Source organism: Ovis canadensis, chromosome 19, assembly GCF_042477335.2.
Source record: "Ovis canadensis isolate MfBH-ARS-UI-01 breed Bighorn chromosome 19, ARS-UI_OviCan_v2, whole genome shotgun sequence".
Taxonomy (NCBI): domain Eukaryota; kingdom Metazoa; phylum Chordata; class Mammalia; order Artiodactyla; family Bovidae; genus Ovis; species Ovis canadensis.
In genome coordinates, this window is record NC_091263.1 from 68,046,859 (window position 1) to 68,623,574 (window position 576,716).

Consider the following 576,716-nt stretch of genomic DNA (forward strand, 5'->3'; position numbering starts at 1 on the left):
GGTAATGTCACAATATTTTAGATATGGATGTTCCATAATTTTCTAACCATCCCCTTGTGATTGATTGATTTTTGCTAATAGATAAAGATTTTAAGTACCACTTTTCTTTAAGCAAAGAAAAGTTATGAAAACACTCATCACGATTCTTGGAAATTAGGTTCTGGTAGCTATACTGTTAGCTATCAAGTCTTGAATTTTTTTTATCTCATCTGATAATAATGCTTTCTTCATTATCCTTAAATTAAATATTTGATGCTACTCTTTTTTAACTTTACTCATCTTAAAGACTTCAGTGTTTAGAAAATGTACAAAATGTTTACTCATTATTTGATAGCAGCTTCTCATTACACATTCCTTGCTAGTCTCTGATGAGTGTGGTAGGTTAAAGGTCTGTGTGTGTGTGTGTGTGTGCAGCTCTTCTGTCGGGGACCTGGATGTCATATTCTGTTTCACACATAATGTTCCACTGTACGTCGCCGGCAAAGAATAAGTTAGAGACATTGTGATGTTACCCGCTGTGGTGGTGGCGGTGTAGTCGCTAAGTCCTGTCTGACTCTTGGGACCCCAGGGACTGCAGCCTGTCAGGCTCATCTGTCCATGGGATTTCCCAGGCAAGAATACTGGAGGGGGTTGCCAGGGGCTGTTTTGGACCCAGAGATCCAACCCATGTCTCCTGCATTGCAAGCAGATTCTTTACCAACTGAACCACCTGGGAAGCCCACATTACCCTCAAAGCACCTCAAAATGCATTTCTAAAAAATAAGAACACTTTCCTTTGTAACCAAAAATAACATGATCACACCAAAAATTAATAATCATTCTTTAACATTATTTAATAGCCTATATATATTCAAATTCCACAAACATTCCCCCAAATGTCCTTTATAGCTTATTTGTCCAAACCAAAAACAAATTTCAGACCCAAAATTCAGATACATTATACCTGGTTATCATGTCCCCTTGGTGTCTTTTAATCCAGCCTCTTTCTTTAGTCTCTTTCTTTCCTGAACCTTTTAATGCAACTACTGGGTCTGTAGAGATTCCTTGCATCTCCATGTGTCATTTAGCTGGTTCCTCTTTTCCCTTCATTTCCAGGAAATTAACACCTACAAGATGACTAGACCCCAAGTAAATATCTTTGGCTAGATCATGGCATCTGGTCCCATCACTTCATGGGAAATAGATGGGGAAACAGTGGAAACTTTATTTCCACTGTTTAACAGTGGAAAGTCTAACAGTGTCAGACTTTATTTTGGGGGGCTCCAAAATCACTGCAGATGGTGATTGCAGCCATGAAATTAAAAGATGCGTACTCCTTGGAGGGAAAGTTATGACCAACCTAGATAGCATATTCAAAAGCAGAGACATTACTTTGCTGACAAAGGTCCATCTAGTCAAGGCTATGGTTTTTCCAGTGGTCATGTATGGATGTGAGAGTTGGACTGTGAAGGAAGCTGAGCACCGAAGAACTGATGCTTTTGAACTGTGGTGTTGGAGAAGACTGTTGAGAGTCCCTTGGACTGCAAGGAGACCCAACCAGACCATCCTAAAGGAGATCAGTCCTCAGTGTTCTTTGGAAGGGATGATGCTAAAGCTGAAACTCCAGTACTTTGGCCACTTCATGTGACGAGTTGACTCATTGGAAAAGACTCTGATGCTGGGAGGGATTGGAGGCAGGAGGAGAAGGGGACGACAGAGGATGAGATGGCTGGATGGCATCACTGACTCGATGGACGTGAGTTTGAGTGAACTCCGGGAGTTGGTGATGGACAGGGAGGCCTGGCGTGCTGCGATTCGTGGGGTCGCAAGGAGTCGGACATGACTGAGTGACTGAACTGCACTGAAGACTGCATCCCAGGTGATGCTGTGATTCAGAATGCATGACACCAGGAGACACATAATATCTGGTTGCGCCACCATTTCTGAGGCTAAAATCAATGCTTAGTTTAGGGTGATGGCAGTCTGATCATCCGTTGTACAGCTCTGATTTTCTCCTGATGACCAGCATATTGTTGCGGTTTTACTTGGTTCCATATGACTCTCCCAGGCCCCATCTGCTGCTCCCCTAGTGTCTTCAACACAAGTGGGTAGTCCTCACTTGGACCTGCCTTCCCATAAGGAGTTGCAAGATTATGATTGTCTACGTGTCTCATCCTTCTGCACTCAGCAGGCATTCTTCTCTGAAATAGAGCTTTATCTCATCAACTGGAACTATTTGTTTACCCTGCAATATAGTTTCTACTGGAAAGGCATTAAATGTATTTTCCCCTTAATTACATAGTTTCCAAATAAGAGGTTGTGAACTAACTGCCTCAAATGAGTTTCTTCTGATTTTCTCTTTTTAAAGTATCATTATGGACTCATGACTTTTACTAAATTCAATGGGTGTCTTTTTATTGAATTATTTTCAACTCCCATAATAATAATATTCTCATCAGAAACCAATAAGCCAAAACTGAGTGTAATTTAAAACAAAGTTTCAAAACAAGAGTGGTTCCAAGTATAACCTTTACACATTCTGGAAAGAGGAAGTGCTACTCTCTAAGAGAAGGATGGAAGACAATTAATTATTATTATTTGCATTCGTGTCCGCTCCTCATCTTCAAGATGTGGGAGAATTCCAGATGTGCACCTGATGGATGGTCCCGTTCACCGATCATCAGCGAGTTAGGTCTGTATTGTTACCGATGCCACACAGATAAACTTGTATCCAAGGTCAGGATCTACTTGACTGGCCCCTACTTTAAGAGGCTTCCAAGACACATTTTAAAAAGTTTTTTTTCCTACCTGCAGCTGAGGGCCTGACCTAGGCTTTCTTTTTTTTCCTCACGTAACAGCATATAGAAACAAGATCAGAGTCCATCCCTCAGTAAGTCATGGTTTCCCCACCCTAGTCTGTGGAAGAAGCAAGGAGGAGACTGATGTTGTTATTGTTAAAATGGCTGTTGAGGCAGGTATGTGCACAGAGTTCCCTGCCCTCACTGACCTCCACGGTCCTGCAGGATGCTCTTGGATTGACTTTGGCCTGTCTCACTCCTGGTCTTCTCCCTGCGGAGCAGATGCATCTGGGGAGAAGCCAGGGCATTCCTGCTCCCCGCTTGGGACTTGGCCCTGCTTTGTGCACTCTCGGCAGAGGCTGAGGCATGCTTCCAGGCCACCTCTTGTGCCATAGTGCTTCAGATGGGAAATGCAGAGGCTGCCATTAGTCTGCACGTTTCTTCAAAGGAAGAACAAAGGTTTATATTATTTTTAATAAGTTTTAAAAATTGAAGTAGCATTGATTTACAGTGCTGCATTAATTCCTATGGTACATCAAAGTAATTCGGTTATATGTGTGTGTGTATATACATATATATATATATGTTCTTTTTAAAATATTCTTTTCCATTATGGTTTATCACAGGATATTAAATACAGTTCCCTGTGCTGCACGGTAGGACCTAGTTGTTTATCCATTCTGTTTAGAAAAGCTTGCATCTGGTAACTGCGACCTCCCACCCCATTCCTCCTCCAGCCCCCGCTTTGGCAGCCACCCTCTGTTTTCAGTGTCTGTGATCCTGTTTCTGTTTCATAATAAAGTTCACCCGTGTCATATTTTAGATCCCATGCGGAAGTCATGGTATTTGTCTTTCTCTTTCTGACTTAACTCACATAGCATGATAATCTCTGGTAGTATCCATGTTGCAGCAAATGGCATTTTTTGTTCTTTTGTGTGGCTGAGTAGTATTCCATTTTATATACACACACACACACTTTTTGTTGTATAGTTGCTAAGTCGTGTCCAACCCTTTTGTGACCCCATGAACTCTACAGGCTCCTCTGTCCAAGGGATTTCCCAGGCAAGAATACTGAGTGGGTTGGCATTTCCCTGTCTAAGGGATCTTCCCAACCCAGTGATCGAACCCGTGGCTTCTGCCACAGCTCCTGCGTTGCAGGCAGATTCTTCAGCACGGAGCCACCGGGGAAGCCCGCTGTATACACACATAAGAAGGTGTGGTGTGTATACACGTCTTCTTTACCCATGTGTCAGCGGGCATGTGCATTGTTTCCACGTCTTGGCTGTTGTGAGTAGCGCTGCTGTGAACACAGGGGTGCATGTACCTTTTTGAGTTACAGTTTTGTCTGGGTGTATGCCCGGGAGTGAGGCTGCTGGATTACATGGGAATTCTGCTTTTCGTTTTCTGAGGACCCTCTATACTCTTTTGCACGGTGACTGTACCACCTTCCATTCCTTCCAGTAGCGTAGAAGGGCTCCCCTTTCTGCACACCCTCTCTAGAATTTGTCATCTGTAGACTTCAATGATGGCCATTCTGACTGGTGTGAGGTGGTGTCTCATTGTAGGTTTGATTTGCATTTCTCTAATAATCGGCAATGTTGAGCATCCTTTCACGGGCCTATTGGCCATCTGTATTTAGAGGAACAAAATTTTCGAACCAAATTTTACAGCTGTAAGACTCACTTTGAAGGGGGCGACAGAGGATGAAATGGTTGGATAGCATCACTGATGCAATGGATATGAGTTTGAGCAAATCCCGGGAGATAGTGAAGGATGAAGAAAGCTCAGGCGCTGTCGTCCATGGGGTCGCAAAGAGTTGGGCACTACTTAACGACTACACAAGACTCCCTTTACCTCATGAGAGTAGAGGCTGTGTCTGTTTCATCATCAGTGTGACCCCAGAGCCTAAGATAGTGCCTGTCATATGAACCATTTCATTATCATTTGATGAGCAAATAAATGAACTTGATAACCAAAAGTCTGTTGCTGGCCATATATCATTTTTTTTTCCCTTGGGAAAAAGAACTCCATAACAGTCATAGTGGCAATAACCGCCAGCGGGGGAAGAAAATGCTGTCACAGTGCCTTGTATCTCAGGCAGGCCCTGGGGCTGTTGTGGATCTCGGTTGTCCCCAAGAAAGGTTGTAGTAAACCATATGCATGTCCCTCACAGCTTTCAGTTTCTAAAAATAAATTGCTTTTTTTAGGTAAAGGGTGATCAGTTCTTGCAGTTAGGCACCCTGAGAGATGTCGTTGGTGAAGCATAAGAAATTGATGGACCTCAAATCACTTGTGCACTATATCTTGTAATGAAACACCAGTATGTTCTCATGAGGTCTTACCTATGATTTTGCTTCTTGTGTCTGCAAATAATCAGGCATGACAACATGCACACACACACACACACACACACACTTTTGCAAATACAGTTCACTCATAGGTAGGGTCACCTTACCCATAGGACTTTCTTTGCTAAACCTTGTCCCATACCCACCTCCCCACACACACACAAATGCACTAGCTGGGGCAAATGATTTTATGTGAGACTAGCAGCCAGTTAGAAAAACCTTTGAGGAATAAGACAGATGTATTCAGCAAGCGTCTGGCTCAGGAAAAAACAAATAGTCTGCAAACCAAACAGCACTTCTGGGCTTTCTGAGCTTTTGGCATTTTAATCAGCATTCTTGATTTTACTCATAATCCATCTTCCCTTTTAACAGTAAAAATAAATCCTCCCTTGAACTTTTGCCCTCTAAAGTTTTGATCTCTGAAGGCATTCTTTCATAATAACTGTACTACCCACAAAGGGTATCTGTCCTGAGATTAAGCAGGTTTGGAATAAATGCTATTCCCAGGCCCTCTCTGGTTTCCCAGAAATGACACCTATCTCTCTGGCCTAATTAAACTCTTTCCTATAAGGCCAGTGTACTTGGACCTTGTGTTAAATAGAGTTACATTTTTTTTTCCTTCTCTCTTAAAACAATCCCAAATAAAAGGCCCAGAGGAAAAAGGCCCAGATGAGAGGTAAGCAGGAAAATGTTGGCAATGGACTAGACCAGGTGTCAGTTCAGAGACTTGAGCTGAAAATCTCTCCTAGTAGCAGAAAAAGAGTGATTTTCAAAACTAAGGTGGGCAGGAATGTCGCTCAACTATTCCACGTTTATTATACAACCCTTGAGCTGAGCTTCCTCAATTGTGCCAGTGTTAATGAGACCAGATGAGAACCAACCTTTTTTACACTGTAAAGCTCCCCTGGAGCTCTGTCAGGCCTTGGTGATCCATTTTCCAGATTATTCTTGTGTTCCGCTTGCTCTGAAAGTCACATAGTACCTTTTACTGAAAACATAGGCACCTGGGCCTAAGTATTTTCACAAAATCTAAAATAATAAAAGACTGGCTTCCGGGAAAGAAAATCTTTACCTGCCAATGAGAACTCCAGAATTCTGTTATGAGAAAAACTATAATTTTTGTTGGCTGATGCTATTATTTTTATCACCTACAAAAAGCATTTATTAAGGTCAGCTCCTGATAAATGCTAATCCACCATCAGAATTATTTTAGGACCTCAAAGTCCTTTCCTGTTCATTTCTTTTCCTGCATACACACACATATACCCATACATTCATGCATATACATACAGACGCATATGCACCCATAAATGCACACACATCCATATACCACACAGATGTATGCAAATATATACACACATACTGGGCTTCCCAGGTGGTGTTAGTGGTAAAGAATCCACTTATCAATGCAGGAGATGCAGGAGACACAGATTTGATCCCTGGATCGGGAAGATTCCTCTGGAGGAGGGCATGGTAACCCACTCCAGTATTCTTGCCTAGAGAATCCCATGGACAGGACCCCGGTGGGCTATAGTCCAGAGGGTAGCAGAGTCGGGCCCAGCTAAAGCCACTTAGCACACACAATACACATATACCATATACTTTACACTCATGGACATATTCTTTCATTCTCTTGGCATCATGTTTTGAATCAGTTATTACTTTCAGCTGCAAATTTTTAAAATATACTTGAAATCTTCACTTTCTCCCTCAAAGATAACAGTGGCTGCTCATCACGCTGTGATCCGTAGCGGCTCCCAGAGCCTTAGTCTGTGATTGAAAGTGAAAGTGAGTCGCTCAGTCATGTCCGACACTTTGTGACCCCGTGGCCTATACATCCCATGGAATTCTCCAGACCAGAATACTGGAGTGGTTAGCCTTTCCCTTCTCCAGGGGATCTTCTCAACCCAGGGATTGAACCCAGGTCCCCTGCATTGCAGGCAGATTCTTCAGCCACAAGGGAAGCCCAAGAATACTGGAGGGGGTAGCCTATCCCTTCTCCAGCGGATCTTCCTGACCCAGGAATCAAACTGGGGTCTCCTGCATTGCAGGCAGATTCTTTACCAGCTGAGCTATCAGGGTGGCCCCTCTATTCTGTGACTAACATATGATTTATATGCCATTCCAATGTTCCCAAACACTTATTTTTCCAAAAGGAAGTGAACTTTATTTCAGTTCTTCACACTATTTAATAACTATTCCATGTAATATTCTCTGTGAAACATTCCCATTCATTCACCTGTTACTTTTCACCATTGGAAAATGAGAACTAGACGGCACTGGTGTTTCTTGCTAATTAAAGATGAAAATTCCAGCATAAGTTAGAGGCCTGGACGAGGTCAGACATTTTTCTGATAGGTGTGAATGGATTAGAAAAGTTAGACCAGACTTCTAGGTTAATTATAAGATTAAAAATTACCTCTGTAAAGCAATTTTTTTAATACAGAAAGAGATTAGTTCCCATTTCTACCCCACATCTTGTATTATCAACTTGTGCTTTCCAGAGAAGCAAGATCCTGCATTTTGCTTTTAAGTCCAACTGTTAGAACCATACTTTTTACCTGTAAAATAACTTGTTTAAGGAGCAATGCCTCCAGCTGTCATTTCTCAGAGAGCTTCCTGGAGGCCTGTGAGCTCCCAGCTAGTGGGAACAGGTTGGTAAAGTAAATCACCCCTCTCTGAAACCCATGGTTTGTAACTGTAAATGAACAGACACTGATTGCTACTGTACACATCCCATAGCAAACATTTTCAACCTTGAGCTTCAAAAGGACAGCTTTTAGAATTATGTTTTTTAATAATGACATTACCGGAAAACTCTTTGCTCTTTTGGTAAACACAGACTCAGTTTTTTGGTGAGATAGAATATGAGCCCGTGTTTAACAGAATTGACTATCCTTTTCCTTTAGATCTAAATAAGGTACTTTCAAAGTAGTCATGTCTACAGCTTCTCATTCTCTCAAAATTTTTATATTTTTTTACATTGAGCTTGCTTTTTTGTTTTTATAGTATATATAGCATATAAATACAAGTTATAAAATATGCCGTCTGATTTTAACTTTAACAAAGGATTTTTTAAAAAGGTATTAGGTATAATAACAGATTATCTGCAAAACTTGAGGTAAAATGTAAGTAAGTACATTTAGTTTACCTGCCGCTTCGAATGCTTCTCTGTGACTGTTTATACCCTAGCAGTCTTGTGCCCTATAGTCTCCCAAATCTTCCCTTGACCTCGGAGGTGATGTTGAAGGGCTGATTCATATTTTGGCTAAACTACTTACAAGCCTGTCGAGAATATTTCAGAGGAAAGAAGAGAAGCATGAAATAATTCTTTTGTGAAACATTGGTGTTTTTTTCTTGACGGCACACCCTGACAGTTGTTAGAAGAGCCATGTATGGAAGCATTTATTTTTAATCTACCGTTTATATACCTATTCACTGTTCCTGGAAATAGATGTATTAGCCAGTATTTTTTTTCCTGAAAACCAAGTGCGTAAAAGTGTGAAATACCTGGAAAGGCTTTTTTATAAAACAAAAGAATGATGGCTATTCATTTCATCCATTTCACAGGAAAAGTGCAAACATAGCCAGTATTCAAACTGGTACATCTTTGATAAAATTATCATGATTAACTGACTCGCCCCAAAACTAAAACTCACAAAACTATTTTTTTCACATCAGAACTGAAAACTAAAACTAGATGTGTGTGAGAATCATCACTTTGATTTTCCAAGTCACAATTAAATTTTTATTTTGAACTCCATTTCATGGGGAAGGGTCTGTACCCCACCCACCCACCTTCCACAACTTTTCCATGAGGCTGGTCTAAATTCCAGGAGGTTAAGAGCTCTGTAAATTAGTACGTGCTTTAGACAGATTAGAATTATGTTCTGGTTTTGTTGACGTTGTTTTTTGGTATTATTCGAGTTAAGAGGAATAGGACTGGGGAGTAGCTGTTAGAATGAAGAAGAGAGGGTCAGTGATTTTGCAAGTTATTTCAGGAGATGTAGCCCCGGGATATGCAGGCGGAGAGAATGGAGAACTCACGGAGGATTCTGAATTATCTCACTGGTGCGACTGGTGATAGAGCAGGACTAAGACAGACTGGCTGATTATCATTAGATATGCTGAATTTACACAGCTTTGGGGGTGCATGGAAAAACCTAGAGATGTAAGTTGTAAGCTTCTGGAAATATAAGTTGGGTAGGCAGGTGAGAAGCATGGCTTAAGGGTGCAGGTTTGATGGTCATCTTCCTACATGAGAGATGAAACCGCAGGAATGAGTGAAATCACACAGACGAGGAAGGCACAGTGTGAAGACAAGTTGAGAGATGCCAGCAGACACCACTTTCCAGAGTGGAGCAGAAGAGGGGTCAGCCGCGGAGAGGGGAGCAGCAGGGAGGAGAGGGAAGAGCCGCAGAAGCAGAAGCGCGGAAAGCATAAGGAAGGAAGCGGCCCGCCCTGGGACACGCTGCCAGCCGACTGGGACAGGCGTGAGGGTCGGCAAGTGGAGCTCATCCGATGGCTTCTGAGAAGTCTGTTTCAATAGGGAGCAGGGGAGCAGAGCCAGACTGGGGGGGTGAGTGAGCTGTGGCACGTGAGCGGTTATCGGGGAGTGCTCTCCTCAAAGAGGCTGGCAGTAAGAGGAGGAGGAAGCCAGGGCAGCGGATGGTAGGGAAAGTTTAGACAAAGGAAGGGTTGGTTTAGGGTTAATATTTGTTATTGTTTTGTTTCACTCTGAATCTAGAGGAGACAAGCATAATTTGAACCTGACGGAGAATCAAAGAGAGAGAAAGGGATATAGGAGCTAAGCATGTATATATATGTATATATATGAACGTGAAAAGATTAGTTTCTCAGTCCTGTCTGACTCTTTGGGACTCCATGAACTGTAGCCCTCTAGGCTCCTCTGTCCATGGGATTCTCCAGAACAGAATGCTGGAGTGGGTAGCCATTCCCTTCTCCAAGGGATCTTCCTGACCCAGGAATCAAACCTGGGTCTCTCGCATTGCAGGCAGATTCTTTACTGTCTGAGCCATCAGGAAATATATTTATATATAATGAGTGGAGTTGACCCAGCAGAGGTAGGAGGTGGTGGATGGGACCATGAAATCTGGGTCATACTTAGCCCTAGACAAGACTTTCTCCTGAGAATCAGTAGGGAAAGAAGTTATGTGGGTGTTCTAGAAGATGAGGTAAGAACTTAGATTATGTAGCCCCTGAGATACTTTGCATGCATTTAATGACTTTGCCCTCTCTTTCTGGAAAAAAAAAGGGTGGCAATAATAAACCATGATTGATAATCACTGATCATTTTGGTGTAAGTCATATCAAAATGGATATGCACCTTTCCCATAAAAGGTGTTACATGTAATGCAGTAAAGAAAATGAACCTAATGGTTTTATCCTTCCTGTACAGTGCATCTTTGTGTCCAAATGCTGGTTTCCTGTTTAATTTTGTTATAAAATATCTGCTCAGCCATCTGGAGAAAGAAAAAAAAAAGAGGAAGAAAGCTAACAGCAGCGGGCTGCAACCAAAGTGAAAATATCTAAATGTTGGCCTTGTGTTTGGAGTGATCACCTCTGGGTGGGCTCCATACAGGTCTACTGTTGACCTGGCATTTCTGCCTCTTTTTTCTTGTTGATAGAGAACAGGCGTGAGGCTTGACCTTTCGAAGGAGGGTGCCTTGATTGTGGTGGACACATACAACACTGGCAAATGTAACAAGGGTGCCTTTGTACTGGCTTTTATCTTACTTTCTCCTTATGTCACTAAATTATAAAAGTAATGCCCGCTTAACACATTATTGACCAGAGGCGTATTAATACATGCTGGGCCTTACTGACTGGAATGTTTCAGTATCACTTACAGAACAAGTCGCTGGCCACAGACATTAGTTTCAGAAACCCCCCAGTGAATAAAGAGTTAATAATGAAATTAAAATGAACTACAATGTATAGTGTAGGGATCAACCACCGCACACACCTATCCCCATTCTATGACCCTGGCCTGGATTTGGGTATAAGGAGTTTGGTGCATCACCTTTCTGACTAAGTCTGTATTTATAACTGCGTTTATAAGTAACTAAGTGGAATCTTTCAGTGACTGCGATTCTCCAACTTGACTTTGTCACTTTTTTATATATTACGAATATCTTTCCATGTCAGTGCACATGGATTCTTCCTGGGCATTTTGACAGCTGCAGAAGACTCCACTTTATTGCAGCACAGTTCATTTAGTCATCCCCCCAAAAGAGGAACATTTAAACAGTCTCAGGGTTTTTACCACATCAAAGCCACAGTAAACATCTCTGTACATACTTCTTCACCCTCTTGTTTTTTCTTAAATAAATTCTTAGAAGTGAAGACAAATCACTGGGTCAAAGGGCGTGTGCATTCTCAGTTTTGATACTAATTTCCAGTTTCTCCTCAAAAAAAAGAGAAGACCTACTCCATTCTTTATCCTCCAGCCAAAGTTTTAAAGCATGTCATTTCCTTATACCCTAAGCAATACCAGGTGTGTGTAATCTTTACTATTTCCTCACTTACTGATAAAGAAAATGGGAGCATGAATTCAGGGACTTCCAGGGAGCTTACCCTTCTAGAAAAGCTGAAGGGGATCATCTGTGGGGGTTGAAGAGAAAGGAGGGAAATGATGCTTGAGGACTAGGGAGCTTTAGGGGACGGCCACCTGGGTCATGTGGAAGAGAAGCTGAGCCAGGATATCCGCAGGTGTAAAGGCCAGAAGAAATTGAGAAAACATAGTTCAAAAGTTTTCATGCAGTAAATACAGTTAGTTATGTGAGTTCTCTTGTTTTGGAACAAGAAAAAACAACAACAAATAGATGGCTGGAGCGATTAAAGGCTGATCAAGTTGGTGTTGTAACAGAGTCAACTGGTAGGACATAGAAGCTTCTCTTGGTGGAGTGATGACCTGGAGGAGTGAGTCAAGGAGAAGAGATGCTAGACCAGAAAGACATAGAAGGTTCACAAGGTCACGGTTAGGTCACAGTCAGGCCAGAGGTAAGGTCTAAGGAAAGTGTAGGAATTGGAGAAACTCAGATAGCTGGGGCTTCCCTGCTGGCTCAGATGGTAAAGAATCTGCCTGCTTTGCAGGAGACCCGGGTTCGAGCTTGGAAAGATCCCCTGGGGAAGGGAATGACTACCCACTCCAGTATTCTTGCCTGCAAAATTCCATGGACTGAGGAGCCTGGCAGGCTGCAGTCCATGGGGTCGGGAAGAGTTGGACGTGACTAACACTTCTGTTGTTCAGAGAGTTGGTGATGATCAGAGAGGGTCACTTCTGAGCTGTCAGCATGGCAGTGAAGCAGCTTCGGGCTCAGGCAGAGCCGGGACAAAGGGGCGCCAGCCAGGCCATGCTCGGGTGTGCTTGAGTGCACGCGGGATCTGGAGGTTGGTGAAGATGACTGACGGGAGACAGGCGGCAGCGGGTGACTGGAGACGAGAGATGACTGAGGCAAAGGCCGATAAGTGACCGAAGGAGGCAAGCCTAGTAGTCCCTCCCAGGGTCTGTGTATCGAGGGGCGCAGCGGTGGGAAGAAGGAAGTATTTATCTTCCGGGATTGCTTTGAGGATTAAACTAAATATCACTTTTTAAACATGAAGTCTTTGTTACTGAAACAGTTCACTGTGCAAAAGACTTTGAAGGCTATGATGATTCACATCATAGAGGGTTTTAAAATACATACCTACTTTAAAGAAGTAAATCTTCACACTATTGTAAATTCTAACTGAAAAATACATAGGGCCTATGGACAATCTCTCAACACATAGAACCTTCTCTGTGGATACAAGCAGAGATCCTAGGGAAGAAACTAACTCCATGGTTTTAATGGATTCTCTCACACAATATTAGATATGTAGATTCACACTAAATCTCTTACAATGCAAAACTTTCTCTGTCCTATACGTGCGGCTATTGATGTCTAAGTTGTCTTCTGACTTATATTCAGGTCTCATTATTTTTCAGTAAGAACAGATAAGAACAACTGGGGATCATAGACCTCCGCTTATGCTCACTGAAAGTTTCAATTCTGTGAGTGTTAGATGTTTGGAGTTTAACCTCCACAGGTTTGTTCAGGGATGTTTCCATAAAGCCCCAGCCACATTTCTCCTCCACTGTACCTGCTGGTGCTGGGGAGGGTGTGCAGGCTGACTGAGTGCAGGCCAGATAGAGACACTCAGTCCTGGAAAGACATCCTCCCCTTAGGGGAACACCAGATGGGTTTCTGAGCCTCCACTGTAGCAGTAAACCAGGTACATTACCTTTTTTCTTTTTTTCATTTTTAAAACCTCTTAGTTGAAGGGAAAGTGACAGTCGCTCAGTCGTGTCTGACTCTTTGCCACCCCATGGACTATAGCCCACCAGGCTCCTCTGTCCATGGAATTCTCCAGGCAAGAACACTGGAGTGGGTTGCCAATTCCCTTGTCCAGAGTAGCTTCCTGACCCAGGGATCGAACCCATGTCTCTTGTGTTTCCTGCATTGGCAGGTGGACTCTTTATTGAAATATTTATACACAAATACATCCAAATTTGTATAAGCATTTCCATTTTCAAAGACTTGATTGAAGTTATACATATAAGAATATAACTCATTATTTTTCACAAACTAAAAATATATAACTTGCATGCAGATCATGAAACAGAATAGTGCCACTGCCCTAGTACCCCAGAAGTCACCCTGTGCTCCCTTTTAGACAGTAACAGATAAAGAGATATAAGTTATCTTTATATCCCTTTGGTTTTTAGTGTTGGGTTATTTTTTTCCTTGTGAAGATAGTTTTTCCAGTCATGACTTATTTGCCAGTACTTTTAGCAAAGCAGTGGCATTCTGGGCAGCAGTAACTCCCTACGCTGGATGCTAACATATTATTCACACTTTGTTAGGAATTCAAGCACTGGACTGTTTGAGGTTTTGCTTCCTCTACCCTCTCTGCCTTGCTTTCCCAGGCTAGCTCTTGCCAATCCCTCAAGATTCAGTTCAGGGATCTTCTCAATGGTTTCCTTGAAGTCCTAGATTGAACTAAATGCCCCTTATCTAGTTTCCCAGAGAGTGACCAGTTACATGAACGTGACCTTCTAATGGGTCTAGCTCTTTTGCTACACAGTTAGGAGCCTAGAGAGCAGAGGTTTCAATCCTCTTTGCCCTCCCAACATCCACAGACATTTAAGGCACAGGGCCCAAGCCCTATAAATATGTGAAATATAAGACTATGGATATTATATAATATATATTCAATATATAATATATAGTATGATATATGATAAAATATATAATAAGGGTTTCCCAGGTGGTGCTAGTGGTAAAGAACCCACCTACCAATGCAGGAGACATAAGAGGCTCAGGTTCAATCCCTAGGTGGGGAAGATCCCCTGGAGGAGAGCATGGCAACCCACTGCAGGCGGTATTCTTGCCTGGAGAATCCATGCACAGAGGAGCCTGGTGGGCTGCAGTCCATGAGGTCACAAAGAGTCAGACACAACTGAAGTGACTTGGCATGCATGCACACATAATAATGTGAGTCCATGACAATGAAAAGAAAACCACATACCTTAATTAGTAATAGTTTTCTGAGATATCTTCAAAATGTATCATTAAATCAACCAATCAACTAGAATTCAATTTGTAGTTATATAAAAACATAAGGGTTAAGTCACAAGAAATAAATAATTCATTCTCGAAGACTCACAATTATGAAAGTTATATAAACCAAACTCAAAATAACATTTAACACAGGAAATAGGGATAGCTGTGAAAGTGAAAGTGAAGTTGCTCAGTCGTGTCCGACTCTTTGTGACCCCATGGACTGTAGCCTACCAGGCTCCTCAGTCCACGGAATTTCCCAGGCAAGAGTACTGGAGTGGGTTGCCATTTCCTTCTCCAGGGGGTCTTCCCAACCCAGGGATCGAACCTGGGTCTCCTGCACTGCAGGCAGACGCTTTACCGTCTGAGCCACCAGGGAAGGGATAGTTGGATGTTTGATAATATATGATGCATGTCCAGGAGAAGGCTTGCCCAGAGCAACCCCTCCCTGCCCCCTGAACACACACAGTATCTGGAACCCAGCTGCTGCTGCTGCTAAGTCATGTCAGTCGTGTCCGATTCTGTGCGACCCCACAGACGGCAGCCCACGAGGCTCCCGTCCCTACGATTCTCCAGGCAACAATACTGGAGTGGGTTGCCATTTTCTTTTCCAGTGCATGAAAGTGAAAAGTGAAAGTGAAGTCACTCAGTCGTGTCCAACTCTTCGTGACCCCATGGACTGTAACTTACCAGGCTCCTCCATCCATGGGATTTCCCAGGCAAGAGTACTGGAGTGGGGTGCCATTGCCTTCTCCAATCTGGAACTCAGCAGGCACTCACAAATGTTGAGATGTTCCCATTTAATTTCAATTCAGTTCGTTAAGCATTGCTCAGAGGTATTATAGCCCGGCCCTTGCTGGGGGCAGGGGAGGGGCAATTCAGGTTGATCATGTAATAAAGATTCCATCCTTCAAGGAGCTTGAAATATAGTAGTGAGAAAGACAGACAAGTATAAACCGACCAAGAATGACACCCACCCCATTGAGAAAACTTCCATCCATGAACACAGCTGCACTAGGCAATTCAGACTTAGCAAAGGGACTGCAGAACCCTATCTTTGTAAGCAGAACTTCCTGAGCAAATCTAAGTTTTCTAAGATGGAATGCAGTTGGTGAACATATTTCCATTGACATTAGTCCAGGTAAACATGTAGCAAAGAGCCTAGATCTAGGAAGGCCCACATTCCTGGATAAGACTCTAGTATAGATACTCCATCACTGTGTGCATTGTGTATCTCTTTTTGCAGTCTGACTTGAAATAACAAATCGAAAAGCACATCTCTGGACAGTTTTACTGCCTCACCTGATGAAAATTCTGGTTCCCTGCTCAGGACAACCTTCTCTCCCTCAATCATCATGCTCACTCACAACTCTAGCACACACCTTTTAAAGACCAGCTGGAATTCTTCTGCCTCCTGAAAGGCTCTCCTGAACTTCCTTTACCTTCAGGAGAGTTGACTTTCTCTTCTCTGAACTCCCATTCCCCATATTGCCTGCTCTGAGATCCCTTTGTAAGCTTGCGTCTTCCCTTGACTTGATCATAAGGCCCTGTTTGAAAGGGATGAATCCCATCTTGCTTACTGTTCCCTTCCCCAGAGTGTCTGTTGTGTATCGGGTTTCCCACAAACGATTGCTGAATACAGGGATTGAGCTTGTGCGTCTGACTCTGATGCAGACATGCCTATGAGGCTGTGGAATGAGGATTTGGTGCATATCATCGTGTTGGCTCAGTGGGTAAAGAATCTGCCTGCAGTGAAGGAGACCAGGGTTTGATCTCTGGGTCAGGAAGATCCACCCAGAGAAGGAAATGGTAACCCACTGCAGTATTCTTACCTGGGAAATCCCATGGACAGAGGAGCCTGGGGCTCACAAGAGTTGGACTTAGTGGCTAAACCACCAGCACACCGTATGTACAGTTAATTATTCTTGTACTTCACAAGGAGGTATTCGTCCCAACCAATTCCTAACACTTCTTAGTCAGTCTTCAGTTTTCGATGTTTTTGGTGTTTTTTTCCTTTGGGTTGTTTTAATTTTGGAGATTTAGATCAGTGAAGCTAATCTATCATTTGGGCTAAGACATTACCGTCATCCACACAGTCTTAAAGGGAGTCGTAGTATTTTATGGTGAACCACTTCCTTGCCTGACCTCCTTTAAAACATGATATTTATTTCACAAATCTAACTTGTCAGCACCCTCTAATACTCTGTGGTCACTGGAGCATTTTGAAACCAATTGACTGAACGAGCAAATAGAAGAGCAGAAAATGGCCTCATGCCCACTAGTTGCTGTTGTTGTTAGTAGTTAAGACATGTCCACCTCTTTTGTGACTCATGGACAGGCAAGAACACTGAAGTGGGTTGCCATCTCCTTCTGCAGGGGATCCTTCCCACCCAGGGATGGAACGCCTGTCTCCTGCATTGGCAGGCAGATTCGTTACCACTGACCCACCAGGGAAACCCAATCAAATGCCATAGTTCTTGTAAAGACTCTTTGAATCCTGCATTCTTCCCTTCTTCCACGTTTTGACTACTTTCTCAGTTGTAATTGGATAGGGTGGGGGGAGTTACAGAGGACCCTGGTAGTATCACATGGACAAAGCCATATTCCTCCTTCAAGATAATCCCCTTCCCCTGCAATGATTCTCCCCTACCATTTCCTGCCTACTACATTCAAGATTCATATTTTTAAATGATTTTCTTTATTACTTTCTCTTTTAAGTAAAGCCTCACCTTAATCCCTCAACCCTACCCAAAGATTTATAGAGTAGGGGACTTTCGGGCTTCCTGAATCCTCCACTTCTTCCCTGAGATGCTACCTTGGCCACAGAACCTGGGAGCTCTGTAAATAGTGGCAGAAGAAGTCACTATGTCAAGACCAAGCAAATCTGTCACCTTCCCGTTCCTCCTTTTGCCTAGTCTAGGCTGTAAACACCCCCAAATTGGTGACCTGGTGTTAAGACTAGTCATTTATAAACTCATAAAAGTCTCATTTTGTAACAATCTAAAAAGACAAGACTTGATCTTTATTTACACTGAGCTCTGCTAAAAGGTGGACTTCCCAGGTGACTCAGTGATAAAGAATCTGTCTGCCAGTGTAGGAGATGCAAGAGATGTGTGTTTGATCCCTGGGTTAGGAAGATCCTGTGGAGGAAGAAATGGCAACATGCTCCAGTATTCTTGCCTGGAAAATTCCATGGGCAGAGGAGCCTGGTGGCTTGCAGTCCATCCATGGGGTTGCAAAGAGTGGGACATGACTGAGTGACTGAGCATGCATGCTGCTAAAAGGTATACAGCAGCCTTGGTTGTATGCCTCCCATCCAATCCGTCCAGAGTGACACTCACGTGTGCACACACACACACACACACACACACACATTTTTTTAAATTGTCACAGTGATTTAAAAAAAATAGAAGGAGGCTGAGAAACCCACAGTTAAAGTAGGGTGGAGCTCTTCTTCACAGCTCGAATTATTTGCTCTGGTAATCAACACAAGCTAGTAGGCAGCACGGGTTCAGCCTTTTCATGAGCCAGATTCATCACTTTAAGACCAAAATACACGTTCATATTTGCTGACACTATTTAGACAGCTTATGTAATAACACTTAGCTCAGCTGGATAGATGGGCTAACAGTGATATTGTTAACAACCTTGGTACAGAAGATTTTAGATTAAAGTAGAATTTTAAATTAAAATGACTGATGCAGCTTTGCAAAACAACTGAAAAAATCACCAAGCCCCAGCCGTATTCACCAATGAAATATTTGCATCATCCACCCACTGCTTTGACTCCCTTGCATTAATAACACTCAGTAAGCATGGGAGTTTGCTAGCAAGAAAATACACTTAAGTTTCCTTAGAAATGCAAACTGGTGAACAACTGTTTACTTAAATTTCTTAAAAGTGTTTATGAAATTCCTTCTTTATCTACATCATCTAGTAAAGTGACCTCTCTGTGTGAATTCAGTGAGTACCTATTACAGTAAGAAAAAAAAAACCTAAAGATTTGGAGGATTAATTGTGGAAATGGAATGTCTAGCCTAGTGTAGGCACTAATAATGGCACTCTTATTATCAAATTTGACAAACACTCATTGAACAGAAATGTAAGGAATGGCATAGCAAAGCAGAACTTTAAGTGATCTTAGAGGGAGTCATCATGGGGGTCTTGGGATGAGAACCTGCCTTTAGATCCTGCAGGGAGACAATGGTTCTGCCCAGATACTACTGGGAGGCCAGTCAAGTTGGTCAAAGTGCTCCCAGGCCATCCTTCCATGCCTGGGAGTGCTCCAGGTGACACACAGAGCAACCTCTTGTCCCTGAGGATTGAGATCCTTCCATGGGCAACTGCCTGCATATCATTCATGGATCATCCAAGCAAAGGACTCCTAACCATGCCCCATCCAAACAGAAAAACTGCCCTTTCACGCCCTGCTTTTCAGCAGTCATGGGACACTCAAGATCCCCTACCCAGAGGGTGAGAGGGCCTTATGTACAGAGGGGTGGGGATAAATTTGGAAGAAAAAGCTCTGTCACCTGTATTTGGGTGGAACTAAATGGTCAGGAAACCTTTGCCAAGAAGCTGAGAGATTTGAATTCCAGACCTGGTTCTGCTGCTCTTGTTCCTGGTCAAGACACTTTACTTTTCTGAGCTGTCTTTCCTCATCTGAAAGTATTATATCCTTCTAGCTCCTACTTTGTCTGAATTTAAAATTATCCATTTAAATTACTTCCATTTTACTGTATTGACCTCTTAACTACTAAACGTTTTCATTGCTCCACCTCTTTTTCTAAAGACATCATCCATTTGTAAGTAAGCTTTATTCTACAGAATTTATCTGCTACTACTTTATTCTGGCAGTTAAAGTGTCAAGGTAAAAAAGTATTGAACTCAGTTCTTGGGAAAATTACTAAGTTCTGTACACAATTTACATTAAATAAAACGAATATGGTGATAAATGAAAAGAAAAATGAAATTCTTGAAACCAGAATATGATTGAATATGCACCATACCAGAATAGTTCACACCTGCTTTCTGGTTTTGCTCTTTAGAAACATATTTGTATTAGTTTCATCACTGACTCAAAGCTTCAGATGCCCCCACCTAGTCTTCTGAAGACTTGGACATGTGACTTGCCCCTCGGTCTCTTCATCCATAAATTAACCAGGTGGAACCAGCTCTCTAAAATCCTGCCTAGATTTTTAGGTTCCAATTGTGATTCCTTTTATTTTTCAATTGTGACCCATTTTAAGTTGTACTGTGTAGGAGCCAAAATCAATCTAAGCTCCCAAAGCATTATCTACACTAGCTTGTCTGTTCCTGAGATAGGGATGATGGTTATCATCCTCCTCCAGCTTTGAGTGTCCCAGTGTCTGGGTCTATGCTCCTTCTCATTTCAGTGTCTATCATGTGGGGCTCTCTTTCTAGTTTACAGGCTGCCTCCCCAGTGATTGTATCCTCTTGTGTTAGTCTTCTGAGCCTCTGAAATGCCCCCTGAATGGCCTAGGCCCATTCATTGGCTTTCACCTACCCAAGCCCAACACTCCCCCTTCCCCACTGACATAGTCCATCTCTTTCTAGACCTCAGCCTCTTCCAGAACAGTGGTTCTTTTATGTCTTCTTGGCCACACCATGCAACATGTGGGATCTTAATTCCCTGACCAGGGATAGAACCTATGTCCCCTGATTGGGAGTCCAGAGTTCCAACCACTGGACCACCAAGGAAGTCCCTAGGACAGTGCTTCATAAAGAGTAGTCCACAGTCAGCCCTGGAGGTTGGTAAAAATTGCAGATTCCAAAGGCCCAAGCTTGACTTCGTGATTCAGGATTTCTGGAGGTTGGCAACGGAAAGCATTTGTGCAATACTTTCCCCTGATGATTCTAGGCATAACACTTTGAAATACACTGCTCTTTCACCAGTTTCCGTTTGCGGTTTTTTGTTTTGTTTTGTTTTTTAAGGGAAAAGGCACTTTATTAGAGATTTTTTACCAAGAATGTGAAAAGAAGAAATAGCAGTGGGGAGCGGGTTATTCAAAGCTCTGTCCAGGAATATGGAAGCTCTGGTGCTGGTGGCCTATTTCTGCCAAGTAGGAAGTCTTGGAGAGGAGAGAATTAAGTCTGGGACACCCCCACGAGACCGATGGAAGGTCAGGAGTCAGCAGTCGTGGCAACGGCCATTCGTCGGGGCCGCCACGCCACAGGAAGTGCTGGGCAAGCCTTGAGCAGCAAGGCTGGCTAGGATGCCCCGCGGCTCTCGGTAGCGATTGGGTGCCAGGCAGCCGCGCCTTTCCTGTTGCCGTTGGCAACAGCGGCCGCTCCCGTAGTCGGCGTGGCGCGTGAGGGCGGGACTTCCCGCGCCTAGGAGCAAATGCGCGCGCGGCGGTCGGTCGGTCTCTCGCACTTCCTGTCACGTGATCTTGAGAACCAATCAAAGTGCGTAACTCCCTAGTCCCGTGCGTCTGTTCCCGTTAGCAACGCTTCTAAACAACCGGCCCTGCCTCGCGTCTGGCGCGGTCCGGTGTTTCTCGACGACCCCGCGCTTGGTGAGGCTGAGCCTGGCCTCTCCCGCTTTTCCAGACCGCTGACTTCCCTCCTCGCCGCAATGGTGAGTAGCCGGCCTGTCGGCGCCACCGCGCGCCGAGGAGAGACGCGAAGCCGGGGCCTCGGAGTGATGGCGTGCCTTGCGGCAGAACTTGGTCCGGCCCTGGGCCTCTCTGAAAAGGGGACGCCACGCTGGGTGCGAGAGACTGTTAACCAAGGTCGAAGCCCTTCCGGGATAGTTCTTGGTGGAGCCCTCTTCTAGCAGCCGCGCTCCGCCGCGTTACCATTCCTCGCTGCTGCCTGAAGGGCCTAGGCCAAGTCACACCTCAGGTGGTTGGCGAAGAGAGCTGGAGGGAACCATCTGCCAGCAGAAGGCGCAAAGCGGTTTCTTGTTCCATTCCAGAAACTCAAGTTTATGCACGCGCGCACACACTCACACGCATACCCCACCCCCCACCCCCCCACACACACCCTTTGGCAGTATTATGTTAACCAGCCGAGGAGGAAGAACGTGATTGAATACAACTTTCTTATGTGAGAGTGATAGAAGAATCCCCAGGCCCCATATTATACCTGAGAAAACTTGAGTGACATTCCTTGTGTTCTGACCTGTTCAAAAGAAGGCATGTTTTTCCTGGATGCTTGAACATAATCCCATTTGTCATTCCAGCGGATACAGAATGCCAACTTAAACAGCAGCCGTCCTTAGAACAAGACACAGTACTGAAGTGTTGAGAAAAAAAAAAAAAAAGATGAATCCAGAGTTGGGGGCACCATCGAAATAGGCTACTGAAATACTTCAGCAGCCAGAATTCCTCTTTAGCCCACGGGGTATACCAAGTACTCTTGCCGCTGAGGGTACAACTGTGAACGGAACAAACCATTCCCTACCATTCTTGGAGCCTGTCCCACACATTCTGTTGGTTTCCATAAAATATGAACAAATTGAAAAAATGGTGATGTCACAAGAAAATTGACAGCTGCGCGCATTCTTACCTGCTGTCATTCCATTTCCCAGGCTACTGCTATTTCTGCTACTGAAATCAGCTGCTTATTTCTGCTCCCTTTCTTCACTCCCATCCCTTTTAGACGAACTTTTCTGTCTTCTGTTATAAATTTCATTCTCAGTTTCAGTAATTTTTCTTCTTGGTCTGGGGACAGTCTTTACTTGACAGAAGAGAACAGGCATGCGCTGGGCACTTACTCTGCGCAAGGCACTATATGAGGAAACTGTATGGTGTAAGAAATGATTCATGCTGTGATGAGCTTACAGTCTACTTGAAGGAGCAATTCCTAAGGAAAAAAGACTGCTGATAGTTTTTGTTTAGTCACTAGGTCGTGTCTGACTTTTTGACCCCGTGGACTGCAGCACGCCTGGCCTTTGGTATCTCCCGGAGTTTGCTCATGTCCGTTGAGTCGTTGATGCTATCCAACCATCTCATCCACCTATGTGCTAATTTTTGGAGGAAGGCATAACTAGAGTTAATGAGGGCATGTTGGGAGGCTTCACAGAGTAGGTAAAAAAGGTTTGATCTTGAAGGATGGGTAGGAATTTGGTAGATTTATGGAGCATGCTTATACCTCTGAGAGCCAATTATATGCATTTCTTGTCACCTCTGCAGTGCAGTGACATGTTGATAGGATGAGACCCGCCATGCTGGGAGATTTTACACTGGAAATTAGCAAGGGCTGCAAATCAGTTTGATACTCCAACCCTCACCAGTGCCTGTTAAGCATTCACCAGCACACCACTGGGTTGGGACTCAGATTCTTGAATAGGCATGGAGAGGTGCTTTTAGTCAAGGACTGGGGTAATGAGGGTGAAAGTATAGGATGTTCAAGGCTGGTAAGCAGACTAATCTGACTGAATAGGAGTGTTCTTAACAGAATCTTGGGAAATGGGTTTGGGGAGTATGGAGGGCTTATGAGTATAGATTTAACACTATAAGCAAGAATAATTGAAACTTTATGAGACTTTTTTTTAGCAAGTTGTGACATCATTTTGAGATTTCCAATTGTAGGATATTCTTGCTGACACATGAGTATAGAGATAACATCATTTCTAACATAGGTATTGAGGTTTATTTCAAATGCCTGGTGGAGATGTGTCTTCTTGTGAGTCACAACTCAGGTTGATTTGCAGCTGTAACATATCTGTGTTCTTTTATTTATTTAAATCATGCCATTTTTCTAAAAAGGATTTGAAAAGCAGAGTGTGGACTTTGGAGTTAGACTTCCTGGTTCAAGTCTGTGCTCTCCCACTTGCCAATTCAATAGCATAGAAAAAAAAAATTTCTTTGGACCTCAGTTTTCTATCTGTAAAGTAGGTTTATATTTACTTTTCCATAGGGTTGTATTGAGGACTAAATGAGATCATGCCAGGCACTTTGTAACTTGCGAATGACTTTTAGATGTTGTCATCATTACTGTTTCTAACGTTTAACATTAGAAATTAGACATTTGACATTGACATTTGAAGTAGTTCGAGGAGTTGGCTAACAATCCATGTAAACTAAAACATAAGAAACTTTATTTCCATTCACATTGTCTAGCCCTAAGGCAAAAAGTTAAGTTACCAGTCTAATCAAATAAGGTAGAGTCAGGAAATGTCAGTACATACTGCAAATGTGTTGGTTTACCTTGGCCAGAATATCTCAACTGGTTGTTTTGAAGCAGTCTACTGGATAGGTAACCATTAGAGAGCATCATGATATCTTGGGTAATTCTTAACTTACTGAACTTTAACAGAAGTGTTAAAAATAATGTGGGGGAGAAAAAGACTTGATGGAGCCGTTCATGTGGTTGGGGGTACTGGTCTGTAGGCCAGGCTGTGATACTTGAGAGATGCTTGTAGGTAACACCTTGAAAGAGATCATGTCATCCAGAAGAGGATATAGAGTGACAAGAGTAAGGGTCTAAGGGTAGCGTCCTAGGAAGTGCAGCTGCTTAAGAGGCAAGCTCAAGAAGAGAAGGCTACCGGTGAGATCAAGAAGGGAAGGTGGGGTTAGCAGGCAGAGAATGGAGCAGGTCAGCAGACAGCAAAGCACCAGCCACAGTAGTTGGACTTGTTACTAAGTTGCTGGTGAGCTTTGCAGAGGTGGTCGGAGCAGCATTTAGGATGGAGACACAAGAGCAGAAGAGAGCTAGAGAAATGCAATGGTAGCTGGAGGGAACCTACGGTTTTGTTTTGGTTTCACACGAATGAGGTTTGTGTGCAGCCTTGTCTGTAGTCTGAAGGGAAGAAGAAACCTCTATACAGTGTTGAGAGAAGTGATTGGTTGAAGTCCCCCAGGAGCTTGAACGAGAACAGATTAAAGCCATGAATGACCTTCAAAAGAAGGAATTCTTTCAGTTCACTTGTTAGGCACATGGCCACTGTGTACAGGCACTATGAGGAGTCCTGGGGATCCTCAGGGAACCAGAGGGACAAGGTCATGGCCCTTGTGGTCTTATGTCCTACATCTACAGGTAAGGATGTATGTAGATGCAACAAAGCCATGGTGAGGGGCTGAGAGGGTAAAGGAGATTGTGCCCCGTGACCTTGGTGGTGTCCTCCACAGTGCTGGAGGCAGCCCTGCGTGCTGGAAGTAGGAGATAAGCCTGAAGAAGAGGATTGCAGAGGATACCGTTGTCTCCCGTAAGAATGCTGTGACACATCAAATTACTTTTCAGGAGAATCCAGCTGAATTAGTCCCCTGCATTAGATGTTCAATTTCATAATTTCCTTCTGTAATTTTCAGTGTAGCTTTAACATGAAAAAAAAAATCAGTCTCTAGCTTACAGTTGTCAAGCTCTCATCTGGTTTAAAATCAAGAGCAGTTGATGGCTGCTTCAAAACCAAATATACTGTTTAAGGCTGTGTGAGATGGAATAAGGTTAAGGTGCTCTAATAGAGGTGTTTTTTGTTTTTGTTTTTTTATAAAATGTACCTTAAAGAATACAGAAGTTTATTTCTCTCACACTTAACAGCCTTCTCACTGCTCATCTCACGTATGTGGCTCTGTGCTGCTCCATGAGGTTATTCGGGGTACAGTTCCCTTTCATCTTGCTCCCCCAGCCCTGAGGCCATTGTGCTGTCTGCATGGTTCAGCAGAGTCTCACCTCCAGGTTTCAGAGACATAGGGTGTGGCAGACATGTACCCTGTGTATTAAGGCTTTAGAAATAGCTTTCATTCCTCTGTTCCCATCCGTTGCTGAGAAGTAGTCACGTGATCATGCCTGACTTCAAGAGTGCTGGAGTGTTTTCTAGTTGGGCAGCCAGTACGGGAGATGTGGGTTTGATCCCTGGGTCAGGAATATCCTCAGAGAAGGAAATGGCAACCCACTCCAGTATCCTTGCCTGGGAAATCCCACGGACAGAGGACCTTGATGGGCTACAGTCCAGGGATCACAAAAGAGTCGGACGTGACTTAATGACTAAACAACAGCAAGCCATGTGTCTGGAAAGATGGAAAGAACAGCATTTAGTAGACATCCAGCAGTCTGCACCACAGGACAGTCTGTACATTTTCATTGTTGGTTCTTTTATTATATTTTCAAGACTTAACAAATTACTTCTCTCTTTCAGGCAGAGTTGGGTCTAAATGAGCACCATCAAAATGAAGTTATTAATTATATGCGTTTTGCTCGCTCAAAAAGAGGCTTGAGACTCAAAACTGTGGATTCCTGCTTCCAAGACCTCAAGGAGAGCAGGTATCAGAGAATTCTGAGGAGACCCGGTGGGAAGTGACCGTCATCCTTTCTGGTGGCCAGTGGGGGGCAGCTGTAGCAGAGGCCATACAAACCACTGCTAGGATATGATCGATTATCCATTGTGAGCGGCTACACATAACCTTACGGATATGTAAAATTCAAGAAATCAGATTGTGGTGGGAGCAATCTGTTATTAAACATCCACATAGGATAGTTAAGGGATTGCAGAGATTCAGAAGGGCAGTCAGAAAATTGTTAAGTGCTGGTGGGTTAATAATTGGCTTGCTGTAGTAGAGATTCCAGAACTTTAATTACTTGAGTTATGAATTAAAAGAGTAGAACCATAAGACATGGCATTTAGCAAGAAAATACGTATACCGTTTTATATTGAAACAGACAAGGAGAAAACAGCAGGAAACCATGAAAAGATTGCTGACTAGTACGAAAATTGCTAGCCGACTTGCAGCAAGAGGTGATAATTCGCTTGTTTGGACCAATACTGGGAGATAATAAAAGTCCGTAGAAAATTTAGTGATAGAGGCTAATGGGAAGCAGCTGAAAGGACTGAATAATAGAGAGACCTCAGGCTGCTTGGGGATCAGATTTTGGCACACCTGGATGTGGTGACCTAAATAAAAAGGGTCTCTAGGTGACCTGCAACTCTGGCAAGCTCTAATGTCACTCAGCGGCAGAGACCATCAGCTGTAGACTTATCTGTTCAGTTTATTAATCTAGTCTGATAATCTGGCTTCCTGACTCACAGCAGCTGTACGCCACAGTCTTGGTTGGTGAGGCTGTGAGATAGCCAAAGAAGGTGCTGCTTTATTTACTTTACGCATTGGAGTTTGGAGTACCTTAATTGCTGTTCATAGTAATGAACTTGGGTTGCTCAAAAAGCAACATATTTTTAAGCAGATTTAGTTTGTTCTCTTAAAGAATACAGGAAGATTGTTGATGTTTTTAATAGGGACTTAAACTTCTGGGTTTTTAAGAGTTGTTAAATTCTGCTTGGTAAACAAAACATTAAAGCTTGCTAGAGCAAATAATATTACCTTGAGTATAGCTGTGAGAAGTTTGGTGGGGCTCCCTGCGTTGTGTCCTTCTGGACACATGTCCTTCTTCCTTTTGGAGTAAGGGAGAGGATGACTAGCATCAGGGCTGTAGCTCTCCATCCACTGGGTGTCTGAAGGATAAAGGACCTTGGGGGTGGAGGCAGGGAGTGAAGAGGACTGTTCCTGTAAGCCTCTCACTGACAGTAGGAGGCCTACATGGATGCTTTCTCAAGGGTTCAGTTGTTGGGCATGTTTCCGAGATTACTGGAAGTGACTGTGGGGTTGAGTCACACCCCAGTGGGACGCTGGGCGCGTCACCTCCACCTCCTGAGCCTGTGTTGCATCTGCGAAGTGAGGGGATTGAAGCAAATGCCTTTGGAGTTCCCTTCCAACCCAGACATTCTCTGTGAAAGAGTGAGGTTTTAATACTTTTGATGATGTTCATTTTTATGGAGCTTTAATTAAGTTCCAGGGTTTTTCTTTCAGGTCTCAAGATGCTAAGAAAAGGAATACATAATTAGCACTAATTTTCTTATAGGTGTTTACTAACTTGTGAATAGCCTGTAAGGTCTTTGAAATGCTAGACAACTAATACAAAGAAAGGGAGGAATTAACACCTCTCACGTGACTTATGAAATAATTAAATGTGATAAAGCTAATTTTCACTGGAAAGCTGAAGAAAAATTAGGTAGTTCGGGGCTTGTTTCTGAGCATATAACTTGTATGAAAGGATGTGCACATTTGAGGAGCGAGCCACAGTTTAATCATTTAACCAGACATCAAAAACTAATTGAATCTAAATTATTTTCAAACTGTTTTACGAATAAAGAAGATAGTTCCCAGAGACACTTTTATTGTAACCTTTTCATCCCTCCGATGACACGCTGGGGGCTTCTCAGTTTTGTTTTTCGTTGTAAATGGTTTCTGTTGTTTACGCAGAGGTTTAGGGTCGTGGTTGTTTTTCAGGCTTGTGGAGGAGACCTTCACCGTCGATGAGGTCTCTGAGGTGCTGAATGGGCTGCAGGCTGTGGTCCACAGCGAGGTGGAGTCTGAGCTCATCAACACGGCCTACACCAACGTGCTGCTTCTGCGGCAGCTTTTCTCACAAGCCGAGAAGTGGTACCTCAAGCTGCAGACAGACATCTCTGAACTTGAAAACAGGTAATAATATCTGTTTCCACAGTTGTGACCATAGAGGCCCAAGCATGAAGTTGAAAGCGCATGCCTGTCTCTGCTGCTGTTTTTCTTGAGCATAGTGTGTGAGAAAATTTGGGTAGCCTGACAGCAACGCATCCAGCTAATGAGTCATCTCTTAGGTGCCACTCAGAGTCCTCTTCAGAGTGCCCTGCGTCCACTGTGATAAAGGCCTCGAGGTCTATGAGACTGCTCTGAAGGTGATTAGCAATTATTCCTCACAGCAGCTCTGGTTAGCCTGATCAATATTGTACTAAGTTTTTAGAGATAGGTCAGCTAAGAAGTAGCGGTTATGAAACAGATTTGAAAAATTAATTCAACTACCATCAAATCACACTTAGTAGTATGGGAAGTGTACTTTTATTAATTGCATTAAAAGTATATACCACTCTTTAAAATAGGGAAAGTTTTCTTAGAAAGTTTTGTAATCTGAACAACATGAAAAAGCTCCCTTATTTTTTAAAAACATGGTAAAATCAGTGAAATTGATACTCATTCTGTGAAAAGTCATGCCAGACACCTGGAAAGACTGACCTGGAGCCCGGGGGCCGTTTGCTAACCACAGAGGCAGCACGGCTCACAGTCCGTGCTGAGCGTCACTGACTGTGGCCTCGGGTAGGGGAGGAAACCGTCCAGCTTCACCAACTGTCAGTGGGTAATTGATGAGAAAACTTTGAGAAATTCACGTTAAGAAGCTTAAAAGAATAGTTAACTACCATTCACTGTAAAAGCTTTTGTATAGTAAGCATCCATGTACTTTTGCAAATAAGAGGAAATGTTCAGGTGGAAACCATCCGTCTTCCTTGAGAATTTACCATACTCAGTAGATGTGAACTAATTCCATTTTTCCCAGGCTATTCTATTAAAACCAGTTTTTCTTGAATCTCTACCAGATAACAATGTATGTTATATTAGAGCAGTTTCCCTTTCAGTTCAGTCGCTCATTTGTGTCCGACTCTTTGCGAACCCATGAACCGCAGCACACCAGGCCTCCCTGTCCATCACCAACTCCCAGAGTCTACTCAAACTCATCTCCATTGAGTCGGTGATGCCATCCAACCATCTCATCCTCTGTCGTCCCCTTCTCCTCCTGCCTTCAGTCTTTCCCAACATCAGGGTCTTTTCAAATGAGTCAGTTCTTCCCATCAGGTGGCCACAGTATTGGAGTTTCAGCTTCAACATCAATCCTTACAATGAACACTCAGGACTGATCTTGTTTAGGATGGACTGGTAGGATCTCCTTCCTGTCCAAGGGACTCTCAAGAGTCTTCTCCAACACCACAGTTCAAAAGCATCAATTCAAAAAAAAAAAAAAAAAAGCATCAATTCCTCAGTGCTCAGCTTTCTTTATAGTCCAACTCTCACATCCATGACTACTGGAAAAATAGCTTTGACGAGATGGACCTTTGTTGGCAAAGTAATGTCTCTGCTTTTTAATATGCTGTCTAGGTTGGTCATAACTTTCTTTCCAAGGAGCAAGAGTCTTTTAATTTCATGGCTACAGTCACCATCTGCAGTGATTTGGGAGCCCAAAAAAATAAAGTCAGCCACTGTTTCCACTGTTTCTCCATCTATTTGCCATGAAGTGATGGGACCAGATGCCTTGATATTAGATTTTTTGAATGTTGAATTTTAAGCCAACTTTTTCACTCTCCTCTTTCACTTTCATCAAGAGGCTCTTTAGTTCTTCTTCGCTTTCTGCCATAAGGGTGGTGTCATCTGCATATCTGAGGTTATTGATATTTCTCCTGGCAATCTTGATTCTAGCTTGTGCTTCCTCCGGCCCAGCTTTCCTCATGATGGTCTCTGCATTTAAGTTAAATAGCAGGGTGACAATATACAGCCTTGACGTGTTCCTTTTCATATTTGGAAGCAGTCTGTTGTTCCATGTCCAGTTCTAACTGTTGCTTCCTGACCTGCATAGATTTCTCAAGAGGCAGGTCAGGTGGTCTGGTATTCCCATCTCTTTCAGAATTTTCCACAGTTTGTTGTGATCCACACAGTCAAAGGCTTTGGCACAGTCAATAAAGCAGAAATAGGTGTTTTTCTGAAACTCTGTTGCTTTTTCGATGATCCAATTGATGTTGGCAGTTTGATCTCTGTTTCCTCTGCCTTGTCTAAAACCAGCTTGAACGTCTGGAATTTCCTAGTTCACATATTGCTGAAGCCTGGCTTGGAGAATTTTGAGCATTACTTTACTAGCATGTGAGATGAATGCAGTTGTGTCGCAGTTTGAGCATTCTTTGGCATTGCCTTTCTTTGGGATTGGAATGAAAACTGACCTTTTCCAGTCCTGTGGCCACTGCTGATTTTTCTAAATTTGCTAGCATATTGAGTGCAGCACTTTCACAGCATCATCTTTTAGGATTTGAAATAGCTCAACTGGAATTCTGTCACCTCCACTAGCTTTGTTCATAGTGATGCTTTCTAAGGTCCACTTGACTTCACATTCCAGGATGTCTGGCTCTAGGTGAGTGATCACACCATTGTGGTTATCCAGGCTGGGAAGATCATTTTTGTATAGTTCTTCTGTGTATTCTTGACACCTCTTAAAATCTTCTGCTTCTGTTAGGTCCCTACCATTTCTGTCCTTTATCGAGCCCTTCTTTGCATGAAAATTTCCCTTGATATCTCTAATTTTCTTGAAGAGATCTCTAGTCTTTCCCATTCTATTGTTTTCCTCTATTTCTTTGCACTGATCACTGAGGAGGGCTTTGTTGTCTCTCCTTGCCATTCTTTGGAACTTGCATTCAAATGGAAATATCTTTCCTTTTCTCCTTTGCTTTTCACTTCTCTTATTTTCACAGCTATTTGTAAGGCCTCCTCAGATAGCCATTTGGCTTTTTTTGCATTTCTTTTTCTTGGGGATGGTCTTGATCCCTGTCTCCTGTACAGTGTCATGAACCTCCATCCATAGCTCATCAGGCACTCTGGCTATCAGATCTAGTCCCTTAAATCTATTTTTCACTTCTACTGTATAATCGTAAGGGATTTGATTTAGGTCATACCTGAATGGTCTAGTGGTTTTCCCTACTTTCTTCAATTTCCCTTTAGTACTTCAAAAATACAGTGTTAACTACAAACTTCAGACATGTTGTATTACCATTGTAGTTTAGTTCTGGCAATTATATTGTACACTCAGCAAGTACAAGATACCAGGTGCTATGGGGATTCAGAGTTGAGTGCATGGAACTTACTTCTTCTGCCGTTAGTAACTAGTACCATATTTGATGTGACGAAGTTTTGTTCATCTTGCCCTGTTGTCTCTGGCATGTAATAGGTTGATACCAGTGCTTTTATTTGTCTTGTGCATATGATACAAATCTGTTTTAAACAATTATTTTTTCATATTTTCTTTTTATCTTCAAGAGAATTATTAGAGCAAGTTGCAGAATTTGAAAAAGCGGAATTTACATCTTCAAGTAAAAAGGTAATTTTGGGTCCATATCTTAATAGCCACTGTTTAGCATCCTCAAATTGCTTCGAACATTCAGAGGCTGAAGGGAGAACTCTCAAGGAAAAGCATTCAGCTCAAGACCAGAATTCAAAAGTTGCCTTGTGGATTTTTAGGCAAAAGAAAAGCTTTGGACGTTACTGTGAAGAGCTTGCTTCTGTCTGCTGCCTCACACACAAGCATGTGCACGCTCACAACGCCCCTTTGGCCCACCTGCCTCTCACTTGTGCAGGCTTCGTTGCAGCATCCTGGCACTGCCGCGCCCCAGCCGGGTGACCTTGAGCGGCTGACCTTGAGACGGCTGAGCCTCGTTCTCCTCGTCTCTCGAGTGGAGACAGCACTAGTCATTACCTACTTCTCTCTTTAATCAGTCTTATTATCTACGGTGACCCTTCCATGGTGTGCGTGTACCGTGAATGCTCTGGCGTTACGTAGTAAAGCCCTGCTGAGATGAGTCCGTGAATGTACACACACATACGAGTTTTCTGATTGTTCCTTTGGAACTTATTTCTAGCTAAGAAATTTCTGGTTCAGGGGCATGAATTCTTTTGTTTTAATACATATTATAGAATGTATGTATCAAGTTGTGTCAAGTTAGTCATTTGCAATGTAGTTTACCTAAATCCTCATCATTCTTGCAATTTGGGGGGTTTGTGCAGAAATCTCGCTTCCAGCCCCCACGGTATTAAAACCTCAGTTCCTAGGTACTAGGATCTTTATCTGCTCTGGCTTTGACTACCGTCCCTCCCACCTTTCTCTTCCACCTGTTTATTTTGTTTGTTTGTTTAAGATACAAGGAGGATGGGTTTCATTTTCATCTAACTTTCGTTGGGCACTGTGGGCCAGGCTCTGTCCTAAGCACCGGTGCGTGGTAGAGAAGCAAACCAGTAAAGGTCTAGCTGACATCCCGTTGGTAGGTTTGCACAGTGTCTGCCACTTAGAAGGGACAAGGGTTCAGTGCTTACACGCGCTTTATTTGGCGGTGATTTCAGTTCGGTTTGTTTCGTTTCAGTCCATCATAGACAGCATGAAGCCAAAACTCGCTCCACTTCACGAAGGTGGCGCGGCAGAACTGCTGAACAAGGTAATGTCGCCGTCACTGTGAGGAGCGGCAGCTCTCAGGGTGTGTGCTGGCCGCCTGCACAGCTCCAGCTGGAGATGGGGTGGAAGGCCCAGCTTCTGTCCACTGAGGGTGATTAGTCCGTCAAAGTAGTTGTCCTTAATGGTACTTAGTAAGAGGTTTATAAAAAATGATTACCAACATACAGCTATTTTTCTTGACTCTTGTGTTTTCAACGTTATGCTAGATGTTGTTACATAAAAAGAAAAGTAATACCTGGCCTTTTGCCCTCAAGACCTTACAGTCTCGTTGGGAAGGGATAACTAACATTCTAGAAACAGAGACAGGAAACTGCTAACCTTTGTACCACAGAGTGGCAGAGAAGACACAGTGCCATGTGGATGAGAGTCGAGGAGGACTGGCTGTTGGGTACGGGGGTGCCCAAGCTGGGCTGAAAGGCGAAGGCGCAGTGAATTGTCAGAAGAGAAGGGGCACGAGCAGCAGGGGAGCAGAGTGGGCAGCAGCCCGAGGCAGGGCGGAGGCTGGCGTGCCTGGGAGCAGAGCACAGGCTCCGCTGGGCGGTGGTGTGTGCGCCAGAGCGTGCCGAGACCGCACTGGCAGGCAGTGCTCGTGGTGGAGCTGCTGACGAGCCAGGGCCATGGGTCTCCGCTCATAGGGACCGTTGGGGGCTGGACACAGGGTATGGAATGGTGGTGGCTGTGCTTTGAGGATAAGTGCAGGTGCCGCGCTGTGTAGGCCAAGAATAGACCAAGAGTTTCAGGATCTGCTAGGTGAGAGATGGCAGAGGAGGGGACTTTGGGAAAAGGCTGAGAACAGAGGGCTGAAAAAGTCTGAGAGACTGTGAAAGAAGGAACTAGAAGTCTTAGAGCCAGAGGTGACTAACAGATGTTGAGGCTGGTGGGCTGGGTGAAGCTGGGATGTTACCAGTAGCCAGGGCTTGCAGACTCTGGAGTTTCTATGTAATTTAAAAATTAAAAGTATGAGTGAAACAAGTAATTTCAAGGATGAAAAGTACTTTGGCTAACATAGTAAAACTTGAATCTACTCACAAAGGAAATTATAAGACTTCAAGAAGAGAATGAGAAATTGAAGTCAAGACTGAAGACCATTGAATCCCAGGTAACTGAGAAATACTTAAAACAAAATTATTGAAAGTATTCCTTACAGATTGAATATTGAATGTTTTCTGTTTACTCTTGATTTTAGGCAACAGATGCATTGGATGAGAAGTCAAAGCTGGAGAGAGCACTGCAAGATTTACAGCTTGAGCACGGGAATCAAAAGGTGAAATCAGTCTTAGCTTTTTCACATTTTCCAGATAGAATCAAGTTAGAAACTTATATGAAGTCTTAGTTACTATCATGCCCCACCACCAGCCACTCCCTGAGAAAGAGGCCGCCACCGCTGCCCCGCATCGAGACAGACTTGTCCAGGAAAGGCTGCGTGAGCGCCTGCTCAGGGCAGAGGGGGACATGCATGGCTCACGTGCTCCACGTGTCCCAGAGCACATGGGCATCTCATATTTGCTTAATTTTTTTTTTAAGTTCTTTTCCCTTTCACTTTCCCATTCCAGTTCCAGTAGGAAAGAGAGAAGAATGGAAAGGTTCTTAGTTAATTGGATTTATTGTTGTGGTTTAGCACTAAGTCCTGTCCGAGGCTTTGCAATCCCATGGGCTGTAGCCCGCCAGGCTCCTCTGTCCATGGGCTTTCCCAGGCAGGTATACAGAGTGGGCTGCCATCTCCTCTTCCAGGGGATCTTCCCAACCCAGGGATCAAACCCCAGGCCTCCTGCTTTGACAGGTGGGTTCTTTACCACTGCGCCACCAGGGATTTGAATTTGGGTTTTATTATACAGAACTTATTTTTACTTAAATTTCCCTTTGGGAGTATGATAAAATGAAATGAATTTATTAGTTGTGCATCTTCAGATCCATCTGTATCTAGCAGAGCTTGGGTGAAACAGTGAAATTCAGTGTTAAAATTCTCTAGGTTTGTCTGAATGGAGTGGCCGAGTCCCGCGCCACCCTGGAAGTCATCGTGGGCACAGTTCTGCCTCGTGTGGCCTTTGCACCGAGATGAGATGCTGTAGTAGGACCCCGTCAGCAGGGCTGTTTGACTGAATCTTCATTGCAGCACTGACTTGCCTAGTGGGTTTAGTGCCATTGTAAATGTCTACCAAATAATCCCCGAACTTGCTTCATTAGACGTTGGCTACCCTTTTTCTGTGGAAACTTTCGAACATGTATAAGAATAGAAGAATAGTGTAATGTAAGCCAGGCACTCACCACTCAGCTTTCCCGCTCAGTCGCCACGGCGTGGCCAGCCTATTTGATGCTAACCTCTAGTTTCTTCTCTTCTCCCCCGTGTTTTTTTGAAACGAATTTCAGGCATTACATTATTTCATCTATAGATACTTTTTTAAAATAAAAGGATACTTCTTACATGGCTAAAATGAAAGGAAATATATATGATTTTCAATCATTATATACCAAGGACCATAAATTTATAAAACAGCTGAATACTCTGTAAAACAGTTGCATTTTTGGATGCTAAATTTGTTTTATAAGCCATTGAAGACTTTGCTCCAATTTTACTGTTTTAAGATTTGGCAAAAGCAAAATGCGTACAGAGATACAGTGAAGTAAAATCATTTTCAAGACCAGATTTCAAAAATAAGGCATTTTTCTTTTGTTGATAGTAGTGCTCCATCTTCGTAGTTAGCAATTAGAGACCATTTTCTTGTCTTATTAATATTACTCTTCTTTACATTATAAATGGTATCTGGTAGAAAACATGATCCAAGTAGAGAGAAGATCCAACTGCTTATGTTACACAGACAAAGTGTACGAATATGTGTATCTCAAATTAAGGTAAAAAATTTAGTCTTATAAATGTAGCAAGCCATATACTCAATAAGCATTAATTAGGCTCTTATAATATTGTGAAACATGTCACCCCAACTCTGGGAAACACAGCCTTGTCAAATTTAGGATCTCACCTCTCTCATTCTCCCTTTGAAGTCCCAAGAGCTCATAAATCATATTTGACACACTTGGAAATCCGTGACCGCTGAGTGGCCATGCTTTTGTGCAGTGACCAGGCACTGGGTGCCGAGTGACCCTCCGGGACTGCAGCGGCGGGGGAGGCTGGCGTGCACGCGCAGCACACAGCCTCCCCTCTTTCCATCCCTGAGGTGTTGAGCCTAAAGCCGTTGCTGTTTAGGGTGTCAACGTGAACTTATGTGGATATATTTTTCACAGGATTTTATAAAGGCCCAGGACTTGAGTGACTTGGAAAACACAGTTGCTGCTTTGAAGAGTGAGTTTCAGAAGACACTTAATGACCAGACAGAAAACCAGAAATCCCTGGAAGAGAATCTAGCAACGGCCAAGCACGACCTCCTGAGGGTCCAGGAGCAGCTGAGCATGGCTGAGAAGGTCAGCTTTGTCTGTCCACATGGGCCTGAGCGATGAATGCACTGTGACTGAGGGAAATGCGGATAGCTGCAGATTTACTTTATTTTTTCTCAAGGTGTTAGGCACTTTGTGTTCTAAAAGACTCACCCCTTTTGGTAGAAAGATTGCTCTTTGACACCAGAATGCCTGAGGTGATAGAAAGCCTGTGTTCCTCCTGGTGCGTGCGCACAGCCAGCACCCAGCACCCCCGCGTTGCTCTTCTTGACTATCCCGCTCACAGTCGGCAGAGGCTTGGCGGGTGTTTTCCTGAAGGGGTCTGTCCCTGTTTCTTAATTTACAAGCAGTATGCCGAGAACTGTTCTTTTCACTTTAGGGATTAGACTCTTAGGAATATACAAGCTAAACTGTAATTAAATTTAAAATCCTCTTCCTAAAAAACTGGCACTACTTTGGGATTTAGAAAGAAGAGCATGTCTATTTTACCTAAAAATGAATTAACTGTTTCAAATAGATTTCCTATCTCTGTGGCATAGTATGTTTGAGTTATTTGTTAATATTGTACTTGGGAAATGTTACCATTTTATTGGCTTCTCACTTGAAAGAATGTATTTTTAAAGTTTCAATAGTCTTAATTTTATATAAATACATTAAAAATAAATTAGAAAATAAGCAGAATATTAGTAAATTAGGGCAAAACTGTATATTTTCATCAAATGTGTTCTTTCTTTCCTTAACTATTTCTTATTAGTGGACTGAAATTTTTCCCTGTGTAGGAATTAGAGAAGAAATTCCAACAAACAGCAGCGTTTCGAAACATGAAGGAGATTCTTACCAAGAAGAATGACCAAATCAAAGACCTGAGGAAAAGACTGGCAAAGTAAGCTGTGCTGATCCTGCCGCTTGGGTTGTCCCCCTGCTGGGTTGGCGTCTGTCCTCCATTAAGTCTGATCTCGTGTCCGGAGAGGCCAGACCCGTGGGGAGTTGCTTTGTCATCCAGTCCAGCGGCCTTGTGTGGGGAGGGCAAAGGGGCTTCTGCCAGGCCTCACTTGCCACACCCCCTCGGGTTTCTTTTCAGGTTCAGCTGGACCCTTGGGGTCACTCAGGGTCACACTGGGCTGCCTTCGCCCCACAGTCTCTCAGCAGGATATTGGACAGGGCAGCGCCAGGCGTTGCTGCTCAGTGGTGTCCTTGCTGCAGTCCAGGGCCTGCTCACACTGTGCTCCCACGTGACACTTTTGTTGTTTAATTGCTCAGTTGTGTCTGACTCTTTGTGACCCTGTGGAGTGTAGCCTGCCAGGCTCCTTTGTCCACGGAATTTTCCAGGCAAGAATACTGGAGTGGGTTTCTGCTTCCTTCTCCACGGGAGCTTCCCAACCCCGGGATCGAACCTGAGTCTCTTGTACCTCCTGCATTGGCAGGTGGATTCTTTACCATCTGAGTCACCAGAGAAGCCCCCACGTGACAATCCAGGTGCTACCAAGTGAGGTCCGTGTGTGGATGCCAGAGCCCGCGTGCCTTAGAAGTCCATGCCCCATGTAGGAGCGCTGTCTCTGGCACAGCTACGTGACACTCTGGCGGGGATGTGTCCAGGAACTCACTGCACACGGCGAAGCCGAAGCCCTGATTTCTGCCGTGGATGTATGGTTGGCCACAGTTCTTGTGGTCCAGATGGAGTCTTCTAATCAGGGTCATTTCTGCCATCAGTGGTTCTGCCTGGAAACTCAGCTGACATTTTACTTTTATCAGAGTTCCAGGGTACCAGAGCTGAAAAGTGAATCCCAGCTCAAACTTCTCCTTAGAGAACGGGGTTGGTTAACCTTGTACTCACAAGGTCATATCAGCTGTTTGTGTCCATCAGGCCTTCAATTAAATAATAATCTACTAAGCTGACATGGGTGTAGATGCCACACATGGTAGAGACTTAGAGCCTGATGGTATGTCAGTGGTTATCTGGTCCATTCTCTGGTCCAGGAATCCTCCGACTCACCCCCATCATGCCTTGAACGAATCTGACTTGTACCACAGCGGTGATTGTAGCTGAAGGATGCAACATTACTGGCTTAATCACTGGAAGTGTTTCAGGTAGACTCACTTGGTACAACAATTGACATTATGCTCTTAATTAAATACATATCTCTTTCCAGATATGAACCTGAAGATTAAAAACTGATGATTTCATCTGGAAGCTGCCGCAATATGAAAGTGCAAGCCCTTTCTCACCTCAGGCATGTATTTGAAGCAGTTTGTTATATTCCCTCTTTATTTTTCGAAGATTTAGACTTTGCTTATGATATTTAGAGCTAGAGTTCCTATTTCAGTTACCTAATTGAGAAGAGAGAAAACCTCCTGACTGATTCTGGCTGGTCATCCCAAACTCCTCTCTGCGAGTGCTCCAGATTCTTAGTTCAAAGGCAGTGAGAATTCTTTATAGTAAAGAAAGACTTAACGTTTTGCGTTAATATAAAGAGTACACCTTTTCAATATGTGTTAAAGCTAGCTTTGTCTACAGTTATGCATTCCCTAGAATGAAAATATAGAATTATTAAAGATAGTTTATTATAAATCTTATTTTAAAAAATGAAATGTAAATTGTTTTCTCTATGTGATCAACAAAAAAATATATATAAATTTATTGAAAATGTGAATGCCATCTATTATAGGCATCATTTTTACCAATTATAATGAAAGTTAACAGTGAACGTGAGGATTTGATTAACTCCTTCAGTCAGACATTTTTTGCAGCATACATTTTCATAAATCTGTATTACTGATGAAGAAGGCAGAGCATCCTTGTACTTCTAGAGTTGAGAAAGTATCTGGACTCAGAATAAATGTAACCTTTACACTTCAGTTTACAGAATATTCTATTAAATTATATGTTGAATGAGAACACTTTTTTAAAGATCTCTATTCAACATAGAATCAGTTACTAGACTTGAGATTCAGCTTTTGATTATAGTTTATTTATTTAGGTACATGTACAGTAGCTTCATTTTCAAGAGGTTTTGATTATATTTCCGTTGGCCTGCTTTTCTTGTGTTTGTTTTGGGATAAATCATTAGAAATTAGGTATCTGGTATCTGTACTTGGATGATGCATCAATATACTATAAGGATAAACAAAAATAAAGTTCATAAGGCATTAATGCTTCAGAAATAAAGTACTTGCTTTTAACACATTATTTAGAAAGTAATCATTCCCACTTCCACAAGATTCTATTCACCAAGAAGAGTTTACTGATTCGAGGAAAAGGTTTGTTATTTTTTTTCAAGCTTTTAATACTAGCCTTGAATTTGTTGTTTTTCTTGTAGGTTTTATATTAAAATACTGAAGGAACAAATGATAAAGGGTAAGATAACTCCCCCCAAAAAGAACACAGAAGGCAGTGTTTAAGAGGTGGCAGGATGGGAGAAGCGAGGGGGAAGGAGCCGGCCATGAGTTAGCACTCCTGCATGGCTGCGCCTCACCGTCCCCGCTATGCAGGCTGCTCCTGGGGTTCTGTGTCCTTCTCGAGCTTTCACTGAGGATTCCAGTCACACACCATACTACTTCAGGCCAGAATTCATTCTCTCCCCAAAAACTATTCCATTATTTGATGGGCCAGGATATTCTATTAAATTCAGAGAGAGACTTTTTTTTTTAATGGCTTGGTATCTTTTAAAAACCATATATTTTCTTCTTGCCTTAGTTTGATGCATAGGGAAGAAAGTTATGTTGAAAAACCTATGTCGCTAGGTAGAATTTCAACTTAGTATTTTTTTCTTTTTTGATAGCAACTTTGAAATATTCTGTATATCCAGTTCAATAATAAATCAAAAGTCTTTATGATCCTGTAAAACCTAACTATGCCCTGCATTAAGAAAAACAACCATGACATTTTTTGACATAAATTAACATGATGATTCTTCACCATATAAATACTTTTTTGCCTGGTTGTGTCACTGTGTGTAACTCCTGTGCTTAGCAAAATGCAGTAGTGAAATGTGGTTTTTTTTAACATTTTCCTGGTCTTAAGACTTATCTCATTTAACTAAGAAAGCCTTTTTAGTTGTTGTATTTTGCATTTGTAAGAAGGCTGCCTCAAGCCCTGAGTGAACTTTCAGTCCCAGCTCTACGAGCTGTGCGCAGTGGCTGCCACAATGCAGCTTTAGTTTAGCGTGAATACTCAAGGCTCCTGCTAAATTACAACTCAGACCTTTATGGACAAAAATAAAATGTAAAGGGTTTTTGTTACTAATTTCCTCTGCTCAGAATTTTAAGTGTTCATTTTTTCCTCATGATCTGTTTTGAGTCATATTAGTGTTTAATGATCATTTGTTTATGGCTTATATAACTCATAAGGAAAATACTGCTCTACATTGAACTTGTTATCCTGCGTGATAAAACCTTTGCTATTTATTATTCCACTCTGATGAGTTGAAGAGAGTTGATAGAGATGCTTACTTATTTATTCATTAATGTTGAAGTATAGCTGTGTACAGTGTTGTGCTAATTTCTGTTATACAGAAGGGTGACTCAGCCACACACATGCAGTACTTTTTTATGTGCTTGTCCGTGACGGCTTATCCCAGGAGACCGCATACAGTTCCCTGTGCTATACGGTAGGGTCTTGCTTATCTGTTCTAAAGGTGATAGTTGGCGTCTACTAACCCCCAACTCCCAGCCCATCCTTCTCCCTCCCCACCTCCCCACTGGAGTCACAAGTCTGTTCGCTAAGTCTGAGTCTCTTTCTGCTTGGTAAGTTCATTTGGATCATTTCTTTAGATACCACATATAAGTGATACCGTATGATACTGCCTTTGTCTGATTGACCTCACTTAGTATAATCATCTCCAGGTCCATGCCTGTTGCTGCAGATGGCATTATTTCATTCTTTTATGATGGCTGTGTATGCATGCCACAGTTTTGTTACCCACTCCTCTGTCAGTGGACATTAGGCCGCTGCCATGTCTTGGCCGCTGTAAACAGTGCTGCAGTGAACACTGGGCTGCACGTGTCCTTTCAGAACCATGCTTTGCTCCAGATACACGTCCCGTAGTGGGACTGCTGGATCTGACGGTGGCTTTTTTTTTCCCAAGGAATCTCCAGCGTGGCTGTACCAATCATATCGCCCCCAACAGTGTAGAAGGGTTCCCTTCTCTCCACCCACTCTCCAACATTTATTGTTTGTAGACTTTTTGAGGATGGCCATACTGACCATCTAATAATTAATGACGTTGAGCATCTTTTCCTGTGCGTCATGGCCATCTGTGTATCTTCTTTGGAGAAATGTTGCCCGCTGTTTTGATTGGGTGGTTTGTTTTCTTCTTGGCATTGAGCCATGTGAGATGTTTGTAAATTTTGGAGATTAATCCCTGTTGGTCACGTCGTTTGCAAATCTTTTCTCCCATTCTGAGGGTTTTGTGTGCGGTTTTCTCCGTTTGTCTGTTGATGGATCCTTGGGTTGCTTCCATGTCTTAGCTGTTGTAAATAGTGCTGCTGTGAACGTTGGATGAACATTGGATGCATGCATCTTTTTGAATTAGTCTTTCTGCTTTTTTCTGGATACATACCCTGGAGTGGAACTGTTGGGTCACTGGGCGGTTCTGTTCTTAGCTTTCTGAGGACCCTCTCTGTTGTTTTCTGCCGTGGCCGCACCAGTTTACACTCCTGCCACAATACACTCTTGCCCTGTGTTTCGGCACTCTAACATCTTTAGAGCTGCTCTAGAGTCCACTTAGGTCATTATATATTCCAAACAAATAAGCCATCTTACTTTTAATCACCTTTTTGAGGTAACCTTTACAGTAATAACATTGATGCATTTTAAGGTCCTGTTGGATGGATTTTGGTTGATGGAGTCACCTGTGTATGTACTACCACAGTTAAGATACAGACATTTTCATCACCTACAAGTTCCTTCCCGCCCCTCTACAGATGGTCTTCTCCACCCTGGGCCCTGGGAAGCCACTGATGTGCTGTTGCTCATGATAGATTAGATTTGCCTTTTCTAGAATTTTCATATGATCTCACATAGTGTGTCGTCCTCTATGCCTGGCTTCTTTAGCTCAGCAAAACGTATTTAAGATTATCCATATTGGTACGTGTATCGATAGTTCATTACTATTATTATTGAGTCGTACTCCATCATAGGCTATCTCACAATTTTGTTTATCTACCCAACTAAACCTTAGAATACCTTAGCCAGTATTTACTGCACTTCACGTGGGAGTTGAAGATTAGACACTCTCTTTGGACAAATTTGAGATGCCTCCCTTCCCTGACCTCCAACTGGGGATTTGGGTAGGTGGTAGACATACAAGTCCAAACATTAAGGTGTGGTCGGGGCTGAAGCTACACCCGTCATAAGCTACACCCGTCATGAGCTACAAATGTAGAGGTGGCTTTTAAAACACAATTACGAAAGATACAGAGGTGGGTGTAGATGAGAAGCCCCAGGGCCCTCCAGTATCACGGATCGTGGAGAGAGGAGGAATAAGCAGAGGAGAGCAAGGAAGAGAACCAGAAGACAGTGCCGCCCTGGCAGCAAGCCTGCAAGGCCCCCAGGAGGACAGAGTGACCACCTGGCTCAGACTCTGCTGGGTGGCCACGGGAGGGAGGCCTGAGAACGGGCCGCCCAGGTCAGCCACAAGGGCCCATCGGTGACCTGGACAGTTTGTCAGACCGGCAGTGGCTGGCCTGGAGCGGGAGCCTGTTAGCACCAGTGGGAGGAGAGAGTCTGCAGACAGGAGTGGGTATAGACATCTCTTGATGAGTTTTCCTAGAAAATAAAGTAGAAACAGGGTAGAGGCCAGAAGGAAAAGGGGGATCAAGCAGAGAGATTGTTTTTCTTGAGCTGGAGAAGCCACAGCATGTGTTCTTACCAGAATGCCCGTCCCAGAGAGCTGGGGTCTGGGTTGTCCTGTTTACTCATGCCTGCCCAGTACCTAGAGCAGGGCCCACCCAGCACAGAAGGACAATCAGTAATTACCTCTAAGTAAATTGATGAATCAAACCTGATAAACCAGAAACTCACATTGTATGCTAAATGGTGATAAGGGCCAAGGAGATAGCATAAAGCAGGCAAGAAGGGCATAAAACGTGGGGTGGTGGTTGACCTGTTAGCTAAGCTTATCTCTGAGGCCTCGGGAGAAGCTGACTTTTGAGCAAAACTCTGAAGAAGTACAAACAGCTGTGAAAAGAAGAGAAGCAAAAGGCAAAGGAGAACAGGAAAGATATACCCATTTGAATGCAGAGTTCTAGAGAATAGCAAGGAGAGATAAGAAAGCCTTCCTTGATAATCAGTGCAAAGAAATAGAGGAAAACAGTAGAATGGGAAAGACTAGAGATTGCGTCAAGAAAATTAGAGATACCGAGGGAACATTTCGTGCAAAGAGGGGCTTAATAAAGGACAGAAATGGTCTGGACCTAACAGAAGCAGAAGGTATTAAGAAGAGGTGGCAAGAATACACAGAAGAACTGTAAAAAAAGATCTTCATGACCCAGATAATCATGATGGTATGATCACTTACCTAGAGCCAGACATCCTGGGATGCTTAGTCAAGTGGACCTTAGGAAGCATCACTATGAACAAAGCTATGGAGGTGATGGAATTCCGGTTGAGCTATTTCAAATCCTAAAAGATGATGCTGTGAAAGTGCTAGACTCAATATGCCAGCAAATTTGGAAGACTCAGCAGTGGCCACAGGACTGAAAAAATTCAGTTTTCATTCCCATCCCAAAGAAAGGCAATGCCAAAGAATGCTCAAACTGCCACACAGTTGCACTCATCTCACACGCTAGTAAAGTAATGCTCAAAATTCTCCAAGCCAGGGTTCAACAGTATGTGAACCGTGAATTTCCATATGTTCAAGCTGGTTTTAGAAAAGGCAGAGGAATCAGAGATCAAATTGCCAACATCCGCTGGATCATTGAAAAAGCAAGAAAGTTCAGAAAAACATCAATTTCTGCTTTATTGATTACGCCAGAGCCTTTGACTGTGTGGATCACAACAAACTGGAAAATTCTGAAAGAGATGAGAATACCAGACCACCTGACCTGCCTCTTGAGAAATCTGTATGCAGGTCAGGAAGCAACAGTTAGAACTGGACATGGAACAACAGACTGGTTCCAAATAAGAAAAGGAGTACGTCAAGGCTGTATATTGTCACCTTGCTTATTTAACTTATATGCAGAGTACATCATGAGAAACGCTGGGCTGGAGGAAGCACAAGCTGGAATCAAGATTGCCGGGAGAAATATCAATAACCTCAGATATGCAGATGACACCACCCTTACAGCAGAAAGTGAAGAAGAACTAAAGAGCCTCTTGATGAAAGTGAAAGAGAGTGAAAAAGTTGACCTAAAGCTCAACATTCAGAAAACTAAGATCAAGGCATCTGGTCCCATCACTTCATGGCAAATAGATGGGGAAACAGTGACAGACTTTATTTTTTTGGGCTCCAAAATTACTGCAGATGGTGACTGCAACCATGAAGTTAAAAGACGCTTACTCCTTGGAAGGAAGGTTATGACCAACCTCAGTTCAGTTCAGTTCAGTTACTCAGCTGTGTCCGACTCTTTACAGCCCCATGAAATGCAGCATGCCAGGCCTCCCTGTCCATCACCATCTCCCGGAGTTCACTCAGACTTACGTCCATCGAGTCAGTGATGCCATCCAGCCATCTCATCCTCGGTCGTCCCCTTCTCCTCCTGCCCCCAATCCCTCCCAGCATCACAGTCTTCTCCAATGAGTCAGCTCTTCGCATGAGGTGGCCAAAGTACTGGAGCTTCAGCTTTAGCATCATTCCTTCCAAAGAAATCCCAGAGTTGATCTCCTTCAGAATGGACTGGTTGGATCTCCTTGCAGTCCAAGGGACTCTCAAGAGCCTTCTCCAACACCACAGTTCAAAAGCATTGATTCTTCAGTACTCAGCCTTCTTCACAGTCCAACTGTCACATCCATACATGATCACAGGAAAAACCATAGCCTTGACTAGACATAGATAGCATATTAAAAAGCAGAGACATTACTTTGTCAACAAAGGTCCGTCTAGTCGAGGCTATCGGTTTTCCAGGAGTCATGTATGGATGTGAGAGTCGGACTGTGAAGAAAGCTGAGTGCTGAAGAACTGATGCTTTTGAACTGTGTCTTTGGAGGAGACTCTTGAGAGTCCCTTGGACTGTAAGGAGATCCAACTAGTCCTGAATATTCATTGCAGGGGCTGATGTTGAAGCTGAAACTCCAATACTTTGGCCACCTGATGCAAAGAACTAATTCATTTGAAAAGACCCTGATGCTGGGAAAGAGTGAAGACAGGAGAAGGGGACGACAGAAGTGAGATGTTTGGATGGCATCACCGACTCGATGGACATGAATTTGAGTAAACTGGAGTTGGTGATGGACAGGGAGGCCTGGCGTGCTGCAGTCCATGGGGTCGCAAAGAGTCAGACAGGACTGAGCGACTGAACTGAACTGAGGAAGTAAGAGAGCCTGGCTGTCTCCAGGCAGCATAGCACCTTGATTAAGTAAGCACGGAAAATATTTCGAGCTCCTCCGGTCCAGGAGGAGACATTTTTGTTGTATATACAACAAAATTATCTTCAGATCTCTTTTTGTTTACTCAGCGTATTTTAGAGAGGAAATTGAAAAGGTGGGAAAAAGCAGGTAGAAGGGGACCATTTACAAGGGGGCCTGGGGACATGGGAAGTGGAAAATGGAGTGGAATTTTGAGGGGAGGAGATGTGCAGCCGTGAATAAAATGAGTGTGGAGTGGTAGCAGTAAGGCTCCTTCTTCTACTGGAAAAGGTAGCTGGAGCCAGCTCCCACGTGACTTCTAAAGGGAACATTCGCTGGGCTCCTGCGTGTGTGCTTTAAAGCTGCATAGAGGATCCTGCTGTGAAACCAGGTTGAAGAATGCAGCAGTGCTCCTGAAACCTTGACATCCCTACAGAGCCCGTGGGGGTCTTGCTGAAACATGGGTTGTGACTCAGAAGGACTGGAGCGGGGCCCAGGAGTCTGCATTCCTCACAGTCTCCCCAGGGGTGCCCCTTCTGGGCCGGTGACCACATTTTGAATACACACAGGCACAAGAAATCCAGTATAACTTGAAATGTTGAGCTTGTGAAACGAAGCATGTGTGTTTTTTGGCAGAGTGAGATTCACAGGGCTTCTCCTGTTATGAAATGGGAGAGCAGGCACAGAACAGCGCAGCAGGACATGGTGAAGCCCCTTAGGGGCCACTAATTGAGGCTGTCGGTGTGCTCTGACCCTGAGAAATATTTTCACAGGGTTCTGTTTGTTTTTCTCCACCAGATTATGCCTTCTAGTGGGTCCTGATTGCTTGTTCCTGGTAAAAAATATTTGAGGTGACGAAATAAGTTTAGCCAAGACCAACACAAAGCACGGAAGGGTTCTTTGCGGCTCTCGGGCTGCTGTTTTCATAGCACTTGGCTGGATCTTCCTCAGGCAGGTGATCAGCTGAGTGGTCGTGGGGAGAAACTGCGCTGTTTTCCAGATAAGCTTGTTTCTCCATCTGTTCCCTCTGACCTGAAAAAGCCTCTTTGTTCCGTCCAGGCCCTTCTAAACAATGCCCACTTGGTGCGCTTTGAGTTCCTGCAGACAGCGAAGGATCCATGTACAGAAAAGCGTCGCAGGTTATTCAGCTGAAACAGTTGTCCTTTGAAAATGAGCCTGTGGACAAAAGGACACAGCATATTGATGTGTTATTTTCTCTAACCTTACTCTGGGTCTCACAAAGCCCTGAGTTTTGACCTGAATTAATAGTGAAGTCGCTGGTGTTCAGTCGCTCCATCATGTCCGACTCTGCCACCCCGTGGACTGCAGCGTGCCAGACTTTCCTGTCCTTCACTGTCTCCTGGAACTTGCTCAGACTCCCATGCATTGAGTTGCTGATGCCATCCAACCATCTCATCCTCTGTCATCCCCTTCCCTTCCTGCCTTCAGCCTTTCCCAGCATCAGGGTCTTTAGTACACAAAGAGTAAATTATACAAATTGAGACATTTATATTATGACTTCCCTATCATTTTAGATTAAGTCTTTGCATTCAAGCCTCAGACTTCTCATTCTCTTTTATCTTAAACTGCCATTGAAGTCATCTGTGTCCCATTAGTTTTTCCCATCTCACAGCAGAAACAACACTGGAAACAGAGCCACAGCCTGCAGCTGCCACCCCAGGCCCAGCTCTGTGCGGTCACCGGACTTCGGTTCTAGCCAGCAGTTCTTCAACATCCTAGGGGCTCTTGGCTTCAGTGACATATGCCAAATAGTCTCAATTTAGTGGAGAACTTCAGTTCAGTTGCTCAGTCATGTCCGACTCTTTGCGACTCCAGGGACTGCAGCACACCAGGCTTCCGTCTCCATTGCCAACTCCTGGAGCTTGCTCAAACTCATGCCCACTGAGTCAGTGATGCCGTCCAACCATCCCATCCTCTGTTGCCCGTTTCTCCTCCTGGCAGCAGTCTTTTGCAGCATCAGGGTTTTTTCCAGTGAGTCAGTTCTTCACGTCAGGTGGAGATATGTCACAAAGTAGTGGAGCTTCAGCCTCAGTCCTTCCAATGAACACCCAAGACTGATCTCCTTGCAGTCCAAGGGACTTCCGGGAGTCTGCTCTAACACCACAGTTGAAAAGCATCAATTCTTCGGCTCTCAGCTTTCTTTATAGTCCAACTCTCACATCCATACATGACTACTGGAAAAACCATAGCTTTGACTAGATGGACCTTTGTTGGCAAGTCATGTCTGCTTTATACTATGCTGTCTAGGTTGGTCATAGCTTTTCTTCCAAGGAGCAAATGTCTTTTAATTTCATGTCTGCAATCACCATCTACAGTGATTTTTGAAGCCCAGGAAAATAAAGTCTGTCACTGTTGCCATTGTTTCCCCATCTATTTGCCATGAAGTGATGGGACCAGGTGCTATAATCTTAGTTGCTTGAATGTTGAGTTTTAATCCAGCTTTCTTCACTCTCCTCTTTCACTTTCATCAAGAAGCTCTTTAGTTCCTCTTCACTTTCTGACATAAGGGTGGTGTCATCTGCATATCTGAGGTTACTGATATTTCTCCCAGCAATCTTGATTCCAGTTGTGCTTCATCCAGTCCAGCATTTTGCATGATGTACTCTGCATGTAAGTTAAACAAGCAGAGTGACAATATATAGCCTTGACATACAGATTTCTCAGGAGGCAGGTCAGGTGGTCTGGTATTCCCATCTTTTGAAGAATTTTCCACAGTTTATTGTAATTCACATAGTCAAGGCTTTGGCGTAGTCAGTAAAGCAGAAGTAGTTGTTTTTCTGGAATTCTGTTGCTTTTTCTATGATCCAGTGGATTTCGGCAATTTTATTTCTGGTTCCTCTACCTTTTCTAAATCCACCTTGAACATCTGGTACAGTCTCCCATTTTACAAATGTAAAATGTAAACACAGGTTATACACTCATTTTTTTCCAAAGTCTGGCGATAGCAAAAATATAAAAATGCCTAAGTGTATTTACAGTGCTATAATATATATTATGCTTCCCTGGTGGTGCAGAGGTTAAAGTGTCTGCCTGCAATGTGGGAGACCTGGGTTCGATCCCTGGGTCGGGAAGATCCCGTGGAGAAGGAAATGGCAACCCATTCCAATATTCTTGCCTGGAGAATCACATGGACGGAGGAGCTTGGTGGGCTACAGTCCTGCCATATAAAAACTAAATTAAACACATTCTCTGCAAGTTATAGGGAGAGAAAAGGTGTTAAATAACCCCCAACGAAACAGTCAGGCAAATCCTGAATGTAAAACATTCTGCAATTTAAGCAGTCAGTTTCGTCTCTTCAGAAAGTCAATGTCATGAAATTTAAAAGTTGGGAAAACTGTCCTAAAATCAACTCTGTTCTTACCAACTGCATGTAATCTGTGACCCTAATTAGATCCTGGGGAGCTATGGAAATCATCTGGGCCGAGCCCCTGAAACGTTCACTGTGCATACCATCACAGGGTCTAAAGTTACTCATCTCTGTAGAACATTTGAATTCTTGGGCTGTGCTGCACTCAGTCACTCAGGTAGGTCCAACTCTGCGACCCCGTGGGCTGTAGCCTTCCAGGCTCCTCTCTCCGTGGGATTCTCGAGGCAAGAACACTGGAGTGGGTTGGCATTTCCCTCTCCAGGGGATCTTCCTGACCCAGGGATTGTGTCTTCTGGGTCTCCTGCATTGCAGGCAGATTCTTTACCACTTCACCCACTCTTCTAAATTACATGCTATTCTACTTTTTCAGACCTAAGTTCTATTTTCTAGTTTTTCAAAAAACCCCCAAATTGCACAGTCCTCTGCAGCAAGACCTTTATCATGGATTAAGGGCTCACCATGATATTCTGGAGCTTCATCATGAGCCATCCTGATATATATTTCATTTTTTTTTAATCCTGCATAAGATTGACTGGACTAAATGAATCCATAGTGGAAAGTGCTGAGCTCCTAGTACTTTTATAAGTATGGGTCTGTCTCAGTTTCTTTTCTCATTCTAGAGTTATAAATAAGCGTATACTACTTTATTGCCCTGTGTATCTTATCTGTGTGTCTTCTCATATATTTTTTACCTGTTTCTGTGCAATCTTCCAGAAAATTTCTGACTTATCTTTGAGTTCATCAAATCTCTTCAGCTGTGTCTAATCCACTTTTAAACCCATTCACTGGGTTTCTGATTTCACTTATTTTTCATTTCTAAAAGTTCCATTTGGCTCTTAGTTTAATAATCTGTGTCATTTTTCATTCCTTGTTCTTTACTTTTTATTTTCTGCTCTATCAGTAATGGAGAGAGGAGTGTGGAGATCGCCATCGTGACATGTCCATTTCTCCTTGTTGTTCAGTCGCTCAGTCGTGGCTGACTCTTTGCAGCCCCGTGGACTGCAGCACTCGGCGTCCCTGTCCTTCACTGTTTCCCGGAGCTTGTTCAAACCCATGTCCATCGAGTTGGTGATGCCATCCAACCATCTCATCCTCTGTCATCCCCTTCTCCTCCTGCCTTCAGTCTTTCCCAGCATCAGGGTCTTTCCCAGTGAGTCGACTCTTCTCATCACGCGGCCAGAGTATTGTAGCTTCAGCTTCAGCATCAGTCCTTTCCATGAATATTCAAGGTTGATTTCCTTTGCTTCTCAGCTGTGGAAGCTATATCTTCCTGGCGATAGATGTTATTTCTATCATTAATAATACTCTTTAAAGTCTATTTTGTCTGACGTAATATAGCTTTCCTTAGCTTTCTTTTAGACAGTGTTTTCCTGCTCTTTTCTTTTTATCATTTTACTGTCAATCTTTCCGTGATCTTCTATTTGATTTTCCTCTTGTATATGGCATGTAATATATGTGTGAATTTTTAAATTCTGGTCTTATAAGTCTCTGTCACCATACACATTACTGATGACATCAGTCATGTCCCCACCAAGTAATCCAACAAGCCTACAATAACTGTAATACCAGAGAGTAATTTAGTATTGAATATTTCCCAGATCATGTGAATCTGAAATTCATTTTAATCCGTTTCCTTTGTATTTCCAAGAATTTATGTAAGCACTAGTTTCATTGCAGCATATGTACTCTTAATTGCAGCACATAGAATTTAGTTCCCTGACCAGGGCTCGAACCCTGGGCCCTCTGCATTGGGAACCACAGAGTCTTAGCCACTGGACCACCAGGGAAGTCCTTCCTGCTTGAATTTAAAAGGACTCCCACCACCCCGTTCTTTTTAGTCTCAGGAATTGGAGAGGGTCAGGAAAGATCAGTTGAGAGTCCTGGTAAAACTCTTACATCTCGAAGGCACAGGGAAAAAGGAATGGGTTCCTCTTCCAAGACCAGCTTCTTCCAGCTGCGAACGCAAAAACCCGCTTGGGAATATCAGCGGGTATTCCCGCTTGGCCCATCTTGGCCATTTCATGCTGGTATACTTCAGTTCTCAAATAGCCAGTTCAGTTTAGACAGATCACAGTAATATTTAGTAACACACGTCATTCACTCACCTTCACACTTCCAGACAAACTTACCTGTTCTGAATCAGGCTCAAGACCACATTTAAACTGTCAGTTTCTAAGAGTGTCTCAACCACGTTTTCAAGTTACCAAGGACTCTCTAAATGGTCAAAACCAGGGATAGAAAACTTGAACGTGTGTGTCAAGACACTCATGCACACACACACAAGATGAAAACCAAACCAACTCCAAAAGACTTATGTTGGTGCAATGGGATAAAAGCCCACACGCAAGCAATGTCATCCCAGTTTCCTTCCCTTTTACAAAGCGGTTCTAATGGAGAGACGGTGTTACAGTCTAAAGAGCATTGAGGGGTGGTGGTTCTCGAGATCCCAAGGAGTAATGAGGCTAAGCAGTATTACAGTAAAGTACCATTTTCTTCTTTTATGGGAACATAACTGAAGATCTCCCAGTTTTGAAAAATACACCCTAGAAAACTCCAAAATGGGATAGAGTTACTGTTTCCCATTATTCTTTCACACGGCTCGTATTAGTAGAAACAGGCAGATCAGTACCCGATGCCTCTCAGAGTCACGGTTCCCTAGCACAGGAATGGAAGATTTCCCAGATGGGGCTGCAGACAAGCCTTGGTCTAACAGTGAGTTTCCCTCTTACCACTCAGGCGATACCTGATGGCCCAAGGACTCCTTGACCCAGAATGGAAAACCCAGTAAAAGCAGTGCTCCACTCAAAACCAGATGACCGAGTCCCATGCCTTCCCCTCCCCAGAAAGGGAAGCTCTAATCAGGGCAACCCAGCAGAGAGGGATAGCCTGGTGTCAGCACTCAGAGGTTGGGCCCCTTGCCAGAGAAGTGGTATGCGCCAGGGTCAAAGCCTTGCTCCCATCCCCACGACTCCAGAGCACCTGGGTTAGCAGCAAGTTTGGGGGGTTTGTCCATGAGACAGGGGCACTCAGGCAGCTGCCAGACAGGACCTACCTGCCACCACCAGCCAGGGGTGAGTGTGCCATCGGCAAGATGCCCACTTGGGACAGCTGTCCTTTCGTGGTTGCCAGTATTTTAAGTGAACTTGAGTTCTGCACAACAGCAGGTTGTGGTGAAGGAAAAGTATAGCATTTATTTGCAGACCATCAAGCAAGGAAAACAGGGAGCTTAGGCTCAAAAGACCTTTACTCTCTGCATCTTTCAAGAAGGGGTTTCTACAGGCAGCATTTGGGGTGAGGCTGCAAGGTGGAAGACTCCCTTTAGATTGGTTGGGTAAGGTAACTGGTGTTTCAGGAACCTTAATTATTAGCCTCCTGATTCCAGTCTGAAGTCTGCATGCTTGGAGTCAGCAGAGTCACTGCCCTCCACCTGGGTTGGGGGTCTTAGTTTCTGCCTAAAAACTCAGAGATATGCATCACGTTGCTACGTGTGTCCCCTGAGGGGAGCTAGGGCTGTGTTTTATCACTGGAGTGATTGGTTTTCCTGCTGAACCGTTTGCTTTTCCTTTGTGTGTTCCTTCACTTCCCTAATTAGTAACAGGCTTGAGTCTGCTGTTTGGAATTCAGGGAAGGCCTAGGAGACTAAAGCCTTTTTCTCCAGACAAGAAGCAGGGGACATGGAGAAACTTCTGTACCCAGGAAGGCCTCACAGGACCCTGCTCGGTTTCACTGTCTCCTCTGCATCACACACACGTCGATGCACACACGAATACACATTTATATACATGTGTACAGGCACGCACAAGCATGTATGCAGGCACACATACAAGCACACACATACACATACATGTGCACCGTTGCACACATAAACACAGAAGCGTGTGTGTGCAGCCACACGTGCACACGTGCGGGCACACACAAATACCTGCACATGCGTGTGTGCACACTCAGCCCTGGGGCAGGGCCTCCCCTAGACTCTTTGGAAGGCCCCCCACCACCTGGGCTGGGCCAGTGACCCCAGCAGCTTCAGCATTTCTTCTGCAGGACCCCCTCCTGGTGGCTGCCACCTGCCTGTGCGTACCGTGTGTGTGTGTGTGTGTGTGTGCCCCACAGGAGAACCATGTGTGTGTGTGTGTGCCCCACAGGAGAATGAGCAGGCGCCTCAGACAACAGGGGAGGGAGGACCATCAGTTGTGCAGAGGTTTTGCCTCAAGTCCCCAAGCCGGCTCCAGGCACACAGTAGCAGGTGGGCAAGAAAGACTTCAATGTCTGCAGAACCTGCAGCAGGGGCGACTCGGGGTCTCGGCTGGAATTTACACTGAAGTGCTCGGAGCCTGCAGCAGGCTTCTCATGCACCCACAACCTCACTGAGACTCTGCCGTGCACCTGGCACTGGGGAGTAAAGGGTGACTGTAAGACCTTCCAGCCACAGCCCAAAGAGGACGTGTATGTATCTTGCAGTTTTCCTGCCGAGGCAGCACAGAAAGTGTTTAGAAACCAGATATGCACCCGGTCCTGAGGGCAGGGGAGAAGAAGGAATAGATTCTGCCTGGGGATAGAGCTGCTGGCGCTTCTGGAAAAGGGTAATATTCCATCTGGGTCAAGAACAACAGACTGGCTTTTCCCGGGTCAAGGAAGGAGAACCTTTTCCTGATTGAGGGAGCTGCCCTGAAGTATAAAACCGCACAGCTGTTTCCAGGAGGTGAAAAGTCTAGGCTCTCCTGGAACCTAGGTGAGCAAGGGTCAGATTCCTCAGGGCCCAATTAAAGAGAAAAAAATTTCCAGAGCCTCACAGACCAGGCTGAGGAGTTTGGACTTTTATCTTGTGGGGAACCGAGAGCCACTGATGGGATTAAGTAACAGTGGGGTCACTAGGGTGAGTGCATTACTGAAAGCTGCGTGGCTGTAACTTGGGGGGTAAGAATCTGGAATCCTGGCACGGGGCTGTGACCCACACCCACACAGCTGAGTCAGGGCCACCCTCCCTGGTTCCACCCTCGTCCAGAAATCAGATAAGGCGCACAGGCTGGCTTCTTCGGGGAGTGTGTCCCGTGTGACGTGGCCCAGTGAGGCTTCTCCCACACTGCCCGTCGCAGCCCCCCAGGAGCACTCAGGGTGGGGCTTAGCTGAGCCGAAAACCCTGCTGCCCATGGGTCCTGGCCCCTGAGAGCTGAACTGCCCCTGTCGCCCCGCCACACAAGTTGTTTCCCCAGCCCTGGGTCCTTATAGAGAGCTGGGCCAGGGCCTGCGGGCTGGTGAGCGCCACCAGGTACATATTCAGGAATTGTGTGTGGGAGCTAATTGCCAAACACAGTCATTATTAAAAACTGAGTGTTAGAAACCAGGAAAGCACCCAGTCTTGAGGGCGAGGGAGAAGAAGGAATAGATTCTAGCGGGGAATAGAGCTGCTGGGGTTTCTGGGTAGCAGTCCATCGGGGTTGAGGAGAATGGACCAGCTGACAGTTTAAACCAAAAGTAGTAAACCCTCAAAGGCCGCCACTTCCTGAATGATTTCCTACACTATTAGCTCTGCTCTCACTGAGGTTGCTTTGTCACTGCGTTTGTGCGGTGGGCATTCAGTTTAATGGTGAGCTCCTGTACTTCTCTCCAAACTCCTCGTTCGGTGACACCATGTTGGTAGCTTGGAATCAGCCGTAGTGGAGACATCTACACCATAGAAATGGTTAGCTGATGTATCAGCGCTCCTCCCGCAGGGAGCCGGTTGTTAAACGCCTGCCAGCCCGCCGCTGCTTTGCTGGCCCCCCATGGAAGCACACCCCCCTTCCCAGGCCTGTTCTGTCCTCTCCGAGTGGCCACAGCAGTGCGGTGGGTCTTGTCAGCTTACAGTCTTGTCAGATGGGGTTCAGGAAGGTGTGGGGACCTTACCAGGACTCCTGAGGATTTACTTTGTCCTGTTATGGGGGGTGTCTCTGTGTGCTTCCCACGCCCCTCCCAGGGCCTCACACTGTGAACAGGCCCCCAACGGTGTCAGGCAGTGTGACTGGAAGGAGGTGCTGGCTTGATCCCCGGGGTAGGGAATTGAAGAGGGGCCTGGCCTGTGTCAAACCAACAAGTGCCAAGCAGCCTCCTGTTTCAGGTCGTAGGCTGGGCATCTCCCTAAGGTGTCCTGTTCCTGAGCCGCCGTATAGCCAGCTTCCCTCTGGGAAAACTCATTTATGAGAATAAGAAAGTGCCAAGTGAATGGCTGGAGACAGCAACATGCCTTCTTTACCATTCAACAGCATTAAAAGGCCGCCCAATCTATGTGTCACCGAGGCTTATTTTGCCGCAGATTTTAAGTATCTCATTATGACCCTGGAGTTGAGAGATTTATAAAAATTGAAAAAGAAAAAGAAACCAAAGGGGAACACTGAAATTAGCCGTTGGTAAATTAGGACTTTATTAAAATTAAGTATCTGTTCATTGGTAGATGAAGATACCGGTAGAATAAAAAGGCCACTCATTGAGAAAAGAAATCTGTAATAGACAAAACTGACAAAGAGCTGCTTTCCAGAATATATAAAGAACCATACCCACAAGCCATTTAGAAGTTGGCAGTAGACTTAGCCTTCCAGGAAAGGATATACAAATGACCCCATCAGCCTATGGCAAGGTATGCAATACGGAGCTTACAAGCCACCGTTAAGGATCACTGGGCACCACAAGGTGGGGTAGACCTTGGAAAACAGCGCCAAGTGCCAGAGGCACAGCCACCGTGTCAACTGGCGCAGCCTCTGCAAAGGGTTTGGCAGCGTCTGCTAGAGGTGCGCGTGTGCCCACCTTACGGCCCCGAGTTCATGCGATGAGTGCGTTCACGCACCCAAGGCCTCGTACTAGATGTCGTTAACACTTGATTCCTCACAGTCACAAGCTGGAAACAACACAGACCCCATCAGCCGTGATGCACGCACAGTCACACCTCGGAATACCAGGTGGCGGGGGTAGAGGACGTTGTCCGCTGCACGCTGGAATGTGAGGGAGTCCCACTGAGGAAGCCAGGCAGCGCGGCGCATATTGCAGAAGTTCAGTTTTGTAAAGATCGAAGCAGCTGAAACTGAGCCACGGGATAGAAGCCAGGGGGGTGGGCTCCTCGGGCAAGGAGGGCCAGGGGTTAAAAACAACAACCAAACCCCGCTATCTAGAAGATGAAGTCTAGAAGTCAAAATCGTCTCCCTGTTGCATTGAGAATTTGTTCTGCTTTGGTTTTTGGAGGTAGGAAGGTTGAGGACAGGTAATATGTCTAAGGAGCCCCTACGTTTCTCACGACACCCCACTTTCTTTTCTGCCACCAGCCAGGGGCAAGTCTACCCAGAGACTGAGGCGCAGTGGTGATTTCCCTTTGGCATCACATAAGATTTCCACTGGCAACACTGCTTTTCATCTCTTTAATTTTACTTATCAAGTATTTTCTTAACTGTTACTATATACCATGTGGACTGTTCAAAGTATGTAATTATTAGTGTATTACCCATTCATTTATTCAGCCTATAATAATGGCTGCTTTACTGAGCACTTCGTATGTGCCAGATAATAAGCTAAATTGTTAATTCTCACATGAACCCATGGAAAGGGGAATTTATTTGTTCACCCTATAGATAAGGAAACAGAGGCTCAGAGAGGTTAAAACATGCCTTGTTCAAGGTCACAGCCAAGTCAGAGGCTTTGAATCAGAACCGAGATTCAAAGCCAGATGGTGCATTATTCCAAACCACCCCACTTAGTCGTTGCTAGGAACCTCCTTACACCCAGTCACCTTGAGAGACTAATAGAAACAGGAGGCTTCTTAGGTCCAGACCTGAGGCTAGTGAATCGGAATCTCTGGCCCCAGGAGTAGAATATCCCACAGTGGTTGTCCGGAAACCTGGTCCGGCCCCATCTCTCCCTACCAAGACATACTCCTGGCCCTGCACACAGTAGGCACACACAACCTGCCTGTAGACGGAAGCAGATGGCTGCGTGCGTCACTCCTGGTCCGCTGGGGAAGTGGGTGAGCCCCTCACTTTTTCCTGGTCTCTGAAGAAATGTAAGCCCCCTCCTCTGGGAAGCCCTCCTTGACCACCCCAGCCTACCCACCCTGTAACTGCTGACCCCTTTGCTTTGCCTTAGTTGCCCTCCTTGTGTCTCTCTGTCTTAAAGACGGAGTAAGATAAACCACATGGAGTTATCTTTTCTGGGGGTAAAAACTGGTGGAAAATGGGGTCTTTCGTCCAGTCCATTGAAGCAATTCCCTTTACCAGAGTGTCAGCTCCAGGAGGGCTGGGGGATATCTGTGTCGTTCACAGCCCCATCCCCAGACTAAGAGTAGCACACAGGTGGCCACACTGTAAATGACCCCCCACCCCCACCCCCCGCTCCGCAGAGCTCGCAGCAGACACACCAGCCCCCACGTGGAACCGGAGGGGCCGCGGCGCCTCCCTGGACGGCGCAATCTCGGGCGCCTTCCCGGCCGCGGCGGCCCGGCGGCGGGGTGGGGCTCGCCGTCACCCATTTACTAGCCTCGCCCCTCCGACGGGCGCGCCGTTAATGAGATTAGCAATTAAAAAGCGGGCGAGAGGCAGAGGCGTGGGGCCATCCCCTGGCCGAGCCGGGCGGTACGGCGCTCCTGGCGGCCGCGCACCCGCCGCGCCGCGCGCCGAGCCCGGGAGCCATGGAGAAAACGCGGCCGCTGTGGGCCACCCCGCTGCAGTTCGTGTTCGCCTGCATCTCGTACGCCGTGGGCCTGGGCAACGTGTGGCGCTTCCCCTACCTGTGCCAGATGTACGGCGGAGGTGAGTGCCGGCGCCCGGGCTGCGCCCACCCCGCCAGACCGGCGCGCGCCCCTTCCGAGCCGGGGGGCCCGGGGCGCGCTGGGCTTGGTCCCGTGTTGCGTGCCAGGAAACTGAGGCTCAGAGAGCGAAGCGATTTGCCCAGAATCACGGTGCCCGGAACTGGACCTAGGACATCCCAGTCCACAGCTGGAGCCCTTTTCCAGAGCGCCCTCCCGAGCCCTCTGGGGCGGCCAAGTGCCCCCCAGCACCCCCTGCCACCCCGGTCGGTCAGGCTGCGGCGCTTGGAGCAGCAGGAGCCGTCAGGGACACTCTTTTCCTCCCTCCGGAGAAGTGGCGATGATCTGACTGCTAGTGTGTAAACCTTACGTTTAAGTGTAAAAAGTGAGCAGGAAATTGTGTTGTTTAACAGAAACTCGTTATACAACTTTCAGATCCGAAGCATATTCCTGGCAGCATGACTTGAAACTCAGGATAAAATGATCTTGAGCTAGTTCGTTGTTTTTTTTTTTTTTTTTAACTTTTTAATCACAAGATTAATTTGGGTTTGGAACCACAGTAGGCAGGAAGGCTAATCACTCTATTTCAGTTTAGTTCGTTCTCTGCCAAATTGTCCTCACATCGCAGGGCACCCAGTGCTTGCACCAGACAGGAGCGCACCCACACAGCCTCCCCCGCCTTGCAGGGAGCTGGAGACACCTTCTAGGGCCCGCCAAGGGACCTCGGAGGAGGCAAGGTGGCAATAGGGGTTGAAGTCTCAGCACCAAAAAAGTTTGTGAATTATCCCATTTCCAGAACTTTACCTAAGTAAAATAGTTCTGAGAGAAGGCAGACCCCAGAAGGATGGCCTCCGTCTTTAAATAAGAGCAAGACGGAGACTTCCTAAGCCCTCAATTAAAGGGGACTGCTTCCCTGAGTTATGGGACCTGCACACCACGCACGGTGCTCTTGGAAGCCATTAAGATGGTGTTTTCAAAAAAAGTACGAGTATTTTTTCACGTCATGCATTAAACAGAGGGAGGGAAGTCAGATTCTAATCTGTATAAAATAGATGCTCTTAATTATGTTTGAAACAATGCAGAAAAAAGGGAATGATCCAAAACCTACCCAAGAGAATAAAACAATAGATATCTCCGGGTGGTTTTTGCTGACCTTGTACTGTGTGTGCGTGTGTGGTGTCTTCTATAATCAGCATGAGCTGTTTTTGTTTTTGTTTTTTTTTCCACAATAAAGGACAATGAAAGATGTTAGGTCAAAGTATTTACCAAATTTAAGCCATTTAAGAAGAATAAGGCTAAAACACTGCTCCGTCACTCTCACCCCCAACTCCCAGCTCAAAAAAAAAGAAAAAAAAAACTTGACAAAAGGTTGTACAGGTTTTTTAAAATAGTGCATTCTTCATCGTCTGACTCCTTTTACATTTGAAAGGCATATATATTATAGATCGTAACTATGTGAGGTACATGTGTTCTCATATGCTGTAACAGCTTGAGAATTGACTTTTGAAAGAACTGTCAGCATGAGATTCCCACATCATTCTGTATTCAGCGCACCTACCCGCAACACCTTTATCCTGGCTACACGTTTCCCAAACATCAGGTCAGGTGAGCCGTACTGCCACAGGGCTATTCAATCCCTTGTTTCTAACAACACCATCACCGGAATAGTCTGCAGGTTGACACTGGTAGGGAGGGGTAGTTCTCAGGTAGAATATAATTAACCCTGGAACAACATGGGGGTGAAGGCACCCATCCTCCGTGCTGTGGAAAATCCGATATAACTTACAGCTGGCTCTTTGTATCCATATTTCCTCTAGATCCACGGTTCAGCCAAATGGGGATTATATAGTATTATTGGATTTACTATTGAAAAAAGTGTGCGTATAAGTGGATTCATGCCGTTAAATCAGCGTTGTTTAAGGGTCAACGGTACATATAAGTTGCTGGGGAGATGGTAAGACCTTCAAGACCCAGGAAAAGAAGGAAGAGATCTTGTACCTGGTACAGAGTCCACTTAAGCTGATAGGTGGACAGGTAGATGGATAGGTGATGGTTGAGGAGAGAATGGATACTGGAGAGAGGATGGATTAGGGGGTGGGCGAGTGGACGGATGAATGGATGGATCTAGGGTGGACAGCTGTACTTAGGTGGGTGGCATCCTCTCAGTCATGTGTCTGCAGATCAAGGACTAACTAAAGAGTTTATCCTGTCTCACTGAGCATGTGGCCACCCAACACCTACCCCTGTTCTCACCTCATCTTCCAGCACGCCCTCCAGTTTCTGGAGGAGGCTCTTTGTTTACTGAACACTCACTCTGCCTGCACACTTTGCTCAAGCTGCTCGTCCACCTGGACGCTAGCCTGGGGCGCTCCCAGCACTGGGTCTGAAGGACTGCGCTCTGTTGTAGAGTTTCTGTCCCGTCTCTGTGAAGTGGTGGGGTCAAAGGAGGCGCCCAGTCAATGTCTGTTGAATGAAGAAGGCTGATCTGTGAGGAAAAGCTGCCGAGTTTGGGAGGCGGGGGCGTGGGGGGCTTTCGTGAGCCTCTCACTGCCCAGTGATGTCACCTACAGTCAGTGACGTGTGTTTACACTCCCATCCTGTACCTGACCGCTAACCAACCACATCATGAAAAGCTCTAGTGGGGTGTCTAACTTCCCTCCACACAGCGCCCTGGCTTCCACCACCCCTACCCCTCACCCTCCAGCCAACAAAGAGCTTGTTTATAAACCGCAGAGCCAGGCCATGCCCAAACACTCCCCGGAATAAAAAGGATTAGGGTCCTGCTCCTCTCCGTCAGGCTCTGCCCGTGGCCAGAGAGGCTGGTTTCCTTCCTGCTCTGCGGGCCGGGCGGCACGAGGAATGTTAATTCTGAAGATTACAGGCCAGGTGCTTACAGAGCCCGGGCCCAGAGCAGAGGAAGGGCAGCGGAAGGGACTGCTCGCAGTCTGCGCTCGGCGAGGCCAGCAGGCCTTGGCGGCTGTGCCAAAGTCTAAGGCCGTGGTGTTCGGGAAGAAGTCAGGATACAAACGTGTTGCATCCTAATGTGTGGAAAATGAGTGCACCCACGGTTGACTTTTATATAAATTTTCTCTTCCTCGACGGCTCAGCGGGTAAAGAATCTGCCTGCAGGAGACACAGGACCCACGGGCTCAATCTCTGGGTGGGGAAGACCCCCTGGAGGAGGCCATGGCAAGTCCACTGCAGGACTCTTGCCTGGAGAATCCCATGGACAGAGGAGCCTGGCGGGCTACAGTCCCTGGGCTCTCAGAGTCGGACGCGACTGCGCTTGCTCAGATCATGGAGGACTAGCCAGTTATGTGGCTAATGGAAAGGCGGATTATTTTTTCCCCTATATTTTCCCTATATGATGTTTACCCCTTACAAGGGGGCCAGTTAGGGGACACCTGACTTGGCAGTAGGAGAATGGGACTTTTCCTCAAAGCCCCTCCTGCTCCTCCCTGGTACTTAGACCTTTGCGTCTCAGAGTTGCCCACCGAAGCGTCCTAATGAACTACTGGCCCCACCCCTAGAGATTCTGATATGGAGGCCTGGGGGAGAGGGCAAGCTGCATTTCTGACAAGCTCCTAGGTGATGCCGATGGATGCTGCTGGCCTGTGGACCATACTTTAGAGGAATCCCACCCCACCAGGGCACTAGCTGCTGGGAGCCAGGAGACGGGCTCCATTCACGCAGTGCTGGCTTTGGAAGGACGGGCAGGACTTAATTCATAGTGTTTGCTGGTGTGCGATGTAAACACTCACACGATGGCCGCGTCAGACAGCAAGTGTGGTGTCCAGTGTAGTGTGGGGTTTGAGGAGACGTGCAGCTCTCGACAGCTGGTGTGAGCGGGCCCCGGCACACCTGGAGCCACGGCCCTCTGGGCAGCACCCAGCCTGGGACTGAGCCACAGCGGGTCAGCCCGCGGATGGACAGGTGGACAGCACAACCACTGCTCCCCTGTCCTGTGGGTGCGTGGGTGTGCATGTGCGTGTGTGTGTGTGCGCGTGTGTGTGTGCTCAGCCTCTGGCTCTTGATGTTTCTGCAGTGCTCCTGGACGGAGCAGAATCCTGAGTTTCAGAGGCTGTAAAGTATCAAGCACAATTTGGCAAGTAAGCTTGAGATGCTGGGTCCCAGGCGTAAGGAAATGTGGCCGGGTGGTCCCTTGAGAGAACACATCTGTGGCTCATCCTGGGGATTCTGGATTCAGTCCCAGTAGCAACCAAGCTCTTGGGCTCCTAACACATGCTGGGCACCTGGAGGGTGGACACAGGGGACTGCACAGAGATGCCAGCAGAGTTAGCTTGGGGTTAGGCTGGGCCCAAAATAGGGAAGAACGTTTGTGTTCTAGCACAAGTTAATCACTAAAGGGATGTTGCCTTAAGCTTGAATTATACATAATGAGCCATTTCTGGGAACCCTGGCTCCCAGGGTAAGAAGCATCAAGCTAAAATAGCTTTGTTTAGCTCACAGGAAGGACTGTCCAGGTGGCTCAGTGGTAAAAAATCCACCTGCCAATGCAAAAGGAGACCCAGGAGACGTGGGTTCGATCCCTGGGTCAGGAAGATCCCCTGGAGGAGGAAATGGCAACCCACTCCAGTAGTCCTACCTGGAGCATCCCCTGGACAGAGGAGCCTGGCGGGCTATGATCCGTGGAGTCGCAAAGAGTCGGGCACGACCTAGCGTCTGAGCACTCACAGCTCAGAAACATCCTGATCAGGCCCACGACTGAATTGGCTGCATTGCTCTTGCCTCCCCGCCCCGCAACCAGGCTGACCAGAAGCAGGAAATGCTTGGCTTTACTCCCTCCCCCTTACTATAAAAGAGCCTGATTTACTCTGGGCTTTGAGTCCGCTATCTTCTCAGTCCACTAGCTTTCCAACCAGAATCGCTATTCCTTGTCCCCGCGACTCATGTTTCCATTAATTGGCCCGTCATGCAGTCAGCAGCACAGGCTTGGAGTGAGTAACAGATTTTGCGTGGGGGAGTGTCTGAGTAAGGCCCTAGCAGCCCTCGGGACCGCTTGTCCTATGCACCTGGGCTTCAGAATTCTCCAAAGCAGTACTGGCTTCTCCAGCGCTTGGCGTTTGGAGCTAGGAATTGATATTTGGGATCCGATGGACTTCATACAGTAAGGTAAATCACTCTGGTGTATACAGCCGGAAACTGTATTTCCTTTGGGTGTGGGGCTTTTCCTTCAAAATAAGGCAAGTTGTCATGTATGTGAGTGGTCTGCCCTGTTGGAGAGAGGAAAGAGCTGCTGGACTTCTGCCTGGCTCGTTCGCCTCTTTGCTTTCTGTTCTTTTGTGCAGATTGATTTTCGGCTGCGGCGCATCCTCGTTGCGAGCCTGGGCTCGAGGGCACGTGGGCTCTCCTTGGACCAGGGATGGAACCCGTGTCCCCTGCATCGGCAGGCGGGTTCTTTACCCCAGGACCACCTGCTCCCTCGGACGTTAGCATTTGGATGGGCCGTCTGTATTTTGTCTTGAATTGCAGTCTTTAAAAATGGGAAATGTTTCAACTATCCCTAAAGAAAGCCCTCTGAGCATGTTTTGGATGAGTGATCTGGTTACAGCTGTGAGTGGAAGGTGAGGCCAGTTTACTGCACCCCCGAGTGGCCACGGTACCTGTTAGGATCTCCTCCTCAAGGGGCTCAGGTCGGGGGCCCCGGGGGCCCCGGGGGCCCCGTGCGCCAGGTACTGCCACCCTGGCTGTGTCAGTGACGTTGCTTGTGGCCTCCTGTGTTGTTGGCATATGTAAAACCCCGAGACCAAACTGGAGGGTTTATTTAGGATTTTCTGATTGTCTTTGGGGTTTTTTGTTTCATTTTGTTTAGCCCTGTTCCTCCACTTACAGCCAAATCGAATTGATGGTATTTAAAACACTTAATGATGTCACATGGAGGAGAGTAATAGAAAAGAAAAAAACAAAAACCTTCTCTTATCCCAGGGATAAGAGAAAGGTTCCACTTGGTTCCTAAAATCACCAAACGCCCCAGCCCAGCATTCATCCTGGTTGTTTGATACCAAGGCAAGGGCACCCTTTTGTAGTTAGAGACAGTCCACTGCTACGTATGGTCTTAGGGTGGCTCTTCTGTGAGGAATGGGAGGAAATGATGACATTCTCTACATGCAAGCGTCTGTGCTGTTACATCAGAGAAAATAAGAAAAAGAAGGTAAGGAGCGTGAGGACAGGTCGCTCCAAACCTTAACTCCTCCAGCTGAGCCCAGGATGGCCCCTCCTTCAAGGGATCAACCAGAAAAGCCCGTGTGAGCACTGGGACACCGGGACCCGGTCTGGTATCGCCATCTAACACCTGACAGGGCACCAGCTGGGGCCAGAAGCCACTCCTGGGACAGGGCAGCTTGCCTTACCCCGTCGCCTCCTGGGGGCCTCAGTGTCAACCACCTGCTGGCTAGGTTTCTCAGACGAGTTTATTTGGAAGGATGGTGACCCCCTTACAAGGAGGCTCTCCTACACCTGAGCCCACTTGGCAGTATCACAGCTGAACCAAATTGGGTCTCAACGAGGGAGGCCCGCTCTTATTCAAATGTCGCTTATCAGTCCGTCCTAGCTGGGCTTTGAAAAGCGGACCCAAAGCAAAAGAGTCAGAACAAAATTCAAGCAATTCAGCAAAAACCATGTGAAGACCCTTCTGAATTTTTGGAAAAGATTTATCAGGCCTACAGACACTATACCAATACAGATCCCGAGGCCCCTGACAATATAAGAACAGTAAACTTGACTTTTTTTGACTGGTGTTAGGGAATACCTTACAGCAGGAGAAAGTTGCAAAAATTCGTGCGTTTGGAATGAACCCTTCTCAGTTGGTAGATGCTGCTTCCTAAAAGGGTTCAACAGGGAACAACAGAAGAAAGAAAAGGCAAAATGAAGTACCACTTTTTTGGAAGTGGCACTGGATTCCGTCAAAGGTGAGTAACTCAGAGTTTAAAAGCCTGGGCGCTATACCTCGCTCTCCACAAGTTTGCCTCCAGCAGCTCTGCCTGTCCAGTGAAGTAAATGGTCATTTCATTGTAACTGGAGACGTGTCAACCTGTTTGTTTAATTTTGTCCGAGTAAAAAGTCACAGCTACCACAATTTGCCTCACACTTCTGTCGGTGGCTGGGCGCTTCTCTACCAGTCTCATCAGGCCTGGCTCACACGGCTACGTTTGCTGGTGGGTCAGCTGGGCTGGAACGCCCCCCACGTGTTGGCAGCTGGACCCCTTGGCTCTTCTCCGTGTGGCCCCTCCTCCCCAGGTGGCCTGTGCGTGGTGGCCTCAGGGCTGGGCTCCAAAAGGATGAGGCTGGAGCTGGAAGGCATCTTGAGGTCTGGAGGCTCTGTGACCATCACGGTGCCCCCTTCCCCACATTCTAGTGGACAAGCTGAGTCCCAGGGCCCGCCCAGACCCACGAGCGGAAATAGACTGCGTCTCTGCAGGAGCGGCCAAGAGCGCGCGCGTGTGTGGGGAGGTTAGTCTCCCCCACTTTTGCCCCATTGACATGCAGGGGAGCAGGCTGTCCAGTCTCAGGCCTCTGTCAGCCTCTCGCTGATGCCAGGCTCTCCTGATACAGAGCCTGAGTCAGAATTCTTATATAAAAGGAGTTTGAGGAATAGTCCAGTTGGAAGAGAGTTTGGTGAGTGGACTTGTTCTCAAACTGATCACAAAACAAAATTCTTTTATTGAGATTTTTTTGCATGCAGAAAATTAGCATATTTTGGTGTACAGTTACATGAATTTCGACCAAAGCAGGCAGCTGTGTTACCAGCACCACAATCATGCCCCGTGTAGTCAGCCCCTCCTCACTCCAGCCAACCCCCAAAGCCACAGCTCTTTTTCCCTATAGTTTTGCCTGTTTCAGAATGTCGTATGAATGGAATCGCACAGTATGTCGCGTCTTTTGAATCTGGCATCTCTCATTTAGCATAATGCTTTTGAGATTCTCCCATGTTGCTGCTTGGGAGACCTTTTTTTTTTTTTTTAATTTGCTGAGTACCGTTCCCTTATGTAGATATACCAGGGTTTATTTATCGATGCACTCACTGAAGGACAGTTAGATTGTCTCTAGTTTATGACAGCTGTGGATACAGACACTGTGAATGGCAGTGTGTAGGTTTTTGTGTGAATGTAAGTCTTCATTTCTCTGGAGTCAATACCCAGGAGTGGGGTTTCTGGGTCATATAGCTCACGTGTGCTTAACTTCAGAAGCAACTGCCAAGCTGCTTTCTAGAGTGGCTGGACCATCTTACAATCCCACTAGTGATGTATGCAATGGCACCCCACTCCAGTACCCTTGCCTGGAAAATCCCGTGGGCGAAGGAGCCTGGTGGGTTGCAGTCCATGGGGTCGCTAAGAGTCAGACACGACTGAGCGATGTCACTTTCACTTTTCACTTTGATGCATTGGAGAATGAAATGGCAACCCACTCCAGTGTTCTTGCCTGGAGAATCCCAGGGACAGGGGAGCCTGGTGGGCTGCCTTCTGTGGGGTCGCACAGAGTCGGACACGACTGAAGTGACTTAGCAGCAGCAGCAGTGATGTATGGGAGTTTGCACATCCTCCTCAGCACCTGGTGTCGTCAGCATTTTCTGTTGTAGGCATTCTGTTAGGTGTGTGCTGTCATCTCGTGGAGGGTCAGATAATGCATTCTCCTAGTGGACACCATTTATGGATTTTCTTCAGTGAAATGTCTGTTCATTTTTGTACATTTTTGAATGTGGTGTTTTCTCATTTCTGAGTTTTTATTAATATCTATTCTGGATATAAAGAAACGTGGATGTCTTTGTCAGATGTGTTTCCCTGATGCTTTCTCCCAGTTCCTAGCTGGTCTGTTTGGTTTCCAGACTTCTTTCATGAAGCGCAGTTTTAAAATGGAGTGCCGGGGTCCAGCCCCGGTGGATCCAGGGTGATTCGAAGGTGGGGACGGAGTCGGCGTCTTTGGAAAAATACATATTTAATCACAGATATAGAGAGATTAGAAATGGATAGTGCAGTAGGAAGATTAGTGGAGAAAAAGAGGCTGAATAACTTGGATTACGTGGAATAGCATCCATGCTCCAGATGGGAATTCAGCCAGAAAAACAGGAGCAAGAAAGAAGCGACATGGGGAAATCAGTCTTTCCGGAAACTGATCCAATGTCTTTATTTTTGGGTTAGCTTATATACCTTTTGTTACACATAGGGATGAATACAGAGTCATGCGGGGGTCAGCAGTCCTGACCTTTATCAAAATCAGGTGCTTCACATAAATTTTTTAAAAAAAGGTCTAAGGGATATTACATCATCTTCTGGCCATGAGTGAGACCTGCTGACATTTTATGATCCTTTCTTTCTGATAACCAAAAAACTTATTTTTTCCAAGGGTGTTTTTTCTTAAACCAAGCACCGCCCTCCAAATAAAGTTACATTCCTATAGGGTGAGGGTGTAGTGAGTTACAATCAAGAAAGGAATTTATTTAACCCAAGGTTAACATGATTAGTCTTAAAGGTTAATACTTATTTCTCCTATATGTTAGTTATATTCATTATAAGGGTAGGGAACATGGAGATTTAGCAGCAAACATCAGCCCAACAAATGAAAATCCTTTCACCAATGCTCCCCTTAAGATCTATTTAGTCTTAAGATATGATAAAGTTACATTCTTACATAGCAAGGACACAGTGATTTATAACAAAGTACAGTGATCTATTACAAAAGAGAAAATCCATTAGCTCAAAAAGTCTAGTATTGCTAACATCAAAAACTACTGTATTTCCTTTTCTATATTCCAGATACATTGATTAATATATTCCCAAGTGCCTAAGGATATGGAGGCCTGGCAGCAATCATTGATTCAACAAGAAGAAAAAGCCCTATGCTAATTAAGACTCTCCAAATACTCCAAAACTCTCTGTGCTGTTTATGGTTGAGAGGTAGTAAACAATCATGTGGCAGGAGTATGGATAATCCTGTCACACAAGCTAGTCTGTCAGCAGAGGGGTTTGACCTGAGACATCCTTGTCCCACCCAGGGGAGGGAATTAGCAGCAGTTATTGACACAACAAATAAAAAACCCTTCAGCAATATAATTCCTAACCAACCCACCATACTAATAATTTCTAATTCCCCAAAAGAATTTGCCTTTAGTAAGTCTAAAACATCTCATGCCTGTCAGGTTGGGAGGCTGTAAACAATCACATGTGGCCAGACGAACCTATACAGATAGGCGGGCTAGATAACCTTCAGAGGAGTCTGTAAGCTGAAACACTCCTATCACGCCCAGGAATTTTTATTGCCTTGGAGCTGCACGTTTACTCCTTCTCCGAGAGAAACGGTTATGGGGGAGAGCCCCCCGTAAAGTCAGAGGTGTAGGTGAGAGCATAAAACAGACTCTGGTTTTGGGGTTAGATACTCGGGAACAGGGGGTTTCCTGAGGCTTGATCACGCCTTTGCGTATGCCAAGCCTCCTTCCTCATGACCTTTGCCATGGGAGGAGTTCCTCACGCTGGCAGCCCAATATCTTATCAACATTTATCAATATTTTCTTTCACAAAAAGCTTTTCTGATGTTGTATCTAAGAAATCTAGGCCTAACCCAAGGTCAGAAAGACTTTCTCTTGTGTTTCTTCTAGAAGTTTTATAGTTTTAGGTTGTCCCTCTGGTCAGTGATCCATCTCAAGGGCCTTTTTTTGTTGGGGGTGAGCGGTATATAAACTGTGAGATATGGGTTGAGGTTCACTTTTTCTGCATATGGATGTTCAATTGTTCCAGCATCATTTGTTGAGAAAGTGATTGTAGACCAGATCCACTGGGATTGTGTGTCTGTTGGATGGTTGGGTGGTGGGAGGGCGTAGTAAAACCCACTGAAGGGCAGGGCTGAAGAGCCCTCATATCCCCATCTGGGCACCAGGCCTTGAATTTCCAACCTTCCCACGGGCAGTGGACTATCAGACAGGCCCTATGAAAGAGAACAACATTCTGTGGACCTTGCCAGGCCTCCCGTGGTTACTGTTTAACATCTTGGGTGAAATGAAGCTTTTCTTACAACCACTGAAGGTTGCTCCAGGCAGGCTGTATCAGCACAGCCTGTAAGGATGGTGTCTGTTGGGCAGGAGCCCCCCCATGGCCTCTCAGACTCCTTGCTGTCGAGAGGAGCCGGGTGAGATGCTGAAGCCAGGCGAGGGCCTGGCAAAGTCCAGGAACGAGGCGGGGGATTCGCTGTCACCCTGATGTGAGCAGGGAGTTCGGAGCTGGGTATGCAGAGCCCTGCTGGTGTGGGGCCTGCTCTGGTGAGCACACGCTTGCACCTTTCCGAGGTGAGAGGGTCAGGCAGGGGTGGGCGGGGGCTCTGCGTGGCCTTGGTGCCAGCCACCTCCTTCTGGGATTTCTATCCCGAGGAGATAAACGCATGGACCAGGCTTTGCTTGCGATGACAGAAGACTGGCAACAGCCTAAGTGCCCAGGGACCGATGAGGAATTGTGGGCGCGCTCTCCTAGTGGAATGTCCGCGGTGTGGTCCGGAGAGTGCTCATGAGACCCTATCGGGGGAGACACGTGGGCTACAGGACAGCACGTGTGTACAGTGGAGGCTTTAAAAAGAAATCTATTTGGCTGTGTTGGGCCTTGGTTGCTGCACGTGGCATCTTGTGTTGCGGGATGCAGAATCTTTCTCTTGTGGCCCACAGGCTTAGTTGCCCCGCGGCATGTGGGAATCCTAGTTCCCTGACCAGGGAGTGAACCCGAGGACTCTGCATTGGAAGGCAGGTTCTTAACCACTGAACCACCAGGCCAGTCCCCAAGGGAGCATTTTTGTGAATATTCGATGTGTTGATGAACATATGGATTCTGTTTACCTTAATCCTTCCAGAGCCAGTTCCTTCTGTAAGCAGCCCTTAATCCCTGCAGCTGTAGGGTCAGGGTTTTCTTTTAATCAGAAGTCCTGCCCTCCTCTCCCAGTGAATGTTTCTTCAGGTCCACTGCCAAGGAGCCAGGAGCTGGGGGAGAGGTGTCTGAGGGCGTGTGGAGGAGGAGGAGAGGGGACCAACAGTAGAAACAGTGGGGCAGCTGGGCTGGGCGCCCTCAGCAGGCCGCCAGCCTCTTTCCATGTGTCTGCGGGTGGGGGTCCTTTTTTGGCTCTGTTCACTCACCCTGCTCCCCACCATCACCAGGGGTCCTTGTCTGCAGATGGCTGCTTGGGAACCTGTGGTTCACATCGCTCTAGTCATGGTGGCGGGGTGCAGTCGCTCAGTCGAGTCTGACTCTGTGCGACCCCGTGGACTGTAGCCCACCGGGCTCCTCTGTCCATGGGATTTCCCAGGCAAGAATTCTGGGGTGGGTTGCCATTTCCTTCTCCAGGGGATCACCCGACCCAGGGATAGAACCTGCATCTCCTGTACTGCAGACGATTCTTTACCGCTGAGCCGCTTGGGAACCTGTTATTAAAGTGAAAATGTAGGCTGAGGGCCGCTGTATAAAACGGACATACATAGAACAAAAGTGCTCCTTCAAGGGAGGCGGCGGCCTGGGTTCTGTCTATTGGGGAGCCCTTGTCTCCACACATGCCTATCAAGCCCCGGCCGCGTCTCTGAAGACATAGGCCCTGCGGAGTACCTGTGGCTCTCGACAAGCATGAGGCCACTGAAAGTCTTCTGCTCGGGTGACCGCTCGTGGGCAGGAAGCGGGGCTGCTATTCCCGCATCCTCTGCACACTCGGCTTGGGGCCTGGCCCAGAGGAAGTGTTCAGTGAGACACCTGTTTAGGGTGACACCTGCTGTGGGGCACCATGCGGGCCCGTGACAAGCCCAAGGGAAGTACGTGGAGGTGGGTGGCTGTCTGGCCGGATCGAGGGGCGATGTGCAGAACAGTCAACCACTGAGCGGCCCGGGCTCTGACCAGCCATTAGCTGCTTTAGTAGAAACGGAACGGGGGTTTCTGGCCGAGGGGCGGGGGCAGCCGAGGCACTGAAGGCACTCAAGGGTCTTGGGACAGGGGCAGTTTACCATGCAGGACGGAAGTATTTACAAGCGTTAAGGACTGATGTGGCTGCATGTGGCCCGTGGGTGGAACGGTGAGTTGAAAGGTAAAAGGATAGAAGGATGGGTGGATGGAAGGACAGACGAGTGCAGAGGTGGGAGGGTGGATTCCGGGGAAAAGGGGAAATACAGGAATGGATGGATGGGGCCTCCCGGCCGGGTCTCTGGTAAAGAATCCAGTGCAGGAGACGCGGGTTCGATCCCTGGTCCAGGAACATCCCACATGCCACAGGGCAACTAAGCTCCTGTGCCATGAGTGCTGAACCTGAGCTCTAGAGCTCTGGGAGCCACAGCTATGAAGCCCGCTCACTGCAGCTGCAGAGTAGCCCCCACTAGCTGCAACCAGAGAAAGCCCGCACGCAGCAACGAAGACCCAGCACAGCCAGAAGCAAAGAGAATGCATTTTAAAACTGTGTTTAAGCATGGATGGATGAACGGAAAGTTAGGAGAAGGAAGCGGCGAGTAGAATGGGGGGGGGGGAGGGAGGGTGTGTGTGGGGGTCCCCGGGGGGAGCCCAGGGTGATGCCCGGCTTCGTCTCTGCCCCCCCCCCCCCCCCCGCAGGGAGCTTCCTGGTGCCCTACATCATCATGCTGGTCGTGGAGGGCATGCCGCTGCTGTACCTGGAGCTGGCGGTGGGGCAGCGCATGCGCCAGGGCAGTATCGGGGCCTGGAGGACCGTCAGCCCTTACCTCAGCGGCGTCGGTAAGTGGGCACCCCTCCGTCCCCTCTGGAACAGGGAGGTAGGGCTTCCCGGTGACTCCCCAGTGAAGAATCTGCCTGCCAACTCAGGAGACGCGGGTTCCATCCCTGGGTGGAAAATACCTGCCGGAGGAGAAAGCGGCAGCCCACTCGGGTATTCGCCAAGACTCGGACACCACTGAGCGATTTAACTCACGCTACTTGTGGCTTGCCAGTGTTCTTGCCTGAAAAGTCACATGGACAGAGGAGCCTGGCCGGCTACCGTCCAGAGGGTCTCAGAGTCAGGCGTGACTGAACGGCTGCACACACACGAGAAAGAGCTGCCCAAGACAAGAGCTGTGACCCCTTGTCTGGGCCCTTCCACCAGCCGTTGCGGGACCATACAGCGGCTCCTGCTAAGTACTGACGTCTCCCCCCAATCAGCGGGCACCTGCTCCCTGCTAGGCGCTGGCCTGTGTGGGTGTGAGCTCACTAATCATCATCACACCAGAGGGCTTGTGGGGTGCTGTTAATATCTCCGGTGCATGCAAGTAGGGGCCCAGTGAGTAGCAAGAGGGGCACTACCTTCCCTCCTGCCTCCTGAGGTACTTTGAGCCGGTGTCTGGGGCGCCCTCGTGGGATCTTCGCCCGCCCAGCGCGGCCCTCGTGTGCCAGGCTCCCCTGGGAGCAGGACGAACTTTGGCCAGCAGTGGCCACGGTCTGTTCTGCTCACCTCTCCCGCACCCACACCCACACACACACAGGCAGAAAGGGGAACAGGAAAACACAGGAAAGTTTCAGGAACAGGACGCGTGTGAACTGGCACGTAACTTCATCTCAGGTGCAGAAGTGTGTCCAGAGGCCTCACACATCCAAGCGGAACTGCCCCCTCGTCTTGAACGGCTGTTAATTTTTAACACAGAGGTGTGTGGTTTTACGATGGCCCGAGCCGTCAATCACAGAGGGCTTCTCCAAGGCAGCGTTTGCGGCCTAATAGGAAAAACACCAGCTGTGGCTGCCAGCCGGGGATGCTGGTGAATGTTTACCAGCCACCTCTGCCAGGCAGGGTGGGGTAGGGGAGACCCGAGGAGAGGTCGCGGAGCGGAGCCGGGCCCGGAGGCGCGCACTGGCTCTCCAGACCCCCACGCTCTGCCCCGGGTCCCCCGGCAGCCCGGCTGGTTCCCCGCAGGCCCGGCCAGCGCAGGGCAGCCCGCGTCCCCTCCTCGCCTGACACCGCTCCCAGGCCGCCCCCGCCACCACCGAGTAGGGTGTGGCGCCGGTGACCCCGCTGTAGGCAGGCCGAGGAGCGGGCAGCTGTGGCGTCTGGCGTCGGTGACGCGAGGCGCGAATCCCGGCTCCACCGCTTGGTAGCGGCGGCCTCGGACGGGCGCTGTGTGTGGGCTCCCCGTCTGCGAAGTGGGCCTGAGGTCGCGCTGCACAACGCAGCTGTAGCGCCGCCGGCTTCACGGCCGAGGAGGCGGGGAGGGCAGCAGAGGGCGGGCCGACCCTTAGAGCTCGCGGTGCCAGGCCCCACGAGGCCCTGCCAGGCAGAGCGGGCCCTGCGGGGGGTCCTGGCTCCGCTCCTCAGGGCCCCGCGTCCTGTCTCTGCAGGCGTGGCCAGCGTGGTGGTGTCCTTCTTCCTCTGCACGTACTACAACGTCATCAACGCCTGGGCCTTCTGGTACCTCTTCCACTCCTTCCAGGTGAGCGGCCGCGGGCTGCAGCAGGAGCGGGGGTAGGGGCGCCGGCCTCAAGGGCGCCAGGCACCTGCACGGAGCAGAGGGCTTCTGAGCCGAGGATCCATGCACCCCTGCTGTTGTGTCCGATGTGTGCATACAGTTTCGGGGAGCAGGCCCCCAGATCTCATCGGGCGCTCTCTGGAGCATGTGACCCCCTCCAAAATATTAAGAACCACTACCTGCTGGGCCCAGGGGAAACTGTGGGGACAGATGGGGATGGGCCCCCCACTGAGTGTGACCACATGGACCCCCTTCTGCCTCCTGCCTCTCACCACGCGTCCTCCCGGGTTTCTGACCCTTGCCACGTCCCTTCTCGTCTCTGCAAAAGTTCTAGAAGAACCGCCGTCAACCTAGAACACAAAGATGCACATTTGAAACCTGCCTTTCTGATCATAGCCCTAGCTGATGCTCACTGTAGAAAATGAGGAAGGGACTGGGGCTTGTGGCGAAGAGAGGACCCTAATTCCACACCGAGAGGGGGTCTTAGTGTCCAAAGCTTCCCCTCATGGCCTGTGTCCACACCTTTTCCTCACAGCTGTCCGTCCGCTTCCGGGGCCCCTCCTCATGCAGCCTCCTGCACTTCAGCCTCTTCCCAGACGGGGAAAGATGGGGAGATGGGAGCCTGCAGGGGGATGCCTGCCCCTTCGCCACTGAGCCAGGCCTTCACGAGCCAGACCCTGTCTCCAAGGTCAGAAGCTATGTGGCCTGGTCGTGGAGTCTAAACTGACCCCAGCTTGCGAGGCCAGTCTCTGGAGCGTTTGAGCACACCCTTGAATCTTCTGGGCCCCGAGAGTGAGGGGCTGGCATCTCTTCTCAGAAGGTGCTATGTCCACCTCCAGTGGTAGCTTTCCACTCTGCCACAGCCAGGCCATCTGGCTGGAAAATGCCCTGACAGGACGGACTCTGCCCTGAGCTGACCTGTGCCGCTTCCTCCCCTGGCTCAACCTCCAGTTCCATGAGGACTGATCGCAGCTGTGCCTGCCCTCCACCTTCTGGGTGGCAGCAGGGCAGCTCCTCTGCTCTCCTGCCTGGGGACCGTTCCCTTCCTCCGTGCTGGGCTGTCACGTGTGGCTGGGCAGGCGGTGCGCCGCACAATGCCATTCCAACTTTGGCGTTGCCATGCGTGCCGCAGGCATTAGGCATCCCGAAGGCCGTTTTCCGAAAGTGGAAGCATTGTGTGTTCTTGTAACAAATCAAGATGATTTGACCATTTTCCAAAGGCAAAAATTAAGTATATAAAGTAAGGGGGTACCATTTTCTAACCCTCAGAAGTGTAAAAGTCAGGGACTCTGGAATCACTCGGCCGTTCATTCCAGCCGTCACAGGTCCATGGGCCCCTCCCATACCGCTCTGCCAGGAGGCCGCCTCCATGGTCCCATAGGAATGACGGTGCCTCCAGCTGCGGACGCTCACTCACACTTGCTCCGGGCCAGCTAGCGCCACCAGCACGTTAGAACTATCCCCTTGTGTAATCACGACCACACCCTGCAGTGCTGATGCCCCGGGTTCCAGAGGTGCCTTGCGAAGCTGGAAGGCTGGACGCAGCAGCCTGGCCATGGGGTCTTTGCTCCGGTCCAACCAAGTCGGGCTTTCCAGCTTTTCCCTGTGGGAGCTCCAGGCTAATAAGCATGTGAATGCAGGGATCTCAGCCTCCTCACCTAGTGATTCAGAGGGGGAGAGGCTGGGTTCTGAGAAGTGATCAGTTTAAGTCCTTCCATACTTTAAAGCTTCTCCATGCTGGCTGCATGCTGGAATCACCTGGGGGAGCTTTTGAAACTCTGAGACCCAGGCCCCACCCAGACCAGTGAAATCTGAGTCACTGCCGATACAGCCTGGGCATCAGAGTTTTTAAAGCCTCCCTTCCTCTCAAACACATACGTGATTAAGTCATGTACGTGTAGCCAAGGTTGGCGACCAGGCTGTGCTGAGCAGCAATGAATGGACGCAGTCAGTCTCCCGTAGGCCAGGCGGACCCAAGGGGGCTGTGGTCTGGGCTTCAGGTCCACAGGGACCCCCCCACCTGATGGGGGCACAGTCCTGGCTGCCATTCCACCTCGGTTTATTCCACGCGGCCTTTCTCTCCACGAGTCCTCCTGGCTCAGCAGTCCAGCCCGAGGGTCTGTGCAGGGTGCTGGCCCAGAGAATGAAAGTAAAAGCTGCAAGGCCTTCTGAACTGGCCAGGAGATGACGCAGCTTCACTCAGTGCCTCCTGTTGGTCAGACCTGGACACAGGTCAGCCCAGGTCACGGGCAGGAGCAGAGGGCGCCATCTCTCAAGGGGAGTTGCTGGTGGTCACCTTTGGAGGCATTTTAGGTCAGCGCTAGAAACCGGCTTGGAGGGATCGTTTTTCTGCCAGGGGTCCCAGCAGCACAGGGCCTAAGCACTTTCCAGGTGAAAGACGTGGGCTCCAGCTCCTTACCAGCGGAGTGGCCCTAGCCCATCAGGTAATGCTGTTGGGGCTCATTCCTGTTTCTTGTGAAATATAGGGGTTGAACCCATTGGGGTTAGATTTGCTTCTGTCAGCGGGGAGTTTTTATGTAATGAAATCTGATCCACGTTGGGCTGGTTTTTGGCAGAGCAGAGGTGGGACCCTAGCCCCCCTCCCTCCCCCACCCAGTTCAGCACTTCTCTTTAGCTCTTGGCCTTGGGTCGTGTTCATCATACCGGCACCATTTCAGTTCAGTTCAGTCGCTCAGTCGTGTCCGACTCTTTGCCACCCCATGAACCGCAGCACTCCAGGCCTCCCTGTCCATCACCAACTCCTGGAGTTCACCCAAACCGCTGCACCGTTTAGGCGCTCTGGTTTCTAAGGGAGAGAGAACCCAGCTGGAACTGGCTGATGCAGAAGAATCCCTTACTGGCTCTACCTGCAAAGTCCAGGAGTGGAACTGCTTCGGATGTAGCTTGAGGCTTAACAGGAGTCATCAGTACCTGCTCGTCTGTCTTAGATACAGAAGAAGGCTGTGGTGGGGACGAACCGCAGCCCCCTCGAACACACAGTGACTGTTAGGGAATGCCTGTCTCCACCCAGGGAGCGAGGGCAGGACCCAAGTCTTATTCCTGCTGGGACTTGCTAGGGGCTTGCGGAAATAAAGACCACCCAGATGAGAGCAAGCAGAGGCTGTTTATCCAGAGCTTGTTACAACGAGGGAGTCCCATTGCTTGCATTTGACAGAGACTGCAGGGCAGGCAGAGGACTGGGGATTGTGCTGGGTGTGTGATTGGTTAGGGGAGGGTCTCTGGCTTTCTCCTCTTGGTCCTGAGTTGGAGGGAACACAGGTTCAGAAAGCTGCAGTCAGTGACCAAGTCCTGACTGTTCCGAGCTGATGACTGCAGGCGCTGCAGTTTGGGATCCTGGGCTGGAGGCTATAGAGGTTGTGGGTCAGAGTTCATTGGTCATAGACGGTCTGGCCATTGTCCCTTTGATTTGGTCTCTCCCACCCACCGTAGAGCTGAGAGATTTTCAGCAGACACCCACGGGATGGCTGGGAGTGTGGGGCCTCTGCCAGAGCCCCACCTGTGCCCGGGGTTGGGGAGAGCCTTTGGCTCCTGGTCTGCCTTCAGCAGCTCCTGCCCTCTGGGGACCAGCGACCTCCTCCAAGAGCCTCCCCTCAGGACCGCCTCCCGTCCCCCCACCCCGACCTTTGGCCTCCACCCGCACCTCTGAGTGTAGTGTGTCTTCTGACCCCACAGGACCCCCTGCCGTGGTCCGTGTGCCCGCTGAACGGCAACCGCACGGGCTACGTCGAGGAGTGTGAGAAGGCCTCGTCCACGCAGTACTTCTGGTACCGGAAGACCCTCAACATCTCGCCGTCCATCCAGGAGAGCGGGGCGGTGCAGTGGGAGCCGGCGCTGTGCCTCGTCCTGGCCTGGCTGGTGGTGTATCTGTGCATCCTGAGGGGCACCGAGTCCACCGGCAAGGTAGGGCTTGGGGGAGTGAGTGCCCCGGGCAGCAGCGAGGCCACCGGCGCTGGGGAGTCTAGCCGCCGGAGACGGGGTCCTGGAAGTCACAGCCCTGAATCTCAAAATGAGGACCTCCCCATTCCTGGCAAGATGCGCATGTCTGTCCCGGTACCCCGCCCGTACCACCCAGGGCAGCCAGGCAGCTCGACCTAGTTTTCCTCTCTCTGAAAGCTTGTCACGTTGACATCATCCCCGACACGCACTGCACTCAGCCGCTCCCGCACCGCCGGGAGAGCTCCTAGAACTCGGGCCGACCCTCAGAGCTGCCGAGATGGTCCGTGTGGGGTTCCCCTGAGCACTGGGGCTTTCAAAGCTCTCCAGCTGGCCTGAGTGAGCAGCTGAGTCTCAGAACCTTTGGTCCATGCTGTGTTCCATGACCTAGAGAGCTGTCAGGCCTGGTTAGAAACCTTGTCTCTTCGGTGTGTCCCTAAGTTTGTGGTCCTGCTGGAGCGGGGACGTTTCTTTGACCTGCTCCGTGTGGAACGTTTTCCTGGAGGGGTTCCCTCACCTCCCGTCTCTCTGCAGCTGCAGCAGATGCTCTGGACACGCGTGTGCCCCCCTCACGCTCAGTCACGCCTCGCAGTCCCTCCATCGTGGGTGGGACACGCCCATTGTTTCAGTCTTCAGTCCTTCCCAGTAGGTCTCGCTGTCCACTCACCTGAGGCTTTCAGAGGTGAAGTCCTGCCCAGGGGCGCCGAGTAGAGAGGGCAGAGCCAGGCAGACCCCGCTTTGCCCCAGAAACTCCCCATCATTTTTGATTGCACACCTCCTGCTGGCCCACACTTTTCAGGACTTAATCAAGCCCAGCTTTTCCCTTGTGAAGGTCTTCCGAGTCCACCTGGCCCCTTGCTCCGGGCCAGCCCGGTTGCCTTCTGCAGCCCCGCCTTGTGTCTCTAACACTGGTTGGTCTGTTTACAGCTGTGTTAGTCTTAGCCTGGCGCAGTCCTCCCTGTAGCCTGTGGCATCTTTCGATGTGGCGTGCGCGCCTCTCTCCGGCTGTGGCCTGCGGTCCCAGGAGGTGTGGTGTGCCGGTTTAGTTGCCCCGCAGCACGTGGGATCCTAGTTCTCCAACCAGGGATCAAACCCCTGCCCCAGAAGGCAGATTCGTGACCACCAGACCACCAGGCTAGTCCCCCCACTGTGTGTTTCTTGAGGCATCAGGACCAGAACTACCCACAGTATTTTAGGTGTCCGGTGACACCCCAGGACCATGTCTAGTAGGTTATCTTTAGGTTTCAGGGCCCTGTGATGGTCAGCATCTTAGTCCCAATAACCCCCATCTCACCACCAAAAAGTTGAGATTCTACAGCAGCTCACTCTGTCCCATCTTGAAGTTTGGAGGGTATTTTATGCTCAGAATAAAGGTTTCTCCACTGGCCTCTGCCAAATTATCACAAACATGATCCAGAAGATCCAAGGGCAGTATCTGCAAATGTGGAGACTCAGTGTTCAGTTCAGTCGCTCAGTCGTGTCCGACTTTGCGACCCCATGAACCGCAGCACGCCAGGCCTCCCTGTCCATCACCAACTCCCGGAGTTCACCCAAACCCATGTCCATTGAGTCGGTGATGCCATCCAACCCTCTCATCCTCTGTCGTCCCCTTCTCCTGCCCTCAATCTTTCCCAACATCAGGGTCCTTTCAAATGAGTCAGCTCTTTGCATCAGGTGGCCAAAGTATTGGAGTTTCAGCAATGAGGCCATCCCTTTTCCAGATCACTGAGAAAGTTGCTAAATGAGGACATGTCATGACATGAAAACTTACTGTCTGTTTCCTCGGCTTAAGCCATGCCCCTCTCCATGACAGAAGTACCCCAACAGCTGTTAGTTTGTGGCGTACAGCAGTGATTCAGTTATGGACAGTCTTTTCATATTCTCTTCCATTATGGTTTATTACAGGATATTTAACACATCCTGGGCTAGACAATAGGACCTTGCTGTTTATCCATTATATATGTATATATCTTATAGTTTGCATCGGCTAATCCCAGACTCCCAGTCCAGCCTTCCCCACCCTCCTTTTTCCTTAGCAGCCGCAACTCTGTTCTCTGTTTTGTAGGTAGGCTCATTTGCGTCATATTTTAGATTCCAGGGATAAGTGATATCACATGGTATTTGCCATTCTGACTTACTTCAGTTAGTATAACTTCTGGGTCCATCCGTGTCACTGCAAATGGCATGATTTCATTCTCTTTATGGCTGAGTCATAGGCCGTTGCTTCCATATATCACGTCTTCTTTATCTATTCATCTGTTGATGGACATTCAGGCTGTTCCCACGTCTTGTCTGTCGTGAATAGCGCTGCCGTGAACGTAAGGGTGCATGTATCTTTTTAAATTTTAGCTTTGTCTGAATATATGCCCAGGAATGGGACTGCTGGGTCATATGGCAACTCCATTTTTAGTTTTCGGAGGCACCTCCATATTGTTTTCTCTAGTGGCTGTACCATCTTACATTCTCACCAACAGTGTGGGACGGCTCCCTTTTCTCCACACCCTCTCCAGCATTTGTTATGTGTAGACTTTTTAATGATGGCCATTCTGACCAGTGTGAAGTGACGCCTCATTGTAGCTTTGATTTGTCTAGTGACCAGCGACATTGAACTTCTTTTCATGTGCCCATTGTCCATCTGAGTGTCTTGGAAAATGTCCCTTTAGGGCTTCTGCGCATCTTTGGATTGGGTTGTGTTTTTTTGCTGTAGTTGTACTGAGTCATAGGAGCTCCAACGGCTCTGTTTATGGGGGTGACTTTTGTTAAAGCCTGTGTGCTGTGTGTTGGCCTTCTTTGTTGGACTCTGCTTTCTTCCCTTCCAAGGTTTGTTTTTAGATTATTCACAAATGGTTTTCCCAAGTACTTTAGGCTGGATCACACATCCAGCAATCCTTCTAGCTTCCCTGACTGGGGAGAGGTGAGCCATCCTGGTCTCGACCTAAGAGAGCTGCCCAGGAAGCGAGCTGACCTCTGGGGGCGGGTGGGGGCTACCAAGGCCTGGCTCCGTGTGTCCTCTGAGCGTTCCCTGGTTACAGACACTGGTCACCCCTCCCCTGTTGTCTCTTGATTTCCTTCAGCTCACTGGCCAGATGCCCTCTCTTTCCACTTTCCTGTTCCCATCTTGAACCTGGTTTATCTTCGTGTAATCTCATGTGGGTGCATTACTCATCTCAAGTTACAATATCCTCACTTAAGAAGCACCATACAAGACACACCCGACGTCTGCCTGCCATCCCCAGGGTGACAGGGCAGAGTGCCACTCAGGTGTCCTTGGAAATTCATGGGAAGATAGTGCCACACCTCAGTGGGAATGGAGGGCCGGGTGCAGCTGGGCTTGGGTCACCGGCTCTGATTCTCACAGGGGGACCAAACATGAAGGGAACTGATTTTACTTAAAAAAAAAAAAGAAACAAACAAACCCCAAACAATCCCCTCCACCAGAGAAAATAACCAAGCAGAAAAAAAAACGTGCAGAGTGTTTGCAAAGGGGCTCTGGTGCACATACGAGCTGATCTGCAGGAAAGCAAACTCCAGCCCCGGGTGGGCGTCCGTGCACTTGAAGGTCTCTACTGTAAGACTCTGTGGAAAAGCTGCCCAGCGTTGAGAGGCTACTTCCAAAGCTACCATGAAAATCAAAGATAAAACATCAGTGAACCCATGACATACGTCAGCAGGGAAAGAACTGGTTGACAAAAAAAATCCCCGATAGGCACCTTTAAAGCCCATGGAAGGCCTCTCTCACCTTCTGAGGTGGCCCACAGTCTGTATGTGGGGTGTGCTTCCCTCTAAATAAATCCACTTCGTACCATAAAAAGCAGCCCGTGGAGGTGAGGCCTTTCATAAAAACCATTGCATTGCTATTGTATTTTCCACAAGCACACCAAACGACACCACTTTCCTTTATACACTCATGGCCAAGCTTGTCTCAGGCCCCAGTCCTGGGGGTACCTGACCTTCCTCCAAGCTCCTGTTTTTTTTTTTTTTTTCCTTTCAGAGGTGATATAAATCCTGTGTGACTGCTTCCTGCTATGCGTGGGCCATGAGGGAAGCTCAGAGATTAGTCTGGCTCAGAATCTGGGTAGCACCTCACCTCTTCTGTGAGCCTCCTTTTCCTCGGGGCGCATCTTCCTGGATTGCCTACATTTTCTTTTTAACACAGATATCTCATGATATTCCTGTGGGCAGCCTTAAGTCCTTTCTGGAATAAGGTTGAGTTGAAGGGAGGCTGGAGGACAGAGGTTTCCAGGACCTGTTCCCTCTTCTCCACTGAACAGGAGATTTCCTGGGGGTCCCACGCGTGGGCATCCATGTCCACCACCCAGTTCCCCAAACTCAGAACCCGTGTCTGACCAAGAACCACAATACCTTCCCAGCTGTTGGTTGCCCAAACAGCCAAGATGGTGCCATGGCGTCCGTGGGGATGGCGGGTCTGCCTTCGTTGGGCCTAAGGGCCCTGTAGTCCCTGCTTCTCCAGGGAGCTGACTCTGCGCTCTGGTGCCCACAGGTGGTATACTTCACTGCATTGCTGCCCTACTGTGTGCTTTTCATCTACCTGGTCAGGGGCCTCACACTCCATGGAGCCACCAATGGCCTGGCGTACATGTTCACTCCCAAGGTATGGGCTGGAGGGGAGGGGCCCCAAGGGTACCCCCATTCATCCCCCCACCTTGCAGGATGGGTGGAAGGGGGAGACCAAGCGGGAGTGGAGCAGTCGTGAACTCAGGGAAGTGGATGTGAGCCCGCCAGGCAGTGAGGGTCGTGGCTTCCATGTCCTCAGCCAGGGAGCCCCCACGCCTGTGGATGCTGGGGCGTGACTCTCTGCTCCACCTTCACGCTCATCCTCACTGCCCCCAACCTCTGCTGCCCCAGTCTCACCCCAAAGCCTCTGCTCCAGCTGCGGACCAAGTTGTTCCCCAGGAGCATCCCTGCAGTCAGCTCACCCTCCTGCTCGCACTTCTAGGCACCCCTTTCCCTATGGGGGTGAATCCACATGGCAGGGCCCCCCATGATCCTGTCCCAGGCACCCCACAGCTGATGCTCATTAAGAGGGCCGCTGTTGCCGTTGGGACAGGGCAGTCGTTTAGCAAGTCTGGTCCCTGGGGACAGTGTGGCTGTAGCAGCATTGCCCCTAACGTCAGGCTGGGGCACAAGTCAGCCCCAGGCACCAGCACCTGCATCCCTGGAGGCCCAGACCCGTGCAGTGCCTGGGTCATGAACCAGGGCTTCAATTCCTTTGAGAACGATTTTATCCGATACTGTCTCCTCTGGGTAAGAGGCGGTGGGGGTGGGGGGTGGTGTGACGTGAGGATGTGTTTTATCCTCTGAGAACCTGGCGAGGCCAGGAGTACTGGGTTCGAGCCTCAGGCCTGCCCTGGCTGGCTGTGTGCCGCAGGCCAGTTCCTTCCCCTCTCTGCGCCCCTGCCCCCTGCTGGTCTGAGAGCCTGGGGTTCCCATCTGGGGTTCACCCACCCTGTCGTCACTGGCTTTAACCCCCAACTGCTCCCCACAGATGGAGCAGTTGGCCAACCCCAAGGCCTGGATCAACGCAGCCACCCAAATCTTCTTCTCACTCGGCCTGGGGTTCGGCAGCCTCATTGCCTTCGCCAGCTACAACGAACCCTCCAACAACTGCCAGAAGCACGCCATCATTGTGTCCATCATCAACAGCTCCACCTCCATCTTTGCCAGCATCGTCACCTTCTCCATCTATGGCTTCAAGGCCACCTTCAACTACGAGAGCTGCTTGAACAAGTAAGCCTGGGCCACCCGCTGGGCCCCAGCCTCAAGGAGGCCAGTGAGCCTGCAAAGGCCTGAGCTGAAGGGCCTCTGTGAAGAGGCAGAGACCAGAAACCAAGGGGTAGTGTCTTTGCTGACCTCAATCCAGGCTTCAAATCAGAACCACCGGCGTCTGCCTGAGGGGATGAGGGCAGTTTTGCTCACTTAGCACCAATAGGGCATTCAACACATGAGAAACCAGCATCTTCTGTCCCATCTCCCCCGCCTCAGAAGTAACCAAGAGCTCCCCAGCTGAGCCATGGACCTTGCAGAATCTTTCTGGTGCCCCCTTACCCAAAACATAAGAAACATCATCCAGAAGGTATGCTGTCCAGCACAGCAATCCCTAGCCACAAGGGGCTATTTACAAAATTTAAATGTAAATTGAATGAACAGTAGCTAAAATTTTGTTTTGTTGTTGTTGTTCAGTGGCTAAGTCATGTCTGACTTTGCCACCCCATGGCCTGCAGCACACCAGGCTTCCCTGTCCTTCACTGTCTCCCAGAGTTTGCTCAAACTCATGTCCATTGAGTCAGTGATGCCATCCAAACATCTCATCCTCTGTCACCCCCTTCTCCTGCCTTCAATCTTGCCCAGCATCTTTTCCGGTGAGTCAGCTCTTTGCATCAGATGGCCAGAGTATTGGAGCTTCAGCATCAGTCCTTCCAATGAATATTTGGGGTTGATGTCCTTTTAGGATTGACTGGTTTAATCTTTTGCTGTCCAAGGCACTCTCAAGAACCTTCTCCAGCACCACAGTTCAAATGCATCCATTCTTGATTTAAGATTGGTCTCCATCTTGGTATAAGGTAGTTGAAATCAGCCTCTCAGTGGCTCTAGCCTGATTCAAGTACTCAGTGGCCACACATGACGAGTGGGTACGAGATTGGAGAGCACTGATGTAGAACTTGCCCATCATCGCTGGAGGTTCTGACAATGCTGGTCCAGAGGGTAAAACAGCCCACCCAGCAGTGTGGGTCTGGTTCCTTTGATTATCACTGTTTCTATCTGAGGCTCCTTCAAAGTCATTTACAATCACCCTGTCCTTTAAAAGCTCAACAGTCAGCACATTCCCTAAGTGGGAGAGGGTTTGGCGACAGTGACCTTTGTAATCAGCTGCTGTGCTCTGCAGGGTGATTCTGCTGCTGACCAATTCTTTCGACCTTGAAGATGGCTTTTTGACAGCCAACAACCTGGAGCAAGTGAAAGATTACCTGGCGTCTGCCTACCCCAGCAAGTACAGCGAGGTGTTCCCACAAATTAAAAACTGCAGCTTGGAGTCGGAGCTGGAGACGGTAAGCTGCTGGCAAAATCTTGACTTGCTTCACCCACACGCTTCACAGGGGCCTTTACCCCTGCCCATGAGAAAGGGCAAATTGAGGGGTATACACACCCCATGAATATCAGGGAAATATTCAGGGAAAATTCTGAATTTTCTTCCCTGCGCCTCTTAGAGGACAAGCGCCCTGCCCACCATTCTCCCGGGTGCTGCACGGGCATCCCAGTCACCACACAGTTCCTTTGGGACCCCTGTGTCCTTTGTTTCTTTAACTTGGCTCTTTTTAAAATTTAAAAATAGAAGAAAGGATGAAGAGTAATTAAACACCCACTTGTCCACCTCTCAGAATGAAAAATTTAAACATTTTGTCAATTTGGGGCTCAGATTTTTTTATGTAAAAGGAAAGAACATTTTAGGGACAAAGGTAGAATTCTCTTTGTTACTCTCCCGAGCCCAGAACCTTCGTTTTGATGACTTTATTACTCATATATATCGTGAGTAACGTTGTTGTTTTTCTTGGCAGTTTTTAAGTGGAAATAAGTGGTCCTAAGAGAGATCTTTCTCATTCAGCAGCTTATTTGAGATTGCTCTATGGGGATACATATGGACTTCCGTTCATTCAGTGTAAGAGTGACATTTTGTTCTATCATAAATATCCCACACTTGATTGAACCTGAGCCACCAGCACTGGAAGCCTAGAGTCCCCAGCTGGACCTCCAGAGAATTCTCTATGAACTTCCCTACTGATTTATTTAGGTTTTTCAAAAAACTTCTGCTACAAAAATCACTCTTATATACATTTTACAGAATTAAATGGCTAGGCTGGGACCTCTGTTTTTAAAAATGTTAAAAAAAATTGAACTCTGCTTGATTTCAAATCTGTTATTATAAACATCACAGTGATTCAGTTACACATAAATTTTTTTTCATATACTTTTGCGTTAAGGTTTATTATAGATTATTGAATACAGTTCCTTGTGCTATAAGTATTACCTTGTTTATGTAATATATCAATAGATGTGTGTGTGTGTATGTATGTGTAAGTTTTCCTCTCCAGGTTCTAACTCCCAATTCAACCTTCTTCAGAATCCCTCGCCCAGGCAATCACAAGAATATTCTCAATGTTTGTGGCTCTCTTCTTTCATAGAAAACTTCCTTTTAGTCATATTATTTTGTAAATTATTATTAATATAATTTTATTTTATAATGAGTAGAGTTGATTTATGCTATTGTGTTTGTTTTGGGTATCCATCAACGTCAAACAGTTATACATAAAAATATATCTATTGTTTTTCAGATTCTTTTCCTAATCCATTTTGAGTTTATTTTTGTGTCTGGTGTTAGAAAGTGTTCTAGTTTCATTCTTTTCCACGTGGTTGACCAGTTTTCCCAGTACCACTTGTTAAAGAGATTGTCTTTTCTCCACTGTATAGTCTTACCTCCTTTGTCAAAGATAAGGTGTCCATACGTGCGTGGATTTATCTCTGGGCTTTCTATTTTGTTCCATTGATCTATATTTTTGTCTTTGTGCCAGTACCATACTGTCTTGATGACTGTGGCTTTGTAGAAGAGCCTGAAGTCAGGCAGGTTGATTCCTCCAGTTCCATTCTTCTTTCTCAAGATTGCTTTGGCTATTAGACGTTTTTTGTATTTCCATACAAATTGTGAAATTATTTATTCTAGCTCTGTGAAAAATACTGTTGGTAGCTTGATAGGGATTGCACTGAATCTATAGATTGCTTTGGGTAGTATACTCATTTTCACTGTATTGATTGTTCCGATCCATGAACATGGTATATTTCTCCACCTATTAGTGTCCCCTTTGATTTCTTTCATCAGTGTTTTATAGTTTTCTATATACAGGTTTTTAGTTTCTTTAGGTAGATATATTCCTAAGTAGTTTATTCTTTGCATTGCAATGGTGAATGGAATTGTTTCCTTAATTTCTCTATTTTCTCATTGTTAGTGTACAGGATGCAAGGGATTTCTGTGTGTTGATTTTATATCCTACAACTTTACTATATTCGTTGATAAGCTCTAGTAATTTTCTGGTGGGGTCTTTAGGGTTTTCTATGTAGAGGATCATGTCATCTGCAAACAGTGAGAGTTTTACTTCTTCTTTTCCAGTTTGGATTCCTTTTATTTCTTTTTCTGCTCTGATTGCTGTGGCCAAAACTTCCAGAACTGTGTTGAATAGTAGCGGTGAAAGTGGGCACCCTTCTCTTGTTCCTGACTTTAGGGGAAATGCTTTCAATTTTTCACCATTGAGGATAATGTTTGCTGTGGGTTTGTCATATATAGCTTTTATGATGTTGAGGTATGTTCCTTCTATTCCTGCTTTCTGGAGAGTTTTTATCATAAATGGATGTTGAATTTTGTCAAAGGCTTTCTCTGCATCTATTGAGATAATTATATGGCTTTTATTTTTCAATTTGTTAATGTGGCATATTACATTGATTGATTTGTGGATACTGAAGAATCCTTGCATCCCTGGGATAAAGCCCACTTGGTCATGGTGTATGATCTTTTTAATGTGTCGTTGGATTCTGACTGTTAGAATTTTGTTAAGGATTTTTGCATCTATGTTCATCAGTGATATTGGGCTATAGTTTTCTTTTTTTGTGTGGCATCTTTGTCAGGTTTTGGTATTAGGGTGATGGTGGCCTCATAGAATGAGTTTGGAAGTTTACCTTCCTCTGCAATTTTCTGGAAGAGTTTGAGTAGGATAGGTGTTAGCTCTTCTCTAAATTTTTGGTAGAATTCAGCTGTGAAGCCATCTGGACCTGGGCTTTTGTTTGCTGGAAAATTTCTGATTACAGTTTCAATTTCTGTGCTTGTGATGGGTCTGTTAAGAGTTTCTATTTCTTCCTGGTTCAGTTTTGGAAAGTTGTACTTTTCTAAGAATTTGTCCATTTCTTCCACGTTGTCCATTTTATTGGCATATAGTTGCTGATAGTAATCTCTTATGATCCTTTGTATTTCTGTCTTGTCTGTTGTGATCTCTCCATTTTCATATCTAATTTTATTGATTTGATTTTTCTCCCTTTGTTTCTTGATGAGTCTGGCTTATGGTTTATTAATTTTATTTATCCTTTCAAAGAACCAGCTTTTGGCTTTGTTGATTTTTGCTATGGTCTCTTTTGTTTCTTTTGCATTTATTTCTGCCCTAATTTTTAAGATTTCTTTCCTTCTACTAACCCTGAGGCTCTTCATTTCTTCCTTTTCTAGTTGCTTTAGGTGCAGACTTAGGTTATTTATTTGACTTTTTTCTTGTTTCTTGAGGCATGCCTGTATTGCTATGAACTTTCCCCTTAGCACTGCTTTTACAGTGTCCTGCAGGTTTTGGGTTGTTTTGTTTTCATTTTCATTTGTTTCTATGCATATTTTGATTTCTTTTTTATTTCTTCTGTGATTTGTTGGTTATTCAGCAGTGTGTTGTTCAGCCTCTGTATGTTGGAATTTTTAATAGTTTTTCTCCTGTAAATGACATCTAATCTTACTGCATTGTGGTCAGAAAAGATGCTTGGAATGACTTCAATTTTTTTGAATTTACCAAGGCTAAATTTATGGCCCAGGATGTGATCTGTCCTGGAGAAGGTTCCGTGTGCACTTGAGTAAAAGGTGAAATTCATTGTTTTGGGGTGAAATGTCCTGTAGATATCAATTAGGTCTAACTGGTCTATTGTATCATTTAAAGTTTGTGTTTCCTTGTTAATTTTCTTTTTAGTTGATCTATCCATAGGTGTGAGTGGGGTATTAAAGTCTCCCACTATTATTGTGTTATTGTTAATTTCCCCTTTCATACTTGTTAGCATTTATCTTACATATTGCAGTGCTCCTATGTTGGGTGCATATATAATTGTTGTATCTTCTTCTTGGATTGATCCTTTGATCAATCCAGCCTTTATTTTAAAGTCTATTTTATTTGACATGAGTATTGCTACTCCTGCTTTCTTTTGGTCTCCATTTGTGTGGAATATCTTTTTCCAGCCCTTCACTTTCAGTCTGTATGTGTCCCTTGTTTTGAGGTGGGTCTCTTGTACAACATATATAGGGGTCTTGTTTTGCTATCCATTCAGCCAGTCTTTGTCTTTTGGTTGGGGCATTCAACCCATTTACATTTAAGGTAATTATTGATAAGTATGATCCCCTTGTCATTTACTTTGTTGTTTTGGGTTCGAGTTTATACACCCTTTCTGTGTTTCCTGTCTAGAGAAGATCCTTAAGCATTTGTTGGAGAGCTGGTTTGGTGGTGCTGAATTCTCTCAGCTTTTGCTTGTCTCTGAAGCTTTTGATTTCTCCTTCATATTTGAATGAGCTCCTTGCTGGGTACAGTAATCTGGGCTGTAGGTTATTTTCTTTCATCACTTTTTAAAGTATGTCCTGCCATTCCCTTCTGGCCTGAAGAGTTTCTATTGAAAGATCAGCTGTTATCCTTATGGGAATCCCCTTGTCTGATATTTGTTGTTTTTCCCTTGCTGGTTTTAATATTTGTTGTGTTTGATCTTCATTGATTTGATTAATATGTGTCTTGGGTGTTTCATCTTGGGTTTATCCTGTTTGGGAGTCTCTGGGTTTCTTGGACTTGGGCAACTATTTCCTTCCCCATTTTAGGGAAGTTTTCAACTACTATCTCCTCAAGTATTATCTTTTTGTCTTCTTCTTCTGGGACTCCTGTGATTCAAATGTTGGGGCTTTTAACATTGTCCCAGAGGTCTCTGAGGTTGTCCTCATTTCTTTTGATTCACTTTTCTTTTTCCCTCTCTGCTTCACTTATTTCTACCACTCTATCTTCTACCTCACTAATCCTATCTTCTGCCTCTGTTATTCTATGGTTGGTTCCCTCCAGAGTGTTTTTTATCTCATTTATTGCATTATTCATTATATACTGACTTTTTAAATTTCTTCTAGGTCCTTGTTAAACTTTTCTTGCACCTTCTCAATCCTTGTCTCCAGGCTATTTATCTGTAACTCCATTTTGTTTTCAAGACTTTGGATCATTTTCACTATCATTATTCTGAATTCTTTATCAGGTAGGTTCCCTATCTCTTCATCTTTTGTTTGGTTTGGTGGGCATTTATCCTGTTCCTTACCTGCTGAATATTTCTCTGCCTTTTCATCTTGTTTAGATTGCTGTGTTTGGGGTGGCCTTTCTGTATTCTGGCAGTTTGCAGTTCCTCTTTATTGTGGAGGTTCCTCAGTGTGGGTGGGGTTGTAAGGGTGGCTTGTCAAGGTTTCCTGGTTAGGGAAGTTTGTGTCGGTGTTCTGGTGGGTAGAGCTGGGTTTCTTCTCTCTGGAGTGCAATGAAGTATCCAGTAGTGAGTTTTGAGATGTCAGTGGGTTTGCTGTGACTTTGGGCAGCCTGTATATTGAAGCTCGGGGCTACGTTCCTATGTTGCTGGAGAATTTGCATGGTATGTCTTACTCTGGAACTTGCTGGCTCTTGAGTGGTGCTTGGTTTCCGTGTAGGTATGGAGGGTTTTGGATGAGCTCTTATCAATTAATGTTCCCTGGAGTCAGGAGTTCTCTGGTGTTCTCAGGATTTGGACTTAAGCCTCCTGCCTCTCGATTTGTCTTATTCTTACAGTAACCTCAAGACTTCTCCATCTATACAGCACCGATGATAAAACATCTAGGTTAATGATAAAAAGTTTCTCCACAGTGAGGGACATCCGGAGAGGTTCACAGAGTTACAGGGAGAAGAGAAGAGGGAGGAGGGAGATAGAGGTGACCAGGAGGAGAACAGGTGGAATCAGAAAGGGAGAGAGCAAGCTAGCCAGTAATCAATTCCCTAAGTGTTCTCCACAGCCCGGAACACACAAAGAGCTTCACAGAATTGGGTAGAGAAGGGGGAGGGAGGAGATAGAGGCAACCTGGTGGAGAAAAAGGAGAGTCAAAAGAGGGAGAGAGCAATCAAGCCAGTAATCACACTCCCAAGTAAAAATGGGTACTGAAGATTGGGTTCTTAAAGGTCAAAATTGATAACAAATACCAAAAAGCAAAGATTAAAAATCTAGAGGTTAGACTCAAAAATACAATATTAAAAAAACAAAGCAAAGTCACAGAAATTATATATATGAAGTTTGCTTTAAAAATAGGGTTTTGACAAGGTAATAGATTATAAAAATGAAAATTAAAGGAGTAATAGAGGACTTAAAAAATTTTAATTTAAGAAATGATAATAGTAAAAATATATCTAAGAATTTCTCTGGAGCTGTTGCGGACAGTGTGGGGTCAGTTCAGTTTCAGGTAGTTCCTTGATCCGGCTTACACTTCTCGAGATCTCTAGGCCCCTTGCAGTGTAGTCGGTGCTAACTGCAGGGTTTTAAGCTGTTGCACCTGCCCCTTCCAAAGCGGTTCCCTCTGTTTATTTTAGCTTCTCCTGTTTGCTGGTCTCTTCAGTGTTTAATTTCCGCCCTGACACAAGGGGGAGAAGGTGGTCACTTATTTAGGCTCACTTGTTCAGTCGTGCTGCGGGGAGGGAGGAACACTGGGAACAAATATCACTGGCGCGTGGGGAGTGCGCGCACTGTCAGCCGCTCTGGGTTTGTCCCGCTCACGGCGTGGGGGCTTTCATGGTCTACGCTGCTCAGGCTCTAGTTTGCTCTGCCGGGAACTGTCTGAGGCAGGCCCTGGGTTGCCTGCACTTTCCAGGTCTAAGCCGCTCAGGTTCAGGTTCTCGGGTACTCCACAAAGGCGCAGACTCAGCTGGGCCTGCGTTTTGTGCCCTTCCCAGGTCCGAGCAGCTCAGGTGACCAGGTGCTTGGTGAGCGCAGTCGCCCCCAGGTGGGGGAGTGTCTTATCGCCTCCCCCACCCCAACCGCTCGGTTTTCTGGGTGTACAACGGGCGCGCCTTCTCAGGTGTGCTGTGTCTCCTGGGGAGCTGACCTCTGGTTGTGACTCTACAGGCGGAGGTCAACCGTCCAGAATCCCAAGAACTCTTGGTTAGCAGCAGAGCCTGCTTGCAGTTGGGTAGAGGATGCCTCTCTGGGGCCGTGATGCCCCTTTCCAGCTCTGGATGCTCCCTGCCCTCCACTTGTCTCCCGCTGAGGATGGGCCACTCTGCAGCCAGCTAGCTCTCCTCTGGTATTCGCTCAGTCCTTTGTTCTGTGAGCAGGCCTGGCAGTGCCTCAGGTTAGGGCTTTTCGCAGGACAGTTCTTTCTCTCTTTCTGGCTATCCCACAGTTTGGGTTGCTATTTCAGGTTAGTTCCCTCAGATTGCCCTCAGGGCATTTGTGCCTGGTCCTTACCCTAAGCAATGCAGCCCACCCTCCCTGTTCAGCCCCCGCTTGCTGGTGGCGGCTGTGAGTTGCTGTTAGGCACGTAATCTGTGGGGTTTAATTATTTATTTTTCCTCCCGGTTATGTTGCATTCTGGGACTCCCCACAGGCCCGCCGGTGAGTTTCTCCTGCTGTTTGGAAACTTCTCCTCTTTTAAGACTCCCTTCCCGGGACAGATCTCCGTCCCTACCTCTTTTGTCCCTCTTTTTATCTTTTATATTTTGTCCTGAAGGACAGATCTCCGTCCCTACCTCTTTTGCCTCTCTTTTTATCTTTTATATTTTGTCCTGAAGGACAGATCTCCATCCCTACCTCTTTTGTCTTTTCATCTATTTTGTCCTACCTCCTTTCAAAGACAATGGGCTGCCTTTCTGGGTGCCTGATGTCCTCTGCCAGCGTTCCGAAGTTGTTTTGTGGCATTTGCTCAGCGTTCAAATGTTCTTTCGATGAATTTGTCGGGGAGAAAGAGGTCTCCTCGTCCTATTCCTCTGCCATGTTAGGACCGCCCCCAACCCCCATATCCATTTTAAAGTTACAACTATAAATGGTATCATATAATACTTGCAATTATCTGGCAAACTTGACTAGTATGGTCACCTCTGGTCCATCCATGTTGCTGTAGGTAGAGATCTCATTCTTTGACCCAACAGTCCGTCATGTGGGTGGTGCACGTCTTTTGTGTGTATTCTTAAGGTGGACAGATGGGGGGTTCACATGCCTGTTGCAGGTAGATGGGAAAAGGCCAGTGGACTCCGTGTGTGACTTGTCAATGGTTTTCTCTTTGGACAGACAAGCAGGAGGGGCATTGCCGGACCTTTGGGGAGCTGCACCTTTCCTTTCCTAAGGACCTTCTCTACTTCTCTCCATACTGGCTGTGAGAAATTTACCTTTCCACGTATACATTGCACAGGGTCCCTTCTCTCCAGGCCCCCTCCATCATATATTCTGTGTAGTCTCTCTAATGACTGGTGCCAGGGGATACCTCCTTGTAGATTTCATTTGCATTTCTCTCAGCACTAGAGATGCCTCCCCCGCCACCCAGGGGTTTTAAAAAGAAAAACACAGGTTGAGTGAACTTTCCCCTTTTGAAGTTGGTTTGTCGCAGGTTGGTCCATTTTTGAATTTGTCTTCAATTACCTCATGCAGTTTCTTGAGAGCTATGGTGTTTCACAGCCCCTGAAGCCTTTTTGCATGTTAAATACCCAGAAGCACAGGGTTTAAGGCTGTTGCTCCTAGAAACGGCCACAAGGCGGCAGCACTTCTGCATCAGCTCTCTGGTAACCTAAGTAACCAGAGTCTGGAGAACGTCCTGTTTCTTGCCTGTCAATCAGGTGGAAAGTGCCCTAACAGACACCCAGGGGCTTGTGTTCATTTCTCCTGGCTCCATGAACTTCTAGACAGATCCCAACACCTGCGCCGGAGGTATGCAACTGAGGGACTGTAAGGAAGGAGGCTAGAGGTACCTATTCACCAGAAGCCATGAAGACTGGGGGGCTTGCTCTCCTTGCCCAGGGAGTCCACCACCCTTTAGCTGTGTGAGACTTGGTTTACCTGTAGGACGGCTCATGGTTTACCTGTAGGATGGCTCAACTGTATTTAGAGATCAGGGTCCCATCCAGAGGAGACCAGGTACTTCAGGTCCAAGGTGGCTTGTATGCTGGCTGTCCCATTCTCCCCTGGTCACTGGGGCCCATGGCTGTCAAAGCAGGGATCCAAGCCCCCTCTGCACTCCAGGAGATGAGCCCAACCAGAATCATTAGGCCTGAGTGAAACAGAGGAGGCGTTTTTACACTGCATTTTCATCTTCTCCTGGAATATGGTCAATAGGAACTGGATTCACGTTCATATAAACAAGGACTGACTTTTCTTTTGATTCTTTTGTGACGGTGTTTGTAGAGTGAGTAGAGTTGTCTGTGCTGTGCAGTAGGGCCTCATTAACTGTCTATTTACATTTGTTTGTATGTAAGCATATATCAGTTCAGGCGAACCTCGTGATTTTTCTCTCCAACCTCGCCATCATGCTCCACCGGAAACGCTAATAAATTTTTTGTCTGAGGGTGGGTGTTTACATTTCCCTGTCAATTAGTTCAGTTCGGTTCATTTCCAGTTTCCACCTAGAAGTGATATCATCAGCTTGGTCTTTGACTTACCCGAGTTAGTGAGACCTTCTCCAGGTCCAGGCATACTGTTGTCAATGGTGTGTTGTAGTTTGGTTTTCTGAGTAATAGCCTGTTGTATACATGGGGTCATCTTTGTTCTACTATCGATGGACAATAGTTTGCGTGCTGTGCCCGTTGTAGGTAGGTGGGAAAAGGCCCAGGGAGGGAGTGTGTGGTCCTCACTGTTGATCTTCTCTTTGAACACGAAAGTAGGAGTGCTTGGCCAGATGTGCAGAGCTGTAGCTCCCCTTCCTTAACGAGCTTCTTTACTTCTCTCTATACTGGCTCTGAGCAATTTACCTTTCCACAAACACCTTGCTCAGGGTACCTGTTCTCCAGGCCCTCTCCATCATGTATTGTTTGTAGGACTTTTGATGATTTGTGTCAGAGGCACCTTGTTGTAGATTTCATCTGCATTTCTCTAAGCAATGGAAATGCTGAGCATCTTCTCAGGTGCTTTAAAAAGAAAAACACAGGTTGAGTGAACTTTCTCCCTTTGAAACTGGCATGTGGCAAGCAGACTCTTATGAATTTTTCTTCCATTACCTCCTACAGAACTTCATGAGAGCTGTGGTCTTTCACACCCTCCAAGCTTTTTGCTTATTAAGTACCCAGAAACATAGGTTTTACCTTAGGGTCACAAAGAGTCAGACAGAACTGAGTGACTTCACTTTCAACATAGGTTTTAAAGTTGCTGATCCTACAAACAGCCACTGTCAAACTTGGGATCCAAGCTACCTCAGGGCTCCAAGATATGACCCCAGCCCAGACCAGTTAGGCCTGAATGGAAAAGAGGGGGCATTTCTAAAGTGAATTCAAGTTCTGAGTTGAATGGGAACTGGACTCAGATTTAAACGTACATGGAATGACTGTTGTTTGGATTCTTTGGGACATAGTTATTTGCAGAGTGAAGAGAGTTGTCTGTGTTCCACTGCAGGGTCTCCTAAATCATCTATGTTAAACATACATACAAATGCACGCATCAGTGCGCAGCTGTGAACTCCGAGCTTGTAATTCCCCTCTCCACACTCCCCATCTTGCCCCTATGAACAGTTTGTTTTTCTGAAATTGGCTGTTTCCATCTCCCGGTGTGTTATCTTGTCCGGGTCCATCCAGACTCTCGTCAGGCCTGTGCTGTTGGGTTATCTGAGCAGCAGTCCGTTGTTTATATGAGGCCCATCTTCTTTATCCTTTCTTCTGTCGCTGGGCATTCTGGTAGTTTCCATGCCTTGCCTGCTGCAGGCAGATGGGCAAAGGCCAGTGGAGCGCGTGCGTGTGTGTTTTCGAACGACGGTCTCCTCTCCCCACATGCAAGCAGGAGTGGGGCTGCCGGAGCTTTAGGGAGCTGCACCCTCCTTCCCTAAGGGCCTCGTCACTTCTCTGCATACTGTGAGCCACTCAGCTTTCCACAAACACCTTCCTCAGAGTCACTCTTCTCCACACCCTCTCCATCAGATATTCTGTGTCGTCTCTTTGATGACAGGAGATACTGGGCATCTTTTCAGGGACCTAAAAAATAATAACGCAAGTTCACTCTACTTCATCCTTTGACGCTGGCTTGTTGCCAGTTTGTCCCAGTTGACTTTTTATGGGCTCACCTCCTGCAGTAGATTTCTTGGGAGCTGTGGTCACACACAGCCCCTGGAGCCTTGTGCATATAAAGTAACCAGAAGCATAGCGCTGCAGGCAGCCGTTCATACAGGCGGCCACAAGGCGGCAGCACTTTTTCATCCCCACTCTGGTCTCCCAGGTAACAGAGTCTGGGAGAAAGCCTTGTTCCTGGGATGTCAATCAAGTCAAGAGGGACGGAATAGGCACCCAAGGTGGGTCTCGTTTCTCCTTGCCCCTTGGGAATTCAAGACTGATTCCAAGGCCTGCACCAGTGGCATGCAGTTCAGGAACTCTAAGAAGCAGGGCAAAGCACCTCTGCCCCAGGAGCCATGAAGGCTGGGTGACTTTTCACTCTGCTCTGGGATATACCATCCTTTAGCCATAGGTGTGCTGTACCTGCAGGAAGGCTCATCTGATTGGGTCCCATCCAGGGCTTACCAGGCACTTAAGGTCTGCTGTGGCCTCCATGGAAGACTGTCACTTTCTCCCCACTTAGGGGAAATCGTGACTTTCTTGAGGAGTCATGGCCATTTCAGGTTCCAGGATATGACCCCATTTCGGACTGTGTATTCCTGAATGGAAAAGAGGAAGTATTTCTAAAGTAATTCACTTTTCCTCATCTCCTAGAGTATGATTAATTAACAGTGCCGTGCTGAGATCATTAGTAACTGGACTCAGTATCACATATACAAGGACCATATTATCTTTGGATTTTGGGAGACAGTCATTTGTGAGTACAGTTATCCCTGCACTACAGTAGGCCCTCGTTTACTGTCTATTTAAGATACAGATACATACATAACACATATATATATATATATGTACACACACACACACACCCCCACTGAGTACCCGTGAATCCCACCTCCTGCTTTCCCTCTCCACCCTCCACATTAGCCGTGTTAGAAACACTCAGTTTCTTTCCTGAAACTGGCTGTTTCCAGCTCCTCGGTGTGCTAGCTCCATTCTGTTAGTGTCCACCTGTAGGTGGTATCGTATGTGCTTGCTCTTTCTCTGTCTGGCCTCTAGCTATGAGATCCTGTCCGGGTCCATCCAGACTCTCGTCAGGCCTGTGCTGTTGGGTTATCTGAGCAGCAGTCCGTTGTTTATATGAGGCCCATCTTCTTTATCCTTTCTTCTGTCGCTGGGCATTCCGGTAGTTTCCACGCCTTGCCTGCTGCAGGTAGATGGGCAAAGGCCAGCGGAGCGTGTGCGTGTTTTCAAACGACAGTCTCCTCTCCCCACATGCAAGCAGGGGTGGGGCTGCCGGAGCTTTAGGGAGCTGCACCTTCCTTTCCTAAGGGCCTCGTCACTTCTCTGCATACTGTGAGCCACTCAGCTTTCCACAAACACCTTCCTCAGTCACTTTTCTCCCCATCAGATACTCTGTGTCGTCTCTCTGATGACAGGTGCCAGGAGATACTCTTGTAGATCTCACCTTCCTTTCTCTAAGCACTGGAGATACTGGGCATCTTTCCAGGGACTTTAAAAAGGAAAGCACACGTTCACTCTTCTTCACGCTTTGGCGCAGCCTTGTCGCCAGTTGGCCCTAGTTGATGTTTTCGTCCCTCACGTCCTGCAGTAATTTCTTGGGAGCCTGGTCACTCACAGCCCCTCAAGCCTTGCGCACATTAGGTACGCACAAGGATAGCGTTTCAGGCTGCTGTTCGAGGAGACGGCCACAAGGAGGCAGCACCTCCCCGCCAACTCCGCTCACCAGGGCAACCAGAGTCGGGGAGAAAGCCTTGTTCCTGGGATGTCAATTAGGTCGCGAGTGCCCGAATAGACATCGAAGGTGGGCCCCATTTTCCTCTCCCCATGAAGCTCTAGACCAATTCCAAGCCCTGCACCAGTGTTACGTGGTTTGCGAATTCTGAAGAGGGCAAAGCTACCTCTGCTCCAGGAGCCATGAAGACAGGCTGGCTTTCCCACTCACTCTGCCCCGGGACACACCATCCTCTGGCTGTGGGAGGCTTGGTGTACCTGCAGGAAGGCTCGTTTGGAAATAGAGATTGGGTTCCCATCTAGGGGATACTAGGAACTACAGGTCCGCAGTGGCCTCCTTGGAAGGCCGTCACTTCCTGCCTTCCTCAGGTCGGGGTGGGGGGGGGGCGGGGACTCATGACTTTCCACTGAGGAATCCCAGGCACCTCAGGTGCCAGGATATACCCCAGGCTTAATCAGTAAAGCCTGATTTCAAACAGGATGCATTCTTAACCTCTCAGAGGAACTGGACCCACCTTTCCGTATGCCTGCAGTGATTCTCCTCCACCTACTTCCGTATGCTTCTGTGTCCTTAGCTGTGCCTTCACCATCTCAACTCCTAGGTCACCTCCTCAGTCCCGATTAGGAAGCAACAATTATTCCAAGCTGTGAATACTTTATCAGTAGAGAATGATGTAAGTCCTGGCAGAAAAAGCACACTCAGTGTTTGAAGCAGTGAAGAGTCAGGTATGAGGTCTCGACAGGTGACAATTCTCTCTAGCCTGGGTCAAGCTCGGGTGCTGCTGTGTAGATGGAAGATCCAACCTCAAGATGTGGCTTCTCCTCGCCAATTTCAAGGTGCCCCAAGTACCTTAGCAGCAGGGGTCTTGAGGGAGTCCTAACTTCACTGGGTGTGTACCTGTGTCTTCCTGCCTCGCACAGGCTGTCCAAGGCACTGGCCTGGCTTTCATCGTCTACACGGAGGCCATCAAGAACATGAAGGTGTCGCAGCTGTGGTCCGTGCTCTACTTCTTCATGCTGCTGCTGCTGGGCATTGGGAGCATGCTGGGCAACACGGCCGCCATCCTCACCCCTCTCACGGACAGCAAGGTCATCTCCAGCTACCTGCCCAAGGAGGCCATCTCCGGTGAGTGGGCCAGGAACCAAGGTAGTGGGGCTCCGGGGGCCGAGCAGAGGCGCAGTCCTCAGGACGCACCTGCTCCGAGTCCCTGCCACATCCTCTCGGGAGTCCTGCCGCAGCTGTCAGGCGCTCTGGGAACGTAATTCACCCCACGTCTGGCCCTCCACATCATGGGCAAGTCAGGTGGTCACCCCAACCTTCAGCAAAGGCCAGGCTCCCACCATGGCCCTCCAAGCTCTCCAGGCATTCAGAGAACCTGCTTTTGTCTGTGCTGACCTAAGAATAACAATGACAATTTGTACATTTCTTAAGCACACTCTCAGTGACCCACCACTGAGTCAAGGTACAGAGCCTTTCTCTCCTGAGCGCCCCTTCCCGCTGGGTCCAGGCGGCACGCCCCGCCCCAGCAGCCGCCTCTGCTCTGAACGCTGCCATCTGAGGTTGCCCCTGCTCTCACACTGCACGTCAGTTACTCACACTGTACTTACCCTTTCTGTCTCTTGTCGTCATTCAGACTCAGTCTGTGAAATCCACTCGGGTTCAGTTCAGTTCAGTCGACTCTGTGACCCCATGGACTGCAGCACACCAGGCCTCCCTGTCCATCACCAACTCCCGGAGAGTTTACTCAAACTCATCTCCGTTGAGTCGGTGATGCCATCCAACCATCGACTCCTCTGTCATCCCCTTCTTCCACCTTCAATCTTTCCCAGCATCAGGGTCTTTTCCAATGAATCAGTTCTTCGCATCAGGTGGCCGAAGTATTGGAGTTTCAGCTTCAGTCCTTCCAATAAATATTCAGGACTGATTTCCTTTAGGATGGATTGCTTCAATCTCCTTGCAGTCCAAGGGACTCTCAAAAGTCTTCTCCAATACCACAGTTCAAAAGCATCAATTTTTTGGCACTCAGCTTTCTTTATAGTCCACCTCTCACATCCATACACTCTGTGGCAAGTAGTAATCATCTATCTCTTTTCTATGAAAAGAGCCAACAGCCCACACACGACAACTTGTCTGCCCACTCTGCTCTTGGTGGACAAGCATGCCTCTCCACTCCACTCCACCACCCATGTGCTCCTCTCCAACCCACCGTGTCTGGAGGACCCTGGAACCCCCAAGCCCTGCCTCTGACACCATTCCAGCACATCCACAAGGGCCCTCCAGCCCCAAGCCAACTCTGCCCCTGTCAGCGCCCATTGGCCTCTCAGGAGCCAGCACTGTGTGGCTGCAGCTCCCCGCCGGCTCACAGCCTGTTCTCCCCTCAGGACAGCGGGGGAAGAGGGGGCTCACGGCGGGTGACAGTGGAGGGGTGAGCGTTAGGATCTGATACTTTTTTGGGGGTGAGGGGGAGGGTGTCTGAATTCCATCACCGCTTCTTTCTGTGCTGTGTGATGTTGGGAAAGTTACCCAACATCTCTGAGCTTTGGCTCACCCTACCCTATAAAAGGGGGCTCAACTCCTGCTACCTGACTCATAGCCTTCAGGAGCCGACAGGGGACAAATGCGTAAGGCGCTGTGGGATCTCGGTCAGCGTTTATTTCTCCTCTTCCCCTCTTCGGGTCAGGTGTCAGTTCTCCACTGGGAGTCCTGCAGCTCAACTCTCCTCCCCCCTAATTCACCTCCCCCGAGCTCGGAGGTTGAGTTGCTGGGATAAACAACATAAGCAGGCCCACAGCCCGGATGAGACCAGACAACAGTGCGCCGTTTTACCTTCTACCCTGGGTCGGGCGTCCTCTGCCAGAACCCGCCCCCCCCCCCTCCGCCCCCAGCCGTGAACGAGCGTCAGGAAGTCCTGCTGACCAGCCTCCCGCCGCCTTGGCCCCCTGGGAAGCTGGGTGCACAGGCGCGGCTGCAGGCGGGTAAGCAGGGATGTTGTGGCCCCAGGTCTGGTGTGCCTCGCCAACTGTGCCATCGGCATGCTGTTCACCATGAAGGCCGGCAGCTACTGGTTCGACATCTTCAACGACTACGCTGCCACCCTGTCCCTGCTGCTCATCGTCCTGGTGGAGACGGTCGCCGTGTGCTACCTGTACGGGCTGAGCAGGTACAGCTGCGCGGGAAATGCACGCACGAAGGCCACCACTCCCAGCACCTTCTCCGCGTGTAGTTTCAGCAATCCCGGAGAAGCCTCTCCAGTCTACTGTAGGACAGACACTGTCAAGCTAGTTTTGAATTCAGGCAAGGGTCAAGTTATGAGAAACAAAGAGAGGGCCCGCAGACACGATGGACATCACAGTGGTGGGCTGCAGGCGCTACGGCTGCTGACGGGCAGGAGGGACGGGGCAGGGCTGCCCTCAGGGCCCCCCGGGGCTGAGGACGGCTTCACGGGCGTCTCACCAGGCCCTCTGTGCCTGCTGGCGCCAGGCGCTGCCATCCTGTCCACAGCAGTGGCTTCCACCTGGAGGCTGGCACCAGGGGCGTGTCCTCTGATGGCCACTCACCTGTGGGCGGTCGCTTTGCCCCCTTGGTGGCAGCCTGTGCCCTTCTCCCCTCCCCCAGGACCCCTGTCCCTAGGAGAGAGGGCCCGCATGGTCATGTTCAAGCACCAGTGCCCAGCACAGAAGCTTCCTAAGCACAGAGGGCTCCGTGGCCTGGACCGCCTGCCTCCAACAGCACTCCAGACTTTCTCTCCCTGCTCTCCAAACAGATTTGAAAGCGACCTCAAGGCCATGACTGGACACGCCCTGAACTGGTACTGGAAGGCCATGTGGGGCGGTGTGAGCCCGCTGCTCATCATCAGCCTCTTTATCTTCTACCTGAGCGACTACATCATCACGGGGACCCTGCAGTACCAGGCCTGGGATGCCGCCCAGGTAACTGCCACCTCGGGGGTCTCGCTTTCTGAAACCAGGTGCCTCTCCAGAACAGGGGCGGTTATTTGTCACAACGGGGAATCATCATCCGGGTACTTGCTTTCCTCAGTTTTTATTGGAGCGTGGTTGCTTGACGATGTTGCATTAGCTTCTGCTGCAGGGCAAAGTCAGTCAGTCACACACAGATCCTTTTTTTTTTTTTTGCACTTTCTTCCCATTTAGGTCGCCACAGAGCTCTGAGTAGAGCTCCCTTTGCTAAGAGCAGGTTATCATTAGTTATCTATTTATACACCGTATTATATATGTCAATTCCAACCTCCCAATTCATCCCACCCTGCTCTCCTGCCAATACCTCACTGTAGTTCTCATTTCTCTCATAACTTGTGAAATCAGAGTCTCTGGTGTTTCCAAGTGTGGAATATTTTGTTCTGATTCTGTGAAAATTTCCTCGGTAGACTGACAGCGACTGCAGTGGATCTGTGGACTGCTTGGGGTAGTATAGTGATTTTCACAGTAGACAGTCTTTCAGTCCAAGAACACGGGAGATCTCTTTATCTGTTTGCGTCATCTTTGATTTCTTTCATCACGGTTTTAGTTTTCTGAGTACAAGTCTTTTGCCTGCTTAGGCAGGTTTATTCCTAGGTGTTCTATTCCTTCTGTTGTGATGGTAAATGGAATTCTTTGTTTCTCTTTCCAGTCTTTTGTTAGTGTACAGGGATGCAAGAGATTTCTGTGTATTAATTTTGTATCCTGCAACTTTAACAATTTCACTGATTAGCACCAGTAGTTTTCTGGTGGCTCTTTAGGACTTGCAGATGACATACTATACACAGAGAACAGTGATCGCTTACCTTCTTTTCCAGTTTGTATTTCTTTTTCCTCTCTGATCACTGTGGCTAGGACTTCCAAAACTACACTGAATACACCTACTACTGCACAGCGCAGGGAACTCTGTTCCCTGTTGTGTGGCGGCCTGGATGGGAGGGGAGTCTGGAGAGAATGGATACCTATGTATGTACAGCTGAGCCCCTTTGCTCTCCACCTGAAACTATCACAACACTGTTAACCAGCTTTACTCCAACACAAAAAGTTAAAAGTAAGTGTCTCAGAAAAAGTCACAGAGGCATGGATATGAAGGTTCCCACTGCTGTTGTAGCAGACACTGTCCTGCTCTCGGCATCAGGGAGTCCATCCCGTCTGTGTGGACGTGGAAGTGGTTCATAAACTTAAGAGCCGAAGTGCTCGCTTTCTGTTCCCTTAGATGTACAAGCTGTTCGGCTAGAACTCTGCAAGCTTATTACCAGTCTTGGACATTTTCTTAATTTCTAATTCCTAACAGAGGAAATAAAAAGTGGGGAACAAAGTCATTAAGGGGGTGTACGCACCGATTTCAGAAGAACAGACTGAACATATACAATATACTCTTTCCCCTGATTATGAGAGAAAGAGGCTGTTATAAACTCATAGAAATAGTAATTTGAGAGGGCAATTTATTCTGTTTACATGGAGAAGCGAACACTAGTATCTCCATCTACAAATACAAAGCAGGTCTACAAAACAGCACTTCACATGAAGCCCCCAAAACAGGTAATGGGAGGAAACTGGAATAAGCATGGCGGGAGTGGCCATCCTTGGCCTGCTCCTGATCTTGGCGGAAATGCTTTCAGGGTTTCACCGAGAATGATGTTTGCTGTGGGTTTGTCGTTTATTGCCTTTAAGATGTCGGGGAAGGTTCCCTCTTTGACTGCTCTCTGGAGCGTTTCTACTGTGAGTGAGTGAGTGCTGAGCTTTGTCAAAGCTTTTTTTCCATCTGTGACACAGAGAATGTAAAGAGCAACAGAAGCCCGTGGGCTGCTTCCCACAGCCACACTCGGCGTGGTGTTTTGCTTTACACACCGTACGTACTTTGGTTGACAGCAGGCTCTCTCGACTCGAGTGTCCTCTGGTTCCTTGGTGGGAAGGCAGCATTTGTTGGCTTTGGGGCCTCAACTGGTTTGTTATCAATTTCGTATTTAGGGAAACATCACAAATCCTACCGACTAAGTCCATCAACCCTTCTCTTGAGATGAGAGCTGTGTCACTGGACTTAGTAGCTAACAATCCACATGGGGGTGGGTTGAACTCCTTAATATTAAATGAAATTGAAAATCCAGCCCTCTGTCATCTCTGGCCACATTTCCAGGGGCCACCCGTGTCCGGGGCCAGTGGGGGGGGGGGGGGGCGGGCAATCCTACGGGACAGCACTGGGCAAGGGGAGCCCCTGCCCTTCGGTGCCTCTCTTGCTGCCTTGAACACAAGCCTTTATCATTCCCATGGTTGCTCGTCACAGGGAGCCCCAAACAGCAAGCACGCTGCTTGTGTTCACCAAGGGGCACGAGGGCTGGGTCTGCCCCGGGGATAAGGACACGCGCCTCCTCCCACCGGGGGGCATCTCCTGACACTCGGGCTCTCTCCTCAGGGTCAGCTGGTGACCAAGGACTACCCGCCCCACGCCCTGGCCGTCATCGGGCTGCTCGTCGCCTCCTCCATCATGTGCATCCCGCTCGTGGCCCTGGGCACACTCATCACACGCCGCCTCAGGCGGGGAGACCCAGACCCAGCCCCCGTGGCCTGAGAGCCGGGCGCCCCGGGACCGACACCGGCCGCTCTGTTCCAGCCCCTCACCCAAAGGTGGGCGCATCGGCTGCTGCCAGAAATCCTGACTCTGGACGCTCTCGGCCCGCGGTCTTCTCGCCGATCAGGAAGGTGAGGAGGTGACTCCCTGAGGAGGAGCCCCATCCCGCCCACCAGGCGGCCCTGTGTCCCAGCCGCCTCCCCGCCACCAGAGGCAGGATTCCCATGGCGAGTCTGGAAGGTGGCTGCTTGAGGGCAGCAAAGTCCAACAAGCAGGGCGCACTATGAACTGAAATTTTTATGAAATAAAATTTTAGCAGTTTTTTTTTCTGAAGAAATCGCAGGATGTTAGAGGGCATTCATTTGTAGAGAAGTTGGGAGAAGGAGTTTTCAGTGCCTAAGATGACAGATTTCAATGTCGTCAGTGCAAAGTGAGTTCTATTCTCAGTCACGGTGAACCTGCAATCAACTGTGTTCCTCCCTGAGAGGATGGGCTGCCCATCAAGAAAGAGGGGCTTTGCTCAGGGCTCACACAGGCGCTCATGATTCCCTCACCTGCGGCCTCTCCACGAACAAGCCCAAGCCCCAGTGTCTCAGAGCCCTCGGCAGCTGCCAGAGCCACCGCAAGGATGAAAGTGCAGCCAACTCTCCCACAGGTCTAAGGCAATATTTGGACATAACGACCAGCTCTTTATAGGAAAGACCATGATCACAACTTAGTGTTAATTTACCTGTACGTAAGTCTTCTAAAATGTATAGGAAGACTGGTCTCAAACAGAGCCTCCCTTAAGTGAAGACACCGTATTTATGACACGGCATTAGTCCAGCATGCAAACATCTGCTTTTCACCTGTGACAGTAAGTAGGTCAAGGTCATCCTGACTTGAGAGGGTCCCTTCCTGTTTTAACATTCCTGAATCCCATGATCTCACTGAAGCACAGGAAGGGTCTTTGGGTACACTGTACAGACATCTTTAAAGACACTGAAACACTCACCTGGGACATCGGCTGGAGATGGCTTTTCTTTGAAACCTTTATTTTCATGCTGTAAACTTCCAGTTTCACCTGATGCCCGGTTACAGAAAGACCATTTGGTGGTGTGGGGTAAGCTGGAGAGTCACATGTAAATCAATGAAGTTAGGAGAGACCCTCACCCCATATACAAAAATAAAACCCAAATGACCTAAAGACTTAATATAAGACATGATACCATAAGACTCATAGAAGAGAACATAGGCAAAACATCCTCTTGACATAAACCATACCAATATTTTCTTAGGTTAGTTTCCCAAGGCAATAGAGATAAAAGCAAAAATAAAATAGGGCCTAATCAAACGTATAAGCTGTTGCACAGCAAAAGGAAACCATAAACAAAACAAAAAGACAACCTATGGACTGGGAGAAAATATTTCCAAATGATGTTACTAACAAGGGCTTAATTTCCAAAATTTACAGATAGCTCACACAACTCAACAATAATAAAGCAACCTAACCCAAAAATGGGCAGAAGACCCAAAGACAACGTACAGATAGCCAATATGCACATGGAAAGATGCTCAACATCAGAAATGATTAGAGAAATGCAAATCAAAACTACAAATTGAAACATCACACTGGTGAGAATGGCCATCACTGACAAGTCTACAAACAGCAAATGCTGGAGAGGCTGCAGCAGAAAGGGGCCCTCCTACACGCTTGGTGGGAACGTACGCTGTTGCAACCACCGTGGGGACCAGCATGGAGGTCCCTCCCAAAACCAGGGTTGCCATATCACCCAGCAATCCCACTCCCAGGCCTATGTCCAGACAAAACTAGAATTCACAAGGGCACACGCATCTGTATGTTCCTGGCAGCACTATTCACAACAGCCAAGACCTGGTAACAACCTAAATGTCCATCAGCAGATGAATGGAGAAAGATGTGGTGCGTATATGCAGTGGAAGATCACGGAGCCATAAAAAAGCACCCAACAATGCCGTTTACGGCAGCAGGGATGGACCTAGAGATGATCATGCTGTGCAAGCCAGAAAGAGAAAGGCAGCTATCGTGCTGGCACTCCTAAGTGGAAGCTAAACCTCGATGCAGATGAGCTCATCTACGAAACAGAGACAGACCCAGAGAACCGACTTGTGGTTGCCGAGGGGGAGGGATGGTGGCCAAAGGATGACCTGGGAGTCTGGGAACACTATATCCAGGATGGACAAACCGCACGGTCCTACCGAAGGGCATGGGAACTGAGTTCTACATCCTGTGATAAACCATAACAGGAAAAAACACTTGGCTTTAAAATCTATGCATTTACATACCACATCCCGTCAGTCCTGTGAGTTCTCATCAGAGGGTTCTGCAGTGTCCAGACCCCTCAGCTGTCACGGCTTGAAGAGTGGACATGCTCGACAGTAGATACACAACACTGAGTCTGTTCCCACCACCGGACAGCTCGGCCCCCACCTCAGCCCTCAGTCACGATCCCTACAACAGAGGCCACCCCTCCTGGCGTCGTTCGTCAGCTGGGCGTCTCGGCCCCAAATGCCGGGGTCCTTAGGAGCGTGGACAAATTCTGTCCTCGAGCAGCACCGCACTCACTGTGCTTGGACCTCGGGGGTCCCTGCCAGCCCACTGGGCGCATGTGAAACTCCTGGTGCGCAGCCCACGCCGCGGACCCTGCCACCCTGAGGACTGGTGCCCCAGTGAAGAGAGATGCGGAATGGGCCAGACGCTCAGGCACGTGGACATCAAAAGTGACCTGTCCAAGTCTGAGAGCACGTTTGAGCACGGAAAAGTCACTTTTCCGAAATAATCTCTGCTCACAAAAGTCAAATACAGAAGAACCATTCTTCTAGACTAATGTGCTCCAGATGAAAATGTCTCCAGTTTCAGCTCAGTTTTCTCCTGGTTTCTAAGAACTGCATGAAGAGCAGAACATTTCACAGTCATCCTCTTAAACCATTAGTCCTGTTTCAAAAAAGCCTTTCCTGGCTGTTTTCTAGGGACTGCACCCAAGTAGTCATCTTGCCATCCGTCCACCCTCCTCCAAGAAGCTGGAGAAAGAAGGCACATTCCATCCCCACACCCTTAGTGGCACCATGACATCAGCACCAGGCAGGGGCTCCGGAGAGCTTTCCACTTAAACTAAGAACACACCAATTCCTAGTGCTAAAAAATCAGGTAGGGAAATATTTGTGTTTTTAGCCACTGTCATAATAAAACCCTAAACAAGTATCTCTCTCGATCTTTTTGGTCATTTATGGGATGAAATCTCTTAACACAAGTTTTTCCCCTCATTATGTAAACATACTACCTAATTTTGGGAAAAAAAGGAAAATAAAGGAACAGAGAACCTGTCTACTCTCTTACGTTTGCTTCCTGACATGCACTGAAGCCACACCAGCGCAGCAGTGTGTGAAGGTCATCACCTGAGAACAGGGTCAGATGGTAACAGGAAGGGCAGCTTCCCAAAGAAAAATCAGGGAAAAAATTCTAATTTGCTGGATTTAAGCAGAATGTGAGCTCTTCTGAACTGCTGCAGAATCTTTCCAATACTTCTGAGAGAGAGGTCCTGGGCAATCTGCCCACTGCAGGATCCCTTGTTGGTTAAGGCCACAAGAACCCACTCAATAGGCCTGGGTGTGACCTCGGAACTGTCCTGAGGGGGAAAAGGTGTGTTACCTACTGTGTTAGATTTTTTTATAAATTACTGTACATAAAAAAGTAATTTATGGCTATTGCATTTTATAGACAGAAAAGCTGGGGAAAAGAACTCACCCGACATTTTCTACCAAACATTCAGGGAAAGAAAGAAAAAGAGTGGTTTAAAAAATCCTTTTGCAAGGCAAAAAGTGCACCTACAAATATGAAATTCTCAGCCAGAACTCTCTGACCGGCCTCTCCAGGTCAGCCTCGTGTCCTCTGGCCACTGCCCACCTGTGCAGGGTCCACCTTTCACGGAGCCTGTGAAAACCAGCCCTGAGGAGGTTCTAGGGATAGTTCTGGTCTCTGGACTTGATCGCTGTCAGATTCTAGGAGAGAGAACAATACCAGATAATAAATGATACGATTACAGACTGCAGTCTTTTCTAAAAAGGAAATAAAAGAGCCTGGTGATGGTGTGAGCGGGACAGTGCATAATATCAAGTGGCTGAGGAGGAGAAGCGGGGCCTAAATTTTGGAGAATGAACTGTAGTTCCTGGAATTGCTGGAAGGTCCATCCAGGCAGAAGCAAAAGCAGTGCACAGGCCCGCACGGAGGAGGAGCAGAAAGGAGGCCTGCAGCTGGCCGAGGAGGAGAGTGATGGTGGGTGGGCTTAGGGAGCAGAGGGACCAGGCCAGACGAAGCCTGGTAGCCATGACAATGAGGTCGCGTTTTCTTCAGAGAGCAGCGAAGTCTCACCCGAGGGCCTTACCGTGGGGCCCTGGGTCACCCAGCTGACACTGGAAGATGACCGGCAGCTGTGGAGAAGGGACCAGAGGGGCTATAGATGGGCTTAGGGGTCCACGTGAGAGACGGGGTTGGGGTGGACACTGACATGAGGCACTGGTGGGTCTGAGGTGTATTTTGGAGGGGAGAGTTGTCAAGACTTGCTTATGGACAGGGTGCATAGTTGAAGAGAGGGATATAGTGTCACACTTACTGGGTGGATGTTGGTGGCATTTTCTGAGATGGAGAAAGCTAGGCATGGAACCAACCAGTCTACAGAGTATAAACCAAGAGCCCTGGGGAAAAAAAAACAAAACTGTGCTAGACTGCATTAAGTTTGAGGTGGCTGTGCATCAGGGGGAGGGCATGGTAGACAGCTGAACATTGCAATCTAAGCTTCGGGAAGCGTCCAATCTAGAGGCATATTTTTGGGAATCACAGTAGAAAGATGCTATTCAACCACGGTTTCTCAATGGCATCACCGGGGGCAAGTGTGTACGTGGAGAAGAGGGCTTAGGCCGGAAGGCTACAAAAAGCCCCATGTTACAGACACAGCCATGGCTTCCTTTCCATCCTTCTCACAGAAGAGGGGGTCTGTGTGCCTCCCCGAGCATCTGAATGGGCTTCTGAGTGCTCCGACCAGGGAACCTGGTGGAAGGGACGCCCTCTGACGTCAGAGGCTCGACCACACAAGCTTCCACCTGGATTACTGGACCCCTCACTCAGGCTGCCCCAAGGCTGCAGAGCCATGCGGGAGGCGCTGAGCTAACAGAACCAGTGGAACTCACCTTCTGGCCTCCTTTGTGTAGCGCTGGACCAGGGAGACCAGCCCCTCTGTCAGCTGAGAGACCCGAGTCAGCCCCCTGGGTCACAGGAATCACCCAGCTGAGCTCACACCCAGCTGTGACTCCTGACTCACAACACTGTGAGACTACCTTCCAGCAACAGGAAACCAGAACACAGAGAAGGTATCAATGGGTGAGAGCGTGGAGTAAAGAACCCAGGAGGAGGTGTGCTCCCAAAAGCTCAGACAGAAGGACATCTCCAGGTCTCCTAGACATGACTGACAACCTGTACATTCTACTTCTCACCTCAGAATCTACACTTAAACCCGACTGTAACAGGAGATCAGTTTAGGACATGAAATGTAAGACGGTATTTTAACGGATGATACTGTAGCTCTGCACAGCTAGAAAAATAAATACATAAAAAGCATGCATCATTGAAAATAGTGAGTGAAGAAAGAGGAACGCCTGGGCCTTGGGCTAAAACAAAAAGGAAAGACAAAGTCATGTTCAGAATAATCGGTTAAAGGAAGTGCTAAGAACAAGCAGGCCATCTAACCAGTTCAGCCAGGGCCCGGGCAGTCGTGGCGATAATTACACGTCACAACAACTCATTACCTGTTCCGCTCCCCGCAGTGAAACCCCATTCATGGCACCTCTGTATGACGTCCAACCCAGAGGACGGGAGCTGGACCTCCAGGAAGACCTTCCACCTGTAGATTACCTGGGATTCTCAGCAGGTGTGTGTGTGCGTCTTCGTGGTGATCTTAGTGAACTGCCGTGTGGATGAGAATCAAGAAGTGTGAACAGACCAAGTTCAACACTTGAGTGAGGCCCAAATACAAATCTGACCCCACGTTTTTCAACTCCAAGGCCATTGCTCTCATGTGCGCCTTATCCAAAAGCAATTTCACAGGATGCTCTGTAAATAAAAATATCCCACAAACCAACAATTCTGGTGCTGCTGTGTTACACACACCCCTCTCTAAGAGTCAGTTTTCAAACCTCTGACAAGCCCAAGAGTTGAGACAACTGTGACTTTAATCTGATGTCTGCAAATGGCTCTCACCCCAGATCCCTACTGTCAAAAAACAAAAACAGCTACGAGTACCTAAGACTTGGGTTACTGCAAAACACCCTCCAGAGAACCCTCTGGCCCACAGACTGAGGAGCCGGGGCCCCGAGCTCAGGGCAGAGCCAGGCCACCCTGCAAGAGGCGTCAGAGTGAGGACGCGTTCTCGGCAGTGGAGAAGCCCGACGCCCCTGGCAGTGGAGGGAGCCTGCGGTCCGACAGAGGCAGTGCTGTACCACAGGGCAGGGGAGTCGGCAGGCTCTCTGCCGACTCTCCCAGGAACCAGGCGGGACGAGAAAACTGGACCGCGTGTCAGATCACAGCACACAGTCCCTCCTGGGCTGTGCTCCTCCATCCGGCACCTCAGGTTTGGCCACACGACCTGCTCTGACCAATGAAATGGGAGCAGAAGGGGCTGTCACCTTCAAGCGGAAATGTCTCCCTTTCCTTCCTGCCAGGACAACTGGTCAAGTTCCCGTGTGAAGCTGTTCCATCACTGGGCCCCAGAATGCAGACGGCACGTCGCAGAGCTCCAGCAGACCCTTCAAGGATACACAGAAGCAGTGAGAAATAAGCCTTTGTTTTTTTTATGCCCTTGAGATCTGTGGCTCATTTGTTACCTTAGCATAACCTGATCTACCTGGACGGACACAGACCCTTTCCTTATTTTACAGGGAGGAAAAAAGACCTAAAAGGTGAAAAGATCAAAATTATGTCAGAAGGACCCCTCCACCCCCACCTTGGAGTTGAGCCATGTGGCCTTCCCAGGCACAAGCAGTGGGAGGAAATGTTTGGTAAATTCAATACCACTGATATTGCACACTTCTTTCACCAAAAGTAACAAGAAAATGAAAAGAGAAGTCACAGACTAGAAGATACATATAGTACACATAACCAGCAGAGAATTCCTCTACAAACAAGGATTCCAACAAATCTTTAAGGACAAACAATCTTACAGAAAATGGTCAGAAGACCCAAAGGCACAGCACAGGAAACCCGATTCTCACCAGCTCTGAATCATGACCTTGGATTGCTCCCCTCCTTCCAGGCTACGCGACCAGACCTGCAGAGAGGCCCTGCCCTGTACTCGAACCCTGCGTGGTCCCCTCCCGAGTGCGCCGACCCAGTGACTTGTTTCTAGTGCAGAGACTATGGCACACATGAGATGAGAGGACACTTCGGAGATGAGGTGAAGAAGACTGTGACTTACAGGCTTTGACGAACCAAACTGCCAAGACGGAGAGGCCTATGTGGCAAAGAACATAATGTTTTAAAGATAAAAATGACCGTGCATGCTTTGCATGATTCTTAAAATTCTGAAATAAAAAAAGAATATCCCTTTGAAGACAAGGTGCAGGAATGACACCAACATTAGTAAGAAAAGAATGTGTCATTTTATTTTCACTTACAGATGAGACAGTACATGAATTTAGGAATAAAATCACTGCAGGTTTCTGAAATATTGACACCTCAAGGTCTAACACACCAACATTAGCCCATTCACTGCAAAACAGCCACATTAGCAGTTCAGATTTGGTCTCTGTCATGGTTGTTGAAATAAGTTCTTAGTATGAAATGCCCAGTAGCATCTGACGATACATCACAGTAGACATGAGCCGAGTTTTGATATTTCCTCTTTGGAACAAATGATGCTTATTTACAAGTTAAGAGTAGGCAGTTCTAATTACTTACCCTATTGTGAGTGTTAACGACTGACTTTAAGCTACAGAGGGTTTTCCAGCTATTATTTCCTTTAGAGTTTCTAAAAGCAACAACTCTTATTAATGTTTATAAACAATAATGTTGGAAAAAAAGGTGATATTAAAATCAAGGCGCTTTTTAGAGATATTTAAGGACAACAAAAGGTATTACCATTGGAAAAAAAACTGTACATATTTTCAAGCACAACACAAAGATTGCAGCAGGATTTAATCGAACTCTTTTAAAATAGTGGCGACTGCACTACCTTAGATACTTTCTAGTTTTTAAACCTCATAATTACAATTTCAATATACAGTTTTCCGACTTATTAATTAGAATTATGCACAGCTTCTAAAGTATATTTTTCAGGTTTATTTCTGCACATAAATTAAAGCTGTAAGTTGGTCCTTGATCTGGAGAGCGATAACTACCTGGAAGCGCTAAATTTCAGACACACTTATTGATGCCAACAAAAATAATTACAGAGTGAAAAGCGCCAACACTGCCGTGCGTGGACAAGCAACTGCTGCCTCTAAGGGCAACACGGAATTCGGCATGAGACGCGCTCAGGGACCTGCATGTCTCGAAGAAAGACGCTAGGAAAGCACAAGGGCCAGGAGGGAGGAGCTGACCAACCGAGGGTGTTTCCCACACTGGGGCAATCCCGAAGACCAAGGAGGCTTTGGACCTCTAGCATGAGGAAGAGACTTTACATTCGCTGATTTCATCTACACCTTTTAAAAAAGATAGACTATATCTGAACTTCTTTCATCACACTTAAACTGCACAGATCAAGCTGACTGAACTCGTAAGGCAGCCCAACTAGAACTCGAGAGGAACACCATACCCTGGTCTCCTCTTTCCTACTATGTAGTCATGGACAGTTTCGTCCACTATCTGATCTATTAGATTTACATGTTATGAACAGACTAGATAGCTTATCGTTAAGCTGTTAAGAAAAGTCCAAAGGTATGTGGAAAAGTAAGCCTGCTAATAGCAACTGCTTTTACAGTGACAATAAACTGAGCTAGAAAAATAATTTCACTGTTTCAAATGAGGGAAGAAGCTAGATTTTTTAAATATATTACTCATTCTGCAATGGCTGATTAAACTGACGATGTATAGGTTCCTTCCATTCGTGAGCTGAATTCAGGTTACATTTTGATTATAGACTAGCTTCAAATTATAAATATAACTATCCCAATAGTAAAGAGATCATCAAGGCAGTAACACCAGATCAACCCTAAGTCAACACCCCCACACCAAGCACAAGATGTGCTCCTGGATAAACGATTTACAAAGACCTCGGCTGCCGTGGAAAGCGGGTCAGTAAAGACTCCAGTTCTGCATGATGGAATCTTCCAGGCCAAGCCGCTTTCCACAGACACAAATTCAGTCTATCTTTTCTTTTTGGACCAATCTGGGAGCATCAACAAAGTCTTTGCCATTGTAAAGAATAATAAAAAATGTTCCGATGCTTGCGACTCCCCAGAAGAGCACATAGGCCAGTGTTTCTGTCCAGGTGTCACCTGTTGATTTTAAAAAACAAAAAACTGGTAAGTAACAAGCCATTTTATTGACACCAGTTCCAGCTTCCAGCTGTTTAGCACATCTTGACAGCATTCAAGTTTACAAACACATCCAAAGGAAAAACTTAGGAACCTCTCAGTTAAGGTTTGAACCAGTGGTTCTCTGACTCTGGCTGGCTCGAGAATCTTCTTCAGGGCTGGAAACAGTGTCAGCTGCGAGGCTCATCCCCAGCCTGTGTGCTTTGGCAGGGTTGGAGCAGGGCCCCCGAAGCTGCATTTCTCACAAGTTTCACAAGTTCCCAGATTATGCTGATGCTGCTGGTCAAGGGACCACGTTTGAGAACCACTTGACTACACTTCCCTGGTGACTCAGACATTAAAGAATCCACCTTCAGTGCAGGAGAGCCGGGTTCGATCCCTGGGTCGGGAAGATCCCCCAGAGAAGGGAATGGCAACACACTCCAGGATTCTTGGGCTTCCCTTGTGGCTCAGCTGGTAAAGAATCTGCCTGCAATGTGGGAGACCTGGGTTCGACTCCTGGGTCAGGAAGATCCCTTGGAGACAGGCAAGGCTACCCACTTCAGTATTCTGGACTGGAGAATTCCATGCACTGTCTAGTCCATGGGGTTGCAAAGAGTTGGACACGACTGAGAGACTTTCACTAAAAACCAAAGTAGGGCCTAGAAATCAAACACTGTCATATCTGACACCACAAAGATCGTTATGTCACAAGTAACTGACGTCAGAGATTACTATCCACAGCATCCAGTCCGTCTTCACTTGTGCAACAGTCACATTTCTACAGCTGCTAATTCTGACAGCTCTGGGTTTTAAAGCTCTCTCTGGATAAAGAGAAATGCGGCTCCTCAAAAGTCCACCCTGGGTCGCTCCCCAAAGGGATGGTCCATTTGCTCCGGCTGAGTCTCAGTCCTGACATCCCTGGTTTTGCAGACGTTCTATAGGGAAACGTGCGTATATAAAAAGACCAAGATAACTCAACAGTGGAGTAGCTCCCAGAAAAGGTATCCCCTGGGCAGTGTGTTAAACAAAGAAAGCAGAGGACCAAGGGCGTGGACTGAGCCATGAGCACCACAGTCCACTGGTCCCTCCTTTTCCTTCCTGCCCCGAATGTGACACAGGCCCCCGTCCTGGCACACAGCGATGCTGCACTCGAGATGCCCCGGCCTGTTTTCGTACTGAGAGTTCTTACATTTTCAAACAGCTGCAAAAACAGTACGCAAGAGAGACCATACGTAGCTTGCAGAATCTAAAATACATATTGTCTGGCTCTTTCCAGAAAACATACGCTAACCTATGCCCTAGAGTAACAAGAAGGCAGCTCCTTCCCGTGCTGTGACCACCTTCACTGCTGAACACTCAGGGATTACAGAGACGAACAGGTTCTGAGCCGCCCCTGGAGAAGCTGGCAGAATTAGTGTGTGGGGTGAACAGGAGGCCTTAATTCAGGAAACTTTTGCTGAGGGCTTCCCGTATCCAGTATTCTTGCCTGGGAAATCCCATGGACAGAGGAGTCTGGTAGGCTACAGTCCATGGGGTCACAAAGAGTTGGGCATGGCTGAGGCAACTTAGCACGCATGCCCTGTATCCTAGGCACAGGAGGTAAGATAGTAAGTAAGACAGTCTTTGCCTTCAAAAAGCCGCTGATGTGCTCAGAAAGATGAGCAAGTATGCGAAGCATTCCCACTCTGCCAAACTAGAAACACATGCTGGGTGCCGGGACACCATGGAGCGGAGCGCCTCCGAAGATGAAATCCCTCAGTGCTGAGGCTGTTAGGAGAGGAGTGCTCTCGAGGGAGCGACACGCCGCGCTGCGGAACCCAGAAAGGGGGAGCTGAGGTCTGTGCAGGGGAGCGCAAAGGGACACTCGATGAGAGGGGAGCCTGTCAGCCCAGCGATTTCAGGACGCAGGCTGAGCCCAGCGGTGCCCTTCAGAGTGGCTGAGGCTGCACCTCCAGGCAAAACACCAGCATCACACACTCATTCTCAGAGCACTGAATATTACTAAATAAGCAGTTAAGTAACTTAACCCCATTAGTTTAGTGACACAGGAAAACACCAAGAGGAAAAAGAAAAGCAGCAACACTCCTGTTTGTTGGCTCAGGTCCCTAGGCAATGTTTCTGTTTAAATTTAGTAAGTAATGTATTAATCTCTAATAATATTGACTGGCCCAACAATAGGTGGTTGGTTACATAAACTATATATCCATCAACGGAATACTTTGCAGCCATTCAAAATAAAAGACATGGGGAAACATGTATACTACTCAGTGAAAAAAACAGTACAAAAAAGTTTATAGGATCTGCCTTTTGAAAAAAAAATACACATCTATAAAGATTAAAACATCAAAATGTTAAAGAGTAATTAGCTGATCTCTGAAAGGCAAGGTGAAAACATTTTCTTTTTTGTCTAACTGTATTCTCTGTAATTACTATGTATTACTTTGGTAACGAGAAAAAAAAAGTAAAGAGCTTAAGTGGAAAAAAACACACCATCAAGCTACTGAGTATGCATTTTCCTTCCTGTCACATCTAAGGACGCACCTCAGCCGCTCCCTTTGCTCATCCAGTTTAACAGGGACACACCACGTACTGAGCAGGTGCAAACTGAAGATGCTGTACAGGAAAGCTCAACATTCTAAAAGATGAATGTGAAATCAGTGCAGACTTACCAGCCATCAGCAAACAGATAATGCACATGGAAAAGGCAACAACCATGATAATAGGCAACTGGAAAAGGAAAGAGAGAGAGAGACCATCACGTAAGATGCTAATCGATGGTTGCAAAATCAGCTTCCCTGAGAGACAGCAGAACCCGTCTGCATCTAAATACAAAATACCTTTCAGCACAACATCATTAGAGTTTTGACCGTAACTGTCCAAATCTTCAAACAGATTAAAAGAAAGTGGAAGGAGGTCACCCAGATGTGTACTCAGACTCTAGGCCCCCGACTCCAGGACACCCTGCCCGCTGGCGTCAAACCCCAGAGAGGCTCTTGCAAAGTCTGGTGAATGAGTCAAATACGAGAGACGTGTCAAACACATACATTGACTTCTACATCGCAAGTTTGCCTCCAGCAACCCCTGAACCTCGGGGGGAGCAGAGTCTCCTTGAAACAAGAGAGCCCCACACCTGTTCCGCATCTGTGTTCTCACTTAAACAGCATCTGCAGCTGGACGTCTAGGCGCTTCTGCGTCTAGGCTACGGTAAACGGCGCTGCAGTGGACGCCGGGGTGCGTGTCTTTCACAGCTGTGGTTTCTCAGGGCACATGCCCAACAGCGGGGCTGCTGGGTCACACGGTGGATGCATTCCTAGCTTTTAAGGACGGCATGCTTTTCTCCATAATCGCTGCAGCTAACATTCCTGCCAACAGTGAAGGAGGGCTCCCTTTCCTCCACATCCTCTGCAGCATTTACTGTTTATAGATTTTTCAAAATGTGGTGCATATATACAACGGAGTATCACTCAGCCATAAAAGAAGATCAAACCTGAGTCAGCTCTAGTGAGGTGGATGAGCCCAGAGGCTGTTCTACAGAGTGAAGCCAGAAAGAGAAAGACAGATACTACGTATCAACCCATATATGTGGAATCTAGAAAATGGTACTGAGGAACCTATCTGCAGGGCAGGAAATACAGGTGGAGAGGAGAGGCATGTGGGTGCCGTCAGGGAGGGAGAGGCTGTAACGAGCGGAGAAGTAGCACCGACGTGCACACAGATCGTGTGCAAAATGGGAGCTGGTGGTGAGCCGCGGGGAGCCACAGGGAGCCCACGGCCGTCTGCGCTGAGCTGCAGGCGGCCGGATGCCGGGAGGGGAGGGAGGCGCAGCAGAGACGGGCTGTGTGTATAATTATGGCTGCTGCACACTGCTGTACAGCAGAAACCAAGACAACACTGTAAAAATGAACAAAACAACACAATAAAGGAGCTGCAAAAGACAGTCAAGTTTGAGAGAGGACAACATTCTAAAGTTACCTCACTCTTCTCCCTGACCTGCTCCTTGGGGCAACATAAGTATTTATATTCCATTTAGAACAACACATAATGTTTTATGTCAAGGGGAGTTGGACCATCTGTACCTTCAGTCACAACTCTATTAACAACTTAAAAAACATAAAGGTTTCTTACAGCCAGGAACTTCAGATCTCTTGGAACACTTAAAGGACTATGAGATTCTAATTCATCCACTGAATAGTTCCCAAGAAATAAGTCTATGGAATCCTAGAAGAGAAAAAAAGGAAAATAATAACTCCCAAATTAGGTATGGGGAACAGTACAAAAACACAGCCACCAAATAACCACAAATTAGCATGAGAAAACAAACTTACTTGTCTAAATCCATCAGAAAAGTTGTTCTTGTAATACCGTATTAATGAGTTCCAGCCATCCATTATAAGTCCCAACTGAGTTCTCTTCCCAGTTCTAGTTAAATAAGAGGTTAAGTTTTGAGTTACAGATTTGCATATTAAATTCTCACACTGTTTACAGCCAATAACTACGTGGTAAGGAGACAAGTAAATTATAAAGATTTCTTTTTTAAAATCCCTGAATATATAAAGGAGACATCTCACAAAAGAAACTGTACTGAGTCCAAGAAATCTGCATCCTCTTTCTAAAGCATTATCACAGTAGACACAAAGAGGAAACATGCTCAGTTCCCCTTGCAAAGATAAGAAACAAGAAGAGAAACACACAGCCCAGGCTAAGTGGTATAAAGCGAACAGACTAGAAATCTTATCTTGCTCCCAGGGAATCCACACAGCAGAAAAAGACCCAACCACATCTGTAACAAATTCAAAACATTCCAACCTCTCACTACCCAGTGCGGTCCTTGAAACCAGCTCTAGCATCACGCAAGCACATAGTCTCAGGCCCCTCCCAGACCTGCTGAATGGGCGTGGGGTGAGTCAGGTGCACAGTAGGTGGCTGAGAGGAGCTGAGGTGCCCTGGTGCTCAACCCCACTGTGCGCCAGAATCACCCAGGGACGCTAACAAGCCACCGCTGCCTGGGCCTCATCTCCCCCGAGTCCCAGCTTGACGGCCTGGAGCGAGGCCCGGGCACCGGCGGGCGCTCTTGGGTGAAAGCTGCGCGAGCGACCTGCCATGCACCGGAGTGTGCGGCCCAGCGCGCGACTCACCTGGTAAAGTCAGTCTTCAAGGCACCGGTTCCCGCGTACTGTTTGGCACAAGCATTTGCATTGTCAGCCCAGGCTGTGGAGGGGCAAAAAGAGGAAAAATCAGTTAATAACCACTGACAACCAATGCTCTAAATCCAAAATGTTTATTTCAACATTTGAATGACCTTGCCTCTGTTCAAGAAATGACCTACCATTTTTGTAAATCTTCTCAAATTCATCTTGTTCTTCAAGCTTTTGTCCCACATGCAAAACTCCTAGTCTCTGGAATAAGAATCATACCCATGTTTACACGTTACAGATTTCAGCATAGTCTCCACAGAGTCTCACGTGCTTGCTGGCTTCAGCCAGATGTTTTCCCTGTAACACAGCCCTCTGCTGCTCAGCCTGGCTGCAAAGCCTCTCTCTGGGCTCCCATCTGCCCACAGCCCCTCTCCCCGCTGAGCCCCATCTGCCCACAGCCCCTCTCCCCGCTGAGCCCCAGACCACAGCACCCGCAGCAGGACTGGGTAAACCCAGAGACAGGGGCAGAGGTAAAGGCAGGGAGTATGCAGTCAGTGCTCCCTCCTTCCCTGCCCCCACCCCCAACCTCCCATCACCTGGACCCTGTGCCCGCCTCAATTCACCACCCAGACTGCTGACCTCCGCACTTACCCCTAGCCAGGGGCCCTTTGAGAACTAGAGGAATGCTACCCCCTCCCTCGCCACAAATTGCACAGAAGCACAGCCCTCTGCATATCATCTCACAGGACCCCGGGCAGCCCGAGTCTCTCTGCGGACTCCCCTGTGGAGTTCACTGACCACGGACTGGACTCCTACCTTGGCCTTTGTTTCGGACCCGCAACCCTCTTAGAGCCACTATCCTCACTGCTCGCCTCCGATGGCCTCTCCCTCACTCCCCCAGCACAGGGCCTGCCCACCCCAGTGACCGGCCCTCTCTGGAAGGGGAGAGGCACAGCTGGAGGCCCCATGTCAGCAGGCCCTGAGGCTGGAGAGGCTCCTGCCCCCAGGCTCTCTGCAGGCTGCTGAGCTTCCATAGGACTGTTTTTAGCATGTAAATTAGTTAAATACAGATTACAGAACCCAGTCCAATAGATTTCTGTTAGCCAGACTTGGAAGCAACCAGTCTCAATATGGTTTCTGTTGAAAAATATCCTCTGAAGTAAATCCATCAGACTGACGAGGACACACATCACACAAGCTAGAGTACTCAAAGGCGGTGCCCACGCCTTCGGCATGGCCACGCGAGGGCTCGGGGAGGCATTTTACTCCACAATTCTTCCCCGAGTTCCACAGAACCGCCATAAACAAAGATGAATGCTTACAAATTATTTAGGCAGGAAATCATCTGGGAGGCATTTTGTTTGCTCCCTACAACAAACACCACTGCGGTCTGGAAATCTAGGCTGTATGTATTTTTAACTCCATATATAAACAAAAGAAACTATTTATACCTACTCTTTCTCAACAACACAGTCACACTGGTGAAGCAAAGCTGTGTCACCAAGTATTTTCCTGGGTGTTAACATCCCTTGCCAACAGTAAAAGAGATGCAGACAAAACGACCTAGAGGCCCTACTCTGTGCCGCTAGAAAGGAAACCTTCCTAAATAAAGGTAACACCAGCAAGCCTCTTTTACTGTTGCTGGCAAGTATTAGGGGTACACTGGTGCAGCCCTCTTGGAAAGTATGCATGCACGCGAAGTCGCTTCAGGCGAGTCAAACTCTTTGCAACCCTATGGACTGCGGCCTGCCAGGCTCCTCTCTCCATGGGATTCTCCAGGCAAGAATACTGGAGTGGGGTGCCATGCTCTCCTCCAGGGGATCTTCCAGACCCAGGGATCAAACCCACATCTCTTATGTCTCCTGCACTGGCAAGCAGTGCCACCTGGGAAGCCCCTTGGAAAGTATAAATTCTCTTTAACCCAGTAGGAATTAACTCAAAGGAAATAACCCAAGCTAATAATATTATACACAGGTGTATTCTCTACAATCGTATTTATAAGCCAAAAATGTAGCAACGTGAATGGCTTAGTGAATTACAGCACAACAGTACAACTCTTAAAAAACTATAATGCTAGAGCAGAATAGCGAACTTTAAAACTGTATACACACACTGACCGTGGTCATGCACAAACTACACCCGTGGATGCCAGGACACAAAACCACAAAGAGCCGGGTTAGGGCACATGGACGTGCTTTATTCCTGGTTTTCAAAAATTGCTTACTTAATAAAAGAAAACAAAGCATGTGCACCTGAAGCTGGGCCTGAAGTGAACGGCGAGCCAGCAGGCTCTGGATCACGTTGGTTCTGTCCAGACAGTCCATGCAGTTGCTGCGGAACACGCCCTCCTGGTTACTCAGCACCGCGCCGGCTGGGTCTACTAGAAAATAACTAAAACATATTTGTATAAACATTCTCATACCAAAGCCAGCCAAGCGATCTTCCCAACCCAGGGATCGAACCCAGGTCTTCCGCGCTGCAGGCAGATTCTTTCCCAGCTGAGCCACAAGGGAAGCCCAAGAACACTGGGGTGGGTAGCCTACCCCTTCTCCACGGGATCTTCCCCACCCAGTAATCGAACCAGGGTCTCCTGCATTGCAGGCGGATTCTTCTCTGAGCTATCAGAGAAGCCCTCCCACTAAGGACAGTCCTCCTATAACACAGGTCTATGTCAGAAACATTATTAAAGCCGGTACATTAGCGGACAGACAGGAAATGTACAGTTCAGGTATATTTGATCACCAAAGACCAAGAGGAAGTGTGAACAGAACAGGCAAGACAGACTATCTCAAAACAACCGCAGCATCCAGGTCACTTCACCCGACAGAGGTGAGAAAGGAGTCGGCAGTACTGCAGCAGACACCTCGGGCCACAACATGTCTCCCCAAGGCCACAAGGGGGCTGCCTTTGACCTAGCGCAACTATGACCCATTCCTCCGTCCCCTGTGCCGGGTCAGAACTCCCTGAGTTGTTCATTAGAAATGAACATGCTTGACCTTCATTTTTAACCAACAACTCAGAAATGAACTGAATAAGAATCTCTGAAGAAAGGATCGGATATTGTGCATTAAAAACATTTTAAAACCCCTTCTCCAAATGGCTAATATATGCAAATAGTACACAGTTTATAGGGTATACTAGGGTATTATTTGAAACATCTGTTTTACTTTTCCCCTGAATCACCCAGATGTCTGCACTGGAGCCAAACAGTTACCAGTTCCTGTGGTTCCGTCATTGTTAACAGTATGTTCAGATAATTCTATGAACCCCCAAATCTGACAACAAATAGTGTAGCAGTGAGGAGCGTAGACTTTGCCAGCAAAGTTTGCTAGCCGTAGTTCCTAGGCAAGTTACTAGCTGTGTAATTTTAAGTAAATAACCTAATTTCTCAGAGCCTATATATTTTCATCCACAAAGTGGAGACAGCAGCACCACCAAGAGGCTGCTCTACAGTTAAATGAGATCATGTATAATGCATATAAAGTGCCTGGCAGAGTGTATGGGACAGGAAATACAATGAATACTAAACAGCATTAAATTAACCACAATTATTCCCTAATATCAAAAAGTGAAGGGGAAATACAATAGATTCACCACAAGCTAAAAATCATGATCTTAAAAAACAGGGGCGTAAGGGATTTCCCTGGCAGTCCAGTGGTTGACTCCACGTTTCCAATGCAGGGGACACGAGTTAGGTCCCTGGTCAGGGAACTAAGATACCATATGTCAGGACACCAAAAAAAAAAAAAAAAAAAAAAAAGGCTTAAAAGAATGTGTTTAGACTGAAGATATACAAGAGGTTCATTCCAAACCAGTGAGGTTCAATTAGAGTATGTATATATAGAGTGCATGTGAGTGTTGGCATCCCATTCAGTTCAGTTGCGTCCGACTCTTTGCGATCCCATGAACTGCAGCACGCCAGGCCTCCCTGTCCATCACCAACTCCTGGAGTTCACCCAAACCCACGTCCATCGAGTAGATGATGCCATCCAACCATCTCATCCTCTGTCATCCCCTTCTCCTCCAGCCCTCAATCTTTCCCAGCATCAGGGTCTTTTCAAATGAGTCAGCTCTTTGCATCAAGTGGCCAAAGTACTGGAGTTTCAGCCTCAACATCAGTCCTTCCAATGAACACCCAGGACTGATCTCCTTTAGGATTGAATTGGATCTCCTTTAGGACTGGATTTCCTTGCAGTCCAAAGGACCCTGAAGAGTCTTCTCCAACACCACAGTTCAAAAGCATCAATTCTTTCGCGCTCAGCTTTCTTTACAGTCCAACTCTCACATCCATACATGACCACTGGAAAAACCATAGCCTTGACTAGACAGACCTTTGTTGACAAAGTAATGTCTCTAGTACTTATAAAATAAATAATACATATTTTATAAATATTGCTTCTTAAACTACAGAACAGGTCTAAGAGATCAGTATTATTATCTCCACTTTCCAGATGGAGAAATCAAGGCTTAAAGATAACTAACTTGCTCCTGTTCACACGGCTAATAAGAGGCAACCTGAGATTTCAAATACTCTGGGTAGGGCCCCAAAGCCCAGATTCTTTCCACTTTCCCCCAAATCCCTGAGAACAAATGTGCAGAGAGGTCTGAAAGTCACAGTTTCGTGAAAGGGGTCTACTATCCCTGTGGAACATGGTGACTGCAATGGACACAGATTTTGGCGTGAATCTCTCCTTCTTTCTTAACTCTTGTGGGGCTGCAATTAACAGGGGAACTCAAGGAAATATTCCCTGACAATGTTTCTCTACACCCCAGTAATGATATAGGTCATCCCCTCTACACTAGCTATGCTCAAAACAAAACCTCATGGGGAAGGGATGGGGGTGGGGGAAAAAAGCAGATTAAACTAACTATAGCTGGGATTACTGGAGAAGGAGATGACAACCCACTCCAGTATTGGCCCAACCCACTCCCATTCCAGTACTCTTGCCTGGAAAATCCCATGGACGGAGAAGCCTGGTAGACTACAGTTCATGGGGTCACAAAGAGTCAGACTTCACTTTTCTTTCATTACCAATACAGAGACTCTCAAAGATTTTAAAAAACATGAAACAAAAGGTTGTAATTAAAGAGCAGGCAGAGGCAATTCTTGGAGAAGGAAATGGCAACCCACTCCACTATTCTTGCCTGGAGAATCCAATGGACAGAGGAGCCTGGTGGGCCACAGTCCATGAGGCTGCACAGAGCTGGGCATGACTGAGCGATTTAACAGCAGCAGCAGGCATTACTTAATATGTATACAGATATTTTTTTCTTAAAGCTGACCAAATGACTATAGGAGAAGCTTTACTATGTTACCATGAAACTAAAATTAACACAGTACATTTGGCTTGCCAGGATTAGAACTACAAAGGAGAAAGCAAAACAAAACGAGACTAGTTTCCAGATTCCTACTTCTGGCTCTAAAACAGGTAAAAACTGACATGCATAGAGTACAGTCCATCTATGAGGCCTCACAGTAATTAACACCTTAACACACATAAGTACCATAAAGGTATTTAGACCCTTCAGTCCATTATCCTCCCCTGAAGACTTTAAGAAACGATTTAACAGAAGTAAAGATGTCTTTATACCCAGTGATTCACTGAAGCACCATCTTTCAGGGATGGAAGAGAAAAGGAAATGAACCAGATGCCCAGTGTGAAGACGAGCATTTAGCTAACTGTGCTGCGGTACAAGGGAACACAGCGAAGCCACTGAACGCTCACATTACAGAGTCTTGGTGGGCTAACGACAGACAGTAATGAAATAGTGAAAAGAACTGAACATAAAACAGTAGCCAACTATCTTTAATTGAGTAAAAGTTTGTAAATGTGTAGAAGATAATACATAAAAAAACGAAAATACCTAGACTTGGGTCATTTTTAAGAATTTTAAAATACTTAAAAATCACCAAACCTAATCTTTCAGGAAAAAAAAAAACAGACTGAAAATGAGAACAGAGCAGTGCTATGAAGCTGGTGAACTCTATGCATAGGTCTGCTAGCTAATGCATGACATCTGTGATTAATGCATGCATCTATCTCACCCCTCAGTTTCCACAGAGAAACAGCAGAACTTACCTTAATTCATCTTGCATTTCTGCTACCTGATCCAATAAAATACTCAGCCGATCCCACCTCATATTTTTACATTCCTTATGGAAGTCAAAGGCAATGTACCTAACAAAACAAAAGATACTCAGAAAGTGACTAAAAATTAATCATTTTTCCTTTAATACTACCTTCATAAGCTGATCCTCCTCTCTAAACACATTTCACCTAGGAACATACATTTACTCTGGGTTTACCACTATACATACACACACACAGAGGCATGCACAGATACGCTGACCTTCTCATGCGCATATCTAGTGAAGGAAAAAAATACACACTTGTATCTTTACATGTTTTTCTATAGGCCCTAAGATAGGCGTCAACAAGCCCAGCAAAAGGCTAGAGACGTGAGCTCAGGCACAGCAATGAGGCATGTTAATATAAAGTAGCCTTGTCCAACTGAGTTGTCTACTGTGTATTTATTCTCTGCCCCAGGTGCCAAGAATAGGGCCCCTTTCTGATTTTCCAATCAATTAAGATATTCCAAATGGTCAAACTCGATTCAGGCCAAGGAGGGCTGGACTGTGTTGGGTACTTGAGGCTGTGAGAAGAACAGAAACAGGATGGCCCCTACTCCGGTTGTTACTTGTTCATCCTGCCAAAATATTCACTTTATCAATATCCACACATCACACATGCAAGTGGTAGAGAAAACTTTCTGGTCTGTCAATCGGTAATGGGTTGTTTTCAGTTATCTGATATTTAAGAGGCATAAATCTCAAAGCTGGAACACATCTATCAGTGAAGGTGTCCTCCTAGGAACTTGAAAATGCTGCCCCTTGAGAGGGAGAAGAAAATCATTAACCAACTCCCAAAAGTCAAGAGAGGAAGAAGAATGCAAAGCACCTGGGCACCAGGGTACCTGAAGATTCTCACACAAGCCACCTTCACCCAACTTCCTATTCAAGCATCAAGTCAAGTCATGGAGGAGGAGGACTAGAAGGACACTACACTCTCCCCAACAGAGCAAAATTCAGACTAGGCGCCTGCTCTCGTGTGACCTCCTGGCTCCAACGGCCGAAGGGACAGCAAACACCAATACAGCATGTGCTTCCAGCAGGTCAAGAGAGAGGTTCTATCACCTTAGCGGTTATCTCAGGGCATAAGAGGGGCCTTAGCCACTAGCATAAAAACAGGTTAGCCAACTGTGGGGCCTTGTCGTTGCTGAGTCACATCCAACTCTTTTGCGACCCCATGGACTGTAGCCCGCCAGGCTTCTCTGTCCATGGGATTCTCCAGACTAGAGTGGGTTACCGTTTCCTTCTACAGAGGGACCTTACACATTAGCATAAAAACAGAAGCTAGCCAACTGGGAGCTAACCTCTGTTAGATGCCAAAGTAGACTTTGGGCAGACTGAGAGTGGGGGAAGCACTTTCAAAGGCAGCTGCGTTAAAACTGGTGGCATCGCATTTATTTTTGGAGAGCTCTGATCATGGCCATAGACTCGTCTGAAGAATTTAAGTGGCTCATTAGCACCTAAATGCATTTGGATTCTTTGGCTTACATCATTCTAAAATTATGTTTGTGTCTTCTCAGAATATGTCTCACATCATTTCGGTAACAATAGCTTTAGGGTTTCACTTCTTGGCAGGAGCCTTCCGAGTGCACTGGAATACCGAGGGCACAGCTTTAGACTGACATATGCCTCAAGTTCTCAAAGTTAGCTTCTGCTGCAAACTCACCTACAGAAACCCTCAGAAACACAGAAAAGGCCTTAACCAGGGGTGTGACCCAGCAACCAGGAGGTAAACTTTTGCTGGAATATATGATACATGCTGGACTTTAAACCCAGAGATTCTGATTTTTCAGGTCTTAGATATATTCTGAGTAATTCCTCTGAAAATTTAAGGCACATCTTGGATAGGAGTCACTTCTGATTCACTCAAAGTGTGTTTGTGCAGGTTCCACCGTGAGAAGGCAGAAATGTGCAGGAAGCAAGGGTCTGAAGAATTTGCTAGAGTTTTTGAGTTGGATAAAACAAACTTAATTTCTTCCCCAAAGGTTCATTATGTCCTAGTTTTGTTTAAAATTTTCTATAGCTTAAAAAATATGGTCCCCAAATAACCCAGTACCATTTCTTTGAAAGTCTTCCCCAATGCCTGTGACCACTTCCTACCAGAGTACACCTTCATCTCCTGGCCCAGATTCTGGATGCAGGACGCTCCAAATGGGCTGACTTTTCACCCTGCACATGTCCACAGGGCAACTACTACTGTTTTAGGATCCCTCTCTTTTATGACAGAGCTTCAGAGAATTTCTAACCATTGTCTGGTGACTGACAGGAGAGATAAGCTGCTGCTCCAGACGAGGCCACCACACAAGAGTAAGCTGCTCCAGCTTGTGTGGGGTCAGGACCAGGCAGAGGCGAGTAACTTAAAGACCCAATGGCTGTGGCAACACAAAGCCTCAAGGTGAGGATTTTAACCAAAATTCAAATTTAAACTCAACTGTTAAATTATTCTGTACAAATGAGCTTATTTAGAAGTAGGGTCATGGATGCAGAAAACAAACTTAGGGCCACCAGGGATATGGGTTGCAGGGGATAAACTGGTAGACCAGGACTGATATACACACACTGCAATACATAAAGAGATGAAACTAACAAGAAACCGCTGTGAAGCACAGGGAACCAAGGAACTCTACTCAGGATTCTGTAATGGCCTATATGGGAAAAGAATCTTAAAAAAAAAAAAAGAGTGGATACATGTATATTTCACCCTGCCATATGCCTGACACTAACACAACACTGTGAATCAACTATACTCCCAGTAAAAATTAAAAAGAAGTCATCCTGCAGCATGAATTAAGTCTGAGAAAACTTCAAGCAAACAAAATCACGCTTTAGAAACAGCGAAGTGAAGTAAGTCTAGAGAGAGACCAATGTGCTTGCATGCACATGAAGTGCACACCTAACCTGAAAAGCCCAAAACAGATTTCTAGTGAGGTACCTGATCATCCCGTTCCCCAAGGAAGACACCATTGTTGCAAACGCCTGTTCAAGTGGCTTCTCTGAGCCCTTCTGATTCACCTGTAAAAAATTAAAACCACCACAGCTTTAAGTTTAATTAAAAGGAGACAGTGACATCAGCAAAATGGCAGACTGTGAAGCTTTAAGCTCGTGTACCCTCACAAAAACATCGGAGAAAAGAGATGCTGTCTAAACCAAATTTGTAGGAACTCTGGAAAACAATCAAAGGTTTTTAGCAACCAAGGAGAGGTCCAATCACAATAGAGCCATCTTCGAACCTGGAGGACAATTCTGTAGCATTCTTCTTGTCCTTGCCTTAGCCTTTCTCCAGTGCAGTGACAATCCTAGCTTAAGCAGCAGCAACAGTTCTCAGTCCCTCTCCTCTAACTGGAGGGAGCAGACGAGAACTTATTTGCAAACTATTGCGTATGTTTTGTTCTGATCTGAAGGAGTGACTCGGCGGTCTCTGTCCTGCATAAATGTGAACACAGGCAGGGAAAGTGGTAAACGCTGCTCATATAAGCTGCAAGAGGACTACAGACCAACAGATGCCTAGGGCAAGATAGTTCAGGTGGTGACACTGAAAAGACCATCCAAAGCCTGCAGAAGCAGCTGGGGTGTTAATGATAACTCTTTGGGAAATTAGGATATTAAAAAACAGCCACATTCATGGAGGGTTTTAGAAAGCCATGTGCATACCGAAGCAAGAGGCACACTCTGAGAAATCCTAAAAAGACCTTAAGGCTTCACCTCAAGCTAATCTCTAGGTTCAGAGCAAGCCTAACTAAATACGTGAAGGACTGCTCCACCACAGAACCAGTCAGCAGAAATTGGGAGATGGGTTTGTTCTCTTTTTTGGTTTTTCCTTTGTCTACTTCAGGTCCTGATACTCAAGGAAATTTCTATCACACTGTTAGCTGAACACAAGCAAGCTCAAAGAATAGAGACTTTAGTGAGCATACACAAGGAACAGTCTTTGCAAAAATAGTTTGGAAAAGTCTCAAAACAGATGGATTACTATAGCATTCAACAATCAAAACAAAAACAAAACAACAGGAAACCCCTAGGAAAGAAGAATCTGACTTCCTGAGTTACTGTATTATGTACATCCAATTCCCTGTTTTCAACAACAAAATCATAAGGTATACAAAAAAAAAAAAAAAGGAAGACAAGGCTTAATGAAAAAGGGTAAACTGATAGAAACCATCTCTAAAGAAGCCTTATTTATAAAGAACTTTCAAAATAACTGTCCTAAATATGCTCAGAGCTAAATGAAAGCACGGACAAAGAAGTAAAGGAAATCAGGAAAACAGTATATGAAAAAAAACAGAGAATATCAAAGAAACAGAAATTATTCTGAGGAACCACACAGTAAGCCTGGAGTTGAGAAGCACAAGAGGGAGACTAAAAATTCACTAAAGGAGTTCAACAGCACCTTTGAGCAGGAAGAAAAAAGAATCCGCAAACTTGAAGACAGAACAAATGAAACAATCAAGTTGAAGAGAAAAGAATCAGAAAACTGAACAGAGTCTAGGGGACTTGGGACACCACCGAGCACAAAATATATTCACTATAGGAGTCCTGGAAAAAGGAGAGAAGAGGCCAGAGAGGTTATAAAGAGAAAATGGCAAAACAACTTCCCGAATTTGATGAAATATAGAGATCTTCAAATTCAAGAGGTATCCAATCTCCAGATGGGACAAATCCAAAGAAATTCACATCAGACATTATAATCGAACTACTTAAAGACAGAGAGAGATCTTGAAAGCAGCAAGAGAGAAAGGACTTGTCACATACAGTGATTCTGAGTAGAATTATATGCCAATTTCTCTTCAGAAACCTTAGAGGCCAGACGGCCATAAGTTGGCATATTTATAGGAAAAAAAGGACTGTCAACCAAGAATTGTATGTCTGGCAAAACTGTAATTCAAAAATGAGAAATTAATAAGATATTCTTAGTTTTAAAAAAGCTGAAAGAATTGGTAGCTCAGCTGGTAAAGATTCTGCCTGCAATGAAGAAAACCCTGGTTTGACTCCTGGGTCAGGAAGATCCCCTGGAGAAAGGATCGGCTATCCACTCCAGTATTCTTGGGCTTCCTTGGTGGCTCAGACAGTAAAGAATCCGCCTGCAATGCGGGAGACCTGGGTTCGATCCCTGGGTTGGGAAGATCCCCTGGAGGAAGGCACGGCAACCCACTCTAGTAATCTTGCTAGGAGAATCCCCCACGAACAGAGAAGCCTGGCGGGCTACAGTCCATGGGGTCGCAAAGAGCTGGACATGACTGAGCAACAACGCACAGCACGGCACAGATCCGCCCTAGCAGAAATACTCCACAGAGTCCTCAGCTTAAAACGGAAAGACACTACAAAGTAACTCAGAGCCAGGTAAAGAAAAACAGCCTGCTCAAGACAAGCAAGACACGAAGGGATAAACACTGCACAGCGTGACTTAGACGAGGCACTTAGAACAGGCACGAGACAGAGACAGAAGCAGAATAGAGTTACCAGGGGTTGAGGTGAGAGGGATAACAGAAGGTGACTATTTAAGGGAGACTGAGTTTTTGTCTGGTACGATGAAAACTTCCGGAAATGGAGAGTGGTGATGGTTGTGCAACAATAACTTAAGGCCACTGAACTGCACACTTAAAAATAATTACCAAGGTTAAATTTTGTCATGTTAAAAAAAATATGCTAAGGTTTTGTGCCCCAAGAAATGGAAGAAAGACACATACCAGATTGATTATGACTTGTTTTCCATAAATAATTATTTGTGAATCAAAATGCCTTTGGAAACCGTCCATCTAGAAAGAGGGGGAAAAAAGTTATACACTTTACCAGATTACAAGAATATTTCCAGGATGTTTAAAAGGATCTCCTTAAATGTCCTATCTCTATATTCAAGAAAATGACATTAAGCTGTCTTCTAGATATTCTAAATACCATTTAGTAAGTAGTAATTATAAGCCATTCTACTCTGAGCTACAATATTACTATTTTATTTCTGAGCTTAATCTCAAATAGAATACACTAAATATTTTAAACAGCATAAGGTTGCAAATTTTACTGAGATCTCTAAAGTCAAAATTTACTGTAACATTCAATTTGTTTTTCCACATTTTAATATGCCATCTATACAGTCTCTTGGTTTAGAGGTCCACTCTGTGCCAGAACCAAGGAGAAAGGCCTCAAAGACATTGAAGCCTGACTTATGAGGAATACATGCTCTATATGCAAATTATAATTCCAATAAGCTTCTATTCATAGTCAATGAAAATAGCATGGAAGATACACACATGATTTGCTACTTTGTTGATCAGTGGCAATGGTTTGTACTTGAGGTTTGGTCTTTGAGACCAGTAAAGTGGTATTGATCCTCGAGTCTACAAAAAAAGAGAAGATATGTAAAAAGAAACATATACACACACACTTGTTTTTCTCAGCTTTCTGCCAGGCGTATGTAAGTATCAATGACTGAAAAATAGAAAAATAAACATATGACCGGCTAACTATGAAATAAATTCATGCTTACCTGCTCCTAAATTCGTATTTTGCGGGGAAATATTTAGAAAGGACTTTTTCTGATTTTACATACATGTACTTGTGGACAGTTGGGCTTCTCCTAAATTCTAAAATAAATCAATTTATCTGCAAGTAAAAATTACCAAGTTATGTCTGCTATATAATTTGGCATTATAATAAAATGAAAAAATAGCTTTATTCATTCTCAAAAGAATATCTTTATCAACTTAAAAATATTTTTAGCCATTAATGCTCTCGAGCAACAAGTGACCCATTGCTCAGGTATTATGTCACAATGACATGCACGGCAGGTCGGGTCAGGCACAAGCCAGCTGCTTGTCCTGTCCTCACGGCCCTGTAGAGGTCTGACGGGTTAAGCACACCCCTGCACCGCCTAACCTATCCTCTTCTGCAGGGATTTAATTCAAGGGCCGGAAACAGAGGAAGCTGAGTGCCGGCCAGCTTAATGGAATATCCTTATTCTGGGTGAACTCTGTCCACATCATAGACTGCGATATTACTTTAAAAAGGAGAGAAAAGGAGAAAAACGTCAACAATATAACGGGAAATCACAATCCAAGCTGAAAAGCCTGACTGGCTCGCTGCCTCACAGACACGGTCACTTGCCTGCACAAATGAAGCCTTGCTCCCATTGTAGTGCACAATCTGCTCTGTCTCTACAAAGTTAGCTGCATGGCCTTCAGAATCAATCCCTGAATTGAAAAAAATAACTATTTATTACGTAAGAAAAACACAAGAAACTCGCTAATTCACTCTTAACTTGAAGAGAATTAAGTCAGTTCAAATTAGTGGAAAAGTACTTTCAAAACTAAATTTCAAACAAATGCAGAATACACCATCGGAAAGCTAACAGATGCTTGCTCATTTACATGGGCTTAAAGGCAGTATTAAGGACCTATTAATAAACAAATGATGTTGACTGCTATTTACTATATCAATTATTTATATATACACAATTTCTCCAAAACAGTGTTTCTCGAACTTTGTACATCTTTTAAAGAAAAAACAAGTTCTTAAAAACCTCTGAGAGTATATTATGACATAGATTCCAGTTTGAAAAACACCATTTTGGAAGTTAAACCATTAAACACAGTATTAAATGCAAATGTGGGCCATTTTGTTAATAGTTTTTGTTATAATGATGCAAGTAGCCCAGGAGATGCTGATAACTTTAACCGTCAAAATGAAAGCACAAAAAACTGTATATAATCCTACAATTTCTAGAACTCCATGCATATACTAAAAAAAACTAATTTGAAAAGCACTGCTCTTATTTAGCCTTGATTTAGTTAGTTCTTTCACGTTTGAAGCATTACCTTACTCTTGTTTATATTATCTATTTTAACTAAGAAAAGTTAGCTAAAAATAAGCAAAGGCAACTTTCAATTAGTGCCTGACTCAAATTATCAGGAAAAAAAAAAAAAGTAGATTTTTAACCATCTCAAATATTTAACATCCTTTCTATCTGACATATGTCTAAAACACTTAACACTGAGGTATAACATATAATATCACAGTTTTTGTTAACATATTTACAAGAAGGGGAAAAAAATTATGAGTCAAATCAACAATAAAATGCCTTTTCAACACCTTCTAAAACCACTTGTTGAAGCATGGGCTATACTCGGTCCTGCCTAGAGTTTTCATTAAGGATAATATGTAGTTATTTTAAAAACTGAGACTAAGAGTTAAGAGTGTGTAAGAGAGAGTTAAGAGTTATGTGTGAGAGAGAGGATCTTTAAGAAGGGATTTTCAATATATATTTAGTTTAAAAACACCCAAGGTACAAGAGAATGTACACAGTATACAACCACTGCCTACAAAAGGAGAGCACACCTGCCATAACATAGACATTATCTGAAAGATAAGACACTCACACAGACCAGCTGGTCAGGGGTAAGATGCAGCAGATACAGTCAGAAAGGCGAAATATTTTTTAATTGCATATCTTTTTATATTTCTTGACTGCATTGCAAATTTAAAGCTTTTAATTAAAAAATATGACTCCATCCAAGACAATCCAGATATAAAGGCATTGCTAGCTTTAATCCTGATTCTATAACCTTGGTCAGTTAACTCGCTACATGTCTTTCTTCCTTTGCTATGCTAAAGATGAATGAAATGATTTACAACCTCCTAGCCCAAAACTTTCATGATTTACCATAGAGTAAATCCACAGTTTTATTCTGATATATTTTGGCTTAAAAAAAAAATAGATTGAAGGAAACTTCTCTCATAATGACAGTAACTTTTAACACAGATTTTAATACCCTGGTTTAAGCAAATTAGCATGTTGCTAGAACAAAGCCTAGAGAATAAATGCTCGAATGTAAATCTTAAAACGCTGAAGGCACAAAGTCAAATGTCTAGCTTTATACATGCAAAGAAACCAAGAGCAATAAAAGAAAAATACTTTCCGATATGGGTTTAGGTTACTGAAAACTATAGTGATTTCAGTTATGCTTTCAGACATTCAGCAAATTACACGATCGGCTCATCTTAAAGTATTAAGCAGCAGTCGACAGTGTCTATGAACAATGCAATGACTGTCACCGCAGTAGCTGGAGGAAAGCACAGAAGACCTACCTAATTATCACAATGGAGCAGGAGAAAAACATTAGCGAGGCTATCAAATGATAACGAAAACAAATACAAAAGGTTACACTCAGGTCACCATGAGCCAAACGCTAATTAGAGACAGATATAACCCAGTACCAAATCGCGCTGACAAAATTCATCTCACCTCTCACATAATAGCGCACACCAGCTCTGAAACAACTCCTCCTCGAGATGAGAATCCAATCAAAGTATTTTCCATTAATAGAACATGAGTGCATGGTAATAACTCAACTACATTAAGAAAAATACAACATGTGGAGAAATCATATGTATTATTTTCAGATGAAATTTGAATCTCTCTACCCTAGTTAGAACGACTGTCTCTAAAAGGAAAAAAGAGCAGAGAACATGCAAATCTTTGTTTCTTCATGAATATTCACAAGCCTTTACTTCTGATTGTGAAGTTCCGTGAAGTCAGTAACCCTATGATGACGCATAGTCAGTGTGTTTCAGTGGTTCAGCAGAGTGTCTCTATTTACATGATATGATCTCCATTCCCTGACAGTCTCAACCACTTTGTGAAAGTAAAGAATACTAACCACATCACAAAAAAATCATCTTTGGGTCAAAAACATAGACATTTAAAAATAGATTAACCTTCAAATAAGAAATGGAAAAAAGACTAGGCTACTGAAGTTCATATTATATATATTATATACATAATTACAAATAACAGTTGGTACGCATATGAAGATTTACAGGTCAAATTGTAAATTAAAGATTATTCAGAAGCAGATGATAATTAAAAATTATCTCCTCCTTCCTCTGTGTTTGGCCATGGTTATTTTACATATATATAACATTTTTCTTAATATAGTTTGATTCATCCATTATAAAGCATAGTATTATAACAAAGTATCTATAAACCTTTCAACTTCCAAACAGTATCAAAACCCTGAATCTAACCATGTGCTCCTCGATCCCATCCAACTGTCTACTTGCCCACAAGGCTTGTGGAGACCAGTCTTCTGCCTTTTAAGTGTAGTCCCTGATAGTTCATTTGGTAAAGAATCTGCCTGCAATGCAGGAGACCCCGGTTCAATTCCTGGGTCGGGATGATCCGCTGGACAAGGAAGAGGCTACCCACTCCAGCATTCTTGGGCCTCCCCTGTGGCTCAGCTGGTAGAGAATCCACCCGCAATGCGGGAGACCTGGGTTAGATCCCTGGGTTGGGAAGATGCCCTAGAGAAGGGAAAGGCCACCCACTCCAGTATTCTGGCCTGGAGAATTCCATGGGCTGCGTATAGTCCATGGGGTCCCAAAGAGTCAGACACGACTGAGTGACTTTCACTTTTTCATACGCAACCATGACTTTAAAACACACAGCTTGTTTTATAAGAATGGCACAACACTCTTAATGTAACTCCAAGTCCTTGTTTATTCCCCCAGTAAGTACCTAACAGTCATCATTACTGCCTGAAGCAGCAGCTCGGTCCTCTTCGGTGTCGTATGAAATCTGAAAGGACCGTATCACAAAACCCCTAATTGCGCTGATGGAACCTGCAGCTCCGAGTCGGTTCTAACACTGATGCTGCGGACATTCTTGAAAAACCTCCTGGTATAAACATGTTGGGTATCCAGAGGGGAAGGCCTAGTCAATTCATAAGGAAATGCTAAATAATTTTCAAAACAGCAGTACTGAATGACACGAGCAATATTAATTTTTTTTCTTAGCAATATGAATTTCTAATGATTCATCCTTCTCCATCACCTGGTATCATCAGCTTTAATGACTCATCTTGAGCTCCCAATTCACAATCCTTTAAAAGCCCAGTGCTAAAGGAGACTTCAAAGCAGTATTTATGCATTAATTTGGTCAAGTTATCTCTTTGGAGCAGGGCAGAAAGATGAATCAGACAGGAGCCTGCCCTGACAGAACTGAGTAAAGCATGGAATACGTCTGACTTTTATGAATCATTTTCTTCTGATTACAAGATGAATATCCTTCCAGAAAGCACTGGAAGGAACAAGAGAAAAATAAAAAGTCACGCAGAAGCCCATCATCATGACACAGCTTTTAAAATGTCGATGTGTTTACTTCTCATCTTGTATCAGTTAGTGACTCCCAGGGCCATGCGCTCCCACGTGGGATGCCCACCTCACATGTTGTCCTTAGCTTCTGACCACTGCTCACAGCTAACAGCACTGCTTTCATTTCACTGTGAAAGAAGCCACCACCACATGCTCCCACTACATCTACGCGCCCACCGGCCTCCACGCCCACCCAGCTGCTTCCTTGCTACCACGGCGGCTGAGCTGGACAGTCCAGCGGACGAGCTGTCCTTGCCAGGCCTGTGACCTGTGCACAGGGCCCCAGCCCCTCACACACTCAAGGACACTGCGCCAGCAGCGACGGCGTTCTCGCCTTCTCCACAACCTGGCTTCCGGGATTTGGTGAGAGCCCCCACTGGGGAGGGGAGTGAGGGAGCAGGAGCGAACCTCCCTCCCTAATGGTCATTTTAAACAACCAGCAGCATGTCAGCTGATCCAGCCCTCTGCTTGGACACCTGGTACGCCTCTGCTTTGGGACACAGCTCTCACTTGGCTGGTTCTCTTCTTCCTCAGCGGCCTTTGCTGGTTGGTCTTCATTTCCCCAACTTTAAATCTTAGAGCCACTCTGTGCGACTCGTCCTTCCACTCAGCCGCTCCAACGCCCCGCTTCAAAGACCCTCCGTCCTCACCGGGGCCAACAGTCTGCGGCTCTAGCACGGACTATCTGGAATCCCCTTCAGTCAGGCTTCTCTCCTTCTTCACACCTTTTCCTTTGCTATTGCCTTTCTTCCTCTGATGCTCTCATCCCATAGCTCTGAATGCCATCTGCACCCTGAGGTCTCTCAAACATATGTCTCCAGTGTGGACTTCCCGCCTAAATTCCACTTCCACTAATCCATGTTTTCTTGCCATCTCTACTTTGATATCCAGACATTGCAAGCTTAATGTGTCCAAAGAAAGGCCTGAATGCTCTGGCCTCCCTCCCACCTCAGCTCTGACCCCTCAGTACATGGCTTCCTTCCACTTACTCTGGCCAAAAACCTTAAGATGCATACTAAACCCTCTGCCCTTCCCCGTGTAATACAATTTGTCAGAAACTCCTTTTAGCTCTATCTTCAAAACTTATCTGGAGCCCGACCACTGTTGATCACCATCACCTCCCACCCGGGTTACGACAACTGCTCCTAACTCTGCCTTGCATCCCCCCTGCTCCCCTTGGGCTTATTCTCTGCACCAGTGTCCGAGTGGCCCTGTCCGACCACGCCGATTCTCTCCCCAGATCCTGGGCGCTCCTCCTGACAGTTAGGCCAAGCTGCTGAGGGCCTGCAGGATGCGGGCCCAGCTGCATCTCAGAACCCAGCTCCCGCCTGCCCTGTCTACTCTCTGCCCCAGTCATGCTCCCCCCACGGGCCCTCTGTTCTTGCTGGTCTCTAAGTACACAGAACGTCTGACGACAGTTCTCAAAAGTTAACACTAAACAAAGAACAATGTAGGGACCCCTGGTGGCTCAGGGGTAACGACTCCCCTGGCCAATGCACAAGACAAAGGTCTGACTCCTGACCTGGGAAGATCCCACATGCAGCGGAGTAACTGAGCCCGTGTGCCACAAGTACTGAGCCTGTGCGCCACAAGTACTGAGCCCGTGCTCCAGAGTCCAGGAGCCGCGACTACTGAAGCCTGCATGCCCTACAGCCCGCACTCTGCAGAGAGAGAAACCACCGCGATGAGAAGCCCAGGCACCACAGCAAGGAGCAGCCCCCACGCGCTACAAGCAGAGAAGAGCCTGCACGCAGCAAGAAGACCACCACAGCCAGAAACAACGAGCTACATTCAGACATGTTTAAAAAGCCAATGTTACGCTTCAGATTTAAAGCTAAATGGATAATCTGTTTATATAATCTCATTTACCATTATTTGCCCATTTACAATCTCATTTTGGAATTAAAAAACACACACACAAACAAGTGGCCCAGATCCTTCAAGCGCTACTGAAATAGAACATTTGCTACTATTTTACCCTTAGGAGAACTTGAGAGAGCTTCAGGGAAAAAGCAAAACAAAACCAGAATAAACAAGTGCTTTTATCCTGACATTTTCTGATTTCTATTCCCTCACAACTGTACAAAATCTTTTCCTGCATTACTATTTTCTGCTTTTAAGTATAATAGGCATGATAATTTAAGGAAATCATATTAACACAATGAACAAATAAATCACAAACTGCTGTGTTAGCTCACAAGCTTCTCTGGCAGTACCTGAGAGAACCCCTCAGTTTCTAGCAGAGCCCTGGTCTCGGGTGCTCAGCAGCACGCTGTGCGGACCCTTTAACAGCTAGCTCAGTCTGTTCCCCTGTTTTTATTACTACAGTGATGTCTCTGATAAAGATGTTTTTAAACATGAACTTACGATTAGATAATCATTACTCACTCCGTACTAGTACCGTACCTTCTCTGCAAGCATCACTCTTTGTAAAAACATCTATGTTTCATTTTTTCTGGGGCTATTTCAAATGACAAATATAATTTTCAACTGTAATTCTCCTCTCCAAGTTGCTGGTCACCCTAGTTCCTGAGTCTTTCTTAATTACTAAGAAAAATGTTCACGAGTCAGGCTAAAATTATTCTTATTGAATTGATAAAGTCTTAAAAAGCCAAAACACAGTGGACATATTTCTTCTTTTAACCCACTAGCCCCAGAATTCTGGGAGAGAGAGAACATGATTTAGTCTAAAGAGTTCATTCTAGTTGAAAAAAAAAAAAAAAAAAGGTCTTTTACAACCAGTATTCTCAGATTTTGTTAATAGGTTTGATTTTATCAAAAGCAGTATCTACTAATTCTAAAATACTCTCATGTAACAGTTGAGACTGTCTTTAAATCTGCCTTATAGTAATATTTAAACAAAGACTGCCACAAAACTGAAGAGTAATATGTAAGGATACAGCCATGTAATACCGGAAGGGCAAACCGATGGACCTGAAATGAAGATAATGTTTAGGAATAAATATACTTTAATAATAAAAAGAAGCACTATATAAAAAATATTTAAAGATGGGGAGGTAATACACGAATACAACAAAGCAGCAAACTTACGGGCAACGTAATTTTAATGAAATTTTTCTACTGTCACACTGCCTTTGCAATTTAAAAAATTTAAGTATTTGCTGGAATCATTTGGGCTTGAACATTCATAGATATTGGAACACTAACAAGACTACACAAAGGGCCAGAGTGTTTATCTCTCTTTGTCAGTCTTGGCCTACAACAATTGCACTCCTCCAGGGAGTTCAATCTACTTTTCCCACAAAAGCAAAGCAAATGTCAAAAAATGAAGCCCTCAGGCAAATCTATTTACCTAGATTCCATACATTACGCTTCTGAAGTGGGCCTCCTTGTCTATACCTCATTTGTGTAAACCAGGAACAGAGGGAGGTGACATCTATGCACATCTATCCTGGGTGACTGAAGGGAGTCAGGGTCCCTTACAGACGCAAATGCAGAGCTTCCCACTTGCCTGGGGAATTAGCTATGGCCCGATTTCTACATTGTTCATTTTCCAAGACGTATTCTCTCTCTCTTCCTTACGGAAAGCAATGTTATTTTTACTCAGATATTTTTTCCTTATTTAAGGCTTCCATAGAAGAGCAAAGTAAAATAACTAGGCTTCTTCAACCTAGAATGACGTGAGAGGGTAGATCTAATCGAAGTCCACAAGTTTATAAACAGCTAAATCAGATTTCTTTGCCAAAATCCTTAGTGATTAACTAGCCGTTATGTAACATGTATTCAATTACAACCTGGATGGTGACAAATAAGCTGGTTTAATTTAGTGTACATTACCTCTGGCTGAGCAGAAAGTTCTCGGAGAAGATGACCATTCCATACAAACCGCTGATCTGCCTGAGAGAGAAGTTTTAAAATCAGCGTGGGCTCAGCCATGTCCCATTCTTTGCAACCTCATGAACTGCAGTATGCCTCTGTCCTGCAGACTCCTCTGTCCTCCACTGTCTCCTGGAATTTGCTCAAATTCACATCCACTGAGTTAGTGATGCTATCTAACCATCTCATCCTTTGTTGCCTCCTTCTCCTTATACCTAAGACTACATACAATTTTATCAGAGTAGACTATTATAGTCTTTAGTAAGTTAGTCAACTAAAATATTGATTCAGGTTGAACTATATAAAATTATCACTTTTATGGGTCAAAAATGGTCAATTAGTGGCAATTTCATATAGTCTAAGCCAATAGATAACTGACTGCAACTTTATAAATGCTATCTGCCCCCCTAAACATATCTATTTTTGTTAACAACAACAAAAAAATCAAGGCAGTAATTATCTAGGTTCTTGAACAGCAGAAATTTCATGTTAAGATCATCTGAGGTCTAGTTTTAAAGATATGCTTAATTAAAAAAGAGAAGGTGGGGGAGGGGGAAATCACAAAAAAATCCACACTAAACAAAAGCATATTTTCCAAGTTAACAAGCTGTTACTTTTCTTGTTGTAAAAGCTATAAATGACACCACTACAAAAAGAAGTTCATCTCTTAGAATATTAATTTTACAAGCACAATGGTGTTGCTACTGTTCTATTATACCACAGACCACTGAGAGCTAGGAAATGACCAACATGTGTGTTCAAGTTAGATTTCTGAAAATGCACAAATGCAATTCCCAATCGTGTCTGTGAAACATACAGATTCTGGGATCTTGAATCTGGAAGTGTGATGTCTACTTGAAACATGGTATGTTTTCAAAGCCCCATACATGATCCTGATACAGCCAGGACTGAGAAAAATCAATATATATTTTTTGGATAAAATAGAGGCATGCTCCTAAAAATTCAAAAATAAATCAAAATTTTTAAAAAACAGAAGATTAAGCTTACCCTTTCCAAGAGACTCATTTCCTGGAATTCTGGACTAGTGTTGGAGAGCCGCTGCAAAGTATGGGTCAAATCATATGTCGTTGAAAAGTAAAACCCATCCATACTCAACACATGGTTCATCATTGCTAGGAAAGTTTTATTATCTTGTAACTGCAAAGAAAGCAGAGAACACAGTCTATCTTATCCCTGAAAAGGAATCAGCATGATCACAGGGTCAAAGTAAAAACCTTTAAGTCAAGCCCTGTTAACTGCCATCAGCACAAAGACTGGACGAGGGGGATGCTCACTTCCCTCGGACCTGGGACAGTTCCTGTCACATGGACAGCGCTCAGGAGCACAGGGTATTACAGAAACTGGGAGGCAGACCTCCTTGCCATTAGCATCGTTCACAATTTTTGCTCTAAAGGGCAGAAGAGGTAGTTTAATCAAACACCACCACCTTAAGTTATGACCTACTGAGTCTCAGATACTTTATATAGATTCTCTCGTTATGTTCTCAGAAACTCCTTGCGAGGTTAGCATAATTATCCTCATTTGACAGAAGAAAAAAATTCTTTTAAAAAAATAAAGCAAAAATGGAAAAGTCTAGGAGAGAATACAGTGGTCAAGGTGGTAATGAAGGAAGACCCTGAACTCACCTCCTCCCACAGGCACCAAAATTACAACAATCCACACAGCACCTGTCTATGAAAGCAAAGCTGAAGCCTGGTAGGACAGGTTTTCCACAGCTAAAGATATGAAGACGGAACCATGAGATGGGTAAGAGAGGTGAAGACCTGGTATAGTCAAGACCCACACCCTCAAGCAAGTGATTCACAAATGGGAGGATTATCACGACTACCGAGGTTTTTCCCAGTGAGCAAGGGGTCTGAGCCCTACGTCAGCTCTTGAGGTCAACGATCTTGTACCAGCAAGACAAGCTCCCAGAAATGTCTGGATTTGAAGGCCAGAGGCCAGCAGGGCTTGTGTACAGGAGAGCATGACCGCTGCAGGAAACAGACTCCCCTCCTAAAGGCCTGCAGAGACTCTCAGGCGCTCCAAGGCCTAGCATGGGGGCACCTGAAAGGAGCCAGGGCCAGACCCACTTAGTGATCTCAGCAAGCCTCCTGGACAGGCAGAAGGCAGCTGGGACTGCCACTGTGGATGGAGACACCGGCAGCAACCACCTTAGGGAGCTCGTTCTACCAGAAGGACAGCAGCGCTAGCAAGTGCCATTCTGGACCTCCTTAACGCCTGTTAGTGCGGGTGGCCGGGTGGGGGGGGGGGCGGTGGCTTCTGCGCCCACCAGCTGGCTGGCAACAGCACCCGGACACCCCAGGGCAGACAAGAGAAAAGAACAATGAAACCAAGACCTGATCCTTTGAAAGGGAAAACAAAATTGACGAATCAAGGGGAAAAGGGAGAGGACCTAACTAAGTAAAGTCAGAAACGAAAGAGGACAAATTACAGCAGACACCGCAGAGACACAAAGCACAGAAGAGCTTACTAGCTTACTACAAGCAACCGCCCGCCAGCGAAACAGACAACCGAGGAGACGGACATAGTTCTAGGAACGACCTCCCAAGACGAGCCAGGGAGAAATAGAAAATGTGAACAGATTTATTACCAGCAATGACACTGAATCAGTAATTTAAAAACGACCAAAGTCCAGGATCAGACAACTTCACCGGTGAATTAAACCAGTGAATGCCTCTCTGAAACTATTTCAAAAAACTGAAGAGGAAGGAATGCCAAACTCATGCCAAAAGGCCTAACTCATGCCAAAAGGCCAGTATCACCCTGATACTCACATCAGATCAAGTTATCACACAAACTCACAATCATAGGCCAGTATCAGTGATGAACACAAGGCAAAATCCTCAACAAAATACTAGCAAACCAAATTCAGCAATACATTAAAAAGATCTCATGCCATGATCAAATGGTACTGAGCCCAAGGATGGGAGGACAGTTCAATACCCACCAATCAAACAATATACTACAGTAACTGAAGAATAAAAATCGTATGATCATCAACAGGTGCAGAAAAGGCATTTTACAAAATCTATTATGCATCTGTGATAAGACCTCTCGACAAAGCACGCGTGCTGCGCTTGGTCGCTCAGTCGTGTCCGACTCTTTGCGACCCCAGGGACTATAGCCACCAGGCTCCTTTGGCCGTGGGATTCTCCAGGCAAGAATACTGGAGAGGGTTGCCAAGCCCTCCTCCAGGGGATCTTCTCAACCCAGAGATCAAACCCAGGTGTCCTGCATTGCAGGTGGATTCCTTCCCATCTGAGCCACCAAGGAAGCTCATGAATACTGGAGTGGGTAGCCTACCCCTTCTCCAGAGGATCTTCCCAACCCAGAAATCAAATCAGGGTCTCTCAGATTGCAGACAGATTCTCTACCAGCTGAGCTACCAGGGAAGCCCATGAAGGGAGCATACCTTATTAATAAAGACCATATATGATAAACCTATAGCCAGTATCAAGTTCAACAGGGAAAATCTGAAAGCATTTCTTCTAAGTTAAGGAACAAGACAAGGATGCCTATTCTTACCACCTTTACTCAACATATCAGATGTCCTAGCCAACTTGGTGGACATGAGTTTGAGTAAGCTCTGGGAGTTGGTGATGGACAGGGTAGCCTGGCATGCTGCAGTCCATGGGGTTGCAAAGAGTTGGACACGACTGAGAGACTGAACTGAACTGAGCTATAGCAATTAGACAAAAGAAATCAAAGAAATTTAACCTGAAAAGGAAGAACTAAAATTGTTACTGCTTGCAAATGACATGATACCACACATAGAAAACCCTAAAGGAAAGATGCCACCAAAAAAACTAGCAAAAGTTGGGATATAAAATCAATATATTGAAGTCCATCGCATTTCGCTACAGTAACAATGAACTAACTGGCAATAGACATTAAGGAGAAAATCCCATGTACATCTGCATGAAAAGAATAAAATACCCAGGAAAAAAATTTAACCAAGATGGGAAGAAAACGTGTCACTGGAAAACTATAAGACAACGATGAAAGAAATTAAAAATGACACAGACTCACAGAGAACAAACTGATGGTTACCAGTGAGGAGTGCAGGTAAGAAGGGATGAGTGAAGTAGGGAAGGGAGACTAAGAGATACAAACTCCCAACTATAAAATAAGCAAGGCATGGGGATAAATTGTACAGTATAGAGAGTACAGTCAATGATACTTTGTATGGTGACAGATGGTAAGGAGATTTATTGTGGTGATCATTTTATAATGCATAAAAATACTGAATTACCATGTTGTATACTTGAAACAAATACTGGAAATAAACTATACTTCAATAGGAAAGAAAGGAAGATTCAGTAAAAGTAATATTTCTACTTATTTTCTGATAATCATTTTAGCTGGCTTTCACAATGAATACTGAGACTGACGTTTGTTTTTATCCTTGTTCTAAAAAGTAATTTTTAATGTCTGGTAATACTTAATGTTTAACAAATGATTAACATTTAATCTACACATTACAAATCTACATACTACGAAATTTTTATTTTGGCCTCAACACTGTTTTGAAAAACGGAAGATACAAATACGCAATTAGTTACACAGCCTGACAACAAACTAGAGCAATCAAGAAGAAATTGTTCACTATTACGGGGCTATTAAATGTAAACATCTTCACTGCCTTAAACGATCATGTCTCACAGAGGATGATATATTAATATACTGACTGATATACAAGTAGGAGAAAAAATAGATTTTAAGTTTAAATAAATTTTAAATTTTAAGTTGCTGTTGTGTTCGACTCTTTTGCAACCCTATGGACTAAAGCCTGCCAGGATCCTCCGTCCGTGGGATTTTGCAGACAAGAACACTGGAGTGGTCTGCCATTTCCTTCTCCAGGGCATCTTCCTGAGCAAGGGATCGAACCCATCTCTCCTGCGTTGGCAGGTGGATTCTTTACCAGTGAGCCAACAGGGAAGGCCATTCTACAGCTTTACTTAGTCAATAAGACAATAGTGTTAGGACTAATTTTTTAAAATGTCCATTACAGGTAAGATTCACGTTTCAGAATAGTTAGCTTTCTTTTAAAAACAAATGTTTTGTACTTCTGGGAATAAAAATACAATGTAAAAATTTTTGAAAGCAAATACTATAATGTACATTTAGAAAACAAATACTCCATAGATATAAATCTCTAAACATAATGTTAATTTAACGCAGTTTTCAAAAAATAGAAGAGTTAATCCCATTCAACTAAGTTTTTAAAAATACTTCAAGCAAAAATAGCTTTGTTTGAAAAAGAATACAGGCAGTCTTTGTTCTGCACGATAGGGCTGGACCATGCAAATGGCCAGGCTATCCTTGTCAATAATCTTAACCCATGTTAATAATCAATAGGAAAAATTACACCTGTTGCACTGACAGATTTTTAAAAACTCAAAACATTAAAATACTCTCCTACTGTAAGTTATAAATGGAAAAATGAAAACATAGTAAAACTACTATTATTTAGTGCACTATAATTTAAAACATCAAGAATTTAAAATATTTTATTTCTTGTCAAAACTGTATCAAGAGTAGCCTGAACAGTGCCTGTGCTGCTCCCATCATGCAACTTATGAGCCATCTGCTCTGTGCCCTGGTGGACTATCACACAGCTAGGCCGGAACCAGTTTCTAACTCTTAAATACGAACTTAAATCTATGTGTTGAGTACATGGGCATTTTCAGTTTGTTCTTTTCTCTTTTATGAAATTTCATATTTTAAGAATTGAGTCAGTTAAAAAAAAATAAGCAACAACCCAAGAGCAGTAAAATATATGAAGGGTTATATATATATCTCTCTCTCTCCCTGATCAGGGAACTGGATCCCACATGCCGCAACTAAGAATATGCCTGCCGCAACTAGAGATCCCTCACACTGCAACTAAGATAGCCAGATAAATACATTGTTTTAACTCCACCAAACATTCTGTGTTCCACCTCCCTTCCCCACCCACGCCGCGGGACTTCTTTGTGTTTTGCAATTAGTAAGCGCTTCCAGTCCTTACCTGAATATCAGTTAAGTGCAACATCGTCTTCTTATAAGAAAGGACATCAAAATCTGTTGCTTTCCAGATTACATGATTGAAAAATTCACCTATTTTTTTCTTTTTGGTAATGACAATTAGATAATTACCTGCAAAAAGCAAAGCCAAACTTAGGTAAATAGAAACAAGGCAACCAGAAAGCCAGGAGTGGCAGTCCTTTAAACTCCAGAGGCGGGAGCGTGCTAAATAAACGACAAGTACGTTTTTAAGGCAATCTTATAATTTATGAATAGAGAGACAAGCATATTATTTAAAAATATTTTTTTGAAAGGTCAAATTTTTTCTCAAAAAGGTAAAAGCAAAAGCTTTTGGTAACCAGAGTCGTGATCCTAGCAGATAGAAAATAAGAGACAGAAAACACCTCTCTCTCTCTCTTTCCCCGCTAAGTGTGCCCTAAGCATACACGCCTCTGCTCACGCATTTCCCAATGTGCAGCTTAAAGCATGACAGGTCATGAGGTTCGGCCAGTGCAGGACAGTGTCCCGTCTACATCCCCCACGTCGGCCCGTTAATCCACATGGTAGAGAGATGTGCTTGGCGGCATAGCTAACTGGTCACTGTGACACTCCAAAGACGAGCGGTCAGGAAGCAAGAAGCCATCAAAGCACCATGTATAACACACCGACCCTGACCTTGGCTACCTCCTCTCCCTCCCACAAATAAGCCAGGGAACGCCTTTACCACCACATTTATTCTTCAGATCTGTTTGGGGCTCTAACCAAAAGTGCCCTCTCTGGAAGTTTTCCTAGGTATAGCTCTCTACTAGAACTTGTCACACTGTACTGTAGTAACTTACCATTTAAATGCCTCTGTCACTTGACTGTAAACTGCAGGACAAAAGGGACCTGCATCTTTTATAACAGCATTCAGCATTTTATAGATATAACAGCATTCAGTTATATTCAGCATATAACTGTATGCCTGAAATAATAGGAACTTTTTAAAAGTATGAAATAAAATTTAAATTCAAAAAATCACTCTTCTAATAACTAGAACCAGGTAACATTCTCTAACATGCTCTATGTCATAATCAACCCCAGTGAGGAGCTGAAGGTATAGAATACTCTGGTTCATCAATGCATTAAAATTTTTGTGTAAATACTCTTAAAATTTATGAAAAATCTCTAGCAGACTAGAGATTTCAACTCCAGTTGAATAAAACCAAAATCAAAACTAAAAAAAAAAGAACCTCAGCCTTATAAATGTAACCACTTACTACTAGGGGTATATTACTCTTAGAAATTAAGTACAAATACCTAAACTACAGATTCATTGCTTCAAGTAAGATACTCTGATAGGGTCGATTTAATTACCGTTTGCCCCCACTTTAGCTCATTTTTCTTACCTGCCACCAGATGGATTGTGCCCAGTATACCAAATATTGGTCTCGTGACTGCTGAAGGAGGAATATCTTTCTTGACTTTAAAGAAAAAAGTAAAGGAAAAAAGAAAATTCATTGAGAAAAAGCTCAGCAACAGAAAGAGAAATTTAGTTTCATTTCAATGGTTACTTCAACTAAATCAATGTGCATGCTTTGTTCTAAGAAAGCGATATTCCTTCATTAACGCTAGACCTACATTTTGGCAGAATATACAACAAAGATGTCCATGTCACATCACAAAGGTCTCTGCCTGGTCTAGAATATGGTGCCAAAAGTACCATGCTTCAGCAACCTCACTATGTAAAGTATGGATTATTTCCAACGGCAATTTTCAAATAACTTATTCAGCCTCTTGTCAGAAACCGAATCTATCCCTTTAAGAGAATTAGAAAGTAAATGGAGGTTGAGACGAGATTTTAATTTCAACATGCAACAAATGGAATGTAAAACAGGACTCCGGTGTTCCTAAGAATGTGGGAAGTGGGGGCAAAGAGCCAAGAGGGGAAGGAGGCAGGAGAAGGCTCCTCTTGGTGCCTGAGAGCTGACGCAAGCACCCAGGGAGGCCACATCATCAGCTGTGATTTATCAGCAATGCCCTCACGAACAAAGAGAACCTTAGGTGCAAGGTTCGTTTCACAACTGGTAAACTTTAAGCCAATGAGCCACACAAAACATATTTTGTAGAACTCTCGTTTAGGGAATAACGGCAGAAAGGAGGGAAAGTAGGGTCTCCCAGTCAAAGAAGAGAGCTTCGCCCCATCCACAGCAACTCTGCTTCCTGAGTCACAATGCGCAGCGGCAGAGCAGAGGCTCTGAGAAGGCCTACGTGAGAAAAGCTGCTCCGTGGCTTCACTCAAAGTCTCCCAAGTTTACATGGCTATAGACTGTTTCTTTCAGTCACACTGTAATTAGCACCCATTCTGAAACACTGCTGTCTTGTTTCTTTACGGCACTCCTGTAATTCTAAAATTTACTTTTCTCTCAATAATTCAATTTACTTAGTAATGCTATGCCATAACTAACCACCATGAAAAATGGGAACACCAGTGCAGTAAGAAGCTCAGAGGACACTCCGAACACGTTGAGAGAATGATAAACGCACTACTGATGGAGCTGTTCAGTCATAATAACCCGAGCGTGGCAGCAAGGGAGTAAAAGCGTCAGGCACTCAGTCGAGTCCGACTCTCTGCGGCCCCACAGGCTACAGCCCACGCTCCTCCATCCGTGGAATCCTCCAAGCAAGACTACTAGGGTGGGTAGTCATTCCCTTCTCCAGGGGAATCTTCCTGACCTAAGGATTGAACCCAGGTCTCCTGCATGGCAGGCAAATGATTTACCATCTGAGCCACCGGGGTGATAATTCCTAGGACCATGATACTTTTTCATGGAAGAAAAAAGAAAAAAAAACTCCTCTTTCTGTGGCAATGGTCTGCATTCCCAGTGGTAAAAGGAAACTGGCAGAGAAACTGGGATCAACAGGCTCTCATCATCACTGGCTTCAGGTCAGCATCTCTTCATGTGTCTACCGATGACCACTAACATTTTTACATCCACACTATTCAAGACCTTTAGCTTTGTCCACTCAAATGGGTCAGCAATGTCTACTTACAAATAAAACGTCACTGACAGGTCAAAAGAGTAACTGAAAATACATCTACACTGAAGCTTTTATAAGACACTAGGTTGTATCAATGTGGTATAAAGAAGTTTGGGGACTAAAGTTTAGAAGTAAACTAACAGTGTGATAAAAGCAGTCAGCCATTCTGAGAGAGCAGCCACCAAGCAAGTCACAGGAAAGGCCACATCACCAAACTAAAACAGCTATCACTCCATTTGGTCAAACGAAGTTATATACAGTACTTAACGAAAACAAGCAGATACTCAAGAAAACAGACTTAGTCCTAACTTTCTTACACTTTCGTATCCTATGCAAAATATCTTCATGTTTCACTTTATCCATTCTGAGGATAGTTACTATTTACTGAATGCCTACCCTATGGTCACCCAAATACTGTGCTTCAGAAAAAAATAAGAGAGTTCTGTCTAGAGGTGAATTTTTAAATAAGTGACATACGACCTTCTAAATGTGATTCTCACATGACACATTGATTTGTCACTGAGATTATTTCACATTAATCTAGTCAGAAATCAGTGTTCCACACAATTTAACAACAAGTTGTTTTTCACACCCCAGAGAAGCAAAACCAAAATACAGATAGTTTAGATAAAGGTTAGGAAAACCATTCTGCCTAAAACATAAGTTTTACTGATATATATATAATTTTTCATTTATTAAATTATCCTCATAGTCATGAATAGTTTCAAAAACAAAGCGGTTGTTAAAATTCCACACTTTATGCTAACACAACTTTCTCACACTCTAACACTTCAAATTTTATAGTTAGAGAGGAACATTAACATCAACAAAATCAATCCTGTTACAGTCCCGTTGAGAGAACAAATAAATAAGTTTTTAAATCCTTATGAAAAGTAAAATGCTAAAAATTTCAAGAAAAAGCATAAAATCAAGGCACAAAAATCAAATGAGGTAGTAAGAATTAAATTTTTTCTAAGAAGGCGCTCAGAGATCCACACACCAGCACAGACCTCGTCAGTTTGACTGCTACTGCAACTGAGATGTAACGTCTTTCAGGACGCTCATAACCCTGGCCGTGACGTACCTGAGAGCGTAACTTCTGTGGACACGCGGTCAATGATAAGTACATCATCTGCTCCATCATCACAAGCTTCCACATAAAATTTTTCAGGGGTGATGTGCCTAAGAAGAAGTTCAAAACCATAAACAACTGAAGGAAATAACATGAACACTTCCCCAAAACCTACTGCAACAATGTAGTTCAACTTGGCATCACTTCCCCAGCCTTTGAACAGATAAAGCTGTTATGCGGTTCGTATGTGTTCACTGCAACTCTGACTTGCGGCTGACACGGTTCCAGTCTGCTCTGGCAGCACTGTGACTCACAGAAGACAATCACACCAGAATCTAACTCGAGTCAGCAGCAGCGGAGGGAATGCCGCACAGCCGTCAGGAGCACGGCCTGCGGGACCAGACTCACTGCGCTGTGTGAACCTGGGCACGCTCCTTATGCTCTCTGTTCTTCAGTTCCCTTTCCAACAAAATAGGGATACCACCAGACTCGTGAAACAGCACTGCTGTGAGGATGCAAAGAGCTAACCATTGAGAGACTCTCAGAACACTTGATACACAGTAACCAAGACGTGTTAGCCAAAAATACTAAGAAATGCATTTCTAGGAAATCGCTTAAAATAAACTTTAACATTTTGGTATTTTGTTAGAATGCCACCTATAATGTTCTTGGGGGGAAGAAAGACACTCTACAAAATAAAAAATAGGATAAAATCAGGGTTGGGAAAGAGTACTCAAAATGTATGCAACTTTTTAATATGAGTTCAACAAAAATGAAGTTGGATCTTCAAGAGAGAAACTGGGTAACTTCCGCAAGCAACTGAGCATGGTTCAGGAAATAACCATCAACAAAAACAACAGTGAAAATCAAGATTTGCATGCACTAAAACAATGGAGATTGAGGCTATTGTTAAGGTGGTGTGTGTATTAATCACGTCCGACTCTTTGTGACCCCATGGACTGTAGCCTGCCAGCCTCCTTTGCCCATGGGATCTTCAAGCAAGAATACTCGAGTGGGTTGCCATTTCCTTCTCCACAGGATTTTCCCAATCCAGGGATTGAACCTGGATCTCTTGTGTCTCCTGCACTGGCACCTGGGAAGCCCACTGGGTTTATTATAATATTATTAAGACAGATAATAATAAACTATGGCCTCAAAAAGTTGGGAGTATAAAATGAAAAAGGGCAAAAGTTAACAGAGTTTTGCCAAGAAAACACATTGGTCATAGCAAACACCCTTTTCCAACAACACAAGAGAAGACTACATACACATGGACATCACCAGATGTAATTAGCCCCAACTTTGCTCATTACTCTTGAGAGTCCCTTGGACTGCAAGGAGATCCAGCCAGTCCAATCTAAAGATCAGTCCTGGGTGTTCTTTGGAAGGAATGATGCTAAAGCTGAAACTCCAGTACTTTGGCCACTTCATGCAAAGAGTTGACTCATTGGAAAAGACTCTGATGCTGGGAGGGATTGGGGGCAGGAGAAGGGGACGACAGAGGATCAGATGGCTGGATGGCATCACCGACTCGATGGACATTATTTTGGGTGAACTCCGGGAGCTGGTGATGGACAGGGAGGCCTGGTGTGATGCAATTCATGGGGTCGCAAAGAGTCGGACACGACTGAGTGGCTGAACTGAACTGTGTAATGCGGGCCAAGTTAGGAGTGTTACCTCATGCCAGGCCTTGTTAGGTACTAGAGGTACAAAGTCTCCGGATCACAGAGCTTACATGGTAACGGGAAAGACAATACTCATGCAAGTGATTCCGTGATTTCAGATGGTGATCTGAACTACAAGGAAAATAAAGGGGCCTCCAGTGCAGGAAGGCAGAGTAGAGGGACACGCGTTCATCTCATCCTGCAAGAACACCAAAATCACAACCATCTGTTGAACAACCATCAACAGGAGGATGCTGGAACCTATCAAAAATGATACTCCATGACCAAAGACAGAGCAAAAACCACAGCAAGACAGCAGGAGGGGCACAATCACGATAAAATCAAATCGCATACCCGCTGGGTTGGGCGACCTACAAACTGGAGAACACCCAAGAAGTTTCCCGACTGCTGTGAAGGCTCAGAACCCCATGTCAGGCTTCCCGGCCTGGGGAACCAACGGAGGGACTGGGAGTCCCCGGGGAATGCGACCTTGAGGCCAGCAGGATTTGGTTACAAGACTTCCCAGGACTGGGAAGGACTTCCACAGGACTTCCACGCTGCTGCTGCTGCTAAGTCGCTTCAGCCATGTCCGACTCTGTGACCCCAGAGATGGCAGCCCACCAGGCTCCCCTGTCCCTGGGATTCTCCAGGCACGAACACTGGAGAGGGTTGCCATTTCCTTCTCCAATGCTTGAAAGTGAAAAATGAAAGTGAGGTTGCTCAGTCATGTCCAACTCTTAGCAACCCCATGGACTGCAGCCTTCCAGGCTCCTCCATCCATGGGATTTTCCAGGCAAGAGTACTGGAGTGGGGTGCCATCACCTTTTCCTCAGGAGGATGCTGGAACCCACCAAAAAAACAGGTATCCCATGTCCAAAGACAAAGAAGAAGCTGCAGCAAAGACGGGAGGAGGGGCGCAATCACAATCAAATCAAATCCCATACCCATCACGTGGGTGACCCAAAACTGGAGAAGAAGACCAAAGAAGTTCTCCCACTGCTGTGAGGGTTCAGAATCCGCAGGGCTTCCCAGTCCGGAGATCTGACAAAGGGACTAGGAATCCCCAGGGGATCTGGCCGCGAAGGTCAGCGGGACCTGATTACAGGACTTCCACAGGACGGGGGGAAACAGAGCCTCCAGCCTTGCAGGCACAAACAAAACCCTGGGCACACCAAGACCCAGAGCAAAGGAGCGGTGCGCCCACAGGAGTCTGAACCCAGACCACCTGCTAGTGTTGGAGGGTCTCCTGTGGGGGCGGGTCCGCAGCAGCAGCAGGCCCGGAAGGGCCCCTTGGTGTAAGCCCTCTTGGAGGTCACCATCAACCCTGCCACAGAGCGTGCAGACGCCAGGGCTGGGTCACCTCAGGCCAAACAAGTACCAGGGAGGGAGTGCGACTCCACCCCTCAGCAGATAACTGGATGAAAGCTTTACTGCGCAAGGCTCTGCCCTCCAGAGCAAGACCCAGTGTTTCCCACGACCAGTCCCTCCCATCTGGAATCTTACACAAGCCTCTTAGCTTCCTCCATCAGGGGGCAAACAGAAGAAGCAAGAAGTGGCTTCTTGCCACAGTGGCTGAAAGAAAAACCATATTACATAAAGTTAATCAGGATGAAAAGCAAAGTTATGTCCCTGAGGAAGGGACCATATAAAACCCCCAAAAAACAACTAAATGAAGTAAAGATAGGAAACCTTTCAGAAAAACATTTCAGAGTAAGGATAGGGAAGATGATCTAGGAAAAACAATGAAGAAGATTCAAGAATGTTTACCAAAGACATACAAGAACTAAAGAACAAGCAAACAGAGATGAATAAGAAATACCTGGACGGAGTCAATAGCAGAAGACTTGAGGCAGAAGAACAGATAAACGGCCTGGAGGCCAGAATGGTGGAAACCACGGCCACAGAAGAGAATGCAGAGAAAGGAAAGAAAAGAAATGAAGACAGCCTCAGAGACCTCTAGAACAAGATCGAACGCACCAACATTAGCATTATAGCGGTCCCAGAAGGAGAAGAGAAAGAGAGAAAGGGTCTGAGCAGAGAGTCCCAGACAGGATAAACCCGAGGAGGAACACAGTGAGACACATAGTAATGAAACTGACAAAGATTAAAGACAGAGACAAAATATTAGAAGCAACAAGGGGAAAATAACATATAAAGGAACTCCCATCGGGCTATCAGCTGATTTCTCATCAGAAACTCTACAAGCCAGAAGGGAACGGCACCATGTGTTTAAAGTGATGAAAGGGAGGACTCTACAACCAAGAATACTCTACCCAGCAAGACTCTCCTTCAGAGTGGACGGAGAAATGAAAAGCTTTCCAGACAAGCCAAAGTGAAGAGAATTCAGCACCACCAATCCAGCTTCACAACAAATGCTATAGGAACTTCCCTAGGCAGGAAATACAAGAGAAGGAAAAGACCTAAAGAAAATAAACCCCAAACAATTAAGAAATGGTAATAAGATCTTACACATCAATAATCACCTTAAATGTAAATGTATTAAATGCACCAACCAAAAGACTGACTGGGTGGATTAAAACGCGCACGTACGCACTTTCACTTACCACACTCTGCTTGACCCTCCAATAGTATATTTTATATTGTTTAATTATGTTACCATTATGGCTTGCAACCGTAATTAACTTTTGTTTTTTTTGTCTGGCTATTGACTGTGAAAACTGACAAACATCTTTCACTACTGTGATTATGTAACTATTACTCACTTAATACCATTGCAGTATGATTGGTCAACAGAAAAATAACAACTCTGTATCAGCGAAACTACAACTTAACAGAAAAAACTCTAGTCACTTTTCAAAATCCAGGTGCATATCAGAATTATCTTGAAATGTTTTGAAGAATACAAATGCCCAGGTATTTACACTTGTTTGACTTACTATGAATAGAATGCTAGATTTCCAATTAAAAAAACAGATACATAACAAGCAACAAAAGTTTACATACAGCCCAGGGAACTATAGTTGATATCTTGTTACAACCTATAGTGGACAATAATTTCAAAAATAATATGTGTATAACTGAATCACTTTGCTGCACACTGGCAACACTGTAAGTCAACAATACTTCAATGAAATATATATATTAAGAAAAAAAAAAAGAGCTGCAGAATAGGAGAGCACAGAAAGGAAGAACGGGGAGAGGAAGAGAGGGGTACAATCCAGGACGCTCAACATCCGCTGAGCGGGAACTTCAGGACAGCAGACAAGAAAAGAAATCTATCAAAGAAACCTCAAACCAAAGGACAAGTTTCCAGATGTAAAAGGGCCACCAAATAAACATGCACAGCGCACACGTGCACACACACACACACACACAGGCACATTCAGGGTAAAATTTCAAAACACCGTACAGACACAATCCTAAAGTTTCCGGGGGGGGGGGGGGGGGGGAACAGCCAAAAAAGTAAGAGAAAGAAGTACTGAAATATTCAACAGGCAAACTACTGGATTACTCAACAGCAACACATTCTGGACTATTTAACAGCAAGGTCTTCAATTCTAAAGGATAATAAAGTCCTAGCTGAGAATTCTATACTTAGCCACAGTATCATATAAATGTACCTGAGGACAACATGGAAACATTTGCAGACGTGCAACATCTGAAAAGATACTTCTCTTTCACTCTTTCTGGGAAAGAAGGAAAAGCTCTTTCACCAAAATGGAGTAAATCGACAGTCAGAATCCAGAGCAGGAGAGAGGTAAAAGACATTGTCGTGATGATGGTGAAGCGAGGGTCCAGGACAACAGCTTACACAACAGGCCTAAGGAACAGCCAGTCAGATTAACGCAGAGAGGACAGGGCTCCCAGAGGCCAGACTCAGAGAAGGAAATGAATCGACAGCTACCTGACTTATCTGAGAAGTTTTATCGCTGTCCCAGAGACTGAAGATTTATTAGCAATAAGAACACAAAGAAAAGCCAAGCAAATAAAATACAAGCAGTTTTTTTAAAAAACTTCTTAGTTTGTACTGGGGACTAGCCCATTAACAACCAATGTTTCGGTGGTTTCAGGTGAACAGCCATACATAGACTTGTATCCACTCTGCCCCAAACCCCTCTCCCATCCAGGATGCCACATAACATCAAGCAGAGTTCCACGAGCCATGCAGTGCGTCTTTGTTAGTCATCCATTTTGAACACAGCAGTGTGTACATGCCCATCAAAAAAGACACTTTCTAATTCAAGGAAAAACAAAGCGCTTTTATAAGCAAATATAATAACATACTGTTGATGTCCTTTGAGTCAATCATATGCAACCATAATAATGTGAGCACTGAATCTCTTAAAATTACCACATTGAGAGGAGAGAAAGAGAGGTACAAAAACTAAATTCCCATTTTTTGAAGCAGAAAGTCATCATGTGACTAAAACTGGAAAAAAATCAGGAAATGGCACTGCAAGCGTGTCGTTCCCAGGCGCAGAGCGAAGCACCGGAGGAAACAGCCTACAAGCATGAAAGCAGGTCCCTGGGACCGCGGGGCTTGGGCGGGCGAAGAGTGCTCTTCACAATAGCGTTGTTCGTTTCAAACCGCTCCCTTGTATTAGATGACAATGATAACTAACTTTTAAAAGGCGTTAAAAGAACAAAAACAAACATAAGAGTAACTGTGGTTCAAGCTAAAAAAGAGTTCCATCTAGCCCAAGGGCTTTGGGAGCTTTGCTGAATCTAAGTTACTACTGGGCTGCCAGCAGGCTGCGCTGATCGATGTTATTGAAAACAGTTTATAAATTGGAAAAATGAAGATATGAACAGTGACTGCTACCTAATCAACATTTCTAAGAAGAGTAATTACAAGTAACAGCCCAGAAGCCAACTAATCTTAACAGCAAGTATCATTCCAACTCGTTTCTTGTTTAGTCCCGCAGTTCTGTCAGACTCTTTTCGATCCCACGGACTATAAGCCGCCAGGCTCCTCTGTCCACGGGATTTCCCGGGCAAGAATACTGGAGTGGGCTGCCACTGCCTGCTCCAGGGGATCTTCCCGACTCAGCGATGGAACCCACTCCTCTCATGTCTCGTGCACTGGAAGGCGGGCTCTTTCCCACTAGCGCTACCCGGGGAGCTCTGCGGCAGTTACACTGTACCCAATAAGAGGAGAGAGGAACTGGGTTTTCTCTGATTAGAAGCTCTACAAACCATCACTAAAGCCAAGTTCTGCCTGGAGTTTTTCCAAAATCAACCAGTCAACAGGCTACACCAAGTTCTCAACAGATTAAGTACACAGAAACTAAGAACACTCAATGATGAACAAATATAGGCAAGGAACTTCCCTTTTGGTCCAGTGGTGAAGACCCTGTTCCCAATGCCCGGGCATGGATTCCAGCCCTGGTTTGAGGAACTTAAGATCTCACATGCCCCTCTCTGTGGCCAAAAAAAAAAAAAAAAAAAAAAATCCTAAGATAAAAATAAAGATTGATTCTCTGGTTTGCAAACGTGTGTGTGTGTGTATAGGCAAAATTTTCTTCCTGTTGCAAAAGGAAAAATAATGGCCTTCAACTGATGTGATTTTTTTTCAAATTACTTATCTTACAAGGTAGATTCCAGAAGTTAAAGAAATTCCCTGTGAGAAGATTATTTGATCATTAACTAAGCTGTTGATATCAAATCTCTAAAGTTCAGAGTAATATCACATACTAAAATAAACTGGTGAAGTCATAAGAATCCAGGAGGTGTTAACAATTCTAACTCAACAGGAATACTACCTGGTGTCTTTCAAGACAGCAGACTTGACATCAACCCAGAGTTCTGGCCTCTGTTAAGATGACACTTAGTTTTTGGAAGACACATCAAAGTAGGCCCAAGCTTGAACTCTCTCTTCTTGATCCCAGAGACCATGGACTTCAAAGCCCATTAGGTTTAAAAATAAAGGGCTGTTAGGTCCATGGAGAGGCGACGCCAAGATGGCAAAGGTAGGAAGATCGTGAGCCCGCCTCCTCCCACAGGCACACCCACGTCACATTTACAGAGCAACTACCGATGAGACGAAGGGAGAGACCAGCAGGAGACCCTCTACAACTACAGACACAGAGAAGGAACCACAAGACCGGCAGGAGGGAGGAGACGCAGGGTAGGCAAGATCCATACCCCCGGGCAGGTGCCCCCCCAAAAGGGAGGATACCTCAACTGCAGAGGCTCTCCCCAAGGCGCGAGGGCCCCAGCCCCACGTGGAGTGGGCGCTCCAGCTGGGCGCTCCTCCACTGGGAAGACCAGTCCCTACAGCGTTTCACTTCGAAGGCCAGTGGGCCTTACTTTCAGGAGAGCCAGAGGGCTGTGGGAAACAGATTCCACTCTTAAAGGGCGCACACAGAATCTCCCATGCTCCAGGACAGAAGCAATCATTTGAAAGGAGCCTGGGTCAGACTCACCTGCCGACCCCAGAGGGAGAAGGATGGTGGCAGACATCTCTCCCTCTATCACAAGGTCGCTGGCACTGGCACCTGCCACTCTGGAATCCTCTTAGCTTATCAGCACAAGGACCTCGCCCCACTAGCTGCCTAGCCTGGCCTGACTCCACAAGCGTCAGTACTGGGACACCTCAGGCCAAGCAACTGGCCAGGCAGAGACACAGCCCACCTACCCACCGGCAGACATGCTGTCTTAAGACCCGAGTCCACAGCTGCCCCACGACCCAGCCCTGTACACCAAAGGGCACAGGATCAGCCCTAGACACCAGGGTCCCGGGACTAGCCCCAGGATCCCCAGGACCCTGCAGCCAGAGGCCCTGGGACCCAGCTCCACCCACCAGTGGGCTGGCACCACCCCTGGGGGCCCCTAGGTCCCAGCCCCACAGTCCAGTGGGCAGACAACAGCCCCAGGACCACTGCAGCCCTACAGCCTGCCATATCAGAACCCAGCCGCACATTCTGAGACTGAGCTCTGCCCACCAGCAGGGCAACTCCGGCTCTGGGCCACCGTGCGCTCTGCAGCCAGTGGACACGGCCAGGAAAATCACCTGCATCCACAATGAGTAGTTAAGGGATACGCAAAACAAAAAGATACAAAGCATGATGTCAAATGAGTAAACACGCGGGGCTGGGGGCGGGGAGGAGAGCAGTGAAAGCGCAGGGTGGTTACAGTGCTTTTCACTTAAGAGAGCAGCAGCTTAAAATAATGATAGAGACTTCTATATGTAAACCTCGCAGTAACCACAAACCAAAATTCTGTAACAGATACACACGTGCCTGCGCGCACGCACAGAGACACACACAGGACTTCTTCCAAGTGCACAGGGAACATTCTCCAGGACAGTGTGTTGGAAAAACTGTGGACAGCTACGTGTAAAAGCACTAAAGCGTTCCCTCACACGGTGCACAAGGGTGAATTCAAAGCGGGTTAGAGATTTCAATGCAAGCTCTGAAGACATGAATTTCTAGAAGAAAACATAGGCACAATGCTTTCTGACATCCATCTCAGTAATTTTTTTTTTGATATGTCTCCGCAGGCAAAGGAAACAAAATCAAAAATAACAAATGTAACTACATCAAATTAAAAAGCTTTTGCACAGCGAAGGAAACTATGAACAAGAGGCAGCCTCCTGAATGGGAGAAGTTATATGCAAATGATATATATGACATACAGAACTCTAACAGCTCAAGAGGAAAAAGACGAGCGACCTGGTTAAAAAACGGGCAGAGGATCTGGACAGACATCCTTCCAAGCAGACATTCAGATGGCCAACATTCACATGAAGAGGCGCCCCGCATCACTACTCATGAAGGAAATGCCAATCAAAACCACAACGAGACGCCGTCTCTCACTTGGCAGCTGGCTGTTATCAAACAGACAACAAAGAACAAGTATTGTCAAGAATGTGGAGAAAATGGAACCCTTGTGCCCTGGTGATAAATCAGCGCTGCTGCTGCTGCTGCTAAGTCACTTCAGTCGTGTCCGACTCTGTGCAACCCCATAGATGGCAGCCCACCAGGCTCCCCTGCCCATGGAATTCTCCAGGCAAGAACACTGGAGTGGGTGGCCATTTCCTTCTCCAATGGGTGACAGTGAAAACTGAAAGTGAAGTGGCTCAGTCGTGTCCGACTCAGCGGCCCCAAGGACTGCAGCCCACCAGGCTCCTCCGCCCATGGTATTCTCCAGGCAAGAGTACTGGAGTGGGGTGCCATTGCCTTCTCCGATAAATTAGTGCAGTCACTATGAAAAAGAGAAGGGAGGTTCCTCAAAAAATTAAAAACAGAACTACCATATGATCCAGCAATTCCATTCCTGGGTATTTAACTGAAGAAAACAAAAATGGTAACTAGAAAAAATTAATGCATTCCTACATTCAATGCAACATTATTTACAAAAGCCAAGATATGGAAACAATCCAAGTGCTCGTCAACAGAGAAATGGATAAAGATGATGTGTTTTATATACATACACACACACACACACACACAGGAATATTACTCAGCCATAACAAAAGAATGAAATCTTGCCATTGTTAACAACCAATGAACTAAAAGGGTATCATGGTGAGTGAAATGAGTCAGAACGAGAAAAGCAAAGTCTGTATGACTTCAACTGTATGTAGACTCTAAAAGACAAAGCAAAGACACAAACCTAAAGGAACAGAAGCGGAATCACAGATGCAGGGAACCGGGTGCTGGGGCATGGGGGGGGGGGGGGGGGTGTGTGTATGCAAGATTGGAGGGAGGGAGAGGGAGGAAAGGAATACGTTTGTGAGGGAGATTAACAGGTACAAACTTCTAGTTAGAAAATAAATGAGTCAAGGGTATGAAGTGTACCATGTGGGAAATACAGTCAATAGTTATTAATATCTTTGTATTATGAAATAGCACAACCAGATTTATACTCTATGAAAAGCACAAAAATACCAAATCATTATGTTTCGTACCAGAAACTAACATAGTGTTGTAGGTCAATTATACTTCAAAAACAAACTCATAAAAAAGAGATCAGATTTGTGGTCATCGGAGGCCAGGCAGGGGGAGGCAGAAGTGGATGCAGGCAGTCAGGAAGAGAGGTGTAAGAAAGATCTGAATGCTCACTGTACTGGACAGACTTTGGACGCCGTCATCACACTAGCCCAGCCTACGTCTGTTCTCAGGGCTCCAGCACCTCTGCCCTGGTTGACCTCACAGCTATGACAATTTTTTGAAAAAGAAAGGCCACTTCTTAACTGAGGACACAGCGTTTCTCTAGATATAAGCTGCAGCCTGATTCACTTTCCAGGTTTCCTGCCTTACACATTTTTCACCTGACACTGCAAACGGAAGAAACACCTTTCAGTGTTTCCAATAATGGACTTCTGTTGTCAACTGTCTTGTAATTTCAAATTTGTCACTGTTTGACATCAAGCTTACATAAATGATTTAAATGAAACAGGATACTCAGAACTGCCTGGATGTTAAAGTTATATAAATTTCAGATTCCAAACAAATCACTATTGTTTTCTACATGTTCAAATTAAAATTGAACATGCCCGTTATTTTCAATCATAAGTAACTCATTTCCATACCACCCCAGGACTAAGATGAGAGCAAACTGATGATAAGAGAAGATAAGGTCGTGTGTAGTGAGCAGCGCATCGGAATGGAAAGGTCGGCAGGCTCTGGGCCTGCTGTGCCCCACAGCCAGTGCTGCCACCGCTGGGCTGCGTGACCCACCTGCGGGGCCAAGGGCAGTGACCTCCCTGTCTGCCACACTCACAGAGAACACACATCAGCCTAGCTTCACAGAGGCACTGGAAAGATGGCACCATGCAAGGAGTGCCTGAAGGTGCTGCTGCTACACCATACACTCCACATTACCCCGCACTGTGATCTTTCTCAAGTGCTACTGCTACTTTCTACACTAGACAGTTCTTTTCATTTCCGCAGGTGCTCCACTGAGGACCTGCCACGCACCAGGCTTTGTGCTGGGTACTGAGGAGGACTAGAGAAGAAATCAACATTAAGATGTTTCTATTATGTTCTATGTCCTCTAACCCTGCTGGAGAAACAAAGTATCCATGATGATTTCATCGTTTCCAGGCAGGGAGAGAGTGCTACGAACAGCGCTATGATCGGGCGCTCTGACTTTCAGCCTCCTGTCCAGTGTATCCTAAGCACACTGTTGATGAATCCTAAGAGACAGAACGGGCAAACCCATATGGACATCTGGGCTCTAGTGCCTGTGAGTAAACTGTTACAGGAGCTCAGTGAAGAGACAGATATGGGGGGAAAGCTTCACAGAGGAGAGGAGTTATCTGTCACGCATGCTGGTTTTGTCTCCATTCTGTCAATCCTTGTAATAATGATACTGTGAAGTAGAAGCCTCCCCGTTTTACAGATTAAATCCCATCTCAGAGAGAGTAAGTAACAGGGTCAGGACACAAAGCGGCAAGGGAGTATTAAGTCTGCTGTGACTAAAACAGCTTGCACTCTCTCAGCTCTACCACAAATGTGATCAGCATGTAAAGAAGGGAGAGAGGAAGAAGCCCTTCTGGATACGAACATCTAAAAAAGACCCACCTGGAAATAAAAAGAGGGTGGCCAAGTCTGGCGAAATGAGAAACAAAAGGCATCGAGCAGTTATGGGAAATAAGGTTAAGGGACAGACAGGCAAGAATACAGGCGGCTAAGAACTGTGGACTTAATCGTATGGGTCAATAAAATGGAACTGGAGACTGTAAGCAGGAGAGGAGAGGATGAAATGCAGGCATTAGGAAGGTGAACGTCATATGACAGAGATGGGCTGGAAAAAATGTACAGCATAACAAAGGACAGATTTTTAAAATCCCAAGCACTTCACTACTTAAACGGAGAAGGCAATGGCACCCCACTCCAGTACTCCTGCCTGGAAAATCCCATGGGCAGAGGAGCCTGGTGGGCTGCAGTCCATGGGATTGCAGAGAGTCGGACAAGACTGAGCGACTCCTTTCACTTTTCATTTTCATGCACTGGAGAAGGAGATGGCAACCCACTCCAGTGTTCTTGCCTGGAGAATCCCAGGGACGGGGGAGCCTGGTGGGCTGCCGTCTACGGGGTCGCACAGAGTCGGACACGACTGAAGTGACTTAGTAGCAGTCACTATTTAAATAAAGCCAGTAACAACACTTCCATTATAAAATAATCATACCATCTCTTGCACAAATCTCTTAAAACACATCTCTAGGCACTTTAGAAAATGACCACTGCATCCCACTAATTCTTATGTGGGTCAGAAACTGCCTCTACCTCCAGTGCATCAAAAAAACAACAACACAACCCCTCCGGTCAGAGAGGCCTCAGAGCACAAGGGCAAAACAGAAGAGATAAGAGCAGGCTCCAACACACACACTCCTTGACAAAGAAAAACAAAGTTGTAGAAAAGCTGTATCTTTCCAAACAATAGTTGTATCTTCACTTACAGAAGCACTTAGAACTATTTTTTCAGGCAGAAAAAGTTAACTGACAAACTGGAGCATGACTTTCCTATAACCCCAGATTTGCTTTGTCACCCAAGCAAATTTCTAGTTTCCGCTTCTCACGAAAATCAACACAAAAGCATCAGGCTCACCCTGTAAGTGCCCATTTTCCTTTCTCTTCTATGTACATGGAGCGCCCTGCCCCACCTTTTTAAGCGGGGACTGCATTCAGTGCCCCCTAGGCAGTTATCACTCTAACTCTCAAGTTCTACATCCCATTCAACCTTGGCCACAGGAAAATTCGACAGCGTTTCATAACCTAATGCTGAGCTGCATTCAAGCCAAGCCTCCAAACTGCTTCAACACAATTGACACCTGGTGCAGGATCCCATCAAACCCTTCAGTGACTGTCAGGTAGACAACAGCAACCTAATTAGCCAGGACGGCCCACGTGACACGAGTCTGGCCAGTACCACAGTCAAAGACAGCTCCCTAGACTCATTTAACCAATAAGGATCACCTTGCAAAGGAGAACCAGGCGAGAAGGCGAGCAGCTGGGGGTTTCCAAGGGAATTAGAGTCAAGAGACGTGGCAAGGTGGGGGGCCGGGAGCGGCTGAGGAAAACATAATTGTCTTTTAGGCAAAACATCTGACGTGGACATGACCTCACTTTCAATTCTGCAGCCTTAACCTTCATCTTAACCTTCCAGAAAGTTAAGTGCACTTGAGATTCTGTGAGCATAAGAAGTGTCCAAACCACATCTTGCTGTCCTCCTTTCCCTGTAGAGGAAATGTGATATCTCTGCCTAAGTCCCAAGATATTTTAACTTATTTAAGGACATATAAGCTTCTCGAAAATTACATTTGCTTCTGCTGCCCAAGACATTCTGAGGTACCAATCACTGGATTTTCAGTCTAGAGGTAAACATTAAAACACAAAGTGGGTAGAACAAAGTTATTCACAGACAAGCAAAGTGCAAGGGCTGATGGTAACCCTAAGGTAAGTACACATTACTGCTTTTTAATCCAGGACAAACCTCAAACCCTACAAACACCTAATTCACAACTCTTAACAACCAGAGCCTATTTTCTGAAAGCCTCGAGAGCTTGGCTTTACCGACAACTCGATCTGCAGAGCCAAAAATTCTCGACAGAAGCCCCTGGCTGTCAACATGGACTTAGGAATCTGCTTTATGCTTGGGCGACGTAACATTTAGAGCCAAGTAGACTTTTTTAGGACCTTGAGAGTACTGACTTGTACTTTTAAAATTTTCCTGCAGCCTAAAGACTGGTCGGTAAGACTTCAACGGCCAGCTAGACCAGGTTTATCCACTTGTGTGTGTGCCTTTAAAATGCTGCCACGGGCCCATGAAACAAGAAAAAAACTTTTTCTCTACTAAGCAATAAGGATAAATATAGACGCCACCTCTGCAAAAAAAAAATAAAATGGGAAGGAGGGCGCCCGGAGGGCTGCATGCTAACGCCAAGCCCGGCGAGCAGCTCTGCGCCCCCGCCGCGGGCGCTGAGGCGGAGTCCAGCGGAGAGAGGCTGGTGGGACTGTGGCTCCCGGGCCTGTGGCGACTCCGGCAGGGCCCCAGGGGCGGCCGCGCCCGGCCAGGAAGGCGGGCAGCGCGCGGGGGTCCCACACCCGGCCCGCCGCCCCGGGCGGGGACTCAGGAAGCCTCCCCGCGGCCGGCGGCCGACACCGGCCCCCCACCGCACCCCGCTGCCCTGCAGGCCCCCTCGGGCAACGGCCCCGGGCCCGCGGAACTCACAGCTTCAGCCGCTCGTAGGTCGTGGCCGCCATCCTGCACCACAGCCTCCCTCCTCGGTTTCCGACCGCGCCGCCCCGCGCCGCCACCTCGGCTCCGGCGATACCGGTCACCCTCCTCCAGCGGCCGCAGGTCCCAGCCTCTTCCCACCGCCCCGCCCCGCCAGGCTGAGAGAGGAAACGGGACGCGGCGGCGGACAAACTTAGTGCGCGGGCACCGAGCGCCACGGGCGCACAGTCCGACGCGATGCCGTGGGAGGGCGAGGAAGAGCGCGGTGACGTAGCGGCTGAGGATTGGCTGAGCGCGTGGGCTGGGGAGAGGCGGAGCCTTGGGAGCTTGCAGACCCGAACCACGCAGCGCCCGGCGCAGCGGCGGAAATGCTGCGCTAGTGTCGTGGAGCCTGTCGTTAGGTGCGTAAGGCGTGATCTGCCCTCCAATGCAGGTCTAATTTGTACAGGGCCAGTGGCGCAATGGATAACGCGTCTGACTACGGATCAGAAGATTCTAGGTTCGACTCCTGGCTGGCTCGAGGTGTACTTTTTGTCGTGTCTGGGCCTGATGTTAACAGGGTGTCCGTAGCAAGGACTCTGGTGAGAAGGGTAAATGTCTCGGATCTTAAGGCTTGTTGTGTTGCTGTTCATTCGCTAAATCTTGTCCGACTCTTGACGACCCTATGGACTGTAGCAGGCCGGTCTCCCTTGTCCTCCGCTATCTCCCGGAGTTTGTTCAAATTTATGTCCATCGAGTCAGTGATGCTATCTCATCACTGCCCCCTTGTCCTTTTGCCTTCAGTCTTTCCCAACATCAGACTCTTTTCCATTGAGCCCGCTATTCGCATCAGGTGGCCAGAGTATTGCAACTCCACCATCAGTCCTTCCAGTGGATATTCGGGGTTGATTTCCTTAAGCCTGTCCGAAATGTCATCTGTTGAGCTGGGTTTGGAACCCGGAGTTGTCTCAGGTGGTTTGTAAATTGCAAAGTGCCCTAATTAATGATGCGCAAGAGGAGACTCTGTAAACGGGGTACATTTAAGAAAACACAGCTAGGATGGTGGTAGTTGGGGGGTGGGGGTGTGCTGTGGTCGGAGGTTAGCTAGCGGATGCCACAGTTGCGCACTTAAGGCAGGGGTTCTGGCCCTATTTCCAGTGGAGCAGAAACCCCCGCGGCGTCGCGAAGAGCCGCGCAGTCAGTTTCCCGGGATCCGGCGAGCTCTAAACTGCAGCGGAGGCGGGAACGCTGCAGTGCGACTGTGCGCGGACTGGGGGTCCGCAAAGTGCTCGGGGTCTGCAGCCCTGTTATTTCAGAGGGTGTTTTTACATTACCAAGACCCCAAAGAATCTAATATATTACAGCTCCTTTTATTCGTGCCTGAGTGGAAGACCTAAGAAGGACCGTAGGTCTGTGTTGGAAAGGAGAGTGAAACCTGAAACGTAACATCTGACACTGTCTATTCACTAACCATTCAATCGATCAGTTAAACTCTCCAACACGTTTTTTCCTCCTGAAGAAATTACAAGACATTTGTAAAATACCAAAAAGTACTGGGAATTAAAAAAAAAAATCCAAATTCCCATCACGAGATCATTACTATTAACGTCACAATTCCTCATTACAATCAGCGTCATAATTTTTTCTTATGGACTTCTTCCATACTTTTTAATATAAATAAACCTATACACGTATTTTTTCCAAATCTTCTTTAATTGAAGGATAATTGCTTTACAGAATTTTGTTGTTTTCTGTCAAACCTCAAGTATTTTTTCCAAATTAGAGACTGACAAATGTCTTTGTGTTCATTTTGTTCCCTTAGCTTTCATCTGAGATTTATGGTCATTAAATATTCCTTGAAGATAGCCCGTGAAAAAACTATATATTTCAAATATTAACCTCTTTGTTGGGAATTTGAATCATCAGTTTAATACTTAAAAAAATAATGCTGTGTTGAATTATTTCTGATATATATTAAAAATTTTTAGATGTTGAACGATCAGACAGACATTTTTAAGGTCCATTTCATGGATGTTTTTAATAATTTGGTACATATTTTCACATTGCGTGCCAAAAAACTAGATACACATTTCCATCAACAGCATCAGTTTCCTTGAATGCTAATGAGTATTATAAATTTCATTATTTTTTGCAATTTTCATAATTGACAACTGGAACTTCCTTTTGCTTCTATTTATTACTCGATGTATATATCTTATCTTGATATATGTACTAATTTTCTTAATAGATTTTTGAACTTTTAAATATATTAAGGACTTTAATTCTTTAGCTGTCAAACACATGCAACGTTTTTAGTTTTTTTACATTTCCTTTTCCTTATATTTTTGAACCTCCAGTAATTTTCACTTTTATATACTCAATAATTACCTTATGATTTTTTCTTTTCAAATTGTTTTGTTTGTATTGCTTTTTCCCATGTACTTTGATCCATTTGTAATTTATTTTGTTGATTGTCCCCATGGAAAGATCTAGTAAGTCTTCAAACCTGTAACTTGAGCAGCAGTGGCTTCCCTGGTAGCTCAGACGGTGAAGAATTCGCCTGCAATTCGAGAGATCTGGGTTCAGTCCCTCGGTTGGGAAGATCCCCTGGAGAAGGAACAGCTACCCACTCCAATATTCTTGCCTGGAGAATTCCACGGACAGAGGAGACTGGAAGGCTACTTTCACTTTCTTTCAAGAGCTCTGTTTGCTACTTGAACTGTGTGTATGTATGTGTGCTGTGCTCAGTCGTGTTTGACTCTTTGTGACCCCCTGGAATGTAGCCCACCAGGCTCCTCTGTCCATGGAATATTCCAGGCAAGAATACTGGAGTGGGTAGCCATTTCCTCCTCTGGGGGATCTTCCTGACCCAGGGATCGAACCTGCATCTCTTGAGTCTCCTGCAGTGGCAGGCAGATTCCTTACCACTGAGTCACCCAGGAAAGCCCTTACTTGGACTAATTCAGTCAATTTCACAATAGTTCTATAAGTTAAGTTCCATTGTTATAGCCATTTTTACAGATGAGGGAACAAAATTTGATTACATTCATTGAGCAATTAGGTGGTGGAGCCTGAATTAGATCTTGAATTCAGGCTTTTGATCCCAAAGGTGCCCTGCCCAAGGGCTTCCTGTGCACCAGAGGGTTGGCCACAGGAAGAGACTCAGGGTCATTCCCTCTCTGGTCATGGATGGCAATCACATGTGCTCCTCTCCCCTTCTTCCATGCTAGAGCAACCAGGAGACCTCATCTCTAGTCCTGGGCACACCCCAGCCCAGACGTCTTCCCCAGGTACATCTTCATCCCTTGTAGCCTCAGTTGCAGAAAAACAGTAGCCTACGTCTATAAAATCAGAATAGCCACTCTCGTTGCTTGCCCCTTCCTCTTGCCAAGACCTACCTTCCTGCACATGGCTGCCTTAAATCTAGAGGGTCACTCACCTCTGGGATTCACTATCCTGTGATAAACCATAATGCCAAAGAAAAAAAAAATCCAGAGCTCTAAAAGACCAAATCCTGTTAGCAAAAAGCACCATCTACTTATTACTCCACACACAGAAAAGAAGATCCAAGAAACATCATTATGGTGGAGATCACTTTAATAGTCTACAAATTAAGGCAGTTTTATCATGAGATTTTGAATAGTTTTACTGTAACAGTAAACATTTTGAATAATTTTATCATAATCTTGAATAATTTTATAGTAACAATATTCTGAATAATTTTATAGTAACAGTAAAATTATGAATAATTTTACAGTAACAATATTTTGAATCAAAGGAAAAGAAGAGACACAGGGAGGGGACAGTGATTTCTCTGCCAAGTGAACTCTTCATCCGCCCAATGGAAATTTCCCACATCTGTCCAGTTCTGGCTCAGAGCAAATGATAGCTAACACATCTTCCTCATCTTTTTCCTATAGCTTTTAAAAGCTGTTAGTACTTCAGATAGTAACTGGGAAATCAGGACTCATTCCTGGCACAAAGGAGAAGACAAAGCACGTGGTTTCCTGGCCAACAGTTTGAATAGGTGCAGCAGACAGCAAGTTTGGGGTCAAGTCTCGCACACATTCTTTGCAAGAGCACCAGCAGCCATCACAGCCCTCATAAACTCCTACACTTGTAGGAAAACGGCACACAAACATGGCCTGCAAAGAAGTGTGAATTCCAGATCATTCTCTCAAATTCTAACATTATTCTTTTGCATCATGGGTGACTCGAGCCCAGGGAACCAAGCCAATGGCAGGACCTGAAAGCGATTGGAACTCTTTGATGACATCACTGGCCGCCCAGGACTCAGGAGAACAACTTCAGTGGATTCAGGCTGAAAGCGGTTTTCACTCGAGCGCTATAACCACGGAGACACAGTCCTGCCGCCACATGCAGACAATGACCCAACAGGACTCAATGCCCTTCCTTAAAAAAATGAACAAATCGCTTTCTACTCAGCCACGGATGGGAGGATAACAGCAGAGAGAATCCTGATACTACAGGCCCAACTGGCTTTGCTCAGGGCACCCAGGCAGTCTTTGAAGGACCCTAGCTGGGGTGGAAAAATTGACAAGAAAAAAACTAAGGGGGAAAGTGAAGCAAGGGAGAAGGTTGGAGGCTGGCTCTGGGGTCTGGAATCAGCCATAATTCTTGTTTTATCTAAAGTCCAAGCGCAAAATAGGGCTGTTTGCTCTACCTTTTAAAACAAACTCATTCATCCTGGTCTAGGAAGTGCTTGTGTGTTCTGTGTGTGCACGTTAAGTTGCTTCAGTTGTGTCCGACTCACTGCAATACTACAGACTGTCGCCCGCCAGGCTCCTCTGTCCATAGGATTCTCTAGGCAAGAATACTGGAGTGGGTTGCCATGTCCTCCTCCAGGGGATCTTCCCGACCCAGGGATGGAACCCAGGTCTCCTGTGGCTCCTGCATTTGGCAGGCGGATGCTGCACTACGAGCGCCACCGGGAAAGCCCATGTTCTTTCTACACACCTCTAAATAACCACCCGTTACCGCTTGATTTGGTTAGTAATTTATAGAAAGTTTAAAATGCCTGGTAAGTGTGCATCTATTCATGGCTTTTGTGCAAGGGCCTGAGGAGGAGACAGCACTGGCGCAAGATTCCTACCCAGTACCCTCTCTAGGAGAACCTGATAATGAGAGAAGCTGCTGCTCAGATTTCTAGAATGTCTAGAAATTCTGTCATTGTTCTTCAATTTGTATGAAATATTTGCTGAGATACTGAAATTGCCTCAATCAAGGCCACTTTAAAAATTTCATTTAAAAAATCAATCACCGGTTTTTAAACCATAGTTGATCTTCGAGAAGCCCTAGGGTTAATCCTCATATAAGTTACAGTCAGCCATCTGTAACCATGGTCCCTCTGCACTGTGGATTCAACCAACCGCAGATTGAGGAGTACCAACTGCAGTATTTAACTACTGGAAAATAGCCACCTATCAGTGGACACAGGCAGTTCAAACCTGTGTTGTTCAAAGGTCAACTGTTACCCAATTTGCAAACCAATCCTCTGCTTCTGACGTGGCTCCAAGGCAGTTTTCTTGCCTCTGCTTGACTTGAAAGTGGAAAGGCGTGTCACCAAGGCCAGAAGTCAGCCTAGGTCGCCGAGAACGGTTAAGACACATTGACTGGCTCCATCTGCCCACCAGCCTCACCGAGGCTGAGCTGGATGATACACTGGGAAGGGAGGGGACCCAGGGCTCACTTCCCCAGCCCCTCTATACTCACAGGATTTTAAGAGGCTCGGCCTGTGAAAAGGAACCAGTGGAAGCAAACATCACAGCCTGGACTGAAGTGACATCTGGCCAAAGTATCCACCAGAAATGGAAAACACAAGCCACAGTGCCAATTCTGTGCTGCTTACAGGCAACTGCCACCAAATGAGCCAAAACATGGCTTAGAAGTAGAGCAGGGCCAGTGAATAGCCTGTGAGTCCCTTGTGCCTTTGGGGTCCATGGACACCCTCCGAGGTCCCAGCCACCAAGTCCCTGACTCTGGGTGTGAGGAGGCAGAGAGCAGACGGCGGCCGCTGTGTTCCCGGCCGGGCTGGCAGCGGTGAGATGGCCCCCGCCTTCCTGCAGCAAGGCCCAGGGCTCCTCCCCGTGGGCTGAGAGGGTGAGTGCCAGCCAACCTTTTACTTCCTCTTTTTTCTCATTGAAATACCAGAGGGTACTGACCTCTGGCCTTGGGCGTGTGACACACAGGGCAGACTTTGGCCTTGAGATCCTGCCACCTTGGGGGAACCAGGAGGATGAAATGAACACAGCAATCGCACCCAGTATCCATCAGATCTATTCCCAGCCGACCTTTAGTTACGATTTCAGTGTACTGACCCACTGGGCTGACCTGGGCAAAGCCAGAGATTCCTAACATGCACCAGCTAAGCCAGTGTGATGGGCAAGTCCTTCCTTAACCTGAAGCTCTCTTCTGTGAGGTATTTTTGTGTGTGTGTGGGAGACTGGAAGTAGAGGGAAACAACTTTTAAACAAGAAGAAAAAAAAAAAAACAGACAAAAGCAGTGTACCTTATACTGGTTTCTTCAGATGTAATGCCTGGGCCAAGAACTAGGCAAGAGAGGAACCTGTGAACTGAATATAACTTATGCTGATTCTCTCTCCCAGGCTGGCTTTGAGATCTCACACACACAAAGTCTCCTCGTTTATAAGGGGCTAGGTCTCAGTACACGTGGACACCCTCTCCCAAAGCCCATGGTAAATAAGCAAAACACAAGAGGATCCCCACAGAAGATCCTGAGACCTGCCTTTGCAAGAGCAACTCTGAAGTTCCAGACTCTCGAGAGCTCCAGAGGGAAAAAGGGCAAACAGGCGGGCAAAAGAGGCCTGGCGCCCGCACTGAGTTCTCACCCCAAAGCCCACTTCTTCGACAGAACAGGGTCGACCTCCGCCAGGGCCCCGGGCTGCCTTTAAAGGCATGAGGATCTACGGGGCACCAGAATGCTATCCGGGTACGAGGAGGAAATCCCGTCTCATTTCAAATCTTGGTTCTGTTTTAACCAAGTGAATGCCTCCTGAGGTGCAGAGCGCATGTTAGAACTTCCCTTTTGCAAGGATGCAATGAAGATTTGCAGCCATTCTACAGAAGTGAAGCTCTGGGGTGGAGGGAAGTCTTAAATTACAGGGGTGTCTGTGTGTGTGTGTGTGTGGTTGGGAGGGGGTGTTTGTTGGGGGAGGGGGTGTTTGTGGGGAGGAGGGTTGCGTATGTGTGTTTGGGTGTGTGTGTGTGTTTGGGGGGTGTGTTTGTATTTGGGCGGGGGTGTGTGTGTTTGGGAGGGGGTGTGTGTCTGTGTGTTTGGGAGGTGTTGTGTGTGTTTGGGGGTGTGTGTGTGTTTGGGGGGTGTGTTTGTGTTTGGGAGGGGGTGTGTGTCTATGTGTGTTTGGGAGGCAGGGTATGTCTGTGTGTTTGGGAGGTGTTGTGTGTGTTTGGGAGGGGGGTTGTGTGTCTCTGTGTGTTGGAGGGTGTGTGTCTGTGTGTTTGGGAGGGGGTGTGTGTCTGTGTGTGTGTGTGTGTTTGGGAGGGGGTGTTTGGGTGCAGGTATTTCCCAAAGTGGAGGGAAAGGGCTGAACACACTGGCAGCTGAACTCTCTTCAGAGCATACGCTGAGTACAAGTCTTTCCCTCTGAAGCATGAGCTCCTCCCAGAAGGACAGGAGGGTTCATTCAGTCGCCTTAATGAGATCTGTCACATGCCACGCGCTTGCTGGGGCGTCTTCCTGAGTTGGCTGATGAGGGTGTGGCAGCAGAGAAAGGCACTTGGAAAATACACAGCCCCAGCCCGGCAGGGATCCCCTCCCTGGTTAAAGGAAAGGCGCCCCCTGCACACACTCAAGAAATCCCCTGCCTCCCCCAGCCCCAATCCCACCCCGGGTGTGACTGGAATGAACTGGCGGACTTCTCAGGATGCAGCCCCGGCTCCTCGTCTGGCCGTGAGGTCTGCAGGAGGCTCTGGCTAGAAGTGGTGCTGGCGAAGGGCTGTGGGCGAGGGGCCCTTCTCCAGCCTCTTGACGTGGCAGGAGTGGCAGAACAGGTGGTCCTCCAGGGGGTAGCATCGGTGACCGTCTTCATCATTGAGCTCCAGGCCGCAGTCCTGGAGTGAGGCAAAAACACGCAGTGGTGGAAAAACAAAAAGCAGACTGTAAGAGGTCCTGTATGGCTTCTGATTTCAGTACCTTTAGGCCGTGAAAGTCTGGCACCTTATCTTACGACCCTGGATGTGTTCCAGTGTCTCCTGGTTTATAGTCTGTGGGAACTTGAATTTGAATCCTGCTGTTGCGTGAAAATTGTATAAACCTTATGTTGAATTGGTTCATAGTGCTTTTCAGATCTACTCTATTTTTCTACTTTTCTGTCTATTCATTCTGTTAATTTTTGAGCGTTTGATACTGAAATTCCAACTAAAAATTCTTGATTTATCTACTTAAAAGTTGTAATATATAGTGGAACTATATGTAACTTTGATGTATATTTTCCACGTCTCCTGCAAATGTCTTATCATACTTTCATAATTAAAATAAATAAACGGGACTTCCCTGGTGGCTCAGATGGTAAAGTGTCTGTCTACAGTGTGAGAGGTTCAATCCCTGGGTTGGGAAGATCCCCTGGAGAAGGAAATGGCAATCCACTCCAGTATACTGCCTGGAAAATCCCATGGACAGAGGAGCCTGGAAGGCTACAGTCCATGGGGTCACAAAGAGTCGGACACGACTGAGCGACTTCACTTCACAGATTGCAGGAGTGACAGAAAGGCGACACACAGACCCAGACACCAGCAGAGGGCGCTGCCTCACTCTGGGCAGAAAACGCCAGCGCCGAGACGCAGCTCCAGCCTGCCCAGGGAGGGCCTGCAGTGTGCTGCTCAACACCTGAACCACTGGCCGCAGGAAGCTCCCCAGCAGTTGCAACGGTGCTGCTCGGAAATGAGATGTCATGGTAGTGCCAACACGCACCAGATTTCCAAAACTTAGGATGGGAAAAGGATACAGAATAGCTCAGGAAGAATCCTTTATCTAGACTGCGCTTCCATCAGTCACATGTTGGATGTATCAGTTCAGTTCAGTCGCTCAGTTGTGTCCGACTCTTTGAGACTTGAATAAAAGCACAGGCCAGCCAGTGCCTCAACGTTTTTCTCCAGCACCTGGGGTACCACTGACAGTGACTCCCACCTATTTCTTCAGTGCTGGCAGCGGAGTCAAGCTGTATGACCCCCACACTTGCTGTTCTCCCTACCCACAGCATCACAAAATAAATCACTCCTTCTGTGGGTGAGTCCACTTAATTCTGGCTGAAACTCCACGGGCACTTTCATCATTTGAGTCCTTCACAAACCCCGGCTCCCCTGACAGTGACGGGGCACCGGTGACTCCTTCAGCCTGGGGAGTGGCAGCAGAGAAGGGACCGACTGGGTCCGCCTGGCCTCACACCAACCAGGGACATGCCTGTTTCCACGTGTGGGATGGCAGCAGGGTGGGGAGGGCTTCTTCATGGTTTTCAGGGCTCAGTTGAAGAAAGGGGCTCCTGGCAGACAGAACAGCCCACAAGCTGAAGGAAGGGAGTCTTCCCCCAAATGACACACCTGCCTGACAATCTGGCCCCCCAAAAGGATCTGAAACCCACACTTCCCGCCACCCCCTCCCTCAACTCTGCAGCTTCAGGACTCAGTGGTTACAAAGGTGGAAAAAATAGTAAAAAGACTGTTATACCCAAACATCTGCATCTTTTGCAACCTCCGCCCCCCACTACCACCAAATCAGGCTTTACCCCGTTTCTTCCATCAGCTCTGGGACACAGCTCCTGGCCCGCATCTTGCCCCCGTCAACCCACGATGCTTCCTTCTCAGACTTCTACGACGCGTTCTGAGGGCCTTCTAGGGCAGGAAGGGGCTGCCTACCTCACAGTGGTAACACTCCACGTGGTAGTCTCTGTCCATGGACACGACACGGATGGTCTCATCTGAACCCTAGACCGAAAGAGAGCAAGAGCCTGAGGCTAGCTGGGGCCATCGGGCTCTGCTGCCGGAGGCTGGGGGAGGGCCTGGGGCAGCAAGACAGGGGCCTTAAGAGAAGAGCAGGAATCAGCCGTGGATACTAATGGCGGCAGGAAAAAGGACACAATTAGGGGATGAGGGGAAGTGAGAGGGGTGTAGGTCTACCATCTGGAATGCTGGAGTCAGCAGTGAAAAGACCACCTCTGCGGTTTTGTTCATCTCTCACCGTCTAACCTGGGAGCTAGTATCGAGTCAAAGAATACTTTGCAGGGACTTCCCCACACGTCCACTGCAGGGGACATGGGTTTGATCCCTGGTTGGGGAACAAAGGTCTCACATGTTGTGTGGTACGGCAAAAAAAAAAAAGGATAAAATTTTTTTTAAGCAATTGACCCAATTATAGGGACAGGTAGGGTATAAGAAGGGCACCAGGCTCGGGAAGGCAGCTAATGAGAAAGAGGCTTCTCGGTGTGGACACCACTGTCTCAGAGCTGAGATTTTAGAAGAATTTTTAAACAGGTATAAGAACAGGGCTTCCCAGGTAGCTCAGCTGATAAAGAAACCACCTGCAATGCAGGAGACCCTGGCTCGATTCCTGGGTCAGGAAGTTCCTATGGAGAAGAGATAGGCTACCCGCTCCAGCATTCTTGGTGGACCCACACCAGCTTCCCTGGTGGCTCAAACGGTACAGAACCTGCCTGCAATGCCGGAGATCTGGGTTCGATCCCTGGGTTGGAAAGATCCCCTGGGGAAGGGCATGGCAACCCAATCCAGTATTCTGGCCTGGAGAATCCCCATGGGCAGAGGAGCCTGGAGGGAAACAGCCCACGGGGTTCCAAAGAGTTGGACACGACGAAGCACAGCATAGCGTAAGAACGAGACGCAGATCTTGTAAATGACCCAGGGAGATATGCCTTGGAAAACGCCGGGAGCAGAGCTGAGAAAGCATCTTACCTCAGGAGGAAGGATGGGAAGGCCGCAGGCTGCACACTTGGGGGCCAATACCCTGTGGGGAGAAGCAGAGGGCAGTTGGCTCTCCCCACCTCCCGCCTGTCACCTGTCACATGAACCCCTTTATGAAGACGGGCCTGGCACACTCTTGGGACTATTGCTTTGGGCTTGTTCCCCAGTGGTAACAAGCGCACGTGGCCTCCTCACTCCACTGGGGGTGGAGACTGACCTGTCTGTTTAGCCCCCTCACGGTGCCTGGTGAAGCCTCAGGCAAACTGGGGCTGTGGAGGCCAGCCCTGAATCAGTGCCTATTGAAGTCTGGTAAGGCTGGTGCCACAGAGCTTGGCAGACTCCTCTAGCGGCCTAGCCAGGAATCCGAGTATAGGTTTTTTTGGTCCTGTTTTCCCTATAAACATAACTCTTTAACCAGTTCCTCTCCGCATCGGCATCCACTGATCCAGAGACCCGGTCTGCACCCCTCCAAACCGCTGCACGTTGGCTGCACTGTGGACAGCGGTGCAAACAGCCTGCAGACACGCCTCCTCGGGTTCCCCACCCTCCACTCTGCAGGGCTGCTGCCGGCGTGGCTGGCACGAGCGGCTCTTCCCACGCCGTCCCTCCTTACTTGTGGTAATCCCGGACACAGTAGATCTTGTTCTCTGAGTCCACGGTGAAGGGCACCCCGTCCAAACACTCATTACAGATGACACAGCGGAAGCAGCCGGGGTGGTAGGACTTCCCCAGGGCCTGCAGGATCTGGGGGTGCAAAAGCAAGAGGCCAGGACTCAGCAGGGATTATAATAGGGAAGGAAGGGAGAGACACATCAGACCAAGGGACCATATGGGAAACTGTCACCCTCAAACCAGTCCATCCTAAAGGAAATCAACCCTGAATACTCATTAGAAGGACTGATGCTGAAGCCGAAGCTCCAATACTGTGGCCACCTGATGGGAAGAACTGACTCACTGGAAAAGACCCTGATGCTGGGAAAGATTGAAGGCAAAAGGAGAAGGTGGTGGCAAAGGATGAGATGGTTAGATAGCATCCCCGATTCAATGGACATAAATTTAAGCAAACACCAGGGGATAGAGGAGGTCAGAGGAGGCTGGTGTGCTGCAGTCCATGGGGTTGAAAAGAGTAGGATACGACTTAGCAGCTGAACAACACTCTCATCCCAGTTTCACTTGGACCGAATCAAAAGATAATGACAGACTTCCCTGGCAGTCCAGTGGTTAAGACTTCACTTTCCAATGCAAGGGGTGTGGGTTCAATCCCTGGCTGGGGAGCTAAGATCCCATATGCCTTCAGGCCAGAAAACCAAAACACAAAACATAAAATGGAAGACATATTGCAACAAATTTCATAAAGACTTAAAAATGGTCCACATCAAAACAATTCTTAAAAAAAAAAAAAAAAAAAAGATGATGAGGCAGGAAAGGCTAACCGAGTTACAGGCATAAACAGGAAAAAACCAAACAGGATCCTTCTCCAGCACTTATAAATCTCCAGGAGGGAGGGTTCTCTATCAAAAATCATGATTCTCTGTACGAAATGATGCAAAGCAAGGCCATGAAAAGACCCACCCCAGATTTGGAAAGCAGCAAATACACGGAAAATACACGGAAACTCGAAAGTTAACTCTATAAGGAAACAGCAGAGCTCAGGAAAAAACCTCTTAACTTCTCCTTCCCGGGTGCCCCTTCTAAGCAGCTTAGTCTCTGCAGCCGTTATAATCCAGAAGCCGTGACTCTTATCTCAAATCCAAGTGTAAGTAAAGTGAAAGTGAAGTCGTGTCCGACTCTTTGCGACCCCACGGACTGTAGCCTACTAGGCTCCTCTGTCCATGGGATTCTCCAGGCAAGAATACAGGAGTGGGTTGCCATTTCCTTCTCCAGGGGATCTTCCTGACCCAGGGATCGAACCCAGGTCTCCCGCATTGCAGGCAGATGCTTTACCATCTGAACCACCAGAGAAGGCTAAGTATAAGTAAAGCCTCTGTTACTGCTGCTTTTAAACACAGCCAGGAGAAAGCCCCAGGCACCTTCTTCCTCTAAGCATCATTTGATCTGGATGTGGTTGATACCTGGAACTGTTAGAGCCCATCCTGAAACCAGGACAGAGCCTAGACGTGGAAGGTGGGAGAGAAATGAACATCCTCAGTGATGGAGGTGAGTCACCAAATTAACTCTCCACCGAACTGCCTACCTACCCGCCCCCCCAGCCTCTTACGTGAGATAAAACATTTTTCCTATTAAGTTCAGTGGTTCTCAAAGTTTTGCCTCTGGACCTGCAACATCAGCATCTTTTGGGAACTTAATTAAAATGCACTTTCTTGGGCCCTGCCCCAGCAATGGGTGTTTTAATATAGTGGTTCTGACACAGGTGAAAGTTTGGTAACCACCAGCTTCTCAAAGTTGAGCTGAGTTTCTGTGATTTGCAGCTCAAAGTACCTCCAATAATTCAGCAGCAGATTCGTTTCTGGGATTACCTGCACCATGACACTCCAACACAACCATGGAATCAGCGCCAGCGAGCCGGAACCAAAATGCCCGCTGGCAAGGAACCTACAAAGTAGTCATGCGCACCCCCGGGGAGGACCACACAGAAAGCCTCCCACCAGACAGAAGAAGGGGACTTGGAACTAAACAGAACCTCGGCAGAGGGTCGTGAGTGGGAAAGTTGTGCTGTGTCCTGGCTCCTTCCAGCGCCCGACGCTGGCTGCAGAGGCCAGCGCCAGGCCTCACAGCTTGCAGTCCAGGGGGCAGCAGGAGGACACGGTGCTACTGCAGCTCTCCTCGAAAAGCTCAGCTTTCAAGCTTCCTCATTCCCTCTGGGATTTCATTAACCTCCCAGGCTCCTTCGACTGCCAAAGTAGGAAGAACAAGCGGCCAGGCTTCAAAGACTCCTTGGCAATCTGGACCTTGGAACGCATTTTGTCCCAGACTAACGCTGTTGTGGCAGAAACAGACCCTTAAATTAATTTAACCCACACTGTGCCAGAAGGCAATGGCACCCCACTCCGATACTCTTGCCTGGAAAATCCCATGGATGGAGAAGCCTGGTGGGCTGCAGTCCATGGGGTCCCTAAGAGTCGGACACGACTGAGCAACTTCCCTTTCACTTTTCACTTTCATGCATTGGAAAGGGAAATGGCAACCCACTCCAGTGCTCTTGCCTGGAGAATCCCAGGGACGGGGGAGCCTGGTGGGCTGCCGTCTGTGGGGTCGCACAGAGTCGGACACGACTGAAGCGACTTAGCAGCAGCAGCAGCAGCAGTGCCAGAAGTACGGTAGGGTAATGATGCCACTCTGCTGCATTCTGACCAGCTATAATAATTTTTTTTTTCAGGTGGAAAATGCCCATTTCCAACCTCCAAGCCCAGAGTATTTCCCTCAATGAACAAAGATAAAGCAGAGACAGACAATTTACATCACGAGCTGGACAACTGAAGTGTAACTGAAGGAATCTTTCTCTATATTGTTGTGATTCTTAGTCGCAGTTATGAGTTCTGTTGTCAAAACTAAGTGTCACTATCAGACAGACATTGGCTGGAAGTTTTCAGGTCTGAGAGCAGACCTGTAAGAATCCAGGGGTGACTTGGCTTTATCCCACGAGGCAGAGAAGGTCTCCAAACTCAGTCCCTTCGCTTCCTGTACGCACAGGCTGCTCCTTATGCCTTTCAGCCGGCAGTGGCTTTGTAACTTTCTTTGATCGACAGAATGAGGAAGGCGGACTTCCCTGGCAGTTCAGTGGTTAAGACTCCAAGCTATCAATTCCGGGGGCACGAGTTTGATCCCTGGTCAAGGAACTAAGATCCCATGTGTCCCTCAGCATAGCCAAAAAAAAAAAAAAAGAATGAGAAAGAAATGATATTCTGAGATTTTTTTAAGTCAATGATGAAAGAAAACTGGTAGCTTCCACTTCCTCTCTCTTGTTGAAAGGAAGTCCAGGCTAGACTATTGGGTAAGATTAGTGGCCACAGGGAGAGAAGCCTGGAGGGTGAGAGGTCACCTTGTGTACCAGCTGAACACAGCTGAGTGAGTGACCCCATTCATTGCCACATGGAGCAGAAGAAGTGCCCTGCTGAGCTTTGCCCTAATTCCTCACCCATGGAATCATGATCAGTAACGATCACGTAGCAATAGCTAAGGGCTTCCCAGGTGGCTCGGTGGTAAAGAATCTACCTGCCAATGCAGGGGATGTGGGTTCGATCCCCTGGGTGGGAAGATCCCCTGCAGTCGGAAATGGCAACCCACTCCAGCCTGGAAAATCCCATGGACAGAGGAACCCGGCAGCCTACAGCCCACGGGGTGGCAGAGAGTCAGACATAACTTAGCAACACAGTACACACACAGCAATAGGTAAATGAAACACCCTGAGAGCCAGAGAACGCTTGGTGAATTGACAGATAAGAACAGGGCACAGGCACGTTCATAAGTTTGGACACCGTTGGCCTCATGTATGGTAGGTTTGTTGGAAGGGCTCTGAAGTCAAGGGCAAAATCTGCTAGAGAAAAGGAGCCCTGTGGAGTCGGGCAGGGACCTGGGGAAGGTGGGACTGGGGCAGGCTCCACCTGCCTCCTCCAGGGGGGTGGCTGGAGGGCCGGGTTCCCAGGGAGGCCTCAGCCGCTTACGAGGACACTGCTCACGGGGCCACGCTGTGCTGTGCTGCGTCAGAGCCCAGAGTGCAGCGGGGTCTCCTCCGCTCTGGTTCTGTTTTCTACATGTCAGCATAAAACCAGCTTATGTCCATCAGAGACATGCCTACGAGTGTTCATGGCAGCTCAGGCATAAATGGCCCCGAACTGGAAACACCCACATCTCCATCTGCAGGAGAATAGATAAATAAACGGTGCTCTATCCACACAGTGAAATTCTACTTAGCGATGAGAAGAAATGAACTTACAACAGGCGAAACAACATGGATGAATCTCCAAAACATTTTCTAAGTGAGAAAAGGCAGATCAAAGGAGTCTGTACTGTAAGATGCCACAGTATGGAGTTCCAGGACCAGTGAAACGAGTCTGGGCCTGCAGGGGTCAGAACGGTGGGTGTCTTCATGGGAGAGGATCTTTCTGGATACGGGGAATGTTCTAGATCTTGATCTGTGTGGTGTTGACACATAGGAATAGTGGTAAAGAACCAGCCTGACAGTGCAGAAGATGCAGGAGATGGGGGTTATTAGATCCCTGGGTGGGGAAGATCCCCTGGAGAGAGAAACGGCGCCCGACTCCAGTATTCTTGCCTGGGAAAGCCCGTGGACAAAGGAGCCTGGTGGGCTACAGTCCATGGGGTTGCAAAGACACAAATGAGCGAGTAAGCACACAGACACACACACACAGTCATTCAGCTGTGCACATAAGACGTGTGCCCTCTGGGTTGTTTCTCAATAAAAACAATGGTTCAGTTCAGTTCAGTTCAGTCACTCAGTCGTGTCCGACTCTTTGCAACCCCATGAATCACAGCACGCCAGGCCTCCCTATCCATCACCAACTCCCGGAGTTCACTCAAACTCACATCCATCGAGTTGGTGATGCCATCCAGCCATCTCATCCTCTGTCATCCCCTTCTCCTCCTGCCCCCAATCCCTCCCAGCATCAGAGTCTTTTCCAATGAGTCAACTCTTCGCATTAGGTGGTCAAAGTATTGGAGTTTCAGCTTTAGCATCAGTCCTTCCAATGAACACCCAGGGCTGTTCTTTAGAATGGACTGGTTGGATCTCCTTGCAGTCCAAGGGACTCTCAAGAGTCTTCTCCAACACCACAGTTCAAAAGCATCAATTCTTCAGCGCTCAGCTTAAGAAAAAAAAATACAACTAGCAATTCCCTTTGCCAGAATAGAATTAATGGCTCAGCTTAGAGAGGGATTTAACTCTTGCAATGAAAAGAATGGGATATAATGATTCTCTCTGACCAACATATGAAAGAAATCTGACAGGGCCGATGTCCAGTGCTGGACAATTTGATCCCTAGACAGAATAAGAACCCTGTATTCATAAACCTCACAACCTGAGGAGGCCAGGAAGGAAGACCTGTCCCCACTAAGGACAAGCTCAGAGAGCCATGGCTGAGCAAGGAATGGAGTGGATAAAACCCGCTCCCTGTTCTGCTATCTCAGAGCTAACGATGGGGCCCCAACCCTCGTCTTAGGAAATGATTAAGCTGGGAAGAACATGGGGGAAAAGCAACTGTTTATCTCACTTTCTGTAGCCGATTCCAAAGCAGCTAAGATTTCTCCATGAAAACACTATCCGTTTGACATCTCACCTGGGATGCCGCAAAGATCAGAGAAAATCAGAGAGAGGCCAGCATGACATGAACAGCCCAGAGGAGGAGAGCACCCTCAGAAATGACCCTGTATGGAATGCATGGTGAAGGATGCTAATTCCAGTAAAAGCCAAATGCAGGGCTACCACAGCAAGCAAGCTGCATGGGGTCTTCTTCAAATAAACCCAGCCATAGGGATTTCCCTGGTGGTCCAATAGGTAAGACCCGCCTCCCAGTGCAGGGGACACGGGTTCGATCCCTGGTCTGGGGAAGACTCCACGTGTTACGGGACACCTAAGCCCAGGAGCCGCAGCTATTGAAGGCCGTGTACCCAGAACCCTGCTCTGAAACAAAAGAAGCCACTGCGGTGAGAAGGCCACTCACCGCAGCCGGACAGAGGCCCCACTTGCCGCACCCAGAGAGAAGCCCGCACAGAGAAGGAGACCCAGCAGAGCCGTGAATAGATGCAGAGAAACCCAGCTGTGATCACAAAGCAAGGTAGGAAACACTGCTTCCAATAATTAATTTATTTTTTTCTGCCAATGCCTCCCCCGCCCACCACATGATCAATATTACCTTGTTCACCTGACCCTACTCACCATGTCCATGATCAGATGTCCACAGAGAAAGCACCTGTCAGCGGACTGCTGGAAACCAGAGTACTGCAGAGAGAAGAGAAAAGGAAGTTCAGCCCAGGCGGGGCAGAGGGATCTAGCTACTTCCCCGCCAGCCTCGAGGATCACAAAGAACGTCTTAGAGAGATGTGTCACTCTCTACAGGAATCTCTCACGTCTCTGTGGACGACAGTGTGGTGAATTACAGAATACCCTCCGCCACAGGAGCCATTACAAACGCTGATACCGCTCATCTCTCAACAGCTGCACCCAGGCATCCATGACCAGCCAAGCTCTGCATAAGAGGCTGTGCAGAGAGCTAGCAGCCTCTAATCCAGCAGTCCTCAAGACTCATTCCCTGGCATCACCTGAGAACTTGTCAGAGTGCAAATTCTTAGGCTCCATCCCTAACCTACTGAATTGGACAATTGGAAACTAGGGGCAGGGGATGAAGGGCAATGGCAATCTGGGTCTTTGCAAGCCCTCCAGGGAATTCTGATGCATGCTCAAGTTTGCCCTAAATTTGCAAAACAATTCTGCAAGGTATATATTACACTGTTTCTCAAATGGAGACAAAGCAAAGCTCAGAGAGGTAAAGTCACTTTCTCACGGTCACATAGCCTATCGGGGGTGAGGATGGGATTCAAATTCAAGTCTGGGTCTGGTTAAAAAGCCAGTGCCTTGATGGAAGCATACGTACTACCACAGGTAAAATAGATAGCCAATGGAAATTTGCTGTATGACTCAGGGAACTCAAACTGGGGTTCTGTAACAACTTAGAGGGGTGGGAAAGGGTGGGAGGTGGGAGGGAGGTTCAAGAGAGAGGGGACATATGTACACCTATAACTCATGTTGACGTATGGCAGAAATCAAACCAATATTGTAAAGCAATTATCCATCAATTAAAAATAAATAATTTTTTTAAAAAGCCAATGCCTTTCACAATCAGCTTCAAAGAAACCGGATAAATATGATTTACCTTATCTTGCCAAAACACATATACACACACACACACAGAGCTGGAATCTGGAAAAAAATGAGGAACTCACCTCAAAAAACAGACTAAATATTACACACTGGAGGATACTAGAAGCTTAGATATTGCAAATACAATTTAACAAGGGACAGGTAATAGAAAGGAAGGAAAAGAAAAGGGAAATTTTCTGGAGCCCGACACCACATAGTGCAGGGGTTTGCTGCCCGGCACTTTCTGATTCTAAGGGTAACAGTTCTCTATTTTTTAACTTTATTTATTTCTATTTTTGGCTGTGCTGGGTCTTCCTTTCCGCGTGTGGGCCTTCTCTCGCTGCAGCAAGCGGTGCTGCCTGGCCCTTCCTGATTCTAGGGGTAAGAGTTCTCTATTTTTTAACTTTATTCATTTCTACTTTTGGCTGTGCTGGGTCTTCCTTTCCGCGTGTGGGCCTTCTCTCGCTGCAGCAAGCGGTGCTGCCCAGCCCTTCCTGATTCTAGGGGTAAGAGTTCTCTATTTTTTAACTTTATTTATTTCTACTTTTGGCTGTGCTGGGTCTTCCTTTCCGCGTGTGGGCCTTCTCTCACTGCAGCAAGCGGTGCTGCCCGGCCCTTCCTGATTCTAGGGGTAACAGTTCTTTATTTTTTAACTTTATTATTTCTACTTTTGGCTGTGCTGGGTCTTCTTTTCCGCGGTGGGCTTTCTCTCACTGCAGCAAGCGGGGGCTCCTCTCCAGCTGTGTTGCATGGGCTTCTCATTGCGGTGACTTCTCTTGCTGTGAAGCATGGGCTCTAGGCACATGGGCGTCAGCAGTTGAGGCGCACGGGCTTAGCAGTTGTAGCTCCCAGGCCCCAGAGCACTGGCTTGGCTGTGGTGCACAGGCTGATCTGCCCTGTGGCATGTGGGATCCTCCAGGACCAGAGAAGGTCTTTATTTCTGCTTGAGATCCAGCCTTGCTCTGCCACCCGGTGGTCCCATGGTTTCTGTGGGGCTGGCCCCCCACGCTAGGTTCCGAGGCGAGGACCTGGTCAATCAGAGCCTTGCATGCCTCCGGCACCCATCACTTTGCCCAGGCATGGGCAGATGACCCACCCAGAGCCCATGAGACTCTAGGAGGAGGACAGGCACTCAGCCCAGCAGATTTGAAGCTGGGAGACAGTCAACTCTGGTATGGCACCACCATCTGACTATCACATACACAGCACCAGCGACTAAAGTGAACACGTGGGAGGAAATGACCCCCCCACCCCCGAGGGCATGCAGGAATGTTTCCTTGGGTTTGCCTGCCCGTTACTGGCAAACATGAGTCATCATGAGTCAACCCACACGTCCATGAAGAAGCCGGTCATCCTACTGACCGGGCATGGCTCCTTGCCTGGCGCTGTGTTAGGGTCTAAAGATGAGAAGGTGAAACACCGTGTTCCTCCCTCCCTAGGCACTTTCAGTCAAGTCAGGGGAGACTTGTAAATGGACAGGCAGTGCGCTAACCGCTGGCTAGAAAAGGCCAAGGGCAGCAGTACAGAGGAGGAGACCCACTTTGAGGCCAGGGAACATGCAGGCTGTCAGAGGATCTGGGCAAACAAAGAGGGAAGGCATTCCAGGCAGCAGACACAGCGCAGGCTCCAGCACACAGGGTGGGACATGGGCTGCAGAGAACCACTAGCCCCAGAGTGAGTAAGACGAAAGGCTGCAAGGGAGGCTGCCCGGAGCGCAGGGAGCCTCCGCGCATGAGCCGAACCCTGGCGCCCAGCCTGGGCGACGAGGCCACGCAGCAGGGTGCAGGCAGCGGGGCCACAGGGGCCTGAGAGCGACGCGGTGGCACCGGTGCCTGGCCGCGCTCTAGGAGGGAGAGGAAGGAGGCGGGGTGCAGCAGGAACCTAGGGCCCTGGTCTCAGAGACGAGGTCCCAGGCAAGGCGGTTTTTTGGCTTCAAGTGACTCTCAAGGGAGTGGGAGGGCTGGGGGGCCAACCCTGGGCCTGCCCGGTGGGCAGGGAGACCGTGAGCAGCTGGCCTCAGAGGTGCCCACAGGGCTGGAGTTCAGCTCTGGGACAAACTGGCGCATGGATGGACTTTTCAGCGATGGGAGAGGCAGAATGAGACATAAGGGGGGCGTGGACCCCAGAGAGAGAGCTGGGTGCAGGGCTTCCCAGGGGGCTTGATGGTAAGGAGCCTCCTTGCCCATGTAGGAGGTGCGGATTCCATCCCTGATCCAGGAAGACCCCACATGCTGCGGGGCAGCTAAGCCTGGGGGCCACAACTACTGAAGCCCGCATTCCGAGAGCCTGCGCTCCTCAACAAGAGAAGCCAGCGCAATGAGAAGCAGGGAAGACCCAGTGCAGCCATAAATAAATAAAATTAAAAAAAAAAAAAGAGCTGGGTGAGATGGGCAAGGCACAGGAAGTCAGGCTGAGTGACCGTGAAGTCCCTGAAAAGCACAGGCATGTCATTTGCCTGGAAACGTGGGCCACTCGCCTGCTGCTGCAAAAGAAACGACTGGACCCCTTTTTCCAGCGACGTGGCCTCCAGGGGGCGCTGGGGGCGCCACAGAGTTAAACCACCTGCCAGGCCTGCTTGGGTGACAGACTCACCAGGAAGTCTTCCTCGCAGAACACTTTGCCGTTGACGAAATAAAAGGCTTTTCCTCTCAGCTTCCGGCCTAAGGAGAAAGCACAAAGGCAGGGTGAGAAGAAAATGTTCACGGGCGCTGGAAAAGGAGGCAAGAAGGGCGAAATCTTGTAAAGCAGAAATAACCAAGCAGAGAACAATGCCAACTATTAGCAACAGTTTCTGGTTTCTGGAAGGTGACGTGGCCCTTGGTAACAGGCAGACTCGGGCCAGAAGACGGGGCCTCTGATACGGTGCCACCTGGCAGGCTGACTGGGGAATCCTCCTGTACCTACTCCTGCCACCTCCTCTCTGCTGAGAAAGAAGCCACTGGGACTCTGGGTGAGAAGACGGCACCCGCGTGCGGGGGGAGCATGCGACAGTCTCCTGTGACGCTGCCGTTTCCCACAGGACTGGGGACCCTCACCTCTGAGATGTTCTCCAGGGCATGCTGGAGACAACCGGTCAGGAAAGTCCTATAAACTGGTCAGCTCTTATTTTGCTTACTTTCACGTCTTTTCTCATCTGAACGACAGAAAACACACGCTGAAAAGATGACGAATGTTCCTGTTTTCTCTTGATCTCAATGGGGTGGGCGGGAGTGGGAAAAATTCAAGATACCCTGACTGCTCAGATGTAACTTTAGTTTCCAGAGAGCTAGGATGCTGACAAGAAGTGTACTATTTATCAACTCTTTAGATCCCTTGTGAAAAAACAAACAAACAAACAAACAAACACCTGTTCAAGGTAAGTGGGAACATCTTGTTGGGGGACCTCGAAGCAGCAACCCCAGGTCTAAGAATATTTCCAGGGCCACGCACAGAACATACCCGACAGACTCCATGGAAGCTTCAGAAACTGAATAATTTCCAAACACTAGTGAATCAAGGCCCTTAGGCCTAGCTCACCTGAAAGCAAAATCACCAATGTCAAAAACACTAACAGTGCTCGAGACACACAGAGATCCCCCCGTACACAATGGGTGTCCTCGCCTGTGACACCCCAGAGCAGGCAAACAGTACAAGGTAACTGGGGAGACGGTGCTAATGAGGACTCGTCAGAGCTCAGAGAGGACTCTGAAAGCATCAACGCAGGGGAAACACCACAAAAGCGGAAATAAATCCAACTACCAAAGCAAACCTCCAGATACACTAAAGACCTCAGACTTTCTGTGAAACACAAAAGTTACTGTGTTAGAAAATACAGGCGACTGTCTTTGACTTTGGCAAGGTAAGGATTTCCATCCAGTGACCTTCCACTAGTAATGGGCTTCCCTAGTAGCTCATTTGGTAAAGAATTTGCCTGCAATGCAGGAGACCTCGGTTCGATTCCTGGCTTGGGAAGATCCCCTGAAGAAGGGATAGGCTACCCACTCCAATGTTCTTGGGCTTCTCTGCTGGCTCAGCTGGTAAATAATCCACCTGCAATGTGGGAGACTGGGTTTGATCCCTGGGTTGGGAAGATCCCCTGGAGAAGGGAACGGCTACTCCACTCCAGTATTCTGGCCTGGAGAATCCCATGGACTGTATACTCCATGGGGTCGCAGAGAGTCGGACACAAGTGAACGACTTTCACTTTCATAGTAAGCTCCTCAGGAAGGCCCTGACCCTCTCCTGGCCTCATCAGACCCTTTGTGTGCTGTTAGCTGCTGCCAGATTCACTGTTATCTCACTGTCGCCCAAACCCTCTGATTGGTTCCTGTAGAACAGTTTAATGCTTGGAGCATGTGCTACATTCCCTCAGGATATAACTGTAATTTTAACTCAGCCTTGGGCTAAGCGGGCTCGGTAATCATCTCAGTTCAGTTCAGTTCAGTTCAGTTCAGTCGCTCAGTCAACCCCATGGACTGCAGCACACCAGGCCTCCCTGTCCAACACCAACTCCCAGAGTCCACCCAAACCCATGTCCATTGAGTCGGTGATGCATCCAACCATCTCATCCTCTGTCGTCCCCTTCTCCTCTGGCCCTCAATCTTTCCCAGCATCAGGGTCTTTTCAAATGAGTCAGCTCTTCGCATCAAGTGGCCAAGGTATTGGAGTTTCAGCTTCAACATCAGTCCCTCCAATGAACACCCAGGACTGATCTCCTTCAGGATGGACTGGCTGGACCTCCTTGCAGTCCAAGGGACTCTCAAGAGTCTTCAACACCACAGTTCAAAAGCATCAATTATTCAGGGCTCAGCTTTCTTTATAGTCCAACTCCCACATCCATACATGACCACTGGAAAAACCATAGCCTTGACTAGACGGACCTTTGTTGGCAAAGTAATGTCTCTGCTTTTTAATAGGCTGTCTAAGTTGATCATAACTTTCCTTCCAAGGAGCAAGCATCTTTTAATTTCATGGCTGCAATCACCATCTACAGTGATTTTCGAGCCCAGAAAGATAGTCAGCCAATGTGTCCACTGTTTCCCTATCTATTTGCCATGAAGTGATGGGACTGGATGCTGTGATCTTAGTTTTCTGAATGTTGAACTTTAAGCCAACTTTTTCACTCTCCTCTTGCACTTTCATCAAGAGGCTCTTTAGCTCCTCTTCACTTTCTGCCGTAAGGGTGGTGTCATCTGCATATCTGAGGTTATTGATATTTCTCCTGGCAATCTTGATTTGTGCTTCTTCCAGTCCAGTGTTTCTCAGGATGTACTCTGCATATAAGTTAAATAAGCAGGGTGACAATATACAGCCTTGATGTACTCCTTTTCCTATTTGGAACCAGTCTGTTGTTCCATGTCCAGTTCGAACTGTTGCTTCCTGACCTGCATATAGGTTTCTCAAGAGGCAGATCAGGTGGTCTGGTATTCCCATCTCTTTCAGAATTTTCCACAGTTTATTGTGATCCACACAGTCAAAGGCTTTGGCGTAGTCAAGAAAGCAGAAATACATGTTTTTCTGGAACTCTCTTGCTTTTTTGATGATCCAGCGGATGTTGGCAATTTGATCTCTGGTTCCTCTGCCTTTTCTAAAACCAGCTTGAACATCTGGAAGTTCACAGTTCACGTATTGCTGAAGCCTGGGTTGGAGAATTTTGAGCATTACTTTACTAGCGTGTGCGATGAGTGCAATTGTGCGGTAGTTTGAGTATTCTTTGGCATTGCCTTTCTTTGGGATTGGAATGAAAACTGACCTTTTCCAGTTCTGTGGTAATCATCTAACTGAGGGCAATAAATTGAATAGAAGGAAAGCAAGTCAGGGATGAGAAGACGGCTACAACGCAGCATTAGTATCTAAAACGCATAAAGAACATCAATAATCCTTAGAAAAAGACAAGTATGTGTGTGTTTGTATACCTAGATAGGGATAAACACGCAAAAATAAATGTATGCTCATACATACATGTAAACCGAATGTCAACCGTCACCTCTGAGTAAAGGCAATGGTGATTTTTGTTAGTTTTCTCCCCCCCTGTAATCACTGCGTATATCATTTTTATTGCCTGAACAACAAACTTTAATGGACTGAGAGAGTGTGAAGGGCAATGGAGCGTATGTTAGAAGTCCTTAGGTCTCCAAACTTTCCTTCTGTCCTCCCCTCAGAGTTGTTCTAGGAGGTTCTCATTATAGAACCTTCACAAGCACTTCCTAACTAAGTGAAGTCGCTCAGTTGTGTCCGACTCTTTGCGACCCGGTGGACTGTAGCCTTCCAGGCTCCTCTGTCCAGGCAATAGACTGGAGTGGATTGCCATTTCCTTCTCCAGGGGATCTTCCCAACCCAGGGACTGAACCCGGGTCTCTCGCACTGTAGACAGACACTTTACCATCTGAGCCACCAGGGAAGTCCTTCCCAATGAAACTAGACTAAAAAGAACAAGTACCCACAGCTCAATGATTTCAGGGTCCCTGTAACAGAGCCCTCTGACATCCACAGAAGTTTAATTTAATGATGCTACTGACTTACTATTCTCCCCCTCCATAAAAAGATTCCGGAGGACTCAGAGTTTCAGAAAGGAAAGTGAGAGCTAACAAGAGTATCTTTTCCACCTTGTGCCCCGACCAGGCTCAGGGTGAGCACTAATGTGCGGCTTCCGTACAGCCAAGGCGACAAGCACACAAAGAACCCGCCGTTAGGAGCTGCCCAGACATTCAGGAGAACAGTCCCCCGCCACACACACCGTCTGGCTGCAAGTCTGCGGCGCGCCCTTGCTTTGCTCTGGGGTGTCCCAACCAGGACGAACCGGTGCGGACGACAGCCAAGGAAGCGAGGCTGCAGCTGCTAAGGAGGCCACTAGAGGGAGCCAGGAGGTGGCCTGGAAACGCACAGGAGTTCTCAGAGAGGGAGAAAGCTTCTGAGCCAAGGCGTGGCAAACACCCAGCTCTTCTCTTGGAATGGGATCCGGGACGTTCTAAGGAATCTCGGCAGGAATTAGCTTTTTGATTTAATAGAGGGCAGATCACCTCTCTTCCAAAAATCACAGAGGAAAACGATCACACACGCCAAACTCAAACCCTGTAGCATTCTAAGAAAGATAAATGAAAGCTTTTTCACATATGATAACAAAGATTTTTTAAAACAGTCACATTTGTTTGTGATGGCCGTCACTGCATATTTCCGTAAGCTACAGAGAAGACTGGTAAAATGATAAGCTCACCCTGGAGAGGAAACTCTTGAATTATTTATCTCTGACTCAGTGGGGCTGTCTGGGACTTAGCTTAGGGAATGAATCAGAAATATGAATAAATGTTTACTTGGATCCAAACTGGCAGCCTTAGAGGAAATGATCACATAAAGCAGAGTACATTTAAATGTAACATGTAGCCATTTAAAATACCCTTCAAATAAGTGTTTCAGTGGTATGAGAAAATGCTTTACTAGAGGAGAATACTCAAATTACGTTAGTAAGGGAAAAACGCAAGCTAGATACCTGCCCGTGCATTTACAGCACAATTCCATTTTGGTAACCTATACCCACACACACACCATTGATGTTAAAAAAAAAAAGAAAAAGGAAGACTGCATACTGAAACGAATAGGTTTTAGCACTGGTTGATAGTACTACAGGAAAATTTCACTTTCTATTTTATATTTTTCTTTCCAAAACTTACCTAATATTATATAGCACTGACAGGCTTATTCAAAGGAAATTTCACTTACCACTTTATGCTTTTCAATATTTACAAAATTTTTCCATTATTAAATACAGTAGAAGATGGTATGAGAAATTTCACCTTCTGCTTCACACATTTTAAATTTTTCTAGAATCATGTATTCATAATCTGAGAAACAATACTGTCTTCTTAATTTTCAAATAAAACTCATGTAATAATGTGAAAAGTTAAAAAAAAAAAAAGGAAGATTCAATTACGTAATGAAGAAATCTAAAGAAAAAAGACTGGAAAGGAAAACTGTCCAAGAATGACAGTGTCTCTCGGTAGACATACATGGTATCTGAATGACTGTGGAGGGTGAGGCAGGAGGTCACTAGTGGTTTGCTTCTTTATACCCTCCTAAACCTCCCCAAACTCAGTAATGAGCAGGTGTCAGTTTGATGATCATTCTAAAATGTGCCCAACTGGCCAGACAAATCCTCTCCCTGCCAGGTCCCAGAGCTGAGGAGTCCCATGTCCAGACGCCAGAGGCGGGGGCAGCAGGCAAAGGCTGCATCTCTATTTCCTTTATTACCAAAAATATATAAAGAAACAAGGACTTCCCCCACAGACCCAAGAAGGTGGGGCCTTCCTCTGCTTTGAAGGACTCAAACTCTACTTTTCACGAAAGTTTTAAAAGATCCACTCCCCCCACAACCCCGAGTTTAGAAACTGACTTCCACACCCATAGTTAGTTTGCATTTTGTCAAAGTGAGAGAAAGCAACTAACATCTGTTGATGGCCTCCTGTTGTTTCAAGCACCGTATTTAGAAGTTTCATACACTAAAAAAAGTTTTTAAAGTGTCTGAATACACTGCCACACAGGTTATTACATCATTAGCCCCCTGCTGTTCCCACCTTCCACGTTCCTTTCAGAGACATTCCACAAACCACTCCCTGCCTCCTACTCCAGGATGCACTCAGCAGGGAAATAATTCACCAAAGAATCAGGCCGAAACAGGACCCATCACGTGTCGACATCACGGAGCCGTGTGGGGACGCAGGAACTGGGGATCACTGGACACGACAGCCAGGGATATGCGGCCGGCAGTCTGGGCTTCCTCTTCTCTTTCATAAAGATGCCATGTGTTGTTGTCAACTCGCTCTGGCGTGTCTGACTCTTTGCGACCCCATGGACTGCAGCCCACCAGGCTCCTCTGTCCGTGGGATTTCCCAGGAAAGACTACTGGAGTGGGTTGCCACTTCCTCCTCCAGGGCATCTTCCCGACCCAGGGACTGAACCCTGGTCTCTTGCCTTGCAGGTGGATTCTTTACCATCTGGGCCACCAGGGTACTTACAGGTCAAACAATATCATTTCCACTTCATACATTAGGAAGGCTCAGCGAGGCTCGCCCAGGTAATGAATGGGCAGGTTGGAAGCCAGGCTGTCTGATGCTGACGTGTGCGCTTGTTCCATTGTACCATGAGCCCACCTGCACAGTTTAACACTTGCTGAGTACACACCGCCATGTGGAATCCAGTCTCTCTCTCCCTACTAGGGAATGGGGAAGGGCGTTTCCATTTTTTAAAGTTCTTTCTATGTACTGGGCATTTTACCTACCCTGTATCCCTTTAACTGTCTTGACAATTCTGTAAAAATCCCTTGTGATGGCACCCATGTGGGATATAACTTGACCAGTGACAACCCCCATCTTCTACCCTAGGCATACTGAAGGAAGGTAAGGCCACGCAGAAAACAGCAAGCAAACTCATTTTGAAAAGCAGGGAGGCAGAAATAAGGTATTCTCCAAGCTGAATCACTCTAGATCTAGCCAATGAAACAGACACCGATGAACTGGGAAATTCCTGGAATCACAGCCGCTGTCCTTAAAGTTCCAGGCAAGTGCAGGACCCCGAACCATCCTCACTGACAAATAAGCTAGAGCAGCCGAGCACCACCAGGTGGCGCCAGACCACAGCCAAGACGGGACAGGCAGGAACCACACAGCAGGGCTGAGAACTCCAGGCTGGTGGGCGTTGGAGGTTAGCTGGGGTCATCTCATTAAACTCAGCAATAATGTGACCCCAGACATTAAGCAGTTTAACTCCACTTATGGCACTGTATGCAGTTTCACTGAGTCTTCATGTTGCAGATGAGGAAACAAAAAGCTAAAGGGGTCAAGAAAATTTGGCTGTCTGGCCAAGGCCAAGTACAAGGGCTGGGGTTTGAACCCAGGCCTCACAAGAAACCCACTCCAGGATTCTTGCCTGGGAAATTCCATGGCCAGAGGAGCCTGGGGGGCTACAGTCCATGGGGTCGCAAAGAGTCGGACACAACTGAGGGACTACACAACTCACTGGTGCCAGGTGAACACTCTTTCCATCGCACTATACTATCCCTTTGCCCTGGAACAGGCTGTGGGAGGGGAAGACGGCGGACGTCTAGACCTTCCCAATGATACTTCTTCCCCATGTGACTCCCCTGAGTGGTGGTGACAAGCCGCAGTCCTCACACTTCCGATGGTGGCACGTATTTGGAGCCAGCAGAGCCGTGCCAGAGCTCACACAGACCAGGAGACAAAGCAGAACGGCCACGGTGTGAGCACAAGCAAACAGGCCTGCGGTTCTCAGACGTCAGCGTGCTTCAGGCCACCTGTCAGGTGTGCTAACACACAAGGTTTCTAAGGCCCCTCCTCAGAGATTCTGACTCAGTAGTTCCGGGAAGGGCCTGAGGATCCGCCTGTCGGACGACTTCTCAGGTGCTGTTGACCGTGCCGGTCCAGGGACCACACTTGGAGAACCAGACTTGGGCTGCGCCTCGGGCCTGTCTCTGAACCAGCATCTCCACTTGAAGAGACTCATCTTGGTCCAACAAAAGTGCTAAGCCCTGGACCGGGACTTCCCTGGTGGTCCAGGGGTTGAGAATCCACCTGCCAACGCAGGGCATGTGAGTTCCATCTCTGGTCCGGGAACTAAGATCTCACACGTCACGGTGCAGCTAAACCCGTGTGCCACAGCTACTGAGCCCGCTTGCCCCAGAGCCTGCCCCGCCCTAGAGAGACCACCGGAACAAGAAGCCCGCACACTACAGCTAGAGAGTAGCCACCGAGCACCGAGCATCGCAACTAGGGGAGGTCCGAGCAGCAACGAAGAACCTGTGAGCTGCAGGTGAGACCCAGCGCAGCAAAAATTAAGGACCCAGGCCATTCCTGTAACAATCAGCATCAAACACAAAGCTGTTGAGAAGGAAGAAGGTATGTCGGGTTACATCTTTAGTTTCAGAATCATCCTGCTTCAAGCAGAGGAAGCCCCTGAAACGGGAAACAGCTGGTGATATGCACACGAAAAATATTCCAAATGAAGAGTTTTTCCAGAGCTATGGAATATAGTAGTCAAAGTTGCTCTTTATTTTCCGATCACAACAATAGCTCATAAAATATTGACTAATACACGTACACACTCAGCAAGAATCCATTCCAAAAAGCCACTTCCCGTAGATGCAGTGAATGAATATTTTATATACGTCTACAGGGGCATCTTCAGATGAAAAACGTGGATAAAGTCAGTGTAGTTTAGTGAAGGAAAGAGCAGCTGAGGACAACACGAGAGAGGTCAGCCACTTAGTGTGACAAATAAAACTAAACTCGCAGTACTCACCATTCTTCCTGATTTCTAGAAACAGAAACAGCTCATCTATTCTGGAAAACTAATTGGCCCTTAGCGTTAAGGCCTTACCGCAAATTTGTTTCCAAAATATCTCCCTGAAAAGTAACAATGCAAAGTTTTCCCGACAATGAAGATACTTGCTGAGAGACGTAAAAACCAGCAGTCCTTCAGATATGTTTTTATCGTACTGTTCCAGCTGGTAACTTCTACCTGAGCCATCCACAGGGGCTACCAGCCCATGTGTGGCCATTGATGTGTAATGCTCGATTATTCAAAATAACATAAAAAATTCAGTTCAAGGGCTTCCCGAGTGACAACAGTAAAGAATCCTCCTGCCAATGCTGGGGACGTGGGTTCGATCCCTGATGCGGGAAGATCCCACGTGCCGCAGGGCAGCTAAGCCCGTGCGCCACCACTGACGCCTGTGCACCCTGGAGCCCGTGCTCCGCAGCAAGAGAAGCAGCTGCAATGAGAAACCCACACATCACCAGAGAGCAGCCCTGATCGGCGTAACTGGAGAAGAGCCGTGCACCAGTGAAGACCCGCACAGTGAAATAAACAAATCCTTTCTTAAATTCAGTTCAGGAGGAGGAAACGGCAACCCACTCCAGTATTCTTGCCTGGGAAATCCCATCGACAGGGGAGCTCAGCAGGCTACAGTCCATGGGGTCGCGAAACAGTCGGACACGACTCGGCGACCAAACGAGAACAGCGTTTCAGTGCATAATAAAATAAAATGTCTGCTCAAAAAAAAAAAAAAATGAGTTTAAGCTTCCTCAAGCAGGGTCTGGGGAAGGAGCGGCAGGCATCACGTCACGCTTCGAGGGTGGACGAGGAACATAAGGCATTCCAGCACAATCAGGAGGAGGAGCAGAAGAAACTCGAGGAGCTAAAAGCAAAGGGCAAAGGCCCCAGGGAAAGGCCGCCCGGCCACCTGTGGAATTAAGAAATCCGGCAAAGAGGAAGCTATTCCTTGTGCCGAGGCAATGATGAGCCTTCGTTCCATTCCTGTGTAAACATCTGGATTCACTGCCGTAACAGCTGTTGCCACATATAGCTAGAATTAAATGTTGTCTTGGAACCTACTGTACATTTCAGAATAAACTTTTGTAAAAAAAAAAAAAAAAATCAGTTCAAGTATTTGAACAAGTACATTTCAAGTCCCCGGAGGCCACTTGTGACCAGGGCAGCTATGGAACAGCTGTGTCATTCACAGAGGCCTACCTGATCGACTTCTGCTTTCCCAGAACAGGTGAACTGTTAGAAGGCTTTGCTAGTAACAAAGCAACAGAAAGAAACCAAGCAAACTGGCTGGGTTCCGATGAACAGTCCACCTGGATTCCAAAGGCTCACGCCGGCCCAGTGGGACGAACATCAGAGCAGCAAAAGTGGAAAAGCGCTCAGGCTGGGGTCCGCGGCTTCTACTTCCCAGCAGTGAGAGGCTGACCGGTCACCTACACCCCTGGGTCCCTTCATAGAAGGTATCGTGGAGAGGACAAGGTTAGGGATGACAGAGGGCCCAGCACAGCACCAGCGCATACTAAGCATGTGCCGTACGTCACTGCTGCCAGGACCCCATCGAACACCTTCAAGGAAAAAAATCCCCTCCACCTCCGTCTCCCTCTTTGTCCAAAACCTCCAGATCACTGCTGCTTTCTCAGTTTTTCTGTGGGCAAGGGCCAAGTCTCGGGGGTTTTGTCTTTCATTTCCATCTGCCAGACTTATTTTCTCATAAAATACAATAACGTGGGGAAATGAAAACATATGAAACCCAAGCCCCAATTTGCTTTGTCAGGCTGTTATGAAAGTGTTCAATGTCTGTTGAAGTGTTAGGAAAAGCCTCATGTCTGTGCTTCTGCCTATTGGCCAGCACTGGTCGAGGACCACACTCTTGAGCAGCCCACTCCACACTCCAATCCTCTTCTAAACAGCCGCTCTGGAGTCCTTTTGTTTTTTTTTCTTACAGTTTTACAAATCCATTCGCTTCTTGTTTTCCACGTCCATTCTCCCAGACCATCATCATCTGGGTCAGGGAAGAGAATGCTGCACAGAAAAAAAAAAAAAAAATCCCGGAGCTTCGCAGAGGGTCTCCTTGGAGGATTTAGCAGAGCACAGATCAGCACAGGCATGTGAGGAAAATAACCACAGCTGGGGCCGAAAGACAGCCAGAAGGATGAGAGAGAACAGTGCCTGACGTTCACAAGGGCCGGAAACGGTCTGGTCCCAGCAGACAGACAGGAGGATGCATAATAATCCAGGCGATGCTGAGTAAGGCTGTGCCCTGTGTCGGAAGGGACAGTTAACCCTAGACTGAGGTCTGCTGTATAAAGAAAGCTGAGCACCGAAGAATTGATGCTTTTGAACTGCGGTGTTGGAAAAGACTCTTGAGAGTCCCTTGGACTGCAAGGAGATCCAACCAGTCCATCCCAAAAGAGATCAGTCCTGGGTGTTCATTGGAAGGACTGATGCTGAAGCTCCAATACTTTGGCCACCTGATGTGAAGAACTGACTCATTTGAAAAGACCCTGATGCTAGGAAAGATTGAAGAAAAGAGGAGAAGGGGATGACAGAGGATGAGATGGTTGGATGCATCACCGACTCAATGGACATGGGTTTGAGTAAACTCTGGGAGTTGGTGATAGACAGGGAGGCCTGGGGTGCTGCAGTCCATGGGGTCGCAAAGAGTCAGACACGACTGAGTGACTGAACTGAACTGAGGTCTGCTATAAACTCACTTAGCAAATCATAAAAACCACCCTGGAAAGGATCACTGTTTCCAAGTAACTTATCTGCACCCCAGAAGATTTAACTGCTCAAGAAAATTTAATAGAATGTAAAAACACCCAGGACTCAATAAGGTATGGTTCACAATGCGTGGCTTCCAGTCAAAAATGACCCGGTAGGCAAAGAAGCAAGAAAACACATCCCATAATGAAGAAAATAATCCATCTGCAGAAATCAACCCAGGTCTGACACAGACATTAGAATTAGTAAAGAAGGACAAGTTACTGTTGTTCTATTCCATGTAACAGTAAATAACTTTGCCCCCAGAGTTAACCAGCGACCCAGAAGATATTAAGAGGCCCAGACTGAACTGCTAGAGATGAAAAGGATGTCAGAGATGAAAGAGACACTGAATGGGATTAAACGCAGATTACACATCGCAAGAAATAAAATCTATGACATTAAAGGCGCAGCAACTGTCCGAAATGCAACAGAGAGGAAAAGAATTTGAGATATGAAAGGGCCGTGAAGTGAGCCGTCGGACAACTTCAAGGTGCCAAAACGGGAATTCCTCGGCAGCCTAGCAGTTAGGACGCGGCGCTTTCACTGCCGAGAGCATTGATTGATTCAACCCCTGGTGTGGAATTAAGACTGCAAGCTAGAGTGTAGGGGGAGAAAAAAAAAATTATATATATATGCCAAACCAAGGGATCACTGAATCCCTGAAGTGGAGGCTCCAGGGGAGAATGGCAGAAAACCTGAAGAAACGATGGCCACAAATACTCCAGATTAGATGAAGACTATAAAGCCACAGACCCAAAAAGTTCAGCAAATCTCAAGCATAGGAAGCATGAAAAGTACACCAGGGACATCATGATCAAAGTTCTCAAAATCAATGAGGAAAAGAAAACCTTAAACAAAGGAAGAAGATGTTACATACGAAAAGACAAAGATAAAGATCGCATTGGATTTCTCGTTGAAAACAAGACAAGCAAGAAGACAGCGAAACAACATCTTTAAAGATGAAATAAAAAGCTGTCGACCTAGAATTATACACCCAGCAAATATATATATATATATTTCTATTTATATATTTTAGGACAATTTATATCTTTTATAACCATTATAAAAGGCATTATATCTTTTATAATATTATATCTTTTAAAACCAGTGTGAAGTAAGAATGAATTAAGACATTCAAAAGCTGAAAGAATTCTTTACAGGCAGATCAGCACTACCAAAAAAAAAAAAAGTTAAGTCTTTCCAGGACAAAGAAAATGGAACCAGATGAAAACCTGGATCTGAACAAAGGAATGAAGAGGACCAGAAACAGTAACTGATCTCTTTCTTATTAGTTAAATCTCTTTAAAAGATAATTGATTAGCGCAATGGAATAAAATTGAAAGACCATAAGTAAACCCTAACATTTAGCATCAATTAATTTTTTATGAATATCCCAAGACAATCCAATTGATAAAGACTGGTCTCTTCAACAGATGGTGCTGGGAAAACTGGCTGTCCACAGGCAAAAGAACGGATTTGAACTTCTGCCTCACACCACATACAAAAATGAACTCAAAATGGATCAGAGTTCAACCTAACAACTAAAACTATAAAACTCTTAAGAAAATATGGGCATGAATCTTTGTGACCTTTGACAGGGCTACGTTTACTTAGATAAAGCACCAAAACCACAAGAAACAAAAGAGAAAAGAGATAAATTGGACTACATCAAAATTAAGAACTTTTGTGCTGCAAATAATAATATCAAGAAAGAGACACAACGGTACACAGAATAAGAGAAAATATTGGCAAATTATATCTGATAGATGTATATGAAAAACATATAAAGAACTATTAAAGTGTAACAATAGAAAGACAAATAACCCAACTAAAAATGGGTAAAGGGTCTGAATAGACTTTTTCCAAATAAGACATACAAACAAGCCCATGAGAAAAATGCTCCACATTAGTGGTCATCAGGGAAATGCAAATCAAAACCACACTGAGATTCAGCTTCACACTCACTAGGATGGCCAGGCTCATTCAGATAATCACAGGTGCTGGCAGGAAACGTGGAGACATTGGAATATTCACACACTGCTGGTGGGAACGTGGAGGTGTCGCCACTTTGCAAAACGGTTCCTCAAAAAGCTAAACGTGGAGTTACCATATGACCCGCCAATGCCACTCCTAGGTATCTATCCTAGGGAACTGAAAAAAAATATGTCCACACAAGAACATGCACAGGAATCCTCACAGCGGCAAACGGCCAAAAAGTGGAAAGGAGTATCCACTGACCGATGAATTAATCAAATGCAGTCCATCCGTACAATGGGTTATTGTTCAGCCATGAAGAGTGGTGAAGTTCTGATACACCCTACAGCGTAGTTGACTCTGGCTAATACGATGTTAAGTATTAATAAAAGAAGCTAGTTACAAAAGACCATATACCTATGAATCCATTGGTATGGAACATCCAGAATAGGCAACGCTATAGAGGAGAGGTTGTTTCAGGCTAGAGGATGGGGGATGGGGAGCAGGGTAATGGGTAACTGCCACCTTTACGCCCCCCGATAGTTCCTCAGGGCTAACTGTGTGCTCTGCCTTACGGTAAAGGTGCCAGATAAAGGGAAAAATCAAGATCAGTTAAACGCTGTCCCCATTCTCCCAAAACTAACCTGAGGGGGAGGCACAGACCCTGCAAGCAGCTTCAATCTAATCATATTTCCTCACACCCCAACACAGGTATGGTGTTCCTGAGATGGATCCGAGACCTGCACCCGAGGGGCCACAGCAGAGACCGCAATGGAGGACACCACTCAGAGAGCGACGAGCACCTGTTGGGATGAAGCGGGAAGCACAGGGGTAGGAAAGGGGTGGGTGACGTTCAGTGCGGCCGGAGGCTCCCAGGGACACGGGGTGGAGGAGACGGTGGCAAGAGAGGGGACGAGAAAGGGGCTGGAAGTACGTGGAGGAATGTGCTCAGCGTCAAGTAAACGAATCAGACTATGATGTTATGAGAAGAAGTGGCTGAGGTCTCAGAGCTGGGGAGTGGTGCTGTGCTCAGAGGCCAGCTGTGCTCAGAGGCCAGCTGTGTGGATGGAGCTGCGCAGGGCAGCCGACAGGACCTGAGGCGGTTAGGAGGAACAGAGAGGGTCTTCCCCCCATGGGGGACTAAACCCCCCAGTGGTGGCCAGGAATTGGATCTGCCAGACTCCCAGGCTGGCCGGTGCCCCAGCGGTGCCTTGAAAACCCAACCACAGGATCCACGCCTGCCCCCCGTGGTCAGGGTTCTCTTCCGCTTTAAACCTTAACTGGCAGGAAGGTCACGCTGGCTTTGAAATATCAAGTCAACAGACTCGTATGAGGCAGATGCTTCAGAAGACCACAGGGCGATGAGGAAGGAGCATTAGACGTACGTCTAACTGGGAGAAACAGAACATAAAAGCAAGCACTGTGATGACCTCTGAGCGCTTGAAATGTGGCTAGCGTGACTGAAGAATTAAAACTTTTATTTCATCTTAATTAATGCAGTTTCCATTTAAATAGCCACACGCAGCTACTGACTACCATATTGGACACTGCCAGTCTCGACTTCCTAAACCACGGTTCACTTATCAGTAAGAAACTATCTGTAAGTTTATTGTTTTTAGCACTTTATACATCACAAAGGCAATATAGTCACATTGTGGAAAAAAAATACATGTGGGAGAAGAAAATCACCCATAACCCCCAAAACAAAATAAATAATGTCAGTTCTGGAGAATCCTGCAGACAGAGCAGCCTGGCAGACTATGGTCCATAGGGTCGCAAAGAGTCGGACACAACTGAAGCGACCTGGCGTGCACACACACTCACACGGGCGTCATCTTTGCCAGGGTTGTCATCCTAGTACTATCATTAGGCCAAAATCTGGGTGCCCAGTGGCCTGGTCAAGTCGACACATAAAATGAACCGTCACAGGGCCAGGGTGGGAGACGGAAGTATAGAAGACCATTTGAGAGATGGACCATCTGAGCGACGGGAGATGCTCTCAGCAGGATGAGATCACCAAGAAGGCCCGAGCAGTGACTGATGGAAGCACAAAGCTCAGTCTCCTGTGAAAGCTCTCACTCCCTAAATCCGGGCGTCTGGCACTTGTGTTAGTTAGCATGCAGTGAGCCCCGCTGCGTGTCAGGGCACCCTCCACTCTGCGTTTAGAGTTGAGGAGACCCTGGGTCCCACCAGGGCTCACCTTTGGTCTGGTTATACTGAGAGAATGGGTGCAGATTTCCACCCTCACCACGCGTGTGTAAGTATCAGGTGCTTGGAATGCGGATGTGGCAATCAACGACACAGGTCGCACTGGAGTCACCCTCACACCATGGCTTAGAAGTCCCAGGCTCCTCCCGTGTCCCAGGCACAAAGAAGCTGATGCCTTCCCGCTGTCAGGGATGCCATGGCCTCGGATGGCAGCAACAGAGTCTGCGCTGGGAAGCCAAGTCTGCTCCCAATTCTGCTGTGTGCGGCAGAAGGGGATTTGCTAGAGAGGGACACGTGACCCTGTGACCACGCGCCAAGTAAAATCCTCTCCTCTGACCCGCGCAGCCCTTGGCTCAGCTCCGTCTATTCTGGTGGTTTCCTGATTCTGCCCTCGCCCGCTGGCTCCCTTTGTTATCTGCCCACTGTCCCTTTCTCACATTCTTGTCTTCAGCTTTTCCCCGAGATCCAGCTGACTCATTCAGCTCACACACCAATGCTGAACTATCGGGAATGACTCAGCAGCTCAGAAAACTCAGGGATCAAAGGGCCTAAGGAGGAACAGCCCTCTAATGAAAGCCCTTAATCCGTTTCTCTCCTATGGGTACATCACACCTGCTACCGAATTCTGACTCCCCTATTCCAAGTACCAGGCCACTCTTCTGCATTCACACATCGAAAATATCCCCGAACCCAATCTTTGCTGTCACACAGCACCCAGGCAGAACTGAACCTGAGACGTCACGGCAAGATCCCGTGTCTCTCTAAGCAAAGCTCATTAGATACAGTGGCTGCGAGCAAGGGCTGTGGGTCCACACCGTCCTGGTTTCCAGTGTCAACCAGGCTATATTTAACATCGATATAACCAACCAGAAGGAAACCCAACTTTCCAAGCCTCTGCTCATCTGTGAAATGAGAGTAATAACAACGCTGAACTCTCTCAGGTTGATATGCCAATTCAATGAGCTGGTGGAGGGCTCGGGGCACGGTCAGGCCAGCATAAGTTAGAAAGCTTCCCTGTGAATTACTTATAAATACTGAGATGACTCCTAAGAAAGCAGGCCTGCCATGAATTAAAGGGAGACCTCCCTAATTCAGGCTAGACTATTTCAGAGTCTGGACATCTCCAAAAGCTGGGTTGCTGAGGCGGCATATACAAAGCCAACGAAACATCACTTTGCCAACAAAGGTCCATATAGTCAAAGCTATGGTTTTTCCAAGAATCACATGCAGATGTGAGAGCTGGACCATAAAGAAGGCTAAGCGCTGAAGAATTGATACTTTTCAACTGTGGTGCTAGAGAAAACGCTTGAGAGTCCCTTGGACAGCAAGGAGATCAAAACCGTCAGTCCTAAAGGAAATCAACCCTGAATATTCATTGGAAGGACTGATGCTGAAGCTGAAACTCCAATACTTTGGCCATCTGATTCAAGGAGCTGACTCATTAGAAAAGACCCTGATGCTGGGAAACATTAAGGGCAGGAGGAGAAGGGGTCTACAGAGGCTGAGATGGTTAGATAGCATCACTGACTCAACGGATATGAGTTTGAGCAAACTCTGGGAGATAGTGAAGGACAGGGAAGCCTGGCATGCTGCAGTCCATAGGGTTGCAAAGAGTCGGATATGACTAACAGAAACGAAACACCCTCCAAGGACCCTCTGGTACTTTAGCTGTGACCTTCCTGGTGAATAAATCATCAGTCACTGATTTATTCACTAAGAACCTCTGTCCCACAAATCTGGGCTTATTTCTAGTTGTTTCATTTACTCAAAGGAATGGATTGGCACTTCTGGTGTTCTCAGTGCCGACTCTAACTCTATAGATAGAGTTCCCCAGATGTTTAGTTGACTAGTCATGTCTGAATCTTTGTGACCCTGTGGACCGTAGCCCGCCAGGCTCTTCTGTCCATGGGGATTCTCCAGGCAAGCATACTGGAGTGGGTTTCCATTCCCTTCTCCAGCAGCTCTACCCGACCCAGGGTCGAACGCTGGTCTCTGGCATTGGAAGGCAGATTTTACCACCTGGGAAGCCCCTTTTTTCAGGTGGGGTCTAAATAAAGGTATGAGATCTCACCAAACAAGCCCTCCACTGCCTTTAACAAGCATGGATGTTTGGGTTTGGGCAGGTGGGATGGGCACTGGCATACACTCCTAGTTTTGCTGTGTGCCTTCCCTCAGGTACGGTTGGCAGATCACAGAGCCCGCGTCCCTCCAGGAACACCAGCATCAGAGTCACCTGCTCCCGCCATGACCCGCACACCTCAGCCCTGTCCCCGGAGGGGCCCCATCTGCCCTCCTCTGGGCTCAGGCCCACGCTGGGCATATTCCTCATTGGCCTCGGCACTGCCTGCCCCCAAGACCAGGGCACCCTCATGGTCCATGGGCTTCCGGACAGGAGCATCTCTTATCTAGTCCGTTATTTTCTAATCCACGCAGCTGAAAAATAGTAGGGGCTGTGAACGAGGAAATTGGTTTCACCCACGATTCCAGGGTGGAATTTATTTAGTCTTTACAAGATGAACAAAAGCTTACTTTCTGGATCTAAAACAGCCTGGGGTGAGGACACAGAGTCTGGACTTCTCTCTGCCTCATAGTTTCTTCTGGAAGGTGCCAAGGAGACTTCACTTGACTCCACAAGCCCAGCAAACTTTTTCTTCCTTCTTGCTCAGCCTCTCTCGAGCCCCAGACAGGCGCCAGCTTCTCCTCGGACCGACCACTTGACACAAGGTATCCAGACACGCGGCATGTGGCTGCCGGCCAAGGGCGTGCCCTCCCCTCACCCAACTGTGCCCACAGCTCCCGTAGAGCATCCAGCTGGGGGCACGGCCGCCTTGGGTGGGCAGAGCCCATTGCGGGAGAGGGAGACCCACTGCACACATCTCCATGGCAACCAAACATACCCACTGCTGGAGGAGCCGTTAAGAAAGAACTTTAACAAACCACATAAACGCCCATGCATCATGGCCTGAATGCTTGCTTCTGGGAACCAACTCCAAGGAAGCAACTCACTAGAGGGAGAAAAACACAGGCACAAAAGGCACTTGCTGGAGCCGTGTGTAATGTGCGAATGTGCGGCTGACTCGCTGTGCTATACAGCACAGACTAACACAATACTGCAAAGGGACGCTACTCCAATAAAAATTGAACCAACAAGAAACCCCAGACGCGCCCTGTGCCGTCAAACTGTCAAACGGCTCAGCCAACAACCATGTAACTATTAAAATTATTAGAAATAAAACGAATTATTTTAAAACCAGTAAAATGACCACCAACGTAATGAATGTAACCGTGTAACTAACAACATTATCACTGTTATTACAAAGATGACAGAGACATGGGTGAATGTATGCCACAACATTAAATCAAAAGGGATACAATATCCGTGTACAAGAGGACAACTCTAAAAAATGCACATTCAGTTCAGTTCAGCCGCTCAGTCGTGTCCGACTCTTTGCGACCCCATGAATCGCAGCACGCCAGGCCTCCCTGTCCATCACCAACTGCCGGAGTTCACTCAGACTCACGTCCATCGAGTCAGTGATGCCATCCAGCCATCTCATCCTCTGTCGTCCCCTTCTCCTCCTGCCCCCAATCCCTCCCAGCATCAGAGTCTTTTCCAATGAGTCAACTCTTCGCATATAAAAGTGGACAAAATCTAGAAGGGAAAATGTGAGTGAAAATACCTGTTCTAGAATGACAACAAGATGGGTTTCTGTCTTTGAAACTTTTTGTGGCTGTGATATTGTTCCCACAACCAAAAATGAACTAGACATTGTTGCCTGTTGGCAGATGGGGAACTGCCACCATCCAGAGGCAAGAGGTTTGTCTGGGCGTGTAGACACCTTGGGATCGGAAGGGGGCTACGGACCACGTGTCCAGTCAGCTTGTCCAGGACTGGCTGCTGAGCACCCCAGAGCTCACACGGCAGCCATCGGCCCTTTCGTCTCAGTGTCCTCCTTTCCGGGGTGTGCGAGAGGGATAGGCCCTTTCTGTTGCTCACAGAGGGAATAAATTGTCTGAACCTAGAAACAGCTCGTTTTCTAATGGTCAAATCCATCAGGCCTCGGCCTTGCCTTGTAAGTGCGTGAGAGCTCGACAAGATGCCAGGGTTATGTTTCGATAAAGTATCAACAAGACCGAAGAAGCGAGTGTGAGAGAGTGCAGGTGTGTGCACGCACGTGTGTGTACGCAACGGTGTTTCAAGCCAGATTATTTTCACAAACGAAACGAGGAAACAGGAAAACATGCACACACATATGGAAAAAAACACACTCATCACATACACTTTAACCAACCAAACAGATGTTCCAGGCTAACCTAATCTAGATTTGGAAGCCATGGATTCAGCTCAAACGCTCGGTTTTCAGCCTCGAGAGAGGTCCTTCCCCTCTCTGACCCCATTTTTCTCTTCCACCAACAAAGTCGGGGACGGAGCGGATGAGCCTGGCCCCTACTGTGCCGTGTCCACACACCAAGGCTCACTGAAACACACTCGAAGACCCACAGAGCCAGGATGTGGGGCAGCCTGGCACCGCCTTCCGCTGAAAGCATTCACCGGCAGCAGCAAGTTAACTGAACAAGGGTAGGCCACCGCTGGCGTCCACGAGAAGCTGCTCAGGCACGTGCCTGGGTCTCCAACCACCCCTGCAAGTGGGGAGGAAGCTGCGTGTTTACCCACAACAGGAGTGCCACCACACTCTGTCCTGAGGCCTGGTTTGCTGGCACCGGAACTGCAGAGACAGTGGTTCACGGTTTATGTGAGAAGGCAGGGTGTGCCTAGTTCAGGAGAAAAGGTTCCTTCCTGCTCAGGGAACAAGGAAGGCTTCCTGGGGGAGGAGGCACTGGAGCAGGTGCTCAAGGCGGGACTAAATTTAAATGCGTGCAGTGAGTGGGGAGAAGGGTTTCCAGGGAGCGAATGTGGAAGAGAGAAATTCAGTCAGACTGTAATAAGAAAGTAGGAGGCAATAAAACAGAGACCAGACCACAAGGGCCTTAAATGCTAGAGCAAGCACAATCCCAAAGCAGCTGTCGTCTTAAGCGTGTGTATCCGCCGTAATTTCAAAATAAACTGATTAAGGAACTGCGAGCTAGTCAAGCGGCCACTGGTGGAACCAACGGACTCAACAATAGCCCTTTGCCCCCAAGGACTTTCTAGTTCAAATGGTAATTGCTAGAGGTATAAAAACAGCCTCTGCTCAATATTTATTTTCCCTTTTCCTGGAAGATAGAGCAAATAATCAAGAAACAGTTGCAGGAGCCGAGAGCCTGAGATCATTTTTCAAAGAAGGCATGATCACAACTCTTTACAAATAAGACAACCACACAGGTCAGATATTCTATTTAATTCATCAGTTAATGAGAGACCAGTAAGACGTGATTGCCTTCCCAGGTGGCTCAGTGGTAAAGAATGTGCCTGCCAGTGCAGGAGATGTAGAGGTGTGGGTTCAATCCCTGGGTTGGGAAGATCCCCACTCTAACATTCTTGCCTGGAAAATTCCATGGACAGAGGAGCCTGGTGGGCTACAGTCCATGGGGTCTCGAAGAGTTAGACGTGACTCAGTGAGCACGCACACACACAATAAGGTGTTATACCTGGGAGACAGCAAAGAACCTTCTAGATGCTGGCCATCAGAAATGCTGAACTAAATTGCTTACCAGATGCCAAAACTGGTCAGTCTCCACCAGACACAGTTTGCAGCGCTATGGACAAGAACCACAGGCTTTGCCATCAAGATTTTACAACTTAAGGCTCAAAGGCAAGGAAAGGTCCAGAGACCCAGGGAATCTGATAACCAGCAAAGCCCTACATTCCCACCGCGGATGCTAGGAGATGTGTAATCCATCTCAAGTGAAGTGAAGTGAAAGTCGCTCAGTCGTGTCCGACTCTTTGCGACCCTATGGGCTATACAGTCCATGGAATTCTCCAGACCAGAATACTGGAGGGGATAGCCTTTCCTTTTCCCAGGGGATCGTCCCAACCCAGGGATCGCACCCAGGTCTCCTGCGTTACAGCCACATTCTTTACCAGCTGAGCTGCCAAGGAAGCCCAATCCATCTCAAAGTCTTTCACAATTTTCCCTACAAAGGTGAATAATGATCAAGGTGGAAACCCTTAGGCATGTGTTTTATGGGAAACCTAAGTGAGGATGAAGCCTGAGGTTGGGAACCAGGCATACACCTGTGTCGTCAAGACAAGGCAGGCCCATGCCAACCCAGGGAACGGCAGACTGGGAGCCCCGAGGCCCTCAAGGGCTGTGCCACAAATCAGGTGGCAAAGACCCTCCCATTTCTGGAGGCTCCTAAAATGAGGAGCCTGGCACGAATCCCAGGTGCTCAGTCTGGCCATGCCCGGGAGTCACCTGAGGAGCTAATAAATCTCTCATGCCCCACTCTAGAAACCCCAGACCTAGAGCTTCCGATTGTGCTGGTCAGGGAGAGGCCACCGCACCACTGGCTTTTAAAATCTCTCCACCTCCCCAAAACCACCCCGATGAGTCTAATGAAAAGTCAGGACTAGGGACCACCAGGCCAGACGATAAAACCCCTTTGTCTTGGACACTTTGGGCTTTGTTGTGATGTTCTCTTTCAACTGATGGCTGTCAGCCTCAGTGCAAAACTGGAGGATGTCAGTGGGACATTTTTCAAAAACGCTCCTCAAAATTAATCTTTGCTGGATACCATGAAACAAGCAGAATTCGTGACTTGGTCAGACTTGACAAACAGCCTTCAATGTGTTACAATCTTCCACTATGTTTGCCGTTCATTCAACGAGCAGGCTGCTGAGCTGAGCACAGGCCTGGTCTCCTGATTTGATGTTTTAGGCATAACATCCACAAAGCAGTACAAAGATACCCACAGGTGTTGCTAAGAGGCACCCACACGTGTGTGGCGTGCATTCACACAGGCATTCACACGCAGACACTCACACTGTTCACTCAAACAGCAGCCTCCAGACGAAAGATCAGGGCCAAAGAGCCAAGAAGGGGCCCCGCTTCACACTGGGGTAACTGATGAGTCACCCTTTTGGTTGGCTGGTCCCCACAGTGGGGGAGATAAATGGCAAGAGGGCAGACAACGGTGAATCTCAGCGCTCTCCTCCGAGACCTCTGATGTTATTAGGGATCGCTCAGCTACACCAGAGTGGGCGCCAGGCAGTGCCTGGTACTCTGATGGGCCTTGAGCTAATAGTACAAACCCCTCTTCTAGAGGACACTGTCCTGCCTTCCCGCAGGACCACGCAGGGACATGGGCCAAGTGTCTCCTGGAAGGATGCTCTTCCGTCTCCTCCCTTCCTCGGTCCTCCTGTTCCTCACCCTGGGCCCCCGCTACCCCTACACACACACACACACACGCACACACACACTTACTGCAGGCCGCACAGGTGAAGCATGCATCGTGGTAGAGGTTCCCCATGGCCTGGCAGGCCTGGCCGGCCCCAAACACCCCCTTGCTGCATTTCACACAGGCTCCTGCAAGGGAAAGAACACAGCAGTGAGTGGGGAGAGAAACACTGTAATGTGAGTCAATAAAAATCAACGGACAAAAGCAAGATACCCAGCCGTCCCCACAACCAGCCCATCCCCGAATCCCGAGGGTCACTCCTCTAGAATGTGTGTGTGTGTCTCTCTCTCGCTCTCTCCCTCCATCAGTCTCTCAACTCTCAGTCCTTTCCGCTGCAGGAAACAGCCCCGGGCTCGTGTCCACGCTCCCTCCACACCAGCGTGTTAATGCTCAGAAAACCTCCATTTCTTGCATCTTCTTTCTTGTCCAAAGCTTTCAAAGGCTCTCACCAGGGACTTCCCTGGTGGCCCAGTGGCTAAAAGTCCTCACTCCCAATGCAGGGGAGTGAGGGTCCCTGGGTTCAGTCCCTGGTCAGGGAACTAGATCCCAATGCATCAACTAAGACCTGGTGCAGCCAAACAAATGAGTATTAAATTTAAAAAGGCCCCCACCGTTACAAGACAGCGTCCAAACGCTGCACCATGATTAACACAGGCCAGATATGCCGGCTAAGTGAAAGCTGCTCGGTTGTGTCGGACTCTCTGCGACCCCATGGCTCCTCTGTCCATGGAATTCTCCAGGCCAGAATACAGGAGTGGGTAGACTTTCCCTTCTCCATGGGATCTTCCCAACCCAGGATCGAATCCAGGTCTCCCGCACTGCAGGCAGATTCTTTACCAGCTGAGCCACAACGGAAGCCCAAGAATGCCGGAACTGGTAGCCTATCCCTTCTCCAGCGAATCTTTCCAACCCAGGAATCGAACCGGGGTCTCCTGCATTGCAGGCAGATTCTTTACCAACTAAGCCCAATATGCAGGCTGGCCAACTTCAAATTATTTCCTTTAAGTCTCAATGGTAACTACCAACGGGGACTTACTAACCTCACTTTTTACAAACAGCGATCAGGCCCCCAAGCCCCAGGCCCATCAGACGGCGCGCCCAGTGCTCCTTCCTGCCCCCACCCTGGCCCCTGGGTCTCAGCTCCAGGCTCCCCCGCCTGCGCCCCACGTCCACCCTCTGCTCCCTTACGTGGGTTAATCCACATACGGGGGGTGTTGGCATCTCCCTCCCAAAGAACTCCCTCATTATAGTCAAATGAAAAAAAAATTACAATTATGTAAATAATGTATGAATTTTAAAAAAAGATTCAGGAAAGAAATACACTGAAACTATAAAATTATGACTCATTTCACCACTTTGCATCTTCTGTATTAGAAAAAAAAAATCTTACATTGCTTTATAGCCGAAAAAAGTCTAGTCTCAGAAGGTATTTTGTATCTGGTTTTTGATCTTGGCCATGCTGAGCGGCTTGTAGGATCTTAGTTCCTTGACCAGGGATTGAACCCAGGCCACGGCACTAAAAGTACCAAGTCCTAACCACTGGACTGCCAGGGAATTCCCCTGGATCTGTTTAAGTGCATTGTATAGTGTTACAATTTTTGAGAAACTGATTATATACTTATATACAATTTTTATATAAAATACAAATAAACATATGTAATTTTTCCAAAATTTAAATGTATATTAAAAGGTCCTCTAGGCTTCCCTCGTGGATCAGCGGTAAAGAATCGGCCTGCCAATACAGGCCGGGTTTGATCTGTGGTCCAAGGAGATCCCACATGCCAGGGGGGCACCTAAGCGAATGAGTTCCAACTACTGACCCTGTGCTGCAGAGCCCGAGAGCCACAGCTCGTGAAGCCTGTGCGCCTTAGAGCCTGTGCTCCTCAACAGGGACGCTACCACAATTAGAAGCCCACAGACCGCACCTCGAGAAAGACCGCTCGGCGACGAAGACCTGCCATAGCCAAAAACCAGGAAGAGCTCCCCTAGCAGCCAGCAGGGCAACCAGGGGCTCAGCCAGCCTTCCCTGGCTCTGTCCAATCTGCCAGGCTGCACTCACAGCCACATTCTGCCTACAGGGCCAAAAGTCCTGTGTTTCAAAGTTCTTATCATTCCAAGCTGATAAACGACTTCACCTTCAAAGGAAGTCCAAGCTGACACAGCCTTCAGGAAATGAAGCGCACCCGCTCCAAGCCCACCCGGCCCACAGAGAACACAGAAGCCCAGGACCCGCACGCCGCTTCACCGTCACTCCCTTAGGAAGCACGTGCGGCCGTCCGTAAGGACGGTCCTGTGTCAGCTGAGAAACCGGCTCCCGAGAGACTTCGCTGTGCACAGCTTTAGGGATCACAAGTGGTGGTTATTTGTCATTCTTCTGTTTCAACGTTTTATTATGAAAACTTTCAAGCATGAAAAGAAAAATGGAGAAGAGTCCCATGTGCCCATGACCCCCGTTCTACAATGGTTAGTACTTCGCTGCCCGCCCCTCAGTCAACCCTGCCATCCAATTCGTGATGCATTTCGCAGTAAGATGCAGAGAGCAGTCCGCTTCATCCCAAACACTTCAGTCTGAATATCATTAATAAGAGTTCATTATTTGCTTTCAGTTATCTTTTTTTTCAAGATTAAATTCAAACAGTGAAATGCACAAGCTGTAAGTCTATCACCCGATGAGTTTTGACAAGTAACCTATGTAATGTAAACCCCAAATAAGATACAGAACATTTCCAACACCCCAGCAAGTTCCCCAAGGTGCTTCCCTTCCATCTTCTCTTACTGGCTATGAAATTGCCTGTGTATGTATTTCTTTACCTTGCCAACAGCATGATAAAATTGAAAACTCCAAAGAACTCAGAGGCAGCAGCGTGTATTTTTGTCTGATTATTTCATATACAACGTAGGCTGCTCAAGTAAGTCAAGAACTACATCTATTCTGGAACTTCCTTGGTGGCCCAGGGGCTGAGACTCCACACTCCCAATGCAAGGGGCCCGGGTTCAACCCTTGGTCAGGGAACTAGATCCCACATGCTGCGACTAAATAGCCCACATGCACAGTCAAGACCCAACACAGCCAAGTAAATAAAAGAAGTACATCCATCCTGGGCAAACTGCATTCCTCTGCTGGCACATTCAGAGCTGCCTCCAATGAGCAAGGAAGAATGACAAGGTACACACTACTGTATATAAAATAGGTAACAAGGATTTACCACACAGCCCAGGGAAGCGCATTCAGTATCTTATAACAACCTACAATGGAAAATAATCTGAAAAAGAATATATACAGCGGCTCAGCTGGTAGAGAATCTGCCTGCAATGTGGGAGACCTGGGTTCAATCCCTGGGTTGGGAAGATCCCCTGGAGAAGGGAAAGGCTACCCACTCCAGTACTCTGGCCTGGAGAATTCCATGGACTGTATATAGTCTCTTGCGTCACAAAGAGTAGGACACGACTGAGCGACTTTCACTATATTATACATACATATAAAATCCAAACTGCTTTGCTGCACATCTGAAACTAACACAATGTTATAAATGAACGATACTTCAGTAAAAAATAAATAAAAATGTTTAAAAAGTAAAATAAAACAAAACCTCCAACAAAAAAAAACAAAAAAAAGATGGGGCCATGTCTTAGCTATGACCCTGGAAGTGTTCAATGAAGAACCGCTGAGTTGAATCAATTTCCGTGCAGCTCCACACACAGCCCATGCCGCCTGCCCTCTGCCCTGATCCTCACCCGTTGTACCTGGGGTACCCACATCCCCTTGAGCGCCTTTTACAGAGATTCAGTCTTACCATCTCTGAACACCTGCAGTCCCTCACAAGGTACACTCGTGTGCCCTCAACAAACATACATCAAAATAGAAATGGACGGCATGGCCCTCCGCTGACCACTTCTGGGGCCAGTATAAACACAGTGATGGGGGGAGAACTTTCTCTTGAATGGCAATTACTGGACCACGGTGAGGTATCAAGAATACTATTTGGTGATTCTGGGGTAGATTTTCAGATCACCCGTCCCAAGTGCCCTGGAAGTAGACTCTAAATCTTTACAAAGAGCAACAAAGGCTGGTTTGTCCGGCAGCAACCAAAGCCGGCTCAAAGCAGCCCGGAAGGAACGTCTAAGCAACCTGAGCGTGGTTCCGCTCACGGACACAGAACCTCCCCACGCTCCACATCCCTTCTTCCCTCTTCATCACCGTGGTCTCCGTGCTTAAGCCCCACAGAGATGCTGAATGCAAAGCGCAGAGGAGCACTGAGACTCAGCAGCGTGGTCAGACTTCCACCCGGCCGCGTGGTGAGCGCGGGGCCCCTGAAGACCATGAGGAGAGGCGGGATACACCTCCTGAGTCAGAGGGATGGAGCTGACTCAGGATGCCGTGAACTCAGCTGCTCCGGGCTTGGGGGACAAAATCAGACCACCTCTCGCTCCTACTCATAGAGTGGCCAGACGGCAGCGTCTTCCAGTGGACACTGACAACTGCCCGGGCCCCCCTGGGCTTCCTGCTCCGTTATCTCTCCACATCAGGCCTTCCTCTGCTCCTGCAGCCCGTGGGGAGACACTCTCTCTGGCTTCCTCTTGGTCCGCGGGCTGGGACCTACTGACTTCAGCCTCCCCCTCACTCTCTCTCCTTCCTTGGGGCTGCCGACATCCTTTCTCACCACTCGGAGCACCACGCACAGATACAAAGCAAGGAAGGAAGCCACTTGTGTTCTAAACACTCAGTCACGGATGGAGGAGGTCCCCCGAGGAGCCAAGGAGGTAGGAAAGCGTTTCACCCCTGCGGCTTGCGCTGAATGGATAGCAAAGCACTTCACGGGCAGGAAATAGACTCAGTCTTCCTTTGGCATGGGGGAAAAAAATACTGAAGTAAATTTCATATTCTAGGAAATAATGTTCCTACCAGACCCCAGGCTGGGCTTGTTCATTCAGTGAATGTAGAGTGTGCGCCCCTTTCTCAAACCCAAGTTCCATAAAGGTGCTGTGATGAAGGTCACGCTGCTGGCACGTTTGAAAGATGGATCTGAGCCCAAGTTCTAACTCAAAGGTGCCGTTATCCCCATTTGGTTGGCAGTCATATGGCTATTCCTGCCACACACGTGGAGTCCCTCTCCCCAAAGGGGGCTCCTTCATCACCACCGCCCCCCCACTGCCCAACACACAACCTGTTCAGGGGTTCAGACTCAAGGGAAGCTCCGCCCCAGATCTCCCACTGGCCATCCGGGCCACCTCCCATTCTGGCCCATCCTATACACCCAAGGCCATCTTCCTGCCCAGAGCCTCCATCCCAAGGCCCCCCGCCCCCCGCCCCAGTGCAGAGCCCCTCTGTTCCTCCTGCCCTTCTGCCAGGGACACTGCAGCTAAAGGATTTACCCACCAGTGCTTCTCCACCATTCATTCGGAGCCAGGCTCTCTGCAGACGCTGGCAGCAAGGTGGTGAGCAAGCTGACTCTGGCCCTGCCCTCGGGGGATGGTCATCCAGGGAGCTGGGAAACCAGAATCCGCCCATGCTGATGGGTGAGCTGACCAACATCAACCCAAGTCACGTGCTGTGAGCTCACTAAGGGGCCAGCGCTGAGCAGAAGCTCGCGTTTGTGAAATAACAATACATACAGCGCAATTTCTGCCCTCAGCTCCCCAGTTTGATCTCAGTTCCAGACATGGAGCCCTTAAATCTCTCAGAACGTCCTGGGCAAAATAAGCATCCTTGGTTCTACTGAGGAGGTTCTGGGTGGGCTTCTGGTTGGGTGCTGGTCACCAGAAAGACCAAGCCAGGCTTCCAAGTTTGGAATTTTCAACTCTACCCCTCCATCTTCCAGGGAGGGGAAAGGGGCTGGAAAATGAGTTAATCAATCATGGCTATGTGACGAAGCCTCAACGGGCAGGGTTCAGAGCGCTTTGAGATTGGGGAATACATATATCTGCCAGGAGAGGGACATACTCTGACTCCCAGGGGCAGAAGCCCCTCTACTCAGGGCCTTTCCCTATGTATCTCTTCATCCAACTGTTTGACTGTATTTCTTATCATACCCTTTACAATAAACTGGCAAATGTGTTTCCCTGAGTTCTGTGAGCCATTAAAGCAAATTATCAAACTTGGGAACTCTGATTTGTAGCTGGCCTGTGGGAAGCACAGGTGGCAAACTGGGAGGGGACCGTCTTGTTAGGGCTGAGTCCTTACCCAGTGAGGGCTGTGCTAACCCCGACTAGCATCAGACTGAACTGAACTGTAGGACACCCGACTGGTGCTGGAGAATTGGTTGACGTGGGGAAAGCCGTACATCTGATGTCAGAAGCATAAGCACTACTATAGAGGCAAAACAGAAGTGAGGTTTGTTTGTTTGTTTTCCCCAAAACAAGACTCAATGAGGGGTTGAGTCACTGAGCCACTGTCGGCGCAGTGGTCAAGAATCCTCTGCAGGGGACATGGGTTCAATCCCTGATCCGGGCAGGTCCCATAGGCTATGGAGCAACTAAGCCCATGCCCAACAACTACTGAGCCTGTGTCCCAGAGAGAGCCCATGCTCCTCAACACGGGAAGGCCCAGCGCCACGGCTGGAGAGTAGCTCCCGCTCACCAGACTGGAGAAAAGCCCAGCCAGCGATGGACACTTCTCTTTGCAGCGGCCCCTCCTGTTGCAGAGCCCAGGCTCTAGGCACACGGGCTTCCAGAGTCGCAGGAAGCGGGCAAATAGTGCAGGCTCGAGGGCTGCACCAGGCAGGCTAAGTAGGTATGGTGCACAGGATTAGTTGCCCTGTGACATATGGGATCTTCCCAGACCAGGCATCGAACCTGTGTCCCCTGCACTGGCAGGCGGACTCTCATCTGCTATACCCCCAGGGAAGTCTTCACAGCTTTATTTAACTCAAGGAGTCTCCCAGGCTTGCCCCACTTGCTTCCCATCCCTCAAGGATTGTTGTCCATCCTTGCCTGATATCCAGTATCTTGAACACTTATTCAAGCTGTTCTAACTCTCGTGGTGTACAATAGCAGCTTTCAAATGGCTTGGAGGGGGAAAAACGTTTCTCAAAAAAAGTATCAGTGGAGCCGCGAGTATATATAACAGACAAAAGGGAAACCATGATGGTTGAGGTGGGACAGAGCCTCCTGGAACATCTCGGGCCCCTGAGACAGTTCCAGGAAGATTATCTGAGCAGCAGTCACGCAGCATAACTGATCAAATGCAGACACCACCCAGCCTAGCCTAGGCAGCGTTCCACGTGAAGTAAGTGATCTTGAGCTGACGTTAAATGATCTCCTGCACACTCAGAGCCAAAAAACAAACAGGGTTTAGGGCCACGGCATGTTCCCCCGTGGCTTGCAAAGGCAGGATTTACAAACCAGGAGGCTGGCAAAGCAGCCTGAGTGTGAGGTTTTGGCTCCAGCAGAATTCCTGCTTCCTTCCTGCAGACAGCCGGACAGCTGGGCTGAGGACCCTGCAGCCATCCTTGAACTGACACACAGCCAACCTGGGTGACAACCGAGTCGGCACCTTTCGTTGTTAGCACGAGGTCTGAAATAAAAAGACGCCGTCAGGCCAGCTGATGGGACTGGCCTGGCAAATCATTCCCTCCGGCTCACACCTGGCCTTGTCCAGGTGACCGCTCCCCTCCCACTGAGGACGGGAGGCCTCTGGAAGGCGGGGGCATCATTTTTAGCTCCATCCAGGTGCTGTGAGTCACATGACATCACACAGCCACGGACCACATATTGCACTGAAGAGAGGCTGAGGGCAGGCGCAGGGCACGCAGTCCGGTTAGGGGTGGTTGGGGGAGCAGATCTGAATGAGCAAGCCTGCATGCAAGTTGAACAAGGCCTTTTCTCAGCAGAAGGTTGCAGCCTATGGACCTGGAGGTCAATAGGTTCTGGAAGAGGTGCCAAGCATTTGGGGCAGAACCAGACGAATGGCCCCAGCAACAGACTTCTACCAGTCACCACATAAGCTCATGGAAAAGTCCCCCAAGGCAGTGGGAGCTGGGCTCCTGCCTCCCAGGCAGACGGCCGCTTCTCAAGTCTGGCCGCAGGTATCAGAGTGGACGGCCACCCCTCCACCTCCAGAGACTCAGGTTCCAGTCTGGGGACGGGACCACAAGGCCTCAGCTGACTCGAAGGCGTGGCCAAGGCGGAGAGGCCCGGATGCGGAGGACACACCCAACCCCACACTCCCTGGCCCCTGGGCCTCCCCTGCCTGCCCTCTCTCCCACTCACCCTGTAGTGCCCAGGTCAAGGGATGAAATTCTCACCAGGCCGCAAAGGAAGTATTTAAGGCCATTCGGGGTTACAGGGTCATTGCACTCTCGAAGCTACTCAGAACCAACGATGGCTTCACCTCACTGCAGCGGGAAAGGGAGTGTCTCGCAGTTTCCCAACCACTGCCCTAAGCTCGAGCTTGCTTCCCCAGAGTACCAGCAGGCGTGCTTTTGCTCCGGGGCAAGCCCATCCCCTGGCCTGAATCGTTCCCTGCCCTCCACTCTCTAGAGGAAAAAAAGTTCAGGGTATCTCCAAGCAAACCCTGCACCCGACTCCCCCAGAGCCCCCAGGGCACCCTGAGCCGTGGCTTCTGGGCTTGCCCACCGACATCCTCCCCGTTCCAGAGCCCAGATGTCTTTCTCAACTCTAACCTGAAACAGAAACAGCCTGTCAGCGTAGGAAACGGTGTTCCACCTTGTTGCTGCTGTTCAGTCGCTAAGTCGTGTCCGACTCTGTGACCCCATGGCCTGCAGCACACCAAGCCTCCCTGTCCCTCAGTATCTCCCAGAGTTTGGCAAGTTCATGTTCACCGAGTCGGTGACGCCATCCACCCTGTCAGGAGCTAAATGCAAAGGTGGATGCCACTCCTCACTATCTCGGGGGCAGAGATGAAAATCAATGGTAAAAAGAATGATAAGAGTGTCACGGAGGGTGGAGAGAAAGGGGCATCCTCACTCACCATTAGTGCAAGCATAAACGTGGAGGGCCTTTCTGGAGGGCCATGGGGCACCATGTATTAAATACAAGCCTGAATAACTTCCAGATGTTCAAGCTGGTTTTAGAAAAGGCAGAGGAACCAGAGATCAAATTGCCAACATCTGCTGGATCATCGAAAAGCAAGAGACTTCCAACATCTATTTCTGCTTTATTGACTATGCCAAAGCCTTTGACTGTGTGGATCACAATAAACTGTGGAAAATTCTGAAACAGATGTGAATACCAGACCACCTAACCTGCCTCTTGAGAAATCTGTATGCAGGTCAGGAAGCAATAGTTAGAACTGGACATGGAACAACAGACTGGTTCCAAATAGGAAAAGGAGTACGTCAAAGCTGTACATTGTCACCCTGCTTATTTAACTTTTATGCAGAGTACATCATGAGAAACGCTAGGCTGGAAGAAGCACAAACTGGAATCAAGATTGCTGGGAGAAATATCAATAACCTCAGATATGCAGATGACACCACCCTTATGGCAGAAAGTGAAGAGGACCTAAAAAGCTTCTTGATGAAAGTGAAAGAGGAGAGTGAAAAAGTTGGCTTAAAGCTCAACATTCAGAAAACGAAGATCGTGGCATCTGGTCCCATCACTTCATGGCAAATAGATGGGGAAACAGTGGAAACAGTGTCAGACTTTATTTTTTGGGGCCCCCAAATCACTGCAGATGGTGACTGCAGCCATGAAATTAAAAGACGCTTACTCCTTGGAAGGAAAGTTATGACCAACCTAGACAGCATATTCAAAAGCAGAGACATTACTTTGCCAACAAAGGTCCATCTAGCCAAGGCTATGGTTTTTCCAGTGGTCACGTATGGATGTGAGAGTCGGACTGTGAAGAAAGCTGACCACCGAAGAATTGATGCTTTTGAACTGTGGTGTTGGAGAAGACTCTTGAGAATCCCTTGGACTGCAAGGAGATCCAGCCAGTCCATCCTAAAGGAGATCAGTCCTGGGTGTTCTTTCGAAGGACTGATGCTGAAGCTGAAACTCCAATACTTTGGCCACCTTATGTAAAGAGTTGACTCATCTGAAAAGACCCTGATGCTGGGAGGGACTGGGGCCAGGAGGAGAAGGGGACGACAGAGGATGAGATGGCTGGATGGCATCACCGACTCGATGGACGTGAGTTTGAGTAAACTCTGGGAGTTGGTGATGGACAGGGAGGCTTGGCGTGCTGCGATTCATGGAGTCGCAAAGAGTCAGACACGACTGACTGAACTGAACTGAATAATCTCACGCCACTGGACCAAGAATTTAACAAGGTTAAAAAAAGAAAAAAAGATGCTGCCCAAAATGGATATGCAGAGACAGTAAATAGATGACTTGGGGCCAGGGGGCCAGGGAGAATCTGCTAAGTAGCGGGCTTTCTTCTGGGGAGGGATGAAGGTGTTCTAAATTAGATATGGTGATGGTTGTACAACTCAGTGAATACACTAAAGGCTGCTGAATTGTAGACAATCTAAGGATCGGATTTATGGCATGTGAATTATATCTCAGGAAAGCTGTCATAAAAAAACAAAAATAGTCATCAAAGTATTATTAAAATACTTCAGTATGGATAATTGAAAATAATTTAAGTACCCAAATGAAGAGGGAAAGTTAAATACTGCTGCTGCTGCTGCTGCTAAGTCGCTTCAGTCGTGTCCGACTCTGTGCGACCCCATAGACGGCAGCCCACCAGGCTCCCCCGTCCCTGGGATTCTCCAGGCAAGAGCACTGGAGTAGGTTGCCATTTCCTTCTCCAATATATGAAAGTGAAGAGTGAAAGTGAAGTCGCTCAATCGTGTCCGACTCTTAGCGACCCCATGGACTGCAGCCCACCAGGCTCCTCCATCCATGGGATTTTCCAGGCAAGAGCACTACACAACTTTAAAAAATCATATTCTACAGCACTGCCATCCATCAGAACTGTTTCTGTGATAAGAAAATGTTCTGTTCTACATTGTCCACGATGACAGCACACGTGATTGTTGAGCCCTTGAAATGCAGCCAGTACACCTTAGTATGGGCTTTCCAGGTGACGGTAGTAGGTAAAGTATCCGCCTGTCACTGCAGGAGACGCAAGAGACGTGGGTTCGGTCCCTGGGTCGGGAAGGTCCCCTTGAGTAGGAAATTGCACCCTATTCCAGTATCCTTGCCTGGGAAATCCCTTGGACAGAGGAGCCTGGCAGGCTACTGTCTATGGCGTCGCGAAAGAGTCGGATATCACTTAGCGACGAAACAACAGCAACAACTGGGTGACGATCCATTTCTATTATTTGTTCTGAAGACAGATTCTCAAGGTAGCTTTAACATCATTCTTCCTTGTGAGAAGGCTCAAAATTGGGCCTGTTTCCCAGGATCTTTGCACAAACATAAACTACTGGAACAAATGTCAACCTCCAGCAGAACCCATTTCGAAGGCAGAATGGCCTGGCACTTACATCACTGCTCCCTTCCCTGTCAGATTATTCCACACAACCCTCTCCTGACATGGTTCCATGTCCCACCAGCATCTCAGCATCCCCAGCCTGCCCCCATCTGCTCTTCTCCTGGATTATTTTCTTGCCTTCGGCCTCCAAATCCTTTGATTTTTCACATGAGGCTCAGTTGTGTTTTCACCTCCTTCCCATCTCAGCTCAAACAAGGCTTATCAGATAAACTACTGGTTGGCCAGTTAAGTGTGAATTTTAAATAAACAGTGAGTAATTTGTTAGTGTAAGCGTATCACATGCAACCTGGATTTTTAGGTAAGTGAATAACTGTGTAGCATAAGTAGCTTGGGCTTCTCAAGTGGCGCTAGTGGTAAAGAACCTGCCTGCCAATGCAGAACAGATGGGGGTTCGATCCCTGGGTCAGGAAGATGCCCTGCAAGAGGGCACGGTAACCCACTTCAGGATTCTTGCCTGGAGAATCCCACAGAGAGAGGAGCCTGGTGGGCTACAGTCCATGGGGTTGCAGGGTCGGACACAACTGAAGTGACATAGCACGCACACACTTAAGTATAACATCCATGAAGAAAACCCCACAGAGCAATAAGTTTACAGCTTGATTTTTCACAAAATAAGCACTCCTGTGTAAACACCATTCAGGTCAGGAAGTGGAGAGCTCCAGAATCAGGGTCCACTGCTGCTGAGCCTGAGGATGGCCCAGCACCCCTCCCCACCCTCTACCCCGTGGTGGATCTGAAAAGCGTGAGTTTGGGCATAAACCCCGGGTTCAAATCTCACCTTGGGCTCAGGCGTGATTTCCTCACATGCCAAATGAATTTTAACAGCATGCACATTTCATGGGGTAACTCTGAGGATCACCTGAGATCATGTAAGTGCCTGAAATTGCTCCTGGAACATGGGAGGTGCCCAGGAAAAGTCCATTTCCTTCCCTCCCTTCCCAGGGAAGGTGTTTTTCCTTCCTAGTCTCCTCCAGGCCTGAGACTGAGAATTAAAACATATCAGCCGCTCTCCTGACAGTCGCCCATGCTCCAAACACCTCACAAAACTCCTGAGTCCTTCTGGGCAGGGGGTGCAGATCTGAGCTCCCTCCGTTCCCCACTGTGTTCTAACTGCACTGGGTGGGGCGGGGGCAACTGCTTCTGCCCAGGACATGCAGCTGCTCAACGGACATTTGCCGGTTGCATGAATAAGTGAGTGAATGAAGGGACAAAGCCACACTCCCCCGGCTCCTCTCCTGCCCACAGGGCTCCATGCATTTGAGGGGACCGCCGTGACACAGAGAGGCTCTGAGGTGAGTGACCCCGGGTAGGCTTAGCCAGTAAAGAATCTGCCAGCAATGCGGGAGACATGGGTTCTATCCCTGGGTTGGGAAGATACCCTGGGGAAGGGAATGGCTACCCACTCCAGTATTCTGGCCTGGAGAATTTCATGGACAGAGGAGCCTGGCGGGCTACAGCCCATGGGGTCGCAAAGAGTCAGACACGACTGAACGACTAACATATATACACACACAGCCATGAGAAGTCGCATACAAAGGTCTGATGCCAGAGGCACGGCTCAACCATGTGCAACCAGAAAGGAACGGGAATAAAAATCCTTTTTTCCACGGAAGAAATCAAGTCTTGAACTTTCCTTAGAAATAACAAAACTGATTTTTGAGATGGTAAAGATCCACATTCACCCCAGATGAGAAAAGGGTGTGATAGAGAAGAACAACGAGACAAATGAAAGATGCCGGTGGAACTGTGATGCTGAGGGGACACCCCTGTCTCTGCAGTTCCCAAACAGAGTCCTCCCATCCCATCCTCCCTCTCCCTCCCCTGGGGAGAGAGGAGCAGAGAGCTGGGCTGGAAGAGTCTCCAGCTTCAGGACTGGTGGGAGAGAAACCCCAGCAAAAGATTTCCCTTTAGAACAAAGAGGAAGTCTGGAAGCCGGCTTTGATGGGTTCTGTGGCTGAGCCAGTGAGCCATCTTGGACCAGTTACTTCATTGCTCAGTTTTCCCATCTTCAAAACGGGGAAGTAGTCCTGGGCGTGCTGCAGGGCTGCGGGGAGCCCGAGAAGCGGCATGGGTGAAACCCCTGCAAGTCACTCCTTCCTAAACAGTCTGAGCCGTGCGTGGGAACGGTGGTTTCAAAACGGAGGTCACTTGTAGGCTCGACTGAGAATGTAACACATTCCCCTTTTTGAGAAAAGACAAAATCACTGCTTTTAAAGACTATCCCATTTAGAATCTGCAGATCAGATGAGCTACCTGTGAGGCACGGAACAGACGTGAGTTTCCTGGGCGACCAAGAACCAAGACATCTTTCTGGGAGGGGCCTGAACAACTAAGCCAGCCAGAGAGAGGAGCCTGGAATGGTGATGTCCATTACGCACGGACCGGCAGAGGGGAGGAAGTGGAGGAGAGAAGGTTGGCTGGACGACGGCTCCAATTCTGAGAGTGTGGAATGGGGAAAAGGGGAAGGGGGAGTCTGAGCCCAGCAGTGATAGGACCTGGTCGTTTGAACAGGCCAGTTGGGTCAAATCTAGGAAGACGGGAGCTCAAACAGAAGGCTTCCTAACGATCAGAACTGGCCAACTTGAGACTGAGCTCCCTGGACTGCTGGGTGACACGCAGGAGAGAAGAGGGGTGTTCTGCTGCATGGAGTCGGTGGGGGGCGGCAGGGGGAGAGGCTCCAGGCTCTCAGTTCTGATTCTTTAATAACTTGCATGAAGTTAGACTGGCTGCTCACCCTGCAGAAAAATCAAGCGGGCAGCTGGAATGACACAGAGTCCCCCAGAAGTTCCAGAAATCAAACAGAAGTGCCGCTTCCAACGAGCGACAGAAATGGAAAGTGCCTCTGCACTCTGGCTCTGTAACATCCCGGGAGACCCCCTCAACCACTATAATTCTAGCCAAAATCTAAATATCTATGCATTTAAAACAGTCTGTCTTGGAAAAAAAAAGCTGTCTGTCTTGGGACTTCCCTGGGTGATCCGATGGTTACAACTCTGTGCTCCAAATGCAGGGGACCCAGGTTCAATCCCTGGTCAGGAAACTGGATCCCACATGCTGCAACTAAAGATCCTGCACGTGGTAACGAAGATCCCGGTGCAGCTAAATGAATAAATAAATACTTAAACAATAATAACAGGCTAAAAATAATAACAATAAAATCGTCTGTTTTAAGCAGACTGATTGTCTGCTAATCAGACTAATAGTCATTATCCCTATGTAAAATGATGGACGCCTTTAATTGGCTTGGCCAAAAAGTTCGTTCAGGTTTTTCCATAAGATGTTACAGAAAAACCCGAACAAAGTTTTTGGTCAACGTCAAAATTATTATTTTTGTCTATTATGTTCTGACTTTTCTACAGTTAGTTGTGTTTGTTTAACCGGTTTTAAAATGACAAAAACCAAAGAGGAAAGCTGCTGGGGAAAAAAAAAAAATCAAACCCTTAAGACGGCATAGTAACTACCAAAAAAGGGATGGAAATCTCTTGCAAAGATATTGCAACAGAAGAAATTGGAAGGGTATCAGCCAAGTGACACCAGCTTGCAGAGCAGGTGGTTTAAAAAGTGGCAAGCAGAACAGAGCCCAAAGAAATTCCAGAGACAGGTCAAGTCAACGGCTGTAGAACTGGTGCAGCCACTATGGAAAACAGCACAGAGGTTGCACCAAACACTAAAAACGGAACTACCACACCACCCAGCAATTCCAATTCTGAGCAAACATCTGAAGAAAATGAAAATACCAATTCAAGAAGACTCTGGAGAGTCCCTTGGATTGCTAGGACATCAAACCAGTCAATCCTAAAGGAAATCGGCCCTGAATATTGCGCCAGTCCTTTGGCCACCCGATGTGAAGAACTGACTCCCTGGAAAAAACCCCGATGCTGGGAAAGACGGGGCAGGAGGAGAAGGGGGCGACAGAGGATGAGACGGCTGGATGACGTCATGGACTCAATGGACAATGAGTTTGAGCAAAGGCTGGGAGATAGTGAAGCACAGGGAAGCCTGGCGTGTTGCAGTCCATGGGGTCACAAAGAGTCAGACTCGGCGGAGCGACTGAACAACAAACAATTTAATAAGATACACACATCTCAGTGCTCACAGAAGCACTATTTACAATAGCCAAGATTCGGAAGCAGATTAAGCATCCATCAACAGGTGAATGGATTTAAGAAGATGTAACCCCCCAACACACAATGGAATACTACTCTGCCATTACGAAGAACAAAATTCTGCCATTTACAGCAATATGGATGGGCCTAGAGAATATGCTACTTGGTGAAACAAACCCAACAGAGAAAGACAAGTATTGTGTGATGTCGTTTATACAGTAAGACAAGTGAATACATATGGAGAACAGGAACAGTCTCACAGACACGGAAAACAACCCTGCGGTTCCCAAAGGGAAGAGGAAAAGGAAGAGGGACAAACAGGGGGTATGGGCCTAACAGAGGTCAACTACACACACACACAAAGAAACAGATAGGCCGCAAGGGTGCACTGCAGACCACAGGGAGTGACAGCCGTCACCCGGTAATAATTTATAACAGTATCATCTGCAAAAGTTGAGTCATCATGTTGTATTCCTTAAACCAGTCGAATCTTGTAAATCAACTATGCTTCAATTAAAGATATTTGCACACATATACACACACTGCACAGGAGGGGCTCTCACACTGCTGGCAGGAATGCTACAGCGCACAGCCACGTTGGGAAGCTTTCTGGCAGCTGCTGGAAAAGTTGAACGCACTCCTACCATATGATCCAGCATTTCCACTCCTAGATATGTGCCCCAGAGAAATGAGCGCATATGTCCACAAAACTGATCACAGCAGACGTATTCATCGTGGCCCTACACTGAAAGAACCCACAGTTCCTTCAAAGGGAAACACAAAAACGTGTATTCACACCACGGGGTATTACTAGGCACTATAAGAGGGCCGACCACTGACACAGGCAGCCACAGGAATTAATTTCAGACATCGTCTGGGTGAAGTAAGGCAGACAAAAGAGTGCTACAGTAGATTCTCACTATTCGCGAGGCACTCATGCGCCATGAAGTCACCACAAACACCAAACTGTTCTTCTGTTGTGTAGTCGCTAAGTTGTGTCCAACTCTTTGCAACCCCATGGGCTGTAGCCCGCCAGGCCCCTCTGTCCATGGGATTTCCCAGGCAAGAATACTTGGGCATTCTTTTTGGGGGGGTTGCCATGTCCTTCTCCAGGGGATCGTCTCGAGCCAGGGATTGAACTCACATCACCTGCATTGGCAGGTAGATTCTTTGAGCCACTGAGCCACCAGGGAAGCCGAAATTGTGAATAGCAAATCACTGCTCCCAGAGGAAACACAAGGTTAGGCTCCTGTGAGCCTCTGGGCACAGGAAAGTCAGCGTTCTATTTGGGGTTCATACCCACCACTCTGCTTCAGGACTCCAGAGCTCTACCCGGCCAAGCAAGACAGGAAACCATCCAGAGACGCACGTAGGTTCCATGCCGTCCCACCGAAATCCCCTTTTCTGCAAAATGTGGTCACGCTTCAGGTTTGCCCTGGGGAACAGGACCTCTCCTGGCTTACAGACTAGCCCACCTGCCACCAGCCATGTCACCCAAGTCCTTGCTCAATAAGCTCACCCTTCTGCTCAGATCGGTGGTCAGGGTCTGACAGACATCAGCACGGGGTGTCACAGCTACCACCCGGCACAAGCGACAGGAAAAAACTGTCCGCAGCATCTGCTGCGTATCAGCCTGCTGGCATCATACCCGAAACACTTCCATTTTTCACTCTGAGGGCATAACACGATAAATCCACTCCATGATTCATTCGTTCAACAAATACTTTACGCGTAACTTCTATAGACCAGGCCCAGGGTTTTGTATTTTGAATCTTGTCACTACATCGATGTTTGGTTTGATTTCCTCACTGTCCTATTTCTTTTTAAAAAATTATATATTTATTTATTTGGCTGCCTTGAGTCTTGGTTGCAGCACTTGGGAGCTTTCCTTATGGAATGAGGGCTCTGTTGCCCCGAGGCGTGTAGGATCTCAGCTTCCAGACCAGAGGAGACGGGCTCTTAACCACTGGACCACGTGGGAAGTCCTTTCCTTATTTCTGAAGAGCTGGTTTATCACAGAGCTCCGATTTTGTTTCCCAAAAGAAAGCAGTTCTGAGTTCATGTGCGCGGCTGATGATGACCAAGCACTTCTAGGGGGACAAGGGCATTTCACCGTCACCTCTGCTGGGACGTGATCTCACGGAGGGACGTGGCGGGTCAACCAGGAGAAGTGCCTGTCATCACCACCCACTGGCCTGCTGCCCAGGGCGCGTCTGTTGTTTATCACACCCTCCCCACTCCGGCTTCTGTGCTCTGTGGCTGGGCTCTCTGCAGGCCAGCGAGGGACCCACTTCCATCCAACTGATGCCCATACGCCCCCCATCTAGTGTCTGGGTCCCGCCGCCAACACACCATCACCCCTAGAGCCAGGTGTTTCCTCCCAGCCAACAGCCCTGAACCCAAAACCAGCTCTGGAGGCTCGGAGCACAGAAGAGGAATCAGAACTATAAGGAGCCCAGGCCCTCCAGTCCCCGTCAGCCAAGTGGAGCAGGGTGTCCAAGCTGGCACAGAAGGCCTGCATCTTGCCGCCAGCATGTTCCACATGACTATAGCTGTCAGCAAACGCGCTGGGGCCCAGCCCTGAAATCTGCCTCTCTCTACATTCACCACCTGACTGCACCAGCAGGAAGCAACGCGAACCAAGGACGGGGAGAGGGGGACAGAACAGGAGATGCTCCGGCAGATGGGAAACCTGACCTCCTCCCCGGGGCCAGCCCTGCCTGTCCTGTGAGCAAACACGGCCACAACTTGGCTCCACTCTGCTGAAAGGAAACCATAAACCCGGCTCACCAGGAGGTTCGGCCGAACAGGGAAGCCGCTGTCAGGCTCCCAGGCAGCAAAAGGCCAATCTGCTACTGTCTTCTGAAGCTGAGGTGACTGTCACATGCAGTCAGGCCCAGGGCTGCTGTGATGGGTGCACCTTGGCTCAGGGCTGCATTTTAAGATAGGGACCCTGTTTACAAGGTCCTGAAAGACCTGAGTCACTAGACCTCCCAGGACCAGCTACAGAACTCACGTCCCCTCCTCGTGAATGACAGCATCGCGGAAGGCTTCCAGAACCTTCTATATGTTCCAAAGACATGTGTCGGGGGGAAGGACTCCTGACTAACTTCCAGTGACCGGGAGTAACCAGACCACGTTCCCCCGGGACACGCGGAGACGAATCACAGAACAGAACAGATGAAGGGAGAGCTCGGCCAAGTCTAAACTCGTGGCTCTCGAAATGTAAAAATAACCTGGCTCTAAAGTATTCCCTCAGAAACACTCAGGCAGAGAGCCTCCGGCCTTCCAACATGACCCTGAGGTTCTCCGTCCAGCTGGTTTCCCTGGGAGGGGACAGAAGAGAAACAAAGCCTGACACAGATCTAAGTATTTGCTGGCAGGCACAACCCTGCAGCTGACACGCCTTGGAAATTTTGGAGGCCTGTTTTCATTTAGGGTACGGTTTCTGTTCGGTTTGCCAGATGGACTGAGCGTAGCTTCGTCCGACGTTTGGGTTTAAACATCTAGACACACGGCCTGGGGTTGATACTGACCCTGAGACCAAGACACCCTGGCTGCTGGCACAGCCCCATCCTTGTGCACAACACTTGGGGGTGTCACAGGGCACTACCGATGGCATGGCCCGCTCGCCCTAACGCACACTCTTTTGGGAACAGAAGTCCGGGGCCTGACAGGTTACGGACACTCAAGACCCCTGAGCAGCCCACTTATGTATTAACACCCCTGAGCCTTCATGGTTGCGTCGCCACCCGGCAGGGAGGGGCTGATAGGAGCCCCTGGCTCCTGGCCTAAAGACGAACCGGAGGGCACACCTGGCTGCGAGAGGGGGATGGGCCCCTCGAGCCACCCCAGGCACCCTGCCGCTGTGGCCTGCCTTCCTCATCACTCCACCCGCAAAGGGCGAGACCTCAGGCCTGACCTCCTCGTGGCCACGATGCCCCGAGGTCCCTCCGTCAGAAAGCCACCGTGCTCCCAGGAGCCGGGGGCCAGTGCAGCACGCAGGTCAGGATCCCGGGCTTAGCAAACCTCCTTAATAGAGACCTTGGGCAGGCTAATTCACTTCCGTGTACCTCAGCTTCCCCGTCCATAAAACTAGGATCATAAGATAGGCTTGTTGGAAGGATTAAGCACGTTAATGCGTGTGAAATGATTAGCGAAGTGCCTGACACAGAGCAACTTGCTCGATAAATTTTAGAAAAACTACCTCAGAGCCACAACCCAGGTAAAAATCCTTTCCTTTTCCCCCTCCACACCCTAAGTGAAGCCCCTCCATTCCTGCAACAGACATCCACCCAGGCCCCACCAGGGGCCTGAAGGGCCAGGCCCCGAGACCACTATTCCCGGCCCCGTGCTAAGCCTGAGACCTAGAAACCCTGAGACCCAGACACACAAGAGCCCTTCAAAGTGTCCTGGGATGTGCCAGCAAAAGCAAGTTCACTGAGTCCCGCGGCTAGGCCCCCTGCTGTCACCCACGCTAGGGATACCAAGTTTAATTAGACTGAGAGGGCCTCCCAGGTGGCTCCGTGGTAAAGAATCCACCTGCCAATGCAGGAGACATGGGTTCGATCCCCGATCCAGGAGGATCCCACATGCCGCGGAGCAACCAAGCCCGTGCACCACAACTTCTGAGCCTCTGCTCTAGAGCCGGGAGCCTCAACTCCTGAGCCTACTCGCTGCAACAGCTGGAGGCCGTGCGCCCTACAGCCCATGCTCCGTGACAGGAGAAGCCAGAGCCCGTGCTCTGAAACTAGAGAGTGGCCCCCACTGGCTGCAGCTAGAGAGAAGCCCACGCAGCAGGGAAGACCCAGCAGGGCCAAAAACAAATGAAATCAGAATTAGACCAGAGCCTCAAGGCTCCCGGCGTGGGTGACCCCTCTAATGCCACTCTCGCCCCATGTGTGGCTGTTTCCTAAAGGACATCTTCAAGTCCTTCCTAAACTCCCTTTCATCAGACACACCCTGCCGAGCAAATGGGCTTCTAGCTCAGTAAACGCTTCTACATCTGGTCAAAGGGCCGAGAGCCGTGACCCATCCTGCATCACATCAGCTCTGGCCACTACTGGGGATGAGACACTTTCTGCAGAAAATTTGAACACTGATTATTCTAAGGACAGAAGGCAAGTCAGGGATCTGTGGTTCTTGTTTTAGTTGAATGTATTTTCTGGCATGCCTGAAGTAAAAAATGATTACTGCTTACCACTGAAAATACAACTGTAACTAAACAAAACAAGTTGTTTTCTAATTCTGTAGAGGCCTGGAAGGGGGATGAGAGGCTTGGCGGGTCAGCCCTCTGCCTTTCCAGGCTCTTGCCACTGTGGATAACCCTGAGGCCCGGGCCCTTGCTACTTGACCAGCCAAGATCCAGGAATCCAACTGGACCCACGGCTACAGGACTTCGGGTCAGGAAGGGCCCTCAGAGGTGCCCCGGGGCTCAGTACTGGAAGAGCAGGCGGCCCCACGTCACACCTGGGGCGGCTGGTAGCCTGGGACCCAGAACAGCTGGTTGCCTCCCTCCCAGATGCCTGCCTTTCTTCCACAGTTCCTCCTCCTGATGGGGAGCCAAAAATCAAGAGATGTGAAGGAACGTTAGGAAACCTCTGGCAGGAACAGCCACATCGGGCCAATTTGACGTTCTGGGTTATGAATCAAAAGAGCAGGAGGATAAGATGGAAAAAACAAGACCTGCTTTCCTGGTCACAAAGGAACAGAGCAGAAACATTTCACGGCGGGAGGAGCTCAATGAGGCAGCCGCTGGGGGAAACCGCGGTCAGGACAGACCAGGGCTGCAGCTGCAGAGCCGCTCCCCATGCTTCCGAGAGGGGGTCGCTGGGGGCCGCGCCACGCTGGCCGGGGGCATGGGCTGGGGAACAGCAAGAGCAGAAGTCCTGGGGTGAGAAGGAACGCCGCGAGTTCAGGACCAGCCATCAAGTCGGTGCGACAGGAGCTGGTCATCGTGGTGGGGCTGCAGGGGACACCCTGAGTTTGGACCTGAGGCCGGGGTGACAGAACAGCGGCTGTCACTCCAAGTGTGAGGACTTGAGTCTGACCCTGCAGCGTCCTTCCAAGCCCAGAGCTAAGAGCACGGCGGGGACCGGACATGTGTACCTTGCTGACAAGTGAAGTCAGTGAACAGACGACTCACTCTGAATGAACTCTGGGGGCTGTTCATAATCCCTCCACCCCCAAATCTCAGAAGAGAAATCCTACAGAGAGAGGCAGGGGTAGAAACAGGGCTAAAGTGTACGATGAACCGTCTATCTGTCTGGACCGCAACACAGAGGACCCAAACAGTATCGGAGCCCTGACCACTGGCCAGGAGGGAGCAGCCGCTGTTTCAGAGCGAGCTGGACAGTCCCACTGACGGCACTCACTCCTTGCTGTCTGAGCCTTGGCTGCACCCTGATCAGCCCTGTGCTCTCCTTCCATCCCAAACCTGCCGTGATAGGTTTTGTAAATCATCTCAGGGTTGTAGGGAGCTTCCTAGGTGACCCTAGTGGTAAAGAACCTGCCTGCCAATGCAGGAGATGAAAGAGACTCGAGTTCGATCCCCGGGTTGGGAAGATCCCCTGGAGGAGGACACAGCAACCCACTCCAGTACTCTTGTCTGGAGAAACTCATGGACAGAGGAGCCTGGTGGGCTACAGTCCATAGGGTTGCAAAGAGTTGGACACGAGTGAAGCGACTTAGCAAGCACGCGCAGGTTTTAGAAGTTAGTTTAAACCACACGATTGCTCAGAACCTCATATTTGCAGTCAGAAGCCACAATTATGCGTGCAGAGGTGTTCACTGTGGGGGCCACATGGGCGGGGCTTCTTGGGCGCTGGTCTCGTCTTGTGCTTTGATCTGAGTGCTAGGCGTGTTCACCTCGTGGGCATCTGAAATATGTGTGTTTTGTTCTTGTTGATGCTATTATTTATTTGCTTAGTCGTGTCGACCTCTTTGCGACCCCATGGACTGAAGCCCGCCAGGCTCCTCTCAGTCCCTGGGATTATTCAGGTGAGGATACTGAAGTGGATTGCCATGCCCTCCTCCAGGGGATCTTTCTGACCCAGGGACTGAGCCACAACTCTTGCGTCTCCTGCGTTGGCAGGGGATTCTTTACCACTGACCCACCTGGGAAGCCAAAATGTATATACGATACATCAATTTCTTTTTAAGTGTAAAATACATACACTCCTGGTTTTGAGGGGAAGATTACCTGGCCTACAAAAAAAAAAAAGATCCACGTATGCTATGCAATTTTTAAACGGCTAGGAGTCCCCATGTCTTAGGGTGTGCACCTGCTGGGCTAGACAGGCAGAACTGGACTCTTGAGTGTCACAAGTTACTAAAGGATCAGAAATTCACTGCCATGGCTACGGAAACCTGGATCCAGTAGGTCCAATGAGCATACCATATTTCCTAGAGGAACGTGGGCAGAAGTTCCCACACTTGGACAGGCCCGATGGTTAATGATCTTCTGTCCCCTTCTGCTACTTCAGCGTTTGGTTTACTGCAATGCCTGATGTCTGGGGGGCAGGGGGTGAGTGGGGCCTCTGGGGTGCACAGAGGCCACTTCCTACAACCTGGAGGGACCCCCCTTCTACAGGATTGGCCCATGTTGTTTTCTTTTATATGACAATCACTGAAAAATCACTCTCAATTGTTCATTCAAGGCTGGACTTAAACCCCATATCTCAAGCAACTGTTGCTAATAAAGTCAGATAAATAAGCTCAAGTCATGTCTGACTCTTTGTGACCCCATGGACTGTAGCCCACCAGACTCCTCTGTCTATGGAATTCTCCAGGCAGGAATAGTGGAGTGGGTTGCCATTTCCTTCTCCAGGGGATCTTCCCAACCCAGAGACAGAACCCACGTCTCCTGCATTGGAAGGAAGGTTCTTTACCAGCTGAGCCACCAAGGAAGCCTGGAAGTCAGATGAGACTTAAAAAGGTCATTAAGACAACTTGTAGCTCAATGTTGAAGAGACGCTCAGATGGGAGGGAGCAGGGAGGACATGTGTGGGGTCCTTGTCTGGACTGCTTACTTCACCTCCTGAGCTGCTAGTAAAACAAAATCGGGTGTGACAGGCCCCCAGGCCCCTGGCAGGGCTGGGCCATCCCCGGGAGGAGTCACACCTCTCCTCAGGCTCCCAGGCCAAGGCGGGTCTGCTGTTAACAGTTTTCCGAGCTCACACACTGCTGTAGGGATGTCCACCCAAGACAGGAAGACTGGAGACGCAGCCAGGCATGCAGGTGGGCAAGTGTCCATCCGTCCATCTGCTGGGTGACAGACACCCTGGAACCAGCTTCCTCTTGCCCCGCCACCCCGCTTGCTGGCACCTAACAGAGTGCGGCTCTCATGGGTGGCACCAGCAGTGCCCGGTTCCCCACAGCGGCGGGGGGAGATCTGGGGGGGGGGGTGGCTGCAGGTCCAGAGTCCTGACCCTGGAAAGGGCGGGGAGCCCACAGAGGCCTCCGCAGAAGCTGAGCGGAGACTGAATCTGGAGGGGCTCACAGAGAACACCACCTCAGCCCAGGAACGCCACCCAATTCTCCATTCAGGGGGTCAGGGCCCCAGCTGGTGCGGTAGCTGGGGCTCCGACCGCAGTGTGGCCCTGAACCCTTCATGGCCTGGGTCCCTCAACTGCAAGGGGAGGAGAACGGAGTCTGGCTATGAAGGTTAAATACAGGCGCTCAATAGACATCACAAGATTAAAACCACAGCCAAGGTCAGCGAGAGCGGGGTCTTATCTGCCCTGGACAGGGGATGTGGCGGGGCGCCCAGATCACCCCTCACTGAAGGAGCCTGGCACGGTGGCTGGGGGTGCAGGAGGGCAGTCCTCAGCTGACAACCCCTTCGGGCACGGCCCCAGCTACACAGAGGCACCTTGTCGGTCATGCCCACCTGGAGAGGTCCAAGGAGGGGGTGTGTGAAGGCCAGGCCGTCTCACTCCAATTCTGGGCAGCTATGAAGGGCTTTTCCAGCCCCAGAGCACCCTGGGGTCGGCGCAGGCTGGTCAGGCCCACAGCGCAGCCGGGGTGTCCCCTTTGCCCACTCCTGCGTCCCCACACACTGTCCCAGCAGTGTCCCCTAGGCCACCCCCTGCACACTAGACTCTGCCTTGGAGTCAGCTTCCCCGGTCACCCCACCGGAGACGGGTGCTTCATCTGTGTTCTTTCTCCTTAGAAGGGGAGGAGAGGCCCAGTGTGCGGAGGACAGATGGCCACTGAGGAGGAAAAGGCGAGAGAGAGTAAACAAAAGGCGCGAGGGCCTCTTCACACGCTCTGCAACGAACCCACTGGCGTGAAAACAACCCACAGCGGCATCTTCCTAGCGCGAGGCCCGGGACCAGGAACCCGAGGGCGTCCTCTCAGCAGCATCAGCTCTCCTCAAGGGAGAAATACGCAAAGCGGCCGCAGAGGAACGCGGCGGAAGGACCGGGGGCAGCAATGCCTCCCTGGGACCGAAGTGTCCCAAACCCACGAGACCGGACCATGGAAAGTGCCAGAAGGGTCCTCAGTGATGAGCTGATCAATAACCAGGCACTGAGGTGTCTTCAGACCCAAGGGTCCCCGAAGGTGGTCTTGGGGATTCACAAGGTCATGTCCAGGAAGGGGTCCAGGTAACCAGCCCAAACATCAACTCTGCTTTGCTTCTGGCTAGAATTACATTGACTCTAACGGGGACCATCGCATTTCCCCGATTCTCTCTGGCAAGAGCCCTGTAGCAACAGACAATCTTTCTGTTGTTCAGTCGCTAAGTTATGTCTGACTCCTTGCGACCCCACGGACTGCAGCACACCAGGCGCCCCGTCCCTCACTCTCTCCCAGAGTCGGCTCTAACTCATGCTATTTAGAAGTGAAATTTCACCTTTATTTAGTGTTGGACAGACAGAAATCTTTCAGATAACACCAGATCTAGAGACAGGAAGGGCATCTGCTGACGTGAGCCCCTCAACAGGCCAAGCTCCTCGTGCTGTGGAGAAGGGGAGAGGCCTGGAAGGGACCAGGGCGTGATCAAGGTCCCACTGCAGGGCTGGGCCACGCCCCTACGGCCAGGTGCTGGCAGGAGGCGTGTCCTCCTCCGCCCGTGGCCTGTTCCATTAGAGCAGCTGGAAGCTCAGCTACCACAGCTCTCCTATATGATGGGCACTGCGGTCCCCGCACGAGCTCAGCGGAGGGCAATGAGACAACACTTAAAGGGCACAAATGTAGTCCAGCCCCCCCGGAGTTTGTCCCAGGCTAGGCCTGCAACTGGCAGCTGGCCTGAAGTCCACATGAGGCTGCTTACGTGACCAGAGCACACGCAGAGAGGGTGAGACAGAGTCAGCGCAACACGTGCTGATGTGGAACAGCTGCCAAGACGCGCTGTTCGGAGGGAAAGGCAGAGAGCAGGTGGACAGCAGGCCTGGCTGCGACCCACACGCACGTACTCACACACCAGGATGTTCGGCTACAAACGGGTGGGCAGGAGACTAGCGCTTCACTCCATCTGTTTTTCTGTCTTTGGAGTCTTCTACATGTGACTGTAATGCTTAGTGAAAAGATAAATTAGATATGATTCCCCCCATATTTCATATAGCGGTAGAGCAGGTAAGATCAGAGGGCTAGAACCCAGACTGGTCACTGCCAGGAGCTGGGAGAGATGAGGGATTGAGAAGCAACTGAGTTACGGGTGTGGGTTTCCTCTGAGGGTGATGAACAAACGCTTTGGAACTACACAGGAGTGGTGTTTGCGTTAAATGCCACTGCCTGCTTTTTAAATTAATTAAAGAGATCGATTTCATATTATAGGAAGTTTTTCTTGATTAAAGGAAAAAAAACATAAAAGTCAATAAATATAGCAGGCTTTCACGTCTGTGCTTGGGAGGCAGCTGGGCAACGCTGGTTAGAAGAGTGGAAAGCGAGGCTTCTCTGGTGGTCCAGTGGTTAAGAATTCGGCTTGCAACGCAGGGCACACAGGTTCGATCCCTGGTGGGGGAACTAAGATCCCACGTGCCACAGAACAGCTAAGCCCTTGCGCTGCAACTGCTGAAGCCTGTGCACTCCGTGGCCCGCGAGCCACAACTAGAGAGTCCACGCGTGGAACGGAAACCCCCCCCCCCCCCGCAACGACGCAACAAAGATTCCTGGTGCTGTAACTGAGGCCTGATGCAGCCAAATAAATAAATATATTTAAAAGAAGAAAGAAAACAAATTTCTTTTTAAAAAAGTATGTGAAAATAGCACGTTAAAATAAATAAATAAATAATAATAAAGAGGAATGGGCAGGGAGGCCCAACTGTGGGGCTCAGACCTCACCTGCACCCAGTAGGCCCTGTGAGATGTGGGATTGGTCATCTAACCTCTCTGAGCCTCAGTTTCCAGGCTTCCTTCCTAAGCTCACATGAATAAAGTAAATAGGCCCCAAGGGCCTCTGCTCCTGCTGTCTGCCCTGCTGAGCATGCCCTTTCCCAGAGCAGACTCGAGGGTCACCCCCTTGCCTCCTTCAAGCCTAGCTCCAAAGCCACCTTCTTGTTGGGATTTCCCCTGATCACTGGCTTGAAAACCAGATACCTCCCTGGTTCGACTCCCTGCCCTGAGGCTCCATCCTCTCCACTTCCTATTTCTCTCCCTCAAACCGGCTTATTTATTTTGTTCATCTCCTGCCTCCCTCTCCTGCACCACCTGCTCTGGAGAAGTAGGGGTTTCGGTCTGCCCCGTTCATTACGTACCTCCAGGCAGGTGCTCAATAAATACGGGATGGATGAATGGATAGCGTCAGCTAATAGTTCTGCTATGATCTGGTGTGTAAACTTGCCTCCCTCCCAAAATAAAACTGTTGTTTGTTGTTTAATGATCTTGAAATTAAAAATTCAAGACAAATACTATATTTCACACATATGTGTAATCTAAAAAAAAACCAACACACACAAACAGACACAAAAAACAAACAGAGGTATATTTACAGAGAACAAACAGGTGGTTGCCTGAGGGGAGGGAGGGTGGGGAGGAAAGAAATAGCTGAAGGAGGGTATCAGGTACAAAGTTTCAGTTGCAAAATAAGCCAGTCATGGATATGAAATGTACAGCGTGGGGAATACAGTCAATAACAATGTAATATCTTCATATAGTGACATATTATAACTAGACTGACTTGTGATGGTCAAAAATGTACAGAAATACTTAATCATTACGTTGCATAATGGGAACTAACAGTGATGTAGGTCAGTTATACTTCAAACTCATAGAAGAAGAGATTGGATTTGTGGCTACCATCAGGGAAGGTGTGCGCTCCTTTGGGCTTCCCTGGTGGTTTAGATGGTGAATGAATGAGTGAAGGCATGAGTCCACCTGCAACGGATTTGATCCGTGGGTTCGATCCCTGGGTTGGGAAGATCCCCTGGACAAGGGAATACCTACCCACTCCAGCATTCTAGCCTGGAGGATTCCATGGACAGAGAAGCCTGGCACGCTACAGTCCATGGGATTGCAGAGTCGGACACGACTGAGCGACTTTCACTTCACTTCAGTGGTAGGTGGAAGAGGAGAGGGGGAATGGGACAAGAAAGCAGTCAAAGGCATAAACTTCCTAAGGATATAATGTACAACACGATAAATTTAACTAACATTGCTATATGTTGCATATGAAAGGTAACAGAGGAAATCCGGAGTTCTCATCACACCGAAAAAGTGATTTTTTGAGACGTGATGAGATGTTGGATGTTCACTAACCTTATTGTTATCACCACTTTATGGTGCATGTAAATCAAATCACTACATAAATCAAGTCATTATGCTGAGGCTCTCCTGCTGGCTCAGTGGTAAAGAATCCTCCTTCCAACGCAAGGAACAAGGGTTCGATCCCTGGTCGGGAAAGACCCCGCATGCCACTGCGGGGGACAACTGAGCCTGTGCATCACAACTGCTGAGCCCACGCTCTCGAACCTGTGCTCCTCAACAAGAGTTGCCCCAGCTCACCGCACCTAGACAGAACGCCCAAAAGCAGCAATGAAGACCCAGCACTGCTAAAAAGAAATTTGCTTTAAAATTAAAAACCTTTTAAAAAGCAAAAACTTAGAAATCTTTTAAAAAACTACTATGCTGTGCATCTTATACAATACTGTGTGTCAATTACATCTCAATAAAACTGGGAAAAAGAATAACAGTTTAAACTAAAAAGAAAAAAAAAAAGCCCACAGTATTTCCAGAGAAAAGTATTATTCCCAAGGAGGGCGATTTGCAAAGGAGAAGAGATGGTTCACAGTGAGAGGGTGTTCACAGTGAGAGGCCGCTGCACGCTCGAAACCATAAACGGCAAGTAAACAGCCACCCTGACCTCTGACTGCCCAGGGTGGTGTGAGCGCTGCTCCTGCGAGGCTCTCATGAGAAGCAAGAACACAGTGCCCATTCCTCAGACACGTCCCTCCAAGCACCTCGGGACAGAATCATTCATTCATGCAGGATGGGGCAGACAGACAGCAGCAAGCCAGTCACCCTCCCTATGCAGGGCCTTCCCTGCCCCCCGCCAAAAGCCTTCATACGGGGAAACAGTGACTTCAACTACGCAGAGTTCAAAAATGAAAAACTAAAATAAAATATTGATACCATGCATAAAATAAAATGAGAAACTGCTGTACACCTCAGAGAACTCGACTCCATGCTGCGTGGCCATCTAAATGGGAAGGCGATCCAAGCAAGAGGCGCACATGCAGCTGATTCTCTCTGCGGAACAGTGGACGCTAACACACCATCGTGAAGCAACGATACTCCAATCACAAGTAATTTAAAAAACAAATAAAACTCAGGCTCTCTAACAATAGGCTGTCTTTCTAGTTAGCGCTTCTGTGAGATGGCTACATCGTTACTCAACAGGATGCTATCTCTGCTTTTCTGCTGCCTCCAAACTCTGCGGGGAGGCAAAAATAAAAGCTGAAGCCAGCAGTCTCCAAGAGTTTGTGGCTTTAAAAAGAGAATAAAACAAACCCTGCAAGAGGGAGTAAAACCAACAAGGGACATCTTCCATTCTCTTAGGAGCCACGACTGTGGGTATAACCTGGCTGCTGGCTAGTAGTCAGGGTTGGGGTGCTGAGTTGGAAGGTGCCTAATGCACAGGTCTCCAATTTCCCAGAACGTCAGGACCGGAGCTGGCTTGTGAAAACTGCCAATTGCTGGGCCCCACGCCAGAGTTTCTGATGCAGTAGGTTTGGGGTGGGGCCTGAGAATTTGCATTTTTAACTAGTTCCCAGGCAAAAGGACGCTGCAGGTTCAGACTACACTTTTGAGAATGACTGCTCTAGAACAAAGCCTTCCAGGTCAGAGTTTCATCTCCCTCCGCTGAACACAGAACGTGCAGGCAGACACACGTGTACACAGGGAGCTGCAGAGAGCCCGCACCCAACCACTGGTCCTCTAATAGCCAGGCTCCCCTGGCACAGCCAACAACTGACGAAACAAATCCTCAGGGGTCCATGGGCCTTCTAAGAAGCCCATTCAGGTCCCGCCTGAGCCAGTCACTGCAACAGGTTCTAAGTCACTCCCGAAACCCTTGAAATCCAAAGTCACAGATTTCCCTTTTTGCAGGGAGCAGTCACGAGCAATCCCGCCCTTCGCATATGAGTAACCACCAGTAGCAAGATCCGCTTTCTGCCTAGTGATGATCTCAAGCCTCTTTTCAAGTTTCAGAAGAAGCAGCTGAAAGAGGAAATTAAAAAAAAAAAAAGGCCCACTCAAGGAGAGCGACAGCACCCCTGGTGGGGGAAGGGGGGGCGCTTCCCCTTTAACACCCAAATGCAGGGACCCCGTCACCCACTGTGGGCAACCACGCCAGCCTCTCACTACTCACCAAAGTAATCGGCCTTCGGGTGAGCATCCAGCTCCCGCTCCAGACGCTGGGTGAGGGCTTCTAACTTCAATTCGGCGGCCGTGGGTCCAAGCTCAGGGCCCGGGATGAGCGTCTGGCAGGGTAGCCTCACTCTGGGGGAACTCGGCGTCTCCGGGAGCACAGGCCCCAGGCTGCCATCAGAGGCCCAGCCGGAGGCACCTTCTTTAGAAGGTAACTCAGGCAGGGTGGACATCACTGGATGGGCAAGGCTGTTGGGGCTGAGCTTGGAAATAACACCAGGATCTGTACAGCCAGGCTTGGGACCCAGCCCAGGGACAGCACCCGTCTGCATATGGTCCATGCCGGCTGGAGAGGATGAAGGGGCAGAGCTAGAAAGGTAAGATTTGGGCCCATCTTGGAACCAGGGTTGAGGGTCCACAGTGGGTTTGGGCATCGTGCCTGAAACCTCACTCCCTACAACCGAGTTTGTTCTGGGAAGAGACTCTTGACTGGGCCGGTTCAGGGCCAGAGGCGCTGAGAAAGAAGGGGTCCTGGGCTGAGCAGACCTTGGGAGGGCCCCATTCTCTGGGCCAGGGGAAGGGAGGCCAGGGCTCACTCGCTGGGAGGAGGCGGTGGTCCAGACCCCCACTGGCTTCTCGCTGTTGCCTCCTCCAAGCCCACCATCCAGGCCACTCTGCAAAGACCTGCCGGAGCCTGCGGAGAGCTGCTGGTGGTACAGGTGAGGATCCCTGGAGGGCTTAGACAGCAGAGGGTCGCTCCCTGGGGTCCCAGACCACCCACTCCCTACACCCAGCCTGATGCCAGGGGACACGCCCGGGTCGTCAGCCCACTTGGGGCCTGCCAAGGACAGGTTGTCGTAATAGTCTCCGTGGGTGAGGCAGGAGGGATCCTCACAGGGGCCCGGCCGATGGAAAGCAGACATCTCAGAATTCACCATGCTCTCCTTGGACCCACAGTCTTGGCTGACTTGCCTCGAACCCCGGACGTACAGCTTGGCCTTCTGCTCCTGGGGTGGGTACGAGAGCTGCCCAGGCGCCACGGTGGTGGTCGTCCCAGGGGCCACGGTTGAGGCAGCGAGAGGGGGCTTGGCGGCACCGTCCGCGGCCAGCTTGCTGCCCCCACCAGCTTCCCGGTGGGCCAGTGGGCCCAGGCGTCCCCCACCATTAACGGGACCCCGGCTCGCCCTGGGCAGGGTCTCCTCCTGTAGGAGCTGCTGCTGCTGCAGGTGGATTTTGGCCATCTTGGTAGCAAACACCCTGCGTGTTTCCTCAAACTCCGGGTTGTTGCCTGCACCCTTGTCCACTCGGAAGAGTCCATCTTTGGAGGCCTCGTACATGTTCAGGTCCTCAATGAACTTACTGGCCTCCAGGCCCAAGTCATCGTACTTATCCATGTTGCTCACCTGGCCTAGCCTAGTTGAGTGCGTGGAGGTGGGGCAGTGGGGGTCCTGGCAGAGGGCGGACACTCAAGTCCAGCCCAGGACAGGTACAGCCTTCCACCTGCCCACCATGGGCGTCATGACCCAGGGCCTTAGAGTCCAGCGGATGCTGAGGCCTCAAAGTCACTTGGGCCAAATTTGCTTCCAATTCCCCTTCCCCTCGGAGGTGTCCGCGTGGGGGCCGCTGGCGGCGCTTGGCTGTCCGAGCTGGCTGTGAGTTCTTCTCTCCGTTTCAAATCATAAAACGTAAAAGAAATACGGAAGAAAAAAAAAATCACATCCTCCTTAAGCAACCAAACTCAAGACACCCACAAGAAGGCAGCAGCCGCTGGACAGGAGGGAAAGTTGCTCAGAGCAGAGAGCAGAGGGCCCAGGACCGGCCGGGCCGGAGCGAAGGCGCGGCGGCGGGAGGCGCGAGCACGTACCGGGCGCTCGGTCCTCCGCGGCTTCCCCTGGTGGCGCGGAGCTGCGATCGTGGCCGGCGCGGGGACGGATCCGGGCTCGGGATCCGGGGCACACGGGCCAGCCGGGCCCCGGCGGGAAGTTCACGGCAGCCGGGCGGCTGGTCTATTGTCCGATGGCGGCGGTGGCTGGGCGCGCGCGAGCCGGAGGGCGGCGGGACGCGGAAGTGAGTGCGCCGGACGCCGTCCCCGCCGCTCGGTCGCCGGCCGGGCACGTCGCGGGCCTGCGAGGAGGCGGAGGCGGAGGCGGCGGCCGAGGGGCGGAGGCGCGGGAGAGGGGCGGGGTCGGCGCGCGCGGCGGCGGGCGCCCCGGGGCAGGCCGGAGCCCGAGCCGGCTCTGGAACCTGGAGGTGTGGCCCGCGCGCCTCTTCCAGCTCTGGAGTGTGGGGCCGCCCCCGGAGAAGTCCGGCCCGGCTCCGGTCCCTGGGCAGAGCGGGGCGGAGGCCACTCCACGGGGATCGCTGGCAGGCGACCTGGACGGCTTGGTGGACCGGAGACGTGCCGCTTGAACTTTGCGGGAGTCCCGAGGTCGCGCGCTCCTCGTCCCACTGTGCCTCAGTTTCCCGAGTGGAAAGTGAACCCCTTGTGCCGGCTTGGCCCTGGCAGTGCCCTCGCCCCTACACAAGGTGCAGGATTGGCGACCCACGGAGTCACCTGAGGGCAGGCTCAAGTCCTCTTGGACAAGTAGGGAGACCGAGGCATAGAGGGAGAAGGGTCCAAGATGCCATCATGACTAGCGAAGCGTGCATGGCTGCCCAGGTCCTCTGAAAGGGGGTTAAAAGGCACGTTGTTGCCCGGAGCGAGCGTCCTAAGTCCCTCTGTTCGGCCATAAAATCACGTGCCCTGCTGGTTCATTATTCACGGGAGGCTTTCTGATCCCCCAAGTAGATCCGCACGACGCTGGGGGTGCCAGGCGTGCTTCCTGGGGACCCTAGCAAGGCCCACCACTCCCTGCATTACCTCCTAGGTGACCCTGGAGAGGTTTCATTTCCCAGAGAGCAAACATCTTAATCCTAAGGCCGATACCAGACAGGTCAGTTCCCTGGTTAAACCCTCCGTGCTTACCAAGGACTTGGATTGAACCGACCCCACACCGGCCTTCCTGCCCTGGCAGGGTCTGCCTGCCCGCGGCAGGTCTGACTGGGGAGTCTTCCCTGCCACTAGTTGCAGAAGCTTCTTGGTGTCTGCCCAGAGCTGGCCCTTGAACTTCTCCATGGCTCGTCTTACCATCTCTGCCAAAATAACCATCTCTAGAACCCTTCTTTTTCGGCATCCTCTTTATTTCCTCATCGTTCTGATCGCTATTTATATTTATCTGTTTACATGTGGTTTTTTGGTGGTTGGTTGGTTTTCCACCCCATTAGACCATATCTGTATGCCCAATATCTATACGTCACAGTACCTAATGGTTGAATAAGTGAATTAGTGAGTCTATTTGCCAGCGTTGTGACAAGGAACAAATAATGCAATACACATGACTGTGCTTCGTACTCTGTAAATCCAGAATGTGGTTCAGGAGCAGGTAGACAACCTCAGACATGCAGATGACGTCATGCTAAGGGCAGAAAGCGAAGAGGAACTAAAGAGCCTCTTGATGAAGGTGAAAGAGGAGAGTGAAAAGGCAAGCTTAAAATACAGCATTCAAAAAATGAAGATCATGGCATCTGGTCCCATTACTTCATGGCAAATAGATGGGAAAACAATGGAAACAGTGGGAGATTTTATTTTCTTGGGCTCCAAAATCACTGCAGATGGTGACTGCAGCCATGAGATTAAAAGATGCCTGCTCCTTGGAAGAAAAGCTATGACAAACCTAGACAGTGTATTACAAAGCAGAGACAATCACTTTGATGCCAAAGTTCATATAGTCGAAGGTATGGTTTTTCCAGTAGTCATGGACAGGTGTGAGAGCTGGACCACAAAGAAGGCTAAGCGCCAAAGAATTGATGCCTTCGAATTGTGATGTTGGAGAAGACTCCTGAGAGTCCCTTGGACAGCAAGATCAAACCAGTCAAACCTGAAGGAAATCATTCCTGAATATTCATTGGAAGGACTGATGCTGAAGCTGAAGCTCTAATATTTTGGCCACTTGATGCGAAGCGCCAACTCATTGGAAAAGACATTGGGAAAGATTGTGGACAGGAGAAGGGGGCGACAGAAGATGAGATGGTTGGATGGCATCATTGACTCAATGGACATGAATTTGAGCAGACTCTGGGAGATGGCAGCAGACAGAGAAGCCTGGTGTGCTGCAGTCCATGGGGCTGCAAAGAGTTGGACACGACTGAGCGACTGAACTGAACTGGTAGGAGGTACAGAGTTAGCTGAGAGTGACCCGGGGATGCGGCTGCAGGGAACTGGCTGTTTAGGGCAGTGAAAGCGTGAATGGGCTGAAGAAGAATTCATGATGAAAGCATGAAGCCTCCCCCTGTTCTCCCCACCCCCACCTCCGCTTCCACCCGAGATCCTGGCCCTGAACTACAAGGAGGCCAGCCAGCCCAGGGCACGTGTCTCTCCAGTCGAGGTTCCGTTGCACAGATGTGGGTGTGGAGTTGGGTCTAACCAGGGCTGCCTTTTGCCAAGTGAGCGCAATGTAACTAGAGGGACAAGAGAGTCACTGTCTCTTCTGCCTAGAACTGCTCCACAGATATGCCTCTGACTCCCTCCTTTACAGCCCTCAGGTCTCCACTCAACGGTCACTTCCCTGGGAAGTCTGCCTGCCCCATCTCCATCCCCAACCCCACCTGCCCCCACAGTGACCAGCTGTCTCCTCACCAGAATGCAAACATCACGAGGCCCCAGATCTCTGCCCATTTTGTTCATCACAGTAGCCCAGGAAACCAAAACACTGCCTGGTGTGGGGTAGGGCCCCCAAATGCTTGATAAATGAATGCATGAGTCACATCAGAAGAGGAAGTACAGGTGTTACCATCCACAGAGAGAAAGAATTACTTGGACTTCGGAATTCCCTGGTGGTCCAGTGGTTAAGAATCCGCCTGCCAAGGCAGGGGACGCGGGTTTGATCCCTAGTCTAGGAAACCCCACATGCCACGGGACAGCTAAGCCTGTGCTTCACAATAAGGGAGGCCCCCGCAGTGAGAAGCTCATGCCCCGCAACTAGAGAAAAGCCCACATGCAGCAACGGAGATCCAGCACAGCCAAAAATAAATCAGTAAAACCATTAAAATAAATGAATAAATAAGCTATAAAGACATGTCCATAGTAATTAAATTAATAACATGGAAATAATTCATTGGACTTAACAATGACCCAGATTCAGAGAAGCAGTTCAGAGAAGAATACAGAGGAGACCGTATTCTTCCTCTTGTAACTCTGTGTGTCACTACGAACCTTCTGAAGATCTTGTTTGATCACCTTGTACCAGATATTTGATCTGCCTCGGAGACCATATATCTTGCCAGGCAAGAGTATGACTACGTAGGATTGTACGTGTGTGTGTCTGAACGTATACAGGAACGTATTGGACTGAGAATATCTGTTTGCATGCCTACATATATGTTTTTATATAAGCATGTATAAAGAATCATTGACAAAGCGACATTTGAAAAACCCTCGTCCAACAGACTAGAGGCAGTAAACGGTGCTCAGACAGCCAATGAATTACCGGGGGGCCCAGGAGGCAAAGGGCCCCGTCCTTGGACGGAGCCCTGCTTATTTTGCAGTTAACTGAAAGGGCCTTTCTGTCCCTTTTGCTGGGCTACAGGGAATGTCCCAGCACACAATGCGGCGAGTGTCCTAAAGCTGGAGGGCTACTTCAGGGAGAGCTCTGAAAAGAATCTTTGTATTTCAGCCAGGCGGATGGATGAAGAACTAAGAACCCAGGTTCCTCTGGGCTCTTTGCATCCCACGGATGCCTCAAGCAGGCCAGGAAACCCTGGCCCTTCCAAAGCTGTTTCCTGAACCTTAGCCTTTGTCTCTAGTCCCAAGTTTCTCTGCGGAACTGTCCCATGAATGGAGAGAAGCAGCTTCGATGAAGGCCCTTTCCTGGCACTCCTAACGGGCCTGTGTCTCATGACTGTCTGCCCTGGAAAGCTGCCCAGGCCAGCCCCGATATGAGGACCGTGATCTTGCCCTGTGTGTGCTATTAACACCCGCTCTTGACCAGCCTCAGCCCCACACCCCGGCCTGCCGCTGCACAGGAAGGCCCAGCTGCAGGCATGTGCCTGGCCACAGGGCCCCACCTGGCTCCCCACAAGGCTCCCCACACACCCACGAGGGAGGGAGGCTGCCCCCTGGCCCGGGCCCAACCCCTCCTGGGCCATCTGCTCAGAGTGCAGTGAAATATGTTTAGCAGAACACAGTGAACTGGAGTGCTGATTTTTGAATCAGCACCAGTTTTCTGCTTACTCCTTTTTCGTGTGTGGTTGTTAAATAAGTAACACAAGGATACAGCTTCAAGTTCAAAAGGTGCAAAAGAGCACACGTGGTGAAAGGAGTCTCTGGTGCCCCTGCAGACACACCCTATGACCAAAGTACGCAGGCATGTACATTTCTTTCTTTTTTAAAACACAGAAAGTAAAAGTGCACTGCCCTTTGCTTTTTGCATTTGACAGTACTCTTGGAAACCTTTTCACATCATTTCACATACAGCTGGCTCGTTCTCTTAGAGGGCTAACATTTCTTTCTTTGGGTGAGTCATGGGTTTCTGAACGAGTCTCCTGTTGACAGACTTTTAGGCCGCCTCCAGGTTTTAGCTCTTACATATTCTGTGGCTATGGCTGACTTATAAACCGTATCACACCTGTGCAAGCAGGGCCCTGGGATAAACACCCACGAGGCAGGCGTACTCTTGAGAACTCCACCATACTGCCTGGATTTCTTCATCGTCACCAAGGAGCTCCACCTTGCTCTCTGCTGGTTACTGTCTCAATGGAGTCAGAGTTAGAACCGTTGATGAGTCAAAACAGGAACAACAATTATGAAAAGCATCATAGCACCTACGCTTTGCCCAGCACCATTCTCTACACTCAGTATATGTTACAGTGTTGATTCCTCAAAACAGCTCATGAGATAGGTTCTATTCCTGCCCTCCTTTTTTTTTAAAAAAAAAAAAAAACAACAAACAAACCTATTTTATATTGGAGTATCACTGATTAAAGATAGAAGGCAAAAAGAGGCAGCAGAGGATGAGATGCGTGGATGGCACTGTCAACTCAATGGACATGAGTTTGAGCAATCTCCAAGAGACAGTGAAGGACAGGGAAGGTTGGCGTGCTGCAGTCCATGGGATCACAAAGAGCTGGACACACAACTGAGCAACTGAACAACCACAAGGCCTGGTTAACAATGTTATGATACTTTCAGGTGGACAGCAAAGCAACTCAGCCATACATATACATGTACCCATTCTCCTCCAAACGCCCCTCCTGTCCAGGCTGCCACAGAACGTTGAGATTATGCCCTCCTCTATAAAAGCAAGGAAACTGAGGCACAGAGGAAGGAAGGAACTTGCTTGAAATTCCACAGCTAGGAGGCATCTGGGATTGGAACACAGGCAGCCCAGCTTGGCTACTAAAGCTGCTTCCAGAGTGTGTGTATCAGTGGGTGCTTGCCTGCAAAGCCCAGATGGGAGCTGTATCTTCTATTTTCAACATCACCCGGTACCCAGAAGGAGGCTGGACCAGCTTGTGCACTCTGTGAGGGCAGGGACCAGCTCTGCCTTGTTCACCCTGGTATCTTACATGCCGCTCAACTAGTTACTGTTGAATAACTGAATGAATATTATCCTGGATAATAACACTGCTAGGGGACTTCCCCGGGCTCCCCAGGTGGCCCAATAGTAAGAAATCCTCCTGCCAAGGCAGAAGACTCAGGAGCCGCAGAGTCGATCCCTGGGTGGGGGAGATGCACTGGAGGAGGACACGGCAACCACTCTAGTATTCTTGCTGGAAAATCCCATGGACAGAGGAGCCTGGCGGGCTACAGTCCATAAGGTCGCAGAGAGTGAGGTTGTTGTTGAGTTGTGTCTGACTCTTTGTGACCCCGTGGACTGCAGCACGCCAGGCTTCCTGTTCCTCACCATCTCCCAGAGTTTGCCCAAGTTCACGTTCATGCCATCCAGCCATCGCATCCTCTGACACCTTCTTCTCCTTCTCCCCTCAATCTTCCCCAGCGCCAGGGACTTTTCCAATGAGTTGTCTGTCTGCATCAGATGACCAAAATACTGGAGCTTCAGCTTCAGCATCAGCAAGAGTCAGATACAAGTGAGCAACTGGGCACACACACATACAAAGGGGACTTCCCTGGTAGCCCAGTGCTTCAGATTCCATGCTCCCAGCTGCAGGGGGTGTGGGCTTGATCCCTGGTTGGGAAACTAAGATCCCGCCTGCTGCATGGTGTGCCCCGCCCCCAGTTTTTTTTGAATGCTAGTAATAGCTGATATTCCGAGAAGGCAATGGCACCCCACTCCAGTACTGTTGCCTGGAAAGTCCCATGGACAGAGGAGCCTGGTGGGCTGCAGTTCATGGGGTCGCGAACAGGCAGACACGACTGAGCAACTTCACTTTCACTTTTCACTTTCATGCATTGGAGAAGGAAATGGCAACCCACTCCAGTGTTCTTGCCTGGAGAATCCCAGGGACGGGGGAGCCTGGTGGGCTGCCGTCTATGGGGTCGCACAGAGTCGGACACGACTGAAGCGACTTAGCAGCAGCAGCAGCAGCAGCAGCAGCAATAGCTGATATTTACGGAGCACCAGCTAAGAGTTTGCCATAAATTATCTCATTCAATCCTCACAATGGCTCTCTGAGATAAAGTCCATCTTTACTTCCATTTTACAGATGGAAAAACAGAGGCGCACAGAGGTTGACTAAGTTGCCCAAGGACACACAGCTGGTATTAACAGATGAGTTGGGATTTGATCCCTGGATGTCTGCTCCCTACCTCTAGTGATTTCTGAGTGACGTCTGAGGTTCTGTCTGCACCTAAATTTGTGAATCCATGAATTTCCCACTTAGGAATTGATCTCCACTGGATGCAGCCTGAAGATAAGAGCCACATGTTCTTTTAAAAAAAATTAAATAAACAATTTTTAGAGCACTTTTAAGGGTAGAAAGACACTTTTGTGTACTCCAAGTACAATTTTCAGTTTCACAGAAATACTGAGTGGAAAATACAGAGATTTCCATATGCTTCCTGACCCTATACACATAGCCTCCTCCTCCATCAGCATCCTGACCAGAGTGGTATAACTATTACAATCAATGGATTTATGTTAACACATCACCCAAAGTCCATAGTTCACCTGAAGGTTTGTTCTTGGTGTCATACAGTCTATGGATTTGGACAAACGTAAAATGATGTGTGTCCACCATTACAGTATCATACGAAGCAGTCTCGCTGCTCTAAAAGTCCCCTGCCAGCTCATCTCTCGCTCTCCTCTAAGCCCTGAAAACCACTGATATTTTTCTGTCTCCGTAGTCTTGCCTTTTCTAGAATGTCATATAGTTTCAATCATTTCAGACTGGCTCTTTCACTAAGTCTCACTGAAGTTCCCCCCATGTCTTTTCATGCTATAGAGTAAATAGGTTACAGTTTGTATCCAGGGGGGGAGGAAAAGCTAAGAAAGTTTAAAGACAGAAAAAAGAAAGACGGCTAAAAATGAAGCAACTGAGTCTGTGGTCTACCTGAAAAAAAACCAGGGGCAAACAGAAGCAGAAAGAGGTCTGTCTACCCCAGGGCCTCCCGAGGAGCTGCCAGCCCTTCACACAGGGGCCCAGTCTCACACTTTAATCCTGGTCTTCAAGTGAAGGCAAACAGAAGTGCCAACAAGAGTGAAACTAGAAGGCGCGTATCACAGCTGCATGCCTCTGTCCCTTTAGCAGCCATGTTGCCCACGCAGGGGACAAGGAACTCATTTAAAACATAAACAAATCCTGGGGCTGCCCTGGCAGTCCCGTGGTGAAGGCTCGGCACCTCCAGTGCAGGGAGCACAGGTTCGATCCCTGGTCAGAGAGCTAGATTCCACACGCCATATAGCATGGCCAAAAAATGAAAAAATCCTGGGAGGAGGGATAAATAGGAAGTTAGGATTAAGATGTGTACTTAGTCATTCAGTTGTGTCCGACTCTTTGTGACTCCATGGACTATAACCTACCAGGCTTCTCTGTCCATGGGATTCTTCAGGCAAGAATACTGGAGTGAGTTGCCATTTCCTCTTCTGGGAGATCTTCCTGACCCAGGGATCAAACCCTCGCCTCCTCTGTCTCCTGCACTGGCAGGCGGGTTCTTTACTTGAGCCATCAGGGATTAACATATACGCTCTGCTATATATAAAACAGATAATCAACCCGACCTGCTGTACAGCACAGGGAATTCTCAACACTCTGTAATAACCTATATGGGAAAAGAATCCAAAAAAGAATAGATCCGTGTCTATATCTAACTGAGTCAGGCTGCTGTACACCTAAAACACGACATCGTAAATCAACTACATTCCAATATGAAAGAAAAATTTTAAAAATTAGTCCTGTGGCCATGTTATGAGTGTGGAGTTTTGTGTGAGTTTAGGCATGTTAAACATACTAACATACTATTTCATTGCATGTAAATATTTAAAATATGCCACAAACTTTGAACTCTATTCTGATGCTATTTGTTTTCAAATATACTGGGAGCCTCAACAAGTCAAAGCAGCCAGGACCTCTCTTGACCTTACGAGGTGCCATCCGCTGGGGATCTGGGGAAAAAAAAAGTTTAAAAAGAGCGTGTCTCTTGTTCAGCCCCAGCCCGAAGAGAGGATCGGAATCTGGAACAGGCTGATGAGGGATGTAGGACACGGCACGGGGTTCCAGTGGGAACAGAGGGGGAGGTTCATCCAGCCCATCCAGGGCTGGCCCTCTGTTCTGTGGGCTCCAGAAATTTCCATTGCTGCTGCTAAGTATCCTGTCTTCCTTGTGAGACTGGAGATCCACAGGTGTAAGTAAATGAGATGCTCAATTTTTGTTAAGCAAATGAATTTTGTGATCAAGGGCTTTCCATTTGCAGAGCGTATTTGAATACAAGGATAAGATATGTATTTGTCTCTCCTGTAAAAGATGCCTGGGGTGTGAAGGATGGTGCTCAGTCAGGGGGCCGCCTCAACCCTCTCCTCTCTGCTCATCACAGACGTTCCATCAACTCCTCGGGCCACGTGGTGATCACCACCGACCCCAGGTCCCGCCTGCTGGAGTCCAGGCCACCATAGGAAGACTGACTCCACTGTCTGTCTCAAACTCTAATTCTCAGGAAGAAACTCTGATTGGCCCGCGGTTAGGTCAGGTGATTCCCCAGCTCACTCACTGTTGTCGAGGGGTGGCCGTTGTCCTGTATTAACAAGGGCTCTGTGAACTAAGTAGACACCACAAACAGGGAGGGGAAACGCCACGACCCTCCCAGTCTGCTCTAGAAGGGAGGGAACAGGATTTTCCGTGGCCCCTCGTCAGCTCATGGAAAGACTTTGGGGAGAGAAGCACGTGTCCTTCACTCAAAGCTGCGAGCGAACAGGCGGCACTTACTTCTCAGCCAGTTCTCTGTGGTGCTAACAGTGAGGCCCTGGAGACGATGGAAACAATCCATTAGCCTTTTGGTTATTAGCCTACTCACCACACCCCCACTGCTAACACACACACGTGGCTCACAGTGGAGTAAAGGGGGACACGACAGTCCTCTGCACAACAGAGGCGCAGGCATTTTCAGGGAGTGTGTTAGGGAGGTACGGTAATGCTTAAGGGGAGATCTGAAGGCTGAGAAAAAGCCAAGCCCTCAGACGTCAGGTGAACATTCCTGCAGAGGGAAGGCGGCGCCCAGCCCTGGGGCAGCAAGCCCAGTGAGTGTGGCTGGAACCTGGGGAGGACTGGGAGAGGGGTGCTGAGCCTGCCAGGGCTGGGGCAGAGGACAGCTTTCATAGCTGAATTTGGCCTTGAGTGTTGTTAAAGCGGGGCTTCCCGGGTGGCAGAAGTGGTAAAGAAGCCACCTGCCAATGCAGGAGACAAAAGAGATGAGGGTTCGATCCTTGGGTTGGGAAGATCCCCCTGGAGAATCCCACGGACAGAGAAGCCTGGTGGGCTACCGTCCATAGGGTCGCACAGAGTTGGACACGACTGAAATGACTTAGCACGCCTGCACGTTGTTAAAACAAGTAGCGATCTGAACTAAAAACAGTGGACGGGCTTGAGATAACTTGGGAGATTGTGGATGGAGATGCGGAAGGCAAGGAAAAGGAGAGAACCAAGGAGAATTCCTGTTTCCCATTTGAGCAGTTGGAGGGTTGGGTGATGGGTGATGCTCTTTTACCGACGGTAACAGGGTTGTGACTGCAGCCATGAAATTAAAAGATGCTTACTCCTTGGAAGGAAAGTTATGACCAACCTAGATAGCATATTCAAAAGCAGAGACATTACTTTGCCAACAAAGGTCCGTCTAGTCAAGGCTATGGTTTTTCCAGTGGTCATGTATGGATGTGAGAGTTGGACTGTGAAGAAAGCTGAGCGCCAAAGAATTGATGCTTTTGAACTGTGGTGTTGGAGAAGGCTCTTGAGAGTCCCTTGGACTGCAAGGAGATCAGCCCTGGGATTTCTTTGGAAGGAACGATGTTAAAGCTGAAACTCCAGTACTTTGGCCACTTCATGCGAAGAGCTGACTCACTGGAAAAGACTGATGCTGGGAGGGATTGGGGGCAGGAGGAGAAGGGGATGAAAGAGGATGAGATGGCTGAATGGCATCACCGACTCAATGGACATGAGTTTGAGTGAACTCCGGGAGTTGGTGATGGATAGGGAGGCCTGGCGTGCTGTGATTCATGGGGTCGCAAAGAGTTGGACACAACTGAGCGACTGAAATGAACTGAACTGAACAGGGTTGGAGGGAGAAATCAAGAGAGGTGGCGAAGAAGCCAGCTGAGCGGCCAGAAGGGAGATCTGGCTGGACGTTAGGTCTGGAGTCAGTGGTGTCGGGAAGTCGTGGGCCTGAGGGAGCTCACCTGGACGGGGCGTGAGGGGTGGCGTGTAGCTAGAGGACACGCGGCCCAGGACCAGGTCTTGAAGTGCTCAGAGCGAGGCAAGGGCCGGAGGAGGAGACTGAGGCAGAGTGGCCAGGGAGCTCCCAGGAGAAGAGGGGAAAGAGAATGTGGCCTTAACAGGCGGGTCTATCCCTGTCGTGGGTTTGCACCATGGAGGTCACTGGCAGGGCAGTTTCTGAGAAGGCCCATGGCCTCGCCTGGTGTCATGGGGACATGGGCTGGCTCTATTTCATTTGGGTAATAAGGAAGTGGGTGATGCCAGGGCAGAGGGTTTGGGGACCTCTGTGCTATGTTAGCAGAGCAACGTGAAAAAGGAAAACCGTGCCTGTGACATTTACACCAGCCAGCGTGGTTGGGGTGTGAGCTGGGAGGGCAGCCTGAGAAACGGTGAACTGGGGACTGGGGTGTGAAGCCGCTGCCTGTCGCCAACCCCCGCCCCACCCCTCAGGAGGAGAAGGGTCCAGCCACGTGGAGAACCTGAGCCCTGCCGACAGGAAGGAGGAGCGCCCTGTTTATTTCTGTCTGCCTGATTTCACATCTGCTGACGTCTTCACACCCATCCCCCTCCCCTTCTTGAAGCCTCAGTGGTTTAGGAGCTAAAAATGTAGCCCTGAGGCCAAAGCTATGTGTCATGCTTGGTCAGTTTGGCACAAGCAGCCTACCGGGGAACTCAAGATGCGAAATACTGAGAAGTAAAAAGGTTCACAATCCTCTAAACCTATAAAAACACAAACTCCCGAAGATGGAAAAGATGTACCCCACGCCCTCCAAGCGCGGCGACAGAAAGATGGAGCAGGCGTCCACCAGGCACCCAGCACATCTGAGGGCTGGCTGGAGCCACTGTTTCTTTCTCCTGTCAAAACAACTGGGCCTTTGGGGTTGAAAATGATTTCATGGTTTCATTTCCTTCAAGGACATCCAGCTCTCATTGATGTGAACATGCTTCATGGAAACTCCTACTGCAGCGGGCTGGCTCTCCTGGGTGACCTTCATCCTAGGCTAGCAGGGAGGCCTGGGTCCCCGTCCTGCAGCCCCACCCACTGGAGAGCTGACCAGGCTGGGATTCCCCAGACCCCAGGCTTCTTCCCCTGATAGGGCCCAAGCTTACTGTTGGGCTGGGAGAGAACGGCAGGGCCTGGTGGCCATGGGCAGGCCCTCCAGTCTCCTACGGTGGGGGAACAGGACTGCCTGATGCCCCTATGCCAGGCTCTGGGCCCAGGGGCATGGGCATGAGGCCACACGTCCCACGGGCTGCGCCCAGCCCCTGGCTGAGCTTGGCGGGGACAGATGCTAAGACAGGCCTGTTCCTGGGAGGTGCGGGGCTCCTCCGCAGGCAACTCTGGCCTGAGGAAGGCCTTCCTTTGCCCCTCCTTCTCTCCTCCCCCAGGGTTAACTAGCATCTCCTCCTGCACCTCCCTCCCCCTCCTCCTGTGCCGGTGTTTTCTCCAAGACTCTCTCGCACTTGGAATCTCATCTTGGTATTTGTGTTTCAGAGGACCCAAGCTGGGCTTCCCAGGTGCCTCAGTGGTAAAGAATTCGCCTGCCAATGCAGGAGATGCAGGTTCAATCCCTGGGTTGGGAAGATGCCCTGGAGAAGGAAATGGTACCCCACTCCAGGGTTCTTGCCAGGAGAGTCTCGTGGACAGAAGAGCCTGGCGGGCTACAGTCCAGGGAGTCTCAAAGGGTTGGACACGACAGAGCATGCACACACATGTGGACCCAAGCTAACACACCTGGAGCTTCCAGAAATTGACTGGAAAGCTGCACACAGCCCGTGTTCTGCGCCTAGAGGGGAGGGCCAGTCTTTTTTCTCAATTGGAGGATAACTGCTTTGCAATACTGGGTTGGCTTCTGCCATACAGCAACATGGATCAGCCATAGGTATATCCATGTGCCTTCCGTCTTGAACCTCCCTCCCCAAGGTCAGGCTTATGCACAGTCTTATGTCAAAGCCCGTCTCTAACTGGGGTCATCCCTCTGTCCCCTTCTGAAGAGACACAGATTCCCTCACGAGGGTTGCATGCAGCATTCCCATGCCTCTTGGTGTCGGCTGCAGCACGCTAACGCTGAGCCCCAGCCTGTCTTAATCCATCCACCCAAGTCGCCGTGCATCCCCATGACGGCGCCTGGGTGAGCTGGTGATTCCCAGGTTCCAGTGTGAGGGGAAAAGTGACCTCACACTGAGGAACACAAAGGGCATTGGCACACAGTCGGCTACCCTTCCTCCTGTTTGTCAGGGAGTGTGACTTCAACCGGGGATTCTGGGTGCCAGGAGATTAGAGAAGAGGGATGGGAGAAGAGGAGGGTGGGGTAACTCGGTTATTTTACCATCACGGGGAGGTGTGGGAGCGGCGGCGTGTGGAACGTGGGCAGGAGGTTAGAGAAACCAGACAGGAAGGAAGAAACCAGACAGCTGAAGACCCGCACTGGGTTGGTCAACCCCACCCCCCCTGAATTCACATCCTTCCTGGAACCTCACAAGGTGACATTATTTAGAAATAGAGGAGTTGCAGATGTCTTCAGTCAAAAGGATGTCAAACTGGGGACTTCCCTGGTGGTCCAGTGGCTAAGACTCTGCACTCCTAATGCTGGGGGGCCAGGGTTCGATCCCTGGTCAGGGAACGAGATCCCACAGACCACATCTGAGAGTTCAAGTGCCACAACTAAAGATCTCGCATGCCACAGCAAAGATCAAAGATCCTTCGAGCCGCAACTGAGACCCAGCACAGCCAAAAAAATAAATATTTTTTAAAAGATGACATCAAACCGCAGTAGGGTGGGCTCTAAATCCAACGTGACTGGTGTCCCTACAAGAAGAAGAGAGACACAGAAGCTGGGAGGAGAGACCATAAGGAGGCAGAGGCAGAGGCTGGAGCAATCCGAGGGCGAGTGAGCAATGAGAAGATTGAGGGCAACCACCGGAAACTAGGGAGAGGCAAAGATTCTCCCGCAGCGCCTTCGGAAGGGGCGTGGCCTGGCTGCCAACCCTGACTTTGGGCTTCAGGTCTCCAGAGCCGTGAGAAAAAAGATGTTTGTAGCTTAAAGCACGCAGTTTGTGGTCCATTGTTCCGGCAGCCCTGGAAAATGATACTGCAGAGTCCCACAGTGAGGCGCATTGGTGAAAGTATAATAACAGCTCATTCATTCATTCAACAATTATTCACTTGCACCTAGTTAGTGCCTGGCCCTGTGCTCAGTGCCCTGGAAGCCTCGGGAATGAAGCAGATGCGCCCCTGGCCCGGTGGAGCCCCCAGCTAACAGGAGACAGATACACCTGGGACAGTCGCACATGGATGGAGAATCACGAGTTGTAAAAGGAGCTGGGGAAGGCAAAGACCACGTTCCTATGCAAGCGATCGGGCATGAGGGACAGGTGAGGAGTGGAGCACTCAGGGAGGACTCTGCCAGGAGGTGACGCCTCAACCAGGACTGTGTTGGAGGCCAAGGGGAAGAACCAGAGGAAGGGTGGCTGGGTGGCTGGGCATCTGGACCGAGCGGGTGGCGGGGCAGTGCTCACCCTTCAGGAACTGAAAGAGGGTGTGGCTGGGCTCATGAGCTGGGTGGGGTGCGGCTGGGAGAGGGAGGCAACCCCCTAGGGCTTCCTGGGGTTCTGGATTTAAAATCAGTGAGAACACGGACTTCCCCGGTGGTACAGTGGATAGGAACCTGCTTACCAATGCATGGGACATGGGTTCAATCCCTGCTCTGGGAAGATTCCACACGCCACGGAGCAACTAAGCCCGCGCGCCACAACTACTGAACCCAGGGGCTGCAACTGCTGAAGCCCACGTGCCTAGTGTCCGGGGTCCCCAACGAGAGAAGCCATCACAACGGCATCACAGAGGAGAGCAGCCCCTGCTCACCGCAACCAGAGAAAGCCCGCCCTCGGAAACAAAGACCCAGCACAACCAGAATTAAGTAATTAATTTAAAAAAAGCTCAGTGAAAACACTCCCGGTTAAACCCTCACCCCAGGTGGTGATGCTCATGAAGGAATTTGAAAACGGGGAGAAGCGGGTGAAAAGCCATGATGAAGTGTAGTCATCTCCTGGCAGCAGTGGGTCACCTTAGAGGGAAATGCACCCTACACTCCTTCTTCAAATGTGTGCAGACCTCGGACGGAGTCCATACGGAAAAACAGGCTACCTCTGGCCTCCAAATTGAGAGGAAAAGGCAGGAAAGCGGAAGGTGGAGGGACCGCCCTTCTGCCCTTTACAGTAAAGCACCCTGACTGTCCTCTGAGCCTGGGCAGTGCCTCTGCAAGTGTGGCTGCCTTATTCAAGGGCAGTGTTTAGAGAAGAAACTTGCCTGGATCTCAGCTCTCTCAGCACTGCCTGGGGTCTCAGAGGCCCTGCCGCTCCTGCGTGTGGGCGTCTCTTCCCTACACAGAAAGGAGGAACCTGGGAGGAAAAGCTGGGAAGGCCGAGAGGCGGGTCTCCCGTGGAGGGCCACAGGCGGGGCCCTTGGCAGGAGCAGGCCAGGACCCTGGGGAGAGACATTCTCAGCACCTCTGGCTTCTGTGGAAGTCACGCTGTCCCGTGTGGGTCTCCATCTTTATGTCTGTGTGCCTCTCATCACTTTACTTGATAGTATGTGTTCATTCACCCGCTCACTCATTTTTCAGCCAATATCCACTGTAGTCAATATTCTGGAACTGCACACAGCATCAGCCTCAAACAAAACCAGGATCTTTCACATGGCTAAGCAGGCTCCCGCCCACCTCTTCGCGGGCCCCTGCCCTCACTCACTCTGTCCTGGCCACTCATGCCTCTCAGTTCCTCAGTGATGCTGAGGACTCTCTTGTCACCGAGCATTTGCACAGGCTGTCCCCTCTGCTGGGACCACCCCACCTTCCAGTGTTTACCAGCTCCCACTCCCTCTCAGAGCTGGAGCTCTCCCGCTGGTCCTCATCATCTGCCCCCCACCCACAGTACATTGCCATCTCACTGGGACATCATCCAGAGGCTACTGCTTCTGTCTTGAGTGTCAAGGGATCCATCACCACTCTCTGGAACCCACCACTTGGACTTGGGGACCGCCATTTTCTCCCAGAATGGGTGGCTCGTCCAGCCTCATTTTCATCATGTGACTCTGGCACATATACCGATAGAAACGTTCTTGGAAACAAGTTTACAAAGTGAAACTGGGCAGGTGCCAATGTGCCATCGGTCCGTGAGGACGTCAGGAAGGCCGTCTCTGGGTGACCTGCTCACCCCCACTCTCATCCAGTCCTCCTCCATAGAAAGTCAATGCCTACATCTTTCCTTCCTCCAGGGAATCCCCTAGTTCCATCTAGATAGGCACAGAATGCTCCGATATGCCTCACCTCCCAGAACAACCATCCACAAAACTTGCCCAGAAAGGTCAGTGCTGGCGTCCCCGCCTTTGGTCCCTTTGTCGTCTCCCCTTCTCCACCTCCTGACAGAGCTGCGTCTCTCAGAAGGGCTGGGTGTACGGATCAAGGGCCTCTTTGCTCTGGGCCTGACTGAAGACCCAGCGCAAAACCCTGTTCTCAATGCCATGATGGCCCGACACCCCTGTGGTGACACACTCGTCCAGACATCTGTTTGCTCATTCAAGAATGATTCTGTAAGTGTTCGCTTTTGACCCAATTCACAACCACTGTCTGTTGAGGGGAAACAGTGAAGGATGATGGAGAAGGAAATGGCATAGGGTCGGACACGACTGAAGCGACTTAGCAGCAGCAGCAGCAGTGAAGGATGAGACACAATCCTTGTCCTTAAGGAGCCTATATGTTGAGGGAATGGAGAGGGGGCAGGAGAGAGTAGAGATCCAGGTCATTCCAAAGCAATGCGGCAAAGGCATGGAGGAAGACGTGTGTGGCGGTGGTGGGGGACTCTAACGTAGCTAAGAGGCTCCAGGAAGGCTTCCTGGAGGGAAGCCCTCAGAGCTGAAGAGTGGTTGGCCTGGTAAAGAAGAATGTCATTTAGAAATCTGGCAGAGTACCTGGGGATGATGTCCAGAGTTGCCAGATCTCCTTAGCCACCCGTTCAGAGGCCATCTCTGCTGGAGGGAGGAGCCTGATACCCACTCAAGACTTGAAACTAAGTGAACTGAAATTACCAAAGCTATGACTGAGTGTCTGAAGAGTTTAGCAAGTCCTTTCTGGGAAGACTACTACCCATCCCATCCTCTACTGCACTTTTATAACTACACCTGGCATTAAAAAAAAAAAAAAGTTATGACACATGAAGAAGCAGGAAAATGTGATCCACCAAGAGAAAAGAAACAGATAATAGAAACACACACAGACACTCAGGTGTTGGAACGTTTTAAAGATGAAGCATTTAAAATAACTTTAAATATATTTTTAAAGTTATGTAAAAAGATAGACAAATATAGGAAAACATGACTAATGCAATAGAAAAATGAAAGCCTATTTTTATTTATTTATTTATTTATTGAAAGCCAATTTTAGAAAGGAAATGGAAAAATTTGAATTAAAGTATATGGTATCAGAAATTATGCATTCCTTATATAAGTTCACCAGCAGACTAGGCACATCAGTGAACTCAAAGACATGCAAGTAAATTTATAATTCATACGACCCAGGAATTATAGTCTTGGGCATTTAGCCCAGAGAAATAAATGCTTATGTTTACACAAAAGGCTATACATACATAGCTTTATTGGTAACAGCTAAAAAACTGGCCACAGGACTGGAAAAGATCAGTTTTCACTCCAGTCTCAAAGAAAGGCAATGCCAAACAATGCTCAAACTACCACACAATTGCACTCATCTCACACGCTAGTAAAGTAATGCTCAAAATTCTCCAAGCCAGGCTTCAGCAATACGTGAACCGTGAACTTCCTGATGTTCAAGCTGGTTTTAGAAAAGGCAGAGGAACCAGAGATCAAATTGCCAACATCTGCTGGATCATCGAAAAAGCAAGAGAGTTCCAGAAAAACATCTATTTCTGCTTTATTGACTATGCCAAAGCCTTTGACTGTGTGGATCACAATAAACTGTGGAAAACTCTGAAAGAGATGGGAATATCAGACCACCTGACCTGCCTCTTGAGAAACATGTATGCAGGTCAGGAAGCAATAGTTAGAACTGGACATGGAACAACAGATTGGTTCCAAATAGGAAAAGGAGCATGTCGAGACTGTATATTGTCACCCTGCTTATTTAACTTATATGCAGAGTACATCATGAGAAACGCTGGGCTGGAAGAAGCACAAGCTGAAATCAAGATTGCCGGGAGAAATAGCAGTAACCTCGGATGTGCAGATGACACCACCCTTATGGCAGAAAGCGAAGAGGAACTAAAAAGCCTCTTGATGAAAGTGAAAGAGGAGAGTGAAAAAGTTGGCTTAAAGCTCAACATTCAGAAAACGAATCATCATCATGGCATCTAGTCCCATTACTTCATGGGAAATAGATGGGGAAACAGTGGAAACAGTGTCAGACTTTACTTTTGGGGGCTCCAAAATCACTGCAGATGGTGACTGCAGCCATGAAATTAAAAGACGCTTACTCCTTGGAAGGAAAGTTATGACCAACCTAGATAGCACATTCAAAAGCAGAGACATTACTTTGCCAACAAAGGTCGGTCTGGTCAAGGCTATGGTTTTTCCAGTGGTCATGTCTGGATGTGAGAGTTGGACTGTGAAGAAAGCTGAGCACCGAAGAATTGATGCTTTTGAACTGTGGTGTTGGAGAAGACTCTTGAGAGTCCATTGGACTGCAAAGAGATCCAACCAATCCATCCTAAAGGAGATCAGTCCTGGGTGTTCATTGGAAGGACTGATGCTGAAGCGGAAACTCCAGTACTTTGGCCACCTCATGTGAAGAGTTGACTCACTGGAAAAGACCCTGATGCTGGGAGGGATTGGGGGCAGGAGGAGAAGGGGACGACAGAGGATGAGATGGCTGGATGGCATCACCGACTCGATGGACGTGAGTTTGAGTGAACTCATCACCGGGAGTCGGTGATGGACAGGGAGGCCTGGCGTGCTGCGATTCATGGGGTCGCAAAGAGTCAGACACGACTGAGCGTCTGAAATGAACTGAACTGAACTGAAAAACTGTAAACAACTCAGATGTCTTAAAGATAGTGTGTACACACCATGGAATGCATCTCAGTAATAAAAATGAACAGACTACTGATAAATGCAAAAACCTGGATGACGTTCAAGGGCATTGTGCTGCGCAAAAAGAAAAAAAAAAAGCCAGTCCTAGAGGTTACATACCATATGATTCCATTTATGTAACATTCTTGAAAAGACAAAATTGTAGACACGGAGAACAGATTAGTTATTGTCAGGGGCTAGGGATTGGGTGATGATGTGGTAGGGGGTAGAGTGGTTATAAAAAGGCAACCGAGGAATCCTTATGCTCATTGTTCCGTATCTTGATCACGGTGGGGGACACACAATAAACCTACCCTTGTGACCAAACTGCACTCGACCAAACACATGCACACACACATACCGGTCCAACAAGTAACACTGAGGAACTCTGAATAAGGTCAGTGGATTCTATTAATATTATTATCCTGGTTGTGACATTTTACTGTACTTCTGCAAGATGTTACCACTGGGGGAATGGTACCAGATCCGTTTGTACTGTTTCTTACAAATGCATGCAATTTGATTTTTTTAAAAAAGAAGGAAAAGGAAAAAGAATAGAAGAGAGTACCAGAAGACTGTGAGAAAACATCAATGATCTAACATAAATGTAAGTGATATATCAGAAAGGGAGGGGAGTAACAAAAAGTGGGGCAGAAGAACTAAAGATTTAACAGTAGAGAGTTTTCCAAAATTGTTGAATGCTGTCTCACAGAGGCATGGATCTCATGAACCCAAGCAGGGTAAAAACAAAGAAAACCGTATCCACGGAGTGGGTATCCTCAGGGGAAATACCCTAGTCAAACCACTGAAGTACAGAGTCAAAGAGAAAACCTTAAAAGTAGCCAAAGGAAATAACATATCTTCAATGGAATAACTAAAAGAATGACGGCTAAAGTTCATCAGAAACAGTGAAAGCCAGAAATCAACAGAATGGCATCTAAAATGTTGAAAGAAATTTGTCACCAAGATATCCATATCCAGTGAAAGTAGGGGGAGAACATTTTTTTTTTTTCAGATAAACAAAGGCTGACAAAACTTGACAGAATGTACTCCCAGCAGAAGCACTATAAGAAACACCAAAGGAAATTCTTCAGGGCAATGGGAAATCAGATCGAAAGTCAGATCTGCAGGAAGCATCAAGAACACACAAAATGGTAGGTATTTGGGTAAATAAAAAAGAGAATTTTTAGTAACCAATTTATGTGGGATTTATAACAAAATAATTTGACAGAAGGACAGGAGAGGATAGTTCTGTAAGAGTTCAGTCTGTCCACTGTCAAGTGATATAACGTTAACTCAAGGAAGATGATTATCGGTTAAGCTTGCACGTTGCCATTTAAGATACCCACGAAAAATAACAGAAAGAGTTATAATAAATACATTATCTATTAAATACTCACGGCAACTAGGCAGAATGGGCATTACCACACAATTTCACAGGTAAATAAACTGGGGCTTGGAGAGGCGAAGGCTTTGCCTGCAGGCGCCAGATTGAAAACAGATGCACCAGAACTCAACCCAAGTTTTCAGACCCCTCAAACCCAACGTCCCCCCTCATCATTCTGAGGTTCAACAAGCTTTCTCAGCGCAGGACCAGACTATGAATATTTTAGGCTTTGTGGGCCACAGAGTCTCCGTCGCAACTACGGATCTCTGCAAAAACAACCACAGAAAATTAATAAATGGCAGTGTTGTGATAAATTTTTATTTATAAAAACAGGTGGAGGGCCAGATTTGGCCCACGGGTCACTGTTTCTCAGCCTTGTGCTACTGTCCAGAGGTTTTTGTTTTTTCTTTTTTGTGGCTCTGGCCCAGAGAGGATCATTGTGACCGACAGTCCGAGCCCAGGGCCACCAGCATAGCGACAGGCTCCTTTTGGTCTGTGGTTGTCACCTGTCTCCCCTGCCTGGCTCCCGTGGGCCCCACCCCGCCTTACGGTAAGTAGAAACCTGAGTTCCTTCTCGTTCCGGGGAAACATCCAGTGAAAGCCTACTGCATCGCATTTTGCTCCCTCACCCTTGTCAGCCTTAAAATAAAGCCCCAGTGCTCCCTCCAGCAGCAGCTCACTGCCTTCTCACTGTCTCCACGTGGCCTCTGCTTGAAGCTCCCTCTCCTGAGGGCCTCCAGTCCTTGGGTCAGCCCAGCTCTTGACAAGCAAGACTTTCAAACACACACACACACACACACACACACACTGTATTTGCAAGAAGCTCATGTGCTCCAATAAAACTGCGTGACTTACCTTTATTGATTCTGCGGCAGCCCAGGCAACAAGTCTTAACTGAGAGGCGGAGCAGGAAACCATCCAGCTGCTGTCATTTTGTTCCCTTGGCAGAGAAATCCCAGGACTGTCATTTAGGGCGCTCAGCAGTTTCCAGTTTACAAAATATCCACAGACTATTTTCAGATTTCCCTTCCAGGACACCCACCCCACCCACTAGCTGGCATCACTGTGTCCATTTTGTAATTAAGGAAATTAAAACCTCTGCTGGGTTAACAAAGTGCTCAAGGTCACTGAGCCCACTTAGGACCAGAATCATTCATGCAAATATTTACTGAGCACCTACTGTGTGCCTGATGGTGTTCTGGGCCTGAGACACAACAGAGAGGAAAACAACTGTAAGTAAATAAAATAAGGCTGCAAGAGTACCTGCCTTCACAAAGCTGACTTTCTGGAGGGAGAGACACATGATAAGACAAATATGCAAACTGTTTGGTTATTAGCTAGGGAGCAGGGCATACTGGGGGTGGAGTGGTGTTTTGTATAGAATGATCTGGGAGGACCTCACAGACTGGGGACCAAAGTGGGTGAGAGAACCAGAGATCTGGGGAAGAGCCTTCTTGGCAGAGGGACTCCAAGTCTCAGCTTGTGAGGCAGGTGTGTGCCCAGTGTGGCTGGGGAACAGCAAAGAAGCCAGGGTTTCTGGGGCTGAGTGAGCTGGGGGCAGCGTGGAGACGTGGGGCTGGGAGTGCGTGGACCCATCCTGCAGAGATCTTGTTCTGTTCACTCCAGGTTCGCTTTGTTGAGCACCTCGGGGCACGGCTCGGCTCATCACAGGCTGACGGCAGCCGGTGGGGCTGCAGTAGCGGATGTCAGGGAGCTGGACCGTGCGGGGGACCTGGTGCTCCATCTTCACCTGGAATCTGTCCCTGAGCTCGTTCCTACAGGGAGCAGCCTCCGACTCACATTCCTGGCTCTTAAGCTGAAAGATCGGCATGCAGATAAAAACAAGATGGGATCTGGAAGTGAAGAGCCACCCCCCAACCCCCACGCCTTGTCTCTGCTTCTCCCTGACCCCCAAGGTCATCCTCTGGGAGGCTCGCATTTGTCATCACCCCAGACAGGCTCCAGTCCAAACCTCTGACCCCTGCCTCGGTCCAGCGCTGTGCCTCAGCTTGCCTGCCCCACCTGTGACCACGGAGCTCTCAGGGCCAGGACCTGAGTGAGCAGGGACTCCAGCCATGCTGAGCTCTAGGGTCCTCCATCTCACCCGCCACTTGCCAGGTTCAATCTCTGCACAAAGTCAGTGCTCAACACACAGGAGAGCCCAGACTTATTACTATGCTTCCATCAATACAGATGATTCTCACCACAGGTGGGTACTGCCAGAGGAGGGGTCCCTGCAGTTGGACAGCTCTGGTGATGGGGTCACCTGAGCACAGGTGAGGATGGGAGCCTCCCTGTGTAACTGTCTACCCTGGCCCCAGCCTCCGGCCCTTCCCTGCCTGGCAGCAATGACTTACATTAATCCTCAAGACAAAATTGCCCTCCCCACAATGCCCCCAGTCACCTGTGAGGCTAGTCCTCTGGCAAAAATAATTACCAGTTATTACTCCCCAAAAAAGCCTTTTGGCTTGGGTATGTGTGTGTGTTGCACGCTGGTATGTATGCTGTGGGGTGTGTGTGTGTGCAGAATGCGGTATAACGTGTGTGTGATATATAATGTGGTATATTTGCAATGTGTGAGGGGTGGGTATGTGTGTGTTAAGGTGTGTATGTGGTAAGTATGTGTTCTCTATGATCTGTGTGTCTGTTGGGGGGGCGTATAAGAGTGTATAGTGTGTGTGTTTATGTGTGAAGATATATGTGTGGGAGGTGTATGTGTGTGTATGTTGAGGTGGTGTGTGTGAGGAGTATGTATATGGGGGGGTGTGTGTGAGCTGGTGTGTGTGTGTATTGAGGTGGTGTGTGTATGTGGTATGTGTGAGGAGTATTGTGTGGGGTGTGTGTGTGAGGTGGGGTGTGTGTGTTTATGTTGAGGTAGCAGTGTGTGTGAAGAGTATGTGTGTGTGGGGGTGTGTGTTGTGGTGGTGTGTGTGTGGTGTGTGTGAGGAATATGTGTGTGGGGTGTGTGTGTTGTGGTGGGGGGTGTGTGGGGTGTGTGTGTGTGAGGTGGGGTATATGTGTGGTGTGTGTGGGGTGTGTGTGTATGTGGGGTGTGAGGTGGGGTGTGTATGTATGTGGGGTGTGTGTGAGGTGGGGTGTGTATGTATGTTGAGGTGGTGTGTGTGTGAGGTGGGGTGTGTGTTTATGTTGAGGTGGTGTGTGTGTGTGTGTGTGTGAGGTGGTGTGTGTGTGAGGTGGGGTGTGTGTATTGAGGTGGGGTGTGTGTGAGGTGTTGTTTGTGTGAGGTGGTGTGTGTGTGTACATGGGGTGTGTGTGAGGTGGTGTGTGTGTGTGTGTGTGTGAGGTGCTGTGTGTGTGTACGTGGGGTGTGTGAGGTGGGGCGTGTGTGTATATTGAGGTGGTGTGTGTGTGTGTGAGGTGGTGTATGTGAAGAGTATGTGGGTGTGTGTGAGGTGGTGTGTGTGTGTGTGAGGTGGTGTGTGTGTGTACATGGGGTGTGTGTGAGGTGGTATGTGTGTGGGGGTGTGTGTGTGAGGTGCTATGTGTGTGACATGGTGTGCGTGTGAGGTAGTGTGTATATGTTGAGGTGGTATGTGTGTGTGTGAGGTGGTGTATGTGAAGAGTATGTGGGTGTGTGTGTGTGAGGTGGTGTGTGTGTGTGAGGTGGGGTGTGTGTATTGAGATGGTGTGTGAGGTGGGGTATGTGTGTGTGAGGTGGGGTGTGTGTGTGTGAGGTGGGGTGTGTGTTTATGTTGAGGTTGTATGTGTGTGTGTGAGGTGGTGTGTGTGAGGTGGTGTGTGTGTGTACATGGGGTGTGTGTGACATGATGTGTATAAGGTAGTATGTATATGTTGAGGTTGTATGTGTGTGTGTGAGGTGGTGTGTTTGTGTATGTGGGGGGTGTGTGAGGTAGTGTGTGTATATTGAGGTGGTGTGTGTGTGTGAGGTGGTATGTGTGTGTTGAGGTGGTGTGTGTGTGTGAGGTGGTGTGTGTGTGAGGTGGTGTGTGTGTACATGGGGTGTGTGTGACATGGTGTGTGTGAGATAGTGTGTATATGTTGAGGTGGTATGCGTGTGTGTGAGGTGGTGTGTTTGTGTGTGTGGGGGGTGTGTGAGGTGGTGTGTGTGTGTGAGGTGGTATGTGTGTGTTGAGGTGGTGTATGCGTGTGAGGTGGGGTGTGTATGTTGAGGTGGGGTGTGTGTGTGAGGTGGTGTGTGTGTGAGGTGGGGTGTGTATGTTGAGGTGGTGTGTGTGTGTGGGTGGGGTGTGTGTGTGAGGTGGGGGGTGTGTGTGTGTGTGTGTTGAGGTGGTGTGGTGTGTGTGTGAGGTGGGGTGTGTGTGTACATGGGGTGTGTGTGAGGTGGGGTGTGTGTGTACATGGGGTGTGTGTGAGGTGGGGGGGGGTACAAGTGTCCAGGACCAAAGCACAAATTTCTACCCTGAAGAAACAGCCCTGACCCTTCAGAAAAAGGAATCTGAAGAATTTCCCAGGTTTCCGGCAGGGCAAGGGGAAACCTGCTTTCTTCTACCTTTTAATTAAAATGCCCCACCCCCTCCAAAACATCAAAATGCTCCAAACTGTCTCCATTAATCAACAAGGGAACGTCACGGAGGAAGGAGATTGGGGAGAACTGGAGACCAATAAGCAGAACTCTGGAGTAAAAGTCGGCCGTTTATAAAGCGGCACAAAGCAGATCTGTGATTTCATACATTTCTGGAGCGAGGCCTGGAGTCCAGGACAGAGGGCAGGGCGGCACCGTCAGGCTGGGAGGTGATGAATGAGTTATTTCAGAGCCACAGCCTGCAGCTTTCACAGATTCAGAAGGCACACGGTCCTTGCTCCGGGCAGGGGGTGCCTATAAATCCCTGTGTCAGCAGACAACTGAGAGATTCAGAAGATAAGACAGACACTGATAACCAAGAGTCTGAAAACAGAAAAGATGGTTCAGGTGGTGCAGGCAGGTGGCTGCCCACCGAAGATCTGGGTTCCCTTCCCTCATGCAGACTTGTTGCTGGGGGAGGTGGCTGCCCATATTTCCCAGTGGGCAGAAGAGATGCATGCCACTTTAGATTCTGCCCCCAGAAACCTCCTTATGAAACTCCAGCTCTCTCTGCCTATATCTGAGGGCTGGGTATCAATGTTCAGCGCTGAGAGCCAAGAGGTGAAGACAGAGGGTCTCCTTCAGCATCCCCCTCCCCATCAAGCTGGAAAGGAACAGAGCGCCTCCCCTGCTGCCTTCTCCAGAGGGTTAGACTTACAGGGATGAGAACTGAAGTCTGCCGGGTGAGCCCACCATGGTTTAGGGGTTCATCTGCTACAGTTTCCCTGGTGGCTCAGATGGTAAAGAATCTGTCTGCAATGCAGGAGACCCAGGTTTGATCCCTGGGTCGGGTAGAACCCCTGGAGAAGGGAATGGCAACCCGCTCCAGTATCCTTGCCTGGAGAATCCCATGCAGAGGAGCCTGGTGGGCTACAGTCCACGGGATCGCAAGAGCCGGACACAACTGAGTGACTAATGCTGCTGTTATAGTTACATCAACAATTAACTGACAGTTTAAAAAGAATATTGCTAAAGATGGCTGGTAGACAAGAAATTAGCAGATTGGGACTCCACCGGTGGTCCAGTGGCTTGGGGCTCTGAGTTCCGGAAGCAGGGGGCTCCGGTTCCATCCCTGGTCAGGGCACTAGTTCCTGAATGCTGCAGCTGAGACTCGGCTCAGCCAAATAAATAAAATATCTTTTAAAAAGATACTAGCAGACTACCAAGTTGTTAGAACATAATTAAGGGGTTGCAGTGCAGGTAAGAACAATGTAACTGGTAACTGAGCTCCACTGCACTCACTAAAAGGGGAACTGACTCCTAAGATGGTAATTTTTGAAGGAGTTGAATACTGGCCAAAGCTTGTTATGCTCTTTCCAATACACCATATTGCTCTCCTGGTCCATACAGTTTCTAAGGGCAGGATCCCAGTGTTTTATCTTGGCAGTCTCAAGTGCTAATCGGTGAAATCACAGTGCTATACTTCAAAAGTCTCTCAGACCTAGTTAAAAACTAGATAAGGTGTTCTGAAAATAATATGACACGTATGCTTTAGGAAAAATTTAAAGCAATAGGTAGGTCAGTGGTCAAGAATCTGCCCGCAAATGCAGGAGACTGGGTTTCGACCCCCTGGGTTGGGAAGATTCCCTCGAACAGGAAATGGCAACACGTTCCAGGATTCTTGCCTGGGAAATCCCATGGACAGAGAAGCCCCATGGGGTTGCAATGAGTTGGACACAACTGAGAACATATGAAAAAAATGAAAAGATGTTAGTAATTGTTTAAACTCTTGCTGCTATAACAAAGTACCATAGACTGCAGGGCTGATAAATGACAGAAACGTATTCCTCACAGTTCTGGAGGCTGAAGCCTGACATCAGGGTGCCAGCTGGCTGGAGTTCTGTCGAGAACCCTCTTCGGGCTGAAGACTGCTGACTTATGTCTTCACGTGGCAGGATGCAGGGAGGAAGCAAGCTCTTCTGTGACTCTAATCCCACACACAAGGGCTGCACCCTCATGACCTCACCCAGCACCTCCAAAGCCCCACCTGCTAGGTACCGTTACCTTTGGAAGTACAGTCTCAACATATGCATTTCAGGGGACACAAACATCCAGACCATAATAAAAATCCATTAAAGTTAATTAGTAATCAAAACTAAATTTCTAGTACTAGCAAGCTAACATGTTATCTGACAACTAACAGGCGAAGTGATAACTGAGAATGGAGACGCTCGATGACGTCTGGCTTTTCAGCCTACTTCCGCGTGGTGGCTGCTCTGTGTCCTGCCCACAGACAGACAACCCTGGGGAGCTCACCTCGCAAAGACTCACCGGCCCGGCGTGGCCCTGTTTCTCAAGAAGGGAAGGACATGCCTTTTCCCTGATGAATGACATTCCAGGCTCAGGGAACGGTGTCACCTTTGGGGTGGCCCTGCCTCCCCAGCTGACCCCAGAGTATCCACTCTATCCACTCAACACTGACCCCTCACCTCACAGGGTCTCAGGAAGAGGATTCCTGCCTAGGCCCGGTTCTCCTCCCAGTCCTGAGGGGAGCCCATGGGCATGCAGGTCCAGTGGGTGTGGCAGGCAAGTCCACCTCTGGGTGGGGCCAGGGCCAACCAGCCCTCAGCAATCCCAGAGGAGGCCTTCTGTGGTAGGAGGAAAGGATGGTCTGGGGAAGGGTATTGTGGGATGCTGCGAGGCCAGGCAGCTCTCCCCATGCCCACAGGCCCAGGCCAGGTCTCCCCTGCTCCTGTCCATGGGATTTTCCTTCTGGTATCCAGAATGGAGCCAAGTTGACCCCCTGACTTCGAGGTTCCACTGATGGGGCTCAAAGGTGATGGCTCAGGACTTCCCTGGTGGTCCAGTGGTTAAGAATCTGCCTTTCAATGCAAGGGATGCGGGTTTGATCCCTGGTTGGGGAACTAAGACCCCACATGCTACGGGGCAACCGAGCCCAAGCATCACAATGAAGATCCTGTGTATCGCAGCCAAGACCTGACATGGCCAAATAAATCTGTAAATATTAAAGGTGATGGGTCCCTGGGCGAGCTCAGGCCCGGGCTCAGAGAGAAAGTCGAGATCTGTCCCTGGGCACCAGGGAGGTGCTCACCCAGATGTCCTCGGATCAGTGAGTGTGGGCTTGGCAGGTTCTTGAGAACTAGAGAGAGAGTCAGAAATCAAGGCTGTGTTGGCAAACCCAGGAGGTTCAGGGCTGGTCTGTATCAAGGCCTGTGGGAAGCAGTGCAGCGGAGCAGGGTCGGACTCACGCCTCTGCCAGCCTCTTCTGTGGTAAGGCTCCCAGAACAGGGCCGAGCACACAGCTAGCCTTCAGAAAGCGGCAAATGTTCTTACTGCTGCTGGTACGAGGGCATCTCAGGCACACCCAGTAGGGTGTTCCACACAGGCTGGCTCTTTCAGAGGCCAGACAAGACCTGGAATCCAAGAGCAGAGCTGGAGGCGCATGGAGGTGAATCATGAGTGTCGGATTCCAGGCGCCTGACTCGGGCAGGCCTGGCCGCCACCTTCCCCCAGGGCCTTGTTACCCCTGCCTCCCCTCCGTCACGTGGGCAGATGTGATGGAGACCTGGTGTGAGGTCACCCATTCTGGACGATCGCTGGCCCCACCCTTGGATCCGGGGCCTCTGCCCACAGGACGGTCTTTCCCCAGCTGTTCCCCGCCGCCCCCTCCCTGCCAGCACCGCTCACCCACCCACTCTGGGGATTCCCTCTTGTTCACGGCTGGCCACCCCGGATTCCAATCTCCAGACTCATCCGCTTGGAGGAGAGTTTCTGGCCACCCACCCTCTGAAAAGCCAGACAGGGATCAGCCCACGAAACAGATGTTTTCTGCTTGCTCGTCTCAGAGGAAGAAATGGCGGGGGGAGGGGGTGCAGACTTTTCTCATTTGGTCTACCCTGATGTCATCCACAGTTAAGAGCATTTACTTCCAGAGCTAAATTCTGTCTGGTGGTACCACTGGGCTTTTCCAGGGGTACCCCTGAGTGGAATGAGCACAGAATGGGGTTGGAAATACTCCCATCACTCACTGTCGGGCCTTGAGCAAGCCTCGGCCTGGGTGAGTCATGGTCTTGTCATCTGCAGAAGGGGGATGACGGCTTCCGGTTTCACTTCATCACTGTCTCTAATGCAGTGGCGCTGCCTGGAGCCCCCCAGCCCAGGGTACCAGGGCAGCCCCGAGGTAGCTCGGCTTGTCCTCACCCCATCCTGCACTCATCCGCGTCTCTTGTGACTTGGCGTCTGTCTGGAGCCTTTCCTTGCCCCCCAGGCCGCCTGCTTCTCAAGCTTGGACTCGCGCCCTCTCTCCTAGTGGTGGTCACCTTGAGCGCTCCCCCAGTCCTCCTCACAGGCAGGGGCGCCTAGCCCCAGCTCTCACACATGCTGGTTGCCGACGGCTCGACTGTGCTCCTCTCCGGAAACCTACCCTGAGCCAGTGGGAGTCCCTCCATCCCAAGATGCCCAGAAAGTTATTAACTACCTCCCTCCACTCTGGGCTGGCCCACAGCCAGTGATGGACGGATCTGGGGTACAAAAGCCCAGCCTGCTTCAAGGAGCACCTGCGGTGAGGTGAGTCAGGAGTGTCGGGCGGCATTCCGCAGGGCCGCATACACACGCCAGAGCTCCAGTTTAGAATTCCTGGGACAGAAAGAACAAGCTGTATTTCCTCCCAAGACACCCCACTTCTTCCCTCCTGGAAGGCAGGTTGGAGAAAGCATGAGCCATGAACAGGAAGGCAGAAAGGGGGCTGAATCCTGGCTCGAGTGGTTACCAGCGGCAGGACGTAGGTAACTTGCTGTACTTCGCTAGGCTTCGGTTTCCTTCCTTAAAGACTGTGGGCCATAATTCTCACTTTGCAGCATTGCTGTGAGGCTTGAAGAGCAGCAGCAAAACCCTCTGCATGGTGCTTGGTGCACACAATGACCCTGGAGGCTTGTCTGCCTCCTTCCCTTCCCTCCCTGGGAGGAGAAAGACCAAGAGGGCGGCAGGCGGTGGAGGCCGGGGCAGCAGGTGCAGGAACCAAGCCCTCGGGCCTGAGTGGTGGCGCGGCAGGAATGTCATCAGCCCAGGTGCATGGCTGTGTGCGCTAGTAGCCTCCTAATTCCAACCTGGGCTCAGATCTGGAATCAAACCACCTAGAGATGAAAACTGAAGCCAACTTCGGATGCTCAGCTTTAGGTTTGGAGTCTATCCTGTCTGAGCACTGGCCTGCCAAGGGCCATGAGTGGCTTGCAAGGATCTCTGGTAGACTTCTTCATGTGGCCTCACATCACCAGGCCATCTGCCCCCAGAAGCCTCAGGCCATCAATCAGGGAACCCTAAGCCAAGGCAGCACAGAGGCAACAGGAACAATGGCCACTCCATGCAGTCACGAGGCATCCCTAGAGAGCCCCAAGCTTCCAGCCAACATCAGTCTAGTACTTCCAGCAAGACGGGCAATGAGGTGAGGGGACTGGCAGACATGGAGCGTGGCACAAGGCGATTTGCAGGCCAGAGGACTGGGGTTTGGATCTGGTTCTTCCACTTACTGTGGGGCCGTGCTAAAGAATCCACGTGCTGATGCAGGAGATGCAAGAGACTCGGGTTCGATCCCAAGGTTGGGAAGATGCCCTGGAGAAGGAAATGGCACCCCACTCCAGTATTCTTGCCTGGAAAATCCCATGGACAGAGGAGCCTGGCAGGCTACACTCCACCGGGTTGCAAAAGAGCTGGACATGACTTGGTGACTTAACAACAGCAACAACAAAAAGCTTCTACTTATTAGCTGTGCAAACTGAGCGAATCACTGAACCTCAGAACCTGGGTTTCTTCATATTTATGACAGACACATTCTTTCCCTCTAGGGTTTTAGCGGAAATTAAATGACATAATGCAAGGGAACTTGTTCAGTCCAGGTTTTGACCTAATCAAGGCAGTTAATAAAGGACTGAGATCATTCCCCACCCCAGCGATCAGGTTCTTCTGTTCAATTGTTCCATTACACCAACTAGCTCAGTGATACCAACGAGCTCATCTGTTTTCAAAACTTTGTTCTCCTCTTAGAGAAGAAGTTCTTGGAAGCCATGCTGTTTAGTCCAGTGGTCTTGAAGCTTTACTCAGCCACTATTCTAGCCAGATTATGTGCTAATAAAGGGATCCCTGCCCTCGTCTTACTGACAGACTCAAGATCACTTAGCTTACTTTAGGAGTAAACAAGACAATGAGGCAAATGCACTCACTCTCCTCCTTGAACCAAAGGTAGATCCTCATGTTTGCTTGTAGTGAACCTGCATTTGTTGGGACATGCCATAGGATTTGGTCCACTCAGGCCAGCTCTGGGAACATCTTTAATACCTGCTCCAGAGTTCTGGCCCCTGCCTTCCCTTCCAGTCCAAGTCTTTCCTGACTTTGCTTCGCTGTGCTTTGGTCCTGGACCAAATTCATCCCAGTTAAGCTGAAGGTCAGGGAGAGAAAGGACTAGTTAGACATTATGGTTCAAATGAATCAATTAATCCAATGGTTCTCAAACTTAGCTGGCCATTAGAATCACCTGTGGAACACCTGTGTCGGCTCCCCTTGCAGCTCAGACTGTAAAGAATCTGCCTGCAATTCAGGAGACCCGAGTTCCTGGGTTAGGAAGATCCCCTGGAGAAGGGAATGGCTACTCACTCCAGTACTCTTGCCCAGAGAATTCCATGGGCAGAAGAGCCTGGCAGGCTATGGTCCAAGGGGTCGCAAAGAGTCGGACATGACTGAACAACTAACAATCAACAATCAGTCAAGTGTGGAGATTCTATTAATAAGATCCCTGATGCCCAAGTGCACTTGAGATCAGTTATACCAGGATTTCTGGGCATGGGGACCAGGCAGAGTATTAAGCTTGACCCAAGTGACTGAGCTGCTGTTTCTGAGTCAGTACTGTCTACCATGGTTGGTAAGTTTCCCATGCATCCCACTTTATAACAGTCCACATGGAGTCAGGCACATAGCCAGTGCTTCAGAGAATAACAGAATAACTCAGTGTGTTCCTGATTAACTCCTAGAATTGGAATATGGTGACTATTCTAGGATCACACATTTGTCCCGAAGTCATACATGACAAACATTTTATTCCATTAAAAAAACACTCATCTGTTACTGCTGAACTGCAGGGGACCACATTTGAGCCAACTTCAGAAAAAGGCATCAGGGAACAAATACAGATTTTCAGCATCACAACATGTCTGGATTCTCCTCCCCTCCACATATTAAACAGTACTCAGTGGATTGAGGCCAGTTCTGTTAAGAGCACCTAACCTCTGACTTCACCAAAACCCAGGATCACCCTAACATACATCACACAGGGGTCTTCCTGGCAGCCAGCTGCTGTGGATGGAGCACAGGAGGCAACACCCGGATGGCACCAGCACCCCCACCCCCACTGGCGGTGGGCTCGTTCTTCCTGACAACAGGCTCTGGGGGGCCACACCCAGGGCGGCACTGCCATGTGGGGCGCACATGAGCAGACACCCTGTTAGCTGTGGTGGGCTCTGAGATGGGTTCCGGCCAGGCTGGAAGCAGCTTGGTTCCACTTCACTTCCCAGCAAACGTGACACCCTGAGGGGGCAGTCAGGAGGGGCTGCTCCCCATTCAGTGCCAAGCAGTGCTTTGCCCGAGGGCCTGAAGATCGGCATCAGAGCAGGCCGGGCAGGTGGGTCCAGCTGAGCCTGGGTGGAAACAGTCAGCCAGACAGGGCTGAGGAGCCGGGGTGCAGGCCGCCAGACTAGCCCTGCTTGCCTCTTGATTCCCAGCGATTTCTTCTTCATCTTCTTTTTGGCTGTGCCAGCCATGCAGGATCTTAGTTTCCCAACTAGGGATCGAACCAGCGTCCAGAGCAGTGAAAGTCCAAACCACCAGACGGCCAGGGAATTCCTCCAAGCGACTTCTGAAGACGCCAGTGTCCATGCCGCACGTTTATATCTGGATCCAGCCTGCAGGCAGGAGACTCTCTGCCGTGAGGCTGAGGCTCCATCATCGATCAACAGTGACTGCTCGAGCTGCTCCTGAGCCCCCCCGACATCCTCGGTGTAGCCTCACGCTCCTCAGACCCGCTGAAGGCAGTGCAGTTTCTGGGGTCCAGAGGCGCCCAGGCTGCTAGAGAGGCTTCATGTTCAGGCTCATCTGCTTCTCTTTTCACCTTCCTGCTCCCACCCGGCCAAATCTCTGGGGGCTTCACGTGGGGCTAGATACTTCCCTCACCTGCAATGGCGGAGGTATGTGCTCCCCACCCCACTTCACTCATATTTCTCCTCTGCCCCTACCCACCCTCACCCCAGCACCAGATCACACTGCAGAGGCGCCCTGCGGATGCCAGCCGTCAGAATGCCAAGGCAGACATTCAAGACACTGGGCTTTTCCCTGAGCCGGGGCCCCAGACTCCTTCCTTCGCCCCAGACCTGGAGGAGGGGCCGCAGCGGGCCTGCAGTCACTCCTGCACCAGGAAGTTGATGAGAGCGGTGCGCGGAGAGAGGAAGGCCTTCTTGATGCTTCGCCCCTGTAAGAGCCTGACACCCAACTCGCTCTGGAGAACCAGTTCGTGGACTTTGTCCTGGTCCTGGGCGACATTCTGGGGCACGGGGACTTTGCCGCAGGCTTTGTTGTTGATCTGAGAAGGCGAAGAGAGACAACCCATGAGGAAAGCCCGGGGGTGTAGGCAGCCTAACACTCACTGCCCCTAAAGGGTGTTGCTGTCTCTGTGTGGGGAGAGGGTGTGGGAAGAGAGAAAGAAAAGGTGGCACCCAGCTACCCAGAAGAGCGAAGTGTAGTGAGATGGGTGGGATTAATGCCTGAATACCGTAGAGAGGGCAGGGGTGCCACCCCGTGTTTCCTGAATGCTGCCCCCATCACACTTTGGTGGGAATTATGTCAAAAACTCTCAGCATGAGATGGTTTAGGCTGCATTCAGGAGGAGAGGGATAACTGTGTTCCTGAAGATCACATCGAGTTCAGATCTGGCTACAGGGCGTTTCATGTGGACTAATTAATTTCTGCGGAACGTGGGCAACCTCCCTTCCTGATGACTGGCTCCAGAAAGGGGCGTTCACGTGTGACAACCTGGAAACAGGATTCACATCACCCTAAAATGGGCCGGTACAGTTCCAGATGTTCAAGCTGGATTTAGAAAAGGCAGAGGAACCAGAGATCAAATTGCCAACATCCGCTGGATCATCAAAAATGCAAGAGAGTTCCAGAAAAACATCTACTTTTGCTTTATTGACTACGCCAAAACCTTTGACTGTGTGGATCACCACAAACTGTGGAAAATTCTGAAAGAGATGGGAATACTAGACCACCTGACCTGCCTCCTGAAAAATCTGTATGCAGGTCAATAAGCAACAGTTAGAACTGGACATGGAACAGACTGGTTCCAAATAGGAAAAGGAGTATGTCAAGGCTGTATATTGTCACCCTGCTTATTTAACTTAAATGCAGAGTACATCATGAGAAATGCTGGGCTGGATGAAGCACAAGCTGGAATCAAGATGGCCGGGAGAAATATCAATAACGGATGATACCACTCTATGGCAGAAAATGAAGAAGAACTAAAGAGCCTCTTGATGAAAGTGAAAGAGGAGAGTGAAAAAGTTGGCTTAAAACTCAACATTCAGAAAACTAAGATCATGGCATCTGGTCCCATCACTTCATGGCAAATAGATGGGGAAACAGTGGAAACAGTGACAGACTTTATATTTTTTGGCTCCAAAATCACTGCAGATGGTGACTGCAGCCACGAAATTAAAAGATGCTTGCTCCTTGGAAGAAAAGCTATGACCAACCTAGATAGCATATTGAAAAGCAGAGACATTACTTTACTAACAAAGGTCCATCTAGTCAAAGCTAAGGTTTTTCCAGTGGTCATATATGGATGTGAGAGTTGGATTTTAAAGAAAGCTGAGCGCCAAAGAATTGATGCTTTTGAACTGTGGTGTTGGAGAAGACTCTTGAGAGTCCCTTGGACTGCAAAGAGATCCAACCAGTCCATCCTAAAGGAAATCAGTCCTGAATACTCATTGGAAGGACTGATGCTGAAGCTATAATACTTTGGCCACCTGAGCAAAAAACTGACTCACTGGAAAAGACGCTGATGCTGGGCTAGATTGAAGGCAGTAGGAGAAGGGGACAACAGAGGATGAAATGGTTGGATGGCATCACTGACGCAATGGACATGAGTTTTGAGTAGGCTCTGGGAGTTGGTGATGGACAGGGAAGCCTGGTATGCTGTAGTCCATGGGGTCGCAAAGAGTTGGACATGACTGAGTGACTGAACTGAACAGTTCTAGACACCAGTGGCATTATTCACTGAATGTTGGTTCAATGATTTGATGTGAAGGTTAAATTTCACATCAAATATGAACTGATATTGTTGCTAAGGAAAGTGACATGTGATCCAGATGGCTTCTGAACAGCTTCCTCTGTCCCAGCGGCTCCTGTCAGAATGCTTACGTTTCTTTCGTGAATGCTCCAGTTTTTAACTTGGAAAATAAAGTCACTGTATTATGAAAAATTACCGGGAAGAACTTCTGAAGTTTCAACCAAAGCATATTATCCAGGATCCCTCAGTCACCCATTTATCTTTTCAGATTTCTATAGACTTAGTGGCATTTTTAGAGGCTGTATTGGCCTAGATCGCTGTGCTGTGCTGTGTGTGCTAAGACACTTCAGTTGTGTCCGATTCTGCAACCCCATGGACTAAGAGGATCTTCCTGACTTGGATGGAACCCGCGGCTCTTCCATCGCCTGCATTGGCAGGAGGGTTCTTTACCACTAGCGCCACCTAGAGGACAGGATGGGAGGCGGGTTCTTTACTACTCGCACCACCTAGACGATGGGATAGAAGACAAAGACGACATCACCTCAAACAGTGGCTGCTTGCCTTTAGGAAGGTCTCCAGGTCCCTAGCTGGTGGCCTTGCTAACTTCAGCCCTTTGGTCTTGCCACCTCCACTTCACCACTTGGCCTGGGTCCAGGCCTCTGTGTTGTTCTCTAGGACTTCTCCAACAGCTGCCTGGTGGGCCCCTGGCCACGAGCGCTGTCCCCCTACCCCTAAGCGCCCCATCCACTGCTCACTGACAGGAGCCCCACAGTGGCTCATGACAATAAAGACACTTGTTGTCTGAGCTCTCTCTCTGTCTCTGTGCCAGGCACCGCGCTCCACAAGCCACCTGAGAGACCCTGTCGATCCCCGTCACAGGCCCGTGAGGTAGGTCACTGCCATTCCATCCCCGATTCTCAGAGGGCCAAGCTGAGGGACGGGAATGTGAAGCCACAGACCAGGTCCCCACTCCAGCCAGCGCTGGAGATGGGATGACCCCCGGAGCCCCTCTCTTCCCTACCAGCCCCCAGCTGCTCCAGATGCAGTCCAGCCCTCTCTCGAGAGTGGCCCTGCCTCTCTCCAGCCCCTCCTCGGCTCCCGGTGCAGGGAGGGCTTCCCCCGCTGTGGCTCCTTCCCTCCACCAGGGAAAAGCTGCTCCTTTTTCAAAGCCAAGGTCACGTCCTCTTCCTCAGGACACATTCCCCAATGCCCCAGCTGCCAGAGGCAGCGACGCCTATGCCAGCAGCGGTTACCATCTACCAAGCAAGTTACCAAGCCCCCCAAGGGACCAAGCCCTGTGCTGCCACTGTTTCCTCCTCGTGAGATGGGGCCTCGTCTGTGAAATGGGGAGAACAGCAGGCTGCTGGGCTGCTGTGCAGGATCAATGAGTTAGTATCTGGAAAGTTCTAAGGGCAGAGCCGGCTTCTTAGTCAATGCTCACTGCGTGTTAGTGGGTTTTGTCATTAGTGCCTCTAGAAGCAGGTTAAGCACTCCTGGCATGCTCCATTTAATTCTTGGCATAATCAGGTGAGGCAGACCCTGGATTTGCCTCCCATTTTCTAACTGAGGAAACTGCGGCTTAGAGAGATGAAGCATTTTGCAAAGTGAGGTGGTCCAAGTCCCAGGCTCTTATGTCTTAACTTGGAGGCTACACAAATTGTCAGTGTGCATGACAACATGTGTGCCTCCCCAGACCGTTGCTCCTGGTGCCAGGCTCCACGGACATGAGGCGGTGCCTCTGGGCTCAGAGGACAGGGGTGCGGCTGAACTGAGTTGTGCTGGGTCACACGGTCTGTGCTGCAGCTTCTATTTCTGGCCTTGGCACTCAGTGAGATCACGCGGAGACAGGCCAGCAGGCCTCGACACCCCGACCCCGAGTCTGTTGAGCTGGGTGTGCTTGCAGGGAGCCCTATGCATTTTAAATCTTGAATTTTTATTTCAATGAAAATCTAAGATTATTTTACCAATTATCAAAACTCAATTTCTTTTCCATGGTGGTTAATTTAAAATGGAAAGACATTTTCAGACTAGAACTTCAGCGTCTCAAGTTGGCATTTCTGGGACTTTCCTTGTGGTCCAGTGGTTCAGACTCTGCAGCGGGAGTTGGTTTGATCCTTGGTCAAGGGAACTAAGATCCCACAGGCTGCAGGGTGTGGCCAAAAAAAAAAAAAAGTTGGCCTTTCTCAGCTGAGCTTAGAAGTATACAAGAGAATATACAAGTATACAAGAAGTATACGAGTCCTAAGAAGTATACGAGTCCTTACAAGTATATAAGAGAATTATTTCTTAGAAATGTTAATCAGACTAAAGAAATCACCTCTCTGAGGCACAGGCTAGTTTTGAGGACTCTGGGAAGAAGCCTCGCCAGGCAGCCTCAGCTCCTCGCCCTCTGTGGGCAGGTGAGCAGGAGGGACATTGAGGGACTGGGTGCCAGGGGAGAGGGTGAGGACAAAGAGTGGCTGACAAGGAGCCAGTCTCCTGGGGGCTTCTGTCCTTCCCAACGTGGACCTGCCCGCAGGGCCCAGGGTTGGCAGACGCAGCAGCCGGGGACCGGCAGGCCTGGCCACCCCTCAGCCTCTGGGTGACTTGTTTGCGGCACGTTCCACAGTTTGCAATCGTTTTGTCTCTATTTATCTTTTCCACCAGGCTTTAAGCTCCACGAGGGCAGGGACCTGGGTTATGGTATTTGGCTTTGGGCCCTAAGAGCCTGTGTTAAGGTAGAGGAGGCAACTGGATAATGACTGAGGAGTAAACAAACGTGGGCCAAGCGATGAGCTCTCTGAGCCTGTGTCCTCAGCTTAAAAAAAGAAAATGAGGACAGTGATGCCTACCTTTCAGGGTGATGAGAGTCGGGATGCAAATCGGCTGGCCCACGTGTGGTTCAGACTAAAAGGTCTACCCCTTGTTTTCTTTCCCTCTTCAGCCACATCAGCATATTGAAGAGATATTCGTCACAATGGGTCTCAGATTAAGCAAACTAAAAGCATAAGGATAAACTAGAGCAGAATTACTTGCTCTATACTATAATTGACTACTTCTACGTACTTAAAATGATCAACTTTACCAAAAAAGAGATTTCATGTAGCCTTCCTGAAATACATTTTGCAGAGTGAGGGATTCTATGCCCACCACCTCACTATCACCCTACCCTTTCCAAAAGCCAAGAGCAGTTGAATGAAACCTAGAGAGCCTGAAACACAATGGGAATGAAGAAAGTTAGAACACCTAAGGCAGGACAGGTTGATTCTTTCCATGCTCTCAAAAGCTCGAGGGCCACCAGTTTTCTGCTCATAAGATTTTGGGATGTGGTGACCTCAAAACTGAAGGTGCTGGCAAAGCAAGACAGGCTGGAAGGTCGGGCAGAGAGTCGGGTGGGCTAGCAAGGCCTGGCGAGAAACCTCCAGACCCGGCCGTGTGTGTGTGTAAGAGTATGTGTGTGTGTGTGTCAGATTCCCCCGGGTGTAGGGGGCCTCGGGAGGCACTCACCAGAACTGCCATCTGCACGACCTCGGGCTGCTGGAGGAACTGTGGGTCCACGGTGGGCCAGGCCTGAAGCAGCACGGTGGCGTCCCAGGCGTAGTGGGCACACAGCTTCTGTGGCACCAGCGCCAGGCCTGCAACAGGGAGACACGGAGGGTTACTGAGCACACAAGAGCAGGCTGTACAGCGTCTGTCCCGACATGGCCTGCCCTGGAGCCAGCTGAGGCCCCAGGGGCCCCACCATGGCTTTCCACAGCCCACCAGGGGCCCCCAGTTCCTTCGGCCTTGCTCATCATCCCAGCTTATTTATTAAATATATTTTGGCCATAGGAGGCTAGTTTGGGGGAGAATGGATACAGTGTATATGTACGATTGAGTCCCTTTGCTGTTCAACTGAAACCACCACAATATTGTTAATCAGTCAAACCCCCAAAACAAAAACTTTAAAGTTCGGGGGAAAAAATTGTTTTTTGACTGCACCAAGCGGCATGTGGGATCCCAGCTCCCTGGCCAGGGATCGAACCTGCATCCCCTGCACTGGAAGCGTGGAGTCTTAACCACTGGACCGCCAGAGAACTACCATCCCAGTTTACAGGTAGCTTTCTTTTTCTTTTTTTTTCAATGATATCCAAAGCCATAGAGACGGGTGAACACACTGTTCTTAAGTGTGCATTTGGGGAAGTAAGGCTGCTGACTTCCCTCGGTCTCTGCAGTCCCGCTGGTGAAGGAATCCTTTGTGCCGATCCCAAAGTAATGAGCTGTGTTCGCTTCCTCTCTGGCCCAAGAATACTTGTGGTCTGAGAGGGCCTCCCACCCAATCCTTTGACTCCTAATCCACTGGGCCAACATGCTGAGAACAGCAGAGTGCTCCTTCTGGACCTACTCAGAGGGAGCTCAGCTTCTCAGCTAAAACTTCCTCTCGTGAGAGGCTCCCGCCACTTCCAAATTGGAAAGAGCTGTCCTTGGCTCAGGGTGGGTCCAACCCGAGGAAGCTGGGAGGAATGAAAGCCTCTCCAGTCTTGAGTTCCCCAGTGCTTCGCGCTGCAGCCCCCACAGCCGAGGAGGCTCAGCACCCCAGAGATGCTCACGGCCAGTAGTCTGCAGTTTAGGGCTTCAACCAGGGCCTCTCTAGCAGGGAGGGTTCAGCCTCTGAGCCTCTGCTGATATCAGGAGTACAAAAGATGCCCCCAAATGTGAAGGAAGTACACGGGGCAAAAAAACCGATGCCTGGGCAATTGTGGCCTGGAACCTCATCGCCGCCTCCTGGTCCTCCCAGAGGCAGGCCTTGAGCGAGTGGGCACGTACATGTGGCCAGTGTGCCCATGTGGGGGGCGCTGCCATGGCAATGGCACAACCCTCACACTGTGAGTGGTTTCTCCAGGGCTGGTAGAGGTGGCGTGGCCCTTGCATTCCACGGCCCCCACCCCCACCTCTTATTATCAGCCTTGAGACCAGCAGATATATTTGAAGTTTGAGTCTGGGACAGAGGAAAGGAATCCCACCAATGCCAGTCCCGAACACTGGGCTGTGAGTTGATAATGTTTTATTTTCTTTGATGACAAAAGTGATGCATACTCCTTGCAGAAAATTTGTAAAAAGTCAACAAACAAACAAACAAACAAATGCTCACATGGATAGCATCTATAAAACTTTTTATTTTGAAAGAAAGATAGTAATGTAATGTATTGAATGAATATTTGTATGATATTGTATCCACAGAATCCAGCCAAACCACCACCTGGATCATGCTATAGACACAGTTTTGGATTCTCTTTTCTCCTATGTTTTAAACTAGTAATCAGCTTCATGGAAAATGATGACACACAATAGTATATATACTGTGGTCATAGTTTTGGCAAATGTTTACATAAACAGATAGAAAAGTTGAGGAAGAAAAACAGCAGAATGCGGGGGGCGTTCTGCACCTGGACTTCTCTCTCTTCAGATGGCCCCTCCGCCCCATTCTCGGCTCCTGCTCCTGCTGAAACCCCAGCAGCGGGCCTCAGACACCCTCACTCTGCCCTCCAGCAGCCCTTCCCTGTTTCCGGTCCCTCACCTGTCTTTGCTCCATTCTGGGTAACTGCGCGAGATCCGTTCCTCAGTTCTCTAATTTTCTTATCAACTGTATCAGATGTGCTATTGAACTCATTCACAGCGTTTTATTTCCAAAGTTATGATTTTCAGTTCTATTAAGCGCTGTGTTGTTTTCCTAATTTGCTGGACTTTTATAGCTTTTGTTAATCTTATCTTCAACTCATTCTTCTTTTTAACATATTAAACTTACTGTGCACTCTCTGACAGATAACACCAATGTCTGAAGTTTCTGTGGGTCTGACCCCTCTCTCCTTTTTTCTGTTGCCTCACTCATGCTGCCTTGTTTCCTGGTGAATTTTATGATTCTTGGCTGTGAGTTTGTATTGCTTGGAATTTACCACTGGAGTGTCTCTGACATGTCTAGGTTCTGGCTGAAAAAATGAGTATTTGTTTCTGCCATATGACTGCAGATCTATGATCTAGGACCACTTTAAAATAAATTATTAGAAAAAAAAAAAAGAAAAACAGCAGAATAGCAGCAAGGATTATCCGTGGGAGATATAAGTATAGGCAATCTTTCTGTTAAAAAAAAATTATAGATTTTTCTACATGCAATACTCATGACTTTTGTAATTTGAAAAGATATTTATAAACAGTGTTCCCATACTGTGACATCAGTTCAAGAATTTTCTCCTGGTTTCTTTTTAAGGTTTCATTTTGTTTTCCATTTATTCATAATTTATCTATCTGTAATTTATTTTGTGTATAACACGGAAAAAACACATTCTTAAAAAAAATACACAGCAGTTTTCCAAACTGACTCCACTGAATAAAGCGTCTCTTCCCTATTGGTTTGTGATTTTTGTTTTACAAAATACTATTCTAGAGATGGGCTTCCCTGCTGGCTCAGATGATAAACAATCTGCGTGCAATGCAGGAGACCTGAGTTCGATCCCAGGGTTGGGAAGATCACCTGGAGAAGGGCAGGGAAACCCACTCCAGTATTCTTGCTGAAAGAATCCTCACGGACAGCGGAGCCTGGCGGGCTACAGTCCACGGGATCGCAAAGAGTCAGACACGACTGAGTGACTAATCACAGCACATTCTAGGGATGGTTGCAGAACTGTCTACTGTGAAGATACTTAAAATGCCTGCGTGTGACGAGGTGTCGAACGGGCCAGAATATGAATCAGCACACTGCCTCCTTCACTGAGAAAGTCCCGCTACCAAAAATAGGGGCGGTTTTACTGGAATGTGTGCTGAGTGACACGTGCGACGGGTCTGCTAAGTTCCTCACCTTGTCCTAAGCTCTGAGGGACGTTCCCAGACCAGCCTCAGGTCTGTGGACCCTGAACAGCACTGGTGTCTGTCCTGCTGGCCCACGCGGCTCAGTCCCCGTGTGGATGTTGCGCATTTGCCGAGCGGCCTGTGCCCTACTCTCTGGCACTCCTGCAACCCTGTGCTGCCAGATGACAGCCTGGGGGAAGGGAAGGCCCCTGGGGGCCTGAGAACCAAGTGGCGGCGGAGATGTACTCCTGTGCCCCGTCTGGGCCCCGTGCCCTGGGCTTCCCCTGCTTCTAACGAACCTGCTCTGTTTCCAACAGATGTGCCTCTTGGCCGAAGCAGAGAGGAGCTTCCTGCTGGTTCCTCAGAAGGGTTCCTATTGAGACTCATATCTAAATACAGGACAGAGGTCACAGAGGAGATAATCAGGCCTTTATTTTAGCTGGCTGGGCCAGCATGGCTTGTCCTGTGACCCAGCTGCCACGGGCGGCGTTCCAGAGCCTCCCTACGGCAGTTGCACAGGATGCCTGGGAGACGAAAGGACCCTGGACACAAATGCTCTGCGCAGAAGCTGTTACAAATTCCACTTAAAAAAAAAATGAGGAAGCCCAGCCTTCCTGGAGCAATCAGGATGCTTATTTATAGTGGTTGGCGGCCCCCGCCAGGGATTCCATATAGATGGGAGAGGGGCTCCCACCCCCTCATTCCTGCCCCCCGTCCTGCTCAGCAGGGAGGAACAGAAACTCACGACCCCAGGCTCTATGCCATGTTTTTGCCTTCCTGCTCTCTTTAGGAAACTAAAAATACCGACGATTTGCATGGCAAATACAATGCTTTCTTTACGTGACACAGGTCAGGCCGGGAGCTGGTGTTTGGGAAGCACACAGAGAAAGTCTGAACACGGGCTGGGAAGCGGCAAGGCTCTGATACACAGACCACCGTCCGAGGCCCGCTGTCGCTCTCAGCCCACCCTCTTCCTGCCCCTCCCTGGAGAGCTGCTGTTGCTGACCTTCCTGTGCAAGAACCAAAATGACCCTCTTCTCCCGCTCCGAGAGCTGGTGGGGTCGCCACGCCACCATGGCACCTGGAGCGAGAGCAGGTGGTCGTGGTGTCTGTGGATGGCAGGCCTCCCCTGATGACCAGTTTCACGCCTATCTCCACTCCACCCCAATCCTCATCACACACAGAGGAGGCCTGGAGCCTGGGTCCCCACCACGGCCCATCCAGCCCAGGTACTGCCAAGGAAATGGACAGGGAGAGACGCTGCTTCACACTAGCCTTTACCCACAGGAAGTGTTCTGGCAACACTGGCTCAGCAGTAAAGAGTCCGCCTGCTGATGCAGGAGCCACAGGTTCGATTCCTGGGTTGGGAAGAGCTCCAGGAGAAGGAGGAAATGACAACCAACTCCAATTTTCTTGCCTGGGAAATCCCATGGCCCGAGGAGCCTGGTGGGTTATAGTCCATGGAGTCAGAAAAGAGTTGGATATGACTCAGTGGCTAAACAATGACAAAATAACGTGGAAACAGCATGCATCAGTGCAGTTCAGTCGCTCAGTTGTGTCCGACTCTTTGCGACCCCATGAATCACAGCACACCAGGCCTCCCTGTCCATCACCAACTCCCGGAGTTCACTCAAACTCACGTCCATCGAGTCGGTGATGCCATCCAGCCATCTCATCCTCTGTCGTCCCCTTCTCCTCCTGCCCCCAGTCCCTCCCAGCATCAGAGTCTTTTCCAATGAGTCAACTCTTCACATGAGGTGGCCAAAGTACTGGAGTTTCAGCTTCAGCATCAGTCCTTCCAATGAACACCCAGGACTGATCTCCTTCAGAATGGACTGGTTGGATCTCCTCGCAGTCCAAGGGACTCTCAAGAGTCTTCTCCAACACCACAGTTCAAAAGCATCAATTCTTCGGCGCTCAGCTTTCTTCACAGTCCAACTCTCACATCCATATATGACCACTGGAAAAACCATAGCCTTGACTAGACGGACCTTTGTTGGCAAAGTAATGTCTCTGCTTTTGAATGTGCTATCTAGGTTGGTCATAACTTTTCTTCCAAGGAGTAACCATCTTTTAATTTCATGGCTGCAGTCACCATCTGCAGTGATTTTGGAGCCCCAAAAAATAAAGTCAGCCACTGCTTCCACTGTTTCCCCATCTATTTCCCATGAAGTAATAGGACCAGATGCCATGATATTCGTTTTCTGAATGTTGAGTTTTAAGCCAACTTTTTCAGTCTCCTCTTTCACTTTCATCAAGAGGCTTTTTCATGTATAAAACCATTGGAACATCAGCAGATATCTTACTGTCCCTTATAAGTATCACACACACACTTCTAGATGATTTGTGGATTTGCAGGTTTGTTCTTTGGCCTTTCTGAGTGCCTTGCAGAATCTTAATTCCTCAGCCAGGGACTGAACCTGTGCCCTTTGCAGTGAAAGCTTAGAGTCCTAACCACTGGACCGCCAGGAAAGTCCCAAGATTTGCAGTTTTGTTGAAATTAATGAATACAGCCTATATGCACAGCAAAACAATACAGCTACAGTATTTTACCACCATTTTTACAAAGGAAAAAAATCTGTGGTGGTAGACTATACTTCAAGATCATGAGTTACTTGAGAAACTTAAGGGAGGCAATGGGTCACCATGCTGTGACCCTCATAATTAAGATGTTGATGGAAGACTCAGAGGCAGCAAGAGGTAGAAGCAAGATGCAGAAACCAAGGTAGAAAAGTCACTGCTGAACTGTAAAAATGGCCAGAGAAACAGAAATGGGAGGTCTTATCACCACATTTTAAATAGCTTATATTTGGCTAATTTTAAAGTAGCACACACACACACACACACACACACACACATAAAATACAAAGAGGAGAAATCACTCAAATGCCCATCAATAGATGACTGTTTAAAAACTGACAGAATATTCACTGGGTAAGACACCATGAAGCTGTTAAAAAGAACAGGGTCAGCCTGTAAGTATGGATATAGAACTACGCAACACTCAATATGGCAAGGGAGAAAAATTTCACATACGCGTATGGAGTTCTGACAATTCGACTGCCAAACTCAGCAGTGGAGGCGCTTGGGGAGAACAAATGAGCATAGGGGTGAGGACGCAAGAGAACCCAGGACGCACGCTTTGTAAGAGTTGAGGGTTTTACAGTATGTGTATAGACGTACTTTTCAAGGAAAACTCTAGGATTTGCTTTGCTTTAGGGAGCCCAGAACGGAAACCTTGTGTCCTTTGTCTGGAAACAGTATCAGTGACTCCAAACATGCAAAATTCCCCTAACACCTTCGTGGACAGGACAATATTTTATGATGGTAAACAAAAGATAACTAAATTCACATGTGGTCTCCTGACCTTCTCAGATCCAGAGCGTCAGGAAGGAAAAAAAGATTTCCTCATCCTGTTAACGTGCGCACACTGCCAAGACACTGGTTCCATTTCCCACTGAAGGTCTCCACCGACTCTTTAGATGATGGGTAGAGGGCATTATTAGGCTATCAAGTACTCTGGGTTTCTCTAAAGGTTTTCTTTTATCCAGAGCCATGATGGCCATTTTGCCCATGGACCCTGAACCGCCCTCAAAAGACAGATCTCAAATCTGCTGTCCTTTGGGGAGGATCTCTTCCATGAAAACCTGCTTTCCTGGGGAACTCTGGGAAATGGTAATTTCTGAACAACCCACCCTCACTGGCCATATTCCCACTGTAGTAACTGTGCGGTTACCTCAGATACAGCAGGGAAGTCAGCTGTATGAAAGCTATTTATGTGGCTGCGCTGGGTCTCAGTTGCAGCATACGGGATTTTCTGTTGCTGCTGTTGCAGCACGTGGGTTCTTTAGTTGAGGCATGTGAACCCAGTTACATCATGCAGGATCCAGTTCCCTGACCAGGGATTGAACCCGGACTCCTTGCATTGGGAGCGTGGAGTCTTACCCACTAGACCACAGGGAAGTCCTGAAAGCTATGTTTATTTAGAATAGAGTCCCAGAGCCTTGAGAGAAGAGAGACTGACAGTGTGGGACGACGGCAATCATGCCCCCTCACAACACGGTGCTTCTACTTGCAGAGGACGCACTCCTGTAACACTGGCCCTTGCCGGACGCTGGGAGAGGCTGGAAGCGGTCAGGTCCCCACCGCCTGCAGAAGGCACTGGACAAAGACCCGCGAGCTAACGGCCAGGGTGCCGGGCCTGGGGTGCGGGACTCTTCGCCTGACTGCGTCACGGCCCCGCTTCCCATTCGGAGGAGCCACACACTCACACACTCACGTGCAGAGCCGCTGCTTCTTTAAATGCTTGAGGGATGGCATTTCAAGGGAATGAGCACAGACTGCAATGCCCGCAGGTCGGAATGCCCTCCCCAGCTTTCCCACTAATGTCCAGAACAGAGTCCGGCACAAAATGTACGCTCAATCAGTGTTCACGGAATGACTGAACGAGACCGGTTAGGAAAACTCAGATTAATCTAGACCCACTCCTCCTTATAACACAGCTCACAAAACCCACTGGTGTCCTATGTGGGGAAACACACAGAGCCAAATTTCAAACGGGCTAGTTTCTATCACACAGCTTTACTGTGTGTCCTTCAGGAGAGCCTGCCACACAACCGAAAAACACACTAGCAGGGTACTACCGCAGTGTACACCTCTGGAAAGACCTGCCGGGAGGGGACAGGACCCTGGAGACAGCAGGCCCTCCTGCCACCCTCCCAATCCTGGCCCTAAAACAGAGACTGGAGGGGCACACAAGGAGGGTGTTTCTGAAAACCCTATTTACATCAGTCCCTCCTGGGAGAAATGAATGAAGGAGGCAGACAGATAATACGGGACTGAAATGATGGTAAGAGGGAGCGACGTATGTATTCCAGGGTGAGAGTGAACACGTTTATTACAAATTAGATAAGCTTTGTTTTATAAGAAGAGAAGAGTAGGAAAGAAGTAACAGCGTGCCACTTAAAAGACTTCATGTGATCACCAACTCGAAACGAAAGAGGCGTCTCTCCTGCCTATGGAGATAATGAAAGGGTGTACAAGCTAATGTAATATGGCAGCAGACTGGCAGGGCCTAATACCACCCTCCCTTAGGGGCATTCTGTCTATTCAGCAAAGAACGGGCGGATGTTCTTGTCCTGTGTGGTGTGTTCCAAAGCACAGAAGCAACTCAATTCACTTGGTGAAGGCAGTGAAACCCTCATTTCCGAACCTGACGAGGCACACTGAGCAAAAGCTGGTTTCTCCTAGGAGGATAATTGCAAAATTCTAAATGAAACACTAGCAGATAGAATTTACAGAACGTTAAAGGTTTACTACCCCATGGACAAGGTAAATTAATCCCTCAATAGCCTATTAGGCAATCCATTAATTGGACATAAGCCATATCATCAGGGCAAAGGGGAAAATTAAAAGCAAAGGCTATAAAACCTCAACAACTGAAGAATGGACGTTAAGTAAAATCTACCTCCCTTTCCTAAGGTGAGTTCTGGTAAACAAGGCTAGAGGGCCGCTTCCTTAGCATGACAGGGAATATCTACCCTAACCAGCAGTCAGCAGCAAGCCTCACAGGGAAACATGTTCCACTGAAATCTGGAAATGAGAGAAGACTGGCTGCCACCAGTATTCTTTAACATCACACGTGGTTTTCTAAGCAGTATATTAAAGAAAGTAAACAGACACAAGAGCATAACTGTTGGAAAGGAGAAAACTTAGGCTTATTGGTTGGTTGGTCACAGACTCCTAGAAAATCCAAGAGGATTCTACCCCTAAATGAAGGAAGAGTGATTGATACGGAATCTGGTTCAGTTCAGTTCAGTCGCTTAGTCGTGTCCGACTCTTTGCAACCCCATGAATCACAGCACGCCAGGCCTCCCTGTCCATCACCATCTCCTGGAGTTCACTCAGACTCATGTCCATTGAGTCAGTGATGCCATCCAGCCATCTCATCCTCGGTCGTCCCGTTCTCCTCCTGCCCCCAATCCCTCTCAGTATCTGAGTCTTTTCCAATGAGTCAGCTCTTCGCATGAGGTGGCCAAAGTACTGGAGCTTCAGCTTTAGCATCATTCCTTCCAAGGAAATCCCAGGGTTGATCTCCTTCAGAATGGACTGGTTGGATCTCCTTGCAGTCCAAGGGACTCTCAAGAGTCTTCTCCAACACCACAGTTCAAAAGCATCAATTCTTCGGCGCTCAGCCTTCTTCACAGTCCAACTCTCACATCCATACATGACCACAGGAAAAACCATAGCCTTGACTAGATGGACCTTAGTCAGCAAAGTAATGTCTCTGCTTTTGAATCTGGTTACAAGTAAGTAAATAATTGTTAAAATCATATGCCAGCTATTACAGTCAAAAATTATAAGAGAGAGAAAAGATTCCAGCTAGAATAAAAAAAATAAAATGAGCTATGGCAAGATGTTGGGAAAGACTGAAGGCAGGAGGAGAAGGGGATGACAGAGGATAAGATGGTTGGATGACATCACTGACTCAATGGACACGAGTTTGAGCAAGCTCCAGGAGTTGGTGATGGACAGGGAGGCCTGGCATGCTGCCATTCATGGGGTTGCAAATAGTTGGACCTGACTGAGCGACCGAACTGAACTGATGACGAGATGAAATATTTGAAAATAATCTCAAGAAATGTGCGGGATCCATATGAAGAAAATTACCAAACTTGACTGGGGGGTGAGGGAAATCTTGAGTAAGTGGAGAGACAGACCGTGTTCTGGGATGGAAGCTTAGATGTGGTAAAGATGTGAAGCTTTCCCAAGTTACTTCCAGGCTTAAGAAAATCTCAGTCAAATATCTCAAGGAGATTTTGGGAGAACTTAACAAAATTGTACTTGAGTTCTACTGAGAAGAATAAACAGGTGAGAAGAGCTAAAATAACGATGAAAAAGAAATGAATACTACTTCTCAGAAACTCCCAGATAAAAGCATAGTGTAAGCACAGCATCCCTAGGCTGCTGCCTCCTGCAAGCACCTTTAAAACATCCTCAGAAGTCAGAGGGAACCTCTGAACACAGGGTCTGGAGAACCGGGCCCAGCACAGCCATCACGTCCTCCTGCACTGCCCCTTCTCACTTTGCTCGCATTTCCACAGAGAGGTCCCCAGGGCCAATGCCACACACTGGGCCCCACGGCTGAGGACACGAGTCCCGAATCAGGCTCAACACGTGGCTGAAGCACACGCTGGTCGGTAGTAACAGGTCAAGTGAGGCCTCCGCCACCTACCTGCCCAGAGCTCCGAGGTTACGTGAGGGGCCATGGGGGCGGCCATCACCATCAGGGCACACAGAGCATCCTCGAACTCGGGGCTGTGGAGAGCAACTCTCTGCGAAGCTTGCTGGGGGAGAGAAGAGAACAGCGGTGTAACACACCGAGGCACGCAAGATGAGCCTGGGTAAGACAGGCCATGGAGGTCCCTGAAGTCCAGAGACAAGCAGGCGGGAAGAGACTCTCTTCACATCACTTTTGTTCTAGGCAAAGAACTTTCCCCGGTGAATCACAGAATTAAAAACAGCTGGAGCAGCAACAGCAGTTGTATTATTGTTCCATTTTATTTTTTTCTGGCTGTGCCGCACAACTTGCAGGATCTTAGTTTCCTTGTGAGGGACTGAACCTGACATGAGGCCCTCTGCAGTGGAAGCACGGGGCCCTAACCATTGGACCGCCAGGAAAGCCCCGAGCAAATATATCACTGTTGACTGAGCATTTAACCGCGTCCTTGAGCTGATGCTACCTGGTTTGGGTCTTCCCACCCTTTGAGCGCAGTATTGTTAGCCCATTTGACAGATGAAGCAGCTAAGGGCTACGACAGAGGCAGAGCCCTGGACACACAGCCAAGCGAGAGATGGAGCCTAGATTAGAATGCAGTCCTGATTCCTAACCACTGTGCTAGGTCCTGTATGTGCAGGACCAGCGGGAAGTGCAGGACCAGCGGGAAGTGCAGAGACTCGCTCAAAGGTTCTGCACTGTGAAACTCCCAGGACTGGGGTCCTCCTGCCCCTCTCAAGGATTTCAGGGGTCCTCCTATTCTTTGCCAGTTCTTGCAAACACTCAGCGTCTTCCTGAGGTGAGGCTGATCAGTTAACGTAGTCATACTCGTTCACCTGCTGCACACCAAACTTTGGAAATAAAACGTCCAGAAAGGCATGGTCTCTGCCCTCTGGGAGCGGCAGGCTACCTCACCACGTGACTGGAAGCCACAACCCCCTTGGCCAGGAGCAAATGGGCACAGACTGGCCACTTACCGAGAGGGCACTGCTGAGTCCCATCAGCTGAGAAATCGCAGAGTTCAGCGAGAAGTCCTCTGTGAAATGGGCAGTCACCTATTGGTAAAAGTAGAATCATTCACTTTGTTCAAAGTTCTGTTAAGCTTCCACACACACACACAAAAACTGAATTATCCAAAAAATGTGGAACTAAATGCATGCCATAAAAGATACTTATAACTGTTTTCACTATCTCAAGTAGTCACTATAATGTTTTATCAGCACAAAGAATTTTAAAGTCAAAGTCAGTGTTGTTTCTGCTACTCAAGACTGCTCCTCTTCCTCTATAGCTGCGACAGGGTTAGTTCCCACAGCAGGTGCCTAAGAAAACACTGATCATTACCTGAAATGGAGGCGGGACCCACCTGATGGCCAAACAGCAAACAGGAGATGGGATAAAGGACGTCACTTCCCCACGGTCGCATGATCTTAATTCACATTGAAGATTACTGGTATATGGGGATAAGGTGAGTCTTACATTTTCAAATATAGAGTCAACTATTAAGTCACTTCAGTCGTGTCCGACTCTGTGCAACCCCACAGATGGCAGCCTACCAGGCTCCCCCGTCCCTGGGATTCTCCAGGCAAGAACACTGGAGTGGGTTGCCATTTCCTTCTCCAGTGCATGAAAGTGAAAAGTGAAAGTGAAGTCGCTCAGTCCTGTCCGACTCTTAGCGACCCCATGGACTGCAGCCCACCAGGCTCCTCCGTCCATGGGATTTTCCAGGCAAGAGTACTAGAGTGGGGTGCCATTGCCTTCTCCAATAGAGTCAACACAAGAACACAAATACTACTTGTCAGCTTTTTCTTATTGGCATGCTTTTCTATTTTGACCATGGGTAAGGATACAGAAAACGAACACATCCTTAAGATGTCAAGAGTTTCCAGCTTGTTGAAATAACCCAATTCCATTATCTGACAGAAGAGAAGAATTTGCCAAATTCAAAGAGAAAGTATGCGATAAGCAGACAATCATTCAAGCAGCACTCAGATGGCTAAAGTCAATTCCATGAGCTCTGTTTCTCTACAGCATGGTAGAGAGGATGGAAATAAAGCTGAAGAAGTGTCACTAAATGGGACCATGCTGGAGCCGGGGCCACTGCAGTCCACACAAACCAGAGGAAAAGCTCAGCTCCTTCAGTGTCCTCCGTTACCGGAGTCCAGAGAAGTGACCTCGGCTGACTTTCTAAGCTTGAATCAGCACATCTTAAAAAAAAAGAAAACATTCAGGCTAAGGGGAATTTGGGGTATCTGGTGCCCATTCAAAAGTGGCTTCAGACTTCCTAAGTGCTTTCTTTCAAAGACATATGACATTTCTCCACAAAGTTCTTAAAAAGGTGAATGTCATGGTATTACAGCAGACTTCCAGATGAACAATTTACAGGGATGTTATCAATGAAGAATCTTTAAAAATGATTTAGACAATAATATGCTATTCTCTAAGAAGATAAGCCATTAATTTATTTGCAAAATTCATTCCAGAATAACTTACACAAATACTGTGTAACAAAGTTTGAGTGGAAAAGTCTCCACTATGCTGAGTATCAGGGAACTCTCTGCTCGGTCCTCATGGGCTGTGTGACCTTCACAGGGCATTTAACCATTCTGTGCCTCAGTTCTGCTCGCAGAAGCAATGATGAGGAGGCTAAAGATGAGGCCAATAAAGAACAGAGTCTTTTCAACCCCTTTCAACACTAAAACTCTGTTTCTGTTTTTATAATATATATAGTGTGTCATCGGTATGACATTAAATTTGATTCTCTATCTGAAAATGAAAGTGTTAATTGCTCAGTCATGTCCAACTCTTTGCAACCCCATGGACTATAGCCACCAGGCTTCCCTGTTCACGGGATTCTTCAGGCAAGAATACTGGAGTGGGTAGCCATTCCCTTCTTCAGGGGCTTTTCCTGACCCAGGGATCCAACCTGGATCTCCTGCATTGCAGGCAGATTCTTTACTGTCTGAGCCACCAGGAAAGCCCCAGGATGAGTTAGTTAAATATGGAAACATGGAAAGCGGGCAGCCTCCTCAGATCATCATTAGAGGGAGCTGTTTCCCAAGAGCGTCTCTTGCCCTTAGGGCGTTGCGCCTCCGTGGGGAAACACCCGAAGCCGCAGGATCCAATACTCAAGGGAAGCGGGGCCACCGTAATGAGACAGGAGGAAGACCCAGTGTGCCCACCCCCCCAGGGCAGGCAGGCCACACAGACCACGAGAGCTCAGTCACAGAATCAACCAGTGTCCCGGGAAGGGTTCTGACCTGAGAGATGACCGAGTTCTTGTACTCCCACAGCCTCCTGGCCTCGGCTTTCTCCTTGTCGCTCAACAGCTGAGGCCTGGGCGCCTGCCCAGACGTCCTGGCCTCGATAAACCGAGTCACCAAGGACCACAGACGCTGCTGCCATCTCAGCACCCCGGGGAGCGCGTCGGCTGCGTGTGACGTTAGCGAACGAGAGAGAGAGACACGTGAGGATGTCTGGTCTGGTCACACCCAAGCGACAAAGCGCCTGTGAAGGAGGAGATGCTTCACGGGATCTCCCCGAGGGCAGGGAGAAGGGTCCTCCCTGGCTGCCAGGGCCTGGAACTCAGAGCAGGACTGGCTCAGTCATTTCTTCTTAGGCCCTCAGATATTCTGAGCACAGGATGCCGGGGCTTACTCAAAGCGTTCCCAGCAACTGTCACCAGCCCAAAAGGAGCTTAGAAGTTTGGGCCAGGATGTGCAGGAGGGCATCGCCTCCTTGGTTAAGAAAGCCTGCTGTGCTGTGACGAAAACGTCCTCGGAACCAGCAGTGTGCGTGGAGACAGGGCTGACTTACACGGTGCAGGCTGACCTCTCCCGTGGGCAGGCAGTACACAGAGGCAGCGCTGGCCCCCAGGCTGCGTTCAGAGCCACACTGCTACGCAGCCTGAGGATTGTAACACAAGCCCGGTCCTCGCCAGCTTCCTGTTTCACGTAGTCCAGCATGCGCGCATGCTCAGTCGCTCAGTCGTGTGTGACTCTTTGCGACCCTGTGGACGGCAGCCCGCCAGGCTCCCCTCTCCATGGGATTCTCCAGGCAAGAATACTGGTGTGGGTTGCCATTTCCTCCTCCAAAGGATCTTGCTAACCCAGTTTTAGATGTAACCAACTCTGGAGGGAGGAATCCCCACGCCCCCCAACCCCGCCCCAACACCCCGACCATGGGGCTCTGCAGGCTGCTGCGGGTGACTGCAGAGGTCACAGGTAACGTCAGGGCCAGGCCCCACGTGGGGTTCTCTGGCCTGGTAAAGGGCAATGACACCATTCCAGGAAAAACCCTTTCAGGTTACACCAAGAGGGGACTGACCTCTGTGGACCGCAGTGGGCCCAGGCGTACCACAAAAACCAGCCTGGCTCAAGGACATGTTCCCAAAGTGGGATCCTCGCAGAAGCTGCCGGAGAACAGCCAGTCTATGCTGAAGGCAGGCTCCCAGCCCCACCCTGGGGGCGGGGTCAGCAGGGCTGCAGTGGGGACCGGGGGTCTGCAGCCACAGCGCGCTCTCGGTGGTCTGGGCTCATTACGTCTGACCACGCTCGCCCAGGAATGGCACAGGATGTCGGGCAAACTGCTACCTGCTCCACAGGTGGGACCCCTGGGCCCTTCCCTGGACTCCCTGGGCGCGGAGGCGGGTCACTGAGGCGGCAGGCTGGGAGGAGAGGCTGACTTACTCTTCACATCCCACAAGATATCCTTCTCCGGAGGGGCGGCGAAGAGGATGTAGAGCCGGACGGTGTCGATGCCGTACTGCTCCACCACGTCCTCGGGCTCCACGCCGTTATGCTTGGATTTGCTCATCTTCTCCCAGCTCACCTCGAGCTTCTCCCCCGTGTTTGCGTGAACAGGATCGGAACCTGCACACCAGAGGGACGCGTCGGTAGGAGGGGATGCCCAGCCGGTTCTATTACAGTGTATCCAATCCGGAAACACTGAGGGAGCCGTTCAACGTGTCCACTTGAAGAATCCCACTAATACACTTAGTGTGACCTGTTCTCTCCCTTTAGACATCGTAACCGTGTTTTGGTTTTCAAATAAACGAGGCCCACCTCCTGCCACAAATCTGCCTCTCATGAACAGGTAGTACACTTGCCAGCTTTTTCTCAGCCACAAAACAAGACAAAGCAATGCCCTCTTTTTAAAATGTAAATCACTTATATACAAAAAGGACAGGAAAAAAGGATAAGGAGGACTGCATACTGCTTTCTTCTTTATGGACTCGGGGCCTCCTCTGGCAGCTGGCAGCTGACCTGCCAGGGTCCCGGGGCAGCAGAGCATGTTTGAGGTCATTTCACCCGGAGGGAGGTCCCCGTCCGTGTGAAGTCACCAGGAGGTGAGCTCCCCCCGTGAGCGGGGTCCACATGTGGGGTCAGCTCGCTGGGCTCAGGTTACATGTGGGTCCTGCTGTGGAGCTGTTCCTTCTCTCCTCCCCGCTCCACACTCTCCGTCTGGATGGTGCTCACGGAGGAGGCCTTCCCTGGCCGCGTGTGGATGAGGTGGCCTTGCAGCCAAGCTCCAGCGGCTGGGACCAGGAAGGACACCTGACAAGGTTAATCTCCTTCTCTGCATTGGAACTGAGAGAGGGCGCTGGAGCCAGGGTTGGCGCTGTTGGGCACTGGAGCCGGGGGTCCCAAGGAGGTGAGGCAGGAGGTGGCCTTGCATCTGCCCAAGGTCACTCTGCACGCTGCAACTAGGGAGGGCGGGATCCAAGCCTGGCAGGGGAAGGAGAACGGAGCAGAGCAGGAAGCGGAACTAGAGGCTAGAGAGCGGCGGAGGAGACAGCAGCGGCCGCGGCGTCCTACACGCTGCCCCTCCCTGCAGCTGGGTTTGGGCGAAGGCCCTATGTCCTTGGGTGAAACCTGCCTTTGCGTGGATTTCTGTTCCTCCTAGCTAAATATTCCTTGGCTCCAAGAACAACCAGATGGGCCATTCTTACCTGTGAGATCTACTTCCTCTCGCCGTAGATACTGTCCAGACGGTAGGCGGAATGTCTGCCCCTTGATGAGGCCCTGGGCCAGCAGTTTATGAAAAGGCTCTCTGAGGAAAGAAAACAGGAGAAGAACACTGGTGGGGCGGGGGACTGGAAGCATCCAGAGAGAGCGGTACAAACCTAACCAGCTGACGAGTACAGAGAACTGCTCTTTGTGAAAACTGGCTGACCACTTGTCGACTCAACTTGCACAAATGGCTCCTTACACATAAACGCTAAGAAAACTAGGTCAAATCAGTGGAGATTTCCAACGTGGTGAAGTGCCATGAGCACCAGGCCTCACAGCTGGAAGTCCTGGATTGGAATCTCTGTGCTGCTTCTCAATGAGCCAAGGCAAGTCACTTCTTTACTCAGCATGTCTGCTCATTGGTAAAACAGGGATTACAAAAACCTGCCTCAAAGAATTGTTGGGAGGATTAAATGAAACAACTGCATGAAACTACTTGTAAATTTTAAAGGTATGTAAAGGTCAGTTGGGCTTCCCTGATGGCTCAGCGGTAAAGAATCCGCCTGAAATGCAGGAGATCCAGGTTTGACCCCTGGGTCGGGGAGATCCCCTGGAAGAGGGCCTGGCAACCCACTCCAGTGTTCTTGCCTGGAGAATCCCAGAGGAGCCTGGCAGGCTAGAGCCCATAGGGTTGGAAGGAGTCAGACACGACTGAAGCGAGTGAGCGCACACACACGCACAGACGTCAGTCATGCTGAGCCCGGAGTAATGAAAAGTACAAGGTGATACAGAGAGGTCTACGCTGGGGTTTTATTCATGAAGATAATCCATTCCTTAACTTTCATACAGTGCCTGCTTCAATTCTTTTTAATATTTTTAAATCATGCAAATTATACATGACTATACCGTTTTTGTTCAAATTCAAACCCCTCTCCCCTTGTCTTCCCAGGCCTACTGCCCTCTGATGAGGCAGTGACTGTTAGTCCACACAGAGCTACTTCCTTTTCTCTTTTGGTTGCATAGCCTGGCGTGCAGGATCTTAGTTCCTCAACCAGGGATTGAACCCAGGCCCTGCCAGTGAAAGCACCGAGTCCAACCACTGGACCAGCAGGGAATTTCCCAGATTTTATTTCATTTTCAGCATCTATTCAGTACTTTTATTTTTATTTTTATTTTTTTATATTCAGTACTTTATATGGGTGGGTTATAATTTATTTATAGTACTTATTTTTTTTTTTAAAGCAGTGTTAGTCACACCCTTACTGGCTGAATAGTGAACTGAAGACACTTTCTCTTAAGAGGACAAGCAGAGGTTTGACCCTCAAACTGAAATTATTTCAGATTTGAAACTGCTGTGCAATTTTGAAGCATGTAAGAAAGAACTACTCCACATTCAATTTGTGGAGACCTCTGCTGAGAGCACCTGTCCATATCTCACTCTTATAAAGCGCAGGGAGGAACATTTGAGTGAGGAGACAGATTGACATTCTCTGCCAACATCACCCCCAGCACAGCTCATCTATCAACATAAGAACCCTTGGGGGCTTCAAGCTCACTTACACGGAGTGGCTTTTTAGAGGCTCAAAGACCTGATAGATGGCCTCATCAACTCAATGGACATGGATCTGAGCAAACTCCAGGAGATAGTGAAGGACAAGGAAGCCTGGCGTGCTGCAGTCCGTGGGTCACAAGAAGGTGGACATGACTTTAGTGATCAAACAAATAACTCAAAGACCCAATAACCTCAAAGAGGCCAAGCAGAGCACAAACCCAGCTCTAGTGATGGAGGCACAGGGTGCTGGCTTTGTTAATTAACAGAAGCTCATTTCACATGCGAGGCTAATACAGATGAACCCTGGTACAGAGAAAGAAGGCCTCTGGACAGGGCCCTGATTTGTACACGGTGCAGCCTGTCACAGCAGCTGTGTGCACAGATGCCGTTTAAAGGAAATTCTCCAGTGGACTCAGAGGGATGGAGTGGAACAACAGGGATGACTGAAAATGAGGTGAAGGGCAGCTAGAAGAAAAGGACCCCTGGTCTCTATGTTTTAAAATCCTGTTAGGAGCATGTGTATGTATGTGTGGGTGCACATGAGTTTGGTGGTGTGTGTGTGTGTGTGTGTGTGGGGGGTATATCTGCCAAGGTGTAAAACACCCAATATAATTAACATTAAATGGAAATTAGTCAAGTTACTCAGTGTCACAGGGCCTGTCCACCATGGGACCGTGTTAATTTGGAAGACGTACATGCAGAAAAATAGTCACCCCATTGTTCTGGCTCCAAAAGCTATCATAATAATACGCTCTTTGAGTCACAAAACTGCCTTCCTTCCACCTCGCAGACATTCCACCAGCAATGGCACCACTGGCAGAATGACATCCTCTGTACCACGTCCCAGGAAGATTCCCAGACAATGTGAGTGACATGAAAAAGAAGCACCTTTAAGAGGGAGCAATGGTGTCTGTGGTCCCCATTTCTCAGGAACACAGGAACATAACCGCGAGGAACCTGGGGTCCTTGGGCCACACAAGCTGTATCCAGGGCAGGTTGGGGTTTGGATGCCCAAGACCCCAGATCCACGTTTTCCTCAGGAAGTTCAAGGGCCTCTGCCCACAGACCGAGTGTGCAGCTCTCTGCCGCCAGCCCGTTTGCCCTCTGGGCCTCTCCCTCCATACCTACATGCCCCTGGTCCTCAGAGAGGTCCCAGGGACACCTGGCTGTCCCCAGAACCGGCCACACTCCCTAGGACTCGGCAGGAATGCCCATCTCGGCCTGAGTTCCTGGGTAACCCAGACTCGGCCTTCACCACTAAGCGCAGGCACCCCCTTCTCTGGTGGGTGTCCCTGTCCCCTGCACGCAGCTCTGGACTCTCCTTCGGGTCCTGCCATGTCCAGCACGCTCGGCCATGAAGAGCACGCCCAGGCTGTGTACTGATTACAACATAAATACCCGTCTACCGCCGCCCTACCCCCGTCGTGACAAAGACTGTTGTCTTGTCCTTTCATCTGTCTCAGCGCTTAGCACTGTTTCAATGGACGACAGGCCCTTTAAACATGCTCAAAACACAGATGGTGGGTGAAAAAATACAAATGGACAGACAGACGGACGGCGGGACGGAGGGAGGGAGACGTGGATGTTTGGGGCTGCCAGCTCTTGAAGCCATCTGTGCCTTCCATCCAATCTGGGGTGGCACCTGGATTTTAACCTCATTACACAAAAGATACAACACAGTTTTAAAACAGGAGGAGAAAATCATATGGTTACTTTTTACTGGGCAGACGAAGACTGGCTACAGAGCAAGCGGAACGAGTGTCCTACGCACGTGCGAGGGTGGCCTCCCCACTCCTGGTGGGGCCGTCCCTGGGCATCAGTGGGCTCGACGGGGCTGACGTTTGCACACCCCCCGGGTGCACATTTTTGAGCACTAGCTCATCTTTTAGGAATCTTCCTCGAATAATTTTACATGCTGCCGCCTCACACACAGAGACACACTGCAGCTTTCTTCCCGCTGGGCTCAGTGGCAGGAGGGTGAACTCGCTGTCACCATCTTAGGCTCTAGTGTCCCTGAGCACGTTTTTGAGGTTTTTCCTCTCCTTTCTCACTCTTGGTACATGGCTTTAGTCACTCTTAATAGAAATGAAAAATATGTCCTTGGGATGGAAGAAGGGAGGGAATAATTTGGATCCGAAAGGTAAAGGTTATCAGTAGGATGATCAAAATCAGTAGCTTTAAGCTTCCAGAAGGGGCAGGGGCAGAAATAAGCAGCTTGGGTTTCATTCTTGCCGGTTATTAAGTGGTGCAATGCTGCCCTCTTCTGGGGATGGGCAGAATTACAACCTGCTGGTTTTTTTTTTTTTTTTCAAACTAGGGGCAGTACTGAAGAAGGTTCAAATACCATACAGCCGTGCTCATTTCACATACTAATAAGGTTATGCTCAAAATCCTTCAAGCTAGGCTTCAGCAGTTCGTGAATGGAGAACTTCCATATGCACAAACTGGGTTTAGAAAAGGCAGAGGAATCAGAGATCAAGTTGCCGACATTCGCTGTCTCAAAGGGAAAGCAAGGGAATTCCAGAAAAACATCTACTTCTGTTTCATTGATTATGCTAAAGCCTTTGACTGTGTGAACCATAACAAATGTGAGAAACTCTTAAAGATGGTAATATCAAGACCATCTTACCTGTCTCCTAAGAAACCTGTATGCTTGTCAGGAAGCAAGTTAGAACCCTGTATGGAACAACGGACTAGTTCAAGATTGAGAAAGGAGTACGGCAAGGCTGTTTATTGTTACCCTATTTATTTAACTTATATGCAGAGCACATCATGCGAAATGCTGAGCTGGATGAGTTGCAAGCTGTAATCAAGATTGCCAGGAGAAATATAAACCACCTCAGATACGCAGACAATACCACTCTAATGGCAGAAAGCAAAGAGGAACTAAAGAGCCTCTTGATGAGGGTGAAAGAGGAGAATGAAAAAACCGGCTTAAAACTCAATATTAAAAACACTAAGATCATGGCATCCTGTCCCATCACTTCATGGCAAATAGAAGGGGAAAGGGTGGAAACAGTGACAGGTTTCCTCTTCTTGGGCTCGGAAATCCCTGCGGATGGTGACTGCAGCCATGGAATTAGAAGATGACTGCTCCTTGGAAGGAAAGCTATGACAAACACAGACCATGTATTAAAAAGCAAAGACATAATTTTGCTGACAAAGGTCCATATAGTTAAAGCTACAGTCATTCCAGTAGTCATGTATGGATGTGAGAGTTGGACCATAAAGAAGGCTGAGCACCGAAGAATTGAGGCTTTTGAACTGTGGTGCTACAGAAGATTCTTGAGAGTCCCTTGGACAGCAAGGAGATCAGACCAGTCAATCCTAAAGGAAATCAACCCTGAATACTCATTGGAAGGACTGATGCTGAAGCAGAAAATCCAATCATTTGGCAACCTGATCACTATGAAGAGCTGACTCACTGGAAGAGACCCTGATGCTGGGAGAGATTGAGGGCAGAAGGAGAAGAGGGCGTCAGAGGATGAGATGGTTGGATGGTATCACTGATTCAACAGACATGAACTTGGGCAAACTCCGGAAGCTGGCAAGGGATGGGAAGGACTGGCATGCTGCAATCCGTGGGGTCGCAAAGAGTTGGACACGACTTGGCAACTGAGCAACAGTAACAACGCTAGCTGCGCTGCTCGGCTTCTCATTGGGTGGCTTCTCTTGTTGCTGAGCACAGGCCCTAGGGGGCGCGGGCTGCAGCAGTGGCAGCACGGGGGCTCAGCAGCTGTGGCCAAGGGCTTAGTTGCTCTGCAACATGTGGGATCTTCTCGGATCAGGGATCACACCCATGTCTCCTGCACTGGCAGGGGATTCTTTACCACTGAGCCACCAGCAAAGCAAGCCCCTTTATTTTTAATTGGAGGATAACTGTTATACAATATTGTGTTGGTTTCTGCCATGCAACATGAATCAGCCATAAGTTTACATATGTGCCTTCCCTCGAGTCTCCCTCCCACCCCTGAACCCCCATCTCAACCCTCAAGCTGTGGGACTCTGACCCTAACTCCAGCCTTTCTGCCTAAGGCTACACGCTTCTCTGGCCTCATCTTTTGTAACTCTCTCTCTTTTTTAAAAGTGAACTTCTAACTGAAGCAAAGCGTACATATTGAAAAGCTTGTAATTCCTACTGGTAAAACTTGAGGAATCTTTACAAGATAAACACACCGGCGTAACCAGTACCCAGGTCAACGATCAGAATGTGACCCACCTCCTGGAGGCCCCCTCTCCCCTTCCCAGGCACCATCTCCCCACCACAGGCACCAGCCGCCTGGCTGCTAACACCATGGATCAACTTTGCCTGTTTTGAAACCACTTCTACCCCTTTCAGAATGAGGGAATCTCACGGGAGTACCCACACCGGAGGCCTTTCCCAGAAAGGCAGGCAATCCCTCTCAGACAGCAGAGCACCCAAAACAAGGCCTGCCAGTTAAATAAGTCTGAATTTCTGAAAGTTAGCAACAACGCACCTTGATGGTTGAGCCTCACGCGGGCTGCCTTCCCCCGGGGTTGAAGCACTGCAGTGGTGGCCGGAAGAGCCATCTAGGGCAGAGATGGCAAGGCTGCCCTGGGGCCCCTGCCCCCATCACGGACCCACGGCTGCACGTCCTGGTGGACTCCGGCTGAGCCTCAGGATTCTTGGGACCACGTGCTCAGAAAGCAGAGTTACCCTGTGACACCTATCATTTGTTTATTCTGCAGCTATTTACTGAGTGCTTACAACACATCAGGCATTTAGGGCAAGGCCAGCCTGCCTGCTGTCACTGAGCCAGACAGATGCCTGCCTACCCTCAAGGCTGGCAGGGGGAAGCAGAAAGTCCAGTCGGAGCTGAAGACCGACTCCTGCCACACCAAGTCCAAACTGCTCGCTCGGCCATGGAGGACTCCCGTCCCTCCTTCCGCTTCCTTTCCTCTTTCTTACACGCGCTGCCCACAGGCGCTTCCGTGTCCTCACTCACTGATCCCTGAAGTGCCATGGAAACTGCCCATTCGTCAGGACTCTACCCCTCCTTCCAGACTCCACTCAAACGCCAAATCCACTAGGAAGGCGTCTCAGGCCCTCCTGGGCAAAATTGGTTGCTCTTTCTTCGGTGTGTCCGGTGTGGCTCCTAAGACTGCACCGGGCAGGTAGTGAATGCTACTGCGCATTCATGCGAGTTGCTTTGCTGCCTGCCTTCCCCGAGAGTGGGGAGTAGGAGGAGCCTTGAAGACCCCTCCGGCACCCAGTTCATCACAGATGCTCCGTTAAGGCAACTGGTTTGAGCTATGTCGAGTTTGTTTCCACGAATGAATAATAAAATCTGCCAGCAGCAGAGAAGGGGACAGTGTGGAGGGGACAAGAGATGAGGGAAGAAAGGGGATGAAGGGCGGGCACGGGATGCTACTGCTTCCAAGTAGGGCCAGGCCCTTTTTGCAGAGAGAGGCATGCTCAAAGATTTCAGACTCTGTCCGCTTGAAGCCCCTGGGAAGATCAGCAGGGAACAAGCGTGGAAGGGGGACAAATTCCACAGTGGGGAAGGGCCCCCCCAGTTCCTGGAATCCTGCTCAGTCCCCAGTGATTCTCCCTCTACTCTTCCAGGGCCTCAGGGCTCTGGGAAGCCGGTTCTCATTCCATCCACCCTTCGGTGGAGTTCAGCTCTGAATGAGGAGTCTTGTTTGTATCTGAGCGACAACTCGGTACAGACCCCTCTTGAACTTAATCAAAAAGCTTACAGGAAAGTGGGTGGCCCAAGACACGCTCATAAATCACATGCAAGGAGGAGGCGTGGAGTGTGATACAGGGAAGCAGGCGGCGTGGGCATGGCGGCCAAGGGGGCGTCAAGGGTCCTGCTGGAGCAGCCGTCACACCGCACGGCCAAGCTCATGACTCAGATCCACAGCAGCGTAATTCGTGTACTTCCCATCTGTACATTCATCCACCAAAAGGTACCTGGGCACAAAACTGTATACGCAACCGAGACAGTCACGTGTCATAACGGCTCTGTATAGCAGGGAGCTTTATGATAAGAAAGTGAAAAGTCTGCCACTCCAAGCCACCAATAAATCCCTTCAGATTCCAAAGCCATCAAAGATGGAGGCGTTATGCAGGGCCTCGGCCTTGGGGAAGGCCTGCATGGGTTTCACGTTCATGAATACAAATTAGTGTTCTTTTCCTTGAGTCAGATTTCCTCTTACTCCTTCAATACCACCCTGAGGGTTGGATTACTTTCATATGCACCGAAGCACGGCTCTATGCAAGTAGAATGATGAAAAGTGATGGAATCGTCAAGTGTTTCCTTGACAGTCTGGACTGACTGCGCTAACTCAGAAATTACAACTAATACCTGCTGGCCATGGAAAGACACCTTTGTCCAAAGAAGGAGAGAAGGAAGGAAGGGAGGGTGGGTGTGAGGAAGGGAGGGAGGGAGAAAGGTTACTAATCATTAGGATTAACAAGGAATTTCAGAACACAGGCAGGCTATTTTATTAGGCATCCTTACAAAAATCACTGCATACAGGAATGTATTAATCACGACGTGGCTAAAAGAATCTCAGGATGCATCAGAGCCCTAACCAGTCACTGCAGGTGACACTGCCTTACTTATGAAACCCTGGATAACCTGCTCCCCTCTCTCCTGCCTGGTCAGTCGGCTGCTATGTAGATCTGGAAAGAAGAAAGCAGAAAGCTGCAGATCTCTGAAAACAGTTTCTAATTGGGACTTCTCAGACTAACTTCACCTTGCTCTTCGTCCCTGCCCTGCGTCCAGGGCCATCATGCTCACATAATTGGCCTGTTTCTAAGCGTCGAGACGTGGCTGGTCTGAAAGTATCACTGTTTCCATTTCCTAGCAGCTAGCCAGGGGCCTGGAAAGAAGTCTTATTAATACCATGAGACTCAGGTAAAGTCTTTCTTTTTTTCCTTACCTTTTCCCACTAGGTCCATTTCTGGTGCGATTAGAAAAAGCTCCCTGGACTGCGGACGGAGGCCTGCTGAGCTCACAGTGGTCAGTAGCTGGCTGTCAGCAGGGGGAACAGCAGCTTCTGACGCCACCCCGCCCTTTGATGACTATGAACTGCAGACAGAACATCAGTTCTGGGAATTTAGGGTCCCTCTGGGTTGTATGAGCAGCTGAGGCTGATGCTGACTCCCCGCCACCCCCCTACTCCCCCATGCTCACAAATCACATTTCACGCCCAGCATACTTCCCTGCTTCAGAATATAAACTGTAAATGACTTCGCTTTATTTTCTGCTATAGAGTCACACACTCATTGGGAAAAAAACATCTGGGGAAAAAACCATTAAGAAATAATAAAATCATCAATAAGCTCATCATCCAGAGAGAACTAGTGTTAACATGCTGACATAATTTTTTTTCTAGTCTTTTCTCTTGCTTTGTGTGTGTGTTGGTGCGTGTACATGTAAAGACAGAGAATCAAATTGTATCTACAAATTTCTGCCTTGTTTTTTTCACTTCTCATTACTTCAGACGTATTTCTCCTTGGTGTTCAACATCCTTTGTAATATATATAAAGAGTTGTATGAAGTCCTCCATAGAGATGGAGTATACTTTGCCCTTTCTCAGCATTTTGGGGCATTTAGGTTTGGGGTAATACTTGAAGTAATACTTATATGAACATTCTTGTGTATAAGTTTGTGTTTTAGGATAGATTTCTAGAAGTGTAATTAGTGCGCTCAAAACTATTTTTTTAAGGCACTATTTTATGACTATTTTTAAAGCACTTTCTCTATACTGCTAAAATGCTTTTCACAAAGATTGTTCCCAACTGTAGTGCATGAGAGACCGGCTCTCACTGGGATGCTGTATGGAAAACGCTTATTTTGTGTTCTTTTTGCTGCCAACAAGATAAACATTTTAGAGTATGTTTACTGATCACTTGCATTTCTTCTTTTGCAGATTTCCTGTTGACATAACTTCCAGCTTAATCACCAACCTGATGTTTCAGACACACAATAAAGGCACCAGCTGTCCCATGGGCTGGCACTTCTAATCCAGAGGCCAGTTTCTTCTTATAAATGGTAAAGAGCCCTTCTGGAAATTCAAACTGCAGACCTAAGTGTGCAAGTGATGAAAGAAAGGGCCTGGGCTCTTCCAGGAAATAGGAAGATTATTAGAGCCACATAAACCGTTGCTTTTGTATTTGAAGACATTTAACCAGAATCAGAGAGTGAAAAGGGTACTCAGAGGTGACTGAATCCCTAATCTATGAGGCCAGGGAGAACCACTGGGGTCAGAACTCTCATCTGCAGCACCAATCACAGGACCAAGTGAGCATGAAACAGGTTTCAGGACTGTCAGTCCAGACCTACTACCTGAGACAGCGGCCAAGCGACTGAGAAATGAAAAGGGGACAACTGACGTCCCAAGTCCCTCCTGATATGACAGTGCTACCCAAAAGGCACACAGAAATAGACAAGGAATTCCAATGTATTCACATTTTAGGAAAAGGAGCTAATAAATAAAGAGAAACACACATGTGATTGACAGGTCTCAAAATTTCACCCTAGACCAGCTTGATAAAGTTGTTTGGGGGGCTTTAAAATAAATGCTAATTGGAGAGTTCTGAATTACTCATCACAGAAAGTGGATGATTTTCATTTCATCTGAGGCCAGCTGGTTTACCAAAACACCTCCGCTAAAGAGCTAATGCTCAGAAACAGTTTTCAGACGCTACTGTTGAACAGGAACAGTGCTGCTAAGTGTGCTGAGAAACAGAGATGACTTTCTGCATCTTCTTCAGAAAGGTCAGCTTTCTGAGGACTTAAAATGACTCTCCCTCTTTTAGGGAGAGTATGAAGGCATGGAATAGAATCGAACCATCTTGGGAAGAATTTTAAAAACATATATTGCATAGGTATATTTCTATTTATACCATGTAGTTGGCCCTTAAAGTTGATGGTAAGGCAAATTCCAGGTGGACCTCAGGCTTTGCAGATTCTCAAAAGGTATTTAATAGAAACAAGTCACATCCAAAACAGTGTTTTAAAATTATGTCAGAATGCTACAAATCTTTTTCTGCTTGACTATGGTTTTAAAACGACACAAACAAGTCGGAAAAGTAGCCAGGTCCTGTCCTACATCTTAAATCAGTTCAGCCATTGGGTAAGTTATTGACTCATTCATTCCTGCTACAAATACTGGTTCCAAGGCTGAGAAATGTGCCCTGCTGCTATGAAGCCAGAGATAATTTGTGGTCTTTGTTTCTAGACCTACATGCGTGCGTGCGCGCTCAGCCGTGTCCGACTCTTTGCGACCCCATGGACTGTAGCCCACCAGGCTCCTCTGTCTATGGGATTTCCCAGGCAAGAGTACTGGATGGGGCTGCCATTTCCTACTCCAGAGGATCTTCCCAAACCAGGGATCAAACACATATCTCTTGAATCTCCTGCACTGCCAGGCTGATTTTTTTTTCCCCACTGAGCCACCTGGGAAGCCCTAAACCGACATGAGAAGGAATTATTTTTCAGGTTGTACTTGATGTTTGAGCTTAGCCTTTCTCTATCCAACTTCCCCTATCCCAAGGAGAACATTCCCTTTCAAGAACACACATTTTACTCTGTTTATATCAATGGGGTTAAACTCAACTGATTGATTGGAACAAATATTCGCTGAGAATGTATAATGTCCATGAGACTGTGACAGTTAACAGGACACAGGTTCCATCCTCCAGGGTAGTCTAATCTAGTGAGGTGAAGAAGTTTCCACAAAGAAGAAATGCAAGGCAGAATGGCAAACGCTTATAATCTAAGTTACAAGCATTGTAACTACAGTCAGCCCTCTTTATCTGTGGGTTCCACACTTGTGGATCCAACAAACCACTGATCAAAAAAAAAAAAAAAAATTCCAGAAACTTCCAGAAAACAAAACTTGAATTTGGTGTACCCAGGCAATTTACATAGCATTTACACTGTATTAGGCATTATAAAATTATCTAGAGATGACGTAAAGCATTCAGGAGAGTGTAAGTTACATACAAATACTATACCATTTTGTATGAGGGATTTCAGCATCCACTGATTTTGGTATCAGTGGGGGTTCTGGAACTAATCCCTAATGGACACCAAGGGATGACTGTAATTTATCAATACTTCCCTGAGGATTAATGCTGTTAATGTGTTTAGTGGCCTTCTGATGCAGATGGGTTAATTTTTACACATGAAGGTCTCTGGGACTAATGAGAATTATTTTAAGCATTTAATTTATATCCTAAATTAGCTTTCTGTAGACTAAATCCATGTGTGTATGAACAGAATGTGGGAATAGATCTGAGGACGGGGTAAAAAGGGAGGGAGCTTTCAAAGCACTTCATTTTAATGAAATTGGATTTTAGAGGTTCTGAAAGTGACTTAAGGTGACTGACTGCTAAAATAAATTAAAATATATCCAGATGACAGGATACTATGCGTAAATTGTAAATGCTGATGTAGAGAGACCAGCAAGATATATTATAAAATAAAAAAGCAAAAGACTATATATATATAATAAATGAAACACTTAAAAATGAGTATATCAATAGATATAAAATATTTTTCTGGAAGAAATCAAGAAAAACTGTTAACAGTTGAGAAGGGTAGAAGGTAGGCTGCAGGGAGGAAGATTTCAATGTTCACTTTCTATGCAGTGAAATTTAAAAATTTTAATTTTAGACATGTATTACTTTTTCATTATTTACTATTTTAATTGTTAACATCAATTAACTGGACAGAGAGATGACCAGATATATTTTCCCCTTTTCTTCTCTTCAATTAAAAAACATTCTAAAAGGTTGTTGTATGAAAAAAACAAAGCACAGAAACAACTGAAAAAAAAAAATCTCAGGAATGGTGCTCTAGGCAGAGTAGCAGACAAAAGAACCTGAGTTATTGTCCTGATGAAAAACAAGTGAAAAAGCCAGATCAGACATAAAAAACACATTAAGTGTGCTATTGAGTTGGCAAACTAAGAAACAAGGTTGAAATAAATCTATTTTTAGGTAAATAAGAACTAACAGTTGGTCCATTACTTAAAAAAAAAAAAGAGACTCTAAAGTATTAATATTAATATATATTTCAGATAAAAGGGAAATGATTTCAGATGTTCAATTCCGAGATGCAAGAAGGAAGAGTGAGAAAAGATTAATACGTATGTGGATCCAATGCAATTTCAGTTGAATGCCCAACAGATAACCTCTGTGGAATCTGACAAGCAGAATCTGAAATTTATATAGAAGAACAAAAGTCCAAATATATTAATAGTCAAGTTACTCCTAAAGAAAAAGGACAAAGTAGGAGGACTGCCCTTACTAGATATTGAGACTTGTATACTTAAACAATGCCAGTAAATAACTATTAATGGCACAGAAAAAAGCAAATAGACCAATGGACAAAAGAAAAAAAAGACCCTATAAATAGGCTCTTGCATATTCACAAAAACTTGATTTATGATGGAAAGGGCACTGCAGATCAGTGGGGAAAATGATGGATTATTCCATTAAAGGTATTGAGATACTAAAAGCAGTCTCCATAAAGGAAAAGATTATTAAAATTTACTACATTAAATTAAGAGTTTCTGCTCATCAAAAGACACCATAAAAATAAGACAAGCCAAGAACCGGAAAGAAATACTGCAATACACACAGCATCCAGAATATTTACAGAACTCCTACAATCGATAAAAGACAGCCCAGAAGAAATAAGGGCAAGACACACAAACGGGGATTTAACGGAAGTGGAGACACAGAGGCTCATAAACAGAATGAAAACACGCTAAACTGCATCAAGTCTTTAAATTCAAATTTAACTCACAAAGTCATCCATTATATAACCACAAGTTTGACAAAAGTCTTACAGTTGGATAATACAGTCAGCCCTCTCTGTTTTACGATCCGTGGTGGGTTGAATCCAAGCATGTGGAACCCATGGATATCAAGGGCCGACCATGGCAACTGAGCATCTGCAGATTTGGTACCCTCATCAGGTCCCAGAACCCGCCCTCCACGGAGACGCAGGGTTGGCAGCACTGTATGTTGTAGTGGTGAGGATGTCAAGTCATCAATAGGATGCTCACCTCTGGTAGTGCCAGTGTCGGTTTATATCGTCAATCCGAAAAACAGCCTGGCTTTCTTACTGAAGTTGATCATGTGAGTAATCCTACAATTCAGCAGTCCCACTCCAGGCACATTATCTTAGAGAACGGCTCATGTGCGTATGTCAGGAAACATACATGGATGCTCCTAGCAGTTTTGTTCATAACTGCACAAAACAGCCCGAGGACTTTAATGGTACGAACATGAAGTGAACTCTGTATTAGAAACTCTATTTCAGGTAATGTAATACCAGATAGCAGTAAAAGAGAAATGCAACTACTCCATGCAGCAAGATGGATGAAATTCCAAAAATGCTGAGCAAGGGACGCAAGAGAGAACATGCGAAAAATGATTCTATTTATAGAAAGTTCAAAGGCAGAAACAACACATATATCTTAAAACATTCATCACTGCCAATTATTAAAGAAATGCAAATCAAACTAAACTGAGGTAGCACCTCACACCAGCCAGAATGGGTATCATCAGAAGCCTACGCACAGGACTTCCCTGATGGTCCTGCGGTAAAGAGCCCACCTGCCAGTGCAGGAGACAGAGGCTTGATCCCTGGCCTGGGAAGATTCCACATGCCTTGGGGCAACTAAGCCCCTGCTCCGGAGCCCTCGAGCTACGACTACTGAATCCTGTGCACTCAAGAGTCCACTTTCCGAAATAAGAGAAGCCACCTCAGTGAGGAACCCAGACACTGCAACTAGAGAGTAGCCCCCGCTTGCCACAGCGAGAGAAAGCTCACACAGCAACGAAGACCCAGCACTGCCGTAAGTAAATAAATAAAATTTTAAAGGCCTACAAATAACAAACGTTGGGTGCAGAGAAAAGGTAACCCTCCTACACTGTTGGTGGGAATGTAAACCACTATGGAGACCGTAATTTGAAAAGATACACACACACCCATGTTCACTGCAGACTACGTTAGCCAAGACACAGAAGGAACGTAAATATCCATCAGCAGAGGAAGGGGTAAAGAAGATGTCATACAAATATACGATGGGATATGACTCGGTCACAGGATAGAATGAAACAATGCCACTTTCAGCAACATGGATGGACCAAGAGATTATCATACTAAGCGTAGTAAATTGGACAGAGAAAGACAAATATATATCACTTATAGGTGGTATCTAAAAAGATGATACAAATGAACTTATTTACAAACAGAAAGAGTCACAAAGGTAGAAAACAAACTTATGGTTATCAAAGTGGAAAGGTTGAGGGGAGGGATAAATTAGGAGCTTGGGATTAACATATACACAATAATATATATAAAATAAATAATCAACAAGGACCTATTGTATAGCACAGGGATCTCTACTCGATACTCTGCAATAACCTATATGGGAAAAGAATCTGCAAAAGATGGTTTTACATAAATATATACATATATCTATGTACATATGAAACTGAATCACTTTGCTGTACACCTGACACTAACACAAGATTGTAAATCAACTGTGCCTCAATGTAAAACATAAATTAAGTCAAAATACACCAAGAAGCAACAAATTTAGGAAAAAGCAAGAAAATGCATAATTCAAGATTCAGAAATGGCATTGTGAGGGGAGAGGCAGAGGTGCAGGAACGGGGATGATCTGATTGGAGAGGGCATCCTGGGCATTCCAAGGGGCCTGTAAGACTCTGTTTCCGAATGTGACAAGGGGGTGCAGGGATGGTCATTTTATTTTTAAAACTGTACAATACATTAAATATGCATATTATACACATTATATATATGCACACATATACACACACATATATACATATATATATGAGGTATTTCATGGGAAAGAAGCCCCCACACACATCTTTCTGAACACCACAGGGAACAGATTACAGACCAACAGGGAACGAATTTCTCAATGGATTTTTCCCTAGCTTTTAATCCATTATGCACTTTTATCAGAGTGATATATTGAGGCAGGATTCAGTCAAGCTTGGAAAGAGCTGACATCGAAGGACCTGATGATAAACATGACCTCACACGAGAAGCTATAAAAAGCCATGTAACATAATGAAAGCTCTCCGCTGCCTCCCAGGTGAAAATTCTCCGTTAGCAGAGATTTAACTCCATCTAACAGAGAAGAGCTGAGGGGAAGATCCTATGTGAGCAGGCAAACAGCACAGGCTGGGACTGACTCAACAACACAGGTGGACTTTCAACGGTCAAGGCTGACAGTGACCTCTAAAGCATACTTGAAAAATAAGAGTTCTTCTGCTACACATATATTCACCTTGCTCCAGAAGAACTGACACCTGCTTTCCGCTGCTATTCAAGAAACCGAATTCTTTTGCAAAGCAGTGTAAATGCTTACCTGTGTTTGACCATGTTTTGATCGTGGCAGAAATGACTGAGGAATCTTGCATAGAACAAGTGCATGACAGCGTGCTCTTTCCCTCCAATGTACAAATCCACAGGCATCCAATAATCTGCCAAGGCTGCGCTGAATGGGCTGGGAGGAAGAGAAATGGTCATTTATTTAAAAAAACAAAAACAAAACAAACCCCTACTTTGTTACAACTGCATAAATTAGACAGACATTATAATTTGCATATTCCCTGAAATAAATTATGTGAAAGAAAAACAGTGATTTTTTATTTTAAAATATAATGAGACGCTTACATAAGAGAGGAGAAAAATGTCAGAGCAATATTAATTTATGAAATTTACAAGAACTGTTTTAGAAGCCATTGCTGACATATTTTAACAAATGTGATTTTCACGTAGAATGAGGACAAAAGGAATATATACCAGCAATAAAGGTATTTCTGTACAAGGCATATATTTGACTGTGGTTTTATTTTAATTTTTATTACCATAGACAATAAGATTTTTGAGTTCTTGCCAACAGAGGGCAACATGGCACTGAAAATGGAGACTCTCACGCAGATACTAGACCTTCATTCTAAAACAGGAATCCTGTCTTAAAAGTAGCCTCAAAATGCAGATCGTCAGCAAGAGCCTGTATATGCCTCTCAAAATGCCCTGAGCATACGAAGAGTAATTAAAATAGCCCAACTCTCTCTCACCCAACAGGTATATTTTTGGTCAATGGAGGTCCTAAAAGAAAAGTTTCCTCACTAGAAGCATCATTCTCAATCCTAATGGATGCCAGGGAGGAAAAGGTCACTCCCTCTGTTTCCTGGCTGGGGTTCTTGTCGGGTGCGGGGTTGGTGGGGGGTGGCAGGGAGAAACAGTGCTGGCTGGGGACAGATCTCTTCATCCCCAAGGTAAGGCACTCTCTTGAGGTCATCCAGTGAGGCAAACCTTGGCCTGTGGAGGATCTGCGCCCCATGGTTTCTCGTATTTGTGAATTCTCCTCCCCACACCTCAAGTACGTTTTTCCCCCAGCGTGGACCTTCACTCCAGCTCGGGCTGGAAGCAGGAGCCCGGGGCTCGGCAGGTGGGCCTGGCCAAAGACCATGTGTCTGCATCTTAATACAGCTTGGCTTTCTCTCCTGCAACTACAATGTCAGAATTCTGGCAAAATTCTAAATAATGTTTCTATGTGAAAAATGGCTCCCCGGAGAAATGTGACTGCTCACGCAGGCGACAGAAAAGCAAGGGAAGTCAAGGATGGTGCTTGAAAGTAAGCTTGAAGTAAATAGGAGTGAGACAATGAAAGCAGCCATAGCTGGGATCCATGATCTATCCTGGAAACCACCCAGTGAGACCACAAGGCAGCATGGAAATGCACGGCAGCATTTTATGAGGGAAATGATGTGGTGGGTGGGATTCCAAACCGGGGGCTGTGAAGGTCTCAGGATGTGTCTCACCACTCAGGGGCCCCTCATTAAGCCGGAGTCTCTGTCATCTGTAGGAAGGTTTTCCCTTGAAGCTCTGAGAGGTGGAGAGTCCGATTTCCCCTGCACTGTAAGGCTGCTCTTCCTAAATTATTCTTGCCGTTGTTGAGTCACTAAGTCTTTCCGACTCCTTGCAATCCCATGGATTATAGCATGCCAAGCTTTCCTGTTTTTCACTGTCTCCCGGAGTTTATCCAAGTTCATGTCCATTGAATCGGTGATGCCATCCAACCATCTCATCCTCTGCTGCCCTCTTCTCTTCCTGACCTCAATCTTTCCCAGCATCAGGGTCTTTTCCAATGAGCTGGCTCTTCGCATCAGGTGGCCAAAGTATCAGAGCTTCAGCTCCAGCATCAGTCCTTCCAATGAATATTAAGGGTTGATTTCCTTTAGGATTGACTGGTCTGCTCTCCTTGCTGTCCAAGGGACTTTCAAGAGTCTTCTCCAACACCACAGTTCAAAAGCATCAATTCTTCAGCACTCAGCCTTCTTTCTGGTCCAACTCTCACAACCATACGTGAAATGGAAGGCAATAAAAGCTCCTTCGAAAAGGAAGACCCAGAAGAGGGGCCTCTCTGTGGGTTGGCCAGGGTTGCCTGGTTGGTCCCAGCCGCAGCAATCCCTCTGTGTCCTTTCTGCCTCTGCCAGCTGCTGTTCACTCTGGCTCCTGCTCATTTCTGCACAGCCTCCACATGAATCACGGAATAGCAGGACTGGGGCAGGCAGGAGCGGCCGTCTCCCTGGAAATACATTATCTCCCAACCAGCGAAGAAAACGGGGGCATTTTTATACCTGGCCTACAGGGTTTCAGTATAATGGTTCTCCCGTGGACAAGAGCGAGTTGGCAAGGTCTTTGAAGCACAGTGTCTGTGGTTTCCTGTGGTCTGCACCGGTTTTCTTTTGTTCTCATTTTCTTCTCTACCCATCTACCTATTGCTCTCTTTCCCTTATTTATTTTTGTCAAAGAAGCACATGCACATCGCTGGAAAACACAGTCCTGAAAGGTTTATAATGTAGAACAGTGGTGTCCAGCCCCGTTCCTTCACTACCCTCCCCCCCACCTCCCACCTGTCACTTCGCCACTTTTAAACCTTTCAGATTAACCACTTTTAAACCTTTCAGATGTTTTTTTTCTCTGGAAATTATTTAAAAATATGTTTATATGCTTTGTCCATTTATCAGCTTTGGAAATTATCTAGTGACCGTATGTGCTAAGAGGTCATTGCTCTCAGCTCGCTGACTCTCTACCTTCTACCCTCCCTGTACACTTGCATCATTATTTTCATTTACGTTAATAACTTTACATATTTATGATTGCAGGGCCAATGAGGGTATTACAAAAGCTCTTCCTTTTACTCTTTTTCATTTTTGCTATACCTGGGATTTACTTGGCTCTGAAAAACTAATTTAATAATTGAACACATTCACTACAGGAGTGTGAGTTGACCCATGGGTTCCAGCTCTTTCATCTCTGGACCCACCGGGTGTTGATGGCAGCCTGTGCCCTCCTGGGAGGAGTGGACCAGAGCAGGCATTGCCTCCTGACGTGGGACTCTCGGCGTTTCCCATCCTGCCTGCTCAAGAATTTTCAAGCTCTGCTGGGGTCTGAGGCTCTTCAACCGAATCCTTCTGCCTTCGTCCTTTTCTTTCATCGGCGTCAGACCTATATCCCAGTCCAGGGCTTGCCTACCGACTCCTGCTCCCTCACCTCTTTATTCCCCAGAAGCACCTGCCCCCATAAATCTCTTGCCCATTGAATTCTATCTTGATGTTTGCTTCATGGAAGACCCAGACCAACACATGCTCATGAATTCAGCAGGGCTTTCTGTACCTCTGAGTATTCTGAGGGTCAGTGTATCTGAAGTAATACCAAGCAGAATCCACAAAGGTATCCATCGTATCTGTCTCTCTTGTAGCTGCTCCTTTGCACCTAAGAAGGAAAGAAAGTGCATTGATTGGTTTCTTTTTAAGTATTAATGCATTTTCCACCAGCTTTTCAGAAAACTATAACAATTAGTACAAATTCAAAATGTCACGAGAACAATGCCACATCATGAAAAGAACAATTCACGGTTCGGGCTCTCTTTGTACTGCAGAGTACACAATGCTTTAAAGAAACTTAAAAATGTAAATCTCCGACAGTTAAAAGCCCTATTCTCTACTTCTCTGAGTTGAACATGGTAGAATATCCAACAGGAGCCTCATCTCTTTACGCACTCACTTCTCTTAGGCAGGTCACGGCTGTCTCCAGCCAATGCCTACTCCTCTCAGATGCTCATGGGGCACTTCGATTTATGAATAGAAGTTGAAAACCAAATGTAGTGAGATACTGCGCTGAAAAAGGAACTTGGCTTCTTAACTTTTTTTCTATCTCTATCTCTTGGGTGAGAGGAGCAGATATCCTCAGGGGGTGACCTCAGGAAGATAAGTCACCATGGAGACTCAAAGGCAGAAGTGCGCTGGAGCGACTCGTAACAGTTTGTGAGGATTGACTCTTGAGATCTCTTCCCAACAGTGGGACGAGGGGTCGTCTGAAGTTAGCCCTTGGAGGAAGTACCTGTACCATAGAAATAGGCCAACACTACAAATCAGAAGGCCCCCTCCAGTGATCTATTTAGCACACACTCACCAACACACCACTGTCTAAAGGAAGGCTCCTTACAGATGGTGAAGATAGCCCCACAGTTCAAGACAGTGAACGGAGGAAGATGCGTGGTATATGAAGGGTTGAAAAGAAAAAGCAGTGCTCATTCTAGGGATGTGATACGTGGAGAGGACTGAGGTTCCATAAGGGCCCAACTACCAAACCAATTTTGAAACGTGTCAGTAGAATGATGGCCCAGTGGACTGGAGCCCTACGCCACCACTTCTGGGAAGGCAAGGGACAGTACCCTTAGCCAAGCCTGCCAAGGAAGGTGCTTGGCTCCCTTGAAGACCCCTCAAAGGCATGGATCAGGAGTGGATAGGGGTTGACAGCTATTAGCAGGGACCCTTTGTGGCTGTGAGAAGCCACAGCAGGAGAACACAGCTCAGACTCCAGGCTCTCCCTTCTGAAGCATAGAAGTGGGACCAGCCATGCCTCCCAATGCTGCCTTCTTGGTGGGATGAGTCCTTGGTGGGGGTTGGGGGGTTGTTCTTAGAAAATTTGAGGAGGGGGATGATGCACCCCAAAGAGGAAGTGATGAATCCTTTGCTAATTTAGCACGTAAGGGCTTCAGTCTGTTTTTAATTTTAAAAATAAAAGAAGGCATTTTAAAAAAAATAAAAGAAGGGTTGTCTTTATGTGTTGCATATGTGAAGCAGTTGGTACTGGCTTTCCGAATACTACTGGAGGAAACAGTCACTCCCCACCTCCTGCTTATTAAATGGAGGTGGTTGAGCAGAAAACACAGGAGCCCACACCTGGCAGGGCTCTGGGCTCCCAGGGGCCTCATGCCTCTCAGTCAGGGGGCCTCCCGTGGGAACAGTGGTGGTTCCAGGGGCAGGGGCTTATCGGAGAGAACCCCAAGGGACCCTTAATCCTGTTTCCTACCACCCAGGACTGCTCTAAGAATCTGATATCAAAAGTGCATGTCTAAACGAAAGCCAGGTCTCTCAGAACACATACTATTTTGGGGAAATAATTAGAAGATAAATGTCTCTTCTTCCTCACTGTTAGGGCACGCATACGATTTATAGGAAGAAAATGCAGGACTCAACTAATAAAAGGGGCTGATATCTGACCAAAACTTGCCACGTTGATTTTTTAAATGGTCATGGTGGATTTGAAGATGACCAACACCTTTTATGGCTGACACTAAAAGCTGGATTATACAGAAGAGACTACTTGGTAAGTGGGCGGTATAGACAATGATGATGGTGGCAGTGTTATTACCATTATTAGCTCCAACATTAATAAGACTAAAACTGGGTGGTGAGCACCAGGCCAAATGCTTCCCAGGCTTTATCTCGTTTAATCCCCAGTAACTCTGGGGATGATGAGGTAGACACTACTGATGTTGCCACTTTGCAGATGGGTAACTAGGGTTCAGAGAGGTTGAGAAATCTGTTCAAGGTGTTGGAGCTCAAGGGTAACAAATCTACCTCTGCCGGGCTCTGGTGCCCATGGTTCTTACCACTGGGCTGTCCCGCTTGGCCACATGGGCTCAGCAGCTCTCAGCCCTGCATGCTCATCAGATTCATCAGGGAGCCTTGGCCACGCCCGTGCCTGGGGTCTGCTCTCCAGGAATCAGTAGACAAGGCAGATCTTATCCCCATCACCAAGGCCCTGGGCTGCCACAATGGGTGGGCGGAAAGGCTGCCCATGTCTCCAACAGAGAAGTACTTCGTTCCTGCTTATCAACAAAAAGGGTGTGCTGTCTCTCCCCTACCTGGCCCAGAGCTTGCTACATTCCTGCAAGCCCCATCGCAAACCTCAGAATCGCCTGAGTGAGCGCGTGGGTGAGCTGCTGGCAGCCCAGGGCAGAATGTTGCTGACCCTTCCAGCTACAGACTGCCTCCTAGGAGCCACTGTGCAGGGCTCCATGTGCTCATTCTCATCTTCTGAGACCCCTGCCCGCGGTCATTTTCACTCCTGATAAGGAAATCAATGCTCAGCGAGCTTCTGTGACTCTCCCAACACCACATAGCTAGTGAAGATGCCGGGCCAGGACTTGCAGCCGTGAGTGTTGCCTCGCCAGCCTGAGCCGTGCTCTCACACTACTGTTCTGTCCCTCAGCCGTGTCTGACTCTGCGACCCCGTGGACTGCAGCACATCAGGCTTCCTTGTCCTTCACTACCTCCCAGAGTTTGCTCAAACTCGTGTTCATTGAGTCAATGATGCCATCCAACTAGGTGGTTACCTAATTACTGACCTAGAGGCGGTAGTAAGAGGACTAAGTTATTTCAAAACTTTAAAACAACCCCATCATGACCTACAAGGCAGAGAAAAATGGCTTTTCCATACAAGGATGAAGGGAAATACTACACTTTGGTGTCTGTTATTTACTTTTTAATCAGTTGGAATGGCATCCTAAAAAATCCCATGGGAGGGACTTCCCTAGAGGTCCAGTGATTAAGACTTCGCCTTCCAATGCAATGGGGGGAGGGTTCGCTCCCTAGTCAGGAGCCAAGACCCCGACATGTCTCAGGGCCAAAAAATCAAAAAACCAAAGCAGAAGCTATACTGTAAAAAATTCAATACAGATTTAAAAAATGATCCACATCAAAAGATCTTAAAAAAAAAAAAAAAGGGAGACACGCCAGTGAATTGACAGAAAACATAATCCTACTTCCAAAATGAGAATTAAGGAGATATGACATGTTTCAGAATATTAAAGAATGAGACCCCTGAGTACACTTGTCCTCGCAGCTACTATTCTGCTGCTTGTGATAAATCTCCACTGTTATAGTCACTCTGTGGGAAAAACTGCAAGGCATTTCCTCTTTTCTCTGAGAAGCTCTTTGGAATATATAATGAAGGAAAGTGGTCTTTCCCAAAGCTATGATGAAAATGTGTAGCTTTTCATCAGTTGGATCAGCTGTTTCAGGGAAAGACGTGAATTGATATTGCTGCCTCCACCAGCCCAGAGGAGAGGAGAGGGCACCCATCACAGGGCTGGGCTCCAGATTCCAACCTCCTCTTTCTAAGGTTGCAAAAGACCTATGTTATTCTTTCCAACCAAGCGGAAGTCCGAGAGGAGAGTTAGCAGGAGGGACGGGGGAGTCTGGCACTCCAGCAGGGGCTGTGCCAGGCAGGGTTGCGGCCGAGAGGTGTGGCTCCTTACCTAGGGCAGGAGCAGTTTACCCACTCGGAAGCTGACGCCAGTGGGGAGCCTCCCTTGCCGGTGAAAGAGGTGATGCTGGGCAAGGTCACGGGCAAGTCCTCCAAAGGCACGGGCACGGGCCCGCAGGCCAGACAGTGGACCATGGGGATGGGCGTGCCCCAGTACCGCTGCCTCGAGATCAGCCAGTCCTTCAGTTTATCACTCGTCACGTCACCGCCCACTCTCTCCCTCCGGGCTTTCTGAGTCAGGGCTAGAAATGCATCCTGCCGCTTCATACCTGTGAACTGAGAGGGGAAGGAGAGCGGTCAGAATGAGCTGCCACCCTGAGGCCACCACCCTGGACTGCCACTGTCTGGAAAGAAGCATCTGGGGAGAAGAGAGAGCTCTAAAAGGTAAAGCCAATTTTGGTCACCTGCCTCAAGGAACCAGTTTCCCTGCAGGAGGTCATTTTTCTCAAGCAGAAGATTCCCAAAATAAGGTATTAGCTATTCCGACAACGATACTGTTCAGGGATCAGGTTCAACTTGGAGTCAAAAAGCTTTTAGATCCTGAGAAAGAACATCATTTTGGACTTCCCTGGTGGTCCAGTGGCAAAGGCTCCATGCTCCCAATACAGGGGAACTGGGTTCAGCCTCTGGTCAGGGAATGAGATCCCATGTGTCGCAACTAAGAGTTCACAAGCTACAATTAAGATCCTGTGCGGCCAAAATAAATAAATAGAAGTAAATAATAACAGTAATAAAAGAACATTATTTTGGTTTCATAGATTTAGAAACGAGGCTGCAAGACTGTTAGGTGTGGGGATGAACGCAGTGGTAAATGGTAGGCTGTAACTTGCATTGAAAGGAAAATGCATCATGAAGCTCATGCGAAGACCGTGAGTTTAGAAGTAAATTCTTAGGCCCCACCAACCTCCGCAGAGCCGCTCAGTCTCTCTGTGCCATCTGGAGTCGTTTCAATGACTTTGGAGTAGGACAGGCCCAGGGTTTGGGCCAAGGCGGAGTCCTCTAAGCTGGTGCTGGGAATTCCTGTTCAAGGTGAAGAAACACAAAATGACTTCTTTGCAAATGCCCAAATCACAAAAGGACTGCCAGCACTGACACTCAGCATTAGCTTTTGAAGGGAGACTCTATCTTTTTCAGTCAGAGAAATTATCAAATCACATCACATTCACTGAGAAAAGGGAGGACAGTCTTGGGGAAACTCACCACCCTGACACAATGGTGTTCCATATGGACACTGCTTTCGGTTAAGTCTTATTCCTTTGTTTACTTTCTTTAAAAACAATTACTTGTAATTCTAAAATATACAATTTTGGGTGCTTTTGTCACTTAAACAGTGAATCACAAGCACCTGGGGAAGCCTGGTCTTTGAATTCCTTCAGTGACACAGGACAGTGGGGTGTTCTCGATCAGCAGGGCTGACTCCGCCGGCGTCTCCCAGCCCCCCAGAAACATCCACTCGGGCAGGAAGTGGGAAGCTGGCAACTGTGTTTCTCCATACTGCGCTTTGTTCCCAGAGGCAACAGTACATTCTGAAGAGACATTTAGTCTTCAACCCACATACACCCTTGAGATAGAGCTGAGTGTAAGGAAATCGCTCATTCAGAGGATCAGGGCCTGCTGTTTCAGCTTCAGCTCTTCAGAAAAACAGGCTTTTCAGCTGTCAGTTCTGTAGGCCAGGGTTTCTCCACCTGGGCCCTATTTGACATTTTGAAGTTGGTTGTGGGGCTGTTCTGTGCAGTGTAGGAATTGAAGAGCTTCCCTGGTCTCTACCAACAGAACTGTTACTACAGTTGCCAAACGTCAGTTGATGCCCAAATCACCCCTGGTTGAGAACTCATGTTGTAGAGTCAGCTGTCAAAACTGCTGACATCCTTGTGGACACAGCACGCCACACGGCAACTGAGAGAGAGAAAACTAAGGGTCATACACACGTCAGATCGCCACGGACAAGGAACGTTGCCCTACAAGGGTGATTTAATGTTCGGGGTGTGGGTTCTAAACCTCCTTGGAAAGATAGAAAACGCCACGGTATGACGGAAAGCTCTGTGGTGTTTGTTCCAGCTGAGATTATTGACAAAAAGCATCTAGTGAAGCAAATAAACTGTCAGAGTGGACTTGAAAGACCCTGAAGGGTGAGGACAGATGGCAAGCAATGGAGATTGCTGACAAGTGGTCATGGACGAGGAGGGGGATAGTCATTTACTCCATTCCTGTGGGGTCTGGGGTAACTCAGGGCAATCTTCACATGGAGACGTGATCACAGGTTTACCTGACGGCATAAAGCTCGTGCTGGGCCACCATGCTGCTCACGTGGGGCTCAGCAGAATGCAAACCATTTGTAACATGCTGGTAAGATGGTGAAAACCCTACTTCATCTCGTTGACTTTCGTTTCTGTTATTCTTGGAGGGCAACAGACAATAACTTAGAAAATGTTAACTATGGAAGTACGCAAAATGAAGACAAGGGGAAGAATGACTTTCCACGCACACCCAAGAAGATCAGATCCCTCTTTTTCTTTCCCCTTTTCCTTCAGAACTCTCAATATTGTGCCAGTACTTTGATTCAAAATACCAAATGGGGCGGGGGGGGGGGGGGGCGGGGGTGGGTGGTCGGGGAAAGCCACATCAGCAAGAGGTTCCTTTACTGTTCAACTTGGCTGGCTATATTAATGAGTTTTACTAATTATAAGCTGCATTAAAGTAATAGAAGGAATTATGTCCCTTAAGCAACATATTTTCTAGGTTAAACTGTCAGATAAGAATGACGTGAATGGCTAAATATCTGTTTTCTGGGTTGGTGTTTCTTCAAATCACTTTGTCAAAAAAGGATCTGAGGACCATGAGGAAAAACATGGTTTCGATAAGCAACGCTATTTCTTCTGTGTGCTAGGAGATAGAGAGTGTGGCAGTAACTTTCTCTGCAGCTTCCAGCACACTGGTGAACCTTCTCTGCAGGTTCCTGCACACTGGTGACTGGCTGGAATCTACAGTAGGGAAGTTGTAAAAGAGAGATGCTCGGGGCCCTCGCAGGGCAGGTCTTAGGTTCCATCCCCTGGTTCAACCCCAGACTTCCTGTTAGGTGAGGATAGTTTAGAACACTCAGCAATGAGTAAGGCCACCAACCACGTACAACTTACAGCTCTACCAATGCCTTCGATTCTACTGCTGTTTCACAATCCCTTTCTTGCACGGCTCAAGTTCACCCCCTCCACTAAGTCTTCCCCAAAAAGTTAGCCCACATCAATCACGTGTGCTTTGAACCCCCATCTCAGAAGCTGCTGCTGCTTCTATGAGTTCTGAAATGGGATTCTTATCTAAGTAGTACTGTTCCCCACATTGTACAGGCAAGTCTCACCAACTAGTTCCACTGGCAAAATCTGTGGGCCAGACATTTTTGATTATTCTCAGTAGCAAGTAGCAAGATGCAATATACTCAGTGTGTTTTCAAAATGTAATGCTTTAAATAAGAGACAATGAAATGAAGGGACCCTCATTTTTACAAAGAGGCAAAACAGATCATGGAATATACAGCCAGCTCTTCCAGGCTAGTACTTTGATCTTAAGCCTGCTAGAGACATTCTCCTGATTACATTTTACTAGCTACTTACCTATTTTTGCATCTAGAGAGCCCTCCAAGTCAGCTTTGGCCAAGATGATGACCGGGACTTCCTGCTGGGTGAGCATGTTCACCGCCGTCACAGGCGTCAGGCAATCTGAAAATGAGGGCGAACAATGGTGGAGGCCCATCAGCTGGGGCTCTAACACCCTCTGTGTCTCAGAGGAGACAAGTGAGAAAAAGAAGCTTTAGAACCTCTGTGTTTTGTGCTAATTATTATAGAATTTGTTCTTTGAAGGTATTAACAGATAATTCACACTAGTGGAGAATCAAAAGATTAAACAAATATATGAACATATTCATTCATGCTCCTCACCAAAGAAGAGAAAATGGCACTTTTGCTTTCCAGAAGGTGGAGGAAAGATGTTCCTATCACCTCCCTTATCCTTTTGAAAAGTACCTCATGTATACAGAAGAAAGAGAAAACCAACTATCTATCTACGGTGAAACTAAAAGATATCTGGAATTTTAAACCATAACACTCAAAGATGGAAGTGGATAGGAAAGGAGAGAACGACTGAGCAGAGATCCGATTTTCACATATACAAACACAAAACCGCTCCTTCCCATGACCCATTTCTAAGGAGATACCAGAGGCTATGGTCCAGCAACAAGTGAATGTGAAGTCGCTTAGCCATGTCCGACTCTTTGCGACCCCAGGGACTGTAACTTATTAGGCTCCTCCGACAATGGGATTTTCCAGGCAAATGCTGGAGTGGGCTGCCATTTCCTTCTCCAGGGGATCGTCCTGACCCAAGGATCGAACCTGGGTCTCCTGCATTGCAGGCAGATGCTTTACCATCTGAGCCACCAGGGAAGCCCTGCGAAAGGAAGGGGTAAATCAAGAAAGAGGCAGACACAGAATCCAGGAAACAAACAGGGAATCCAGCAAAGAGAAGAGGGCAGGGGCATCTGCAGAGCAGAGGCAGACAGAACCCCCAGGACGGCAGATGCTGGGAGAAGGACCAGGTGACATGTGAACAGGACAGAAAGCCCTAGGAAGCATCGTCAGGGGAAAAAGGGGACAGGCAGATTATCTGACAGACCGGAATATGTAGAAAACTGGAAAGGAGTTTTAAAGAGCTTCTGGGAGGGCGTGGGAAGACAATCAGAAATTCAAAGAACACAAAACAAATGAAAAAAAAAGAGAGAGAACATCATGAACTTCAGGAAAAACAGAAAGTTATATAAAAAGGAAAATGTAATCAGAGTATATTTGGCTCAGATGACCAATATTTATGTGGTCATAACAAAACACTTAATTTGGAATTATCCAAACAGAAGATAATTGTCCAAACAGACCACAAATCTCTGGTCTACAGCAGAGAAACGGCGCGGGCACAGGCTGCCAGCTGACCCCGTCTCTGTCTTGCCCTCTGATTCAGCAGCAGAGTGTCTGGCTGAACACATGGCTGCATAGCTGATGGCAGCGCTGCTCAGCCCCCCTCTACCAGGTACAGCCAGGGCGTCCGTGCAGAAAAGCATGAGGACACGCTCGCAAAGGGAAGGAGCGGCCCTTCTTCCCCCACCCCTTCTCACCACCATGCAGATGACATGCAGGACCCTCTGGAACACACAGATAAGGGCGACATCCTAGAGGGGCCAGGCGGGACAGGAGAGCGAGCCTCGGCCCGACCACCTCACAAGCAGACTTGTCACACCCACTCTTTGCTTCATGTGTGCAAGAAACACACTTCTTTTCACTCACTGGTTTTCTAGGACTCTGTCAAGCCACCACACTTACATCTTAGGTAACATGTTCCCCAAATCATTAAAAGAGGTGGGGTGAGGAGGCTACAGTCATTGTTGTTGTTAGTACCCTCTGAAATTTCATGTAATATACATATTACATGATGTGTATGTGTACATAATGTGTACTTAGATTTTTTAAAACACAAATTAATTTTTATAAAGAGAGATGGAAAGTGATCTTGAAGTATTACTTTTTACTTGCTACGTTGGGAAAACTTTTAGAAGGGTACCATCAAGGCTTCCCTGGTGGCTCAGTGGTAAAGAATTTGCCTGACAGTATAGGAGACGCAGGTCTGAGAAGGTCCCACACACTGTGGAGCCACTAAGCCCGTGCGCCACAACTGTGGAGCCTGAGCTCTAGGGCCCAGGAGCTGTGAGCACTGAGCCCTCGAGCCGCAGCTACTGGGGTGTGCTCGAGAGTCCATGCTCGGCAACGAGAGAAGCCACCGCAACCGAAAGAAGCCCTCGTAGCAATGAAGACCCAGCACAGCCGAAAGACAGACGAATAAAATAGAATCAGAAGGGCACCGGCACTGTGAAGTCATGCTGGAATTCGTAGGTCATTTGGATAAGACACTCTAAACTGATTTAGCCCTTTCAGAAACCAATACAAGCAACATGTGAAAAGAACCAGAAAACGGTTCATAAACTTTGACAAAAAAAAAAAAAATCACACTCTTGGGGATGTTTTTTTCTTTCTTTTTTCTTTTGGTTGGGGGGGCGGAGCTGTTTTCTAAGGAATTAATTCTACGGAGGCAAAGAACTATCTCCCTAATAGCCCAAACATGAAAAAGGCCAAATATTCAACATGATAGGGAAGATTTAGAATATTATGGTACATTGAGTTGATGGAATATTATGCATGGATTAAAGACAAGCCTGCCTAAAAACTAAGAAATATTTTCTGATATCATATTAAGTCAAAAACGAAAAAACAAAAGACAGGAGCAGTCTCATTTTTACGATGAGTGTGTGTGGGAACATGAATTTAAAAGATGTATGACCACATGCAAAAGAATAAATTAAACTTAATTTAAAAATGGATTAAAGACCTAAATGTAAGATCTAAAACTATAAAAGTCTTAGAAGAAAACACAATCTTTGTGATCTTTGACTAGGCAATGGCATCTTAGATATGCCACCGAAAGCAAAAACAATAGAAGAAACAAGTATTAATAGATAAATGGGACTTCACCAAAATTTAAAACTTCCAAGCTTCAAAGGACACCATCAAGAAAGTGAAAAGAACAGTCACAGAACTAGAGAACATTTATGTAATCATATACCTGATAAGAAACTTGTATCTAGTATAAAGAACTATCAAAATTAAAGAATAAAAAGACAACTCAATTAAAAATTGAGCAGACGCTCTGAATAGATATTCCTCTACAGAAGATATGTAAATGGCCAATAAGCCATTTCGAAGCCACAGTGAGATAATGCTTCACACCCATCAGCATGACCATAACAAAAAAGACAGTGACAAGTGCTGGCAAAAATGTGGAGAAACTGGATCCCTTCACACTGCTTCTGGGGATGTAAAATAGAGCACCTGCCTTGAGAAAGTCTGACGGTTCCTCAACCAGTTAAATACAGAGTTACTATTAACATGAGACCCAACAACTCAATTCTTAGATACGTACATGAAGAAATCAAAGTGTATATCCGCACAAGAATCTGTACCAAAGGTATGTAGCAGCTAGCTAGACAGTGGAGACCAAAATGTCTATCAGCTGATGAATGATAAATAAAATGTGGAATATATAATGAAGTATTATTCTGAAATAAAAAGCAATGAAGTACCAACACGTGCTACAACACTGGATGACCTTGAAAACATTACACCAAGTGAAAGACGCCAGTCACGAAAGAGCAAGTACCATGTGAGTCCATTTACACGAAATGTCCAGAACAGGCAAATCTATGGAGAAAGAAAGTAGATTAGTGCATTCCTGGGGCTGGGGAAATAGGAGGTATTGAGCATGATTGCTAGAGGGTATGGGATTTCTTTGGGTTGGGGGGGTGGTGGTGACAAAAATGTCCTAAAATTGACAGCGGTGATGGTTGTACAACTCTGCGGGTATACAAAAAAACCATTAAACTGTACACTTCAAATAGATGAATTTTATGGTATGTGAAATATATATCAATAAAGTCATTATCAGAAAAATGTGAAAAAAAGTAAAGTATGGATTAAAGGGTTGGACTTTTTTCATTTTCCGACATAAAAGTCTATTGCGACTGTTTCTCAATTAGGAAAAGAGTTAATTTTTGAATTTACATATGAGCAGATTTGTAATGAATGCCCTACAGCAATGTGCCTGCTGTACCCAGTCACAACCTATTTCTCAGAAAGAACGAAAGTTAAGATTTGAAGTTCTTGGTCAGGATTGGCGTTCTCCACATTTCTCATGAGCCATGTGCCGGCAACGGAAGGCAGGAAGCCAGGGCGAAATCCCAAATAACTGAAGCAGTTCATACAGGGGTTAAATCACAGCTAAACGCCTTAGAAAACACAAAGGATTACTAACTTAACAGCCAGTAATTACAAAGGAAACATTCTAGGCAAGAAGCTGCCCTCTCTCTCAGGAACCCCACTGCAAACAAGGCAGGTCTTTCATGCCCCTTGGAAAAACAGACCAGAGACTTTTGTTTGGTGCTTAGCAGAACGGTGCTGCCTGCAACTAGGTCCCCGGATCTCTGGAAACAGGGCCCCGTGGTCAAGTAAGTGTGAGCAGAGTCGCCGGACGTTCCCCTGCAGACAGTCACAATCAGTCAGCACAGAGAAGACGCTGACAAGTCTGGAAGCAAAGAAACCTATTTACTTCTGCTTTATGCCAGGTTACCTGAGCTCAGAAGCTTTCCTCCGCACAGCATCTATTAACACCTGCTGAACTGAAAGGATGCTAGCAGGGACAGTTATGTTGAAGAACAAACTGGTACCCACAGGATTCTGTTCCTTGCCCTTTGTTCCACCCTCACGCTGATTCTGTGGAGACAGGGCAAGGCAATAGGGAGCCATAAATTATTTGATGTTTGGGGGCCTCTCTCTAATGTGTCAACGACAGGGTTCCTAAGCCACTTATTACCGAGACCTCATTTACCCTTTTGGCAAAAAAGGCATTGTGTAGATCATCGGTGACTCAGAGCTGAAGTGCATGGTTCCAAAGCCCCAGGGTTTGCATATTTTAATATCAGGAGTGTAAGAGAAAGACTCCAGGAAGAAACAGAACAGCGCCTAGAACTCTGACAATATTTCCCCTATTGATGCTTTCTACGGTTTCTAGTTCCTATCAAGCCACAGCTTACGTAACACGATTTAAGTCAGACGTAGTCAACTGAGAAGAGGAGATAACGTCAGTGATTATGGAAATACACTCGATTTCAAGATCTATACGGAGAGGGGCGTTACTTTCTGCTCTCTTAAAGGAATCTGTGCCAATTACAGGATGTTGAGCAAAAACAGTACATTTAGTCAAAAACATGAGCAACACAGTCGGCCAGGCCAAGAGTCAGGGAGATGTCCGAGGAGTCTTCTAAATAAATAATTCTGAGAGCTGTCCTCGCCCCTCCATCCTGATGGCCGCTGTTTCAGGGTCCTCACCACCTCTCACCTCCCTACCAGGGAAGCCCGCTCTCCTGCCTCCACTCTAACACTCAAGCACCACCCTGTCCATACTCCTCCTCCTCAGAGCCCCTCAGGGCTCCTTCTGTACCCACCAGGCCCCCACACCACCTTGCCTGACAGCCCCATCACCTGCGCTGCTGAGAAAACTCAGCTTCCTTCAGTCACAGGATGGATCTGGGATCGGAACCTTGGTCATCTTGTGCCAAGTCAGGAGCCCACATGCAGACACCAACTCAGCAACCGTAGGAACTCGAGTGGGATAATTTAAGCTCGTGCAAGTGACAAATTCTATCACAACTGGGTGCTACCATGACTTGAAGTGGTCACTGCTTTAATATTTATTTATCCTGAAAACCAGATATTTGAGGGAAAACCAAGGCACCTGTCTGAACGGAGCCAGTTGGCAATGGTAAATGACACTAGAGATAAGATGCTCAGGTTTAAAATGTGGCCTTAGAGGCCAAAGGAGGCATGAATCCATATCTGTGCAGCAGTTTCAATTCACCTTCGGGAAAACCGCGTTACACTCGAGCACTGTACTGGCCGTAAACGACTGAGGCCACAGGTCAATATCCAGAGACCTGACGTGCAAATTAATCTAGAGACTTCGAATAAATTGGCATCTGCAAAAAGAATATTTCCACTATGAAAATTAGAATCGGAAAATTTAGAACCAAGAGGAGCATTCCGTTTGGATTTATTTCAGAAATTACTAAAGAGGGGAGAACCAAGCAAATAAGCCATTCAGCGCCAAAAGGAAACCAACCAGGCCAAGTCAGATGTGCTGATGCCAACATGACCGTGAAAACTGGCCCATGCTAAAATAGCCTCTTAATTTCTTACATGTGAAAATGTTTTGGGTTCATATCGTACCTTTCATGGCAGGAACTCTATCTTTTATAACTTATTAGCTAGTTAATCCCCTACTGCTATTACTTCATTTTAATTTATGTCCCCAACTTAAGCATGGAGGGGGAATCGAAGGTCAGATTCACATTTTTTAGTTTTTCAGTTTTAGATATTATTCCACTGCCATAGCTCTCAAGAAATCTCAAAATGTTCATGAGAGTAAAAATGATGAGTTTTCCCTTTAAACCACTGAAAAGAATCCAATTTTCCATTTGAATAAATGAAAAATAAAACTGAGAGAGAGCTATACTGGACTTCAGAAGCACACACTGAAATCTTTAAAGAGTCTTTTCTTTATTTCAATATACAACAAAAGAGATGAAACCAAGTGATATGTGTCCTGGGCGAGCGAATTACGTATGCATCTGGGTCTCCTTTGCTGCAGCCTCCCAGAAGGCAAGACTGTGAGTGGCCACCTACCCATCCCTGAGTGCTCAGCACACAGCCAGCTCTCAGTAAGTATTAACTGATCTGAGCAATTATAAATCTTAAGCAGAGAGAAGCTGGGGCAACACTGTTTATCTTTCCAATCTGATCAGGGAGTCTTTCCTCCTGGCTATTTCATGCATTCCAATTATTTTTAAAAAAAACACAAAACTATACTACCATTCAAAAATTTTTATTAATCTACTAACTTAAACAGACCTGCAATAATTCAGACTATGTGCCTTGGGTTGAAGTTTATATAGTCTATGAAAAGTGAAGTGGGCTGAGATTTTTACAGAAATATTTACATTTCTCCTGAGACCTACTTCTAATTTACAGGGGACTTCCTTTCGCCTGCCCAGGATCCATACCCTTTCCTGTGGTGAGAGCCTGAGTTTTACAGAGCCATCCCTTCCTCACGGATGACAGTCCTGGGGGCCTAGCAAGGAATAAGGTACCTGGCCTTCCTTCGGCCAACACAGAGGCCAGGGGTCCCCAGCTGTACCGATCGGACACACTTCTCTGCAGGACAGATCTCACAGCAAGTGCCCCAAGTGTTGATGGCAAGGTGAGAGCAGATTCCCTCAGTCAGTGGTATTAAGACATTATTCATTCTTCCTGCCCCAACTCCCGTGGCTGCCTGTGCCAAGTCTTCCTCCAGGCTGGTTCTTCCCCACAGTTTTCCAGTATGTTCCCCTTTCCTCTGGGTGAGCCAGGGATGGACTCTGTGGCTCGCAGCCCTGGACTTTAGACTAATGCACAGGCGCTTCTCACCCTCACTGACCAACACTTGCTATGCCAATTTGAGGTCAGCCTGATTCTCATTAAAGACCAGGACCCTGCTGGTCTGCTCAGATCACTCTGTGAATTCTTAAGAGACACTAAAATTAAGTTATTGAAAATGTTTCCTCTGTTTCTCACTGGCTTCCTTCCTGTCCCTGTCAGTATAGTTTTATTTGATGATGAGACTACAAATTAAGCACAAGATTCTATTCTTATCAGAAAAGAGCTTTGAATCTAGATTATATTTAAAGGGAAAGAGTTGAACTTCCAAACAAAAACTTAAAGAAGCGGAGAAACTCCTGACTCAACGTAACTTATTTTCAAGTCTCTTTCTGATCCTCACGTTTTAAAATCGACACATAAAGTCATGCCAAGGAGAGGAACAGATCACACAGGATGACGTTTGTGAAAGGACCGTGAACTCTGTGAAATGTAACGCCCCCGTCTTAACCTTAACTTGCCGACTCACCTCGGCCAGGGACGAGGGCCTTCCGAAAGGTTTCCTTCAAAGGGCTGTGCCCGTGCAAGAGCCTGTGGCTGGGAGAGATGGCCACGTGGGAGGCGCCATAAACGGCCTCGGGGGTGGCTGTGTAGGCGCTCAGCTTTTCTCCTGTGACTTGCCCATCAACCTGACAAGAGGCAGAGTCGTTTCATTCCTCAGTCCCCACTCTGGGCTGCCGTGCTCCCCAGCCCACATCCCCTGTTCCCACCCCTCCTCAATCCCAGGCAGGGGGGACAGCAGCGGCAGGCACGTGGGGGCCTGAGATGGTCCCAGGCAGGGGCAGACAGCGGGAGAGAGAAGAGGGCCACAGTTCCTCTTTCAGGAGGGCTCCCCAGGGCCTAACGCCAGGCCCACCTGGGGGTCCCCATCGAAGGACGTCAGAGCATGCCCAGAAAGAGGCTTTCCCCAGTTCCTGGCTCCTCTGTCCATGAATCAATAATAACTGTCAGTTATTTGTCTTGGGAAAGGTGCTATACTTTCCTCCAGGATTTATGTGATGAATACAGGCACCTACTTTTCTAAAAAGAGGTCTAAAGAGGCAGAAGGGGGTTTGTGAGCATTAACTGCGGCAGATGCTCCTGCTCAGTCACCTTTAACGTGAAGTCCAGATGGCAGCCCACACAGTCCCCAATCCAGTGGGCCTGCATGCCTTTTATCCCGTACCATTCCGGAAGGTCTGCCAGCGCGTCCTGCATGGCCTGTAGGAATGAAAGGAGATGGAGAAGTAGAAACTACAGACTGCTTGAGACAAAGCAAATGACTGGGGGCTCACTAAGGCGGGAGAACTGGGGACACTGAGGCTCAGGAATTCAGCCTTTTCTCCTTCACTGGCCAATCAGAGGGGCCCAGCAAAGGTTACACAGATGGGCCCATCACGACTCCACTCCACGAAATGGGCTTCACCCACTTCGCTGTTCTCAGTGAGCCAAGGTTTCAGAGAAAGAAGAAAGTTAACAAGAAGAGGATGAGATGGTTGGATGGCATCACCGACTCAATGGACATGAAACTGAGCAAACTCTGGGAGATAGTAAAGGACAGCGAAGCCTGGTGTGTTGCAGTCCAGGGGTAGCAAAGAGTCAAACACCATTTAACAACTAAACAACAACACGCCTATCTTTGACGGATGTGGTTGGGGCATTCTCCTCCCCAGTCTAGAACCTAAACAAAAGAAGCACGTGTTTATGAATTTTTAGACTCTAAGATAAGCCATGGCTGTTCTCTAGCTCAGCTATAGAATATATAGAGCATTATAAGTTTATTGTAAAAATAAAAATTAGCGTAACAGAAATCATCACATTGATGTGTGTAACATTTGCTATTAGAGGCGCACATTTTATTTTCATTGATATTTGTCTAATTTTAATCCGTGTGTGTGCGCACGCACACTAAGTCACTCAGTCGTGTCTGGTTCTTTGCGACCTCCTGAAATGTAGCGTGCCAGGCTCCTCTGTCCATGGGGATTCTCCAGGCAAGAATACTGGAGTGGATTGCCATGCCTTCATCCCGGGGTTTTTCCCAATCCAGGGATGGAGCCCGCATCTCTTGCACTGGCAGGCGGGGTTCTTTGCCACTAGCGCCACCTACAGGAAAAGATGAGCCTGGACTAAAACCCAGACTGGCTGTTCAGTCTCTAAGTCGTGTCGCGTTCTTTGCCACCCCATGCATCACGCCAGGCTTCCCTGTCCTTCATTATCTCCCAGAGTTTGCTCAAACTCATGTCCATTGAGTTGATGATGTCATCCAACCATCTCATCCTCTGTCATCTCCTTCTCCTGCCTTCAACCTTTCCCAGCATCTGAGTCTTTTCAGTGAGTCAGCTCTTCCATCAGGTGGCCAAAGTACGGAAGCTTCAGCTTCAGCATCAGTTCTTCCAAAGAATATTCAGTTGCTTTCCTTTAGGAATGACTGGTTGGATCGCCTTGCTGTCCAAGGGACTCTCAAGACTCTTCTTCATCACCACGGTTTGAAAGCATCAGTTCTTCAGTGTTCAGCCTTCTTCATGGTCGAACTCTCTCTCACATCTGTATATGACTACTGGAAAAACCATAGCTTTGACTAGATGGACCTTTGTGAGCAAAGTGATGTCTCTGCTTTTTAATATGCTGTCTAGGTTTGTCACAGCTTTTCTTCCAAGGAGCAAGTGTCTTTTAATTTCATGGCTGCAGTCACCATCTGCAGTGATTTTGGAATCCCCAGAAAATAAAGTCTGTCATTGCTTCCATTTTTTCCCCATCTATTTGCCATGATGTGATGGAACCAGATGCCATGATCTTCACTTTTTGAATGTTGAGTTTTAAGCCAGATTTTTCATTCTCCTCTTTCACCTTCATGAAGAGGCTCTTTAGTTCCTCTTCACTTTCTGCCATTAGGGTGGTGTCATATGCATATCTGAGGTTATTGATATTTCTCCGGTAATCTTGATTCCATCTTGTGGTTAATCCAAACTGGCATTTTGCATGATGTATTTTACATGTAAGTTAAATAAGCAGGATGACAATATACAGCCTTGACGTACTCCTTTCCCAATCTGGAACCAGTCCATTGTTCTATGTTCAGTTCTAACTGTTGCTTCTTGACCTGCACACAGGTCTCTCAGGAGGCAGGTAAGGTAGTCTAGTAGTCCCATCTCTTGAAGAATTCCTCAGTTTGTTGTGATCCTCCCAGACTTACTAACTGCATTCTTTCACCTACAGTGCAGAGACTCTTACTCAATCATGTGATAAACAACACAGAGCATCTCCTGAATTTGTTATCTATCTATCCATCCATTCTCATTTATTTGGGAGAGTCTGCAAGCTTCAGGACTCAGAAATTTATTTTGAGACATAAACTGTGTATTATGGACACCTGCAGGCTGAATTAGTTTATTCCCCAGAATGTATTAATTCCTCACCCCTAAAGGACCTCATCCAGGCAATGGAGGCTTCAGTTCAGTTCAGTTCAGTTGCTCAGTCGTGTCCAACTCTTTGTGACCCCATGGACCATAGCACGCCAGGCCTCCCTGTCCATCACCAACTCCCGGAGTTTGGGCATACACAAAAGCAGGATTGCCAGAGTCCCTAACATCAATTTTATTTTCTATTGCTTCTTCAGTGAGAAATTTTAATACTGTTTCAACAGTGAACTGTATGTAGAAATAGTATTTTCTTCTCTATTGTTGAGTACTCATAAAACACAACTAAACTTCGTGCTTAGCCAGAGGCTAAGATAATATGTTAACAGAATGAACGGAAGGTGGTAATAACTAGGATTTGTGAGAAGATTCTGGGTAATACTTTCTAGCAAAACACATAATAACCTGTATTCTATCATCTCAATCTTCTGGACTCGGTCGAAGAGTACCCCTAGCTTGCCGCAAGTAGGGAAAGCCTGTGTGCAGCCACAAAGACCCACCGCAGTCAACAAATAAAATTATAAATCATTTTAAAAAAATCACCCATAGTGAAGGCTGTAAGGCAGTATAAGATCGTGACTCACTGAAGAAACATTAAATTATATACATCTGTAATTTGTATGTACTGAGTTACATACAAATTCCTTAGAAACTGTCACATACATGAAGGTGCGTTTGAACACATTTAGCTAAGGAGAACACTTACTGATTAAAAGAGCCTATTCCCACACTCTTTCAGGTAAACTATAGTTTCTCCATATTTTCCCTTCCTGGCTGACATAAGCGGAACGTGAATTTGCAGAACTACATATGCCTGAACAGTTTAAGAAAGCTACAAAAAAAAATATTAGAAACACAGTTTCTGTTACTGACACCACAGACTTGAAAACCTGAACAACTAATTTTTGCATAACCCAGAGGTTAATGGGATTTCTGGGATCTGATCTTTGATATATCATTCTAAAGATGCATGAGGGATAAAAATGAGTCAGTTGGTAAGAACTGCAATGTAAACTTCATCTAAAATAAGGCTTTCCTAGAAATTCTTTCAAAAGAAATCAGCTGCCATGGAAATTAGAGGATGGTATGCGGTATCTCAATTATGAGTGAATCATGTACCAAAGATTCCGTGTTCCCATCCACTTTCACTAGAATATGGCCATTGAGCTCCTTTATAGAAGACGTTGTGTTTGGTGGAATAAGAAGGGCCAGGTGGGACTTTCCTGGTGGTCCAGTGGTTAAGATTCATGCTCCCAATACAGGCGGCCGTGGTTCGATCCCCGGATGGGGAACTGCTAAGATCCAGCATCCCACATCCTGCACAGTGCAGGCAAAAAACAAAAATGAAAAAGGTGCCAGGAAGTCCAGGGGGCACAGGGACGTGTGGAAATGCGCCAGGATCAGTATTCAATCAGCAAAACCCAGGAAACTATGGGCCAAACAGCCCAGTCCTTCACCGATAAACTGTAAGAAAGAGAAAGGGATAAAGAGGGAAACCTACAGATTAAAACACTCAGCACACATTATCAACTTTAAAAGACGAGGGTAGGAATAAACTGTATTATCCAGGGAGGCACATTTAGGTGATAAGCTATAGAGAAAGGTAAGGATGTGACTATTCTCAAAGTCAGGATAGTGCCGACTGTGGGGGTCTGGGGGGCTGTTACATTGAGATGAGGCATGTAGAGGGCTTGCAGAGTGCTGGCGAGATCCACTATCTTGACCTACAAGGGCAGCTGCTTTAAACTAATTCAGTAAACTACATATTTGTTTTATATGGTTATCTGTGTTTCATTTTATAATAAAAATGTAAAAGTAAAACAAAGACTTTCTCCTAAGGTTGGTATTACACAGGTCGCACCTCTTCTCTCATGCTGCTCCCAGAAAGTGCGGCACAGGGAAACATCGGCCTGCGAGCTCAGTAATGCAAGGACAAACTCTGGTTTTTCTATAAACCCCACAAGGGGCCTGGCCTAGAGCCTGGGACTGTGAACTTGAACTGGGCAAATGCTCATTAAATTCCCATTTAATTCCCTCCACTCCAGGGGGAGATTCAGAGAGCAGGACTATGTTCTAGAACCAGATCCCCAGGCCTCTAGGGAGGGATGTAGTAACCTTAGTAGATCGCTTCCTATGCAGCAGGCACTTTGACGTATGGGAGCTCATTTAAATCTTCACCATGGTCAAGGAGTGTTATCAAGGAGTATTATCTCCACCTCACAGATGAGAAAACAAGCCTGAGGAATTTCCTCTAAGTCAGCCCACAAGTACCGGGCAGAACTGTGGCAGCGCATCAGCAGCGACGTGCAGCTGACCCCAAGTCCACACACTTTCCTGCAGCTCAGCCTGCAGGGACTGCTCTCTAGCAGAGATCCTTAAATCCAGCTTTCCCGCCTGTGCATTTCAGATAGTTTCGACTTATCATTCTCTAAGTTAAAAGAGGCACTTCTTGGAGATCTGCCTGCTTCTATTAGCCTATTTATATTTGTATCTTTTTCCTGGAAAATAGGGCTGGGGTTGTGATCAAAGCTCCCTTTCTTAAGATGAGGACCCAGAGGCTCCCAGAGGTCTAACAATCTGCACAACATCACTGAGCTCCCTTGAGTGAGGCCAAAAACTCATTCCTTAAGCCTCATTTAACTACGACTCACCTTCCTCAGAAACTTGCTCCCCAACTGCACGATGAACTTGTATTGTTTAAGCTGCCGAGCATCTGAAGTCTCTCCTTTCTGGGGAGGGTAGGGAGGGGAATCACAAGATGGGTGAGTGGCAGGGCCCCATCACCAACCAACTATGGAAACTAGAAAGGGGGTGTTCTTCCCACCCTACTCTTCTCCCCTGTGGAAGTTAAACAAACAGTGTAACCCATCATGGGCTCAGCACAGTCAGAACACTGAGGGGGGACCCAGAGGCACAGGGTCAACTGGTTTAAATGCCACACCACAACTGAGAGGCAGCGCAGACTTAAGACAGACCATTCCTGGGACAAGATCTCAGCTGTGCTCTCGTTCTCGCTGACTCCTGCCCAGGCCTGTGTCTCCAGCTTCCCATCCAGCTATGAGGAACCTGATCCTCTTCTGATCAATTCTCTTTTGGCTTCAGTTAACCAGAGTAACTTCAGGTTGCTTCAACCAAGTTTCCTAACTGATAATGGACTTTAAACGTTTCAACCTCTTTTTCAAAAGAAGTATTTATTTGTTTGGCTGTGCTGGGTCTCAGCTGTGGCACACGGCATCTTCAAGTCCTTCTTGCAGTATGCAGGATTTTAATAGTGGCAAGTGGGATCTAGCTCTCTGACCAGGGATCGAACCTGGGACCCCTGCCCTGGAAGCACGGAGCCTTAGCCAATGGACCACTAGGGAAGTCCCTCAACATCTTGATGTATGCTAGCTAAAACTGTACTGTCTTGATATCATTGTAGCAAAAGTGTTAAAATCGTGAATATATTAATTATATATTAATATTAGAATAATAAGACATAATGTTTATAAACTATTAAAAAGCCTTCTGATACAATTGTATATTTTAGAAAGCTCTCCAATTTACACAGCATTTAAGGGATCTTAAATGTCAGCAAGCATGTAACTAGGACTTTATGAACTTCAAATGACCCGCGGCTTTTCCTTTCCAAGGATCATTGAGATTCCATTTAACTTCCAAACAAACCTACATGTGATCTCAGGAGATCTGATGTTCTTCCATCAGATAAAATCCGTGTGACATGATCTGACAGTTGGCTCCGTCTCCCACCCCATCCTTTCCTGCCACAGACAATTCGGAGCTCACAGGGTCCATTTCTGACACCCTTCCTGGCCCCTCCCTTCCCCTGCAGTACTGAGCCGCAGTTTATAAACTTTCTCCTGGTGTTTTTCTTCCAGATTGAACTGTCAAGGCTAGAATACATCCTATGGAAGTGCTTTCGCTTAAAATATTCACAGCTCGATGAGGACAAAAGATTCAAATAGAATGAAATGTGAATGTTTTGATATGCTAATTGTGGCAGGAAAAAATGTACGCCTGCTTAAATCCCTACCAAATCTATGAATATTTTTAAAAATCAAAAGAAATGAAGAAAAAGAAAAGAAAAGAAACCACCCTCTGGAGAACAACTGAACAAGCCCTTTTTAGTCCCCGCTGTAAAATAAAGTCATTATTTGCGGTTGTTCAACGCAAAGAACTGGTTTTACCTGCTTGTTTGGCGGGTGTGTTCAGAGTATATCCTTTCTGTGGTGTTTTGCAATTATAGTGACAGGGGACAGCATCCATATCAAGTCCTTCCATTTGCCACTGGGCCATGCCTCCCCTCCCCACCTTGGCCAACCTAAATTTCCCTGGTGGCTCAGATGGTAAAGAATCTGCCTGCAATGCAGGGGACCTGGGTTTGATCCCTGGGTTGGGAAAATCCCCTGGAGAAGGAAACAGCAACCCACTCCAGGATTCTTGCCTGGAGAATTCCATGGACAGAGGAGGCCTTCAAACAGTTGGACATGACTGAGAGATTAACACATTTTTTTTAAACTGGTCCCTAGAATCCAAAACTTGGGAAAATAGCAGGCTTTGAGACTCTTTACTAAAGTGCTACGAAATCCTTTTCCATATAAAATCTGAGGGACCCCAAATCAAAGAGTTGAAGGCTGAACCATTAGGAGGTTCCCTGCTATCTCCTCTTTCCCCTCTCCCTCCACTTGCCAGGCTTGCGCACAACTTGGAAACCATTCATTTATTCATCTCCCTTCACTTAATTCATGAAAAAGTGGCTCACTTGACCAAGTCAACAGCAGATCCCCAAATAATGAATGACCCAAATCTGACTGTTCTGGGACCATCACACTCAAGTTTTCAGGCAACTGCCTGTAAATTTAAAAAACAGAGAGACAGCTTCTTTCATATGCAAAACCTAGAAATGAACAATGTGAATGAGCACTTCACTTAATTTCTGCAAATAATTATTGTATTTAATACTCAGTTGAAGTCCAACTGTAAAGTTTCTCTGTGGTTCTTCTTTAGCATATAGAGAAGTACTTCTGTGTATGCTATGTGTAGAAGCAGGATGGTTTACAAGGGGCTTTATAATCATTTAACTAGGATAAGTCTGAAAAGACAGCCACTACTGCTTCACAACACGTGAATGAAGATGCTTTCAGAAGCTGAGAAAGCACTGTACAGTGTGAGCCCAAGTTTAAGAGCATGGACCACCAGCAGAGGCACTGAAGTACATACCCAACGGAAAAGGCTTTAGTCACAAGAAAACAGAATCAGGAATAAGAAAGAGGAAGACCAAAACTGCAATGCTGGGGGTAAGAACAGGATTAGCTATAGCATGACTAATCTGATCTTTCCTTCAGAGGCAGGAGTAAATCCATACTTCCCAAGAGAAGACAGGATGTGAGCTAAAGCATGAAGAACAAAGTACGTCAAAACCATAAACAAAAATTCTAGAAGACATGCTTTAAACACGACACATTTTAAAGACCTTGTTAAAAAAAAAAGAAAGGCTGGGCTTCCCTGGTGGCTCAGCGGTAAAGAATCTGCCTGCCCATGCAGCAGAAGCAAGTTCGACCCCTGGGTTGGGAAGACCCCCTGGAGGAGGAAATGGCAACCCACTCCGGTATTCTTGCTTGGAAAATCCCAAGGACAGAGAAGCATGGAGGGCTATAGTACGTGGGATTGCAAAGAGCTGGACAGGATTTAGTGACTACCCAACAACAACAAAAAGTTTAGGAAAACTGAGAAATACAGACCTTTTAAAACAAGTGGGTTTACTAGCCAGTAAGGGGAAAGCTAAGACACAAGAACCATGAGAGCTCGATACAGATGTGAAAGGGGATTTAACAGTATTTAATTTAAATGGACATTTTAAAAAAGCTTAACACTCAGCCTTCTTCTGAATCAGTCTGATTTGATTAGCAATTATTTTTGAATTATAATTTGTCTATTTTTTTTCTAAAACTTATTATTGTTACCAAGATTTCTTTATTCTTTTTGTCTTTGGAATCGTTTCAGTGCAGCTACTTGAAAGATACAGTACATATTTGAGTTGTAATAAAGAAAAGTCAATTCTGAAGCCAGTAAGATGTTTAAAAAACCTAGGCGTTCCCTCTGGAACATTCTAGAGGAGTCAACTCTTTCACTTGCAAGTCTCGCGCTTCTGCTGTGGCTCTGGCACGAAGTTATGCCAAAAGTCCCCCAAATGTCTCACTCATTAAAAAGGTCATTAAAAAGCCCTGGCATCACATTTATCTCGTTTACCTCCCTCTGATGGTCCTCCTTCAACCTTTCTTCTGCATTTCTAGCAAAATCCATCTGCTACAGCATCTCAGTGAAAACCATTCACTTACGAATACAGTTGTGCTATCCAAGGGTCTCAATTCCAGTGAAGGTACTGTTAACCCAGAAAGGAAACCATCAGGTCTAAGCAAAGTATGTGAAAGTGAACGTGTTTGTTGCTCAGTCGTGTCCGACCTGGACTGTAGCCCCTACAGGCTCCTCCGACCATGGGATTCTCCAGGCAAGAATACTGGGGTGGGTTGCCATTCCCTTCTCCAGGGGATCTTCCCAACCCAGGGATCGAATCAAGGCCTCCTGCACTTGTAGGCAGATTCATTACCACTGAGCTACTGGAGAAGGCACCCTGAAAATGATGGATGACTTGCCGACAAGATGTGGCTCACAGGACTGCAGGGGCAAGAGGAAGAGGCATCCAGCAGCCCATGCTTACGTCCAGTGTGTATCTCAGCCATGCAAAAAGGAGGAAGAGACCAAGTGCCACTACACAGTCTCCGAACAGCTGCACAGAAGGAAGTGCTCCCTGGGCGGCATCGCCAGGGGTCGTCCTGTGTGCCGCTCAGTGGGAGAGGACGTGATGAAGGAAACCAGGAAGCTGTGGTGCAGCCAGACTGACCAATCTCCTCTTACTCATGTATCAGCTCAGGCAATGCATCAGCCTTGGTTAACGTTTCTGTTCTCCTCTGACTCAAGTAACCCACTTTTTTGCTATTTGCTAACCAACAGCGAAAATGATTTAAATTGTACTGACTTCTAAGAGATGGTGACTACAGGTTCTGAAATGTCACCACCAGGCTCCTCATAGTGCAGATGATGGAGAACAAACTCTCTCAAGGACAAAGCCACCTGTCTCATGACGCAGCTTCTGATTCCCAGAGGCCGCTCACGTCACTTCACTACCCCTGGCTCCACAGGATAAAAGAGAGGCTGGGCTTCCCAGGTTGCCTCAGTGGTAAAGAATCCTCCTGCTAATGCAGGAGACTCAAGAGACACGGGTTTGATCTCTGGGTCAGGAAGATCCTTTGGAAGAGGAAATGGTAACCCACTCCAGTAGTCTTGCCTAGAAACTTCCATAGACAGAGGAGCCTGGTGGGCTCCAGTCTGGGGGGTGGTCAGAAAGAGTCGGACACCACTGAGTGACGAAGTACACACACAACTGTACCCCTCAGGAGGAGGAAGAAATTAAATCACTGTCCTGCAAACAGAGTATGGAACTCAGCCCAACCTGTGGCATGAGGCTACCTTTGCCTGAAAAGGTGGTTTTGTTCCAGGAAAGGGGAGTCTTGGGAGCAAGGCTAAAAGCTTTTATTGGTCTGATTAAGACAAACAAAATGGGGACAGACGTCTCAGGGGACATCCTGCAAGTCTGCCTGTTACCTTAAAACTTGTAGGAACATAAAACTATCCTTTTCCAAGACACTCAGGTCTAGAGATTTGGTGTAGATCAGTGCCGACCTAACCCTGCTATCAGGCTGCTTTGCATTTTCACAATTTTCAAAATAACAATAAGCATTATGGGGAGTTTAGAAAAGACAGAAAAGGATAGAGAAAAGATAACCGTTACCCCAAATCAACTTCAGCATCCAGGGAGATCACTCTTAATCTTGGCTCTACATCCTTCCATCCTGATTAATCCTGTCTTCTACTGATTCTGAGATGCATGTTTTCCCCAAAAATCCTGAAATATGGGCAGGCCTTACAATCAATGGTGTCTTTGATTGACAGCATTTTTTATTCTAGGTGGAGCATAAACTTTAAAACCAATCGTGTGTTAGCACTGATAAAATGCAGTGTGAGTGTGTGTAGTTGTGCATATGTTCTCACATAATTAAAATCATGCTGTTTCTATACTGTTTTTAAACAATGAGAGTTTTTGCATTTTAACACTGCTCACAACTCATTATAGCTCTGCTGCTGCTAAGTCACTTCAGTTGCGTCCAACTGTGTGTGACCCCATAGACCGCAGCTCACCAGGCTCCTCTGTCCTTGGGAGTCTCCAGGCAAGAACACTGGAGTGGGTTGCCATTTCCTCCTCCAATGCATGCACACAAGCTCAGCCACTTCAGCCGTGTCCTACTTTGTGCGACCCTATGGACAGCAGCCCACCAGGCTCCTCTGTCCTTGGGATTCTCCAGGCAAGAATACTGGAGAGGGTTGCCATTTCCTTCTCCCTATTATAGCTCTAGAAAGGATTAAATCTCTCTATTTTGAATAAATCTGACACTCGGAGTCAGTTACCTTGGAATAGTAAGCAAAATATAGAGAGAAATGGAAAGATACTGTGGAAAATGGCCCGTTTCTATAAGAAAATGCTTACTTTGAAAAACAGAACAGAATAATGTAATATGGATATGCAGGTATCTCCTAATGACTGTCACTTCCTTCATAGCAGGGGCAGCCCCTGGTCCGGTCTCACTGTTCTCCAGGCAGCTGGGTTCAGAAAGCCCTGGGGTAAGGAAAGGGTGTTAGAGAATGACACAGAACACGACACTTCTCAGATCTGAGGCCAAAACACCAATTCCATCAGGAACAGACCAGCAAACGGCAACCCACTGCACTCTCTGCTGTCTGGCCATCTGTGCCCTCTCTTGGAGCTCCTGTAACATTGCTTAACTCGCCTTCCTTCCCACAACACCCGCCCTCTGACTGTCTGCCCTCTGCCTGTGGTTGCTGGAGATGCCTGGTTGCTCTGGAATCAGTGCTCAAGAGCAGGCAGACCAAGCACACGCCCAGGGCCAGGGACACTCGAGCTGGGTCCTGGCTTTCCTAGGCTTGGCGGCCCCAGGTATCAAATGAGAAGTGGGCTCAGGTGGTAATTTTCCGGGACTCCTTGGTCTTGCCAGCAGCGCCCCTGGGGAGCAGGAGGATGATGTGGGCTGCTTAAAATGAAGCAACACCATATCCCTTTGTGTTTAGACATCATATTGATTTTGTAATTTCCAGCAGCAGTAAAGGCAGGCATGAGGGGATTTTTGCTGGCTTTTATGTTTTTCAGGTCAGAGCTGGGATTAGAAAGCCTAGGAGACGAGGCCTAACGTGGAGAAGCCGGTATAATGTTCTCTTGGCTTTCTTCCAATGTTAAAATTCCAGTGACTGCCTAAGCTAAAAGGGTTCACTGGTGACAGCCACTAGCCCTCCAGGGATGGCCCCCAATGAGATGCTACTCGATCTCTTTCCTCTTCCAATGGAGTCCAGGCTAGCACCTCAAGAACGAAGGACCCCTTTATGTTCCAAAAGGACCTGGCCAGGATGTTCAGAAAGGCTACTAGGGAAGTTTAAGAGCAGGATATAATATTTACTTTCTCTTCATTTTTTTTTCTAATCAAATTTATAATTTATTTGTCAGTATACAATAAGAAATACACTATTAAGGTTATCTGTCCCATTTTCCCCTAGTAATCATTCCTAGACAAACCTAGACAGCATATTAAAAAGCAGAGACATTACTTTGCCAACAAAGGTCTGTCTAGTCAAAGCTATGGTTTTTCTAGTAGTCATGTATGGATGTGAGAGTTGGACCATGAAGAAGGCTGAGCACTGAAGAATTGATGCTTTTGAACTGTGGTGTTGGAGAAGACTCTTGAGAGTCCCTTGGACTGCACGGAAATCAAACCAAATCAACCCTGAATATTCACTGGAAGGGCTGATGCTGAAGCTGAAGCTCCAATACTTGGCCACCTGATTCGAAGAGCCGACTCACTGGAAAAGACCCTGATGCTGCGAAAGACCGAAGGCAGGAGGAGAAGAGGGTGACAGAGGAGGAGATGGTTGGATGGCATCACCGACTCAATGGACATGAGTTTGAGCAAGCTCCGGGAGATGGTGAAGGACAGGGAAGCCTGGCGTGCTGCAGTCCACGGGGCTGCAAAGAGCTGGACATGACTGAGCGACTGAACGACAACCAATCATTTTTCCTATCTCCGAAACAAAAATGATAAAGGGAACCTTCCTGCTTGCAGAGCACGTGTGCCAAGCTGGAGACTGCGCTTCCTTCCTTCGGAAGTTCTTCGCGCAGGAGTGGGTGTGCAGGCAGGCTGTCTTCAGTGGATGGGAGGGACACGGTGCAGGCAAGAACTCAGGGGTAGGAATAAGATCAGGCCCTGGACCTGATCTCATGGTGAGGGACACTCCCGAGGCGGCAGGTAGGCACTACGTCTAGGGGAGAGGAAATCTGCCTATTCTGTCATGAAATACAGTGGTTTCTGGATCCAGAGCTGGAACCCAGCCCTGGACCAACTCTGATGAGCTCTTCCAGGCAAAAGTGATCCCTAAGGCCTGCTAAGAGTCGGCCAGAGGCCTCCCAGCAGGTCTGCTGTCACTCCCAGCTGGTATTGAGGAGCCCGGTCCCTTGGCTGGGGCTGTGGGTGGGGAGGGGGTGGTGACAAGTCTCCTGACTCACCCCAGGCAGCCTCCTGCTCGCGGACAAAGTGCTGGGGCACAGTCAGCCTCAAATCACTCTCTTTCCTTTTGCCTCTGTCCCCCTCTCCCACCTGTCTGCTCCCATCCCCACCCCAGAAAGACTCCTCTGTACCCCATGGCACCAGCGAATGATCACCCTGAGGGCTGAGAGGCTAGGATGGAAGGTGAAGAACAGAGTTCAGCTCATGGTGTAGGAGAGAAAAGTTCCCGGAGAGGAGGTGAAACTGAGAACAGAAGGAAGTATGAGATATTATGTAAGAAGGAGCAGACTTTAACAATTAATGAGCTTTGCGAGACAGGGAGTCAAAACCAGATCCTGGGATAGGAGCAGTCTGCTGTTTTCAAAACAAATGACAGCCGGGGCCTGGAGGGGCACTCCGGCAGGAAGCCAGCTCCGAGGCTGCCCTGGGCGCCGGCGCCGGGGGATCCGGGCTCAGCGGCCCCTACTGCGCAGGCGCGGATCAACTGTTTCTTACAAGCAGGGAGGAAAGCGGCCACTCTCAGCCCTGACTGGCCACAGCGGAGCATAACGAGGGTGATCGCGGTAACAGCTTTCAAGCCACTGGGCTTACCCCTGCCCCTCACAGTACATAAACCTCAGCATTAGAATCGTTAACTCTGGCCTCGGCCTGTGTCCTCACGGCTTTTTATCACAACAGCCCTGCAGAAAGGCCGACAGCTTGTGAAATGGTTCTCGCTTGTTCATCTGGCTGCTCAGCCAACATCTCCTCGGTGCACGGGCCAACCATGTGAAGGTCCCGGTTGCACACACGGGAGGAGACATCGGGGCCAAGGATCTTTCTGGGCGGCAGGGTAGGGCGGAGGGGCCAAACCCCACTGACCAATCCCTCGCCAAAGGCTCGTGACAGCGCGTGAGGACTTGCGCGCTGCTCGGAGGAGGCGTTTCCGGGCACCACCTGTGACCCGAGTCTCTGTTCTGGGGCTGGGAGAGGACCCGAGGGCAAGAGCAGGGAGCCAGGCAACAGCCCTCTTTCCAGGAGATGGCCAAGTGCTTTCACAGGGAACTCCAGGCCTTGGGATCAGAACAAGGGTACCCCAGGGTCCCTAATCCAGAGCACAGGGGACTCTTAAGAAGCCAGGGACACCAGGGGCCTAGACCCCTGTACCGGTGCACCACTGCTCCTCCAGGGCAGCCTTTCTGCTCCAGTCTCCTCCCCCACACCCCACACCCAGAGCTCCTGTCATAGCCTTGCTCCCCTCCCTCCCCTCCACACCACTCCAACCCCTGAGTTTCCCTCTTTGCAGGGGCAGACAAGGCCAGGGAGCTCTGGGAAAGGTGTCTCTACTTTACCCCCAAGTGCGGTGTGAAGCCAAGATGAGAGGCACAAAGCGGGCAGGGAAAGGGCTGGCTTATTACTGCCCACCCTCCCTGATCTCCTAAGGGCTCGGTGTTGCCTGTCTCCTTCTTGCCAGCAGGAGCTCTACTTGGAAAGACTTGTGAAGTGTGAAGTTCCCTGAACGTCTGGAAGGCAACGAAACACTCCCTTACAGACATGCTGCACGTCCCAGCTTTCACCACCATCTGGCGGTACCTCCTCCGAACACTGGGCAGACGGGGCTCCTCAGCTCCCCTGTGCTCTCCTGCAGTGTGACGGTGATCCCAAGGGCCGTGACCTCTCGATGGTGATCCCAAGGGCCATGACCTCGCATGTCTGTGAAGGTCTCCTGTGCTAGTCCCTGAGCTCCCAAAGAGCAGTGCGTGCTAAGCTGCTCAGTTGTCACCGATGCTTTGTGACCCCATGGACTGCAGCCCGCCAGGCTCCTCTGACAATGGGATTTTTCAGGCAAGAATAATGGAGTGGGTTGTCTTGCCTTCTCCAGGGGATCTTCCCGACCCTGGGATTGAACCCGCGTCTCCTGCACCGGCAGGCAGATTCTTTACCACAGAGCCACCTGGGAAGCCCAAGGAGCAGGGACCTCAGCTTTTCTCACCCGTATTCTTAGCACCTAGGCAAGGCACTCAATGACATCTGGGAGAGAAAGAATGAATCAGATGACCTGAGAAGTGGTACAGACTGCTGGTGAAGAAGGTAAGCACCTGGACTGGAATCCCAGTGCTGTTACTTTACGACCAGTGTGAGCCTCTGTTTCCCCATCAGTAAAATGGGGTAACAGGTGGTACCCACCCTCCAAAGAATAATGTGAACATTCAGTAAGATGAACGTGCAAGGAAAAGCCTGGGGACTGATCAGATCAGGGGCAAGCAGGCAGGAAGTGGGAGGTGATCACAGACTTGGTTCGTATTTAAGCAGTTGCCAGGTAACTCCTGGAAACTTAAGAGAACATCAGCAGCAATTAGGTGTGGGTATTGACTGAGCACCATCAGGGCATGGCCACGTCCACTTTAATGCCAAAGAGGAGCCATGTACAGTGTCCCAGCGTCTTGTCTGAGGACCTGCAGGGAGGCAGCCTCTGGGGGCTACAGGAGGCAGTGTAGAAGTCAAAACCGCAAATCCATCAGAAAGGGCCAGATGGGGAGCTGTCTCTCCACCTGTCTCATCTTCCCATGGTCACCCTGCCGTCAGGAACCGAAGCGCTCATTCCACCAGGCTCTGAACCCCCTTTGCCTCCTGCACGTAGTCTCCACTCTGCCCTCCTCCCCTTGCTCCCGCCTCGTGGTGCTGCCCACCACAATCCTCCCACACATTCCTGCCAGGACTAATTCATGCTCGTCAGATACTCCTACTGCAAGTTTTCTTTTTTCACATAACAAGCAGCTGAAATCACTTTTAATGTTTCATAAAGCAAACAATCCTGGGGAGGACTGGATGGGGGATACAGGGAGAAGCATCAAATACATCACGGAACAGCCTCAATAGAATATTTTTATATTTCAGATGTTTTATATTTTGATTTTCACATCAGGCATCATCTTTCTAATTGGGAAGTCACGAGAATGAAAAGAGGGCTCCTCCAGCCATGCTCCCAAGCAGACCACCAGCTGTACACCATCGAGGCAGCCCTCAAGGCTGCACAGTCAGATGTACACACGGAGCTCTAAAGATAATGGCCGGGCACAGCTTGGCCATCTCAGTGCCCATTCCCTGTTCCCTTCCCCCAACCATCTTGACTCCAGAAGCTGAAAAGCTCAGGGCTGCTTTCCTGGCCTTCCTTGCCTGCGTGTAGCCACGTGACACACAGGGGGTAACAGAACATCGGTGGAATTTGGCTGTGCACTGGGGGGAAAGGTCTTGCCTTCTGGTTACTAACATTGCCTCTGTCTTGAATGGAAACATGATGTCTGGTCTGTAGCAGCTATCTTGCAACCATGAGGTGACAGGCAGGAAGGAATGGCTGATGAGAACCATGGAAATGCCAACTCAGAGCCCTATCTTAGTTTGGTCCCAGCAACTGGGACTTCTTCTTTGGGAAGGAATCTCCCATTTATTAAGTCACCAGAACTTGGGTTTTCAGTTACTTGCAGCTAAAAGCATTACTGACTCAATATCTTATCCTTGTCTACACAGCAAGACCTCATCACTAATTCAACACTATTGCTGTCATATGAGGTTTTAAAGTAGATGTCCTGTCTCACTTGATCTTCTTTGAAGTTTTAGACACATTTATCCAAGAATCATTTATTTCTACATCTCTACTCAAATGATTCATTGTCACTGCAAACTCAAAAGGGTTAGGACTGTGTCTCTTCCAGGACTCCCTATCCCAGGGAGTAGCTGTATCGTTCACTTCGTGTCTAGGTCAGGGGCTTTCTTCATGACACCATCTCCTACAGGCTTTCACTCAATATCACCAAGTTCTTAGGCTCTGCCATATGAATATTTTTCTAACCTACCCATTTATTCCCACTACCACCTAAGTTATGCATGCCTGGAGCACTGCAGTAACCTAACTGGTCTCTCTGCATCCTCACCCTTTCCACGGTGAATTTATGAAAACACAAAGCTGATCATGTTACTCCTTTCCTTAGAATCCTTTAATGGTTTCTGAGGACTCCCATGATAAAGTACGGATTTCTTAAGGCACTGCCTGATCTGGCCCCTAACCATTTCTTCAGGTTGTCCAGCCCTATCTTGAGCTTCTCCTCTTGGCTCTCTTAGTTTCCGCTATACCGTCATTATTTCAGTTTCTTAAACGTGTCATGCACATTTCTGTTTTAGAACTACCACTTGTTTTGTTCCCTATATAGAGTGGCAGGGGTTCCCTTACAGCTTTATGGCTTAATTAACCCTTACGCATCCCTCTGCAGCTCAAACAATAATTTTCCATTTCAGATGTTATACTTTTCTGTTCTAGATTTCCTTTTTTTTTAATGTTTCCATTTCTCTCCAGAGATTCCCCTGTCCACTCATCTGTTCACTCCTTATGACCATCTTTTCCTTTATCTCAGGATCTACTTCTCTTGTGCTAACTCCCTTTCCCCCCAGCCCCTTTATTATAGATCACAATTTCCTGGTTCTTTGCAAATCTAGTAATTTTTTACTACATGCTGGACATTGCAGATAAAACCAACCTTTCAGCGAGTCGGAACTATGCTGTTTCCATTTTAAGGTGTAGACTATTGTTCTGAAAGTTACTTTTGAAACTGTCAGGCTTATTTTTAATTAAGGTAGGTCTATTTTGATTTTGTCCTTGGTCCTAAAGAGTCATGCACATTTGTAATATATAGCCTTTCTGGGGTCTCAACTGCATACTTTCGGCTGAACCATAACTCCAAGTCTCAGAGCACTGTGCAGCCCCCTGATAGCTCTGCTCTCCTCTTAATCCCATAGTAATCATTTTCTATTAGGCCTTATGAAGTCTTGCTTTGTGCACATGTAGCCCTCAGTCAAGCATGTGCAGTGAACACAGATATCTGCACGCCCTTAACCACTCCCACGCCACCTCCTCTGCTGATTTTCAGGGCAAACCAAGTGTTGACTTCTGATGTCAGCTTTTCAGTTAATTCTTCCCTGGAGTTCATCAAGAAGCAGGCAAGTCACCATGGTAACTAACCACTTCTGCTGAACAGTTGAAAATTCACAGCTGACAATTTAAAGAATAATGCCACTCAGGTTATTACATTTCCAATTAGAGGCAGAGGTCAAACAAAAGAGCTGATTAGGTGGCCTTTCCACCAGTGCCTATTAGAGTCATCTGACAGGTCCCTGAGGTGACCTGGCATGCCTGCTGGTGATGCAGTCTCCCCAGCTGCCAGCAGGTGGGGGCTCCCACTGCCTGGGCTGTGATAGAAAGCTATGTCCTCAGCTTTCTTCCATTCAGCCTCTCAAGACTACTAGCGTGCTTAAAAGGAGCAAGGCATTATGTTAGCAAGTTCTAATGAGTAGTTTTCCAAAACCATATGCTACATTCTGGATAAATTAAAATGGGGAACATTTTCATTTAAGACATGTCTTTTGAGTGAAAGAACTAGAGGTCATATAACCATATGGCACTAGTATGGTGAATTGGAGAACTATAGTCCTAATTCAGCAGAGTTTTGTAGTGATCAGAGGTTATTTATAACTTGTGCTTATTTTACGATATAAAAAGTACAGAACTGGATCTGACCCAAAGTCCCCTTCAGTCCAGTACCCTATCTGTGATGTAGCAACCCGTGGGCTATGATGGGAAGGTATAACCATCCCACCTATGGAACTATGGCACACATCGCTCAGCAGCTCTGCACGATGCCTTTACCTGTTCAGAGCCGGCTAACTTCCAGTCTTCTGCTGATACAAAGGTTATCAAACTGCCACAGGAAATCCCCCTGATTTGTTCTAATCACTTTTCTCTGGAATTTCAGGAAGTGATCGCTCAATTCCATATCCTGAAACATGGTAGGCTCAAAGAATATCTTGCACAGAGTGGTTCTGGCATACCCAGAATAAACTATTTCTCCCAGGCTATTGTTGATTTAGTAAGCAAGCCCCGCCTTTCAATGGTCGGTCTTCCCTTGAATTTCTGAAAACATAAAGAGCCAGAGGCAACTTAAAGAGCACTTGGTCACACCCTGTCCTTCTATTGATGAGGAAACTGAACTTCAGGGACTCACACTGGTTTACACTATTAATCGGAGACATGACCAGAGTTAGAGTCCAGAGCTTTGCTTCCTGCCTCAGTTCACTTTCACCCTGGCCTTCCCGCATGAAGACCGCCATCCCCTCACTCCTTTAGGTGGTCTCCTCTGGACCCTCAGAAATGTCATTCTGTCTTTCTGGAGGTCTTACTAGAACTGCATACATGAAGATACTTTTTTCCTTTCTAGTTTTCTTGCTGATATAGCTGCAGATAAAGATGAATGTTTTTCGGCCTTTAGGGCAGTACAGTGATTTGCTGAAAGGTCAGCAAACAATGGCCTACGATGACCTCCAGGTGCTATTCTTGATTTCCAACTGAAGGACTCAAATCCATCATGCTCTATGTGAGTGACCCTGAGGACCATGTGCTTCCTGTCTCCACACACCCATGGCTCTAACAGCTCTAACGAGAGTTCACCTCCAACAGTGAGGCTAATATTCAGAAGACCTGATCAAACATAAGCCTTAGTGGGGTGCCTCCAGGCTGACACTCACCTTTGCATAAGCAGTTGTCTTAATAAACCATTGTCTGAGGTACTTCTGTTCCACCTTTGCTCCAGAACGCCATGAACAGCCGTGTTCATCCACCTGCTCATTGGCAAGCACGGTTTGGTCCACTGGGTCCCAGTTAACCAAGGCCTGTTATAATTCATGAAACAAAACGAGGCAATCTGGTGAGTATACTGAATAAGATTCATATGGAGGTCCCTCCCAGGTGAGACAGGCTACAAAGGCAGTATCTCTGCTCTGAGACTTAAGGGCATCTCCTTGGAGCATCGTTTGGCAAGGAAGCTACTGGCAAGCTGAAAAGAAAGAATGTGAACTGCCCCAGTGCTTTCACCTTATCAGGACAGGCCTGGGAAGGGAGGCTGTATGCATGTGGCTAACTCAAGTTCAGAATCTGCTTGTATAAAAGGATGGACTTGCAGATTGGAAATTTTAGTAAATAGAAGAAAAGAAGAAAAAAAAAATGATACCCAGAACTTACCAGAATTGGGTTATTTTAGGGAAAACAATAGGTTTATCTTAATAGAAATAGCCAGTACTTCCTGAGTGATTACCATGTGCCAGATGCTGTACCAAATGCTTCCCTAAGGTAGGCTCTTCTAATCCTCACGACAACCTTTTGAGGTAAGAATATGACTATCCTCAAGTTGCATGGGAGGAAATTAAAGAACAGAGAGATTAAATAACTTGCTTGAGGTCACACAGTCAGTAACAGAGACAGCAGGGTAGGAACTCAGGTCTCTAGGAATTGTAAACATTTTTGTGATTAAAAAAAAAAAACTTCTGTTTAAATTAAGGTACAACATACAGAGTAATGTGAATAAATCTTAAATGTATAGCTCGATCTATTTCCACCATCATTCATCAAGACACGGAGCATTCCCAGCACCCCAGAAAATTCTGTTCCGCCTTTTCCCCATCAACATTGGCCCCCCAAAAGGTAACAATATTCTGAGATCTTTCTCCATAGATTTCTTTGGCTGATAGAACCTATAGTCTTAACCAGGATGAAGTTTCTCTCCACAGAGTTCTAATTTGTTTTTAGTTTCATTTAAAACACCCCTGCCATTTATACTCATTCCTTTTAAAAAAGCATTTGTCTTCCTTTCTTTCTTTCTTTGGCTGTGCCAGCTCTTAGCTCACTGTGGCACGCAGGATCTTTAGTTGTGGCGTGTGGGATCGAGGTCCCTGACCAGGGATACACCCAGGCCCCCAGCATTGGGACCACTAGGGAAGTCCCCTACATTCACTCCCTTATGACATTTCGGTAAGACTTAGAACAAAGAGGGCAATGAGTACCGAGACGTGTTTGGGCAGTAGAACGTATATATTGTGTTTTAAAATATCAATAAACGATTCTAATAAGACGTTGTGTTGAATATTGCCGATTTGCCCCTCCAATCCTCTTTCCACCATGTTCTGTGGTGGAAGTGGTCCCCTGTGCCCACATTAACCTGGACCCTTGCCCTCTGACTGGGTTCAACCAGTGAGAGGCCCCCAGCTCCTTCCCGCGTGGCTCACGGGCCGACCTCGCCTGCTGCTCCAGCTACCGCTCTCCCAGTTCCAGGAATGGCTCCCCGTGTCACCCCTGCCACCCGAGGTGGGCAAAGGCTTCCTTCTGCTCCTAGTGCCAGGGGCTGGACCACCCCTTGTGGGCTTCCCCAAACTCTGCACAGAATCCGTCTTGTCATCACGTTTTCTTCAGTGACTGCTGTCAGGTGGGCCCGCTTTTCTTCTGCTGGGACCCTGACTGATCCAAAGGCATATCTAAAAATTACAGAAAAAGGAGGAATCCGGGAGAGGCTAACTGCTATGGGTTGTGATTTTACAACTAAAAAGTAATATGCTGCTGCTGCTGCTGCTAAGTCACTTCAGTCGTGTCCGACTCTGTGCGACCCCATAGACGGCAGCCCACCAGGCTCCCCCGTCCCTGGGATTCTCCAGGCAAGAACACTGGAGTGGGTTGCCATTTCCTTTTCCAATGCATGAAAGTGAAAAGTCAAAGTGAAATCGCTCAGTCGTGTCCGACTCTTCACGACCCCATGGACTGCAGTCTACCAGGCTCCTCCGTCCATGGGATTTTCCCGGCAAGAGTACTGGAGGGGGGTGCCATTGCCTTCTCCAAAAAGTAATAATACCCACTGCAAATTTTAAACATGTAAAGCATAGAGTAGGAATGGAAAAGACATGGCATAGAGTGATTTTTCTCCCCTCTTTCTACAGTCCCCCAAATCCTTGAATCCATAGACAGAGAGAGACAAAATATAGGACAAATGATTGCAGACCTAAAAACTGGAGGTGAATAAGCCAAGGGAGGCTTACTTATCTTTTATCATTGCCCATATTAGGGGTGAGGGGAAGGATACCACTTAAAAGATATAAAGAGAGGGCCAAGTACTGTTCAGTACCAAGGACAGCTCCTTCAAGAGCCCCCTGTCCCCCCAAACCCTAAACTAGAGCACAAGTAAAACAGTACAAAATACGAAAGGGAGAACAAAAGCCCTGTATGCCTCCACCTCTGCCTCCTGTCCCCGCTGCAAACCTCAGGTGACGTGAAGAAGCAAACACTCAACCCTGCGGATTGCAAGAACAGGACAGGACTTGATTTTCTCATCGACATTTCCCACACAGCCTGGCAGCTCTCAGACTCCAAGTTACAGAATGCAATGAGGGAGATGTGCTCCTAAGAGGTTTACACGTTATAATAAAACCCTGCTATCAAATGAAAGACAAATAGAAGCAAAACACAAAAGCAATTTTCCCCCAGTGAAAGTCTTGATGGGGAGAGGAAAAATACAAAAGGAAATAAAGTTTCTAATCAAAGATGCATTCAAATCAAAGGGACATGCCTGGTGGTCCAGTGGCTAAGCGTCTGTGCTCCCAATGCACTGGGGGCCTGGGTTCAGTCGCTGGTCGGGAAACCTGACCCCACATACCCCAACTAAGAGCTGCTGCAGCCAAACAATAGTAATATAAAAAAAGATGCATCTTGTAAGTACTCAGTCTTGTTTCGTCTCAGGACCATGATCCATCTCAAGCACAGTTACAGAGTTCAGAGTTGGCCTTTCTGCAGGTGGTAAACCCACAGGTGGTCAAAATTCAGGGCCTATAGGGTCCAGGGTGCACAGCATCCACGGCCTCTTGAAGGCCTGGAGCTGACTTCCAAATCTTTCTCTGGGTCTCCTTTCTTATGTTAACAGTCTCTTACCTACAGCTTCACGCCATGGTCTGTCTTCTCATCTGGCATTCCTGGGTTTTCACATTTTGAACACTTACTTTGATGGATGCCCTGATTTTTAAGCAAGCACAGTCATGCTCCACAGAATACAGTTTATGGACAACTTCACTGACTGCGGTCCCTACCCTGGTTAATTACAGCCTCTATTACCTCCGAGGCCAACGCCATGCTCCTTACAGTCAACTAGTCTTATTAGCAAAATACAGCCTATCTCTATATTTTCCAGTCAACTTTAATCAATACTGAAATCAGTAAAACACCTGCAGAAACACTGGACTCTAGCTGATTTTGCCCACTGCTTCTCTAACACAAGTTATCCGGCAACATCACGGAGTGAGCCGTCATCCTGAAGAAGAGAACCTCCCCAAGCTGATCAAGGCTTAAATGCCAAGTTAACATTTTTCCGGTCTGCGGGATTTGTGGGAAGCTTTCAGAAAGCATTTTAGAAATGCACGTTACCACACGATTCTACACAAGAAGTGACTGTGTTCGCAAACTCCAGTTTGTACAGACTGTGGTTTGTACAGATTCCAGGTTGTGGACGCTGCACCATTTTCTCCCCCTTCCCCTCCCCTTCTTGGCTGTTGAGCTCTTGGAGTCGTGGGAGACCATGGGGTCCACTGGGGATTCTCAAGGCAGTTTCATTCTGATGTTTTTAAAACTTAGTTTTAATTGGAGGATAACTGCTTTTCAATGTTGTGCTGGTTTCTGCCGTACAACAACATGAATCGGCCATAAGAATACATATATCCCCTCTCTCCTGAACCTCCTTCCCACCCCACTCCTGGCCTACCTCTCTAGGTTGTCACAGGGTACTGGGCTGAGCTCCCTGTGGCATACAGCAACTTCCCACTAGCTGTCTGTTTCAAATATGACGATGTATGGCATTGAAGCAGAGCCTGATTTGGAGTTTATCAGCCCTCTTTTCTGCGACACAGACACCCTGGTGCCTACCGCCCCAGCAGGCCGCCTGTGTCAAAGCTCGTCCTTTCTCATCTCATCCTGGCCTTCCTCTGGATCCTCTCTCCGCTTGCTCCCTGGCCCTCACCCTCCTCACCGGCCGCCAGTCCTAACGGAGTACATCCTCCATCAGCATGCTCTTGGCTCCTGCCTGGCCACAGCACCACTAGTGAGGCTCAGGCTGCTCCCCATCATTTCCCTGGCTTCTTTCTCCTCGAGCTCTCCTTCCGTATGACTGGAGACCTTTTCTGAGTATCCTGCCATGCAGCTTCGGGTTCCAAAGGCTAGTGAGATATGCTTTAGGGTATTGATTTTCTCAAGGGCTATTAGCTTTTTTCTTGACAAAAGCTCACTTAATTAAGGAACACCACATAGATCTCATTAAAGGATCTAATTCTCAAAATCGATTTTGCTCTATTCCATCCAGAATGGGCCTGAATTTGGACTCGGTCCAGAATGGGGTGGGGGGCGGGGGCGGGGGGTGGAAAGTTCCCAAGGCCGCCGCTTGTTGCTTGCACTACCTTCCAGAGACACCAGGGGGCAGACTGGGCGAGGCTGCCTGTTTGTGCCCTGCGTTTCTTTAAGTAGCTTAGGCTGGTGAATTAGCACTAGCAGCAGCTGCTGCTGAAATCAAGGGTCAAAGACAAATTCACAGATTAAGTGGCGCTCCACAGTTCCCTACAACGTCCAGGTAGAACACGGCATTATTCTCTCCACTAGCTACATCCACGGAATTTCTCTTTTTTTAACCAGAGAGGTGATATTTAATGTTCTCCCAAAAAGAAGTCTGTATATTCATATTTTTGGCTGAAAATATTTTTGGTCCATGAGAGCAAGAACAGATTCGCTTCTGCAATGGAAATAAACATTCTGATGGACAGTCCTTGTTAAGAACAAGAATGAGACTCCAGCTCTGCTTTGTAATGCTCTGCTAAAATACTCTCCCTAAATGTCCATTTATACTTATAGCAGAACTGAATTTAAGGATTAAGGCTATCTTTTTTTTTTTTTTTAAAGGCTATGACAATGCCATTAGAGGAAAAGTATTAATATGTGAATTATTTTTTTGGCCAAATATGCTTTACAAAGTATGCTATATGCAGTTTTTTTTAAATCAAATTAACTTTCTTATGCTAACTTCAAAGCTTCTATTTTGAAATAAACCCCAGAAATAGAAAGCTAACTATATCAGTATGTTTTATGTTTTAAAGCCAATTTGAAAATGGCTATCCAATAAAAGGAAATCTATCTGGAAAAAAATACTTTGGATTAAAGATAACTCTGGTCTTCAAACAGTGTACCACATGTGCATGTTAACATTCTGTTTATGATTTTTTTTCTTAAGATCATGTCATTTAAGTGACTTAAAAGAATGCATCAAAAAAATTTAAATCAATAACCAGCAAGAAAAACAGTGTCTTTCTAAATGAATACCCATGAAACAATCTACACTGTTTTTTCTGTAATACCTTTCCATGTGCAGGTTGCCTCAGAATTAGCCAGGAGGCTTCAGGATTTTTTAACTTTTTGTTTTTCCAATTTAAATATCATAATGACCCTAGGTAACTACAGGCACCCACAGATGGGCACTTATTAAGGATGTACTCTGCGCCAGGCACCATTCCAGCCTCTCCACAAGCATTCACCAGTTTAATCCTCGCAACAAGCCTCTGAAGCGGGGAGGCTTGTGAGAGGCAGAACCACCACACCCCAAAGATGTCCATGTCCTGTGTTGCTTGCAACCGGTGTTACCTACATGGCAAAAGGATCTTTGAAGATATATGATTAATGAAGGATTTGGGGATGGGGAGATTAACTGGGATTAATCAGATGGGCCCAAAGTAATGAAAAAAAGCTCTTATAAGAGAAAGAGGAAGGCAGAAGAGTCCGAGTCTGAGTCTGAGGAGATATGACGATGGAAGCACAGTCAGAGAGATTTCAAGATGCTCTGGTTTTGAGGATGGAGAGGGGTCCAAACTCAAGGATGGGAGCAGCCTCCAGAAGCTGGACAAGGCAAGGAAAGAGATTTTCCTCTAGTGCCTTCAGAAAGAAGGCAGCTCTGCTAACATCTTGATTTGTATCCCAGTGAGACCTATTTCATGGACTTCTGACCTCAGAAACTGTAAAACAATGCATCTGTGTTGTTCTAAGCGACCCAGTTTGTGGTAATTTGTTACAGCAGCAGCATCAGGAAAGGAATATAGGCTGTTTCCATGACAGAAGGAGTCAGAGGGAAGACTGGACCAAATTCCCAGGAGGGTGGATATTAGGGGTGTGTGTGTGTGTGTGTGTGTGTGTGTGTGAGACACTGATCTGGAAATCACTGGGGAGAAGAGAGCTATCTGGACCCGGGAGCACAGTTGTGCTCATGAAGTGGGGGACCCCCTGGAAATCCTTCCATCTTTAGAAAAGTTACTCAGCTCCTAAGACGGTGCTTATGACTGGCTTTGGCCCCAACCCAATATTGAAGAGGTTAAGCTTCCTACTTGGGTTTGATGTGCTTAGAACTGAAGGAGCACTAACAAAGAGTGAAGCAAGTGTCCTATGCAGGAATATTACAGTAAATATTCAATATATTCAGAGTCAGCTTAAGTATACAATACACAGATACAAAAAATCAAGTGTCTCATAAAGGGCTATCACACAGCCGAAGGCTCCAGGCAAGAACTGTTTACACTGCTATGTTAACATGTTACCTCTTTCATATCACATCCGCATAAAGAGTAACAAAGCAACTGAGGATAGTTAACACTGGCTAATCCAACTGATGCCGTGTACCACTGCTTACACTCTAACAGTTTTACCTGCGTTTTACCCTCTGCTTTGCTGTGGCTTTTTCATGTGCTGGTAGCTTTGATTTTTGTCTGTCCTTCTGCTATTACTTGGGATACACAATCTCGCTTGTGATCTCTTAATCCCTCTGCTTGGACCCATGGGTGATTCCACTGTGGAGACCTGACTGGCATACAATTCTGATCCACCTGAGCAGGGAGGCTCTTCTGGGAAGGAGTCTGCCAGGCTGCTCGGTTAGCACCGAACCTGCTGTTGAGAGTGGGAAGCTGACGATTTTCCTACCAATTCCCTTCTGACCCTTTTGCTTCTGAATATTGAATAATGCTGTTAAAAAAAATTATTCCAAACTTAGAAACAGGCAAAAGGGGTTGCTTCTTCAAAGCAAGCTGGAATTGGCTAGCAGAGCCACATCCCCCAGGGATTATCTGATTTTCTAGGGATGTTTACCTTTGTTTGACTCCTTCTTCATTATTAAGTTATTTTAATAATGGTATGGAAAAACATCTATAAGATGGTATGGAAAAACATGAATGAATGCTTTGGCCAACCCAGTACAACTCCACTAGGGTGCCAAAGAAGAGGTTAGCCTACGGAAACCACAGAGCAACACCAGAGCTTTTTGTCTGAGCGTGACACAGATGGCTCCCAGGCGATGCCAATACAAGTGATCTCTGAGTCACAGGAAAGACTGTCCCCAGAACGACGGTTATGCCTGGTAGGACACTCAGCAGTTTCGATTCTATCAGCAAACACATATCACATGCCTTCAACGCTATAAATCGTCCTTCCTCGAAACCTCATTTGAACCAGTCTTAACATACAGCTGGTTCTCCTGCTAATGAACGAGCTGAATGAAATCTCTGACACACGTTCATTTTATATTTGTATGGGAGTCATGTTTTTAACTTCTGAAAATTATTCTTTAACACCACAATGATACTTCCAACACAACAACAAGATCTGTTGCAGTCAGCACCCTGGACAGGTACTTTTGTCTCTCACCACTCCTCACCTAACCAGCTTCTGGGCATAGGAACAGCTTTGGTGTGTTAATACAGTAAACTGACTCAAGAGGGTTTCAGAGAAGGCGACGGCACCCCACTCCAGTACTCTTGCCTGGAAAATCCCACGGACGGAGGAGCCTGGTAGGCTGCAGTCCATGGGGTCGCGAAGAGTCAGACACAACTGAGCGACTTCACTTTGACTTTTCACTTTCATGCATTGGAGAAGGAAATGGCAACCCACTCCAGTGTTCTTGCCTGGAGAATCCCAATGACGGGGTAGCCTGGTGGGCTGCCGTCTATGGGGTCACACAGAGTCGGACACGACTGAAGTGACTTAGCAGCAGCAGCAGCAAGAGGGTTTACAGTGGTTACAGATTAGTATGACTTGAATCTACAAAGTTCTCACTTTCAATGTATCCCAAATGTTAATGGGGACTGAATACTTAAAAAAAAAAAATTAACGACATTGTATTTTAAACAACCAATATTTTTAAAATATCCTCAGTTTAAAGATGAGAGTGGGTTAGGGATTATATACTTTGTACAGAGGTTCTCAGTATGGTTCATAAACCTCTGGAGTCCCGGAGACCACTACAAGGAGTTGGCAGGTCAAAACTATATTCGTGATAATAATAACACAAGGGTAAAGCATTCATTCAAAGGGTAAAATAGACGAAAACATTTTAATATAACAAGGGTGCAAAAAGTTCACTGATATTTAGATTCAACATTGCAAATGACCTTTAAGAACCACCCACTTGTTGAGTTTTGGTATAGTATTAAAGGAGGACATTCATAATTATCTGAAGTGATTATAAAAATACTCCTCTTTTAGCAGGCTTTGTTTATTAGTTCTTCTGGTATTTGCCATTATAACTTTATGTAATAAAACTGTACTACTTTAAGTCTGATTACTGTCTTTAGACAATTCTGCTGACCCTCTGCCATGTAATATGAGATACTGAGCATGGTCATACAGCCTTCCTCGCACAAGACTCCTCTTCTAGTTTCTGCTGCCTTTATCCTTAGCTTTAATAGCTACATTTCAACTTAAAAAAAATACAGACATAAATGTCTAATTCTCCTTCTATGGCTCCTTGTTATGAAATATGTAGGGGTCATCTCTCACTTGATTCTACTTCTGTTCTAAATATGTGGGGATCATCTCTCATTTGCTTCTACTTCTGTTCCCCAATTCCACCTATGAAATATGTAGGGGTCATCTCTCACTTGCTTCTACTTCCGTTCTAAGTATGTAGAGGTCATCTCTCACTTGCTTCTACTTCTCTTCCCCAATTCCACCTCCTGATTTTTGTTAGCTAGGTTACTTTTTATGTTGTCAAGGTTTAAGAAAATTCATGTTATCCTGATTTTCTAAACTGAGCCTTCTATATGAGTTGCTCTACTGATTCTAAAATTTTTTTAACTGAAAATATAATGAAATTGATACAGCTACTGTGGAGAACAGCATGGAGATTCCTTAAAAAACGAGGAATAAAACCACCATATGACCCAGCAATCCCACTACTAGGCATATACCCTCAGGAAACCAAAACCGAAAAAGGCACATGTGCCTCAGTGTTCATTGCAGCTCTGTTTACAATAGACACGGACATGGAAGCAACTTGGATGTCCATCGACAGATGAATGGATAAAGAATAAAGAGGCTGTGGTACATGTATACAATGGAATATTTTCAGCCGTAAAAAGGAACACATTTGAGTCAGTCCTAATGAGGTGGATGAACCTAGAATCTGTCATACAGAGTGAGGTAAGTCAGAAAGAGAAAAACAAATATCGTATACCAATGCATTATATATGGAATCTAGAAAGATGGTACTGTTGGACCTATTTGCAGAACAGCAACAGAGACACAGACGTAGAGAACAGACTTACGAACAAGGCTGAGGGGGGAGGAAGGAGAGGGTAGGGTGTATGAAGAGAGTAACATGGAAACATACATCACCATATGTAAAACACACAGCCAACGGGAATTTGCTGTATGACTCAAGGAACTCAAACCGGGGCTCCGTAACAACCTAGAGCGGCGGGATGGGGAGGGAGATGGGAGGGATGTTCAAGTGGGAGGGGTAAGCCCATGGCTGATTCATGCTGATGTTTGATAGAAACCAACATAATACTGTAAAGCAATTATCCATCAATTAAAAATTAAATAGGTTTTTAAAAAAGAAAGAAAAGGAGAGAAAACTGAACAAAAAACCCCCCATAAAAACCATAATGATTAAAAGCATATTCTGTTATGATGGGAATGTTTTCTATCTAGACTGTCCAGCACTAGCTACCAGCATCTGAATGTGACTTGTATGACTGAGGACCTGAATTTTTAATACTGTTTTAATCTTAACTGCTTTAAATTTTAACAACCACATGTAGCCAATAGCCATCATCATATTGGACACTGCAGTTCTAGGCCACACGAGGATACTATTTCTCTCATTTCCTACCATCTAAGGCTTATCTTATCATGGGGTTTCCAGGTGACTCGTGGTAAAGAATCCACCTGCCAATGCAGGAGACGGAGGAGATGCAGGTTCAATCCCTGGGTGGGGAAGATCCCCTGGAGGAGGAAATGGCAACTCACTCCAGTGTTCTTGCCTGGGAAATCCCATGGACAGAGGAGCCTGGTGGGCTACAGTCCAGGGGGTCACAAATGGATTGGACACAACTTAGTAACTAAACAATAACAACAACAAACTTTAACTTACCTCCTTTTGATAGGCCAGTCCAGCTTCATAGAGTTTAATAAAGAGATACTGAGTCCATTTGTAGTAATCCGGTAAACACGTCGTTATTTCCTGTCAAAGAGGGGTAAAATTAGGTATGGGCCACTATAAACATTCCCTCTCCCAACATATGGATCAGCTTTGCCATTCAATTTTGAAAAGCAATCACTCTGCAAAAATATTTATCAATCTATAATATTTTTATCAAGTTGTGAAGTAAGGGAAGAGGCAATTTATTCTGGGAAGAGAGATGTTATTGAAATGCCAACCTCCTGGGCAACCTTTCCCAGGGCCTGTTTAATGACGAGGAACTCGATTTAAGTCTTCTGCACGGCCCCATGCATGCAAATAACAGCTGAATCACACTGCACAGACTCGAGTACTCCCTTTTCTGTCAGCATAAACATATTTGGGGGCCACGGAGCTAATTCATAAATGCAGTTCATTTTGGAAGCAATCACAAAATTCAAGAGGAATATCTGCTAGCTTCGGCACGATCCTCACTGGAAAACAAACCTGTGTTTCTAGATACAACTGGGGCTTGATAGCTCTTTTAGACTCATTATATTCCATTTATCCCATTATGTGAATCACGCTGGAGTCTACTTAGGAAGGCCCATTAGAAACGTTATCAAATAGCGTTAATAAACTTAGTGAAAAACCACCTGGCTTGTATGTCCAAGCTTAAGTTGAATGTTCCCAAAACGTATTTTCTGTCCTGAGAACACATGTGCTATCGAATCTGTGAAATCAGGTTGTTAATTAACCAGCTGATAAGGTTTAATTAATTAATTAACCAGTCAGGTTTGGAGTTGAGGAAGTCAACCAAGCATAAAAACCTCTTCGTCGTCACTGTTTCCTTTCTAGGGCTCCTCTTTCACTGCCCAGGAGAGCTAACAGAGCAATGGATGTAGGGCAGGGGACATTCCAGATGGTTCATCTGTCATGGACGACAGACAGAAGGCATACTTCCATCAAAAGAGCCGTCGATCCAGTCTTTCTCCAGATGAGTGAATAAGGAGAGATTCTAAAGCCCAGGAAAGGAGGGTACAGGGTGGCAGGAGCTGAGCAAGGTGGCAGGTAAACTCCTACTGTCCCCCATGAGTGATGTTTCTCACGGAAGAGTCCTGGGTCCTTTTTTATGTTGTTTTGCAACAATAGCAGAGGAATAACTATCAGAAAACAAATAACTCTGATCACAGGTTCCACTCGCCCCTGCAAGGCAGGGAGTGAATAACCAGCCAGTCTAACAACTCCGCCCACACTGTAGCTCGCCCCTGCCAACGCCGCAGCCACACGCACACACAGGCTACACCGGCTCCCGAGGCGCCATGGGCATCGAGTCTCAAGAGCACGGCACATGAAGCACTTCACCGACACAAGAACGAGGCCAGCACACTGCGGGTGGGTTTGCTCCCCCAAACCTCCAGGTTCATCCCCATCCCATCATATTCTCCTCACCAGCAAGCCCCCCCCGCCCCGCCCCCCGCCGCCCCCCACCCCGCAAGCTTAGGGCAGAACTAATTTTCCTGATAAGCAACTGAAGAACTTCCATTTCTAACAAAACCCAGGGCAGGGCAGGGTCTGTTTCATTTTGCTCATCATGTATGCTCAGGTCTCGAAACAGCAAGGCACCCCCAAATTGATGTTGAACAAAAGTAAATAGATATAGGAATATCAAATTAAATTTGTATCCCTCATGAGAGTTTCATAAACTGAACTCAAATTGCACAGGTCCACAAGATGAACTCGAACAGGAAACAGGGTCGGGGGAAGGGGAAGGCGGTGGAAATATTCCCAGACCTTGTTAGGGTGGATATGCTTTTTAAAACTATTATCCATTAGAGGTCTAAAGAAACAGGTGAAGCAAACATGACAAAATAGTGACAACTGTTACATCTAGTGACTGAGCTCTTTTCTCTGTTTTTTTTTTGTATATTTAAATTTTCAAAACAAATTATCATACATAATGAATATGTATGTAGGCATGTATATACATATATATTTCCTCAGCCCCTGGATCTGCTTTCATAGATAGAGAGTAAAAGTTACATAGCCATGGAATAGCATGATAATCTTCCCTTAGGTTTGTGGTTTGGAAAACTGCTTTTATCTAAAATAGAAAAGAAAAAGATGATAGATCCAGTCAGTGGGGGGGGGGAGAAAAAAGATCATTATTCAACCAAATATTAGGCTACTTTCAGTTAGATGGGTGACGCAGACTGCGCTGTCTTGGGAAGTGTCAGCTCCAAGGTGAGACGGGGGTAGGAGGTACGGACCCCTCCTTCCATTCTGCCTTCAAGCTTCCATTCTGCCTTCAGCCTGCTTCATATATATTGCATTTCTACTCATGTCATTTGAAGAAAAAAAATCACATCCACTGCTAACAGTACAGCCTGAAAACCACGGCTGCAGGACGGCCATTCTAACCCCAGCAGAACTGCTTCAACACACGGCTGCCTCACTGGCAATCCTGAGATGCTGGCGCTTCTTGCCTAGAGGAGGCTGGGGATGTCCTGGGGACAGGAGCGTCGCCCCCGCCCATTTGTTCCCACCTGCTGCACACAGGGCCCAGCACGACCCTCAGCACCGCCATTCCATGAAGAAATGCCCGGGCGGACATCCAGTCTCACAGGAACCATACCAAGTGTGCTGGCCGGGGGACACCCTGCTTGGAAATGCATTTCCTGAAACACTCACAGAGCCTTTCTGGAACCTCCCTCCCTCTGCTTTGTTGATTTGAAGGCAACAAAAAGCCAAGAAAATCCAAACAATCACTTCTAGTCTTTTAATGCCTCATCTCAGTAAAAATCATCAAAGGTATCTTTCTGAAATTAAACTGCTTAAAAGCTTTACCTGTAGTCAACTAGCTAGAAAATAAGACTTCTTTCCCATGCTTTGGGAACTACTTATTTAAAACCCAGCCCTGCAGACAAAGGTCTTCTGGGGGGTCCGCATCCACAGAGATGTGAAAGGGCTCCCTGCCTCTTCCTGGAGCAGCGAGTCTCAATGGGGACACTTTTGCTCCCCAGGTAATGACTGGAGACAGGCAGCAAGTGACAACTGTGATGGGGACGTGTTAACGGCATCTGCTATTAATGGGTGGAGGCCAGGGATACTGCCGAAACCCTACAAAGCACAAGACAGCCCCCTGAATGGAAATTACCCAGCCCCAAACGTCAGTAACGCCAAGGTGAGAAACCCTACTCGAACGGTTGCGATCTTCTTAGCTCGAGTCTGTAACCACAGATGGATTAAGAGGAACGAGCAAGCAGTTCTCTGGAGGGCGGTCCATAAAAGCCATCAGACATCCCTGGCAAAAGTAGAAACCTAAGCTAGCTTAGCCCCCCCTCTCCCGCTGGGTGGCCCCATCTCCGCTGAGCACATAGCGCAGTGCAGGTGGGGGTGCTGCTCGCTGTGGCCACCGGCCCGACCACCAACGCTGAGACCGGGCAGAGGGGAGGCCTGGCAAGCGTGGAGACCCGGCGGGCACGGGTCTGAAACTGTTAGGTGTGCGTGATGCTACTCACGGGGAAGGAGTGACTGACTTTACCATCTAAAATTTAAATCACTCAATATGCCTCCGAGTAGCTGTCTGACTTGGGAAAATTGGTAAAAAATTCATGTAATAAATTTCCCATTTTGAAGTTAGAGAGGCACCCAGTTGTTCCTGATGCAACATCAGTTTATCCCCACCTGTGAAAGAGATGTTGAACGGACAGATGTTTAAAGGTCACCCGCTGGAACCCAGCCGACAGCACCCAAATGCTCAGGCCCAGCCCTGCCTGTCCTCCGAAGGCGAGCCTCTGTCTGGGGGCGGGGGTTCTTGCCCCAAGCTGTGGGTGGCACCAGCTCGGTTCTCCGCAAGACCACCGGGGCCCTCACACAAGGGCTGTTCCTGTGTCCCAAGTCCCTTTTCTCTCCTGTGCCTTTCTTGCTCTGCTTTCCAAATAAGCCCACCCCCATGCAAAACCATCCTTGTTTTTAAAACAAAAAGTCAGGCAATTCAAAGTTATAGCTCTAAAAGCAACTGCAATTCAGCCACACTCCACATATATCTATATAAAGATGTCAACTGTTATAACCCCCTGGGCTCTGCAAAGTGCAATCCAGCTGCCAAGAGACCAGATTTACGCATCTAGAATCTCATCAAGTCTCATTCCGCCACACTGCAGTTTTTACATTCAGTGATACCTGGCTTTTAGCATTAGAAACATTTCGCACATTCACAGCCAAACCCGAGGCCGAGCGGAGAAGGTGACCCTCCCTCAACACGAGCGAGGATCAAAACGTCCTCCCTTGAGGCCGGCCCCCCACACCTCAGTGACTGCACAGATCAATAACCCAGCCGGCCTCGCTGGGACCGCCCTGCACACAGTGATTCGACAACGGCCGGAGAAGCCCGAGTCCCAGAGGCCCACCTGGCTGTTTCGGAGAGGAAAACAGTGCTTGGTCTGTGAGGGTGCCCGGCTCCTGTGGACTTCAGGCTGACCTTCCTTGTTCCAAGAAAAGAGGGAGAGAGAGAGTGAGCCGAGGGAAAGACAATCCACTCAGCAGCCGTGTGACTGGGTTCCAGTCCTTGCCTCATCACCAGCATGTGGCCAGAGTCAAGCGTCCATGTCCAGGGGAGAGGGGTGACGAGGCCCATCGCAGGGGCCTCGGGACAAATGTGATGATGCGTGTGAGGCACACGCCAGGTGCAAGTGAGGGATCGATGGCGCTGCTCCCCTTGCTTGGCCCCGCGTGTGTCGTGAAGGAGTGAGGCCGGCCGGTCACCACACCCCGCTCAGAGCGGCTGCTGGACGGGGCGGAGGGAGGGCAGTGGGCTTGGGTCCGAAGAATCTGTGCTCACCATCCCTTACCAAACACTGGCTTTCGGACTGAAAAGAGATTGTGTTCGTGAGGGAGAGACCGAACCACGGGACCCAGACAGGGAAATGCATACAAGATTGCTCCCAGCCGCCTCCGGCGGCAACTCCCACCTCAGAGGGAGGCAGAGAGGTCGCTGCTGACCCCCCTGCAGCTCAGGCAGGACTCAGTTGGGTCTGCGTCTCTTGATCCCACTGCACTTTTGACAGTGATGGGTCCCAGATCACAGAACTACTAACGTCACTTGAGGCCACTGTGCATGTAATTTGCGTTGCAAACCTCACAGTGTTTAGGTCAGCTCTCAGGATTTAAGAAAATGAAATAGACCAAACCAGAGGCAACATGTTCATCAAGTCAGTCACTGGACGGCCCCGTACACAGGAAAATAAACACAGTAAGAAGGGTGAGCAGCCGCCAGGTGTCAGTTTCTGGCGCAAGGCATCGTCTCCCTGCTCCTCACTCTCACCAGAGCCTTCTGGCTCCAAAACAACCAACCTTGTAAACAGAGAGGATGTGGGTACTCACATTCCTCTCTGTGCATTTTTGTCACTTGCTCTTTACTGCAACGGATCAAAAGGAAATGGGTGGTAATGGCCTTGCCTTTTATTCCTTCCCACGATTTTGAGTTCTGAAGGGGAGGGGTTGTGAAAGCCCAGCACAGCTTAAAGGCTAGAGAAACCAATCTCAGGATTCATACTGTGCCGCTTAGGGGTAAATATACATCCTGCATCAGATGCTCCTCGCTGGTGGCGGTTCAAGGTTCCCGTCCACAGCTCAGTGCACCTGCCGAGCTGGAAGAAGGAGGGGGTGGGGGGTGCTCACGAGAAAAATCTGCTGGAAGAGGACGACCCCCATGCGGGGTACCACCCCCTCTAAACTTAGTGGTGGCTCTCAAACTTCATTGCACCTTGAAGAAGACCTTTAAAGCTTACTGGTGCCCAGGTCTCACCACACCCCCAAAACTTCATGTGCTGCCAGGGCTGAGAACTATTGCAAAGAGGTTCTTCCCAAATACATCCCCCTCCCAAACACTGCCTAAGTGTTTGGGCCTGTCTTCATGAACTGAATTTAATGAACTGGTCTTCGGCAGAAACTAAGGGCACAATTTAGTCCACACAAGATTTCTAACAAGCCCCTCCCCAGGCGCAAACAGTGTCCTGTGTTTAAAGGGTCTCCCCAGGACCCTGCTTGGATTCAAATCCTCCGTGTTCTGCAGCCCTGCCCCAACACAGATTCTCTCCATCCTGCGGTCAGTCTCCACTCTGCCCTCACAAAACAAACAGAAGAAACAACAAGAAATACTCACTTGAAGCCCACCTCCATCCCACAGACAAGAAACCTGGGTAGGTAACTACTTGTGCTCTGCGATCAGCTGTTCAGAAACACCCAACTATCTGACAGCTTGACAGCTCAGCCGTCCTCCCAGAGGAGCCACGGCTCTGGAAGGGGCGCTGCAGAAAACCCAGAGTGGGCTGGCCCTCCCCTGCGGCTTCTCGGGAAAGGAGGGAGAGGATGGCTAACTGCTCACTTAGAGGCTCCTGAAGGGGCTTCAGGCCAGACAGGGGCAGAGAGCACGGAGGCGGGGCGCTCACTCAGCCCTGCCTCGGAGTCTTAACTAGCAAGTAACAGGACACGTCAGTCCACGACTCTGTGCCCTCTGCTCTCCTCCTCTCCCGTCCCACGTCTCTCGGTGGCTGGAGCTGCGAAGCAGGGGCCGTGAGAGCTGCTTTACAGGAGGAAACCCCACCTTGGGGGCAGGGAGTGGCCCGCCCGAAGCAGCCCAGCGCTGGGTGGCGGAAACAACTGGAACCCAGGACTCTGGGCTCAGAGGGGACCAGGCAGCAAGACAGCACCTTGGTTAGTACAGCCAGGCTGTGCCTGGACTGACTCAAATGTGTGCTCCAAGGAGGTCTGGGTAGATCAGGCAGAAGCAACAGGCCAGAGCACTCCTAGATAAAGGGATACCGTGGTGAATATTCTGTTAGGAATAACAACGCTCAGTTCCCAGGAGGCTCAGTGGTAAAGAATCTTCCTGAAGTGCAGGAGATGCAGGTTTGATCCTGGGTCAGGAAGATCCCCTGGAGAAGGAAATGGCAACTTGCTCCAGTATCCTTGCCTGGAAAAGCCCATGGACACAGAAGCCTGGTGGGCCACAGTCCATGAGGTCACAAAAGTCAGGCACAACTGCGCACGCACGCACAAATATCCTGGGTCACATAGGGGCATCCACACGGCCACCTGCAAAGGCCCCGAACAACCTGGTCTGTATCCATATGACCTATTCTGACAACCCAGGCTCCAAAGGGAAGGATGTGGCCTAAACGCAGAACCATCAGGGAATGTAACGGGGGAGGCCGGCTCACTGTCCACAATCCCTGGGGAAGAGACCTACTCACTTTCTGAGTTGCTGTTCAGTTCAGTTCAGTTCAGTCGCTCAGTCGTGTCCAAATCTTTGAGACCCCATGAATTGCAGCACGCCAGGCCTCCCTGTCCATCACCAACTCCCAGAGTTCACTCAAACTCACGTCCATCGAGTCGGTGATGCCATCCAGCCATCTCATTCTCTGTTGGCCCCTTCTCCTCCTGCCCCCAATCCCTCCCAGCATCAGGGTCTTTTCCAATGAGTCAACTCTTCGCATCAGGTGGCCACAGTACTGGAGTTTCAGCTTCAGCATCAGTCCTTCCAATGAACACCCAGGACTGCTCTTCTTTAGAATGGACTGGTTGGATCGCCTTACAGTCCAAGGGGCTCTCAAGAGTCTTCTCCAACACCACAGTTCAAAAGCATCAATTCTTCGGCGCTCAGCTTTCTTCACAGTCCAATTCTCACATCCATACACGACTACTGGAAAAACCATAGCCTTGACTAGAAGGACCTTTGTTGGCAAAGTAATGTCTCTGCTTTTCAATATGCTATCTAGGTTGGTCATAACTTTCCTTCCAAGGAGTAAGTGTCTTTTAATTTCATGGCTGCAATCACCATCTGCAGTGATTTTGGAGCCCAAAAAAATAAAGTCTGACATTGTTTCCACTGTTTCCCCATCTATTTGCCATGAAGTGATGGGACCAGATGCCATGATGTTCGTTTTCTGAATGTTGAGCTTTAAGGCGACTTTTTCACTCTCCTCTTTCACTTTCATCAAAAGGCTTTTTAGTTCCTCTTCTCTTTCTGCCATAAGGGTGGTGTCATCTGCATATCTGAGGTTATTGATATTTCTCCCGGGAATCTTGATTCCAGCTTGTGCTTATTCCAGCACAGCATTTCTCATGATGTACTCTGCATATAAGTTAAATAAGCACGGTACAATATACAGCCTTGAGTTGCTGTTACAAGACTGTACAGGGCCAGGTAGACACCTCTGCCTGTGAGTAACAAGCAAGAGCGGTACTGTACTTGGCAAACACTTAGCATACCGATGAGAGGACAAATGTGACGCCAGGGGCCCACAGGTGTGTAAGAATCACCCAGCTTCCCTCCCCATGGGGTGGGGGCGGATCCATCTGCTGCCCAGGCCACAAGGGCATGAGAGAGTGGCCTAGTGCTCCACGCCAAGCATATCCCCATCTTTTAGGACCCAACAAACTTCTTGGCTCTATTATTTAAATCCCCAAGTTCTATCCACCTTCCTAAACAGGCTGTTGGCAGGGGAAGGGCAGTGGATGGAAGGAGTGAAGGACAGGCATGCTGAAGACTGGGGTCGGAGCACTGGATTCAGTCCGAGGGTCTGCTGTGGACTCGCCAGTGACCCTGGGCAACAACTCATCTCTCTGGGCCTCACGTTTCTCATCTGGAAAATGGGATGCGTAACTGCTACAAGGATCCAGGAATCTGGAGAGGGTCGGCCTGCCTTTCCAACACTGGCCCAGTAGGTATACATGGCAGATGCTCAATAAATCTTCATTAAAGCAACAAATACATCAAAATTCATGACATCAAGTGTCACCAGAGTTTAAAAAAAAAAAAAAAGAGAGAGAAAAAAAATTAAAGCTTTGAAACAGAGCCCTTGCAAGTTTTCTTAAATGTAACAGGTTTTTAAAAGAGTAGAATGTCTTTTTCTCTTGGAACCAGTCTGGCTTATTCATATTAAATGTTGTCAAGTATGGGTTCACAAGAGAAATGTCACTCCAATTCATACTGAACAGAGTGTTCTAAGGAACCTGTGTGCAGAAACTTCAAACCTCTAAAGGCAAATGAAGAACCACATATATCTCCATTAGCGATTTCTACAAAATCAAAAACAAATGATGGCTTTTCAAAAGGAGACACGCTTGAGATTAGTTTCTCAGCTCCCTGGTATAACACTGGTTCAGAATTCTGTGTTTTTCCCTCATTCAATCCATCAAGGAGAAAACATTCATGAAGGGTCTACAATTACCCTGTCCTTATCCTGAGAGACTTAACAACAACAACTGGCTATAGTGATAGAAGACGGAGGTTTAGAGAACAAAAAGAAGGGAATTTCCGTCCAACTCGGGGCTCTCTTTGCTCACTCACTGATTGAATTATGCCACAGACATTTATTGAGTCCTGACTGCATATGGGCCCTGGGTCAGAGAATATGAAGATTCGAGCCGCCTACATTAAACCTTTTCAGAGGTTCTCTTTCCTTAAGCAGTTTCTCTGAACTGTCGTTCCCGTTCCTATCTCATTCATTGCCATTTGTCTCTGAGAGAAAAGAGGCAATCCATCACCCCCTCACCTCCCACAGGCATTCCAGAGCAGAGGCCTCTCCCCCACCTCTCCTGCTGCTGCTGCTGCTGCTAAGTTGCTCAGTCGTGTCCGACTCTGTGCGACCCCCTGGATTACAGCCCACCAGGCTCCTCCGTCCATGGGATTTTCCAGGCAAGAGTACTGGAGTGGGGTGCCATTGCCTTCTCCGCCCACCTCTCCTGGCTCTGCTTTATTCCATTCCATTTGCACCTCTCCCAACAAGTCTTTGCCACCCACAGACCCAGCCAGGGGTCCCTGTCCCAGACCACGTGGCCACTGCTTCCTCCCTCTAAACTATCTGCTACTCCCTACCCACTGGAAAAGATCCTGATGCTGGGAAAGAGAAGGTAAAAGGAGAAGAGGGTGGCAGAGGGCGAGATGGCTGGATGGCATCACTGACTCAATGGACATGAGTTTGAGCAAACTCTGGGAGATGGTGAAGGATGGGGAAGCCTGGTGTGCTCCAGTCCATGGAGTTGCAGAGTCGGATACGACTTAGTGACTGAACAGCAACGACTGCCCCCGCCCAGGCTGCTTCAGCCTCACTGTCCCCCTCATCTCGGCCCCATCCTTTCATCCCTCTTCCTTCAACCATCTGTTCAATTCCATCCTCGCTGAGTTTCTGCCTGTGGCCTCCTTTACCTTCCCGGTTCTCCTCCTTTTCTGCAGAGCTGAGGGAACAGGTGTTAATATTAGGGTAATTAATTAATCATGAACCTAACATTTGTCTAAGAACTCATTTGTATGTAATTATGTTTCTTCATTTCAGGACTAACTTTAGCCTGAAAATGAGCATTTAATGAAAACTGAAAATGACAAATGCTAGACACTCTGCTTTTACAGAGCAAGTATTTCATTCTTAAAGGTCTTGTTTTTCAAATCTAGGGCTACAGCTGAATTTTCGTCATTTGAAAGGTTCATGTTCTACGTGCTCTCGAAGCCAATTTAGAGAAGGAGTGTTAAGGAAAAGGAAATCATGGTCTTTGCAGCTTTGAAGACAGCTCACACCGTCTTTCTGAACTGAAAGCAGGCTGACCAGTAGGCTCCTCTTTTGCTGTTTTCCTGGCCATTATCTTTTGAGCATTGTCATTTTTACGGTAACCCGAAAGCTGTCTCCTGCTACAAATGGCACAAGTTTCTGTAAACTATCCATAATTGGACAAGAAGCAACAATTTGCCTAATTGCTTGGTAACTGTTCTTTGCCAGCTGACAAGAATTTCATCAAGGCAGTCAGACAATAGGGACAGCTTTTCTATCTAGACAGCTGGGAATGGAAAACCCTCCATTCAACTACAGATGAGATGAATGGGTGTGAGTTGTAATTTGTTATCAGTCTACTTGGGCAGAAGCCAGTATTTCAACTATTCATACCAAACTAGCTCTCTATCATTGTTTCATTTTTCCTGGGAGGAAAAGAACATTAATTTAATCTGCAATACACTTGAAAATTTCAGGATCAACAGGGCAGCGTCCTCTGAAAGATGTTTTTGAGAAGTGAGTTCTCTAGATTTCCTGAATAATGAGAAGGCTATTTGTTAGAGATGGGCTTGGGTCCAGATGAAGAAGAAATATCAATTCATCAATTCCTTGGATGCAAAACAGTGACAGCGGTGTCCAAGATGAGCTGTTCTGCTGCTTGCGAGCTCTATAAGCAACGAGTAGTGGAAACCCATCACAGCCTCAAAGATGTCATATGTGATGTAGCCCAGTGATGTTTAAGGGAAGGACGAGGGGCAGGGAAGGGCAGATTAGAATCTCACAGGAAGAAGGGGGGGGATTTAAAACTATATATGCCATCTTCTTCTGGGAAGATGGAACAGATGCCCTTTTCCTGTTCTTTCCACTAAGTACAGCTGCAAACCTTGAACGTTATATACGTGTGTGTATGTATGTATAAAGCAAACACAGACTTGGATACATTGAGAAGGGAAGGCAGGCTAATTAGAGACCTCAGCACCTGCGGAATGACACAGTGGTGAGTTTCACAGACTTTCTTTATGCCTCATAAGTCCCAGAATTGGAGCTAATGAAGCCAGTAATCCAGAAATGCTGAGGAGTACAGACAAAAAATAAAAATAAAAAAGAAGAAAGGAAAGCCCGTTTCCTTTAGCCAAAGTACCATGAAAGGGACAGCCTAACAAGAGAGAAAATTTAGACAATTACTGCTCCATCCTACTCAACACCACAGGGAAAAACGACAGCCCTATCCCCACTAGGAAGTGGTTAGTAGAGGGTCTAGACTTACAAGCCTGGGGGGACAAGAACAAGGGAGCCCAGCCTCTCTGCATCAGGGCGGTGTCCGCGGAGGTGGAATGGAAAATCGGGCTCTCCTACTCCTGCTGGACACCAGGCTTTTATACACAGGACAGAGGAATAACAAGGTCCTACTGCATAGCACAAGGAAACTACATTCAGTATCCTATGATAAACCATAATGGAGGAGAATATATATAAAAAGAGAAGGCATATATATATATACACACACACACACACATATATATAATTGAATCACTTCTCTGTCAACAGAAACTAACACAACATTGTAAATCAACTTAAATAAAAATAAAATCCAAGTTAATATGGGGGGAGAGAAAAAAAAACCTTGGCAGCGTTAATGGAGACTACAGGGGTGGGGGAAGGGAGTCTGGACTTCGACCCCAGCCAGCAGTAATGAGGTGGCCCTCCGTCTCTCTGATGGGCCAGTGTCAGAGGAGTTCAAACAGAGAGTCAGGGAGCTCATTCTTGCTCCATAAACACTCGGGAACAGGAAGGTCTGATGAGCCTCCGGGATGGTGACATGCAGGAAGGTGGCCTGCATGGTCACTGGGACATGCAGTGGGCATCCCAGTTGGCACCCACCCAAGGTCCACCTTGGCAAGGCCCAGCACCAGCACGCACTGGGACAGAAGACTCTGCGCTTGAGACCCTCCTGGGCCCCATCCTATGTACTTCTTCATCTGGCTGTTCATCTTGATGCCCTTGGTAATAAGTTGGTGCCAAGTAGCAGACTGCTTTCCTGAATTCTGTGAAATTCGTGAACTCTTGCTAGCAAATTAATCAAGGAGGGGTTGTGGAAACCTCTGACTTAGAGTCAGCTGGTCAGAAGCCGAGGTAACAACCTGGGCTTGTGAGTGGAATAGGAAGTGAGGGCAGGGGGACTGGCCCGCAGGGCTAAGCGTGTAACCTATGGGGCTGGACGCCGTCTTCACGCAGACAGTATCAGAAGTGAGTTACGTCAGAGGACACACATCTGGTGTCAGACATGAGGCTGGGGTCGCAGAGTACTGAGAGTGTGGGGGACGCACAGGAGTGTGGTTTTCCTCTAGAAAAGGTTTAAAAGTGTTGAGTTTAAGAAGCTACACACAAAAGAACACATACAGGTGAGTCCATTTATGCAACTGTGAGAAACTCTGGTGGGTGGTGAAGCTGGAAAGAAGCCAGGGATGGCCGTAAATGTCAGAGCAGCAGCTCCATGCGATGTTGGCAGTGGGGAGAGACAGAGCTGCGACTGGGAAAGGGCCCCCAGAGAGCTGCTGGGTGCTGCCAAGTTTCCTTTCTCAACCTAGGTGGTGCTTGGTTGCATTTCTGATACAGTGTTAAGCTTCATGTACATGCTTTATGCTCTAGTCTATCCATGTCTAACATTTCACAAAGAAATAAGTTATAAAAATAATCCTATATTTGCAAAAACATTACCTATTTTTTTTTAAACTGTGTTTTTATTATTCATTTATGCTCTACCACATGTCAGAAAAAACTAACGGTAGGTCTTATTGTGATTACTAATAAGGTTTGGGAGTATGATCATTCCCAAGGTCCTGTTTTTCTGAACAGAAAAACAAAACCACAGACATACTGCATCAGGGTGGGACCCAGAAATCTGTGCTTTAACAAGCCCTCTTGGTGATTCTGAAGCTTGCCAATGTTAGAGAACCACTGGTCAAAGCACACACATAAATTAACCTCGTTATTTTCATGGAGTAATAACATTATCATCAAGGCCTTGTGGCTACTGCCTCCCAATGTGCATAGAGCATCTCATGTTGTACACTTACAGGCACCTGTCCAGTCAAAAGTTGTACTGGCTATCATGCAAAACTGATGTGTAAATCTGATTCAGCCATGGGGAAGAGGCTTTGCACTCTTATTTTCTAAACTATTTGAGGAGTGAGCTAATCTCTTTAACAACCATAAGAACCTGAGGCTCAGAGGGTAACAGATCACGCCCACCCTGTGTGAACAGCAAGGCCCATCACCAAAGCCCAGGCCTCTGGGATAAGTGTCCAAGATCCGATCTCCAAGAAGCATTTAACAAGCATTCAATTGGGAAATTCTATTCCATGAGCCAGAGCGTGCATCCTTCATAGGGCTCATGACCACAAATGGGCATGAGGATAAAACAAACTATTCCTTGTTGCCCCAGGACATCTCCTTTTCAGTTATGGCTGAGGAGTCCAAGAACGCTATCCTGGCTGGAGCAACCAAAAGCTTTCCCTACCATGTTTTAGGCTGGCAAGTACTGAGCTGGCACAGCTTTGCACGGGGTTGGCTGCACGTGTGCGAGGTATTGGTGATGAGACACGGCGACAATTCTGAACACTAACCCTTACGCATCAGCACCGAGCTTCCCCGAAACGAAAGCACTCGAGACAAACCGCCAGTTCATCTCAGGTAAAACAAAGGTATTGCCTCTTCCCTCCCGGTAACAGAAGAACATTTGGAAGAAGGTTAATTTTTTGATTTTGAGGGAGAGCAAGTGATCCAGAGCCAGAGCTCTACTGGACAAATGGCTTCCCTTCTGGAACGACCTGAAGGAGGACTCAGAGAGTCGAACACTCCGAGGCCTGGCTGCATGTTGTCAAGGCAACCAGAGCCCTGAGCTTTCACAACTGGCATCTTCCCAACCAGGCTTTCAGGCGATCACTTGCCCTAAGTTCTTTTTGTTTTAAGCTATTCTTTAAATTCTTTTAAAATAAAAACTGTTAAAAATGTATCTTTCTATTATCCTAGAAGCCTCATTCTTTCCTGGAGTTTAATCCCTCCTGTCAAATGTCTAGTCCTCTCTGTACATCAAATTCCAAGGTAGTCAGGGCCTTGAGGCAATAATAGTTTTCACTTTGTAATCATACAAAGCATGCTGTTTTTGAAAATGAACTCATGCGGCTATGGTCCAAAGAGCTTGTGTGTTTTGGATGAAAAGACAGTACTGGTTCCAAACCATGATAATGACAGGAGGTTGGGGAAGAAAAGGCTAAACAAAGGCCGGTAGAAGTGCAAACAAACCCCCGTAGAAAGAAGTACTGACATGACAACCAGGGAAACCTGCAAAATGTCTGGCATTCCCTGATTTTATGGCATTGTTGTTAATTGCTGTAGGTGTGATAATGGGAGCGAAGGGAGCGAGAAGGAAAGACAGAGCCTTCATCCTCTAGTGGTAGATAATGACTCTTTCCAGGTGAGGTTATGCGATGTCTGGGGCTTGCGGCAAAATAACGCAGAGCAGAGGGCTATAGACGAAATAAGACTGGTCAAGTAGCAGCAACTGTTGACAATGGGTGATGAGTCTTTGGGGGTTATCTATGGTATTCTCACTTTTAGTGTAGGTTACAAATTTTTCATAATAATAAAGTTATTTATTAAAAAAAAAGGCAGGAGAGAGAAGACAAGAGGAAATGGAAAGCAAGTAAGTCAAGGAAAATGGATGTGGACAAGGAATAGAAAGAGGACAGGGCAAGGGGAGGAAGAGAGAAAGAGAAACAGAAGCAAGAGACGCAGGCGCACGGTGGAGATGCCGTGAGCGCCTCAGCAGCCCCAGAAGAATTTATGGAGGCTGGGCAGCAGGGATGGATAGAACTTGGAAAACGCCAAGGTCAGAAAAGCCAGTCCCAATAAAAATTCTGATAGAGCCACTTCTGACGTGTCTCTTCTACCACCCAGGGATAACCACACTCCGTCTTGGCCAACATAACCTTCGGGGAACCTGGCAGTGGGAGGGGGGCCCATTTTGAACTCATGTCAGTGCCTGGGGGCAGTAATCCCTGATTCCAATGGTGCTGCTGGGCAAACCCACCCGCCTTATTACCAGGCACCGACGTGTATGGGAGACGGAACGTAGAAGCAAGGAAAGAAACCAAACCCAGGAACTTGACATTCAGTGACAGATGGGGCTTCCCTGGTGGCTCAGCAGTGAGGAGTCTGCCTGCCACCGCAGGAGCCGCGGGTTCGATCCGTAACCCAGGAAGATCCCACAGGCTGCAGAGCAACTAAGCCTGTGCGCCACGACTACTGAGCCTGTGCGCCACAGCCCGGGAGCTGCAACTACCGAAGCCCGACCACCCGCGAGCCTGTGCCCTGAAACGGAAGTCACCACGGTGAGAAGCTTGCTCACCGAAACGAGGGCAGCCCCCACTCGCCACAACTAGAGAAGAGCCCTCGAAGCAATGAAGACCCAGCACAGCCAAAAATAAGTACATGAAATTAAAATCTAATGAAAATGACTGCTCGTAAAATAAAAGCTCGTTAAGATCTCCATAGTAAGGAAACTCTGCAAAGAGTCAATTCTTGATTACTCCAGTAAAGGAGACAAGTTAATCCAAACATCACTGATGCCCAGTCCTGTGTTTCCATTTTGTTTTGATGTTACATTGATGGATGACTGTTTGCGGATTGCTCAGCAAACACTATAAACAACGAGTTAATAAAGCTCTGCTCTCACAGGTTCCACAGGCATTACTTTGAGTCCTATCTGGTTGGGACTTTTTTTTTCTCTCTCTCTTCATATGCTGGTTTTGAAGGGAACTCCTAGGAACTGCTCCCCAAATGATTATCCAGATGATTCCTGCTAAAAATCAGGCCCCAGAGCCTACTCCAATCAAAACACAGCTAAGGCCTGGTTCAGAACCAGCTTCAGGCACCAGAGCACTGGTGGGAAGGCACAGGGTCAAAGTCAGAGACAGGCGTGCCTCAGTGAGCCAAACCCCACAGTGTAGAAGCTAATGTCACATCCCAAGGAACTCACGGGGCCATCCCGAGCACCACTGCATGATCACCAAGGCCACAACCGGAAGCCATGAAAACAGAACGCAGGCCACACCTTCTCCAGAAAGGCTGCCGATGAGTCCACGAAGTGCGTGCTCCACACACACGAAAACATGTCTGATCTCTCTCACTGCACGGTCTGGAATTTTATCGCCTCTTTCCTCTTCCCGTAGGAGATGTTTAGCTATTCAGATTCGGCTTTCAGTTTCTTCCTTTCCAAATCAAGATGATAGAAGCTGTACGGGGAATAACATCTGATAAAGTGAAACACAGTGCTGAGCTAAAACGCACCATGTGATTATTGTTCTGGCTCACCAGAAAAGTATTAATCCCAGAAATGTATTCTTTTTTTTCTTTTAATTCAGAGAATTAAGCATTTGCTGTAAGAAAGATGAGAAGGCAGCTCCAGAGCTGGACCATTCCTACAGGGATTCCCCATCCAGGCAGAGGGAGGAAGGATGAGACCATGACCCAGGTTTTCCCCACCTGGGGGAGGAAGAGGAGGTTTCTGAGCCATCTGATTTTTTAAATATTCTGTTGACTGTCAACTAGCCATCTACTTAGTTCAGTTCAGTCGCTTGGTTGTGTCTGACTCTTTGCAACCCCATGAACCGCAGCATGCCAGGCCTTCCTGTCCATCACCAACTCCTGAAGTTTACATAAACTCATGTTCATTGAGTCGGTGATGCCATCCAGCCATCTCATCCTCTGCCTTCCCCTCCTCCTCTTGCCCTCAATCTTTCCCAGCATCAGGGTCTTTTCAAATGAGTCAACTCTTCGCATCAGGTGGCCAAAGTATTGGAGTTTGAGCTTTAACATCAGTCCTTCCAATGAACACCCAGGACTGATCTCCTTTAGGATGGACTGGTTGGATCTCCTTGCAGTCCAAGGGACTCTCAAGAGTCTTCTCCAACACCACGTTCAAAAGCGTCAATTCTTCGGCGCTCAGCTTTCTCTATAGTCCAACTCCGACGTCCATACATGCCACCTACTTACGTGCCCAGTTTTTATGAGACATTAGGGTTGTTATTTGCACAGGGCACAGATCTACCCCACCAATTATAAATAAACTCTTCCTCTACCTCCTCACTCTGCGGCTCTGTATGATCCATCAGAATGTAAAGGTTTCATTAGAAAGCACTGGTGGATTTCTGGGGAAAAGGGTATCAGGAATGCATGTATCTAAAAGATTCTCAGAGAAAAGTTAGTATGTCTCACTATGATTATAAAATTTTTTTCTTTTTCCTTATATTTCTTCTGATTTTTGCTTTACGTATCTTCATTTTTTTGTTGTTACGTGTCCTAATGGTTTACAATGTCTATCTTCTTTGTGAATTGTACCTTTTATCATGAAAAATATTCACCTTCGTTGCATTTTTTTAAAAATAAATAGGCTAAGAAAAAGAAAAAGGACACATGTACCTAAAGTTGTTTCCATTACTCCCATTAAAATGACCGTTTAGGGGGGATTTCCCTGGTGGCTCAGTGGTAAAGAATCTGCCTGCCAATGCAGGAGACACAGTTCAGTGCCTAGGTCAGAAGATCCCACATGTCTCAGAGCAACGAGGCCCGTGTGGCACAACTACTGAGTCTGTGTTCCAGAGCCTGGGAGTCACAGCTACTGACGTCCATGCTCCGCAGCAAGAGAAGCCATCCCAGTAAGAAGCCTCTGCACCGCCACAACGAGCAGCCCCCTCTCACTGCAAGCAGACAAAAAGTCTGCACAGCAATGAAGACCCAGCACAGCCAAAAACAAATAGAGACAGAAAAACGTGTTTATTTTAAAAAATGATCAGGAGAATATAAAGATGGAGGCTGAAGGAACTGCATAGCACAGGAAATAACAGAGGTGCCACTGACATCCCAGAAACATCAAGGAAGTTCGGCCGAGGGACTAAGTTGAAGACAAACACCGTGCACCAAAGAGCACCTTCCCCTCTTAAAGACAGACTGGGTTCTTGAGAAGCAGGGCTCTGGCACCCCTAATTTGAAAGGGCAAGTCCAGAGGGGAGAATGGGCTCTGGAGCAGATGGAAAGCCCACAGACTGGACACCCCAGGCTGCAGGGCCTCGGAAGCGGGTGAAGCTGTCATGCTCACGGGCACCTGCGACTGCAGCTCACACTCAGGTAAAGATCAGAGCAAAGAGAAAGACGCCCCGGGAGCTACAGGTCCCCTGAGCCCCGACAGAAATGAAGGAGGCAGAGAGAATGACCAGAGCTTCCACTCTGCTCCCTTCAGGCTGATGGATCTCTGAACTGATACACAAGTCCACCTCACTCAGGAAACAGGCGGAAAAATCCACAAGGGATCCAAGAAAAGACTCTGAAACAAACAAGGAGAGTCCAGCATTTCAAACTTGTGAAAAGGTTTATTACAAGAAGCAAAAGATAAATTTTCAAGAGCATCGCTTTGTATTCTCAAGAAATTTTCTGAACATAAGTGGTCTGTGAAATGAGATAAGATAGCAAAATAGGAAGAAAAGAAATGTATCTGGCCAAGAGTCTTGAGAAAGAGAATAGGAACTAAATGAGATGAGGAAAACTGAGAATTAATCTAAATATACAATAGCAGAATTATTATTGGCATTAGAAACCACACAAAGCAGCCCTGATTCAATAGGAACTGAATCAGTGATGTGGAAAGCAAACAGGAGACATGCTCCCAAAAGGGAGAGGAGAACAAAGGGACCAAAATCATGAGGGAGGGGGTGAAAAGGATGGCAGACAGTGAACAGAGCACACACTGAGTCGGTGTTCTTGACAAAGAGTCTAGAAAGCTGCCAGAAGGCAAGACTCATACCGCAGATCAAAAGTGGGCACTAAGCAACAGGTGAATTAGAAGTGAAAGGACGGAAGATACACCCTGAGGAAAGTTTTAAAAAATCGTCTCTGGCAAAGGCAGGGACAAAAGGAGTCCAACAGCACCAAAACGAGAGCAGGAAGATCACTGTATTACAAAGAGACGATCTGGGCTGGCCTTAGATTTCTCTATCAGCAGACGATGGGCAGATGGTAGTGGTTCCATAAATCGACACGTGATAAAATTGCACAGAATTCCTCCTCCTCATACATACATACACAGGTACACACGCTGTGTGTACATATAAAAACTGGTGAAGTCTGAATAAGATTTGTACTCTAGTTAATAGCATTATGCCAATGTTAATTTCTTGGTTTTGATATTACACTGTAGTTGTGTAAAGTGATATCATTGGGAAAAGCTGGTGCAGGGTTCATAGGATCGCTCTATACTATCTTGGCAACTTCCTGTGAGTCTATAATTTTTAAGACAGTAGATCAAGGATCAAGGTCTACTAAAGAAATTTGAAAGAAAAAAGAATGATATATACCCCCAATAAGTTGCTGCTCATAGGTGAAAGCAATGAAAAGTCATTCTCTGTTATGAAAATAGCAGCAATATCAGAAGACTCAAAGGAAGAGCTAAAACATCTAAACATTTTTTCACAAATCTAGATTTTTTCAAATGGGCAATCATGCTCTGTAAGGCCTACTGATGAGCACTGAAGCTAGCTAAGGGTCATTCAGTTTCAGTAATTGTTATGGATACGATTTTAAAACCAAAAGCAAAGATCTACATTTCCATGTTAAGAAGTGATATGTGATAAGAAAAATTACAACAAGAAGAAATTAGGCCCCAAATCTCAGAATATACCCCCAAAGCCTCTGGAAAACAGATTTAGAAAATGGAAAGTGTATCTACCAGCTAATCTCCTTACCTTACATAGGAAGCAAAAACATACATACTGTTCTATTTTTTATGTTGATATTGCTAAACACGTTTAAAAAAAAAAGACGTTTTAGAAGAATAAAGAATTGATATACTAGTTACAAAAATAAATGCAAAAATAAATAAAAAATAAATAGCTTACACTTCACTGTTAAAGACTCTAGACTAGCCAAAAGATGGTTTCTCTCATATGCTTTGTCCATCTTTTAATTTTTTAAATGAACTGTATACATAAGTGGTGTATCACAAGAATTCAACAACTAAAGGATGAAAATGCTTTTAAATGGGCAGAATACATCAAGGAAACAAAAACACAACATAGGAGGAATAGCACTGTCAAAATCAGACAATAAGGAAAAACCTCTGTTACCAGATAGTAAAGCCAATTATAAAGCAACTGTAACTAAAATAGTTTAGTAATGACATAGTAATCAATGGATCAAATGAACAGAAACAGAACCTAAGTGTATAATAATAGTGGAAAAGATCACGACCATAATAAAGGTAGCCTTTCAAATCAGTGAGGAAAAGACTGTTTGAAGGTAAAAGAAACAACTGGTTATTCAGAAAAAGGAATTTCTTAGCTCAATTCCAGTTAAGTGCAAAAATTAAAAATTAATTGAGATATAAATGTATTTATCTGTCTGAAAGGCCTTTCCAAGAAAATATTTGTGTGCTAACAATAATCCCACGTGTGCTAAGTCGCCTCAGTCTAGTTCGCCTCTTCGCGACATTATGGACTTGCAGCCCGCCAGGCTCCTCTGTCCATGGGATTCTCCAGGCAAGAATACTGCATTGTGTTGCCATGCCCTCCTACAGGGGATCTTCCCGACCCAGGGATTGAACCCATGCCTCTTAAGTCTCCAGCATCGGCAGGCAGGTTCTTTACTGCTAGCACCACCTGGGAAGCATGCAAGGCAAATGATAAATTGAGGGAAAATATTTGTAACAAAATAAAAATCACTAAGAGAAGGACAAACACCATCTATCTGTACAGACAAAAGACATGGTTAGATCATTCCCACACCCGCCTCCCCCAATTCAAACATTCATTAAAAGCACAAAAACTCACTATCACTAGTAATAAAAGAAGTACAGATGAAAATAACTAATAACTTGGGAGGGTAAATATGTATGACCTTTATGGAGGATAATTTGGCAACAGCAAAGTAACATAAGCAAATTATACCTTTAACTATCTTTAAATTCAAGTACCATAAGCTTTAAACTTGTTCATGGGTTTTTTGAGGAGTCACACTAAGGAAACAAAATATGTGCACTAAGGTATCTGCTCCAAGCGTCGGGGGGTGAACACATCAGTCATAAATTAGCCAGACGACGTGCCCAGCCCTGCCGCTTGGGTGACCAGCAGTAAAATGCCGTCAACAAAAGTGTCCACATTTTAGAGCTTTCTAGAGATCTCAAGGGAGAATTATGGGGGCCTGGCCCATGGGAATTGTTCAGTAACAATTAGACAGCGATAGCAGGAGTGGTGATATTCATCTACATCTCTGCACTTCCAGGCTCAAAATCCCTTATCTGAAATGCTTGTGGTCAAATTGTGCTTCAAAACTAGGGACTTTCTGGATATTAAGAGACAACAGTATATTTACCTAACTAGGTCTGGGAGAGCACCTGGTAACCAATCACAGTACTATTCCTAGAGTAAAACATACATGGATATTCATTTTAAGTGAGATAAACATCAGTTTAGGTCAGGTTTTGTAGTCAAATCAATTATGAAAAAACGTTCCACTTTTAGAGCTTTCTGGACTTCAGATTTTTACAAGAGGGATTGAGAACTTGTACTTACAAACATTAGAATCTATCTAAATGTATGATAATCCACCTGCCAATGCAGGAGACATAGGTTCAATCCCTGGGTCGGGAAGATACTCTGGAGTAGGAAATGGCAATTCACTTGAATATTCTTGCCTAGGAAATCCCATGGACAGAGGAGCCTGGAGGGCTATAGTCTATGGGGTTGCCAGGGGTCAGACATGATTGAGTACACACACAAGAGGTAGGTTACATAAATTATGATATATTCATAAGATGGAAAACTATATAGCGATAAAAAGTCACTTTTCCCAAAGACTCTTTAATAAACTAGAAACATGTTCATGAACAGCGGGTTTAAAAAAAAAAAGGCAAAATAAAAAACATGATTTATGAATTCTATTTTGCAAAGCAAATTACACAGATATTTATAATTCCAGAATAAAAGGCTATGAGGAGCCACACATTGTGGCTTGTGTGTTGAATTAATCACAATGGCTCATGCTCTTCTTTACACTTTTCTGTGTTTTCTAATCTTCTATGATAATCTGGAAAACAACCTATTAGTTTTTGAGCCATTTATGGTTGCTGTTCCTGTGAAGGACTAGCCTAGTTCTCATCCTAGAGGGTTAAAACGCCCATCTTTGCCCTCAAGGAATCTACCGACACGTCTCTGGAGAGCTCAGGGCATTGCTCAGTTCTCTCCACAGTGAATACGTTTCATTCTCTACCAGCACTTCCCCACTGGCTCCTCAGGACAACCTGAGTCAGGCACCAGGACTTTTTCACACCTCCACCAAACAAAACCCTGGTGACCTCGCAAGTTAGTGATAGAAATGGCATCAGTGTTGCAATAAGAACTTAATTCAGCCCATGAACTCATCTAAAGAAGCTGAAAGAAAAATAAAGACAAAAGCCGGGACTGTTTAAATGTGTTTGATTTTCACTCTTTTTCACTGTACTCATCCAGTTGCAATCTTTAAAAAATCGTGGGGGAGGAGAAGACGATCATATTTCAGTTTTTCCCAGGTGCTTCTCATTGAGTAAAAAAGATGTGAACTTGAACTTGACAGACCCAGCAAGGAAAAGCATTTTGTGAAGTAAATAGGATGCTAAAAGTGATCACAGCATTGGTTCGTGGAGAGGGTGAGCAGGAATCCACCTTACCTAACAAGCCGCGCATCAGTGTCTACCCAGGGTCTTTGGCCACTACTTTCTTTTTTTTTCTTTTACATCTTTTTTTTAAATTAATTAATTTATTTTAATTGGAGGCTAATTACTGGCCACTGCTTTGAAGGGTTCAGCCGCATTTAGCCTGGGTGTTCCTAACACCCAAGTGGTCTTCACTGAACTCCTCCCACGCCTGGAATTCTCCAAGGGTTTAACACACAGTTTGAAAGCACTTTATACTAAAAGGCTATTTATCATGAACCTCAATTCCAAGTGGGACAAAAGAGATAAATGATCCATCAACCTATACCTAACCACCTAAAGGGACCACATGGGTTGATATTTAATCACTTACATAGATTTCAATAGTCTTTTTAAACTATTGTTGACAATAGGCACAATCCTCGTGCAGAGCTTTTTCCACATACATAAATCACAGCCAACTGGGACGTTAAATAAGAAGTTCACTCTCTTAGCTTAATCCCTCAGAAAATTACTTGTCTTCACACCAATTATCCACTGGGGACATTTCTTCATCTGTGGCATGCTAATCCTCCCTGCCTGCTTTCTGCCACCCTCCTTTCCCTCCCCTCGACAAGAAGAAAAGGAAGAGAAAGTAAGCGAGCACGATCCCCTGTTCACTCGGGACTGTGGTCTAAATAAAGACCTTCTGGGAGAGCGGGGACTTACCCTGTCCCAGCTGAAACACAGGCCCAGTTGATCAAGCTGTTTCCTCATGTGTCTAATGTTACTGTGAAACAAAGAGAAGAGGGTTTGGATTTTAGACACAGGAAAAGCCATAAGCAAATTACACTCTGAGATTGTGAAAAGGAGACTGGAAAAGTTTAGACGATTCAAAGAGCTTTAAGTGTTGTTTTGCTCTGGCCAAAAAGAAAAAAAGGTAATCACTAAGAACCAATGAAAATATCTGCTTAGTAGAAGACAGCTATTCTTTGGACGCTTGCAAAATCTACTAAAACCCACGACAGTCTTTGCTCCTGGGGACTGCCCTTTTCCCTGGGCATTCAGAAAGGCAACCCTTTCGATTTGTGCACTCCTGGCACATCCATATGCCTGGATCCTGAACAAGTTTAGGCCAAGCATTTACAAACTTAAAAGCACCTTAAAAAAAAACTTAACATAAAAATTTCAGAAATCCAGGAGAAATCACACAGGGCTTTGTCAATCAAAACCAGAAAACTGAAACTCTAAAAACAACTGGAAAAGAGGAGAGAAGTATATAAACCAATTTTAGCATGAAATAAGAAAATATTCTTTTTTCTATTCAATTTTTAATTAAAAACATTGTAACCTTTTTTATGGAAGTATAATTTATAATGCTGTATTAGTTTTAGGTATACAGGAAAGTGATTCAGTCATACATACATATTTCTCAGATTATTTTCCATAATACGTTATTACAAGACATTGAGTATAGTTCCCTGGGCTATACAATAGGTCCTTGTTGCTTATCTATTTTATATACAGTAATAAATATATGTTAATCCTAAACATCTAATTTATTCCCCCCGCCCTCCCCTGTAAAGGTATTCCCTGTAGCTCAAATGGTAAAGAATCTGCCTATAATGCAGGAGACCTAGGATCTATCTCTGGGTTGGGAAAATCATCTGGAGAAGGGAATGGCAATCCACTCCAATATTCTTGCCTGGAGAATCCCATGGACAGAGGAGCCTGGAGAGCTACAGTCCATGGGGTCGCAGAGGAGGTCACAGAGAAGAGAAGGACACAACTGAATGACTAACATTACCACTGCTGCTGCTGCTAAGTCGCTTCAGTCGTGTCTGACTCTGTGCAACCCCATAGACGGCAGCCCACCAGGCTCCGCCGTCCCTGGGATTCTCCAGGCAAGAACACTGGAGTGGGTGGCCATTTCCTTTTTCAATGAATGAGAGTGAAAAGTGAAAGTGAAGTCACTGAGTCGTGTCCAACTCTCAGCGACCCCATGGACTGCAGCCCACCAGGCTCCTCTGTCCATGGAGTTTCCAGGCAAGAGAACTAGAGTGGGGTGCCACTGCCTTCTCCGAACGCTACCACTACTAAACCACAAATTTGTTTTCTATGTCTGTTTTTTAAACAAGTTCATTTGTATCATTATTTAAGATTCCACACATAAGTGATCTCATGATATTTGTCTTTCTCTAACTTACTTCTGTAAATATGATAATCTTCAGGTCCTCTTTTTTGATTTTGTAGGACTAATTCATTTCTACTGTGTACCCTTTGAGTTCAAACAGACTGAAAATATGAAAATATGAAAAACTATGAAGAAGTTCCCTAGGTGATCTCTGATTAGCTAACAATCAGTTCAGTTCAGTAGCTCAGTTGTGACCGGCTTTTTGCAACCCCATGGACTACTACAGCATGCCAGGCCTCCCTGTCCATCACCAACTCCTGGAGTTCACTCAAACTCACGTTCACTGAGTCGGTGATGCCATTCAATCATCTCATCCTCTGTCATCCCTTTCTCCTCCCACCTTCAATCTTCCCCAGCATCAGGGTCTTTTCAAATGAGTCAGTTCTTTGCATCAGGTGGCCAAAGTATTGGAGTTTCAGCTTCAACCTCAGTCTTTCCGATGGATATTCAGGACTGATTTCCTTTAGGATGGACTGGTTGGATCTCCTTGCAGTCCAAGGGACTCTCAAGAGTCTTCTCCAACACCACAGTTCAAAAGCATCAATTCTTTGGTGCTCAGATTTCTTCACAGTCCAACTCTCACATCCATACATGACTACTGGAAAAACCATAGCCGTGACTAGATGGGCCTTTGTTGACAAAGTAATGTACTGCTTTTTAATATGCTGTCTAGGTTGGCCATAACTTTCCTTCCAAGGAGTAAGAGTCTTTTAATTTCATGGCTGCAGTCACCATCTGCAGTGATTTTGGAGCCCCCCAAAATAAAAGTCTATCACTGTTTCCACTGTTTTCCCATCTATTTGCCATGAAGTGATGGGACCAGATGCCATCATCTTTGTTTTCTGAATGTTGAGTTTTAAGCCAATTTTTTCACTCTTCTCTTTCACTTTCATCAAGAGGCTCTTTAGTTCTTTGCTTTCTGCCATAAGGGTGGTGTCATCTGCATATCTGAGGTTATTGATATTTCTCCTGGCAATCTTGATTCCAGCTTGTGCTTCATCCAGCCCAGCATTTCTCATGATATACTCTGCATATAAGTTAAATAAGTAGGGTGACAATATACAGCCTTGACGGACTCCTTTTCCTATTTGGAACCAGTCTGTTGTTCCATGTCTGGTTCTAACTGTTGCTTCCTGACCTGCATATAGGTTTCTCAAGAGGCAGGTTAGGTGGTCTGGTATTCCCGTCTCTTTCAGAATTTTCCACAGTTTATTGTGATCCACATAGTCAAAGGCTTTGGCATTAGTCAATAAAGCAGAAATAGATGTTTTTCTGGAACTCTCTTGCTTTTTCAATGATCCAGCAGATGTTAGCAATTTGATCTCTGGTTCCTCTGCCTTTTCTAAAACCAGCTTGAACATCTGGGAGTTCACAATTCACGTATTGCTGAAGCCTGGCTTGGAGAATTTTGAGCATTACTTTACTAGCGTGTGAGATGAGTGCAATTGTGTGGTAGTTTGAGCATTCTTTGGCATTGCTTTTCTTTGGGATTGGAATGAAAACTGACCTTTTCCAGTTCTGTGGCCACTGCTGAGTTTTCCAAATTTGCTGGCATATTGAGTGCAGCACTTTCACAGTATCATCTTTTACGATTTGAAATAGCTCAACTAGAATTCCATCACCTCCGCTAGCTTTGTTTGTAGCGATGTTTCCTAAGGCCCACTTGACTTCACATTCCAGGATGTCTAGACTCTAGGTGAGTGATCACACTATTGTGATTATCTTGGTCATGAAGATCTTTTTTGTACAGTTCTTCTGTGTATTCTTGCCACCTCTTCTTAATATCTTCTGCTTCTGTTAGGTCCAGACCATTTCTGTCTTTTATTGAACCCATTTTTGCATGAAATGTTCCCTTGATATCTCTAATTTTTTTGAAGAGATCTCTAGTCTTTCCCATTCTATTTTCCTCTATTTCTTTGCACTGATCACTGAGGAAGGCTATCTTATCTCTCCTTGCCAGTCTTTGGAACTGTGCATTCAAATGGGTATATCTTTCCTTTTCTCTTTTGCTTTTTGCTTCTCTTCTTTTCACAGCTATTTGTAAGGCCTCCCCAGACAGCCATTTTGCTTTTTTGCATTTCTTTTCCATGGGGATGGTCTTGATCTCTGTTTCCTGTACAATGTTATGAACCTCATTCCATAGTTCATCAGGCACTCTGTCTATCAGATCTAGTCCCTTAAATCTATTTCTCACTTCCACTGTATAATAATAAGGGATTCGATTTAGGTCATACGTGAATGGTCTAGTGGTTTTCCCTACTTTCTTCAAGTAAGTCTGAATTTGGCAATAAGGAGTTCATGACCTGAGCCATAGTCAGCTCCCGGTCTTGTTTTTGCTGACTGTATAGAGCTTCTCCATCTTTGGCTGCAAAGAATATAATCAATCTGATTTCGGTGTTGACCATCTGGTGATGTCCATGTGTAGAGTCTTCTCTTGTGTTGTTGGAAGAGGGTGTTTGCTATGACCAGTGCATTCTCTTGGCAAAACTCTATTAGCCTTTGCCCTGCTTCATTCTGTACTCCAAGGCCAAATTTGCCTGTTATTCTAGGTGTTTCTTGACTTCCTACTTTTGCATTCCAGTCCCCTATAATGAAAAGGACATCTTTTTTGGGTTTTAGTTCTAAAAGGTCTTGTAGGTTTTCATAGAACCTTTCAATTTCAGCTTCTTCAGAATTACTGGTCAGGGCACAGACTTAGATTACCATGATATTGAATGGTTTTCCTTGGAAACAAACAGAGATCTTTCTGTCATTTTTGAGACTGCATCCAAGTACTGCATTTTGGTGACTATGATGGCTACTCCATTTCTTCCAAGGGATTCTTGCCCACAGTAGTAGATACAATGGCCACCTGAGTTAAATTCACTCATTCCAGTCCATTTTAGTTCATTGATTCCTAAAATGTCGACATTCACTCTTGCCATCTCCTGTTTGACCACTTCCAATTTGCCTTGATTCACGGACCTAATATTCCAGGTTCCTATGCAATATTGCTCTTTACAGCATGGGACCTTGCTTCTATCACCAGTCACACCCACAACTGGGTGTTGTTTTTGCTTTGTAATATCAGTTGACTAAGACAGTGTTTAATCCTTATTCTCCTTTACAGATAAATAACCTGAGGGGCAGAGAGGTTAAGTAATCTGCTCAAGGCAAATGGCTAGGAAGAAAGAAAGGCAGGATTTGTCCCTGTGTGGCCTGATTCAAGGGCCATCTTCTTTACTGCTATGCTCTGGTGGAGAAGCTGGCAAACTTTTTCTGTAAAGGGCCAGATGGTAAATGTTTCCAGCTCCACATGAGCCATGCGGTCTCTGCCTCAACTACTCAGTTCTGCCGCTATGTCATGAAAGCAGCCATGAGCAATATATAAACAAATGGGTGTGGCTTGAGCTCTAAGAAAACTATTCATAAAATCTTTTGTGAAAGTTGCTCAGTCATGTCCAACTCTTTGTGACCCCACGGACTATACAATCCATGCAATTCTCCAGGCCAGAATATGGAGTGTGTAGCCTTTCCCTTCTCCAAGGGATCTTCCCAAACCAGGAATTGAGCTGGGGTCTCCTGCATTACAGGATTCTTTACCCACGGAGCCACCAGGGAAGCCCCATTAGGCAGGGCCAAATTTGGCCCATAGAATTTGCCAATTAGTGTCCTGGGTGATATCAAATTTATACCATATTTGACCCTTTTTATTTGAATCATCATTTCCTCCTTTTTTCATCACTCCTGTTACTCCAGAATTAACCATAATTGGAAAAGTGGAAACCAGAAATGAGGAAGAAAAAAGAGAAGTAGATGGTACAGAAGATGTTTCTTTTGGGCAAAATAAAGCAAAGGAAGGTGAAAGACAATGGGGACAGGCCTTGAACTGCCCTCTAAACCTCTGAGGGGTAGGGTGAGGAAGGGCTTTATCAAAGGAGCCCAGATCATTGTGTTGGGTTCTAGTACAGTTCCTCAAGGCTTTATCAGGAGGAAGAGGGATGGGCATTGCCTGAGCACACGGTAGCCTGAGGCCACAGGGGGCACTCAGACTATGTCCTCCTTGGAGAAAGCCACACCTAGAATCAAGTGGCCATATATTTCCTTGTTGACGATCTATGTTCCTCTTGCTTCAGAATGGTGAAGCCAAAAAAAATTAAAAGAATTTGCAGAGAAAATTGCAATGCGGCATTTGGATATGGCTCAAACTACAGTCAAGAAGATGAAGAGCACTGTAGAAGTTTAACAGATGTCACCCTTTCTTCTTCCTTTTTCCTTCCAAATGCAAATACTCAAAGGAAGAATAACCGTAAATAACAAAGCATCAAAATGAACACATGAACGAATAGCCAAACACTTTGTGTTATTTCTTAGATAAGAATACAGTGTGAGAAAAAGCAAATACCAATATAGACAATCCTTTTTTATTGCCTGGCAGACTGCAGTGTTTTGTTTTCTTTGCTTTCTATTTCTCATGCACAGGTTTTAAAAAAAAGTTGTTTAAGGGTAATGTATACAAGTGCTTGAATACGCCTGTAAACACATACCTTTGCGTCCAGCTTTCTGGATGTAGATTCCTCTCGATCGCCGCATTTTCGGCAGGCAATCCAAATGCATCCCAGCCCATAGGGTTGATAACCTAGCACCCAGAAAAGAAACATCAGTCAGGGCAGATTGCTAAAGTCTTTATCAGTATTCTCTGCTGGGCAGTGAGCAGGCATTCTCTCCTAACATGTCTCATCCCTTCCTGGATGATTTCAAGCTATGCTGTTGAAAGCCAGCTGGCTACCTAAGATGTGAGCACAGAAGGGAATTTAGAAAGTTATACACAAAGGTGCCAATAGCAGTTATCTCTGAGTAGGTGTTTTCGTGACTATTTTTAACTTTCTTCTTCTTCTTCTTGTCTGTATTGTCTGAAAAGAACCCAAACGTTTTTTTCTGAAATTAGGAAGTTTCTTTCAAAGTAGGCATATATAAAAATGTATACAGGCATTCCAAATGCTCACCTTATGTTAGATTTTCCAGTTGAGGAGCCGTGCTGTCCCAAAGGGTAGTCAGTAGCCACATATGGTTATATAAACTTAAATTAAAATGTAGTAAAATTAAAAATTCAGTCCCTCCATCACACTAGCCACCTTTCAAGTGTACAATAAGCCACTCTGAATCACTACCTGTAAGATATATCCATTTTCCAAAGAACCTCAGATCTTTGGAAAGGTCTGGGGATCCTCGGACCTTAGAGCTTGAAGAAGCTCTTGAGATGCACCCTCCATCTCCGTTTCCCCCTTTGACAGCCCAGGCCACTGGGGCCCAGAAAGAGGAAGCAGCCTCGCCAGGTGACGCTGGGAGCAGGTCCTTCAAGCCAGGACAGGCGTTCACTTCTGCAGATGGATGTCCAGCCACAGCTCCGCTGGTAGCTTCAACAGCAAGTTCTCTCAAGCTACCTTCCGTAGCTTGAACGGGATCAATGGCTTTAAACACAGCTGCGGCATCAAGGGGCAACCTCAGAAGACCTGCTTTGAACGCTCAGACCCCTACCTTTCTCTGATGCCGATTTCAGCCACAACGCCACAGACACAACTTGTCCCAGAGCCAGATTTCCGAAACTTGCCTGTAGGGGAGGATGGGCTGAGGAGGCTCTGGTATTTCTAGACACAGCCCTTAATGGCTGGCCTTCTTACTTCCTCTCAGGCTCCTGGTCTGCCCACTGCCACAAGCTGGGTTTATGTATTTGCAATCATGCAGGAACCAGAGCTTCTGTTCACACACATCTCCCAGAATAGTGACGGACACTCTGTTCATATCCTGTGCATATCCCGATGGGACATTTTCCACTAAAGAAACAGCTCTCGTTTTCTCTAATGTATTTATTTCTTTATGGCTGTGCTGGGTCTTCGTTGCTGCTCAGGCTTTTCTCTCGTCGCGGCGAGCAGCAGGGGAGGAGCCCCTCTTTGTTGCCGCGCTTCGGCTTCTCACGGCAGCGGCCTCTCTCGTTGTGCAGCACAGGTTCTAGGGCGTGCGGGCTTCAGCGGGCGCAGCTCCCCGGCTCTGGAGCACAGACTCAACAGCTGTGGTGCGTGGGCTTAGTCCTCCTTGGCACGTGGGACCTTCCCAACCCAGGGACTGAACCATGTCTTCTGCATCGGCAGGTGGATTCTTTACCACTGAGTCTCCCGGGAAGCCCTCATTTTCTAAGTAACATTTTCCCCTGATTATAGAAATAATGTTATTCACTGTCAAAAACCTTAATACATAGAGAAAAATATTCAGAAGAAAATAAACACCCTTAATTCTACCATATAACCATACATAACTGTTATTTGATAAATTTATATCTAATTTTTAAAAATTGAGATCATATTATTTCCGTGTCGGTTTTTTATCTCCTTTAAAAAAAAAAAAATCACTGTGTACCTAGGGTTTTCTCCCATTTTTCTGTCTTATTCAAGAACTTTCTGAGATGCAAATGAGCATCACCCATGGCCATCTCTGCTCCAGGTCCATAAGCACCTACAATTCAAAGTGTCCCAAACTGGATTCATACTCGAATCCCAATCACCAGATCCGTCCTCTCCCTAGTCCCTCTGAGCAGGTGGCAGTAAGACAACAGGCACGGCTCTCCCAGTAGCAGATGCCACTTGCCTTAAAGTCATTCTTCCATTCTGTGCATTATTATTAAATATTTTAAGACTAGGTTATTGTTCTGATGGAACAATTCCATCTCAAGAACAAAGACCATGCATCTCAACTCAGAGCCGCTCCAACTCCTTCGGCTGATGGTGGTGGTTTACTTGTTAAGCTGTGTTCAACTCTGCAAGCCCATGGACTGTAGCCCTCCTGGCTCCTCTGTCCACGGGATTTCCCAGGCAAGAATACTGGAGGGGGTTGTCATTCCCTTCTCCACCCAGGGATCGAACCGAAGTTCCCTGCATTGGTAGGCAGATTTCTTACCACTGAGCCACCAGGGAGGCCCCACACCTTTGGTTAGTGAGTGGGAAATGTCAAAAAAAGGCTTGCTGCTCAGGAGGCTGTGTTTTTGGGGGAAGGATCCTAAACCCAAACCTGTCATTTCCCGGCAGTGGGCCCTGAGGCATATCACTTCTGCTGAGTCTCAACTATCAGCTGTGACTGAAGGCAGCCCCCTGAACTGTTGAGAATCACATGCTAAGGTGTGTGTGGCACACCCAGCACCAGGAGATGGCAGGGCTGGCTGCAAGGGGCAGCTGCTATCATCGGCTTGATCTTGCCAAAGGTTCCATCCCTGGTCAGGGAACTAAGATCCCACAAGTGTGCGGCATGGTCAAAAAAAATTCAAGAGATGACATGACTACCTCAGTCCCTGCATCCATTCCCCTGAGGTCAGCCGGAATAGGCTCCTCTTCTTTTCCTAAATTGATGCTTCTCAAATTACGAGCACAATACAGGCTTACTTTAACAAGTGAAAGGACACAGCACATGACACATAAAGGCAAAGCTGATCATCTCCCCACTCCACCCCACCCCGACTCTCAACCAGCCTTTGTGTCCTTCCCCGCCTTTCTCCTCACTAAACGCAGACACACAAGCATATGTACCCATACAGGAGCTGGCTGGTTTATTTTTATGGAAATAGAACCTACTATATACCATTTTATAACCTGTTTTTTCTTTTCATTTAACATGCCATGGACATCTGCAAAAAATATGTAAGTATATACACGTGTGTGTATACATTTTTTTTTTTAACATTCCCCAGGAATATCTAATTCTATGTAGTTTTAGGAAGTTGTCAAAATATAACCCAGTCCAGTGGATTTTTCAGACCTGAGCTCTCCTTTCCTCTTGCTAAACGTGGCCAACCCAGAGTGTTTCATCTTTACAAACAGCACCCCCACCCCGACCCCGTCTTCTAAGAATACGCTCCTCCTCCAGCTTCAAATCATCCTGCTGCGGACAGTCACAAAACCCACCCCTCTGGCCACGGAGGAAGCAGCTGGTGGAGTTGTCTGAGAAATACAGCTGGGTGTGTGGACACACACAGAGGTGGACAGAGAGGAGGGGTGCTCATCTGCTCAAGGACCTGGGCCCAATTCCCAGTGGGCCCCATTCCTACTACATCTCCTCTGGTTCTGTGAGTTATACCAGGATCTGTCAAAACACACAAAACCTCCTTGTTTGGTTAAACTGGTCTCAGCTGGGTTACAGTCCCTGGGAGCCAAGAATTCCGACTAAAACATACCCCTTGTAGCATGCAGCTTTCTCTGGAGCACTGCTTAACCCACAGATGGAAAACGTTTCCTGCACAGATTTTTCTCTCGTTTTAATTTCTAAGAGTTAAATAATAATAATAATGGAAACTCCCCTTTGGGGATTTGTGTTTGATTACTAGAAAGTTCTGCAACGCTTCCATGGACAACGCCAGAACGCAGCTTCCAGAAGTGCTTTAATTCTCCTGGGACTGGAGGCAGTGCTACCTCGCTGGCAGAAATAATGTAGCTGTTGTGTAACCATGCTCCACAAGAAAGGGGAAAACTTAGTTATCACTTGGTTTCTTCACAGGGACTGCCAAAATGGCAGCAGTTCAATGTTTCTGCCCATTAACATGCTGCCAGGTTACCATCCATATTTTTAAACAAAGTCAATACAGAGACAGTCAAAAAATCAGTCTGGATTTACATAATATACTTACTCATTTCTATTTTTCTTTTCAGATGAAATGAACATGAAAAGATATATTCTTAGCTCACATGTTACCCCAGCTGTCTACGAAAACAAAAATTTGAAAAATCTTAAAGCTTCTTAATTATTTCATAGTCTTACCGAAAAGTAACACTAAACAAATGTCTGCCCTGGAATACAGACTGTGGGGAGTCAGGACAGTCCTTTCCACCATGCTGGACACCAGAAGCAGTGTCGCTGTGAGCCAAGCCTGCAGGAGACAGGAAAGGGTCCCGCCTATTCTACACCGTGGATTTCCCAGACACGCAGTGACAGAGGGCAGAACTCACTCTTGTGCCGTAAGATGATTGACTATTGTCCAGAGGGAACAAAGTAAAGGCCTGCAACAAGGTCTTGAAATGCCAAAGACTGCCCCACTTCCCCAGGCAGCAGATTCTATTTGCTGGTCAAATTGTTGTTGTTCGGTCGCTAAGTCATGTCCGGACTGTGCGATCCCATGAACTGCAGCATGCCAGGCTTCCCTGTTCTTCACTATCTCCCAGAGCTTGCTCAAACTCATGTCCATTGAGTGGATGATGCCATCCAACCATCGCATCCTCTGTCGCTCCCTTCTCCTCCTGCCCTCAGTCTTTCCCAGCATCAGGGTCAAACTGTTACAGTTCATTTATTGAAAAGACACCATGTCAGTGCTGCCTGTGCCCACCTTGTTCATCTCTTGGTCTCTTCTATACCGTCCAGATGAAATACCCCCATTCTGGATATATAATGCCCACTTTCTTGTCTGTGGTTTCTCTATGGGCCAAACCATCCAAAACATTCACTGGAGGAACTCTACACTTTCCTTTGGGGTTGTAAAATCCCTATTTTTTTCCTATCACCATAACCTGGTTTAATCCTTGGTTTAGTTCCACAAGTAACTATATCTATAGCTCACATATGCCAACTAGACAATTTAACCTAAAAAACAAACAAAAACAACCACCCCCCTAACATCTGGATTTCTCTTTTCGCGCCACCCGAGCCCTCTCAATCCCCCAGGTGTTAACCTCTTCTTGGATGAGTGCTTTCAGCAGAAAGGGAATCAAGAAGTCCTGGCAGCTATAACTTGAAAATGCATAAAATAAAAGCCATCATTTCCAGCTGTTCTTCTAACAAATGCTCTAACTATTTCAAATGGAGTGAGAAGCCAAGGGGGACAGGGGAAGCACCACAGAAATCAGATGAGTGGGTCACTGACCCCACTTCTAGACTAAGGAACAAGGGAAGAAGCAGAGAGAACTGAACCCGAAGGCTGAGATCCGTAGCAGAAGCTTTTGAAATAGACAGGTCTGGCCAAACGGAGCTGGATTAATGGAGATGCTAAAGAAGGCAGAGAGAGAGAAATTCCCTGGCTGCTTCTTTCCTCTTACCCTACAATCTTGCCAAATTCTTCTTGTCCAAAACTATTCCGAGGTCAGCTCACACCAGAGCTTGGGAAACATGGCCTACAGAGTTCTGGTTCTGCCCTTCTACCATACAAAGCAAATCAGGAGACGGATTTGACGGCAAACTGGTCAGAGACCAGCACAGGAGCACTAGCAGGACTGCAAAATTCACAGGAGCTTGATATAAAAGGGCAGTTGGGGCCAGCTGCTGATGAGGGGCAAACACAGGGATCAGAGTCCTGGCAAGTTAGACCAGTGCTGGCTGGGAAGCGAGACCTGGAAGCTGGGGTGAGGCCAGCCTCTGGTGAGGACCCAGTCACGTGACAATGGCTCACCCGACAGGAACCTCCTGCCTCCCGTTGGGCAGAGTCGTGGGCAACTCAGGGGTGGCAGCTACAGGTGACAACATACAGACGAGGCTCTGGAGGGACGTGCCCTAGAAAATGGCGGGGATCAGTGTCCAGAAGGGCCTGGGAGGGCCTGAGTAATCAAGGGGGACTGCAGCCTTACTTCTGCTATATTTCTCCTTTTTAAAAGGGAGAATATGAGTCGACTCATTGGAAAAGACCTGATGCTGGGAAAGACTGAGGGCAGGAGGAGAAGGGGACGACAGAGGATGCGATGGTTGGATGGCACCACCAGTTCAGTGGACATGGATCTGAGCAAACTCCAGGAGGTAGTGGAGGACACAGGAGCGTGGTGTGCTACAGTCCATGGGGTCACAAAGAGCTGGACATGACTTAGTGACTGAACAACAGCAACAACATATGGACTTTTATGTACAATTTTAAAATACTTTTCTTAAGAAGGAAGAAACGAACAGGCCAAAGTACAGCTCTTCCTCCAACACAGGAAGGAAGATCAAGCAGAGTTAAGACGACTTTGGAAGCAGAAGGGAAGGAAGTGGGGCAGCCCGCTGCCCTCCCAAAGCGAGAAAAGTACCAATTCCCCAGGAATGACCAGCTTTCTTTCCCTTTCATCACAAAACAAAACTTTAAATTTGAAACCAATTTAGCTTCTAATTGAAAGCAACCATGGTTACTGCTTCTCACAAAAATTGCTATTTTCAGAGTGCTGTGGTTTTTCTGGAGGAGATGCAATGCTTCATTTCCAAGAAATGAGAAATGCAGTATTTAATTTTGTTTAGCAAGTTTAATAACCCACCATTATTACAGGTTAGGGATAAAAAATCAAGCAAATGCTTCAGAGTAAAAGAATTCAAATGACAGTACCTAGGTCCCAAACAGAAGACCTCCTCCGGGAATGCGGAGGCAGATAAATCAGTCAGTTTTCCAATCAAAATACTAGACCTGCAATTCATTTTCCCTTTCAAATTACATCTGAGAGGATAAGCTCTGGAAATCCACTCTCTACTTTCAGATGCTACAGAGATTAGAAAATTTGAAAACAAAATGCCATGCGATGCACTCTCTGGGCACTTCATAAACACTTGCTGACTGATCAGCCAACTGAGAGCTGATGAAATGTATGTCATGGTTCACTTGCTAAGAAACTCCTCTCCTTTCCTGATATTTGTGGGTAATTGCATTACGATCATGTGGCTGCCAGGCACACAGCCTCCTCCTCCACAGTGCACAGCAAAAAGGCCCAAGCAGAAAGCTACTTGTGCAGTAGCCTGTGATGTTTTGCCTGAGACAAATCCAGCCCTCTGTGAGAGGGACTTGGCAGCTTGATGTTTTAATTGCCCTGCTTCTGGCCCAAAAGGTGCTGAGGAGACCGGCTGAGGTGGGAGGTGGGTAATTTTATTTTCTAACCATCTGTGCATATAACATATGAAAACACAACAAATCGCCATATGGTGCTAAGCTTCAAATATGTCATCAGACATTGTATGAGTTTAAGAAGAGGGGCTGGGGCTTCCCTGGAGGCTCAGTGGTAAAGAACCTGCCTGCCAATGCAGGAGACATGGGTTAGATTCCGATTTAGGAAGATCCCACATGCAGCTGAGCCCACGTGCCACAGCTTCTGAGCCCTGGCTCTAGAGTCTGCAAACCGCACCTACTGAGGCCATGTGCTGCAATGGCTGAAGCCTGTGCGCCTAGAGTCTGTGTTTTGCAACAAGAGAAATCATTGCAATAAGAAGCCCACACCCCGCAACTAGACAGCAGCCCGCGCAGCCACAAAGACCCAGCACAGCCAAAAACTAAAAAAATAAACTTAAAAAAAGATTTAAAAAAAGAAGAAAATGACTGGAAGTGTGCTCTTTTCCAATTCCTGAAAGAGAATAATTTATCTCTGGCTTCAAGTGGCCCCTGGTTAAACATCCAAACCTCAGAACTGCCTTATTACTGCTATTATTAATTAGGTCACACTGGAAAATTGCATTATGGTTTTTAAAGAGTTTTCTCACTGATCCTTTCACATGAACCTTGCAACATATCTGAGGTGGAGGGTAGGCAGGTCATTGCCACTGACTAAAGCCACAGGTTCCTGACCCACTCACCACCCCCCAAAACCACCACTCGCCACTCCCTTCTACTTGTCAAGTCCACAAGTAGTCTACTTGTGTGTCCAAGGCCTGGCCAGCTATGTTGACTGCAGCTTTCCCCCAAGAAGGCTGTGTGATTGTGGCCTCAGGTACATTTCCATGGACTACAATGAGAAGGGGGCCCCCAATAATCTGCTTCACTCTTGTCTCATTTCTCTCCTCTACGCAACTTATTTGCTGCTATAGGAGGAAACCAACGTAAAAGCAACCTTGGACTTCCCAAATCATCACTCTCGTTCATTCTCCAACTCAGTCTACAACCTGTGGTCTGGCTAGGGTCACAAAATGCAAGGATAGACCAAAGACTGGGGAAAGATATTCACACTGTATTTAACTAACAAAAAATATAATAATCCAGACTATGTAAAGAACTCCTACAGTGTGGCAGCCTGGATGGGAGGGGTGTTTGGGGCAGAACGGGTACATGTATATGTATGGCTGAATCCCTTTGCTGTTCACCTGATACTATTACAACATTGTTTGTTAACTGGCCATACATATCCCAATACAAAATAAAAAGTAAAAAGAAACAAAAAAAAACAAAAAACCTCCCACAGTATGAACAATAAGAACAATATGAAAAAGACAAACAACCCCGGTGAAACTTGGCAAAAAATGTGAGCAAGCCAATCAGAGAAGAAACTTAAATAGATACTAAACGTGAGAAAATATCTCAGCTTCATTGGCAGCTGAGAGGTAAATTAAAAACGCAACTAGATGTCATTTCCTATGTATCAAATTAGCAAGGATTAGTCTAACATTAATAAGTGTTATCAAGGAGGCAGGGCAGTAAGAAATACCATTCACTGCTGGCAGAAGTATAAACTGGCACCAAAATTTTGGAAAGCAATTTGTCAAGATGCATGTATGCTGAGGTTATACACACTCCGTGACCCAGTGATGCCACCTCTCCCACGAGCCAACAGCGAGGTGCAAGGATGTTCGCTGAAACAGAAATTTATAATAACCTAAAAGTCTACTAATGTGAAAATGGGTAATTAAATGTCATAATTACACAGTACTTATAATAGATGAACTCTAGAGACAGACTAAATCTTGAAACAAAATAGTGAAAAACATGCAGAATATTAAGAGCTTTTACATAAAATTTAAAACACAAATACTACACACAAGTGTGGGTGTATCCATAAACAATCTATAGAAAGTATTACTCAGCCATGAAAAAGAATACATTTGAATCAGTTCTAATGAGGTGGATGAAACTGGAGCCGATTATACAGAGTGAAGTAAGCCAGAAAGAAAAACACCAATACAGTATACTAACGCATATATATGGAATTTAGAAAGATGGTAACGATAACCCTGTATGTGAGACAGCAAAAGAGACACAGATGTATAGAACAGTCTTTTGGACTCTGTGGGAGAGGGAGAGGGTGGGATGATTTGGGAGAATGGCATTGAAACATGTATAATATCATATAAGAAACGAATCACCAGTCTAGGTTCGATGCAGGATACAGGATGCTTGGGGCTGGTGCACTGGGATGACCCAGAGGGATGGTATGGGGAGGGAGGAGGGAGGGGGGTTCAGGATTGGGAACACATGTACACCCGTGGCAAAACCAATACAATATTGTAAAGTAAAAAAATATAATAATAATACTAAAAGAAAAAAAAAAACCATGAAGGCAAAAATAATACAGTATCTTTTTAACTGAAGGATTGGAATCTGATTGCAGAGAGGCCCAACTGTGTCTGTAACATTAAAAGAAAAAGCTGAGGCCAGCAAGAGTACACGCTGGTATCTGTTACATCAGGATGGCAGGTCTGAGTATTTATGGCAACGTGCTTCGGATGTCTGTGTTGGAAATGTGCATAATTTCTTACAGCATCATATTTAAGCTTCAGGGTAGAGACTGCCTAGGGAAAGTGGATAGAGAAATAAAAGGGAAGGCAGTCTAGAGCAGAACATGAGGTAAGGTAGACAAAACTCTTGTAAAACACAAACTAAAATGGACAAGAGGGGGGCAGTGCAGGGAGGCTCAAGAGGATGGGGCTACGCGTGTACACACAGGTGACTCACGCTGTTGTACAGAAGCAGCTAACACCGCAGAGCAATTACACTCCAATGTAAAAGATCAATTTAAAATGTTAATAAATAAAATGGACACACACACACACAAAAGAAACTCAGAAGATCTGAATAGCCCTATATCCATTAAAGAAATAGAAATGTAATTTTTAAACTTCCCACAAAGAAAACTCTAGGTCAAGATACCATCACTGGTGAATGCTATTCAACAGTAAAGTTAGAAATAACACCAATAACACACAGTACTTTTAGAAAATGGGAAGAAGGGAACAATTCCTAGCTTGTTTTATGAGGCCAGCATAACCCTGATATTAAATACAAAGACACTACAAGAAAAAAAAAGAAACTTACAGGACAGTGGCCTTCAGGCACACAGGGATATTAACAAATGAATACAGCAATATAGACACAAAAGTACATCATGACCAGATCAACTTTATCCCAGGAACACAAGGGTGGTTTGATATTAAAAAAAACCAATCAACTTAAAACATCACATTAACAGATTAAAGGAGAAAAACCATGCATCGTCTCAATAGATACAGAAAAGGCGTAGTACAAAAATGAATATCCTTTCATGAGAAAAATTCTCAGCAAACTACGAATATAGGGACGACCTCATTTCACTGTACTCTGCTTTACTGCACTGCACAGATACTGTGCTTTTTACAAATTGAAGGCTTCTGGCAATCCTGCATTGAGCAAGTCAATCGGCACCACTTCCCAACAGTATTATTTTTTAATTAAGGTATGCACATTTTTTAAAAGACATAATGTTATTGCACACAACAGACCACAGTATAATGTAAAAATTACTTTTATATGCACCGGGACCAAAAAATTCACAGGATTCGCTTTATTGCAACATCTGCTTTATTGCAGTGGTCTGGGACTAAACCCACACTATCGCCGAGGTCTGCCCGTACAGGAGAACTTTCCAACTGGATAAGAGGATGCAAAGATGGAGCAGAGCAGGAAAACCCTGTGGAGTAAGCTGGGAGGAAGAAACCAAGATGCAGGAGAAAAACCTGCAGAGCGGGATCTCGTGCCAAGAGCACAGTCTTTCAAGGAGGGAGGGGCGGGGGGGTATGGTCCATTGTATGACATGCCACTGAGGTGAGAAAGCATGAGGAAAGAGACACATCCAGGGAGGTCACAGGGGCCTTGAAGACTGCAGGCTTGGTGCAGAGATCAGCCTACTTTTTACTTCCCATCTGCTGTTCTTAGTATGCCTCAGAATGACTCCCATACCTCCATTCAAGAATTATGCCAATCAGGGCTTCCCTGGTGGCTTAGTGATAAAGAATCCACCTGTTAATGCAGGAGACACAGGTTCGATTCCTGGTCCAGGAAGATCCCCTATGCCACGGCGCAACTAAGCCCATTCGCCACAACTACTGAGCCGGCACGCTGCAATGACTGAAACTGTGCGCCTGAGAGCCTGTGTTCCACAACAGGAGAATCCCCTGCGCCGAGAAGCTGGCACGCAGTAACAGAGAGTAGCCCCTACACACTGCAACTAGAGAAGACCCACGCGGTAATCAAAGACAAGCACAGCAAAGAACAGCAAATTTAGAAAAGAACTAAGCAAATCAACCAACAAATTAACAAGTTAGAGAAAAAGGCAAAGTTTACTAAATTTTTCCTAGGCTTACTGACAGACTTTGAACTTAAGATTCCAGTCCTACTCTATCGTACAGTAGGAAAGGCCAGTGTTTGGAACAAAGTTGGTGCCCAAGGACTATGTACCTAATGAATTAATCAATATACATGTCAGATCTTCTTATCCCAGATCAGATATACCTTCCCTCCTTAGAGTCAGGATCGTTGAGATCTGACCTGCACCCAACCCTGTTCTATCCCTGGGACTGATCCTGACATTGGGAGAGAAGGATTTTTAAAAAAGCAGAAGTTCGACAGGCTTTAACACTGTTGACCATCTCTGTGGACGGAGGTTTGCGTCTTTTCCTATCACTATAACTTAGAAATGGCAGGGCAAATTTTTCACCATATTTGGCAGTTATTTGGGGGATGATCTGACTTAAATATGGGCTATGAAAATTAACAAGAAATTAATCTCAGGAGAACCCGCAGAATACTCTCCCGCTCCACAGACAGTTTATCATCTTAAAGAGAGCAACTGAAACAGGAATGCAGGGAACCCTAGGTGCCTGCTGGTCACTAAGATACCATAAACCAAATAACACAGGGTGATCTTAGGCACCAACCAAGTCACAGGATAGATGATACAAATAGCAGGCAATGTCTGGATGCTTCTCAAAAGGCAAATCCATGCAGTGGGCAGAAGAGAGTACAGAGTCATTTATTAAATGAGTTAGATTAATTTCATTTATTATGTGACTTCCCAGAGCAGGGCTTCCCTGGTGGCTCAGACAGTAAAGAATCTGTCTACAACGTGGGAGACTCAGGTTCAACCCCTGGGTCAGGAAGATCCCCTCGAGAAGGGAATTTATACTGATCTGATTTACTTACAAAATAACCATTTGTTGCTGTTCAGTCAGTAAGTCGTGTCCAACTCTTTGAGACCCCATGGACGGCAGCACACTGGGCTTCCCTGTCCTTCACTATCTCCCAGAGTTTGCTCAAATTCCTGTCCACTGAGTCGGTGTTGCTATCTAACCATCTCATTCTCTGCAGCAACCTTCTCAATGTGCCCTCAATCTTTCCCAGCATCGGGGTCTTTTTCAATGAGTCAGCTCTTTGCATCAAGAGGCCCAACTGCTGGAGCTTAAGCTTCAGCATCAGTCCTTTCAATGAATATTCAGGGTTGATTTCCTTTAGTATTCACTGGTTTGATCTCCTTGCAGTCCAAGACTCTCAAGACTCTTCTCCAACACCACAGTTTGAAAGCATCAATTCTTCAGTACTCAGCCTTATTTACGGTCCAACTCTAACATCCATATGTGACTACTGGAAAAACTACAGCTTTGACTACATGGATCTTTGCTGGCAAAGAGCTCTGCTTTTTAATAAACTTTCTAGGATTGTCATAGCTTTCCTTCCAAGGAGCAATCATCTTAATTTTATGGCTTAAGCTACGTCCACAGTGATTTGGAGACTTCCACTCTTTTTGGACGATTATTATTGGCCAGACACAGGTACTGTCTCATTTATCCTGAACAACAACCCAGAAGGGAAGAATAAATATTATCCCTATTTTAACGGATTCAATGTCTCATGCAAGGTCACTCATCGAGAACTAGATGTAACGAGGGTCAAACCTGGGCTGCCTGATCCATGAGTCCAGCCTGACCTTGGGTTTCAGTTACTGCTAAGGGACTCCATTTTGTCTTTCGGGCTTGAACTGTCTGTAAGGGTCCCAGTAAGTCTGGGCCTGGGGTTCTGCCAGGAGCTTTGTCTTAATGTCTCGTTCATCCAAGAGAATCAGAGTTCCACCTATACCCACTCAACCATCTATCTGCTAATGTACCATAAACACACAGTTTTGCTATAAAAGTTTAATCTGCAGCAACTGTCTGTACTCACTAACTGTTCAAAATAAGTTGGCTCAAGTTAAAAAAAAAAAACAAGATTAAATCTAGTTGAAGTAGCAGTCAGATATTCTTCCTGACAAGAGCCAATTTATTCTGCACCACCTCTTTCCAATAAACACTGCAGAAGTGACGGAAAGCAATATCGGGGAAAAATAACACCTGGCAGAGCCCAGGGAGACGGCCCTTGTAGAAGGCAAATCTCTGAATCTGACAGTAAAAGTCCTTAATTCTTCGAGGGACAGAGAGACACAGTATCTTGACTTCCTTTTTAGGAATACTTCTTGCTGCCAGAGTCAGCTCGGCACAAATTTTCAAACCAATTATGACAATGGATGCACTTAACACTTTAAAAGAAAATCTTCAGAAAGAACTGGGAGGCAGCAGATACCCTTTATACAGACCCTGAGAGGTTAATAACAGCAACAGCCAGGGGGAGTGCAGGTAAATGTTTAACAATGGACTCTAGCAGAAAAAGCCCTGATTTGCAGGCTCTGCTGATTTCCATGATGTAAATACTCCCATCCTGGGTGGAATCCGAGCTACTAAGGTGACAAATAATTAACACAGAGCTGGGCAGAGGTGTGCATGGGTCTCAGGACCGGGTGCGGCAGGCTCCAGCCCTCTGCTGACGACGACAGTACTTACTGGTTCTGTGCTTACGCGCCAGCTACGCGCTAAGCGCTTCACAGTCATCATCTTTCAATCCTTGGGAAAGGCCAATGGGCAAGTACTATTTTACCCCCTTTTAATGGATGAGAGAAAACTAGGTCTTAGTTTAGAGAGGTTAATCAGTAATGACTCAAAGGTTGGCTACTTACTAAGTGTTAAGAGCTAGAACCTGAGTGCTGGCCATTTGGTTGCTGGGTCCACGCTTTCCCCCCCTCTTTGATGCTGCCCTTCTCTAGAAGTTGTTCAAGAAGCTACTACGATCACTGAAACCTTGTCTTGCAGATGATATGTTGTCGAGGAGTTAAGTGCAGGCTCTGGGTAGCTGGCAGTGAAAGGGGTCTGACCCACACCAGCCATGGAAGTGTCCTTCTCTTCCTCTCCCAGGAAGGTTCACCTTGTCCATCAACACCCGCGTCAGATGGTCCCCTATGAGGGAGTCTTTCCCAGCTCCTGCGGGGCTGTTACTTCCCCCCAAATTTTTGTGTTATGAAAATTTGACTTTTTCCATTATAAGATAAATATGTGCTCCTTAGAGAAGACAGAGAATATCAAAATACAAGGAGAAAAATCTCTTTGTGGCTCTGCCTCCTACTCACAGCATTTGCTCCTCTTTTGTTCTATTGGGCTCATTTCCCTCTCCAGTGCCTGTCTATTGAGCGATATCAGCCCCACCACGTCGTGAACTCCCCGAGGTGGTATCAACATGGTACCCACGGGCATAAACCCTTCCACTGCATCAGCACCTCACCTCCCTCCCCAGAACAATACCCGATACACGGCTGCCCCTCAATTAATCTTGATGCTTTATTACGTCCTCCAATGCATCAGAGGAAACCCTGAGCTTCTCAAAGCTGCCCTAATCTTAACTGAGACTGGGTGTCTCCTTTGTCCTACATTCTTACTGTCCTGAGTGGGACAGGGAAGTGCCACCTCAGCAGGCACCGGGCCTTACCTGCATCCCTCTCATCTTCTGGAAGCGTGCAATGGTGTCGCTGATCGTGTACACGCGCACGTGGCCCATGTGCAGCTTGCCAGAGGGATAAGGGAACATGGAAAGCACGTAAAACTTGGGCTTTGATTTCTAGGAAAGGATGACAGAAAAATACAGCGAGTATTTATTAATCATTCACAGGGAACTAGGTTCGCATATAATATTTTGGCATTTTACTCAAGGTAATAATTTAACATTTTCAAAAGCTTTCTTTTAAAAAAAAGAAAAAGAAAAAGAAAAAAAAAAACATTCCCATAAGGTAAATGGACAAAAATGCCAAATACCAAAATTCGAAGCCCTGGGTTATCCTAAAGAATGTCCAAATAATGCCAAACAACCTCACAGTGTTAATTACCCCTACTTATTTTTAAATCTGCCTTTTTCTCTTTTAGAACAGCTATCTAGGACTTAAAAGAACTGTATGTTCTTCCAAACGAAGCTCTGACGTATGTGTCCATAAAATTCATGGAGACAATAGTGAATCAGACGTGGCAAGTCTAAAATGGAGCCCCTCCCTGAATCCCGGGGGGCTGCACGCAGACTTGGGCTGAGCAGGGTCCCCAGGCGCGGGTTCAGGTTCCAGGTCTCTCTGCTATACTGGGAGCTTCTCTTTCAACAGAAAAAGCTGAAATGGGAAGGCAATGAGACAATCTTAGCCAGGTTGCTGGTTCCCAGCGAGTGATCTACAGGCAGCCTCAGGCTAGGGTTACATAACTCTCCAGCATCCAAAGGCGCACAGCTTCATCACGAGAAACAGGAAAAGGGTTCATGCACTGGAACACCACGGACACAGGGCAGGACGTCCTCGCTGGAACGCCAGCCTCTGGGACCTTAGTTCTTATAATGGTGAATGTTGACACAAGTTTGTACACACGAGGGAAGGAGGTAGTCATTTAATTGATTCCTTATTGGGGACCTTAAGGAAGTGTTGTTCAAGGGCAAGGATGTTTTACCCATCTAACCCCACCCCAATCCCCACCTTCCTGGCTGACCCCTTAGTTTAACAAACTGTTGGGTAAATGACTGTCAGCCTTTGTGCTCTGAAGCCTGAGAACAGGCCTTTGGAGATCACTGATTACTAACGGGCAGTCTTCCCGGCACACTTCACTACCCTGTCCAGGTGGCAGGAGCGTCTCCCACACCCAGCCTTAAATCCTCACACGGGGGAGAAGGGATGCCTCTGAAGAAAGGAAGAGAACAGGTAGCTGCTTCTGTTTAGTCGGCTAAGTGTCTGGATCCGCTGATGTTATCACTACTTTTTTTCTCCTGTTTTCTCTTTCTGTTCTTACTGCCTTCTGAGAGCTCTGCAAGAGTTCTTCAAGGCTTTGCTTCTCCAAAATTAATGAAAACAAATGCAAAACAGAATATTCATGACCATTCTTTTGTGTGTGAGTGGGTATTGTGGGGGGGGAGGGGAGTGCTTTGTGCTAAGTATTTATTTGCATGACTGATAATTGACATCCAACTGTAATCAGGGGAGCAGAAGAAACCAGAAATCGAATTCTTTCCAAATCTCACTTGACCCCTTGCTTTAAACTTCCCTCAGCAAAGAAGGTGGACAAATCTGTTGTGTGGCAAGACAGACCAGAGTGGCACTTTTCTCTATACTCTGCTTTCTCTAGAAATGATCGACTGTGTGGCAAGTCAAGTTGCCTGAATGAAGGGAAGGGAAAAGTGAATGAATAACGAGTTTGCATAATAAACTTGGAAACCTGTAATACTAAAGTGACAGCTCCTATTGATTTCTAGAAATGGATGGAAAGCCTCACATTGATCATGCACTTTAACTGGAAACTGTGGAACCATAACTCAGGAAAATCTCAGAAGCGAGAGAGACAACTTGAGATTCAGGAGTCACTGGGGATTCAGGACTCTCTTCTTTAAGAAGGCAAGTGATAGACGATCCTCTCAGCTTGTAAACAACTCCCTCAAAGGAAGTGCAAGACCTCATTCTGATACCTGGTACAGAATGAGAAATAAGCAGACTGTCCGCTCGATTCCGCCTTACTCGTTGACATAGATTAGGCCTACTGCTTCTCTTTGGGGAATTTTTAGGAACATAAGAAAACAGTTATTACAGAGTTCTTTGGGACCTGAAAAAACAATAAAATATTTGATATACACTATTTCTAGTTTTTCATTTTAAAGTTTTTACATTAAATGCATTTTTTACTATAATCACCTTGTTTTTATTATGATATATATTTTAAAAATTATGTTTATTTAACAGTCTTACCCCAAACATTTTCTATATCTAGCTTCTTCATTAATATCTTTTTTTGTATGTCTCTCCAAGAAAGATGAAACTTACGGCAAAACTGAGGAATTCATTACATATGAGCTAGTTCAGTTCAGTTCAGTCGCTCAGTCATGTCCGACTCTTTGCGACCCCATGGACTGCAGCACACCAGGCTTCCATGTCCATCCCAGAGTTTACTCAAACTCATGTCCATCGAGTTGGTGATGCCATCCAGCCATCTCATCCTCGGTCGTCCCCTTCTCCTCCCGCCTTCAATCTTCCGCAGCATCAGGGTCTTTTCCAATAAGTCAGTTCTTCACATCAAGTGGCCAAAGTATTGGAGCCTCACTTTCAGCATCAGTCCTTCCAAAACTCAGGACTGATTTCCTTTAGGATGGACTGGTTAGATCTCCTTGCAGTCCAAGGGACTCTCAAGAGCCTTCTCCAACACCACAGTTCGAAAGCATCAATTCTTCAGCACTCAGCTTTCTTTATAGTCCAACTCTCACATCCATACATGACGACTGGAAAAACCATAGCTCTGACTAGATGGACCTTTGTCAGGAAAGTAATGTCTCTGCTTTTTAATATGCTGTCTAGGTTGGTCCCAGCTTTTCTTCCAAGGAGCAAGCGTCTTTTAATTTCATGGCTTCAGTCACCATCTGCAGTGATTTCGGAGTATTGAGTCCACAGAAGATACAGAAAAGTACTGCTAGCAAAAGTTTTTACTATTCATGGATATTTTTGTTTATTGCAGAAAAGGTGTTCGGCTCACTGCCTGTCCCTGCCTTCTGTTTCTCTGTGTGAACTAAGTCACTTTCCTCTGTGACAGTGAAATGAATTGTGTTCTCTGAGGGTAGAAGGAAGGAATTTTGGGAGATTATAATTGAGCAGGAATCTGATTGAAAGGGACATTTTCATAATTATATAAAAGTGTAAGAATTTAAGCCTTTAATAGAAATTAAGATTGGAAGTGGTGGAAAATAGATGGTTTATATATAAGTGGGTCCTATTATTTTTGTCAGCTTCTGACATCAGAAGAAAGATAACTTCTGCCTCTTTCTGGATCATGCTCTGAAACTCTCGCTGAGACTAGCGAATGGAGGGAAGTGGACCACTCAGTGGAAGCTTGCAGCCTGGGATCTGGTCCAAGCTCTGCCACTAGCTGTGAAACCTCAGGCAAATTCCTTTGTTTTTCCGGGCTCAGCTCACAATCTGTAAATCAAAGGTGAGACAAAAGGTTTCTGGTGAAAGCATGAGCTTAGGACTCAAATGTATCTGGATCTGGGTTGTGCCACAACTGAGACTGAGGACAGAGGGTGAGATGGTTGGATGGCATCACTGACTCAATGGACATGAGCTGGAGTACATTCCAAGAGATAGTGAAGGACAGGGGAGGCTGGCATGCTGCAGTCCATGCGGTCACCAACAGTGAGACATGACTTAGCGACTGAACAACAAGTGAGTTATGCATCTCAACAACTGACCAAACTTCCCTCCCAGTTTTCTTACTCCAACATGAGGATACGACTATGCACCTTCAGAGCTGTTTCAGAATTTAAATGAGATAAGGAAAGGAAAGATGGTGCCTAACAAACTAAAATGCTCATTAAATGAAAGTTCTTTTTATAACGATGACTATGATGATGATGGTAAAATATTCAACTTCTAGAGACTCATTTCCAGTGGATTTCAAATGTAGCTACTACCAGAGTGAGGCTGATTATAGACATGCTTTAAAATCTACCAGCATCTAGTCATGGTCTCATTCCTGTCAAAGATACCCCACACATTTTTATCTTCTTCTATCTTTCATTCATGGGGCTTCCCAGGGGGTGCTAGTGGTAAAGAACTCATCTGCCAATGCAGGAGACATAAGAGGTGTGGGTTTGATCCCTGGGTTGGGAAGAGGCCCTGGAGGAGGGGATGGCAACCCACTCCAGGATTCTTGCCTAGAGAATTCCATGGACAGGAGAGCCTGGCAGGATACGGTCCACAGGGTTGCCAAGAGTCTGACAAGACTGAAGTGACTTAGCATGCATCTTTCATTTATATAACACTTCAGTTTGTAAAATGCGTTTAATCTTATTTTCTCCTTTGATTTTCAAAACTATTCTGTGGGATAAACAATGCAAAGAATCTGAGGATCAGAGAGGTTAAATGCTGCTGAGAGCACAGTGAATTTGGGAGCAGAGCCAGCAGTACTGCCCAGGCTCCAGACTCCTTATCTAGCATTCTCTCTGCTTTACCCTTTTCCAATTCAAACCCTGACGGAATGCCACCGAGGGATCACCCAAAATGTTCCTAAGGCTATTTACCCAATTAGTCAAACATAGTTTACTTTGATCCATTTAATTTTTTAGAAAACCATACACTTAAGAATGCAATGTCACAAGAACAAAAAGCTACAACTTCAAAATGTTTGGAGGCCACTGAATCTAAACCAAAAGAAAAAAGAAAAAGAAGCTAATTTTATGTTCCTCATTCAGAATTAAACTTCTCCCTAAGGTCTGCTTCCAAAATATATTTAGCTACATTAGTCTGGTCATGTTGCCATGAAGAATTTTCATTTCCTAATGAGGTAAAAGTTAAACTTTCATTGTATAATCATGCATTTCATTTAAACCTTCCTTTTTATCATTTCACATATTACTTACATCTCTTTCAATACCAGATTTTCTTCATAACTGATGCAAAAAACCATCCTTCAGTTTAACACAAATAGCTACCCACCCCCCATTTTTCGTAATGATCAATCTCATAGAAAGAATGAGTCTGATAAGAGAGGAGAATCAGGAAAGGTGATTCTAGCACACTGTGGTCTTGGGCAAATACATATTTACTCAACTGCTTGCCTTTGTCCTAATCTCTTTAATTGAACATAGTGGTCCATGCGGTTTTCCAGCCAAGAGTACTGGAGTAGGTTGCCATTTCCTTCTCCATGGGATCTTCCCGACCCAGGGATCAAACCTGGATCTCCCGCATTGTAGGCAGACACTTTACCATCTGAGCTACCAGGGAAGCCCCAATCGAACATAAAGTTTATATTATTTGACTGGTAACTATTATGAAAGAATGGTCAGAATTTTAAGAGTAAAACTGTACTTAGTAGTGGTATACTCTAATCAAATTCAACATTTCATGTAACAAACCACAGCTTCCATATTGTGACCAATATTGAGAGGTAAGGGTTAACACAGCTAAGATTGATTCCCACCAGGCCGGCCTCCCAGAGAAGGAGCTGACTTCTTGCAGAGTATGCCATGGAAACTGGTTACAGCCAAGTGCTTTAAGACAATTAATTCAGGTAGAGCGCTGAGCTGGTGCAGACAGACTAGAAGCCAAGAGTCCACTAACTTATATACCTGTGACCATGAGGTTGGACCCCAGCTCCAGATTACACCAGGGAAGGGCTGGGACCTCCCAAACCAAGATGGCAGAGCAGGTTTGGAGGCCAAGATCATTCTAGGGCCAGGAGAGACACTTCTCAGAACATGCCACTTGAAAGTCCACAGCTGAGAGGCCCACATGCCCCTCCCGGAGTCTCCTATCTGACTCTGCCAAATCCCTGCATGTCGCCCCACCGGGCAGAGGACCACAGAGAAGCTGACATCTGCTATAGCTCCTGTCTGGGTGAGCTCCCCCAGTAAATGCAGCTCTAGAATGCCCAGTGTGGCACCATCCGTATGCCCCTCATGTGAACGCGCACCTCACTGAGACTCCTCCAAGCACCATCCTGGTCTCATCCCAGTGACCCATCACCAGCATCCTGGGAAGCAGGTGGGCACTACTATTACCACTGCTTATTTTCAATTAAAAAAAAAATTTTGACGCCTAGAGAGATTTGGTTCTTTGGCTCAAGGTCACATACTCAATAACTTATTTGAATCCAGGCAATCTGACCCCAGGCCACGCCCTTCACCCCTCTTCTCAACCCTTCCAGTGTCTCGTAGGATACTCACATCTGCTTCTGAAGCCTTGAAGGCCTGGCCCTTTATTCGCTGATGCCACCATTCCTCCACATCTTTTCTTGTCTGCAGTGTATACTCCTTGGTCCACTCTCCCGTGGCACTGTAAATCCCTCGGGACCATCCTGGAATCCCTCTCCTTCCCCACTTAATGACATCTGGCCCGTCGTGTAGCTGCCTTTTCAGAAGACAGGCATATAAACCCAGCCTCTGCCAAGAAGGAGCCATTCTTCAAAAGGTGGAAAGGGCCTGAAAGAGAGAGTGGAAAATACACATGTGAGCCACCCAGAACCTCCGGGAGCTCCTCCTTCCATTCAGCACAGCCAGCATTCACAGGCTTTCCTCTTATTTTGATGATTTCTTTCCCTGAAAAGAATATTTTAGAAGTGCAGTCAAGAAAAACACAAACTTTTTTAATGGAAAATATTAAAGATGTTCTATGCTCCCAAACAGCAAAGATACAAAAGCCCCATAGGAACAAAAGGAGACCACCACCTGGGCCAGCACCAGCCACAACGTCACAGCTTGCATGGGGAGCAGCGGAGGCCTCTCCCTTGCCTTTAGACCAGTCTAGGGTCTGTCTGGCAGGCTTCACATCCCATCATCCAGTCTTCTAAAGAGCTCTAAGCACATCTGGGCTTGGCCTTAGGCTCAAATATCAGAAGAGCTCTTGAACACAGGCCTCCCAGGAAGACCGGAGACTCTAAGCTATGATCAGCATCCTTCATACACACTACAAGTTAAATATACTCCGTAGGCTGAGCCAGGAAATAACCATTATTTAGAAGACTCTTATTCACTTACTTCATTCATTTACCAAATATTTATTGAGGTCCACATACTATTCCAGGCACTGGGGATACAGCAGTGAACAAAAATAGAGTCCCTTCTTACATGGCACTTATACACTAGCAGAGAAAAACAGGTAAGAAACCAACAAATGATGAGAGGGGCAGGGTGGTGTAAAGTGGGGCATTGGGATTGACATGTACAGTACTATGTATGAGACAGATAACTAATCACAACAGACTACAGCACAGGAAATGCTACTCAACGATGCTCTGTAGTAACTTACATGAGAAGGAAATCCGTGAGGCTGATTCACTGCTGTACAGCAGAAACTAACACAACACTGTACAGCAAATATACCCACCCACCCTCCCCCACCCGCCAAAAACAGAAAGAAAGGACAAATAAATATACAGCATGTGTAATGGGGATGAGTACTATGGTTTTTGGAAAACAATCCACAGGGCTCACCAAGACATCCAGCTGCGATTCAAAATTCAGCTTAAATGTTGCACTGGTTTCCTCCAACAGTGAATTCCAGAAATGACCTCATGGAAGAAGCTTCATGATTTATCATTATGCTAAAGCCTGAGGTGACAGTTCATCAAATATTTAAGAAGTATGACTAAACAGCCTAAACTTTCTGCCTTCCTACATAACAGCATTCGCTACAGTGCAGAAACAAATGAAAACAGATCTCTCAAAACCAGAGAGAAAATGAAGGAAAAAACTGCCACTCTTAAGCTGGAGCAGAGACATTACTTTGCCAACAAAGGTGCATCTAATCAAGGCTATGGTTTTTTCAGTAGTCATGTATGGATGTGAGAGTTGGACTGTGAAGAAAGCTGAACGCCGAAGAATTGATGCTTTTGAAATGTGGTGTTGGAGAAGACTCTTGAGAGTCCCTTGGACTGCAAGGAGATCCAACTAGTCCATTCTAAAGGAGATCAGTCCTGGGTGTTCTTTGGAAGGAATGATGCTAAAGCTGAAGCTCCAGTACTTTGGCCACCTCATGCGAAGAGTTGACTCACTGGAAAAGACTCTGCTGCTGGGAGGGATTGGGGGCAGGAGAAGGGGATGACAGAGGATGAGATAGCTGGATGGCATCACCGACTGGATGGACATGAGTTTGAGTGAACTCCGGGAATTGGTGATGGACAGGGAGGCCTGGCGTGCTGCGATTCATGGGGTCGCAGAGAGTCGGACACGACTGAACAACTGAACTGAACTGAACTAAACTGAACTGAAGCTAGATTTAATTCTTGATCCTCTGAAAATTTTGTCCACATCCACTGGGGTCTAGTCTATTTAGCAAAGGTTCCAGGTCATAAATGCTTCCAAGAGAGTTCATTATAGACTTATATAAGCGAGTTTCACACATATAAAATGGCATCACAAGTGTTGACATTTTACAAGTGGGTCTGCAAAAGTTCTTGACATACCAATTCTCACTGTACTCAACCTCTCTTGCTTCTTTGTGGGTGGAATCAGAAACAGACCAAATAAAACAAACAAGCAAAACACCTCCCTTCCTATCCACCAGGGCTTCCCCGGTGGCTCAGAGGTTCAAGTACCTGCCTGCAATGTGGGAGATCTGGGTTCAATCCCTGGCTGGGGAAGATCCCCAGGAGAAGGAAATGGCAACCTACTCCAGTATTCTTGCCTGGAGAATCCCATGGATGGAGGAGCCTGGTGGGCTACAGTCCACCAGGCCACAAAGAGTCGGACACGACTGAGTGACTTCACTTTCTTTCACTTTCCTATCTAATAGGCTTGGCTATTTTTAAGTGTGTAGATTCGACTATTGATACCAGGGTAAACTATATAATTAGTTGACTATCAGCTATTTCATATGACCAACCTAATATATACAGACATTTTGTACAATTAAGGCAATTACATTTATTTTGAGGAGTTTGATTTCTACATAATTAGAACTATCATAGAGTCATGGACTTTACGGTTCTATAGTTAAGTCAGTGTTTTTATATCTTTGCAAGCTAAGGAATGTTAACTTAGCAGAGGGCACAGAGATACCTGCAATTTCTCTCTTAGACTGCATTCCTTAAGAACACATAAGGAGACACAGAAAGAATGGAAGAGGATGGAATTATAAAAATACAAAGCTGACCTGAACCACAGTCTTACAAGCTCTTTGCTTTGATGCTGGTTAACTCTACTCGTGTGTGCTCAGTTGTGTCAGACTCTTTGCAACCCCATGAACTGCAGCCCGCCAGGCCCCTTTGTCCACGGGATTTTCCAGGCAAGAATACTGGAGTGGGTTGCCATTTCCTTCTCCAGGGAACCTTCCCAATCCAAGGATCAAACCCAGGTTTCCTGTGTCTCCTGCAGTGGCAGCTGGATTCTTTACCACTGAGCTACCTGGGAAGTCCAGAGTAAATGCCACATAGATTAAAGAATTTTTAAAAATGCCATAGAACAAGAAAAAACAGAGTATGTGCTAATTCTGTACAAGGTGCAGGACATTCCATCCTAGCATAAAAGCAATCAAAGAATTCAAAAGGAAAAATATTAATAAAACTCTCTAAAAAATGTAAAAAACTTGCATATCAAAAACACCATGAACCTGGGAACTCCCCTGGAGGTCGCTATTAAGACTTCACAATTCCAATGCAGGGGGCACAGGTTTGATCTCTGGTTAGAATATCACACATGCCGAATAGTGCAGTCAAACAAATAAACAAACAAAAGGCCATGAACAAAATTGGAAGCAAACAATAAGCTGAAAGAAAACTGCTAAAACTACAAAAAAATATTACCCTTCCCTATAAAGAATTCACATATAAAAAGAGAAACATCAAAAACCTAATTTTAAAAGTTGGCAAAGAAGAAAAGAGGATATATAAATGACTTACAAATATAAGAAAAAAGAATGACTTTATAACTAAACAAAGAAATGCACATTAGAATAACAAGGAAACATGTTGCTTATCACATTGGCAAAAATTTGTTATGAAAAAAAAATGTGCACTTTTATACACTGCTGGAGGAATGTAAATTGATTCTACCTCCCTGGGGAGCAATGTAATATATGTGTCAAGATCCTTTAAGAAAAGTCCACACCCTTAATGTTAGGGGAACCCCAAAACTCAGGCAGACTCAGCACACAGTGCACTCAGGGTTAAGATTTACTGCAGCCCTGGAGTTCAGTTCAGTTCCCTTCTTTTACTTTCCAGGCCCTGCTATGGGCCACTCCACCACCAAAGCCCTAATGGACACTGCCTCTTGCTGATAAAGAGCAGTCATTTTATTCGAGCACCATGCCCCTACATTGAATATGAAAGGTGTGACTCGTGTATTGTGCTATGATCAACTTGGCCCTCTTCTTCCTTAGCTCTATCACATCCAGCTCCTTGCCTAGATGTTTGGAACCTTGTCTCTTCTACTACATCCTTCCAAAGCATCAATCCCCATTATTCCATTCCTCTTTAAGAATCAGCCCTGACCTCAACTTCACTTAGGGTTTAAGTTTTTTGAGAATAGTGGGAGTACCAGCATGTGACCATCGGAGAGGCCTGAGAACTGGACCCAAAACGACAATCATATAGGGACAGAGAAACCTAGGAGAAGAGTAGGAAAAGATAGGCAAAGAAACAGAGTATGTGGGGAAAGCACAGGACACAGCATGCGCCCAAAAGAAAATCTGCAAAAATGTACCTGGGAAATTAACAAGGAGCCAAGTTATGTGCAAACAAAACAACTAAATCTCTATGTGACTTTGGAGAAATTATTTCCTGTCCAGAACACCAGCTTCTCCTTAAAATGAAGGGGTAAATCCAGATGATCTCTGAGGACCATCGAGCCCTAACATGCTGTGACTATCATCTGTGGGTCACGAGATGAGGTGGGCAAAGATTCAGGGACCAACTGGGGTAATGGAAGAGTGGAGAGAGGGACTTGAGTACAAAACTGAGTATATATATGTTTTTCTGGGAAAGGGCCCAGAGCTATCAACGGAGTCGGTGGCTCAAAGAGTCTTAAGATCTGGACCTCAGAGACTTTTCCAATTAGGAAACTGCACAGCTCCGAGATCACCGAACCCAGACCGCATTTTCCCTTTTGGCTCCCGGCAAGTCGAAATCTATCGATCTGGGGAGAGAGGAGATCAGGTTGCGTCTCGCGTCCCGCTGAGCCCGGGTCAGGGGTTTACCTGCTCACAGGCTCTGGCCTGCGGCTCCTTACTCCTCGGTTCCCACCTTAGGCGAACACGGCCCGGACAGTCACCATGGGCGCCGCCATGTTGGCAGAACAACAACTTTATCGATAGTGGCCGCCACAGACACAGACAGGCGGTAGCAGAGTCGAAGGAGGCGGAGCGCTGCCTGGTCTCGACTCCCGGCATTCCTTGAGGCCGGGGTCGCAGCACTACAGTCCCGGGTTCCGCTCTTCGGTCACTGGCACCGCCTCCTGTCTCCAAGCCCCGCCTTTGGACCCAGTACTCCACCCAGAGTCTGGTGACTGCAAAACTCTGAACGCACAAGAATCAGATTCTTAATTGCAGCAGACGTGTGAAAGCCATCAGTTTAGTGCCCCTAGGCGGCACGTGGTGTAAAGACCACTGGAGGAAACCTGAGGCCACGGTTCGAAGTCCATCCTCCTCCTTTCTCAACTTCTTGATCCTTAATGGACCATGTGGTGGTTAAGACATCTTCCACCACATCCGTGGTCTAGCTCTGGGAGGGGAATTACCTGGCTAAAGCTGGAAATAAAGTGTTTTCCTCACTTGACACTTGGGCTGGGTGTCAGGAAAGCATGATACCTGACCACCCACTTTCCTAAAAGAGTTTATGTATGGTCAGTAGAAGACACTGTGTGCAAATATGCACCAGATAGTCCCCAGACCAGCAAACCACCCAGACGCTAGTCTCTTGCCAAATTCCAAGTCTTTAATAACAGTTTCCTGACAGTTCAAAATCCAAATATTTTGTCATTAAGTGTACACTTCAAACCAGCATCAACTTGACTTGCTAGGAATGTGGAATCTCAGCCCCTATCCCAGACCTGCTGAATAGGACTCTGCATTTTAACAAATCTCTAGGGAATTCTTAGGCACACTTAAGTTTGAGACTCACTGTCTTAGAATGTGAGAGTTGGAAACAATCTTGAGAACGCTCTAGTCCAGCAGGCTCATTTTACCAAGCTACAAGATGAAGCCAGTCAATCCTAAAGGAAATAGGACCTGAATATTCATTGGAAGGAATGATCCTGAAGCTGAAGCTCCAATACTTTGGCCACCTGATACAAAGAGCCGCCTCATTGGATAAGACCCTGATGCTGGGAAAGATGGAAAGCAGGAGAAGAGGACAATGGAGAACTGAAGAGTAAAACTGAGGCCCAATGGAGCTGTTTAGCTCAAGATCACAGCAAGCAAGTCAGTACAGTCACCCCAAGGTATCCCAGGAACCTTTGAGAATATAAAAATCCAAGGATGTTCAAGTCTCTCACTAAAATGGTATGATATTTGCATATAACCTATGCACATCCTCTTGTACACTTTAAAATCATCTCTAGATTATCTGTTAATACCTTATACAGTGAAAATACTATGTAAATATCAAACTGCGGGAAATTCTTCAAGACATGGGAATACCAAACCACCTGACCTGCCTCCTGAGAAACTTGTATGCAGGTCAAGAAGCAACAGTTAGAACCAGACATGGAACAATGGACTGGCTCAGAACTGGGAAAGGAGTAAGTCAAGGCTGTATATTGTCATCCTGCTTATTTAATTTACATGCAGAGTACATCATGCGAAATGGCAGGCTGGATGAAGCACAAGCTGGAATGAAGATTGCCAGGAGAAATATCAATAACTTAAGATATGCAGATGAAATGACCCTCATGGAAGAAAGTGAAGAGGAACTACAGAGCCTCTTGATGAAAGTGAAGAGAAGAGTGAAAAAGCTAGCTTAAGACTCAACATTCAAGAAACTAAGATTATGGCATCCGGTCCCATCATTTCATGGCAAATAGATGGGGAAACAATGGAAACAGTGACAGACTTTCTTTTCTTGGGCTCCAAAATCACTGCAGATGGTGACTGAAGCCATGAAATTAAAAGACACTTGCTCCTTGGAAGAAAATCTGTGACCAACCTAGACAGCATATTAAAAAGCAGAGACATTACTTTGCCAACAAAGGTCTGTCTAGTCAAAGCTATGGTTTTTCCAATAGTCATGTATGGATATGAGAGTTGGACCACAAAGAAAGCTGAACACCAGAGGATCTATGCTTTTGAACTGTGGTGTTGGAGAAGACTCTTGGGAGTCCCTTACCCTGCAAGGGGATCAAACCAGTCAATCCTAAAGGAAATCAGTCCTGAATATTCATTGGAAGGACTGAAGCTGAAGGTGAGGCTCCAATAGTTTGGCCACCTGATGAGAAGAACTGACTCATTAGAAAAGACCCTGATGCTGGGAAAGATTGAAGACAGGAGGAGAAGGGAACAACAGAGGATGAGATGGTTGGATGGCATCACCAACTCGATGGACATGAGTTTGAGCAAGCTCCAGGAGATGAGGAAGGACAGGGAAGCCTGGTGTGCTGCAGTCCATGGGGCCGCAAAAAGTTGGACACAACTGAGCAACTGAACAACAATAACAATGTAAATGCTATGTAAATTGGTGCCAGTGTGCTTTCTGGAACTTTCTGGAATTGGGAGGCGGGGATATTTCTCATCTGTGGTTGGTTGAATCCACTGATGTAGAATCACGGATACAGGTGGTTCAGTGTAAAAGTTCTGGTCTTCAAAATTGGGTCTCTAACACCTGCTAAAATAATGCCCTTCCCAAAGTGCAGAATGAAGGATCATTAGCTAAGACAACTTCCAGGCCAACCTCTCATTTCGAAGATAAGGATGCACTGAGGTCCAGAGATTGGATACAGCTTAAGATCACACAGGTAGCTGATGGCAGAACGTCAGAAGCACTGACTCTCACATTAACATACCACACAAAGTAACATACCCGTCAAGGGTATCATGCTGTATGCACAAATAACTCGCATGCCCTTTCCCTAATTTACCCAAAACACTAACTTCCAAGTGGCCTCACCTTTATTTTGATTCAAAATATCTCTTTCCTCCTATGAATTAAAGTTAATGCTGACATTTCTAGGAGGTTATTACAAATACAGTTTTTCTAACGTTTCACTTGCTTTACTGGAAAATTGTTATTTTTACATCAAACAAGACAGTAGCATGAAAGTAAATTTCTTCCACTCTTAAAGAGCTTGCTACAAAGGTCCATTATTAAATGAAACACACAAGTTGCTGGGCTGTGTAAAAAGTTATCCCACTTTCAATTCTGCAAAAAGGAAAGGGAATAAAGGAAATACATGTGTTAGTATATGCATGGAAAGAAATCTAGAAGAATATGTCTCATACTATTTATTTCCTGTGATGATCTCTATGAACAGTGTTTCCACAGGTCTTTCTCTACAATAGCTTTCTATGTTCCTTTTGCTTTTTCTATTAGCTTGTGTGGTAGGCTGAATAGTGGTCCCCAAAGATATCTAGGTCCTAATCCTTAAAACCTGTGAATATTATTGTATATGGCAAAAGAGACTTCACAGTGTGATTAAATTAAATATCTTGGAGTTGAGATTAAATGTTACTTTTCTTCCGAATGTTACTTTTCTTCCAACTGATTAACTCGTGTATCCTTTAATGGCCCGCATGCGACCTTCAACTGGAACCATCTCCCACCCCCTTGTTTTCCCCTCCAGCTTCCCTGCATGCTTCTCTGGGAGTCTCACCTGCCTTGATTTTTGCTCTAACAGCCAGGCCCTGCATCAGGACACGGGTGGACAAGGATAAAGAAAACAGGCTTCCCTGACCTCAGGGAGACTCTCATAGGCAAACTGTTTCTCTAGTTCTCTCCGCCTGGTCCCCCTGCCTTTCCTGCCATCCGTGCGCCTTTCATGTTATGGCGTCTGATCCTCCAAGTTTCTCTTCTTCTTCTTCCTCCTCCTCCTCCTCCTCCTTCTTCCTCTCTTCACAGCCACCCTCTTGGATGGTCTCTTTCTGGTCCCTTCCACACCACCTCCTCACCCTTTACCCTCCTCACCTTGCCCTGCCTACCCTGTTGAAACCTACCAAATTTCAGACATTCTGGATTCATTCAAGCACTGTTCAAAAAATTTTAATGACCAAAATCCTGAGTTCTTTGTGGACTCCTTTAACATCTTTGAGCTTTATTTGAATCGCTGCCCAGCTTTACTCCTCTACCCTTTGTTCATTTTCCCTGCCTCTTGCACCTTGCTCTGCACTCTCTTTGTTTAATACAAAAGCCTGTGTGTCAGAAATTTCTAGGAATAGAGGGGTCTCCATTTCTTCAATTGTTTCTTCCCTTAGTGTAAAAATAAGTCTTTTCCCCTGTTTACCTCACTAGGTAAAGTAAACTCACTAGAAATGACTTCGAGATGCAAGAGTAATAAATAATTCCAACTTGACATTTATTCCCATGCTTTTGTGACCTTTTAAAAAATGAATCCTGGGGCAGCCATGTAAATTCTTATCTGAGCTGTCATGTTTCAGACATTGATTCAAATCTTTCAGGCACAACTTTCAGGCCTCCATTATAGAGAGGCAGGCAAGATTCTTGCTACTTTATAGATGGTTTTTCAATAAAAAAGTCCCAGCTGTGATAGTCAAATCACTGAAGGTATAGATAGGCTTATTACCTATGGTTTTTCCCTCTTATCTATTCCTCCCCATTTTCTGGTCACTGCTTCTGGACTTCCTTTTAAAAACCAAAACAAAACACTCTAACTCTGTCTTAAGAACTTGACCTCACCCCACATACCATAGGTCTGAGGTCTGGCTTAATCCAATCCAGCCATTGCATCCCCTGACCACAGAGATGGTTGAGGCAAGCATATTATCTCAACTAGACTAACCAGAGGAAAGCCCAGGACTTCTGCGGGGAACACTAGAACCCAGATTCTTTTCCCTGCTGTGTGGAAATAAAAATCTCAGGAGTTGCAGCAGCCATCCCAGAACCAGCTAGATGAGTCTGCTAAGAATCAAGGCAGGAAGCTGAGAGACAAATTGGGTCCTGATGCTACTGACGGATCTGCCATCAAGCCCTACCTGAAGCCAACTGCATCAGAATCCTCTTTCCAACTAGGCCTCAACTTATGGACTTCTGTGTCTATCTCTGCATGACCCAATCATGCCAAGAATCCTGCAAAGTCAGTCTGGCCAGACTCCCTCTGCCCTTCATCATCCTCCACCAACTCCCAAGTGATGTCTGATCATCCTGGCCTGCCTTTAGCAAGAATCCTGTTAGGCTGGCTTAGCCAGGCTCTCCCCTTACCCTTGATGTTTCCTATTAGTAATTTTCCATCCACTGACCCTCATTCTGCTCCTTGGCTATAAACTTCCACTTTTCCTTATCATTTTCAGAGCTAAGCCTGATCTTTCTCCCCTCCCACAAAACTCCACTGCAGCAGTCCCTATACCTACAGCAAAAGTCATTCTGAATAAAGTCTGCCTCACTATTTTAACTAGTGTCATGAATAACTTTTTTCTTTAGTAGTTCTTGCTGACATGAAAGTTAAGCCTAGGGACTTCCCTGGTGGTCCAGTGGTTTAACAATCTGCCTGCCAGTGCAGGGGACACAGGTTCGATACCTGTCCAGGAAGATGGAACATGCTGTAGAGCAGCTAAGCCTGTGTGCCACAACCACTGAGCCTGCATGCCCAGAGCCCATGCTCCGCAACAAGAGAAGCCACCGAAATGAGAAGCCCCTGCAACACAACGAGAGAAGAGCCGCGCTCACTGCAACTAGCAGTGACCAACAGCCTCGGACATGCGGATGATACCATTCTAAAGGCCGAAAGCGCAGAGGAACGAAAGAGCCTCTTGATAGGGGTGAAGGAGGAGGATGAATGAGCCGGCTTAAGACTATATGATAAAAAAACTAAGATCACGATGTCTGCCCCCGTTACTGCATGGCAAGCAGAAGGGGAAAAGATGGAAGTAGTGACAGACATCTTCTTCTTGGACTCCAAAATCACTGCAGACAGTGACCGCAGCCATGAAATCAGAGGATGACTGCTTCTTGGCAGGAAGGCGATGACAAACCTAGACAGTGTGTTGAAAAGCAGAGACATTACTCTGAGAACAAAGGTTCATATAGTCAAGGCTATGGTCCTCCCACGGTTGTGAGAGCTGGACCATAAAGAAGGCAGAATGCCAAAAAATTGATGCCGTTGAAATATGGTGCTGGAGAAGACTCCTGAGAGTCCCTTGGACAACAAGGAGATCAAACCAGTCGATCTTAAGGGAGATCAACCCTGAATATTCACTGGAAGGAATGATGCTGAAGCTGAAGCTCCAGTATTTTGGTCATCTGATGTGAACAGATGACTCAATGGAAAAGTCCTTGATGCCGGGAAAGACTGAGGGGAGAAGAAGAAGAGGGCGTCAGAGAATGAGATGGCTGGATGGCATGACTAATGCAATGAACATGAACTTGGGCAAACCCTGGGAGACGGTGAGGGACAGGGAGGCCTGGCGCACTGTAGTCCATGGGGTCGCAGAGGCAGACATGACTGGGTGCCTGAACAACTCTGCAACTAGAGGAAACCTGTTTGCAGCAGCGAAGACCCAGTGCAGCCATAAATAATAAAATTAAGTAAAGAAAGACAGTTAAGCCTAGCACTGATGGGTCAAAAAACTCATAATGATCTTTGCAAAGCCAGCATCCTAGATGTCCGTAGATGGGAGAAGATTCATTTCTGAAGAGCCGTCTTGGTTTTGAGTGACCTAGAGTACAATCAGTACATATTCCCCTAGGTGCCTGATATTACAAAGTACCCCTTAGATAGTATATTCAAAAGCAGAGACATTACTTTGCTGACTAAGGTCCATCTAGTCAAGGCTATGGTTTTTCCTGTGGTCATGTATGAATGTGAGAGTTGGACTGTGAAGAAGGCAGAGCGCCGAAGAATTGATGCTTTTGAACTGTGGTGTTGGAGAAGACTCCTCAGAGTCCCTTGAACTGCAAGGAGATCCAACCAGTCCATTCTGAAGGAGATCAGCCCTGGGATTTCTTTGGAAGGAATGATGCTGAAGCTGAAACTCCAGTACTTTGGCCACCTCATGCGAAGAGCTGACTCATTGGAAAAGACTCTGATGCTGGGAGGGATTGGGGGCAGGAGGAGAAGGGGACGACAGAGGATGAGATGGCTGGATGGCATCATGGACTCGATGGACGTGAGTCTGAGTGAACTCAGGGAGATGGTGATGAACAGGGAGGCCTGGCGTGCTGCAATTCATGGGGTCGCAAAGAGTTGGACATGACTGAGCGACTGAACTGAACTGAACTGAACTGAACTGAACCCCTTTGGGCCTACTTTCCAGGATATAAAGTTTGCTGAAAAAGATTTCTTTTGTTGAGTTTTAAAATTTTATGTTCTCCCTCTACCCCATGCCTTAGCTGTTCTTGAGTATATATGAAAAAACCCATATATTGGAGTGATTTATACCACAATTATCTTTGGATGCTGAGACCAACCTTGGGATTAAGCTTTTAATCTGTTCATTATAGGGAAGGAAAAAATAGTTTCCATTGCTGCAAATCTCCTTAGGCCTTGTGATTGCTTCTAGAAAAAGATAATCCTATTTGAAGAAATACTAAATGTACAAGACAGTATTGAGTTACATTTGACCTGAAGAGATTCAGAATTCTTATTATTAGGAAGATGCCCTGGAGAAGGGCATGGCAACCTATTCCAGTATTCTTGCCTGGAGAATCCCAGGGAGAGAGGAGCCTGGCGAGCCACAATCCATGGGGTTGCAAGAGTGGGACACGACTGAGCAACTAAACCACCACCACCAACAGGCTGAGAGTGGGCTTTGGGTTACTCATATGTATTTGCAAATGTGTAAAATGTACTTTGTCCATCTTTTGGTGATATCTGCAATTTTAATGTATGTGGATGCTCAGCTGCATCCAACTCTTTGGGACCCCATGGACTGTAGCCCCCCAGGCTCCTCTGCCCATGGGATTTCCCAAACAAGAATACTGGAGTGGGTTGCCATTTCCTCCTCCAGAGGATCTTCCCGACCCAGGGACTGAACCCTTCTCTCTCCTGTATTGCAAGTGGATTCTGTACCCATTGAGCCAACACAATTTTAATAAATAAAAGTTAATAAGGTCTCCTAGATCCTACATCTCCGCTATTAATTTGGCAGTTAGTCAGGCCATCTTCTGACAACACTTGTAGAGGTAATTAGCCTTGAATTTATGTGTGTCCTTTCTTCCAAAGTAGACAATAAATTAAGTCAATGAGTATGCTCCTGTGATCCTTGATGAGCAGCACAGTTTTGTACACAGAGGACAGCAAGTTGTGTGTCAGTCTCAAAGATCTAGTTCAGTGTGTGACAGCCCAAATTGTACAGCACACAGACAGGGAAAGCACAGGCTTCAGTTCCCTACTCTGCCCAATCTGTGAGGTGTAGGAGTCATGAACAGAAAGAATCTAACAAGTGCCGGTTACACAGAGGGAGCTTAAGAGCTGGTGGCCTGGTATTAGCAGTAACCATAACGTAACTGACCCTTACGGTCCTGCGGTGGCTGGGAGGACTTGCTGGTATGTTCTTCACCCGACAGTGGCTTCCCAATGCATGCATGCTTAGTCTGTAAGTCGTGTCCAACTCTTTGCGACCTCATGGACCATAGCCTGCCAGGCCCCTCTGTCCATGGGATTCTCCAGGCAAGAATACTGGAGAGGATTACCATGCCCTCCTCCAGGGGATATTCCTGACCCAGGGAATATCTCTTGTGTCTCCCGCATTGGCACATGGGCTCTTCACCACTGAGCCACCTGGGACTTCCCAGTGGCTGGTGGTAAACACACCCTAAGTAGAGAGGATGATGGTAAAAAATCTGTGCTTTTCTTCCTAGTTCCCTTTCAGAACAACCAGGCTGTGTATCTGAGGAGCACTCTGGAGTTCTTTCTATTAATAATCTCCTCCCTTTTTTCTCCCTCTTCATTCCCTGTGGTCCTTATTACCCGCCTTGTCCCTTCTCCTCCCCTACAGAGTTTCTAAGTCTTTAAGACAAACCAACCTTTTTCTTACAATGTTAGTTGCTTTCATAGCAGTGCGTATTCTTATGCTGAATGACCTCCTTCCCACCAGGGTAGAAGATGAAAATAAAGGGGGGAAAGGGACCAAAAATCTCGCATGGCCAAACAGTAACAATGATAAAATCATCATCATCATTGTCATCTGAATTCTGTACCTGGAGCCCAGGGTGAAGGACGAAGGAAGGGGGAGATGGGGAGAAGAGTTACGTTGAGTTCAAGTGCTTGGACATGGAAGGAGAAGGATGAGGAAAAAAGGGAAACACAAACAGACTCACAGAGCAGAGAACAGATTTGGGGTTGCCAAGGAGGAAGCAGAGCAGAGGAGGGATGGATGGGGAGTTTGGAGTTAGCAGATGCCAACAATTACGTACAGAATGGATAAATCACAAGGTCCTACTGTATAGCATGGGGAACCATATTCAGTATCTTGAGACAAGCAATAATGGAAAAGAATATAAAAAATAATGCACTGGCCTCTCCTTTGGGGTTGGCCCACCCTCACACCTCGAAGGTGTACTTTCCTTTTCTTGCCTAATAAAACTCTGAGCTGTAACTGAGCTGTAACACTGGTCCGCCATTTCAAATCTTTGCTGTGGCGAGACAGAAACGAGGAAATTACCCACTCTCCCGACATATCTGATGCCGTGACCTGGATGTAACCTGTCTGAAGCAATCTTAGCTCAGCCCCCACGAGGTGGAGGCCAAGCACAGCAGAAGCCAAACCTGGTGAAAGCTCACACTGTAGAAGCTGAATGTGATGGAAATGTATCACAATAGAAGTGACCAAGAAGCCTGTGTGCTGGAAATCAGGACAGCAAAAACAAACTCGGCAGAAAGCTCATGCAGCTCAGTCTCAGATTCCAGAAGACTTCTGGTTAAGCAGTCAAGGTACCAGAGCATGACTCCTGGATTCACCATTCATGAGTCAAGCCGTGGAAGAAGGCAGAAGAGGACACTCAGTACACCTGTGAGTCCCTGGGAGATCTCAGATACCTATTCAGGACTACAATGAGTGTCATTCTAATGAACACCCCCTAAAATTAAGTTTCTGGGGATAAGCTTTCTTAGGACAGCTCTAAAGAGCCAACACAGCTTGGCAGAGGTTGTACTCCAAAATAGACAGGAGATATATCTCTTGATCCCTGAACTAGAAGGGATTTGAGCCATCTTGAATGAGACATGTTGTTTCTGCATAAATACCTCCAGCTAAGTTGAAGAAAGTCTCACAGTCCTCAAGAAAAACATTCAGATCCTACAGGATCTCAAAGAACAAGCTGGAGAATCCTCAGGGTGGCTACAATCTCTCTTTGGGGGCTCTTTCTCCTGGCGAAGGGGGATTTGGAGTTGGCTAATGCTCCTACTAACCCCTGTTTTCACTATCTTGACACCGCTTATGGTTGCTCCATGTATTAAAATTGTTTAACCCATTTTGTCTCTGCCCAGGTCAATAAGATACAAAATGTAGTGCTAGTTCAACAAGGATATATAAAACTACACTCAGTCGCAGAAAGCATCACTCACCCTTAGATGGACACAGCTATAAAGACTCTGAGGTTTGAGACTAGCAAGAGGGGGGAGGCCCAATGCCCCTTGCTGTCCCAGCTCAACAGGAAGTAACCAGAGAGACCTCAATGTGCCTATTCCCAAAGAACTGGGCCTCCTATCTCTTGAGGGGGGAATGTTAGGTAGTTAGAATAGGAAAAAAGAGTCCAAAATGGCGGTGACTAAAAGACAAAGAAAGGGAAAAGCCCACGAAAATGGAACAAAAGAAAATCCACAGACTTGAGAAAATCCGCAGAGTGAGAACTTCAGGTGAAACAAACATGCCCCCTTCTTGGCTAGCCCAATTTGCATAGGGCAGGCTCAGCAGGGAGGAGACAAAAAGAGGAAGCCAAGTCGGATTGAGGCCTCTCCTTTGGGGTCGGCCCCCTCACGTCTTGAGGGTATACTTTCCTTTACTTGCCTAATAAAACTCTGAGCTATAACTGAGCTGTACACTGGTCTGCCATTTCAAATCTTTGCTGCGGTGAGACAGAACCGAGGAAATTACACACTCTTGTGACACGTCTAAATGCTGAATACCTGAAATGTGTCCAGTTTTTTTGCTATGAATAAAGATTTTATGAACATCTTTTTAAACTGTGTCTATATATAACTGAATCACTTTGCTGAACAGCAGAAATTAACACAACTATGCTAACTAACACAACTAAGTCAACTATGTGTATGCGTGTGCTTGGCTGCATCTGACTCTTTGTGACCCCATGGACTGCAGCCCACTGTCCATGGGATTTTCCCAGCAAGTATACTGGAATGGGCTGCCATTTCCTCCTCCAGGGACGTAAAAGTCACTCAGTAGTGTCTGACTCTTTGCAACCCCATCGACTGTAGCCTGTCAGACTCCTCTGTCCATGGAATTCTCCAGGCCAGAATACTCAAGTGGGTAGCAGTTCCCTTTCTCCAGGACATCTTCCCAATCCAGGAATCGAACCTAGGTCTCCCACACTGCAGGCGAATTCTTTACCATCTGACTCACCAGAAAACCCCAAGTCAACTACACTTCAATTTTTTAAAAATCTTAAAAAAAAAAAAAATGGGGGGGGAGGGGAGAAGAGGAGAGGGAATAGAAGGAAGAGGAGATAGACAGGAAAGAGAAAGAGGAGGAGAAGTTGGATGAGGGAGAGAAGGAGAAGGCTGAGAAGGAGGAGGAGACGAAGGAGGAGGAGGAACACACTGAAGAGGATGTGGAAGCCTTGGGTTGAGAAGCAGGCAGTGAGATTCTGTCCTCGACTCTCAGCCCAGGGAGGCAAATGCCATTTTAGAGTCAGCAAAGGGCTAAAAACAGAAGATGACAGTGCAGTTTATGAGTCAACTGGACTATTCTGCAGCCATTTAAATCTGGACCACCCCGTTCCCAGAAAGAGGTGGAGGATGCGGACAGGCAGTGAGGCTGCCCCCTCCAGAAGGTGTGGGTGGGACAGGTAAGGAAACTTTTCTAGTGTGTAGATCCCATGAAAGTATAGGCCACTTAGTCTGATAAAGTGCAAAGAGGCATCTATTCAACACTTTTCTTCTGATTCAGTCCGCACCTCATCTTCAAGGGATGAAACAGGGACACTGACCAGGTTAGTTAAACCTCTGTTCTCAGACATCCACATGCATGCGAATCACCCAGGGATAAGTCTGGGGGAATGGAGGGCTGAGAGTCTGCATTTCTAGCAGGCTCCCAGAAGATGCCGATGCAGCCAGCCCAGACTGCAGGATAAGACGTAAAGATCTGAGCAATAGCTTTGGTGTGACAAAATCTCTTGCAACATGAAAGTAACACAGAAGACAAGATACATGACCACTGATTTACTTCCTCATACTTAACTTTTTCGCTTCCCAGGTGGCTCAGTGGTAAAGAATCACCTGCCAATGCAGGAGATGCAGGGCACATGGGTTTGATCCCTGGGTTGGGAAGATCCCCTGGAGTAGGGAATGGCAACCCACTCCAGTATTGCTGCCTGGAGAATCCCATGGACTGAGGGACCCGGTGAGCTACAGTCCATAGGGTCACAAAGAGTCAGACATGACTGAGTGACTGAGCATGCACACAGTTACTTATTCTTTAAACCTGGGGAGCAAAGTCCCATCTGAACAAGTGGGAAGCTTGAATAATGAAACCTTAATAAATAGGAAGGAAGGAAGATGAAAATGAATTACTTCTAAGGCGATACAGTAAAAGACAATAAGAATTAACAGAATTTTGCCAACTAGAGATTGGTCTTTTTGAACTTACTTGAATAAATACATCTAAATCAATTTGAAATTAGCTAACTGTTCATCAAATGGAAGCTGCCAAAGTGCTTGGAAAAGATTTTTTTTTTAAGAGTGGTTAACATCTCTCCACCTGAGTCTTGTTTACATGTTAAATTTGCTCAGCAGATTCAAGGGCAAAGACTAATCCCTATCAAAATAGCCACATTTCCTTCTGAGTTGAACTAATCACGTGTGAACAGTTCAATTTCACCCATCAAACATCTGAACATTCTGTACACACTGAGTGTCACCTTAGGTCCTGGAGAGGAAGAAAGGCAAGGCACTGAACACGTGTGCTCAGGAGCTTGGGGTGTAGTGGTGGAGATGGACAGTGGAGCCCCCCTTCCCATTGTCTCTGATGATGAGCAGCATAGAGACTAAGGCACACAGAGGAGGGACACATCTCAGCCCAGACGCGGCAGGGAGGGATAAACCAGGAAAGGCATCCTGGAGGAGGTGATCTGAGCTCCGTCCTGCTTGCGTGACTGGAAGACAGCTTCTGGACGTTCATTCTTCAAGTCTGCACAACTGGATTCAGGAAGATGGGTAGCCCTCTGGCCTCCCTAGTCATGAGTTGCTGGCTAGCAAGTCTTCAGTTCCTCAGCTTCTTTGCCATCCCATACCCCACCTCTCCCCACGGCCAACAGGGGGCAGAGGCAGTGGTCCTGAGCAAAAAGAATCTCCAGGAATTACGCTAATGTACGCAGTAGCATCTCATTAGCATCTCTGCCAGCAGAAAGCACGTGAATAATTCATTGGTTCTGCTCTAGAGTGCTCCAAACTTCCTCATAGTAAGGGGAAGCTTCAGGAGCTGGGGGAGAGGGGGCTGTGATGAAGCAGCAGCTCCCAGGCTGGAAGGTGTTCACTCATGGACCCACAGTGCTTCTCTGATGGAAGAGAACAAAACGATGTGGAAGAGACCAAATGCTTTCCCTTCACCCAAGAAGGAGACCCCTTTTCTCCTAGAAAGGAGACCCTCTAAAAGAGTGGAAACTGACCACGGTGACCTACTTTCAAAACAGAATAAAGATTCACTGCCAGGAAACTCTCAATAACCCCAGATCAACCCTCTCCAAGGCTCCAGGTGTGCTGTACAGACAGCGATTCATGGCCAAATTAGGACAAGTTCTGCAACACAGAGACCCTGAAAGCACTGTTTGATAAACAGTTTTCCCAAACATCATTGACCGTGGAAATATTTTTGTAATAGCTGACCAAATATCCGGGCACTGTGCCCAGCCAGGTTGACACACAACATAAACCATCACACGGCCCCATTTAGCAGCATCTCTCTCTATCTGCCATCAGCTGAGCTCGATTGGAGCTGGGGACCAAAGCTTCCCTGCTGGCTCACTCCCCTGTGAACTGCCTGTGGTTAGGTAGTGCTGCCTATAGCTGGGAGCTCAGCTGCACCCCTGGGATAGAGGTGGGGGACCTGGTTTCTCTCTAGATGGGCTTCCTCCAGCATGATGACTGGACTGAAAAGTAGGTACTCTGGGGCTTCCGAGGTGGCTCAGTGGTAAAGAATCTGCCTGCCAATGCAGGAGACATGGGTTCAATCCCTCGTCTGGGATTGCTGCAGAGCAACTGAGCCCGTGTTCTACAACTACCGAGCCTGCGTTCTAGAGTCTGGGAGCCACAACGACCAAAGCGTGTGCACCCCAGAGCCCTTGCACAGAAACAAGAGAAGCCACTGCAGCGAGAAACCCATGCATCGCGACAAGAGAGTAGCCCCTGCTCGCTGCAACTAGAGAAAGGCTGTGTGCAGCAGCAAGGGCCCAGAACAGCCAAAAATGAATCCTAAACATTACTTCAAAAAGCAGGTGTTCCAGGACTTGTTACAACCCCTCCTCTGGTCCAGTTCTTAACATTTATCCCACGTGCCAAACACACTAACCACCCCCCTGCCCCACCCAAAGTCTCACCCTTTCACCACATCTGACTTGAAGATCAGGAGCTTATCAAAACAAGGATGAATTTTGACTTCAAAGAAGACAGCCACAAAGTATTCTTTACGGCCCACTGATAAGTCAGGTGGAATGTCCCTTCCCCTTGACTCTGGGGACAGGGACCTCTAGTTACTATGTGGACAAATGGCAGGTGACAAAGTGATGCTGGGGGCTTCCCAGGAGGCGCTAGTGGTAAAGAACCTACTGCCAACGCAGGAGATGAAAGAGAAGTGGGTTCGATCCTGGGTCAGGAAGATCCCCTGGGGGAGGGCATGGCAAGCTACTCCAGTATTCTGACCTGGAGAATCCCATGGTCAGAGGAGCCTGGCAGGCTGCAGTCCATAGGGTCATATGAAGTCAGATACAACTGAAGAGACTTAGCATGTATGGGCCAGTTTCCAGGCCTGGGCTTTAAGAGACTGGTGCTTTTTTGTTTTCTGTGTCTTGGAACACCTGCTCTGGACCCGGAGCTGTCATGAAATCCAATTACCCTGAAACCATCCTGCTGGAGAGGCGAGGGTAGATGTTCCAGTGAACAGGCTTCCAACCACCACCAACAAGGGTCGGGGGTGAGAGAAACCATCTTGGACCCTCCAGACCAGCCGGGACACCAGCTGAGCAGCGCTGAGTAACCTCAGGGGTAGACCTGCCCAGATTTCTGACTCACAAATTTTGTATTACAATCATTGTTGTTTTAAGCCATAGGAATAGGTAACACGAACAAACAGTATTTAATGTCTCTTAGTTCGGTAGTTCATACCTCTTGGCTTTATGTTTAATAGCAGAAAGCTCTTTTCCAATAAAATATCATATGGAACCCTCATATGTAGGGATCCAAGGAGTTATTTTGCTAGAATTAAAGTTCCCTCACGGAGAAGGCAATGGCACCCCACTCCAGTACTCTTGCCTGGAAAATCCCATGGACGGAGAAGCCTGGAAGGCTGCAGTCCATGGGGTCGCTGAGGGTCAGACATGACTGAGCGACTTCACTTTCACTTTTCACTTTCATGCATTGGAGAAGGAAATGGCAACCCACTCCAGTGTTCTTGCCTGGAGAATCCCAGGGATGGGGGAGTCTGGTGGGCTGCCGTCTATGGGGTCGCACAGAGTTGGACACGACTGAAGTGACTTAGCAGCAGGAAAGTTCCCTCAACCTTTGCATCCCTGCCCCATGGCTAACACCCCTCTGGAAAAGGTGTTCAATTTAAGACTGCAAACTAGTCCTAATCCTTGTTTTACAAAGACTGCACTCAAGGTCCAAGGGATAAACGGCTTGCTTTACGTAAGCAGTTCTCAAACTGTGGTCCCTGGGCCAGCAGCATCAACACCATCTGGAAACGTGTCAGAAATGCAAATTCCCAGGCCACACCACAGATCTACCAAATCGGGGCCCAGCCTTCTGTGTTTTAAAAAGCCCTCCAGGGGATTCAGATGCACGACAGAGTTTGGGAACCACTGCCCTCTACCACAGAGTGAGGTAATACCCCAGCAAAACTTTGACTTGATCCGTCCTAAGTCTGACCCCCAGACACATCTTAGCTTTGTGACTGTGAGTGAGATATTAATGTCTCAGCCTCAGTTTCCCTACCTGGAAAGAGAATAGAGCAGTAACTACTGTAGACAACCTCCTCCATTCTTCTCTCTTCTGATGCTCCCTCTGGGTCTTACCCAGAAGGACTCTAAGCCCCAGGCTGATGTGGTGACCCTGAGCTCTGCTGGTAGAGTGGGTGGCTGCCATTTCCTGACTCTGGGTTGTGGCGTTCCCTTCTAAGCAACCTTGACTGATTCGAAAAGAGCCGGGGGCAGGGCTTACCTGGTGGTTCAATGGTTAAGAAGCTGCCTTGCAATGAACAGACATGAGTTCAGTCCCTGGTCTGGGAAGATTCCACATGCTGCACAGCAACTCTAGAGCCCTCAAGCTGCAACTACTGAGCCCACCTGCTGCAAGTACTGAAGCCTGAGTGCTTAGAGTCTGTGCTCTGCAACAAGCCAAGCCACCGCAAGGAGAAGCCCGTGTACAACAAAGAGGAGCTCCCACTTGCTGCAACTAGAAAAAAGCCCACGCAGCCATGAAGACCCACCACGGCCAAAAATAAAGTAAATAAATCTTTTTTTTTTTTTTTTTAGAAAAGAGCAGGGGAAGGAAGGGATATGCAACCAGTGAGATTCAATTTCTGGTGAATGGCTTCACCATAATTTCTGAAAGAAGTCTCTGGCACATGAGTTCAAGTTCACCCCTGTACCCACCTAGTCCATCCCTGAAACCCCGTCTCTCCCTCTAGTCTTTATGCCTCTGTCTGTATCACAGCCCAAGAGCCCACTGCCCCTCCCAGGCTACCCCCACCCCCACTCCCGGACCTCCCTGCAAGAGGAAGCAAGCCAGACCTCAGCTGGCTCTGCCTCTAATGACTATTTTCTTCATTTGCCTGTTTTTCCTTCTTTCTCACCATCATGTCAATACCAGAAGGAGGAGGTTGTCAGGGCAACCCAGTGCAGGCGAGACATTCACCCTTGACCACACCTGAAGTCTGGTTACAAACACCCACTGAGTTCTTGGCCGCCCTCTGCTTCCTTGAAGCAAAAATGTAAAAATTTGACATTTCTGGTTTTCTCCTCTTTTCTGTCTCTCTGATCATCTTAATCAATCCCCTCCCCCACCTCAAGTCAGCCTGACCTGTGCACATTCTCCTGGATTTACTACATTTAACTCCTGTTTCTGCTAACAAGCCTTGATATCTTCTCCCTGACTCAGTACACTGAGACCCTCCGGTACCCTGTTTGATGGGTGTTGCCCACGTCACCACACCTCACAAGCTGGTCAGGGAGGAATTAGATGTAGTCCAGCACCAGGAGGGCCGGGGGCCTGTGGCACATACACATGTGTTGGCTGGAGGTATTAGTGCTTTATTAACTCCAGTCTCCCTGGCTGGTATTCTCTCCATTACAAAACCAGAATGTCAGTGCTCAGAGCTGCTGCAATTGTGTAATGATACCATTTAAAATGAAGGAACAGAGAGAAACATACCAGAATACAGACAGTGAATAAGTCTAGGAGATGAGATAATCATTTGTATACTTTGCTATATTTTCTGATTTTTTTGAAAATCATACAAAAATGATTTTTTGAAAATCATCAAAAAATGATTTTTTTGAAAATCATTCTGTATAATGAGCATACATTACTTTTTAAATATGTTTATTACTCTTCTAGCTCCTTATCCATCAGAGGCCAGAAAGAATGAAAACCACAATCACAGAAAACTAACCCAACTGATCATATGGATGACGGCCTTGTCTAACGCAATCAAACTATGAGCCATATCATGCAGGGCCACCCAAGACAGATGGGTCATGGTGGAAAGTTCTGACAAAACACGGTCCACTGGAGAAGGGAATAGCAAACGACTTCAGCATTCTTGCCTTGAGAACCCCATGAACAGTATGAAAAGATATGACACTGAAAGATGAATTCCCCAGGTCGGTAGCTGTCCAATATGCTACTAGAGAAGAGCAAAGAAATAGCTCCAGAAGGAATGAAGAGGCTGAGCCAAAGTGGAAACAACCCCTAGTTAAGGACGTATCTGGTGGTGAAAGGAACATCCAATTCTCTAAAGAACAATATTGCATAGGAACATGGAATGTTAGGTCCATGAATCAAGGCCAATTGGAAGTGGTCAAACAGGAGATAGCAAGACTGACATTTTAGGAATCAATGAACTAAAATGGATTGGAATGGGCAAATTTAATTCAGATGACCATTATATCTACTACTGTGGGCAAGAATCCCTTATAAAAGAAATGAAGTAGCCCTCATAATCAATAAAAGAGTCTGAAATGCAGTACTTGTGTGCAGTCTCAAAAATGACAGAATGATCTCTGTTCTTTTCCAAGGCAAACCATTCAATATCACAGTAATCCCAGTCTATGCCCCTACAAGTAATGCTGAAGAAGCTGAAGTTGAATGGTTCTACAAGACCTTCTAGAATTAACACCCAAAACAGATGTCATTTTCATTACAGGGTACTGGAATGCAAAAGTAGGAAGACATACCTGGAATAAACGTAAGTTTGGCCTTAGAATACAAAATGAAGCAGGGGAAAGGTTAACAGAGTTTTGCCAAGAGAATACACTGGTCATAGCAAATACCCTCTTCCAACAACACAAGAGAAGACTCTACACAAAGACATCAGTTCAGTTCAGTCGCTCAGTCGTGTCCGACCCTTTGCGACCCCATGAATCGCAGCACGCCAGGCCTCCCTGTCCATCACCAACTCCCGGAGTTCACTCAGACTCACGTCCATCAAGTCAGTGATGCCATCCAGCCATCTCATCCTTTGTCATCCCCTTCTCCTCCTGCCCCCAATCCCTCCCAGCATCAGAGTCTTTTCCAATGAGTCAACTCTTCTCATGAGGTGGCCAAAGTATTGGAGTTTCAGCTTTAGCATCATTCCTTCCAAAGAAATCCCAGGGCTGATCTCCTTCAGAATGGACTGGTTGGATCTCCTTGCAGTCCAAGGGACTCTCAAGAGTCTTCTCCAACACCACAGGTCAAAAGCATCAATTCTTCGGCGCTCTGCCTTCTTCACAGTCCAACTCTCACATCCATACATGACCACAGGAAAAACCATAGGCTTGACTAGACGGACCTTACTCGGCAAAGTAATGTCTCTGCTTTTGAATATGCTATCTAGGTTGGTCATAACTTTTCTTCCAAGGAGTAAGTGTCTTTTAATTTCATGGCTGCAGTCACCATCTGCAGTGATTTTGGAGCCCCCAAAAATAAAGTCTGACACTGTTTCCACTGTTTCCCCATCTATTTCCCATGAAGTGATAGGACTGGATGCCATGATCTTCGTTTTCTGAATGTTGAGCTTTAAGGCAACTTTTTCACTCTTCTCTTTCACTTTCATCAAGAGGCTTTTTAGTTCCTCTTCACTTTCTGCCATAAGGGTGGTGTCATCTGCATATCTGAGGTTATTGATATTTCTCCCGGCAATCTTGATTCCAGCTTGTGTTTCTTCCAGTCCAGCGTTTCTCATGATGTACTCTGCATCTAAGTTAAATAAGCAGGGTGACAATATACAGCCTTGACGTGTTCCTTTTCCTATTTGGAACCAGTCTGTTGTTCCATGTCCAGTTCTAACTATTGCTTCCTGACCTGCATATAGGTTTCTCAAGAGGCAGGTTAGGTGGTCTGGTATTTCCATCTCTTTCAGAATTTTCCACAGTTTATTGTGATCCACACAGTCAAAGGCTTTGGCATTAGTCAATAAAGCGGAAATAGATGTTTTTCTGGAACTCTCTTGCTTTTTCAATGATCCAGCAGATGTTGGCAATTTGATCTCTGGTTCCTCTGCCTTTTCTAAAACCAGCTTGAACATCTGGAAGTTCACGGTTCACGTATTGCTCAAGCCTGGCTTGGAGAATTTTGAGCATTACTTTACTAGCATGTGAGATGAGTGCAATTGTGCGGTGGTTTGAGCTTTCTTTGGCATTGCCTTTCTTTGGAATTGGAATGAAAACTGACCTTTTCCAGTCCTGTGGCCACTGCTGAGTTTTCCAAATTTGCTGGCATATTGAGTGCAGCACTTTCACAGCATCATCTTTCAGGATTTGAAACAGCTCAACTGGAATTCCATCACCTCCACTAGCTTTGTTCATAGTGATGCTTTCTAAGGCCCACTTGACTTCACGTTCCAGGATGTCTGGCTCTAGATTAGTGATCACATCATCATGATTATCTGGGTCATGAAGATCTTTTTTCTACAGTTCTTCTGTGTATTCTTGCCACCTTTTCTTAATATCTTCTGCTTCTGTTAGGTCCAGACCATTTCTATCCTTTATCGAGCCCATCTTTGTATGAAATGTTCCCTTGGTATCTCTAATTTTCTTGAAGAGATCTCTAGTCTTTCCCATTCTGTTCTTTTCCTCTATTTCTTTGCATTGGTCACTGAAGAAGGCTTTCTTATCTCTTCTTGCCATTTTCTGGAACTCTGCATTCAGATGCTTATATCTCTCCTTTTTTCCTTTGTTTTTCACCTCTCTTCTTTTCACAGCTATTTGTAAGGCCTTCCCAGACAGCCATTTTGCTTTTTTGCATTTCTTTTCCATGGGGATGGTCTTGATCCCTGTCTCCTGTACAATGTCATGAACCTCATTCCATAGTTCATCAGGCACTCTATCTATCAGATCTAGGCCCTTAAATCTATTTCTCACTTCCACTGTATAATCATGAGGGATTTGATTTAGGTCATACCTGAATGGTCTAGTGGTTTTCCCTACTTTCTTCAATTTGAGTCTGAATTTGGTAATAAGGAGTTCATGATCTGAGCCACAGTCAGCTCCCGGTCTTGTTTTTGTTGACTGTATAGAGCTTCTCCATCTTTGGCTGCAAAGAATATAATCAATCTGATTTTGGTGTTGACCATCTGATGATGTCCATGTGTAGAGTCTTCTCTTGTGTTGTTGGAAGAGGGTATTTGCTATGACCAGTGCATTTTCTTGGCAAAACTCTATTAGTCTTTGCCCTGCTTCATTCCACATTCCAAGGCCAAATTTGCCTGTTACTCCAGGTGTTTCTTGACTTCCTACTTTTGCATTCCAGTCCCCTATAATGAAAAGGACATCTTTTTTGGGTGTTAGTTCTAAAAGGTCTTGTAGGTCTTCATAGAACCGTTCAACTTCAGCTTCTTCAGTGTTACTGGTTGGGACATAGACTTGGATAACTGTGATATTGAATGGTTTGCCTTGGAGACGAACAGAGATCATTCTGTCATTTTTGAAATTGCATCCAAGTACTGCATTTCGGACTCTTTTGTTGACCATGATGGCTACTCCATTTCTTCTGAGGGATTCCTGCCCACAATAGTAGATATAATGGTCATCTGAGTTAAATTCACCCATTCCAGTCCATTTTAGTTCGCTGATTCCTAGAATGTCAACGTTCACTCTTGCCATCTCTTGTTTGACCACTTCCAATTTACCTTGATTCATGGACCTGACATTCCAGGTTCCTGTGCAATATTGCTCTTTACAGCATCAGACCTTGCTTCTATCACCAGTCACATCCACAGCTGGGTATTGCCCGAAATCAGACGGGTTATATTATATTCTTTGCAGCTGAAGATGCAGAAACTCTATACAGTCAGCAAAAGCAAGACCAAGAGCTGACTGTGGCTCAGATCATGAACTCCTTATTGCAAAATTAAGACTTAAACTGAAGAAAGTAGGGAAAACCACTGGTCATTCAGGTATGAACTAGATCAAATCTGTTACGATTATACAGCAGAAGCGACACATAGATACAACAGATTAGATCTGATAGACAGAGTGCCTGAAGAACTGTGGGTGAAGATTCATAACACTGTACAGGAGGCAGTGATCAAAACCATCCCCAAGAAAAAGAAAGGCAAAATGGTTTTCTGAGGAGGCCTTACAAATAGCTGAGAAAAGAAGAGAAGCGAAAGGCAAAGGAGAAATGGAAAGATATACCCATTTGAATGCAGAATGCCAAAGAACAGCAAGCAGAGATACGAAAGCCTTCCTAAGTGAACATTTCAAAGAAATAGAGGAAAACAACTGAATGGGAAAGACTGAGATCTCTTCAAGAAAATTAGAGATACCAAGGGATCATTTCATGCAAAGATGGGCACAAAAAAGGACAGAAATTGCATGGACATAACAGCAGCAGAAGATATTAAGAAGAGGTGGAAAGAATACACAGAAGAACTTATAAAAAAGATCTTGATGACCTGGATAACCACAAAAGTGTGATCACTCATCTAGAGCCCAACATCCTGGAATGCAAACCCAAGTGGTCCTTAGGAAGCATTACTATGAACAAAGCTAGTAGAAGTGATGGAATTCCAGCTGAGCTGTGAAAGGGCTGCACTCAATATGCCAGCAAATTTGGAAAACTCAGCAATGGTCACAAGACTAGAAAAGGTCAGTTTTCATTCCAATCCCAAAGAAAGGCAATGCCAAAGAATGTTCAAACTACCACACAACTGCACTCATCTCACACCCTAGCAAAGTAATGCTCAAAATTCCCCAAGCAAGGCTTCAACAGTATGTGAACTGAGAACTCCCAGATGTTCAAGCTGGATTTAGAAAAGGCAGAGGAAACAGAGATCAAATTGCCTGTTGGATCACAGGCTTCCCTGGTTGCTCAGATGGTAAAGAGTCAGTTTGCAATGTGGGAGACCAGGGTTCGATCCCTGGGTTGGGAAGATCCCCTGAAGGAGGGCATGGCAACACACTCCAGTATTCTTGCCTGGAAAATCCCCATGGACAAAGGAGCCTGGCTGGACACAACTGAGCGACGAAGCAAGAATGCATGCTGGGTCACAGAAAAAGCAAGAGAATTCCACACAAACATCTACTTCTGCTTCATTGATTACATTAAAGCCTTTGACTGTGTGGATCACAACAAACTGCAGAAAATTCAAGAGATGGGAATACCAGACCACCTTACCTGCCTCCTAAAAAACCCGTATGCAGGTGAAAAAGCAACAATTAGAACCAGACGTGAAACAATGGACTGGTTTATTGTCACCCTGCTTATTTACCTTACATGCAGAGTACATCATGTGAAATGCTGGGCTGGATGAAGCACAAACTGGAATCAAGATTGCCGGGAGAAGTATCACTAAACTCAGATATGCAGATGACACCACCCTTATGGCAGAAAGCAAAGAGGAACTAAAGAGCCTCTTGATGAAAGTGAAAGAGGAGACTGAAAGAGCTGGCTTCAAATGCAACATGAAGAAACAAAGATCATGGCATCTGGTCCCATCGCTTCATGACAAATGGATGGGGAAACAATGGAAACAGTGACAGGTTTTCTTTTCTTGGGCTCCAAAATCACTGCAGATGGTAACTTCAGCCATGAGATTAAAAGACGCTTGTTCCTTGAAAGAAAAGCCATGACAAACCTAGACAACACATTAAAAAGCAGAGACATTACTTTGCCAACAAAGATCCATCTAGTCAAAGCTATGGTTTTTCCAGTAGTCATGTATGGATGTGAGAGGTGGGCCGTAAACAAGGCTGAATGCTGAAAGACTGATGCTTTTGAACTATGGTGTTGGAGAAGACTCTTGGGAGTCCTTTGGATAGCAAGGAAATCAAACCAGTCAATCCTAAAGGAAATCAGTCCTGAATATTCACTGGAAGGACTGATGCTGAAGCTGAAGCTCCAGTACTTTGGCCATCTGATGAGAAGAGCTGACTCACTGGAAAAGATCCTGATTCTGGGAAAGACTGAAAGCAGGAGAAGGGGATGACAGAGGATGAGATGGTTGGATGGCATCACCAACTCAAGGAACATGAGTTTGAGCAAGCTCCAGGAGATGGTGAAGGACAGGGAAGCCTGGTGTGCTGCAGTCCATGGGGTCTCAAAGAGTCAGAGATGAGTGAGCAATTGAACAACAACAACTTTTCTAACTTTTTGAAATAATTACAGGTTTAGAAGAAATTGCAAAATAGTATAGAAAGTTCTCATGTACCGTCTACTCAGGCTATATTACTACTACCATAAAAATGAAAACTAAAAAAGAAAAAAAAATACTCCTATACACACAAGAGCCAGTCTGAGAGTTTCCAAAGGGCAAATCTGAGATAATTTGAGAAACAAATAACTACAGTAATGGATTATAACCCACGGGGGAAAGATGCATGAGTTCATACTACAATAAATAAATAGTTGAACAAGTAAATAAGAAGGAGATGGGACAGTTCTTCACAGTAGATTTCCAATTAATAAATGTATAAGGAATGATAGAAATAGGAAATCAGCAATAGAAGCACTGTAATAATTGCTGTCCAAAACTATTATGAATGGATGCTAAATCAATGGGCAAAAGAATGACAAAGAGGATATTTGCAGTCTCAGGGTATCTCAAGATAATCATTAATTACAAAGGGAAAAATAGTAACTAAGCAGATTAGTTCAGTTCAGTCGCTCAGTCATGTCCAACTCTTTGTGACCCCATGGACTGCAGCACACCAGCCCTCCCTGTCCATCAACAACTCCTAGAACTTACTCAAACTCATTGACTCCGTTGAGTCGATGATGCCATCCAACCATCTCATCTTCTGTTGTCCCCTTCTCCTCCCACCTTCAATCTTTTGCAGCATCAGGGTCTTTTGAAATGAGTCAGCTCTTCATATCAAGTGGCCAAAGTATTGGAGTTTCAGCTTCAGCATCAGTCCTTCCAATGAACACCCAGGACTGATCTCCTTTAGGATGGACTGGTTGGATCTCCTTGCAGTCCAAGGGACTCTCAAGAGTCTTCTCCAACAACACAGTTCAAAAACATCAATTCTTCGGCACTGTTTTCTTTATAGTCCAACTCTCACATCCATACATGACTACTGGAAAAACCATAGCTTTGACTAGAGGGACCTTTGTTGGCAAAGTAATGTCTCTGCTTGCTATCTAGGTTGATCATAGCTTTTCTTCCAAGGAGCAAGCGGCTTTTAATTTTATGGCTGCAGTCACCATCTGCAGTGATTTTGGAGCCTAAAAAAATGAAGTCTCTCACTGTTTACAGATCTCTTTGCCATGAAGTGTGGGACCAGATGCCAAGATCTTAGTTTTCTAGATCTGAAAACTCAACTGAATCTTGAGTTTTAAGCCAACTCTTTCACTCTCCTTTTTCACTTTCTTCAAGAGGTTCTTCAGTTCCTCTTCACTTTCTGCCATAAGGGTGGCGTCATCTGCATCTGAGGTTATCTGACTTCTGCATCTGTCATCCGAGGTTATTGATATTTCTCTCAGTAATCTTGATTCCAGCTTGTCCTTCATCCAGCCTGGCATTTCACATGAGGTACAGAGATCAAACTGCCAACATCTGCTGGATCACCAAAAAAGCAAGAGAGTTCCAGAGTAACATCTATTTCTGCTTTATTGACTATGCCAAAGCCTTTGACTGTGTGGATCACAATAAACTGTGGAAAATTCTGAAAGAGATGGGCATACCAGACCACCTGACATGCCTCCTGAGAAACCTGTATGCGGGTCAGGAAGCAACAGTTAGAACTGGACATGGAACAACAGACTGGTTCCGAATAGGAAAAGGAGTATGTCAAGGCTGTATATTATCACCCTGCTTATTTAACTTATATGCAGAGTACATCATGAGAAACACTGGGCTGGAAGAAGCACAAGCTGGAATCAAGATTGACAGGAGAAATATCAACAACCTCAGGTATGCAGATGATACCACCCTTATGGCAGAAAGTGAAGAGGAACTCAAAAGACTCTTGATGAAAGTGAAAGAGGAGGGTGAAAAAGTTGGCTTAAAGCTCAACATTCATAAAACTAAGATCATAGCATCTGGTCCCATCACTTCATGGCAAATAGATGGGGAAACAGTGAAAACAGGGGCTGACTTTATTTTTGGGGGCTCCAAAATCACTGCAGATGGTGATTGCAGCCATGAAATTAAAAGACACTTACTCCTTGGAAGGAAAGTTATGACCAACCTAGACAGCATATTAAAAAGCAGAGACATTACTTTGTCAACAAAGGCCCATCTAGTCAAGGCTATCATTTTTCCAAGAGTCATGTATGGATGTGAGAGTTGGACTCTAAAGAAAGCTGAGTGCCAAAGAATTGATGCGTTTGAACTGTGGTGCTGGAGAAGACTCTTGAGAGTCCCTTGGACTGCAAGGAGATCCAACCGGTCCATCCTAAAGGAGATCAGTCCTGGGTGTTCATTGGAAGGACTGATGTTGAAGCTGAAACTCCAATACTTTGGCCACCTGATATGAAGAGCTGACTCATTTCAAAAGACCCTGATGCTGGGAAAGATTGAGGGTAGGAGGAGAAGGGATGACAGAGGATGAGATGGTTGGATGGCATCACCAACTCAATGGACATGGGTTTGGATGGACTCCGGGAGCTGGTGATGGACAGGGAGGCCTGGCATGCTGTGGTTCATGAAGTCACAAAGAGTTGGACATGACTCGGCAACTGAACTGAACTGAACTCTGTATATAAGTTAAATAAGCAGGATGACAATATACAGCCTTGACGTACTCCTTTCCTGATCTGGAACCAGTTCCAACCAGTGTGGAATCCATATTCCACATACCATGGTAACTGAACACATACCCACAACCTTAATCAAGAGGTCAAAGACAACATCACCAGTATAACAAGACATGTTGATATCATGGATCCTTAATATGATTCAAAATATCCAAAATGCATTACCTCAATCTAACCATGAGAAAACCTCAAACCCAAATTGAAAGACAATCTACAAAATGTCTGCACAGTACTATTCAGAAGTGGCAAGGTCAAAAAAGACAAGGAAAGACTGAGAAACTGTCCCCAAAATAAAGGAGACACAACAATTAAATGCAATGTGGGATCCTGTGCAGAGTTGAAACTATAAAAGGAGATTAGTGGAAAAACTACTGAGTGTATCAATCAGGATTCTTGGTTGTAAGCAACATAAACTGACAAGATTTATTGCAAAACCATCAGGGTGTGGCGGAGGAAGCCAGATTTGAACCTAGGCAGACTGGCTTCATAAGTCCAGCTCCTAACCACTGCATTTTGCTTCCTTTTGACAAATAAACAAGGCTTTAACTGAGACTTTCTGCGTTCCAGGTACCAGAGACACAAATTAAACAAAGAAGTGGTCCTTGAACTCAATTAATCACAATCATGTTGGTCTCCCCCGTCGACAGCACAGTGCCAGACTCCTGGCAGTTGCATAATAAATGGCAATCAAATGAATCAATGAACCAAGTTGGTAGCTAGCCTCCAAGATGGCCCCCCACGATCCCCACTTCCTGATATTGACTCTTCAGGCAGTTCACTCCTGTACTGAATAACATCGTTCACATGGCTAGAAACGAAAATCTCCTGCTAAGAGCTGTGTGAGGGAACAATTTTGGAAGCAGATCCTTAAGTCCTGGTCAAGCCTTCAGATGACCACAGTCCTGGCTGGCATCTTGATTTCAACCACTTAGGTGAACTGTTCCTAAATTACTGATGACTCAAACTGTGTGATAATACTTATTATTGTTTTAGGTAGCTAAGTACTGGGGCAGTTTGTTACCCAGCAATAAATAACTAACACAGTAAGAGCACGAATCAAATGTCATATTTACTTTTTCCCTGCTGTGTCTCATGCTTACCACAGCACGGTCACGAAATTTGATGTTAACATGCCTGCATCACCTGATTTCCTGAGGGCAGAAATGGCCTGGGACCAAGGGGAAATCCACTCAGCTCCCATGCAAGGGAAGCTCAGAAATGTGGGAGAATTACCAGACGGGGGAAACCTTTGACCAACAGGGACTGGGAGCCAATGGGAAAATGCTTCTTTCTCCCCGACCCACGCAAGGTCTTCCTGTGGCTCCTCGGTTCAACGTGAATCCAGTGGCCAGGTACACTCGGTGATGGCCGATTCCATGACACATTCTTGTCAGCTTCACTCCCCATTTCTCATTCCAGCTCCCTGGAATCAAGTTCCTCAATAAAATACTTGCATGGAAACCTTTGTCTTAGACTCTGCTTTCTCAGGAACCAGGCCAAGATAAGCATCACAACATTCAAATAAAACGTATTTATAGGGGCAGAGACTGCAATAAAAAGCACCAGTATGATGGTTCTGGCTGTGTTAGAGTTGGGGAGAGAAGATCATGAGTGATTTCTCTTCTTTTCTCTATTTTAAACTATTTCTTAATGATGCTTTATTTTTGTAATTAAGAATTACTCTCATTTCGAAAAAGAAAAAAAATAAGTTTAATGAAAAAAAAGAAAGTTTTTATTCCACTAAAATGGTAAACATCCTATTCAAGTGTTTTTAGCATATAATCACAACTACGTAAAACAGATTTAAATATTAAAAATTGGACGTAATTGACCAAAAAATGATTCCTGTTTTGAAAGTCATTGCTGGAAATGGTACTGAACTAGATAGAAAAACTGACAAGATGTCAGGAGGAGACCTCTACTCAGATGGTAATTGTCTTCCTTAAGGGGCAGGGGCAAGAGACAAGTGCTGGGAAGGCTTGCCGCTTGCTTGGTAGGGGGAATACAGGGAGTGGAGTTAATTGGTTAGAGCGATGCTAAGGAGAATCTATCTGTCCTCTCTACCCTGCTGGTTGCTGAGTTTGGCATGGAGTGTTTTCAGGTCCAATTTTGGCATTTTCTTCCACTTAAAATGTCTCTATTAATACTGACATATTTAAACATCGCAGGAACCTTTGAAGCTCTTCTTTGAGAAAATCTCTTCGGCTCTTACAGGGTCTAGTCAGTGGCCAAGGTTAGGGCTGGGAGTCTCTTGGGGGATGGGGTAGGAGATAGAGGTTCTGGTGGGAGACAACCTAGGGGTTCCGATGAGTAGAAACAATCATGGCAATCTCTGGGGAAGGAAAAAAGCACTGGAGCCTGGAGAAGGCCGGGGTAGACCGAAGGAGGTCAGAAGCCGGCATGTCCCCTTTGGGTTGTTTTGGAACCTTGCTGTTGTTTGTCGTTTGGTCACTCAGTCACGTCCGACTCTGCCACCCCATGGAGTGTAGCCCACCAGGCTCCTCTGTCCATGAGACTTCCCAGGCAAGAATACGTGAGTGGGCTGCCATTTCCTTCTCCAGGGGATCTTTCCAACCCAGGAACTGAACGTGAGTCTCTTGTGTCTCTTGCATTGGCCGGGCGTATTCTTCACCACTGAGCCACCTGGCAGGCCCTCTAGAGACCTAACAGCCCTCCATTTGAGACTGGTCCTGCTGGGTGATGCACTTGAGCTGTCAGCTCCAGCTAAGAAGGGTGGCAGAGATCAGGAAATTTCAAGCTTCAAACCTCTTCCCTGCCTGCATTTTTTTTTTTTTCCGGCTGTGCTGCAAGACTTGCAGAATCTCAGTTCCCTGACCAGGGACTGAACCAGGCGAAAGCAGCGAAAGCCTGGAATCCTAACCACCAGGCCACCTGGGAACTCCCTATCTACATTTTCTAGCAATGTTCCCAGAGTCACCCAAATGTGTCAAGCTGGCTTTTCACGTGCTGATGTGGGAATTACCCACAGAGAATCCCTGGTATTTTTCCAACTCATTGGAAAAGACCCAATGCTGGGAAAGAGTGAAGGCAAAAGGAGAAGGGGGCGACAGAGCATGAAATAGTTGGATGGTATCACCAACTCAATGGACAGGAGTTTGAGCAAACTCTGGGAGATAGTGGCGCACAGGAAGCCTGACATGCTGCAGTCCACGGGATCGCAAAGAGTCAGACATGACTTAGCGACTGAACAACAATAATCCCTGGTGTTCCAGAAAGTCAGATGATAAGAGTTTGGGACAGCATGGTGGGTACTCTCTGGGTTTCTTCACTTGTGTGTGTAGCATGGAGGAGTCAGTCAGATTCCCCAGATGGTAAAATGTCAGTCTCAGAACAGAGTCCCCAAGGGGTCAGGTTTGCCTGCAGCACAATGCCCCCCCCCCCCCCCCACACACACACCCTGGCCTTTGGAGTCTTTAAATGCACGTTCTCAGTGTCCTGGAGGAGGCTGAGGCATGGATCCACATTATCACTCCCATTTTAGAGAGGAAGAAACTGAGGCCAGAAGAAGTCAAGGGATTAGAAACACAATAATCATGTGCTGGAGCTCAAACCTGCCAACTTCTCTGGCCCCCCCACATTTAGTGGTATTTTCATTATACCCACAGTCCCGCAGTTCTCAAATCCTCCCATTTCAGAACCCCATTATCCTCTTAAAAATTAGTGAAGACCTCCAAGAGCCTTTGAAAGCTCCTTAAGGGCAGGGATCAGCTTTCTCAGTTACATGCGCCTACCCCGTCCCCATGGAATACACACACAGTAGGCAGCTAGTTCTTCAGAGGATGAATGGAAAACGGAAGGAAAGACAGCCCCAGATCCAACCTGACTGCGGCGTTACCTACCCCACCATCACACCAGCTCATCCTCTGGGTGCCCCTGCCTGCCATGAGCACTGCCCTTCACGAATGTTCCACACTGATCTACAAACAGCTAGGGCCTGGAAGCAGGAAGGAGCTGCAGACAGTCAAATCAGCATTAGAGACCATGCAACATTTATAAGCACATACTGTATGCCAGGCACTGTTCTATCATTTTACATCGATGGTATTTAACCCTATTTCTCAGCTGGTATTATTTTCACAAATGAGGGAAACTGAGGCACAGAGAAGTTAAATTACCTGTCCACCGCTATAACATGAGTAAATGAGGATCTAGGTCTGCTCCAGACTCTACCGGCTTAACCATTCCTCGGTGCTGCCTCTCAGAGTAGGAAAGAATAATCTGGAAGGGGCTGCAACAAGATAGGGGCACCTAAAGGGAGATGATGAGGGCTTAGAGAGGGAAAAACAGCCCAGGAAGCAGCACCCAGTCCACACTCAGCCTTGCATCACATATAAATATATCCAAGTCCAGAGGTGTGCAAGTCATGTTTTACAAGCAGCTCTGTGGAGTGGCAAAGGCTGATTTGGAAACACTTGCTCATTTCCATGGTGCAAACATTCTCCCACCATGGCTGATTTCAAGAGGCCCATGGTTTAAAATCACTTTACAAAATTCATGAATATTTAACCATGTGCTCTTGTGAGCCTGTATGGTGCAGCTCCAACACACTAGCATACAAGCCAGCCCTGCAGCGCTGATCTGGACCCTAAACACTCAGCAACAGGCAGGACACTACCTGAATGACTGGCATGAGACAGGCTAGTAAGGGCATTACAGAGATGGTGACACAGCACCTCAGAACACATAAAAAATTTTGTCAGGGCCACAAATCTATGAAGAAACCGAACAGGGACTCAAATCCAGGTCTCTACACCTGCACTGTCCAGGATGGCAGCCATGAATCACAGGTGACTACTGAAAGCTTGACATGGGGCTGGTCCAAACTGAGATATTGCTGCAAGTGTAAAGCAGAGATTTGAAGACTTCCTAAGAGGAAAAAAGACTGTAAGATAGCCCATTTATAGATTTATATTGACTATATGCTGAAATGATAATTTGGGGTATGCTTGGTTAAATAAAGTACATTTTTGAAATTGATTTTCTTTCTTCTCTAATGTAGTTCCCGGAAAATTTAAAGTTACAGATTGAGCTCACATTATATTTCTTAGCATGACTGCACTCTTGGTCTAGTACTGTCTGCGCAAAGCACCACGCATTTCCCATATTCCCTGCGTGTGCTCAGTTGCGTCTGACTCTTTGAGACCCCATGGACTGTAGCCCACCATGCTCCTCTATCCATGGAATTGTCCAGGCAAGAATACTGGAGACGGTTGCCATTTCCTCCTCCCAGTGAATCTTCCCAACCCAGGGAAAATAACCCCTGTCCCTAGTGTCTCCTGCACTGGCAAACGGATTCTTTACCACTGCACCACCTGGGAAGCCTTCTCACACCCAGAGATCCCAAAATCCTTATAAGTTCCTGTGTAAGCACAAGTGTGTGCATGTATGCACACACACACACACAATTCCACTTGCACAGGAGAACTCACACTCTCTGTCCTCACCCCAACACTCACCACTTACCCACAGAGCCACCCAAGGAAACAGGCTCAGGGCCACAAAGATACACAACCCCTGAGACCTGCCCACAGAGTAGCTGCCTGAGGACCTCCCCCTCTCCCTCTCTGCTGGACTTGAGGGAAACTGCTATTCTAGACCCTCGGCTGGGGTGCCTCCCACCCACTGATCAGCGGTGCTCTGTCTGGCAAAGTAGTGGGCAAGTGGCAGGGAGCACCTTTACCTGTAGCGTCCGTCTCTTTGAGGGGTTCTTCTGAGAGAAGAAAGTTTGCCTCTGTGCTGAAATATCACCCCTGTGAATTTGTGCAGCAGGGTGAGCCCTTGAGGATCAGCATCAATGGCTGCTGTGTCCAGATGAAGGTGGCTTCTATTTGGACCTGGCTTTTCCCAAGCTATTCTTCTTCTTGAAGTTTCTGGCTTGAATTTTCCCGATAGCAGGTGCCCATGACAGAGGTGACCATATCAGAAGCCCACTGCTGCCTGCTTCACAGTGAATCTGCACACTGCAAAGCAGGAAAATCAACACATTTTCTTTGAGGCTCCTCTCTACTTCACCCACCAGCACACTTGTTCAGCACGCTGCTGGCTGTGCTCTGGCCTCACCACAGTCACTGTCTCAGGGCTATTTCAGGGCTATTTCCAAGCTCACAGTCAGTGAGCATCTCCAAAGGGTTTTATTCTTCCTCCCTTAAGCAAAAAAACAGCAGACCGTCTGGTTCAGATGACACTAATCTGACAATCAGATGGCGGTAATTATCCAAACACAGCCTTCAGATTCCATAAACAGCCACTGTCACAGCCCCCATGGCAGCCCAGCAGGACCCGCCTTCCAGAGGTCTCATCAGCCCCTGGCATTCATCACAACAACCAGTGAGGGTTTATAAAGGCGCCTCACAAAAAACAGGTATGCTCTGGAGATGTAGCCTTCCTGCTGATAACTGCTTAATTAGACGGAATACTGCCTGTTGGATTTAAATCAGGTGAGCTTCTGTACACACAGCTGACTACAGAGGCTCTGGGCTGAGGGTGGGAAGGACAATGACAGAAGATTCTAGAACCTGTCTCACTACAGGATGAAGCCTAGCTTACGAGAAGGGAGGTGAGGCTCTTGTCTCTCACTGCCATCAACAGGTTTTGAGACCTGGACACACAGAGGTCCCGCTAGGCCTTGGTTCTGTCCTCAGTAAAACAAGATGGTGGTGAGTTGGCCTTCCTCAGAATCCGCAGTATCACGGCTGCATACAGCAGAAAATGGCAGTTCAAATTCGTTTGTCATTTGTTATCTCACACAAAAGGCAGAAGAGAAAGCGCCTCAGGCAAGGGACAACCGGCAGCTCCATACCATCGGAGGTCCAGCTTCCTTCTCTGCAAGGGAGCTGGGGCCCCTCTGGGCGAACATTGCCCACTCACACTGTTCCCAGGCAACAGCGCCTATCTCTCCTTGTGGAGAGAAGGAAAGCTTTCCCAGAGGCTCCGCCCAGAGCCGTCTCCTCACATCTCATTGGAGGAACTTGGTCATATGCCAACTCCTGAACCAATCATTGGTTAGGAACATAGAACTACCTGGATTAGCTAGGAACCAATCTGGACTTAACTCTGAGTCACCTTACTCTGAGTGATTGGAAGGGGAAGATGGCACCTACGAAGTACAGAGGTTCTGTTCATAAGGGGGAAGATGCGGATTAGATCCGAAATGGGCAACCTGCAGTGTCTGCCATAGATACCACTTACATTTAAATGGCAAACAACAGATCCTGTCCCCTTCCCATCTGACCTTCTTCCTCCATTTCTCCCGTCTTCCTTTTTATCCTTTTAATCTCTATTCCAGTTATAACTGGAGGGAATATAAACCAAATCAACTGGTTTAAGACTTTAAAAAAATTACTGGCTTATGTAACTGAAAAGTTGAAGAGGAGATTGGCCCAGCTTGATCCAAGGATTTGAGTGGTATCATCAAGGAGGGCTAGACTTTTCCATCTCTTCATTGTCAGCTCTGTGCCAGCTTATTTCTCAGGCTAACTCTCTCTATTTGTTAGCTAATGTGGCCTTTGGTGACTCAAAACTTCCACAATCCCCAACTCAAGGCTCTGGAAAGACAATGTTCCAGTTAATAGTTATGAAGTCACTCTTGAAGGTTAGTGACATAAAACAACTGTTTCTTATGCTTATGGAGTCTAGGGACCAGGGATTTAGGTAGGGCATGGCAGGAATGGCTGTTCTCTGTTCCACATGGTTGGTGTCTCAGCTGGTATCTTAGTCTGCTTGGGTTGCCATAACAAAAAATCATGGATTGGGTGACTTAAACAACAGAAATTTATTTTCTCACAGTCTGGAGCTGTAAGTCTAAAATCAAGGCACCAGCACAGTCATGTTCTGGTGTAGGTTTCTTCCTGGATTGCAGACAACTGCCTTATTGCTATGTACTCACAGGTCACATAGTGAGAGCGTGAGACAGTTCTCTGTAAGAGCACTAATCCCATCATGAGGCCATCACCTCCATGACCTCATCTGACCCTAATAACCTCCCAAAGGTACCATCTCCAAACACCATCATGTTAGGGATTCACAAATATTCACATACATAGAGAGAGCTGAGCGCCAAAGAATTGATACTTTTAAACTGTGGTGTTGGAGAAGACTCTTGAGAGTCCCTTGAACTGCAAGGAGATCAAAGCAGTCAATCCTAAAGGAATTCAGTCTTGAATATTCATTGGAAGCACTGATGCTTGAAGCTGAAGCTCCAATACTTTGGCCACCAGATACGAAGAACTGACTCATTGGAAAAGACCCTGATGTTGGGAAAGATTGAAGACAGGAGGAGAAGGGGACGACAGAGGATGAGATGGTTGGATGGCATCACCAACTCAATGGGTATGAGTTTGAGCAAGCTCTGGGAGTTGGTGATGGACAGGGAAGCCTGGTGGGTTGCGGTCCATGGGGTCGAAAAGAGTCGGACACGACTGAGCGACTGAACTGAACTGTGGGACTCACATATGAATCTGGAGGTACAACATACAGTCCATAATAGCCAGTGAGACTCAAGTGACTAGAGGCTGGTTTCGTCTAAGACTTTTTCACTCCATGTCTGGCACAAGGGGTGTGATGATTCAAGTGACTAAGGACTCATATTCCATCCCTTCCTCTCCTCTCTTCTCTGGTCTGGAAGCTCAAGGCTCTAAGAGCAAGTGTTTCCACAAAGACAGTAACCACATCATCTTTTAAGCTGAACCCTTCAATGTCACCTGGTATTACTTACATCATATTCCGTGCTCAAAGCAGTCACAATCCTGCCCAAATTCAAGGAGAACGTCACAGGCTACAATTTAAAGGCTGGAAATATCAAAGAATTTGTGGTCATGATTTAAAACAACCCCAAGGGGTTCCTCTCTCTCCCAGAGTCCATGGGAGAGGACACTGATTGGTCTTGCTGGTGTCCTAGGATCACCTCTGGACCAATTACCACCAGCACATGGATGTGGTGTCTGTCCTAAGTGGCCAGTCCTGGGTATAAGCTCCAACTTGTGTCATTTGATGGATGTATGACCTTGAAAAGAAAGGGCTCTGCTGAGGAGCACGTGTAGGCCAGCAGGAACCTTGGAGGTCATGGCTATGGTCTATAATCCTTAAAATGATAAATGTATAGAATCTTTCCCACCTTTTCACGTTAGTAGGAATCGAGAAAGAAGGATAGCTAAAGGTAAATAACATGAAAATTGTGCCCAAACAGATGCCTGGTGAGACCTTGGCTCCACCTCTGCTGCCCTTCCCTGCCTTTCTGCTCATCTGCACCCGAGCTGGCCTTCAAGGCACAACTTCAGCTCATTCTCTCTCCTGATACCGCCGCTGATCACCCCAGACCATGGCGGTTTCCTTCTTCCCTGAGCAAACGCACCGCACGTCATCGCCCATTCCTAATCTCTGCACTTGTCTTCTCCCTCCCATCTCTCCCAGAGCCCACCTGCAAACTTGGCATCTCCACCCCCAGGAAGGATTCGCCCCTGGGGCAGGAGGAGTTTAAGGAATTCCAGGGATTCTGTGCTGCCTGTTACTCTGGTTGCCACTTCAGTTCTGATGACTAGGTTCCTAGCTTGTCCCCACAACAGTGATGACAGCCGATATTTCCAGTCTCTGTCTACATGCTTTACATGGGTATTCCCATTTCATAGTGAAAAGAATTCTAACATCTCCTTCCCATTTTACAGAGGCAGCGGGAGCACAGAGAAGGTAAGTCGCCTGCCCCCTTTCAGAGGAGAGAACACAGATCCACCTCTTCATGTGGAAGTGGCGAGCTCTTGGAAGACAGTGTTGCATCGATTTTAGAAAACACAATCTCCCACACCATGCTCTCCTTAAAAATTACCTTTTACTTTCAAATAATTGTGAAGATTTGAAAAGACAGTACTGAAAATTCCTGTGTGCTCTTCCCCCAGGTCTCTCTGTTGTTACATTAACATCTTACATAACTGTCAGTTATTTATCACGGCACATACAATCACTAGGTCTCCATGACATCCTCTGGTCTGGGCAGCTTCTCTCTCTCTCCTTATCTTTCACAACCAAGTTACTTTGGAAGAGGACTGGGTCAGGCATACACTCTCTCTCTCTTTTTGTCTTAATTGAATTTGTTACAATATTTCTCTGCTTTATATTTTAGTTTTCTGGTTGTGAATCATGTGGGATCGTAGCTTGCCTGCCAGAGATCAAACCTACACCCCCTGCATTGGAAGGTGAAGTCTTAACCCCTGGACCACCAGGGAAATCCCATACTCTCATTTTGATAAACACACAAATCTCACATCCTGCCTTAAGGATGTATGAAATTTTAAAAGTAAATAAAATTCCATGACCACAAAGTCACTCCCACATTGCATGTTTTCCCTACTGCACATGACCATATAGAGACTGTGATTTTGTCACCCTAGAGATCTGGGCCCTCTGTCTCATATGGAAAACTACAAAGTGCCTAATCGGAGCCTCACTTTCTACATTTTGATAATAAAGGGGTGGCAGTGGGGTGGGCCAGAGGATCTCCCAGCTCTGCCTCAGCCCTAAAATTGATCCTAGAAAATCAATTTTACGAACTTAAAATAGATTTTTCCCACCCTTAATCTTTAGCCAAGTTTCTACATTGATATTAAGGTAACTAAACAATAGTAACTAAGTTTATTTTAAAGCCTGAGACCCAAATTGTCTGTCTCTGGACATTCTTCTCACTCTCCCTTTTCCCCGCCAGGCTCACGGCTTGGAGGGTGGGGTGACTCTGAGGTCACCTCAGCACTCAGCAGAGTGGCCAGCCTCGGTCAGCACTCAGGACGCGTGATGATGAACGAACCCACTTGCAGACGGATGGCTCCATTTGCCTTCTTGTTGCTCTAAGTTCACTAACTTAAGAAAAATTTATTAATTTTATTTAATTTTTGGTTGCACTAAGTCTTCTTTGCCGTGCACCTGTTTTCTGCAGTTGCAGTGAGCAGCGGCTCCTCTCTGTTGCCTTGTAGAGGCTTCTCCTTGTGGTGGCTTCTCTTGTTGGGGAACATGGGCTCTAGGGCACATAGAATCACTAGTTGTGGCGTACAGGCTTAGTTGCGCCACAGCATGTGGAATCTTCTTGGACCAGGGATTGAACCTGTGTTATTGCACTGGTAAGGTGGATTCTTTAATGCTGAGCCACCTGGGAAGCTCCTCCATCTACTTTAGAGCAAGACAATTAGGCCCAGCGTTTGGAAGTGAGGCTTGGAGGTTCACTGCAGCACCAGCTTTGATTCCAGTGGCTCACCCCACCCTGCCCTCCCTGAAACTGGAGGGTGCCATGTGGAAGTCACTGGACAGCAAGGGGCCACTCAGTTATTCTGGAAGCCTAACCTTCCTCCAATTCTGCAGCCCCTGACCAAATCGCCTGTCAACCACACCCTGGAACTGCTGACCCTCCCTTGGCTGCCGGGCACGTGGGGACACCATACTTCTGAATTCTCCATCCTAGAGGAATGCGTGTTTCTGTCTCTCTCTTTTAAAGAGAGAAACCCATTTTCTTTCAAGTTGGATCCAATAGTTTAAGAACAAAAATCTATTGAACATTTTTTTCCCCACTTTGGTCTCTTGGTAAGATGGATTTGGGTTTTGATTCTGTCAAAATGAGAAATTTGCCTTGTTCTGTAAGATCAGAGATTGGAAGGGCTTCTCTTTTCTTTCCCTTTCTTTCATTTCTTTTAAGCCCTCAAAGGCAGGGGCTGACAAGGAAGCCACATCTGACTGAGAACTCCCCAGCACACACCTCGGCACAGCCAGCCGAGCTCCATTGCCCAGGAGCCCATCGCCAAGGCTCTGGGTTTTGGTGGCAGATCATACACAGCAAACGCGAGGCTGTGCCACACACGTCCTCATCCGTGATGGGTCGCCGTGATGGGTCAGATAAGAGGATGCCCCCTCTCAGTGAAGCACTGCCGCTCCAAAGGCCTGCCTTGTCTAATGACAGGAACCCCTGGAGATCCCGTCTCTACAGTGCCTTGTGACCTAGAGCAGGTCACTGAGCCTCTCAGACCTGAGTCTTGGCTGGAAAATAAGGGGCTTAGACAGATGAGTCTTGTGACATAGTCGTCCTTGTCCCACTGATGCCAATACAGCAGAATGGCCACTATGCTCAGGGTCCCATATTAACCCAATTCAGTTCACTCTGTAATAAAACATAAAGTGTTTCTCCCCAAGTTTAAGTAACATGAAGCTTTTCTTTATCCTTTTTTTTTTTGTTGTTGTTAGATTGTGTGTGTGTGTGTGTGTGTGTGTGTGTGTCAGTAGCTACAAAAGTAACTGTGCAATTTAAATAGAGTGAATGTGGAAATGAAAGAGCATCTTAGAGGCAGGGCAGGAGTGAAAGATACATTTTCAAACACAGCAAAGGTGACTGATGGGTGAGTTGTTTGCTTGCTGGCATCTCCTCTTTCTCTACCACTGGGTTCTCTTTTGAGGAACCCTATTTTGCCCTCTGGAGATACTCTGCAGGGACAATCAGTTAAGCTTCCCTGCCTACTGAGATGACAATCCAGCAAGTGTCCCAGGCGAGGCTGGTTAACTCTGCTTCCCAGGAAGATGGAGAGGGGACCCAGTGCCAAGCCCAGGGGCCAGTGGAAAGGGCTCCCCACAGGGCCTGGTTGCCCGAAGAGCGTCTCCATTCTTCCCTGCCATCCAGATGCTCCTATCTTCCCAAGACCCAGATGTTCAGCTTTGTCTTCAACTTGGTGTCACCCCATGTCCTTCCACTGAATCCCAACTTTCATTTAAGTTAGTCAGAATCAATCTGCTGCTTGCAATCAAGAATTCTAAATCTAATAGACATTTGATTTCTCCTCTCCTTTCAACGTTTCCTAAAAGCACAAAGAAAGAAGAAAAGAAGGATGTAACAAAGGACGGAAGGGAGATATCAATGTTTTTAAGATGTGTTTTAGCCACAGAGACTTTTTTCTCTAATTAAATCTAATATGGGGACTTCTCTGGCTAAGACTCCATGCTCCCAACGCAGGGGGCCTGGGTTCAATCCTTGGCTGGGAACTAGGATACCACACCTAAAACATGATAGCCAAATAAATATAAAAAATCGAATGTGGATCACCCAAGACAGATGAGAGCAGAGTTCCTTGTCCTCCTCCGACCTGTTCTGTCTCAGTTTCCCCAGATCTGCTCCCTCAGAATCTAGAAATCTCAGCCACCATTTCCTCTGTTAATACCTGTGAGATGTTAAGGTTCGTTGGGGAGAGGGGAGCAAGGAGAGTGGGGGAACAGGAGTATTCATGGAACCCTGCCCGTGCCCTGGGCACAGTGGGGACCTTCAGACATGCTGTTCTAGTTAATGCGAAGAGCCTGTAAGGAGGGCTCTGCTGTCATCTCTTTGCAGAGGAGGAAACTCAGCAATCCAGCAACTGGCTGGAAGGCACACAGATGTAGGTGACAGAGCTGAGATGTGAACCCAGGCCTCTCGCGACGTAACAGAGGGAAGCGGCCTCCAATTCAGCAGTGTTACGGGGTATACAGCGTGCCTCTCCCGCTCCTCTCATGTCCGCACCACCGGCAGCTCCTGCCCCCAGAGCCTCTGCCTCACCCAAGTCCTTCTATCAGTGGAAGTAGTCGAATAAAATAAACTAAAACTCAATAAAGTGTTGAACACAAGAGCAACGATTCTATGGAAAGAGTACAATTTAAAGGTTAAGACACAGGGTCTGGATCAGATGGCCAGTTGGGTGAATCCCAACTTTGCTGCTTACCAGCTATGTGACTTCGGGCAAGTCATTTTCCTCACCTGGAAAATAGGAGATGATAATATTTCCTATCATGATAGGCAGGCTAATGGCCTCAAAGATGCCTACATCCTAATTCCCTAATCCCTGAACCTGTGAATATGTTACATCGTACAAGGAAGGAGAAATAAGGCTGCTGATCAGCTGGACTTTACAGAGATTATTCTGGATGACCTGGGTGAGGCCAACGTCATCACAAGGGTCCTTACATGTGGAAGAGGGAGGCAAGAGAATCAGTGTCACAGGAATGAGATGTGAGAAAGACTTGACCAACATTGCTGGCTTTGAAGATGCAAGGGGACCAGGGCCAAGGAGTGTAGGCAGCTTCCAGAAGCTGGAAAAGGCAAGAGAATGACTTCTCCTGAGAGCCTCCAGCAAGGAATGCGGTTCTGGGCACATCTTGATTAGGCCCAGTGCAACTCATCTCAGGCTTCTGACCTATGGAGCTATAAGAAGATAAATGTGTTAAGACAGTAAATTTATGCTAATTTGTTACAGCAGCAAGAAAAAACTAATACACACCACTGAGAGGGTTGGGAGGGTTATTGGTGATTCTGCTGGACGTGTAGGACTGCAGGGAAGCTGTGTTTCCTCACTGGCTGGTGTGCAGAGCTGGGAGCTGTTGAGAGTGGTGGTGAGCTGTGCCCTGTTTCTTCTTCTTTCTAAAATATTTATTTATTTGGCTGCACCAAGTCTTAGCTGCAGCCTGCAGGGTCTTTTAGTTGAGGCATGTGCATTCTTAGTTGTTGCAGGGATCGAACCCAGGCCCCCTGCATTGGGAGCAGAGTCTTAGCCACTGAGGCACCAGGGAAGTCCCCAGTGTGCCCTGTTTCTTCTGATCATCCCTGTCCACTAGTCCATCACTGCACCTTCATGCCTTAATTAGGCTGGAATGTTTCTTTATACTGACACAGCTGATGAGTCCCTTCATCGTGCTGAATTCCAAATTGCCCTTGAAGTAGCTTGTGCGATGTGAGCCTTCTGATTAGCATCTTTCTGAGCTCCAAAATGAAGTAATCAGAGCGGAGGACAGACCTTACTCTGTGCCCTGGAATGGAGGCGAGGGCAGGGGATCTCTCCATTGCAATTTTCTAATAAGACTTGAAGAGCTTTTAAAGAACTGGCTCATCTCACTCTGCAGGCCTGTGGTCATCCTCCCCTCTTCCCCTCCCTTTTGAAACACAAGTTCTCAGACTTACCCTTCCAGGTTCTGAATGCAGGTGCCTTTAGTCCCTCCTTCATCCAGGCCTCTCCTCTTCTGATGCTGTACTTTGTTCTAGAGATAGGAAAGTGATCATCACCCAGCTGTGAGTCACAGCCAGCCTGCCCCTGAAATCTAGATCGGCTTGACTCAGACTCCCCCAGTGCATGACCTCTGGAGCCCAAAGCCCCGCAAAGATTTCTGAGGAGTCTCAAGTGGCGTCTGATTCTCCTGTGGACTTGTCTTCCAAGCAGAAGATTTATAAGAAAGCTAATGAAGCTTAAATTCCGGGGCTGTTCCCTTGTGGGAGCCACTAGCAAAGTGTTCATGTGGTCATATGCTTTGGTAAAATTCGCAAAAGTTTGATATTTTTATTTTTTTTTAAGGGCATCTCACCAAACTATGAGCTTCAGATTCCATGAAATGTGGATACGCTCCTGCACCTAGCCAAGGTATTCCTGGATGTGGTAGACCTCTCTACCGTGTGAGTGTGTGTGTGTGTTTGGGAGTGGGAATGCTGGTGGGAATGGGAAGAAAGAGGTTACAACTAGCCACATTGGGCGTCCACATTCTTAGATGTTCCCTTAGGCCACCAGCATAGCCCATCTGCTTCTACTACTTTTACCCCAAAGGACCCATCCTCTGCTTAGCTCTGCCTCATTTCTTTTTCCTTCTTCTTCTCAGGAGCACAATAAATTTCTTTTACTATCTCAGCTGTAGCCACTACTTTTGACTTTTCACCTTGTAACTTCCCTGCTCTGCCCTCAAATGTTGATCAGGCTATTTACCCAGGCTGGCTCTCCTAAGAGGATTTAGAAAACCTGCAGTTAAGAGAGTCTATTTTTTTACACCACAACATGGTTATTACAGGAAAGTACTGGGCTTTTCTTTTCTAGGGCTTGGGGTGAGCATACCCAAGGGCTTGGGGGATAGCGCCATCATGGCAGGGGGGTACGGGGGAGGTGCAAGCAGAGGTAATTGGGAAAAGCAGGGTTGGCCAAAAGCTTTAGTTTTTTTTTAAAAGGTTAGCCGAGATGCTGGTCCTAAACCTTTTTTTCCCCACCCTTTGGAAAACCTCAGGACTTATAGCCTGCTGAACAACATTAAGGTAAAGGGACCACTGCTTCCTTTGTGCCTCGTTGGACCCTGACAGCTGCTCTTTTAATATTTTATTGCATGTTTTTGTCTATGCATTTGTCTCCGCCTTCATGATCGTAAATCCTTGATGCCAGGAAAATATGTTAGTCTTTCTCCTTCTCCCCATTTTGCATAGGACCTGGTATATCTCCTGAAATTTCCTTACTTATGAAATAGTGATAATATTAGCAGTTATCCCATTGAGTAATCATATAGATTGAATGAGGATATCATCTAAAGTTCTTAGCATAAAGTTTGTCACAGTGTAAATACTCAAAAGGTATCGCTTGTTAATATTATTGGATGAATGAATGAATGAGGTACTTTGGTTTAATTCATCAGCATAAGATTTTACATAGGCTTGAAATTTCTTTTGCATCTTTTTTCTTATATATAGAACTAAAAGAAATGGCATGGTAAAAGAAAAGGAAGGTAATAAAATGGAGATCACAACTGTTTAATTATACCTATTAACAGAAATATGCAGGTCAGGAAGCAACAGTTAGAACTGGACATGGAACAACAGGCTGGTTACGAATAGGAAAAGGAGTACGTCAAGGCTGTATATTGTCACCCTGCTTATTTAACTTCTATGCAGAGTACAGCATGAGAAACGCTGGGCTAGAATTAGCACAAGCTGGAATCAAGATTGCTGGGAGAAATATCAATAACCTCAGATATGCAGATGACACCACCCTTATGGCAGAAAGTGAAGAGGAACTCAAAAGCCTTCTGATGGAAGTGAAAGAGGAGAGTGAAAAAGTTGGCTTAAAGCTCAACATTCAGAAAATGAAGATCATGGCATCTGGTCCCATCACTTCATGGCAAATAGATGGGGAAACAGTGTCAGACTTTTTTGGGGAGGGCTCCAAAATCACTGCAGATGGTGACTGCAGCCATGAAATTAAAAGACGCTTACTCCTTGGAAGGAAAGTTATGACCAACCTAGATAGCATATTGAAAAGCAGAGACATTACTTTGCCAACAAAGGTCCATCTAGTCAAGGCTATGGTTTTTCCAGTGGTCATGTATGGATATGAGAGGTGGACTGTGAAGAAGGCTGAGCACTGAAGAATTGATGCTTTTGAACTATGGTGTTGGAGGAGACTCTCGAGAGTCCCTTGGACTGCAAGGAGATCCAACCAGTCCATCCTAAAAGAGATCAGTCCTGGGGGTTCATTGGAAGGACTGATGTTGAAGCTGAAACTCCAATACTTTGGCCACCTGATATGAAGGGTTGACTCATTGGAAAAGACCCTGATGCTGGGAGGGATTTGGGGCAGGAGGAGGGGACGACAGAGGGTGAGATGGTGGGATGGCATCACCGACTCGATGGACATGAGTTTGAGCAAACTCCGGGAGATGGTGAAGGACAGGGAAGCCTGGCGGGCTGCAGACAACGGGGTGACAAAAAGTCGGACACGATTGAGCAACTGAACAACAGCACAGACCTTACAGACATGACTAACAGGACACTGAACGATTGAAATCATCCAATCCACCTCTTCAAAGGAATATTTTTCTGCAGCATGAAGAGCATCTTGAGTCTCATTCCACCCTCCAATCAGAGGAGAAAGGGGGATAAAGGGCAAAACAAAAGTCAGAAGCACCACGAGGCAGCCACAGAGAGAAGGTGAGGAGACAGGGAACCAAACAGGTACATCTCAGTGAAGTGTGGAGGCCCCCCTGCAGATCTGCGCTCCCATCTTCCCCTCTGTGCATAGATGGGGTGAATTCAGAGCTCCCTCACACAGCCTCGGGCCCACGAAGCAACTAGAAAGGACTGACAGAAATCGTCGACCCACTTGCTTGAGTGTTGGGAGGGAAAAATCATTTGAAGGGCACTTTTCAGATACAGATCACCTCCAAAAGACAGCACTGGAGTGAGTGCATGTTATCAGAAAAGCCGCCTACCCTCCTCAAGAAAATAAAGAGATTTCCAGGCTGACGATTTTAGATAAGAATTGATCTTTGACTTTACAAGCAGTTGCAAATTCTGCTCAAATCAAAAGGCCATCTGATTGCCTGTGAAAACCTAGATTTTAGTTGGAGAAAAAGGAATTTTAAAAAGTCTTGATTTAAAAAAAATTCACACTAAGAAGGCAACGTGTTTAGTCCTAGTTTTCAATGAATTCCTTTTGGTTACAAAGCATCCTCATTATCTAGAATGTATGAGGACTTTTAAGGCCCATCTCAGTTCAGTTCAGTTCATTCACTCAGTCGTGTCCGACTCTTTGTGACCCCATGAATCGCAGCACGCCAGGCCTCCCTGTCCATCACCAACTCCCAGAGTTTACTCAAACTCATGTCCATCGAGTCAGTGATGCCATCCAGCCATCTCATCCTCTGTCGTCCCCTTCTCCTCCTGCCCCAAATCCCTCCCAGCATCAGGGTCTTTTCCAATGAGTTAACTCTTCACATCAGGTGGCCAAAGTATTGGAGTTTCAACTTCAGCATCAGTCCTTCCAATGAACCCCCAGGACTGATCTCCTTTAGGATGGACTGGTTGGATCTCCTTGCAGTCCAAGGGACTCTCAAGTCTTCTCCAACACCACAGTTCAAAAGCATCAATTCTTCAGTGCTCAGCTTTCTTCACAGTCCAACTCTTACATCCACACATGACTATTGGAAAAACCATAGCCTTGACTAGTCGGACCTTTGTTGGCAAAGTAATGTCTCTGCTTTTGAATATGCTATCTTGGTTGGTCATAACTTTCCTTCCAAGGAGTAAGTGTCTTAATTTCACGGCATCTACACCATTCCAATTATCAAAATGTGTGTGCCCTGAAAACCGTTACAAGGGAGTAGTCAATGTGCTGGTGTAGACTCTGCCTGGAAAATGACTTATGGTCCCACTATTTCAAAATTATATTGGCTGCTTTGGAAAAGTGCCGCATCACATACCTTAACACTAGAGCTAGAAATGCCTTCCTGGGTCTTAGGTCTGGGCTTCCCCAGTAGCTCAGCTGGTAGAGATTCTGCCTGCAATGCAGGAGACCTGGGTTCAATTCCTGGGTTGGAACGATCCCCTGGAGAAGGGATAGGCTACCCACTCCAGTATTCTTGGGCTTCCCTGGTGGCTCAGATGGTAAAGAATCCACCTGCAATGCAGGAGACCTGGGGTCTTAGGTCTCTGCCTTATTCCTCTGCCTCCTGGAAGCTCTCTGACATCTAAAGCTAGTGACTGTTTAAGTTTGTTCTGGAAAGCCCCCGGGAGTCAGGATTTCACAGTCTCTGGTTTTTAGTACCCAATCACTATTCCAACCATGATGTTCTTTCCAGAGAGCTTGACTTTCTCCAGCTGCACCTTAAGCACAGGTCCAGGGAACGCAGTAACGAACAATCAACGTGGTACTTAAGCACACTCTTCCCCCAGGGTTGAGGCATCTCTGGTGTGCTTGTGATTCTCTGCCTCTCGCTTCTTCTGTTCTCCCCCTGCCCTGTGTACCCCAAGACTGGTCCTGAGGACAGCAGCGCCAGGGCGTCCCTTACCTTCTGGGTTCTGACTGCAGTGGCTGATGTGAGGTGCTGGCAGAGACCTGCACTGGGGAGGAGAGACAAGAGGTCCTCCCTATTGGCACTGCTCCGTCCCTGGCCGTGGCCCCTCTTCAGCCCCTTCTTCACCTGTCCCTTCGTCAGCTCCTCTCCCCCCTTTACAGGTCCGTGGTAGCAGCAGCCCCCACAAGAGCACATTGTAAATGGTTTCCAGATAAAGTCAACCTTATCATCATCCAGCCCCTTCCTTTTCCTCTAACAGCTACATCTAAGATATTAGGAAATCCCATCAGCTTGTCTTTGAAAATGTACCTAGGATCCAGCCTCTTGACCCCGCCAGCAGCCTCTAAACCGGTTTTCCTGCATCCACCTTTGCCCCTGCCCCCGAGTCTGTTCGCCACTCAGCAGCCAGAGTGATTCTTTAACGCAGACGCAGGATCCCTCCCCAGGGCCTTTGCTCTTCTTGGTGCCCCCGCTGGGCTCCCTCCACTCATCCAGATTTCTTCTTTGCTTTCTCCATAGCAGCTCCCTCCCACCCTATGCGGCACTCAGCCTGTTGCTGCTTCTGTGCACTGGAATGTCAGTCACAACTGTGTTCCCAAGCAGTGCTTGGCACACAGTGGATACCCAGCAAACGTGAAAGAATGAATGGATTCATCTTCTTCCCGCTGCTTTGGCATAGTTCTTTTTGTCCAGAATCAGGACCTGGTGGGTGCATTTGGATCACTACCTGTGTAGTGGAAGTGTGAGCACAGGGCTCACGTGAGCTCCTAATGGAAGTGGGGGCCGGTGGTAGTGAAGGCCCAAAGGATAGTTCAAATTTTAAACATTTTTTATTTTTTGGCAATGCCATAACAGCATGGAGGATCTCCGTTTCCACAACAGGAATTGAAACCCTGTCCCCTGCATTGGGAGCTTGGACTATTAACCACCGGACTGCCAGTGAAGTCCCTCCATTTTTAAATGGGTGTGGAAAAATTAGACTTGGAATTTCAGTCTTAAAAATCAAAGAAACTAGGGCTGAAATATACTTAATGTTCACATTATTACACAATCATTATTCTGCAAGCCTCCTTCTAGAAATGTGGTATCCTCATAATTTCCTACTTCCTGTAACAATACAAGAGCTTTGATGCAACAGCTGCTTACTGCCTGCTCCCAACACACACACGGATGGTGAGGGTACAGTGCAAAGTGGGAAACAGTGGGAGGGGGAGAGCTGGAGGGGGCGTCCCGGGGGCCTCAGGCTTTCACAGTCAGACAGGGGGGCCGGGAAGTCGGGAGGAAGCGCTGGCCAGTGCGGAGTTTTGCGGAAAAGGGAAGGGGGTGGGCTGGGCCTAGCAGATGGGAGTGGTATGTGCCCAGTGGGAGGGTGTACTTTTGTCCTAAGTCAAAGCGAGAAGTGGGACATGAGTGGGGTGGAGACCACCTGCCCTAGAAACGGGGGGCGTGTGGGGAGGTAAGGAGACAGGCTGAGACAGGTTAAGGAAGGGCTTCCCTGCTGGGTAGGAGTCTGCCTTCAGCCTCGGAGTCCTGAGCCTCACCCCTCTTCACCCAGCATGTGGATGGGGCCCTGGCTGAGGGGTGGTGCTAGTCTAGTTGCCATGGATACAGCAGTGAGCAGGCACCTCCCTCTCCACCCTCACCTCTCCTTGGAGCCCTTGGTGAGCTTTCAGTGTGGACTGGTGAGCCCGGGCACCTAGGCTCTGAGATGACTAATGAAGACAGAGCCCGCCTACCACCTCTCTGGTTCCCTGGCTTAGTAACCCTTTGCTTGAACAAAATGACACTGAATGAGCCTGAAGGATTTAAGTTATTAGCTTGCTTTCAGGCCAAAGGGAGCTTCAGGTGTCACACAGGTAGCCGCAGTCACCCAGGACCAAGCGAGCCATTTGTGATTCTACAGCTCTGGGTTTGAATCCAGACTCTGCCACCCACTAACGGCATGGCCCTGATGTGGCTGAGTCCTGGTCTTGGCTTCTCCTGGGTTCATTTCCGGGTCTGTACAAGAGAAATCCTAGACCTGCCTCGTGCTGTGTGCATTCTGTGAGAGAGCGCACAGGAAAGTCTCGGCACGGTGCCTGCCCTGCCCGTGCCTGGGGCTGTGGACAGGCCTCTAGCAGGAGACGCTGACATCTCTCTGACGAGAGGGACACAGCCCAGTCGCCAGCCCGGAGGGGGCCGGGCTCAGTTTCCAGCAGATGCGCGTTAGTGCTGCTGGCCTAGTCCTCCGCGGCAGAGGCGCCTCTAGACTCTTAACCTCGGTCTGCTGCTCTGATTGTGCAGTGTTCCCGCATCTCCCATTTCCTGTCAGCCGCTCAGGGGGACAGATGAAGGAGGCAGCCCTGCCCAGCCCAGGTGTCACTGGGCTGTGAGCTCTGAGGACGCGCGGCCCTGGCCAAGGCTGGCAGTGTGGCGTCAGCTTCCCTGAGCATCCTTGTCACTCAGAGCGCGGGCTTCCAAGAGCCCAGCCTGCTGGAGACCGTGCCCAGGAGTCTCATCCTCCTCTGGTCCTCCTGGGGCTGGAGTTGGGCCCTAATTCTTTCCTGGGCTCTCCTCCCCCATAAATATCTTCCAGAGGAGAGGGCAGGCAGCACAGAGGCTCCTCTCTCTGGGTCTCCTGCTGTCTGGGCACCATGGCAACAAATGCACCTTCTGCAAACAGGGCTCTTTCACCGCCTGATTCTGAGCGGCACTGCTGCCCCTGCCCTGGGCAGGTGGACCCCACGAGGCACCGCAACTGAAAGACATAGCAAACCCTCCCTTTCAGGTGCCGAAAACTGGGCTGTGGCCACTTTCAGGGTCACCCTGCCTGCAGGACGCCCCGTGGAGGTCTTTCCACAAATTCCCTAGTTGTGCGTGTGAGTTAAGTTGCTTCAGATGTATCTGACTCTTCGCAACCCTATGGACTGTAGCCTGCCAGGTGTCTCTTCATGGGATTCTCCACCTGGGAAGCCCAGGGATCCTAGGCAGGTTTTTGTTTTTTTTTTTTTAACAACTCTGCACCTCAATTTTCTCATCTGTAGAGTGGAAGACATAAAAGTAGCTTTCTTTCTAGTACTGGAGAGGATTAAATGATGTGTTAGCAGTAAGTATTATCAGTAGAGGGACTCCCCGGTGGCGCCAGTGGTAAAGAATCCACCTGCCAATGCATGAGACACAGGAGACTTGGGTTCAATCCCTGGATGGGGAAGCTCCCCTGGAGAAGGAAGAAATGGCTACCTACTGCAGTATTCTTGCCTGGAAGGTTCCATGGACAGAGGAGCCTGGTGGGCTACAGTCTGGGGTCACAAAAGAATCGGACACGATTGAGCACACACCCATAGATATTCTCACTAGTGTGTGGAAAATTGGTCCCAGTACATAGCTAATGCTTCATAGTTCTTGACTGCAGGGTTTAATAATTTTGGTGTGCTAAAGTAAAATCAACCCTGAATATTCATTGGAAGGACTGATGCTGAAGCTCCAATACTTTTGGCTACCTGATGTGAAGAATTGACTCACTGGAAAAGACCCTGATGTTGGGGAAGATTGAAGGCAGGAGGAGAAGGGGATGACAGAGGATGAGATGGTTGGATGGCATCATCGACTCAACGGACATGAGTTTGAGCAAGCTCTGGGAGTTGGTGATAGACAAGGAAGCCTGGCATGCCGCAGTCCACAGGGTTGCAAAGAATGACACAACTGAGTGACTCGACAACAACAAAGTTAAAAAAAAAAAAAGGAAAAAACAGAATATTTTGTGTAAGCTATTACTCTGTGTATGCCCAGCAAAACAGCTGGAAGCAGATACTCAAAAATGCCAGTCACGGTTATCTGTGGCTGGTGGGCTTGTGGATGACTTCTGGTTTCTTTCAGATATTTTTTTTATAATTTCCAACTTTTCCAGAATGAACTTATATAAAATGACTTTTGAAATTAGATATTCCCTTAGATAGCCAAAAGGGAAGCCCAAGAATACTGGCGTGGGTAGCCTATCCCTTCTCTAGCAGATCTTCCTGACCCAGGAATCAAATGGGGTCTCCTGCACTGCAGGCGGATTCTTCACCAACTGAACTATCAGGGAAGCCCAGATATTCCAAAAACTTGTTTGAAAACCTCCTGGGATCTCTAGTGACTTCTCTAGAGTCACTCCTCTAGAAAACCACCTCTTCCCAAATATGATTTTGGAATCTAAGGAGACACCCCTGCTGTTTCCAATTGCTTGGGAATAGAAGGAAACCTGCCAAGACATTTCAGCTGGAGTTGTGGAGGCTACGTTTCCACAGTGTCTTGCTTGTACACCCAACTAGGAAATGAGACATCTTGTATTTTGAGTGAGTCTATCCCATTAATCACGGGGCTACTCCCAGCCTATCTCGTGGAGTGACTGGTGTAATTACAGCCTCCGTCTGCAAGGATGATGCCTGCAGTCAAGAGCAGTGTGTGTGAAGCCGGCCAGAGTCTTCCTGGAGCTTGTGGTAATATGATTGCTTCCCTGAGCCTTGGAAGCCAAAGGTGAGAAGGTCTGGGTGGTCCCCAGATTTCAGAAGGAGATGGAAGTCTCCTGAGACAGCTCCTTTGACAAAGTCTCCTTTGACAGCTCCTGAGAGGATCTTCCCAGACTCTCCCATATGTGAGTAAGTGTGGGGTTGGCCAGAATATCAGAGAAGGATTTCCGCAGTCCAGGAATTTCCTTAAGGACAGATTACTCAAATCTGACAAGTGATTTACCAGCCAGGCTCTGCGTCTTTTTCGCAATTGAAAGCAGTCTGTATCCATCAAAAGGTTATGATGAGAAGTACCTAGAAGTACATTCACACACTTCACTCCAACATGTGCAAATCCTAGAGCCTGCAGGAATGGGAGGAAAGACAACCGACAAAACATGTCCATTCCCAGGCACTGGGTCACCTGCCCTGGCTGCTCCCTGTCCTCCGTAGTAACTGTGGGCTCCCTGTGGCTCTTTGGGCAGCACCAGGAACTGATCTGGCCTGAGAGTTGTAGGAAACTGCACTCTCCTCCCTCGTGGTGCCCACAGTGTTAAGGAAACATGACTTCAACACAGCTCAGAGAAAACTTTTACAGTAGTTTATACAAGGTATAGGATTCCCAGGTGGCTCAGTGGTAAAGAATGAGCCTGCCAATGCAGGAGACGCAGGTCAGGAAGGTCCCCAGGAGGAGAAAATGGCAACCCACTCCAGTATTCTTGCCTGGGAAATCCCAAGGACCGAGGAGACTGGTGGGTTACAGTCCATGGGGTTGCAAAGAGTTGGATACACGCATGCATGCAATTCAAATTATGCCCCTGCCTATAAATAGTCACATGAAACCAAAACACTGAAACCTTCTCCATCCAGCCCTCTCCCATCACCATAATTAATCCTCGTCCCCCAGTAAAAACGGTGGTTGTCAAGACAGGGAGAATGAGCAACTGGATGGTTCTCACTGAGGGTTTTCTCAGCCCTCCGATTTACCTGTGGTTTCTGGGGTTATGAGACATACAACAGGCAACGGGTAGCCCTCTAACTGTCCCCAGTGGATCCTGCTGCCAGCAATGACCCTTAAATCCTTCCTCATCCTCCCCGCCCCCAGCATCTGACCTCAAAATAGGACAAGCATCAAAGAAAATTGCCTGAACCATGTGAGACAAACAGGAGAGAGATGGAGGTTTGGAAGGAAATCTGCCCTATCACATTCCGATTCCAAAGAAGAAAAGAAAAGGCTGAAAATAGGGAGAGGATGAAGGAACTCTACCAAAGATGCCCCCAGCCCCGGGACAAAGAAAAACAGGATATTCAAAGAAGGGATTGGCCATCTTAAGTGCTCACCACGGAGCAGCGGCTACTGCCTCTGGGAGGTGGCAGTGCATTGACAGTGACCCTGGGCCGTTGCTGGTGGGTGCCTGGCAGTCAGGAGGGGAACAGAGCGGGAGGGTGGGACTGTTTCTCAGTGCCTTCCGCCAGTGACAACCTTCAGGGTTGCCGCTTTGCTTACGCCTCATGCGTCCTGCAGAACTTCAACTGTGGCCAACTCAGAACCACACCAGGAAGGTGATTTTGGAAAACAGAGTTCCTAGAGTAAACAAGTGGACAATAGAACAACCCCGTAGAGGTTGCCAATCCAAATGGGGCTTAGCCCACTGAGGATGTCAGCTCTCTGAAAGGAATGCAGGCTGTTGGAAAATGGAAAAGTGAGATCAGAGAGAGAACCAGAGGCCAAGGCAGGCTTGAAGCCCTCCACCCCTGCAGCTGCGTTCCTAGTGTAGCTCACGCTGACTTTCATATGGGAATCATCTCTTTAAGTCCGGGCTGTGCTCGGTCGCTCAGATGATAAACTCAGAGTCCCTAGGGCCAGGCTTGCAGTAAGTCATCTACAGCGGCTGTTGTTTAGTTGCTCAGTCGTGTCCGACTCTTTGTGACCCCGTGGGCTGTAGCCCACCAGGCCCCTCTGTCCATGGGATTTCCCAGGCAAGAATCCTGGAGTTGGCTGCCATTTCCTTCTCCAGGAGATTTTCCCAACCCAGGCACTGAACCTGCGTCTCCTGCACTGGAGGTGGGTTCTCCATCAGTGAGCCTCCAGCAAAGCCCCATCTATAACGGTAGCCACTGCTAAACTATCAAACTTACTAGGTCTATTTTGTGTCCCACTATTGGAGAGGGCTGGATGAAGCACAGACGTATGGACAAACTGTTTATAAGGGTCCTCTGGCATGATTAGGGCTTTATGTAAAGATCAGAACCTCCAAAGAATTTGAGCCAAAGCATACATTTCCTGATGTATGGATTTGCTTACCCAGAGCAATGACCCATCAGAGTATCAAGAAGCTAAGGGGTTTATCTTTGGAACAGATTTCTCCATGTTCTGTTGGTGACTATTTAACTGTAGTTGACATAAGAAGAGAAAAAGCAGGTGTCAGCTAATGTGCGGGTGTTTTCTTACACAAGCATGGTTACACATTTACGTTCCTGAAAAAGGGAAGTAAAAGTCATATTAGCCATGTTTAGGGCGCAGAGGACAAATGCTTGTTTATTTTTAAAAGGTGCAATGGATTAAAATAACTCATCACTGGTCAGCATGACTTGGATGGAGCCACATTCTGAATTGTACTGTAATTAAATCTGTATCTCTAAGTGAGATAAAGCAATTGAGACAGAAATCTGACTTCCATGCCTCAGGCTGGGTCGTAGGAAACAGCTATTAAAAATATGGCATTTTACATTAAAAAAAGAATGAAATAATGCCATTCGCAGCAACATGGATGAACCTAGAGATTATCATCTAAGTGAAAGCGGAAAGAGAAAGGCAAATACCATATGATATCACTTATATGTGGAATCCAAAATATGGCACAGATGGAACTTATCTACGAAAAAGACTCACAGACATCGAGAAGAGACTTGTGGTTGCCAAGGAAGGTGGGGGGAGGGGGGAGATGGATTAGGAGGTTGGGCTTAGCAGATGCAAACTATTATATAAATAGGATGGATAAACAACAGGGCAGAACTATATTCAATATCCTGTGATAAACCATAATGAAAAGAATATGAAAAAGAGTGTATACATACGTATACCTGAAGCCCTTTGCTGCGCAGCAGAAATGAACACAACATTGTAAATCAACTATACTTGAACAAATAAATTTTTTAAAAATCTGGCATTGTACCATTCAATAATAAAAAGACAACGCAATACAAAAATAGGCAAAAGGCCTGAAAAACATTTCACCAATGAAGACACAAAAATGTCCAATAAGCACATAAAAAGATGCTCAGCATTATCAATCATCAGGGAAATGCAAAGTAAAAGCGCAGCAATGCTCAACAATGAGCTACCAGAAAGACTAAAACACAGCAAATAACAACAAAAACTGACAATACTAAGTGCTGACAAGGATGTGGAACAACTGGAACTCCACACATTGCTGATAGGAACGCAAAGTGGTGCAGCCACTCTGGGAAACAGCAGGGCCGTCTCTTTTCAAGTTAAACTTAGTATATGATTCTGCCATCCCACTCCTAGATATTTACCTATGAGACATGAAAACGCATGCCCACACAAAGATGTGTATGTGCGAGTTCATAGGAGCTTTATGTATCGTAATCACTCCAAAGCGGAAGCAACCAGTGGTGGTGCTGGTGGTGGTTGTTTAGTCCCTAAGTCATGTCCAGCTCTTTGTGACCCCATGGACTATAGCCCGTCAGGCTCCTCTGTCCATGGGATTTCCCAGGCCAGAATACTGGAGTGGGTTGCCATTTCCTTCTTCAGGGGATCTTCATGAACCAGAGATTGAACCTAGGTCTCCAGCATTGGCAGGTGGATTCTTTACCACTGAGCCTCCAGAAGCCCCTAGTCAATGACAGATTGTAAACCAATTGTAGAATACGACACAATGGCACACTACTCAGCAATAAAAAGGAACAAAATAGCAATGCATGTAACACAGATGAATCTCCAAAAACCTTATGCTTGGAAAAGCTCAAATGAACTTTTTGGCCAACCCAATGTTATATGAGAACATTTAAAGGAAATTTTAGAGAAGAGTACGCTACAATGGCAGAGAGCAGACAAGCGGTTGCGTAAGGCTGGTGGAAGGGAGCCACTGCACAGGGGCAGGAGGGATTTCTCAGGGTGAGGGAATGGTTCTGGTCTGTGTTGTGATGATAGCTACTTGTTTGTATACAGTTCCCCAAAGTCTTCAAAGTGTACACTTCAGACGGGTGAACTTTACTATATGCAAAGGATGCATTGATGCAAATGTAAGCACTGAGTTCTGATGTGACAGCCTCGGGGAGAGGCAGCAGTTGAAGATTAGGAGTGGAGTGGCAGGCGCAGGGCACAGCTCGTCTGTGCGATGCCCGAGCACAGTAATTGATCCTCCAAGATCAAGGCCATCACTTGTAACTGGGAACATAGTGCAGCCAAGTTCTGTTCCAAGAGGGGCTGTTAGCAGCATATCTATAGGGGTTTTTATTTTCCATTATATTAATTTAGTGCTTTTTTATTGTAATATTGACTTTTATTATAGCTACAAAAGGAAGTGAGGACAGGCTTCCCTGGAGGCCGAGTGGTAAAAAATTTGCTGCCATGCAGGAGACACAGGTTCTGTCCCTGATCTGGGAATATCCCACATGCCTCGGAGGAACTAAGCCCATGCACCTCAACTGCAGTCTGTGCCCCACAGCTCGGGAACCACAACTAATGAAGCCTGTGCCCCCTAGAGCTGTGCAAGAGAAGCCACCACAATGAGAAGCCTGTGCGCTGCAACTAGCGTAGCCCCCGCTCACCAAAACTGGAGTAGAGCCCACGCAGCAGCGAAGACAGCACAGCCAAAATGAAACAAACACATTTATTTTCTTAAGAAAGAAAGTGAGGCTAGGTATCACTGTGTATCACATAAGCAGATCAGGAGCAGTGAGGACTTCATTCAAGAAAGTATACGTGAAGCAGAGTTCACAGAGGACATTCATAGTGGCAGCTATTATTATTTGCCTGTGGTTGATGTGGTCAGCATGGCAGGGTGAGGCCAGGCTTCTCGCAGAAGAGAAGCAGCTGAGAGCTGGGAACAGGATTAGAGGAGTGAATCCCCAGCCTTTGAGCCCCAGAGACTTCTCTTTAGAACCGATATTTTACGATGCCCTTTTTGCTAACCCTAGCCCTAACCCTTCCACCAACAGCTTCTCAGCCTCTGATCTGGTTTCCTGCTCCTGGAGCCCAGAGCTGGGTGATGGTCCACCCAGCCCCCACCCTCATTCAGATCGCTTCTATCTCACTCTCCCTCTCGCTCTCCATCTGGTTCCCAAAGAGGAACTGCTGCACTTCAAAGTTAATCCAGGACAAGAAGAGCCAAATGTGCCTCAGGATGCTGAGAGATCCCAGGAAAACCGAGGGGAGCAGGGAGAGTCCTCAGCTTTCCTCCACAGCTCAGGCACAGGGGCTCCATGTCACTACGGCTGGGCCCCAGTGTCCAAAGGGGGCCTGAAATCAGCCATGTGTGGGTGTCTTGCTCTTCCTTTTGAACCCCTGTGTCTACCACCGCCTTTTATAGAAACAGAGTCAGCAATCATTCCAGGACCTTCTACGTGCCAGACTCTGCCCTGGGAGCTGAGGACTCTGAGACCAAGAGGGACAGTCCCCACCCTCCAGGCACTCACAGTCTGGTTGGAAGAGACAAGCAGTTGCTGGTGATCACCACGTGGAAACCAGAGCAAAGGTTTAGAGAAGCCGTGCTGGGAACACAGAGGGAGAAAGCTGTCTCTGCACGCTATTTTTTTAAAACGGAAAATTACTTTCTATTTATTTACCATTAAGAATTTTTTAAGCATCTCCGTGTGACGGGCCTCCAAATTATTGGGCTGCCCAGCGGGCTCTCACGCCTCGGGTCAGCCTGGACGAGGCCTTCTCTGGAGGCACGCTTCTCCCTCTGCACCCACTCCGGGCCCCGCCCCCACCTTCGGCAGCTTTCCTTGGTGCAGCCCTCTGAACCAGGCATTCTGAACCCGATTCTGGGGCTGGTGGTGGTTTAGTCACTAAGTCGTGTCCGACTCTTTACAACCCCATGGACTGTAGCCTGCCAGGCTCTTCTGTCCATGGGATTTTCCAGGAAAGAATACTTGAGTGGGTAGTCATTTCCTTCTCCAGGGGATCCTCCTGACCCAGGGATCGAACCTGGGTATCCTGCATTGCAGGCAGATTTTTTATTGACTGAGCCACCAGAGGCTGCAGCTTTTGCAAATCAGGCCTTTGTAGATTGGGGATCATGTTCTGTAGCTTGACAGAGGGAAGATCAACCAAGAGGTAAATCTGGGCAGGTCTGGACTCATGAGGAGCAGATGGAAAGAAGGGAGTGAAGTGGGAAGCAGAGCAGGGCTGGGGAGGGCCAAGACTGGGAGAAGCTCTGAGCTTCGTCCAGGTGGTTTATGATGGCGGTCTCTGTGGTCACAGCAGAGGACATGTCCTGGGGCTTACTGGGATCACTAGTATGTTCCCAACCTCTGCTGAGTGCCTCCTGTGTACCAGGCTGTGTGTCAAGGGTTTTCCTTGCGCCAAGCTCCTACCTTCCCAGGAGGCCCTAGAGTTCAGTGTGAATCCAAGGAGAGTGGTTGTGAGTGAAACCTGAGGTTGCCTTTCAATTTCCAATATGATAAGAGCAACATGTAGGACATAGGATTATGATGCTTAATATAAATGATTATGCAAGCAAGAAGTTATGAATAGGGCTTTCCATATCCAGCGGTGGTCCAGTGGTTAAGACACCACCTGTAAATGCAGAGGACACGGGTTCCATCTCTGGTCCTGGAAGATCTAACATGCTGCATGGCAACTAAGCCCGTGCGCCACAACTAGTGAGCGCTTGTGCCTAGAACCTATGCTCTGAGACAAGAGATGCCACTGCAATGGCAAGCCTGCGTACCGCAATGAAGAGTAACCCCTAACAGCCACAACTAGAGAAAGCCCATGGGCAGCGATGAGTCAAAAATAGAGCTAATCACAACAAAAATAATCAGATATAATCAAATAATCATAAATAAATAAATAAATAATTTAAAGAAATTATGGATAAAATTATTTTTTAAAAAAGATCCATACTGGGCTAATGAGCATATGCTAATGAGCATATGGAAGTATGCTCAGCTTCCTTAAGTAATCCACTATGAAAACTAAAATTAGTTTTCTGTCTTCATTTATCAAAACATTTTTAAAGAAAACTCTGGTTTGGTGAAGTTTTGATAAAATGGGCAGGCGAGTAATGGCTGGTGGATGCATATACTGATCAACTGTGCCACCTTGTCCGTGTGTATCAGAAATCTCACACATGGTTCTGTGTGGTGCTCAGCTGTGTTCAACTCTTTGTGACCCTATGGACTGTAGCCCGCCAGGCTCCTCTGTCCATGGAACTTTCCAAGCAAGAATATTGGAGTGGGTTGCCAATTATGACTCCACTTTTACATAGTGCTAGTCTAGTAAGTCCAGTTTAGAAAAAGATAAGGATCTGTATGCAAGGATGCTTGTTATATATATATACACACACACAAGACAAGAATTGGAAATTATCTTAGTGCCCAGCAATAGGAAAACTGATCAAATAATGCATGGATCTCACATACATTCACAAACACACACTTTCCCACACAGAGAATCTGTGAGCTTCATTTTGTTCTTAAAAAGAATATTTATATATTTTCTGCTTTGTCTCTCTTTCTACCCATGCAGAGAACAAAAGGCTGGCAAGAAATGACTAAAATATATTTATCTTGGGACAGTAGGACTATGGGCTGTCTGCTTCTTTCTGTCTTTAAAATTTTCCATAATGACTTTGAATTGGTTTCATTATCTGAAAAAAGTATTTTAAAAAATCTGTGACATATTCTTGCCAAAAACAAATTGAATGAGCCCTAACTCCCACTTTGAATGAAAGAGAAACAAGTGAAATGAAACCACGAACAATCTAACAACATCCAGAAGGTGGAAACTTCTATAAAGAAACTGACTGTCCTCTCTGAGAGTTGATATGATAAGGGACAGAAAATTGGGGGGCCATTCTAAATGAATGAAAGCTAAACATGTGTAGCCACCGAATGCTGTGCCCAAATTTTTACTGGGTCCTGACTTAGAGTCAGGCTAAACCATATTGTGGAGACAGTTGGGGAAAAGGGGAATATGAACCTGTGTTTTGATCCTCAGTTGGTCAAACTGCAGATGTGCTGCCCAGCTGGCTCTTGATTTGCAAGAGCTCCACCCTGAGAATCACCGCCCATAATAGACACACTCAGAGAGCACATCACCGTATGTTCTCAAATTGAAGAGAAGCCTGCACAACTTCAAAATAGCGTATTTCTCTTCATTTTACATAAAATGCCTCTTAGAAAGCTATCTAAAGTCGGTTTTGATAACTAAATCTTCAGTAAGTACCTCTTATTAAATATCAACATTTTGGTCTATGGTACAGCAATTCCCCCATGACTCCCAATCCAGTGGGGACTCGAAAGATGCTGCAGGAAGGAGACCACCGAGCTCTGTCCACCTACTTCGCATGGGGTGTCTGATATCCCCCAGGCCAACCTTGAGCCCAGGGGAGGTATGATACATAAACTTCTTTTTTTATAGAGAAATTTATTTATTTTAATTGGAGGTTAATTACTTTACAATATTGTATTGGTTTTGCTATACATCAACATGCTAATTAACAAAAGGAAGAAAACTCTTGGGGCTTCCCAGGTGGCTCACTGGAAAAGAATCCGCCTGCCGATGCGGGAGACACAAGTTCCGTCCCTGGGTTGGAAAGGTCCCCTGGAGGAGGAAGTGGCAACCCACTCTAGTATTCTTGCCTGGATAATCCTCTGGACAGAGGAGCCTGGTGGAATACAGTCCACAGGGTCGCAAAGAGTCAGACACGACTTAGCAACTAAACAATAACAACAAGGAAACTTCACAAGTGGCCAACTGTACCTCACTGGATTCTGTTACTTGGTTCAAAAGCTTCGGTTTGTGGGTGGAGGGACAAAAACATCTAACTGCTAATAGTGGTCTCTGAAGCTTATACAGCAGCCAACAATTTGTAGAATTTTTTTACAGAGATATCACATTGAAAAGACCCCAAAGTGCCCAAGCGGGCAACTGTCCCTTTCAGTCTTGGAGTGCATCCTGGCTGACGAGAACTTCCGCTAGTCTCTCTGTCTCTCTTTGGTGCGGGGGTGGGAGTGAGTGGGGAACCCACAAGTCTGTGTGGTGGGTGAAGTAGGGGATTGTTATCTCCATTCTATAGGCTTTTTATAATATAAATATAAAAACATACAATGTAAAATATGCATTTCTATACAAGAATATGTGTGTGCTACTAATATATATAAAATATAGAAAATTGACACTCAGAGAGGTGCCCACTGCCAGGCAAAATGCCACCTGGCTAGCCTTTGGGGCCAGCAAAGTTCAGTTTATTGCTCTGCAGAAAAAGGGGAGAGTCGAGTGTACCAAATTTATATGATCTGGGGGGGGCCTGCTTTAAGGTGGATCTTCAACTGCAGGGAGCTGACTGGAACTGGACTAACTTCCTGATAAAACAGTTGAGGACTGGGAAACATAAAGACAGGAACATTTTGAATGAACCTTAAGAGTAAACAGTCATTAGCTAAGCCCAGCAGAGAGACTCATTGTTCTGGGAAAGGGGCTAAAATTTACTCTGATGAAGGCTAGTTGAGTGATGAATAAAAATTCAGATAAATGGATTTTCAGGAAGTTGATAAGCCAGACAACACAATTATTTGTAACTTTATGTTCCTGGGAAGGAATTTTCTGCAGGCAGCGGAGGGTTCATTTTTAACGTACACAGTCTTAGAACTTCATCATATTAAGCTGTGGGGCTGCAGGTGGCTCCTGCTCTGAGGGTGGTTGATTGGCTCAGGTCTGCTGGAAGTTGACCCATGTTTTCAGATCAGCCCTGGCCCTTTCCTCAAACCACACTGCCTGTCTTCACCACTGTGGTGCTGAGTTCACCTTGCTCAGACTTTGCCAAAAAGCCCCTTGGACAGAGGATATGTAAGGATCTATAAGCCCCAGGGATCCTATTAAATAATGTCCCCTTAAAATTCAGCTCTACTCAGACCTTCCTTGGAAATCGGGTCTTTGTGGATATAACTGGTTAAGGTGAGGCCATATTAGATTAGAGTGGGCCCTGAATCCAAGGCTGGTGTGCTGCAGTCCATGGGGTTGCAAAGAGTCAGACACCACTTAGTGACTGAGCAACAGGAAGCCTGGCACATAGTGCCTAATACATGATACTCTTCACTGTTGGGAAAAAAAGGGATCCTTTAAGAAAGTGTCCCCCAAACCATCAATTCTGGAAAAGCTTCAAAATACAGTACCGCTCCCCACTGTGTCCCTCAAGCTTCCCCTCCGGAGTGGGCAGCCCCGTGCCCCATCCGTGCTGCCCAGGCACCAACAGCACTGGGAGGAGGGCAGCACTCATCCTCCTCCCCCGCAGCGGGCAGGCAGGCACAGAGACAGCCTTTCCCTCAGCACAGGGGCACTTAGAAATCTGGGCCACTTCAGAAACCGCCCAGCAGGAACCAGCAGCTGTTTTGGAGGCCTGCGCGGAGCTCTGACTTAACCCAGCAGCCTGAAAATAGCCTGGTCCTTTTCCCCACGAGAAACGAGTTTGCACGGTAATTAATTTGGCAGATGATGATCAGGCATCCCCTGGGAGAACACGATAGTGACTCCTGTTGGAAACCAAGAAATGTAGGATACAAAGTCCTGTCCTCCAGGGAGCCATCGGTGAGACCGTTAACTAGGGCTTGAATGCTGCAGTTTCCAAAGTGCGTCCTTACTTATCCTCATCCATCTTCTTCAGCTTGCAGGTGAGAACGCTGAGGCTCAGAGAGGCTGAGGGGTTTGCCCTCACCTCGGGGACTGTCACCCAAGACGGGCAGCTAGACCCAGACTCAGTTCCAAGGGCCATGTTCTTCCTCTGGGGACATCCATGCACAGTCCCATGGAGAGACGGAAGAGGGGAGGTGGCTGGAGGCAGTGGGAGCCCAGGGCCAAAGTTCCAAATGGATCCTTGAGTGGGAGCGAAGGGAGCCTCTTGACGGTCCCATCAGAGCAGCAAGATGGAAACCCGAGGGAGGGCGCCCAGCACCTGGGGGGCAGGCGTGGGGACTGGAGAGGATAGAGCTCAGATATAGGCTTTGGACTCTGACTCCAACGACGTTTTAATTAGCAGTGAAGGGTGGAATATACAACCCACCTCCCATGCCTTTAGAGCTGTCAGAGGTCCCAATCTGTTCCCACAAAGCTATCATAGGGTGGGTTGTGGGGTGGGGGAAATTAAAAATCCTAAGGCTGAGTCCCAGCCCTAGAGATTCTGACTTCACACCAGTTGGGTGTGGTCTGGGCTGTCAGAGCTCACAGCGGGCAGCCAAGGTGGCAAATCCCTGCTATCGAGCCCTCCCACTCTTCATAACCCCATGCTGGTGCTTCTCCTCCTTCTCTCCTCCTTTAAAAAGTTATAGAGGTCTCCAGGGGTTGTAGGCAGGACAAGGAGTCAACAATCGACCAGCAGCCCTCTACCCAGGTCTGGGTGAGGAGAAACAGCCTAAGAGACCCTGTGTAGGTGTATCTTGTGTGTGTGTGTGTACATTTAGGAATGGTTTACATGTGGTAGTACTGACCCTTTGAAGTTTACAGTTTTATAGCAGGTTTGACAGAGGCATGTGATCCCATAACCATCAGCCACAATCAAGAAACAGAATAGTTCTATCACCACAAAATCACCTCGAGGGACCCTTGAATATAGGTCCTGCAGCCCAACAGAGGGTAGAGTTTCAAAACCTGATCCGCCCAACTCTCTGCCCCTCTCAAAGTAGCGTGTCTCCACTGAGTGTGCTCAGTACGCTCAGTCGTGTCCAACTCTTCGCGACCCCGTGGGCTGGAGCCCACCAGGTTCCTCTGCCCGTGGGATTTTTCAGGCAAGAATACTAGAGTGGGTTGCCATTTTCTACTTCAGGGGATCTTCCCAACCCCAGGATCGAACCCAAATCCCTTCTTTCTCCTGCATTGGCAGGCGGATTCTTTACCACTGCACCACCTGGGAAGCTCGTGTATCTGGTACCTTCTCCTAATTTCTGGTCCAGGCAACTTTCCTGATAGTTGGAAGCAATTATTCCCCCACAAACCAGCTCAGCCTCATTAGAGCCTCTGTTGAAAAAGGCAGGTTGCTAATGTTACTTTTCTTGCTTCTCCTGAGACCAATTTTCCCGACCTGTACAGCACCCACAGTCAATACCTCCTACGATCGCTCAAGCAACTTCTGGTGTGAGAAAAAAATTTACCTGTATCCCCACAGCTATTCCCAGCTCCTGGGACATCATTTAATTGGCTTGGCGGTCACAGGAGCCTCTTCCAATTAGGGTCCCCTACCAGGAGCTGCCGTCTGCACTGGGGTCAATCCAGACCCAGTTTTGGAGGACAGTTGCCCACTCTTTGAAGTAGCATCGGTTCCTTAGAAGCTGGCTGGTTCCTTTCCAAAGGCAGAGGCCCCAGAGGCTGGAGCTCATCTGCACCCCCAAGTCAATTACTTGGGAATCAGGATGGAATGAAACAGGGCAAGAATTTCCCACTCCTTCCCTCTTCCAGAGCAGCCACCATAAAGGATAGAACGGGGTTTCCAAGGCAGGGACAGGCCTTCCAGATCTTACCTTTCCGACTCTGGAAGACCGGCCCACGTAGGCACCCAGCAGCATGTGAACTCCATCACTTTCTCCCCTGTGATGCTCACATCGTGTGAGGCTTGCCTCAGGGTCCAAGCCAGGAGAGGACCCAGGGACAAGCTGGGTGGCGGGCACACGATGAACAGGGAGCAGTGCCTGCGTGGAAGCGTCTTTAACAAAACACTCCCTTGTAGGGAGGACCTGGGAAAACATGGAGAGGCCAGGGTGGGACTTAGGCTACATGGTGAAGACAATGACACTCCAGCTCAAATGATTCCTCCCTGACAAACCACTCCTCTAAAAGTCTAAAGTTATGTCTGTTGTGCTCCTGGGACCCTGATTTGCATGTCTCTGGACCTTGGAATGACTTCGTTCCACAAGTCATTCTGGAGGCAAAGCCTCCCAGACAGACCAGAGCTGGGGGCCTTCAAGGGGAGCTGGGCAGCTCCTCTGGATCCGTGTGTGTGTGTGCGCGCGCGTGCGAGCGAGCGCACGCTCAGTTACTAAGTCTAATCAGACTTTTCACGGCTCCATGGACTGGAGCCCACCAGGCTCCTCTGTCCATGTGATTTTCCAGGCAAGAATACTAGAGTGGGTTATCATTTCCTCCTCCAGGGATCTTCCAGACCCAAGGATCGAACCTGTGTCTCCTATTCCACTCCCAACAGACTTGTTTCATTTTGCTTTGTTCTCTGGTTATGTTTCCTTTTTTTAAGACTATTTTTAAAGGAGTTTTAGGTTCACAGCAAAACTAAGGGAGAAGGTACAGAGATCTCCCTCTGCCGCCACTTATACACAGCCTCCCCCGTTATCAACATCTGCACCACCAGCTGCCCCCGAGGGGTACCTTTGTTACAACCGATGAACCGTCGAAGTCCATAGTTTACCCTGGGGCTTGCTCTTGGGGTTGCATCTTCCCTGGGTTTGGACAAATGTATAAATGCCATATATCTACCATGACACGTTTCTATAGAGTAGTTTCACCCTCCAGAACTTTCTCTGTGCTCCACCTAATTCATCCCCCCAGTCCCCGCTCTCCCTCCAGTTCCTGGCAACCGCTGATCTTTTTATTGTCTCCATAGTTCTGCCTTTTCCAAAATGTGATTCAGTTGGAACCCTACAGTGTGTATAGCCTTTTCAGACTGGCTTCTCTCACTTAGTAATAGGTACTTAAGTTTCCTTCATGTCTTTTCATAGTTTGATAGCTCATTTCTTTTTAGCAATGAATAATACATTGATTGTCTGGATGTACCAAAGTTTATTTATCCATTCACCAACTGAAGGACGTCTTGGTTGCCTCTGAGTTTTAGCAATTATGATTAAAGCTGCTATAAACATCTCAGGTTTTAGCGTGCACCCAACATACTTGTTTTTCACTGGAGTGGGAAGAGAGAGCCCCTGCAAAGTCCCCCCTCCCGGCCCTACCCTGGGGCCATCGAGACCATGGCAGAATGCCTGGATCCTGCAGCCCCTCCATGGACACCTCCTTGCTGATGAAAATACCCGTGCCCTCATTCAGCCTGAGGCAGTCTAATTACCTCCTGCTTTAGAGAATTCTCAAGTCAGAAGCACGGAATGCTAGCTAAAATCCCTGTGCCGTCTGTCTACCTCTGCTTGGAAGGCCGGCAGCACCCAGGGACCACCAAGCTCCCTCGGTTTCCTGGGTCTGCACTCAGGCTGCTGCTCCTCTGTAAAGCCTGCCCGCCCGAGCCCTGCATGCTTCTCAACAGCTCAGATGACACCTTGTCCCCAGAGCTTGTCCCCAGGTGCCCCAGTGGGAAGCCATGCCTCCTCTCCTCACACTTTTTAAAAATCATCTAATTTAAGAACTCTTTTAGAGTTATAAAGGAGTTCAAAGATAGCAGCAAGAGCTCCCATATACTCTTCACCCAGTGCGCCCTGATGCTGATATCCTAGGTTACCACGGTGCATCCGCCAAAGTGAAGAAAGTGACGTTGGTACACCCTGTGAACTAAACGTCACAGTTTGTTCGGATTTTATTTGGTTTTTCCCTAAAATCCTTTTTCTGACTCAGGATCTCTCTAGGATACACGCTACACCTAGCTGTCATTTCTCTTTAGGCCCCCCTGATGTGTGACAGTTCCTCGATCTTTCCTTTTTTTTTTTTTTTTTTATGATCTTGACCCTTTGGAGGAGAGCTGGTTGGGCATTTTGCAGAAAGTCTGTCTGGGTTTCGGTCTGTCTGATGTTTTTTCCCCATACTTAGGTGGGGCTTTGGGTTTCTGGGATGAAGGCCCAGAGGTGCTGTGTTCCCACAGACTCATCATCACACCGTGCTCTTTATCAGTTATGGCTGCATTCTCCTCTTTTCCTGCCTCTTTCATCCAATCCATCCTCCACAGAGTGGGTCACAAGAAGCACCCACATCTTATGTAGATGCCTGTGTGGATGCCACGTACCACACACTGTGCTGGCCTAGAGCTTCCTCAGAGAGCACCAGAGAATAATAATTACAATACCAAATGTCCACGCCTGGGTCCTCGGGCCTTAGGGACCTAAGAGAATCCAGGAGCAGGGATGGTCTCCCGTCACTGGGTGAGGTCTCAGGTCTCTCTCTGGCTCTCTGTGGTTCTTCTGGCTGCGGGCGGCACCTGCTGACGGAATGCTCTCTGCATAGGTAGTGGGTATGGCCCTCCAGAGGTGTGTTCTGCCTCAGTTCGGCCTTCTGTGTCACTGAGGATGCCTTCAGAGAGGGACAGTGTGGCTTCCATTCCAAGGGGGAAGAAATAACACCCCTTACTTCTCCCACGACAAACACAGGGTTCAATTAGGAACAGCTATGTTCGAGCAGAGTGAGGGGCTGCAGGAGGTAGATATGGGTCAGGAGGCAGTGGGTGGGATCAGATAAATCCCTTTAGTTCTCTGGGCAAGAAAAGACATCTGTCATGCCTCCTCCCTCTACCTAACTCGAAATAAAGATCATAAAGCACAGAATTTATATGCATGGTGAAATTATGATAACTTCTTCATTATCTGGTTGCCACGGTGGTTCTGCATAGGTTTGTCGAAAGTAAATTTCCCTCCTTCCCATTGCTTTGTCTCCCCACCGTGAAGCCCAGCTCGGTTGGCAGGTCCCCTTCATTTCTCACGTCTTCCCAGCACCTCTCCTCCCAGTGACCCAAAGGCTGGGGTGCCCTCATTCTCGGTGGCTCTTCCACATGCCCACAGAGCCCCTCTGACCATGTTGAGACCTCTTGTTTTTCAAAAGCTCATTGGGTAAAGATGTTGGATGCATTTCCTTCTGAGAGAGGAAAGCAGCGCTCAGCATCCCGCCTCCCTCACACCTAGGGTTCCTCAGCTGCAGACACTTCAGCAACACTCGGGCATGCCAGCCCAAGAAGCAACAAGAATGGCACAGCCCATCAAAGAGACTGAGGGGCATTCTGAACCGGGCAGATGCCATGGTCCAGCCCACAGATCAGCCCACAGCATAACTTCATTCTTGATGGGTGAGTCTGCCTCACATGCGTCCTTTGGCCACACCCCAGACACAGGGTGCTGAAGAAGCTTCTACTGGCTGAAGAGCCCGCTGGGCACATCCCCTCCCGACATTATTCAGTGGTGTCATGTCAACAGCTTGAAACAGGCCAAGGTGGGAGTGATTACACCATAGCAGTCAGCAAATGCCACAACCCAGGGCTCCTATTCTGCTCAGAGCTGGAGACCAGTTAAATATACAACAGTCCACCCCTGCCTTGAGGCCAGGTTTCCCGTAGTAACAAATGAGCACCACAACCTTTTTCTAAAAAACCAGTTGTGGCGAGGGGGGTGGGGGGAATCCCCTCTCCTCAAATGCTCCACAGAAACTCCCTTCTTCCCGAAGATTCTCTAACTCCACGTGTCCTTCTTCCTAGATGCGTCTCCTTGGGTAAGCCCCAGGTCTTCACTGGCCCTCTGGTCCCCCACCCATGAAACTGGGACAGTACTACTTACCCCACAGTCAGGGGGCATCTAATGGGGCTTCCAAATGGGCCTTTGCCACTGTAGTAAGTGACCTCCAGTGCCTCTCTCTTCTGGAGGGAGAAGCTTTTCTTCTTCCCCACCAGCAGCACCCCAGATGGGGCCCTTTGTCTGCAGCATGAGATTCCACTTCTCCCTCAAGGCCTAGACTGGAAGTCACTCCCTTTACGCAGCCTTCTCTGATTCCCCGGCTGCAGCTCATTCCATTCCCTACAGCTCTTTCCTCTATTTCTAGGTTTATTGCAAGGTGCTTTGCCTTGGATGTTTCCATACACAAGCCCTTAGGAGAGGCATCGGGTCTTGATCATCCTTGGAACCCTTGGAAGCATCTAAGATGCAGTAACCCTGAGGTTCCTACACTTTAATGAGAAGAAAAATCACTCAGAGAACCGGCTAGTCTGGTAGACACCTAGACCACTGCCAGAGACTCTGATTCATTAGGTCTGGCATGGGGCCCAGAAACCTGTATTCTCAACAAATACTCCAGATTCAGACACAAGTGGTGGGCAGACTTACACCCCTCGAAATGCCCATGAAATAAACACAGGAGGACTCTGAGACCCTGGAGGGGGGCAGGTAACTTATCCAAAGTCACACAGCCAGAGAGTGATAAAGGCAGGAGTTCAGACCCAGTTCCAGGCAGAGCTGCACATACTCTGTGCAAATTCTTCGGGAAGCAGAACACACCATGTGGGCCACTCGTGCAGCTCCAGACTCTAAGGTTGGGTCTGCGGCCATTATGGGCTTTCTTCCTATAAAGGAGCTAAAAGATTTCAGGAAAACATGTGCACATGGGCACACACACCCCTTCAAACAGCTGTTTCTCAGAGGGTCTGTCCCAGCAGACAGCCCTCCTCCTACTCTTACCCCTCAGCTGCATTGGGAAGGTGTCAGAGTAATTGCCAGATGTGGCTGGCACACCTCTGATGAAGAATCAGCCGTCTGCCCCAACACTGAGAAAAGCAGAGACCTCAAGGTCCAGCTCTGCCTTCCCCTTCCTCAAGTCCCCAGCGAGTTAGCTTCCATGAGGGGCCAGGTGTGGAAATAAGTGAAAACCGCCCTGATGAGAACAAACCAAGGCTATTTGTTCAGAGTTTGCTGTACAGCAAGGGAGTCAGCGCCATCACTTGCCTTTGGCAGAGACTCAAAGGCAAACAGAGTGGGAAAGCTTTGTAGTGGATAAAGGGAAGGGTCAATCAAGGTGTGCCCTGATTGGAGTCCGTGGAGCTGGAGGCAGACAAACCAGAAAGGGGAATGGCATCCTATGTGATTGGCTAGGGGAGAGTGTTTGGCCTTCTGTGATTGGTCCTAAGTTGGAAGGGGGGACACACAATAGGGAAGCTGGCTGTTTCTGGCTGTGATGTCCCAGTCGTTTTGGGTAGAATGTTACAAGGCTCTTGGGCTGGCTTCCTGAGCTGGTGGTAGCAGATTGTGGGTCAGGGTTCTCTTTTTGCATGTAGTCTGGCCCTCTGCATTTGTACATTTACTTTCTCACAGCAGTTCGATCCCCAGCCTGTTTCCTCAGCCATTCAGCCCTGTCCTTACCTCCGGTAAAATAATCCAATGGCAGAGTTTTCTTAACAGTGAGATGCCTCCCCCTGCCCTGACCCCTGAAGTCCCCAGCACCCAGAGGACAGAGCTGAGTGGACGTCAAGCAGAAATGCCACCTCTCTGGGGGCTCAGTGGGGAGCGCACGTCCCAGTACATCATCAGTGACGTCGACGGAGGAGTATCCACCTTCTGATTCACCAAGAGCCCCTGTGACCCACCCCACCCCATTTCCTCTAGTCCTGTTCAGACACAGTCAATGACCTTTAAGCTTTCACTCTGGGGCCTCTGAAGAAGGAAATTTTGCACAAAGGGCCTCTTGACATCACTAATTGTGGAGTAAACAGACTTCTGAGGGACATTCCACCCTCCCACTTCTTTACGTGGACATTTCTCCGTGTGGTTCATGCAAGGAACCTGGGAGTCATCTGTCAAAGTCCCTCCCACGCTCAGTTCAGTCTTTTCCCAAATCCTATCAATTCTACTTCCGGAATCTTTCTTGATGCTGCCCAGTGCCCGGCTCTCTCATTCCTACCAACCCCATCCTAATCCAAACCTGCAGCGTCTGTTACCTGACTTTACAAAAAGCTCCCTAGAGTCTTCTGAGTTAATGCAAATGAGCCAAAGCTAGCAAACTCCTGTTTAAAAAAGAGATACAGAAGGTATTTTTTACAAAGAAAAAAGTTAGGGTTAACGTTCTCCTCCAGGCTTAAGAAGGAAACCTCACAAGTACTTATCAGTTTTAGACAATAAAGGTACCATTTCAAATCTTACTACCAGGGCATTCAGTTTGAACAAAAGACATTTTAGAGGTTAAAAGGTAGTGGTAAGGCAGAGCAGCCATCTCCAAAATCCAGGCGTCTTACAGAAGACCTTGTCAGAAACAGCATTTGCAAAAACAGGTTTAAGATGTAAGATAGTATCTGCTTTTCTACAGCTGTTGGGAAGAAGGCAACATCTATCTCTCTTTCTTTTTTTCTTTTCTTTCTGTCTCTTTTAGGAATTATCTCCTTTCTACATTTAAAAAAAATTTTATATTACAGTTGATTAACAATGTTGTGCTTCAGGTGTCCAACAAAATGATTCAGTTACAAGTATCTATACATACATGTGTCAATTCTTTTTCAAATTCTTTTCCCAATTAGGTTGTTACAGAATATTGAGCAGAGTTCTCTGTGCTGAAAACATTTTTCTTTTGTAGCGTGATGAAAATTCTTTCCCTAGCAGTTAGAAGGGCTAGCAGATTCAAGATCGAGCCCTAGAACTTGACTAGTAGGTAGTAAGAATTTGCCTGAGTAGTGCAAGACTTGTGAAAAAACAAACGGCAGAAGAACGTTGACCAGGGGGACGTGGTGCGGACCTGGAGTGTTGCCTCTGTGTTCGGCTTCCCTTCTTCCCCTGCAGCTCACTCCCTGCTCAGCAACCAGAGGGTTCTTGCGAACGTGACCATGTCCTTCTGCTTAAACACATCCCTTGCCTGGGGGACCCACTGCTTGTTAAGCAATGACTTCGCCCCGCTGGGGATGACGAGGCTCTGTACATCCTGCCCCCTCCAGTCCCTGCCTCCCCAGCAGAACTTCCTATCACTGTCCCCCTCACTAACCGGGCACCAGCCCCACTGGTCTTCCTTCCGATCCCAGAAACTCCAAGTTCCATCCTGCCTTGAGGCCTCCTATATCCCGTCCCTGTGCCTGGCCTGCTCCCATTCACCTGTCAGGTCTCAGCTCAAATGATTTATCTCAAAGAAGCCAGCTCAGACTCATTGCCCTTGGACTCATCCCCACCCTACCAGAAAACAAAAACAAATGATATCTTTCCGTTAAATTATTTCATGGCTCCCTAAACATTCATAACATGTGTTCCAATTTAAACGTGTGTAACATATAATATGGCAACCCACTCCAGTGTTCTTGCCTGGAGAATCCCAGGGATGGGTGAGCCTGGTGGGCTACCGCCTATGGGGTCACACAGAGTCGGACACGACTGAAGTGACATAGCAGCAGCAGCAACATATAATAGGGGGCTTCCCTAGTGGCTCAGATGGTGAATAATCCACCTGCAATACAGAAGACCAGGGTTCGATCCTTGGGTTGGGAAGATCCCCTGGAGAAGGGAATAGCAACCCAGTATTCTTGCTGGGAAAATCCCTGCTGGGCTACAGTCCATGGGCTCACAAAGAGTCAGACATGACTAAGCAACTAACACTAACATATAATAGATATTTAATTTACTTCTTTATTTCATATGACTCCTCTCTGAACTGTAAAGTCCATGAAGGCTAGAGTGATATCTGAGTCTTTTCAACACTGTATCCTCATCAATAGGACCCAATAAAAATACTAACAGCTAACATTTACGAAATGCTTATAATGTACCTGGCCCCATTCTGAGGGCCCTAAGAAAATCAACATTCAACAATATTTACTGAACAATGATTACTGAGCTAGGCCTGGACATAGGCGCTGGTGATACACCAGAGAACAAAATAGACGAAAGTCACTACTTCAAGGAGTTGATGTTCTAGTGGAGGAGACAGAAAGGGAATAAGATACATAAGAAAATGACATGACACAGTATAAGGTGCTAAGTCCTAAGGAGAAAGACAGTACAAGGAAGAAGGCTGAGCAAACACGTGAGATGCATATTCTCCGTGTTTCGTAGATGAGGAAACTGAGTTAGAAGGAAATCAAGGGACTTGTTCAAAATGCAACCCTTTGGCTATTAAGTGGCCGACTCAAAATTTAAACCCAAGTTCTGACATCACATGACTAACTACTGTACCCTCCTGCCTCTCAAAATAGGAACTCAGTAAGATTAGATGGAAGAGTGAAGGAATGAGCCCAGGGGTCACCGGTGCTATTCAGAGACCAAGCATGCACACGTGGAGGGACCATTGTGGTTTAGACAACTGGATTTCAGACTATGCTTCTTAGAGACTGAAGGTCCACAGAGACCCTCCAGGGGCCAATGCAGGAAAGAGGGAGCTGGCAGCCCAGGACACAAGGCTCCCAGCTCCTCTCCTGCCTCTAGCCAGGGCAGTTCTTTCATCTGTCATATACTGGGCCTCCAGGTGACTTGCCTCTTGAAGAAAGAATAAATGTTTTAAAAAGATGTTTTGAAAACATCTCTTCTAGACAAACCATAACGAAGGCAACTAGCATAGTCAAAGTTAATGTTAGAGCTGGCCAGGGCTTCTAGACACAGCTAGCCCAATCCCTTCATTTTACTGAAGCGGAGAATGAGGTCACAAACAGTGACATGACTTCCCCAGAGTCGTGCAGCCAGTGACAGAGTGAGCACCAGGGCTCCAAGCCCCTTCCCTCTGCATCGTCACTGTTGACAAAGAGAACTAGGCAGCAGAGAGGAGAACTGGGCTGGCACCGGCCCCACTGAGACTCCTGTCCGGTGCTGGTTAACAGTCACCAGCCCCTTTTGTCTTCTCCCTGGGCGTGTGGCTAGACCACATTTCCCAGTATTCTTTACGCATACATTTCCCACCCTCCCTTGAGGTTAAGTCTGACCTGTGGCTGAGTTTTTGCCAATAGAAAGAGAGCAGACATGAGAAGCATCATTTTCAGGCCTGGTCCATAAAATAAACCCACATGGGGTCATCCATGTCCTTTCTCCATTCACTGCCTTGACTTGGAGGAAGCCACCTGTTGAAAGTGACAAAACCATAGGATGGAGACAGCCTGGGTCCCTAAATCACCACTTGCAGGGGTGCTGCTGCCAATCAGGAACATTTGTTTAGGCTTGGGTGGATGAAACATAAATTCCTATCATGTTTGAGCCACTGTGTATTGTTAGGATTGCTTGTTCCAACAGCTAGCATGACCTTAACTAACCAGCTAGGATCTTCAATCAACAGCCCTGAGGATCTCTTTTCTGCTTTTTAAGATGAGGATTACATTACCCATCTGTGGGATTATTGGAGGATGATGTGGAACTCCCAGCATGAGGTCCAGATTAATACCGGACAACGGAGATAAGTCATTAAGAGGTACACTGACATGTCCACTCTGCTATATTTAAAACAGATAACCAACAAGGTCTTACTGTAGAGCACGGGGAACTCGGTGCTATGTGGCAGCCTGGATGGGTGGGGGAGAATGGGATACATGTATGTGTATGACTGAGTCACTTTGCTGTCCACCTGAAACCATGACAACACTGCTAATCGGCTCCGTGTGCCTGCGTGCTCAGTCATGTCCAGCTCTTTGCAACCCAGTGGACTGCAGCCCACCAGACTCTTCTGTCCAAGAACACTGGAGTGGGTTGCCATTTCCCACCCCAAGGAATCTTCCCAACCCAGAGACTGAACCTGCTTCTCCTGCATCTCCGACATTGGCAGGCAGGTTCCTTACCACAGCACCACCTGGGAAGCCCCATTAATTGGATATACTCCAATCTAAAATGAAAAGTTCTAAAAAATAAAAATAAAACCCTTTGTGATAGGGGAAAATAAAGATAATTGCTGCCGGAGCTGCCAGATATTCAGAACACACTCCAGAAAGACTGAGAGAGGAGGAGAGGAACAGAACTGGCTCTGACAATAAGGATATCTTAAAAATTGATGGGTTGTGATTGCATTCGAGCCTAGCAGAAAAATGGAAACAAAAACCCAAACAGTGAAATACAGTAGTTGAATCCCAGGCTTCGGAGTTAGACAGAACTAAATCGAAGTTCCTGCTTTCCCACTTAGAAAGTGGTATGACTTTGACAAATCTTCTAACTTCTTGGAGTTTCGATTTCCTCCTGAAGACATCAACTAACCCTGGGGGAGGGAATCCAATGGTGTTAATGAGGACCCTTGTTTGCAGATAACAGAATCTGCTCCAGCTGAGAAAGTTATTAAGGAGAATAGAAAACTTACAGAATCATTACAGGGCCTGAGGAAACTGGCTCTAGGCTGAGCTCTCAGGAACAACTGCCAAAACCACAGTCCCAAACAGGACCACCAATAGAAACGCTCGTCTACATAATCAGGAAACTGCAGGGTCAGGAAGCGGCCACTACAGTTATTAACTTGAGAACCATGCCACCTCTAGCCCAACTTGTGCCAGGAAAATGGAGCCTTGGACGCTGCTTCTCTGCTCAAGTAACTCAGTAGTACATCAAAGTCTCACAGGAGAACATCTGAAAACAAGCTTTTAGGGGGTCTGGAAAATGCCAAGCTTTCTACTCTTTGCAGCGGAGGAAGGTATTTTGGAAAGAAGTTGGATAGAGTGTCGAGTGAGCCAACACTTCTATGGAAAAGAAAGCAGTGTTTGGCACATAGAAGGTGCTCAGTGCATTTTAACTAGTTGTTAAGGGCCTAAACTCTGCCTGGGTTCAAATCCTGGCACTACTGGTGTGTCATGTTAGCAACCTCCTTTCCATGACTCTATTTCAGCTTCCGTATCACACAGTTAGGCCTATTTCAGTTTACTCATCACAAAATAAGCATGTTATCATAGGTCATATATCTTGTGTTTTATAATTTTATTTATTTATTTTTGGCTGTGCTGGGTCTTCACTGCTGGGCAAGCTTTTCTCTGGTTGTGGCAAGCAAGGACTACTCTCTAGTTGTGGTGGTGGAATTCCCCAGGGAAGAATACCAGAGTGGGTAGCCATTCTCTTCTCCAAGGAATTTTCCTGACCCAGGATCAAACCCGGATCTCCAGCATTGCAGGTGGATTCTTTACCATCTAAGCCAGCATGGACTATAACTATAATTGTTATAGCTTTCTAATGGAATGACCCTTTTATCATTATAAAGCATCCACATTTAACTTTTGTTGTTCAGTTGCTAAGTTGTGTCTGACTCTTTGCGACCCCATGGACTACAGTACACCAGGCTTCTCTTCCTTCACTATCTCCTGGATTCTGCTCAAACTCATGTCCATTGAGTCGGTGATGCCATCCAACCATCTCATCCTCTGTCACTCCCTTGTTCTCCTGCCCTCAATCTTTCCCAGCATCAGGGTCTTTCCAGTGAGTTGTCTCTTCACATCAGGTGGCCAAAGTATTCACCTCTAGTTACATTTCTGTTTTAAAGTCTATATTTTGCCTGATATTTGCATAGCCATTCCAGCTTTCTTGTGGTTGCTGCCTGCATGGTATATCTCTTGCCATTCTTGTACTTTCAACCAACCTACATCTTCAAATCCGAAGTGCCTTCTCAGAAAGTAGATAACAAGTGGACGGGTGGGAATGAAATGGGCTTTGCAGTTAGGACTCAGTCCTAAGATTTTAACCCTCCCCATGGAAACTCTGTACCTTTTGCTCTGCTTCTTAACTTGGGTGAGACCAAGTCCTATCACCTGCAAAATGGAAATAATACCTACTCCCTGATAGCTCAGTTGGTAAAGAATCCACCTGCAAAGCAGGAGACCCCTGTTTGATTCCTGGGTGGAGAAGATCTGCTGGAGAAGGAATAGGCTACGCATTTCAGGATTCTTGGGCTTCCCTTGTGGCTCAGCTGGTAAAGCATTCTGCAATGCGGGAGACCTGGGTTTGATCCCTGGGTTTGATCCCTGGGTTGGGAGGATCCCCTGGAGAAGGGAAAGGCTACCTACTCCAGTATTCTGGCCTGGAAAATTCCATGGACTATATAATCCATGGGGTCGCAAAGAGTCAGACACGACTGAGCGACTTTCACTTCGCTTCAGTGTTGTGAAGAGTAAGATGATATACACGAGGCTCATGTCAACACTCCTGCTTCATTAAAGAGAATCAACAAACACTTAAGGGAAATGACAATTGGAATGACAGAGTCATTCCAAGCTGCAAACCCAGCTTGACAAGACAAGATGAGAGTTTCCTTTGTGGACGTGAAAATTGTGTTGTTCCAACAAAACCTGGCAAACTCCTCCTTGGATGTGTTGACAACATTTTTTACCACCTAGACATCCTCTAAGAATTTGAACATGTCTAGCTTTTAATTGCCTGCCCACCCACACAGAAGCTGTTTAGAGCATTAATCTGGGCTGTTTAGTACCTTCTAATTGCAACTCTACCAAGGTAAACAGAACCACAGCTCTTTGTTGAACTGAGAGAAGACTTTAAATTTCTTGTTCTCTGGTAGGAATTCCTCAAAAACTTATCATCAAAGAGCCCATCCACTTCATAATTACAAGGGGTATACAAAACCACAAGAAGAGATCAAGCTACAAAATATGAGGTTGGAAGTAAAAGAAGAGGGGAGGGAGAATATAAGAGAAAGGGGTAATGGGGAAAACAGTTAGTTAATGGGTTCAATGGCAACGCCATTGAAATAAGAGGAGTGCTGAGGAGCAACATGCGCGTTGTACGTCTCCCACGCGTTAGCCACAGTATTAGAGTGACCTGGAATCAAGAAGATTTTCAGTCTGAGTTGGTACCACCCATGCGGGGTAGCTAAGACACCATTTACAGCCACTTTGGAAACTCTTTCTGAGACAGAAAAAGTAAAATTCACCTTGCCACAATTATACCAGAGGTATGATTGTCATGCTCAAAGCAGGAAGACATTTTTCTCATATTGAGACTGAACCTACCGTTGAAGGGAAAAAGGTCAGTGCTTGCCTTGGTGAGGTTGCTTGCTTCTAGGGTGACTTAGTGGGGATGCTGGCTACAGCCACCATGGGTGAGATTGGCTACAGCTACCATGGGGAGATTGGAATGGAATTGGAGAATCCACCGTCATCCCTACCAAAGGAGCCAGAGAACACTAATTAGCTTCCAGCTAAAGCCCAGGTGCCCATGTTCATAAGACACAGCAATAGATGGAGGGTGGCGAAGGCGTTCTCTTTCGGCATTCATCAGGGGCAGCACCGAGTGTGCCTTCCTTTCTCTCGTCCATGGACTACCACAGAAGGCTAGCTCTCTCACAATTATTTTGGAGGAGTCCCATGTGCTGGACAAACATGCCTGCTAAGTTACCTGCTTCTCCCTTCTCAACTTGTCATGAAGCGGTAACCATCACACAATGCGATGATGATGGGGGGTGATACCATCGCATCATGTTGTTTTACAATTTTCCTTATCCCTGCCCCCTTTCCTTTCCCCCCTCTCATTGTCCTGGGCTATACAATTCTCAAACAATTCATGTCCATTTTTGGATTGGGGTGTTTGTTGTTGCTGTTAACGAGCTGTTTGTATATTTTGGAAATAAAGCCCTTGTCAGTCTCATCATTTCTGAATATCTTCTTCCATCCCGTAGGCTGTCTTTTTGCTCTGTTTATGGTTTCTCTTGCTGTGCAACAGCTTGTAAGCTTGATTAGGTCTCATTTGCTTATTTTTGTTTTAATTTTTATTGCCTTGGGAGACTGACCTAAGAAAACATTGGTATGATTTATGTCAGAGAATGTTTGCCTATGTTCTCTTCTAAGAGTTTTATGGTATCATGTCTTACGTTTAAGTCTTTAAGTCATTTGGAGTTTATTTTTCTATATGGTGAGAGGATATGTTCTAAATTCATTGATTTACATGCAGCCTAAATAGACATTTCTCCAAAGATGCCCAATAGATACGTGAAAAGATGCTCAACAGTGCTAATTATTAGAGAAAAGCAAATCGAAACTATAGTGAGGAACAATCTCATACCAGTCAAAATGGCCAGCATTGAAACGTCTCCAGATGAGAAATACTGAGGAAGGTGCAGAGAAAAGGGAACCCTCCTACCCTGTTGGGAGTGTAAGTTGCAGCCACTATGGAGAATAGTATGGCAGATCCTCAAAAACCTAAAAATAGAATTACCATGTGATCCAGAAATCCCACTCCTGGGCATAAATGCAGACAAAACTCTCATTCAACAAGATACACACATCCCTATGTGTGTATGGGGACACAGAGCAGCACTATTCACAACAGCCAAGACACGCAAACAACCTAAATGTCCACCGACAGATGAATGGACACAGAAGACGCGGAACACGTATACAGTGGAATACTACTCGGTCACATAAAAACGATGCAATAACGCCATTTGCAGCAACATGGACACAACTAGAGTTTATCATACTTTAAGTGAGGGAAGCCAGAAAGAGAAAGGCAAGCACCATATGATATTACATGTGGAGTCTAAAATGTGACACAAACGAATCTGTCTATGAAAGATTAAAAAGAACCATGGACATGGAGAACAGACTGGTGGCTGCAAGGTGGGAGAGAGTTGGGTGCAGGATGGAGCGGGAGGGCGGCCGGGGTTAGCAGATGTGCACTTTCATATGAGGGATGGACAGATAACCAGGCCCTGCTGTGCAACGCAGAGAACCATAGTCAATATACTATGATGAACCATAATGGAAAGAATATGAAAAAAATTCCTCACTGTTTAGCTGAGTCACTTTGCTGTGCAACAGAAATTAACACAATATAAATCAAGTATAACTAAAAGCTACTCTTTGAAAAGAAACAAACAAAAAAACCCAACCCAATTAATGTCAATGGTTCAGTGTTTGCTTCAGGCTCTGCTTTCCAGAGGACCTCAGCTAAGAAACCCTTCTCGTTATTTGGTCTCATGGTCAGCCAGGTATTTGATCAAGTCCAGACTATCCAAATTCTTAAAGAATCTGGAAGTGACTGTTCTTCCTGCTAAATTGAGAACAGTTTGCGCTCAATCGTAGTATTGGTCACATAAAATGAAAAGGGAAATAAAATAAAAAAGGAAATGAGGCAAGGAAAGAGTCAAAGCAACATAAAATTTTACAACTGCATTCTGAAACCTTGCTCTGTGAGTAGATCCTTGTATTTTCCCATTTTGCCAGTTTACAGTGACAAAACTGAGACACGGATGTTTTATAACTTAAGCGATTGAACTGGAACTCTTCCTCCATTTTCTGAAAGCTCATTCCCCTCCTGGTACCTCTCAGGACCGTGTTTTAAATCCTCACTCCAGTAAACTGTCGGGAAAGAGCTTAGGGTTCTCCTCACACGTAGTCCGCATGGGCTTGGGCAGAAGTTCAAGGGCTAGTACTGGGTACCAGTAAGCTGGCCACCACCCATGCCCAGCCCATCTTCTCTTCAAAGAGCTGATTTTTTTTTTATTTTCAGTAAAAAGCATATTCTTTAACAAATCCTCTTCTACTGAACCATCATTTCCCCTCCCCCATCTTGAGGATCTGGGTTGTTGTGGGATTATGTTTAGAGTGATGAAATAGACTTCAGGGGACTTGAGACATTACTGTAATTTCAGAGTTCATAAAATAATCCATGAGCTGAAGTTTTGCCTGGAGTTTCCTCAGTGGGGGATACGATGCTGTGTCAACTCTTGGCCTACCAGGGCTCCCTCAGATCCGGACACCAGGGTGTTTGCAAGCTTGTGGAAGAGCTCACAAAACTGAAACCCAGTTCTCTCTGTAACGGTATCTCCTCTTTGACGAGGAGATTAGCAAGCTGCTCTTTGCTGCTGCTTCTCCTCTTTGATCACCCCCATTGTCTTCTTGATCCTTGATCCTTCTGCCCTTTGATCACCACATGGATTTCTTCCTTTCGTGTGTCTGCACTGGGTCGTCGTTGCAGCGTGCAGGCTTAGTTGCCCTGCAGCATGTGTGATCTTAGTTTCCCAACCAGGGGTAGAACTGGCAGCATGGAGTCTTAACCACTGGACCACCAGGGAAGTTCCATCGTCATCTCATCATAAGTGGTGAGTTTGGGGGTGCATCATAAATCCACCCCAGTACTCTTGCCTGGAGAATCCCATGGCCGGAGGAGCCTGGCGGGCTGCAGTCCATGGGGTTGCAAAGAGTTGGACACAACGGAGCGACTTCACTTTCACTTTTCACTTTCATGCACTGGAGAAGGAAATGGCAACCCACTCCAGTGTTCTTGCCTGGAGAATCCCAGGGACGGGGGAGCCTGGTGGCTGCCATGGGGTCGCACAGAGTCGGACACGACTGAAGCAACTTAGAAGCAGCAGCAGCAGCGTAAATACTTCCCACGTTTTCTGGCTTCCTGGTACCTTTTAAACACCTTCTCTAACTCGAGGAAATAACTATCCTTTGCTGGGTATTTTTCTACATCAATTTGGGTACCAGCCTATGTGTGTGCAGTGTGTCCTCAGTTGCTCAGTCGTGTCCAATTCCCACGGACTATAGACCAACAGGCTCCTCTGTCTATGGACTTTCCCAGGCAAGAATGGAGTGGGTTGCCATTTCCTTCTCCAGGGGATCTTCCCAACTCAGGAATCAAACCCAAGTCTCCTGCATCTCCTGCACTGGCAGGTGGATTCTCTACCCCTGAGCCACCTGGGAAGCTGCCTATAGTGCCCAGTTATTCAATCCAACAGTAATGTGGGTGTTGCTGAGGCTAACCTCAACAATTAGTTGATGCTAAGTGAAGGAAATTATCATTGATCACGTGGGAAAGCCTCATCTGATCAGTTGAAAGGCCTTAAGAGCAAAACAAGTTTCCCTGAGGAAGAAACACTCCTGCCTCAAGACTGCTTATCTTAGCTTTCCTGCCAGAAAGCTTCCAGCCTGCTGGGTGCCCTGAGGGCTTCAGAATCGCCAGCTCCTCAATCACAGAAATCAATTCCTTAAGATAAAGGAATTAGAGAACAGAACCCAGAGAAATCAGCTCCCCAGCTCCTCAGCTGCTGGGGCACAGGCACACGACCTACATGCCTACTCAGACTCATCTATACGTCTGAGATACGATTTCAGAAATCATTATCTCAGCGAAAGACGCTCTACCCAGAACCTTCTGCAGGGTGGTGGCAGAGGCATCTAGCTTTTGGGGTCAGCACTGGGGACAAGGTCACTTCCTGGGGAGAAGTTAGCCTCAGAGGGGTGGAGCAGACTAGGGGAGGGCTCCTTTCATTCCAGAGGCAGAGATGAGCTCATCAAGTCAGCCCTGCAGTGTGATTCTGGGAGCTTAGCTGCGAGCTTGATTCTCCACCCTCCCAGCACTTCTATGAGCTATGGTAATGCAGGTTTTAAAAAATAATTTTATTTATTTATTATTTTTGGCTGTGTTGATTCTTCATTGCTGCTCGGCTTTTCTCTAGTTTCAGAGCAGGGGCTTCTCTCTGAAGGAGCTACTCTCCGTACATGGGCTTCTCATTGGGGAGGCTTCTCTTGTGGAGCATGGGCTAGCAGGCTTCAGTAGCTGTGGTGTGTGGGCTCAGCAGTCTGTGGCTGCCAGGCTTTAAAGCACAGGCTCAATAGTTGTGGCACACGAGCTTAGTTGTTCCACAGCATGTGGGATCCTCCTGGATCAAGGACTGAACCCATGTCTCCTGCCCAGGCGGCTGGAGTCTTTACCACTGAGCTACCTGGTAATGTGTTTTTAACAAATGCTTTCCCTACTTAGAGTCAGTCTCGCCATCAGACACCAGACTTATCCAGAAACTGGGACTAGAAGTTGTTGCCAGTTACAGACCCTGGGTAGGAATGAGGGGTTGGTTATCTGACCCAGTTGGAAGGGATGGCTGTGAAGAGCCAGTTGGCAATAAGGAAGGGGACTGAGCAGTCCAAGGGGTGAGTCTGGAAAACAGTGTTTTCCTGGGGCACCTTGAAGAGCCCATTGAAGGCAAAGCTCAGAGGAATCTAATGGGGCTGCCATCAAATGGTATGAAGAGCATGAGGAATTCAAAGCCAGAAGGGTCAACTGGCTGCCCCAGATGCTTCTGTCAGAACAGTAAACCCTTCCATCCCTGACTGCTCCAGGACCTGGAATCCCTCACCCACAGAAGCTACTTGGCTGGGTACCTCTAAATCCCATCAAGTTCCCCTCACTGCTGGCTGACACCACCACTCTATCAGAAGACGTCAGAACCCAACAGTCAAAGGAGGCCAGATATAAAGTTAAACCCGGGAAGAAAAGGCATCTGCAAACAAAGATGTGTAAGAACCTGCTAATTTGTGCCAGAAAGAAGCATGGAGGCAAGTGAGAGGGTTGATTCTGATGATGCTGGGCCAGAGGCGGGGACATGGTGGAGATAAAGCTGCATCTGTCAGCTGGAGAGCTCCAACCAGAGAAAAGAGAAAGTGAGGCCACTCAGTCGCGTCCAACTCTTGGCGACCCCATGGACTGTAGCTCGCCAGGCTCCTCTGTCCATGGGATTCACTAGGCAAGAAATGCTGGAGAGCCCTTGTTTAAAAGACTACATCGAACCGTCTACTGCTCAAGATCCGGTCACTCATTCCCTAACCACATCCCTTGGAAGTGCCCTGAAGACACTCTTTGCCAAAGTCTTGAGAATTACATGAATAAGGAAAGAAGGGGAATCTTTGAAAAGTGGTGTTGAACTCTTGCCTGTAGTTTAGATGTGCCTGTGGGAGAGACTGTGCTAAAATGGCCTGATGTCAGTGGTAGGTGAAGGGATATGGAGGTGACTGAGGCCAAGAGGTGGCACCAGCTTCCAGAAGGTGCTTGGGGTCACAGCAATCAGCAGACAGGCTGGGGTAGCACTCAGAATCGTCTGACCACTTTTAGAGCTTTTAGGCATAGCCAGGTGTTCACGGAGTCCTTAGGACTAAAATAGGATGGCAGCTAACTATGATGCCACTTGATCTTATACCCCTGAACCTCTAGTTTGGCCAACTGGAGCTTAGCTACAGCCACCAGAGCAGTTGCCAGATCCGAGTTATTCAGAAGACCAGAATTTCTAGATAATGTAATAACATCACAAGTATGCACATGACATCTTATATTTAGCCTGGGATAAACTGGCCTCTTCTAGGTACAAAGTCCCACAAATCCTCTTGCCAGAAAATGTGTCTTCATCCCCAGTGTGAAGAGGCTCTTCCCACCTTGCCAGAGTCCTATAATGCCACCTAGAGAAGCTATTTTAACAGAAACCCAAGTGTCTCCAGGCTGCCCTTACTCCCTGCCATCAACGCTTTCCCAAAGGGACTCGTGTCCATTTCTCAGGGTAACTATGTTCTGCGGACAGGGAGCTCATCAGAACATTTGAAGAGAATCGGACGTTTGCTCTGAGGGACCCAGGACTCCATGATGGTACCCAAAAGAACCAGTCCACCACAGTCAGCCCCCTGATATCTTACACAGTTAGAACTTAGCACATAATGGCTCATTTCCCAGGTCAGCAAGAGGAAGAATCCCCACACTGACTCTCTGACCTTGGATTAAAGGCAAATGTAGTGAGAAGGAGGGAACCCCTAGAGCTCCTCTTGCATCCCCAAATTATAAACAATAAGGGACATCCCCCCATCCCTGCAAAGATGATCTGGTCCTGCCCCTCCTGTTTCCCCAGTTTGCCAGCAGCAAAGACCATTTCTGCACATCTGCCATCTGGCATGGTACCTACTTTGAGTACTCAAGGGGCAGGCTGTTTATAATCCTTATAATCTGGGAGGGGCAATGGTTTGTCCTGAGGCAGTACGGGCCCACTCTGTATTTGAATTCACCTTGCATGGCTGCCGTATTTCTTCCAGCAACAACATCTGCAGACTTGGGGAATGCACTACTCTGCCACTGCGGTATTCCTCACCACATGCATCTCAGCGGCAATTTTTTTCAGAATGAAAGACCAGAGGGAGTGAGATGAAAAAACACAGCATCCACTGGTCTTCTAGGAGGTTAGAATGTTTAAGGGAGTCGGTAACGAGTCAGTGGCGTTTAAGCTTTTACTTCTTCCCCAATCACAGGGACTGTCCTGTGCATGGAAAATCAGATGCAATGTAAGATGAAGGATAAATGAGTTGATGCTGTGTCTGGGCTCTTCTCACCCTTGGGATGGGTTCCCAGCTGGCTCAGTGGTAGAGAATCTGCTTACCAAAAGTCACAAGAAACGTGGGTTCCATCCCTGGGTCGAGGAGAACCCCTGGAGAAGGAAATGGCAGCTCACTCCAGTATTCTTGCCTGGGAAATCCCACGGACAGAGGAAGGAGCTTGGCGGGCTAAGTCTATGAGGTCGTAAAGAGTTGGATACGATTGAGCACGCACACAGGCACCCTTGGGACAATATAAAATAACATTTTGCTATCAGCAAGTGACTTACCTTCAGATGCTCGGTCATTTTGATTTTCCCAACAGGTGAGAAATTGTACCTGGAGTGGGTACAGCTGGCGTCCTGCCATCGAGCTCCTCTTCTCCTGGCCAGTGCAGCCAGCCCCCAGAATCGTCCTCAATGAAGGGAGCTACCTGACCCAGAAGAGCCTGGGAGGTTCCGCCCTCCTGCAGAAGCAGCCAGCAGCCGGCAGGGACTGGACTGGGTGTCCAAGGGCCAAAGGCCTGAACTCCAGATGAAAAGACTCATGCCTCTGAGCTCCCCATAATATCGGGCCAACCTAGACCCAAGTTCAACCTCCATGTTTGCCCAGCCTCTTCCCTGCTCCATCCTGATTCCCTCACTCCCCTACAGGTTTACCCGGGAGCAGTCTCCCAGTAAACTCCTGTCTCGGGCTCTGTTGCTGGGGAACCCGACCAAAGGCCGTGCCTCTGGGGCTGTCAGAGGAGGGAGACTCCACAGGGAACAGGGCTGGCTCCTCGCGGCTCTGCCTGGCCCACGCTGTGGGCTTGTGGGCAGGCTCTGGGAACTCCACTGGGCTGATAAGCAGACCAAGAGGCCCAGAGGAAGCCCAGCATAACCCCGGCCCTGCCAGGCTCTCCCGTGTACCCCACTCACAGCACTGCATGGCTTCAGAGGACCAAGGCAAGCTCATTAAGAGCCATCTGTGCTGCCTTCCAGCACAGCCAGTAATTTCACAACATGGCAGCTCCCATGTCCCTGAGCACCTCGAGTGAGCTCTATGAATCACTCGCAAGACTGGCAAGATGTGCCAAAGGGCATCCTTGTTATATTCAGCTGGGGCTGTTTCTAAAGGATGTAAGGTTGGGAAGAAAAAATTAAAGTTTCATAGTTGCAACTTGTGCTGTGTAACATAAAGAGCTGAAACCCAGGAGCCACAGCAACCTGGCCGGGATGGTCCTGTTCTCCAAGTGGCTCCAGGGAAGGCAGGAGGGGAAGGCCGAGGAGCTCAGTGTGGTTCCCAAGAGGCACGGAGGCAGGGAATGCTCCCCATGTAATCGCTGGACGGTGGGGGCTGCAGGGGAACTGAGGGGACTGGCATTAAGGGTCCAGAGACACTCATTCAGGTTCTGGCTGTGATCTTCACTAACTCCAGGCAGACCCTGGAGATATTATGGATTGTATTCCAGACCACAGCAGTAAAGCGAGTATCACAATAAAGCAGTCACAAGAATGTTTTTGGTTTCCCAGGGCACAGGGAAGGTATGTTTACATTATACTGTGGTCTATCAAGTGTCCAATAGCACTGTCTAAAAAAGAACGTAGATACCTTAATTAAAGAATATTTTATTGCTAAAAAACGTTAACCATCATATGAGCCTTTCACAAGCAACGGTGGTAACATAAACACTGCTAATCACAGATCACTATAACAAATAAAACCATAGTGAAAAAGTCTGAAATGTTGTGAGAATTACCAAAATGAGACCAAGAAACATGAAGTTAGCAAACGCCACTGGGAAACCACGCTGATAGGCTTGCTTGACACAGGGTTGCCACGAATGTCAATTTGTAAAAACAAAACCACACCCCCCCCAAATCAAATGCATTATCTTTGACGTGCAATAAATTACAATAAAACGAAGTCTGCCTGTACATTTTCTTGAACCAGTTACCCTCTTCCTTTCCACTTGCTTTTCCTTTCCTGTAAAACACGGCTCACAAGGTCTCCGGGGAGGGACATGCGAGAGAACTGATAAACTGAAGTGCTGGGCAGAACAGCAGTTGCTGCTGCTGCTGCTAAGTCGCTTCAGTCATGTCCAGCTCTGTGCGACCCCATAGACAGCAGCCCACCAGGCTCCCCTGTCCCCGGGATTCTCCAGGCAAGAACACTGGAGTGGGTTGCCATTTCCTTCTCCAATGCATGAAAGTGAAAAGTGAAAGTGAAGCTTTAGGGAGAGACTAAAAGAGGACCCACAGAGCCTCTGGTATTTCATCTCCCTCCTGGGCAGGGAGGCCAGGCAAACTCGCACAGAGCCCTCGGGGAGGAAAGCTGTCGGTGCAAAATGCTTTCCAGCCATAACTTCAATCACCATGTCACTTCATTGTCCCTAGTTCCTCTGAGTAAGGGTGTACTTTAAGGGTGTTTAATTGACACTGCCTGTTTCCGTGTGGGCAGCTACAGGCCCAGACAGGACAGATTGGAGCTGATCTATACTTTGATGGTGGGCAAGATTAATTCTGGGCCTGCTTAACTGTTAAGATCCTCCTCTGTGACCACACAGAGATACACGGCATCCCAGCCCAGCGTGGACGCCCAGCCAGGTCTGCGCCTCCAGAGTGCTTTGGTTGTACACTTCTCTTCCCCAAGACGGCTGTTCAAGAAGAGATTTTTTGCTTGTCTTGCATATAGTCAGTAAAGGAAAATGTGTTTGTATTTCTCAAGTCCTGTGAACCACCTCAGGGAAACACACTGGAACCCTCCTTTCTTTTGGTGAATTCTCAAAGACTAGTCCTTTACTTCACTAGCAAGCACATGTTCAGCCTCTTCTGGGTACCCAGCCTCATGCCAGGAACGTGGGCAGGGTTTCAACACATGGCCGCCCTCTAGCTCGCATTCACAAGTCATCAGGGCCCCCCTGGTGGCTCAGACAGTAAGGAACGTGCCTGCGGTGCGGGTGGCACGGGTCTGATCCCTGGGTCGGGAAGATCCTCTGGAGATGGGAATGGCCACCCACTCCAGTACTCTTGCCTGGAGAATTCCATGGACAGAGGAGCCTGGAGGGCTGCAGTTCATAGAGTTGCAAAGAATCGGACACAACTGAGCGATTCTAGCACACAAGGGCAAAGAAAACTGGACCTGGAGTCAAGGGCCCCTGCACTGTGCAGAATCTTACTGTTACTCACCCTGTGACTTAGTCTCCTCATCTCTATTTATTTTTTTTAAATATAAATTTGTTTATTTTAACTGGAGGTTAATTACTTTGCAATATTGTATTGGTTTTGCCATACATCAACATGAATCCACCACAGGTATACACGTGTTCCCCATCCTGAACCCCCCTCCCTCCTCCCTCCCCATACCATCCCTCTGGGTCATCCCAGTGCACCAGCCCCAAGCATCCAGTATCATGCATCGAACCTGGGACTGGCTATTCATTTCATATATGATATTATACATGTTTCAATACCATTCTCCCAAATCATCCCACCCTCGCCCTCTCCCACAGCATCCAAAATACTGTTCTATACATCTGTGTCTCTTTTGCTGTCTCACATACAGGGTTATCGTTACCATCATTCTAGATTCCATATATATGCGTTAGTATACTGTATTGGTGTTTTTCTTTCTGGCTTACTTCACTCTGTATAATCGGCTCCAGTTTCATCCACCTCATTAGAACTGATTCAAGTATATTCTTTTTAATGGCTGAGTAATACTCTGTTGTGTATACATACCATGATTGGGTATGAGGATGAAATGAGAAAAGGGAACAGTTTATGACAATGTAACTGTGGAGTGTTAGAGCTAGAAGAGAACTTTACCTGTGGCAGCTAGTTCCTCCAAAATGCCCCCTCCCCATCCCCTGACAAGTGAGCCAAGTCTCTCAGAACTCACATCTGCCAGTATTTGCTCTCTTAGACCACACAGAGCCTTGAGACTTCCCTGAAGGTCCAGGGGCTAAGACTGCACTCCCAGCACAGGGGGCCTAGGTTTGATCTCTGGTCAGGGAACTAGATCCCACATGCCACAACTTAAAAAAAAAAAAAAAGACCCCACAGCTGCAACTAAAATATAGTGCATACTGCATGTAGGTGGAAGATCCTACAGGCTGCAACTAAGACCCAGCACAACCAAATCAATAAATAAACAAAAATATATTTTTAAAAAGATCACAAGGAGGCTTGAGGCTTCCATGACTGGGTCTCTTGGGTAGTTTACTTCTGGGATACTTGCCCTTAGGACCCAGCTCCCATGCTGTGCAAAGCCCCCAAGTCCCACAGAGAAGCCAGCGGAGGCACTCTGCCTGCCGCCAGCTGAGCTCTCAGCCACCCGCTAGAATCAACTATCAGCTGTGAGGGTGAGCCATCTCCATGGCCAGCCCAGTCGAGCCTTCTGATGATTCCAGCCAACGTCTGAAGGCAACTGTATGAGACCCTCAAGTGGGAACTGCTCAGCTGAGTCCAAGTCAACCCACACAACGGCAAATGACAAGAAACTGTTCTTCAAGCTCCTGGATTGTAGAGCATCCTATTATACAGCAGTAGAAAACCAGAAGGAAAATCGATTTCAGCAGTTATTGAAACTGGGGATACATGGGCTCCTTTGAGAAGAATAATAGTACTCATTACATTCTAGGGCTGACGCCAAGTGCTTTACTTAAGTAAATAAGATTAAATACGAATCTTATATATATATAAGATTAAATATGAATCCACATAATCAGGGGTCCCCAAGCCCTAGGCCGTGGACCACCCAGCAGGAGGTGAGCAGTAGGCGAGAGAGAGGAGCTTCAGCTGCTGGTCCCCACTGCTGCCCATCACGTGCCTACCACCTGAACCATCCTCCTCTCACCCTCACTCCCGTCCATGGAAAACTGTCTTCCACCAATCCACTCCCTGGTGACAAAAACATTCGGGGACCACTGCTCATAATGACCCTCTGTGGTGGGTTCCATTATCATCATCCTCATTTTACGGATGACGGAACAGAGGCTTAGAGAGGTTGTGTGATGAAAACTGAGGCTTCTTTCCCCAGAGAAACGTCCTCATGCTCCAACACTGATAACTGACATTTCCCTGTTTAAGGAGCTCTGATGAACCTAACGTTTGTAGGTGACATTAACCAACTGTGGAGCAACTCCTTAAGAGTACTGCCTTAGTTCAAAGGAAGCCTTTCTCAAGTTGGCACAGAAAAGCCCATACGAGCCAAAAGCTGGTGAGCCACCCTAAGTAAAAAGGAACCTCACACGTCCTTATAGACGGCAGCTCCCCAAGCAGAATATTTATGACTCTGTGTGTGTGTGGCTGTGTGTGTGTGTGTGACTGTGTGTATATGTCTAAGGAATGAAACTGTAAAAGTGCTAGAAGACAGTAATATCTGTTACAGCTGGAATTTGAGAGAATCAAGAAAGAAAACAGATGAAACTAAGCTGATCTGACAAAGTGAAACAAGATCACAGAGGCTTTCATCTCCTAAGGAGATGACAAAAACAGTAAGAAAAAGAAAAAGAAAGTGAAGACAGCGAAAGTCATTCAGTCGTGTCCAACTCTTTGCGACCCCGTGGACTATACAGTCCATGAAATTCTCCAAGCCAGAATACTGGAGCGGGTAGCCTTTCCCTTCTCCTGGGGATCTTCCCGATGCAGGAACCGAACCAAGGTCTCCTGCGCTGCAGGCAGATTCTTTACTAACTGAGCAATCATAAACAAACCAGAAAATTTTACCAGTAGGAGCCAGACAAGGACACAATCTAATGACATAAGAATTCAAGAAGTGGTGACAAAGGGTAAAAAATAACTCGGAATATGATGGAGTGCAGCCTCCCTCCTACATGTAGCCCTGGTGAGTCAACAGGATCCTGAGATTTCTACTTATAGACCTATTCTGGAGAGAATGTGACATTTTCTTTTCCTCTTCTGTTTGGGTGGGGGGTGGGAGGGAGAGTAAGAGTAGTGGAAGCAGCCACCAAGAGGAGAAGGGAGGTTCTTTCTCAGACGGAAGCAAGGGCTCCAGGACTGCACAGCGATTGGGAGAACACCCCTACCCCATGCTCTCGGGTTACAGAAAGGTAGATGGAAGATGGAAGAGTTGGGGAAAATTTCCCACAGAATATATTCTGTGTGGATACTGCTGTCCACATTCAAACTATGAAAACAGACACTGGCACACAGAAAGAAAGAGAGGACAAAGCATGCCACAGATAAGCTGAAGAACATATTCTAAAAGAAAGCACAACTTGGGGGATTTCCCTGGAGGTCTAGGGGTTAGGACTCCAAATTCCAATGTGGGGGCTGTGGGTTCCATTCCTGGTCAGGAACTAAGATGCCACATGCCGTGCAGTGCAGTCAAAAAGAAGAAAACTCCAGAGAGAATCTAAACTTAAAAAAATTAAAGAGAGACAAGAAAACACAACTCAAAAAGCAGAACGTGAGTGCTGCTTCTCACGCACTCGATGAATTCAATGGCATAAGAACTGAAAGGCGAGTTGACGAAATCAATAGACTAGAGTTAAACTAGATCTTTGAGAATTAAGAAAACAAATCTAGGACCAAAAAAATGTCATAAAAGAGTTAATTAAAACATTACAACTGTAAGAAATAGAAGGCTCAAAATCAAATTGCCATCATAAAAGAACTTATAATAATCATGACAATGCAAAGGAAAAATACAAAGATATTAATGGAATTAGAACGAAGAGAATAGATATTATGAATGGCAAGCCAACATGAAGAGAATCAGAATGACTGAGAAGAGAAGCAAACAGTTTTAGCATTCTGAGACAAAGTATCTTAACACAATAAACACACTCACTCTCTCTCTCTCTCACACACACACAGTCTCCCCTAGAGCAATGAAACAGTCTTCAAGAAAGTAAAGGAAACCATCCATGATTGGAAAATTAGTAGATATACCAGTCCTTGAAGGTAAAAAAAAACCAAAAAGCACTTCACAGCCTGAGGTCATCTTTAGAGAATTTCCTCACATAGAAGCAAACGGGGGTGAGGGATGGATGGGAAAGGAGAATAAGATTTCGATGTGAATAGTGATATAGGCACAGAGCAGCGAACCTGGCATCAGTCCAGGACTGAGACGGGGTCACACCCTGAAAACGAGGTGAAGGAGAAGACATTCTGCCTATCAGAGGCTGACTGCAAGAAACAGGGACCTAGGACCAGTTCTGCTGGAGGAGAAAAGGCTTCTCCTGAGATTTCAAGGCCACTGGCCAACACTCATACGGGCTTGTACTGAAATACACCACAAAATTCCAAGGTAAGAGTTTAATTTAGAGGGACCCAGGTCTTTAGTGCCTAAAACTCGTGACAGAAGCAAGCATGTACCTCCAACCCAGGTCTCTTAAAACTCCTACAGGCAAAGTGCCATCATATATGAGCTCATAATATAAAACCAGAAAATACCCCAATAACAAGCCATCGTAATGAGTAAGACTTGGCAGGGGAAAAATGTTACTCATAAAGAGTAGATATTAGAAATCTCAAACTGAAAATATTTTAATATGATTATGTAAGTAACAGAATTTAAAAGAAGCAAGAAACTAAACAAATGAGCAGCAAATGTACTATAAAAGAACCAAATAAGACTTCTTCTAAACGTGAAGGCTACAATAGAAGTGAAAATACCTATGAAAGATTTGAAAAGCAAAACAGACACATCAGAAATAAGAATCAGTGAACTCAACTATAAATCTGAAGAACTGACACAGAAAACAGCTCAGAGAGGATGGAAAACTCTGGTTAAGAAAATTACAGAATGCAGTGACAGAAGTTCAACATACATTTAATCCGGGTTAGAAAAGTAGGTAATAGAAAGAACGGGGGAGAGGCAATAATTAAAGAAAGTAATTAGCCTCCAATTAAAATAAATAAGTTTATATTTAAAAGATAAAATAAAAAAAGAAAGAAATAGTAGCTGAGAATTCTTGCAGAATCCAGTGAAGATATGAATCCTCATACTTAGAAAAGTGAGAGTCACTCAGTCATGTCCAGCTCTTTGCGACCCCATGGAATCCTCCAAGCCAGGGTACTGGAGTGGGTAGCCGTTCCCTTCTCCGGGGGATCTTCCCAACCCAGGGATCAAACCCAGGTCTCCCACATTGCAGGCAGATCCTTTACCAGCTGAGCCACAAGGGAAGCCCAAGGATAGTGGAATGGGTAGCCTATCCCTTCTCCAGCGGATCTTCTCCACCCAGGAATCAAACGAGGGTCTACTACATTGCAGGCAGATTCTTTACCAACTGAGCTATCAGGGGAAGTTAAATTCCTAAACAGAATAAACCATAAAAAGGCCACATCCAAGACACATCATAGTGAAAAGACAGAATGCCAAAAACAAAAATAAGATCTTAAAAGAAGTCTGAAAGAAAAGATAGATTACCCACAAAAATATAAAGATCAACATCTGACTTGTCAAATATGGAAGTCAGAAGATAGTGGGATCAAATTTTCAACGTGCTGATAGAAATAACTGTCAACTAGATGTATAAACCCAACAAAACTATACTTCCAGAATGAGTGAAAACAGACGAGAGGTGATTGTCACCACAGGGGCAGGGGCAGTAAATGACAGCAGCTTCTCAGAGAATTATGCCACCATTTGAAAAATAGAAAGAAGATATGACCACTATCAGGTAACCTAGAAAAATGCTTAGAAGAATGAGAAACAGGATCTACACATGGATGTTAAATATGCCTACCTAGAATAACAGGATAGAAGGAAATAAATTTCAATGGTAGGACTCCCATAGTGGTACAGCGGATAGGAATCTGCCTGCCAATGCAGGGGACACAGGTTCAATACCTGCTTCGGGAAGATTCCACATGCCACGGGGCAATGAAGCCCATGGGCCACGACTACTGAGTCTGCATGCTGCAGCTGCTGAAGCCTGTGCACCAAGAACTCGTGCTCCACAACAAGAGAAGCCTGTGCCCCGTAACGACGGACAGCACCTGCCTGCTCCAATTAGAAAAAGCCCAGGCACAGTAACAAAGACCCAGTGCAACCCAAAATAAAATCCATTAATTTTTAAAAAACTTCAGTGGTATTAGTCATGCTACTAAGAGAGTGGGATTTTGAGTTATTTTAAAATCTTTCTGAAATGGGAGTATTATTTTTATAGAAAACTCAAATTTCCCCAGGGCTTACCAAATGACAGAAGTTAAGTTGAGGTCACAGTAGCAGGAATGAGTCGTACTGGCGTTGACCTCTAACAGATTGGTGGACTGACAGTGATTGCTTGAAGAGCTACACTGTGACGTATATTCTGAAGCCACACGGAAGTTCAAGGGCACAGAATGCTGAAATCAATCCATCCTGTCTATCTCCATCCATTGGAGCAGAATCAGAGCAACAGCACATGAACTTTGTGTTTGTCATTCTAGACCTAAAGATTCCAATCTGCCTATGGCTTATTTTTAAAAAATTAAGATATAATTAGCACACAGCAAGGAGCAATGATCTTAGGTGCTCAGCTCGATAGGTTTTGACAATTGTCTACATCCTTGAAACCACCACCGCAAGCCAGATATAGAACATTTTCATCATCTGGAAAGTTCCCTCATGTTCCACCCAGTCACCTTCTCCACCCTCAACTTCATTCTGAATCCTCTCACCATAGATTAGTTTTTAGCTGTTCTCAAATTGCACAGAAATGAATGTGTTCTCTGGCTCAGCATAATGCCTATGGGCTTCATTCATCATAACATATATACTATTAGTCCATTCTTTTAAATTGCTGACTGTATTTCATTTCATGGAAAATTTGTTCATTCATTCTCAACTTGATGGTCATTTGGGTTGTTTTCAGCTTAAGGATATTTATAAAGTTGCTTATGGACATTCATATCCAAATCTTTTGTGGATGTGTGTTTTCATTTTCTCGGGTAAGAATGGAACTATGGAGTCATAGGGTAGGTGTTATATATGTTTAACTTCATAAGAACCTGTCAAACAAATTTCTGAAGTGGTTATACCATTTTGCATTCCCACCCTCAGTTGTTCCACTTTAAATGGTTTTTCATAGCAATAAGAATTACAGAACTTAGGGCTGTGAGCTTGCAATTAAGAAGTAACATATTGGAATCAACAGAGAGCACTGCTGCGATGACCTGGATAAAGTACAAAGCAGGAGGAGGAGGTAAATTATATTGTTGAAATCTCAGCCTGTTCCACTAATGTTCCAGCTACTGTGAACCCAGAAGCCTCTTCTTCCTCTTTTGACTCCCTGTATGAATTCCTCGTGGGTTTCCCTGGAGGCTGAGTGGTAAAGAACCCACCTGCCAACGCAGGAGACACGGGTTTGATTTCTGGGTAGGCAAGATTCCCTGGAGGAGGAAATGGCAACCCTCTCCAGTATTCTTGCCTGGGAAATCCCACGGACAGAGGAGTTGGACGTAACTTAGTGGCTGAGCAAGGTTGTTCATCGTGGTTTCAACTGCTATTCCGTTGATGACTAAAACACTGGAGACTTTTATCATATGCTTAACGGCCGGTTGTATAGCTCTTTTGTTAAGTGTTCCTGTGTGTTATTTATTGAGTATCAGAATGAGCTCATCTTTAAAAGGAAGCGTATGGGAACTCCCCTGGGGGCTGGGGGCTGGCTTCTGTATCAAGCTTATTTCATTGTTGTCATCATCGCCACAGAAATTGCCATGACTGTCAGGCTTTCTTACCTCTGGTGACCAGGTGCTCTTTCCTCCATTTACTGAGCTCCTAAGCTCTCTGCCTTGGGGCCTCTCTGACTCTGCCTTGAGATACTGCCGTCTTGAATTCTGCTCACCATCCAGCCGCACGCTCCTGGTTGCTTGGTTACGATGTCGCAGGCCCAGCTCTGGCTGGTCCAGCCCTGCCTCACCTCCTGGCCTTTCCTGCCTGAGAGCCGGGCATCTGGAAGTGTCTGCTCTGGAAAAACTGGGGTTCAATTGTATTGATTGCACACCCATTAGGAGCAGCTTCTAAGAGACAGGGTGATCGAGTTGTCTGGCTGTTGGGCTTGTTTTTCCCCTGAGTTAAGTATTTTGTGGGTACTTTTTTTCCCAAATGGAAAAAAGAAAAAGAAAACTATTTGCCACTACTCTTAAGTGGGAAAGAGAAAAAGCTGGCAATGAGAGCAAATGGAACATCCACGTTCTCCTTTCACAAAAGCCTATCGTCTCTGTAGCCCACCGCCACTGTTCCCGGAGTCCTCTGTATGCATTACTTCTTAATTAAGATCAATATTTTAGTTGTGCAGGAACCTTAATCATGGGAATAGAACTTTATCTCTCTGGCTGTGTCTTACCAAGACAAGTCAATAGCACCATCTCCCGCTGGGCAGTTTCTGAGTGAATGCGTGAAAATAAGTTAATAACAAGGACTTTTCCCTCCATGGACCCAGGTGCCAGGCATATCCAGGCTGGAAAGACAGTGGACACAGGTGGCAGAGTACCAAGGACCAAAGCTGAGAAGGTTGTTGCAAGTTTACTTGGTGACCTGTATCCAGGCTACACAAGGGTGTCGGGTGGTGGTGTGACCTGCACTTAGACTCAGCGGTGTCATGGACTGACCATGCCTAGGGCTGGTTCTTACTGTCCCCCATGCTGTTTACACTTCTTTAGAAAGGGAATAGCAATGCCTGCCTTACGCATTAATAGAGTCAACAAGGAAACATTCAGCCCTGTGCCAAGGGGGCGGGAAAACACTTGAACAGCACAGAGGCAGTCTCTGGAGCTAGCCTCCTGGTTGAGGAGTCAGACGTTAGAATCAGGAAATAAATAATGCGTGATGAGCTTTATGATGGGCAAGTACAGAGAATTCTGAGAGCCTGGAGGAAGGATACTTAAAGCAGGCACGAAGGGTCGGGAAAGACTTCCACAGGAGGTAGCATCTAAGTGGTCCCCCAAAGAGACGGGGAATTAATCAGGCAAGGAAATAAGAGAAGAGATTTCTGTATCGGAAACAGCATTTACAGAGGAAAGACCTCAGTAACAGAAAATGCAGAGCAAGTTCAGGAAAGTAAAGGACTTTCAGATGAATGGGCTTAGAAGGCATAGAGGGTAGAGAAAAAAAGCTGGGAAGAGCTGGGGTTATAAGACACCATGGAGACAACTCACTCCTACTATGTACTGTTCAAATTCCGGACCCAAAGAATCCACGAGCATAATAATAAATGGTTGATATATGCCCCTGAGTTTGGGGGTAATTTGTTATGAAGCAATGGTAATAATGTAATATTATTTTAATGAAGTTCAGTGACATTAGAGTAACGGAAAAGTGATGCTTACAAAGCGATGTCTATCCCTCCTCCTCTGTCCCAAGCGTTCATACTGTTATCCCAAAGGGGTGTCACTCTTAAGCCTCGTGTAGACAAGAATTTTTATCTTAATGTCTATTTCTTTCAGAGATATCAGGGAATCCAACTGAAGCCACAGCAACTCTTTAAAGTCTCCTATTCTCTACCCTCTAGCACGTAAGGCTCCTAGTGTTTTTTCACTCTTCTGCTCCAACTTAACTCTCTCATCCATGCTGTCTTTCCCCACCATCTTGGTCCCTTGAACTCTTCCCTATGAATGCATTTCCAGGCAAGGTGCTCCTTTCACACTGCACAGACCTCCCATGCTAAGCAGCCTTAGGATTGCCTTTCTTCTGGTAATCAGCCCATATACTTTTTCTTTCAATCGTTAAAGCTGGAGAAAGAGAAAAAGTGACCTAAGAAGAAACAAAATCTGAATTGTCCCAAATCTATAAGACAATTGAATTCACAGATAAGAAAAAAAAGTTCATTACAAGAACACTCCAGGCTCACTGGTCAATGCTATCAAAAATTTAAGGAAGGGATAATATGAATCTCACATAACCTCTTTCAAAAAATAGAGAAGGAGGGATTTTACTTTATGAAGCATATCTCTAATATCAAAATCCAACAAACCCATTACATAAGAAACACAGGGACCTGCGTGATGGTCCAGTGGCTAAGACTTGTGCTCCCAGTGCCAGGGGGCCCGGGTTTGATCCCTGGTCAGGTAAGTAGATCCCACGTGCCACAACTAAGAGTTCACATGTTGCAACTGAAAGAACCTGCATGCTACAGCTAAGACTCAGTGCGGCCAAACAAATAAATGCTTTTCAAACAAAGAAAGAAGTGCAGACCAATATTCCTTATGAACCTAGACACAAAAGTCCTTAACAACAACAAAAAAATAGTAAGTCAAATTTAACAATGTTTCTAGGGTAATGGTTCATGACAAAGGGACGTTTATTGCAAGAATGCAAGACATTTCACATTCAAGAGGTAATCAGCATATATATTGATATTAGTTATCTATTGCTACATAAAGAAATCACTTCCAAAAACTCAGCATACTAAAGCAATGAACATTTATTATCTCACCATTTCTTTGGGTGAGGAATCCTGCTGCTATTTAACTGGGTTTTCAGGCACAGGGTATCTCATGACGCTGATGTCAAGGGGTAAGTCTGGATAGTGGTCTCATCTGAAGACTTAAATGAGGGTGACCCTGCTTCAAGATCACTCATGTGGTTCTCAGTAAGATTCAGTTTCTCATGGGCTATTGGACTGAAGCCCACAGTTCTCTGGCTAATGGCCAAAGGCTTCCCTCAGTTCCATGCCAAGTGGACCTCTTGCTCCACAGAGCAGCTCACAATATGGCACCTGGCTTTCCTCAGAGCAAGTGAATGAGGGAAATCACCCACGATAGAAGTCACAGTCTTTTTATACCTGGATTACTGGGGACCATGTTAGAGGCTGCAAACCACACTGAAGTTCAACCGATTTAAAAATCAGAATAAAGGAAAAAATATGATCATTTCATTAATGGAGAAAAAGTGTCTGACAAAATTCAACATCCATTCATAATAAAAAAACTTTCAGGAAATTATTGATAGAAGATAACTTTCTCAACCTGATAAAAGACATGTGTGTAAAACCTAAAGATAACATCATACTTAATGATGAAAGAATGAGTCCTTTCCTTCTAAGAACATGAACAAGGGCAAGGATGTTCGCTCTGAACACTTCTATTCCCCATGGTCCTAGAGGTCACAGCAAGTTCAAGAAAGCAAGAAAAATAAACAAAAGGTATAAATAAAGGACAGGAAGAAGTAAAACTATCTCTGTGTGTAGATAATATGCTTATGTACATAGAATATCCTTTAGGAATTTTTTTAAATTACTAAAACTAATAGATGAGTTTAGCAAGCTTACAGAACACAGTGCTAATGTATAAAAATCAATATTATTTGACACAAACAGTTGGAAGAAAAAATGTTAAGGTATCATTTATAAAACATCAAAAATATGATATTTAGGAACAAATTAATGACAGATGTGCAAAACCTCTGCTAAAAAATCCCCTAAATGCAGAGCCAATGAAAGATTAATGGACTAAAGTAAGAAGGTAATCACATGATCATTTTCATAGAGGCAGAAAAGGTCATTTAACAAATTTCAACTCTTATTTATGCTCAAAAACCTATTTTCGGTTCAGTTCAGTCACACAGTCGTGTCCGACTCTTTGCGACCCTGTGGGCTGCAGAACACCAGCCTTCCCTGTCCATCACCAGCTCCCAGAGCTTACTCAAACTCCTGTCCATCTGCATATTCCCATCTCTTTAAGAAAACCTATTTTAGAAAAAAACTAAAAAAGGAACCCCTTAAATACAGCTGCCAAAAACACATGAGTTCAGTTACTTAAGGTCAGATGAGAAACTACTCTAAAACAGAGTGGCTTAAAACCACAGCAATTTATGCTATTTATGACTCCATGGGTGTGAAGTTGGGCAGTGTTCACAACTGGCTGTTTTTTCCACTCCATCTGGCACTGGCTGGGGTCACTCACTCACCTGCATTCAGAGGGTGGCTGGGCCGGGCGAGAAGGTCCCAGAAGGCTTTACTCACATCTGGCCCCTCAGGCCCCTCCCCTGGTCTCTCCCTCTCCATGTGGCCTCTCATCAGCCAGCAATGTAGCCCAAGTCATTTACGGCACAGCACAGCCTCCCAAGGGCATAGCAACACTTCCAGCATATTCTGTTGGCCAGAACAAGTCACAGGCTAGCCCAGAATCACCTGGAAGGGAAAACAAATCACAGCTCTTGATGGAAAGTCATGACAGACAGAGTGGAAAGAATTGATGGTGACCGTCTTTGAAGGCTATCTGCCACAATCAATGGATGAAAAGATGAACAGACAAATGAGTCATAACCTTCCTTCCAGTTCTCACTCTGGTTAAAGAAATGAGGAAACTAAACCAAACATTCTCGCTTCTTTTTAGGCTATCTTTCTTTAAGCAGAACAGAAACCTGGTGACAGGATTTTTTATGTATTTCCTGGTCTGTATAAGTTCCAGTACGATGTTAGCTTCACATAAAATGGCTGACAACTTTTAGCATCTTCTTCAGTGTCCTTTTGGTTCCACCTGCCCTCTCCTGCCTTCTTCTCTCATTCAGTTTCTTATCGTTCTCTTTAAATTCAAACCTAAGACTGCTGCTGCTGCTGCTAAGTTGCTTCAGTTGTGTCCGACTCTGTGCGACCCCATAGACGGCAGCCCACCAGGCTCCGCCATCCCTGGGATTCTCCAGGCAAGAACACTGGAGTGGGTGGCCATTTCCTTCTCCAGTGCATGAAAATGAAAAATGAAAGTGAAGTCGCTCAGTCGTGTCCAACTCTTCACGACCCCATGGACTGCAGCCTACCAGGCTCCTCCGTCCATGGGATTTTCCAGGCAAGAGTACTGGAGTGGGGTGCCATTGCCTTCACCAAAACCTAAGACTCAGTTCAGTTCAGTTCAGTCGCTCACTCATGTCCGACTCTTTGTGACCCCATGAATTGCAGCACACCAGGCCTCCCTGTCCATCACCAACTCCTGGAGTTTACTCAAACTCATGTCCATCGAGTCAGTGATGCCATCCAGCCATCTCATCCTCTGTCGTCCCCTTCTCCTCCTGCCCCAAATCCCTCCCAGCATCAGGGTCTTTTCCAGTGAGTCAACTATTTGCATGAGGTGGCCAAAGTATTGGAGTTTCCGCTTCAGCATCAGTCCTTCCAATGAACATCCAGGACTGATCTCCTTTAGGATGGACTGGTTGGATCTCCTCGCAGTCCAAGGGACTCTCAAGAGTCTTCTCCAACACCACAGGTCAAAAGCATCAATTCTTTGGCGCTCAGCTTTCTTCACAGTCCAACTCTTACATCCATAGAAGACTATTGGAAAAACCATAGCCTTGACTAGATGGACCTTTGTTGGCAAAGTAATATCTCTGTTGTTTAATATGCTATCAAGGTTGGTCATAATTTTCCTTCCAAGGAGTAAGCGTCTTTTAATTTATGGCTGCAATCACCATCTGCAGTGATTTTGGAGCCTAAAAGAAATAAAGTCTGACACTGTTTCCACTGTTTCCCCATCTATTTGCCATGAAGTGATGGGACCAGATGCCATGATCTTCGTTTTCTGAATGTTGAGCTTTAAGCCAACTTTTTCACTCTCTTCTTTCACTTTCATCAAGAGGCTTTTGAGTTCCTCTTCACTTTCTGCCATAAGGGTGGTGTCATCTGCATATCTGAGGTTATTGATATTTCTCCCGGGAATCTTGATTCCAGCTTGTGCTTCTTCCAGCCCAGTGTTTCTCATGATGTACTCTGCATATAAGTTAAATAAGCAGGGTGACAATATACAGCCTTGATGTACTCCTTTTCCTATTTGTAACCAGCCTGTTGTTCCATGTCCAGTTCTAACTGTTGCTTCCTGACCTGCATATAGGTTTCTCAACAGGCAGGTCTAGTGGTCTGGTATTCCCATCTCTTTCAGAATTTTCCATGTAAGGAGGCTATACTCACTTTGCCCACCTTACAGGACCCAAAGAAATGAGACTCTAGCAGTAAAAGGTCACCAGTCTGGTGAAATTGTTTTTCAGAATTGGAACCGTCCCAAACAGCCCTAAAGTTTTATACCCTTGGCAGATCCAAGCCCTCCATTCAGAAGGCAAGTTCTAGTCCTGAACTGAATTAGTCTATGGATTGTTGAGTCTTCAGCCTCAATAGTCATTCTGATTTGACTTGAATCCCCTGACCAACTTTTCATGGCTCTGTAGCAGGCTTCCCAGGTGGCACTAGTGGTAAAGAATCTGCCTGCCAATGCAGGAGGCTTAAGAGACTCAGGTTCCATCCCTGGGTTACGAAGATCCCCTGGAGGAAGAAATGGCAACCCTCTCCAGTATTCTTGCCTGGAGAATCCCATGGAGAGAGGAGTCTGGAGGGCTGTAGTCCATAGGGTCACAATGAGCTAGACACAACAGAAGCGACTTAGCACACACGTAGCCTGGAGGAGAGCATGGCAACGCACTCCAGTATTCTTGCCTGGAGAATCCCCATGGACAGAGGAGCCTGGCGGGCCCGTCCGTTCATCCTCAGGGTCGCAAAGAGTCACGCGACTGAGCAGCTAAGCACAGCACACAGAACAGCTAAAATATAGTCGAGTTTTTATGCTATCCAATAAACCCAAAGCCCCACTCTGAGTAACAAGTCAGGTGCACATAATACAAACAGCCTAACAAGAGGGGAGTCTGGGAGAGGCATGGCTCTTTCTTTCATATAAAAGAACACAGCCCATTCCAGGAAGCCAGTGACTCAAACCCATTCTAGAAAACAATGCAGCATTCTGTCCATGTATAGGATTTTTCTTCCTTAAAAGGTGGGGTATGAAAAGGAACAAATTAGCAATATTTCCTGGAATGTGGAGCCCAAACAATGTCTCGATGTTTCTTTATTCTGGACATCCTGGAGAAAGTCTCTCAGCACTGGAGGAGAGGAAGAGAGCGCCCTGCGAGTGCTTGCCCACAGCATTCCAGCAAATGCTCGAGACTGGCAGCGCTGACTGTAGGTATTATTTTGAAGACAATGTGTGTGTGCGTGTGTGTGTATGCATGTGACCTGGTGCCCATTGTTTTAATAAAGTCCTTATTCCTTTCTCTTTTAGAAAAGAGAAATAATGCATCATTTGAGAGGTTGAAGAAACATTTGCGACACACTCTCACTAACAAATGAGTAAACAGAGGCCAGAGAAGTTGAGTAACTCTGCTGAGGTCACAGAGCTAACTGGAAGCAGGGCAACAGCTAAGCTGGGTCTCCAGTCTTCTAGTTAGAGAGTCTGTGCATCACTTAAATAGGTGGACACTTACTAACATATCACTTTATACTCAAGTACAGGGAATTTGATCAAAATTAGCCTAAGTGTGCAGAGTCTAGAATGATGCTATTCAGTACAGTAGTCAGTGCACATGTGGCTTCTGACGGCTTGAACTGGGGCTAGAGAGACTGAGAAAACCGATTTTTAGTTGTGTTTTGCTTTAATTAATGTAAAAGTGAATGTAAAGACCACTACTTCCCTGGCAGTCCAGCGCTTCAGACTCTGCACTTCCATTGCAGGGAGCATGGTCAGGGAACTAGATGCCACATGCCGCGCGGTATGGCCAAAAAACCTCCAAACAAAAAACCAAACAAAAACCCCACTACTTGACTCAGCTACTGGGAAACTCTAAGCCTGTTTGGAACAACTGGGGTATGTGTATCCATGTAAATGTTATGAAATATAAAATACACATCAAATATTTCCAATGAAAATAGAGTGGTTGAATTGAGATGTACTCTAAGTATAAGAGATATACTGGATTTCAAAAACAGTATAAACAGTGTAAACTATATCATTAGTAATTTTTCTGTTGACATGTGAAATAATCTTTTAGATATACTGGCTTAATAACTTTTACTTAAATATTTTTTATTATTATTATACTTAATTTACTATTATTATTATTACACTTAAGAATTTATTATTATTATTTAAATACTTAAGTACTTTCCTTTTTAAATATTAAAAACTAAAATAAACATTAAAATATTAAAATTACATATGTGGCTTGTATTATATTTCTATTGGACAGTCTAGAGTCAGACTGTCCACAATGACATCTCTGTTACACTGTATCACCAGGTCTGTATCCTTGGGAAAATTATTGGGTAGTTATGAGGAGCAACTGTCTTCTCTGAAGAATGAAAAAGAGAAAGGTGTGAGGATTTCTTTCCCCTTTCTTCTTCTGTTTCTGGACATCACTGTGATGACAGCCACTTTCAGATGATCGGGAGAAACATGGCCAATACACAAAGCACACAACGGCCACTCAAGGGCTAGCTGAGCAAACGACATAAGTAAAATTTCCTGGTATGCAGTTGGGTTTAAGAATCTATCATTCCCTCTCTTGCTCCTTTGCCCCCGAATCCTGAACACACTTTTCCAGCCATCTCCACTTGTCTGCTCGTGAGAAACACATCTAAGCAGATGCAATCCATGGCAGTCACTGTGTTCTATGCATATGATTTGCCAAAATTTGCATGTAATTGGCTTCTGTCTGCAGAATCTGGTCTTTGGCTATTTGATTTTACTGCTGAAATTAAGATATACAGGAGAGTATATTCACTCTGCCTCCCTCCATCGATCTTGCTACTCTTCCCTCCCAGCTGGCACTGTTGCACTGGCAAGTGGGGTGTCGGAGGTTTCTGAGGGGTGAAGAGATGCTTGATGAGGGGGCAACGGGCGAGGAATGGGATGCTTTGCTTTTATAACACGAGGAACAACATGAGGGTAAAGGGTCCTGATCAGGCTGAGGGCAAGGGTATCCTTGTGACGTAGCTGGACTCTGCTGACCTGGGCCTAGAAACTGGTTCCAACCCAAAGCTTTGAGCTGGTAGGGTCTGAGAGAGGTGGGGTGATAGCCTAAGGGGAAAATGATGGCATATAACAGAGCTAGGAATTCAATAGGAGTTACGGCCAGATGCAGGCAGGAGAAATGTGAGTGTCCCAAGAATGCCCAGAGATGTTTCAGAGACAGCAGGATGCCCATGATAAATAGGATGGATTTTCAAGATGATTGTAATAATATTTAATAAAATGACAAGTTGATGCCAGCACATTCAAGGATTTGGGGATGGGGGCAGGTTGATCTGTTAGTTACAGAGAGTCTCCCAAGCTATGGATTCTGGCCAAGCTGGTGACATCCTCCTCCTAAACACAGCAGCCCACCCATCACTCTCATCCATCCCCTCTGGGACCACTGAGGACCTTCCTTTCCCACCATGGTTGTAGCAAAAGACAGCCTCAGGCTGTCTCACCACAATCCAGGAGTCAGGCAGAGAACCTGGGACAGGCATGGAGTTTGGAATAGCTCATTTAGACCCACAGCACGTGTCTTGCGCACAAACATAAACAGCTGCATTTTATCAAGTCATACCCAGACAGCATGATGTCCTAGGCAGAGTTTGCATTACTCCAGATACAAACACCATGAACTTCACACTTTGTCTTGCCAGCCTGCGAGGTGCCAGACAGAGGCCTGCCTGATGCTAAAGATGGTCACCACGAGCCCAAACACTCCTGTGCTTGGCTTACACTTTCTGTCTGGCAGATAGAAAATGCTTACTGCAAATCCACCCTCTCAAGGAGGCTGAAGACCCCTTAGGTGACATTTTAAAGCGATTGTGCTCTAAGGTGTAGCTCTGAATGAGTGTGTGTGTGTGTCTTGGGGGAGAGGTTCACAAAACTTATTTTCAGCTCCTGTAGTTAGTTCCCAAACACCAGTACTCTAAAAACTGCACAAGAATCACCTTGCAAGGTGTTAAAAAATATGGATGCCAGATTTTCAGCCCCAGGGATTTTGATTCCACATGTCTTGGGTAAGGCCAGGCATCTAAGTTGCTAGGATTTTAATACGCAGCCACGGCTGAAACTCACTGACTTGGATCATTGCAGAAAGACAAAGATCTGTCCTTGAGTCTGCTGCCACTCAGATTATCAATTGCAACTGGGCAAGGTACTCTGGAAACAAGGTCCTACGTACAGAAGGGTTATATCTCCATCCAATGTGCAGATTTTTATCAGGAGGCGACAAATTGAGTTAAGGTTCCAGTAAAGCAGATAGCGGGGCTTCCTAGGTGGCTCAGTGGTAGAGAATTTGCCTGCCAATGCAGAAGCTGCAGGAGACGCGGGTTTGATCCCAGGGATGGGAAGATCTCCTGGGGGAGGAAAATGCAACCCACTCCAGGACAGAGGAGCCTGGCGGGCTATAGACCATGGGGTCACAGTCAGATACGACTGAGCACGCGTGCGTGCAAAGCAGGTTGCCCAAGGAGGCATACCTAATCATCTGCCCTATTTGAGACATAACCATTAGTCTTCCTTCCTGTAGGACTTTTGATATAAGGAGAGCTTATCTGCCCACCTCATCCCCAGCCACTAGGACAGTTGGTTTTTCCTTAACTGTAATGAAGACAATTAAAAAAGAAGCCCGTGGTGCAGGAAGGTTTGTTTATATTTTGTGTACACAAGCCTTGTCAAAACAGGTACCAGGCATTCTAAGAAAGACCTAGGATTTATGTCAAACTCCTTATTAAAGTAGAAGAGGAGAAACAAAGCCTCTACGTTGTGTGTTTTTTAAAACTGTCAGGCCTCCCCGCTGTCACCTGGGTTGTCACCATGCTTGATTAGAAGGTTGCCCACTTCTGCTACTGCTCAGCCCAGTTTAATTAACACCTTCCCCTCAGTCCCAAACATCCCTTTAAACCACTCTGCTCTGCCCAGATAGACTTTTACACCTGTCTTAGCAATTCTGGGAGAGATGTTTTGAAGTGCCTTTTCAAAATCCCTTGTTAATGATCTGGTAATTATTGTGGTGACTTTTTATTAAAGTGTGAAGCGCTTAGCTGGCTCTAAGCTAAGAGAATCCCCCAGGTACCTGCAAGGAGAGACACAAGAAGGGACAAAGGGGAAAAACACCCTGAGTCTAGGTCTGTCCCAAAATTACAGGGGCAGCTGAATCAGGCCAGAGAAGACGCCCTGCCTGAGGCTGTCAAGCCCACCTGGAGCTCTTACTGGCAGATGAGAACTCTCCAAGTCCTGGGAACAGCCTGACTATAGAATGTGGGGAAACTTACACAAATGACGCTCAAATTCCCAGTAGTCTCCTGGTGGCAACACCATGTCCCACGGCTGGCTGCAGGGAGGAGCCACATCCTGCATACGGACTAGGTACTGTCCTTGGTGCCCCAGCCCAAATCCATTTTAAGAAGTCAGGGCTCCTGCCCAGAGAGGCCCGGGGAGAGTTATTGATGCTTGCCTTCCTGTCCTTCAGATCTCAGCTGCCAGCGCGCACCAAGTGTGGTCCAGTTGTGCTGGACGCTCCCCGCATCCAGAAGCCCAGTATGCCACCCACCTCCCTACCTGTGCTCTCCAACATCCTGCCACCACTTGTCAGAGTAAAAAGAGCACCCCAGGGGCTGAAACAGGATTTGGGGTCTCTCACAGCCTCACGACTCCTCACAATGGAAGAGACTGCAACACATAACTAAGCGTCCTAAACAGCCCAAATTCTCGCGACATCTGAGCGCATCCTTCATCCCCCTCTCCCCACAAGAGGAAGACAGTCCCAGTGGAGGAGCGACGTGCCAGCCCCGAGGACGCACGTGACTGTGGGATCTTGAGGAGCAGAGGACGTCATCTTGTTTTACCAGTGAGCGCTGGAACCAGGGACGGTGGCATGATGGGCTCAGGAAGGAAGGCTCACCAGCCAGCACCAGGGGTAACCAGAACCAGGCCCCTGGCGCTGCTGCACCTCCCGTGACTTTTCTGTCAGTGCCCGCTACGAGTCCAGGGGGACTTCATAGCTTCATGTGCTGCCAGGGTCCCCCTTCCTAAGCCAGCAGAGAGGAAGGGCCTGGGTTGAGGGGCAGGGCCAGCTGTGCCTCCAGCCTTCTCTGACATGCCCTTTGTACAGTGCTAACTGAGGACAGCTGCCAATGGTTTGGCTGGTCCCTGACATGACTGCAGGGGGCCCTGGACTCCAACCTCTGCTGGCCCAGTCCTGCTCCCTATCCTGGCACCTCCTCTGGCCTGGGTACCGTGGAAGCTGCCCTGGTTAGTGGCTGGAAATCATCTTCCCAAACCATGGAAACAGATGGATCTCTTTAGCTAAGCAAACCCAGCTGATGGGCTGGGATCCCCTTCTCTGCTTCTCTGGGGCAACTGGGAGGCAGATGCCCCCCAGTATAAACATTTTAATATAACTTTTTCTATCTCCAGGAACAATACTAGAATAACATGTGACAAGATGGAGAAAACACTGTTCACCAACATTCCTCTTAGGGACAGTATTCTGTGCATTCAAAAGAAATGCTCCAAGTCAGTGGTTCTCAAAGTGTGGCCCCCAGACCAGTGGCCTCAGCATCCCCTTGAAACCACCCGAGACCTTGTTAGAGATGCAGATTCTTGGTCTCCACTTCTGCCCTACTGCATCAGAACTGCCAGAGTGGACCCTCCAGGGCATTCGGCACAGTTAAGGTCTGGGAAGCTGATTTTGGTGGAGATGGGGAAGCTCCAGAACATGCCCCAGTGGCAAAAACCAGGGCTCAGTGGCCTTGTAAGGAGGAAGGGTCTGGCTCCCTGCGTGGTTCAGGGCAGGGGAAGTCCCAGGATAGACTGGGAGGCAGGAGCTGGGGAAGAACTGTATTGCTCTTCACAAAAGAAGGAAAGGACTTTCAAGGTTCCCTGTGGAAAACTAGAGGGGAGGAGAATGAAGACAGTGAGGCTGGATGCAAGAGAGAGACCCCCATAACAGGAAGAGTCTTCAGATCGTCAGTGGAATCACAAGCCTCATGCAACATGCCCTCTCCTCCACAAAGCATTGGTGAAGGTTATACAAACAACCAAAGTTCTGGGGGTTCTACACTCTGGACATCATGAGATGTGCTAAACTCTGCACGGTGGTCTCAATGCCACACTCAACAGAAACTTCTCTGCAAAGCGACTTGTCGTGGCTGCATACTCTTTCCTAAGGAGGACATCTCTGTATTTCCTTAGTCATCCACTCACTGGGGGGCATCTGGTTGGCTTCCAATTTTTCACTAAGGTAAACAATATATGATAAATGTCTTGGAGGTGCAAACTTTCTCTTTATTCATGATTATGACCTTGGAACACAGGTTCACAAATGTTGAGCAATTTGCTTCAAATGCTAAGTACTACACAGAACAGAAATTTCCCCTGAGATTAAGCAGGGGAGGGAGTGGTGCTCAGAACACTAATGAATATGATTAAGGAAAGAAAAAAGTATCTTCTTCTTTTGAGAGAATTATAGAGGTTTCAAGAGTAGAGCCAGGTATTCTGGGGACTGTGAGAAACGGAAGAAGAGGGGCTTCCCAGTAAGATTAAAGCAATGCTAGAGTTGAGGGTGTTTTGAGTGATAATAAGGCTGACAGATAGCTGCTGCATGTATCTGGTTGCAGGGGTCAGACAGGCATCTCTTGCCAGCTTCCAGTCTCACAACTGTGCTTTTAAGGTCACAGTCTGGTCAGAACAGGGGCAGTGCAGGTTTCAAGTCCCACTAGATCTAGGGTCGCAAGTGATAACGTCAGGCCTTCCATTATCTCTAAGCTCCTGCTGTTGGTTACTCCTTCCTACTATAAACAGGCTTTCCACGCGCAGGGAGAGGAAGAATGGGCAGGAGGTGGAGGAAGGAGTGGACAGACGTACAGACGACTCCAACCTTCCTTCATCCCAGCCAGAGATGCCACAGGAAAGAGAGCCTTCTCTTCCCTAGCTCCGTGTATCAAATTCCAACGAAGGTCTCTAACTGACTGGTTTGGATCACAGGCTGGCACCCTGGGCAAATCATTGTGGTTAGGAGGTTTGGGGCACTATGATGGGCTAGGCCTGGGTCACATGTCCATCACTGAAACCAGGGACCAAATACCAGGAGCACCACCAAAGCCATATGAATTTAGGGAGCAGCAGATACCCAAAAGAAAAGGATGAAAATGAGAAACAAAACCACAGATATTCACTATCTGTGTTCCTTCACACTATGGCGGCTACTGCTGATTCATTATAATATTTCCCCCTTGAACCCAGTTTCAGCCTCAGAAACCTTAACACAGCATCCAGGCAGTGTTTCCAGCTAATCCAATCTAGTTTACAAGATAAAAGTGATTTGCCATTTTGGAGCTTAAAACAAGAAGGCAGGTCATTGATGAACAAGAAGCTATGGTGAACTGGATTTAAGGAAAAGAATCCGGGCTTCCAGGTGGCTCACTGGGTAAAGAATCTGCCTGCCAATGCAGGAGCTGCAGGAGACCAGGGCTCAGTGCCTGGGTCAGGAAGATGCCCTGGAGGAGGTCATGGCAACCCACTCCAGTATTTTTGCCTGGGAAATCCCACGGACAGAAGAGCTTGGCAGGCTATGGTGCATGGGGCCACAGAGTCGGACACGACTCAGCACACACGCACACAAGCCAGAAGAACCCTAATGGGTCCCTTCTGGGAGACTGCAGGCGTCAGTCTCTGTGACAGAGAGATGGCTGGGTGCTAGCGGAGCGTGGAACATTGTAAGACTGTCTCCCTACGGGAGGCCAAACGTGTTTTTTTTCCCATTACTGTTACTGAAACAAATGAATTGCAAGTGGGCAGTGCAGAAAATCTCCGAGCTCCACTCAGTAGATTTCCATGGGGATTTGGCTTTAGGAGAACTCTGATCCCTCCCACCCATGTGCTTCATTGCTTGATCACTGGTCAGCCAGAGAGGGCGGGTTTTGCTGGGCTAGGGTAGACAGAGCTGGGGCCACAGACCCAGTTCCAGGGTAGCACAGAGTTCTTCAAGGAGGGACTCAATGCTCACATCTCCAAAGTGCACAGAGCAAAGCAAACCCAGGCACAATCAAGGTGGAGACCACTGAGTAAGCCGGCCTGTGTGGCGCAGCCAGCTCTGGGTGGCCCTGGCACACAGCTTCAAGCAGGCAGTCACCTGGGGATTCTGATTCCATCTGAGGGACAGCAGGAGTTTGGCCAACACCCCAGGCGCCAGGAATAAGCACGACCTGCCGGCCCCAGTGGCCTCACGTGGACACTGGGCTCAAAGTTCCTGCCTATTCCATAGACTCCTTCAGGACTAGAGACTGGGGCTGGCTCAGCCTGTGCTTCCAGCTCACATCCAGGTCTCCTGGGGCCTGAACCAGGTTCTCAGCAGAGCCGGAAGGAATAAGGTTTAATTGCATCAGGATGGAAGCTTGCCAAGTGTGCTGACACTTTCAGCCCATGCAATCAATCCTCCATCCTGTAAATAGAGTGAGAAGTGTGATTCCGGCAATTATAAAGCCCATCATTTTCCTCTTCTCTTAAGTAAATTAGAAAGGCTCTTTGCTCTCACTTTGCAACCGGACCTCATTTTTAAAGTGCAGCTGTAAAAGCACTGCAACAGACTGTACTTAAGAGAGGTGCCACGTTTGATGGCCTGTTGGCCCAGGATCTTGGCTTCCAGCCCTGGTTCTACTGTCAACCAGACTGTGACCTTTAATGAGGCCAGCATCCATCTCTGGGCTTCAGTTTCCCCACTTATAGAATAAGGAGCTTGGACTGGGCGGCCTCTTTGCTCCCTTCCAACTCTCACGGCCACTGGAATCCAAGTGTGCTTGATAACAAGGGATGGCTCTGTGCAGACAGGAATATATTATAGCTTCTTTTAAGCCAGGAACTATCCTTCCCTCTTTATTTACCACATACAATGACGAATCCCTGCAGGTGCAAATACACCCACTTCCAAAGCAGTGTAAGGACAGAGGAGGAGAAGTCTGCACATGTTTCTGGAACCCAAAGTGCTAGCTACACTCACTAAATGCTATTTTGCAATAAGAATCTCATTTAATCCTTATAAGAGACTGGCTCCTAGGCCCATTTAACTGACAAGAAAACTGAGACACAGTGAAGAAGTGCGTCCAGCCCAGATCTGCCCAGCTCTGAAGGCCAGGTTCACAGTCACAACTCTCTCAGATCCCCAAATGTGGGGACTTTAGTAGAAAAAGAATAGGTAGACCTAGAGGCCTCCTCAACAGGATGGGAATACCAGGCAGGACACCTGAGTGACAGGGCATGCCTAGGTGAGTGGCAGTTGTCCCCAAGCATGTGGGCCAGCGATCCAGCAGGAAGAGGGGCAGTTAGAAGGCATGAGAGACCTGGACAAATATATTCCATTGTTCCTGGCTCTCTCTAAATGGGCTCTGGCTTCCTCCATCTCCTCCCTACCTCTGGAAATGGAATGCCAATGATTTCACTTGAAGGGAGTGTTTGGTGCTATTTGGAAGCAGCATAAAGTAAATTTTTATGATGCTGGTTGATGGGGGAACATTCAGCTGCCTTGGCTCTGATGACCCAGCTCTGTCTCCCACGTTTGCCATACTGAAACCCTCAGAACTCACTATTCTAAATGCTAAATGACATTTTAACTTCTTATAAGATGGATATAAGAACCACAAAATGTCATTTGCCTTAAGGGTTGTCTTTTCAAAAGAAATTACTTTAAGTAGCCCCAAAGTTTTAGAAATGTACATCACCATAATACTTTAAAAAAATGTTTTAAAAGGTAGTTTCAGTCAGTTTGTCTGACAGATGCTCACCCTGGAACTAAGTGCTTACTGACAATTTTTTTTCTTTTCACAGAAACTAGTCTGCTGTCCCCATCAATGGGGTTTAGTCAAGACCTCTTGAATACTTGGCCAAGTAGCTTGTGAATACATTATCTTAGAAACCATCAACGTCAAACCTGAAGGCTCTCAGGTATCTTGGGAGCTCCAGGCTGGATGTCCACCCAGCTGTCACTCAGCACTTACTGAGCACCTACTTTGTACCACATGCCCTGGTAACCCTGGTAGAAGAGCAATGGGCATGGGGAATCCAGGGCTCCATCCATAAGGATGCACTGGATTGGGAAAACATCCAGAATTTTTGAATTGGTAGAATATACGAACTGGGGCTAAGTGCAGCCTAGATATAATTGCAACATTAAAGAGATGCAGATGGCTCATCTTTTGCCAGCTGCCCAGACATCCTGCATCTGCTTCTTCGTCATTAAAACAGGACAGTAACTTTCAGCTTGCAAGGTTGCCCGTGACAGTGGAGGCCATTTAGCAGGGCTGTGATTAAGAATACAGTTGTTAGACAAGGTTTGAATCTTGGTTCCACCGCTGTGATTTCATACAAGTGACTTAATCACCCCAGCCTCGGTTTACCTCCTATGCACAATGCCACTGGGAAAGACTGAGGGCAGGAGGAGAAGGGGGAGATGGGGGATGAGATGGTTGGATGGCATCACTGACTCAATGGACTTGAGTTTGAGCAAACTCTGAGAAACAGTGAAGGACAGGGAAGCCTAGCGTGCTGCAGTCCATGACATCACAAAGAGTCAGACACAACTGAGAGACGGAACAACAACGACAAAATGAGCACAGTGATCTCTTCCCCAGGAGCATATGGTGGGGATGAATTTCAAGTGCTCGACACAGTGCCTGGAGCACACTGTCTGTCAAGGGACATTTATCATCTGAGGAAGGTACCAATGACAGGCCAAGCCCAGAAGAGGAGCTCACTTGGCAGAATTTCTCTCCCCTTCCAGTTTTTTCACCTCAGCACCATTTGCGTCCTCCCAGTTCTCTCTTAGACACTCTCCATCTCCCTGTAACAGCAACAGCTTCTTATTTCCTCAAAAAGTCTTTGTTGAAATCTTACCAGAAGCCCAGCATGATGTTTGGCTCTCTGAATAGAAAAGAAATACCAGCAGTGGCCCTGCCCACCATGAGCACAGGGTATCCACAAGCAAACAATGAACACACCAGACAGAATTGTCTTAGTAACAGCTTGAGCTGGCAACAGCAGCCTCGTCCCAAGGCAGCCCACGATTAATTGCCAAATGAATTGTGTGGGCAATAACTGCTGCCAGAAGTGAGTGGAGGGAAATCTCTCTTCTGACCACAGTGGTCGGGAAGGATAAAGATCCACATCCTGGAGATCTGGCTGAGCCACTCAGGGAGGTCACGAAGCAGTCTGGAAGCCGAGGACACAGGACTGGTCTAACCACCCAACATCAGGGGCTCCCAGCCCTCCCCCAGTGACTGGTACAAAGGCCCAGCTCTTCAGAAGCAGTTCTGTGATCTGTCAAGTTTCCCATCTGAGGAATGGGATATCTCAGGGAGAAAGGCATGAAAAGAATTCTTCCCCCATTTCTTAGCGCCAACCCCCCCCCTTCCGCCTCTGCCAACACACACACCAACCCAAATACCACAACCTTCACCAGTGATTCTGATGTAGCTGAACCCTCATTTTAAGCCCCTCTTTCTTCTGTCCTATTTTTATGATTCTTTTGTGGTTCTTGCTTCTCAGTCTACAGCGTGTGGTAATAATATCTTCTTCATTCCACCCACGTAATAAGAGAGAACTAACGAATTACTGTACCTGTGGCACTCTGAGGTCGTTAGATGAAAGGAATTCAAATAACCCAGAGAGATCTTTTTGTTAAGCATAACTTCAATAGGCAGCCTAAGGAAAAATTAGCTGACCCCTGGGAGGGGCACAGGAAACGAAAAAATGAAACAACGGGGCATCACTACTAATTATTTTCTTTGAAATCCTCATGATTGTTTTCTAACAACACAGTCCATGTACAAAAAACTTGCTATTTGTGTTTTATAGATAAAACAGAGATTTATAAAAATGACAAGACTTGAGCAGATGGAAGGAGTGTCATTTGCCTTTCTTCCCTAGAAGGGAAGTCTGGGCTCATCTGGGATGTTCCTCCCAGTCACTCAGCTTGCCCTGGCTCATGCCCCTAAATACTGCTGGGCATCTGGGTTTGAGTTCAGTTCAGCCTTCCAGGCCAAATTCTGCCTGGCCATGTGGTTCCCTACGAGACCTGGCTCCTCTGCCGGTTCCGGGCAGGGCAGGGCAGGGCAGAGCCAGGGGTGGCTCCTGGCCTGCAGGCTGGGGATGGCTGTGTGAGTCTTGTTGCTGTGGAACTGGTATAGCTCTGTCCATCTCAAGTCCCTGGCTACTGCCCACATCCTGCCTGCTGGGGCGGCCCGGTCTACTGAATTCACTCACTCATTCGTCAGCTAGTCATTGAACCTTTACTATGGGCCATGCAGTGTTTCATTGAACGAAACAGATAAAGCCTTGCTTTGGGGGATCAGGCATTCCAAAGAAGGGAGACACGAACAAAGAACAACACACAGTGTGTCAGCTGAGGATAAGTACCAGGAAGACAGGGAACAATGCACCAGAGGATGGGGAGGGATGGGGATGCTGGTAATGGGTGCTGTTTTACAGGAATGGTCTGGCAAGGCCCCTCTGGGGAATCTGATATCTCAGCAGAAATCTGAAGGGAGGGAGCAAGAAAGACAGCTACCAGAAAGAACAACATCCCAGGCAGGGGAAACAGCTTGGGCAAAGGCTCTAATTCTAGATGTGCTTGCTGTGTTCCAGCAAGGAAGCTGGTAGACCTGGAACAGAGCCAGCGAGGGGAAGGGAAACTGGTAGAAGATGGATCAGAGAAAGGACCAGAAGCCACAATTAACCGCAATTAACTATAGCCTCTGCCTATAGCTTGGCAGAGTTCTTAACCAGCAGGCTAACTCAGTCAGCAACTGTGGGTTGAGTACCCTTTGCTCCTGGGTAGACTCCCAGATCCCCATGGGCTGAAGGGAAGAGCACAAAGCAATCATGGCTGCACAAGACAGTGGGACTTTAATTTCCTTTCTTTCCCAGAGTATTGGTGGTACATTTAGAGAATATGAAGACAGCAGAAGACAATAATGATGCAGAGAAGTAGAGAATCAGGTAGCCAGGTTTCTACCGGTTTCCTCCACTGTTTTCCAATCTTTGTCTAATGCTGTTATGTTTCTGATATACGTATATCTTTAAAAAGAAACTTGGGACTTCCCTGGCAGTCCAGTGGTTAAGACTGTTCTTCCACCACAGTGGGGTGGAAGCTCAGGTCTGATCCCTGGTTAGGGAACTAAGATTCCACATGACATGGGTCAAGGCCAAAAAAAAAAAAAGTTTAAAAAATTTTTTATGAATAAAATAAAAAGAAACTCAACCAAAAGTTTTTATCAATATATAAGAAAATTATGCCATATAGTCGTTTAACTCATGCACAGACTTTGGAACCCAACCTCCATAAGACAAGACACAACCAGTTTTTTAGAAAGCACAAACTCTGAGTCAGTGGAGACCAGACTGACATCCTGGCTTTGTCACCAGCTTCTCTGAGGCCTCAGGTAAATTAGTCACCCTCTTTGAGCCTTAGTTTTTTCACTGCAAAATAGGTATCACTATGGGATTGCTGAAAAGAGTAGAGATGATGTGTAAAACACCTAGCATGTGGAAAGTACTCAATAAATGGTGGCTTGTCAGAGCTATTAGCAAACAGGCAAATTTGTCCAATCAACAAACAGACTAAAAAAAGCAAAACATAAATTCTCAGAAAGCAAAAAAAAAAAACCACCACAGGCCCTCTCTCCCCTGTTTGGTGCTTCTTCTGTCTCCGGTAACACACCAGCACACAAAACTGAAAACAATTTTATCTTATCTTCCCCAATTCCAATTGCCCCCAAAGAAAGCAAATCATTCTAGGACTGCATGGCTGTCCCTCTGAATGAGGGCACGGTGCTGGAGTCCATAGCGTAAAATGGAAAGGGGGCAGCATCGGCTTCCCAGGGTGCAGGGCAATGGTGGCACAGCTTTGCACTTAACTGCTTGGCTCCACAACTGGTTCTGTGTCTTCTCCCTCTGCTCACACAAAGCCAGAGAGTTCCTACCTCTTGGTCAAACCCTAGAGAGCATCCCTTGCTACCAAAGGCAGTGGACTTAAAACCCACCCCTTGAAAACTGGGTGACTCTCAGCCTTCAGGATTACCTGAGGCCCCTGTTCTGAGGCTGTTCACCAGCCACATGGCTCAGATTAAAACAGCTCTGCCAGATTAGACAGAAGATTCTGTACCTGACATGCAAGCTTAAAAGGAAAACTAACTTTTAATAAAAGCACGAAAGTTTACATTGTCCTTTCTGATAGCTTGCTTCTCAGCAGAAAAGTGATGAAGGTTTAAACAAAAGGGGAGTCCTGGCTCCTTGGGGAAATTAATCACTTTTGTAGAAATCAAAGATCATTCCAGCTATCCTGCACTGAACTGATAGGAGCTACATCTTTTCAGCCACCACATAAGCACCTTTGTGGACCGAGGGACAGACACTGGGTTGAGCGCACTGATCACACCAACCCTGCAAGGCAGGCACCACTGACCCCAGTGTTGAGATGGGGAAGCCAAGGCCAATTAGAATAATAGCTTGCCCCGCTAGAAAGAAGCCAGGTAGGTTTGGGACCTATATTTTAGAGCTGTTTTTACATCTTCCTCAACCTGGTTTGACTCATTGTTAGATACAATGGATAAATCTGCCAGAAATGTAATCAGCCACCAAGCTTAGCAATGTTCTGTTTAGGAAAGGAAGTTTAGGGGGAGTGTCATTTCGCTGAGGGCCTGTTTCTGCTCTCCACACTCCTTTCCTCTCAGACTCAGGAATAGCCGGTGTTCCGAGGGCACAGTGGCTTCAAACCACAGGGTCATTCTCTTGAAGGGGTATCACGGAATTTTTCTTAACAAGTGTAAAAGGCTAAATTGCTTTTAAAAAAAAAGTGTTTTTTTTTTAAACATATAAATCTGATCTTGGCAGTTATTCTTGACAGGCTTTCCTCCACTTAATGCCCTAACGGGGATGAATCTTCCCTTGAAAATGTTCTACATACGAATCTTTCCTAAATACCGTGCTCATCGGACCTGCCAGATAGGGCTTGTTTCCTGGGAACCCCAGAACCGCTGCGGGGCTCACATTCCCACCAGAACCCCTGCACCTCAACTCCACAGAGTTCTTGGAATTTTCCTTGGGGTCTGCTTGCTGTGAGAATACCAAGTGGATCTATTGTGTTGGAGGCACATTAAAAACCAGCCGAACTCTCCAGACTTGTGGAGACACGGTGGCCAGGAGTTCCGGTTCTGGCTCCCGCGGTGACCTGAGGACGCCTCAGTTTTACCTCTGTGAAAGGAGCGGGGTCCGGAGAGCACTAAGGTGACACACCACACGGCCGCCTCAGGCGTGACAAAGACTGGTCGCCGGGCCCTTGAGCCTCCCTCAAGAGGACGGAATTCTCTCAGAGCGCCTTCTCTGCTTGGAGCTGGACTCCGGCGGTGTGGCCCTGCCGCCAGGGCGCGTCCTGAAGCTCCGCCAGCCCTGCCAACCCCTACCGCGACCATCGGATGTTCTCCATAGACGCCGCGGCCGCGCCCCTGCGCAAGCCTCGGAGGCCTAACCCCGCACGCGCCTGCACCCTTCTCGCCCCAGCCACGCCCCCCGGCCACGCCCCCGCCCCCGCCGCGGCGCGTGCAACCCCGCCCTCCCCGGAGTCTCCGAGCGGCGCGCGGGTGGTGGGCGGGGCGCGGGCGGTGGGCGGGGCGAGACGGGGCGGAGCGCGCGGGAGGCGGAGCCGAGCTGGGGATTCCTGCTCCCCGCGAGCGCCCGGCCCAGCAGAGCTGCCCGGCCGTCCGAGGGCCCCCGCGCAGGGGGCGGCGGGGAACCCCAGACGCCGCCGGGCCGGGAGGGAGCCCCACGCCAAGCGAGCCGCCGCCCCCGCCTCCGCGCCGCCCCCGCGCGGGCCTGACTGGGGGTCCGACGCGTCTTCACTCCGCCCGCCGCCAGCCCCCGCGATCCCGCCGTCCGCTCGCCTACCGGTCTCCCGCGCGCCATGCAGCCACCGCCAGCCCCGCGCGCGTAGGCGCCCGCCGCAGGCCATGCTGCCCCTGCTTGCCGCGCTGCTGGCCGCCGCCTGCCCGCTGCCGCCCGCCCGCGGCGGGGCTGTGGACGCGCCGGGCCTCCTCGGGGCGCCCCTCAACGCCTCGGTCAACGCGTCGTCCTCAGACGAGCCGGCCGCCCCGCGGTTGCTGGCCTCGGCTGCGCCCGGGGCCCCCGAGCGCCCGGAGGAGGAAGCGGCGGCGCCGTGCAACATCAGCGTGCAGCGGCAGATGCTGAGCTCGTTGCTCGTGCGCTGGGGCCGCCCGCGGGGCTTCCAGTGCGACCTGCTGCTCTTCTCCACCAACGCGCACGGCCGCGCCTTCTTCGCCGCCGCCTTCCACCGTGTCGGGCCGCCGCTGCTCATCGAGCACCTGGGGCTGGCGGCGGGCGGCGCGCAGCAGGACCTGCGCCTCTGCGTGGGCTGCAGCTGGGTGCGCGGCCGCCGCCCCGGCCGCCTCCGGCCCACCGGCGCCACCGCCGGGGCGCCCACCGCTCTGCCCGCCTACCCCGCGACTGAGCCCCCCGGGCCGCTGTGGCTGCAGGGCGAGCCACTGCATTTCTGCTGCCTGGACTTCAGCCTGGAGGAGCTGCAGGGCGAGCCGGGCTGGCGGCTGAACCGCAAGCCCATCGAGTCCACGCTGGTGGCCTGCTTCATGACCCTGGTCATCGTCGTGTGGAGCGTGGCCGCCCTCATCTGGCCGGTGCCCATCATCGCCGGCTTCCTGCCCAACGGCATGGAGCAGCGCCGGACCACCGCCAGCGCCGCCGCCGCCGCCCCCGCCGCCGTGCCCGCGGGGACCACCGCCGCCGCCGCCGCCGCCGCAGCCGCTGCGGCCGCCGCCGCGGCCGTCACCTCGGGGACGGCGACCAAGTGACCCGCCCCGCTCCTTTCCGTGTCCGTCCCGTGTCCGCGCTCTCGGTGCCTTTCCCGCCGGGAGACGCGGCCGGTGTGCTTCGTGCTGTAGTGACCGTTAGTTCTTCGGGGGAGGGGACCGCCGAAGAGGCCCCAGCGTGTGGGAAAAGCCAGGTTTGTGCCCCGCTTCTGGCTCCGAAAAGCTGCAAGCCCTTGCCCTGCAGGGTGGGATCCGCAGCTTGGAAGACGGAGAGGAGGGAAATGGGGCCCCTTCCCCTTATTTGCGCACCCTGCCCTCCTCCCTCCCCGCACCCACGTGCCCTATATTCATGGCAGAAAACGACCAAATCCTGTGTATTTGTTTTATATATTTAATAACTGTTTTAAATGAAAGTTTTAGTAAAAAAAAAAAAAGGTAAATTGCTATTGCTGTAGTCAGAGAAGCTCTTTGTATCTGAACATAGTATTTGAAATTTGTTGTTTTTTAATTTATTTAAAAGGGGGGCATGGGAATGATTTAACATCGATATATTGTTACCGCTGAAAATGAACTTTATGAACCTTTTTCCAAGTCGATCTATCCAGTGACGTGGCCAGATGGGCGTTTCTTCTTGTACTCTGTGTTTTTTTTGGCTTTTAATACAGACATTTTCCTCCAGAGATGCGTATGTGCCTTTTCTTTATTTGATTTGGAAAAGGAATCCAAGAATTATGAGATGATCCCCTGAAACGTGAGAAAGGGAATCTCCAAAAAGTTAGAGAAGGGCTAACTCTATCTCCCTTACCTGTCTGGGAGAGGTGGGAGATGGAAACCAAATTACTGACCCTAATGCCCCCGCCCGATGTAGTTTCCCCCTTGCACCACACTGCCCTCCCCTGAAACAACATCCCTACCCCCTCAGCCTCACTACCACTTGTCATGGTGGCATACAGAGTTTTATGTGACTTATCTTTTTACCCACTTCCGGTAAGCCCCACAAAACACCCAGTAAAGTGCTGAAATGGTAAAATCAGTAGGTTCTCTGAGACAAGTGTCTTTCATGAAAATGATTCATTTTAAAAGGCATGTACATTTCCTTTTCATATGTGTAACCTTTAGTATATGAACACGTTTCAAAAGCTGGTTTTAAAACGGGGTATTTTGGCATTAAGATTTTTTCTCAAGTAAAGTCTTATGGACTAATAAACACCTTTAAAAAATTATTAAAGCTACTTTCCCTTTCTCCATCCCCTCCCCACTTTTGCGTGAATACGTGCTCTAGAGCATTCCGTTCTGGTGAATAGCAGGTACTGTTCTTGATTGTTCTCAAAGTAGGGTCCCTGGGACAGAAGCATCAGTAGCACCTGGGAATTTGTTAGAAATGTAAAACTGGGGCCCTGTCCAGGAACTACAGATGCAGAAGCTCTGGGGTGGGGCCCCACAATCTGTTGTCTCTCCCCGCTCAGTTCCAACCACCAGGATCTCACAGTCCTCAGTCTAGGTTTGAAAACCCCTACGCGGGTGCTGACATGTAGTCATTTCTGCCACCCCCGGGAATGGGCCAGGGTCCAAGGGTATTTTGAGGAGGATGGGGATTTACTGTGGTTCTCTGGTGGCACGGCTGCGGCTCACCCAGAACAAATAAGGGACTCTCTCCACCTCTCACTCAGCATTTTCTGGTGTTCCAGCTGTCTGAGTGTTGCCAGAACTGTTTCCTTACCTAAAGGACTGGGGTTAGCTAATGTGCTGGGGAGGACCCATTATTTTTTGTGCTTTCATGGGCCAGTGATGAAGGTCAAAATACTTAGCATCCAGATAACACCCTAAGGCCTCAGTTTGACCCTTCATACAAATTGTCTCCCAGAAAGCTTTTTTGGCACTTGAGGAAATAACCTGCTTGGGGAGGGGTACCCACCAGGACCCAATTTGCACTGTGACCAGAGTCCTTCCTGGGCTCCTGGGAAGTTCCATCAGACTTCCTGAGGGTCAGTTGGCAGGGGCAGGGCGGAGTAAGAGTGATGACCCCCCTAGCTCTCTACTTCACCCTGGGTCTGACCCTGGACTGCAGGTTTGAACTTTGTTCAGAACCTAAAAGAGCCCCCTCCTAGTGGCTGTGCCTCGGAGTCTTGTCCCTGCAGTTTTCTGAGCAGTCCGAAGCTCCACACAGTTCTATCCCAGAGGATACACTTGTGAATTCCACCCCAGCTCCCAGGCTTCCTTGTAAGTCCCACTCTGGACTGAAATCATGACTCACACTGTATAATGGTCTAGAATTGTGATCTTTCTCATTATAGTTAGGACCTTGGAATCTTATTTCAGAATATTCTATGGTCATAGGACTAGCTTGGCTGGAGTTAAATTCCATATTCACTGGTTCTTTTGGTAAAAAGATGCTGAGTTTTTTCCTAAAAGCGTTATCATTAATATCCTACCTCTCCTCCTGTGTTCCTAGATAACTCTGCAGCCTCTTTAGGAGGACTACAATGGCAATATGGAGACTTCCCTGGTGGTTCAGGCGGTGAAGCATCTGCCCACAATGTGGGAGACCAGGGTTCAATCCCTGGGTCAGGAAGATCCCCTGGAGAAGGAAATGGCAACCCACTCCAGTACTCTTGCCTGGAGAATCCCATGGACACAGTCCACAGGGTTGCAAAGAGTCGGACACGACTGAGCGACTTCACTTTCACAATGGCAATAATTATAATTATTATTATCACCATCATAAATAAATTGTTATTAACTTATTTTGGATTAGAGAAGGAGAAGTAGAAGGGAAAACAGTAACTAAGAGGAGAGAAGTGAATTTACCCCTTGAGCCACCAGGAAAGCCCAAATTTAAAACATCAGCTTTAATTTTGCACAGCAGAGAAAACCATAAACAAGATGAAAAGACACCTACAGAATGGGAGAAAATATCTGCAAATGATGCAACCGACCAGGGCTTAATTTCCAAAATATGCAAACAGTTCATACAACTCAACAACAGAAAACCCCACAAATAACCCAACTGAAAAATGGGCAGAAGACCTAATCAGACATCTTTCCAAAGAAGACATACAAATGGCCAAAAGGCACGTGAAAATATTCTCAAAGTGGCTAATTACTATCGAAATGCAAATCAAAACTACCATGAGGTATCACCTCACACCAGTCAGAATGGCTATCATTTAAAAGTCCGCAAATTCAAACCTGGTGCTTGGTGACAATGTAGAGGGGTGGGATGGGGTGGAGGTGGGGGATAGGCTCAAGAGGGAGGGGACATATGTATACCTATGGCTGATTCATGTTGATGTATGGCAGAAACCAACCCAACATTCTAAAGCAATTATCCTCCAATTAAAAATAAATATATTTTTTAAAAGTCTGCAAGTAACAAATGCTGGAAAAGGCATGGAGAGAAGGGAACCCTCCTGTACTGTTGGTGGGAATGTAAGTTGGTACAGCCACTATGGAAAACAGTATGGCAGTTCCTCAGAAAACTGAAAATAGAGTTGCCATAGGATCCGGCAATCACTCTGGTGGGCCTTTATCTGGAGAAAGCTCTCATTCAAAAAGGCACATGCACCCTTGTGTTCACAGCAGCACTATTCACAATAGCCAAGACATGGAAGCAACTTAAGTGATCCGCAACAGATGAATGGAGAAAGATGTGGTGCGTATATATAATACTGCTCGGGCGAAAAAAAAAAAAGAAAGAAAGAATGCCATTCACATGGACCTAGAGATGACTATACTCAGTGAAGTCAGTCAGAGAAAGAAAGACAAACACCATGTCACTTGTGTGGAATCTAAACTGTGACACCAATGAACTTATCTACGAAACAGAACCAGACCCACATGCACAGAGAGCAGACCTGTGGCGGCCAAGGGGGCGCGGGGGGCCGAAGATGGCGGGGGGGGGGGTACTGTGGAGCTGGCAGGAGCAAACTATTATACATAGGACGGGCAGACAGCAAGGCTTTACTTGACAGCACAGGGAACTCTACTCAACATCCTGTGACAAACCGTAATGGAAAAGAGCATAGAAAAGAGTGTGTGTGTGTGTGTGTGCGTGTGTGTGTGTGTGTGTGTAACAATCACTTTGCTGTACAGCAGAAATTAACACAACATTGTAAGTCAACCATAATTTAATAAAAAGATTTTTTAAAAATCAGCTTTAAGAATAGAAAGGTTATCCCCCGCCTCATCATCCCCTCCCCTTCCCCTCACACACAGTGAAAGACCCCACACAAAGGCACAAAGGACAGGAAGGTGGAGTGGTTGACCTGGAGCCATCGCTGGCAGAAGGCGAGGAACGCCACAGGAAGGATGCGCACTGACGGGGCGCCCGAGGGCGAGAGCTGGGAACAGCTTCTGCTCGCCTCCCTCTTCTAAGTGCTGCCCCTGAGTGGACAGCCCCATCAACTCCCGCTCTGCTCTGAACAGTTTTCTCCTTTGGCCCCAGAAGGCTAGAATCACTGATTTCCAAACCGTGTCTGCCCTAGACTGAGAGGCATAGCCCGTGGTGCCAACTCCAGATTGTCACCATGTCCCTGCAGTGGTTCACACGGCTCAGAAACGACACTCTGCTACACAGCATCTTCCTTGTACTCTGGCTTGAACGTGAATGCTATCTATCCACTGTGCAAGTATTAGGGATGATGACACACAGGCAGAGAGGGAAAGGAGAACTCACCTTTCTACTACCCAAAGGCTAGCCCTGCCAGAGTTTTGGTGCACATACTTCCAGTCTGTTTCAACACACATGTATGTGTCCGTGAGTAGTTATTTACACTAAAAATGAAATTGTTATTTACCTAACTGTTCTGAAAACTTCTCTTTATTATACAAGTGCTACATCATAGAGAACTGAGAAAATACCCTTCCTAAGATAAAGGAATCAGTGGCAGCAACAACAGCAGAACAGTCAGTGACCGTGGCTCATTTTTATCAATAAACGTTCATGCATGTATTCTCCGTATATTAACCCCAGCAGGCACCTGCTTCCCAGCCCTGCTGCCTCCACTCAGGGGCTCTTGAGGGGTCCCTCCCTCTGCGGAGGGTTATGGAAGGCTTCTCAGGGCAGTGAGCGTTTAAAAGGCTGTATTCTCCATCTGGGTCAGATCTCCAGCTCCAACAGGATATTGAAACCTATCTGAGGACCAAAGGCTTGATGAAGATTTTTGGCAGAGAGTGGGCTGGGGAGGTCTTCTATCTTTCCCATCGCAAGTCTATCATCTCCAACACAAATCAAAGCCAGCCCAAACTTTCTACTCTTCCTGGAGAAACATCTCTACTCTTGAGGTTTCAGATGAGGTTGATAAGGAACAGAGCACAACTTTAGAGGATGAACAATGAGATTCCTCTCTTCCAGTCATAACCACGGAGCTGGCTTGTATTGTCTGGTTTTATTTGATGTCTTGGTGTGAAATGAACTCTGAGATTCAATAATCAGAAAGGATATTGCTCCTATATAATGCTGCCCCTAAAGCTGTCACAACTCCACACAGCCATGTAGCAGCTGCATTCAGAAACCTCTGCTGTCAGGGGCAGGGATTAAAGACAGAACCTCCCCAGAGAGAGGAAGGAGATGGGGCGAGAGGTGGGAGGAATTCACCAAGGACAGGAACTATCACAGAGCCAAAATATATTCAGCACCAATCACAATAAATGGACAGTGTTAGGGCCTTCTAGGAGTGATCCTGTCTAGGACTGGGGTCCCTGGAAGTGGAGTCTGAGATGGGAAGACTCCTACAAGGGGTTGATTGAGGGGTGCTCTCAGGAGGAAGAGAGTGGGGGAAGCAGGATAAGGCCAGGGAAGGAGCAAAGCAAGGATGTGGTGTCAGCTGGAGTCAGCTTCAGCCGACCGCACGAGGGTCTCTGGAGAGGAAATTGCACCACTTGATGCCAAAGGCTGGGCTTCTGTACTCCCATTTCAATCACTGGCCAGAGTTGGGGCTGGGGGGGAAAGGGCTGCATGGCCTCCCCAGCAGCACCCATTTAACTTGGCCCAGGTCTCCATAGACAGAGGGAGCTGGGAGATACTAGAAGCCAACACACTTCCAGCAAGTCTTCCCTGGTGGCTCAGATGGTAAACAATCTGCCTGCAATGCAGGAGACCCAGGTTTGATCCCTGGGTGGGGAAGATCCCCTGGAGAAGGGAATGGCAACCCACCCCAGTACTCTTGGCTGGAGAATCCCATGGACTGAGGAGCTGGTGGGCTACAGGATCGCGTACAGGCCCGTAAAGGGGATCTGGGTGGGACACCCTCAGGATCCCTGCCGACCTCGCCTCACTCTTGAGTTCCATTCCCAGTAGTGGCGAGTGGGGAATAAAACTGAAAGGCACCGGGTGAAGTTTATTTTTTTCTTTAATTTAAACAAAAGGTTCTTCATTTCTCTGTGGCTGTGCTGGGCCTTTGTTGTTGCACAGCAGCTTTCTCTATTGTGGCGAGTGGGGGCTACTGTCATTGCAGTGGCTTTTCTTGTGCAGAGTGCAGGCTCTGGGTGCACGGGCTTCCGTAGTTGCAGTGCAGGAGTTTTGCTCTTGCTCCCCGGCATGCAGGATCTTCCTGAACCAGGGATCAAACCCGTGTCCCCTGCATTGGCAGGCAGATTCTCATCCGCTGAACCCAGGGAAGTCCCAACACCGAGTGAACTTTAAACTCTCCATCCCACTCAGGAGCTGACCCCGAAGTCTTTGGCCTGTCTCAGATGACGTCCAGCTAGCTGGCCTTGCCTCTGGGTGTCCTGCACTTGTGCCGACTGAAGTGCAGCCGGCTCTGGTGTGCTGGGCCTCCCTGATGAAGTCTGAAGCCCTGCCATTCGTCTGTGTTCAAAGCCGTAGCTCCCCAACGCTTGCGTTATAAGGGAAGTCCCACAGTATTAGTACCAGCATTAGATACAGTGTTAGCATCCCTGAGACTTCCAGCAGCCTGGCAGTAAGTAACACGAGACAGGGCGCTGGGCCACCTGCTTAGGGTACTAGCCTTGCCATTAATGAGTTGCTTGGCCTTGGTTTCCCTGTCTATAGTACAAGGCTGTTGGATGAGGAGATGCCTCGGTCTTTCCAGGCCTGCAGTATCATGTTCTTTTTTCCCCTTTCTATCTCCCAGGCTAGTCAGAACACACCAGCTACAAAGACACACCCTTCACGCATTTCTTCAGGCAGACAGAAACAGAGGCCAAGCCCACTCGTTTTTCTGGGTGACTTGAAGCAGAAAAGTATAGTACAAATCAGAGAAGAGGGATTTTATTAGAGTGATTTTTCACCTCGGGTTTATCTACACTGGCTGCTTGTGTGGGTCTAATAATCTATAAAATTATGATTTTACTTTCCTCTATTCAAATGCCCAGAGCCATGGAATAAAGGTTTTTCAAGTCAATGAAGCAAACAAAAAGTGAGAAATTTTTCACAGTGAAAAAACATCTTCTTTACTTTTGTGGGTTAACACTGGGTATCAGACTCTAAGGCAGGGTCTAGATGAGACAAGGAACAGGAGAAGTTATCATGGGTTATATATCTACTACATCCAGGAACTTAACTTTCCGAATCATCATGGCACTCTTAGGAGACAGACAGTGTTTTCACTACTTTAATGACTTATGGACAGACTCAGGCTTTGGAAGCCAAAATAACTTACCCAAGTTCACAGCTCAGACACAGGAAAACGTCACAAAGCCCACCCGGCTCCTGCAAATCCAGGGCTTTTGGCTAAGGTTTACTCAGTTCAGTAACTCCACGGGAAGTTATTTTAAAACAAACATTCCATTCGTCGCATGGAAACATATACACTGACATATATAAAATAGATAGCCAGTGGGAATTTGCTATATAACGCAGGGAACTCAAACGGGCTCTGTGACAACCTAGAGGGGTGGGATGTGGTGGGAGGTGGGAGAGAGGCTCAAGAGGGAGGGGACATATGTATAGCGATGGCTGATCCATGTTGATGTATGGCAGAAACCAACACAATATTGTAATTACCCTCAATTAAAAATAAAGAAAAACAAATAAAACAAATGTGAATTCATCCAACACCTGCACCCCTTTGTCTTCTTTCTTTTTCCCCCAGTAAACCAGATTTAGAAGATTTAACCAGGCATGTTTTTACTTACGATAACCAGAGCATATTTTATGAATGTTTTTCCAAATTAAGCAGTCAGGGAAATTGTCTTATTTTTAAAATCAGAATCTTTGGCACCAGTCTAATAATATGTGGCCCATGGGGGACAAAGCCATCCTTCCATGTGCCAAATAAGATTCCGAGTTTGGGTGCAAGATGTCCAGGAGAATCCTGGGAGAGCTGGCTGCCTAGAACCTGTAGACTTGGGAATGGTGAGGTCATATCCAGCCTTCCCCACTGGGGGAGAGGGTACCAGTGGCATGGAAGTGGAATTTGGGAGCAGCATCCACAATATGCTGAGAGAGGAGAGAGAGCTTGCCTTAGACATTGCTCCTGGGTCATCCTGACTATCCCCCTACAGGGGCCCTGCGGGCTCTGGGCAGGATGCCCAGAAGTTGGCAAGGTTTTTCTGTAAAGGGCCAAGTAGTAACTATTTTCAGGTTTGTGGGCCATGCTGACTATCAAAGCTACTAAGCTGGGCTGGTGTAGCTCAAAGACAGCCACAAGAAATTCACCTGCCAGCGCCAGAGGCATGGGTTCAGTCTCGGTCCAGGAAGATCCCACATGCCCCAGACCAAGTAAGCCTGTGCATCACCTCTACTGAAGCCTGTGCGCCTAGAGCCCATACCCCCTAGAAGAGAAGCCACCACCACGAGAAGCTTGCACACCTCAAGGAAGAGTAGCCCTTGCTGTCACAACTAGAGAAAGCTCACGTGTGGCAAGGAAGACTCAGTGTGGCCAAAAATAAGAAAAAGAGTATGTACATGAATAGGTGTGGCTGCATGTATGTATGTATTTTTTAGAAAGTTATATGTTATATATTTATAACTTATTATGGGCACAGAAATTTGAAATCTGTATACATTTATTCAAAATATCTACATAAAAACTTGAATTTTGCTTAAATTCCATGCATTCGTGCTTGCTAAGTCACTTTAGCGGAGAAGGCAATGGCACCCCACTCCAGTACCCTTACCTGGAAAATCCCATGGACAGAGGAGCCTGGAAGGCTGCAGTCCATGGGGTCACTGAGGGTCAGACATGACTGAACAAATTCATTTTCACTTTTCACTTTCATGCATTGGAGAAGGAAATGGCAACCCACTCCAGTGTTCTTGCCTAGAGAATCCCAGGGATGGGGGAGCCTGGTAGGCTACTATCTATGGGGTTGCACAGAGTTGGACACGACTGATGTGACTTAGCAGCAGCAGCAGCAAGTCGCTTTAGTCGTGTCCTACTCTTCGCGACCCTGTGGGCTGTATGCAGCCCACCAGGTTGCTCTGCCCATGGGATTCCCCAGGCAAGAATGCTGAAGTGGGTCGCATGCTCTCCTCCAGGCCATCTTCCCGACCTGGGGACTGAACCCGTTTCGCTTCCATCTCCCGCACTGGTATGCAGGTTCTTTGCCACTACCGCCACCACCTGGGAAGCCATACATCACGAATTAGCCCTCTTTGGACTTTTTTCAGCCACTAAGTGTAAAAATTATTCTTAGCTCATGGATCATACAAAAACAGGCTCACAGTCCTTTGTCACAGTTTGCAGATGCTGCTCTACATTTTCCATCTCCCAGGCTCAGATGACGGAGGAGAGCCATCACCAGGTAGAGAGCTGGAAGCAGTGTGGAAAGCAGTGTTTGCACACAGCATCTGATGAGCAATAAAGGCTGTGGGGAAACTTTCTGACCCTTCCCAGAAAAGTTCATCTCATGGACATGAAAAGAATCAAAGTTCTGGTTCTCCAAGTTGATAGACCCTACAATATCATCTGAAAGCGTTTCTGTCCATGTGGTAGATTAGAACAGGGAACACGGCAGATTGAACTACAGACCCCACTACTCACTAAGGACAGGTAACAGGTGTGCCTGACCCTGAGCAGCAGACCCGAGCCTGGAGAGGCAGCAGCTGGTGGCCAGATACACTGGCTTGATGGGATAATGATGCAGTAAATGAATTCTCAAACTCTTCTGCAAAAGCCTCCTGGTCACAGTAGAGAACACCCCTCCACCTTGGAGATGCTGAGGTTGTTATCTAATGCTGCCTCTTGCAAGGGACAATTTTTTTTTTAATATTATGTTTTATTTTAAAAATTCATGCTGAAACTTCCCTGGTGGTCCTGTGGTTAAGAATCTACCTTGTGAGCTCAGCCTCATGCTCTGTGACAACCTAGAGGGGTGGGATGGGGTGGGAGGTGGGAGGGAGGCTCCAGAGGGAGGGGACATGTGTATACCTATGGCTGATTCATGTTGCACAACAGAAACCAACACAAAATTTATAAAGCAATTATCCTCCAATTAAAAATCAATAAATGTAAACAATAAAATATAATAACAACAACAAAAGAATCCGCCTTGCAATGCAGGGGACAAAGGTTCGATTCCTGGTCAGGGAACTAAGATCCCACGTGCAGTGGGGCAACTAAGCCCACAGTGCTACAACCGGAGAGTTCCTGAACCACAGCGAAAGATCCCACGTGGTGCAACAAACACCCCACGTGCTGCAACTAAGACCCAACGCAGCTAAATAAATAAATACATGTTAAAAAGAATTCATGCAGAATTTATCTGGCACACCATGGTTTGTTTGTTTGTTTTAAATAAAATTTAATTATTTAAACGGAGCAACAAATAGTTCTCTTCTGGATGACGAGCGCTTGTCCTGTGTGGAAGGCAGCGAACAGACATGGGGTTCTCCAGGAATGTCCCAGCCCCAGCCCAGGCAGCTCCCTAATCAGTTCTAAACATAGATCCGTGACTAGTGGGGTTATTAAGTTCAAATGAGCCTGTGTTGTTTATGACTCACATCCGCCTCATTCAGGAGCCCCCAAATCACACTTAATTAGCCAGATGAGATGGCAAAATTCCTGCAGGCTCACTTCAGCCTACCAGTTGCATTCAGAGGAAAGCCAAAGCCGCAGCAACGCCTGACATTTCAGCTTGCGGGGGTGACTCCAGGAGAATGGAGTGAGAAATGGAGCCAGTCTGGTGGGGCAGAGGCAGCAGGCAGTGAGGTCAGACTGGTCAGGTTCCTATACTGGCCCCAGCACTTGCTAGCTGCTTTTCAGGTCCCAGCTTTCTCCTCTGTAAAATGGCAGTAGTAACAGTACCTTTCCATAGGTATTGTTGTACAGATTATAAAAGATAACCTAGGGACATCCCTGGTGGTCCAGTGGCTGGGGGTGTCTGTGCTCCAAACGCAGGGTGCCTGGGTTTGATCCCTGGTCAGGGAACTAGATCCCACGTGATGCACAATTAAAGATCCTGCATGCCACAGTGAAGATCAAGGACCCCACAGGGGGCAAGTAGGACCCTCATAAGCAAATTAATTAATTTTTTAAAAATGATAACCAAGCAAAATGCTTACTTCCTCTCCACGCCCTTCCAGGAACACTGATTCCAACTGGGACATGGCTCTGCCTTGTGCTCCCTTGGGTTACATACTTAGCCTCAGCTTCCTCAGCTGTAAAATGGGCATGATGATGCCTATCCTCGGAGGGCTGATGGGAGGAAGAGGAACAAGCAGCACCAGGCATATGTAGGTGCAACGAACGGTTCTGGCAGTGTTATCATTCCAGGGCAGCAATCCGCTCCAGCCCTGCAGACCAGCTACCTCATTCCATGTTCAGAAAACACTCGTTTAGTACTACACATGCCAGGTAGGCCACGAGGAGCCCTGGGTACAGAGTGGAGATCAAATGGGCCTGAACCTTGCCCTCATAGAACACACAGCCCAGCCTAATCACTTCCAAAGACCAAAATATTAAATCCATGCTTATGGGTAATTGAAATTCTTACTGTTAGTTGCTGTTCTCAGAAGCATCACCGAAGAGTCCTGATCACCACTGGTGTCTGGTGGCTGGGCACCCAGAGCTGTGAGAGGGTCATATGTGCTGGGTGCCTTCTTTGTTCCTTTTAAAAGCATTCTTTTTCTTTTTAAGTGTACCATCAGGTAGAGATGTAAAAGAAAGACTTGCCTCCATCAAGCGATAACATGATGTGGTCAATGAATACAATGGAGTATTACTGATGAAGGGATAACATTATAAGAAGAGGGAACAACAAAATGGGGTCTATATATACAAGGGAGTATTATTCTGGTGTAAAAAGGAGGGAGATTCTGACACATGCCACAGCATGGATGAACTCTGAAGACATTATGCTAAGTGAAACAAGCCGGTCACTAAAGGACAAATATCCACTAGTATCATGAGGTCCGGAGAGTAGTCAAAATCACAGAGGCAGAAAGTAGAGGGCTGGGAGGAGGAAAGAATGGTGAGCTGTTGCTTAATGGAGACAAGGTAAAACAGTGAGGATAGTTTCAAAACATTGTGAGTATAATTAATGCCACTGAACCACACATCTAAAAATAGTGAAAATGGGGACATCCCTGCTGGTCCAGTGGATAAGCATCCACCTGCCAATGCAGGGGCATGGGTTCAATCCTGGTCCAGGAAGATTCCTCATGCCACGGGGCAACTAAGCCCAAACCCCACAACTACTGAGCTGTGTGCTGCCATGCCTAGAGCCCATGTCCACAACTAGAGAGTAGCCCCGCTCGCCGCAGCTAAAGAAAGCCAACTTGCAGCAACAAAGATCCAGCCCAGCCATAAATAAATAAAATTCAAATGTAAAAAATTAAATAAAGAGTTAAAATGGCAAGTTTCATGTCACATGTATTTTACCACAATAAAAATTTCTTTAATAATAATAATTGAAGAATAACATATTTTTAAAAAATAATCATAATCCTGGCTCCAACCAAGAGCTGACCACAAAACATGGGTTTTATCCTCTGTTCAGTGGCGTGAACCGGAAAGAGTTCTTTGCGCCGAAACCCTGATGTTCTCTGTGGCAGCCCTGCCCCGCCCACTTCCGGCTGCTCTCCTGCTAGTCCTGCGTGAGCCTCATCACCAGCACTGACAGATGTGACCGTGACACTTACAAAGGAGAGCTGAGCAGACCTGCTATTTCCGTCTATGAGGCCAGCAATGAGACCCTGGGTTCCTGGTGGACAGAAGCGAGGCGCCGTGGGCAGGCAGCCTCCAGTATCCCACGTGACGCAACTGGAAGAGAGGGAGAGAGCTGGGCCCACAGCCTTTTCCTGTTTCCACCAATTCCCTCTTCTCTCTCAGGTCTATTGGTGCAGGAAAAGAAAGATGAAACCATTCCCTTGCTCTCTCCAACCAGTGAGAGTTATTCCTTGTGTTAATATTCCAAAACTATCAATGAGTCCCAGGGACTGCAGGTAGCCGTGGGGCTTGAATGGAGTTCATTACTGGGTGCACACCCAGGGCAGAACACAAAAGATTCAGCCTTGATATGTTACAGAAGGAAACACACTTCTGGGCAGTCATGATCGGGCTCAGAAATATATAGAGAGAACATCTTTATTCGGGCACAGGATGAAAATTCTTTACAATCCGGGCCCTGGCAGGATCAGCTGTACCCACCGATGGGACACTGATACGGATGTCATCTTCTCCAGAACCAGACGAGGCTCTGACACTCCGTGAGCTCCAGCTTCCTTATCTATGTGGGGGACATCAAGCCGCTGCTGGTAGAGTTGTTGACGTCTGTGCTTCCCATGAAAGTGAAGTGAAAGTCGCACAGTCCTGTTGGACGGACTCTCGGCGACCCCATGGGCTGTAGCCCGCCAAGCTCCTCGGTCCATGGGACTCTCCAGGCAAGAATACTGCAGTGGGTTGCCATTCCCTCCTCCAGGGGATCTTCCTGACCCAGGGATTGAACCCTTGTCTTCTGCATCTCCTTCACTGAAGGCAGATTCTTTACTGCCGAGCCACCGGGGAAACCCCTATTTTCATGAATGTTGACCCAGCTTCCAAATACTGTCCTTTCTGACTCTTAGGACACTGGTTGCTGTGCCCCACTATGTGCTTGTATCGAATAAGCCAGCAATGTTGAGGAATTGAGGTCCTCCAAGAGGAGCCCCCATCAGGAACTGCTGGGAATCTGTGGAAACACCCCGGCTCTATGCCCTAAGGCCAGGGTAATGCTGAGAAGGATTAAGTACTTGGTGCCCCTGGTGGCAGCACGCTTTCTGGATAAGTCACTCTTGCTATTTTCTTTGTCTCACCTGTCTCATGTCCTCCCCAAGTAGTATTTCCTGAGATCACCTCCAAATAAATTACTTACATCTGAATTTTAGGATCTGCTTTTGGAGAACCCAAACTCAGATCATGCCTAATCTAATTTATTCTTTAGAAGGAACTCAGGGAGATAGGTCCTTTGATTTCCCTTTTACAGGTAAGAAACTGAGTCTTGGAGAGATTGCACTGCTTGCCTAAGTTCTCCCCATTAAAGCTGGGACTTGAATTCCAACATCTGGCTCCACTGCCTCAGGAAGCCCTCAGTCACAGCTCGCCAGCAACTGTGTCCCAGGCAGTGACTTGCCAGGTAAGTCTGAGGCTGCAAGAGGCCACTCCCCACGCCTTCACCTCGGTTAGTCCCCACCTCCACAGGCAGTAGTATGAGAGAGAATGCACGCCCATCCCTAGAGTGCTCGCCACCAGGTGGCGCCCTTTCTAGGAGGCCAAGGCTGGCTCTGCAAACACCCTAGGTTCTGCAAGTAACTGGTCAATAGTTCTGACCCAGCTACTTGAAAGAAATTAACACAACACTGTAAAGCAATTACACTCCAATTTAAAAATAAATTAAAGGGACTTCCCTGGTGATCCAGTGGTTAAGACTATGCTTCCAGTGCAGGGGGCCTGGGGTTCGATCCCTGGTCAGGGAACTTGGGTCTCACATGCTGCAACTAAGACTTCGAATGTCACAACTAAAATATCCTACATGCCACGAGTAAGGCCCCAAATAAATTCATAAGTATTTAAAATAAATAAATTTATTAAAAAATAAGTATCTAAAACTCCTTTCTGATATAAATAAGTGATTGAATAAATAAATGGAGAGAAGAAACAAATCTCCCTTACAGAAGCATTCCAAATAATCTATGTAGGTCTCCACTCACAAGGGCATGGAACACAACTCCTCACTCGTAAGTGTGGGCCGAGAGTCACTTTACAGTGGAGAACCATGGCAGAGACCACCTCGGCCAGTTGACTGAGGTTTACATCAACAGTGATAGTCCTGTCAACAGTATAGATACCCTTGACCTGCTGTGATGACAAGGGCATCTTACCTTTAGGGTCTTTCTTCCCAAAACCCATAACCCCAGTCCAATTGTGAGAAAACATCAGACAATTCTAATTCTAATTGAGGGGCATTCTACAACATACCTGACTGGTAGTCCTCAAAAAACTGTCAAGATCATCAAAACCAAGGACAGTGTGAGAAATGGTCACAGCCAGGAGGAGCCTAAGGCGATGTGGTGTGACATAGTGACCTGATAGGGATCCTGGAACAGAAAAAGACATTAGAGAAAAACTAGGGAAATCTGAATAAAATTCAGTCAATAATATATCAATGTGAAAGTGAAAGTGAAGTCGCTCAGTCATGTCCGACTCTTTGTGACCCCGTGGACTATAGCCTGCCAGGCTCCTCCGTCCATGGGATTCTCCAGGCAAGAATACTGGAATAGGTTACCATTTCCTCCAGAGGATCTTCCCAACCCAGGGATATATCAATGTATCAATATTGGCTCATTAACTGTTACAAATATATCCTATGAATACACTTTTATTTTGAAAAACTTTTTATTGAAGTATAGTAGATTTACAATATCATGTTAGCTTCAGGTATACAGCACAGAGATTCAATTATATAGATGTATATCCTTTTCCAGGTTTTTTTCCCTTATAGATTATTATAAAATATTTAGCATAGTCCCCTGTGCTATACAGTAAGTCCTCGTTGGTAATTATATGCTAACAATATTAAGATGTTAATAATTGGGAAATTGGGTGTGGGGCATATGGACTTCTCTATATTATCTTAGAAATTTTTCTGTAAATCTGAAAGTATTCTAAAATTAAAAGTTTATTTTTAAAAAGGAGATCTAGGTGAAATTAATTTTAATGACATATTTTATTTAACCCCATACATCTGTCAGGCGAGTGTATGCTCCTTGGTTCTGTCTCGTCCCAACAAAGATTTGGAGTGACGGACATTAAAGCCCTCGGCGTGTCACAGCTCTCGGGTCTTAGACAGACCATGTTATAGCTCTCAGGTCTCAAACGGACCGTGTTATAGCTCTTAGACAAATCAGTGTTACCGCTCCGTGTTACAGCTCTATTTTATTTAGATAATAGCAGGAAAATCCATCCTCGAGGCGTGAGGGCATGTCGACCCAAAGACGCGAAGAGACGAGCGCCCCAGCGCGCGCGCACGACAGAGAGAGAGAGAGAGAGAGAGAGAGAGAGAGAGAGAAAGAGAGAGAGCCAGCCCTTTGGCTCCTCTTTTTATATGCGTTCCCTCCCCCCGGCCTGCCCTGTGCAAACTGGGCTGGCCAGGAGCGCTGTTTGTTCTACCTGAAGTCCTCACTCCGGTCCTCGGACCTTCCTTTGTTCTATTTTCACGGGCTTTTCCCTTCCTTGTCTTTTCAGTTCAGTTCAGTTCAGTTCAGTTCAGTCGCTCAGTCGTGTCCGACTCTTTGCGACCCCATGAATCGCAGCACGCCAGGCCTCCCTGTCCATCACCAACTCCTGGAGTTCACTCAGACTCACATCCATTGAGTCCGTGATGCCATCAAGCCATCTCATCCTCTGTCGTCCCCTTCTCCTCCTGCCCCCAATCCCTCCCAGCATCAGAGTCTTTTCCAGTGAGTCAACTCTTCGCATGAGGTGGCCAAAGTACTGGAGTTTCAGCTTCAGCATCATTCCCTCCAAAGAAATCCCAGGGCTGATCTCCTTCAGAATGGACTGGTTGGATCTCCTTACAGTCCAAGGGACTCTCAAGAGCCTTCTCCAACACCACAGTTCAAAAGCATCAATTCTTCGGCGCTCAGCCTTCTTCACAGTCCAACTCTCACATCCATACATGACCACTGGAAAAACCATAGCCTTGACTAGACAGACCTTTGTTGGCAAAATAATGTCTCTGCTTTTCAATATGCTATCTAGGTTGGTCATCACTTTTCTTCCATTTTGGACTCCTGTTTCCTACTCTAACTACCTAACACATCCAAAATATTGGAGTAGGAAATGGCAACCCACTCCAGTATTCTTGCCTGGAAAATTCCATGGACAGAGGAGTCTGGCAGGCTATAGCTATAGTCCATGGGGTCGCAAAGAGTTGGATACAACTGAGTGACTAAGCACACACATATTCCAAATATTATCATTACAACCTGTGATCAATATAAAATGTTCACTAATGGGATAGCTTATGTTCTTGTTTCATACTAAGTCTTTGAAATTCACTGGGCATTTTATACTTACAGCACATCTCAGTTTGGATGGTACATTTTCATTGGAAATATTGATCTATTTAGTTAGGTTTCATAAAAGTTAAGAGTCAAAAATAGATTCACATATCCAAGTTGTTCCAAACACACTTAGCAGTTTTTTCCATAACTGAATCAAATATCAGCTTTTTTTTTTTTTACCTTGCTGCTTGGCTTGCAGGATCCTAGGTCCTCAACCAGAGATGGAACCCAAGTTCTTGACAATGAAAGCACAGGATCCTAACCACTGGACTGCAAGGGAATTCTCAAGTATCAGCTTTTAAATTCAAATTAATTGAATTAGAATTTAAAATTCCATTCCTTAGTCACATTAGCTCAACATCCACAGGTGGCTGATGGCTGCCATACTGGACAGTGCAGGGATGAATAGCTAATGACAGTATGATCCAGCTTTTCTGCAACAGTCCTAATTCCAAATATCCTTTCCCACTGTCCCTTAAGTACAGTTGGCCTTGTCAGGTTGAGCCTGGATTGTTAGTTTGAAAAGTACAGTTCACAAATGTGAGTAACCCGGGAAGTATTTGGAAACCTGGCTTGGACCTTCCTTCACTAGAACCTCCAGTAGTGACACTCTCTTCAGACAGTTAGTCCTGCCATGTCTTGATTTCCCTGGTTTTAAAAGAAGGTAGCAGTGTCTTCTATCCTATATGAGATCACACCAGAAATGAAGCCTACAGAGCCATTCTGGAAGGCAGCTTTGCATTACGTATCCAAAGCCTTAAATATTTTCATAACCATTGATATAGGAAGTTCCCTTCTACAAATTTAATCCAAGAAGCTAGAAAGGCATGCCGAGATTCATGAGCATGCGTTATTCAAATGGAGATGAGTTTAACGGAAAACAAATTGAACATCATATAAATGCCCAACAGTTAAGTAACCAAGTGAAATAAATGATGGTATATCCCAGTAAATGTCAGACAGCTATTAAAAGTTTTTTTTGAAGAAAATTTAATCATTCATGAAATGCTCAGGAAGTGATATGAAGAGGAAAAATAGCGTCAACAATATAGGTCAAAATAATCAACGAGAAAAAGAAGCTATAGTTGCTGTGTGACAAGTTTTTATCTAAATCAGGTCAGTTCCCCCCATCTGATAGGACTAAAAAAAAAAAAAACCAAAAGACCAAATCATATCTGAGAAGTCAGAGCTGATAATCTGAGCAGTCCCCAACCCACTGCCCTTTCTCCCATCTCAGCCGGCGAAGAGGCAGCCCACTCTCTGGACTGAGGGAAGGAGGAGAAATATGTACAAGAGTAAGGATGAGCTGATGAGATGAGTGCTTTTGTAACTGCTACTCAGGTTAAAAATCATTTTCATTGTGGGCCTCTTCTGACTGCATTTTAAGGCATTTGCAGCACATGAGAGAATCTGATAATATTAGAGATTTGCAAGCAAATGTTTCAGGGAGTTTAATTTATCACACTTTCATCAATGTTTAAGCACCTGGGGAAATTAGATTGGATGGTTTCTTACATTTTCAATCTGGCAATCATGACTGCTATGAACTTTTAGAATTGTTAATTATTTAAAGATAATAAATAAAGTACACATAGTGGTGGGTATTCTTTTCTGTGAACAAACGTGCCTCAGACATTAGAGACTCTAGTCAACAAACAAGATGCACCAGGGCACAATCACAGTAATACACACACACACACACACACACACACACACAAATACATGTACATAGAAAAAAGACTGGAAGGAAATACACCAAGAGAGCGCAGATTGGTGAGATCAAAGAATGATTTTTCTTTTTTATACTGTTGCTCTCCATAGTTTCTGAAATGAAATCATATTGCCACCAAATGGAAAAAAAATAAAGTATATTATTATAGAAGACATGAAGGTGTGTGCTGAGATGTGCAAAACTCAACTGTCAACTGTCAGTAAGATCTCCGGCAGCTCACAAAGCTCCTTTTTCCACTGTTGGCAAAACACTCTTGTTCATGCCATTACGGTATCTCAGACTTTTTTGGCTTAAAATTACCTCCTTTGGGTAACGACTTCGTCTTTCGTCTCTCCATCACTACAAGGGTTCTCCTTCCTCCTCTTCATTCTAAGATAACAGCTGGTTTCAGGGGAAGATGACATGTGGTCAGGTCTGCAGCAGAATTCTATGCTGCCTTCAAGGTTGGAGGACTGTCTTGCCATCTACGTCTCACCTGGCTCTTACTGAGGCTCCTGATTGCCCAGGGCCTGCTTGGGAAAGCCATCTGATCTGTGGTTTGAGAAATCCATCATGTTGCTCTCTGTTAAAATGTCACTTTGCTTTTTGCCATGGTGACACCCTAGTGAACTCACCAGCCAGCACCCCAGCTACTATTTCGGTCCTCCTGTGGCATACAGAAGCTTCTGGACTGCCTCCACATCTCATACTGGACCAGACATTATGACCCAGGGCTGCCATCTCAACCCACCCGAGCATCCGCCCCCTACCCCCGCAGTGAGCTCTACTCCACGGCTTGGTCGCCACGTTGGATGCAGTATAAGGCTGACCCGATGGTCCCATGAGAAAGGTCAAGCCTCCTCAGGGGACACCCAGGGAAGTGGGGACCCCAGCCTGGTGTTCTTGGAGTCCTTAAAACTACCTGGGAGTTTCTATCCTCCCTTACATCTCGGGTTTGATCCCGATGAGGGGGGAGGAAAGAATCAGAACATTCACAGACTGACCCCTGCCTGCTTTTTCTTGCTCTGGTTCTTGAGTCTTTCCCCAAGTCCCAAAATAACTGTATGTCCTGTAGAATAGAACCCTCTCTTTTGTCATATCTGCATTCTGCCGTCTCCTATGACTCACTCAATGATCACTTAACTTCTCGCAGCTTTGATTTCTTGATGTGTGAAAACTCCAGCCTTGGGAGGTTTAAGAAAACCCTTTCTTCTCAAAGAGTCTGGCTTTAAAGACCATTTCCTGCTATGAGATTTTAAGACTACCTCGAAACTCAAGGTGGAGAAATGACGTCTTTGACTGAGACTCTAGCCACTTCCCGCTTCCTCAGAGAGCTTTTCCTCTGTCCCTAGCCTAGGCTCACTGGCACAGGCTGTGAGGGTGGAGAGGAATGGGTTATGGAGAAAGGAATATCTATTAGGTGATATTCAAAGCATTATCCCACTGCATTATTTTAAAATAGAGATAAATGCAAACAAAAACCAACCCTAAATATTACTTTATAACTGTCAAATGAGGATAAAGTTTTCAAAAAACCTTAACATCTAATGCTGGTGAGTTTGATCAGTTTGAGGAAGCTCTGGGAGTTGGTGATGGACAGGGAAGCCTGGTGTACTGCAGTCCATGGGGTTGCAAAGAGTTGGACAAAACAGAGTGACTGAACCGACAGGTGAGGATGTCCTCATGCAGGCACTGATGAGAGTACCCATGTGTGAAAGCAACTTGGACTTGAATTTGGAAATATATATCACGATCAAGCCCCTTCCAGTAGGACGAATGCCCTTGGCAGGAATGGATATTCCTGGAAAATAGGCTTTTACTTTATCTATGATATTATTTTCATGGTGAACACTCAGGAATGCGTTATTCTATCAAAGCCCTTGCACCGGTGAGTGGGCAGGTAAGTAGACAGAATCTCTAAAACATCCAGGGCTGCAGAGGAAGTAACAGAAGAGAAACCACTCAGCCTTCCTGCGAGGATGGTAGAGGGAAACTGGCATTGCCAACCAGTTGCCCTGTCAGAGCCTCGATCTAAAGCTGACTCGTGGGGGATTGTCATTGTGGGGATTTGGGGAGCCTGGGAAGCCTGATCGCTCCCTGGAAGCAGGCTGGGTTGCCTCCAGCTTTCTGTAACCATTTCCACATGTTTCCATGCGTGTGTTCAGTCACTCAGTCATGTCTGACTCTTTGCAACCCCATGGACTGCAGCCTGCCAGGCTTCTCTGTCCATGGGATTCTCTCGGCAAGAACACTGGAGTAGGTTGCCATTTCCCCTAAACTTCATCATTAAAGAGACCTCACTTACTCCACCTAACTGTTGCATCTTTCCATCAGATACATTACTGCCTGTGGTGATAGTCATGTCACAGTGGCTTCTTGACACAGGATTCCCAAAAAGACCCTTTTGGCTGCTCCTGGAAAGGCCGTGCTTCTATAAACACTGAGACAGGTCATCAAAATCCAGAGCTGAAACCACAGAGAAACGTTGCTCGGTCTGGCCAGCAATCAAAACAACTTAATCTGCTTTCCTGACAATGTCTGCATTTTTGTCAGCCTGTGAGATTCCCAGAAATGTTTCATCATGCCCCTAAGATAAACCAGCACCTCAGGTGACATGTCCTGGGTCAGTGAGCCTATTTCCTGGTGTTGCTATGTCACATTCATCTGATCTGTTCATTGCGCAAACACCTATTCGTCAAGCACCAGCCGAGTTCTAGGCCTGAATCTTAGTGGAGGGTGGTGTTCACGCTGAGACTGAGCCCAGATTTTTGACAACCCTGATGATTGGAGGGGGAGCAGGTGAAAGGTGGGCAACTTTGACTCAGTCTTTTAAAATGTGAAACAATTTTTTTTTCTGTTTTCCTCAAGCCAGGAGTTTGAATTCATCTTGGAAGGAAGATGAAATCCCAGGTTCCCCAAGTCCCCACCATGACAGCCCCCCACGAGTGATGCCAGCTTTAGATCGAGGCTCTGCCAGGGCACCACCATGCCCTCTGACCTTCTCACAGGAGGGGTGAGTGGTTTCTCTTCTGTTACTTCCTCTGCAACCCTAGATGTTTTAGAGATTCCACTTCTCTGGGGGAAAAAAACCCTTTAATAGATGTATTATTGTTTAGTCACTAAGTCATGTCCAACTCTGTGTGACCCCATGGACTAACCATAAGGAGAAATTTTAACTAATTGGACTATAATAAAATGAAGGATTTCAGACTAGCAAAAAACACCCATAAGAGTGTGAAGATTCTCCAGGCAAGAATACTGGAGTGGGGTGCCATTTCCTTCTCCAGTGGCTCTTCCCCACCCAGGGATCAAACCCAGGTCTCCGGCAGTTCCTGCATTGGCGGGTGAATTCTTTACCACTGCGCCACTTGGAAAGTGCGGTATGCGCGCTTCTCATTACAGAGGTTTGTCTTGCTGTGGAGCCCAGACTGTAGGGCATCTGGGCTTCTCTTGTTGTGGCGTGTGGGCTCAGTAACTGTGCCTCCCAGACTTGGGAGCACAGGCTCAGGAGCTGTGGTGCAAGGCCTTGGTTGCCCCGTGGCACATGGGATCTTCCCGATCAAGAGACTGAACCTACGTCTCCTGCACTGCAGGCAGATTCTTCACTGCTGAGCCACCAGGGAAGCCTAACAGATGTATTAGTCAGGAATTTTTTGATTGTTGAGGACCTAAAACCATCTCAAACCATCATGGGCCAAAAGAGGCATTCTCTGGATTAACTAACTAAAGGAAGTTGAGACATTCCGCAGAGCCTCAGGGGAGGCAAGGTTCACTCCCACGTCTCTGCATCTCCCTCTGTGTCTGGAGATAGTGAAGGATAGGGAAGCATGGCGTGCTACAGCCCCAGGGGTTGCAAAGAGTCAGACAGGACTGAGATCTGAACAACAGCAGCCCTCTGAGCCTTGTGTCTGCTGCTCTCAGCTTCCTGGCTGTCTCCACAAAGACAGAACCAGCTTCATGGCCAACACTCACCTCTCTCTGGCTCCACACCTGCCATTCCGAGAGAGAGCCAAGGAAGTTCTTCATATATTCTCAGTCTTCTGTTGAATTTTTTTTTTTTTTTGCTGATCTGAAGTTCTTCATTTTAACATAGTCCAGTTAATTAAAATTTCCCCTTATGGTTAGTGTTTTCTTTGCATTATAGTTAAGAAATCTTATCCTATTCCAGAGACTGTTCATTTTAAAGGCAATTTTAAGTAAAAAGACATTGAACATTCAAAGCAGGATGAATCATTTAGAAGAGAAAATATTTAAGCAATATTTTTATGTACCTCTGAGTTGTAACATGAAATTTCCAACTCTATAACATATACTTTCCACCTAATTAGATTTTGAAAACGAAGTTAACAGAGGAAGCACTTTTTAAAAAAAATAATTTAAAACATTTATTTATTTCTGGCTGTGTTTGGTCTTCATTGCTGCGTGGGCTTTCCTCTAGTTGCAGAGAGCAGGGGCTCCTGCGATGCTCAGGCTTCTCACTGCTGCGGTGTCGCTTGTGCAACACGGGCTCTAGGGCACACAGGCTTCAGCAGCTGTGGCGTGTGAACTCAAGAGTTGCGGCTCGCGGGCTCTGGAGCACAGGCTCAGTAGTCGTGGCACAGGGGCTTCGTTGCTTTGCCGCATGTGGGAAACGTCCAGATCAGGGACTGAACGACTGCGGTGCATATCCTGCGCTGCAGGCGGATTCTTTACCACTGAGCCACCAGGGAAGCCCGGGGAAGCACTTTTTGAAATCATGGAGTATTAGGGTTGGGAAAGTCTTGTAAGTCTTGCCTTTCATCAGTCTGATTCAGATCCACAGATGTCTACTGAGCACGGCTCTGTGCAGAGCTCTCGGCTGGGAATCAGGAGTCTGGGAGGAGCCTGGCAGGGAGGGCCGTGTGCACTCAAGTCAAAGGAGGCAGGTCCCAGGCGAAAGGAGGCCCCAAAGGAGAAAGTGCTTGAGAGGGGAGGTCTCAGAGGAAATGGAGGGCATTTTATCCCAGGGGGAGGGAATAGGTGATCTGTGGTGTGTGTTTGTGAGGGGCTGGACTTGAATGGGGCTTCCCTCGTGGCTCAGTGGTAAAGAACCTGCCTACCAATGGAGGAGACACAGGATACATGGGTTCGATCCCTGGGTCGGGGAGATCCCCTGGAGAAGGGAATGGCAACCCACTCCAGTATTGTTGCCTGGAAAATCCCATGGACAGAGGAGTCTGGCAGGCTACAGTCCATGGGGTCACACAGAGTCGGATATGACCTAGTGACTAAACAACAACGGATGGGGGTACATGGATCTGCCTTACAAGGCCTCTGTGCCTCACAGACTCATAGCAAAAACCCTTTCTAAACCTGTGATGGCAACAGGCGAAGGGCTGAGCAATCGGGTATCCTAGATCCAAGGCCCAAGGCCAGGATGCTGTGTGGGCTGCATCCACAGCTTGGTAGCATCCAGTTGCCTAGATCTGCACTTCTCACTTCTCAAGAGGAGATGGATTTTCAACTCACCAGGAGAAGATCTACTTGCAGAAAAATTGATTTGCAAGGCTCACACATGCAAAGGAAACCAGGGAAAGACTTCCTTTGCTGAATTCCCCAGAATGATAACGGCCTGCCATTTAGTATAACTATGTTTCAATTTAAATGCGCTGTTTTATGGAGACACAGACATAGAGAACAGACTAACACACACCAGGGTGGGGTGGGGGTGGGGGGGCGCGGTGAGGTGGGGTCTTGTGAGGAGGGGGTGGAATATCTGAAGAGACCAACATAGGAACTTATATTATCATATGTAAAATAGATAGCCCGTGGGAGTTTGCTGTATGACTCAGGGAACTCAAACCCTGGCTCTGTAACAACCTAGAGGGGTGGGATGCGGAGGGGGGCTCAAGAGGGAGGGGACATTATGTATACCTCCGCTGATTCATGTTGATGTTTGGCAAAAACCAACACAATTCTGCAAAGCAATTATCCTTCAATTAAAAGTAAATAAAATTATTTAAAAAATAAATCCTTTCCTTTTCTTCTAGCTATAATGCACACCACTCAAAAGAAACAAGTTAAAGACTGGTTACAAAGTGAAACACGGCACTCTTTGGATAAATAAGAGGGAAAGGAAGAGAACAGACTTAATTAAGCACTAACTGGGTCCAAGGCTATTCCAGACACTTGATTTCTGTTCTCTCATTATTATAACACAAAGGTAGGGGAAAATAGTCCCCATTTTACAGTTTTCATGAGCAGAGATTCAGAGACGTTAAGTGCCTTGCCCAAAGTTGCACAGATTAATAGTGACAGAGCCAGAATTCACCCTTGGTCTGAGTCCCGCCTTCTCTGGCTAGAACTTCCACAAAGAAATGGAAAGGTATGTGTGGGGGGGGGCCTGGTTATTTCATGGACATGTGAAAAAGGACACATACCCCAAGCAGGAGAGGGCAGCAGTTAAGTGTGGCTGCAGGGAACCCAGCTGATTCTGTGATCCGGTCTCTTGTGGCCAGAGCTCCGTGCCTCTCCGGGCGGCTCCCTTCCTCAGCCACATAGAATACCCCTGAATTTCTGCGGTCCTGCCTCTGAGGGTTCATGACCTCTTCCTAAAGATCATCCTCCAGGCTTCTAAATAGATTCTCTTTTCTCTTGACTTAAAAATAGGGCTTTGCTGATGGCTCAGTGGTAAAGAATCCGCCTGCCAATGCGGGAGACACGAGTTCGCCTCTTGATTCGGGAAGATCCCACCTGCCGAGAAGCAACTAAGCCCAAGCACCACAACTATGGAGTCAGTGCCCTAGAGCCCATGCTCTGCAACAAGCGAAGCCTGCACACCGCCGCCAGAGAGGGGCCCCTGCTCACCACAGCTTGGAAAAAGCCCACGTGGCAACGGAGACCCCAGCACAGCCAAAAAGAAAGGAAGTGCTTAAATTATAAGGAACAATAATAATGGGACTTCCCTGGCAGTGCAGTGGTTAAGATTTTGCCTTCCAGTGCAGGGGGTGCCTTGCAGCCAGAAAACCAAAAAACATAGAACAGAAGCAATATTGCAACAAATTCAATAAGGACTTTAAAAATTGTCCACATGAAAAAAAATCCTCAATAAAAAAATAATAATTATTATTATTTTAAGGCTTTGATTCTAGGCCTAGAGTGGTATGTCATTATCATCAACTGGGCTGCATGATAATAGGTGATGATTCACATATTGGCGATTTGGGAGTGTCCTTCCATGCCTGCAAGTTTGGAAAATATTCCCTGAGAGCCTTTCCCGGTCTCCAAGTGCATTTATCTTCCTGGCATTCTCCCCGGTCCTTACACTCCCTGGATCCTTCCAGCCCACCCAGCCCCCGATAATGAAGCCTCTCAGTGGTGTGTGCCCAGCTCAGATCTAAGAACACAGGGCTGTCTCAGTCAGCGAGCTGTCCCACAGCTGCCCTGCCTCACAGTCAGTGATCTGATGGATTTCCGCACTCTTTTCCACTCGTGAGAACTGTTAGCTCAGTGCCTTTTTAGGAAGAGACTCCTCAGCGGGAAAGCAGGAGACCTGGAGAGGTTTCCATCCAAGGCCCTGACTGTTAAGCAGGGCTCGGAGGAGATGAACCAACACGGCTGAGGAGCTGGGAGAAGAGGAGACAGCAGAGATTCCAGCACATAGAAAAGGTGGTGAGAAGGTGATCCAGATCAAGGCTGTTGTAAAGGAGGCCAGCCTGGAGGGAGGGAGACTCGGAAGAGTGATTCCACCCAGTTTGGAGAGGGTGCATTTGGGTGCATTTTCCAGAGATGAGTGCAGCAAAGTCTCCCTCCCTCTGCCCCCATTACTCTTCTAGAAGCTTGCCACTCCCCCATCAAAGAGTGGGGTCCAGCAGAAAGAGCGGAATCTAAAAAGACATGATACAAACAAACTTATTTACAAGACAGAAATAGACTCACAAACTTAGAGAAGGAACTTACGGTTGCCAGGGGGAAAGGACAGGTCTGGGATCTTGTACAAACTGCTGAATTTAAAATGGATAACCAGGGCTTTCCTGGAGCTCAGTGATACAGAATCCGCCTGCATTTCAGGAGACCCAGGTTCAATTCCTGGGTCGGGAAAATCCCCTGGAGGAGGCATGGCCACCCACTCCAGTAGTCTTGCCTGGAGGAGCCTGGCAGGTTCCAGTCCATAGTGTCGCATAGAGTTGGACACGACTGAAGCGACTGAGCACACGCACACACTCACAACCAGGGCTTCCCCGAGGGTTCAGTGGTTAAGAATGCGATTGCCAATGCAAGAGACACGAGTTCGATCCCTGGGCCGGGAAGATCCCACATGCCGCGGGGCAACTAAGCCAGTGGGCTGCAAGTGTTTAGCCTGTGCTCTAGAGCCCAGGAGCCACAGCTGCTGAAGCCCACACGGCCTCGGGCCCCTGCTCTGCAACAAGAGAAGCCGCCACAGTGAGAAGCGCGTGCAGCAAACTAAAGAAAAGGCCGCACAGCAGAGAAGACCCAGCACAGCCCAAACCAGGTAAATGAAACTATGTTAAAAACGGATAACAAGGGCCTGCCGTATAGCACAGGGAACTCTGCTCAGTGTTCTGTGGCAGCCTGGATGGGAGGGGAGCTTGGCGGAGAACGGATACGCATATATGCATGGCTGGTCCCTCTGCTGTGCACCTGAAACTATCACCACATTGTTAATCGGCTACAGTCTAATACAGAATAAAAAGTTAAAACGAAGAACAGTGGGTCTAATTCCCTGCCCTTGTGAAGTGAGTTTTAGAGACTGAATTAGCAGTGAACCCTTGGAGTGATGCTAGGTGACACTTGGGAGGCTCCGCCGTAGAAATCCACATTCATCCCCAGGCCTCGCCTGTGAAGCCCTCAGCCCTCCTGAAGCATTTCAGCTTCCTTGAGGCCTCCATGCTGTGAGAAAACCTAAACTAGGCCGCACGGAGAGGCCACACAGAGGCCCGACAGCCCATGAAGAGACAGAGGTGATTGGCCAGCCGCCTGCTGCTTCAGCCTGGCTCTCCGAGCTCCGGCCACTGTCTGATCACAACCACATACGAGACGCAAGCTGCAACCGCCCAGATGAACCTTTCCCAAGCTCTTCACCTACAGAAATCATGGCAGGTTACACAGTGGTTACTGTCCTAAGGCACTAAGTTGTCGGGTGATTTGTTACACAGCACTCGACAGCTGGAACAGTGGTTCTGGCCAAGCTCAGATTAGACAGGAAACAAAGTGGGCGGGAAGTGACGTCACCGCAAATCATTTGAGGAAAGAAATGTTTGCCTGTCTTTCCTGGACTTTTCATTAAATTAAATTGCTAGAATATTTACGAGACTATGACTTCAAAACGATGCTAACCTCCGTTATTACAGCCAGTTGGTGAGGGACCAAGCTCCAGCAGCCTAACTGCTGGTTATCAGCAAAACCGTGGTCCAACCTGCTCCTTCTAGGAGTCCCAGAGGGGTGTCCTCTCGGTCTTGCTAATACTGCTGCCATTTCTACCCACCACTGCCCCACTTCCTACCCTAGCTCCACTCTTCCTGGTCAGGAATCACTGCCCACAAGGCCATCTAACGGCCGTCAATGTCAATACACTAAGATGCAGACCAGGGGCTTACCTTCAGTGGTTCTGGGGCAGAGGCAAGGTGACCAGTCCTCCTCACGGCCAGCTTCCCATGTTCTTCCTTGAACCCTCAGGCAGTTGTACTTGGATCCAGGGTCTTAAAAGCTCTCACTTGAGCAGCTACGGTCTCAAGTCTCTTTCTCTGCCTTCGAGCATGTGTGTGCTCAGTCGTGTCCAACACTTTGCGACCCCATGGGCTGTAGTCCACAGGCTCCTCTGTCCAGGGAAGTCTCCAGGCAAGAATACTGGCTCAAAGAACAGGTGACATAACATTCCCCCTGGAGCCCTTCCGTGTCCTCCAGCCCATCCCCCAAATAAAACTCATGCTTGCTCCTCTCAATACAGATCAAAAACTCTTATGTATCCAGAGTTGCTGGGTGGGAACAGAAGAGTGTTTTTATACATCGAGGCTCTGAGCAGCCCAGCAAAACTGCTCTCTTAACTGAAATCATCTCAACCAATGCCCCCCTCTCCACAGTGTACACCAGATCTTTGAAGAGCCAGAAATTAAGAACAGGACTATTTAAACTGAGTTTTAGTGAAATGGGGGTGAAGGAATGGAGACACAAAAGCTGCTGGCAATAAAACTTTCAGTTATGAGAATCTCTCCTGGTGGATGTGGTGGGAGCATCACTTCAAGTTTCCTTCTAGAGTTGAGCAGACACCAGCGCCATCATGGGAACATAGAATGGCAGAGTTATTTGCAAGACACTTTGATTTTAAAAGTGGGCTTCCCTCATAGCTCAGTCGGTAAAGAATCTGCCTGCAATGCAGGAGACTCAGGTTCTATTCTTGGGTTGGGAAGATCCCCTGGAGAAGGAAATGGCAACCCACTCCAGTATTCTTGCCTGGAGAATCCCATGGACAGAGGAGCCTGGCAGGCTACAGTCCATGGCGTCACAAGAGTCAGACATTACTGAGTGATTTTCACTTCACACTCACTTGATTTAAAAATGTGTTTAAATCACACCACACCAATGGAGATGACTTTATACTATAGATTGGAAATTGGCTAAGAGCTGATTATCCGAAACAAGATCTATACAGGATTATTTGAATCCATTAGTAGAAAGGTATTTCCATGTAGGCTCTGGAGGTCTGAAAGGACCACTGTGCTTGGACTGAACATTTTTAGAACTATGCAGAACAGAATCTGAGCTGAAATCTCCATCTGTTTCCCCTACTTGGAGGGTCCAGACAAGACTTTATTTTTATTTTTATTTATTTTTATTTTTTTTTCTATTAGTATTTGTTTATTTTTTTTTCTTTATGAGTATTAACATTTTATTTTATTTATTTTTTTTTTAAATTTTAAAATCTTTAATTCTTACATGCATTCCCAAACATGAACCCCCCTCCCACCTCCCTCCCCATAACATCCTTCTGGGTCATCCCCATGCACCAGCCCCAAGCATGCTGCATCCTGCGTCAGACATAGACTGGCGATTCAATTCACATGATAGTATACATGTTAGAATGGCATTCTCCCAAATCATCCCACCCTCTCCCTCTCCCTCTGAGTCCAAAAGTCCGTTATACACATCTGTGTCTCTTTCCCTGTCTTGCATACAGGGTCGTCATTGCCATCTTCCTAAATTCCATATATATGTGTTAGTATACTGTATTGGTGTTTTTCTTTCTGGCTTACTTCACTCTGTATAATCGGCTCCAGTTTCATCCATCTCAACAGAACTGATTCAAATGAATTCTTTTTAACGGCTGAGTAATACTCCATTGTGTATATGTACCACAGCTTTCTTATCCATTCATCTGCTGATGGACATCTAGGTTGTTTGCATGTCCTGGCTATTATAAACAGTGCTGCGATGAACATTGGGGTACATGTGTCTCTTTCAATTCTGGTTTCCTCGGTGTGTATGCCCAGAAGTGGGATTGCTGGGTCATAAGGTAGTTCTATTTGCAATTTTTTAAGGAATCTCCACACTGTTCTCCATAGTGGCTGTACTAGTTTGCATTCCCACCAACAGTGTAGGAGGGTTCCCTTTTCTCCACACCCTCTCCAGCATTTATTGCTTGCAGATTTTTGGATCGCAGCCATTCTGACTGGTGTGAAGTGGTACCTCATTGTGGTTTTGATTTGCATTTCTCTAATAATGAGTGATGTTGAGCATCTTTTCATGTGTTTGTTAGCCATCCGTATGTCTTCTTTGGAGAAATGTCTATTTAGTTCTTTGGCCCATTTTTTGATTGGGTCGAAAAATATGGAACGCTTCACGAATTTGCGTGTCATCCTTGCGCAGGGGCCATGCTAATCTTCTCTGTATCGTTCCAATTTTAGTATATGTGCTGCCGAAGCGAGCACCAGACAAGACTTTAAAAACGAGGAAACTATTTCTGGAGTCTTTGTGAAAATTAATGATGTGGTAAAACAAACAAACAAACAAACAATTGATGCTTTCAAACTGTGGTGCCGGAGATGAGGGTCCTTGGACAGCACGGAGATCAAATCAGTCAATCCTGAAGGAAATCAACCCTGAATATTCATTGGAAGGACTGATGCTGAAGCTGAAGCTCCAATCCTTTGGCCACCTGAGGCAAACAGCTGAATCATTGGAAAAGACCCTGTTGCTGGGAAAGATTGAGGGCAGGAGGAGAAAAGGGCAGCAAAGAATGAGCTGGTTGGATGGCATCACGGACTTGATGGACATGAGTTTGAACAAACTCTGGGAGAAGGTGAAGGACAAGGAAGCCGGGCGTGCTGCAGTCCATGGGGTCGAAAAGAGTCGGACACGACTGAGTGACTGAATACAACAAAAGAGAGAGAGAAGAACAGAAAAGCTACTAAGATTCTGAGACAAGGAAAGAAATGCCCAATGTGAGAGGAAGTCAATGGACAAGGAATTGGAGTGGAAGTGTTGTGGCAGAAATGAGTGTGATCACACCCTGCAAACGAGATCTCATCTGAGGCTCCCTTGAGGAGCAGCATATTCAACAGAACTTATTCTCAGGGCCGCTCAGCCAATACCTTCTGTGGCCCCTATCTCCCTGAGGTTTTATAGGAAATCACAGAAGTGTCCCAACTGACAGCAGTCCATCATCCCAGCAGAGAAATACAACCCACCATCTCTTTCCTCCCCACCCAAGGAAATGACACCCTCCTTGGGCTGTGCCTTCCTTCCCCTCTGTCCTCCACGACTAGAAGATCAATTAATTCATGTGGCAGACACATGGCTGCGAATGCAACCACTCACCCAACAAACCCACGTTTATCCTGGTATCCACTCTCCTTGTGGCAGTTACATGATTTGTGAGAGCCGAGTCCATCCTTATTCCCAGGAGTGTATCCTAATTAGTCTAAGCCAAAGTCAGTGGTAGTATTGCCTTGCCTGTGATTCGTTTAGGCAGGGACATGTGATAAGACAATTCTGTCTAATGAGATATTAGTGAGGGGCTCCGGGGAACTATTTCCTTGAGGAAAAGAGACACACAGGGGAGATGCTGACCTTTTCTCACTGGACGTTGCTGGGTCTGCTGATGATGCTTGGAACTGAGGCCACCAACCTGGAACTAAGAGGAGCTGAGGATGAAAAGAACCTGAGATTTTGATATCTGTCCATGAGATTTCCCAGGCAAGAGTGCTGGAGTTGCCATTTCCTTCTCCAGGGGATCATCCCCACCCAGGGATCGAATCCGCATCTCATATATCAGTTGCATTGCAATCGGATTCCTTTACCACTGAGCCATCAGGGAAGCCCCTGGGTATTTTTACAGCTTAATCCATTTCCAGTTGGTATTTCTATTACTTGTATTTGGAAATATACTGACATGACACTTAACTTTCTCCCACCTTCATTCTTCCTACCTGTCTGTGCGTTGTCTGCCGCCTTTGGGAAAGGGGGTTAAGGATACTCTATCTCATTTTTCCTTTCTAATTCTTTGTGGTTGTTGCTCAGTTGCTTGGTCATGTCCGACTCTCTGCAACCCCATGGACTGCAGCCTGCCAGGCTTCCCTGTCCTTCACTATCTCCCAGAGCTTGGTCAAATTCATGTCCATTGCGTCAGTGATGCCATCCAACCATCTCATGCTCTTTCTCATGTGAACCCACAGACAGCTCTGATCGTTGCTGCGAAGGTTAAGAGACAGCTCAACCTTGCACCTGTACCATACAAATAGAGACTCTTACGTTGTGACGTGAAATGAGACATCAAGTTCCAAAGCATTGGTTCCAGTTTCAGAGGTCAACGGTATTTGGGGAAATCCGGTAAGAGAGAAGAGGCAGCAGCAGAAGAGTGCACAGGCCCACACACAGTGCCCAGAGCCAAAGCTTTCAAAGAGGCTTCAGAAAGGACCTCTACAGCCCAAAGAATGGCTACGGCGCTGCAAGTCCAGATCGTTCTGGACATTTTTCCCTTAAGAAATGAGATGGAGAGTATTTTTTTCACCGGAATTCAGGAGAAGGCTTTAAAACAGAGCGGTGGGTTGGGGCCAGGGTAGGGAAGTATGGCTCTCGGGAGGAAAGTGACAGATCAGAGTGTATTCTCCAAATGTCTGTGGGATGGAAGGGGAAGTGGGGAGAAGAGAGGGGAACTCTGAACGACAACCAAGTGGAAAGGAGGAGAGGGTCTGGAACCACCCAGAAGGCAGATGGTCATGGTGTGTGATGAGCTCCTCTGTTATTGTTCAGTCGCTTCAGTTGTATCCGACTCTTTGTGACCCCAGAGAGCCCACCAGGCTCCTCTGTCCATGGGATTTCCCAGGCAAGAATACTGGAGTGGGTTGCCATTTCCTCCTTCAGGGGATCTTCCCAAACCAGGGGTAGAACCTACACTTGCTCTTCACCACTGAGCCGCCAAGGAAGCCCTCCTCCATATAACCCCTCAAACCCATCAAGTTTCCTAACTCAGGAGGTGCTGAGAAAGGTTATGTTTCCTGTGGAAAAGAGCGATGGGGCTGAAGCTCGCATCTGGGTTTGACGTGAGCCAACAGACAGATGTGGAGTGTGGGGACAGAGTGCAGCATAAAAGAAAAAATATTTTTTTTAAAAAAAAGCCTTAGGGATAGAAATTTCCAGAAACGATGAGGAAAACTCTGGGATTACCTAATCCACTCCACAGGATGTTTAAGTTAAATGTGCCAAGTCTCCAAGGGGCAGGAAGGCCCCACATGACACTCAGATCACACACAGCCTTGAGTTTAAGCACAGTACTCAGAATGATACAGTTAGTAAGAGATGAGCCGGGACTCCAAGCCCGTCCTAACTCGGATCCTCAAAGCAGAGAAACATGGCTTCAGTTTTTGTGTTTTTTTTAAGTACTGGTATTGCCACAATATTATCTTCTGGTTTTATTGTCACTGGGCAATAATTCAGCTTCATTCACTATTCTTTCCCCCAGATTAATCAAGAGTCTGTTACATGTAAGGTATTCAAGCTTGGGTTTTGGTTTCCAGATCCTGACTTTCCCTCTGGGACTTCTCACCAAAGGAGCTCACGAATGAGAACCAAACGGAAAACAATGAACTGCTGCATGAATACGGAGCAAGAGCCTGACAACGAGGGGGACCAGAGCCCCTACGTGGCTGGAAGCGCCCTGTCTGTGACTTTTCCCAGGGTCAGTATTAGTAACCTCTCCTTTCATTGTCAAAACGCCTGACTTGGATGATGGATTGCATGGTGGCCCAAATGAGACTCCCAGCCTCAAGGACAAGCTGGTTTGGAGACGGCAGTTCAGGTTTGTGGTTACTAGGTGGTCCCTTTGTTCTCACTCACCTCCCACTCTCAAACCCCCGAATCTCAGGTACTTGGATCTGCAGCCTCCACCCTCAGTGGAGAAAGTGGACCAGAAAGAGAGGCAGACCCTGCCAGGTGTGAGGACTGCATGGAACAGAAAGTGAAAGAGGGTGGCTGGACCCACCCTGAGAAAACAGGGTTTTCTTTGGCATACTCATCACTCGGAGACGGGAAGGGCAAGAGGAAGTTCATTAACGTGCCCTTACCTCTAACACCCACGAGTCTGCCCACCAGTAAAACACTGCCCAGTGGATTCTCAGGCTCCGACCAACCATCCTGCCAATACTTCCTCTCGTGGGAGGAGCTTGAAGGGGTGAAGTCTAGGAAGAACCCTCTCCCAGTGACAGGCATATAACGTCTCACAAAGGTACCCTCAAAATGGAATAACACAGGTTCCTATACCCTAGGAGCACCTTTGGTGCCACCAGCATGTCAGAGCTGTAGATTTTGTCTCATTAGTTTGCACACTGAAGAGTCCTTGATGCTGTGTCTGGTCACTGGGCTTCCTGACTCTACACACAGATGCAGTTTAGCCAGGGAGGTGAGGCATGTGCACCAGCACCCCCAGAATGAGGTACAGTGGGAAGAGGCCTAAGGGAGATTCAGATCCTGCCCTGGGTGCTTAGAGATGGAGACATCTGGCAAGAAACCTTGGAAGACTTCAAAGGTTCAAAGACTTGAAAGGTTCAAAGAGACTTTAAAGAGAGGGCAGAGCTTCACGGCATGGACAGGGGAAAGAGGGTTGTTCTACACCAATCTTTTGGTAGCAAGGACAAAAAACCAACTCAGTTAGCTTCATGAAAAGAGTTTTCCTACAAGAGGTACATGGACTAAACTGAAAATGGGAGACTTGGTAATCAATGCAATTCCAAGGGCCCGTCCTTCCCTCCACAGATTTCTTCCTGCTTGGGTTTTCTGTTTTCCTCTCTGAGCCCTCTGACCCCACTCTGCCATATTTCTTCTCTAACAGACCAAGAGCACGGACTACACCCCAGGCACTCTTCTAAGGGCTTTAAACAACATGAACTCTCCCAAAAACCCTTGGAAACAGGCCCTATTCACACCTCCACTTTATAAATGGGAAATGGGGCACAGAATGGTTGCATTTGTTGGCCAAAGATACACAGCCCATGGGCAGTGGAGGCAGGATTCAAATGGGCAGCCAGCTCCAGATTCTGCTCACATCCACTGTACACGGCCACCTCCTGAGAGGGCAAATGGCAGCTGATGCCCAGTGTGGTCAACAGCCCAGGATGTGGTCTGAATGGCAAATGTCTTCCCAGCAGGCTAACAGTTATCAGTTGTGCCAATCAGATTTTCCGAGGTCTCAAATATGGACAGTAAAGGCCAATGAGTAGAAAGAAGAGAAGAGAAGAGGGCAGACCCCGAGCAAGGACCCAGTTCTCAGGTGGAGATTCTCAGCTCCTCCTGCTGTACTCTCAGAGGCATGTATATGGATTCTGGCCTTGGTAGACCCAATTCCATGGTTTTTTTTTTTAGGACTGGATCTTGGGTTGCCCTAGCTTTCTTTTTTCTTTTTTTAAAAGTATTTATTTGGCTGCACTGGGTCTTAGTTGTGGTACCCAGGATCTTCAGTCTTCCTTGCAGGATGTGGGATCTTTCAGCTGTGGAATACAGGATCTTTAGATGTGGTATGCAGAATCTAGTTCCCAGACCTGGGATCAAACCCAGGCCCCCTGCATTGGGAGCGTGGAATCTTAGCCGCTGGCCTGACAGAGAGGTCCCTTCTCTGGCTTTCTGAGCTCAGAAATCCCTACAGTAACTACACTTGCCCTTGGTCGACGTCACTGGGGGGAAGTTTCCTTTTCTTGGAATCCAGGAAGCCCGCCTCTCCCCCTACCCTGTCAGGCAGTCTAGCCTGAAGAATAACACTAGTCCTGGCTTGGTTATCCACTCACTGGCTGCACTGGGCAAGTCACCTCTTCTTTCTCTCTGCCTGGTTGGCTGTGGCTGCACAAATGCTAAGATTTTCGGATGTGGTTCACTGGGATGGAATTCGGGTGGAAGGGGGTGTACTGGCTCATATGATGTCTCAGGCATGTGAAGAATACAGGGAGAGAGAAGATGACTGTAAGACTGCTACTGACACCATTCCTGCTTTAGAGAGAAAAAGCAATACCCTGAGGTGGTGGTTGTTTGTGCGCACGCCCGGTCATGTCCGATTCCGCAACCTCATGGACTGCAGCCCGCCAGACTCCTCTGTCCATGGGATTTCCCAGGCGAGAATATTGGAGTAGGTTGCTATTTCCTTCTCCAGATCTTCCCGACCCCGGGTTTGAACCCAAGAAGCTATGTCTCCTGCATTGGCAGGCAGGTTCTTTACCACTGGCACCACCTGGGAAGCCCAATATACTTAGCGCAAGCAGTCAATTAAAAATATGAAAGTCAGAGGGCCTCGTTGGCAGTGGTTAAGGAAATCCTCATCTCCTGTAGCTAAAGGGCATATGAGGAGTGTCCTTTGTTATTGTCTACTCGCTCAGTCCGGAGAAGGCAATGGCACCCCACTCCAGTACTCTTGCCTGGAAAATCCCATGGATGGAGGAGCCTGGAAGGCTGCAGTCCATGGGGTCGCTGAGGGTTGGACAAGACTGAGTGACTTCACTTTCACTTTTCATTTTCATGCATGGGAGAAAGAAATGGCAACCCACTCCAACGTTCTTGCCTGGAGAATCCCAGGGACGGGGGAGTCTGGTGGGCCATCTATGGGGTCGCACAGAGTCGGACATGACTGAAGTGACTTAGCAGCAGCAGCAGCAGCAGCAGCAGTAGTCACTCAGTCATGTTTGACTCTTTGTGACCCTATGGACTGCAGCCCACCAGGCTCCTCTGTCCATGGCATTTTCCAGGTAAGAATACTGGAGTAGGTTGCCATTCCCTTCTCCAGAGAATCTTCCTGACTGAGGGATCAAACCCAAGTCTCCTACATTGGCAGGCGGATTCTCTACCACTGAGTCATGGGCTTTCCTTGTGAAGGGCAGCCTTAGGCCCTAATTATAAGAGTAGCAGAGCTTGAGAGAAATTGATTTCTGAGCCTCGTCAAAGCTCTGGTAGGGAAGGAGTGGGACTCTAAGACTCCGGATGGGAATCTCTAGGTAGAGGCACTTGGCAAACTCAACCTCTGATTCTCTGGAAACCTCTGCAGCCTCAGGAGTGACTCACTGTCCCTCGATAGAGGAAGCACCTCTGCTTTTTCCGTGACTGAGCAGAAGCTTCATATGAGACAGAGGCCGCACAAGACAATGCTTGCCCTCCTCAGAACCTGCCCTACCTCCCCTTCTGGCCACTAGACTGACAACTAGGGTTAACTTTCAGCCTCTCTTGAATCTTAGCATAGCTAGCTTGTTTGGATGGGGAAGTTCTGCCCATGCTAAGGAAGGAGACAGATTATGTGTGGAAGGGCCTGCAGTTCTTGCTTAATATGTACAAGCAGGATCTGGGAGAATATGCCTGAAAGGGGATCCTCCTGGTGCTGGATCAAGGGGGCCAGAATCCAAACTAAGTAAGGAAGAGTTTGTTGATATGAGCACACTCTCCCATGACAGGAGTTAACACGCAGGAAGGGTCCTAGGATCTTGTTCTGATACCCGGCTTGAGATTGAGACAGGTGGGGGTTTCCTGGGACCTGGGACCCTTTGCTGCAGTGCTTGCACCTGGAAAAACATCTCCTCAAGCAACAGAATAGAAAGAAACTCTGAGGGACTATACAGGCACAGCTGGGGCAAATTATGAAGAACAAGATACAAAGAGACCCAACTGTCACCTCTGAAGAGCTGGGAGCAAAAACAGGCTGTTGGGCAAAAGCAGGGTACTGCACACGTCCCCTGCACTCAACATCACCAAAGGGTGGGCAAACCACCTAAGATACCCCTCCAGCCTGACCCCTGGACACTCCACATATAAAGGAACCAGCTCCACCCACCTTGGGGAGAGAGCAAGGGAACCTGCTGCTTGTTTTCACTCCCCATTTCTGGAGCAGGGGCCCCAGTAAAGTCTTGCTTGAATTTTTTATCTGTCCTCTTATCAACTTCTATTTATTAAGGAGGCCAAGAACCCTGATTGGTAACAAGATGACCCTTGGAAGCTGGAAAAAGTAATCCCTAATACAGTAAATGGGCTTCCCACGTGGCTCAGTGGTAAAGAATCCACCTGCCAATGCAGGAGACGCAGATTGGATCCCTAGGTTGGGAAGATTCCCTGGAGGAGGAAATGGCAACCCACTCCAGTGTTCTTGCCTGGAAAATCCCATGGACAGAGGAGCCTGGTGGGCTACAGTTTATGGGGTTGCAAAGAGTCAGACATGACTTAGCAACTGAGCATGCACACAGAGTAGAAAGAGGTGACGTTCTCAGGAATATCTAGCTGTCTAGGTTCCTTTAGACTCTATTGTGGCAGAGAGGTGAATAAACATAGCCCCAGAGCAAGACTATGAGTGTACACTGTTGTCTGTCCCAACTGAATAGAAACTAATCTGTGTGGAACACAATACATTTGCCACACTCCTTACCAGCGGCTATGTAATCTGCTCAAATAAAGATACCGTATCAGGTTTGGCAGTTGCAATGGGGCTATTGCTTAGAACTTTTGCGGTAGACTATTGTCATCAGACTATAGTCAGTCTGGCTTTTGCGGAGGCCAGGCCACTGAACTAAATGGAGGTAGGTTGGGGATGAGCTTCAAGTCTCTGTGGAGGGCCTATTCTCTGTCATCCTTCTGAAATGTGCTATCATTTGTGACTTACTGACCTGGCAGGAGGGGCTATAAGTTTTCACTTAGTCTTTGCTACAAAACATAGCTCTTATTCCTCTTTCTCCACTGATCAAGGAACCAATCAGAAGATTTATTTTCAAGTAAACCCACTGCAATTAAACAACTGGAACCTGGAGAATGACTACTGGATAGGTCCATGGACCCAGTGGGCCCCCTGTGAGATGAACCTGGGCTGCAGCTTCATTTGTTAGCTGACCCTACAAGCCTCAGTCTCACAGGGGGAACAGGATGGCTCTTTGGTGCCCAAAGACCTAGGCATTCTCTCTCTACATTGTGTCACCTGAGCTATGTCAATTCGCCTCTCTGCCACAAGAGAGTCTAAAGACACCTAGACCAGCGAGACATTCCTGAGACTACCATACTGTTCTACTCTGTGGGCATGCATGCTCAGTCACTACTCACGTCTGACTCTTTGCAACCCCATAAACCATAGCCCAGCAGGCTCCTCTGTCCATGGGATTTTCCAGGCAAGAGTACTGAAGTGGGTTGCCATTTCCTCCTGCAGGGGATCTTCCTGACCCAGGGATTCAACCTGCGTCTCTGGCGTCTCCTGCATTGGCAGGTGGATTCTTTACTACTGAGCCACCTGGGAAGTCCTGTTCTACTCTATAGATGACATTATATAAATTGGATCAGATGTGCAAAAGTAATGGAAGTACATTGGATTCCCAGTCACTACAAAGAATGGGTCACACAAAGACTCACGGGTGCAGAGGTTCTGGGACATAGGGAGACATTCTGTTCAAAGTAAAAGATAAAATTTTGTCCTTGGGCCATGTGACCTGTAAGATCGCATGCTGCCAGAGGTGTCTGAGTTAGCAAAGATGCTGTGCAGAGCCTCTG

The 576,716-nt window shown here is 47.0% G+C and overlaps 6 protein-coding genes, 3 long non-coding RNA genes and 3 other non-coding genes across 19 annotated transcripts; 5 read left to right on the forward strand and 7 right to left on the reverse strand.

The window, feature by feature from the left end:
• Positions 1 to 15,037: 15,037 nt before the first annotated feature.
• Positions 15,038 to 15,109, reverse strand: TRNAC-GCA (transfer RNA cysteine (anticodon GCA)). The gene has a single exon. It is a non-coding gene; the product is annotated as a tRNA-Cys (tRNA).
• Positions 15,110 to 21,123: 6,014 nt separating this feature from the next.
• Positions 21,124 to 48,027, forward strand: LZTFL1 (leucine zipper transcription factor like 1). Of its 3 annotated transcripts, XR_011250719.1 has the most exons (12): positions 21,176 to 21,331; positions 25,835 to 25,959; positions 27,978 to 28,172; positions 31,575 to 31,635; positions 32,672 to 32,743; positions 33,794 to 33,859; positions 33,947 to 34,024; positions 36,001 to 36,177; positions 36,930 to 37,033; positions 38,301 to 38,381; positions 39,468 to 39,505; positions 46,712 to 48,027. XR_011250719.1 is itself a non-coding variant. In XM_069560881.1 (10 exons), exons 1-10 carry the CDS (start codon positions 21,329 to 21,331, stop codon positions 38,317 to 38,319), a joined length of 900 nt encoding a protein of 299 aa, XP_069416982.1. In that variant the 5' UTR covers positions 21,190 to 21,328; the 3' UTR covers positions 38,320 to 39,334. The 3 variants fall into 3 exon arrangements, 1 of the variants encoding a protein (XP_069416982.1); XR_011250718.1 differs by lacking the exon at positions 46,712 to 48,027 and having other exon boundaries at positions 21,124 to 21,331; positions 39,468 to 40,393; XM_069560881.1 differs by lacking the exons at positions 39,468 to 39,505; positions 46,712 to 48,027 and having other exon boundaries at positions 21,190 to 21,331; positions 38,301 to 39,334.
• Positions 48,028 to 57,432: 9,405 nt separating this feature from the next.
• On the forward strand, positions 57,433 to 109,701 carry SLC6A20 (solute carrier family 6 member 20). 5 transcript variants are annotated; one of them, XR_011250721.1, is made up of 12 exons: positions 57,479 to 57,805; positions 71,373 to 71,513; positions 73,101 to 73,192; positions 76,922 to 77,149; positions 81,684 to 81,794; positions 82,689 to 82,930; positions 84,087 to 84,249; positions 97,930 to 98,134; positions 100,010 to 100,169; positions 100,773 to 100,938; positions 103,397 to 103,683; positions 109,388 to 109,701. XR_011250721.1 is itself a non-coding variant. In XM_069560882.1 (11 exons), exons 1-11 carry the CDS (start codon positions 57,685 to 57,687, stop codon positions 103,550 to 103,552), a joined length of 1,785 nt encoding a protein of 594 aa, XP_069416983.1. In that variant the 5' UTR covers positions 57,433 to 57,684; the 3' UTR covers positions 103,553 to 106,894. The 5 variants fall into 5 exon arrangements, 2 of the variants coding, with proteins under 2 accessions (XP_069416983.1, XP_069416984.1); XR_011250720.1 differs by lacking the exon at positions 109,388 to 109,701 and adding an exon at positions 105,006 to 106,894; XR_011250722.1 differs by lacking the exons at positions 57,479 to 57,805; positions 109,388 to 109,701 and adding exons at positions 68,822 to 69,094; positions 105,006 to 106,894.
• LOC138424269 (uncharacterized) lies at positions 91,718 to 97,902 on the reverse strand. The gene is made up of 3 exons (XR_011250723.1): positions 97,524 to 97,902; positions 95,722 to 95,855; positions 91,718 to 95,181 (listed from the first exon to the last, which is right to left on the reverse strand). It is a non-coding gene; the product is annotated as an uncharacterized lncRNA (long non-coding RNA).
• Positions 107,475 to 110,272, reverse strand: LOC138424270 (uncharacterized). Its single transcript, XR_011250724.1, has 4 exons — positions 110,246 to 110,272; positions 108,755 to 109,673; positions 108,181 to 108,262; positions 107,475 to 107,569 (listed from the first exon to the last, which is right to left on the reverse strand). It is a non-coding gene; the product is annotated as an uncharacterized lncRNA (long non-coding RNA).
• A 922-nt stretch (positions 110,273 to 111,194) lies between these two features.
• SACM1L (SAC1 like phosphatidylinositide phosphatase) lies at positions 111,195 to 164,504 on the reverse strand. 2 transcript variants are annotated; one of them, XM_069560885.1, is made up of 20 exons: positions 164,246 to 164,504; positions 149,454 to 149,551; positions 146,737 to 146,811; positions 145,353 to 145,480; positions 140,327 to 140,476; positions 139,280 to 139,339; positions 138,382 to 138,415; positions 133,575 to 133,676; positions 131,438 to 131,523; positions 130,585 to 130,671; positions 130,024 to 130,092; positions 127,272 to 127,351; positions 124,290 to 124,388; positions 120,462 to 120,600; positions 118,401 to 118,470; positions 118,210 to 118,282; positions 117,400 to 117,493; positions 117,200 to 117,292; positions 115,744 to 115,801; positions 111,195 to 113,053 (listed from the first exon to the last, which is right to left on the reverse strand). In XM_069560885.1, exons 1-20 carry the CDS (start codon positions 164,275 to 164,277, stop codon positions 112,917 to 112,919), a joined length of 1,764 nt encoding a protein of 587 aa, XP_069416986.1. In that variant the 5' UTR covers positions 164,278 to 164,504; the 3' UTR covers positions 111,195 to 112,916. The 2 variants fall into 2 exon arrangements, with proteins under 2 accessions (XP_069416986.1, XP_069416987.1); XM_069560886.1 differs by having other exon boundaries at positions 124,290 to 124,384; positions 127,268 to 127,351.
• Positions 164,505 to 164,698: 194 nt separating this feature from the next.
• On the forward strand, positions 164,699 to 164,771 carry TRNAR-ACG (transfer RNA arginine (anticodon ACG)). Its single transcript has one exon. It is a non-coding gene; the product is annotated as a tRNA-Arg (tRNA).
• A 3,038-nt stretch (positions 164,772 to 167,809) lies between these two features.
• LIMD1 (LIM domain containing 1) lies at positions 167,810 to 241,069 on the reverse strand. Its single transcript, XM_069560887.1, has 8 exons — positions 238,951 to 241,069; positions 208,661 to 208,762; positions 185,625 to 185,692; positions 182,052 to 182,114; positions 175,812 to 175,942; positions 175,190 to 175,241; positions 174,140 to 174,208; positions 167,810 to 172,339 (listed from the first exon to the last, which is right to left on the reverse strand). The coding sequence occupies exons 1-8, from the start codon at positions 240,341 to 240,343 to the stop codon at positions 172,202 to 172,204; spliced, it is 2,016 nt and encodes a 671-aa protein (XP_069416988.1). The 5' UTR covers positions 240,344 to 241,069; the 3' UTR covers positions 167,810 to 172,201.
• LOC138424272 (uncharacterized) lies at positions 238,787 to 263,821 on the forward strand. Its single transcript, XR_011250725.1, has 6 exons — positions 238,787 to 239,160; positions 239,241 to 239,326; positions 239,606 to 239,668; positions 260,978 to 261,116; positions 261,778 to 261,899; positions 262,976 to 263,821. It is a non-coding gene; the product is annotated as an uncharacterized lncRNA (long non-coding RNA).
• A 9,121-nt stretch (positions 263,822 to 272,942) lies between these two features.
• On the reverse strand, positions 272,943 to 418,635 carry LARS2 (leucyl-tRNA synthetase 2, mitochondrial). The gene is made up of 21 exons (XM_069560888.1): positions 418,371 to 418,635; positions 413,405 to 413,659; positions 407,165 to 407,293; positions 391,932 to 392,023; positions 385,941 to 386,001; positions 361,917 to 362,006; positions 351,184 to 351,327; positions 331,644 to 331,751; positions 331,021 to 331,180; positions 323,046 to 323,150; positions 320,345 to 320,460; positions 319,433 to 319,716; positions 315,499 to 315,597; positions 312,179 to 312,316; positions 296,226 to 296,326; positions 294,964 to 295,146; positions 293,536 to 293,705; positions 291,256 to 291,333; positions 290,237 to 290,348; positions 279,688 to 279,815; positions 272,943 to 274,494 (listed from the first exon to the last, which is right to left on the reverse strand). Exons 2-21 carry the CDS (start codon positions 413,636 to 413,638, stop codon positions 274,315 to 274,317), a joined length of 2,712 nt encoding a protein of 903 aa, XP_069416989.1. The 5' UTR covers positions 413,639 to 413,659; positions 418,371 to 418,635; the 3' UTR covers positions 272,943 to 274,314.
• A 116,179-nt stretch (positions 418,636 to 534,814) lies between these two features.
• TMEM158 (transmembrane protein 158) lies at positions 534,815 to 537,276 on the forward strand. The gene has a single exon (XM_069560889.1). The coding sequence runs from the start codon at positions 535,234 to 535,236 to the stop codon at positions 536,638 to 536,640; it is 1,407 nt and encodes a 468-aa protein (XP_069416990.1). The 5' UTR covers positions 534,815 to 535,233; the 3' UTR covers positions 536,641 to 537,276.
• A 30,275-nt stretch (positions 537,277 to 567,551) lies between these two features.
• On the reverse strand, positions 567,552 to 567,658 carry LOC138424931 (U6 spliceosomal RNA). Its single transcript, XR_011251026.1, has one exon. It is a non-coding gene; the product is annotated as a U6 spliceosomal RNA (small nuclear RNA).
• Between the last annotated feature and the right edge of the window lie 9,058 nt (positions 567,659 to 576,716).

Excerpts from the sequence above, each read along its gene's own strand:
- LIMD1 (XM_069560887.1), bottom strand. The coding sequence starts at position 240,343 with ATGGATAAGTACGATGACTTGGGCCTGGAGGCCAGTAAGTTCATTGAG. Across the intron at positions 185,693-208,660 it reads CTTCACCTGTGCGGCCTGCA|GCCGGAAGCTGAGAGGAAAA; the intron begins GTAAGTGTGTGT and ends CTTTCTCCTTAG. Across the intron at positions 172,340-174,139 it reads TGGAGTGTTACCACTGTGAG|GACTGCGGCCTGGAGCTCAA; the intron begins GTAGGCAGCCCC and ends GCCTCACTCCAG.
- SLC6A20 (XM_069560882.1), top strand. The coding sequence starts at position 57,685 with ATGGAGAAAACGCGGCCGCTGTGGGCCACCCCGCTGCAGTTCGTGTTC. Across the intron at positions 71,514-73,100 it reads CCCTTACCTCAGCGGCGTCG|GCGTGGCCAGCGTGGTGGTG; the intron begins GTAAGTGGGCAC and ends CTGTCTCTGCAG. Across the intron at positions 81,795-82,688 it reads CGTACATGTTCACTCCCAAG|ATGGAGCAGTTGGCCAACCC; the intron begins GTATGGGCTGGA and ends TGCTCCCCACAG.
- TMEM158 (XM_069560889.1), top strand. The coding sequence starts at position 535,234 with ATGTTCTCCATAGACGCCGCGGCCGCGCCCCTGCGCAAGCCTCGGAGG.
- LZTFL1 (XM_069560881.1), top strand. Across the intron at positions 31,636-32,671 it reads TTACATCTTCAAGTAAAAAG|TCCATCATAGACAGCATGAA; the intron begins GTAATTTTGGGT and ends GTTTCGTTTCAG. Across the intron at positions 36,178-36,929 it reads AGCTGAGCATGGCTGAGAAG|GAATTAGAGAAGAAATTCCA; the intron begins GTCAGCTTTGTC and ends TTCCCTGTGTAG.
- SACM1L (XM_069560885.1), bottom strand. The coding sequence starts at position 164,277 with ATGGCGGCCACGACCTACGAGCGGCTGAAGCT. Across the intron at positions 127,352-130,023 it reads AACAAGTCATAATCAATCTG|GTGAATCAGAAGGGCTCAGA; the intron begins GTATGTGTCTTT and ends AATTTTTTACAG. Across the intron at positions 120,601-124,289 it reads GAAATGCAAGATGAATTAAG|TTATTTTCTAGTAGACCCAG; the intron begins GTAAGTTCTGCT and ends AATATGTTTTAG.
- LARS2 (XM_069560888.1), bottom strand. The coding sequence starts at position 413,638 with ATGGCTCCTTCTTGGCAGAGGCTGGGTTTATATGCCTGTCTTCTGAAA. Across the intron at positions 293,706-294,963 it reads TATCTTGTGGGATGTGAAGA|CCGACGCGCTCCCCGGGGTG; the intron begins GTAAGTCAGCCT and ends CGTCACACGCAG. Across the intron at positions 291,334-293,535 it reads AGAACTCGGTCATCTCTCAG|GTGACTGCCCATTTCACAGA; the intron begins GTCAGAACCCTT and ends TTTTACCAATAG.